The 487587-nt window shown below is 38.3% G+C and overlaps 2 protein-coding genes and 1 long non-coding RNA gene across 15 annotated transcripts in view; 2 read left to right on the top strand and 1 right to left on the bottom strand.

The window, feature by feature from the left end:
• Positions 1 to 156604, bottom strand: part of VWA3B (von Willebrand factor A domain containing 3B) — a 247173-nt gene extending 90569 nt beyond the window's left edge. For 11 of the 13 annotated variants that reach the window (XR_013389397.1, XR_013389396.1, XR_013389395.1 and 8 more), the window contains exons 1-21: positions 156401 to 156604; positions 151892 to 152123; positions 142311 to 142405; positions 140050 to 140300; positions 138149 to 138308; positions 131470 to 131639; positions 127731 to 127846; positions 106298 to 106423; positions 80949 to 81145; positions 73674 to 73828; positions 67120 to 67258; positions 65959 to 66090; positions 54597 to 54695; positions 47853 to 48035; positions 39769 to 39899; positions 37228 to 37385; positions 20428 to 20544; positions 18925 to 19012; positions 18685 to 18832; positions 6733 to 6851; positions 2104 to 2154 (exon numbers count right to left, since the gene is read on the bottom strand). Coding sequence is in view for 9 of the 13 variants with exons in the window: in XM_077915129.1 (XP_077771255.1) it covers positions 2104 to 2154; positions 6733 to 6851; positions 18685 to 18832; positions 18925 to 19012; positions 20428 to 20544; positions 37228 to 37385; positions 39769 to 39899; positions 47853 to 48035; positions 54597 to 54695; positions 65959 to 66090; positions 67120 to 67258; positions 73674 to 73828; positions 80949 to 81145; positions 106298 to 106423; positions 127731 to 127846; positions 131470 to 131639; positions 138149 to 138308; positions 140050 to 140300; positions 142311 to 142405; positions 151892 to 152087 (2831 nt within the window). In the remaining 4 variants the exon portion in view is untranslated. The remainder of the gene's footprint in view (positions 1 to 2103; positions 2155 to 6732; positions 6852 to 18684; positions 18833 to 18924; positions 19013 to 20427; positions 20545 to 37227; positions 37386 to 39768; positions 39900 to 47852; positions 48036 to 54596; positions 54696 to 65958; positions 66091 to 67119; positions 67259 to 73673; positions 73829 to 80948; positions 81146 to 106297; positions 106424 to 127730; positions 127847 to 131469; positions 131640 to 138148; positions 138309 to 140049; positions 140301 to 142310; positions 142406 to 151891; positions 152124 to 156400) is intronic. The other 2 variants (XM_077915124.1, XM_077915131.1) reach the window with 2 other exon arrangements.
• On the top strand, positions 9109 to 14427 carry LOC144324020 (uncharacterized). Its single transcript, XR_013389401.1, has 2 exons — positions 9109 to 9503; positions 14234 to 14427. It is a non-coding gene; the product is annotated as an uncharacterized LOC144324020 (long non-coding RNA).
• Positions 156605 to 254371: 97767 nt separating the features above from the next.
• TMEM131 (transmembrane protein 131) lies at positions 254372 to 482659 on the top strand. The gene is made up of 41 exons (XM_077915121.1): positions 254372 to 254576; positions 315420 to 315481; positions 346761 to 346801; positions 361658 to 361726; positions 382300 to 382423; positions 402675 to 402791; positions 405184 to 405306; positions 409330 to 409410; positions 412075 to 412225; positions 412329 to 412385; positions 413327 to 413388; positions 422200 to 422308; positions 425632 to 425740; positions 426777 to 426930; positions 427024 to 427194; positions 428232 to 428342; positions 428437 to 428571; positions 432663 to 432767; positions 434641 to 434727; positions 437330 to 437482; positions 437583 to 437658; positions 437836 to 437953; positions 439837 to 439975; positions 440090 to 440199; positions 440653 to 440719; positions 445992 to 446143; positions 446565 to 446707; positions 447140 to 447326; positions 448373 to 448558; positions 449347 to 449505; positions 449927 to 450510; positions 462445 to 462620; positions 466548 to 466675; positions 472679 to 472803; positions 473000 to 473149; positions 477109 to 477274; positions 478436 to 478557; positions 478644 to 478740; positions 479517 to 479614; positions 480382 to 480542; positions 481584 to 482659. The coding sequence occupies exons 1-41, from the start codon at positions 254387 to 254389 to the stop codon at positions 481866 to 481868; spliced, it is 5640 nt and encodes a 1879-aa protein (XP_077771247.1). The 5' UTR covers positions 254372 to 254386; the 3' UTR covers positions 481869 to 482659.
• The last annotated feature ends 4928 nt before the right edge of the window (positions 482660 to 487587 follow it).

Genomic DNA, 487587 nt, shown 5'->3' on the forward strand with positions numbered 1-487587 from the left:
GGCAATGTCCATTCTGACCACTTTTATTCAACAAAGTACTGAAAGTCCTATCCAGAGAGATTGGGCAAGAAAAATAAAATACATCTAAACTGGAAAGAAGTAAAATTACATCTGTTCATAGATGGCATGATTTTATATGTAGAAAATCCTAAGGATTCCATAAAAAATACTGTTAGAACTAATAAATAAATTCAACAAAGTAGCAGGGTAAAATATCAACACAGAAAAATCAGTTGCATTTCTATACACTAATAATGCACAATCCAAAAAGGAAATTAAGACAACAATCCCATGTACAATAGCAACTAAAAGAATAAAGTACTAAGGAATAAAATTAACCAAGGGTGTAAAAGACTTGTATACTGTAAACTATAAAATGTTGCTGAAAATAATTTTAAAAGATGTAAATAAATGGGAAAGACATCCCGTGTTCCTGGATTAGAAGGCTTAATATTGTTAAAATATCCATACTATCCAAAGTAACCTACAGATTCAATTCAACCTGTAAAAATCTCAATGGCATTTTTTTGCAGAAATAGAAAAAAATCATCCTAATTCATGAAACCTCAGGGGATTCCAGATAGCCAAAACAATCTTGATAAAGAACGAAGTTGGAGGCCTCACATTTCCTGATTCCAGAACATCTTACACAAAGCTACAATAATCAAAAGGCTGTGGTATTGGTATAAAGACAAACATGATCAGTGGAACAGAATAAAGAGCCCAGAAATAAATTCTTTTGTATGTATATAGTCAAATGATCTTCATCAAAGGTGGCAAGACCTCGTTCTGGAGGAAAGGACAGTTTCTTCAACAAATGGTTCTGGGAAAACTAGATATCCACAGGCAAAAGAATGAAGTTGAACCTTTAACTAATACTATATATAAAAATTAAGTCAAAACAATGGATTAAAGACATAAACAGAAGACCAAAAACAATAAAACTCCTAAAAGAAACTAGAGGAGGAAAGCTTCATTGGATTTGGCAATGCTTTCTTGGATATGACAGCAGAAGCACAGACACAAATGCAAACAGACAATGGAATTACATCAAACTTAAAAACTATGCAACAAAGGAAACCATCAAGATGGTGTCAAGGCAACCTTCAGAGTTAGAGAAAGTATTTGAAAATCATCTATCTGATAAGCAGTTAAAATCCAAAATACATAAAGAACTCCTCTACCTCAACAACAACAACAACAACAAAACAACAAAATAACTGAGTTAAAAAGTGAGTAAAGAACGTGAATAAACATTTCTCCAAAGAAAATATACTCATGGTCAACAAGCATGGAAAAGGATACTTAACATTATTGATCATTAAGAAAAATGCAAATGAAAACCACAAGGAGATACCATTTCACACCACCAGGCCACCAGGATGGCTTTAGTTATTTAAAAAAAAAAAAAAAGTGAAATAACAAGTGTTGGCAAGGACGTCAAGAAACAAGGACCCTCATATTTTGCTGGTAGGAATGAAAAATGGTACAGTTGCTATGAAAAAGTCTGATGGTTCCTCAAAAAGTTAAACATAGAATTACCCCGTGGTTCAGCAAATCACTCCTAGAAATGTTCTCAAGAGAGATGAAAACATATGTCCACACAGAAACTTTTACATGAATGTATATGGCAGCATTGTTCTGAACAGCCCCAAGATGGAAACAACTCAAATATCCACCAATGAAAGAATGGAGAAACAAACTGGTATATACATACAATGAATCCATACTGAGGCATATAAAGGATACTACATATGCTACAACTTAGAAACATTAAATTTTTACAAAAGTAAGGAAAAGAAGACAGACACAAAAATGTCACATATTGTAGGATTCCTTTCCTAGGATAGATCCAGAAGAGGCAAATAGACAGAAATTAGAAAACAGACTAGTGGTTACCAGACAGGGAGAGAGGTATGGAGGATTACTTAACCGGTACATGGTGTTTCTTCTGAGGTAGACAAAGTTTTGAAACTCGAGGGAGGTAGTGGTTTACACGACATTTTGAATAAATACCATAGAACTGTAAGCTTTAAAACAGTTAATTGGAGGTTATGTGAATTTCACCAAAATAAAAAAGAAAGTGGAGAGATGCTGGCTTACTTTTCTTTTTCTTCTTGAGATAATGCTCTCCAAACAATTTTATTCAAACGTCTGTTTAAAAAGAAAAAACAATAATTATTTGGTAGTAGTACTTCATTTCATGGCAAAAGGCTGATCCCAGGCTCTGAAGGACACTGCAGGCAGAGCCCAAGCCAAGGGACACATGCACTGGACCATGTCACTGCTGTGTGCTTACAGATATTGAATATGAGTATCTATCTGCCTCCCTTGGCATCACCGCAGAAACCTCCTAGCTTTGTGGCAATCGTGTTCAATATTAAAGGAGGGCATGGCTCTCAGCTCAGTCAGGTAAAACCCGAGTAAAGAAATGGCAGTAAGCAAAATTGTTGTCATTTTCTCTGCATGAAGTCGCTAAACACCCCGTTTTTCTTCCTATGGAAAAGTACAACTGTGCCCTTAGTTTACCTTCTATAGACATTCTTCTACCTGGAATTCAGAGCAAAAGCGGTTGGGGGGGTCATAAATAATAGGATCGGGACACATTTTAGAGATCAATCAGGCTGACCTTCTTGTTGTCTAAGCAAGGTCATTGAGAGGGGCAAGCACATGAAGTGCCCTGCTCTTTCGTCACTGCTTGTTGCTAGTGGCAGTGCTGAGACGTTCTGAAGCTTATCACTGAACATGTTTGTGGAGTGAGGAGAGGAGGAGGCTGGAGCCAGTGGTTTCTATGGGGCAAACACAGCTCCTTTCCTTGTTACAAATCAGTGATGCTTCTTTCAGGGGTGCCAGCCCCAGTCTGTTCCCCCTTCCTGTACCACTACATCACTATCCAAAGCAGGTTTCTTAGAGTACAGAGCACAGAACACTGGCCCCGGGGGGGGGGGGGGGGGGGGCTGTGAGCTGGTGTTCCATAAAAACAAAACAAAAACCACCAAGCTTCCATAAAATTTGGTAGGAGAATACTGTCTGTCTCCAGGAGGCAGACCTGGACCCAGGTCTCTAACCCCTGGACCCAGCAGCAGCAGCAGCACAGGATGCTGAGAACACTTCGAGTGGTACTACCCTGCCTGACCTCCCTTCGTGAGACCACGGGAAGTGGGTCTGGCATGTGGTGAAGAGCACAGGCTCTGGAGCCAGACGGCCTGGGTCCAAGCTCAGCTGGCTTCTCCTCTTATGAGCTGTGAGACTTTAGGCCAGCAGCCAGCTCTGTAGAATGTGGATAATAATGGCATCTCCCTCCTAGAGTTGCCATGAGGGCTCAGTGAGCCAGTGTGGGCACAGCACACAGAACCTGTCTGACACGAGTAAATGCTCTGTGATATCAGCTGTCAGGAAGCAGGAAAGAAGCCATCTCAGTGCTTCTGTCTTACCTGGATGTTTTGGGTTCCTTGGGGCCTATTTGGAAATTGGGTTTTTTAAATTATGAGTTCATGTATCAATAAGCAGGGCTTCTAAGACTTGTTTAAATGATTCGTCGGATGCATTTTTGGCTTGTGTGTGTATGCTTCTCTGAAAACAAAATGAAAAATACAACTTCATTTAAAAATCCCCTAAAATCTAAACCTTGAAAGTAGATGCAGTATAGTAGGGAGGCTGGGAGTGAGGACACAGGATTTGGAGCTACATGGCTCTGGGTTCAAATCCCAGTGCTTCTACATTGCTGTTGTATGATCCTGTGTTACATAACTTTTTGAAACTCGGTTTTCTTATCTGAAACAAGGATAACACCACCTACCTTGGTGCTGGGAGGATTGAGATGTACATACAAAGTGACCAGGAATAACTCAGTGTTTATTCCCTCCAGGTTCTGAGGATGGGCGAGGCTTGGAAACTGAGAAGCCCTGAGTGAATGTGGGTCCAATTAGCTAGCACATACCACTAATTTTAATTCAATCCTTTAGAAAATACTCTTCTAAAAGCACACTTACATAACCTTGTAATCCCCCTATTTTCCATCTATACTGAAATACTTCAGAGCACAAAGAGCAGAAAAAGTGGGTGCATGTGAAGTGAGGGCAGCTGAGAGCGTTGATCCTGGCTCCCAATTGGCCATGTGATGGTGGGAAAGCCACAAGAGGTGTGGGATGAGGCCATCCCTGCGGGATGCTGAGAGGGCACGGGACATGAGGGCTTCTCTGAGGCTGGTCCATCCCTTGATTCACGGATTTTACTAACCACAGTTTTCCTCTTTTTTTTTTTTTGTTTTAGGAAAGTGAAATTTGGTTGGGGGGTTGCATTCACTAGCTCTCTATATCTCTAACTGACAAATCTACTTGTGCCAAGAATTGCCAGACTTTGCAAAGCAACTTGTAACTAATGACGTTTCAGAAATCTAACCAGCAGGCAGAGCATATAGGAGGTCATAGGCAGAGGTTACTAGGCATGGCCCCACAGCCAGATTAGATCTGATGCTTCTCCTGTGGAACTGAGGGCTGCAGCCTTGACCTTACACTTAAAATCGAAATATACTGCTGAAAAATGACCCCAGAAGCCAGCCAGGTCTGGCAATCCTCACTCAAAGTTTATACCCAGACACACAAAGCCAAAATTGCTATCTCAATTCTTAAAATATTGAAATAAAAGAACTCCCAACACACAGCCACTAAGTTGACTAACATAGCTAGTTACGTCACTATTTTGGCTAAAGGGCTGTGAGCTTCCCAATTGTGTGGTCATCGCTTACCATACAAATTCAGAGTTGTATCTGGCTTGTGACGGGAAACTCCTTAGAAATGCCATATTGCAGACAGAGTGGGAGTAAACCAAGTTTCATTAATTACTTTTCATGGTATGTGTAATCTTTAGAAAGCTAGAGAGCAAGATGGGAAAGGGAAGTGACACGCCAACAAAATTCTTAAGTACTACTGAATGCAAAAGATCAGGAAGTTTTGTTCTGTATAATATTAATGTTAATATTATTAAATAATATTAAATAACTCATTTAATATAAACATCACATTACCACATATTAATTCAATGATATTGAATTTTAAATAATATTAATATTAAAATTAATGTTACTATTAATAACAATTTAGCATAACATTTCTCTAAGAATCCTAAAAGGCTTTTCCAGATTCACTCACTGGAAGTAGGAAGTGGGACAACTCACTATGTCTGTATTTCGGTTTTGCTATTTGGGAAGGAAGAATCCTTGTCTTTCAGAGAAAGAACACAGGGGGAAGAGCTGCATGACAACTATATTCAATGTATTTATGGTTATTTTAGGATCAGCAGATTCAAGGAATGAAAGGGGAAAGTAATTAACATTAACTAGATCAAATTAAATTCCAGTAGTCACATACATACGTAGCAACACCTGTGAGGGAGAGGCAATAAGGGGGAAAGCAAGGATGCCGAGCACTGGCCCTTGGAAGTTGATCTCCTTGCAGGGGAGGGAGGAGCCTATGCAGAAGCTGTGAGCCCTCTGAGGGCCACAAGCAGGGTGGGTGGTGGGTCACTAGGGATGGGCCTCTCTGAGGAAGCCCACTGGAGCTGAGGCAAGGTGGGAGTGAAAACAGACCAACTGCAGGACAGGAAGAGGGTTGTCATTGCTGGGAGGCCAGAGGAGGCCTGCCTGGTGCAGGAGAGGCAAAGCAGAGGGGCAGCCCCTGTGTGCCGGGGATGCAGGAGAAACCAACAGAGCAGAAGGTCGGGCCCATGGAGAAGAGTAAGCCTTGGCATAGTTCATTGTGTCTGCAAGAGACATGAAGGGCAGACAAAGACTCAGAGGAGTCCTAAGGAGCCTGGAGGCAGCTGAAGGAGCTCATGTAAGACAGTCTCCATTCTTCTGTGAGGGCAGGAGAAGGCTCCCGTGAAAGGAGACTTGCAGAAGCCTGTGATGGGCCTGGTGGGGAAAGGCCAGTGTCTGGACCAGATTGTGCACCTCATGTGGCAGGAGGGGAACACACATGACACACATTGCAAAATGACAACAGAATAGCATATGCTGGCTAGGATATGTCATTAACTTTTGTGTACTTTCATTTCTCCCCCCTACGTGGTGGGAGGTGAAAATCCAGTTGCACAGCTTCCAGAACCAAGGAAAGGCCTGCTTGGAGACAGAGGGCATGCTCAAAGTTTAGGTGCTGGGCACAAGGGATTAATAAAGTGCCAGGAGTGGGATGGGGCAGTGACCACAGAGCTAGGCCAAGTGTGAGACTGGGCATCTCCCTTGTGAGAAGAGACCGCTTCTCAGCATTAACATGGGGACTAAGACTATAACTTTCACTGTAGTCAACTTGTCTTCCTGATCTTGGGAAAAAAATGGTTTACGTAGTAGGAGACATTCACATTATCTCCATTATCTCCTTATTGTGGAGTTTCATTAATCACTTTATAACATCTGAGGTGCTGAAATGATCAAATTCACACTGCTAATAGGAAAACTTTAAGGATCTCAGGGAAAACATGAAATTTCTATAGATTTTGGAGAGGGAAGGTGGTTCCTTTAAAACTCTGTTGGACTTTTTCAGGTCATATACTTCATGTAGTACCTGGCACAGAGGAAGCACCTCTGTTTGTGGCTGCAACTGCTAATATGCCTTCTGGGAAACCACTAAATAGCTGCTCCAGGTAAAGGAGTAAAATCTAAGCTAAAACAAAAGAAAACAAGCCCAAACAAATAAATTCCACAGCCATTACAGAGTTGCCAGGAATAATACTCACCTTTCATAGCTCTTAATTGCCTGTTCCACTTTTTGCTTGTAGATATTGAGCTTGACTCCTTGGGGGTTAATTAATGTCATCTTATTGGTGTCGTTGGACACATGTGCCAGAGGGAACACCTACACATTGATACCAAAGGAAGGTGTCATTTGATAGGTTAACATGTGCCTTCAAAAATAGATATACATGGCCATACAGCATGTTTTTCTAACTACAAAATCAATATAATTACAGAAAAATTAGAGAATACAGAATATCACAAAGAAAAAAAGTAAGAATCCGAGGTATCTTCACTAACCCTTTTCTTCCAGTTTTAAAACTATATATTTTTAAAATCACCACCACCACCACACACACAAAACAATAGTTTCAGGAAACTCATCTGACTCAAATATCATCTTCATAAGCCCTTGTCAAATTGATGAGAGTGAGCAATTTCTAAGAAAAGGGATTGCCTACCTTATAAATTGCTTCTTGGGTTAAACATCTTTTTCATATATTTATTTTACATTTTGTTTTCTCTTGAAAATATCCGATTATATTTGACATCTTTAGACTATCTTCTTGTCAATTTATAAGAGATTCTTATAAATGACATATAGAGAAGCCTTAATGATCACATTTTATAAGCACAGCAGAGGAGCCAGAGAAAGCTCCTTTTTTATTCTTTCTGTCTGCATTTGGTGCCTACTTTCAGGTTTGGGGATGCCTAGGATTCCAAGCCATCTTAATAATACCTATAATGTTATTTATTTACCTCTTTGTCTATTACTTCTCTCTCCCTAGTAGAATGTAAGCTCCATCAGAGCAGAAACTTCATTTTACTTACTACTGTATTCCCATTACCTAGAACATTGACTGGCACATAGCGTGCCCTCAACAAATATTTGTTGGTAAATGAATAAATACATATTCATAAAGGCATATTCCATATCTTAATATTTAAACAAAAAAGAAAAGTCTAACAGAATACCAAGCTAAAATATTGTTTCAAAATTAAATATGATTCCAACTGTAAGCAGCATGTAGGCATTTTGAAAATATGTAGAATAGCTGTTGAGAAGTCAATTTTTACTTTCAATCAAGATGATACGGTTCATGCTTTTATGTCCCCTCTTACATTAAAAATTATACAAAAATTATATTGTTATTGCTTAAGAAAAAATGCAAGAGAATGGAAAGGAGAAAGGAAAGAAAAAAAATGTCAGATGCATGGTTGCTAAATTTCTAGATACAAAGCTGAATGGAACTGTGAACAAGTGAGCAGGGCTAAAACTGCGGACATTCTGGCTCTGTGTCTAAAGAGAGCAGGGGAGTGAGAGCACAACCCCTGGAGAGCAAGTAGGACTGTGAGTGTTTTGTAAGAGAGGGCCCAAGTCAGGCTCAGGGCCTGAAGCCCATGTGGTATGAGGATCTCTCATTCCTTGAAGAAAACTCTGCCAAGTGAGAGAGGACACTGATGTAGCCTCACCACCAAGAACAGCCCTCTATATCTATCACATTCTAATACCACCGTGGAACAAGAGCTCTAAACGCCAGTGAGGGGGGTTTAGGGGGATGGATTTAGACAACTGCAAAACAGAAGGAGAAAGAAAAATACATTTAAAAAATCTTGTTAAAATGATCCACTATCCTAAAATTCCAAAATATATGATGAAAAAGTGCAAAAATAATGGCTGAGAAAATCAACAATGAGAATGTCACTTCACTTGAGAAGAAATTAATCTTATGAGCCATCTAACAACGACTTTCCGGTAGTTATAATTAAAATTAATTATGATTAGGTTGTTCAAAGAAGTAACAGTTATGTAAAAGTACAAAAACATACAGAAGTGCCATAAGAAATAGGCAGGAAAAAGAGTATTTTAAGTAATAAAATAAAACCTATCTTGGAATAAAAGGACATTGAAGTAGAAGACTACATTATTAATTTTGTAATTTAAACATCAAGACCAAAACAAGAAAATAGGCAAAGATTCAGAAAACTTCAGTGAAAGAAATGAGGAGGCTGTGAAATCGAACCTCACTACTTGTCAAATACAGAAATTCAGCATGTGGCTTCTAGAACAACTTTTGTCAAAAGGAAGAGGCCAGAACAGTAGGTTAAAAGGTGAGTCGACTGGGCTTTGAACACTGATTGAAGCTTGCAGTAATGGAAAAAAAAAATCCACAACTCTCAAAATAGAGTTACATATCACAAAAACTTTCAGAGGAAAAAGAAATCAATCTTCACAAAACGAAAGACCTTTACAGTTTTATCACCCCTGGAAAAACTACCCCCTTAGAAGTCTATATATAGCTCTCCAGGTTTGCCAGCATATGGCCCAGATGGAAGTCAACACCATAACATTTAAATTAATGTTCTACTTCCCTCTTTTGTGGTTTTGGATTTCATGCCTTGCATGGCCATCATGTACTTCAGTGTGGTAGTAGTTCAAATTTGGTTTTGTGCATCCACTCTCATTCCTTTCTGCATGCAGATTTAGGGAAAGACAAAGTCATACTCCACACCTTCAGTCTGCGGTCTTAGTTTTTACAACATGGTGGTCATATGGAGGTCCCATGGGATATTCTCTTTATGATGTCAGATGCAGTGTGACTATGAGGTCATAAGGGGCATTCTCATAGGACTTGAGAGGTCAGAAGCAGGTCTGCCCAGCTTTTGTAAGGAAGCACTAGGGGAGGAGAGTGCAGTTATGAAGAAGCTGACAGCTCTGTTTGGAAGGAAATAAAACCTGATCACCTCTCCTCTGAAAATGCTTAACCATTTGGTAAGGCCTCTTTTAAGTTAATCTCAAGAGAATTAAAGTAGGTAATATCTTGAGGCTCTCTTTTGTTGCCAAATATTGTCCAAGAGGTCTCTTGATTTTCATTATAAGAGGTAATAAGTTAATAGCTAATTTGGGTTGATTCTGTTAGAATTTTTCCTAATGTTAGGCCCATAAGCAACCACTATATTTAAGAATAGTTTTGGCGGTGTCAGAATGGCCAAGTGGTCTAAGCAGCCAGACTCAAGAAGAATAGTTTTGTCAATAATGGTAACAGTGTTTTTCCTTTACTCTCTGCCAATCACTAAGCACACTCTACATATTTTCTCATTCGGTCCCTATATAGATATATACACTGAACTGCAGATTTTGTTATATGGCTTTTTACTCTATTAAACTCTGCTGTTCTTTATTCCTTTTTAAAAAAACTACTAGTTTTCTAGCCTAATACAGGTACAAAGTAAACATTTATTGAATACTTGAAAGACTAAAACTATATGTAAATTAATGTTCAAGGCTCAAAATAATGTTTATCTTTTTTTTTAAGATTTTATTTATTTATTCATGAGAGACACGGAGAGAGAGAGAGGCAGAGACACAGGCAAAGGGAGAAGCAGGCTCCTTGCAGGGAGCCTGATGTTGGACTCCATCCCGTGACTCCAGGATCATGCCCTGGGCCAAAGGCAGGCGCCAAACTGCCAAGCCACCCGGGATCCCTGTTTATCTATATTGTAAAACATAATGAAGTCTGGATTCCATCAAATTTGAATTCTTGGTCATTAAAGCATGGGATGAATATAACTTTGCTATTTTTAAAGAGGTATTTGCTAGAAATATGGATAAAGTGATAAGGTTTTCAGAGATTTAGCTTATGTAAGTAAAACTATACTGAAATAATGAAAGAATAGAAAATTAAAATGAAGTACACTTTAACATAGCAATTGGCAAAGTATTTTTAATGTACTGCTCTTAAGTGATAACAAAGATTGACATTGTTAAAATTCCAAGTAAATTGTACAATAATGGGGGAATAATTAAATAAGTCGCAGTAATTCATATTATTATTAGTGCAAAATTAAAAATCCATCCAAATATGGTCATTACAAGGGACTATGTTCATAATGTATGCGAAATGAAGGAAGCAGAATAGAGAACTGTATGCGCAGGTATTAGTAGTTAAGGTCACACTACATATAGAGTTCCTCCTGTGTTTATCAGCAACCCCAGATTTTGAAAATGAGAAAGCAGTATGAAACTGGTGTTTATCTATTTATTGTTCACCAGCTTCACTTTTTTAAACTAAATAAGCTCTTCCAACAAATATCCCAGAGCTTGTTGCCAGATTGGCCAAGGATAAGTCTGATGGGATATGTGTAAAAAAAAAATACAAAAGCTGAGCAAATCCTGCATGGATAATTCTGAACACAGATGCGTGGCTTTATAGACAGTGCAGTTGCACAGGCTTCAGAGTGCGGAAGCTTAAATATCTGCTTTCAAACTGGAACATCTCCAGTCTCCAAAGAACAAATGAAAGAAGGACCAGGACCACAGAATTACCTGGTGAAGGAGGAGTGTGTTGACAAGATCATTCATAAACCCTTGAAAATATGTTACTTACTACAGGGTAGATTATGTCCCACATTTTTCATACAAGCTTTTAGAAAATAAAAGGTTGTTCTTTTCAACTTAGTGAGCATTTTAATTGGCATAGTAGATAAGCTTATGTGTTGACCTGGAACAGTGTCCACTGTAGACTGCTTAGTAAAAATGAAGGCACAAAACTATATATTCAGTTTTACTTCAGTTTTGGTAAAACAAAAACAAAGAATAAAGGATACATTTAAAGCAAAAAAGGTCTGGTCAGACAACCACCAAATGATTCATCAGTGGTGGAATTATGACTTACTCTTTTTCACTTACCTGTATTTTCTCATCTTTATACCTAGTGAACATATATAGCTTTTGTAATAATTGTCTTTTTAAATTTTTAATTAAGATGTCTATCAATACATAATTTTGTTATGTTCAATGCTACTATATATGACAGCAACAAAATGTCCTTGACAGCATCCCTAACCTTTTCGTACCTAACTTCTTTATCAGCTAAATGATGAGATGAATAGCAACTTACCTAAGTTGCTCTAACTTTCAGATACAATACTTTGATGATATCAGATGGTTTGCTCTGAACCTAATATGAGGGCTCATCATGTACTATATTAATGGGATTGTGCCATGGCCTCTCAGGAGAAAATGACAGAGCTAGAGTGCAGGCCCAGAGTATCTGACCACAGTTCTATCCTAATGAACTCTGATTATGGCAAAGCGGGAGGCCTTGAAGGGATACTGTTAAAGAACATCATGATGTTGATGATGATGTAAACTTTCCAATGATACAGATTAAAATTCCCAAATTATTTCATCTTTTTGAAGCAATTGGCAATAAAGAGCTCTGAATTCCAGATTCATCAAATAACTAAAACAATTTTATTCTGTATATGACTTGGTGATGAATTAATCTTTTTGAATAAGCTAAGGTAAAATTATCTGGTCCACTGGAAACCAAAAGTGCCAGTTAGCATCTTGTAATGAAGAGTTGCTAGGGCAACCTCTCTGCTCAATATTTCATTTCCAAGGTGACAGATTTGATGCTGGTCTGGGAAACATTGAAAAACCAAAACATCACTGTGTTCCAGAAGAAGAAAGAACCCATACATAAGTCATGAATGAAACAAAGACCCGGGGACAAAGCCAAACACTGCTTTATAATTTGGCCCCCACAGATGTGGCTGTGCACAGAACACAGGAGTTAGAGTCAATTAAAATTCTCAGTGAAGTGGGTTAAGATTCAGTTTTCCTTTTCAGCTCCATTCTACTTTTCTGTCTACTTTTTTCATAAAACATTAGGTCCAAATCTCAAAAAGCTATACATCTCACTAAGGAGTATATATTTTTAGGTTATTGTCTTCCTAGTCTTTCTATTTCCAAGTGAAGGTTTCTTCCAGTCAGAGGAAATGTTAAGGAATAAAAGATGTTAAGTGTGCTTTGAGAGTGAAATTGGTATTTACTGCAGTATATTTCTATCACCATCATGATTGTTGTTCTTACTCTCAATAACAGAGGAAGGTAAGCAAGCTGGATGGTGTGCTACCATCCAAGGTCTGTGATGAGAATTTACATTGCCACAAAAGGTACCAAGTACAATGCCAATGGTGAAATGCAATTGAAAAATGTTGATCCTCATCCCTTGGCTAAGACAAGAATGTTCTAAAGAACAGGACCCTCACCACTCTTCCAGTTTTTCCTTCTTGGGAATCACTCCATATTTTTCTCTCTCTCACCCCCACATGTTTTAGTCCTATCTAAAGTTCTATTTTAGCCTTGGGTTCCACCCGTACTGTTACCACCTGGGCCACAGTCACCCAGGCCTCGCCTCTGATTGACCCTCACCTTCCTAGCCTCAAACTTTTCCAACTATTCTTGTACCTTGTAGCTGAAGCCCAAACTTGATCTTCTTCTAAAAACCCTTTGATTGTCCTCAGGATAACACTGAATTTTTTTAAGTAATCAAGGCCCTTTCTTTACTAGTGCTAACACCTTCCTCCAGTCACACCAAACTTTCTTTGATCCTTAGACTAGCTCCCCCACTGCTTAGGACGTCCTTCCCCACCTCCTCACCTCATAACTCCTTTTCTGCCCCCTGAGTTTGAACTCTCACAACCAAGTGTGAAGCCTTCTTTGATAACTGAAACTGGGTTAGGGGCCTCTCCAGCATCTTCACTCCACACCTCCCATTTGTTACATTTAACTAGGACTTATTTTACTTGCTATTTCCTCCATGAGATGGCAAACTGTGTTTGGGTAGGAACAAACACTGGCTGTTTTGTTTGGCAGTACCCTAGAGACCAGCTCAGGGCCTGCATACAGTAGGCATGTAATATTTGTTGAATATTTTTATAATAAAAGCCAAAATTTATTGAGTGCCTGCTGAGTACAGTCTGTTATATGCATTACTTCTTTTAATCCCATAACAATCTGAGTAGGTATATTATTTTTACATGAATTACTATGTTTACTTCTTCAGAATATGAACCAGTGAAGAGAGGACAGGTTGAATAAGATTTTATGTCTGCATACTATTTTCAGGGTTTCCAAAGCATTTCTATACTCATAAGAACAAACGTTTATCTATAAATATTATATAGAGTTCCTCTTAGGAAATAGGCTGTCTGTGGGACTATCACTAGTAGAAATGTAAAATTTATTTGAAAGTTGATTTTATTTCCTCTGTCAAAATTTTAAATGTATACATCCTTTGGATCTAGCAATACCACTTTGCAGAATCTATCCCCAAAACGGACTTGTACACGTGCCCCAAAATTTGTGTGCAAGGAAATCTGTTACAGAATTATTTGTGATATGGAAAATAAGGACACAATGTAAATGTACTGGGAAAGAAATGTACTGGGGATGAAAGGTACAGCACAGGAAATATAGTGAACAGCACTATTAAAGCATTTGATGGTGACAGAGGGTATTACACTTGCGGTGAGCACAGCATAACTTATAGAGTTATTGAATCACTGTGTTGTACACATGAAGCTAATGTAACATTCTGTATCAACTATACTTCAATTAGATAAAATAATGAGGAAGAACCTTGAAACTTATAAGATTAAGTCACATATTTACACATATGTAAAGGTTTCTAACACCTTAATTTTTGTTTTAAGTAGGCTCCTTGCCCGGCATGGAGAGCCCAATGTGGGGCCTGGACTCATGACTCCAAGATTGAGACCTGAGCTGAGATCAAAAGTCAGATCTGAGCCAACATAACCAACTGAGCCACCCAGGGGCCCCTAAGACCTTAATTTTTAAGATAATTTTTATAAAATAAAAAATAATTTATAAAAGATAAAATAGCAAATCCATATTGCCTTATTTATGTTTATTAAAATCATTATGCATATGTGTATGAATACATGTTATGTGTATATGTGTGTGTGTGTGTATATATATATATAAGAGTGTGTGTGTATAGAAAAACAACTAGAAAGATAGTCACCAAACTACTCAGTTTCCTTTGTAGATGAGAGTGGCTGAGAGAGAAGCTTCCATGTTTTCCTTTAAAGACTTCTAAATGGTCATTCCATACTGAGAGTATATTCATACATTACTTAGCAAATAAAAATAAACCAATAAATTAATTAAAAATTAAGGTCCCTTTATATTTCACAGTTTATCATTTGTTATAGGTCTGTTTTACTCAACACTTATAATGTATATAAAAGTTGTGTATAATATATATTTAGAGCTAAAAGTACTACAACGAAAACTAGCAAGTACATAGATAAAACCCCAAAATCTCCAATAATCTCCTGACTCTGATAAACACTATTAATATTTTGGTAAAAGAGAAAAGGAGGGAGAGAGAGTGCTATGTCTACATCATACATACATGTAACCAAATTTATGTACTATATGTGGAGCTTTGTACCTGATTTTTTTCATTTAGCATTAATTTTTTTTTTTTAAAGATTTTACTTATTTATCCATGAGAGACACAGAGAGAGAGGCAGAGTCATAGGCCTAGGGAGAAGCAGGCTCCCTCCGGGGAGCCTGACAGGACTCAATTCCAGGACCCTGGGATCACGACCTGAGCTGAAGGCAGACGCTCAGCCAGTGAGCCACCAGGTGCCCCTATTTAGCATTAATTATATTGAGAACTTTTCCCTATGTCATTCATTATCCTTCAGAAATATGACATTTAACAGAAATATGACATTCCATGATATGGATATACCCACTAGACATTTCATTTCAATGTTGTTTTCAGCATTTTCATTGTTAGATATAAGGCAGTACTAACTATTCTTTGAATTTATGTATCAATATTTCTTTTTTTTTAAGATTTAATTTATTTATTCATAGAGACACACACAGAGAGAGAGAGAGAGAGAGGCAGAGACACAGGCAGAGGGAGAAGCAGGCTCCATGCAGGGAGCCCGACATGGGACTTGATCCTGGGTCTCCAAGATCAGGCCCTGGGCTGAAGGCGGCACTAAGCCGCTGAGCCACCCAGGCTGCCCTGTATCAGTATTTCTGATTATAAAATATTTACATATGGATTCACTGGAGGAAAGGCTGTATGCTCTTAACAGCTCTGAGTGTACTGCCAAGGCTGTACCAATTTATACTCCCACCAGCAGGATATGACCTATCTTTGCCATCAGTGTTCATTAGTATTTTTGTTTATTTTATTTTATTTGTTTATTAGTATTTTTTAACTTTACAAATTTAATGGTTGGGGGGAGTTATCTAATTGATTTTTCAATATGAATTTTTTATAAATGCACATATTTGGTTACCAGGTAAGACATATTTTTGTATAGGGTTTTGATTTCTTTTTCATTTTTTCCCCTAGATTTTCCACTGAAGTATTCACCATCTTTAAAATTCTTTTATGGTATGGATATGTGTGTGTGTGTATGTGTAAACAGAACAACAGAACACTGATTTATACACACATACTCACATAGACTTATACAGATGCACACACAAAAACATATTTAAGACACTGCTCCTGTAATTCTTTGTTGTATATATTACAAATATTTTTCTGAGCTTTGCCTTCATTTGTTTTTACACAATTTAACATTTTTCTGTATTCAATCTATAAATTTTTCTTCCTTTGATTTTTATGTTTGTACATCCCTACCCTATCATATTTATTTTATGAGAAATTTACTTTTCCACATTTTAGGTTATTGGAATGCTTAGAAGGAGACATGATAAGCACAAGAAAATTCTACTTCTCAGTAGAATTCAGTAAATATATCTTATTCTGAATAAAACTGAGGAATACTAATAAAATAAATGTAAAGAATAGAAGTTGCCACCAAACATCCAGGAAGAAATCAATCAGTGTTCAGCTTCTCTCTGGTCCTTCTGGAAGAAGTCAAGTTCAAATGATACACTGCCACCCAATTAATCAGGCTAGAGTTCATTGGAGATACAAATAGAACTTGCCACTCCCAAGATCTCCGTTAGAGACAGAACCACTCATCATGAGGCACAGTCATCAGGAATATAGCATCAATCACGCAACCTCCAGAGCAAAAATCACTGGTTATGCCAAACCAGGATGCATGTTGAACTCCATTCATGTAATGTCTTCAATGTGACTAATAGAAAAAATTCACCAATTCCTTTGCTTCTTCCAAATACATCAAGGCCAGTTAGATAAAGCCTTTAAAAAAAAAAAAAGATTTCTTGCCTTTGATTTTTTCAATTTTTTATTATGGAAAATGGAAACTATGGGGAGAGGCAGACAGAATAGTAGAATGAGCTTCCTCTGACTCAATATTCTTATTATGTAAATTTAACAGTTATCAACTCATGGCTAATCTTGTTTTATCTATTCCTCTCCGCCCCCAACAACTCCCATTACCCCAATGATTTGGAAGCAAGTCCCAAACACCCTACATTTCTCCTGTAACTATTTCATTATGAGATAAGTGCTTTTAAGGATACTATTTCCATTTAGTACCTATAAAGTCTGATATGTTTCTATTTAAATCACTAGCTGCCACCATATTTGTCCAGAAGCACTGGGGGTTTGATCCTCAGATCCTTGTTTTTTGTGTGTTCCTCATCCTTGAACAGTCTGGCTGCTCCACTGAATCTATTCTTTTTTATTTTTTTTTATTTTTTTTATTTATTTTTTTATTGGTGTTCAATTTACTAACATACAGAATAACCCCCAGTGCCGTCACCCATTCACTCCCACCCCCCGCCCTCCTCCCCTTCTACCACCCCTAGTTCGTTTCCCAGAGTTAGCAGTCTTGACGTTCTGTCTCCCTTTCTGATATTTCCCACACATTTCTTCCCCCTTCCCTTATATTCCCTTTCACTATTATTTATATTCCCCAAATGAATGAGAACATATAATGTTTGTCGAATAGACCTGCCCTACGACCCAGCAATTGCACTGTTGGGGATTTACCCAAAAGATACAAATGCAATGAAACGCCAGGACACCTCCACCCCGATGTTTATAGCAGCAATGGCCACGATAGCCAAACTGTGGAAGGAGCCTCGGTGTCCACTGAATCTATTCTTGCTAAGGGTAAGGACCTTCTAGTCGCCTAGTTCAAGAGAAACTCTTTAGTATTTATTTGGCTTTCCTCCACATTTAACCCTACCATACCCTCCCACTGCTTTTTCCCCTTCCAGGACATGACTGTCACTCTCTTCTTTTTTTTTTTTTTTTATGATAGTCACACACAGAGAGAGAGAGAGGCAGAGACACAGGCAGAGGGAGAAGCAGGCTCCATGCACCGGGAGCCTGACGTGGGATTCGATCCCGGGTCTCCAGGATCGCGCCCTGGGCCAAAGGCAGGCGCCAAACCGCTGCGCCACCCAGGGATCCCTGACTGTCACTCTCTTATGGTTCTTTTGCTCTGGTTCATTCTCAGTCTCTCTCTCTCTCTCTCTCTTATTCTCTCTCTCTCCGCCTCTCTTTCCCTCCCTCTCTCTTTCTCTTTCTGACTTTTTCCTTTAGAGACTTTTATGATGGAAAAGATGTCACTGGAGGCGACTAGGTGGCTCAGTTGGTTAAGGAGCCAACTCTTGATTTCATCTCAGGTCCTAATCTCATGGGTTCTGAAATGGAGCCCTGTTTTGGGCTCCATGCTCAGCAGGGAGTCTGCTTAAGATTCTCTCCCTCTGCCTCTCTCCCTAGTTGTGTAGGAGTGCACATTCTCTCTCTTTCAATAAAGAAATCTTTAAAAAAAAAAAAAAGAAAATGCCACTATATTTAAGAAGAGAAGGTAAGCAAAGGAAGGACATAATCTCTTACAAGTTCTCCCCTGGTCCTTTGATACTGGATGATATTTACTCATGACTATGAGAGGCTTTTCAAACATTTTTGCAGCTCCACGCTACCATCCGCCAGCAACCAGCCATGAACTGCCAATCCAAAAAAGGCCAATTTCTTCTCAGTTTAAAAACAAAACTGACTAAGAGCTTTCCTCTCTCATTTTTAAATATCTTTACAAATAATTTTCTTTTCAATGGCTGAAATATATTTCTGTTACAACTGTACAAGACCAAAGTGGAATACATTTTTTTGAACCAGAAATGAAAAATACATCAAGCAGGATATATAGAATATCAGTCTTACCTCATCAAAAACCTTGGAAACAACAAGCTTGTCCAGAATGGGAACATAGGTGGGGATGTGAGGGACTGCTGTCACTGATAAGGCATCCATGATGGTGAGTTTCTTGGCAACCAAGCCATGGGTCTTGAGCCAGTTTTCTGAAGACATACTTGAAGAAATAAGAACACAAACTGTGATGCTTTAAAACTTGTAATAAACAAAAACATAACTAAACCGCCCTGGTAAAATGAAAGTACTCACTCTTGGTTGTGAAGTTGACTTCTTTCTTGACTCAATGTTTCTAATGATTTGCCATCTAGATACTCATTTGTCAGTAGGATGCTTATTTCTGTGGAAGGAGAAATGACAGTTGTATAATTTCCTAATATATGGGTTTTTTAAATCAAAATGCAAAAGGGTCATACTTCTCTCTCAGTTCGGTCATGGCTGAGGGCTAACAAATGGATCACATTTCAGAGAATACTGATTTGTCCTGGTGGGTTCTCAGGCCAAGATTCATTTGCAATTACACTAAAAACCAATACATAGGTAAATATGACCCTATCATTGTTTTGCTTATTGACTTCATCCTATATCCATTTGAGATCTCTCTCCATAGAAGAATGAAACACTCATTCTCTCATTCCTCAGAAAACACATTTTTTAAATGTTAAATGAGAATGTCATTAACCAATGATTGTTCAATATTGCTCTCATTAGACTTCCTCCAAAGTATACAAAAGAATCTTGATCAATATTTTAGTTTCTGATAGTTTGATTTGTGGTTCCTCCATTCTGTATGGAAAACCAAAATCCCTATTAAATCCTGTTTAGTTGTAGATACACATTTTCAAATTAATATTTGGGGTTTTTAATATAATCCTTACATAAACTTGGACTTCTAAATAAAAAGAAATATTAGTTGAATTGGCGGCATCTAGAAGGAAGGGTGTTTGGGAATGAGCTAATTAAATGTCTAAGAAATCATACTCTCTTTATCATATAAGCCCTTTAAGAATCATGCATGTAGCAGACCTAGGGACTATGACAGGTTAATTGAAACAGAGGAAAAGACATCACAATGATCAGCAATAGAGAACACAAGGTTAGATTCAGCTATGATGGAGTATATACTTGTCACTCAGTTACTTCCTCCTACCTCGAGGATAGATTGTATGTATCTGTGTGGTTAGCTGGGATTTATTATTTATCAACTATTTGAAATATAGCAAAAAGTACTACAGGACTTAAACTCTTAGAAATTCACTACTTTAAGAATAAGGATTTTATCAATAGTAATAAAATCTGAGTGGAAAAGTCTTATTTTCCTCACATTTAGCCCGGCAAATGCTGACTATATGGACCAGAGAGGGGCTCTTCAGATGTGCCACCTGGGAATGAAGGGAAGAAAATAAACCAGCTGCGAAATATTCGATTTTCAAGTTCAAACCCTGGAGTGGCAGCAAGCACTATACTAGCACTAGAGTTATGTGAACCACTTGTATATTAAACATCTAGGCACAGTAATTGCAAATTTCAGTCTAAGAAAATACAGTTCACTATAGTAAGCAGACCTGATTTACAAGGAGTTCCTGAACAGAAAGCAATCCCAACCCATTTAAAAATGATTTGTTTCCAAAAAAAAAAAAAAAAAAAAGATTTGTCTCCCCAAGTGTTTCTACACCCAGTTCTTTTAGGAGCAGACACACTGGGCAAAGGGAGGCCATCCTGGGCTTCCTGACATAGAGACCCTCTCTGGCTTGCCTCTGTCACTTGAAGTGTTCCAGTTGTTGGAAGCAGAAAGGCCATCTGTCCTCTCACTGCAAGTTGAGCTCTTGAGGGTGGACATCTGGCTTCTGAGCAGGCTAGTTTTGGTGGATTCTGTTGGTATAAAAAGGAAAGGGGTTAAAGGAATTTGGGACAAAGGAGAGACTTTATTAGATGTATCTATTTCCTTGGATCCTTAAAAAAAAGAGTATAGTTTCCAAACCTCAGAGGACAGTTCTGCTACCAACCAAACACTGCAGTAAAGGCTTGTTCCACTTATCTGAGCTCAAGCTCTGCCCCTCTTTGGGACAGATACACTTCCTAGCTCATTCAAGTCGTTGGCAGAACTTTTTTCCTTGCAGTTGTGAGACTGCTGTGAGTCCTTGCTGGCTGCTGGGGTGGGGGGTGGGGGGGCTCTCAGCTCCCTAAGCACCTATGTTACTGCTCAGGTAGCCCCTTCATCTTCAAGCCAGCAGTGGCACACTGGATTCCCCTCATGCTTCAAGTTTCTTTGACTTTCTTTTCTGTCATGGGCTGGAAAAAGCCCCTCCTTTTAAGAGCTCATGTAAGTATACTGGGCTCTCCTAGATATGTGTGGTTTAAGGGCAACATAACATAACCCTAGGAGTGATTTCTCACCATGTTCATAGACTGCAGGCCTTTAACTAGCAAATAGATACTCATCAAATACTAACATTTAATCTGAGTGTTATAGAGGTAATGAGCTTGTACCAAGACATCTTGATTATTTTTCATATGTGATTACAGAAGCCACATTAATTGTATGTTCTGTATTTCACAATTTGGAGGCACAAGTACCAAGGGTTTATGTAGTACTCATCAATGGAATGTGTCCTTGTTTTCAACAAAAGGCACTTAACCTCTCCTATAAGAAACTAGATAATTAGGTGGAAGATGAGCTAGTAATCTATAAATTGTCTCCCTTTTGCACAGAAAGTTAACATCAGTGGTCTCTGTACATAGAGATAGGACTGTGCTATTTATTATTCATTATTTTTCTAGGCAACAACAGGGTGAAGCCTGTCTTGGTTGCCTCTGTAACCAGGAATTAAGATGGGTAAATTTCATTGGGAGCTATGTCTGTGAATAAAAGGCATAAATTTTATGATCCACATAGGAAGCTGAACTCTGGCAAGGCCACGTTGACCAAAATTGTTAGGCAAAATAATAGGTATGACAAAATGAAAACAAATTTAGCTCCCAAAGTCTCCAAACATAAAAAATAAACAAACAACTGTACTATTCCCAAACCCTAAAAAAAACAAATAAAAAAATATTTATCTGGCAGTGGATTCAAGCACTTAACTACTCCCCAAGCTCTGCAGTCAGTCACTATATTTCATTACTCTTCTATGTTAAGAATTGAAACAGAACAAAAATTCAGGACAGGGACATCTATCAATAGCAACAATCCCAAATCTAAGTGAAATGGTGGAAGTGACAAAGGCCATTAAAATGTTTAGGACAGAGGAGGGGCAAGATGGCGGAAGAGGAGGGTCCCCAAGTCACCTGTCCCCGCCAAATTACCTAGATAACTTTCAAATTATCCTGAAAATCTACAAATTCGGCCTGAGATTTAAAGAGAGACCAGCTGGAAGGCTACAGTGAGAAGAGTTCGCGCTTCTATCAGGTAGGAAGACGGGGAAAAAGAAATAAAGAAACAAAAGGCCTCCAAGGGGGAGGAGCCCCGCGAGGAGCCGGGCTGAGGCCGGGGCGAGTGTCCCCAGGACAGGAGAGCCCCGTCCCGGAGGAGCAGGAGCTGCACCGACCTTCCCGGGCAGAAAGGGGCTCGCGGGGAGTTAGAGCAGGACCCCAGGAGGGCGGGGATGCCCTCGGGCTCCCGGGGACACTAACAGACACCTGCGCCCCGGGAGAGTGCGCCGAGCTCCCTAAGGGCTGCAGCGCGCACGGTGGACCACGAGCAGCTCGGAGGGGCTCGGGGGCGGCTCCGCGGAGGGGGCTGCGGGGCGGGAGCAGCTCGGAGGGGCTCGGGCGGGCTCGGACAGAGGAAGAGGCTCCTTGCGGAGGGGGCTGGGCGGCCGGGAGAGCGAATCCAACAGCACAGGCTGGGGAGCACTGGGCGCCCGGACGTAGCTCAGCATCCGGCCTCCCTCCGGGACAGGCAGAGGCCGGGAGGGCCCAGGACAGCAAGGACGCTCCTGCCCCGAGCTGAGCAGATCAGCGGCCCCGCCCCGGAGCCTCCAGGCCCTGCAGACTGCGGGAGCTGAAGCCAGGGCTCCAGAGCTGGCCTCAGGGTTGTTCCTCCAGGGGCCTCACGGGGTAAACAACCCCCACTGAGCCCTGCACCAGGCAGGGGCACAGCAGCTCCCCCAAGTGCTAACACCTGAAAATCAGCACAACAGGCCCCTCCCCCAGAAGACCAGCTAGACGGACAAGTTCCAGAGGAAGTCAAGGGACTTAAAGTATACAGTATCAGAAGATACTCCCCCGTGTTTTTTGTTTTTGTTTTTTTGTTTTTGTTTTTTTTTGCTTTTTGATTTGTTTGCTTCCCCCACCCCCTTTTTTTTCTTTTTTCTTTTTCTCTTTTCTTTCCTTTTTTTCTCTCTTTTTCTCCTTTTCCCAATACAACTTGTTTTTGGCCACTCTGCACTGAGCAAAATGACTAGAAGGAAAACCTCACCTCAAAAGAAAGAATCAGAAACAGTCTTCTCTCCCACAGAGTTACAAAATCTGGATTACAATTCAATGTCAGAAAGCCAATTCAGAAGCACTATTATACAGCTACTGGTGGCTCTAGAAAAAAAGCATAAAGGACTCAAGAGACTTCATGACTGCAGAATTTAGATCCAATCAGGCAAAAATTAAAAATCAATTGAATGAGATGCAATCCAAACTAGAAGTCCTAACGACGAGGGTTAACGAGGTGGAAGAACGAGTGAGTGACATAGAAGACAAGTTGATGGCAAAGAGGGAAACTGAGGAAAAAAGAGACAAACAATTAAAAGACCATGAAGATAGATTAAAGGAAATAAACGACAGCCTGAGGAAGAAAAACCTACGTTTAATTGGTGTTCCCGAGGGCGCCGAAAGGGCCAGAGGGCCAGAATATGTATTTGAACAAATCATAGCTGAAAACTTTCCTAATCTGGGAAGGGAAACAGGCATTCAGATCCAGGAAATAGAGAGATTCTCCCCCCCCTAAAATCAATAAAAACCATTCAACACCTCGACATTTAATAGTTAAGCTTGCAAATTCCAAAGATAAAGAGAAGATCCTTAAAGCAGCAAAAGACAAGAAATCCCTGACTTTTATGGGGAAGAGTATTAGGGTAACAGCAGACCTCTCCACAGAGACCTGGCAGGCCAGAAAGGGCTGGCAGGATATATTCAGGGTCCTAAATGAGAAGAAGATGCAACCAAGAATACTTTATCCAGCAAGGCTCTCATTCAAAATGGAAGGAGAGATAAAGAGCTTCTAAGACAGGCAGGAACTGAAAGAATATGTGACCTCCAAACCAGCTCTGCAAGAAATTTTAAGGGGGACTCTTAAAATTCCCCTTTAAGAAGAAGTTCAGTGGAACAATCCACAAAAACAAGGACTGAATAGACACTAAACACCATAGACACTATGGTGACACTAAACTCATATCTCTCAAAAGTAACTCTGAACGTGAACGGGCTTAATGACCCCATCAAAAGGCGCAGGGTTTCAGACTGGATAAAAAAGCAGGACCCATCTATTTGCTGTCTACAAAAGACTCATTTTAGACAGAAGGACACCTACAGCCTGAAAATAAAAGGTTGGAGAACCATTTACCATTCAAATGGTCCTCAAAAGAAAGCAGGGGTAGCCATCCTTATATCAGATAAACTAAAATTTACCCCGAAGACTGTAGTAAGAGATGAAGAGGGACTTAAAGGATCATACTTAAGGATATGATACTTAAAGGATCTATCCAACAAGAAGACTTAACAATCATACTTAAAGGATCTATCCAACAAGAGGACTTAACAATCCTCAATATATATGCCCCGAATGTGGGAGCTGCCAAATATATAAATCAATTATTAACCAAAGTGAAGAAATACTTACATAATAATACGCTTATACTTGGTGACTTCAATCTAGTTCTTTCTATACTCGATAGGTCTTCTAAGCACAACATCTCTAAAGAAACGAGAGCTAAATGATACACTGGACCAGATGGATTTCACAGATATCTACAGAACTTTACATCCAAACTCAACTGAATACACATTCTTCTCAAGTGCACATGGAACTTTCTCCAGAATAGACCACATACTGGGTCACAAATCGGGTCTGAACCGATACCAAAAGATTGGGATCATCCCCTGCATATTCTCAGACCGTAATGCCTTGAAATTAGAACTAAATCACAACAAGAAGTTTGGAAGGACTTCAAACATGTGGAGATTAAGGACCATCCTGCTAAAAGATGAAAGGGTCAACCAGGAAATTAAGGAAGAATTAAAAAGATTCATGGAAACTAGTGAGAATGAATATACAACTGTTCAAAATCTTTGGAATGCAGCAAAAGCAGTCCTAAGGGGGAAATACATCGCAATACAAGCATCCATTCAAAAACTGGAAAGAACTCAAATACAAAAGCTAACCTTACACATAAAGGAGCTAGAGAAAAAACAGCAAATAGATCCTACACCCTGCAGAAGAAGAGAGTTAATAAAGATTCAAGCAGAACTCAACGAAATCGAGACCAGAAGAACTGTGGAACAGATCAACAGAACCAGGAGTTGGTTCTTTGAAAGAATTAATAAGATAGATAAACCATTAGCCAGCCTTATTAAAAAGAAGAGAGAGAAGACTCAAATTAATAAAATCATGAATGAGAAAGGAGAGATCACTATCAACACCAAGGAAATACAAACGATTTTAAAAACATATTATGAACAGCTATACGCCAATAAATTAGGCAATCTGGAAGAAATGGACGCATTCCTGGAAAGCCACAAACAACCAAAACTGGAACAGGAAGAAATAGAAAACCTTAACAGGCCAATAATCAGGGAGGAAATTGAAGCAGTCGTCAAAAACCTCCCAAGACACAAGAGTCCAGGGCCAGATGGCTTCCCAGGGGAATTCTATCAAATGTTTAAAGAAGAAACCATACCTATTCTCCTAAAGCTGTTTGGAAAGATAGAAAGAGATGGAGTACTTCCAAATTTGTTCTATGAGGCCAGCATCACCTTAATTCCAAAACCAGACAAAGACCCCACCAAAAAGGAGAATTACAGACCAATATCCCTGATGAACATGGATGCAAAAATTCTCAACAAGATACTAGCCAATAGGATCCAACAGTATATTAAGAAAATTATTCACCATGACCAAGTAGGATTTATCCCCGGGACACAGGGCTGGTTCAACACTTGTAAAACAATCAATGTGATTCATCATATCAGCAAGAGAAAAACCAAGAACCATATGATCCTCTCATTAGATGCAGAGAAAGTATTTGACAAAATACAGCATCCATTCCTGATCAAAACTCTTCAGAGTGTAGGGATAGAGAGAACATTCCTCAACATCTTAAAAGCCATCTATGAAAAGCCCACAGCAAATATCATTCTCAATGGGGAAGCACTGGGAGCCTTTCCCCTAAGATCAGGAACAAGACAGGGATGTCCACTCTCCCCACTGCTGTTCAACATAGTACTGGAAGTCCTAGCCTCAGCAATTAGACAACAAAAAGACATTAAAGGCATTCAAATTGGCAAAGAAAAAGTCAAACTCTCCCTCTTCGCCGATGACATGATACTCTACGTAGAAAACCCAAAAGCCTCCACCCCAAGATTGCTAGAACTCATACAGCAATTTGGTAGCATGGCAGAATACAAAATCAATGCCCAGAAATCAGTGGCATTTCTATACACTAACAATGAGACTGAAGAAAGAGAAACCAAGGAGTCAATCCCATTTACAATTGCACCCAAAAGCATAAGATACCTAGGAATAAACCTAACCAAAGAGGTAAAGGATCTATACCCTAAAAACCATAGAACACTTCTGAAAGAAATTGAGGAAGACACAAAAGATGGAAAAATATTCTATGCTCATGGATTGGCATAATGAATATTGTGAAAATGTCAATGTTACCCAGGGCAATTTACACGTTTAATGCAATCCCTATCAAAATACCATGGACTAAAAACAAACAAACAAACAAACAAAAAAACCAAAACAAAATACCATGGACTTTCTTCAGAGAGTTAGAACAAATTATTTTAAGATTTGTGTGGAATCAGAAAAGACCCCGAATAGCCAGGGGAATTTTAAAAAAGAAAACCATAGCTGGGGGCATCACAATGCCAGATTTCAGGTTGTACTACAAAGCTGTGGTCATCAAGACAGTGTGGTACTGGCACAAAAACAGACACATAGATCAATGGAACAGAATAGAGAACCCAGAAGTGGACCCTGAACTTTATGGTCAACTAATATTCGATAAAGGAGGAAAGACTATCCATTGGAAGAAAGACAGTCTCTTCAATAAATGGTGCCAGGAAATTTGGACATCCACATGCAGAAGAATGAAACTAGACCACTCTCTTGCACCATACACAAAGATAAACTCAAAATGGATGAAAGATCTAAATGTGAGACAAGATTCCATCAAAATCCTAGAGAAGAACACAGGCAACACCCTTTTTGAACTCGGCCACAGTAACTTCTTGCAAGATACATCCACGAAGGCAAAAGAAACAAAAGCAAAAATGAACTATTGGGACTTCATCAAGATAAGAAGCTTCTGCACAGCAAAGGATACAGTCAACAAAACTCAAAGACAACCTACAGAATGGGAGAAGATATTTGCAAATGACCTATCAGATAAAGGGCTAGTTTCCAAGATCTATAAAGAACTTCTTAAACTCAACACCAAAGAAACAAACAATCCAATCATCAAATGGGCAAAAGACATGAACAGAAATCTCACAGAGGAAGACACAGACATGGCCAACACGCACATGAGAAAATGCTCTGCATCACTTGCCATCAGGGAAATACAAATCAAAACCACAATGAGATACCACCTCACCCCAGTGAGAATGGGGAAAATTAACAAGGCAGGAAACCACAAATGTTGGAGAGGATGTGGAGAAAAGGGAACCCTCTTACACTGTTGGTGGGAATGTGAACTGGTGCAGCCACTCTGGAAAACTGTGTGGAGGTTCCTCAAAGAGTTAAAAATAGACCTGCCCTACGACCCAGCAATTGCACTGTTGGGGATTTACCCCAATGATTCAGATGCAATGAAACGCCGGGACACCTGCACCCCGATGTTTATAGCAGCAATGTCCACGACAGCCAAACTGTGGAAGGAGCCTTGGTGTCCATCGAAAGATGAATGGATAAAGAAGATGTGGTTTATGTATACAATGGAATATTACTCAGCCATTAGAAACGACAAATACCCACCAATTGCTTCAACGTGGATGGAACTGGAGGGTATGATGCTGAGTGAAGTAAGTCAATCGGAGAAGGACAAACAGTGTATGTTCTCATTCATTTGGGGAATATAAATAATAGTGAAAGGGAATATAAGGGAAGGGAGAAGAAATGTGTGGAAATATCAGAAAGGGAGACAGAACATAAAGACTCCTAACTCTGGGAAACGAACTAGGGGTGGTGGAAGGGGAGGAGGGTGGTGGAAGGGGAGGAGGGGGGTGGGGGTGAGTGGGTGACGGGCACTGAGGGGGACACTTGACAGGATGAGCACTGGGTGTTATTCTGTATGTTGGTAAATTGAACACCAATAAAAATTATTTTATTAAAAAAAAAAAAACTCCTAACTCTGGGAAACAAACTAGGGGTGGTGGAAGGGGAGGAGGATGAGGGGTGGGGGTGAATGGGTGACGGGCACTGAGGGGGGCACTTGACGGGATGAGCACTGGGTGTTATTCTGTATGTTGGTAAATTGAACACCAATAAAAAATAAATTTATTTAAAAAAATGTTTAGGACAAGTAGCAAGTAGCATTTCTAGCAAAACTCAGGTTTACTGGAATGGGCAGATAGGCTACACAAGCGGCCTGATATAGGAAGCCTTTATGTTCACATGAGCCTAAGATATTCCTCCCTTGTACAGAGATACCACAACAAGTGGATAGATCATGTAAGACTGATCCATCTATGGCAAGTGGCCCATACCAGGAAGTCCCTTGGCCTCTATATGTTCAAGGCTTTCCTTTCCTGCCCAGAGACAAGAATGCACTCAAAAGATAGTCATGGGGGGCAGCCCCGATGGCCCAGTGGTTTGGCGCTGCCTTCAGCCTGGCGTACGGTCCTGGAGACCCAGGATCGAGTCCCATGTCGGGCTCCCTGCATGGAGCCTACTTCTCCCTCTGCCTGTGTCTCTGACTCTCTTTCTCTCTCTGTCTGTCATGAATAAATACATAAAATCTTAAAAAAAGAAAAAAGATAGTTGTGGGGAAGCTACTACAGTTTTTCCCCACTGAGAGACATCAAGCCTCCTGCCCTGAAGAAACTCCTGATGCTCCCTTCGGTAGTACCAGCAGGGACCAGCAGTAGCTTGGGAGTAGCAAACAAAGCACCAAAATAATACCACAGAGGCTGTGAAAATTAAATTACTTTTGGAACTACAGATCACAGAAGGAGGCTAAGGTCTATGTGCTAACTTTAAATAGGGAAACTACTTCCTAAAATAAAAGATTTAAATAGGATCCAGAGTCCCTTACATAATAGACAAAATGTTCAGGACAATATAAAAATTACCCATCATAGCAAGAACCATGAAAATCATACCTTAAATGAGAAAGATAATCAAGTGATGCCAGCAGAATGAATGATGAATCAGAAGTTGGAATTATCTGATAAGGATTTCAATGAAACGGTCATAAAAATGTTTCAACAATTAATTATAAATTCTCTTGAAACAAATGAACAAATAGAAAATCTCAACTAAGAAAGAGAAGTTATAAAAATTTCCAAGTGGAAATTAAAGAACTGAAAAATAAAATAAATAAAAAAAGTTGTTGGATGGGCTTAGTAGTGGAGCAGAGATGACAGAGGATAGTATCAGAGAACTTGCAGACAGAACAATAGAATTCAGTCAATTTAAACAACAAGAAAAAAAACACTGACAAAAGATAAGCAGAGACTCAGACACCTGTAGGATAATAACAAAATATCCAACATTTATATCATCAGAGTCTCAAAAGGACAGGGAGACAGAAAGTAGAACAGGGAGACTTTTTAAAGAAATAGTAGATGAAAACTGTCCAAATTTTGTGAAAGACACAATGTACAGATTCAATAAGCTGAACAAACACCAAGCAGAATAAACCCAAAGAAATCCATGCCATGATGCATTACAGTTAAACATCTGAATATTAGAGACAAAGAAAAAAATCTTGAAAGTAGCCAGAGAGAAAGGACACATTACCTAAGGGAACACCAGTTTGAATGACTGAAAATTTCACATTTAAAATGTAGGGGGTCCCAGAGGAAGACTCACGATTTTTCAACTACAAAAAGGAAAAAACAAACAACTGCAAATTCTAAATGTGGTAAAATTGTCCAGTTGTCCTTCAGGAACTAAGAGAAGATAAAACCATTCCTACGAAGTTGAAAGATAAAAGTAAAAAACACTGTAGCTAGCAGACCAACCCTTAAATGACTGAAATAGAAATTATAACACTACCTGATACTTAAGACAATGCTATTTAAACATGGGAAATATAAAGAAATTCGAAATTTCCTAAATTGAAGTAAGATTTCCACACTTACACAAAGTGGCTAAATGTTGACACTACTTGACTTTTATAAGCCCTTATGTATGTGTCATACTCAAAGAAACAATTACAAAAATCATACAAAGAGGTAATTTTTTAAAAACCCCAAGTAAACGAACACATAATTTAAAAAATGTTCAAGTAACCTGAAGGAAGGCAAGAAAAAATAAACAGAGGAACAAGACCAATGAAAATAAGTAAAAAATAATAAAATAACAGAAGTACTAACATATCAACTATTACTTTAAACAGAAATAATCTAACACTATTAATCGAAAAGTATATAATGGCAGAGTAGATAAGAGAACACTATTAAACTATATGCTACTTACAAGAAATTTACTTTTTTTAAAAAAAAGATTTATTTTATTTATTTTTAAGCTTTTTATTTATTTATTAATGAGAGACACACACAGAGAAAGAGAGAGAGAGAAGCAGAGAGACAGGCAGAGGGAGAAGCAGGCTCCACGCAGGGAGCCCAACATGGGACTGGATCCTGGGTCCCCAGGATCATGCCCCAGACCGAAGGTGGTGCTAAACCGCTGAGCCACCCTGGCTGCCCAGATTTTTTTTTTTCAGATTTATTTATTTTAGAGGCAGACTGTGTATGTGTATGCACAAGCATAGGAGGCGGGGCAGAGAAAGAGGGAGAGAAAGTCTTAAGCAGACTCCACATTGAGCACAAAGCCTAACAGGGCTCGATTGCATGACCCTGAGATCACAACCTGAACCAAAACGAAGAGCTGGAGGCTCTATTGACTGTGCCACCCAAGTGGCTTACCTACAACACTGGTAGATTGAAAGTAAAACGATGGAATAAGACATACCATGAAAATATTAATAAAAACCTGGAGGGACTAATATTAATATCTGCTAAAATAGAATTTACAGCAAAGAAAATTTACATAATAAAAGGATCAATCCACCAGGAAAACATATAGATCCTAAATGGGTACATGTAAACCAAACAGTCTTAAAATATATGAAGCTAAATAAAGTTGATAGAGTTCAAAAGAAAAAATAGACAAAGCAAAAAATATAGTTAAAAACTTAATAACTTCCCCTCAGAAACTTAAAGAACTACTAGTCACAAAATCAGCAGGGACAGAGAACACAATAAACCAATAGGGTCTGACATAGAACACTCCACCCAGTAACAGCAGAATACATGTGTTTTTCTAGTGCCCACAAAACATTTACCAAGATAGACTATTAGTCACTAAAACAGATCCCAACTAATTTAAAAGAATTTAAATCATACAGAGTGTGTTATCTGACCATAGAGAAATCAAACTAGAAAGTGATTACAGAAAGTCAACAGGAAAAACTCTAAACATGTGGAATTAAACAACACATTTATAAATAATCCATGGATTAAAGAGAAAGCCTTAAGCAACATAGAGAATATGTAACATATGTAACAACTTTGTATAGTGAGATAGTAGCTAGATTTATTATGGTCACTTCGTGATGGTGATTATATGATTTCTATAAATGTTAAACCAGTATGGTATAAACCTAAGGCTAATATGGTATTATAAATCAACTGCACATCAATTAAAAAATGTGAAAAAAACAGAAGATAAAAGAAAAACTATAGGCCAATATCCTTCATATACTTAGATATAAAAATTCACAATAGAGTATTAGCAAACCAAATCCAGCAAGGTCCTTAAAGAATTATATGCTGAGAAAACAGAAGTGGAAAATATTCAGATATACAAGGTTGCTTAACATTTGAAAATCAATCAGTAATCCACACACCAATAGAGTAAAGAAGTCTATTGATGCAACAGACTATTGATGCAACAGTCTATCTATCAATTGATGCAGCAAAAGCACTTGACAAAATTTGGCACCCACTTGTGATAAAAACTCTCAGAAAATTAAAATGAGGGGAACCATCCTTAAATTGATAAAGAATATATACAGGAAGTCTACAGTTAGTATCATTCACAATGGTGAAAGACTGAATATCTTTTCCCTTAAGACTGGGAAAAAGGCCAGAATGAACACTCTTATCACTCTTATTCAACATAGTCCTGAAAGTTCTAACTTCTGCAACAAGGCAAGAAAAAGAAATAAAGCCAGAGAGACCGGAAAGGAAGATAAAACTGTCCCTATTTGTAGATGACATATTGTCTATACGAAAAATGGCAAGAAATCCACAAGCATATATATACACACACACAAAAAAAAAAAATCCTAGAACTACTGAGTTCAGTAAAGTTGCCAGTTACAAGATCAATACACAAAATGAATTGCATTTTGATAGACAATGAACATAATTAACTAAAAACATATGGAAACCTGGGATCCCTGGGTGGCGCAGCGGTTTAGCGCCTGCCTTTGGCCCAGGGCGCGATCCTGGAGACCCGGGATCGAATCCCACGTCGGGCTCCCGGTGCATGGAGCCTGCTTCTCCCTCTGCCTATGTCTCTGCCTCTCTCTCTCTCTCTCTCTCTCTCTGTGTGTGTGACTATCATAAAAAAAAAAAAACATATGGAAACCTATATTCAAAAACAAATACCATTTACAATCACTCTAAATACAATGAAATAATTAGGTATATACTTAATACAACATGTATAAGATCTCTAAGCTGAAAATTACAGAATGCTACTGTAAGACATTAAAGAAGATCTAAATATATGGTCATATTCATGAGTCGTGTTCACAGATTGGATGAATCAACATTATAAAGATGTGTTGTAATGTAATTCAATGTAATTCCTATCAAAATCCCAAAAAGGTTTTCTTTAAATAATCATACTCTAAAATTGAAACAAACTTTTAGTCCCCTCTGAATAACTAAAATAACAAGAGAAAGATAAAGTTGGAGGAATCATGGCACCTGATAGTAAGGCATCTAGCAACATTAATCAAGACATGTGGGACACCTGGGTGGCTCAGTGATTGAGTGTCTGCCTTTGGGTCAGGTCATGATCCCAGGGTCCTGCATCAGGCTCTCAGCAGGAAACCTGCCTTTCCCTCTGCCTCTGTCTCTGCCTCTGTGTGTCTCTCATGAATAAATAGATAAAATCTTAAAAAAAAAAAAGACATTGTGGTATTGGTGGAGAGAGATACAAAGAACAGTGGAACAGAAGTATAAAACCTAGATTTAACCTACACAGATAGAGCCAGCTGATTTTTGGCAAAGATACAAAATTAATTCATTGGAGTAAGTATAAGTGTAGCCTTTTCAACAAATGGTGCTGAAGCAACATCTATAGGAAAAAATGTAAAGTTCATACTTTATACAAAAACAAAAAACAAAAAAACCAACCTAACTGTATGACTAAAGGAGCTAGAAAGAGGAGAACAAAGTCCAAAGCCAGTAGAAGGAAATAATAAAAATTAGAGCAAAATAAATGATACAGACCAAAAATAGAACAGATCAATGAAACCAGGAGCTGGCTATTTGAAAAGATCAACAAAATTGATAAACCTTTAGCTAAACCCACAAAAAAGGGAAGAGAACTCAATTAAATAAAAGCAGAAATTGAAGGAGGAGAAATAATAACCAACGCCAAAAAAACACAAAGGTTTATAATATTATGAAAAAGTACATGTCAACTAATTGGACAACCTAGAAGAAATGGATACCTTCCTAGAAACATATAACCTTCCAAAACTGAATCAGGAAGAAATAGGATTTGAACAGATCAATTACTAGCAACCATATTGAATCAGTAACCAAAAACTCCCAACAAACAAAAGTTCAGGACCGGATGGCTTATAAGTGAATTCTACCAAACATTTAAAGAGAAGTTATACCTATTCTTTTTAAGCCATTCCAAAACATAGAAGAGGAAGGAAAGCTTCCAAATTCACTCTATAAGGCCAGCATTATACTCATACCAAAACCAGATAAAGACACACACGAAAAAAAGAAAGAAAGAAAGAAAGAAGGAAGGAAGGAAGGAAGGAAGGAAGGAAGGAAGGAAGGAAGGAAGGAAGGAAGAAAGAAAGAAAGAAAGAAAGAAAGAAAGAAAGAAAGAAAGAAAGAAAGAAAGAAAGAAGAAAGAAAGAAAGAAAGAAAGAAAGAAAGAAAGAAAGAAAGAAAGAAAGAAAGAAAACTACAGGTCAATATCTCTGATGAACATAGATGCAAAAGTCTTCAACAAAATATTAGCAAAGATAATCCAACAATACATTTAAAAAATCATTCACCACAATCAAGGGATTTATTCCAAGGATGCAAGGGTGGTTCAATATTCACAAATCAATGTAATATAACAAAAGAAAGGATCAAAACCATATGGATCATCTCAATAGATGCAGAAAAAGCATCTGACAAAGTGCAAATGATAAAAACTCCACTCATGATCAAAACTCTCAACAAAATAGGGATAGAGGGAACTCTCAACATAATAAAGGCCATAATATGAAAAGCCCACAGCTAATATCATACTCAATGGTGAAAAATTGAGAACTTTTCCTTTAACATCAGGAACAAAACAAAGGTGTCCACTCTCACCACTTTTATTCAACAGAGTGGTAGAAGTTCTAGATACAGCAATCAGACAAGAAAAAGAAATAAAAGGCATCCAAATTGGTAAGACATGAAACTTTCAGTATTTGCAGATGACATGATACTATACATAGAAAACGCAAAAGACTCCACCAAAAAACTACTAAAACTGATCAATGAATTCAGTAAAGTTATAGGATTCAAAATTAATATACGGAAATCTATTGCATTTCTCTACACTAATAATGAAGTAGCTAAAAGAGAAATTAAGAAAACAATCCCATTTACAACTACACCAAAAAGAATGAAATCCCTAGGAAGAATCTTATCACAAAGGAGGTGAAAGACCTGTACTCTGAAAACTATAAAACAATGATGAAAGCAACTGAAGATGACACAAATAAGAAAATATTCCTTTCTCCTGGAAGAACAAACATTGTTAAAATGTCCATACTACCCAAAGCAATTTACAGATTTAATGTAATCCCTATTAAAAATACCAACAACATTTTTTCTCAGAATTAGGACAAAGAATATTGATGTTTGTATGTAACCACAAAAGGCACTGAATAACCAAAGCAATCTTGAAAAAGAACAAAGCTGGAGGTATCACAATCCCAGATTTCTAGACATACTACAAATCTATACAGATCCCAAAAAAGTAAGCTACTGGCACAAAAACAGACACAAATCAATGGAACAGAATAGAGCATCTAGAAAAAACCCTGCACTTTCATGGTCAATTAATCCATGACACAGGAGGCAAGAATATACAGTGGGGAAAGTCTCTTTGACAAATGGTGCTGGGAAAACTGGATAGCTAGCTACATGCAAGAGAATGAAACTGGTCAACTTTCTTACATTATACACTGAAATAAATTCAAAATGGTTTACAGACCTAAATGTGAGACCTGAAACCATAAAATTCCTGGAAGAAAACATAAGCAGTAATTTTTTGACATTGGCCACAGAGATATTTTCTAAGGTATATTTCCTCTGGCAAGGGAAACAAAAGCAAAATTAAACTATTGGAACTGCATCAAAATAAAAAGCTTCTGTACAATGAAGGAAACCACGAACAAATGAAAAGGCAATCTGAATGGGAGAAGATATTTGCAAATGATATGTCCAATAGGGGTTAATAACAAAAAATATTAAGAATTTTTATAACATAACACCAGAAAACCTAAATAATTCAATTAATAAATGGGCAAAGAACCTGAATAAAGTTTTTGCCAAAGAAGACATACAGATCTCCAACAGATACATGAAAAGATGCTCAACATCCCTAATGATCAGGGAAATGCAAATCAAAATCAGAAGCAGACATCACCTCACACCTGTTATAATTGCTAAAATCAAAAGGACAATGAGTATTGGTGAGGATGTGGAGAAAGGGAACCCTTGTGCACTGTTGGTAGGAATGAATGCAAATTGATGCAGCCACGATAGAAAACAGTATAGAGGTTCCTCAAAAAATTGGAACTACAATATGATTCAGCAATTCCACATCTGGGTCTGGGTATTCAGGAAAAGAAAAGAAAAAAACACCAATCAAAAAGATATATGCACCTCCATGTTCATTGCAGCATTATTTATAATAGTGAAGATATGGAAGCAACCTCTTTTCATTGATGGATGAATGGATAAATAAGAGGTAATATATAAACACTATATACACATGCGCACACACATGATTATGATTCAGCCATAAAAAGAAATCTTGTCATTTGTCACATCATTTATAGATAAACCTTGAGGGCATTATGCTAAGTGAAGTGAATCAGACAGAAAAAGACAAATATTATATGATTTCATTTATACATGGAATCTAAAAACAAAACCAAACACAAAAACAAAATCTAAGAGCATAGATCTTAAAAGTCCTCAACAACAACAACAAAAAAAAAGGTTTTTGTAACTATGTGTGGTGATGGATGGTAACTAGATTTACTGTGGTGATCATCTTTCAATATATACAAATATCAAGTCATTATGTCGTACTCCTAAAACCAATATAATATTATTTTTTGTATATTTTTATCGGAGTTTGATTTGCCAACATAACGCCCAGTGCTCATTCCATCAAGTGCCCTCCTCAGTGCCCGTCACCCACTCACCCCATCCCCCCACTCACCTCCCCTTCCACTACCCCTTGTTTGTTTCCCAGAATCAGAAGTCTCTCATGTTCTATGTCAATTATATGTCAATAAAGCAAAAACAAAACCACAATACCCCACAGGGTTAGGCTTCTTATAAAATATTATGTGGGGGCAGTTGGGTGGCTCAGTCGGTTAAGCATCTGACTCTGAATTTTGGCTCAGATAGTGATTACAGGGTGGTGAGATGGAGCACCAGATCGGCTCTACCAGGACGGTCCCTCTGCCACCCCCCCCCCCCGTGCACATGCACATACTTGAACATGTGTGAGCTCTCTCTCAAATAAATAAATAAAATCTTTAAAAAAATAAATGGATTTTTGTTTTATTCTACCTTCTTGCATTGAGGAAAAACCAGTAATAAGAATCAAACCATTTTGTTCACTGGTACCTGCATGGAGGACTTTCTTTTTCTGAATCTTTTGATTTGAAAGATTCTCTGGTACTTGGAACAGATTTAGGGATGATATTTGTGTTGACTCGATGTCAGAGTGAGGTTTTGCACACTTTTCTGGGGTTGAAACCATAGAAGAGATTTCTTTTTGATGCCTGTATTGATTTAGATGAAAAACAAAGAAAGAAAGAAGAAAAAGAGGAGGGGGAAGACACAAGATTTCCAACAATAAGGCAGAGTTAGATCAATACGATCATATTACAAAGAAGTGAGTCTCCTCTTGTTTGGAACAAAACAGGTTAATTTAAGGACAATCCTTATGCCCACCCACCCAAAACAGAAGAGTGGACAGGGGCCCAGATGTGGTGTCATTATATATGGCTCATATCACAGCTTTGTTCCTTCCTGGCTGTGTGACTCTGTGAAGTCCCTCAATCTTCCCTGAACATCATCATTTTCCTCCTCTATAAACTACAGGAAATTCAGGTGTGCGCTGACTCTATGGGACTGATGTGAGAATTAACATGAGGGAGAGCCAGCTGTAAACCAGAAAGCCTAACAGAAAACCATTTCTCCAACCAAAGAGTTAAACACCTAGCCCTTAAAAAAGCCAGAGAAGGGAAATCCTTGCCTTAGACCCCTGTGCAAGTACCAGACGATAGCAAATCATGCTAGTGAAGATCTGGGGCCAGGAGGGACCCGAGAAATACCTGAGAATATTCCAGATGCATCTTTTCTGAAGTTCTTAACATAGTAGCCACAGAAAGAAAAGTTTCCAGAACAATCTCTAGTTCCAATACTGTAAAGCACGGCCTCTCCCTTTTATCCCCCACCTGAATGCCTGCTTCATAGACGACCCCCACAGCGTTTCACAATCTTGTGTGTGTTTGTATCCCCTACTACACCGTGCATCTTGTGATGGAAGGGACTGGGTTTATATTCATCTGTGCATCCCAGATTACCTGGCACATGGTGTGTACTCCACAAATATTTGAAAAAAAAGGAAGGTGAGAGGAGATTTGGGGGCCGAAACATTTTTTCACCTGGTAGAAAACTAGAAAAGGCAATTTGGTTTTGACTATAGCCAGGTCAGTGAGTTAACTTTTCCTAATGTGCTGTTATACGGTAGAATAGAAGCATGCTACCTGAGGAATGAGGCACTGAGTTTTAGTCTTTCCCTTATATTAATTTAGAGCTCTTATTACATGACAGGCATATCCTCATTTAATCTCCCAACAACCCTATAACTACCATTATTCCCATGTTGTAGATAAGGAAACTGAGGCTTGGCAAGGTTAAGTAACTTGCCCAAATTTACCCAACAAGTAATGGTGGGAAGCCTGGATTAAAACACATTTCTGCATGACTCCAGAACCTGCCCTATCCAGCCTCTAAAAAAGAAATATAAAAAACAAGAGTGTATCCACTACTCAAGCAATAGCAGATATAAAAAGTGACTAAGCCAACTTCCAAGTAATTGCTGGTGATTTTGTCCTGAGATTTTTAGTTTGATTAAAAAAGGGAAAGAAGACAGTTAAGGTATAGAGAGTAATTTACACTGAGGTGCTGTCCATTTATTTGACTCTTAAGTATTTTGTTCAAATTCTCTGAATTTAGAAGATGTATCTAAGCTTTTCCAAGTAAATACTCCAAAAATAATGTAAAATTTCATTATAAGATGGCCCAGTATTCATTTATCTCTTTTTACTGATCCCATACTCATGCCCTGTCTCCTACCCATATTAATGCTTAATTTGCTAACAGGAAGACAGTGAATTTTGATGAAGATGGAATCCTGATTGACAAATTTCTTTTCAACTTCTTTCTACTTGCTATCACTTTTTTAAAATAAAAAGACATCCTCCTAAATGAGTATGTATATGAAGCTGGTATATTTGAAAATCTGTGCAGTGTTAAATTGTTTTCATAAGATTTGACACCTTCCCTGAGTGTTGGGGTAGTTTTGATTTTTGTTTACATATTACTAATTAGAGACATATTAGAATATAGGGTAGAAAAAGACCCGAAGCATTATCTACCCCAAATCCTACCACCACAGCCACCGTTTTAATGAGGAAACCAAGACTCAAACAGCAATGGACAGGTCTGGAAAGAAGTCAGGGATTCTCTAAGATCAACACAGAGTGGAGTCCAGACCCTTGGGCCTCCTGATCCCTGAGTCAAATCTCCTGCACTACACAGCACTCCTGCTGTGCTCTGTCACTGCTGGATTTGGGGGACCAACCCACGCTGGATAGAGATGAACCCTTAACACTGCTCTTAGGTGCCACTAAACGATTCCAGAACTTACACATAAAGGTCAAATAGTGGCCTCCTTAAGCCATATATTGGATTGTTAAATTATTAGATTATGAATTCTTTTTCCTTAAAAAAAATTCTAACATAATCAAGCTATGTGATTCTTTTCACTAAGAGAAATCCCAAAAGTACTGTAGAAAGAATAAATGTCAAGGAGAATGAACAGAGTATCTGAGAGGACTCCAGTGATGGGGAAAACATCGACTTTGGCATGCTCACTTATTGTTCCCTTCCTTTTCTCCATTGTACCACCAATCCATGATCAAGGACTCCGAATAAAGGTCTTTCACCTTCTCCAGGTCACTTTGTCCCTGCTCCATTTCCTTAATTAAAAGAGTCAGATCTTCATTCTGCCAGAATGAGAAGTAAATATATTGTGATATTGTATAAAAGAGTTCAAATTTCAAACATTTCTAACAGAAAACCAACTGTATCAGGAAAAGAAGAATCTGAAGAATTTCATGTATTTCTCATACTATTGCATTTTAATAAACAGCTTTATTGAAGTATAACTCATATAAAATAAACTGAATGCATTTAAAGCGTACCATTTGAATAGTTTTGACATTCATACCTGTAAAATCTTCATTGCAATCAAGATAACCCCAAAAGTTTCCTCAGACCCCCTTGTAAATTTGCTATCTTCCATACCCCCAAACCCCTCTCCCATTCCTAAGCAACTCTCATCTTCCTTCTGTCATTATATATTAGTTTCAACTTTCTAGAATTTTATATAAATGGAATAATCCAGTATATATTCTTTGTCCAGCTTCCTTCACTCATATAATTGTTTTGAGATTGACCCATGTTCCAGCATGAATCAAGAGTTCATTCATCCTTATTGCTAATTAGTATTAGATTGTATAGTGAATACCAAAATTCAGTCACCTGTTGAGGTACATACTTGGGCTGCTTATGAACAAAGCTATAAACATTTGTGTATAGGTCTTTGTATGGACATTTGCTTTCATTTCTATTGAAAAAATATTTATTTTAGTGTGATTCACATTGTCCATTTTATCTTGGTTGATTTCTGGTAGTTTTTGTTTTGTGTGGAAGTGGCCCATTTTTTCCCAAGTTGTCAGATTTATGAATGCAAAGTTGTTTGTTATATTCCTTTTATAATTATTTCGATGGCTATAAGATCTAGTATGATATCCCCTATTTCTAATATTAGTTCTTTGTGTCTGCTCTTTTTGTCTTTGTCAGCCTTCCAAGATGTGTTATCAGTTGAGGTTTTTTTTCAAAGAAACAGCTTTTCATCTCATTGATTTTCTCTATTTTCCGATTTTCAATTTTATTGATTCGTACTGCAATCTGTATTGTTTCCTTCCTTCTTGCTTTGGGTTTATTTTGCCTCTCTTGTTCTAGTTTCTCGAGTTAATAACTCAGATTGTTGATTCAATAACTTTCCTTGTTCCCAACAAACATTTGCTATAAATTTCACCCCCAACACTGTGTTAGCTGTATTCCACATAGTTTGATACACGGTGTTTTTGTCTTCATTTGGTTCTAAGTATTTTTAATTTCCTTTGAGACTTTCTCTTTGACCTATAGATTGTTTAGGACTGTGTTGTTTAAATTCCATGTGTTTAGACATTTTCATACTGTCCTTCTATTATTAATTTCTCATTTGATTCGACTATGGTCAGAAAACTGACTCCATGATTTAAATGCTTTTATTTTATTTTTCTCTGTAAGATTTTATTTTTTTCTTTTTGTTAACTAGGAAAACTTTTTTAAAAATAATAAATTTATTTTTTATTGGTGTTCAATTTGCCAACATACAGAATAACACCCAGTGCTCATCCCGTCAAGTGCCTCCCTCAGTGCCCGCCACCCAGTCACCCTCACCCCCCCGCCCTCCTCCCCTTCCACCACTCCTAGTTCATTTCCCAGAGTTAGGAGTCTTCCATGTTCTGTCTTTTAAGTTTTTATTTAAATTCCAGTTAGTTAACATACAGTGCCATGTTAGCTTCAGGTGTACAATATAGTGAATTCAATACTTCCATACATCACCTGGTGCTCATCACAATATGTGCATTCCTTAATCCCCATCTCCTATTTCACCACCACCACCCACCCCTGCCTTGGGTCACTATTGGTTTGTTCTCTATAGTTAAGAGTCTGTTTCTTGGTTTGCCTCCCTCTCTTTTATCCTCCTTTGTTCATTTGTTTTGTTTCTTAAATTCTACATATGAGTGAAATCTTATTTTTCTCTGACTTATTTCACTTAGCATAACAACACTCTCTAGCTCCATCCATGTCATTTCAAATGGAAAGATTTCATTCTTTTCAATGGCTGAGTAATATTTGTGTTTACATATCACATCTTCCTTATCCATTCATCAGTTGATGGACACTTGAGTTGTTTCCATAATTCAGCTATTGTAGTCAGTGCTTTTAAATTAGCTGTGGTCTGTTTTGTAGCCCATTGTACAGCCCATCTTAATATACTCTGAGAACTAGAAAAAAATTTATATTAAGCTGTTGTGGTGGGGAGTGTTCTACCTGTGACAATTAGATCTTGTTGGTTGACTACAGTGTTTAGATCTTCTCTGTCCTTCTTGATTTTGAATCTAGTAGTTTCTATCAGTTGCTGGGAGGAAAGTGCTGAGGTCGTCTCTAACTATAATTTTGTATTTGTCTATTTCTCCTTTCAGCTCTATTAATTTTTGCTTCAAATATTTTAAAACTGTATTGGTTTATACATACACATTTAGGACTCTTATATATTCCTGGTGGATTGATTCTCTTATTAATATGTAAATTTTATTTGCTGTGAAATTTACTTCATTAGTTATTAATATAGCCAATCCAGATTTTTATTAATATTTATATGGTGTGTCTTTTTCTTTTAAACTTACCTATGTCACTGTACTTGATATGAGTTCTTGTATTTAGCATATAACTCAGTCATGTTTTTTTTCAGTCATGTTCTTTTATCCACTCTGCCAATATCTATCTTTTGACTGATGTAATTAGACCATTTACATCTAAAGTAATATTTGGTATGTTAACACTACTGTTACTTTGTTTTCTACTTGTTTAAATGGTTTTGTTCCTCTGTTTGTCTTCCTTCAGGTTACTTGAATTTTTAAAAAATAATTCTATCTTGGTTTATTTGTACTGTTTTTGAGGATATCTCTTTTTATTGTTTTCATAATGGCTTCTCTGGGTATGCACAGCATATGTATGTGTCTTATAATAGTCTACTGGCATTAACACTTTACTACTTCAAGAGAAATATGGAAACCTCACTTTCACTTAGGTTGCTTTACCTTCCTTACTTTTAAATATCACTGTCTTGAGTATAGATAGTGGTATAGTTTTTATTTTAATAATTGAATATGATTTTTAAGTCTCACAAGGAAAAGGATGCTCTATTACATCTACTTATATTTTCACTCTTTCTCCCTTCCTTCATAATGCTCCAAGATTTCTTATTTTATCATTTCCTTTTGCCTGAAGGACTTCCTATAGCCAATATAAGAGTAGGGCTTCTAGCAACAAATTCTTTTAATTTTTATTTGTCTGAGGATATTTTTATTTCCTCTTTATTTCTGAAGGATAGTTTTGTCCAATATAAAATTTGTGGTCGATGATTCTTTTTCTTCCCACACTTGAAAAATATTGTGCCACTTCTTTCCTGGCCTCCTCAGTCAAATCCATTATCAGTTTGGTGTCATTTCTTACAGTCTGTTAAGACTTTTGTTTTTCTCTTTGATTTTCAAATGTTTAACATGGTGTGTCTTGGCATGGATTTCTTTGGGTTTATTTTCTTTGGAGTTTACTCAGCTTCTTCAATTTGTATGTTTGTATCTTTCACCAAATTTGAGGACTTTTCAGTTATTATTTTTCCATGTAGTCTTTCAGCTCCCGTCTCTTTCTTCCCTCTTTGGGGAACTCCAATGATACTGATATTGGATCTTTCATTATTGTCCTATAGGTTCCCATGGTTCTACCTTTTTTTTTAAAATCAATTTTTCTCTCTGTTGTTCAGTTTTGTTGAATTCTATCATCTGGCCTCAAGTTCAATGATAAAATCCAGTCATCTCCACTATCACTACTGAGCCCACCCACTGAGTTTACTTGCTATTATAGCTCTGAGTTCTATAATATCTACTTGGAAATTTTTATGACTCTACATCTTTGCTGAGATTTTCGATTTGCTCCTTTATCTCCAGGTAACTTATAAATGATTGCTGAAGCATTTTTATTATAGGTTAAAATCTTTGTGAGGTAATTCCAGCATCTGATTCATCTACCTCAGTATTAGAGTCATGTGATGGTCTTTTCTTATTCAAGTTGTGATTTTCTTGGTTCTTGAGTAATTTTTCACTGTATACTGAATATTCTGGCTATATTGTGTTTTAAGACTTGGGTCCTATTTTAAAACTTTTTTTTTAGCTTGCAGTAACCCTGTTTAAATTTAGCATGTGGGACTTCGTCCTACTTTTGTGGGCTGTTACTCCAATAGGCAGTTTAATTTTCAGAGCCCTCTTGATATTATTTTGGTCTTCTTTATTAATCTGGTGTTACTGGAGCTCCCATTGGCCCCTGCTGGTGTTGTCTGAGCAGGCAGAAGGAGTTTCCCTAGTCAGACTGCCAGATGTTTCTTGGTGCCTCTACTGCTGTCTTCTGGGTGTCCTATGTCACTGGGTGATGTAGGATGATCTCTGTCTTACATTGGAATAGAGTTTTCCTGGAATGGACCATTAGCTTTGACTGGGTCCCTCTTGCCTGTTCTTTGGTGTCTCTGTGCAGAGAAGAGTCTCAGGTCTGTGGGGGGAAAAGAGGCTTCCCAGGCTGGGCCACTTGTGGCTGTGTCTCTTTGGCTTGTCCTACCCACCTACCCCAGTGAACCTATTTTTCTAGTATACTTTTTATATGTTTGGAGACTCTCATAGTTAAATTTCACTTTCAGTTGGGCACAACTGTGTGTGCAGTGCTTTTTTTCCAGTTATTTTCATCAAGGCAAGCTGCTACAGTGTCAAGAGTTCAAGAATTAGGAGTTCAGCTCTCTTTTTGTGGGACAGTAATCTCTACTTTGTTCACAGAGGGAGTTCTTAAGGGTAGGGAGTAAGAGTACTGAGTAGCCCCAGAAAGCACTGCCCCTTTGGTCTTATTGATGCTGGACAGGGGTGGAAGATTAGCTCTCCACTCAGAGAGGACTACAGTGGGGGTTACTTCCCTTTCACACTTCAATTATTTTTATTATATGGGGTGTTAATGGAGGCTCAGCTCCCCATCAACCCTCACTGCCATCAGGGATGGGGGTACTGTGGAGTGTTGCCTATCTGCAGCTCACACTTCCTTTATCATTTTCACTGATGCTGAGTGTTTGTAGAAGTTCATCTCCTCGCTGAATCCTGTTGAAATAAGGGATGTCGTGAAGCACAGCACTGTCTAGACTGTCTTCATATTGCCTTGCTAAGTCTTAGAGCTTTCTGGTGGGATAAAGGCCCAGTGTGCCACTGGACTCCATGGTGGGAAAATCAGAGCACTTCTACCATCTACTGGAGAGGGAATGGACAATAAACTTCCCTCTCATTCTCTGATACTATCCTAGCACAGAATTTAGAGTACCATCTACTCTGTCTAGTGGGATTTGGAGGATCAGCTTTCCATCCATCCCTCCTCACACTACTCCAGCAGTGAGGGATGGAAGATTAGTTGTCTGGTCAGCCCTACTGATACCACCTTGCAGAGGGATGAGAGCACCATTGCTTGCTTCCATGGAAGTGTGGAAGACCAGCTCTTTGTTCAGCTCCACTCAAATTGCAGGGTAAGGAGGGCAGTTTTTCCATTATTGTATGGCTGAATTATGCAAGTACTGCAAAAAAAGTTTCTGTTGTTAGGGCACCTTCTTCTCAGTCCTTTGGAGAATAAGATTTTCTTGGGTCATTTTTTTTTTGGGGGGGGGGGGCAGGGGGTGTGGGTGGTCTTTGTCTGTTAGAGATTTCAAGTTGCAGAGTTCAGCAGTGCCCTATCTGGAATATGTGGAAGGCATTAACAAATCCCACAAGACTTATTGCCATAGATCTCCTTAAGTTTGGAGGTCCCTAGGAATTCTACCTTCTTTTCACCTTTCAGAGCATTCCTATGCTTATTTGTTGTGTTAAATCCAGGATTTTTTTAGATTAAGATATAGAACCTAGGAGAAATGAGACTACACCAGTATTGCAGGAACTGGAAGTCCCTCCAGTAATTTATCTTATAATTAGATTTAAAAAGTAATTTATCTTATAATTAGATTTAAATAGGGGGGAAAAGCCTTACATATCTACCCATGCAGTTACCATGCAGCTATCCATGTGCAGCTATCCATGTGCCGTTATTCTTTGCTTTTCATTCCTTAGTGTAGATATGTATTTCCATCTGGTATGATTTTTTTTCTGCCTAATGTACTTCCTTCAACATTTCTTGTACAGCAGATTTATTGGTGATGAATTCTTTTAGTTTTTGTATATCTTTGAAGTCTTCATTCCACTTCCCTTTTTGAAAGATATTTTCAGTGTATAGATTCTACACTGAGCTTTTTTTTCCCTTTTAGTACTTTAAAAATATCATTCTACTGTTTCTTCACATGCCTTGTTTCTGATGAGAAATATGCTGTCATCCTTATCTGCATTCCATACATAATTTGTCTTTTTTCACCCTATTCTTTAAAGATTTTCTCTTTGTCAATACTTCGGAGAAGTTTAATTCTGATATGACTTGGTATGATTTTCTTCATGTTTCTTGTGGTTGGTGCTCATTGTGTTTGGATCTGTGGGTTTATAGTTTTCAACCAATTCGGAGAATTTATGACATTATTGTTTCAATTTCACATTTATTAGGCTACCTGAATTTGTCCACAGCTCACTTATGCCTTATTTTCTGGGGGCTTGTTTATTGTTTTAATTCTCTTTCTTCTCTGTGCTACATTTTGGATAGTTTCTATTGCTGCTTTACAGTTTACTAGTCTTTTGTTCTGGAGTGTTTTCCTGCTGTTGTTCCTATTCCATGTATTTTTCATCTCATGCATTGTAGTTTTCATCTCTAAAAATTTTGTGTCTTACTTGAATCTTGCATGTCTCTCCCTTTTTGAACATATCAAACACAGCTACAATAACTATTTTAATGCTTTAATATTGAGTCAGCTATGCATATGTTTTAATTTTTCTGTTCACTTTTTCTCGTTATGGACCTGTATTTTCCTGCTTCTTTATGTACCTGGTCCTATTTGATTGGATGTAGAAATTGTCAATTTTATTTTTTTAGGTGATGGATATTTTTGCTTTTTTATAATTATTCTTGGGGTTTGTTCAGGGATGTAGTTAAGTTCCTTAGAAAAGATTTATCCTTTTGGGTCTTGAATTTAAGATTTTCAAGGCAGAACTGGAGCAGCATTTGGTTGCTCATACACCTGAGGCAAGATCCTTCTTTATACTCTACCCAATACCCACAGTATTATGATGTTTTCCAGTCTAGCTGAGGGGGGTAGTCACTATTCCCTGTCCTGTGTAAGCTCAGAAAGGTCATTGTTCCCTCCAATCCTTTCAGATGATTAATCCCCCAGACTCTGGTAGTTTCTTCAAATGTACACACTGATTGGTATTCTGGCTTGTCCTGGATTTAAAGTGACTCCAGAGGACAGAGATTAAGACAAAAAATATTCTCTAGAAAGACATTCTTAAAATGCATATCTTCAGGCCAACACTAGAGGATTGGAGAATAGAATTTTATTTACTTTCTCCTATCAAGTCATTAGAATGAATTCTTTATCAGATGGTCCCATGGATATATAGTCTGAGAAGTAAGGAGACAATTACCTAGGATCTGAATTTTTCTTAAGTTTCCCACAAATGTCTGCAAATAGTGGTTAACAAACTTCAGGTAGGGACCCTCTGGGATGCTTGCTAAAAATACAGATTCCTAAAGTTTGGCAAAATTTGATAATTATTGAATCTGACTGATGGGTATGAGGGGCAAGGGTCCATATATTCTACTTTTGTGTATTTGAAACTCTCTATAATAAAAAGCCTAGAAGAAAAACAAAGTATATTAAGATTCCTGGGCTTCTATGCCTAGAGCCTAATTTAGCAGCTCAGAAGTGTGACCCAGGAATCTGCATTTTCACAAATCCTTTACTTCAGATGGTCCTTGGATCATATTTTGCAGTACATGGTGAAGTGATTTCATTTGGTCAACTTAATTGTCTTTATGGTTACAATTTTCTCAAATAAGGCTTCCAATAGCCTCCAGTCTATAATGCTCAAATAAATGAACACTCTCTTCTCAATTCATTAAGCTCTTACCTGAACAGCCTCTGGAGGACACAGATCCTTGCAGCCAAAATTATAAAAGTGGAACTCTCCCCCAGTCAAAGAAGCAAGCTCTTTCAAAAAGCCATTTGCAATCTCATCATTGTAATTGAAGGAGATGGTGTAAATAGGAATTTTCTGAAAAACTTTGACTTGCTCTATGACCATTTCAGGTGGCTGAAATGATACATTTTGAGGGGGGAAAAGGCAGATGGAAAGAGAGAGAGGAAGAGAAAGAAAAATAAGATGTGAAAATCCTTAGTATTTGCTAGAAATAGATTCTCAACTAGTAATTCCTTATACATTGATGAGTGGCTTCGTGGAAAGGTGTCAATTCAATTCAATAAACAAAGCAAACACTGCCAGATGGTGAGAGTATGATAAAGACCAATGACTCAGCCCTTGCCTCTGAGGGCTCACAATTTGATGTAGAAAAGAATCTGAAAGAGAGATATGACTAACCAAATCATTCAATTTTAGGTGCACCCAAACCTAGAGTTCATGTTTTTAAAGTGCTGGGATATACTTTAGAGCACTGGAAGTATCAGGGTAGAACATCCTGGCTATTGGAATTCTACAGGGTAGGGCTACTGGATCTCAATGTGGCTTCCAAAGCATCTACTTGAAAAGAAGATTTTCCAGCTTCATACAGGCCACGGTCAATGTGTCTCCCACAGAGTGAAAGAAGAGATAGTTATGAGGGCTCCATGTGCTAGGCGCTCTGTTGGGAGTTTAACATGGCAGTTAATCCTCACAACCACCCTGTGAGGTAGTGTTAGAAAGACAGGTAATTGCCTACTAATATAAATTCCTTTCATCCTTTTTTACTGGCAGCAACCTGGTTTTCTTTTCATGACAGCAATGTGCCCAGTTTAAAACAAACAAACAAACATACACATAAAAACTCATCTTCTGACACTCTCTTGCAGCTAGAGTTAGCCATGTGACCCAGTTCTGTCTGTTGAGATACAGGCAGAAGTCTCAGGTCAGATATTCCTTTTCTCTACTAAAAAGACAAATATTTAACAACAACAACAAAACCTAATGTTCTTCCCCTTTCCATTCCCGCTCACCCTTGGAAAATGGACACTGCCTAGATGTGGAACAGCCACCTTGCAGCCAGGAGGGCAGAAATTATAAACACAGATGGTGGAGAATGAACACACACACAAAAAGCTGTTTTTTGGAGACATCCTTGAATAGCTGTAGAAGCTAGACTACCTACTGCTGGGATTCTTATCCATAGAAATATAAATCTTTCCATGTTTCAGCCATCATTTGCTCTTCTGCTTTTCTTCCCAGTAATATGCAAATCTAACGTGGCCCCACAGACAGAAGGAGAAATTGAGATTCAGAAGAATTCAGTGTCCTAGGACCATCAAGCTCTTAAGTGGTAACACTGGAATTCAAAGCCAACTTTTAGTATTAGAAGCAATGCCAGACTGTTCATTCCTCTCATTTGGTCTCTTGGTAAGGACTGACTCTCAGGTTATGTTCTATTATCAGACCCTCAGGAAAGATGAACTGATGAGTTCTCCTGCCATCTCTCCACCACACTACCACAGTCCTGCTGAGAACCTTCAGAAACGGCCTCCGATGGTCCTGCCCCCACTTCCTCTGCATTTCTCAGTGCCAGGAGTCCCTCTTTGATTGACCCAACTTGCTGGCTCCTTCAGCCAATTTGCATTCTCCACTTCCAGTTTCTACATTTGGCCTTTAACCCTTCCCTGTATTTGTCTTATGCGCTCTGGGAAGGCAGAGTGAAAAGGGAGAGAGGACTCGACACACCACTGGCTGGCCTTGGGCAGCTAATACATTGCCCAGTAAGGTGGCTGGTTAAGTGGTCTGATCTCATTCTAGCCACGGCTTACATACAGCCTCAGTCTCTGTGTCTGGCTCCAGCACTGAGCCTGCCCCTTGCCCATTAAGTCCACCTCCACCTCTCATTTTTTTTCTCTCCTCTCCCCTCTGGCCATCAGCTGGTTTCTAATCAAACAGTAACCTAACCAAGCTGACCACATCCCTGTTGACAAAAGCAAACACAGAGCAAAGCCCTCTCTGCTGCCTCCCCTTCCTTCAGCCTGGCTTCCATTTCTGAGTACCTATTATGTATCAAGCACTAAGAGCTCTGCCTCTGCTCTCTGCCTGCACCCTCCCTATGACCCTCTGTGGTGGGTACTGTTGTTGTCCTCATTTCTTACCAGGGAATCGTGGCCATTGCCCCTGATACCAGACTGGAGATGCTAGCTCTAAATTCTGTTAATTTTATAGTGTTTTAGCTAAGAACTATTCCTATACTGACTTACAGCTAAGATATTTGGGAAGGGAAAGAAATTAACACTGATTTAGTAATGACTGTGGGTGCCAGGTACTGTGGGCAGCATTTTCATCTTTTAAAATGCTACCTGACATTATTTCATTTATTTATTTGAACATGCCTATCTCCCTATAAAACACAGGCTTTGCTAAAGACAGGTACTTTGTTCATCTTGCTTACCACTGTATTCCAGACTGATAGTGCCTGGCCTATAAAAGATGCTCAGTAACTGTAGAATGCATTCATGGGAGCATCATCTCATTTACTCAAAGCAACCCTGTGAGTAGGGAGTATTAGCTTTAAGCCACAGATGAGGAAATTCACAGTAGAGGACTTGCCCAAGGTCATTCTGATGGGCAGTGCTGGGGGTGAGCTTCCAACCCAGGTCTCTGGCTCCAAAGCCATTTCCATCATTGCATAAAGCTAAAGAGGGTACAGGCAGGAGAAAGTCTGTTAGTATAATGTGGTGAGCTCCCCACCTGCACTCAGCCTCAGGTAATATTTGCTAACCTGGTATGATGTTCTAGTACCAGGTATGGTGTTAGAGAGCTAGGCAGAGGGTTGGGGTGCACCTTGACTCCAGAAAGAGCTCTATCCCTGCAGTGGAAAATAGCCATTGACCTCCTGCCTGGACCCCACCCAAGGATTCCTCTCCCTGGTTTATCCCCTCACAGCTTTAAGATGAGACTCAGAATATGGAAGCAAACCTTTTACCACAGCAGCCCCTTGGACCCTGACTCCTCCCAGCCACTTACTCTATTAGCTCTGCTATAGAGTGTAGTGGGCCTCCTCCTTGTGTGAGTCCTGTATCACATAGGGGAAACATTTCTCAGCTCTGGACTCCTCCGTATGTTCCCCCATAGAAGTCCCTTCAATACCGAAATGAGGCCAAGCAGCATACCTGAGAGACTCTTGTCAGTACTCTTGTCGGAATCTAAACAGATGTGCAGCCAGAGGACCCTTTCACCAATAATGTCAACTTGGGGTGGCAAGAAAGGCAAGGATGGTCCTCCTAACTGCCTGATGAAGGCCTGTTTCTGCAGGTGGCTCACACTGTACCCACCCCTTGCACACCTCATTATCAGGTTTTACCCATTCATTTTTGTTTAGAATGGTGCAAGAAACTTTTCTCACTCCCATGTTCTTGATATCTGCCAGGGTAAGTTCCTAACTTCAAAGAAGCCTCAAAATGACTGCAGCCAAAGACTGCACTGGGCTTTGTCCATTCACACCTGGAGATGCCCACAAGGACACATAGCAATTCTACTTTAATAAAGAATTATTATTCTTTATTAGAATTCTTTTAACTTGATTAATTTAAGACTTGTCTTGCTATATTATTCTTCCCTGGACATTTAATAAACAAGCAGTAAGCTGCTATCTATGGAATTAAATCCGGAACAATCATCTCTGTGTGTCCTATCAAGCAGAAAATTCTGCTGAGTATTGGGAACAATAGCACTGGCCTTAACATATTCAGGTCCTACAAAGTCAGTAAAAATTCAAAAAGAAATGTAGATCTAGTGATACATCTTAATGTCCTCCACACAGAACATGAATATCAAATATTCTTTTGCTTTTTGGAGAATCTGAGAGACAATGCAGAAGCAATGGACTGCATGTGAGAAAAGGCAGCTATGAACACAAAATGCCTACGTAGGATTTAGAAATTACTGTTCAGGTGGCCTGCATTGTTCCGATTCCAATTATCATCTGTATCCATAGTTCTTGATCTTTAAGTGGACAGGCCTTCCAGTGAAAGCTAGGGAGGGCTCTTCTCCCCCAGAGAAATGTACAAGTACATTTTGTACACACTCTGGGGAGATTCTAGACCCTTAGAAGTACATGGTGGAAGTGGATTAAGAATCCTTCCCAATACACCCCTAACAGGAGTGTTACTTGGTCCATCCCTTCTGGGGACTATTTGGCAGTATCTATCAAAATGTATACCTTTGGACTATCTACTTCTCAGAATTTATACTACAGATATACATATGCAAAACATGTGTGCACAGTTACTTTTGCAACACAGTGTAAAACAGAAAGACTGAAAACAACCTCAACATCCATCTCCAGGAATACTAGACAGCTGTAAAAAAAAAATGAGGAAGCTCTTTATATATTAAGCAATTTCCAAGGCATGTTGTTTTATTAATAAAGGTGCAGAATCATGTGTATAATACACTACCATTGATATATTTATAAAAGGGAGTATATGTAAATACATTTCTGCTTGCATAACAATCTCTGAAAGAAGATACAAGAAACTGGTAGCATACATTGCCTCTTAGCTAGTGAACAGGAGGTTGGAGGGAGAATTTTCTCTGCATACCCTTTTGTACTTCCCTAATTTAAATCATGTGAATATATTACTCTTCAAAAATAAAATAAACAAAATTAATTTCTAAGACATTATATTAGACATTATATTAAATCTATGTAATGGAATATGATGCAGTCATTGAGAATGATGTTTTGGAAGAATTTCTCATGACTTGCAAAAATATATATATATTAGATGAAACAAGGCATAACACAAAATTGAATTATGACTAAGTTAAACTTTCTTCTTTTTTTATGCTTATATGCTTATCTATATTTTCTAAATTGCCTATAGTGCAAACAGTAAAATCTGTAAGTTTATTAAAAAGGAAAAGACTGCTTGTCCAGATGGCTTTCAGATTGGAATCTCTAGCTCCCATCTTCCCCAAACACTGGCCCCACATTTCTAGGGCCTTCCGGTCATTCCTAGACCACAGGTGCTCAAACTGGACTTCCTCCACCAGCAATTCCCAAGCTTGTTCCTTCTTTAAATTTAAATTTAAGTCAGTTACTAACATAATTATTATAAACCAGAAAATGAGTCACCATGATTCCTTTCTCTCTTGCTCCCATCTTTTCCTCATTCTGTCCTCCTCTGCTCTCAAACTGGTCACCAAGTCCTTTGATGCTACTCTATTATCTCATCTCTGAGGAGAATCCTCTCCTACATTTCTGTTTCCTACCTGAGGCAGGCCCTCACCGGCTCCCATCAAGATTTAGTCTTTCCCTTGCACTGCTGAGGCACATTCCTAAAATACAAGTGAATGGGACCACCTGACCTGCTGAGCCCCCACCCACCCTCTGTGGTAAAGCCCACCTACTTTTTCCAGGTGGCCGTCAAGGACAATCTCCCCCAACCAAACTTTCCAGCCTCAGCCCTGACACTCTTCCAACACTGCCCTTGCTCTCAGATTGTTTCTCTGCGCAATCCACAGAGTTCCACACCTCTGTTCCTTCTGCCCAGAATATCAGTAATCTCTGTCTAGAAAATTCCTTCTCCTCTTTCCAGCTCAAATTTCTCCTCCTCAGTGGAACCTTCCCCAGCCTTCTCTCCATCTTGTACAGCAGAATTCATCTTTCTGCTCCCAGACATCTCACAGCATAACAACCCCGCACCCTGTGTCAGATCAGAATTAACCACATATGTCTAAGCATATCTTCCAAAGTGTAAGTGTCCCCAAGGCAGGGGTAAAATACTATTCACGTTTGTAGCCTCAAACCTTGGCACCACACATGGAACATAAGCAAGACACAATAAACTGTTTTTGAATAGAAAGCCCAGTGAAGTTGATAAAAAAAATCTTTCCAAATAAAATTTCACTTTACATATAACTTCTTTGTCATAGATATAATGCCATAATAAAATCTAGTTGCTTTACTATTTAAGCCCTGGCCCATTTGACGCAGGATATTTTACAATATTTGCCTAGCACTCTTCACGTGCAAACACTTCACAATGAAGGATGCAAGTTGATACTAATTCACTTTAGCGGTTAATTTACATTGTACTGGCCTGCAAATCCGTATGTTTATTTAATGCCCAGAGCATTAGTCTTTCATTCACAAAGCTCAAAAGAAGATGAACAGACTCCGCTAAAACTTTTCAAATATTTTCCAGTCAGGCTAAGCAAAACAAAGAACATTTCACTAGAAAGGCATGCTTTTGTTTAAATGATTACTAAGTTAAAATTAGGGGTAAAACCAAGGACATTGTGCAGTGACATGTTTAGATTTGGAGTCCCCAAAGGAAAAAAATCAAAAAGAATCTCCTCACTCTTAGTTTGTAATAAAATATAAACCAGACCTCAATGGAAAGTGGATATCTCCTTTCATGGGGTTGGTCTCCAGGCCTGTGGGTGTGTGGCGTATGAACCAGACAACACTTGGCTGTCACATAAATTTTCCTCTGCATTTCGGCAGACAAAGGAATTCCTCGTTGTATTTTGTCACCTTAGTTCTGGGTCCCTAAGCCAAGGAAACATCCCTCAAAAGCTTTTCAAGCTGTTTCAAGCAGCTGAAAAAGGTCTCTCAAACCCATTCTCGGCATTTACTTTCAGGATATTGGTGAATCCCTCTTTCTTCCCAACTTTGGTAAGTACCTGATCAGGTCTCCCATCTGTCAAAAGGTAGATTACTTGTGTTTCTTTATCAGCAAAAGCAATTTGCAAGGCATGCAGGGTGTTTGTGGAACTTCCGATCTACAAAGGAGAGAGAGAGAGAGAGAGAGACTAAGCACATCCTGAATCTCAAAAAAGATCTCACAAATAAGTGCTATTTATTTTCTGCTTCCAATGAAAGAAAGAAAAATACCTGTGAAATAAAAGATAAAATAATATTGGGCTAATAATCTAAACTCAGTAATTCCCAGGAGCCAAATCCCTGGGTGTGCCATAAAAACCTCTATCCAGACAATTCCAGGATTGCTAGAAGCCAGGACTATGGATTTCCTGTCATGACGACACAGCTCTTAATGCAACTTTATCTTTGTGTGTTTATGTGTGAGGCACTAACTCAGTTACTGTTCATTCGGCTGTCAACACGGCTTAAACATAGAGTCTGATTACAAGCCTGGCAGGGCACACCAGGATTTATTCAAACATAAGCATGGTAACATCAGCAATCTGGAGTAGAGCAAAGAAACTCTAAGTTTTTCAAACTCCTGCAGTTTCTGCCCAAGGATACGGAGCACTGTCAAGAGTGTTACTGCCAAACTTGTAACAAGAAGAAGCCAGACGATCAACAAGTAAATGCCTTTTGTTTTGCTCATCAGAGTGCTCAGATAACAGGGCAATTCACCTACCCCAAATTGTGAGAACAGACAGACACCTGCAAAGACCAGTGAGATGCAAGCCCTGGCTTCTGGGATGATATGCAGCAGATAGATACTAGTAAGAAGAGTTGGGCTGGGGTGGTTGAGGAAGTGGTAGAGGCTAGCCAGGTATATACTGGTGAGAAGGTAAAGGTCCATGGGCCACAGATCTAAGGAAATCTGCACCCTCTTGAAGGCTTATTGCCACAAAGGCCACAGGGTGCTCACAGAAAAGACTGGCCCAAAAAAGTCTTCATGGTGCAGAACTGGGGGAGAGGAACAAGGACACAAGGGACCCTCATCCTCTATCTCACCCTCAGAACAAAAGCCCTTATGTGTGAATGTGTGTAGTGGGGGGGAGAGGAGGGTAACACAGTCACCCTTAGGGCACTGGTGAAAATCCAGGACAGCAGAGGGAAGGGAAGGGGAAAAAACTAAGCCATCCACTCCTGGAGAAGAAGCCGGCCTAGGTGTCAGGCTCCAAACTCCTGGGAGGGACACACCCTGAAGCCTCCAGGAGACCAGGCCATCTAAGATGAAGGCTCATTCAGAGAACACCCACTCCTGCACTCCCCTATGAACACTGAGTGGCAGGAAACTTATAAGAGACAGACTCTCCTGGCAGCCCAATGTGAGTTGAAAATGACAATCTGAGGGTGGAGCAGACACTGAAGAACGGGTCTTTAGCACATCATCTCCCACCGTAACCCCAAGTACCACCACAGGAATATGATGGGCACAGTGTGCAAAAGGTAATGGTAATAGACCAACCTCAAACCTAGCCCGACTCTGGATTAGATTAACTATACCCCTCTACCCTCCAAAAGAAAGTTATGCTCATTTCCAGACATAAATAATATTTACCTCAGTCTCTATATACTATACATGATGTCCAACTTCTAACAACAACAACAACAAAGCATACTAAAAAGACAAAAACCCAACATATTGCTATGATACAAAAGCACTCATCAGAAACAAATTCAGATAGGAAACAGAGGCTGAAAATGTTTGAAAGAAGATTTTTTATTTATTTTATTATTTTTATTTTTATTTATTTTTTTTATTGGACTTCAATTTGCCAACATACAGCGTAACACCCAGTGCTCATCCCATCAAGTGCCCCCCTCAGTGCCCATCACCCAGTCACCTCCACCCCCCGCCCACCTCCCTTTCCACCACCCCTTGTTCGTTTCCCAGAGTTAGGAGTCTCTCATGTTCTGTCTCCTTTTCTGATATTTCCCACTCATTTCTTCTCCTTTCCCCTTTATTCCCTTTCACTATTTTTTATATTCCCCAAATGAATGAGACCATATAATGTTAGTCCTTCTCCAACTGACTTATTTCACTCAGCCTAATACCCTCCAGTTCCGTCCATGTCAAAGCAAATGGTGGGTATTTGTCGTTTCTAATGGCTTTTTAAAAAACTGTGATTAATACACGAAAAATTCTAATGGCAAAGTTGAACAACACTGAAGGCCAGATGGGAAATTTCAGAGGGATGGAAACCTTAAGAAATAATTGAATGGAAACAGTAAAAATAAAAAACACAGTAATGCAGATGAATACAAAGAGTAAATCAAAATAGAAACAAGCATCAAAGGGCTGTGGGATGATATCAGATGGTCTGACATGTGCATAATTGGGAACACAACAAAGAAAACAGGATAGGAGAAATAACTAAAAAAAAGGAATGGCTGAGAATTTTCCAAAAACAATAACAGATATAAACCCATGGACCCAAGAAGGTCAAGTAGGATCAATAAAATAAAATGCCCTGATACTCCTACCAGGGTGGTGGCAGAGAAGGTGAAGTAGTGAGCCAAGACTCTCATCTTCACCAGAAGTAACAAGTCCCCCCTGCCCAACAGTATCCACTCCTACCCAGCAGTAATGAGGTACTCTACCCCTCAGAATCCAAGTAAGGAAACTGGACTTAACCTCTACGTCTTCCTCACAGTATGCAGCCTTTTGGGTCAAGCCTCTTTCAAATGCATTTAAGGTTTACCTAAGTTATTTCATGAATTGAAAGTTTGTTCCTTTTTATTGATGAGTAGCACCCATCATTGTATAGATGTAAAATTGTTTATCCATTCCCTACTGAAGGATATCTGTCATTTCCCATTTTGAGCATTTATAAATAAAGCTGTTACAAACATTTGGTTACAAGTTTTTGCATGAATATACATAAAAAGCTGTGAAGGGCCTGAGATTTTACCTTACTTGCAAATTAACGTGGGTGCTGGGAGATGATCCAAGCCTCCTGGGGCACTGACAAAGGACTTTACCACTCACAGCAATAGCAGTGGCCAGAACGTCAGGGTTTTGTTGTTTTTGTTTTTTGGGTTTTTTTTTTGTTTTTTTTTTTTTTTGCACCAGTTTCCTGAGCCTCGATTCCCAAAGGGTAATGGGAAGAGGGTTAAGTGACACTTGTACACACAGTAGGTTATGTTAAAGTGGAGGGACCTTGAATATTCTATAATGGACTGTAAGCATGCTTGTTCTTTGCTCTGGAATAAGATATTATCTTTATACTGGATATTAAGCATGCCACCTTTTGCTACTTTCCAAGGCTGTTTGCTATATAGACATCCATGAAAAGAGAGACCAGAAATTCTTGACATAAGGACACAGATTATTGATTTGAAATCATTTCCTCTTTCTTAATGTAGGCTTTTGGTGCATTAAATTCCTTCTCAGTACAGTATTATCTGCATTCCACAAATTTTCATGTTTTGCTTAATTTTCATTAAATTCTATGAAATTTTAAACTTGGTGATTTCCTTTCTGATCAGTGAACTATTCAAAGCCTGTTCTTTAATTTCCAAGTGTTCTGAGATTTTCGTGGTATCTGTTATTGATTTCTAGTTTGATTCCACTACGGTCAGAAAACATCTGTGTGACTCAATATTGTATGATTTCAATTTTTAAAATTTTGTTAAGGGTTGTTTTATGACTCAAGATATGGTCTATTTACGAGACTGTTCAATGTTTGTTAGAAAGGAATATGTATACTATTGGTGGATGGAGCATTCCACAAATGTTAATTAGATACAGTTAGTTGATGGTGGTGTTCAGTTCTTCCAAATCCTTCCTGACTCTTTAGTAGGACTATCAACTGCTAAGAGTAGGGTACTAAAGGCCCCAACTAGAATTGCTATATTTATCATTTCTTTTGACTCCATCAGGTTTTGTCCCATGTATTTTGAAGCTTTCGTATTTGGTGCATACATCTTTAGGATTATTGTCTTCTTTTTTCTAAATTAAAGTATAGCTGACACATAATGGTACATTAGTTTTAGATGTACAACACCATGATTGTACAGGTTTATATGTTATGCTGTGTTCACCAAGAGTGTAGCTAGGATTGTTATCCTCTTGTTGGACTGATCTTTTTATTATTGTTATGTCTCTTGGTAGTTCTCTTTGCTTTAACCTCTACTTTATGTGATATTAACATGGTTACTCCAGATTTTTAAAAGTTAGTGTTTATATATCTTTGCCATCCTTTTACTTTCAACCTGTATTATTTTTGAAGGGAGTTTCTTACCACATACAGTTGGGTCATGTTTTTGTCTACTCTCCAACCTCTGTCGTGTAATTGGCATATTTTAGACCATTTGCATATAATTATAGACATTTAATTAAGTTTCCCATTTTTGTTTTTTGTGTATCTCCTCTGTTTCTCCTATATCTTATTTTTCCTTGCCTTCATAAGGATTATTTGAACATTTTTTAGTGTTCTATCCTGATTTATTTGTAATGTTTTTGAGTGTGTTGCCTTATGTAGTGCTCTTCATGGTTGCTCTAGGTATTTTCTTATGCATATGTGTAACTTATCAGAGCATACTGATACTGATGGTTTAACATTTCGAGTTAAGTGTAAAAACTATCCTTTCCATTTAGTTCCTTGTCGGAAATACTTCCTCTATATTTATTATACACTGTATTAGATGGTGTTAAACTTTTGCTTGAACCATAAAACATGAATAAAGCAACTCATGAGGACGGATTCTCTACCATGTTTACTTCTATATCTACCTGTTCCACCTGCTCTTCTTTTATTTCTGAAGGTTCAAGTTTTCTTCCTATTTGGAGAGCTTCCATTAACTATTCTCTAAGGATATATCTCCCAGCATCAAGTTTTCTTCATTTTCCTTTTCCTTCAACCCTGAGGATATTTTCACCAGAAAGACGATTCATGGCTTACAGTTCTTTTCTTTGAGCACTTGAAAAATATTGTATACTTTCTTCTGTTCTCATGGTTTCAGATGAGAAACTGTTGACATTTGAATTGGTGTTCCTTTATAGTTTATGTGTTATTTCTCTTTGGCTATTTTTAGGATTTTTCTTTGTCTTTAGTTTTCAGAAGATTAAATATAATGTGTCATGGTATGGATTTCTTTGATTTTACCTTGTTTGGAGTTTCCTTAGGTTCTTGAATTATAGTTTTTGCCTTTTCACCAAATCTGGGGAGCATTAGCCATTAGTTCTTTCAATATTTTTTCAGCCCCACACTCTTTTCTAGAATTCTGATGCTATGAATATTACATCTTTTTTACTGTCCCATAGACCTCTAAGGCTCTGTTGGTATTGGTATCAACTGATTGTTCTTCTCATTCAAACATAGATTTCTTGGATCTTGGTATGCTGAGTGATGTTTTTATGTCCTAGACAATTTGGTTACTATGTTAGGAGACTATTTCCATTTAAATGTCATTTAGCGGGCACTCACCCTGTTCAGGTTTAGCATGTTTATTTTAGCCTATGTTTGTGGGCTTTAGTTCCAATGACGATTAAATTTTCCACCCCATGCAATCCTATTCTGGTCTGCTTTGTTCTTCTTGTGCTGCTGGGGCTCCTACTCAGTTCCTATTTGGTGCTGTCTGTAGGAAGCCCAGGAAAGGCACATCTCTAGGCTGTCTAATGGTGCTAGGTGACCTTCTGGGGTATACGAGCAGAAGCTGCTGAGCCTGACTCTATTTATACCACGGAGTTGAGAGCAAGAAGACACAAAGCCTTGCCTTTGTTGTTGTTGCAGTACTGGACTTCCCATTGGTGCCCCAGTTGTGAAGCTGGGACAGTCAGGGACTTTGCTGTTGCTGGCAGGTCACTTTATCTACAGGTGACCTGGTTTTAGAAGTGCCGTGGGCTCTGCTGCTGCCACTGCTATAGTTGTATGGGACCACCTGCCCATACCCCAGGCATGGAGTGCAGTCTGAGACAGCCTGGGATGTTGCTACTGTTGCTGCTGCCAACACATCAGATCACTCATACAGTGCTGTGGCATGGGGGCATGGTTGGCCAAGGACCTTACTGGTGCCATTGTTTCTAGTGGATCAGACTGCCCACAAGACTTGGGTTGTGAAATGGCAACTGGGCAGCTGGAATTTTGTAGCTACCAGCAGACAGACCACTTTATTGGATCTGAGGTGAAGAGCAGGGACTAGGATAGCCATGACTTTCCTACTGTCACTGCTTCCAATGAACTGGACTATGTGCCAGGGCCTGCAGTGTGGAATGGAGTTTGAGGATTCTCACTAGATTACTAGATTTCTGTGGGGTCTACCTTTTCCCAGGATCTTTGGTCAGAGAGGTGTATATATATGACTCTATTCATTTGTTAAAAATCCACAGGTCTGTACACAAAAAAGTGCCGTGTACAAATTAAAATACAATTCAGCTAGGATATGGGGGTGGGGGAAACCAACATACTAATTAGTGACATAACCACACTGAAGTAGTTGGGTAAAAGAGTATCTGACTTACTATCTTTAGAAAATAATTTTTTGGCTAGATACTGTAAGGCTAAATAGAGAAGGAACTATGTGTAAACAGTGCACTCCAGCTCATAAATTTGTTTCTCAGAGTATGGGTTAGAAATTCTGAAACTACTTTATATGTATACTAGCGTTTAAAAAATGAATAAATACATGTAATGAGAATCAGGTTTTTCGCGGGCAAAGAAGTTACAAATAAGCAAATACATCCATTACAAATAAATCCTGTGACTTGAACTGGTACAGCCACTCTGGAAAACTGTGTGGAGGTTCCTCAAAGAGTTAAAAATAGAACTATCCTATGACCCAGCAATTGCCTGCTGGGATTTACCCCAAACATACAGATGCAGTGAAATGGCAGGACACCTGCACCCCAATGTTTCTAGCAGCAATGTCCACAATAGCCACACTGTGGAAGGAGCCTCAGTGTCCATCGAAAGATGAATGGATAAAGAAGATGTGGTCTATGTATACAATGGAATATTACTCAGCCATTAGAAATGACAAATACCCACCATTTGCTTCAACGTGGATAGAACTGGAGGGTATTATGCTGAGTGAAGTAAGTCAATCAGAGGACAAACATTATATGGTCTCATTCATTCAGGGAATACAAAAAATAGTGAAAGGGAATAAAGGAGAAAGGAGAGAAAATAAGTGGGAAATATTAATGAGGGTGACAGAACATGAGAGACTCTTAACTCTGGGAAACGAACAAGAAGTAGTGGAAGGGGAGGTGGGCGGGGGGATGGGGTGACTGGGTGATGGGCACTGAGGGGGGCACTTGACAGGATGAGCACTGGGTGTAATGCTATATGTTGGCAAATCAAAGTCCAATAAAATATATATACATATATATAAAGATTAGAGTTGAAAAAATAAAAGGACTCTCTAGTTGAAAAAAAAAAAAAAAACAAATAAACCCTGTGGCTCTGGATTGGTGTAAGAGGTATTAGTAGGAACTCATGGTTTTATTTTTCTCTTTTAATGAAAATATCAATAAATAGTTATAGGAATATAGATGGGCTATTATACATATATTTCCCATCTCTGTCCACTGACAGGACCTAGAACCAATGAGTCTAGTAGCAGCAATAAGCATATCCAAGTGCCCAGATTTTGGCTTATAAACACCATTCTCTAATAAAAGAAATAAAGGTTCCTTGGAAAAGTGGTAAACTCGAGGGTTGAGGCTGGGAAAATAGAAGATGATCATGAAACATCTCACAGTGCCAGAAAATAAGGAAATATTCAAGGAAAAAAAATAAAGATATATGCAAATGTGAAGGACACACAGGGCAACCTGAAAGAGTTCTCAAAGGCCAAAGTGGGAACAAGTTAGTAACAAAGTAAATAACAATAGTATTGAATTATTATTGAAAGAGTAAATCAATATTCATGAATCCATAATGAAATAAATATATGATTGATGAATAAAAAAAAGAGGGGGAAAGGGAAAACTCTTAGTTACAGAAGAATTCTAACACATAAATATAAAAGGAATAGAGGAACTAGAAAGTCACCATTAGAATAGCACAGTAGCTGTAGAGAAGATCTACCACTGAATGTTAAAATTGGTGGGTAAATGTTTAAGAAACAAAGGATATGGAGCACGTGGGTGACTCAGCAATTGAGCATCTGCCTTTGGCTCAGATCATGATCCTGAGGTCCTGGGATCAAGTTCTGCATCAGGGTCCCCACAGGGAGCCTGCTTCTCCCTCTGCCTATGTCTCTGCCTCTCTCTGTGTCTCTCATGAATAATAAATAAAATCTTTAAAAACAAAACAAAAGCAAAGGATATGTGCATAGCCTCAAAGAATCTCATCCAAAACATATATTATCTATAAGAAGATAAAATAGTAACTTTACAGGGGAGTAACCAGGCAGATGCCACCTTACCCAAGAGATCAAAGTTAATATCACCAGTATTAAGGCATATCAACATCATGTACTATTTGGCATGATGCACTGAGAAGGGCGCATCACTTCTGTGGTAACCCCAAACTAGCCATGGGAAAACATCAGAAAAAAATCAAATTGAAGGACATTTTACAAAACACCCGATCAATACTCTTCAAAAGAGTGTCAAGGTCATGAAAGACGAGGAATCACTTGAGGACATGTTACAGACTGGAAGAGACTGAGGAGACTCTGCCACTAAATGTAATGTGGGGGGATGATGAAAAGAGGTGAAGGGGATTAAGAGGTAGAAACTTACAGTTACCAAATAAATAAGTCATGGGGATGAAAAGTACAGCAGATGGAATACAGTCAATAACACTGTAATGTCATCATATGGTGACAGACAGTGACTGAACTTACTGTGGGGAGCACTGAGTAATGTATAGTATTGTCAAACACTATGTTGTATACCTGAAACTAATATGAAATATTTTAACTATAAATAAATAAAATTAAAAAAAATAAATGCAGTGTGGGACCCTGGATTTAATCTTGGAACAGAACAGTAACATTAGTAGAAAAACTAATGAACTCTAAAGTCTGTGAATGAAGCAATGTGATTTTCTTAGTTTGTTTTTGTTTTGTTTTAAACAGACTTTATTTAAAAAAAAATTTTTTTTTAAGTAGGCTCTAAGCCTAACATGGGGCTCGAATTCAGGATCCCACGATCAAGAATCACGTGCTCTATCAACTGAGCCAGCAAGGTGCCCCCTGTGATTTTCTTAGCTTTGACAAATGAATTATGGTTATGTCAAATGTTAACTTTAGGGAAGCTGGCTGAAGCGCAATACAGGCACCCTCTGTGTTATCTCTGCAACTCTTTTGTAAGATTAAAATGATTTCAAATTAAAAAGTTAAAAAAAAGGGGCAGCCCAGATGGCTCAGTGGTTTAGCGCCGCCTTCAGCCCAGGGCGTGATCCTGGAGACCCAGGATCTAGTCCCATGTTGGGCACCCTGCGTGGAGCCTGCTTCTCCCTCTGCCTGTGTCTCTGCCTCTCTCTCTCTCTTTCTGTGTCTCTCATGAATAAATAAATAAAATCTTAAAAAAAAAAAGTTAAAAAACACACACACAGATAAACTCCTTCAGCATTTGGGCACCAGAAATGTAGCTCAGATGGTAAATAGCATAACTCTCCTCTCTGAGCCCCATCTCAATAGTCTTGTTAATAAGCTCACTGTTCAGGGAATGCTGAAAAGCTAGGAGAAAGCCAAACTGAGAGAATCACAGGAAAGATGGTCAGGAGTTGGTGCCTCTTTTGCACCTGCTCCCTCCTTGCTCCCCAAAAGCCTTGGGCCAGACCCTACCCTCAACCAGTGGGGAGACTCTGCCTCATCTTGTGCTCCTCTGACCTCAGGACTGGCTATGCCTCCTTGGGGAACTACTGCTCCAACACCAGCACATGGCAGTTTCAGAACGCCTGAGTGGTAGTCCTGAATTCACTGTATTGATTCCTGAGCCAAACTAGTCAGAAGAATATGGAGAAATCTGGTCATCTTGAAAATACATTTTGCACATTCAAGCAAGCAAGAGCTTCAATGAAGATTTTTGAAGAGAACAGAATCATACTTTACAAAGAATGATTTGAGTTATATTTTTAGCCATTTAAATGGCTAGTTCTATTCCATTAGTGATTTTTTGTATAAAGCAGTATCCATTAATGTTTTTATCTAATGATATTACATTTATAATATCTTGTCATGACAAACTCTAAATTAGTGGGTTCTGAATGAACAATTACCTATGGTCTATATAAAGAAGGAGCACATATCTCAAGTAATTTCACTGGTTAATCCTAGAAATTTATCAAGTTGGGTATGAATTGAATATTCTTTCCCAGGATAAGGTGGCCAGTTAGATCAAGATTACTTAGAGGCATCATTATTTCCTATAAAACATATTTCTTCCTTTCCCCATTAAAAAAAAAAAAATTCAATCCCAAGGGTAACTCTGGTATATCCTAATGATAGCACAAGAAATATTCAAGGAGCTTCTCTAGCATCCATTTGTGGCTTTTTGGCAAATCTGGGACTCAAAACCCAGGCACCAAACTATTTTGAAGATGTTTGTGATCTGTATCTGACTTATTAAGAAGAGCCCTTAATTTGAATTTGAGCATTTCTCAAATATCTGGAATGCTATGTGGCTCTGGACTCTTTAAAAAATTAAGATAAGGGCAGCCCAGGTGGCTCAGCGGTTTAGCACCACCTTCAGCCCAGGGCACGATCCTGGAGACCCAGTCCCACATCGGGCTCCCTGCATGGAGCCTGCTTCTCCCTCTGCCTGTGTCTCTGCCTCTCTCTCTCTGTGTCTCTCATGAATAAATAAATAAAATCTTTAAAAAAAAATTAAGATAAGTTCAAGACAAGAGAAAATTTAAGGAAAGGAAATTCCTTCCTAGTAGTCTGTGTAAATGCCAAAAGGGGCAGCCTTAAATTTCTCCAAGTACAAGGCAGGCCTGAAGAAATCATTTCACTTTCTCACTGCATCCTGCCGCTGCCCTCTCTCCTTGCTTTTGGTCTCTGCCATTCACACTGTACTGTGTGTTTCCACCAGTGTACTACTTTACAAATAGCAGCAATATATTATTTGAAAAAATGAGGTTTCCAAAAAATCAAATATGAAGGTTTGAATACAAAAAATCAAATTTTGAAATTTATCTTCATAGAGGGGCTGAGATCTGAGCCAAGAGCAGATCTGGAAATGGTGTGTGTGAACAAAGGCTCAACTAAATGTTAAGATAGTGACTAAACTGCTTAGATTAATGTGACCATTGTAAACAAAATAAGTGTGTGAAACCCCTGCCATCTTGGGGCTCAGAATCCTTTCTCAAGACTTTCCATGGCATGAATTAACTCAGCACATGATCAAGTCAGGCTTCTTCCCCCAGATCCAGCCTCCATCTTTCTTACCTGAATGTCTCTAATCCAGGACTGAGCGCCTCTCAAATTATCTTCATTGATTTCAACAAGTTTTTCCTGCCAAGCAACTGCTTGAGCGTCAAACTGCACAAAATTGAATTTCCTTTTATATTTCAGCTGTTCCTGTAAGAGAATTATTATCTAACCATAACACCACTCAGATGGAAGAAAATGTAAAGGTCATAGTTTGATAAATTTTAATCACTATTTAATCACTAATATCTATTTTCAGTGTTGGAAGCTAAAAATTACCTTCAAAAGAGAAAATCTTTTCTAGTACAAAAAATATTTAAATAAAATTTACAGTTTGGAGATCATACTTTTATAAATATATTTATGTGTGAATATATTATATATCACATGTTTGCATAAATTTTTATTTATAATATGATATTAAATGTCTTTAATACTAGCATTGATGGTATACTACATATGCACAGTAAATGCAATCTGCTTAAGGAAGAGAAATCCAAAATGGCATCATCATTTCAGTAATCATGTTTTTGTGAAGGCTATTATTTGGTTACACATCTATTCACTTGCCTTCTACCAGCCTATATTTCTCCAACAGAGGTTTATAAAATTAAAACCTGTATTTTGTATTTGCGAACACTCCCTACCACTATCTTCTGTGGTAACACACACATCAATACACTAATTAGTGACAGTACCAGGACACTCATCTGTAGGTGTGGGGACTAGGAATTAGGAAGCAGTCTGCTTCAGGTCACACAACTCAGAGGCAGCACAGGTGGAGTAGGAACTGGAAGCTTCTAACCATCAGCCTACACCCCTCCCACACATCAGTTCTGTTGCCAGTGCATGCAACACTGTTAATAAATACTGGAAATTAAAATGCTGATCTGAAAAGCATCTGGAAAACAATGGAGATGTGTGCACACCACAGATTTCAGGACAGAGAAAACCTGAAGCAGTGGACACTGAAACTCCCTTAGCAATCCAAGTGTTACAGAAAGGAAGGGTCTGCTTGCAAAGGAGAACTGATGATTCTTCTAACTGGCAAAAGGGAGCTTTTACCTGAGTGCAAACCCTGCCTGTGCACCTCTCATAACCAGTGCAGGTGAAGGCTGCCACAGATGCATTCATGATACAAAGGCCCCTAAATCCATGCATCTGACAGTTCCATCTAACCTGTATAAACTGGATGATCTTATCCTTCACCAAGTCCAGTTTGCTCTTCATTGAGTGAGATGTATCAATGAGGATGTAGATGCAATCATCATGTACTTTTCCAAAGAGGATTTGACTTCTATCCTGTAGCCACTTAATCCTAGGCAGGAAATAGGTTGAAAGTGAATTTTTAGAGCCTGTGGGCAACGTCAGCATCTTCCTAAGCACTTAATAATACATTTACAGAGGCCAAGCTGTGCTGTATTGGTTATGTACAATCTTCTGTGAGTGGATTACTCACTTGGTGGGTTTTCTGTGGAAAATCCTACATTGAGGCTGACTCCCTTGTCACTACCCCCTCCACTTCTCCATCATCAGTCCAAGTACAACAGAACTAGGAAAATCAATAGGACAGAAAAATAAATCCAATATTGGGTTCCAACGCCAAAAAGTAAATTACTTCCTGTTATCTGATAGTCTGAATCCCTCAGCTATGACTTCAGACCATTTGTTCTTTTAACTCTGCTGACTACAGTCAAGTTAGTAATGCCAGCACATTCCTGAAGCATCAGTGAAGCTTATGGACAGTATCAAGCAACCCCAGATCCCTATAATAACTACGCATCAGACAGTTGTATGAGCAGCACTGCTTCTGTGATTGGGACTCAGGCTCCCATAACAGGATATAAATTAAGTTCATAGCCACAGCTGAGACCTGGAGAGGGGCTGGGCAAATGGAAAAAAATACTTGAAACTGAGTTGAGAGTTCACCAAGGCTAGACAACTAGAATTTGTAGGGCAAAATACTAAAGAAGACGTTGCTGCACAGAAGCAGAAAGGGTAGGGAGGGATGGAGTGGGGAGAGAAGGAGAGAGAATGTGCTTTGGCCATCTGCAGAGAATATCCTAAAGATTTTAGCTAAGTAATGGGCTGGGCATGCATGTAAAGAAACTATTAAAGCTAAGGAATGAATTACCATTAAGGAGTAAATAGATCAACATCTGAGCTTACCCAGGCTACTTCATCTTCCAAACAATCAAAATGGGAAAGCCTCCTTAATACATGGGACATCAAGGAGAATCCTCATAAGGGTATTGCCTTATCAGTAGGACCCAATTAGCTCTGGACTAAAGGCTGCCTTAGACCTATGTTAACATAACCTAAAAGCAAGCCATAGATGATCAAAGTGATTACAAGGAACATAACTGCATCACAGAACATGTATCTTAAAAATACAGTAAAATCCAGTACCCAAGAATGTAAAATTTAAATGTCTACATTCCAGTAAAAAAAATTACTAGCCATGCAAAGAAGCAGGAGAATATGACCCAAAACCAGAAGAAAAACAGATCAACAGAAACAGACCCTAAAAAAACACAAATGGTGGAATTAGTAGAAAAGGATGTTACATAACTATTATAAACATAATCCATATGTCCAACAAGGTAAAGTATAAGCAGAACAAGGACAGAAATGGAAAATATAAGAAGAAACTTACAGAGATGTATGATAACCAAAATGAAAAATATACTACATGATATTAACAGACATTAGACACTAGCAGAAGAAAAGATCAGGGAACCTCAAGAAAGACACTGCAATAGAAAGCAATTTAAAATGAAACCAGGGATGCCTGGGTGGCTCAGCGATTGAGCGTCTGCATTTGGCTCAGGGTGTGATCCTGGAGTCCCAAGATTGAGTTCCATGTTGGGCTTCCTGCACGGAGCCTGCTTCTCCCTCTGCATCCTCTCATGAATAAATAAATAAAATCCTTTTTAAAAATGAAACACAGAGGGAAAAAAATGAAACACAGAGAGAAAAAAAAACTAAAAAAATAGAGAATAAACAACCCCTGGAGTAATATCAAGGAGTCTAACACTTGTGTAGAGACTAAGAAAAAGATATTTGGAGATATCTGGAAATATATTTGGAAACAGAAAAAAATATTTGGAGAAGGATGGCCAAATGATTCCAATTTTGATAAAACAATATATCCATATATACAGGCAGCTCAAAGAACCTAAACAGAAGAAAAGTGTGAAAAAAAAACCCCACCAACACACATCATAATATAATTTGAAATCCAATGACAAAGAGAATAAAGCACCCAGAGACAACATAAAAATAATAGAAGACTTTTCATCATAAATCAAGCAAGCCGAAGTACAATGGAGAAATATTTTTAAAGTGCTGAAATATAAAGCTGTAAGCCTACAATTCATTATAAAGCAAAACAAAAAAATCTTCCAAACTAAAAGGAAATTAGTCTTTCAGACTAAAATAGCTGAGGTAATTCATACCAACAGACCTGCATTAGGATCTATACAAAAGAATAAAGAGCCACAGAAATATCAAATATGTGGATAAATGCAAAATACATCAATTCTCATTTTAATACTATTTATATGACAATTGATTATTTATCATGTATTGTGGGCTTGTAGCATATGGAAATAAAGTGTAGTACAACAAAAGAAAAGACAGGAGGAGGAATGAAAGCTGTAAGGTTTTTATGATATAAATGCAGTGAAATATTATTTGAAGGTAGACTGTGGTAAAGATATAAACTATAAATGCTAAAACTGTCATACATACAACAAAACAAAATAAAGAGAGAAAGTTTATAAGCCAATAGTAGAGATAAAATGGAATAAAAAATACTCCAAAAAAAGAAGGTAGAAGAGTAAAAAGGGAACAAAGAACAGGTGAGACAAGAAAACAAAAACAAGATCTTAGATTTAAATCCAAATAATCACATTAAATGGAAATGATCTTAATACTCCAATTAAAAGACAGAGATTAGAAATGGCTATTATCAAATGACAAGAGATAACGAGTGTGGGCCAGGATGTGGAGAAAAGGGAGCCCTCATGCACTATTGGTGGGAATGTAAATTGGTGCAGCCACTGTGGAAAACAGTATATGGAGGTTCCTCAAAAATAAAAAATAGGGGCACCTGGGTGGCTCATTTGGTTAAGTATCTACCTTTGTCTTAGATCATTATCCCAGGGTCCTGGGATCAGGCCCCCACATCAGGCTTCCTGCTCAGCAGAGAGCCTACTTCACCCTCTCCCTCTGTCTCTCACCCCCTTTGTGCTCACTTGCCCTGTCAAATAAATAAATAGAATCTTAAAATAAAAATAGCAGGGGTGATTGGGTGGCACAGTTGGTTAAGCATTCAACACTTGATTTTGGCTCAGGTTCTGATCTCAGGATCATGAGATCAAGCCCTATGTCAGGCTCCATGCTCAGCATGGAGTCTGCTTTAGATTCTCTCTCCTTCTCCCTCTGTCCCTTATGCTTTTGCACACAAACTCTCTCTAAAACAAATACATAAATAACTCTTTAAAAAATTGAAATACCCCACAATTCAACAATTCTGCTTCTGGGTATTTATCCAAAAAAGAAAACACTAATGTGAAAAGATATAGTCACTCCTATGTTCATTGCAGCATTATTTACAATAGCCAAGATACGGAAACAATCTAAGTGTCCATTGACAGATGAATGGATAAAGAAGATGTGGTATACATGTATATGTGCGTGTGTGTGTGTGTGTGTGTGTATATACACACACACACACACACGCACATATACATGTATATATATATGCAGGGGAATATCATTCAGCTATAAAAAAGAGTGAAATCTTGCTATCTTCAACAACATGGATGGATCTTGAAGGCAATATACTAAAGGAGGTAAGTCAGACAGAGGAAGAGAAATATGACTGTCACTTCTCTTATATGTGGAATCTAAAACAAATAAAAATAAAAATAAATTCACAGATACAAAGAACAAACAGATGGGTGGTTGCAAGAGGCAAGGTGGGAAAAATGTGTGAAGGGGACCAAAAGATAAGAAGAAACAAACCAAAAAAAAAAAAAAAAAAAAAAAAACCAACCAGGCGTTGGGAAGGGGATAAATGGTAGCTTTTAGGATCTTCTATCTCTCAACAATTTATAGAACAATGCAACAAAATCAGTAATAATATAGAAGACCAAAACAATACTATCAGACCAACCTGAATTGAGATATTTATAATACACTCTACCCAACAAAAGCAAAATGTGTAGCTTTTCTTCATATTCTGGGCCACAAAACATGTCTCTATAAGAACTGAAATCATATAGTATCTCTCTGTCCATAGTGAAATTAAAAGCTACCAGGAAAATCCACAAATATTTGAGAAATAAACAACATATTTCCAAATAACCTTTGCTCAAAGAAGAAATTATAAGGGAAATTCAAAAATATTTTTAAATTTTTTTTATTGGAATTCAATTTGCCAACATATAGCATATCACCCAGTGCTCATCCTGTCAAATGCCCCTCTCCGTGTCCATTCCTGATCGAAACTCTTCAGAGTGTAGGGATAGAGGGGGCATTCCTCAGCATCTTAAAAGCCATCTATGAAAAGCCCATAGTAAATATCATTCTCAATGGGGAAACACTGGGAGCCTTTCCCCAAACATCAGGAACATGAGAGGGATGTCCACTCTCACCACTGCTATTCAACATAGTACTAGAAGTCCTAGCCTCAGCAATCAGGCAACAAAAAGAAATAAAAGGCATTCAAATTGGCAAAGAAGAAGTCAAACTCTCCCTCTTAGCAGATGACATGATACTGTACATAGAAAACCCAAGACTCCACCCCAAGATTGCTAGAACTCATACAGCAATTTGGCAGTGTGACAGGATACACAATCAATGCCCAGAAATCAGTGGCATTTCTATATTTTTAAGTGAATGGGATGAAATACAACATAATTTGAGAGAAGCAACTAAAGCAATATCAGAAGAAAATAATAAATACTTATATTTAAATAAATAAAAATACTTATATTAGAAAAAATAAATACTTATATTAGAAAGAAATAAATGTCTCATATCAGTGATCTAAGTATCCATCTTAAGAAACTTAAACCCAAAGTAATGAGAAAGAAGGAAATAATAAAGAGTAGAAATCAATGGCACACAAAGGAGAAAACCATGCAGAAAAAAACCCACTGAAACCAAAAGCTAGTTCTTTGAAAAGATCAATAAAATGGATAACCTCCAGCACACTGAAAATAAAGATGACATCAGTTACTAACATCAGTTCTACGTACATGTGAAGAAATTGAATTCATAGTTAAAAACCTTGTGCAGCCTGGGTGGCTCAGCGGTTTAGCGCCTGCCTTCAGCCCAGGGCATGATCCTAGAGTCCCAGGATTGAGTCCCATGTCGGGCTCCCTGCATGGAGCCTGCTTCTCACTCTGCCTGTGTCTCTGTCTCTCTATCTCAGTCTGTGTCTCTCATGAATAAATAAATAAAATCTTTTAAATAAAAAAAAAAAAACCTCCCCACAAAAAAAAATCCAGACCTAGATAGCTTCAGTGATGAATTCTACAAACATTTAATAAAGAGATGGTAAAACTCTCCATAAAGACTTCTGGAAAACAGAAGAAGGGAGAGAATTCCCAACAACTCCTATCACTTGGGGTAGGGGTGGAGAGGGACAAATAGACCTGGCAGGTACCAAGTGCAATGTCTTTTAAACAGTATCCTTTTTCCCACACTGGAAATACAAACTACTCTCCCCAAAAGTCAGCCCCAAAACCATTAGCAGAGAAAACTCCAGACACAAGGATTACTTGTTCTGAGTTACCCATCACCACTAGGGTTTTGAGAAACTGGGGCTCTGAAGAGTTAATATAAGGGCAGACAGGGATCTGTGGTTTGTGATTTTATATCAGAAAACATGGAAAGATGGAAGGAACTCTCATTTTCAAGTGGCTATCGCATGTTGGGTACTAGCCTATACTTATTAGATTTAGTATCTAATCAATCCATACACATTTATAAATGGCATTATTATTCTCATTCTATAAAGGAAAAACTGATGCACAAAGACATTAACTAACTTGTCCAGGGTCACACGGCAAGTGGCAGAGCTGGTACTCTATCTGACCTCAGAGACCATGCACCTAAATGGATTTGGTCTTTGTGGTCTAAAGCTGTCCCCTGGCATCAGGGAAGTGAAAAGCATTAAGGTAGATCATCCTCATGGGGCTGATGCTGAGGTCACAGCATTAGCACACCAAATGCATTAGCATTGGAAGATTTTAAGAACCAGCAAGGTTGAGAGGGATCCTGTGAAGTTATTTTTAGCTACATATATATTATTGCATTGTATTCAAATACTTCACAACATTGTTAACAGTTGCGTTGAAATGTAATATCCAAGAGTACAGAGGACAGGTGTAATACAATCTGCAGTATACTTGTGGCCCACAAAAAATGCAAGACATGAGCAAAAGCATTCCTTAGCCTTTGATACTAATGTGCAAACAACATAACTACACTTTTGTTTGCTGTTTTTAAGAGTCTGCACTGGCATCAAGGCAGCTTGGAATCAGATCCAAAAACTTCCCTTTATGATTAACAAGGCCACCAGCAAGCCATCAGATGGCAACCCTCATTTAACAATGTTAATTGGCTATTTCTCGTGGTGAAGCTTTTATGAGGAGGTCAAGCAGATTTGAATTCCAAGAGATACTAAACAACTTGTACTGTCCTGCAAATATACCAACCTCTTCTGAATCTGGGCAAGGACTGTGTGGATTCTCTCACTGTACCAGGTACATTTCTCCTTGGTAATGCAGACATGGACCAAGCTCCCATCCTTCCAGGGAGCATGGACAAATCTACTGCAGTATTTTGCATGGATTGTCTTCTTGTTGGTCTCCTAAGGAAAAGACAAAGGACAGAAGCCACTCAGACCATTCAAAGAAGTCTCTGGATGGTACCCCATCTCTGCCTTATTATACAGCTCTTGGCACTCACTCCCATGGTAAAATCATTCAACTCTTGTTTCAACAAAACATGTACTGGGCCTGCTCTATATGGAGCCCTGTGTCAGATGTCATGAATGATGGTCAGAAAGACATGTGCAATCCCATCTGTGCTCCAGAGAAGATAATGTTTCCCAAAGGGAGACACTGCATGTGTGTGTGTGTGCATGCGCACACACGCACACACACAGAAAGTTAGCAAGGCAGAGTACTAGATACCCAGCATGCAGTGCTGGTTTGAGACAATAATAACTGGGCAATCTGGCAAAGAAGAAAGAGCCCTCATGGACTAGAGATTCAGGAGGACTATATAGAGGAAGTGGGCCTTGCAAGTCACAAAGAACATCTTTCCATTGTTACTCCCAGCCTCAAATGAAGAAAAGTAGCCAAGAACACCCATTCCACACCTAGAACCCCATACTGGTGCCTCCAAAACTCATCTGAGGACACTGGCTTCCCACATGGAGAGCTCACCCAGCGATTTATGATTTTATCAAGCACAACTCCATGACATCAGCAATACAATCTTCTAGGTACCAGCAATATAATCCATAAACAAAGACCAAAATTCCTGCCTTTCTGGAGCTGATATTACAGAGGAAGAGTCAGATAATAAACACACAACAGGTCAGATGATGACAAGAGCTATGGAAGAGAACAGAGAACAGGAGATGGGAGGATGAAGTTAAAACCTGAAAAAAGCCTTAAAGAGAACGTGAAATATGAGCAGAAATCAGCAGGAACAAATAGTGTGGCTATATAGAGGTCTGGTGAGGGGTCTAAGGGCACAGTAAGTATAGAAGCCCTGAGGTAAGAGTAAGAGTCTGCCTAGCATGTCTGTAGAATTTTAGGAAGGCTGACGTAGTCAAAACAGAGTATGCAAGGGGAAGGAATAAGATGAAGCCAGGGCAGTATAAGGAGGGGAGTCAGAAGCAGACTCCATAGTCTGCTAGCCAATGGAAGTGACTCTGGCTTTTCCTCCAAGTGAAAAAGGAACTACGTAAGGGCTTTACCATGAGAAGTGACACATTAAAAAAAAAAAAAAAAGATATAACTGACAAATAAAATTGCATTACACATACAATATGATTTGATATATAGGCAGCCCAGGTGGCTCGGTGGTTTAGCACCACCTTCAGCCCAGGGCCTGATCCTGGAGACCTGGGATCGAGTTCCACATCAGGCTCCCTGCATGGAGCCTGCTTCTCCCTCTGCCTGTCTCTGCCTCTCTCTGTGTGTGTCTCTCATGAACAAATAAGTAAATAAAATCTTTAAAAACAAAACAATACGATTTGATATATGCACATAGTACAAAGTGATTACCACAATAAATTTAGGTAATGCTTATTACCACACAGTTACAAATTATTTTCTTGTGATGATCTAAGATCTACCCTCTTAGAGAAGTGACACAATTTATAGTTTTAAGTTTTATTTAAAATTTTAAAATTTATAAAAATGTCACTTTAAGGGATACTGTGGTAGGGCGCTTAGGTGGCTCAGCTGACTAAGTGTCCAACTCTCAATTTTAGTCAGGTCTTGATCTCAGGGTTGTGAGTTCAAGCCCCGCATGTTAGGTATGGGGCTGACTTTTAAAAAACAAACAAACAAAGAATACTGTGGTTAATCTGTTGAGAATAGTCTGTAGAGAGTCAATGGCAGAAGCAGGGAGTCAGGAGATCAGTTAGGTGGCATGGACCAGGGATAGTATTGACAATAGTGAGAAGTGGCTGGATTCTAGACATGTTATTTCGAATTAAGGTCATGTTATGAAGACAGGACTGACAGCCTTTACTCAAAGGTCAGCTGTAGGTATGAGAGAAAAGAGAGGACTTAAGAATGACTACAGTTTTCAGCCCAGAGAGCTATAAAAATGGAGTTGCAATGAATTGACAGGAATAAGATTATGGAAGAGCAGCCCAGAAGGGGAAGATCTGATCTGTGTCTGATGTGCTAGGTTCAAGATACCTATCAGACATCCCAGTGACATGGAGTAGTCAGGTGGAAATGAGGGAAGGACTCAGGGCTAGAGATTCAAATGTCAAAGTCATCAGCATGTACACAGTAGTAAAAGCCACAGGACTGAATGAGATCACGTAGAGAATGGGTACAGAGGAGCATTTAGAGACCAGGGATGTGGGAAAGAAGAAACAAAGAACACTGACAAAGAAGAGCTAGTGGGAGAAAAACAGGACAGTGTGTTCTCTGTAAGCAAAAGAAGTTCAAGGAAGTAACCAACTGTTGACAGTAGGTCAAGTAAGAGCAAGACTGAGAACTGACCCCCAGAATTAGCAATTCAGGTATCCCTGGAAAGAGTAGGCGTTGGTGGAGAGGGGGCCTTGCACTCCTAATTGGAGTGCACTCATGATGGCATGGGTGAACTGCAAGACTGGAGAAAGGGAATATATAAAACTATTGAGAAGCTGAATTCTAAAAAGGAGCAGAGGAATGAGGCAAATGAAGCAGAAGCAGAGGTAAATATAGGGGTCAAAAAACTTTTTTGGGGGGGTGTTTTTTGGGAGAGAGAGAGAGAGAGCAAGCAGGAAGTGGGTAGGGGCAGAGGGAGAAAGAATCTCTAGTTCTGAGTGTGGAGCCTAATGCAGGGCTCCATCTCATGACCCTGAGGTCATGATTTCAGCTAAAAACAAGACTTGGACATTTAACCAACTGAGCCACCCAGGTGTCCGCAAAAACTGTACTTTCAAGATGTGAGGAAGAATGCCATGTTTGGTGTTGATGGGAAAGAACCAGAAATGGGGGACAATATTGATGATACAGAATAGAAAGGGGGAGAATGAGTAAATGGGGAACAGGAATCAGTGCACATATTGAGGGATTGGCCTTAGGCAGAAGTGGGGACAATTCAGTCATTCTAGAACAAATGAGGGTAGAACATATAGGCACAAATGCTAGGGAATTTGTAGATATGAAGTGGATATTCATAGCTGTTCACTCCAATGTTCAATGAAATAGGAACAAGGGTCACTTGCTGAGAGTGAGCAAAGAGGAGAAGATATTTGAAGTTTGAAGAGAAAAGAGTAGGTATCTTGGAGAATGAGCATCTGAGTGGATTGGAAAAGCACAGGAGGACCAGTGGGCAGCACAAGAGATCCATGTGAAGTCAGAGGTCAGGAATTTAAAGGGAAGCCAGGCACTGTGGCTGTGTGCTTTCCTCCAGTTTCTTCTGATGCAGTCATCTGCATGGCTAGAAGGTAGAAAAGGCTGAGAGTTGAATTTAACTAGGATTGGGGTTTTACCAGATGAGCACGATAATGTAAGAAAGGAAAAGTAGTTGAGCATGTATGAGAGGAACAAAAGGATATAGAGAGCAGAGTACAAGGAGTAGAAAGAACAAAATGTTTAATTCCAGTGGGGCTGAAAGACTGGCATTAGGGTAGTAAAGGAAATGACCTTAAAACAAGTTGAAAAGTGGGACCTTTGGAATTGATTATGTGGATTATAATGGCAGTGTTATTTGTAATGACAAGGTCAAGGGAATGCCCATGGCAGGAGTGTTAGAGATGAAGTGTAGGAGGAAGTCACTGGAGAAGAAGAGGTTAGAAAAATGAAAGGTCAGGGTGTGGGAAGGGCCATTTTCATGAGATTGACATTAAAAATGGCTGCCAGCCAGAAGCTATAATCTTCAACCTGGGGCTCAAAAGACATCAGTCACAGGAGGTGTTGTGGGTGGTACATCCTGATGACATGGGAAGAGGGAGGGAGAATGATCAAGAAACAGCAATGAGGAATAAGGAGGCTGCCATCTTGCCTTTCCCACCCACAGGTCTAAACGAATGGGAGAGAAACCAGGTCCTCAAGAGAAAACCCAGACAAGCAGGCAAAGGGAACTCTGCTGGCAAGCGATGCTATAATGAGTGTAGTGACAACTTCTAATGCCAGAGGGCACAATGAAGGGAATTTAGGAAGCAAGGAAGAATAGAAAAGGCTCAGAGAAGGGATGTCAGAGCCACACAGAGATAAGAATTGAGAAGTCTGGTGGTGACTGATGTGAACAGGGTTGAAGGGCATGATGAGATCAGTCCTGATGTTCCCAAGACAGGCTCCAGGAGAACCACATTTCAGGCATAACACAAGGATGGAAGGAGGAAGATGTCCTCTCTTTTGTTCACACCATGTTCTTGTCACATGAGAGTTTTCCCTATTCTCAATCCTGTCACATGGCCTTTGTCAACTGTGCTTTATACACTCTCAAATGGAAACACACCAGACCACATGTTACGTGAATACAGGTGTCAGAATGGGAAAAGCACAGCATGAGGGCCCAGCAGATAGGAGTTCAAACGCTTCAATCTCATAGCCTAACTTCTCGGAGGCCCGGCGACTTTGTCTTCTTGTGCGTGCTAGGAAAACACATATATTCACCTTATGTATAAAGCACAAAGGCATTCCATGAATGCTCATTTCGGATTCACAATGTCTGCAATTAAAAAAAGAAGGAAGATAACATCTACTGGGTATCTCCCAAGTGCCAGACACTGTGCTCAGACATGCATTTTTAAATTTGGATGTTATACCACTCATTTTACAGATGTAGAAAGAAAGACTCAAACAGTTAAATTATTTGCTCAACATCTCATAATTAGTAACTGGAGAAGTAGCATTTATAGCCAGGTCTTCTTACTCCAAATCCAGACCACATGGCCTGGCACCTAAGCTCAATAAGTATTGGTTAGGGGGATAAATGGTGAGACTAGAGTGGGTTTGTAAACATCAAGGCTAGCTTTGTGCACAAGCAGCATAAGCACTTATGAATGCAATGTGATTTAATGGATGCCCCCAAATATCAAGTTACTAGACTTTGCCTGAAATACATTTTTGTGTCCTCCTCATACCTGCTTATCTATCTTAGAAGTACCACACAGGAAAGCCTTTTTAGTTACTTATTTCTCAGTGTAAACAAGTTTGCTGGATCCATCCCTACAAATCAGTTTTTATAGGTAAACATTTAGGGGGTCCTGCCCAGTGGGAGTCTGAGGGGAGCCCTAAATAATCAACTTATATCACAGCTTCAGTTACTCTCTCACACACACACACATCACAATTTTAGGTGTAAATCCAACTTCAGCTATGTAGTCCCAAATGCTGAAAATAAAATTGTCCCTTTTTCATCAATATTTGTGAACGAAGACAGTTGTACACTTTTCAACTTCTACTATGCTATTTTTTAGCAACAGAAATTTGAGGTAAAATTCCCCATGTATGACCCAGACTCTTCAAACTGTCCCTGTAAGATTTCACTCAAAATTGTCAAGAAAGAGTAAGGAGAAATCAGTTTTAGAGATGGACTTGAATCTACCACATTGTCACCAGCTCACAGTAAGCTATGTTTAAATTGACAGGGATTGATGTTTTTAAATATTCAGGGCCTGATGTATTTTAAAAATGAAAATCTATTTACCTGTGATTTCCTGAACTAATAACATTACTGAATAATGACTACAAAATCAGAGAACTGTGCTGGGGGAGGAAACCCACAAATGAGATTTCCCTGCAACGTAGCAATTACTCTGTATCCTAGTACATAAGCTAGGAAACAAGTCTTTGTTAATTCTGCACTTTTCTTCTTCTTCTTCTTTTTTATTATTATTTTTTTGAGAGAGAAAGAATATGAGTGGAGAGGGAGAGAAAGAATTTCAAGCAGGCTCCATACTCGGCACGGAGCCCAATGCAGGGCTCGATCTCACAACCCAGAGATCATGACCCCTGAGCTGAAATCGAGTCAGATATTTAACCAACTGAGCCACCCAGGTGCCTCAATTCTGCATTTTTTTCCATCCAATTTTTAAGTCTTCCTCCTTGTAGTTCATTGCAAACACATGGCAATAAGAGGGCTAAAACACCACATCGTGTGGCTAACATAGCCCCCAAGGAAGGAGCCCTTTCTCAGGAGGACCTGCTGAGTCCAGTGGCCAGCCAGCCTAAGGAATGGCAAAGAGACTGGAGTTTCACCTCTGCAGGATGGACTGAAATCTCAGTGGTGATCGAGACATTGAATTGGAGACTTAGAGAACACAGACAGTGACAGTATATCGGAGAATCCTGATTGCCTCTCCAGTAGTCTCTGCTGGGCTGCCCTGACTGGCACATGTACTATGCTGATCACATTTTGGTTTTCACTTCACAGTATATACCTGGGCCTTTAGTACTTCTAAAAGAGCTTTCCTTTGGTTTTATAAATTTAGAACATTCATTTTATCCTGGTTTTGTTTCATATTGTGATACTTTTTAGTCTTTCCATAATTCTAAACTCTTGATAACCTTTGGAGTACCATATACACATCAGTGTTTCTTAGAGTATGGCCTCTGGGCCAGCAGCTTCAGCATCACCTGGGCTCACCACAAAACCACTGCCTCACAGATGCTAAAGTTTAGGAGCCACTCATTCATTATCCTTCAGTCATGACCCAGAGTCAGGCACTTTGGCAAGCTGTATTCCTTCCAGACCCCACTGACACAATGAAACTCAACCTTTGGAAAGTTTTCAATATACACCTTTCCAGTGCTATAATCCTTTAGAGAATTTGATTTCATATTTATTGGGGATCCACTAGATGCTAGCTGGTAGTCGCTAGATTAACGCATCTTTAAGAGAGTGACAATACAAGAGGACTATAGAAATGTCTGCTTGGGGCATCTTCACCAGCAGTTTCTCTCTTCCATTCAATATTGGGAAACAAAGAGCTTCTCTTTTGACAAGACTGAGTAATTCTGAGACTCATAATGCCTGCATTTCTACAAACTCAGCTCCTGGCTTAATAATCATATGATTATTGTATAATCCACTTATATTCAGAATCTACTCCCACAAGTACCATTCAGAGAAGTGCAGGATGGGAAACACAAGGGTATCTTCCTTCAGGGAAACCCAAGCTGGTTTTCCTCCCCACTGCCTTTCAACCTTAGTCCTGATCTGGGTTCTGATCTGAGGGAGGCCTTACCTACCCATGGCATCAAGGGAAGCCACTGCCCTACCCAGGTGTTAACTTCACTTACCGCACTGGTCTGAACGGATTCATTCTCTGGTTTGGCTCTTACATCAATGACCCCATCAGCATGGCGAAAGGAGCAGTCAGCAAGGATGTCAAAAAAAGATAGCTTCTGGGCCTTCAAGCCATATTTCTGAAGCCACTTCTTGGAGTCCCAGGCATCCTCTGGGTTTGACTTATTCTTGACAGAGGTTGCTCCTGATTCTATTTTTGGAATTACAGTTCATCAGTACCATTCATATTCTATAAGCCATTTGTACTGCATCCTCAATATTTACTGAGCTGGAACATGTTCTTTGCCAGATCACATTCATTTCAGGAAGCATGCTTTCCAAACCAGGACTGGCAAAGACTTAGTTCACAGGGACTGGAAGGTAGGAATCTACTGCTTTTCATCTCACTTCCTCTTCTATCTAAGTTGCCTACCCCATGTGTCTATGGAGATGGCTGACAGACCAAGGCCATGTGCCAGGAGAGCATTAAATTTATGGTCAGGAGCTTTGGGTTCAAGTCATGGCTTTACCACTTATGGCTTGGCTAAGTTGCTCAAACTTGGGTGAGTCACAGCACTTAGCCTCTGAGCTTCAGCAGAACTCTTTACCTGCAGATCGAAGATAGCATCTGCTTGGCCTTCCTAAGTGTGTTGAAGTGATTCAACGAGAGAAGTCACGTGAAAGTGCTTTGTGGGGAGTGGGGACGAGAATTACAGGCATGGAATCTGTGTTGAGGTAGAAGTCAGTGAACCAGAGAAGGCTGGCAGGCTGCCTCCCCAGAACTCTGCTGTTAGCTTTGGTGAATTTATTCTGATTCAGAGCCTGACCCTCAACTCAGCAGGCTCAGAAACCTCCTATAGTCAGCTTAAGAACCTAGAGCTGCATCTATAACTTACCTTAGTCTGGCTCGCAGGTTAAAGTACAACCCAGAAACCTAATTGCCCAAATCTTCCCAGCCCTCAGCACATTCCCTTGGCATGTTCCAAAGGTAATCTATACTCTCTTTAAGTGGGAGGAGGTGCTATGTTAGCTGAGCAGATCACCATACAACAGAAAAGTATTCCCCTAGGTGCTCAAACCACTAGTGCCACCTAGAGAAGACAGAAGTATCAGGGGCGGGCGGGGGAGCATAGACAACTGGGGTGAGCAAATCTGAAGCTGAGAAGGAGGCACTGGTATCTGAAGTGGGCTAGCACTGGCCCATGGGAGCTAACAGTATAACTTTCCTCCCAACTCCATGCTCCTTGGTGGCACAGTGTGCGGTAGCACACTGGTAGGGTAAAATTGACCATGCTGGGAGTATTTACAGAATCTGGAAATCAGAGCTTTTTTATTCCAGTGAGTGGACTGGCAAACATTTATCTCAATCCACTGGAAGGAAGGCAGAAAGGACTCTGAGCTTTTTTGCCCCACTGAGACCAGCAGAGCTCTAGGAGGACCAGCAGGGTAGGCTGGAAAAGAGGTGTTGTTTTTTTTGTTTTTTTTTTAATAACATGTACTACTGCAAATTAGGTCTACCAGCCCTATAAAGTTTATTTCCACTTAGATAAGCAGTTCTCCGCCCTGCATATTGGAAATTCTCTGAGTTTTTAAAAATACTGATGCATAGGCCCTATCCATTAGATTCTGCTTTAATTGGTCTAGATATTGAGATTTTTCAAAGCTCCCTGGGTGATTATACTGTGCAACTAAGCTTTGCAACTAAGGTCATATGGAAAGTGACTTCTATGTTATGGTTTAGTGATCCCATCAGTTATGCTTCTACCACAGACAGATTCAAGTTCAATTATACTTTTAATGAAAAAGAAGTACTCAATATTAGTGAAACAAAAACATCATCTATACTTGCCCATTATTATACTTAAAGGGATATAAAATCAGAATAGGATTTGAAGAAATAAAACGCTTCAGAGTTAATAGTATGTAAAGGATCTGCCAAGTAATGCTACATGTGAGCTATGTCCTCAGATTTTAATAGAACACCTTTCAAATAATGCACTCACACCTACTAGAGCTAGGACTTCTCAAAGAAGCCTGGTTTTGGCTTTTGAACTTTAAACCAGTCTGGCATCAAAAGCCCCTTTGCACACGGTCCTCAGTTACCAGCGGTTGGTTTCTATATGATTCACAAAGCATCTTCTTACCCTGTACAGGTAGCTCAAATCAGAGGCTCCCCCAAAGCTTCTGATCCCTGAGATTCTCCTGCATGTTCTCCTGCATCACAGGGAAACAGCAAAGAGAACAGAGCCATTTTTGTCAGTGGGACCAGCCTCCTTGGAGAAACCCTTTGAGTGACTATTTTTCCTCCATTATTGTTAATTACATTCTGAGGCTTTGTCTCCGCTTCCTTCCTACTTTATTCTCCTCCCTTCTTTCTGATTAACAGGTATAGTGGGAAATAAAATTTTCACTCACTTATGTCCATAGCAACACACAAATTAGGATGTTTCTACTCTGTCTGGGGGTTGCCTTCTTTTAAAAAGAGTCTTTTTTCAATGATAAATTCAAGCTTACCACAAAAGGACTTCCTAAAAACACATCAAACCAATTCTAACAAGGGATTTTGAAAAACCAGAGACTAACTTTTGACTCCTGGCTTCACCCTGGACCAGGCAGTACAGTCATCCTGAGGGCATGATTGAGGCTCCCAATTACTCTCTGAAAAGGAGACTCAAGGATAACCTCAAAGCAACTTGAACTTCATAAAGGAAAGAAGGGGCAGCCAAGCATGTAAAAACAAAGAGCCTAGGTGCTCAAAGCTGAAGGAAAGAGAGGAAGGGGGGAAGTCTCCCCACTTTCAGTGCTAATTACACCAATTAGCGGCTGAGCCTCATCTTTCCCAGGTTGGGAGGGGAAGGGAGTGCTCCACTCATTAGACTTCCTTACGAAGGAGTTCTTTCCAATCCCCTACAGTTATCTTAATTAAAAGTGATACATAAATCTTCACCCACAGAGCCTTGCGTTAATACTTTCATTTAAGACAGAGGTGAGAGCTCACAGTGCATCCTATACCATGCGTGAGATTATTAAGGAGTTACTGCAGGAGAAGCACATAGCAGATCACATTGATGCCACAGAATTAATGTGCCTGGTTGTCTCTATCCTACTTGTCGATCTCAAAACATGTTTTAATGAGCAACATCTACTGGCCAAAGCTTTTTAAATATCACTGCTACAGCCAGGGCCACAGCAAAAAGGTAATTTGGGCACTGTTTATCTGTGCCCACTCCTCCCCTCAAGGTACAGTTCCCTAGTGGCTCATGGCCACCAAGGATTTATCACCATAACTGCCCTCGCTGTGGCAATAGTTAATCTGTGAGACTGGCTGGGCTGCAGCACCCAAATATTTGGTCAAAGATTATTCTAGATATTTCTGTGAAGGTATTTTTAGATGAGATTAAGACTTAAATGGGCAGACTTTGGGTAAAACAGATTACCCTCCATATCATGAGAGGGCATCCTCCATTCAGCTGAAGACCTTTAATAGGGAAAAAACCTGAAGTCCTCTGAAGAATAGGGAATTCTGACAGCAGACTGCCTTGGGACCTGAAATGCAACACCAGCTCATGAAGGTTGAGTTGGGATTTGGTAGCTTCCACACTCATGTGAGCCAAGTCCTAAAATATCTCAATCTCTGTCTCAACCTCTTTGTATACCCGTGTGCATGTGTGCTCACACATATGCACACACCCATCTTCTTGGCTCTGTTTCTCTGAAGAACTTTGATTCATATGCTCATCCTCTTCCACTAAAGATTCCTTGTCCAGCACCGTATTCCTGCCATGTTAGAGTCACATGCCTTTCAAGGGAACCATCAGCTAATGAATAAACTAGAACACAGTTTGGTACACACTTTCCAACATCTCTGTTCTCATGAGTAGCATGAGACACTAAGCCAACACTTGGTGGGAAGTGGCATGTCATAGGATGCTGTGAATTAGTTGAAAAGGAAAGGTTCAGAAGAAGCTGAAAGTGACGTCCAATGGAAAGAAGGAAAAGGTGGGGGACAGGGAAGAAAGAAAGGATTGGGGAGAGGGAGGGAAGGAAGGAATGAATTAAGGACAGCTGAGAGGGAGAGAGAAAGGTGGCAACTGTTAGGACAAGAAATCCAGCCGCTTGCCTGTCAGACATGTGAGTAAGCCCAGCAGACACCAGCTGTGGGGCCAAGGGTTGTCTGCAGGTAAAACAATGAATACTGCCGGGGTGGGGACCCAGGAAACGTGTTGACAGCATGGCTCAAGAGAGCAGCCTGTCTCTGGGTAGTCATACACTTTGTTCACCGTACTTGCTGACTGATATTTTCTCTTTATCTACAGTTGTGAAAGTACCATGTGTTGAGCATATTTGCCTGGCACTGCACAGGAGCCAAGAAAGGGGAGGAGGGGAGGCAGGGGAAGAGAATGGTAACCTGCCAATATTCTGCAGAACTGACTTGCTAGGCAGATTTGGGTAACTGTTCTCTGGAATGCCCCAGGGTTATATACACAAGGGCTGAGGAATAAGGAGATGCAGGGATGTGCCTGAAGTCTCAGCTCTAATATGGCACTGAGTCAAATGGGCAGTTGTAGAGATAGTCCTGCGTGGACTAGTGTACAATGGGAAAAAATTCAGATGAATTCTAGGCCCTTTCTCCCCTGGATTACCATGAAATGATCTTTACTTCTTCCTTTAATGCTTGTAAAAGTCAAAGCAAAACCTCTGTGGAAAAGGGTTCCATGGCTTAGTCAACTTGTTTGTAAACCAGTGGAAAACTGCAGCCCCAAGTGCCTCTAATTCCTATCCTCCTCAGCAGGGGAAAGTCGGAGGGAAAGGCAACTGAACAAAGAGGCAAGAAAGAAGCAGACATAAAGATAAAGACCAAAAAGTACTAACAGTGGACAGGAGGTGGGAGAGGAGCTAATGTCACTTCCTTTCTCTTCTGCCCAATTCTGAAAGAAGGAAACTGAAAAAAAAAATTTGCTTTCCAAGTGGGCTATGAATGAGGCAGCTGCAGGACAAAAGTTTAATTAAACTCAAGGCCTACAACTGGCTATTGAGAAATAAGGAGCAGCAGTCAGTGACAGACCTGCATGGAGGCTGAGAAGAAACCTCTTGCAGAGCATACACTCCAAGGGAAGAACTGCAAAAGCCACATTTGAATGTCTCTGTGTCTGCAATAGCATTTAAAATACACTCAAAATAGTTGAGGATCAGTGGCATAGGCAACAAATTATACCTCTGGCAATGATCTTTGAAAATAGAGTGATGTGGCAAGACAAACCAATTCAAGATGCTTGCTATAAAGTGGAAATAATCAAGATTAAGAAATGAGAAGAGGATTGATGGAGTTTGGGAACTTTAGATTGAGAACATGAGGGTCATGTGGTAGTGAGAATGGAAACCATAAAGCAGAGTGGGGATACTGGGATGAAACCAACAGGGAAATTCGAATCTGCTTCCCTTGGGAAATTAAAATAGTGCCACTTTTTTGATCCTGCATTAGCACTGCCAGGGTTTGGTTTTGGTTTTGTTTTTTATTGTTAGCCAGCCTATTTATTTCATGAATTCTCTCAAAACTTGTTTGTTGAGATATAATTCATATACTATGAAACTAACCTTTTTAAAGTATACAGTTCATTGGGTTCTAGTTTATTTACATGGTTGTGCAACCATCATCACTACTTAATTCAAGCACATCTTCGTCACCCCACAAAAAAACCCTATACTCATTACAAATCACGTCTCATTTCCCTTCTCCTCTACCTCTTTGGATTTGTCTATTCTGGACACTTCGTGTAAATGGCATCATACAAACTGTGGCCTTTTATAAAGTCTGGCTCGTTTCAATGAACATAATGCTTTCAAAGTTAATCTGTGTTGCAGCATGTATCAGTACCACATAACTTATTATGGCTGCATAATATTCCAGTGTAGGGATATGCCACATTTGCTTTTCTATTAATCAGTTACTAGACATATAAGTTGTTTTCACTTTTTGGGTTTTTGGCTATTATGATGCTAGGAACATTCATGTACAAGTTTTTTTGTGAACATATGTCTTTTTAAGGACTTTTAAAAACTGAAGCGTATATAACATATATGGTATTATATGAGTTTCAGGTGTACAATAGGATTCAACAGCTTTATATATTTCTCAGTGCTCCATCAAGATAACTGTACTCTCAGTCCCCCTTAATCTGTTTCACCCCTCCCAACTCCCACCCCTGACCTCCTTTCTGGCAATTACCAGTTTGCTTCCTGTATACAAGAGTCAGCTTTCCATTTGTCTCTTTTTCTCTTTGTTTTATTTAAGTTTCACATATAAGTAAAATCATATGATATTTGTCTTTCTCTGACTGACATTTCACTCAGCATTAAACTCTCTAGGTTGACTCATGTTGTTACAAATAGCAATATTTCACTATTTTTTATGGCCGAGTAATATTCCATTGTGTATATATACCACATCTTCTTTATCCTTTCATCTACTGATGGACATTTGGGTCACTTCCATATCCTGACTATTAAAAATACATAAACATAGGGGTGCATATATCTTTTTGAATTAGTATTTTCACTTTCTTGGGTAAATGCACAGTAGTGTAATTACTGGGTTATTTGGTAATTCTATTTTTAATTTTTTGAGGAAATTCCATACTGTTTCCACAGTGGCTGCACCAATCTGCATTCCCACCAACAGTGCACAAACGTTCATTTTTCTCCACATCCTCACCAATACTTATTATTTCTTGTCTTTTTTATTCTGGCCATTCTGACAAGTGCAAAGTAATATTTCACTGTGGTTTTATTCTACATTTCCCTGATAATTAGTAGTGTTGAGCATCTTTTCACATGTCTGTGGGCCCTTTGTACATCTTCTTTAGAAAAATATTCAGGTCCTCTGCCTATTTTAAAATTGGATTATTTGCTTTTTTGTGTGTTGAGTTCTATAAGTTCTTTATATATTTTTGACATTAGCTCCTTATCAGAGATATCATTTGAAATCACTCAGTAGGTTACCTTGTTGTTTTGTTGATGGATTCCTTCACTATGCAAAAACTTTTTATTTTAGTACAGTTCAATAGTTTAATTCTGCTTTTGCTTCCCTTCCCTTGCCAGAAAAAGACATATCTAGAAAAATGTTTCTATAGTTGAAGTCAAAAAATTACTGCCTATGTTTCCATCCAGGAGTTTTACGGAGTAAGGGCTCATATTTGGTTCTTTTTCTATATATATTTTTTTTCTTTTTTTATATATAATTTTTATTGAGTTCTATATACCAACATATAGCATAACACCCAGTGCTCATCCCATCAAGTGCCCTCCTCAGTGCCCATCACCCAGTCACCCCATCCCCCCACCCACCTCCCTTTCCACCACCCCTTGTTCGTTTCTGAGAGTTAGGTGTCTCTCATGTTTCGTCATCCTCTCTGATATTTCCCACTCATTTTCTCTCTCCTTTCTCCTTTATTCCCTTTCACTAATTTTTATATTCCCCAAATGAATGAGACCATATAATGTTTGTCCTTCTCTGATTGACTTGTTTCACTCAGCATAATACCCTCCAGTTCCATCCACATTGAAGCAAATGGTGGGCATTTGTAGTTTCTAATGGCTGAGTAATATTCCATTGTATATATAGATCACATCTTCTTTATCCATTCATCTTTCGATGGACACTGAGGCTCCTTCCACAGTTTGGCTATTGTGGACATTGCTGCTATAAACATCGGGGTGCAGGTGTCCTGCCATTTCACTGCATCTGTATGTTTGGGATAAATCCCCATCAGTGCAATTGCTGGGTCGTAGGGCAGATCTATTTTTAACTCTTTGAGGAACCTCCACACAATTTTCCAGAGTGGCTGCACCAGTTCACATTCCCACCACCAGTGCAGGAGGGTTCCCCTTTCTCCACATCCTCTCCAAATTTTGTTTCCTGTTTGTTAATTTTCCCCATTCTCACTGGTGTGAGGTGGTATCTCATTGTGGTTTTGATTTGTATTTCCCTGATGGCAAGTGATGTGGAGCATTTTCTCATGTGCTTTTTGGCCATGTCTATGTCTTCCTCTGTGGGATTTCTGTTCATGTCTTTTGCCCATTTCATGATTGGATTGTTTGTTTCTTTGCTGTTGAGTTTAATAAGTTCTTTATAGATCTTGGATACTAGCCCTTTATCTGATATGTCATTTGCAAATACCTTCTCCCATTCTGTAGGTTGTCTTTTAGTTTTGTTGACTGTTTCTTTTGCTGTGCAGAAGCTTTTTATCTTGATGAAGTCCCAATAATTCATTTTTGCTTTTGTTTCCCTTGCCTTCATAGATGTATCTTGCAAGAAGTTGCTGTGGCTAAGTTCAAAAAGGGTGTTGCCTGTGTTCTCCTCTAGGATTTTGATGGAATCTTCTCTTACATTTAGATCTTTCATCCATTTTGAGTTTATCTTTGTGTATGGTGTAAGAGAATGGTCTAGTTTCATTCTTCTGCATGTGGCTGTCCAATTTTCCCAGCATCATTTATTGAATAGACTATCCTTTTTCCACTGGATAGCCTTTCCATCTTTGTCAATTATTAGTTGACCATAGAGTTGAGGGCCCATTTCTGGGCTCTCTATTCTGTTCCATTGATCTATGTGTATGTCTTGGTGCCAGTACCACACTGTCTTAATGATCACAGCTTTGTAGTACAACCTGAAATCCGGCATTGTGATACCCCCAGCTCTGGTTTTCTTTCTCAATATTCCCCAGCTCTGGTTTTCTTTACCCTGGCTATTTGGGGTCTTTTCTGATTCCACACAAATCTTAAGATGATTTGTTCCAACTCTCTGAAGAAAGTCCATGGTATTTTGATAGAGATTGCATTAAATATATACATTGCCCTGGGTAGCATTGACATTTTCACAATATTAATTCTTCCAATCCATGAGCATGAAATATTTTTCCATCTCTTTGTGTCTTCCTAGATTTCTTTCAGAAGTGTTCTGTAGTTTTTAGGGTATAGATCCTTTACTTCTTTGGTTAGGTTTATTCCTAGGTATCTTATGCTTTGGGGTGCAATTGTAAATGGGATTGACTCCTCAATTTCTCTTTCCTCAGTTTCATGATTAATGTATAGAAATGCCACTGATTTCTGGGCATTGATTTTGTATCCTGTCACACTGCCAAATTGCTGTATGAGTTCTAGCAATCTTGGGGTATAGTCTTTTGGGTTTTCTATATACAGTATCAGCGAAGAGGGAGAGTTTGAATTCTTCTTTGCCAATTTAAATGCCTTTTATTTCTTTTTGTTGCCTGATTGCTGAGGCTAGGACTTCTAGTACTATGTTGAATAGCAGTGGTGAGAGTGGACATCCCTGTTGTGTTCCTGATGTTAGGGGAAAGGCTCCCAGTGTTTCCCCATTGAGAATGATATTTGCTGTGGGCTTTTCATAGATGGCTTTTAATATGCTGAGGAATGGGGATCCCTGGGTGGCGCAGCGGTTTGGTGCCTACCTTTGGCCTAGGGCGCAATCCTGGAGACCGGGGATCGAATCCCACGTCGGGCTCCCGGTGCATGGAGCCTGCTTCTCCCTCTGCCTGTGTCTCTGCTTCTCCCTCTCTCTCTGTGACTATCATAAAAAAAAAAGATGCTGAGGAATGTTCCCTCTATCCCTACACTGTGAAGAGTTTTGATCAGGAATGGATGCTGTATTTTGTCAAATGCTTTCTCTGCATCTATTGAGAGGATCATATGGTTCTTTGCTTTTTCTCTTGTTGATATGATCTATCATGTTGATTGCTTTATGAGTGTTGAACCAGCCTTGCATCCCAGGGATAAATCCTACTTGGTCATGGTGAAGAATCTTAATGTAGTGTTGGATCCTATTGGCTAGTATCTTGTTGAGAATTTTTGCCATCTATGTTCATCAGGGATATTGGTCTATAATTCTCCTTTTCGGTGGGGTCTTTGTCTGGTTTTGGAATTAAGGTGATGCTGGCCTCATAGAACAAGTTTGGAAGTACTCCATCCCTTTCTATCTTTTGGAACAGCTTTCATAGAATAGGTATTGTTTCTTCTTTAAACATTTGATAGAATTCCCCTCGGAAGCCATCTGGCCCTGGACTTCTGTGTCTTGGGAGGTTTTTGATGACTGCTTCAATTTCTTCCCTGGTTATTGGCCTGTTTGGGTTTTCTATTTCTTCCTGTTCCAGTTTTGGTAGTTTGTGGTTTTCCAGAAATGCATCCATTTCTTCTAGATTGCCTAATTTATTGGCATATAGCTGCTCATAATATGTTTTTAAAATTGTATTTCCTTGGTATTGGTGGTGATCTCTCCTTTTTCATTCATGATTTTATTAATTTGAGTCTTTTCTCTTTTGTTTTTAATAAGTCTGGCTAATGGTTTACCTATCTTATTAATTCTTTCAAAGAACCAACTCTTGGTTTTGTTGATCTGTTCCACAGTTCTTCTGGTCTCTATTTAGTTGAGTTCTGCTCAAATCTTTATTAACTCTCTTCTTCTGCTGGGTGTAGGCTTTATTTGCTGTTCTTTCTCCAGTTCCTTTAGGTGCAAGGTTAGCTTTTGTATTTGAGTTTTTTCCAGTTTTTTGAAGGATGCTTGAATTGTGATATATTTCCCTCTTAGGACTGCTTTTGTTGTATCCCAAAGATTTTGAGTGGTTGTATCTTCATTCTCACTAGTTTCCATGAATCTTTTTAATTCTTCTCTAATTTCCTGGTTGATCCTTTCAACTTTTAGCAGGATGGTCTTTAACCTCCACATTGTTTGAATTTCTTCCAAATTTATTCTTGTGAGTTAGTTGTAGTTTCAAAGCATTATGGTCTGAAAATATGCAGGGGACAATCCCAATCTTTTGGTATCGGTTAAGACCTGATTTGTGACCCAGTATGTGGTCTATTCTGGAGAAAGTTCCATGTGCACTTGAGAAGAATGTGTATTCAGTTGCATTTGGATGTAAGGTTCTATAATATCTGTGAAATCCATCTGGTCCAGTGTATCATTTAAAGATCTTGTTTCTTTGGAGATGTTGTGCTTAGAAGATCTGTCATTTGTAGAAAGCAACATTTTGTAGAAAGTGTTGAAGTCTCCCAGTATTAGTGTATTATTATCTAAGTATATCTTTACTTTGGTTATTAATTGATTGATATACTTGTCAGCTCCCACATTAGGGGCATAAATATTCATGATTGTTAGGTCCTCTTGTTGGATATAGTGTCCCTCTTCATCTCTTACTACAGTCTTTTGGATAAACTTTAATTTATCTGATGTGAGGATTGTTACCCCTGCTTTCTTTGGGGGACCATTTGAATGATAAATGGTTCTCCAACTTTTCGTTTTCAGGCTGTAGGTGTCCTTAGGTCTAAAATGAGTCTCTTGTAGACAGCAAATAGATGGGTCTTGCTTTTTTATCCAGTCTGAAACCCTGTGTCTTTTGATGGGATCATTAAGCCCATTTATGTTCAGGGTTACTATTGAAAGATACGAATTTAGTGTCATCATAATACCTATTCAGTCCCTGTTTTTGTAGATTATTTCTTTGGGCATCCTCTTTCTTTTACAGAGTCCCCCTTAATATTTCTTGCAGAGCTGGTTTGGTGATCACATATTCTTTCAGTTTCTGCCTATCTTGGAAGCTCTTTATCTCTCCTTCCATTTGGAATGAGAGCCTTGCTGGATAAATTATTCTTGGCTGCATGTTCTTCTCATTTAGGACCCTGAATATATCCTACCAGCCCTTTCTGGCCTGCCAGGTCTCTGTGGAGAGTTCTGCTGTTAATCTAATATTTCTTCCCATATAAGTTAGGGATCTCTTGTCTCTTGCTGCTTTAAGGATTTTCTCTTTATCTTTGGAATTTGCAAGTTTTACTATTAAATGTTGAGGTGTTGAATGGTTTTTATTGATTTTGGGGCGGGGGGACCTCTCTATCTCTTGGATCTGAATGCCTGTTTCCCTCCCAAATTAGGGAAGTTCTCAGCTATGATTTGTTCAAATATGCTTTCTGGTCCTCTGTCCCTTTCAGCACTCTCTGGAACCCCAATTAAACAAAGACTTTTCCTTCTGAGGTATTTCCCTTAACTTTTCCTCATAGTCTTTTAATTGTTTTTCTCTTTTTTTCCTCAGCTTCCTTCCTTACCATCAATTTATCTTCTCTGTCTCACTCTTTCTTCTACCTCATTAACCCTCATCGTTAGGACCTCCAGTTTGGATTGCATCTCATTTAATTGATTTTTAATTTCAACCTGATTAGATCTAAATTATGCAGTCATGAAGTCTCTTGAATCCTTCATGCTTTTTTCCAGAGCCACCAGGAGCTTTATAATTGTGCTTCTGAATTGGCTTTCTGACATCAAATTATAATCCAAATTCTGTAACTCTGTGGCAGAGAGTACTGTTTCTGATTCTTTCTTTTGTGGTGAGTTCTTTCTAGTCATTTTGCTCAGTGCAGAGTGGCTAATCATATTTGGTTCTTAATCTATTTTATTTGTGTATGTAGTGTAAGACACTGATGCATTTTCATTCTTTTGCACGTAGCTGTCCAGCTTTCCCAACACCATTTGTTGAAGAGGTTGTCTTTTTCTCACTGTATATTCTTGCTTCCTTTGTTATAAATTAACTGACCATAAAAGCTTGGGTTTATTTTTAGACTTTCTATTCTGTTCCATTGATCATTATGTCTGTTTTTGGACCAGTACCATATTGTTTTGATCAGAATAGCTTTGTAGTATGTCTTGAAATCTGGGATTGTGGTACCTCTAGGTTTATTCTTTTTCAAGACCGCTTTGGCTATTTGAGGTCTTTGTGATTCCACACAAATTTTAGGATTATTTGTTCTGTGAAACATGTATTTTCATAGGGATTGAATTAAATCTCTAGATTGCTTTTAGGATGGACATTTTAACAATATTGGTTTTTCTAATCCATGAGCACACTATCATTCTGTGTTGTCTTCAATTTCTTTTATCAATTTCTCTTCTGCTACTTCATTATTAGTGTATATAAATGCAACAGATTTCTGTATGTTAATTTTGCATCCTGCAACTTCACTAAATTCATTTATCAGTTGAGGCAGTCTTTTGATGGAGTCTTTAGGATTTTCTTTATATAGTGTCATGTCATTTGCAAACAGTGAAAGTTTTACTTCTTCTTCACCAATTTGGATACTTTTTTTTCCTTGTCTGACTGCTATGGCTGGGACTTCCAGTACTATGTTGAATAAAAGTGGTGAGAGTGGACATCTTTGTCTTGTTCCTGATCTTAGAGGAAAAGCTCTCAATTTTTCACCATTGACAACATTATCTATGGATTTTTCATATATAGCCTTTATTATGTTGAGGTACGATCCTCTGTTGAGAGTTTTTATTATAAATGGATGTTGTACTATGCCAAATGTTTTTCCTTCATCTATGGAGATAATTGTATGGTGTTTATCCTTTCTCTTGTCAATGTGATGTATTACATTGATCAATTTGTGAATATTGAACCACTGTTGCATCCCTGGAATGAATCCCACTTGAACATGGTGAATGATTTTTTTAATGGATTGCTGGATCTAGTTTATTAATATCTGGCTGAGGATTTCTGAATCTATGTTCATCAGAAATATTGGCCTGTGGTTTTCTTTTCTTGTGGTGTCTTTATCTGGTTTTGGTATCAGAGTAATACTGGCCTTGGATAATCAATTTGGAAACTTGCCTTCCTCTCTTATTTTTTAGATAGCTTGAGAAGAAAAGATATTAACTTTTCTTTAAATGTTTGGTAGTATTCACCTGTGAAGCCACCTGGTCCCAGGTTTTCATTTGTTGGGAGTTTTTTGATTACTGATTCAATTTTGCTGCTGGTAATTGATCTGTTCAAATCATCTATTTTTCCTGGTTCAGTTCTGGGAAGATACATGTTCCTAGGAATTTATTCATTTCTTCTATGTTGCCCAATTTGTAGGCATATGATTTTTTCATAATATTCTATGATAAACCTTTGTATTTTTGTGGTGTTGGTTATCATCTCTCCCCTTTCATTCCTGATTTTATTTGAATTATCTCTTTTTGATGAGTTTAGCTAAAGGTTAATCAATTTGTTGATCTTTTCAAAGAACCAGTTGGTTTCTCTGTTTTATTGTTTTTTAAGACTCTATTTCATTTATTTCTGCTCTAATCTTATCATGTCCTTATTTCTCTTGGCATTGGGCTTTGTTCTTCTTTTCCCAATCCCTTTAGGTGTCAGGTTAGCTTGTTTGAGATGTTTCCTCTTCTTGAGGTAGGCCTGTATTGCTAAAATCTTCCCTCTTAGAATAGCTTTTGCTGTATCCCAACGATTTTGAACCATTGTGTTTTCATATGTCTCCATGTATCTTCTTTCCCCTTTGATTTCTTGGTTGCCCCATTTATTGTTTAGTAGCATGTTATTTAGCCTACATGTATTTGTGTTCTTTGCAGCTTTTATTTTTCTGAGATTCATTTCTATTTTCAAACCACTGTGGTTGGAAAATATGCATGATATTATTTCAGTCTTCTTGAATTTATCAATTATTTTGTGGCCTAACATGTGATCTATTCTGGAAAATGCTATGAACATATGTTCTCAATTCCCTCGAGTATTTACCTAGGAGTGGAATTGCTGGGACATAAGCTAACTCTATCTTAACATTTGAAGACTTGCCAGACTTTTCAAAGTGGGTGCACCATTTTACATTCCCACCAGCAACGTATAAGGTTCCATTTTCTCTGTATCTTGCCAACACTTGCTATTGTCTATCTCTTTTATTATAGCCATCCTTGTGGGTGTTAAGTGTTATCTCACTGTGGTTTTCACTTATATATCTCTCACAACATCTTTTCATGTGCTTCTTGGCCATTTATCTATCTTTTTTGGGGAAATGTCTGTTCAAATTCTTTGTCTATTTTTCAATTGGGCTGTTGGTCTTTTTTCTGTTGAATTGTAAAAGTTCTTTATATCTTCTGGACACTAGATCCTTATCAAACGTGATCTGCAAATATTTCCTCCTATACTATGGGTTGTCTTTTCATATTTTCCAGTTTTATTGAGAATTAACATACATCACTAAGTTTAAGGCATACAGCATGATGGTTTGATTTTTATATATTGTGAAGTGATAATTATAATAGTTTCAACTAATACAATTAATAGATTCTTGTACAAACACAACAAAAAGAAAGAAAAAAAAGGAAAAATTTTTCTTCTTGTGAGGAGAACTCTCAGGATTTACTGTCTTAACAGCTTTTCTATATATCATATAGCAGCATTAGCTATCATCATGATGTTGTACACTACATCCCTAGTACAGGCATACCCTGTTTTATCATACTTCTCAAATACTGTGTTGCTTTACAAATTGAAGGTATGTGGCTACTTCACATTGAGCAAGTTTATCAGAACCACTCCTTTAACAGCATTTGCTCACATCATGTCTCTGTGTCACATTTTGGAATTCTCATAATATTTAATTTTTTTCATTATTATTACATTTGTTATGATGATCTGTGATCAGTATGACTTGCCAAAAGCTCTGGTGATGGTTAGCATTTTTTAGCAATAAAATAATTTTTGAATAAGGTATGTACTTTGTGTTTTTTTAGACAATGTTATTACATACTTAATAGACTACAGTATAGTGTAAATATAACTTTTTATGTACTGGGAAACCAAACAATTAGCTTGAATTGATTTACTGTTATATTTACTTTATTGCAGGGATCTGGAACCAAACCCACAATATCTCCAAGGTGTTCCTGTATTGATATATGCAGTTGTCTTTTAAATCACATAAGAGAAAAAAAAAAGTTATAGTAAACAAAAACTACATTTATGCTGTTTTTTTATAATTTACCTATGTAGTTATTGGTGCCCTCTACTCATGTGGATTCAAGTTACTCTCTAATATCCTTTCATTTCATCCTGAAGGACTTCCTTTAATATTTTTCTGGTAGGGTAGGTTTGCTAACAATGACATCTGTTTTTGTTAATCTTGAATGTATTAATTTCTCCTTCTTTTTGGTGGGCAGTTTTGCCAGATATACCATTCTTGGTTGACAGTCTCTTTTACCAATTTGTATATTTCATCCCATTGCTTCTGACCTGCATGGTGTTTAATTAGAAATCAGCTATTCATTTTACTGAAGATTTCTTGCATATGGCGAGTCACTTCTGTCTTAGCTTCTTTCACAATTCCTTTTTTGAGTCACGTACTTTCTGTTATGAAAGGTTATTAATTATTGATTCAATTTCTTTAGTAGGTTTAGGCCTATTCAGATAGTCTGTTTCTTCTTGTGGAAGTTTTGACAAATTGTGTCTTTCACAGAATTGATCCATTTTATCCATTGACCCATTCAAATTCGTGGGCATAGAATTCGTGGGCATAGAATTTTCATAATATTCCTTTATTATTCTTTTAATACCCATGGGATCTCTAGTGATGTGTCTCCTCTTTAATTTTTGGTATTTGTAATTTGTCTTTTTTTTTTTTTTTTTTTTTTTTTAGCCTGGCTAGAGGCATATTGATTTTATTATCCTTTCAAAGAACCAGCTTTTGATTTTGCTGGATTTTTTTCTAATTTCTTGTTTCCAACTTCATTGATTTCTGCTTTAATTTTTATTGTTTTTTTTTTCTTCTGGGTACAGTAGGTTTAATTTTTTCTTCTTTTGCTAGTTTCCTAAGGTAGAAGCTTTCTGATTTTAGAGCTATCTTCTTTTCTAATTTATGCATTCAATGTTATAAATTTCCCTCTAAGCACTGCTTTCACTGCATCCTAAAAATCTTGATAAGTTGAACTTTCATTTTTATTTACCACAGTCACTTTGTAATAAAATGATTCTAGCTCTGACATTTCATCATAGTTTGTGTTACATTCCAATATTCTTCCTAAATTTAATGCATCACATCTACAGGATTCTTTTTTTTTTAATTTTTATTTATTTATGATAGTCACACACAGAGAGAGAGAGAGGCAGAGACACAGGCAGAGGGAGAAGCAGGCTCCATGCACCGAGAGCCCGACGTGGGATTCGATCCTGGGTCTCCAGGATCGCGCCCTGGGCCAAGGGTAGGCGCTAAACCACTGCGCCACCCAGGGATCCCACATCTACAGGATTCTAATGAACTAATTATTCTCCCACATTTTGGAGGAATGACAATGACAGCTTAAACTCTGACTTGCAGAATCATTATATGATATTCTTACACAGATGTTTTTCTGTTTCTTTTTTTAATCTAGAAAATACAAGTTTACTGTATGAAAATGCATTTGAGTTCAACAAAATCCTGGCCCTTTTAGCAGTATCCTTGCTGCTTATTAATCAGCCCTGTCAACATTCATTTAACTATAAAGAGTTTTAAAGGTGTAAAAGAATGTTGGAAAAAATTCAGTTCTGGGAAGAAATATTATTTTCTCTTTTGCCTTGCCGGAAGTGTGAGCACTTTGCCAAGTGTTAGATTTGCTTTTGGTTACATAAGAAACCAGCTGTGCCCTGCCCTAGATCTCATCCTGCAAGTCCTACTTGAACAAAAGGGAAATATATTCTTGAGAAAATAAATATGTACAAGGGCTCTGTAAATCAGTCTGTTTTGCTTTCAGATCTTAAGTCATCATGTTGGTAAAATAGTCTTTATCTATTACATTAATTGGGCATCACTGGTACAGAATAGAGAACTTACATATGTTCTTCTACGTATGTATCAGAAGCCAAAGATCTTGGAGTAAAAGATTCAGAAACATGACATTCCCACTTGATGGGGCCATGTCTTTACATCAAGAATGCTCAATTCATCCAACAGTGTATCACTCACAGCTATGTGAACTCCAGACTTGTAGAGTCAATTGCCTCTCCTGTTTCTCTGTTTGGTCTCTCTAGAGTGCTTCAGTCTTAATAAATCCAAACTAGCCTCATCACGTTATGCAAACCTGGTTATCCTCTAGTATGGTATCCATCTAGGAACTTGGCTTTGACACCTATAACTTCCTCACCCCCAAGTCCTGCCAGCCAAGTTCAATATCTGAATATTCCCTCAGATCTGCCTACTTATCACCTCTCACTTATACACCTTAACTCTCTTCCTCATCCTCACTTGGCCTCCCTCTTCTAATCTTTTTCTCACCTAGTAGCCAAAGTGATTTTTTTTTCTAAATGCAAATCTGATTTCATCATTCCCTTGCTTAAAATCTTCGAGTGGTTTCCCACTGGTCTTAAATTAAGGACTGACATCTCATATGATGGTCTATAGACCCACCATGATCTGGTCCTTGCCCACAGTTCTGGACTCATCAAGGGCCAACTGCTAACTTGATCTCTGAGATCTACCCACAATCATCTTGCCCAAATTCTTCTAAAGTGCCATACTTCTTCCTGACTCAGGACCTTTGCATGAGTCATTCTGTTGCCTAGCATATACTCTTCCCTAACTCCCACCTCTTTAGCTTATTATCTTGACTCCTCAATCTCCAGATATCCATTCCAATAATATTTCCTCAGTAAAGCTTTCCTTGACCCCAGAAAATCAATAGCTCAAGAACTCACACTTTTCCTTAGTCACACTATTCTAGCTGGTAATTATATTTGCATGTGCATCTGATTTTTTGCTCTCACCAAGCAAGAAATGGTACAAGGTGCTGCTTTATTAGCACCTATCCCATGTCCGTTTTACTTATCATGATACTCATCATTTAGCACAGAACTACGTATAGTAAGCACTCAATAAATGAAAGAAAAAATGCATTAACCTTTTCTTAGACTTCATTACATTTTAATTATGTGATAAGATAGTTATAAATCTTTTACATGTATTTTTTCATTTAATCCTCACAATAGCCCTGTATAGTAGGTATTATCATTATCATGCCAAGTTTGCAAATAAGGAAACTGAAGCACAGATACTAAATGTCTTGCCAAGTGTCACACAGGAGTGGGCAGAGCCATGATTAGAAATATCTTTCCAATTCCAAATCTGTGTACTTTATCACAACTTATAACAACAGAGACATCTAACTGGTGGTTTAATACAGTGATAATAAAAACAAACATTGCCCCCACCCATCCGTGTGTTTAAAAAAAAAAAGTGCTCAAAACTCCTATAGAGCTTTTGGTTGGAACTGACTGTAGGGCTTCAGTGTGCCTCTAGCCTCTTTCTTGTCATTTGACATTAAGTTTGATATTTTGAACCAATCAAGTATTGGGAGTCCAATCTTGGCATAACTATACAACATGATTAGACTTATCTCCAGTGAGTAATAAAATGGTTGTGAAGGTTACTACAAATGAAGAGCTCCTGAAATGTTTTAAGCTGTAGAATCATTCAAAGAAGAGTCAAGTCTCCCTAACTTGGACAATTTCTTGAGCGTTTTGTGAGAAAAGCCATCTTCTCATTTGAGAGTCATACCTGGCACACTCAAACACACACACACACACACACACAGAATGCTCAGATGCATTAGCACCAATATCTCTGAACAGCTCAGCATCTCAAGAGTGATCCACATCCTCCTCTTTTACTTTATTAACATCTGTATTAAGGTATAACTGACATACAATAAACCACATTTAAATGTACAAACTGATACATTTTGATGTATGGTTAAGTTTATGTCTATCATCTTGCCATTTGTCTTCTATCGGCCCTATCTGTCCTTGGCTCTCTTTTTTTTCTCCTGACAGATCTTGGATCAAGTATTTTTAATTCCATTTTATCTCCTTTGTTGGCTTGTTATTTAGTAGTTATTTTAGATATAGCAAACACCTCAATATATCATGCCCTAATTTCAATTGATATTATATGACTTCATGTACACTATAAGAACCTTATAATAGCATACTTCCATTTCTCCTTTCCTGAGTTTGTTTTGTTTTTGTAATGCACTGGTTTGTTGTTGTTGTTATTGTTTTAATTGTAGTAAAATATATATAACATAGAATTTATCAAAAAAAAAAGAATTTATCACTTCAGCCATCTTCAGGATTGCAATTAAGTGGCATTAAGAATTCATATTGTTGTGCAACCATGACCACCATCCATCTCCACAACTTTTTCAGTATCACAAACAGAAACTGTTCACCCATTAAATAATAACTCTCCATTCTCCATTCCCTCCAACCCTTGGGAACCACTATTCTACTTTCTGTCTTTATAAATTTGACTATTGCAGGTATCTCATATAGGTGGGCTCATATAATACTTGTTATTTTCTGTCTTATTTCACTTAGTGTAACACCTTCAAGACTTATCCATGTTGTAGCCTGTGTCAGAATTTCTTTCCTTTTAAAGGCTGAATAATGTTCTATTGTATGCACACACCATTATTTATCCAGTCATCTATCAGTAGACATTTGGACATCTTTGGAACTTATGCATACCATAGAAAAATATGGTATCTTTGTCCATGTAGTTAGTTTCTGTGTTCTCTGTTTTTTGTAGCTCCATGATTTCCATTCATTTTTCCATTTAAAAGTATCATTGTCCTCCTGTTGGAAGCCCTTTAACATTTCCTGAAGGGCAGATGTGCTGATAATACTCTCTTTCAGCTTTTATATGTCTGAGAAGATCTGTATTTTGCCTTTTTTTAAAAGATATTTTCATGGACTATATAATTTTAGGCTGAAATTTTAAAGTACTAAAATGAAAAAAAAGATGTTGCTTCTCTATCTTTTTACTTGCAACAAGAATTCTGCTGTCATGGTTATTTTTGTTCCTTTGTATACAACATTTCTTCTTTTTCCTCTAGTTGCTTTTAAGATTTCCTCTGTATTACCAGTTTTGAGCAAACTGATTATGATGTCCATTGGTAGACTTTCCCTCATTTTCTTGTACTTGACATCCATTGAACTTAGATCTCTGAGGTATAGTTTTCATCAAACTTGGACATTTTTCAATCTTTATTTCTTCCAATATTTTTCAGTTCCCCCTTCTCTCCTCTCTTTGGAAATTCCATCTATATGTATATTTTGGCCAACTGAAGCTCAATGATGCTCTTTTGTTTGTTATTTGTTTGGTTTTTTTTTTTAATTTATTTTTTATTGGTATTCAATTTACTAACATACAGAATAACCCCCAGTACCCATCACCCATTCACTCCCACCCCCCGCCCTCCTCCCCTTCTACCACCCCTAGTTCGTTTCCCAGAGTTAGCAGTCTTTACGTTCTGTCTCCCTTTCTGATATTTCCCACACATTTCTTCTCCCTTCCCTTATATTCCCTTTCACTATTATTTATATTCCCCAAATGAATGAGAACATATAATGTTTGTCCTTCTCTGACTGACTTACTTCACTCAGCATAATACCCTCCAGTTCCATCCACGTTGAAGCAAATGGTGGGTATTTGTCATTTCTAATGGCTGAGTAATATTCCATTGTATACATAAACCACATCTTCTTTATCCATTCATCTTTCGTTGGACACCGAGGCTCCTTCCACAGTTTGGCTATCGTGGCCATTGCTGCTATAAACATCGGGGTGCAGGTGTCCCGGCGTTTCATTGCATTTGTATCTTTGGGGTAAATCCCCAACAGTGCAATTGCTGGGTCTATTTGTTTGGTTTTTACTTATTATTATTCTTTTTCTCTGATTGTCTCATTTTGTATAGTTTCTATTGCTATGTCTTCAAGTTCACTAATCTTTTTTTCCTGCAATGTCTAATAATCTGCCATTGATCTCATTCAGCATGTTTTCATCAAAGATATTTTCTTCCTTAAAAGTTTTTCATCTCTAAAAGTTCAATATATGCCTTTTTAAAAAAATATCCATCCGTATTCCTACTTAAATTTTTAAACACATAGAATACAGTTATAATAACTGAATTTCTTTTTCTGACAATTCTAATGTGTCAGTTCCCAGTGAATTTGGATTGATAGATTATTAAGAGAAACATTTCCTGCTTCTTTCCACTCCTAGTAATCTCTGATTGGAAGCCAATTGTGAATTTTACCTTGTTGGCTACTGCTTGTTTTTGTGTTCTTTTAAATCTTCCAGAACCTTGTTCTGAGATGAAGTTTCATTACCTATAAAGAGTTTTTTCCTTCCATATCTTGCTTTGATGATTTCCTAGGAGGGCCCAGAGCTCTACTGAATGCTACTCATTCCCTATTACTGAGGCTAGACTTTCCCAAGTAGTCCACCTGGTGCCCCATGAGTTATGAATTATTCCACTTCGGGCTGTTAAGAACAGGTACTGTTTCTGGCTGTGTGTGAGCTCTAAGCCTTTTCTTTCTAATTCTTCCCAATGGATCTTTCCCAGCCTCAGGTAATCTCCCCAGATGAAAGAGTTCATCCATACTGAACTGAAATTCTCAAGGGGGGCTCTGAAGATTTCCTGAATTCTCTCTCTGTGTGCCTCTCTCCTTTCTGGTAATTCATCCTAAGAAATCTAGATTTCTTGGTCTCCCTGGACTCTTATCTCTGTCTCCCAAAATCATAAGTTTATTGTGCTACACCTGGGATCCTTCTCCCTACATCATGGCCTGGAAACTCTCTTAAAGCATTAAGTTGAGATAATCACAGAGCTCAATCTGGATATTTGGTATATCAGGGATCACTGGTCTTTATTGCTTAGGGTCCAGTGTCTTTAAAATCATTATTTTAGGGGCACCTGGGTGGCTCAGTTTGTTAAAAAAAAATATTTCTTATATTTTTGTCAGTTTTTTCCTCCAGAAGTTCTCATGTCCTACTCTTGACAATTTAAAGAGGTCAAAATTACTAGTAACAAGTATCTAGTCTCACCATCTTCTTATCCTAGGCATCAAGCTGATGAGTCATCCCTACCATATATCACCCTCCTGGCCTTTGGTATAACAATACACCAGCTGATCCCTGAACCAGTAAACCTGGCCGAAGGGGTGTTACACCCAGGAAGGTAGACTTTGTCTAATTCACATGAAGGTTTCACATGAATGGAAGCCCATATAACTGCCCTCCATCCTAACTCCTAACTCATCCCCTTCAGATGGCTATGCTATCTGCTTTGGCCTTGCAGGCCTTGGGCAGCCAAACATAGGGAATGGCTATGCTTTCACATTAAGCAGACCCTCCTGTGCCTCAAAACCACTGCTGTGGTGGCAAAAGGAACAGGTCAGATACCCCAAATGTGGCCTCTGGGGCCAAAGCAAGGTTATAAAAGTTTCAATGAGTACCCAACAGTGGAAAGGTCCTGAACAACTTTTGCTTTTTAAATAGAAATGATATACTTGTAGCATTTTTTTTGAAAATGTTTAGTGTTTAGCTATGTGTCTGTGTTAGACTGAAATAAAGGGACAATGATCTATCCTTCTATAAGTTACTGAGGCCAAAAGTTTTTCTTTTCTGTTTCCTTTAGGAATAGTATCTAAAAATCTTCTGTTAATCCTCAAACCTAACTACCCCAAGTTTAAATACTCCTATTTTATCCCACCTGTGCTACCACAACAAAATACCATAGACTTGGGGGCTTAAGCAACATAAATTCATTTTCTCACAGTTCCGGAGACTGCAAGTCCAAGATCAAAGTGCCCTCAGGCTTGGTTTCTGGTGAAGCATCTCTTTCTGGCTTGTAGACGGTCATCCTCACATAGCTTTTCCTCTGTGCACGTGTGGAAAGAGAGAAGTCTCTGGCATCTCTTCCTCTTCTTATATAAGGACACCAGTCATACTGGATTAGGGTCCCAGCCTTATGATCGCATTTAACCTTAATTACCTCTCTTAAAGGCCCTATCTCTTCATACAATCACATTGGCGGTTAAAGTTTTCATACGAACTTTGTGGGAACAATTCAGTCCACTGTACTCTACCAAACACCTGAGCAGCAGGATCATTCTCCTTGTATAGCATGGATGCTGACTTTAGCCCATTTTCATTCTTTCAGGGATGACAGAGGACTTTTTGGGTTCATCCTGTATATGATGTCACTACAAATGAGCAGCCCCTCTGGATAAGCCTGATTAGGCCCCTCCTTGGGGACTCCAGAGAGCTGGCACTGGCAAAGAAACTGCAGCTGGGCTGCCCCGGACCCATAACTGGACACCTAGCCACACTAAAAACTCACTGTCCCCAGAAATTTCTCAGGTTGCACAGGGCAAGTCTGCCCATGCTTTTAACCTCTTCCTCTACACATGTCCCTTCCCCACTTCTCTTCAACTGCATCTCTGCCCCAGCTGATCTGGCTCCTTGCTCTCCTTTCACATTAACACCTCTGTAATATAGGCAGGGTACTAAAAGGCAATATAGACTGGCAAAGGTTCCCAAACTTTGCTGAATATTAAAATCACCTGGGAGCTTTCAAAACCCTCAATGTCCAGATCACATACTCTATGGATTCAACTGGAATGTCTCGGGGGAAAGCCAGACTTTGGTACTTTTACTAATAAAAGTAAAAGTAGTAACTAGGTTTGAGTCCTGGTTTCATCACTTCTAGTTCTGTGGCCTTGGGTACGTTACTCAACCTAAATAGAGCTAATGGTAACACCTATCTTATAAGATTATAGGAAGAGTTAAATGAGTTAATACTGTGAAGAGCCTAGCACAGGGCTTGCCATGTAAGGGATGTGCTTTAAGTGTTAACTACCATTATTACCAGAGGTGCTGTAATGGAAATCAGTGCCCTACAGAGGAAATCCTTTACTAACTCAAGAATTCAGAAAGGAGAATCAATATATTAACTCTCTAACTGTGAAAGGGAAAAAAGTAAGCTAATGTTTATCAAATACCTGCTTGGTGCAAAGGATACATCATTTTACTTAATCTTTCAAATAATCCCTCAAGGCAGATATAATTATTTAACAGAAAAATAAAGTAAAACTTAAAGAGATTAATTCAGGTTATTGCTTAATGATAAAGTTGGGATTTGTAACCAGGACTTTCTCACTCAAAACTCAGGTTCCTCTGAATTCTCTTCTCAACTAGGTCTCTACCTTTGGACTTCCACGTCTATCTTTTCATCAGCCAATTTTAGCAAAACCCTAAGTCAGTTTAGCCAGAATCCCCCACCCTCTGTATCTGATAAAATTCCTCATAGCCTACCACCCCCAGGTGATGTCTGGACACCAACCTGCCTTCAGCAAGAATCCTGTCAAGTGAGTTTAGCAGAATCCCCCTTTACTCCTGATGTTTCCTCTTAGGAATTTCCTATCCACCAACCCCACCCTGCTCCTTGGCTACAAATCCCCACTTATCCATGCTGCAGTCATCACTGAGCCCAGCTCGACACTGAGGCCTCTTTCCCCTAGCAAGAGTCACCACTTTCCAGTCCAACTGGGGTTTTTTTTTTGGACAATCACACACACACATACACTCTCACTCACATACACACACGCACACAAACCACAGCACAACTCTGAAAGAACTCTCATGAAACAGCCCTTCATCCCCAACTAGTAACAATTAGGCCTCTTACACTACAAACATGAATAGCACCCACCGCGGTCTATTGTGGCCACGTTAGACTTGGGTAGTTCAGTGATCAGCCTCTGGATCTGGGTCAGAGTGTTGCAGGCTTCCTCCATCTCCTTCCAAATGAGAAACACGTCCTCTCTGACTCCAGCTCCTGAGAAGAGAAACACAACGTGAGTGGGCGGCTCTGGCAGGCCCAAGAACTCTCTAGCAGTCCCAGAAGCTTGCCCACCCCAGCCAAGTTTCTAGAACATTTCTGAACATCAAATTCCACTTTCCCCACTAATCTGAGAATCATAACTAAAATCCCTAAGGAAGTACTGTCATCTCAAGAAATCATAAATGCCGACTTTAGGATCCAATAAAGCTTTGTAAATATGTGTACCAGCCATATTTTAAGATGAATTCTTGAGAATACCCAAGTAAGGTAAAGAATAAAATTATTCAAAAGCACCTAATAAAAGCCAGGGTGAGGAAGGTAAATTCAATGGCATGTGAAAGTAATAATTCCTAACCTTTCTTAAGCTAAGATTTTCCACTTCTCTGAAAACCACCTCACAGTCTTTATTTTCCCCTAATGTAAGAAATGATTCTTTGGCCTCCTTTTCTGGATCTCTACTGTCTCAATTAAGGATTAGGCTTGACTGTGTGACATTTTTTTCAAAATTATATGGCTTCTTAATATAGATATTAATCTCATTCTCACAATCAATAACATTTTATTCCATGAGTAAGAAGTCCAGGCCATAACAGATGAGTTAGTTTCCAGAGATTCCGGAGGGTGTAGGAGCAAGAGGGAAAGGGATACGACCATAGAAGTGCAACATGAGGGATCCTGTGGTGGTATCTTGACAACATCAATATCAATGTGCTGACTATGGTAATGTTCTATAGTTTTGCAAGATGTTATGACAGGGGAAACTGGGTAAAGAGCACCTAAGTATCTCTATTAGTTCTTAAAACTCTGTGTGAACCTACCATCATCTCCACATACCTCTTGACTAGAGCCTGTTGTGCACATGAGGCCAGTGGTGACTCCAAGAGGCCACAAGAGAATCATCTATTCAGTGGCATCCCTGGGCCCAGCTACTGGCCTGGTACTACTCAAGGCAGCTCAGGGGCTACCAGGGAGTTCTAATATGGTTGCAGAGACAAGAATCTAGCAGATGTATTCTCTAGTTTTAAAAACTTCATTCCAGTTAAAAAACAGCTTAAAAAACCAACTAACTCAATTCACTGACTCTATACAGTCAGTTGAGAGAACTCTGACGATGTTATTAAAGTAAGCTAGTCCAAACCCTTTAATGATAAATACCTTTGAGGGTACCTGCTTTGTGCTTGGGCCTTTCTAAACATTGTCTCTGTCTCTACCACAGCTCTGCAGGCCAATTCTAATCTTGTCCTCATTCTACAGCTGCATATAAACTGAGGCAATATGCATTGTTCAAGGTCACACTGTCAATGAATGTCAGAGTAGGGAGTCAAAGCCAAGTTGGCATGACTATACCAACTCTGCCACCCTGAATAGTTGCCCTAGAAAAGGAATGGATAGTTATAGAAGGTCCCTGCAGCCCCCTCCTCCCAGCTGCTAATAAGATCCCACCTACCAAGCCTGTCTACATAACAGTCCACAGATGTCTGACATCCTATACCCACAGAGAATGAGAGACTACCACCCCCAGACCTCTAGGGGCTGCCCCCAGGAAACTCACCTACCCAGGGTGAAAGGACTAACTTTAAATAACCAGGACAGACCAGAGCAGAACAGGATCGATGTTTCTAACTTTCAAAAGTAATCAAGAAGGGCAGGGCAGAAGTAAAGGGATACCAGGGATTTGGCTCTCCCAAAGTTGGCCAGATCGAGTGAGAGGATTAAAGCTATATTCATAAAGAAGCAAGTGACAAGCCCTGACAGAGATGGAGGGTCACTGTGGCTCTATGGCCATTGACAGCCCAAGGGGTGAAACGTGATATGTACCCAGTTCCATGCTGGAACTCCAAAAATATCACAAACTGCTGCCAAATGCAAATCATAAGCCCACAGGACTTTCTGACTGCTGTAAAAGCAAAACTGACTTCCAGCTACTTATTGTAGCACAGAGGTGTTATGTAGCAGAATCCTTTCTTTAAAAGTTTCGAATGAGTCAAGGCTTTCCATTTTCCCCAGACTTGCTAATAATGTCTTAAGAGGTTAGCAACAAAGGGAAAATTCAAAGAACAGAACTGGTCTTGATGATACAGGACAGTGTATTTAAGGGTCAGCAATGGACAGCATGTTCCCTGTGCAGGTGGTAGTAATCAAATTATTGATACACTGGTTTAGTCATTATAATCATGCACCTACAAATTCCCACACTAGTGATCAGAAAACAAAGCAACTCAAAACTGTCCATTTAACTGGGCTTGCTTTAACAATAAAACAAGTGAAATAAGTCAATCGGAGGACAAACATTATATGGTCTCATTCATTTGGGGAATATAGATAATAGTGAAAGGGAATAGAAGGGAAGGGAGAAGAAATGGGTAGGAAATATCAGAAAGGGACACAGAACATGGAAGACTCCTAACTCTGGGAAATGAACTAGGGGTGGTGGAAGGGGGGAGGGCGGGGGGTGGGGGTGACTGGGTGGTGAGCACTGAGGGGGGCACTTGACAGGATGAGCAGTGGGTGTTATTCTGTATGTTGGCAAATTGAACACCAATAAAAAATAAATTTATTATTTAAAAAAATAAATAAATAAAACAAGAAAAACAGCAGAGCAATAAGAAGCAAATCTTAGGACATAGAAGTTCTATTTCATTATTCCACAGGCAGTGAGCAAGGGCTGCCATTTTTATCAGGGTCACTTCTAAGGGACTTAGCTGGGATGACAGACAGTTGCAGCCCAGGGAGATAGCCCTACTGAAGACCAAGAGGATGGAGGACAAGGCACAGGAAATCCCAGTATTCAGAGAGCTTTATAAATTTGAGATGCCACAGGCTAAACCAGAGAGGAGACAAAACCACAATAAAGCCATACGGATTTTGATCATCAAGATACAAGCCAGTCAAGATCTGCTGTGCACAGAAGAAGGATATGGTTCCTCAAAGAGACATCCAGACAAACTACAAAATCTTCCAACCCAAACATCCCCCTCCCACCCCAAGCCCTGATATCTCCCATGTGCCATGAGGTAGCAATTTGAAGGCTGACAGCATTCTGACACTAGCTGGGAGAGAGAGGTCGCATTAAGCTGCTGTTTTTCATTAGCACCTGGTATTGATTTCTCAGACTGGCTGGTTTAACAAATGAAATGAGCCCCAGGTCAAATATATTTTGATATGTCAGGGGAACACCACCTCCTTGTCAAATCTTCCATGTCTCACCTACAGGATAAAGTCCAGTTGTCAGAGTCCAATTCATTAATTATTCATTTGGCAAATATTTGTCGAGCACTTACTATGTGGTGGATGGGCACTGCCAGTGCTGAGGGCCCTGTTTGCAATCGAGTCCAGGGTTCAAGGCCCTACAACATTCCCTCTAACGCTCTGCCACATGGCGCTGTCCTCCCAGCCCTCTAGGATTCCTGTATGCCACTATCTTCACCACCAGGAACCTCAGAGCCCTCCCCTGCACTCACCCTACCCTTCATTCAGGCACTGTTCAGTCTCCACCATCAAGCTTGGCCCAGCCATCCCAGACTGTGATCTGCCTCCAGCTCCTTCTCAGTCCCGTGGAAGGAATTAGTCAGGACCACTGTTCTCAGTCATTTTTGCTGCCAGGACACACTCTTAGGTCCGCCCCCCACCCCATCATTAAATAGGCTCATAGTATATGTAATTCCTGGCTGCCTGTCACCCCCACCTTCAATTCCAAGGAAGACAAAGAAGTATCAGCCAGTGATGGTGAAAGAGTATTTACATGACCTTGAATCCAGTCTAATTTAAGTCAATCCTTCATAAACATGACACTTTATTTTTAGTATGCAGCTGCTTACAACATAGCTCACCACTCAGCAGTATGTCCCCAGTCATCCTGCTGTCAAGAGCTATGGTCTAAAGCTTTCCTATGGTGTGAGCACATTGGCTTGGATTACTGCCTGTGTTCACATGGGCTGACTTCACTCACTGGATGGTAAACGTCTTAAATTTAGGGACAGTGTCTTTCTTTCTTTGTATCTTCCACAGCACTTAGCACAGGATCCAGGATTCAGCAAGAATTCTTATCCTTCCTTGTTTTTATTGTCCTTATTACAAAGAAACAATGACTGAGCACCTAATACATTCTTTCCTCAGAGAATTGCCCTGCCTCAGGATTGACCTGCCTTAGGTCCCAATATTGCAAGAAATTCTTCTGAGTAGCATGTAACAGACTCACATCATTTAAGCATGACTGTGCCCTAGGTATTCCAGATAATAACATGTCGTGTCCTCAAACAGTACGTCCCTTCCTTTTTAGATCTTCCCTGCCACAGCTACACAAGGCTCCTCCCCACATATCTGAAACACTAGCACTCCAAGGGCAGGAGAGGAAAGGCAATTCAAAAAGCAGCTAGATGTGACACTGCTCCCAGGACAATTTAATGTACCACAGGGAGAGGGCAATCCAGAAACTAAAAGCCCCATCAGCAACCTTGAATCCCAGACCACTCCCTAGTCCCAGTGCAGCTCATCTGTCTGTGATCCCTCCCCACTGCCCAGGACTCCTCGGTGAAGATCTGACCTACGTGGGTAGAGACCGCTGTCTGCTGCAGCTCTAACCTCCTTATTCAGCTGTGAGACTCTAAAAGAACTGAACTATCAAAAGGCAGTACTTTCAGGGAGAGGCAGCACGTGCTTCTATTTACAGAAAGCAATGCAATGTCTTTTTCTAACCATAATAAACTAGGAGGTGAATAAAATCCCCAGAGATCTAAAATTATAATAAGGGCCCAGTGAAAGGGGAAAGTGACATCTATGAAGGTAATGCAAGTGGTGAAATCAGTAGTTTTTGTTGCAATGGAAAATCCCCAGTTACTTGAGTTAAATTCCAGATTAAGATGTTTTGGTGTTGAGAGGTCACAGAACAGTTTCTGGCTTGATCTGGCCCCACCGCCCAACCACTGAGATGTGTGGGCAGCTGCACTCAGTCACTCTATGGAAATTAACCACTAATTTATTTAAAGAAAATAGAGTCATTTCACCAAATGGATAAACATCTAGCATTTCCCTGGAGCAATGAATATATATGTCTCACAAGGGCCACGATGTCTTAAAAGTAATTTCAAATACCAAGTATGGGCAACTCTTAATAAGTGGGTGTGATACTATCTCCTGAGGCCTCTCTCTTCTAAGTGGAACATTGTAAAGTACAAATGTAATGCAGTCTCACATCCAATATTCACCTAGAAAACGTGAATATAAGCCATCATTATTCTCCACCAAACTCAAGAGGAAGGTTGGCCCCAGGCTCTGGGTGCTACTGGGCAAGCAGGGATAAAGACATGGGCACAGGGAAAGAGAAGCAATATCTAAAGAAACAATGCCCAAATGCCCATGGATAATGTTTAGCTGAATAAATCTATTCAATTTAGAATAGGCAATACCCTTTAAAAGGCACCAAATCAAGAGGTGTTTTAATGAAACAGTAAAATTCAGGAGAACTTTATGAGTTTCCTTTAAAGAAAATTTGTTAAAACTCTTGTTCTTCATCTTTTCCATCAAAGAAAGGCCTGAACCTCTCTTGGTCCTAAGGGACCTACAGTACACAAAAGGAATGCATTACGGTCACAGAGCTGCTCCCTCGTCTCTAACCCTCAATTCTAACCCTGAATCAACAGAGAAATAGTAAGGTGAGAGCTACTGTTTGAGGGAGCAACCCCAGGCTTGCATCTGCTCAGCCACCTGTCCTCAACAAAAGCCCATTTTTGTGAAATAGGTCATGTGGGCTACCAGGGACTGGGTCTTACTCACAAGTTTTAGCAGACTAATTATTTTCTTCAAACTCACAAGACACTGACCTAGGACCCAAGGAGCCAATTATTGTAAAAGATCCTCTTCTCAATAGGACATCTTCTCAGAGAATCATTATTCACTCAGTTATTCAACCAAACTCAATCAATATCTATTATATCTGGGCACTGGAAATACAGAATGAATAGGAAACAGTCCAAGCTTTTGAGGTGCTCTTACTCCAGTGTAGTCTTCCCAAAGTGTGATCCTCAGTACCTGTGTCAGAACCCCCAATGTGCTTATCAAAGTGTAAACTCCTAGGCCATACCCAAGATACATTCTAGGTTGGAGGGGGGGATCTCCAGGAAATTGTACTCTTAAAAGCATTCCAGTGATTCTTTTGCAATGAAATTTGCAAAGTCTTAGTCTAAAAGGCAAGATAGGCATGCAAACAAATTATTTCTATACAAAATAGGCTTGGGGAAAAAAAGTTAAGTGATTTCTGGGAACAAGATTCTAATACCCTGATGTCCCTATTCCTTCCCTAAAGAAGTGTTCTCCAAAGAAGTTAGAGCTCTTTTTCCCTTTAGAGTGCTGGAGAATCTCTGACATACTGTCTTCTAGATACCCACTCCAAGCCATTCTCACGATATGGTTCATTACATGCCACAATTTCTAATAGTGCTGTTAATTTTAGATTAAATGTCTTTTATATTGCCTCCTTTATAATGCATAAAGGAGGAGAAAAGGGGGAAAACTAAAATTTACTTTGTGCCTACTATGTCCCAACCACTGTGCTGGACACTGAAACATACTGCCTCATTTATTCTCACAATGATCACATAAGTAAGAATCATCACCCCCATTTCACAGATGAGCAAAGTGTGGTTCAGAGAAATTAAGAAACTTAACCAAGGCCACACAGCTAATAAGTAGCGCAGTCAGGATTCAACTCAGGTCTGTCTGTCTCCAAAGTTCCCCATTCTCTTTCCAACTGAACACTGTCCTTGTGTATCCTCATAAATGATCACAATACAAGATCTATGTAAGCAAATCTCATTTGTTATGTGCTGGTTGTTCTTAGTTTCCTTCAAGGGGCTTATAGACTCATCTCTTTCTGGGATGAAAAGCACCTGGTCTATAATTCAGATATGTAGGTGATGATGGTTGGTGAGCTGTGTCTCTGAGGCCAGGGCCTAATGTGAGATTCTGACAAGTAGCAACACACACCTGCTGGTTTAGCTGGTATCTGCCTGCACTGGGATTAGCAGTCACCCACAAGACAGCCTCATGGGTTATTAACTCTGAGAGCTCTCAAGTGTTGGATTTCTGCTATCTGCATGTTTGTCTCCTTTATCCAACTGTGATTTCCTTGAAGACAGAACTATGTTTATCTGTTTCTATAACCACTCTCCCTGATACATCCCTGACAGCTGGTAGACACTTCCAAATAGGCTGTTCCAGAGCATAAACTTCCTAAGGAGAGGGACTTCCTTTTTCAACATGTATCCCCAGAGCTCAGCCTGGTATTTGACTTTCAAAAGCAAATGTCCCCTCAAATCCAGGGCAAGTTTATTCAAAGGTAATCAGAAATTGACACTAGTTCTTTTACCTAGTAATTCATTTTAATTTTTAAGAGATTCTTGAGGGATTACTCTATGCCATATATTTTGTTAGGTGATGCAAGATGTCTGGATCCACTCAATTATTTCAGTGGGATTCTAAAAGATTGATTGTGTTGGTGACCAGAAAACTGGGCTGTGCCCACCACTGCCTGGTGCCAAGAAAGGACTACAGTGAACAGTGGAGGCATCCTGCTGACAGGCTATACTGCAGCCAGGAGCTGAGAATAACAAAGGAACCTGGAATACAAACCCACTATAGGGGAAGGGATACAGGGGTTCCCTGCCCTGAAAGTGTCTTACTCTCTGGTTAGGAAAACTAGGCCTTAACACCTACCAGAGGTAGGGAAAAAGAAGGTAGAGGTGGAGGTGGGAAATTCTTAAATCCTAAACTGGGCTCCTGGAGTTATGGTGGGAAAGGACAAGTTTTAAATCAACAAGCAGAAGTATAATTAATATTCTACAAGTTTGGGGTTTCCTGAATAGGAACTTTGTCTTTTATTCCTTCAGAATCTCCTCCTCAGCCTTTGTGAGCTTCTAAAGACACAGAAGATGTTGAACAAATGCTTGTTAACTAACCAGAGCACCATCTCACAGAAATTCAAGGCTAACCGTTATTGGAAGGAGCAGGACTCCAGAGATAATTAAAGTCTCTCAGCCTTGAAAACTGTAATGTGACAACAATTTTGGAAGTGCAGATGCTCCAGCATCATCCATTGAATTAAACTGAGTTCTAGGGAGAAAGAAGACCTCTGAGAGAGCCTCCTGCTGTCAGTAAGTTACAATCAGTGCTTCTAAATTAAATCAGAGATTAGAAACAAAGAGGCAATGCCAAGCCTGAGTGATGGGCCAGTAAACTTTAAATATCTAATTAAAGATCGGAAGTGCCTTCCAAGAACACAACTTGGTTATTTTTTCTCTCCAAGCCTAACAGCCTGAACATATCTTAAAGTAAATAAAGTTTGGTTTCATAATATTTAGTTTTAGTTCATGCATTTATCTCCACCAACACACACAGAAAAGTACAGTTTCCAAAGGTAGAATCAGCCAAATTTTTACAGCTATACCATTTTTTGACTTCAGAATAAAACTAGCTGATCTGAGCAGGTTTTTTGACTCCATTTTGCCAAGAATACCAGACACAAACAAAAACATTCTCAGAAAAAACAGTGCCTTTTCCTATTACCTGATACTCCTTTTTATTTATTCATTGAAAAGTGTTTTCTTGGAGTCAAGAGCCAATATGGTGGTGAGTACAGTGAACTGTTTGTAGTTCCACTCACTTAGAGGCTGGCCAGCGAGCGATACAGAGGCCTAGGGCAGTGCTGCTCAGTGGCAAGGACGATGAGGAATTCATTACCAATGCTTGACATGGGTACAGATATAAGTGAAAGGTGCTGTGCTGCCCATCTCTGACCTCCTGGAACCATGAGAGGGTCCTGAGCTGATAGCTCTTTTGGTTGTATATATGAAACCATGTTGAAGTTACAACTTTGCCCCAATTGTCTAGTTTGCCTCCTCCTCTTCCTCTTCATTTTTCTCCTCCTTCTCCTCCTCCTCCCTCCCCCCACCCCACTCCTCCTCCATCTGCTCCTCAGGTATAAAGTGTGATGCTCTGGGTTGAAGTGGGAGCTCTGAGCTCTGACCCTGGCTGTCAGCCTGGATGCTCATTCTACCATAGGAGTGTCTTGAATTTCCAATTCTGAAGAGCCTGACATCATAGACCATCTAAATTAAGTCCACTTTCAGTGTCATCAATCAGTCTAGATCCCAGGAGAGCTACATCAATGCCAGAATTCTTTCCTTTTTTTAGCCTGATGCCCTTAAGTGGACATTTTTACTCTAACATGATTTTCTTTTTTTTTTTTTAAGATTTATTTATTTATTCATGAGAGACACAGACAGAAAGGGAGAGGCAGAGACATAAAAAGAGGGAGAAGCAGGCTCTTCACAGGAACCCGATGAGGGACTGGATCCCAGATCTTGGGATCATGACCTGAGGCTAAGGCAGATGCCCAACCACTGAGCCACCCAGGCAGCCCTAACATGATTTTCTTATTGCATATTTACCATTTTAGTTTAATTAAATTTTTCAAGGATAAAACCAGAAAAGAGAACCAATATAAAATATAAGGCCTGCTCCAAACCCAAGTGAACAGAAGTCTTTTTCCTTCCTAAAAGGGAGATCCCAAACCACCAAATAGACCCCTCACTTGAGGCTCATAGGGCTTTCACAACCTAAGGAGTGGCCAGCTCCCCATAGGATTAGGACCATATCCCTTAAAAATTAAGATATAGTCACTGGGGGATCCCTGGGTGGCTCAGCGGTTTAGTGCCTGCCTTTGGGCCCATGGCACGATCCTGGAGTCCCAGGATCGAGTCCCGCGTCGGGCTCCCTGCAGGGAGCCTGCTTCTCCCTCTGCCTGGGTCTCTGCCTCTCTCTCTCTCTCTCTCTCTCTCTCTATGTCTATCATAAATAAATAAATCTTTAAAAAAAAAAAAAAGATATAGTCACTGGAAAGTACCAGCTACTTCCCCAAAGAGCAATAACCCAGACCCCATCCAGAACAATCTACACAAAAGCTTCTGAGAATTGAAAACTACCACATCCAATTTACAACTATTCTTGCACCATTCGAGCTTCTCCCTAAGTCCAGTCTGACAACAGGAAAGTAGGACAAAGGCATGGAGAAAAGGCCCCATAGTACAGTCCTACTTACTACTTCTACCAGAAGAATGGGTACTCCCTTAAAAATGGACTTTCATCCTATCAGGACATAGTTGAACAGTACTGTATTACTTCCTGGATCCAAATGCCAATTCTCATCCATCATTGTGAATGAAAATAAAATGGTTAATATCATGACTATTCTAAAAATATTCTTTATGACAGAGGCTTTTGTATCATGTCAAATTGTTTTACTTTCTAGAACCAGTATCTGCAATAAAAGCCCACTTGGAATCCCAAAAGGAAACTAACATTAACTGAATGCCAACTTTGCACTAGACAGTTCCATGTGTGTTACATGTTTTAATTTTCCCAAAAACCGTATGAGGTAAATGCTGTTATTACCATTTTTACAACTGAGGGAACATAGTTTAGAAATGTTAGGTAACTTGCTAAGGTCACACAAATAGTTAGTGGCAAAACTAGGGTTTGAATCTAGGTCTAATTCCAAAGTTGATTCACTTTCCAGCAGCAGTGTTTTCCAGAACCAAAAAAAGAACCACACAAGAAGAAAAGATTGTGAAAGCTTCCATTGCTGTTAGCAAAAATTTACTTCCCTCCCCATCCCACTGATGTTGGACTTAGTTATGTAATTGGCTTTGGCCAATGGAATGTTAGTGGACATGACATGAGCAGGGGCCTTACGTATGGCTGCATGGTTTGGCCTGGCTCTTGTGCTCATGCTATTCATGACAATAAGAATATATCCTGGATAGCACCAGTTAAGAAAGGATAAGTCCATCCTAGATTCACCAAACTACAGTTGACCTATAGACCTGTGATTAAGAAATAATGGCTGAATCTTTCTAAATTTGATGGAAACTATAAACCAGCAGGTCCAAGAAGATCAAAAACCCCAACTACAAGATACACATCATTAGGATTAAAAAGGAATGGTGAGAGGCTTCAGAAACCCAAAAGGAGAAAATAGAAGGGAAGAGCCAAGGAGGATGTATGTCAGTTTTTTCTCAACTTCCAGAGGGTCAGTAGCATTTAAAGTCACTCCTAATGAAAAGTGTGAGAGAAGGGCAGTAGAAGGAAATAACAGAAGAGCTGAATTTTCATCCAGGCTGATTGGGGAAAACCAAACACAGGGCTGGCAGTCAGAGGATCCCAGAGGGCAAGGGGAACAAAAGGCTATGCCTCGTCCCATAAAAGTTCTCCCATAAAAGAAGTCCAGGAGGAAGGTCTTTAGACAGCTCCTGGCCACAGAATCAGGGTTAGAGGCAATCTCCTCTTGATCCCTGAGGTGGGTAGCCACCACCATCTGCACAACTGCTCAAGAGGGCTAACGCAGGACGTGCCACAAACCCTAGTCCCCTTCCTATCCTCTCTCTAAACATTCTTGACAGTCAAAGAAGATTGACCTTAAACACTTGGGAGGTAATGTAAGAACAACTTAAAATGTCATGTGCTATTTAATGTACCATCCTAAGCAGTCTCTGTCAAAACAATGGAAAAGCTTTCCATCACCTGAAAAGAACATCCTAGAAAAATAAACAGGAAAAACTTCAATGTGGAGGGAAATTCTTCCAGGGAATTAATACACATACAAGAACCCAAAGCAAGAGCGGAATAAAGGACTATACATGATATATCAATTGTTGTCTTTGCAACGAAATAAGAAACAAGACAAAATTGCTCTCAGCCTACAACTAGTTTTTACTTTCTTAGAGGAAGAGGCTGATGTAAGGAATTACCCCAAAATACAAAGCCTAAAAGTTGGTAATAATTCATGCATAATTAATTTATTTGCAGATACTACTATAATTTCTTTATTAAACCCATTGTGAGAAAGGCAGACTCCTATAAATATCTACTTGCCAATAAGTATCAAATGTCAAAATAAAATGAAATCAGAATTTGTAGCAATGCATCTAGTTTACCCAGTCTCTGTTAGTTTATGGTGGAGCATTCTAAATGACTTTGGAAACTTTAGAGAATAATTACAGCCATCTCTACTTGATGATAAGTAAAAATGCCAACGTTATTCTCCCAAATTTTCTTTAAGGATGTAATACACTGACAAGCTGTAGTAAGCAAACCACTGATACAGCTCAATCTTTTGTTTTGCTTTCAAGTTGTACCACTGGACCTCCCCAAAACTATATTAATAAATAGTGTGCGAAGAGGACTGGAGAAAAGAAAAAAAGAGAAAGGAGGGAAAGAAAAAGGTATCATGTACAAAAAATAAAAACCTTAAAATGTCCATGGATATTGTGAGAAAACAAGTAAGTATTTACTGAAGCACAGAAACCAAGCACACGTGCTCTCCCCTCAGAAGATTCAGTCCGGTAACACCCAAAATGAAGATTTGGATAACAGCAGATTTGTTTTTCACATCTACAATAAATATCCAGGGCAGGATGAAAGACCAATTAATGTCAAAAGGTCACCACCAGAAAGGAAAGCCAAGAACAGGAAAGGGCAATGGAGCAGGGCAGATGGCCCAGGAGCAAGCCTACACCCAGGGATGCAATATATTACAAAGGAAGCCACAGACATCAGTGAAGAAAGATAAAGGTTCATGAGTATGAATGATGTGAATTCAACTGTTAGCTATTTAAGGAAAAATCTGTTTACAATCCTTACATTACACCACACCTCAAAAACAAATCTAGAGGGACCAAAAAGATCTTTGTTTTCACTTTCAATTCAGGCCATAAAGACCAAAAGGAAAAGATACGGAATCACAAAGAAGTTACAGAATTGACAGACTGAACTTGCCATGCAAATTTTAAGGGTGCATATAAATGATGGCCAAAATGAAAAGGAAAACAATAACTAGGATAAACTATCAATAAGTAATAATACTGGTGAGTTAATGTCATTAATATACAAAGAGTTCACGTGATATGATAAGAAATACAAGACTTAAATGGGCAAAAGACAAGCAGGTACTTCATAAAGGAAGTTAAATACAAAAATGTCCAATTCCACTAGTATTTACTACTAATGACATTAGTTTCTTCATGGAAGAAATTCAGATATAAATGAGATAACAATTTTTATGCAAATTAAGTTTCCATGAAATGGAGATTCCCCATACACTGTTGACTTGAGTTATACCAACTTAAAACAGTTTTTGGAAAGCAAGTCCATGTAAGAGACTAATCAAAATGTTCAAACATGTTGATCCAGTATCTTCACTACTAGGAAATCTATTCCCCCAAAAGTCTAAAATACAGGAGGAAATACACCACAGAAAAAGATAAGTGCTTTACTATCTCTAATAGCAAAAAAAATTCAAACTTACCCAAATGTCCAACAACAAGTGATTTATAAAATCATAGTATACCACTTTAATGAAGTACAAATGACCCTTAAACAACATGGGTTTGAATTATGTGGGACCACTTATACACAGATTTTTTTTCAATACAGCACAGTACTATAAACATTTTCTCTTATGATTTTCTTAAAACATTTCTTTATTCTAGCTTACTTTATTATAAGAACACAATATTTAACACATATAACATAAAAATAAATATGTGAATCAACTGTTTTTGTTATCATAAGGCTTCTGGTCAACAATAGGCTATTAGTAGTTAAGTTTTCAGGGAGTCAGAAGTTAATGTGGATTTTTTACTGCTTAGGGTTTGATGCTCTTAACCCTTGTGTTGGTCAAAAGTCAAATTGTGTATCTTTTAATATCACTTACAGAAGTTTTATAAGAACATGGAAAAATACTTGCTATGATATTAAGGAAAATGCAATATTCAAAGTGGCACATAATATGATGCTGATGCTTTAATTTTCTTTTAAAAAGTATACAATAAAGAACACTGGAAGGAAATACACCAGTCTGTTCAATAGTAAAAATCTCTGGGTGGCAACAATATTTATCTTCCTTTTTCTCTGTATTTTCTAAATTGTCTACACTATGCACAGTGCAAGAAAGCATAATGTTTATGACAGCCTAGGCTCAGACCTTCTGCTCTGTCTCTTTACCAGTCATGTAACTTTAAAAAAGAATTCAAAGGCTGTTTTTCTTTTGAAAAATTGGAATAATACCACCACTCACTTCACATACTTGTTTTGAGGATTAAATGAGGTAATGTATATAATGCACCTAACAACACATACACACACACACACACACACACACACACACACACACCAGTTTTAATCATTTTGGGAAAAAACCCTTTAAAGTAACAAGAGTTAAACACTGAGCAGGTCAGTACACTTTATCACTCTCACCCAATAATTAGAAGTGATATATCATGGTTTCTAAGAAATAGTGGGAAGGGAAAAAAATGACCTAAAATGTTACTTTTTTAAAATTTACAAATTGTACTCTTTAAAACACCAGAATTTTATGCCAACCTATTGGAAAATATTTTGGAATTTGAGAAGTTGATAAAAGATGTGCTAAGTGTTCAAATGATACTTTATTAATTTTATATAAATAAAGTGACTGGTAACATAATACATGACACATAAATGGGTGACAAGAAAAAGTGAAAGATACTGTCCACCCCATACAAAAGATGAAGACATCAGGTTTCACGTTGGTTTTAGAGCTCACTTTAATACATCTCTGAACATTCCAGACTTAGTCTTTACTTCCAGGATAAACACAACTATATAACTCAGTATCTTTTCTTTTTCCTAAAGATTATGGGGGGTGAGTATGAGAATTAAAAAAGAAAACACATTTGCCTTCTTCCACCAAACATCCAGCTAAGGGTTGTCAAGAGCAGCTGAAATAGGCAGAAGCTGTGAAGTAAGCACAGAGAAAGTGCACCTGGAATGGTCCAGACAGCTAGGGCAGGTATTAGAAAGTGGAGGACCCACCCAAAGTCAAGGGTGTGCCTGGTTGGCAACACTGGATACTTGAACCTCAATGACAAGGGCTATAGCAAAAGTCTATTTGTTAGAGAAAAGCAGAAGAGGTAAGGCTTCACAAAGTGTCACCCAGCACAGACTTATTTGTAGGAACCTCTCTCTCTGAGCAGCAGAGAAGCAAGCCTTTGAGCAGTGAAGCACAGACCCCTGCCTCACTATCTCCCATACAACCTCCATACAGATATCTATCTTATCTCTCTTTAGTTATGAATAATAAAAAGGATGCACACAGCATCCAAACAAGGCTACTATAATGAAAAAAAAGAACAGCAAAACTATCAAGAGATGAGTAATATTCACTAAAAATGTTATCAAGAAACACATGAAAAATTATGATCAATATTTCACCATAAGTTAAAAAATATATATGAAGCCATCATCTCAAAGAAGGAAGAAAATGAAGCAAAAATACAAGAACTCAAGAGTAAGATGGCAATAAACAGGAAGAGATGAAATATTCAGGAAAGAAGAAACCAAATCACAGATGAAATTGGTAGAAATTCAATGAAGAAAATATACTATGGAACTCACTGTAAGAAACCAGAGAAGGTGAACATGAACATAAGTATTTTTAAAATATTAGATATTAAATACATAAAATTCAAAAATAAAATAAAATATTAGAGGGAAAATGATAGATATGATAGTCCATGGAAATCTATCATACCTTACACAAAAAATGAGTCCCTGAAGAAGAAAACCAGCATGATGCAAAGGTTAAGAGAATAAACTGAGTCTGAATCTTAGCCCTTTCTGCTATATGAATTTGCAGAAGCTTCATAACCTCTTTGTCTTAGTTTCTCCATCACTAAAATGAAGATAATAATAGTATCTACTCCACAGGGTCATTATAAAGATTAAATGACTTAAAATTTGGGTTATTTATTTATTTATTTATTTATTCATGAGAGACACAGAGAGAGAGAGAGAGGCAGAGACAAAGGCAGAGGGAGAAGCAGGCTCCATGCAGGGAGCCTGATGTGAGACTCGATCCTGGGACTCCAGGACCACGCCCTGGGCCAAAGGCAGGCGCCAAACCACTGAGCCACCCAGGGAACCCAATGACTTAAAATTTGATAAGAGACTGGAATAGTACTTGGCACATACCAAGCAATGTCTAAGTTTTTCTTAAATTTGAAAATAATAACAAATAATTTATACTTTAAAATAATAAAAACCAATGAAACAGAACAAATATTTAAAGATATAATTTGGGGTACCTGAGTGGATCAGTGGTTGACCATCTGCCTTTGGCTCAGGTCATGATATTGGGGTCATGGGATCAAGTCCCGCATCAGGCTCCCTGCTCAGTGGGGATTCTGTGATTCTGTGATTATAGACTGGTTTCCACAGGTACACACCTCTGTCTATTCCCTTGACTGATGGGATTACCTCCAGAATCACAGAATCATAGAATCTGTGTAGAGGATTAGGAAGCTAAAGTCCACAGATTCTTCAGGAGCCAGCCACCAACACAAGGAGACCCTGCTACCTGCCCATCTGACTCACATCTTAACCTGCCATCAAAGAGGTGGCCTGGGACACATGCCTGGGACTACGGGGGAGGGGGAAGCCTGGCCCAGGCAAGAACAGTGAAAGTACTACCCAGTCCTGGAGAGGAATCTTTTCTTTAAAAAAAAAAAAAAAAAAAAAAAAAAAGTGCTTAGAATTCAGGGAAGCTCAAATGGCTCTGTTTTATTTTGCTTATGGATGAGATGAATATTTCATGATATATAAAGACCATGAAGAGAACCCATCCTCATTAACTAGAAGGGAAGTCCTGCCGCAGGGGGGCCGGATGGCTCAGAAGAGCTCCCGGAGGCAGCACCACACTGGTCCCACAGTAATTAGGCTCTGTTGGTACCCCTCCTCCTCTCCAACAGATAGTCAAGCCCAGAAAAAAAAGAAAAAGAGGCAGGACACCTACATGGAGAGAAGCACGGGAGGAGAGTGCTGTTGCTCACTGCCCCGTGAGTGTGAACGCAGGCAGGGACCCAGTCAGCTCCAGGCAGAAAGCTGAGGGGAAGGATGGCTGTGAGGATGGAAAGCACAGAATCACAGCTTCAAGTAGGCGTCATCTGCCAGAATTAATCTCCCACAATTCCTATATCTAAACCAAAAATCCTGTTCTCCACAGTGAGGAGGGCCCATCTGGGGGTGATGGAGCCTGCGCTGGGAGAAGGCAGACTCTCTAAGGCAGGAAGTCATCCCCAGAAGTGAAAGGTAAGGAGCCCACCCAGCGCCCAGGTTCCCACATCCAACTCCTGAGAGCCCGGCATATTATGACCTGGCCATCCCAGCGCTGCCGATGGCGGAGAGCCCAGGGCCATTCAGTGACCTAGCCCTATCTTCTTGCAGGTGGCAAACCATTCCTTTCTTGAAAGGTGGAGATTTGCTTCAGAAATGTAGATGGCTGAGACCATGCCATGACCTCTCCAATATCACTACTGCACCCTACACACACACACACACACACACACACACACACACACCCCTTTCCCTTTGTCATTACTGTCATTACATTACTCTGTGATTGCAGGATTCAGGGGATGTCCACAGCAGGGGAAAAACAGTCTGCACAACTCTCCCTAATGTGTGAGAAAATGGGAATGAGGTAGTGACAAAAATAAGACTATGAAATTTTTAACAGCTCTATCTTGCATACCAGAGTTTATAAAGAGATTCTTGGCTGCCCTGGTTTCTGGACCCTTCCCAAACCATCACTAAGAGATGCTGTCCTGTTGGTGGTGACTCATTAGCCACAAGCAGATGCCTCACAAGCAGCCTGAGAGGGGAAGAGCAGCAGAGGAGGGTCAGGAAAGAGTCCTCGGAAAGGTAATACATGTGCAGAGGGGATGGAAAAACCCAAGTAAAGGCAGTGGGAGAGGCATCTTTGAGGGCTCAATTTAGAGTGAATATGTGTTGCTCTACAGAGGCAGCAAACATCAAGACAGAGCTAGAAAGTAGGGGCCCTATGCAAAAGTGAGGTTACATGGTGGGACAGGATTGAGCAAGCAGTAACCATGCTTGATTGATAAAAAAAAACTTCAGCAAGAGCTATAAATGTACTCCCAAAGTATTTAAATTTAAAATACCATCATTTCAATACACCTGTATCTTAATTCTTCAATACTTTTCAACTATTTTAATAACCCAGACACAATCATTAAAAATAATAAATTAGGGCAGCCCGGGTGGCACAGCGGTTTAGCGCTGGTTTCAGCCCAGGGCATGATCCTGGAGACCCGGGATCGAGTCCCATGTCAGGCTCTCTGCATGGAGCCTGCTTCTCCCTCTGCGTGTGTGTGTGTGTGTGTGTGTGTGTGTGTGTGTCTCAAATAAATACAAAATACTTTAAAAAATAATAATAAATTAAAACATGTATACAGAGGCATACATTTTTCCCTTTACCCCAGGCTCCATTATGACTTAACACATCAATGCCGGAGCCTGTCTTTATTTAAAATTGTGACATTCTGATCACCATGGCTTTTTTAGCATCAATTTTGAACTTTTAAAACACTGCACTGTAATATTATCTAAACAAGCACATGAAAAGACGCCCAGAATCACTAATCATTAGGAAAATGCAAATCAAAACCACAATGAGATACCACCTTCCACCCAGGAGGATGGCTACTGACCAAAACCAAAAAGAAAACAAACCAAAAACCAAAAAAATAATAATAATAATAATAATGCTGGAGAAGATGTGGAGTACCCACTGTCCATGGGAATGAAAAACAGAGCAGCCGCTATGGAAAACGATGCAGACGTTCCTCAAAAGTTAAAAACAGAATGAACATACGTGATCCAGATATTCCCTTTAGGGTATATATGCCAAGAACTCAAAGCAGTCTCCAGGAGATATTCGTATATGCGTGTTTACGGCGGCATTCCGCACAGTAGCCAAAAGGTGGAAGCAACTCAAGCGTCCACTGATGGATAAACGGACAAAGAAATATGGTCTATACATAGACAAGATGATTCTGACACCTGTTACAATATGGATGAACTTGGAGGACACAAGCTGAGTAAAAGGAGCCAGACACAAAATGACCAATACCAGACCTGGGTACCTAAGTAGTCAAATTCAGAGACAGAAAGTAGAATGGTAAATGCCAGAGCTGGGGGAGGGGAGAATGGGGATTTGTCATTTTAACCCGCACAGAGTTTCAGGTTTGTAGACGAGAAGAATTCTGGAGATGGGGTGCACAGCAATGCGAACATTCTTAGCACTACTGCACTGTGCACTGAAACAGTTAAGATGGTAAACTTTACGTTACATTATTTCACTACAGTTTTTTAAATGTTTATTTATCTTGACTACAGCTTTTCTGCACAGGGGTAGTGCATGGGGTAATGGGAAATTGTACCCTGAAAGACAATTATCTGGAGTCCAGAAAGTCAGTAATAGCAGGGAATTTCTTCCTGTTGCCAGGTCAGCTGTCTGAGCAGTGTTCCTCCAACCCCTCACTTGACAGTCTCTTTCCATGCAACAGGAGCCACAAAAAACCCCTGAGCAGGATTTCCTGAGGGGGCGTCTTCCCTCCCCAGGCCGGAGAGGGGCCCAAGTGAACTCACACTGGCAAATGCTTGCTTTCCAAGGGTGAGAAATAGGGAAAGGGCACTGAGCAAGAGGGATTGATCGTCTACCTCTGAGGCTGTGGATCAGGTTGGAAACCACACATTTTCCAGAAGAGCCTGTCAGGGATTTCTGGGCAGTTTCTGAGTGAGAGAAATGCAATGTTGGCATTTCTGGGACACTGTGATGGATAGAGGAGACAAGATTGTATGTTTAGGATTTGGGATCTCTCCTCAAATTCAGAACGTGGGTTCACTGAAATGGCACTAGAACGGCAGGCCACACTCTGAGCACTTCAGCCTCAGAAAATGTTTTAATCTATAATTTAATTTGTATGAGTCACAGGGTTGGGGAGATGGTAGATGCTGAAAATGTAAAGCTACATGGCCAGATAGGTTTCCCTTTATAACTAAGTTGCCAAGGAACACATAACCCAGAACTGAACCCCTTTACAAAAACTGGCATGTCTTGGGGAACGGGTCCCACCTCACACTATTTACCCTGATTGAAACATTGCCCATGAGGTTTAATCTGGCAAATTACTTTCCCTAGGCATGGTATATATCCTGAATTAATTTTTTTCTGTTTGATTTAGCAGTAACCTTGCTTAACAATTGACATTTTTTTCAAATTCTCTGGAGATAGCCACTTCACCATCACAATAAAGGCATAAGGTACCTGAAACAGTACCACCCATAAGCACCACTGAGCTCTAGAGGAGGCTCTCCCCTACTTACTTGGAGGCACAAAGTGTGTGTAGGGGACAGGCTTTGTGACTCAACCCCCGGCCTTGGCCTCCACCTGACCACTTCACCCCTTAATGCAACTGTGTCCTCCTCAGGCCCAGTGCCCTTCTCTGGGGAGCCTCTCCCTACCATCCTGTAAACAGAGGACCGTGTCAAGCAGATGACAGGGTCAAGCAGATCCTGTAGCTTCTTCGCTCCTCCCAAGAGTAGTTCTTGCCTTATATTGAAGCTAGAGATTTCTGTCAATGACTTAAAATGAGTAGGAAGGTGGAGGTGGGGATGGGTCCTCTCAGACCACTACTTGCCATCACACCACAGCATCTCACACTCAAACACAAGCTTCCTTCTCTGCTTTTCTTGGTGGAGTTCACTTGGTGTCTTTGTCACTTTGCAATTTCATCAGCCCCAAAGAAACTCTCACCACTTGGTTTTCTGAGTAACCTTCTGGCACTAGGTTTTTTCTGAACCTAGTTCTGATTTTGTGACCTCACTCTCTATGCTTGTTAAACTCTCTGATCATCCTCTCTGAATGAAAGGGGGAGGTTCACTCTGCCTCCACAGGTTTCTGTGGGGCCCTGGCCTTTGCAAGAGGCAGGTCAATCCCACACATGAATCTACAAGCACTACTGTCACTGGGCGGAGCTACAGAGAACCCACAAGAACTGTGGGTGTCCTCACTACAGCAGCCAGCTCACCTGGACAGCAGAGCAGCCCTGCCTTCCCAGGCACTAAGTCCAGTACTGACACATCAGGACCACATCTCCAGAAGGTTCTCCAGTAGCTCAACACCTATTACTTAGGCCACTTCCCTTGGTGGTAATCAACTTATACCTGGTTGTTAGGTTGACAAACTCAGCATTAATATCATGAACTGCCCTGGACCATATAAATAATAAAAAAAAGATACCGTGAGTCCCTACCTAGTGCTTTATTTCCCAAAGATGCAGAAAATCTGAAGTTACTAAGATACAAACCACACTGTGTTGTTGCGTGGGGGGTTTTTGATCCCAGATACCTGGAGGGGGTTTTCCCTTTAGTTTCCTTAAATTCCAAGGAATTACACTGTCACCATCCTTTATGGCAAATGCGGGAAACTCCACACACTCTGTTCTCTCTGCAAATGCGTGGAATCTGAAACATGAAGAGATTTGCAACATTAGGCTACTAGTGCACACATCTATTCATTCTCCCAGGACCGTGAACTTGCTGTGGTGCCAAGCATCTTAGATGTTTCACGGCTTTTCTCTGTACCTGGTCAATTCCCCCAAACAAAAGACAGGCAGGCAAGAGAAGAGAGAACTGTAAATGTGTTAGGATTTTAACGGATGACTCTTCTCTTCATTAGAGGGTAATTAGCCCAAGCAAATGGTATTTATTGACCCAGGAAAAATGATATCCTCTGCTTTATATTTATCCTTCTGTTCCCAGGCTTCAATCATGTCAATACCATGTTGACAAGCCAACAGTCTAATGAGGCCCCAACAGTGCCCATGGCCCTGTGGGTTCAGTGTTGAAAGCTGGCGACAACAGGCACCATTAGCTCATCTGCCAATTGCTGATAGGCTTCAGTCAACTTTAACTCGGCAAACACGCACCTCCCCAAAACCTAAGTAGAAGCACTAATGAAAAGAATTCTTGTGTGGACAAGCTTTTAGGGCCTGATTCCTCAAAATGTGGTCCCATGAGCAGCAGCAGCATCTGGGAGCTGGTCAGGGATGCACATTCCTGGGCCCTACCTGGATCTGCTGAGGCTGAATAAGCACTTTAACGAGATCCCTGGGGAGTTCATGGGCACCTTAAAGCTCAAAAAGCCCTAGAGTAGTCTACAAAATGATGGGCTAAGTACACCCTTGACACCAATTATCTGGAATCCAAAAAGATGGTGATGGCAGGAAATTTCTTTCAGATTAATAGGAGATCTCTGGATAATGCTCCTCCAGCCCCTTAAGAGTTCTGCCTCTGCCTGTTCCTCAGCATGAAGAAAATCCTCAAGCAGGGGCTGGGATGGAGAGATGGATGCACAAATGGTAGGAGAGATGTGGGGGCTTCACCTGGGCCATGGAAAGACTCAGGCCTATTTCTAAAGGGTTTCAGGTGGGACTAGAATGAGGACTTGAAGGAAATCAATAAGCCAGCCTTGTTCCAAAAGCCCCTCATGCAGACAATGGACCCTTAATCTGGCCGTGCCTGCCTCCCACAGGTCCTTCCACCAGAGCAGAAATGGCCAGTTTACTTTGTCCTGTGACCCTCTTACAAGGCAGAGGGGGGATGGCTGAGGTTTGTCCCGCCAGGTCCCACACCCTGAGAGCCAAGGCCTTTGGTGCCCAGGACTTCCTACTCTCTGATCCATTCTCTGGATTAGAAAAGAAAACAGGGGCAGGCATTTCCTCTGGCTAATACACCCTCATCTGTGCAGAAAGCAAAACCTGCTTTGTAGGCTGGTGGCTCTGTTCAGACACGGACCCAGGCGTTGGGGAAGCAAGAGTCCAGCCTCCCTGCAAGCTGAGCAGCTCAGGGCACACCCTTTATAGTTCCATAGTAACTGCACTTCAACAGCCAAAGGTGTGCGGATGCCGACCAAGAGACATGGGGTCTGTCAGGGGGTGCGGCAGGCCAGAGCACCACCGGTTGTGAGCTGGACGCACTTGCAAGGGCCAGAGCAGGGACAGGAAAGCACATAGTATACATGTCATCATTTCTGCAAAACTCACACTCAACTGTACACAGCCTAGAAGTCAGGAGCTGAATGGCAGCTTCTCCCATGTTAAATTATCCCCCAACCTCTCCCCAGCCCAGAGAAAGTGCCCCATGTGAATTAAGCAGGGGACCGGCAAGACAGGTGGTCCTGCCAGTTGCCTTTTACTCTCTCCACTAGCAAAAGTAGGACAGGGAGACCCCTTGTATTTGGGATTTGGGAACCCAGAATTAAAGCCAAACATCTAATGTTAAAAAATTTTCAAAATATTTCATGGGAGCCAGAGCAGTGGTCTTCAGAATCACCAGGAGTCCTGTTAAGAATGAATATTCTTGGCCCTCCCCTAGAGCCCAAAAATCAGAATCTCTGGGGCTGTGGGCAACATGTCTGCATTTTAAACAAACTCTCTAGGCAGCTCTTATGCAAAATGAATGATTATATGCATATTCCCAGGATCCCCTCTATTATGTAGAATCAGCCTGTAAGGTGAAGCCCTGGACCTCTGAATTATTAACAAGCTCCCCAGGCAAACATGATGAGCAATTAAATTTGGGAACAAATGCTCAATGGCAGAAATTGTACCCACTTCAGATAGGATAACTGAGGCAAGTTGTAAGGATTCTCCTTACAACTACTTAAGTAGCTGATCTCTTTCCACAAGAGACCTAAACCTATACACACAGACGAGGGTGGGAACGTTTTAAAAATGTAGATTCAGTTATTACTCAGCTATGATGAGGCCACTGAATCAGTTTAACTGCCACTGAAAATACAGTTTGCTACTCACAGCTGCTGCTGTAGACCATAGTGTATCTCCCACCCCCCAAATTCATATGTTGAAGACTTAAGCCCCAATGCAACTATATTTGACCATATTTGGAGATACAGCCTTTAGGAGGTAATTAATGTTAAATGAGGTCATAAAGGTAGGGCCCTGATTCAATGCAATTAGTATCCTTTGGGTTTTTTTTTTTAAGATTTATTTATTAATTTATTTGAAAGACAGAGTGTGTAAGAGAGTGAGCAGGAATGGGGTTGGCACAGGAGAGGGATAGAATCTCAAACAGACTCCCTATTGAGCATAGAGCCCCATGGGACTCAATCTCAGGACCCTGAGATCATGACCTGAGCTGAAATCAAGAGTCAGATGCTCAACTGACTGAGCCACCCAGGTGCCCCAAGATTAGTATCTTTTTAAGAAGATACACCTGAGAGCTTACAGGCATGCTTGTGCACTCGCTCGCTCTCTCTCCTTTCCCCCTTCATCCATCCTTCCCTCCCTCCCATGAGAGGTTAGAGTTAGGAAGGCAGCTGTCTACAAGCCAGGAAGGGAGCTCTCACCAGAAACTGAATCAGCCAGTACTCTGATCTTGGACTTTACAACCTCCAGAAGTGTGAGAAATAAATTTCTCTTGTTTAAGCCATCCAGTCTGTGGTATTTATTATGGTGACCCAAAATGACTACTAATATAGTTCCCAAGATAAGGGGGCACACCACACCACACAGGGAAGCACAGGGCCAGTCAGCAGGCATGAGGGAACACGGCAAAAACAGGAGAAAGAGCCTTTATTGTGGATTCTGCAGGATAAAATGGGTGAGGCAGAGCAGGCAGGTTCAGAATTGGCTAACTGAAGAATTTCAGTGGGTTCTGGGGTGTAGGAGCTGCGCCAAGTTGTCTGGTACCTGGCCCTGGCATGATTAGTGCAGGGGAATAGCAGTTCTGAGTGTGAATGCCTGCAGGCACCAGAGCAGGCTCTGGATCAGTTAGCTCACATATGACAGGTGCACTCCTGGGTGAGTCATCTAAGCTCTCTGGGAAGTAGCTAGCTTAGGAGGGAGCAGTCTCCTCCAGGTCAGCAAGGACCCCTAAAGTCAAAGCATCAGACTTACAGAAAAGAATAAGGCAAGATTAATACAAGGAAGAGAAGAAAAAGCCATGGAGATGAAAGGCAACAGGAAAGAAGATAACACAGGAACAAATTGGTTAGGAAAACTACTGCTGATTTGCAGAAGCAGGCAGCTCACTCACTGCCACTCAAGAACACATTTTCTGCCTACCTGCTGTGGGTCTTGGCACTCAGATCCTTCAAGAAAGCTATAGTGCCTTCTCCTCTGGCATTGAAGGACACCGTGCAGACAGGGCATGGAATCTCCAAAGCCCTCTGAAGCAGAAGCCCCTTGGTTTGCTCAGGAACATCTCCCACCACAAAGTAGTAAATGGATTCAATCTGTAAGAGAGTAATACTGACAGTTTATCTGCCTGACGTGCCCTAGCCTTGTACTGGATTCACTGGCAATATAATTTCTACAAAATGGCCTTTGGGTGTAGAGGACAGCAAGAATAGCAGCACTGCTCCAAGTTTTGTGAGGACATTAGGGGGCCAAAGTCAGGATATGAGATATTCAAGGCCTGGTGTCAAGATGGTCTATTGCCAATGGTCACAGTCTCAGGTATTATATGAAAAGGATATGATTGGCCAACATGGAAAACATCTTCCACCAAGTCCATTGATACATAAGACAGGAGTGGCACAGCCACTGTGAGCAGGAAGCTTATTAACCATTTCCCATGGTGATGCCAGAATTCTATAATACAAACTCATCTATCCTCAGCCTGAGGCAGAGTAAGGGGTTAGGAGGTCATATTCCCACTTGGTTCATGCTCTGCTCTCCTGTCACAGGGAAACACATGCCTGGGAAGATGAGGCTGTCCTGACTTCATGGAGCATGTCAGGAGCCAAGTCTATACACACTGGGCCTTGACTCTTGCCACCATGCCAGGCCACGAGGAGAACAGAAGAATGAACAAATCCATGTCAGGAGCCCCACCATACACACACCCCAACCTTCCACCAGGGACCTGGGAGATGCACACCTCACCCAGGCAGGAGAAAATCCCAAAGTGCTCTCTGCTTAACTTAGAGACACAAAATCCACCCAAGGGGGGCCCCGTGACCAGGGTCCCACCCCAGCCTCAACCCACTGTTCTTGCTCTTCCCAAGGATTCTTCCTTCTATGGTGTTTCATATCCCTACCACCAACGAGTTTTGTGAACTTGGGCAAGTGATATAGCTTCAGTTTTTCACTTATAAAAAGGAAGGTAATGCAGTGTACCTCGTGACTGAGTTTAAACAAGAAGACCTCCACATATGTATGCATATATCTCAGAAAGTTAAAACCCAGAGAGATCTAAGAGTACATATCATCTACATCTGTCCCTTAAAACATCCCAATTGATTGTTTCCACAGATACCTGGGGGAGAAACTCCAGAAAATGCACTGGTTTTGAAGGAATAAATAGATGTCACCACTCTCTTGGGACTCATGAGCCTTTCTCTGTTCTAATCACAAACCCCTGTTAGCTGATGGTACACAGTCAGGTACCTTAATTTGACTTCAAACCTGGGGCTGAAACACACATGGCCCAGAGATAAGAGGACTCATGGTCAGCCTCCCAGCTGGCTGGGCCACCCTGGCTGCAGCAGCTGGGGCCGACTGTGCCCAAGAGGCAGTGGGAGGAGGGTGGCCGGGGGCTCTGCTTGGGAGTGAGGCCACGGCCAGGGGTGGAGCTGGGAGCAGCCTACTCCAGCGACAACCAGAAAAGCCCACCCCACCCCATGACTCTCTCTAGGGCCTTTCAAACCCACTCCCTGATTTCAAAAAAGGACCTAATGGGAAGTAAAGACTGAGCTACGATGTTTCTCTCTTTCAGCCATTTACCGAGAGGCAGAAAAAACACTGAAAGAAGGAAGAAATGGAGTTCTCCACATTCCATGTGAGGCAACTAATATTCTTCTCCCAACAAATGCATTTTCTTTCCCTTCTCCCCCTGTGTCACTCGTTATCTCGCTGAGATATGTTAAACAGGCTCCCCTTCGCCACACTGTTATTAGTGCTCTGGCTGAGTCCAGGCCCAACCTTACCCTGGCAACAGGTTCCACCTCACAGAAGGATCTACAGTCACATGTGGCCCAAGGGAGGAGAACAGACACAGGGAGTATTTTCTAAGATTTGTTAGTTCAACAAGGGAATGAGTGAGGACAAACATCTCTAGGTGGTCCGTCAAAGGCTTCTGACATGCTACATCTCTGTTGCACATCATGCCAACTCAGCTGCTCTGCTCTGGCGATGACCTAAAAGTCTGAAATCCTTGTGCAGAAATGTTTTTCCCTTGAGATTTCATCAAGCTAAAAGTTGCAGTAGCCAGCAGTGAGTCAGGAGTGAGTCTTTACTCAGTCTATGGGATTATTCACTATTAAGTTCACGTCTCAGCTTCTTAATTGCCTATGTTTTCAGTTATCCATGCTATGGATTTCCTGGGACATGCTCTCTAATGAGACCACCTATCCCACCCCCAATCCACTCCTGTACACTGCCTTCCTGCCTCTCGTTTCCACTCACATAATGACACTGAGAAAAAAAGAAGAGGAAGGCAAATATGCTTACCTAGTCCCATCCCCCACAAACTGGCAAAATGCCTTTTAAAGTGACCTGGCTTTGGGGTCATCTGCTCTTTGGGATAAGCCAACATGAATTATTTTATTCAAGGCTCACAACAGTCCCATGGAAAAATGAATTCTTATTACCACACTCAGTTTACAGATGAAGAAACTGAGGTCTGGGCAGGTTAATTGACCTGGTCTTTCAGCTGCCTAACCCCACGAGCTTCTGCCTTTGCAGTTGATTCTGTTGGCTCATCATGGCAAGGCTAGTCACCTCTTAGAGACGGATGTGAATCCCAGAACTGTGCGAGCAAGATTATGAGAGAGGAAGGTGGCCAGAGACAGGCACTGTTTTCACTTCCTTGGCTCCCACACCATCCAAGGCTCCCACCCCTGATATCAACATCACTGACCAAAAACTGGGTGAGGTTATATGGTTCAAGGGAAGTGTCCTCAGTGGAATCCTCTCCCCTGACCCAGTACTTCTGAGCATCTCAGGGCAAGGGCCGGTCTTGAGGATTAGCAGCAGCAGCCAGGACCGGGAGCAACTTTCTCACTGACCAGCATTTCCCTAAATGCTAATTTGTACTGAATTGGATAGCACAAGATATAGGAAGTATTTTGGGTTCCATTCAGTTATTTTACTGTGAGTCAAAAACTCTTGTCATTCTACACAACATAAAATAGGGTAGAGCATTTCTGTTTCCACTTGAAATGTCTTATTCTGCCTCAGTCATTTGCTTTGCAGCTGTCCACAGCAACCTGCATTTAGCCCAGCTAAAGAGGCCTTGACATCTTCTCAGACATAGGTTTGCAGGAAAAGAGAACCAGACTGGCAGCAGCTGCTTCTACCTGACTGTCCTCTGCTATAGCCTGTCAGAAGCCTCTGGCTGTAAAAAACTCCACTCTCCAAGAATGAAAGTCAACCAGAACAGCAATGAAAAGCCTAGCAAAATTCTGTCTTGTTCTTCATCAAACTTTGGCTGTTTCAACAGTTTTGACCAACTCCAGACCTTGGATCTGACTTTCAGATTTTCCCTATACCTGGGGTAGCCCTTTCCTTATTCAGCCCATTTTGATTTTCTGATACCCTCATAGTGGTTATTGTCCTCTTGATGTCAATCTGGCTCAGTTCTCTAATCCTTCGTAACACCCCTGACTACCACAAACTTTCTGGCCTGCCAGGCTTCAGGGTCCCTGTCTCCACCCAAAGCTCAGCAAATTCATCTGCTGGTCCCACATGCAGACTCTCACCCTTCAATTCCAAAAACCCAAATCTGTATTATTTGGGGAATGGGAATTTCTTGGACTCACATCTAGACCCAACCTCAAGAATCTCAACAATGTTTATTTTCCATTCCTTCAATGTCCAACAAACATTTATCAAGCCCTTGCCAGGCACTGTCATTTTTAGGGACAAGGTGAAAAGATCTGATGCCTGGCTGGCTGACTGCCAAGCTTGTGATTGGTATGGCCAGCCCTTTAGTTTACTATCTAGTGGTGAAGGTTCCTTATGGAAACATACGGGTCTGTCTCTAATTCACCCATTTACTCTACCAGTGAAAAGGATTTTTGTTTTAAATAAACAAATGTGTGCCTATCAGCTGGATGGAAAAGAGGCTGAGACAACACACAAGAAACACAGGGACCCTTTGGGCAGGTAGCCTTCTGCTGAAAGTAGGAGCAAAGCCCCCTCAGTTAGCCTTCTTAGGTAGTTGGGAATCAGGGCTTTGGATAGCCAGCCCTTTCTTTCCCAAAAATTCCTCATAACCTGAATTAGCAGGCCTTCCAGGGCCTCCCAGAACAATATCCCTCCCTCCTCATTAATGCCAAGAAAGCTACCAACCTCTCAAAGATGCATCCTGGGACCACGAGACACTGCAGAGCAGACACCCTGCACTGGACAGCATACCTGGGCTCTGAGGACAATGCAGCCCCTCTAAACTGCCAGATGTTGCCTCGGTACCCCACAGGCTGCCTTCCCCATAAGCCAGGCCCTTTGGCACAGGACACAACAGGATACTTCGTCCATCAGTAGTGCTTTCTACATGCTGCCATCAGAGCTGGGATTCAAGCAGACCCCACACTGCCTGGTGCCTCTGGATTCGAAGGCTCACCCTCAGTCATTCCTGCCTCATCAGTCTTCTTACCCAACTAGGGGTACAAAGCCCACTTCTGGAGGAGGCCAACAGCCTCTGAGCATCCTCCTTCACCCTTACCCAGTGCATCAGTAGGCCCTTCCTCCTCATGTGGATCAGGTACAAAAACCCAACTTCCATGTTAACCTAATCAAGATTATACTCACTCTCCGGATTCTTCTCAGGACTCACTCATGGGAGATGCTAACCCAAGCAGATTATCCTTGTTAGCAAAAGTCTGGGTACTGAGATTTGCTATTCAAAAGTTTCTTAAACCTTATATCTTTTCTATTTATAGAAAACTCCAGCTATGTGGATCAATTTGAAACTCAGTGGGGTGGGCATGAGGGCATAGGGCAGAGGAGCAGCCCCTCAGGGGAACCAGTTCTTCTTCCCACTCTACACACCTCACCAATATAGGGCATGGCATTTTTATATAGGAAGCAGTTGCAGTTACTAGAATTTTCCTAGGGAACCACATCAGATATAAGCTCTAGGAAGAAGGATACAGTGGTCTGAACATGTTGTATATTTGCCATACTCCACAGTCTCTTCTCAAGAGTTTTTAAGTGACATTTGATAATCAGTGCCTGTTAACCTCTCTCTGGGTTCTTCCTCTTCTATAAAACTTCCTTGGAACTCACTAATTGTTCCATATTTCCTGGGCTGGAGATGAACCCAAAAAAGGAGAAGCACAAACCAGAGAGAAGTAAAATAGAAAATCAAAGGTTACCAGGAAATCTTCAAGTCATGGCATGTCACCAGAGTCAGCTATGACGGAGGTTGCCAGGTGAACAAAGAAACAGAACACCCGTGTGTGCATGTGTGTACATACAGGCATGCTCACACGGACACACACACATGCACGCACACGGATCTAAGAGCCTGTATAATGTTCCATTTGTGAATGCTTATTATAGTGTCCAGACAATTGAAATTTTACAGATGTTAAAACAAACTTGAAAGGCCAAAGAACAAAGTAGCTTCTATTTTGTTCTTTAATGGGAACCATTTGTTCCTCTGGCTTCGAAAGGATAAACAATGCATTTCCAATTTTAAACTATCATCCTCAGTATCAATAAACAGTCTGGTGACCACTGGGGGCTATCCTTTCAAGGTGCTAGCACATGGCCTCCTTGCCCAAGAAAGGACTTCTTAATGTAGCAAAGTAAAGCACGAAATCCACAGAATCACCAAGAGTCCAGAGCAGAGGAAGCAATTAAGTATTAATTAATATCAATCAATAAGCACTAATTAAGTATTTATATCCAAAAGGAAAGCAGATCTGTTCCCCAGGGAAGCTGAGGCTGCCAAAGGACCCCACCTGCCCAGAGTCCTTCCCCACTAGCTTGCCACTCCTTTCAAGTCCCATCCTTAGAATCACTCACAAAAACAAACACCCTTATGGCTAAAAGAACATAAACCATTGTCATTTCAACACTTCTTCCAAGTAAAGCTTCATATTCAAAAGGTCCTATCAAAAAAGCACATGTGAATGCAGTAATATTAAAAAATGGATGATTCATCTGCATAAATATACTTTACCTTGAAAAGCACATGACAGACCCATTTGTGAAGAAGAGGAACTGGGAGAGATGCAGAACATAGATGTGGGGAACCCCTATATCCTTAAACTCAGGGTTCTATGAAGAGTCTTCCCAACCTCTCTCCCCCATAAGAGACAGACTGATTTATCTAATTGTCAGGATAAAAAGAGCAGAATTAAAATATGAGATATGAACAACTATGCCTAATTTCCTGTCCTTTCTCAATGCTCAGTGGCTGTGAGCAGCATGTGGCTCTGCTGGCACTGGCTAAATGAGGGTCTACCCTATGCCCTAACCACCCAGAGGGAGCCCTGCCAGGCTCAGAAGGCAGGGTTAGAGATTCTTATTTTGGTTGGTCTGGCTCTGCCATCACCAAAGCTGCTATTTTGATTCCCACTTGGGGCCCATCACCTATTTCTCAATTGGTTCAAAATTCAGAGGTGAACAGGATTAAGACTTATAGGGCTCCTCAATGCCAGAGATAGGATCTCTGTGGGATGCTGCTGGGAGGACCCAGGTCAGCTGAAAGACAGTATGAGGATACTGGGTGTGAAGAGACAAACTTGATGCCACCTATGTGACCTGGGGCTCACCATGGATGCACACTTACCGTTTTGTCTTTCCCAGCTTCCAACAGAACATCCAGGCGGCTAGCCTGGCTCACAGCCAGCTCAAAAGGCAGTTTCTCAACCCAACTGATGGCAGCAGCTATGGACTGTTCTGTCACAGGAGCAGCATTTTCCTGCCATTTCACAGGCTCCTGAGAAATCCTGAAAGCAATCACATAGCCCTGTCATGGGACAGTGGGCAACACAGCTCTCAGCCCTCAGTCTCAGAGCTGAGAACAACAAGCCACTTAACATCACCAGAGCTGAAGGAAAGAAAATACAGCTCTTGGCCCTCTAAATGCAGCTCTTGGCCCCACATATCAGGTGAGCTGTTTAAGATTGCTTTCCAAAGCACCATTATCTTCCATAAGCTGTACTGACTAGGAAAGACAATGCATATAGGAGAATTTAAAAATCTCGAAAATGTAGATATTAACAGCTGCATTAAAATTATTGAGGGAGTTATTTTCATAAACAACCAGTTTATATACAACTATCTTCCATTAATAGTAAATGTATAAAGATTCACAGCATTAAGATTTATAAATCAGCAGCAATTTTATTTCTCTAAAATTTCATTTCTAATTCTTTTAAAACGCTGTTTTCATTGTTCTGAATTCCAATCAGTTACCCCTCTGGATCAAAAATAGTATTGAGTTCAGCAAAGCACTAGTTTTTAAATCCTGGGACTATATGTTGAAATCATGTAGTTTGGACATAGAAAGGAATAATGGAATTCCCCTCAAGAAAGAAAAGCCATGGGCAGCTCAGGTGGCTCAGGGGTTTAGCACCGCCTTCAGTCCAGGGTGTAATCCTGGATACCCAGGATGGAGTCCCACGTCGGGCTCCCTGCATGAAGCCTACTTCTCCCTCGGCCTATGTCTCTGCCTCTCTCTCTCTGTGTCTCTCATGAATAAATAAAATCTTTTAAAAAAAAAAAGAAAAGAAAGAAAAGCCATTTGAATTTATTTATCTCTGTGTTTATAATCAAACAAATTATATGAATCATTTATATATTCATAATTATAAGAACTACATGAATCATGGACTAATGAGCCAGCCTTGGCTGTTCATCATAACCCACCCTGAGACAGAGGCTGCCTCACACATAGAGGGGTCACCTCTATGTGGCCCCTCTGGGTAGAAATCAGGCTGAGTGGCCTAAATACAATAGCATAGGTTCCCAAAAAGCTAAGGCATTGCAGACTTAAGACGTTATTCCTTCAGTAATATATCTGTGACAGAAATAGGAATCTGTGATAGAACACAATTAGGTGTCATCCCCAAAGACATCATTTGTTTAGCTGAAAATATTTTCTTCAAAAGAAAAACTCAGAGAGATGCCCGCTTCATCCAGATTTTTCCTATCAGGGAGGTAAAACCACTGTTCCACATGAAAAGTTGGCCTTCCAGCCCAAATTCTCTTGAATTCAAGAATCCATAAATAATTGTGAAAACTCTGAAATATGGGAAATTCTATAAAACCGGCCACCTGCTGTTGTATTAAGGGGATCAACTTACAAGGGAAGTCACGAGCTCAGTCTGAAAACAGTGATATCTGTGACAAGGCTGAGTTCATTATTCAGGCTAAAATCTAAAATGACAGGATTTTTATGGCCTTAAATATATATTCAATGTAATTCTTATTCTCATATTTTGACCTTACCATGCATTGAAGAAAAGTAGGTTTGTAAATCTCTAATTTAAAAACGAAGATGCTACACGCAAAGCAGATAAAAAGTTTTTACTGTAGGTCTTATCCTGGAATCACATATTCTAGGAAATGACAAGGTGATACCTCCTCCCTCCCCAAAGAACTATGTTAATTATGTTACCTAACTCCAAATAAAAGAAAACTACTTATGAAGTTTTACTGAAATATCCCCTTCCAATGGGAACTCACCATATGATATTAAACTTGGCTATGTGAGCTACCTGCTCCCGGAGGACCATTATTAGAGCATCTTGACACAGATTAAGCTCCTCCTCCAGCATGCCACCAAAATCCAGCACTATGGTGATGCACTGTTCCAAGATGACACCAAAAATTTGCCGGCTTCTGCTGGTGAGCCAGTCCATCCGCTGCTTGTAACTCTCCACAGCTCGTGTTAGATGTTCCACAAACTGATAGATCAGTTCTGATTTAGCTGTCAACTTAAAGAAAATCAAAACAGATTAAAAAAAGAAGAAACAGAGAAAAAAAAAAAAAAAACACCAGCATATGTCATCTGAACTATCATGCAACCAAAACAACAGGACCCACTGAGTCATGGCCTCTGCCAGCAAGAACAGGACATTAATAACAATTTTGTAGATGATCCTCCAAACCCCATATAATCCAGGAGGAAGTATTCCAATCTTTTAACTAGAAAAAAACCTTTGGATGATTCCTCACAGAAGAAATGATGATGATGTGATCTATTCAAAGCAAAGCACTTAAAAGGAAAAAAACCTGTTTCTAAATTACATTTTATCTTTATAATTATAGAATTATCTTTACCAGAAGATGTCCAGGGGACACTTTCAGGAATTAGGTAGAAGAAAAGAACTTTCAAGGAATCAGAGATCAAGAAAAGAGAAATCAGCAAAAGCAGATGGAAAAATAAGTCTCACCAAAAAGTTTTCCTAAGGACAACATGCCAAAAATATTTCTGAAAATGCTTCTAGACGTGCCAGCACATCTGCCTGGCTTCCTCTAGGGATGCCACCCAGTGACTCATCCTCCTGCTCACAACCTGTGCCCTGTATCCTCTGTCTCTGAGGCCAAGCTTCCCAGTACCTGGATCACTTGATGACTTAGAGATCCCTGAAAGGAGACAGAGGCTTGCAGGCAATTTCTTGTATACACAAACCATCAGTCCACACAGATCAGTCACAACTGCACAAGGCCTCTTAAGGAGTAAGGAGGCAGAAGAACACAAAAAAGGAATAAGAAAAAAATGTGCCCTATTCTGTGAAGAATCAAATTTTGAAGGACCTGGCACTTATTTTTACCTTTAACAACACTCAGAGCACCCCTGTATAAATAACCTAAATTGTTAAGCAAAATGTGTTTTCTGAACACACCACATAATTCCACATTCTCATGCCTTGGCTCATGTCGTTCCCTCTGCCTTAAACTGCTTTTCTTCTCTATTTCCTACGTCTCTCCAGCTTATCCCTCAAGCTCCAGCACCACTTCCTGTTGCTCTCCATGGCTGCTTATGGCAAAATTCCTAAATCTCTCATCAATATTCACAGCACTTTTTAAACTTCCTACCACAGTACAGAAACAAGGATAAGACCATGTCACAGTGGCTGTGAAGGTGATGAGATGACAAAGATGGATGTTACAATAGTCCTACTGATTTCCATGTAGTTCAGATAAAAAAATATACTTAGCACACCGAACTCAGGATTCTTTGGATATTATTGCTTACGACCAGGCTAAGTTCAAAATGTAATTTAAACTTTTTTTTAAAGATTTTTATTTTTAAGTAATCTCTACATCCAATGTGGGGCTGAAACTGACAACCCTGAGATCAAGAGTCGCATGCTCCACCAACTGAGCCAACCAGGCACCCCTAAATTTTTTAAATATTAAGAAATTACCAGGTGGTACACAGATATACAGTGACATGAACAAATATCCATAAAGTGATGTGATAGGAATGTGTCTTTCTGAACTTCCTGTGGTGGGCCAGGGTGTGCATAGGGACAGACACTTACGGGTATACACAAGTCATGTGTTGAACTGCCAGAATTAAGGACCTCGGTAAGAGGTGCTGCTTGCTCTGTCCACTACTACCTGTAAAAGTGGCCCTCTATCTCCATGGCATTTGTCAGGTCAGTAGCTGCTCTTGCCTATCAGCTAACTTTGGTCATACTATTCTTTTGCCTTTATTTTCAAGGGAAAACAAAGTATTGATATGCATGCAAACATTTTCACTTTCTGGTCAACAGCTTTATGCATTCATCTCTAAGAGGTCAAGTGTTTCCCTTCCCAGGTCCTAACTAAGCCATAACTTTCAGCACGCTCCACGCTGCCACAAGAAAGCCTCCAGCCCTGATAAGGCCTTGGCTCCACTGCATCCATAGGAAGCAGTGTAAGCCTCTTCACATAGGCCACTCCCAGACCTCAGAAGCAGGACATAGAGCCTGTCCATCAAGGGAATGCTGACTTACATTGTATACTCTGCCGTCTTCAGGTCTGCAGAACTGTGGGAACAGGCCATCAGCATACCGGGATGCCACAAGTCTCCCCAGAGAAGTCACATAATCTGCATTTTTATAACGAAAAGCAGTCAAAATGGTGCATTACCAACGTTTCTTATTTTTATTTCAAAAATTTTTCCCTGACACCATTCAAATTATATCTCTAGTGACACCAAAAATTTGTGATGCTTGGTATTCTGTCATAAATAATGAAGTGTTTCTAGGTGCTATGATATATGTTAACTATTTATGACATGCATAATCCTTTAATACGAATGAATGGAGAAGAAAACCAAAGTTTATTTCTTGGTTTCCCGGTTCTTTTGTCCAGAACGATTAGGACAGAGGTCAAAAAGGCAATACACAGTCTAAGCTCTAACAAATTAATAATCATATTAGGTGTAAATGGCCTGAGTAGAACAATTAAAAGTTAGTGATTGGCTTTTTCTGACTTATTTCACTTAGCATTATATTTTCTAGCTCCATCCATGTCATTGCAAATGGCAAGATTTCATTTTTGTTTTTTACAGCTGAATGTCATATGATTTCACTCACGTGGAATTTAAGAAACAAATGAGCAAAGAAAAAAAAAGCAGAGAGAGAGACAAACCAAGAAACAGACTCTTAACCACAGAGAACAAACTGGTGATTATCAGAGAGTAGATGGGTGGAGGAATGGGTGAAATAGGTGATTGATGGGGATTAAGGAATGTACTTGTCAAAATGAATACCAGGTGATGGATAGAATTGTCAAATTGCTATATTGTACACCTGAAACTAATATAATATTGTATATTAACTATACTGGAATTAAAATCAAAATGTAATAAGTAAATTTAAAAAGAGAAAATAAGCTAGTGATTGGCAAAGAGGATTTTTTAAAATGACCCAATCATAGGGTATCTACAAGAAACTTACCTCAAACATAAAGACATATATAAGTTAAAAGTATAAAAAGAAAAGAGGCATCATTTAAATATTAATAAAAAGAAAGCAAACCGACTTTATTAATATAAGAAAAGTAAACTAAAGCAAAGAATATTGCTAGGGATAGAGCAGAACATTATATAAATTTAAGTGTCAACCCACCAGGAAGCATAGCAATCCTAAATGTGTATGCACCAAACAAAAGACTGCAAATATCTTAAGCAAAAACTGATGGAACTGAAAGGCAAAAAAGACAAATGCAGAATTATAATTGAAAATTTCAATATTGCTCCTTTCAATAGTTGATAGAATAGCAAGACAGAAAACCATCAAGGATACTCAACAATACCATCAACAAACAGGATCTAATCGGCATTTATAGAAAAATCCAGGGGTGCTTGGGTAGCTCAGTCTGTTAAGCATCTGCCTTCAAATCAGGTCATTATCCCAGGGTCCTGGGATCGAACCCCACATCAGGCTCCCTGCTCCTTGGGGGACCTGCTTCTCCCTCTGCCTGCCAGTGACTCCCTCTGCTTGTGCTCTCACTCCCTCTGTCAAATTAATAAACAAAATGTTTTTAAAAGAAAGAAAAGAAAAACCTACACAACAACAAAAGAATACACATTATTTTTCAAGTGCAGAATATATATACCAAGACAAATCATATCCATGGCTATAAAAAAAAAAAAAAACCCTTTAAAAGAACTAAAAACAACAGAGCATGTTCTCTGTCCACAATGGAAACAAACTAGAAATCAGTAACAAAAAGATAACAAGAAAATGTCCAAACTCTTGGAAACTAAATAACATGCTTCTAAAAATTCCATGCGTCAAAGAGGAAATATAACAGAAAATTTTAAAAATACTTTAAACTGAATGAAAATGATAATACAACATATAAAAATGTGAGGAACACAGCTTAAGAACTGCCAGGAGGGAAATTTATAGCACTAAATGCTTATATAAGAAGAGATGAAAAGCCTCAAATCAATACTCTAAGTTCTCATCTTAAGAAACTAAAAAAGAATAGCAAAACAAATCTAAAGTAAACAGAAGGAAATATAAAATAAAGACCAAAGCAGAAATCAAGAAAATTGAACACAGGAAAGCAATAGAGAAAATAAATTAAATAAAAAGCTGAATTTTAATAAGGTTAATAAAGCTGACAAAAGTAAAAGGAAAAAAGACATGAATTACTGATACCAGGAATGGCACAGAAAAAAAAGACCCTTCAGAAATCAAAAGAATAATGGAATACTGTAACCAACTCCACACAAACACATATCAGATGAAATGAATGAATTCCACAAAAACCACAAACTGCCACAACTTTCTTAATATGAAATAGATCCTACTTAATAAGGAAATGAATTTATAATTAAAAACTTTTCAAAAGAAATCCCCAGGCCTGGATAGGTTCTCTGGAGAACTCTACTAAACATGTAAGAAATAATTAAAATTCTACATAATATTTTCCAGAAAATAGAATACAAGGGAACATTTCCCTACTCATTCTATGAGGCCAATATTACCTTCATACCAAAACCAGACAAAGGAAGCATAAAAAAAAAACTACAAACTAATATCCTTCATGATTACATATCAAAAATGCATTAGCTATATTGGCTCAATATTCAAAAACCAATCAATATAATCAACCAAATTAATAGGCTAGGGAAGAAAGAAAAATCACATGATCCTTTCAACTGACATAGAGAAATCATTTGACAAAATTCAATACCCATTCATAATAAAAATTTTCAGCACATTAGGAAAATAAGAGACCTTCCTCAACCTGATTTTTTTAATTCTACAAAAACTTACAGCTAACATTATACTTAGTGGTAAAAGATTGAAAGCTTTCCCCAAAGATCTAATATGAGGTAAGAATGTCTACTCTCACTGCTGCAGCACAGTACTGAAAGCTCTAGCCAGCACATTGTAAGACAAGGAAATACAAGGTATATAGATCACAAAGGAAGAGTGAAAACTTTATCTGGAGAGGACATGATGGTCTACCTAGAAATCTCAAGGAATCAAGAGTAACAAAAAAATTCTTAGAACCAGTACATGAGGTCACAGGATAGAAGGTCAACCTTAAAAAATTAGTCATATTTCTATATATTAGCAATGAACATGTGGAAACCAAAATTAAAAACACAAGAGCATTTACAATTGATTAGAAAAACAAAATACAAAACATGTCCAAGACTTGTATACTGAAAATTACAACTGATGAAATGAATCAAAAACATAAATAGATAGAAAAAATATTCCATATTCATGGACTGGAAAACTCAACATAGTAAAGATGTCAATTCTTAAATTGGCACTCAGGTTTAATGCAATTTCTATCAAAATGCCAGCAATATTTTTGTAAACACATAGTTATTCTAAAATGTGAAAAGGCAAAGAAACTAGAGTAGCTAAAACAATTTTGAAAAAGATTAAAGTGGAGGAAGAAATATTAAAAAAAAAAGATTAAAGTGGAGGAATCCGTATGCCCATTTCAAGACATTACACAATTATATTAATATAGATCTATTAGTAGAGACACAGACACATGGACAAATAAAACAGAGAACCCAAAAATAATCCTATACAAGTACAACTACCTAATTTTTAACAAAGATGCAAAAGTAAAACAAAAGAGAAAGGACAGTCTTTTGTCATTTCATTTTTTATTTTCCTATATTGATATACAATGTTACATTGGTTTCAGGTGCACTACACAGTGATTCAACTTCTCCAAATACTATGTTATACGCCCACTATAAGTGTAGCTACAATATGTCACTATTACAATATTACTGGCTATATTCCCTTTGCTGTGCCTTTTATTCTTGTGACTTACTCATTCCATACCTGAAATCCTGTGTCCTCCATGCCACCAACTCAGACAACCCAATCAAAGGTCCCCTGCATAGGTCGGACTCTGCTTTTCATTTGTTTACTCATTTTGTTTTTTAGATTCCACATGAATAAAATCATGTAATATTTATCCCCCTCAGTCTGACTTATTTTACTTATCACAATACCCTCTAGGTCTATCCTTATTGTTGTAAATGGTAAGATCTCATCCCTTTTTATGGATTCATAATGGTCCATTGTAGGTATATACCACATCTTCCTTATCCATTAGTCTATCAGTGGACACTTAGGTTGCTTCCACATCTTGGCTATTGTAAATAATGCTTCAATAAACATAGGGGTGCAAATCTTTTAAATGAGTGTTTTCCTTTTCTTTGAGTAAATACACAGTAGTGGAATTACTAGATCATATGGTGTTTCTATTTTTAATTTTTTGAGGAATGTCCACAGTGTTTTCCACAGTGGCTGCACCAGTTTACATTCCCACCACCAGTGTATACGGGTTCCTTTTTCTCCACACCCTCATCAACACTTGCTATTTCTGGTATTTTTTATTTTAGCCATCCTGACAGGTGTGAGATAATATCTCATTTGGTTTTGATTTGCATTTCCCTGATGATGAGTGATGTTGAGCAACTTTTCATGTCTGTTGGCCATCTGGATATCTTCTTTGGAAAAAACGTCTATTCAGCTCTTCGGCCCATTTTTAAATCAGGTTGTTTTTTTAGTTGAGTTGTATAAGTTCTTTATATAATTTGGATATTAACCCCTTATTGGATATATTACTTGCAAATGTCTTCTCCCATTCAGTAGGTTGTCTTTTTGTTGATGGCTTTCTTCAGTGTGCAAAAGCTTTTAAAATATTTTCATTTTAAATAAAGGGGCTGGAGTAACTGGATATCCATAGTCCAAAAATGAAATTTATACCGGGAGTAACTCAAATTGATCATGAGCTAAATACAAGATGTAAAACTATAAAATTTTGGTAAAAAAATAGGAGAAAGTCTTTAAGAATTAGCAAGATCATATAAGCAAAAAAATCAATAAATCAATAAAATCACCAAAATTTAAAACTTTTGCTCTGAGAAACTCTCTTAAGAGGATGAAAACATAAACTACAGACTAGGAAAATATATCTGCAAGCCATGTTCATATCTAGGATATATAATGAGCTCTCAAAACTAAACATTAAAAAATTTAATTAGAAAATGATCAGAAGGCATGAAGAAACATTCATTTTGCCAAAGACAATAGCACATGAAAATATGTTCAACAAAACTAGACATTAGGGAAATACAGGCTTAATACCACAATGAAATATCACTACACAACTATTAAAATAGCTAAAACTTTTAAATGGTGACAAAACCAAATGCTGGTTATGATGCAGAGAAACTGTTTCTCTCATATATTACTGAAGTGAATGGTATAACCACCTTGGAAAAGTGTGGCAGTATCTTAACAAAATAAAATAAAACTAAACAAAAATAAATAAATAAACACACACTTAACATACTACATAGCAATTCCATTCCTAGGCATTTACCCTAGAGAAATGAAAACTTATGGTTACACAAAAACCTATAAACAACTGCTCATAATACACTTATTTGTAATGGGCCCAAACTGGAAAGTACCCAGATGGGGATCCCTGGGTGGCTCAGTGGTTTAGTGCCTGCCTTCAGCCCAGGACATGATCCTGGAGTCCCGGGATCAAGTCCCACATCAGGCTCCCTGCATGGAGTCTGCTTCTCCCTCTGTCTGTGTCTCTGCCCACCCCCCACCCCCGTGTGTCTCTCATGATTAAATAAATAAAATCTTAAAAAAAAAAGAAAGTATCCAGATGTCTTTAAAGATGACTGGCTAAACAAACAGTGGTACATCCATATTCTGGAAAACTACTGCAATAAAAAGAAACAAACCATTGCTACATGCAACAACTTGGATGAACCTCAAAGAAATAATACCAAATGAAAAAAATGCCAATCTCAAAAGGTCACATACTACAAGATTCCATTTATATAAACATTCTCTACATGAGAAAATTAGGAATAGAAAACAGACTGATGGTTGCCAGAAGCTAAGGATATTGGAGGTAGGGGGTCTGTACGACCATAATGATATAACACAAGGGAGACTGTAACACATGGGAGATTTTTGTGGTGATAAACATTCTGAATCTTGATTGTGGTGGTGACTACACGAATCTACACAAGTGCTAAAATTACACAGAATTATTCACATACACTGCATCAATATCAAATCCGGGAATTTGATATTATACTATAACTTTATAAGATGTAACCATTAGGAGAAACATAGTGAAGGGTATTTGGGATCTTTCTATATTATCTTTGCAACTTCCTGTAAAGCTATCACTTCAGGATAAAAAGTATCAACCAATGAGGCATCTGGGTGGCTCAGTAGGTTAGGTGTTCAACTCTTGATTTTGGTTAAGGTCATGATCTCAGGGTTGTGGGATCAAGCCCCACCTTGTGCTCTGTGCTGGGTGTACAGCCTGCTTAGGATTCTCTATTTCCCTCTTCCTTTGCCCCTCTCCCCCTCTTGTAGCACACATAAGTGTGAGTGCACGTGTTCTCTTTCTCTCAAAAAAAAAAAAAAAAAGTATCAACCAACCAATCAATCATCCAAAAAAAAGAGAGAGAGGTGAAATAAAAACAATATTAGATAAACAAAAACTAAGAAAATCTGTCAGTAGCAGGACCTGCACTATAAGCAATGCTTAAAAGAAATTCTTCAGGAACAAATACCAGATGGAACTGCAAGTCTTACAGGAAGGAAGAATATTATAAATAATAAACATATAGATTGTAAAATGTTATTTTTTCCCTCTCAGTTTCTTTAAAAGACAAATGACTTTTTAAAGCAGTAATTATAACATTGGCTTATGAGATTTTTGATGTATATAAAAATAAAATATATTAAAACAATAATACTAAGGACCAGAGTGAGGCTAAGTGGAGTTACACTGTTGCAAGATTCTTACATCTTACATGATATAGTACAAAGTTAACTTTTAGCAGACTGTGACAAGGATATAATCACTAGAACAACCACTGAAAATATAATGTAAAAAGGCATATGTAAAAAGCCCATTGAAATTTAAATGGAAAAATTTAAATGAAATGAAATATTAAAAAATATTCAATTTACCTAAAAGAAGGCAGGAAATGGGAAACAGAGGAAAGAAAAAGATAAGACAAATAGAAAACAAATAGAATGGCATACCTAAATCTAATTGCATCAATTATTAAATGTACAGAATCAAACACTACAATTAAAAGAGACTATGAGAATGGATTAAAGAGGCACTCCTTAAGTAGACAGACTACAGATAGTTTAAAAGGAAAAAAACTGTAAACATATATGCCACATGCAAATGAAGCATATGAAAGCTACAGTGGTATCAATATCTGACAAAGTAAACATCAAAATGAGGCCTACCAACTGAGATAAAGACAGACATTTGAAAATTTGTCAATTCATCAAAAAGATATGACAACCCTAAATGTATATATATTTAGAGCTTCAAACTACATGAATAAAACTGAGAGAAAAAAAACTGAGAGTACTAAAGGGAGAAATGGACAAAACCACAAGGCAAAAAAATCTCTGAAGACATTGCACATCTCTAGAATAGAATAAAACCAACCATCTTGAACTAATGAACATTTACAAATACCACCTAACAACTGCAGAATACACATTCTTTTCAAGTGTGCATGAAATGTGCACCAAGATACATGCTGGGCCATAAAACAAATCTCAGTACATTTCAAAAGATGAAACTGTTACAGGCTATGTTTTCTGACATAAATTGTAGTAAATTAGATAACAAGGTATCTTTTAAAATCCTGAAATATTTACAAATTAAACATTTCTTTTAAAAATGAATCAAAGAAAAAAGCTACCAGAGAAAAAAAATATTCTGAACTCAGTAACAATGAAGATATTACCTATCAAGATTTGGATTCAGTTAAAGGAATGCTTAGAGAAATTTTAAATGACTATAAGAGAAGAAAGGCTTAAGAGCAATTATCTAAGTTTCCACCTTAAGCTAGAAAAAGAAATGAAAATTAAACTCAAAGTAAGTCAAAGAAAATAAATAATAAAGTTCAAAGCAGATGTCAATGAAAGAGAAAACAAAGAATAGGGAAAACAACAACAATAACAAACCCCAAATCTGGTTTTTTGAAAACAGTTATGATATACCCTGAACAAGACTTATCAAGAAAGAAGTGAGAAAAAAACCCCACAGATTATATCTGAAAGAAGGAACATCACTATAGATTCTGCAGGCACTAAAAAATAATAAGGGAATATTATGAAATATGTTTTGTTAATATATTAAAAAACATTGATGAAAAGGACAAATACCTTGAAAAACACAACTTTCCAACTTTCATCATTGGCATGATGAAACAGAAAATCTCTATGCCTGTTACAGAACAGAATTTCATCTTCTTTTTTTTTTTTAAGATTTTATTTATTTATTTATTTCAGAGAGAGAGGGAGAGCAAGCACCTGCAGGGGGAGAAGCGGAGGAGGAGGGAAAAGCAGACTCCCCATTGAGCAGGGAGACTGACAGGGGGCTTGATCCCAAGACCCTGAGCTCATGACCTCAGCCAAAGGCAGATGTTTAACTGACTGAGACACCCAGGCACCCATACAGAACAGAATTTCTCATCAAACTTTTCCTGCTTTGTTTCCTTATATAGAAGGGGAAAAAATCCCATAGACCCCAACTCTGGCAGAACCCCATTCCAAAGGTATTTCAAAGATGCAGGGCTGTACCACCCCTTGTGAAAGGATAAATGGGAACACACAGCCTGAGCTCTGAAAAGCAAGGCCTTGCCATTAGAATGGACCTCCAGATCAGTCCAAAGCCGCATCCCCTAGACCTTCCTTATGACCAATATGGAACAACACTGCCAAGGGAACAAGTGAAAAAATCTCAAAAACATAGTTATTATTGGCCACTCAATAAATATGTGTTTAATTTATTAATTGGCTAATCCAGAATTACTGAGTAAAATCCAAGTACTGGAAATTGCCTGACTGGAGGAGTGCTCCTCAACTGGGGTGTTACTGACATGTTGGACAGGATACACCTACTGGGTGGGCTATCTCACACTCTGTAAGACATTCCGTATTCCGGGTCCTCAGGCCCTATATTTCAGTAGCAACCCAAATCAGTATGTCATCAGAAAATAAATAAAAACAAAAATAAAACACATCCTCATCCATTTCATACTACCTGTTGGAGGGCAGTACTACTGAAAATTCAGAACCAAATTTCTAAACGTGTTTAGAAAAGCTAGCCTGTCACATAAGAGAGGCCACAACAGGAAAACAGCACATTCTCCCCCAAAACCACACACAGCCATTGTCTTAATCAACAGCTTCCTAAAGGGGTTTATACATTCCAAGGGATGAAGAAGACATCCGCTAGAGTATGTACAACTTCTATTTATTTTTTATTTCATCTTGAAAAGGACTAAGAATGAAATTAAGCATCACTAATATTTAATGAGTGGACTGACAATCATACTTCTATGTAACACACATGCATTGGGGGTCCATGCACGTTTTTTGCCAAGAAGGATGTGAGATCAAAAAAGCTCAGAGGTCTGTGGTTTGAGGAGGTTTGGAGTTGATGCAGCCACCTCAAAGGCTAAAGGACGGCATTCTGGTTGTGTTTTCCAATCAGTGTTGCTTTCTGAGTACTCTACCTTCACAGTGTGGGAATCCAATCTGTGACAGAATTTGTTTCAAGGTCAATTTGTTGTTCTTAAGCCCATGCAGTTGAAGCCATTCCTCCGATGAGATGAGACTCTGCCCAGCCAAGTCTGTTTTGGTGTTGCTTTGTCCCTCCTGCCCCGGCAGCGGCTGCTCAGAGATGGTGGAAGATAAGACTGATAGTGCCATCTCTGAATTGGGATCTAAGTAAGTCACAGAGACCTCCTATAAGGGCAATTGTCAAAAATCAGTATTCCTGAAGACTTAGAAACAATCTAACATCAACAGAGGATTGGTTTCATATTAATTACAGTACAACCATTAAGTGGATTTCCATCTACCATGTTAAAAATGTTAACATAGATGCATATTTGCTGACAACATATCCACATACATTGCTAAAATGTATCCACAAAATTCAATATCTATCCATATATCCCTATATACAAGGAGAAAAACATCGAGAAAGGTAACTGTTAACAGTTTATAGTAGTTTTTATCTGTGTGGTGGACATAAGTGTAGTTTTTGCCTTTCTTATGTTGTTTAAATTTTTACATTATTAAAACATTTCTGAAAAAGGATTTACTTTTATAACCAGAAAAATGCAAAGCTCTTCCATTTTGGAAAATAAACATTTGCTCCTGAACCTTCATTACACATCAATATTCCAATTATAATTACACCTAACCTTTTACTTCCAAAAAGGATACACAGGGTAAAACTCCGAGAGAAAACACACCTGTTCTACAGGTGGAATGTGTAACAGGGAACTAATGACAGAGTGGGAACAAGATCACGGCTCAGAATAGAATACATGGATTCACTTTCCAAATGTCTTTTTTTTTTTTAAGATTTTATTTATTTATTCATGAGAGACACAGAGAGAGAGAGAGGCAGAGACACAGGCATAGGGAGAAGCAGGCTCCATGCAGGGAGCCCGACGCAGGACTTGATCTCAGGACTCCAGGATCACACCCTGGGCAAAAGGCAGACACTCAACCGCTGAGCCACCCAGGCGTCCCTCCAAATGTCTTATTTTAAAGTTGGACTTAAAAAAAATAAAAAAATAAAGTTGGACTTAAACATCCTGAATCATGTGGCCAGCTGTTCTGGGACCAACTAGACTCAAGGCAATATGCTACATATTAAACTTATCTAGACCTGCCTAAATATAGCTAGTGTACACAAGAGGAAAGGAGTGGCCCAGACTGTCATGCAATCTTAACCCACTCACCACAACTTCAGGCAGGGCGTGATTAACTTGGAAGAAAAAGAAAGGTCTGTTTAACCTCTGTACCCAGAGCATGAAACACATTTAAGTTTGTTCCCTGGACTGTCAAACTTTGCAACAACAGAAATGCTCTTTTTTCCCATTTCTAAAACTCCAACCACATTCCCTGAAGGTCTCTGTTATGATATGAAAATCAGTCAAGGGACGCTTGGGTGGCTCACGGGTTGAGCGTCTGCCTTCCACTCAGGGCATGATCCCAGGCTCTGGGATCAAGTCCCACATCGGGCTCCTGCAGGGAGCCTACTTCTCCCTCTGCCTATGTCTCTGCCTCTCTCTCTCTCTCAGTGTCTCTCATGAATGAATAAATAAAATCTTTAAAAAAGAAAATCAGTCAAATAAAGAAGCCAACTGGACAGAAGCTAGGGAGGTTTCATGAAAAGATATTAGGAATATTATTATTAGCAATGAATGAGTAATGCATGGAAAAGCACTTGATGGACTGGAAAGAGCTATGTCCAAATAAATTATTTAAAAGTCATTATCCTTTAGTAATTGTACCTTGTTTTTATACCCACTTTTACTCCAAGTACCTTTTTACACCCAAGTTCCCAGTCATATGGGCTATTAAGTTTGGGCTTCTCCTCCTCCTTTAGATTCACAGAATATGAAAATAAGAACAGACTTCAACTTTCTATTTGAGATCTGTCCAAAAAGACTGCCAGCGGAAGGACTTTTAAATTTGGCTAGCGGTTTCCATGGAAACAAGAAAAGGAAGCTCAGAATAAAGATTTTTTATTATTTCATCATGTCCAATTAATCTTTCTTCTCCCTGACACACATTCACCCACCGCCTATGTTCTTCATACTAGAGGGAACTACATGTCATAGGTTCAAAAGGTAGCACAGCTATGTAAATTATCCTTAAAAGACTCCTAAACTGGATTTTGGAAACTTAAAGGTTTCAGAAAAGTCATATGTGTTAAGGCCAAATGGAGCCGTTTTGATTTTAAGCAAAAGGCAACTGAACCCTCCAGCTAAGGTGCATGCCCCAGTGCCTCCTGCACTCACATGGCTTTAAAAAAGACTTAAGTAAATATTTTTTAAAGGTCTGGTTGGCTCTACTGAATTTGAGAACCTGTATGAGTCACTCTTATTCAGATCTCGATTCTTAGGGATTTTTAGCCTGAGAATACCCATATTGTCGGAAATGAAAGCAACCGGAAAATGTAAATATTCCAAGAAAACAGGAAAGAAAGGGCATCTCCCAAAAGAAAGGATCACTCGCTCAGACTAGGTAAGAGATATTCTGGCAGAGCAAGGAAGCCTACCAGAGCAATGATGCCAAATGACCTGACAAAGCAACCCCTCCACACATCACCCACCTGCTTTCTCACCTCCAAGCTGGTCTCAGGTGGTTCTCCTATGTGAAATCTTAACCTTCAAGGCCCATTTCAGACTCTATTTCCTCCATTAAGCCTCTCCAGACCCCTCACCAACCTTCTGTAGCATCTCTCCAGCAAAGTTCCAACGTTCACATTGACACTTCCCCAGTATGACTTTGGGCACTTCAGATATGTGTTCTCTAGACTAAAAGAAGGTTCAATGACTACAGGGACAAACTATATGAATGTCCTCAGCACCGTGCCTTAGATACAGCTGGCACTTTGTAATGGTGTTGAGTTGAATTAAATTGATCACTCAGAATTACTGAGAATACTGATTTTCAAACAAGGCAGTGATTTTTTTTAGGTCGAACAAGGCCAGTATCAGGAAATAGCTGTCTCTTTAACGGAGACATATTGTTTTCCAGATATTGCTATGTTCTTTTATTATTAGTGTGATTTTCCAAGATTTCTTTACCCGAGGTTATTGCAAATCGAGGAACAGAGGAATCCAGAAGTAAGAAACAACAAATACCGTTGAACACTGCCCTAAGTTTTAAAATCTATCCCAAGAGCTAATGCTTGGGGAAAATAGGAAGGGATTTCCAAATAGAATGAAGAAGTATAAACAGAAAAAAAATAAAAGACTAAGAAGGACTGAAAGTCTGAGCTGAAGGCAGGAGCAGACTGGCAGAGCCTGGGGGGAAAAAATAGAAAGGTTAAGTGGGCACAAGCCAAAGGCCCCAATCAAAGGAACCAGGGGCTCCAAGTGCAGCCAGCCTGTGCTGCTGAAGTCTGCCCATAGGGGGCAGCCAAGAGATGCCCCAAGGTTGTCCTGAGGTGAGCACCTTGAAGTTGTCATGGCTTAAGAGAGTAGGTCCTATAAGGTCAGAGATGGAGGCACAGTACACAAATTCAAGTCCATTATTCAGCTCAAACATCTGGTATAGTTCTGTTTTATTATCAACACCCAAAATGTCCTATATCCTTGTTAGTCCTTGCTGAAAATGAAGTCTAGATTATGTTGATCTATCTTGTGATTTATGTGGATGTTGAATTACAATTGTTCCAGGGGGAAAGGAAGCTGGAATAAAGCCCCAGTGGGTATCCTGCTGCAACTCTTCCCCAGAAACCCTTAATCTACTCCTCCCTCTATTCTCCGGCCTTGAGGAGCAAGGCTAGCCATGCCTTCTTGATCATCTGCTCCAATCATGTGGGTAGAGGCAAGGAGACTGAAATGGGTTGGCCCACAGTTGAGAAAACGGGGGCCAAGAAAAGAAAATCTAGGAATAATTGGGCTGCTCTAGGAAGGTCACTTCTGAGAAGAAAGAAACCAAGAGCTCCCAAAAAGACCAAAGGAAAACTCTTCCAAGTGGAAACTAAACCTAAGGAAGGTTTATGCCCACATAAAAAGAGGAAAAGAAAATGGGGCTCGTTCTAGTGACGTGAGTGTGAAAACCACGTTAAGCGTGGAAGAATGGAAGAGCACCAGAGGATAATCCAGACCCGGAAAGTTGCAGAAAGCTGGACTCCAAGCAGATCCCTTTGTTTTAGACTATTCATGTTATCACTACTTCTTAAAAATAAATTTGTCTTGGTTCTTGTGTTAACTCCAAAGCCCACGTGCACTTCACTTCTTATTACTGTCGGCCCATGGTGAGACGGAAACCAGGAGAGCTGGTCCTCCAGCAGCGCGACTGAGCTCCGCGGGGAGCGGGGTGGGGTGGGCCACCTGTGCCTCAGCCGGCCCTACTGCCAAAGGGTAGCTCGGGGAACCTCTCGTGGAGGGCGGTCGGACACTGCCGAATTCCAAGCTTTCCCTCCACAGCCTGCGGAACACCTCGGCACCTCGAAGGTTCTGGCATGGAAGGGATGGCATCCCACTTACTAGGCAATCTGTCGGAGGAGAGCCAAGAAGGTTCCTGTTCAGCAGCCGCCCTCCCCTCTCCTGAGGGCCACGTGACCCCAGAGGGCGGGTGAGGTGCGCATCCCGCTGGTTGATAAAGCGGCGACTCCCGCGGGCGAAGGGTCGCCGCTTGGCGCGAAGGATTCCAGACGTTCGATCTCTCTGTGACCCCAGCGCAAAGCGCGCGGCGTGTTGTCCACGGCGTCGCCGCGGTTGCTTGGACACGGCCAATCACGGAGCGGCTCCCTGAGCCGGCCCCGCCCACAGAGCGCGCGCCCGGCGGGGGCGGGGCCAGCGGCCCGAAGGGGCGGGGCTTCGAAGCGAGTTTGAGGGCGAGGTTGGGAAAGCTGTCCGGGTCCCCAAGGCTCCTTTTTTTTTTTTTTTTTTTTTTAAGATTTTATTTATTCTTTTCATGAGAGACACAGAGAGAGAGAGAGATGCAGAGACACAGGCAGAGGGAGAAGCAGGCTCCGTGCAGGGAGCCGGACGCGGGACTCGATCCCAGGTCTCTAGGATCACACCTGGGCTGAAGGCGGCGCTAAACCGCTGAGCCACCTGGGCTGCCCCCCGCCCCCGAAGCCTCCTTTGGGACGCAAAGCAAGAGCCCCACGCCAGGGAACAGGACGGACCGACCCCTGCACCCACTGTTACTAGGAAAATTAACAACGGTGGTGAATATTTATTAATTAAGTTAACAAGCAGATAACACACCGCAGAGCCCGGGTAAGGGGCGAAGGCGCCCAAGACGGGAGGGCAAGACGGGAGGGAGGCCAGTGCACCGCAGGAAACGTTAGTTAACTTTTGTGCCTACTTTTCAGCCTGCAGAGCACTTACCCCTGCGTCATTTTGTTTAATTTTCACCAGAACGCTGTGAAGAGCTATTGTTTTTCATTTTACAATTGAGGGAAAGAAGCTTAAAGAGGTAGGGCGGCTGTGAGTGAAGGTAAGACAGGTGAGATGGAGCTGCAATTTTGGAGGAGCGGCTGCAGTTACCAAAAATACCCTTATCTATCAGATATGAGTATTCCTAAGGCATTATTTTCTCCATTCAGCTTTATTTTTAACACTTGTTTTGACCATATCAGGCAAAGAGCTCAAAATATAAGCCTTTGATTTTTCAGGCCCTTGGAGATAAATTTGTGCTTAATGAAAAGCGTCTTTAAAGCCTTAATTTAAGATCCCACAGGCAAGTACTGTTTTACAATGTTGGGATATTAAACTATGTTTTAGATTTTAAAACTCAAAAAGTAACCAGGTCATTTGTAGGTTTTTGAATCAAAGATCTAATAAAACATGGTTAATAGTAGAACTGAACAATTCTGTCCGCCACCCCCCCCCCCAAAAAAAAAGTCTACTTTATCCACAGGGGGGTTATTTTTCCTACATTCTTTTAATGCCTTTATAACTTTAAAGGTACTAACAGGTTTGATCTCAGGTCACAAATCATTCCATAAAATTGTTAGATTGTATACCATTAGCCTTACAAATGACACCTGCAATCACACCACCAGAGAACAAAAACTCAACAATACTAAATGATTGTGCTCAGAAGGGAAGTAGTAGCAGCCACGCCCACGTTTGCCAATGCCACAGTAATCCCTGGCGTCCACACCCTGCCAGCCTAATATTATTGGGTCTCATGAGTTAGATAGAGCGCCTAGCATTCACACAGCCAAACCCATTGCCTTACAAGGTCACACCAGGCACTCCTGTCCCCACCTTCACCCCTTGCATTTTCCCTTCCCTGGGACACTTGCCACTTATACGCAAGTTATTGTAAATGATTCTATGCTTTTGTTAATTATGCGTATATGCCTTCATGCATTAGCTCATATGAAAGTGTTAAACATTAATTACTTAAATTGTAGATAGATAAGTAAGCGGAAGCTTAGGTCCTTTTGAAGTATTGTATAATTGTTCCTGACTTCAGATCAGCTAGCCACAGGTTGGCTCATTTCATTTTTGCGTGTTGAGTGGTCTAGAGTAAGAATACTTTTAGCACAGTTGTGATATACCATTGTTCTGAACTTTAACAAATTTGTTTTGAATTTGCATTTCACAGATCATTTGTATCCTACTCTCAACCTTAATAAGTGGTATTTATCGTGTCACTCCCATCCTTACCTCAGACTCTTTGCCACTGCCCACAACATAAATGCTCCAGCAGAGGTACTAGTCTGGTGCCTGCCTCTGACCACAGATATCTTTACTCAAACCACCCCCCTTCACCTGGATTGCACCAGCTTGGGAGGCCCAGAGCCCCAGGTCTATTCAGGGTCAGTTCAAGCTCTTCTCTCTTCACAAAGCCTTCCATGGAACTCCAGCCCCAATCATTTTTCCCCACCTATCCAGACACCGAGCATCAGTTGGCAGTCAGCCCTCTTGGCAGTGGTGTACTGCTTGTGACAGCCCTTCGATTGTTATTTGACCTTTGTGCTGTTTTTTTCAGGTTGAATGGTTTTTCTTTTCCTTTAAACAAGTCTATTACTGGCACTATATATGCTTACGATCATAATTAGAATCTTTGGAGGAGGACAGAGTCCCATGAAACTAAGGGAGAAGAAACAGTTTTTCTTTTTTTTTTTTTAAGACTATTTATTTATTCATTAGAGACACAGAGAAAGAGACAGAGAGAGAGGCAGAGACACAGAGGGAGAAGCAGGTTCCATGCAGGGAGCCTGATGCAGGACTCGATCCTGGGACTCCACTTTTTCTAACCCACTGCAAGAACTGGAACCAGAAAGAACAGTAGAATATTGATTAAAGAGAATCATAGATATGTGTGAGATAAACTTAGCACAAAAGCACTCCCTTGGAAGAGGAAGGCCGGGGAGATGGGATTGGGAGTAGAGCAACGAAGTCAGATTTCAGTCACCACTGCCTTGGTGGGCAGTTGGTTTAAGGTGTTTGGGCTGTCAGGGGCTGCCTTGAGGGAGATCAGTGTGTGGGAGCAGGGGAAGGTTCAGCAGTTCATGGTTCACTACTGGGGGAGTGATTGCAGACCTGTGGCTCTCCATCTAACATCTTTTGTAAGGAATAGAGCTGTTGTGCATAACTGTTCTACTCTTGATAATTACTATCTTCAGGGTTAGCCAACTTTTAAAACAATAGCTAGTATTTATTGAATGCCAGACAGTGTTCCAAGCAATTTAAATATACTGCATCTTTCAATCCTTACAAAAGTTCCAGGAGGAAAAAAATACCATAACTATCCCCATTTTACAGACAAGTAAACTAAGACATAAGATTGAGCAACTCCTCCAAGGCCCTCAACTAGCGAATTGAGCACCCAGAATTTGAACCCAAGCAACCTGTCTCAGTACGCTGCCCTCATTATATGCTGTGTTGATCAATTATTGGCCCTCATTTCCTCCAAAAAAAATTTTCCATCATCCCAGTTATACAGTATTCATTTAGAACTGGATATTAATGCCACAATGGAAACCTCACTGGATTTGAGTGGGTTTTTAACAGCACACATCTCAACATTGAATGGCATAAAGCAAGTCTGTTTTCTAATTACCCCTCCCTCCCACACTTCCTGTTTACTTTGCAACGTGCCATTGTTTTTAAATAAACTGGATGCTTGTTAGTCTATTACTCCATCCTGATTAGTAAATTAAGAGTTGAGCAATATCTTATCTAAACAAAAAATTTCCAAACACTTGGAAATTTAAAATCACTCTTCAAAATAGATACTTATCCTAAAACCTGGTGAAGACAATACTGCTGGATAAGATTTTGATCATATGGAAATGTTACTCAGGGATGGGCCTGAATCTTGCCTTAGGCTGGGTCATCCTCTTCTTATGGTTCCTGAGGAGAAAAGTGCACACATAGGCCAGTGGCAATGGGCAATAGGTGTTTCCTGTTTTCAATCCCTCTAACCCAAGGACAAATTGACCGGGCAGCCCTGAGGGAGTTCAGGACTTGGACTCAGAGCTAAGGCCTTTCCCCTTCTTTTTTTTTAAAAAAAATAAAAACAAAAACAAAAAACTATTTTTAAATTGTATTTAATTATTCATGACAGAGAGAGAAAGAGAGAAGCAGAGGGAGAAGCAGGCTCCATTCAGGGAGCCCAACGTGGGACTCAATCCCGGGTCTCCAGGATCATACCCCAGGCTAAAGGCGGCGCCAAACCGCTGAACCACCGGGGCTGCCCAGCCTTTCCCCTTCTAAGCTCAGGTCTTTCTACCAGCTCCTTACCATGCCTGGCAGGCAAATATGTGGCACTGCTTATGTGGGAGGAAGAAAGAAAAGAGGACCTGCCCACAGGAAGATATAGCTGGTATAGCTTCCCTTTCTTCCCCTGGGGGAAAGAGCAAAGTGCCAGAGAGAGAAACACACCCGGTGGATAACTTCACACTCGTAAACTTGGCACCATCAACATCTTGGAATCTGATCCAATTAGATCAATACTCCTGTTTCTTAAGGAGTGAAGGTAGAGAGGAAAGAGAGGAGACAGATGAAATTAGAAGAGTTAGAGCATTCTCACTGATGAATTTAATTGTAAAAATCCTAGGTAAAATAGTAGTAAATTGAATGTTAATAGACTTTTTTTAATCATTGGTTTAAAAGTGTGAAAGTACATACCTTTCTGCCAAGCAATTCCCCTGGTAGGTTTCCTTGAGAACATACAGAAGTATTTTTATAACGCAAAATAGCAAAATAATGGAAATCATCTCCATGTCCATCAATAAGGGAGTAGTTGAAATTATGGTATATTCTCATTGTGATATGATGGCAGTTAAAAATAAGTTCTTTTCTGTGACAATATAGAAAAGTTCCAAGGTATACTGTTGAGATTTTTTTTTAATCAAATTGCAAAACAAATACATGAGGTATAGGGCATTTTGTGTTAAAAACATACACATACACACACACAATTGTATTGATGCATTCATGTTTGCTTCCACTCATAACCCATTGGCCAGAGCAAGTCACATGACCCATCTAATTGCTAGAAGATGGAAAATATGGGGAGGACAGCATAATCCCTGGGCACTGGGAATTTCTCTTTGCCATATCAGCCAAGGTTTAACCTTTGGCAAACAACTGCCAGAAAGAGTTGCAGGCACTCTGCTTTCCACTGTGCTATATACATCACCTGAGGAAATGAAGTAGAAAACAAGCTGCCTGGAGGAATGTGGTAGCAAGGGCATGCAGAATATATAGAGAGCTGGAGAAAAATACATACAGGCACATTAGTCTAGCTTCATCTAAAACTATATATATTTGATGCTTGACAACACGGGTTTGCGCTGTGCAGGCTCACTTTTACATGAATTTTTTTTCAATAAACATAGTACAGTAGCATATATGTATTTTCCTTATGATTTTCTTAATAACTTAATTTTTCTAATTTATTTCATTGAAAGTATATAGTATTAAAAAAGAACATAGTATATAATATATATAGCATACAAAATATGTGTTAATCGACTGTTCATGTCAGCATCCCTGACCCTACTTTCAAGGACCAACTATGCTGACATTTTCTTGCTCAGATAGAAATGTTGTTACAGAGTTAGGAGTCTCTCGTGTTTTGTCACCCTCTCTGATTTTTCCCACTCATTTACTCTCCTTTCCCCTATAATCCCTTTCACTATTTTTTATATTCCCCGTATGAGTGAAACCACATAATGTTTATCCTTCTCCAATTGACTTACTTCACTCAGCATAATACCTTCCAGTTCCATCCACGTTGAAGCAAATGGTGGTTATTGGAAGGGGAGCTGGGCAGGGGGATGGGGTGACTGGGTGACGGGCACTGAGGAGGGCACTTGACGGGATGAGCACTGGGTGTTATACTATATGTTGGCAAATCAAACTCCAATAAAAAATATACAAAAAAAAAAGAAATGTTGTTACAAAGATTGGGTTTATAATATATGCCAAGGGCTTTTGTAAAATATTAAGAAATGATCATGTGAAGATTATCTCTACATATTCCTCAAGTACCTATTGAAGATGCCATTATATTATTATAAGTCAGCTTTCAAATGCCCTATGTTTCTCTGGGAGTTAAGGGCTATGGAAATGTTACCTTTGTTGAGTGGGTGCTTTTTTGTTTTTGGTTTTGGTTTTTATTATGCTTTGAACTCACCCAGAGTATCTCTCTGAAACCCTTGGCCTCCCCCAACTCTTTCAGCTCTCAATCAGAATTATTCTACTCTGGTCTTAAGTTTTTTGTGGGTGCATAAGGGACGGGCTATTAAGTGTAGCTCTGTGCCTTTCAAGAAAAGAATAGGGCATAAATAAAGCCTCAAACAGAAATGGAGTTGTCTTTGTGTCCTCCAAAGATGGTGTGGTTTTGAGGAGTTGCTGGAAAAGGTGGGGACACAGAGACCACTCCACCTCTGGGAATGGGCCAATGGTCTCACATATTTCAGGGCTCAGAAACTTGGGGTGAAAGGGGCTCTGCCCTCTTATTTACTTAAGGCTTCCTTTCCCAGCTCTCCACCTTCTGGAAGGTGAAGGATCAAGGATCATTCCATGGCTAAAGCTTCCAAAGGGCAAGCAAAGCCCCCAAGGCCTCACTCACCTGGAGCCGCCAATGCCACCTCCTCTCTCAAGGTGGCAGGAATTTGTCTCCACCCTCCAAACCCCAAAACCCAGCCTTTTAGCTCAGCTTCACATGTGTCCTTCCTCCTAACCAAGGAATTAGTCCTGTTCTGGAATCATTAACAGATAATGGAGAGATTGTTGATTTTTAGCTACAGTACAAGCTGAAGCAAAATTCCCAGAAAGTCATTATATATATGCCCCCTTTTGTCTTTTGAAGTCCTCTTTAACTTAAAGGATGATTTTTTTATAAATGTATTTTCTATTGGTGTTCAATTTGCCAACATATAGCATAACACCCAGTGCTCATCCCATCAAGTGCCCCTCTCAGTGCCTGTCACCCAGTCACCCCCACCCCTGCCCACCTCCCCTTCCACTACCCCTAGTTCGTTTCCCAGAGTTAGGAGTCTCTCATGTTCTGTCTCCCTCCCTGATATTTCCCACTCATTTTTTCTCCTTTCCCCTTTATTCCTTAAAGGATGATTTTAAGAGAATACATAATTAGTAGGCTTCTTCCCTTGGTGGAGAACTTTTCTAACATCATGGTGAATGCCAAGCTCAAATCCCTTGCAAAGCTGCAAGCCTCAGTCTTTAAGATCCAAACTGCATTTCCTGAAAGAACAGGACAAGGAGTAGATTATGACTAATGTGAAATAGAAATCCCATAGAGCCATTCTGTAAAAGAATAAATTCATCTAAATAAGAGAAGCAAAAAGTAACCCCTTTCCAATGAGATGTATCCATTAATTGGCTGTATAAAATTAAGTGTCAGGTACATAGGTCATATCCATCTTTATTCCCTTATCTGTTTTGGTATACATGGGTGTCTCAGTGACTGCACACTTGATTATTGTAATAAGGTGGCCCTTTGTTTTAAATAGAATTTGGGGGCCTATATGCCAAACCTCATGAAACCAACAGGCAATAATTCTGTTCCTGGGCCATACCTATTCTATCCAAAGTGTAGAAAGAGGGGATATAAAGGGCGTAGGAATCAGAGACAAGGGGCCAATGGGCCTATGCACTGAATAAAGACTCTTACAAACTCTGCAATCTTAGTCAAGTTATTTACACTCTCTGATCAAGCTGCCAGGACAGACATGGAACAGAGAAGGAAGGAGCCTGGCTTTGGACCAGAAGGGTAGAATGCAAACACACTAAAGGGTCGATGGCCACAGGAAGCCCACGCCATGAAAAGAGGGGTGAATACAGCCACATTGATGGGTGCCAGCAGTGAGGGCTGAACAAGACACCTGTGCACGGCTGCCCTGGGTTGCACACTCCCAGCAGCTCAGAATCCCCTTGTGCAGGGGCCAGGTCTTTTGCGCCCTTGGACCTACCCAAGATGCTGGTCCAAAGAGCAAGAGAAGAAGCAAGCATCACAGGCAGGCATACTGAGGGGATCCTCCCCCATCCCAACATAGACTTGACTTTTGAAACTGGGTAGTGGAAGTAGAACTTTAATCTGTATTCTTCCTCCAGATACCATGTGATTTACTCTCACTACCCTCAAGTCTTTGCTCAAATGTCACCTTCTCACCAAGGTCTTCCTTGACTGGGGCGCTGAAAACCACAGGCAACACTCTCTTTTTCCCATACTCTCTGCCTTCCTTGACTTTCCATCATAGCATAGGTCACTGTCCAACCTCTCTGACATTAATTTTGCATGTATGTCTCTCCCCTGAGCTCTTAGAAAACAGAGATTTTTGTCTGTTTAGTTTTCTGCATATTTGTAGAGACCAGAGTGGTGCCTGACAAGCAATAAGTCCTCCATGCAACTTTGTGGAATGAATAAAGATACGAGGAACTTAAGTCCTGCTACTTTTTTTTTAAGGGTATTTCTGTAGGGTAACGACTTCATCAGAATAATGAAGCTAATTGATTACCTTAACTAGGTAATCCACACTGAAAGACTTAATATTCCTCTGTGGCCATCAGGTAGAAACTCTAGATCAGTTACAATGATGCTAAGCTGCTGTAACAAGCAAAGCCAAAAATACACACTGGCTCAAACCCTACAGAAGTCGAGATCTTTCTCACTTAAAGACCAAATGTGATGTTCCTGATCAGCAGGTCCTCCAAGCAGTGATCCAAGGACCCAGTTTCCTGATGTCTTCTGACTCCACTGTCTTTATCACTGACCTACAAGGTGTGGTCTATCGCAAACCAGCAGAAGGGGAAAGAGAACTAGGGAGTGGCGGTGGGGAGGTTTCTGTGGGCCAGACCTAGAAGAGGCTTTCCTCCCTTTCACTTCAATTCCATTGGCTAAAATGAGAGAGGAAAACATGAGAGACTTCTAACTCTGGGAAACAAACAAAGGGTTGCAGAAGGAGAGGTGGGTGGGGAAATAGGGTAACTGGGTGATGGATATTAAGGAGGGCACACGAGATGAGCACTGGGTATTATAATATTGTTGGCAAATTGAATTTAAATTTTTAAAAAAGAATGCTGATGTTTCAGAAAAAGATAAAATCATGACTCTTGTTCAGATATAACAATGAACATGTGTTAAAATTCTATTAAACTCATCAAATGAAGAAACCAGGAAGATACTGTAACCAATTCAAAGGCAAAGTTTTTTTTTTAATTTTATATGAATAAAATAATGTTGAATTAAATGTGCAAAAGGACACAGACTGGCTTTTCCACAGTGGGGAGGGAAGTCCACTTCTACCAGACAGGACATAATTTGCATGTGTATCAGTTACCCATATTGCAGATTTACAAAATAGCTTCCATAAAATTGATCTGATAAGGCAGAAGGGTAAACTACAGATGATGCATTGTTTTCCACTGAAGCACAGATTTTTTTTTCTACAACCCTATGTCAAAAGATTGGAGAACGAACACCTTTACATGAGCTGAATTAAAGTAAGGTATGTAGAATCTGTCATTTTTTTAAATCATTCTTACATTTTCAATTAACTGGTTAGCAATTAGTCCCAATCTCTTGAATAAGACAGTTTCAGGTATAATAGATTTTCTTTCAATGGACAAAAAGAGTAAAAAAAAATTTTTTTGGTGTTTCCAACTTTAACAAAAAGACAAAACAAAACAGCAGAACTTCATTATCTTTTCCAAATGTAGTAAACTGAGCCTTAAGTAACCACTGGAGAAACTGGGTGAAGGGTATACAAGACTTCTCTGTACTATTTTTGCAGCTTCCTGTGAATATATAGTTATTTTGAAATAAAAAGTTAAAAAAAAAAAACATTTAAGAACACCAGGAGAGACCCCCAGAGATCCCACCTTCCCCTTCTGGTAGAAGGGAGGTTGTCTGTTAGGCACAGGGAGGGGGGATAAGGAGGCCTGATCTGTGTATTCCAGGGGGGTTAGCAAGTCTTACAGGAAACAGCATTTCCTCGCTCAAAGAAGACATGGATGTTGCAAAACCAAAAAAGCTTGAGCGGGCTGGAGTGTGGAGAACTTGAACCAGGCAGCAGTAGATCTTAGCAGAAGACAGAATTCATTCTTTTTCTTAGGTTTTAGGACTTTAGGTTTTTATTTTTAGACTGTCAAATGTCAAAATGAATAATGGCAATAACACCAATGTCAGTGTCAATTGCCTGGTTTTGATAATGTGCTGCAGTTATGCAACATGTTACCATTGGAAGCTCAGGAAGAGAATAGGGAACTCTCTGTACTATTTTTACAAATACCTCTAAGTCTCTAATTAGTTTAAAATAAAAGTTTTTTTCCTAAAGGGGGCATATGTTTCAGTTTATATAGTTGACTTTATGAACTTTTGTTGATTATATCTTGTTCTTGACAGAGACAGAGCTAAAATTTCTTTGAGGTGTTGGGTCCATTGCAAAGTCCAATGCATTGGAGATAAATGTGGACCAAGTTAATGTTAAAAGTACCATTCTGAAGGCGTTGGAACTTTTGCCATCAGCATCTTAAGGATCATTGTAAAAAAATCAGCAAGAAGTAGAAGTGCTTTTTATACCATTGGAAAAGAGCAGACCCAAGAAAGAGCTTCCTTCGGCACATAATAGTCAACAGTCTAGTTTCCTGTGAAGAAAAAGCCTTGATTGTTTCTCTTCTCTCTGCAAATGTTTTCGAAGTCAAACCTTTGCAGATTTCTTTTCACCTACACACACCTAAACTCAAACATGGGCCTGCTATGCAAGTTTCTTTTGACAGAAACAATGCCATGGGGTGCCCAAATGCACAATCGCCCCATTCATCTTGCTCCACCAGGGCACTCAGTGTTTCTGATCTCCTTGGACACCTTTATGCCAGGCATCAGGACTCTGTCAATGCAGGGCCATCTATAGACATTCTTTGTGACTTGAAATGTTAACCTTCAGCTGTGTTATGAGTGGAACTCTAAAAAGCCCGGCCCTATCTGCCCTCTTTCTTTGCTAGTCTGTCCTTTGCCCTGGAAGCATCTTTGTTTCCACTGTGAAGATTCAAGTTAGGGATAGGGAAAGATTTCTTTGCAGACTGAATAAGCTGAAGGGATTCTGTTGCCTCGTTTAGAAGAATAATAAGACTACAATTGTCTAGTGACCATCATCTTTTAAAATAGACCTTCCCTAAGGAACAAGGGATTGTTTTGAGGAAGTAGCTTTTTGTAGTGTCAAGTGGCATTCTCTGACCGTCATTTGTGAAGGGAAAGTTTTATCTGCTTTGTTTCAGCTGGGAAGGGTGCCCTAAACTTGTTAATTCCATACTCTTTTGTCCTACTATACTAGGAACTGTAGAGGTGCTGCTTACTAGAAATGAAGGCCCGTTTGTGACCTCATTCTTGTATTTAAGGCCCCTTCTCACAGATCTTCTTTTTATGACAGAATATAAACAAACCCTTTGTGTGTCCTCCATGGGATTTGCAACTATAGGTGAAAGAATCCTGTCCTATCTTCCAAACCAAAAAGCAACTTATATGAGAAATCAGAAACACAACCCGTTGTCAGATTTAATTTCATTGAAGTAAATTGTTGAGGTTGAAATCCACTTAAAATTTGCCTTTTTTTTTTTTTTTTTTTTTTTGCACATATGGTCTTCTAATAGTTAAACCTTATAGCCAGGCATGGTGCTATAGGGCTACAAGTAATCAAGACAAGCACAATCTTTTCCCTTAGGAAATTTGCACCTAAATTACAAAGTCATCAATAAATAAAGACTAAATATATATCAAGTAAAGGTCTATAATGGTACAAAATTGTAATCCACTTGAGTTTCAAAGAAGAGGCCTTGGTTAAATAAATTATGATATATATAAACAAGCCATTAAAAACGATGTATAGCAGACCTTGGAAAGGTTGAAACACTATAGTAAGTAAAAACAAAAAGACTCCAGTGTAATATTCTGTGTGTAGTGTACTTGTACTAAAAGGGAATATAAATAATTGTACGTCCCCAGAGGTTACCTCCAAATGGTATGATAACATGCAGTTTTCTTCCTTTTCCTTTTTGTAGTTTAGGTTTTTTATAATAAATGTGCATTATTTTGTAATTGGAGAAACTAATAACCATTGCCCCTTAAGTGAAGGAAAATACATCCTTAATGTTATTTACGATATGAAAACCTAACACTAATCAATTCTTTAAGAATGTATATATATATGATTGCTTGTCTGTGCCCTACCTCTGGAAGGAGACTCAAAATTGTAATATTGGTTGCCCCTCAGGGGGGGAAATGAGTGGTTTGGAACACAGGCAGAAGGATTTTTTCACTAAACATTGTTTTCTGTCTTTTGATTTATATACCAAGAAAATGTGTAGCCTATTCAAAAAATTAAATTAAATTAAAAAATAATTTGAATTAAATTAAATTAAAATTAAAAAGTCAATCAGGATCAACTGAAAGTCATCTTTAGCAGGCATTCACCAAGTCCTCGCCTTAACGTCATTGGCAAGCCTTTGGTACCTAAGACCTCAACCAGCATATCCAGTCAAAGCTTTTCCTAGCTAACTCACTACATGGAATCCCTAAGGAAACTGCACATTCCTAAAGTACAGTCATGGTTACTCTTTCCAGGAACCTGATAACGGTAGGTGGAATATTAATCGAATGTGGTCTGTGGGCTCCAGTTGACCAAACAACCTGTAGTGAATTCTGCTTGCTATACAGTTGGTGATTCACTGGTGGTAAAGAGAAGAAGGGGGGATCCCTCGGTGGCGCAGTGGTTTGGCGCCTGCCTTTGGCCCAGGGCTCGATCCTGGAGACCCGGAATCGAATCCCACATCAGGCTCCCGGTGCATGGAGCCTGCTTCTCCCTCTGCCTGTGTCTCTGCCTCTCTCTCTCTCTCTCTCTGTGACTATCATAAATAAATAAAAATTAAAAAAAAAAGAGAAGAAGGGATGAAGGAAAGTCATTGATTTAATTGGGTAAAGCATGTTGAGGGCAGCCCGGTGGCTCAGCGGTTTAGCGCCGCCTTCAGCCCAGGGCCTGATCCTGGAGACCCAGGATCAAGTTCCATGTCAGGCTCCCTGCAGGGAGCCTGTTTCTCCCTCTGCCTGTGTCTCTGCGTCTCTCTCTCTCTCTCTTTCTCTGTATCTTTCATGAATAAATAAATAAAATCTTAAAAAAAAAAAAAAAAGCATGTTGACCTCCATGATCAAAATTGAACAGAGGCTTGGCACCATTACTCTACTGGCCATACCAGCTCTTCTCATGTGTGAGGTTTCCCTTTCAGTTTGGGGATGTCCTCAGCTCCCTGCATACTTCATTGACTGCCCTTTGGGAGGCATGTCACTGCAGGGTTTGCTGTTCTCTTCCTTCCTCCTAGGTCTTGTTCAGCTGTCCCTCCCATGGAATTGGCTCTCACCACCACACTCCTGGGCCACTCAGGCTGCTTGGCACTCCTATTGCATCTAGACTCTGAATCACATCCTTAGCAATCCTATATTGCCTTCTAAGTTCACTGTGTAGTTAGAATCTCCAATTAGATTCTCAGCTTCCCAAAGTAAGGACATGAACTTTATTGTGTTCCCTCTGAAATAAACACAAAGTAGGTACTCACTATTGCTTACTGGACTTACTATAATAACATAGAATTGCAAACACATGCAAACGCTCATTCCAGGGATATTGATCCCTCTACTCTGCATTTTCCTCTCTCATTCTCCACCTAGAGAATTCTTTCTCATTCATTAAGGCTCAGCACTGATGTCATCTACTGGGTAAACCCTCCCTCTAGTCTCCAGAGCACCATGCCTCTAGTGCTGCATGCACACATTGAACTGGCTGGTGTGGTGCTGCCCCCCCAGCCCAGTATATCTTCCCCTTTGAATGTCCAACCCTTAGTGTCTAAACATAAAAGAGACCAGTACATTTTTTCTAATGCATCAAAAAATAACCAATGTTTCTTACACTAGACTCCCAGCCTTATATTCCTTAAATTTATATTTGGATGTCCATGAATGCTCTGTGAAAATGTGTTAATTTTATGCTTTCATTTCCATTATTAATCTTCTTTAAAAACATATAGCTATATTCTTGACTAATTCATGATTATTTGAATGATGTCCTATTAACCAATGGGATTTGAGTGACTGTGTCTACTTGTGTTTATGGATGTGTTGGTGCCAGAAATTAAATGTCTCCAATAATTAGACAAGAACTGGGAGATTACCACGAATATGAAATGATGCCTTCTTCCACATCAAGACAAAATGACTGTCAAAGCGACCTCTATAAGAGGAGGTTTCACAGTAGTTTGATAAAGACCAGTGGTGGGAAAATGGAGTCATCATGTCACATACAGTAACAGAGCCTGCAGTAGAGACAGTCAGAGCGTATCCTCACTGCAAGTCGAAGTGTGGGCTCAGCAGAACAGCAGCATATCCAAAATGCCAACTTGAATTTTATTAGGTTTCTTGGCCTTTCTGTGTTTATTTTATAAATCTCCTCTGGCTTTAAATTTTTATAAGTGCTAAAAACATGAGGACTTTATTACTAGCTTTATGTTGGTGAATTTAAGAAATATTATAATAGGGGCAGCTGGGTGTTTCGGTCAGTTGAGCATCAGACTTGTGACTTAGGCTCAGCTCACGAACTCAGTGTAATGGGATTGAGCCCTGTATTGTATTCCATGCTCAGCAGGGAGACTGCTAAAGATTCTCTCTCTCCCTCTCCTTTGCCCCTCCCTCACTCTCTCTCAAATAAATAAATAAATCTTTAAAAAAAAGAGAAATATTGTAATAAAAATAATGTAAGACAAAAGTGACTGTCTTCTTTTCCTTCCAATGACTCCACATGTTCCTCAAGATTAGGAAACCCTGGCTTTAAAAGTTTGTCTTTTTATTTATCTACCACATGTATTAAGGCTCTAAAAGTCCATGCCTCTATCTAATTTGCTTGCAACCTATACTACCTACTATAGACCTTACCAAATGTCTAGGGGTCTGGGTTACAGTCAGTTAAGTGACTGACTCTTGGTTTCAGCTTGGGTGGTCATCTTAGGGTTGTGAGATAGAGACTTGCAGACTCAGCAAGAGTATACTTAAATTTTTTCCTCTCCCTCTCCCTCTCCCTCTCCCTCTCCCCCACCCCCCCGTCTCTCTCTTTCTCTTTCAAATAAATTTTTTTTTTTTTTTTTTTTTTTTTAAGAAAGAACGTACCAGGGATGCCTGGGTGGCTCAGCGATTGAGTTTCTGCCTTTAGCTCAGGGCATGATCCTGGGGTCCTTGGATCAAGTCCCACATCAGGCTCCCCATGGGAAGCCTGCTTCTCCCTCTGCCTATGTCTTGGGCTCTCTCTCTGTATCTCTCATGAATAAATAAATAAAATATTTTTTTAAAAAAGAACTTACCAAATGTCTATAATAATTACTACTATAATATGGTATCAGATAAATACCATGTTAATATTGCCCTTTTGCAACATTTTGGACACAACTGTGAGTTTAATATTGATGTTTTTCAATGAACATACTTTTAAATCCCACCTCCTCAAAACTATACCAAAGCCACATTATTCTTTGTAAAGTTTATTGTATTGGTTTTAAAAACCTTAACTGGTGTATTGGCCCTTAGTGATAATTACTACTGAGAAAAAATGTTGTGGCATATGGCCCACTGACAGGTATATGATAGGCAGATGGGGCTTCTCATCCCCTGCTCTTAGCACATATATGATTTCAGTAAGGGCATCAAGTCATCCATTGCCTGGTGCCAGCCAGCACATGGTTCTGAGACTAGTGGACTCAACAGACAAAAACAAAGAAAAACCAAATAATGGGCTAAGAAAAGAGGAAGAATAACCTAGGAAACTCCCCAAACAGATGTGTTAACTGATTTTTTTTTAATAGGTAATTATATTCCTCACCTCAGCAGCTAAAGAATGTTCTTGATTTTGATATGAATTTGATTATATGTGATAGTTCAGAATATATCCTCTTAGATGTCCTACTGCTCAAAGAGGTGTGATCAAGGTAGCATTCTTTTGCATGTAGCAATTGGCAGCTCCTTCTTAGACTTGTCATTATTGTTCTTGATGATATTATCATTGCCATTACATGTGTATGGACTACATGCTCAGATGTTCTAAGCTCTAGCCAGAACAGGAAGAACATAGCTTTTTACACTTTTCCTTAAGACTAGAAGGAGCCTGCAGTTTAAATCTCTTGAATCTTAGATCCAGTACCACTTAGGATGAACCCAAGGAAGGGGGTTACAATGAACACTACTCATGTCCAAAAGAACTTACGTATGTTTGCTCTTATCACTAAAGACTTAGAAAAGATAAGGGAGCTCCTAAATTTCCCCATTTGGGCAATCTGGCCAACTTCTCTGTGTTTGTGTCTCTCCATTCCAAAAGCTGTTATAGTCAGGAAAGCTACAACTTAAGTAAAGCACTGAATTTAAGTAAAGCACTGGTAATTAAAACCAGCATGAAGTCATGTATGGTCAGCAGAATTGTGTGAAAACATGCTAAGATTAGATTCACAGGACCAGGATAAAACTTTAGAAATTATTCATTCTCCCAATCAAACTTGTACTTCAGAATGGTATGGATGATTAAGGTAGGGCAGTGCCAGCTGAACAATTTTAGAAGGAAACTATTGGTACTATAGAGGTCATATACATTTACTTAACAACTTTCCTAGAGAGGCCCTTCTAGGGAGTCTACAAGTTCAAAATTATGTTTATAATAATATTGAGATACTCTTCGTCTTTTTCACTGTGTTGACATTCGTATTGATATCACAAAGCAATGGTGGGTAAAATTGCTAGAACGTTAGCATGGAGCCTTGTGGTGGCATCATACTGTACTGGTAGTCATTGCATTCTTCTCTACATACTAAAGGAAAAAGAAAATTTCACTTAAGAATATCCTTGATGAATCCTCAGATGTATTAATTGTGTCAAATATCAACTCTTAAATTGTTTTAAAATTCAAATTACTAATTTATTAAATCTCAACCCTCTTTAAACATTTGCTGCGACTTTTTTCATATAGTATCATTTTTTAAAGATTCATTATTTGACAGAGAGATGGGAGTGCAAAGGAGAGGGAAAGAAAATCTTAAGCAGATTCTACACTGAGTGAGAAGCCCAACTCAGGGCTTAATCACACCACCCTGAGATCATGACCTGAGCTAAAACCAAGAGTTGGATGCTTAAACAACTATACCACCCATATAATATCATTTTTACTTGAAAGAATGATAGATTATGATTGTTCAGAAAAAAACTCAAGGATATAATGGCTGAAAATGTCCAAAATTTGATTTTAAAAACACATTGATCAGCATATTCAGGAAGCTTGATGAACTCCAAATTGAATCATATACACACAAAACCCACACCCAGACACATCATAGTAAAAATGCTAACAGCCAAATGAAAAAGAAAACCTTGACAGCAGCAAGAGAAAAATGAGTCATCATATACATACAAAAGACCTCCAATAAGATTAATAGCTGACTTTTGGGGGGATCCCTGGGTGGCTCAGCGGTTTGGCACCTGCCTTTGACCCAGGGCGCGATCCTAGGGTCCCGGATCGAGTCCCGCGTCGGGCTCCCAGCATGGAGTCTGCTTCTTCCTCCGACTGTGTCTCTACCTCTCTCTATGTCTATTGTAAATAAATAAATAAATAAATCTTTTTTTTTTAAAGATTTAAAGATGGAAATTCAAACACACAAATACACGCCCCCCCCCCCCCACACACACACACACAGCTCCAATAGATGTGACAGGTATTTTTAAAAGACAGTACAAATGTTGAAAGTGCAGTGTAAATTAATAACAAAAAAATTTATGAAATTCGCAAATACGTGGAATGTTAACAATGCACTTTTAAAAAATGAATGAGGGGGGATCCCTGGGTGGTGCAGCGGTTTAGCGCCTGCCTTTGGCCCAGGGCGCGATCCTGGAGACCCCGGATCGAGTCCCACGTCGGGCTCCCGGTGCATGGAGCCTGCTTCTCCCTCTGCCTATGTTTCTGCCTCTCTCTCTCTCTCTCTGTATGACTATCATAAATGAATAAAAGTTAAAAAAATAAAAATAAAAAAATAAAAAAAATAAAATAAAAAACGAATGAGGGCAGCCCCGGTGGCACAGTGGTTTAGCGCCGCCGTGGATCGAGTCCCATGTCGGGCTCCCTGCATGGAGCCTGCTTCTCCCGCTGCCTGTGCCTCTGCCCCCCTCTCTCTCTCTGTCTCTATGAATAAATAAATAAAATCTTTTAAAAAAATAAATAACTAATGAGTCAAAGAAGACATTACAAGGGAAACTGGAAAATACCTTGAGATGAATAAAAATGAAAACACCACATAACAATACTTCTGGGATTCAGTGAAAGCATTGCTTAGAGGAAAATTTATAGCTCTAAATACCATATCCAAAAAAGAAGAAGAAGAAGAAGAAGAAGAAGAAGAAGAAGAAGAAGAAGAAGAAGAAGAAGAAGAAGAAAGAAGAAGAAGAAAGAAGAAGAAGAAGAAGAAGAAGAAGAAGAAGAAGAAGAAGAAGAAGAAGAAAGAAGAAAGAAGAAGAAGAAAGAAGAAGGAGGAGGAGGAGGAGGAGGAGGAGGAGGAGAAGGAGAAGGAGAAGGAGAAGGAGAAGAAGAAGAAGAAGAAGAAGAAGAAGAAGAAGAAGAAAAGAAGAAAAGAAGAAGAAGAAGAAGAAGAAGAAAGAAGAAAAGAAGAAGAAGAAGAAGAAGAAGAAGAAGAAGAAGAAGAAGAAGAAGAAGAAGAAGAAGAAGAAGAAGAAGAAGAAGAAGAAACCTCTCAAATCAATAACCTAACTTTCCATCTTACTACATTGGAGGACAAAAAGAACAAACTAATCCCTGAAGCAAGTAGAAGAAAGAAAATTATAGAGAGCAGGGTAGAAATTAATGACATAAACAATATAACAATAAAGATAATCAAAGAAACATACTTTGGTTCTTTGAAAAAGTCAACAAAATTGACAAACCTTTAGGTAGATTAAACAAAGAAAAAGAGAAGACAAAAATGAAGAATGAAAGAATGGGACATTACTACAAAGCTTAAAGAAATAAGAAGGATTATAAGTGCATTGTAAATTCTGAAAGTTGTTTTTTTTGTTTTGTTTTGTTTTGTTTTGTTTTGTTTGTAATGTGAGTGCCTGATTTAAGCTTTGATTGCAAAGGCATACATTTCAGCGATGGCTGTCTTGAATAAACACATGGCTGGCCACACAAAGAGATTAAGAGGGGGACACCTCCCCCCACTGAGGCGCCTTTGTTTTAGAAATCCTGATTGATTGCAATAACTGACCATTTGGGCCTCTTGCTTTTATTCATGCCACACCTTAAATTCCCACTCTTATGTTTTAAATTCCCCTAGCCCCCCACCCCACCCAAAGAAGAGCAGAACCCCAGACCCATGTGCTCACTCTCTCTGTCTCCCTACTCCCTTCTTTGCTATGTGTCCCCTTCCCCCATGTGCTGTGTAATTTCTAGGTCTTATAAGGAATTAACATTTATTTTCCTTAAGTTTTCTTTTTTTTTTTTAATTTTTATTTATTTATGATAGTCACAGAGAGAGAGAGAGAGGCAGAGACATAGGCAGAGGGAGAAGCAGGCTCCATGCACCAGGAGCCCGAAGTGGGATTTGATCCCAGTTCTCCAGGATCGCGCCCTGGGCCAAAGGCAGGCGCTAAACCGCTGCACCACAGGGATCCCTTCCTTAAGTTTTCTGATGGTTATTACTGAAGGGCTTTTTGCAATCATAAGAATCACAAGGGCTGGTCCAACCACAATACTGATGATCAGTAGGCTGAGACCAGCACACAAGTATAAACAGCAAGTAGGCCAACAAACTAGATAACTGATGAAAAGAAAAATTCTAAGACATACACAATCTATTGAAACTGACTTGTGAAGAACTAGAAGATCTGAATAGACCTATAACAATTTGAAATATTAAATTAAAAATGAAAAACTGACAAAAGTCCAGACCCAGACTGCTTCACTGGTAAAATCTAAAAAACACTTATAGAAGAAGTAATACCAATTCTTTAAAAATTCTTCCAAAAATTTAATGAGGAGGAACTACTTCACAACTTATTATGAGGTCACTATCACCCTGATATCTAAACTAAAAAAAGACATCTCAAGGAAAACTATAAGCCAATATTGTTATGAATACAGATATAAAAATCTTCAATAAAATATTAGTAACTTGAATCTGGCAATGTATAAAAAGTATCATACACCATAATCAGGTGGGATTTATCCCAGGAATGCAATATTCCTGTGTATTCCTGTATAAGTTCAGTGTAACTTATTAATAGAATAAAAGACGGTACCCACATGAATATTTCAATATGCAGAAAGCATTTTACAAAATCCAACACTCTTTCTGATGAAAACAGAACAAACCAGGAATAGAATGGAATTTTCTCAACCTGATAAATGATATCTGTTTTTTTTTTTTTTTTTTTTTTTTTTTAATTTTTATTTGTTTATGATAGTCACACAGAGAGAGAGAGGCAGAGACTTAGGCAGAGAGAGAAGCAGGCTCCATGCACCGGGAGCCCGACGTGGGATTCGATCCCGGGTCTCCAGGATCATGCCCTGGGCCAAAGGCAGGTGCCAAACCGCTGAGCCACCCAGGGATCCCGATAAATGATATCTGTTAAAGCTAACATCAAACTTAATAGTAAAAGACTGGCTGCTTTCCCCCCAACCTCAGGAACAAAACAAAAATATCTACTTTGGTACTTTTATTCAACATTGTACTGGTAGTTCTAACCAGGTCAATTTGACAAGAAAGTAAAATAGAAAGCACTTAGGATGGCAAGGAAGAAGTAAAACTCCATATTCAGATGACCTGATCTTGTATATAGAAAATCCTTTTATTTTTATTTATTTTTTTAAAAGAGTTTATTTTTTTATTCATGAGAGAGAGAGAGGCACAGGCACAGGCAAGAGGGAGAAGCAGGTTCCATTGCAGGGAGCTCAACACAGGACCCGATCCTGGATCTCCAGGATCACACCCTGGGCTGAAAACATGCGCTACACCACTGAGCCACCCGGGCTGCCCTAGAATCTTTTTAAAACGACAATTAGAACTAAAAAAACAAGTACAGCTATAGTGTAGGGTACAAGATCAGTACACAAAAATCAATTGCGTTTTTGTATTTAGGAATAAAATTAAGAAAAGAAATGCAAAACTTATAATCTGAAAATTAAATATTGTTGAAAGAAATTGAAGAGACCTAGTTAAGTGCAAAATATCCTCTAGTCAAGGATTGGGAGACTTAAAATTAATTTGGTAATAGTTTCCAGATTGAGTTATTGATTCAATGCAATCTCTATCAAAATTCTAGCTGGTTTTTGCAGATATTAACAAGATGATCCTAAAATTCCTATGGAAATGCAAGGGACTAGGAATAACCAAACAATGTCAAAAAAAAAAAAAAAAAAACAACCCAAAGTTGAAGGAATCACATGTTCTGATTTTAAAAGTTGATACAAAACTATAATGATCAACATAGTATGATACTGGCATAAGGATAGACATACAGAGAAATAAAATAGAATTGAGAGCACAGAAATAAGTCCTCACATTCATTGTCAATTGATTCTCAAAAAGGATGCCAAGACCACCCAACGGGGAAAGAATATTATTTCCAACAGATGGTGTTGGGACAACTGAATATCATCATGCAAAAGTATGCAGTTGGATTCCTTCCACACGCTATACATAAAAATTAATTCAAAGTGGATCAAAGACCTAAATGCAAGTGCTATGAGTATAAAAAAATCTCAGAAGAAAATATAAGCTTAAATGTCATGACCCTGGATTAAACAATGGCTTCTTAGATTTGATGCCAAATATATAAGCAAAAAAACCCAAACAAAACAGAAATAGGTCATGACCAAAATTAAAAACTTTTGTGCTGAAAAGGATACAATCAAAAAGAGTAAAATGACAATTCATTCAATGAGAGAACATATTTGCAGATCATATATCTGAGAAAGGACTTGTATCTAAAAGATAAAGACAAAAAGATAAAGACACCTACAATAAAAAAACAAGCCGATTAAAAATTGGACAAAGGATCTGAGTAGATATTCTTCCAAAGAAGATATAGAAGCACAGGAAAAGATGTTTAATATTATTAATCATTAGGGAAATACAAATCAAAACCATAATGAAGTAGTCCTTCACACTCCCTAGTATAGCAAAAAATTTAAAAGATAATTATAAGTGCTGGAGAGGATGTGGAGAAATTGGAACTCCCTATGTTGGTGGTGATATATAAAATAGACTGTGGGAAACAATCTGGCAGTTCCTCAAAATGCTAAACACAGTTATCATATGATCTAGCAATTTCATTCCTAAGCATACACTCAAGAGGAAAAAAGATATATGTCCATACAGAAACTTGTACACACTTCTAAATAAACTTCTAACCTGATAAAAACCTTAAAGCAACATTATTCATAATAGTAAAAAAATGGGAATATGGCCAAATATTTTTCAACTGATAAATGGATAAACAAAATGTGGTATGTACATACAATGGAATATGATTTAGCAGTAAAAATAAATGAATTATGAACATGCTACAATGTAGATGAACCTTGAAAACCCTATGCTAAGTGAAAGAAACCAGTCATGAAGGGCCACATATTGTTTAATTCCATTTATGTGAAATGTCCAGAATAAGCAAATCCATACAAGCAGAAAGCAGATCGGTGGTTGCCTAGAACAAGACCAGGATGGTAGGGTGGGGCGGATATACATAAAGGGAAATAAGCAGTGACAGATAGTGGATACAAGGTTTCTTTGGGGAGTAATAAAAATGTTCTAAAATTAATTGTGGTGATGGTTGCACAACTCTGTGAATATATTAAAAACCATTGAATTGTACACTTTAAACGGATGAATGGTACGGTATGTAAATTATATCTAAATAAAACTGTTATTTTTTAAAGAAGAGAATCCAGCTGTTTCCTATTGAGACAGTCATGAAAGAGATTTTCAAAAATATAAAAAAATGCCATTCCTTCCCACTACATTTTTTAGAAAATATACTTATTTTTCTTTAAAATACGTTGTTCATGTTAACACAATGGGTTTTGTTTTTTTTTTAATGAACTAAAGAGCTTTTGAAGTTTATAGTTTTAACTTCTAATATGGTAAATATTGATAAATATAAATGCATAAATTGTTATGAGATTATAAATGAGGGCGCAATATGAAAATATATAAATGAAATGGGATGAACTGAATTAAAAAAATACCAAGGTAAAAACATTTATCATTTGCATAGTAGTAAGTACTATCAAAAGAAAAAAGCACTGCTGAAAATGGTTTGGAATCTAATTTATAAACAACAAACAAATGTCCTTTTACATTATTATTTGAAAATGTGTGATACTATACTTCCAAAATTACAAGTATACTTAGAATTACTATAGATTCATTAAAAACATCCTAGCAAAATGGATATGCCTATTTATGTATTTTAAGGCTAAGTTGTATTTTCCAAAGGTATCTTTAAAATTATTCTCATCATGTAGAACTTTAGTTAGCTGGTGATGTAATAATGGCCTTGCCATGGAAAAGGGCACAGATGATGTCAATTGGGCAATGCCAGATCCGACAAATGGTTGCTGTGAGGACAAATGGGGCCCAAGTGGACTGTGTCCAAGAGAATCAAGTTTCCAGTCATTCAATGGACATTTCAGTTTGTTTCTGTTTGCACTGAAAGCTAGCAACCACCTACAGCAACACTCCAGGAATCAGAAACAAAGATTCCTGAGCTTGTCGAACATTCTCCATGGTTATCGAAGCCTTATTGCTAATGAAGCATGCGTGGCTGAAGTTTACAAAGTCAGAGCCCTGGGTGTTCTTCACACTTGCTGCTGCCACACCTACTTAACCCCTGACTCCCAGTATCTCCTGGGGATCTATATGGCCACCTGCCCCTTTTTCTTTGTGTTATGCATAAAGAGAATGTAATAGAGTTGGCTTTTTCAAAGTCAAATAGCAGTCTCCTGCACGGTAGGAGAGAAGATAATGAGAAGTGACTGCTAACGGGCACAAGGTTTCCTTTCAGCATGGTGAAAATATTCTGGAATTAGACAGTGGTGATGGTTGTATAATTCTGTGACTATGATAAAAACCACTTGATTGTACACTTTAAATGAATGGATTTTATGGTATGTAAATTATATCTCCAATAAATGGGAGTTAGTTCAGTGGCTAAAATTAGCAGATGAAGCTGGGTAGTTTAGTAACATGAAGGACTCATTCACAGACATTTTGAGCTTGCTTTTTCTTTAACTTATAACTTAATTGGAGGCTCAGGACTTGACATTTTGAAGGTGTTGTGTGAGAGCAAAAGAGCTGCATAGTTCCCCTCTCTGGAATGGAGGAGAATGTTGAAGACCATTTTTCTGACATTTGAAGATTAGTGTACACGAATGTAAATTAATGCAGGTCAATATTTGACTTTGCATTGTGGTCTGGGAGAAATATTGAAAGATTGGGTGGCTCTTATGAATTCTCTGGTATATTTAAGTAAAAAAAAATATATATATATACACACATATACATATTCATCTATTGAGAGCATGAGTGTATTTTAAAGGAGTGTGTGTGTGTGTGTGTGTGTATACACATATGTACATACTGGGAGTAGGAGTCCATTTTAAGATACATTTCCAGGCAAGAGGAGAAGGCAGAGGTCTCGATGGAAAAACAATCTTGGATGAAGGAAGATTTGGAGCCAAACATGAAGGAAATGGGGACTTAAAATGGAAGGAGTGGTAGCTACAAGCAATGAGATGTCCCTCATCTTTAACTTGAGTGTTCTAGGTTCGGAACACTCCTGCTTGAGAGCTCAAAGGGTCTTCTAAAATGGTTGTCTGAGTTGGTACCCTAGTAGAGTTTGATTTCTTGGGCAAACAAGACTATTGTGTGGATAGAGAGGAGGGTCCCAATGGAGGTAAAACCCCACCCACTCCTGGGAAGTAGACAGGGTAAATCTCTAGCAAACCCACCAGACAGACTTGCATTATGTCTGGGTGTAAAGGACTGAACTCTCCTTGGGAAGGAACTCCTCCGAAGGAAGAGGGCGACAGAATTATGTGGAACCAGCATAGACTTTGCCAGTGAAAAGGCTTTCCACCCAGGCTTCCCTGGACTTGTGTTTGAATCCCAGAGAGAGAAGGGGCAATGTATAAAAATGTAAGGAGACGATTTCACTAGAAGCATTTGTGGGATGGGGGCAGCTTTAGATGAATTTAACCCAGAAAGGGAGAGAGGCATTCTGTTTTCAACTAAGCAACGCTAATCCCTAGGCCCAACAATTGTGCTACTATTTTGGGTATCTCTAGGCTCTGCCAGTTGGAAGTGGGTGGCTGCTATGTATTTCCCTCCCCACAACCTAACAACCAGATGGCCCATAATAATCAGTGTTCGGCTCAGACCAGATTCTGCCACATGGACAAGCCTCATTATCAACAAGGCCCGGAAAGTCACACAACCAGTTTTGTGACCTCAGTGAGATTCCCACTGTTCCTTTATTAGGCACTCTGAGACATAGTGGACCCATTTCTTAGGGCTGCACTAACAAAGCACTACAATCTTGGTCATTTATTTTTTTTTTAAAGATTTTATGTATTCATGAGAGAGAGAGAGAGAGAGAGAGAGAGAGAGAGGCAGAGACACAGGCAGAGGGAGAGAAGCAGGCTCCATGCAGGGAGCCTGACGGGGGACTCGATCCCAGGTCTCCAGTATCAGGCCCTGGGCTGAAGGCGGCACTAAACCACTAAGCCACCCGGGCTACCCAATCTTGGTCATTTAAAACAACAGAAATCTATTCTCTCATAGTTCTGGAAGGCTAGAAGTCTAAAAGCAGGGTGTCAGCAGGGCCATGCTCCCTCTGAGACACTGAATATTATCATTCCTTCCCTCTCCCTCAGTACTGGCGATGGCCGGCAATCCTTGGTGTTCCTTGGCTTGCAGCTGCCTCATTCAAATTTCCATCTCTGTTGTCATGTGGCATTCTCCTTGTGTGTCTTCCTGTGTCTCATTCTCCCTGTGTGTCTCTTCTCTTCTTATATGGACATCAGTCAAACTGGATTGGGTCCCAGATACTGTTAAAAACAAGATAATAGGCCCAAAATGTAGTCACTTACTCTAAGTCCCACTTCACTAAACTGAATCTTCATACTTAATTACAATTTCAGACTTTCCCAGGAATAAAATGTCAAACAGATCAAGCTGAAGTTGTTTAGTCAATACTAGTCAAGTAATCTGCCTGCTAGACTCTTGCTGTCCCCTAAACGTAGGTTATCTTGCCACAGTCAATCCACTTTTTGCTAGTATAACTTATTTATCCTGCTCCCTTCTGTGTATCAAAGTCTTTCATTTTGTACGACTCCTTAGAGCTCCTCTATATCTGTTAGGTGGGATATTGCCTGATTCCTGAATCACTGAATAAAGCAAGGAGATCTTCGAAATTTACTCAGTTGAATTTTGTTTTTTATTGGACCTCATCTTAACTTGATTATATATGCAAAGACCCTATTTCCAGAAAGGTCACATTCACAGGTACCAGGGGTTAGGACCTCAACATATCATTTTGGAGGACACAGTTCAACTCATGGCACACACCTCACCAGAAAACGTTACTCTAAAGTCAACACAGCAATGTCCTGACCATAGGACCAGCCAACCTTCCAGGTGATAAGGTCCTTTGCAAAGTGAAGACAAAGTCGGGTCCAAGGTCTTGGTCCAAAAGGCAGATGGTAAGCTGCCAGGTCTTATTCTTGTGCCCCAGCTGTGTAAGAGCCAGGCTCATAACTTGAACAGTTCTAATGACATGGGAGAAAAATAATTTCTAACATCCCTTATGTTAATTAATCCTCTAGAGCAGGGTCTCATGAGCATTTTGTGCCATAGACAACTTTAGCAGTCTAGGAAGCCCATGGACCCCTTCTCAGGGTGATAGGAAGCAGGGGGCTTTTAAATAAATAAAACAAAATACATAGGATTATAAAGGAAACCAGTTATATTGAAATATAGTTCTCAAAATATTTTTTTAAATTTGTGCTATCATAATATGTGTGTTTTTTATTAAAACTTTAAATAATAAGATCTAGTGGCAAACCTAATAATTATTATGATTTTAAAGTAATAATGATTATAAACAACATTTGGAGATGTCTGCAGCAACTGTAACATCCATGAAAATACCTGAGATTTCTTCTGTGGCAGAATTGTTGGTACTCATCTTCTACCATGGTTTGCTGCCTACTTTCATAATGGAGGGAAATGCAATTTTTCAGTTCATAAGATAGTGAAAGCAGAGATGTAATTTTTCCCTGATCAAAATGGGCAGAATTCATCTCTCTTTCTCACAAATAAATAAACTATTTTTTAAAACACAGTTAGGAAGTGGAGATGATAGAACTGTCCAATAAACAGGGCAAGCACAGGGGAAATTAAACCGTAGAAATGGCCAACACCATTTGGTAATTGACTAGATGTGTTAGTAAGCAACTGGAAGGTACCCCTGGGCACTCCTAAGAATTACCTAAGGACATTCCTATATCATTTGCTAGGTTGCTAGAGCCAATGAAGCATACGTTATGTTATAGTATCTCAGATGATTGTCATCCACAAATAGCACAAGTTCAAAGCTTGAGAATCATTTCACTATCTACTCAAGGTTAAAAAACATCAACTTAAAGTTCAAAATTTGTCAGCCTGCATTAGTGATGATGCCCTCAAAGAATTGAGTCTTTTTTTTTTTTTTTTTTTTTTTTAGAAGAGAACTTTCCATAAGAGAACCACTAGGTAGCCCATTTTCTAATGCATACTGTCTGAGAAATTTAGAAATGTTAAAAATGGCACTTCAGCACATCATGTGTCATCTTCTGATTCAAATGTGATTAAGGTGTAGTAGATGGTAACACAGCCTTGCTGGGTTTGCTGGAGGCGGGTGGGGAAAGATGCTCAATCTTGTCTCCAAACTTCTTTTTTTTTTCAAATGTGTCTGGCCCACAGTTCATATACCCCTGTGAGTCAGCAGACTGAAAAAGAAAAAGTAAAGCTCCCAACCTCTATTTTAGAGAGGACATCTCCATCCAATCCTTTGGGGCTAAATAATCCACCTTCCTGCATCACTCTCTTGAACAGCCGTGACTTGGAAGGGGGCCTGGGCTGGAGACCAGGACCTGGTACTGTCACAACCCTGCTGAGGATTAGTTGTCTGACCTTGCAAAGTCCTTTAATCTCTCGAGGCTTCAGTTTCTCCTCTACTAAATCTCTGAGGAAATTTCCAGTTCAAAAATTATTCTATGACAGGATAATGCTTAAAGGAAAAGCATTCTTGTGGACTTCCAGAACTGTGCTTGATTACTATAATCCTAAAATATTATTTAAACACATAAACTTGGAATGAGATATAAACTTTTTATGTAAATAATTTTAGAGATTTGAAACAAGCAAAACAACAAATCCAATAAAAATTATAATCTATATATTATTAAATTTCAGTTACTTTTTTTCATTAATAGTTGACATTATTAATTCACTAATATGAATAATACTGGTTAGCAAAACCTAAATTACTGCTCACAACTGGAATATGATTTTCCAGAGCTTTGCCTCTAACACTGTGTTCTTATTTGACGACAGTTCTCCCATCTTCCTCTCCCTTTGAACTCTTGTGAAATTTTAGTCAAGCCATGGCATCATTCGGCCTTTATTTTGGAAGAATACCCTGTTTACATACTATGTCCTCCTTTGCTTTTTTCTCCCAAGCCTGTAATTCTTAAAGTGAAATTACATGGCACCAAATGATACTGTAATCAATGGCCATATCTTCATAAGGGTCATCCAGATGACCCCCAAAGTTTACATTAATATTTCTGTTAGGTTACCATTGTGTTAAAAACACAAGAAATTTAATTTTCTCATAAATTCACAATTCCCTGGGATCTCAGTTCGGGAAAGGCTGTTTTATGACCTCACAGTGCCCATGGGAGAAACTTCCTCTAGTACCTGCATATAACACATACATTAGGCCCTCACTTCTAGTGTTTTTGCTGATCACTATGTAGAACACAAGATCCACTATGTTTCCAAATGTCATAAAACAAAAGTGATGCCCAGAAAAGAAAAATCATACTCTATGTTACAGAAATCCAATTCCCATTTCCTGCTTTCCAAGAGTTATTTAAATAAGGAAATAGGTCTATAAGGTCCAAAGGCCAAAGGAATATTACTACCGTGAAAAAAAACACACCTGAGACTTATGTCCTCCTTCAGATATGTGATCTATTTGATTTTATGTAGGCTACTGACATAGAAAAAGCTCATGAGATTCAAAGGCACAAAGAGAAGCTCAGGATGGCTATTTTGAAGTTTGCTCCTAGGAGAGTGGGAAGCCATCATAACAGAGTTCAAGTTCTGTAATCTCTAGTAACATAAATGAGAAGCCTACCATACAGAAGAAGAAAGCCATTGGTACACATGAGATAAAACTGATCTTCCAACTGCAGCCCAAACCCTGACACCTCATGTCAGAATAATGCAAAGGGAATGCTGTCGTGATGAGGCACAGCAAGCTGAACTTGGCAAAGAAATTGGTCATGACACAATAGCTAACCACTGCACAGGAAGCCCAGAGACCACCGGTGGCTCAGCATGGTATAATGGACCCAGAAGGAAATCATCAGATTCTGTGGGAGTTTGGCCAAGGTCACAGAGAACAGATAATGTTTTTTCACCCTGAACTAGTAGAGGACAACTGAGGGCCAACCCATTCAGTGGCGAAGCAGCCGCCAGCATCAGGGATAACACAGACCCTGACAAGGTCTTGCAAACCCTCAAATTTATCAGAGAGTTGAATATCGGAGAAGCATGCATTTTTACAAATATAAGGAGCTTTTTTTTTTCTTTTTAAGGTCTACTTCTTACCTCTTCCTTATCAAAACCCTTGCCCAGAAAGACACAAATCAATTATAGTAATTGCTGCAAAGGTGAAAGAAAGGAAAAAAATCAAGGATAGTTAAAATAAAACAAAGGAGGATTATTAGAAAGCCTTTGGGGCATCTTTTCGGTTTTAAATTAAACTTTTTTTGGAGACAATTGTAGATTCACATGCAGTTGTAAAAAATAAAATAGAAGATCCCATGTACCCATTACCCACTTTCTCCTCAAAGATATCTTGTAAACCTATAGTACAATATAAAAACTAAGATATTGGCATGGATACAGTCAAGGTGCAGAACGTGTCTGTCACCTCAAGGATCCTTCCTGCTGTGCTTTTCTAGCCATGTGTACTTCCCTCCCCACATCCACTCACTCTTTAAACCCTGATCAACCACTATTTTGTCCTCCATTTCTAAATTTTGTCGTTCTGAGAATATGATATAAATGGAATCATGCCTTTCGTAACCTTTTAGAATTGGCTTTTATCACACAGCCTAACACCCTAGAGATTTATCCAAGTTATTGAATGTATCCATAGTTTTCTTCCTTTTCATTGTGGAATATAATTCCATAATATGGGTGTACCACAGTTTCCTTATTCTTTCCTCTGTTGGAGGACATCTGGGTTGTTTTCAGTTTGGGGCTACTATGAATAAAGTTGCTATAAATATTCCTGTATATATTTTTTATTTGAATGTAAGTTTTCATTCTCCTAGGATAAAAAAAAATAACCTATGATACAATTACTAGGCTGCATGGTGGTTACATGTTTCATCTTTTAAGAAATTGCCACTGTCTTTCTGCTGTACTATTGTACACCCCCACCAGCAATGTGTGAGTGTTTACTCTAAAATGTATATGAAAGGAAAGGGACTGAGTACCTAAGACAATTTGAAAAGAGAATAAACTAGGAACATCTTGTAGTTTCAGCATATAAGTCCTGAACATGTCATGTTGGATTTACACCTAAGTATTTCCTTTTTAAAATGATTTTTTATTTCTATTTTAATTTCATTGATTTCTGCTCTGATCTTTACTATATCCTTCCTTTTACTTGCAGGTTTATTTTTCTCTTCTTTTTCTAGGTTCTTGAGGTAGGAGCTTGAATTATTTTGTCTTTTCGATGTTTGCATTTAGCACTATCAATTGCCCTCTCAGTATGGCTTTAGTTGTGTCCACAAATTTTGAGTTGTGTTTTCATTCAATCCAATGTACTTTGAAATCAATCTTGAGAATTTCCTTTTAACCTATGGATTACTCAGAAGCATGTTGTTAGGTTTCTAAGTGTTTGGAAATTCTCCTATCATATACTATTAATTTCCAGTTTGATTCTACTGTGTGTTGAAGAACACACTCTCTATTGTTAGAATTCCCTTACATTTGTGAAGATTTGTTTCAAAGCCAAGAATATGGTCTATCTTGGTATATGTAGTGTGGGCACTTGAAAAGAATGTGTATTCTGCTATTGTTCTATGGAGTTTTCTATGAAAGTCAATTAGATTTTCTTAGTTGATGGTGTTGAGTACTTCTAAATTTTTGCTGATTTTCTGTCTAGTAGCTCTATAAATGTTGATGAAAAATTATTAAAGTTCCCATCTACAATTAAGGACCTGGTTTTTTCTCCTTTCATTTATATCAGTTTTCCTTCACATATTTTGCAGCTTATTATTTGGTACAAACACACTTAAGATTATTATGTTTTCTTGGTGGATGGACCCTTTATGATACGCTGATACTCTCTGTTGCTAGTAATTTTCTTTGCTCTCAAATCCCTTGGATTATAAATTCTAGATCTTCCTTCTCTTTTAATATATGCACTCAGTGCTATAAATTTCCTTCTCAACATTGCTTTTGCTACATCCCACAAATTTTGATGAATTTTATTTCATTTTTATTCAGTTCAAGATATTTTATAATTTCTCTTGAGACTTCTCTAACCCATGTGTTATTTAGAAGCATATTGTTCATCTTCAAATATTTGGGGATTTTTTTAGTCATCTTTCTGTTGTTGATTTGTAACCTATTTCCATGGTGATCTAAGACCATACTTTGTATGATTTTTATTCTTTTATATTTGTTAAAGTGTGTTTTATAGCCTAGAATATGGTCTATTTTAGTGAATGCTCTGTTGTCTGTTGTCTGTGTTGTTAGGTAGGTGCATACCCATTAAGGATTGTTATGTCTTCTTGAAGAATGGACTCTTTTATCATTATGTAATGTTCTTTACATTACAGAAAGAACACACAGAGAGAACTCTCGCTCTGTGGTCTGCTTTATCTGAAATTAATACAGCTGCTCCAACGATATGAGCTGAATTGTGAAATTGTATCTCCCCCAAGTTGTGTCCTTCCCCCCACCCAGTACCTCACAATGTGACCTTATTTGGAAATAGGGCTGTTGCAGATGTAAATAGGTAAGATGAAGTTGTTCTGGAGTAAGAACTCTAACCCAATATAGACTGTTGTCCATATAGAAAGGAGAAATTTAGAGACAGATACGTACACAGGAAAAACACCAAGAGAAGATTGGGTTATGCTGCCACGAGCCACGAACCTATCAGAAGCTAGGAGAATGTCCTAGAACAGATCCTTCCCTTCACCTTCAGAGAGGGTGTGGCCTTGCAGACACCTTACTCTTGGACCTCTGGCCTCCAGAACTATAAGACAATAAACTCCTGTTGTTTAAGCCACCTACCTTATGGCATTTTATTATAGCAGCCCTAGTTAAAATTGATCCAGGTTTCTTTTGATTAGTGTTAGCATGGTATATCTTAGGGCTTAAGTCTGCCATTTATTTTTTTCTCTGTGTTTTTCTTTTCTGTGTTTTCTTTTTTCCTGACTTATTTTGGGTTATTTATACATTTTGTTAGAATTCTGTTTTATCTGTGGTGTTTTTGAGTGTATCTCTCTGTGTAGTTTTTTTTTTTTTTTAAGATTTTTATCCATTTATTTGAGAGAGAACTAGAGACAGCATGAGAAAGCATGAGTAGGGAGGAAAGAGAGAAGCAAACTCTCTGCTGAGCAGGAAGCCTGACAAGGGACTCAATCCCAAGACTCTGAGATCATGACCTAGGCCAAAGGCAGAGGCTTAACCAACTGAGCCACCCAGGCACCTCTTTGTGTAGCTTTTCTAGTAGTTTCTATAGGTATTGCATTATATATATAAAAATTATTACAGTGTTCTATCCTCATTTTACCCGTTGAATGAAGTACAGAAAAATTTATTTTCCTTGATGGCCCTTTACTGTCTCTCACTAACACTGTAATTTTCTTAAATATTTCCTCTACATACATTTAGAACAATATCAGATAGTGTTATAATTTTTGTTTCCATCATCAAACACAGTTCAGGAAAATCAAGAGGAGAAGGAGAATATACTGTATTTTTGCTGTTTTTCTTTCTCCTTTTCTAAGGTTCCTTTTTTTTTTTAACATTTCTATTCTGTTTAGAGAACTTCTTTTAGTCATTTTTTAAGGTTAGGTCTGCTGGCAATAGTTTATTTTTCCTTCGATTGAAAACGTCTTAATTTCTTTTTTTAAAAAAGACTTTATTTGTTTGAGAGAGAGAGAACATTAGCAGGAGAGGGAGAAGGGCAAAGGGAGAGGGAGAAGCAGACTCCACTGAGCAGGGCGCCTGGCATGGGACTCGATCCCGGGATCATGACCTAAGCCTATGGCAGATGCTTAACTGACTGAGCCATGCAGGCACCCCTAAAATGTCTTGATTTCATCTTAATTTCTTAAGAATATTTATCGAAGAAGAAGAAGAAGAAGAAGAAGAAGAAGAAGAAGAAGAAGAAGAAGAAGAAGGAGAAGAAGAGGGAGAAGGAGAAGGAGAGGGAGAAGAAGAAGAAGAAGAAGAAGATTTTCCTAGATATAAGATTCTGGGTTATCAGAATTTCAGTATTTCAAAAATATTGTGTACTTCTAGTCTCCATGGTTTCTGATGAGAAATCTTTGTCATTTGGACTGTTTATTCCTCATAGATAAGATATTGTTTCTCTGGCTGCTTTGAAGTTTTTTTTTTTTTTTAATATTTCTCTTTAGTTTTCACACTTTGACTATAATGTGTCTGGGTGCAAATTTCTTTGTGTTAATTCTGTTTGGTGTTTTCTAAACTTCTTCAATCTGTAGTTTTATATCTCTTGCCAAGTTTGGGGAGTTTTTTAGCCATGAAAAAAAAGTTTTTTCCAGGACTTTTTTAGCCCTGTTCCCTTTCTCTTCTTTCTCCTCATTCTGGACATACAATAGATAAGTATTAAATATTTTGTTATAGTCAATTTCCAGAGTTTCTGCTGACTTTTTCAGTGCATTTTCTCTCTGATGTCTAAATAGAGTAATTTATAATATTCTATCTTCAAGTTCACATATTCTTTTCTCCATATCACCCAATTTGCTGTCGAGCCTATTACATTTTTGGTTATTGTAATTTTCAATCATAAAATTTCCATTGGTTCTTCCTTATGTCTTGTTTATTTGTGGAAATTATTTGTTTGCTGAGAATTTCTAGTTTTCTGTTTGTTTTGAGCATATTCATAATTGCTCGACATTGAAGCATTTTTACTATGGCTGCTTTAAAATGCTCATAGGAAAAAAAATAAAATAAAATGCTCATAGGATAACTAATGTCTCTGTCATCTTGGTGTTGGCATATATTGTCTTTTTTTCATTCATTTGAGGTCTTTCTGGTCTTGATATGATGAGTGATTTTTTAATTAAATCCTGGGCAATTGGGGACTATATTATGAGATTCTGGATTTTATTTAAAACTTCTGTTTTAGTTGGCTTCTTTTGACACCACTTCAACAGAAATGAGGTTGCCTCCTTCTTACTGCCAGATGAGGGTGGAGTCCAGGTTTCCCACTTGGCCACCTTTAAACACTCAAGGGTGATGGTCCTCCTGATTACTATCAGGTAGAGGTGGAAATTCTGGCTCTTCACTAGCCTGTACCTGCCTTGGTGGAAGGAGTAGGAGTTTGTCATTTACTTATCTCCACATGGCCTCCACTGATACCATCTGGGGATAGCCTTGTTATTGCTGGGCAATAATAAACCCCCTGACTCTCCATTATACTTATTTAACATTGGCTAGAAAAAGGGGTTAGAGTGTATCTTTGCAACTGATGAGGGTGAAAGTGTAGGCTTCCCACTCAGCCTTTGCTGGAATAGGTGGGATTTTTGTTTGTAGTATTTAGCTGGAGTATATCAGTTATTATCTTCAAGTTTCCTGTCATAGGCTGTCTCTTTTCTGGCCCTTTGGCTAAAAATAATAGGCTTTAACAAGGCTTTCTTTCTTTCTTTCTTTTTCTGTCTGTACCATTGACATTTCCACATTTTCAGCTTCTTCTGCTCTAAGTCTGAAATATATGAGGAAGGAAGGAAGGAAGGAAGGAAGGAAGGAAGGAAGGAAGGAAGGAAGGAAGGAAAGAAGGAAGGAAGGAAAGAAAGAAAGAAAGAAAGAAAGAAAGAAAGAAAGAAAGAAAGAAAGAAAGAAAAGAAAAGAAAGAATCCAAAGAACTCACCACCATGTCATTCTTCAAATCCTAAATCCCAAGCTAGTCTACCCTCTCCTCTCCATCTCTCAGTCTTCTTATATTTATTTTTTACATAATGTCAATGGCTTTTGGCTTTACTTAATGAGAAGAATAAGTAAATTGCATATACTCTATTTTCCCAGAAGTTCCCTTGTGTATATTGAAGATTTACTTTGGAAATTTATCTTTAGATAGAGAAAAGAAATGGAGATCTAGCCTTTCCCATGCGATGCTGCCTCAGCAATGATCTTTTCTTTTCTTTTAAATATTTTATTTATGTGTAAGGTTAGCTTTTGTATTTGAGTTCTTTCCAGTTTTTGAATGGATGCTTGTATTGCGATGTATTTCCCCCTTAGGACTGCTTTTGCTGCATCCCAAAGATTTTGAACGGTTGTATCTTCATTCTCATTAGTTTCCATGAATCTTTTTAATTCTTCCTTAATTTCCTGGTTGACCCTTTTATCTTTTAGCAGGATGGTCCTTAACCTCCATGTGTTTGAGGTCCTTCCAAACTTCTTGTTGTGATTTAGTTCTAATTTCAAGGCATTATGGTCCGAGAATATGCAGGGGACAATCCCAATCTTTTGGTATCGGTTCAGACCCGATTTGTGACCCAATATGTGGTCTATTCTGGAGAAAGTTCCATGTGCGCTTGAGAAGAATGTGTATTCAGTTGAGTTTGGATGTAAAGTTCTGTAGATATCTGTGAAATCCATCTGGTCCAGTGTATCATTTAAAGCTCTCGTTTCTTTGGAGATGTTTTGCTTAGAAGACCTATAGAGTATAGAAAGAGCTAGATTGAAGTCACCAAGTATAAGTGTATTATTATCTAAGTATTTCTTCACTTTGGTTAATAATTGATTTATATATTTGGCAGCTCCCACATTTGGAGCATATATATTGAGGATTGTTAAGTCCTCTTGTTGAATAGATCCTTTAAGTATGATATAGTGTCCCTCTTCATCTCTCACTACAGTCTTTGGGGTAAATTTTAGTTTATCTGATATAAGGATGGCTACCCCTGCTTTCTTTTGAGGACCATTCGAATGGTAAATGGTTCTCCAACCTTTTATTTTCAGGCTGTAGGTGTCCTTCTGTCTAAAATGAGTCTCTTGTAGACAGCAAATAGATGGGTCCTGCTTTTTTATCCAGTCTGAAACCCTGCGCCTTTTGATGGGGTCATTAAGCCCGTTCACATTCAGAGTTACTATTGAGAGATATGAGTTTAGTGTCATCATGATATCTATTCAGTCTTTGTTTTTGTGGACTGTTCCACTGAACTTCTTCTTAAAGGGGAATTTTAAGAGGCCCCCTTAAAATTTCTTGCAGAGCTGGTTTGGAGGTCACATATTCTTTTAGTTGCTGCCTGTCTTGGAAGCTCTTTATCTCTCCTTCCATTTTGAATGAGAGCCTTGCTGGATAAAGTATTCTTGGTTGCATGTTCTTTTCATTTAGGACCCTGAATATATCCTGCCAGCCCTTTCTGGCCTGCCAGGTCTCTGTGGAGAGGTCTGCTGTTACCCTAATACTCCTCCCCATAAAAGTCAGGGATTTCTTGTCTCTTGCTGCTTTAAGGATCTTCTCCTTATCTTTGGAATTTGCAAGCTTCACAATTAAATGTGAGACAAGATTCCATCAAAATCCTAGAGAAGAACACAGGCAACACCCTTTTTGAACTCGGCCATAGTAACTTCTTGCAAGATACATCCACGAAGGCAAAAGAAACAAAAGCAAAAATGAACTATTGGGACTTCATCAAGATAAGAAGCTTTTGCACAGCAAAGGATACAGTCAACAAAACTAAAAGACAACCTACAGAATGGGAGAAGGTATTTGCAAATGATGTATCAGATAAAGGGCTAGTTTCCAAGATCTATAAAGAACTTATTAAACTCAACACCAAAGAAACAAACAATCCAATCATGAAATGGGCAAAAGACATGAACAGAAATCTCACAGAAGAAGACATAGACATGGCCAACATGCACATGAGAAAATGCTCTGCATCACTTGCCATCAGGGAAATACAAATCAAAACCACAATGAGATACCACCTCACACCAGTGAGAATGGGAAAAATTAACAAGGCAGGAAACCACAAATGTTGGAGAGGATGTGGAGAAAAGGGAACCCTCTTACACTGTTGGTGGGAATGTGAACTGGTGCAGCCACTGTGGAAAACTGTGTGGAGGTTCCTCAAACAGTTAAAAATATACCTGCCCTACGACCCAGCAATTGCACTGTTGGGGATTTACCCCAAAGATACAAATGCAATGAAACGCTGGGACACCTGCACCCCGATGTTTCTAGCAGCAATGGCCACGATAGCCAAACTGTGGAAGGAGCCTCGGTGTCCAACGAAAGATGAATGGATAAAGAAGATGTGGTTTATGTATACAATGGAATATTACTCAGCTATTAGAAATGACAAATACCCACCATTTGCTTCAACGTGGATGGAACTGGAGGGTATTATGCTGAGTGAAGTAAGTCAGTCGGAGAAGGACAAACATTATATGTTCTCATTCATTTGGGGAATATAAATAATAGTGAAAGGGAAAATAAGGGAAGGGAGAAGAAATGTGTGGGAAATATCAGAAAGGGAGACAGAACATAAAGACTGCTAACTCTGGGAAACGAACTAGGGGTGGTAGAAGGGGAGGAGGGCGGGGGGTGGGAGTGAATGGGTGACGGGCACTGGGTGTTATTCTGTATGTTAGTAAATTGAACACCAATAAAAAAAAAAATAAAAAATAAATAAAAATAAATAAATAAATAAATAAAAATTAAAAAAATAAATAAATAAATAAATATTTTATTTATTCATTCATGAGAGACATGGGTGGGGGGCAGGAAGAAGCTCCCTGCAGGGAGCTTGACTTCCGGGACTCCAGGATCACACCCCAGGATCACACCCCAGGGCAAAGGCAGGTGCTAAACCACTGAGCCACCCAGGGATCTCCCAGCAATAGTCTTTTCAAAAGTCATCCAATTAGAGTAGAGCAATCTCTGTCAGTCTGGGGTGTAGCCCAGAAGTAGATCTGAGATGGAGATTTGGGTGAAAGGGATTTATTAGAAAATGAATAACCAGTAGCCAAGTGAGGTAAGACTGGGAAGTGAGAGAAGGCAAACAAAGATACATTATCAAAGAAAGTAACTTTGGCTTGAGCCCCCAGGGGACAATGGGGACAGTGTAAGTGTTCTCTGTGAGCTGTCCTGATCAGAATCAAGGGCAGGGCTAGCTTCATGGGATTCTGCAGTCATATAGAACCTCTCACTCAAAAGGGCCTGAGATTGGTTTAATGCTCTACTCTCACCATCTTGAAATTCTTTAAAAAAAATTTTAACAAGGACCCTACATTGTCATTTTCCACTGGGCCTTACAAATTGTGTAGCTAGGGGGTACTTCGTCCCTGAAAAGGAGTTGGAGGGATGTAAATTCCTAAGCATCCTGGGTTCTTCTTTACCTGAGGAGTACTGGGTTGCACAGTATCCCCCCAAAGTTCATATCCACTAGAACTTCAGAATGTAGTCTTCTTTTGAAATAGAGTCATTGCAGACAGATATAATCAGTTAAGATGAGGGTACTGGATAATGGTGAGCCCTAATCCAATGATGAGTATTTTTATAAGAAGAGAAAACACATGTGCGTACACACACACACACACACACACACGCACACACAGAGGGGAGTATGCCATGTGAAGAGGCAGAAGTTGGAGTGAAGCATTTATAAGCCAAGAAACACCAAGAATTGCCAGCTGGCCACCAAAAGCTAGAAGAGGAATGGAACAGCTTCTCCCTCATAGCCTCCTCAAGGAACCAGCCATGCCAACACTTTGATTTTGGACTTCCAGCCTCTTTAACCATAACAGAATAAATTTCTGTTGTTTTAAGCCTCCCAGTTTATAACAGCCCTTAGAAAACTAATGCAGTAGACCAGATAGACTCCAGGTACTGGCTGTTGGGAATGATGGCACACCCTGGTCAGCATGTGAAAGGTTGACAAAGGATCTCAAGCAAAAGGCAGAGCCCTCTGGTCTTGCTTGGCCTGTCTTAACCAAACCAACTTCTCATCCTTAAGGTGAGGATGTGGGCTAATGACCCAGCCAAGAGGGAAGTGTTCAGACAATAAGGAAGGTGGGGCCTCCAGTGAACCTGAGAGGCTGACCTCAGTTAATTACATTTGCATTCAAGTAAGAAGAAAAAGAAAAAACAAACAATGCCAACCAAACAAGTCCTTTGTCAGAGGGCCAAATTCAGCTTCTGAGCCTGAAAATTATACTTCTGGCTGGGAAGCTTTCCAGGTAATCAGCCAACTCCTGCTGATCCTCATGTTACAGCTGTTCTCTGAGAGAGCTCTTCTACCCTAAAGTCAGGCTGGCTTTATTCACAGTTCTGCTCTGCAGTAGCCTCAGCTATTCATAAATCTCCACCACTGACCCTAAGAGTTCTGAAATTCCTAGCTGACCTGCTTCTTGAATTAAGACATTAAAGTTATTTGCTTAAATGCAAATACCATCTACAGTCTGCTAGAGTGGCGGAAATTTACCTTAAATTATATCATCACATTATCTCTCTGAAGAATTTGCAGAGCCTTAAGCAGATGGGAAACAAAGCAGGTACATTTTGGTGAGAATCAGGAGAATGTGAACCAGAAGTCACCACCAGGGGAGTGATGTCCAGGTAAAACAATGTTGAATGAGCTAGCAGGCAGCAGGGGAAAAGAATGTGAAATGAGTTGGAAGAAAGGTTATATAGAAAAGGAGTCCTGAAAGATAAAACATCACTGAGTCAAAATATTGCACATAGCTGGCACTGTGCACAAAAAAGGCTTAGGGAATGTGGGCACAATGAATTTTTCTCCTGATTTTAGGCATCTTGCTTAATACCAGAGACTCAAAAATTTAAAAACCATAAATTTAAACAAATATGTTTACCTATTTTATTGGCCCTCACATCTTTGAAAAGAAGCTATTTAAATGTCCATCAGATAGATAAGGATAACGAGATTCATAAAGGCTAAGTGAGTTTTCCAAGGAGCAAGCAGAAAATTCATTATCATTACCAGCTCTTTTCTAGAACATTATGCTTGCTATTCATGACAGGGTACCTGGCACATTTGGGTGCAAATTCTGTCAGTGAGAGGTTGCACAGAGTGATAAAGGATGAATAGCAATCAAGATTATCTCCATAGATTCACAACCAGTATGTGACCAGACAGGGCTATGAGCTCAGAAGGGAATTGCTTGGAGTTTAGTGCTCTTTGGTTGCCATCTTGAAATCTTTAATAATTTTATTTCAGGGACTGCCTGGATGGTTCATTCAGTTAAGTGGACTCTTGATTTTGGATCAGGTCATGATCCCAGGGTAATGAGATGAAACTATGTCAGGCTCTGGGCTTGACATAGAGCCTGCTTGAGATTTTTCTCCCATTCCCTATGCCCCTCCCCTCCTCCTGTTTTCTCTCTCTCTCTCTCAAATAAACAAATGAAATCTTAAAAAAAAAATTTTTGATCTTTAAATTTGTGTTTTGTATGTGAACTCTAATGGCAAAATGGAACATGCATCAGGGGCTTGGAGCTTCAGCTCAAGTGCAGTTCCACCTCTTGCTGTGTCTCATAAACCCCAGATCTGTTGTCAATTCCTCCACCCCTACCCAGTAGCCATTGTTTCTCTCCACTCCTGAGGGCTGAGCATTGTTTCAGGGAAGATCAAGATCAAGCCTACTTGCCTTATGCACCTAATTATGGGTTGGGGTCCTGGATATCTGTGAGGGTTCACACTTGCTCTATGAGAATCACTATGGTCAAAGGAGGACCCACATTAAATAGAAAATTAAGAAACACCTCATCAGATCAAAAGAGATAAAGACTAAAACACACAAACAAAACAAAAAACCCATTTTCCTCCTTTGTAAACAAAGGGACTCATATTTTCATCTTGCACTGGGCCCTGTCAATGGTGTAGCCAGCCATTAGAACAGTGACTCAACATATAGTGTATATATCAATAATTTGTTAAGCCAAGGCACCCCTGTGCAACTTGTTGGCATACTCAATACAGCCCCAACACAGGGGTTGTATCTGTAATACAGCAGTAGTCCAGGGATGACCAGGCTATCCCATTGTTCTCAAACACACTCCACTCCTATGGCCTGATGTGCGTTCAGAACAATGCAAACCAGCTACAGACACCCTCAGCTCACCCCTAACTCTGAAGAAGTTGTAACACATAGCCTTAGATTTGTGATAGTCTGTGTATGAATGAATTATGTTTATTTTGTTCATTGCTAACTTCCATCAGGCACATAAAAAGTAAATCCTGAGCTCTTAATTATTCCTTAACTTTGGCCTTCTATGGAAGCATGGAGGAGAGGCTCAGGTTGCTTTCCAACTTCTTCTTTTTTACTTTTTATCCTTGATTTCTGCAGATTATGGTTACAGTGTTACCACATATTTCTGAATGTGTATCATCATTTTCAGATAAAACACAATCATTGTTCAAAGTGAGGTTAATTTTTATTCCAAGTCTATCATGATCATTCCTGTGACCTCTCCACTTACTTGTGTTGCTCTTAGGATATTCAGTCCTGCTCTTGTCACTGCTTCCAGCAATAGATGACCAGCAGGATAGGCTCTTCCTGGTCCTGCTCTTGGACAACTGGTAGAAGCAGAGGCTATGCACTTGAGCCCTAACAGCAGCCTAGGCACATAAGGGAAGCAGATTGACCAGGCAGGGGCATCTGGGGTAAGGGGCAGAGCTCAGGGCTCAGAGGGCAGCAGGATGAACCTGAAAACAACCATAGGCTTCCTTATGCCCATCCATTTGAGGTTCATGGAGGAACATAGAGAATATGAGCCTGGGATTACTCATCCCTCAAATACAAGTAAATAATTATGAAATCATCCTAATAATCCTTTGAGAAATTGACTCAAAGACTAGCAGAGCAAATTCCAGAACTGAAGGGAGAGAAGAGGCCACATTGAAGAAGGCAGGAAGTGTGGGGACATGGCTTGAGAGAGAGGGAGCTGCAACTATGGAGAAGGGTGAGAGACAGACTACCACATAGAGGAGCCCACTCAGGGAAAATGAGTCCCCAGAGCAATTGGCTTGGAAAGCAGGAGGGGCTATACTTCATGAGTTATTGCAACCAGTGGGGCTTAAAGCTTGGAGTTTTAAAGGTCATTGTGCTTGGCTCTAAAAGAGCTTGGAGGACACTGGGCTGCTCTTGGACAGAATGGAGACAAACAGCCAAAGACTATACAGTGTAGAAACAGCAATCTAAAGACTGCCTGGGGCACACAGTGGGGTGGTTAGTTGCTCATCTTGGAGTGTGTCCCAGAGAAGCATTGTCCATAGAGAGACCCTTCAAGAATCAAAAGAACTAGCCAGCACCATTTCTTTCCCTTGCCCCTCAGCATAAGCACAGAGCCACCTCTGGGCACCAGCACAGCACTGACACTCACTACCTAACTTGCTTACACCAAGCCCATGCTCCAGTGGAACCATCCCTACCAGTCATGCTTGTCTAAGTCCTTGTGCTGCAGGCCCCCTCCCCCCAGAAGACTAGTCCAAATCCTTGCCAATACTTCATCTCCTAACCTGAGAGTTTTGTGAAGCCTTAGTACCAGCAGTGGTGGCAATAGGTCTCATTTCACAAGCAGACTAGAACGCACCTAGTTAAAATGTGCCATATTCAACTTAGGGACCAAACATCGCCCACAACAGAGAAAGAGCTTCTGAAGACAATTGGCCTGAAGCATACAGGACAAAAATAGCAGGGCACATGTAACACACATTGGAGACACTCCCAGAAGCACAAGGCTCCAGGGACAGGGAACACCACTTTAGGATCTCTTCTTCATAAGGCCATTACCCTCAAGAACAGGAGACATAGTTGACTTTCATAAACAGAGAGAAACAGGCACAGAGCCATAGACAAAAAGAGAAGACAGAGAAATTCATCCAAAATGAAAGAACAGGACAAGGCCACTGCCAGAGACCTAAGCAAAACAGATATAACTGACATACCTGATAGAAAATTTAAAGTAATGATCATAAAAAGAGTAGAAAACATGACTGAGATCCTTAACACAGAGATAATGAATAACATAGCAGAGATAAAGGGCTCAATAAATAAAATGAGAAACACATTTGATGGAATGAACAACAGGACGGAAAAGCAAAATAACAAACTAGTGACCTAGAAGACAGAGTAATGGAAATTAATCAAGGTAAACAAAAGAGAGAAAAAAGCATTATGCAAACAAGAGTAGATTTAGGGAACTCGATGATTCCATCAAATGTCATATTATAGGAGTCCCAGAAGAAAAAAGAAAAAAGGGTAAAGAAAATTTATTTGAAGCAACACTGAGAATTTCCCTAATGTGAGAAAAGAAACAAATACCAGATCCAGTAGGCATAGAGAATGCCCCTTAAATCAACAAAAGCAAATCCACATGAACATATTGTAATTAAAGTGCAAAAATATAGTTATAAAGAAAAAAATTTTTTAAGCAGCAAGAGAAAAGAAGGCAGTAACTTACAAGGGAAAACCCATAAGACTAGCAGGGAATTTTTCAGCAGAAACTTTCCAAGCCAGAAGAGAATGGCATGATGTATTCAAAGTGCTGAATAGGAAAAAATCCACAGCCAAGAATACTCTATCCAGCAAGGCTACCATTCAGAGGAGAAGGAATAATAAAGACTTTCCCTGACAAACAAAAACTAAATGAGTTCGTGACCACTAAGCCAGCCCTGCAAGAAATATTAAAGGGGATTCTGAGTGGAAAGGAGAAACCAAAACTAGTAGTATAAAGGTAGGAAACAGAAAAGCAAGCAGTAAAAATAATGTTTCTGTAAAAAACTAAAAAATCAGTCAAGAAACTCAGAAAATAAAATGATGTAAAATATAAAAACATATATCAAAGATATGAGGAGGAGAGGAGTAAAGAATGGTTCAAACCTAAATGACCACTAACTTAATATAGACTGATACATCCACAAGAGGTTATATACAAACCTAATGGATACCATATATTTAAAAACTAATAAATGTGCAAAGAATAAAAAGAAATGTAAATATATCACTAAAGAAAATCAGCAAACCATGAAAGGAGAAAGACAAGAAAGGATCAAAGAAAATCTTCAGAAAAAAAAAAAAACACAAAACAAATAATAAAGTGACAATAAATACATACCTATCAATGATTACTTTAAATATAAACAAACTAAATGCTCCAATCAAAAGACATAAGGTGACATAATAGATAAAAAAAAAAAAAGACCTAACTATACACTACAAGAGACTCATTTTAGACCTAAAGACACCTGCAGTGTGAAAGTGAGGGAATGGAGAAACATTTATCATGCAAATGGATGTCAAAAGAAAGCTAGAGTCTCAATATTTATATCAAAGAAAATAGACTTAAAAAATGACTTTAACAAGAGATAAAGAAGGACAATATATAATAATAAAGGGGACAGTCCAACAAGAAGATAGAACACTTTTAAATATTTATGCACCCAATATGGGAGCACCCAAATACATAAAAGAATTAATAACAAACACAAAGGAACTACTCGATAATAATGCAATAATAGTAGGGGACTTTAACACCTCACATGCATCAATGGACAAATAATCTAAACAGAAAATCAACAAGGAAACAGTGGTTTTGAATGACACACTGGAACATCTCATGTTAAAACAACAGAATACATATTCTTTTCAAGTATACATGGAAAATTCTCCAGAATAGATCACATATTAGTCTACAAAACAAGCTGCAACAAGTCCAAGAAGACTGAAGTAATACCATGAATCTTTTCTGACCACAACACTATGAAACTAGAAGTCAACCACAAGAAAAACTCTGAAAAGATCACATATACATGGAATTTAAATAACGTGCTTCTAAACAATGAATGAGTCAGGAAATAAAAGAAAAAATGAAAAAGTGCAAGGAAATAGATGAAAAAGAAAACACAATGGTCCAAAACCAGCAAAACTGATTCTAAGAGGAAGTTTCATAGCAAGAAATGTCTATCACAAGAAGCAAGAAAAATTTCAAGTAAACTAACCTTACACCCAGAGGAGCTAAGAAAAGAACAACAAAGAAAACCTAAAACCCACAGAAGGAAGGAAATAATAAAGACTAGAGCAGAAATAAATGACATAGAAACTATATAAACAGTAGTACAGATCAATGAAACCAGGAGCTGCTTCTTTGAAAAAAAAAAAAAAAAAGTCAATAAAATTGAAAAACCTCTAGCCAGACTTGTCAAGAAAAAAGGAGAAAGGACTCAAATAAAATCACAAATAAGAGAGGAGAAAAAAACAACCAATACCATAGAAACATAGCAATTATAAGAGAATATTATGACAAACTATATGCCAATGAATTGGAAAATCTAGAAGAAAAGGATAAATTCCTAGAAACACATAACCTATCAAAACTGAAACATAAAGAAATAGAAAATTTAAACACACAATCACCAGCAAAAAAATTGAAACAGTAGCCAAAGACTCCCAACAAACAAGAGTCCAGGACCAGATGGCTTCACAAGCAAATTCTACTAAACATTTAAAAAAGAATTAACAGCTATTCTTCTCAAATTTTTCCAAAAAAAATGGAAAAGGAAGGAAAATTTCCAAATTCTTCTATGAGGTCAGCATGACCCTGATACCAAAACCAGATAAAGATACCACAAAAAAGGAGATTGGTATCTCTGATGAACATAGAAGCAAAAGTCCTTGACATATACTAGCAAACCAAATCCAACAATATGTAAAAAAAATTATTCATCATAATCAAGTGAGATTTATTCTTGGGATTTATTCTAGTATTTGCAAATCAATCAATGTAATACATCACATCAATAAAAGAAAGGGTAGGAACCAGATGATCATTTCAACAGACACATTTTGACAAAGTATAACATCCATGCATGATAAAAAAAAAGTCAACAAAATAAGTTTAGAGGGAACATACCTCAACATTTGTTGTGATGAGCATTGGATTTTGTATGGAAGTGTTAAATCACTATATTGTACACCTGAGACTAATATAGCAGTATATGTTAACTAACTGGAACTAAAATCTTAAAAAAAAAAAAAAAAAGCCTTCCTCCAGGGGGCCCCTGAGACACCATGAGTGAGGCCACTCCCAAAGCCAAGTTCACTAAGGATAAAGTTTTTTTTATGGGGTCTCTAACAAATGTTCTCAGACAACTTAAGGTACTTCCTTAGCCCATTTTCCCCAAAATCACAATAAAATATATGCTCCAAGGCAGACTGACAGCACATGGGTATAAAGGCTTTTACTGGGGTTCCAGAAATGTTCTAAAATTGGATTTTGGTGGTGATTGTACAACTCTGTATGCTTACTAAACGTTATTGAATTACACTATTCCCTTGAGAATTCCTGTATATTCAGATCCTGGCTCCATTTTGTATTTATGTTCTTGCTTTTAAATCAATTTTACTGAGGTATAATTTACATAAAAACAAATGTAAATTCATAGCTTGATGAGTTTTGACAAATGTATATATCTGTTTAAGCACTGCCAGTTGTGATACAGAACATTTCTATTCTCACAAAAAGTCCCCCCCTAGCCACTCTGTACTTATTTCTTTCCCAAATCCTGCCCTAGGCTACCACCACTCTGCCTTTTTATTACTATAGATTAGTTTTGAGTCTTCTACAATTTCATATAAATGTATTGTTTTCTATCTGGCTTCTTTTGCTCAACATAGTATTTTTGAGAATCATCTTAAACCCCTCTTTAAAAATAAAACAAGGCAAACTTGTGTTGGTGGTTTCTCCAAAGTGAGAAAGCCAACTTTATGACAAGAACAAGTTCTTTAAACCAGAAAACAGCTTTTTTTCATTAGTCTAAGGCCCTTGCCTGATAATATTTTTCTCAGCAATGAGTTTAGAAGAGGAAATTCCATCTCTAATAGAGAATGAATCTTTATATTATCTCTGTTGAATTCTTTAAAAAGAGAATAAAAGGGGATCCCTGGGTGGTGCAGCGGTTTGGCGCCTGCCTTTGGCCCAGGGCGCGATCCTCCAGACCCGGGATCAAATCCCACATCGGGCTCCTGGTGCATGGAGCCTGCTTCTCCCTCTGCCTATGTCTCTGCCTCTCTCTATATATATAACTATCATAAATAAATACAATTAAAAAAAAAGAAAATTAAAAAAAAAGAGAATAAAAGGGTGAGATTAGAGTTAAAGAAACACCAAGACAAATATATTTTAAATGAAAACACTCAAAAATGCCACATATTTAAATTTTCTAAGCCAGATGACTAATTTCTTAGGAAAGTCAGAATATTTAATCTTATGACATGTAGTAGACACTCAAGTAACTATTGAAAGATGGAATAAATTTGAAAGTACTTATAACACTCGCAGAACAGACAGTATCTCTCCAACCGTGCCTAAATTGCTCTATGAAGCAGTCAGTGTGAAATCTGCCTTTAGTCATGGGCAAGTTTTGCTCACAAGATAGCAAGCAGTCACTTGGAAAGTGTGGAATGACTTTTTAAAACAGCTAAACCAAATGGAACAAAATGTGGGTGTTGGCTAACATAGAAGTATGCTAAGTCAAAAGTAAGGCCTGGGAGCCCTTACTGGAGCCAAGCAATAGACCTCAAATGGTTTAAGCCCCTTGCACGAGGAGATAAGACCACAAGAATTAGCAGAGGAAGATTTCATGCAGAGCACCAATCTTTGTCTTCCACCACAGGAAAAAAAAAAAAAAAACTGTTCCATTAATTCTTATTGAGGTTAGATGTTTCTCTGCACCATTCCTTGATGACATACCTCATCTCCAGAAGTTCCCAAGAGCACGATCCAGGAAATCTGTTTCCATAAGTAGCATACGCATGAACAACACAAAGCATCTGCTTGGGCTTTCCTTTTCCTGCCATTCTAACTAATTATATCACTTTTCAAGTATTTCAGTTTAGAAGCTTACCCAGGAATCGAAAAATGCTTCTTTGCTTCTTTGTTCCCTGCTTGTCCCAGCTTCCATTAGGGATCATGTTTCTTTTCACAGTCTAACCATTGTCTTTGATTCACTCTGTACCACCCACATCCCACAGCCTCCTATCCCTTTTCCCATGACACCTTGGGGCTACCCACCCCACTGTTTCATCCCATGCCATCCCTAAGCAATCCCTGTTGGCAGCCTCAGGAGAAATGTTTTATAACTATATGAGTTTATATATGTGCATTCTACCCATGGAGCCCTTACCCCATTCAGGTCCTGCCCCAATCCTTCCCTGGGTATTATGGATTGAATTGTGTCCTCCCAAAAAAGATTTACTGAAGTCTTAAGTCCCACACTCCAGAATGTACTTTATATGGAAATGGTGTAATTGCAGATGTAATTAATTAAGATGAGGTCACAAAAAAAAAATGAGGTCACGCTGGGGTAGCACGGACTCCTAATCCAATATGACTGATATATAAAAAACATAAATCATAAAACAAAAATAATAAAAAAACAGTTTTTTTAATATGTGTGTTTAAGACACACATAGGCAGAATGCCATGTTATGATGAAGGCACAGATCAGAGCTATGCAGCTATAAGCCAAGGAACACCAAAAGCTTCCAGCAAACTACCAGAAGCTAGGAAGATATAAGGACTGATTTCTCTACAGGTTTCAGACAGAGTATGGTCCTGCTGACACTTTCATTTTGGACATCTAGCCTCTAGAACAGTGAGACAGTAAATTTATGTTCTTGTAAGCTATCTAGTCTGTGGTACTTTGATAGGGCAGCCTTAGGAAACTAACACAATGGACAGCCCTCCTTTGCATTTGGCTGTCATCTGCTCCAGGAAGCTGGTCAAGGTTAGGAGCCGCTCCTCCAAAACCCTATTTTATCCTATTGTATCCTCTGTTTAAATATATATATGATCAGGGATATGATAGGGTAGGGAAAAAAAAATACCAGAAACACTCCTCCTGTTTTTTGGATTTCAAAGCTTGGGTTCCTAGAGGTATGTGGAGGACTGAAGCACAAATATTATGTTTAGGAGAATCAAGGTTTGAAGAATGAGGCTCACTCCCATCCCTTCCAGTTTAGAAAATTCACATCTCCACCCCTTGGTGTGGAGGAAGGAGGATGAAAAGGAGAGGAGGTGAGAGCAGAGGATTGGTGGGTTTCAGGCAAGGGGTTACAACTGGCTTACCTAGAAGAGTCCTAAATAATAGTGGGGGCGAGGGGAAGAGGTAGATCCTGGAACAGTTTGAGTTAATTTATAGCATTTAATCCTTACAAATCCCCATGAGGTAAGTATTATTATTTCTGTGTGAGGGAACAGAGGCTTAGAGAGATGAGGTAACTTGCACAAAGAAATACCCTAGGTATGTAGGTTGTGTTAGGCCAGTCTCCAAGATGGCCTCCAGTAGCCTGCTTCCTTCTATAGTCCCAACCTCCCACATTGAATCAGAATCAGTAGGACCAAGAGAATATGACAGAAATGCTGGCATATCATTTCTAAGAAAAAGATAAAAGATGTGTGGCTTCTGACTTTTCTTTCTTGGACTGCCTTGCTCTTGGAGAAGTTAGCTGTCATGTCATGAGAATGTCCAAGGTGAAGAATCTCACATGGCAAGGAATTCCTGCCAATAGCCATGTGGATGTAGTATCTTAGAAGTGAACCCTTCGACCCCAGTCAAGCCTTCAGATGACTGCAGCTCTAGCTGACATGCTAACTGCAAATATGTGCAAGAATCTGTGCTTGGAACCATCCATCTAAGTCGATCTCAAATTTCTGCTTCACTGAAAGTGTGGAATAAGAAATAGTTGTTGCTTTTAGTCACTTTGGGATTATTGGTTATGTAATAATAGATAACTAATATAGCAGAGTTCAAACAGAAAATTGTCTGGCCCTGAGCCATGCTGTCAATCCCTTCACAGGTCCTTCTGTCTTCTATCCTTTCTCTAATCAACAATAAAAGGAGTATACATTAACAATTAATATTAAAAATGCAAATGTCATTAAATGCTCTGGCAGAAGTTTAAAGAAGAGAAAGGAAAGATTCTGACAGCCACAGAAGGCAAGCATGGCAGGAATGAAAGGCACAGTTAGAGCACAAAAGCATTCAACCCACAAATATAATGAATGCAAACACTGAGTCAGGTATGAGCTTGACCTTGATGAAATACAGAGTACAAAAAGGCCCAGTGCCTGGCAGTGAACCTACAGACTAGCTTGAAGAGTCTGATATGACTAATGGTTAAGCATAAGTTGGGAGAGGCAGGAGAGGAGACTGGGGGGGCAGAGGGGGGGGTCCTAGAGGCACAGCTGAGAGGTACATTCAGAAAATGTACATTCACAATTCCAATGGGATAATTTTGGTCCTTTTCATACTGAAAGTGTCAAGCTGTCAACCTTTTCAAGCAATCAGGACTTGAACCTGGACCACACCCCAAGATGTGTCTAGTGCTGGGGCACAACAGTACCCAAATTATCTTAAAGTGCCCATATTTAAACAGCACTGAGTAAATATCCTCTGAGCTCCTCTGCATGCAAGGCACTGTGCTTACCATTGCAAGATCCACTCAAGGAGTCAAGAGTGTGAAAGAAGCATATAGAGAGTTAAAATCCAAGAAAAATATTCAGTGTCCATGAAGTAGATGACATAATCCAAAGACTAAATCCTAGCCAGTAATGTTCAATGGGCAGCTGGGGGATTATGACCTGGGCAAGAGTGGTGCCCACGAGAATGAAAGACTCTGGAAATTGGGAGTTTATCGACAGGTTTGTCAATAATATAGGAATTTTATATATATTTTCAGCCAGGAGCTAGAAAAACCAAGACAGTAGGTGGGGGACAGGATCTGAAAGTTCCAGCAAGAAAACAAGAAATATATAAGAACAAAGTTGAGAATCCCATTGAGAAAAATTTTGATTAGATAGAGGGAACCAGGAGAGCAAAAGTTTGAAGGCTGGTTTTACAGACAATTTTCCTAGGGCAGAGGGATGAATGAAAGCATCAAAGTAATAACCCTTGCTTCCCTGGGGAGTAGTACCTGCTCTGAAAAAATTGTGAAATATGCAGTCCAAGAGGTGAAAAGCAAATCCATATCTCTGGTTGGAGAATCAGGAAAGGCCTGTGGAGTTTTGAAGGATAAGCAGGATTTTTATCAGCAGAGTTGATTATCTAGGAAAAGAAGAATTACAAATGGAGTAATGGCACAGATATGGGCAAGTACAAGGCACGCCTGACACACCAGTCATACTCAATAGGGGAGGAGGAGAGAGAATACTATGAAATAATAGAATTAAAGAGAACTATTTTCCTTCACAATTGGACTATTTGCACTTTGAAATATAAATCCATCCTAACATTTCGATCTTTTCAAAAGTTGATGCTGCTCCATGAAAAGAGCTCACCTTCTTCATCAGCCTGTTGGAATCTAACCATTATTCAGGCCCAGGTGAAATGACATAAACTGTTTTTCCATATTTTTACATTTTTACCAGCTGTCACCATTATGATGGGGTTGTCATTGCCTGCACATATGCATATTTAGCCATGTGCAACAATTTCTGACAATTTGATTGAGTTATTTTCATTGGTAGCACCAGATAAGATTGAATTTAAACTTAAATTCAGTTCTCTAATCACCACTTAATATGATTCTTGAAAGATTATATGTGGTGCAGAACTGAAACTAAAAATAATGTATGCAAAACACTCCTTCAGGGTGAATCTTCTGGTTTTAAAATGCAATGTAAAGAGGGTAATTTCCCTCTTCTTTGAAAAATCACCAAAAAGTAAGAAGGAGAATAAGAAACAGGAACAAAACTGTATCTTAAAAGAAATTAAGTGACACCTATTACCCTGAATCGAAATAGATGAGGAAGGGCTTACAAATGCAGTCAAGGTCAAGTAGTCACATGAGAAGATAATAAGAGGATATCCACAGTTGGAGACATCAATCAAATGCAGGAAAGCCTAGTTCCTCAAAGTAAATGACACACCCTAAGGAACAAAACCAACAATATCTTTTTGGAACAATAGGAACTGTGTAAAGGTTTGTAGCTGGAGATTCTGTACAATGGTTAAATCCAAAGTCTTGACAAATAAGAAAGATGAAACTGAATGAGGAAGGACACAGACAGGCCACATTTGCATTCTGAAATGTGAAGGTGAGGTAAGGTAATGTAAGCATTCCTGCCATGCTTATCTCTTCTGACTAGAGAGAAATAAAGTGTAAAAGAACTCACACACACAACCATCTTTAGCTTGGGAAATGACACCAGTCCCTCTTCACTTTAAACCTCTAGGAAGAATTCATCTATTTATAAAAGATTATTAATTTTTTAAAGTCACAGAAACTAAATAAAAAGCACAAAAAAGAAAATTATAAAAGTAACAATGAGAAAGTGGAAGATGAACACTTACCAAAAGAACAAACAAAAAGTTGATTAAACATAGTTTCAGAAATTCGGAAAGAAATGAAATATTTGCTTATGAAAAAAAAGAGCACAAATCACAGATTTAAGAGCCCAGGAATGTTAAGATTAGGAACATAGAATATGAATTGGTAGAGCATGGGAAAGCAGTGTGGGGTGAGAGAGCAAAACATTTACAGAAACAAAGATTAAATAAAATAGATGAAGCACACAAGAGACTTAGTTAAAATCACAGTAAGATAAAAGGAAGAATTGAGAAAAGGAAGCAAATGAAATTAAAGTAGCAAAAGATTGTAAACGCTTTAGAGATCTCTCCAGTTATCCACTCCTTTGTATCACATCAACGTTCCCAATGAGAACAGTAGATTAGACTCAGAAGAGGGAATTAAGAAATTGGAAAATAGGTCAGTTGGAAATATCCAAATTGTAATCCTGAAACAAAAAACAACAAAGGATAGCAAATACAGAAAAGAGCATAAGAGACATTTGGGACATGGTGAAAAAGTCTGATGTACCTAGAATTCAAGTCCCAGAAACAGAGTTGAGAGAGAATGTGACAGCAGAGAATCTGGCTTATAATTTTCTAAACATGATGGTAAACAAGTCACAGATTGAATAATTTTAGCAGGATAAATACAAAGTAAACCACACCCAGACACAGCATCAAAGGCTAAAGACCAAAGATAAAGGGATAAAAGGATAAAGATAAAAGCATTTCTTAGTTAGAAAAAGAGAATAAAACACATTACATTCAAAGATACACATCTAGATGACTTTCAACAGAAATTAGGAAAACCCAAAGAAATGCATTGTCATCTTTCAAGTACTGAAAGCATACAACTGCCAAACTAGCATTCCCTCTCTGGAGTAAATAGCATTCAAAAATGGAGATGAAATAAAGTCATTTTCAAACAAAGAATAAAAAAACAAAAATTTCCAAAAAACTTAGAGTCTGCATTTACCAGGAGACTACCTAATTGAGCACAAAGAGTTCTTCCATCTACTTTTTAAAGGCCAGATGGAAACTTACTTCAACTGGAGGTGCAGGAAGGAAGGAAGAAAACCAGAAAAGTAAAAATGAGGATAAATCTAAATTAATTGAGCTTAAAATAGTTTTTTTTTCTTGAGGAGTTTAAAATATATATTTAACTAAAATACATGAGAAGAATAGCACAAAAGTTAAGTAGAAGGCAAGAGAATGGAAGTGTCCTAAGGTCCTTGCACTGTCTGAAAAATGGTTAAAATATTAATTTAAAGGAGACTAAAAAAAATCAAAGAAGTACGTTGCAATCTCTAAGGTAAGCAAACAATAAAAGATGGTATATCTTACTATAAAAGGAAGAGCATGGACTGATATAACAAAAACACAACCAAAAAAAAAAAAGTTGTTAATGTTGGGAAACCACGAAAGGAGAGAAATATAAACAAAGAAAATATAGAAAAATAGAAAAAATAGTAATTTAATTGATTTAAACTCAAGTACGTCAATAATTACATTCAATGTAAAGGGACTAAATAAAAGAAAGACTGTCAGATTTGATTAAAATGAATCAAATTCTATACTGCTTAACAGAAACATTTTATTTTTTTAAGATTTATTTATTTATTTATTTATTTATTTATTTATTTATTTATTTATTTATTTATTTATTTATTTATGATAGACATAGAGAGAGAGAGAGAGGCAGAGACACAGGAGGAGGGAGAAGCAGGCTCCATGCCGGGAGCCTGATGCGGGACCCGATCCCGGGACTCCAGGATCGCGCCCCAGGCCAAAGGCAGGTGGTAAACCGCCGAGCCACCCAGGGATACCCCAGAAACATTTTAAATATAGGGATCCAGAAAGATTAAATTAAAAGGATAGAAAAAATATATGATACAAACAACCAAAAACAAGCTGTGATAGCTATAGTAATATCAGAAAAGTAGAGTTTAAGACAAGAACTATTATTACAGTTAAAGAAGAACATTTCATAATAGTAAAATAATCAGTTTAATGGGAAAATGTGATTATGCACTAAATAATCTAGACATCAAAGTAGTAATCATAATGGAAATATGAAATACTTAAAATTAAATGACATTGAAAATAAACAATGTGATATTCAGCTAAAACCAGGCTTAGAGGGATATTTATAGCTTTTTAAAAAATTTTTATTTATTTATTCATGAGAGACACAGAGAGGCAGAGACATAGGCAGAGGGAGAATCAGGCTCCTCTCCATCCCTGAATGGGAGTCATGCCCTGAGCCGAAGACAGATGCTCAACAGCTGAGCTACCCAGGTGTCCTTATAGCTTTAAATCTAAATATTATGAGAGGAAAAAAAAGGCTAAGAGTCAATTACGTAAGCATCATTTTGTTAAATTAAATAAACAGTAGGCCTTTAGACCAACATACCTCAATCCTTTGCAGCCTACTAAAGCAAACCCAAACCTTAAGCCTTGAAATGCTTCAAGGTCAAGAAATCAAAGCCTACAAACAACAAATCACAAACAGCCATTAGGCTTTTCCAAACAAGGCAAATGCTTAAGCCAAAACCAATCAAATAATTTCTTTGCTTGGCTTCTGATTCTGCTCTATGAAAGTTTCCCCTAGCTCCTGTCAGTGGAGCACTCCTAACCACTTTTGGCTTAGCACCTGGCCTTACCCCAATCAATTTTTACTCAAACTCTTTTAAGATTTTCATATGCCCCAGTTTATCTTTTAAAATTTTCAAAAAAATCTAGGAAAAGATAATCAAAATAAAAGGGACAGAAACAAGAAGCTAATCAATGTACTAAGAATAATATATAGTATAGGAAAAAAATTAAAAGCCTAAAATTTAGACTAATAAAATTAGTAATCTCCTATAAAGACCAATGAGAACAAAATAGAGAAAGAGCATAAAAACACCAATATAAAGATTTTGTAGATGTTAAAGAGATAATGAAAATATATTTTTTTAAATAATGGACTATATTAAAAATTACAATAAACTTAAGCATGTAGATGAAATGGAAAAATTCCTTGAAAAACACAATTTTCCAAAACAAGTGTTTCAAGAAAGAATAGATAGTATAAATACTTTTTATTAAATATATTTATTGTACAGACTACATTTATACATTAAATTATATTAAATAAGTCATAGTATTAATATATATATTACTTAATTAATAGTAATCACTAATTTATTAAATAAACTTGGATATATAATTAAAACTCTTTTCACAAAGAAAATTCTAAGTTCCAATGGCTTCAGTGGGGGATTTCTCCAAACATCAATACACAAACTTTTCCAGTGAATGACAAAAAGTTGAGGCCAGCATAAACCAGATCACAACATGACACTTCGATTAAAAATTTCTTTAAAAAGAATCCACCAGGACGAAATATATATCTTCTAATTATTTGAAACATACACACACACAGAAACACACATAAAAAGTCAGACAATGTAGTGAAAGATTTTTATAAAGCAATCAAAACAAGAAGCAGAGCATAAAATGACAGAATTGCAATTGAAGATATTAAATTTAAAATATAGCATCTGAGTGGCTTAGTCAGTTAAGTATCTGACCCTTGATTTCGGCTCAGGTAATGATCTCAGCATTGTGAGGGGCCCCTCACAAGCCCCTCAGCATTGTGAGGTCAACACCCAGTGCAGAGCCCCTTTCCCCTCCCCATGCCCCCACTCAGGCTTGCTCTCTCTCTAAATAAATATATATATAATATAGAAATAGGCTCTTCTATTAACAGGAAAACAATACCGGATTACAAAAAACCCATAGTTCCAACATACAGAAACATACCCACATATAAGAAATAAACTTAGAACAAAATGCTCAGGAAGATTAAAAATTGGGGAAACAAATATGCAAGGGCGACCCAGGCAAAGGTAAACAAACAAAAAGCAAAAAGTAACAAAGGGATAACAATCTCTATAGGAGACAAGTTGAAAATTCAAGACAAAAAGCATTTACAAGGTAGAGAAATGTACTTCACGAGAGCAAAATTGTGCAGTTTCACAAACTATTGTGAATATCTGTGCCACAAATAATGTAATATAGTCAACATTTCAAATTGACTCACTCAGCACTGTCTCAAATTCCAGCATAAAAAGCTAGAAAGCATGTGACAAGTTTTTTTTTTTTTTTTTTTTTTTTTAATTAGACTCATCAATAGAAAACTAGAACACAAAGGTGAGCAACATGAGGTGATCAAGCATGGACAAGGATTAGAATAAACAGGGAAGCAGTAGTAGAGGCCTTTGGTTCTTCTGGAACAGTATGGTGGAGGTGCTACTGTGTGGTCCCGGGCATCTCACACACTGAGTGTCAAGGGGCAGTGGCTATGGAGGTTAGGGCAGTGGCATAATTGGGCATGCTCCTCTCTGTCCTTTGCCTGTCCCATCACTATATTTTAGAAGCAGCCAACTTATTTTCTAGGTTTCACAGATCCACAGAGTGGATTTTGACCCAGGATGGACCATACCCTGTCTCATTTATACGTGTTGAGAACTGTTAGATTTCACGAGAATTGGGGTGTAAAGTTAATACCAGAATGGGGTAAGAGTTTGGGAGTCTTAGGATGGGGTGAATGCATTTTGCATTCAAATTTTTAGGTGCCAGAGGGCAGACTATACTAGGTTGAATAGTGTCTCTCAAAATTAACGTTCATCTGGAACCTCAGAATGTGACCTTCTTTGGAAATATAGCGTGTGCAGATGTACTCAGTTAACTTAAGATGAAATCATACCGGATGGGCCCTAATCCAATGACTGGTGTCCTTATAAGAAGAGAAAACCGAGATATAGAAACAGACACACAAGGACAGGGGAGAAGAGCACATGGAGGTGGAGGCAGAGACTGAGGTGACGCATCTACAAGCCAAGAGCACCTAGAACTGCTGACGACCACCAGAAGCTGGAAGAGACAAGGAAATTTCCTCGCTAGAGCCTTCAGAGAGAGTATGTCTCTGCCAACACCTTCTGGCCTCCAGAAAACTGTGAGAGAGTAAGTCTCCATTGTTATAAGCATTGTTATAAGCCACTGAATTTGTGGTCATTTGTTATAAAACTCTAGTAAATGATTCTAGTGACCCTCTAATCTTTTTTTGATACACACATTATCCTTCCATAATGTGTGTGTGTGGAGGTAAAATAAGGATGTATACACACTGTCTTTAGATCCAAAGCATCTTCCTATGTGACAAAGTAAATCCTATGGCAGCATACTTAACAGCCATATAGTATGCCATTTTATGAATCCCGCAGAATTTATTTAATCCTTTCCTCATGGCTGGACATTAGTATGCTCCTTATTTTCCCCATTGGACATCCTTTTTAAAGTTCACTTGGCTCTGTATGAGAGGTAGCAGATGATAGTGTTTAGATCTCAGAAACTCGAGCCAGAGTGGGTTCAAATCTCAACTCTACCTCATACTAACCAGCTGTGAGTGAGTTACGTAACCCCTCTCCACTTGCATTTTGCCTGTGTGAGATGGGAATGATGTCTGTGCTCTCCTCCTAGCGTTGTTGTGAGGATTGCTTGGTTACATGGAAAACCCTCAGAACAAACAGTGCTGGCAACATAGCACATACTCCACCAGTGCTCCTGCCCCTCCTCTGCCACCGTAATGACCTCACCTGCCTCCATGCAGAGCTTTTGATTGTGAGGATGAGTGAGTAAGCGCCTGGGGGCAGAGAATGTGCTGTGTATCTCCAATGCCCTTTAAGTTCTCAGGAAACTTTAAAACCTAACCTCCTACTTCCTGTGAAGTGAGACACTAGTATCCAAAGGAGTGGGAATGACACTGTTCATCATCTGGGAAGAGCAGCAGGCAGGTAGGCAACATCTTCTCCAGCTCCTCAAAGAGTTGCATTCAAAGAATACACCATTCGATTGTGCAGATTACAATTCAGCAAACATATATGGAGGGCCCACTACACGCTAGGCCCGGAGCTGGGTGCTTTCAAAGTTCAGGGCCTGGAATGTTTCATCCTCACTGTAGCATCATCTTCACATAGCAAACAAATCCACCAACCTATACTAGCTACAGAGGCTGAATGTTAGAGCCAGAGGGAGTGAACTAGTGGTTCTCAAATTTAACTCGCAGCAGAATCACCTGGAGAGTTCATTAGTCAGAGTTTCTGATCAAGTATATCTGGGATGGGCCCCAAAATTTGCATTTCTAACAAGTTCCCAGGTGACGCTGAAGCTGCTGGCCTGCAGAGCATACTTTGAGTACCACTGGAGGGAATGATTCTCCATCAGGGGGAATCTTGGCTGTCTTAAAGGGAAGGTGGTTTGTGTGCCTGAATATCTGTTTATGGATCTCCTTTCTGCTTCTTCCTCCTTAGTCTTCTCAGTCATATCTACAATTCAATGTCCCTAAGAATTGCTTTACAGGGTTGTATAAATGAAACCAAGAATGCATGTTCTATGGCAGATTTAAGAGAATTTCAAGGGCAATTTTGGTTTTACTTGATGTTTATTCTTTGTGCTAATTATGGAACATAATCTGCTCATAGGTTCTGATACCACTACCTAATAATATATAGGATGTACTGTGCGAAGGAAAATTTCACACACACACACACTACTGAGGGGAGAACAAGTCAAGAAAGGATTTATGCAGGTAAAGGCATATATACTTACAGCTGAAGAATGAGTAAGACACTAGGAGTTCTTAGGGTGGACATTCTAGGCAGAGGAATAGCATGTGCAAAAACATGGAGGCAGAAAGATCCAAGCTTGTTTAGGGAGTGGTGGGCAAATGTGTCCTGCCACTCATGTTGATCTCTTTGGTGAGGGGATATTAGCTCATGATCCTAAAAAAGGGATATACTGCTTACATTTTCTTTTCTGTTTCCAAGGCTAAACCTAGTTGGCATAGCTCTGATGGGCTAGGAGTGCAATGGGCAAACACTAAGAGTATCCCCAGGAGGCACTGGTTATGGGCTCCTTTAGACCAACACTGTCTGGTAGAACTTTGTGATGATGGAAATGCTCTATAGCTGTGTTGTCCCATGTGGTAGTTGCTAGCCATATGTAGCTGCTTAAGCACTTGAAATGAGGCTAGTGGGACTGAGTTTTCCTTTTAATTGATTTAATTTGAGTTAATTTAAATTCAATTTTAATTCCAAATTTAATAGCCACATCTGGCAACATGTGATGGCAGCTCCAGAGGTAGGCCTACAGGAGACATAAATGCTGGTGTTCCATCTACTGCTATGGCGAGTCCCTGAAGGCAAAGTTCTGAATTAGGTGTTTGGAGAAATAACTGATGAAGTGATCTGTCCTTGAGAAGCCTATTGTCCAGAGAGAGAGAGAGAGAGAGACAGAATTAAACAAGCAACCGAAATCCCACAAGGTGAGTATAGCAACAGAGGGAGACCAGGATTCGGAGGGGGCAAATGGAGAACCCTGTAGTTCTGTCTGTTGCTCAGAGATAGTTTCTCAGAAGGGTCGAGGCTGGGCTGAGGCGTAAGGATGAGCTGGACTTAGTAATGGAGGTTGGGGAAGGGCCAAGTGGAGGAGGCAGCGCCCTGTGATTGTCATGGCAACACTGAGTCCTTAGAAATCACAGCCTGCCCTTGTGCTGCTATTTAGTTAAGCCACCAAACTGTGGCAGGGAATTGCCATTCATTTAATTTATTTTTATACTTTATTTCATTCCAAAAAAAATTAAGGAAGGTTGTAAGAACAAGTATACAACACAATAGGATAAAAATAGAAAGCCCTCAGGCTGAAGGGTAAATAAGGACAACTAGGAAGATGAGCCCAGAGGTCTGCTGGGCTGTCTCCACCCATGGTGAGCCATCAGATGCATTAGTTACACGGAGGAGCCCCTGCCTGCTGTGACATCTGGGATCCAAGGTGCTTAATATTCATAGCAGCAGAGTACTGGGCAGGCTTTCCCCAGGCAGCACCCAACCAACCAAATGCCCAAAGATGGAGGTGATTTTGAGGAAGGCAGTACCATGGAGCCCTCCCAGCTCCATAAGTTCAGGAAACCGTGGACCTATGACCCAGTTATGCGTTGAATTATTTCCCCCAGAAAAAAAGCTATGTTGAAGTCCTAACCCCCAGTACCTCAGACTGTGACCTTATTTGGAAATAGGGTCTCTGCAGATGTAATCAAGTTGAAATGTGGTCACTAAGGTGTTCCTAATCCAATATGATTGGTGTCTTTATAAAGAGAAGAAATTTGGACCCAGAGACAAACACAGAGGAAAGGGGATCATCTGAAGACAGAAGATTGAAGTAAGGCACCTATAAGTCAAAGAACTAGAATGCCAGAAAACCACCAGAAGCTAGCAAGAGACAAGGAAGGATCCATCTCCTACAAGCTCCAGAGGGAGCATGGCTCTGCCAACACCTTGATTTTGGACTTCCAGCCTTAAGAACTGTGAGACCATACATTTCTGTTGTTCTAAGCCTCCCAGTTTGTGGTGCTTTGTTGTGGCAGCCCTAGGATATGAATACACACCCTAACTCAAAACACACTGCCTGAAAGGCTGTTGGAGTCAGAGCTAGCTTGGAGATGTGTGAAACAAGCAGCCTGTGTGGCTGGTGGTTAGAGTTCTCAGGGAACCTGTGGATTAAGAGTGCCTGGGTAGGAGATTGAGTGCTCTGATGACAATGGTTGTCTGCAACTCTAGAAACCTGTACCATTAATTCCATTGTTACTGTACACAGGAATGGGAGCAGACCACACACACATACACACACACACGCAATTCATATGCAATCTTAGACTTCCCACTCCCACTCCTGATCAATGCATTATTGTTCCTGTTTTTAGTCTTTTTTTTTTTAGTTCCTAATGTCTTTGATTAACCATTTTTTCTACAGTCTATACCATTTTAACATACGAATAACCGATTGTAGCTAATGTGAAACTTTTATCCTCTGTCACACAACTTTTATCCAATGTCTAAAGAATTTAGACATGCCCCCTAAGTCACTAAAGTCACTGAAAATGAAAAATGATACAAAGGAGTAATAATTGTTTAAAGTGGGGATAAAGCCAAATAGTTGATTTGCCTTAGTGTATAACAAAACTTCAACAGTCACTATGAATTTTTCATTACAAAAATTTGATTTGATAACAGCATCCCAGTGTAAGTTGGTCTTTGATTTCTTGAGTGCTTTCTGTTTCAATATCCTTATCTGTGGTGGTACAATATCAGTGATGACAATGATACTACTTCCTGGGTTGTTGAAGGCTTCACAGTAAACTTGGATCCATGCCAGGCACACGGTTAGTGTTTCAGGCTGTCAGATTTAAAGGTCTTCCAGGCCCAGATCCTGCCCTCAAGGAGCTTATAGTCAACCTTTGGGTTATCAGTATGTGAAGAAATACTGAGTTTTCCTCTCCTCTCCAGCACCTCTCCCTAACCCCTTCCTTGACTTGGGAGAAAGTTTTTCTAGAATGTCAAAAAGACAAGCTGTGATAGCAAATAAGTATTTAAAAAAGGGTTAGCATCTTTCATGCTTCTCCCTAGCTTATTCTGACTATAGTGTGAAGGGTGTATTAGTGGAGATCTATAGAGCAGTAGGGGGAAGGCAGAGACCCATAGGCTAAAGGATAGGCCAGATGTAGCTTGGCAGCCAGGAAGGAAAGAAGCAGCAGAGGTGAGAAATATTTTGGAACTAAATATTTAGCTACAGTTCCAAGTACCTGGTGACTACTAAGGGCAGTTACAAGGTAAATGGATGGGAGATGTCTAGGGTGAGTCCCTATGAGCAGTCCAATTGTAATGTCATCTGCTAAGGCAGAGAATCTAGGAGGAGGAGTAGGTTTGAAGAGAAGGATAATGAATTCAGTTTTATCATCCTTGCATAGGGTGGCCTGTGATATGGTTCACACTGGATGCTGAGTTATACATGGACCTCAGAAGTTACCTGATCCAACCAACATAGGCATCTCCTCTACAGCATTCCTAACAGGTGACCACACTGCCAGTACTTGACCTTCACCAATGACAATGCTCCAACTAGGTCCCTGGATAGCTCATCCCAGTTTGAACAGCTCAAATGTTAAAATGTTCTTCCTTACTCTAAAACTATGAAATTCAATTAACTAGCAGTTCCAAATTAAGAAACAGGGCAAAACATGGGCAAGATTTGTACACAAAGATGTATAGTTGCAAATGTTTTTACTAGTGATGACTGAAACAGCTCACATGACCCAAATTTGGAGTTTGTGGAATATACCTGTTGAAAATTTTTAATCTATTTTTTAACCTCACACAGTAGAGCTGCACACACATATACACGCGTGCGCGCGCGCGCACACACACACACACACACACAGAATGTTGAACTGGTGAAATCCAAATAAGCTCTGCAGATTTTACCAATGTCAATTTCCTGGGTTCTGGCTTCAATAATACTAGTTACACAAGAGGTTACCCCTGGGGGAGACATGTAGGTTAATGTAACTCTACCACAATCAAGATACAGAATTACTCCACCACAAAGATCTCCCTCATGCTAGGACAACAAGCGCCCTCATCTCTTTATCTCTTCCTTAACCCCTGGCAACCACTCATCTGTTCTCTATCACTATTATTTTGTCACTTCAAGAATAATTGTATGAATGGAATCATAGAACATGTAACCTTTGGAGGCTGGCTTTTTGCACTCAACATATTGCCCTTGAGAACAATTCGGGTTGTTACATGTATCAATAATGCATTCCTTCTAAGAGCTGAGTAGTAGTATTCTGTGGTATGGATGTACCACAGTTTGTTTAGCCAGTTGAAAGACATCTAGGTTGATTCTAGTTTAAAGTTATGACAAATAAAGCTGCTATGCACAGGTTTTTGTGTAAATATAAGTTTTATTTCACTAGAACACATGTTCAGAAGTGTAAGTGCTGGGTAAATAGTAGTTGTGTGTTTAGTTTTATTAAAAAATCGCAAAGCTGCTTTCCAGAATCATTGTACCATTTTAGATTCCTACCAGCAATGTATGAGTTCCAGTTTCAGTGAATCCTTACCAGTGTTTGATGCTGTCACTATTTTTCATCTTAGCTACTCCAGATAGGTAGGTAGGGTTTTTATTGTGGTTTTAATTTGCATTTCCATAGTGGCTAATGATATTAAACACCTTTTCACATGGTTAGTTACTACTTGCATGTCCTTTTTGGTGAAAGGTCTCATCATTCTTTTGTACATATTCTAATTGGGTTTTTGTTTACTGTTTGCTTTGGTTGATTTTATTTTGTTTTTCCTGGGGAGTCTTGAGAGGTTTTTAAAAATATAATCTAGATGCAAGGCCTTTGTTAGATATATGGTTTGCAAATATTTCTACCAGGTTTTAATACTCTTCATATACTTTTTTATCCTGTTAAAGAGCAAACTGTTTAATTTTTATGAGGCCTAATGTACCCATTTTTCCTTTTATGGATCTCATTTTTGGTGCTAAGCCTAAAAACTCTTCACCAGGATTAAGGGCCTAAAGATTTTCTTTTGTGTTTTATTCTATAAATTTTGTACCTTTAAGTCTATGGTTCATTCGGAGTTAATTTTTGCATAAGGTACAAGTTTTAAGTCAAGATTTATTTTTTGGCCCATGGATGTCCAAATGCTCTAATACCATTTGTAGAAAGGATACTGAATTTTCCCACTAAATATCTTTTGCAATGTTGTCAAAAAATCGTTTGGGCATCTTTTTGTAGATCTCCTTTGATATTATCTATTTTATTCCATTAATCTATGTATCTCTCCATTGATAACACCTTGCCTTGATTAATATAGCTTTGTAATATGTTTAACTGGAATTTAAATTAAAACTTGAAGGGAAAAATATAGGTATATAGAAAGTGCTAATATCAGTAGAGTGATTTCTTCTACTTTATTCCTCTTTTTAAAAATTGATTTATCTATTCTAATTCCTTTATCTTTTTACATGAATTCAATCAGTTTGTCTATGCTGTGATTTTGATGGGAATTATGTTAAGCCTAAATCATTTGGGGAGAATTGGCATCTTTACAATGATGAGGATGACAATCCATGAATAATCTGTATCTCTCCATTCATTTGTTTTGTTTTATTGACCAGTATTTGCAATTTTTAGGATGCAGATCCTGTATATGCCTATTAGATTTATACCTAATTACTTAATTTTCTTTGGAATGATTATAAATGGCAATTTAAAAAAAAATTGGATTCCAACTGTTTTTGTTAGTCTTCAGAACTGTGACTGAATTTTGTATGTGTTGATGTTGCATCCTATGAACTTGCTAAAATCACTTATTAGTTCCAGAAATTATTTTATGGATCCCTTTGGACTTTCTAAGTAGATAATCATGTCACCTGTAAACAAGGGTAATTTTATTTCTTTTACAATCTGTGCATATTTTAATTCTTTTTCTTTACTTATTGTACTGTTTAAAACCTTCAGTGTTCTGTTGACTAAAAGTGGTAAGAGTAGACATCTTTGCCTTTTTCCCAGTTAGAGAGAAAGCATCCAGGCTTTCATCATTAAGTATGATGTTAGCTGTAGATTTCTTGTAGATGCTCCATATTAAATTTAGGAATTACGTGTCTCTTCCTAGTCTGCTAAGAATTTTTTTTTTTTTTTTTAGCAAGAATGACTTTTGGAATATCCAGTGGAAAAAAGACCGTCTCTTCAACAAATAGTATTGGAAAAATTGGATAGCTACATGCAGAAGAATGAAACTAGACTATCTCCTTATACCATACACAAAAATAAACTCCAAATGGATGAAAGACTAAATATGAGACAGGAATCCATCACAGTCCTAGAGGAGAACACAGGCAGCAAACTCTTTGACTTCAGCTGCAGCAACTTCTTCCTAGACACGTCTCCAAAGGCAAAGGAAACAAAAACAAAAGCAAAAATGAACTATTGGAACTTCATCAGGATATAAAGCTTTTGCACAGCAAAGGAAACAATCAACAGAACTAAAGGCAACCTACAGAATGGGAGAAGATATTCACAAATACATCAGATAAAGAGCTAGTATCCAAAATCTATGAAAAACTTAATCAAACTCAATACCTCAAAAGAAAAACAAAAACAAAAAACAGTCAAGAAATAGGCAGAAGACATGAACAGATATTTCTCCAAAGAAGCCATACAAATGGCTAACAGACACATGAAAAAATGTTCAATATCACTTGGCATCAGGGAAATACAAATCAAAACCACAATGAGATACCACCTCACGCTGGTCAGAATGGCTAAAATAAATCAGGAAACAGCAGGTGTTTGCAAGGATGCAGAGAAAGGGGAACCCTCTTACACTGTTGGTGGGAATGCAAACTGGTGCAGCCACTCGGAAAACCGTATAGAGGGTGCTCAAAAAGTTAAAAAATAGAAACTACCCTACAAGCCAGCAATTGCACTGATGGGTATTTATCCAAAGGATACAAATATAGTGATTCAAAGGAGTACATGCACCCCACTGTTTATAGCAGCAATGTCCACAATAGCCAAAATACGGAAAGAGCCCAGATGTTCTGGCACCAATTATTGAAAAGATTCTTCATTCTACCTTTGAATTGTCTTGGCACTTTTGTCAAAAATCAATTGACCATAGACATATGGTTTTATTTCTGAACACTCAGTGTTATTTCATTGATCTACATGTTTATCCTTATGCCAATTCTACACTATCTTGATTATTGTAGCTTTGTATAAATTTTGAGAAAGGGAAGTGTGAGTCCTCCAACTTTGTCCTTCTTTTTCAAGATTTCATGGGAATTATATATTTATATATTGTATGCCTCTCAACAAAGGTTTGCTATTATTGCTTTATGCAATTATCTTTTAATTCAAATAGGAGCAAAAGTGTTAAGAACAAAAGGTATGCTTATTTTTTCCTTTACAGTTATCTGTGTAGTAACCTCTACATATGTGTTCTTCATATCTTTAAATAGATCAAAGGACTGTCTAGTGTCCTCTCATTTCTGTGTGGACTTATTTTAGTATTTCTTATAGGACAGGTTTGCAAGTGATGAATTTGATCAGTTTTTGTTTATGAGGGAGTATCTTAGTTTCTCCCCCCCTTTTTTTTTGAAAGATTTCACTGGATATAGGATTCCTGGTCAACAGTCTTTTCTTTTGGGACTTTGAATGGTTCATCCTATTGCCTTCTGGCTCTATGGTTTCTGATAAGAAATCATCAGTTAATCTTATTGAAGATCTCATATGTACAATGAGTTGCTTCTTTCTTGCTGCTTTCAAGTTTCATTTTTTGCCTTCAGCTATCAACAGGTTGCTTGTGATGTTTCTAGGTGGGGATCTTTTGGAATTTGTCCTACTTGAAATATATTGGGTTTCTTGGATGTATAGATGAATGTTTTTTATGATATTTGGGAAGTGATGAGCCATGATTTCTTATATTATTTCTGTGCCTTTCTCTCTCTCTCCTCTTTTGGGATGCCAAAAAAATCTAGGAGTCTGTTCATTTTCCTTCATTCCTTTTTCTTTCTATACTTTAAGCTAAAGAATTACATTTGGCCTGTATTTAAATTCACTGATTCTTTCTTCTGCTTGCTCAAATTTGTTGAACTCTGCTCATGAATTTTCATTTTAGTGCCAGAAAAGAAAACTGTAGACCAATATCTCTCATGAACTTAGTCATAAAAATTATTCATAAAATATTAACCAAATCAAATCCAGTAACATATTAAAAATATACAATAAAACAGGATTTATTCCATTTGCTATGCAAGTCTTATTTAGACTTCAAAAGTCAACAAATGAAATACACTAACAGGCTCAGACAGAAAAATCATATGATCACATCAATTGATGGAAAAAAAGCATTTTAAAAAACCCCAAAGCAAAACAAACAAAAAACCCCCAAAGCATTCTTTCTTTTAATAAATGTTTTATTTAAATTTAACTTAATTAGCGTATAGTGTATTATTAGTTTCAGAGGCAGAATTTAGTGATTCATCAGTTACATATAACACCCAGTGATCATTACATCAAGTGTCCTCCTTAATGCCCATCACCCAATTACCCCACCCTGATTTCAATTATTTTGGATAAATATCCAAAAGTGGAATTGTTGGATCAGATGGTAGTTCTAATTTTTATTTTTTGAGGAACTTTAATATTGTTTTCTATAGCAACTGCACTATTTTGTATTCCCACCAACAGTGTACCAGGGTTCCAATTTGTCCACATCCTTGCCAACACCTATAACCATCCTAACAGATGTGAAGTAACAGGTCATTATTTGATTTCTATTTCCCTAATGATTAGTAATGTTGAGCATCTTTTTATATACTTGTTGATCACGTATATGTCGTCTTTGTTTTACCACTTTTAGTGAAGGGCAGAAATCTTTCTTCTATTTATGCACTTTAAAATATAATTCTTTGATATTTCCCTTACATAAATGGATTATATCAGATATTATGGTTTTTGCTTCAATTGTTAAATATTATTTAAGAAATATGTGAGAAATGAGATAGTCTATTATATTTACCTGCACACACCTCTCCTTTTTTTTTTTAAAACCCTTTTTATAATTCTTTCCCTTCTATAGTTCCAAGCTTTCTTCTGTGATTTTTTTCCTTAGAAAATTTCCTTTGGCCTTTCTTTAAGGCTAGGTCTGCCAGCAGAAAGTTCTCTTAGTTTCCCTGTGTTTGAAAATGTCTTTATTTCCCTTTCAATCTTGAAGAATGGTTTTTCTTTTTCTTTTTTTTTTTTAAGATTTTATTTATTTATTCATGATAGTCACAGAGAGAGAGAGAGAGAGAGAGAGAGGCAGAGGGAGAAGCAGGCTCCATGCAGGGAGCCCAACATGGGATTCTATCCCGGGTCTCCAGGATCGCGCCCTGGGCCAAAGGCAGGCGCCAAACTGCTGCGCCACCCAGGGATCCCAGGATAGTTTTTCTAGATATAGAATCCATGGTTGACAATTCTTATTCTCAGCATTTAAAAAAATATTGTGCCACTTCCTTTTTACCTCTTTGGTTGTTCAGATTGTTTCTTCCATATAGGTAAAATGTCATTTCTGGTTGCTTCAAGATTTTTTTTTTAACCTGTCCTTAGGTTTAACTATGATGTGTCTTGGTGTGAATTTCTTTGGCTTTATACTATTTGAGATTCACTCAGATTCTTGCATGTGTTGTTTTATATTTTTTGCCAAAATTGAGAAATTGTCAGTCATTATTGTTTCAAATATTTTCTTTATAAAAAAAAATGTTTTATTTATTTATTCATGAGAGACACAGAGTCAGAGACATAGGCAGAGGGAGAAGCAGGCTCCCTGTGGGGATTCTGATGTGGGACTCAATCTCAGGACCCCAGGATCAAGATCTGAGCTGAAGGCAGCTGCTCAACCATTGAGCCACCCAGGCATCCCGTTTCAAATGTTTTCAACTCCACTTTCTTTCACCTTTCTTTCTAGGACTCTAGTAATATAAATGTTCAACATGTTTCATCATAGTTCCATAGGTCCCTGCAGTTCTGTCCTTTTTTTTTTTCCATGTATTTTATTTCACTGTTCAAATTGTGGATTCTATTGTTTTATTCTCAATATTATTGATTCATTCCTCTATAACATTTTTTTTTTCTGGCATTGAGTCCACTCGAGGTTTTTTTTTTTTTAATTGGGTTATTATATTTTTAGTTTTTATAATTTAATTCTCTTCATTCTTTAAAAAATATTTTTTACTTGTTTTCTAAAACTTCCTATTTTTTAATGTGTTTTGAACATGTTTGTAATTTCTTGTTGAATTGTTTGTATTGCTTGCTGAATGGCTGTGTTAAATTCCTCATCAGATAATTCCAACATCTGAGTCATCTCAGTGTTGGCATCTGTTGATTGTCTCTCTCACTCAAATTGTGATTTTCTTGTTTGTTCATATTATGGTTTTTAGTTGTATTCTGAACATTTTGATTATTACACCATGAGACTGAATTCTACTTAATATTTTTTTAGCAGACAGTCACCTATTTTGACATACAGATGTTGTATATAGGTCAAGGAGTTGGTAGGCATTCCGTTCCCTTCTGGACACCCACTGATACCATCCTAACAAAAGTTGAGCAGTGATTCATACAGCCTGTGACTGCAAATGAGTGGGGTGGAAGCTCAGCAGCCTTGTTAGCACTGACTCCTACTGTCTTAGTGTCTCCATGTCAAGTGTAAACTCATCTCTCTGCTAGGCTTAGACGACACATCCATCCCTAGGTGGAGATGTGAAGGGCTGACTAGCCTCACCACAAACTGCCTCCTTCAGTTTCATTGCTGTCAGGTGGGGATAGATGCTCTGCTACCCACTGGACCTTACACAGTAACAAAGCAGGAAACTCAGAGCACTGATTGGTTCTGTTGGGTGGCAGGTAGAAGATTAGCTACCTGTTTGACCCTGCCAATACCACTGGGTGGTTAAATCAGAACTCCATTCCTGCTTCCTTGGCGCTGTCAGGGAAAATGGAAGAGTAGGTCTATATTGGCATAACAGAAACCTTGGGTGGGGATATTTGTCCATTGATGTTGGCTGGAGTAGGGCAGAAGTTATCAAAAAGGTTTTCAGTTCTTTTCTGTGTCTCTCTCTCTTTTTTTTTTTTTTTTTTTTGTCCTTTGTTCAGGGAGAATAAGATTTTCTTGGACCTTTTTACCTCTTTGCTGTGCTTATTGGTAGTTCCAGACTGCATGCTTCTCCAACAGTCCATTGAGAGGCAGAAAGGAAACCCAGGAAAGTCACCACCATGTTGTTCCCCAGGCCCTTATGTTCTTAAACAGTCTGCCTTCTTTCCACTTTTCAGAATCTTCCTATGCTTGTTTGTTGTGTTATATCCAGAGTTTTTTTTATTTGTTAAGAGGGAAATCCTGGGAAGAATACAGTTATTCCATTTTGGTTGGAACCAGAATTCTGAAATTACTTTTTGTGAAGATCTATAATGATGTGGGAAATGCTTAAATGTTAAGTTTAAAAAGATAGATAGAATTTGCATATATTACATAATCATAACCATGTAATGCTTCTCAAAATTGGATGGAAATATACCACATAGTCAACAATGATTATGACTAAGTTGTGAGATTAAGTATAATTTTAATGATCTTCAGGTTAATACTTTACTTTTGTATTCTAATTCTTCTACAGGGTATATACACAACTTTACAATTCAAAGACATGTTTACTTAAAGGCCTTTTATATACTGAGCTATAACTCCTTTCCTCTTTCTTTTTCTCTATTTATCCTAGTTTTGCCCCCTGAAAATACACAGAATAAATAGAACCTCTTTCCCTTGGAGACTCTGTAAAATATTAAAAGAAATCCAAATTCATTTAGAGTATGTAAATATGAGCCTCTCCTTCATTTTTGTCTCAAATCTTGGTCTTCAGTTTCTTCTTACCAATATTCTATTATTTATAGCTCCAAGAGCATTCTTATTGAAAGACAAAATGGAAATAAATTAGGAATTGGGTCATAGCATTTGTTCATCTTCCTAGGTTAAGGTAGCTGTCTGTCCTCTCTGCACAAGAGCAGTCTGCTTACATCTATGAGGGCACTCATAATCTGGGTTGTCATTGTAGGCTGTTTCCACCCCAAACCAGAATGAGTTCTTTTTATTTTATTTTATTTTATTTTATTTTATTTTATTTTATTTTATTTTATTTTATTTTATTTTATTTTAAGTAGACTCCATGGCCAATGTGGGGCTTGAACTTGTGACCTGGAGATCAAGAGTCACATGCTCTACCAATTGAGCCATCCAGGCACCCCAGAATGGGTTCTTTGAACTACTATCCTATTCTCTGTACTGGCAATACTTATCATAGTCCCTGACATATAGTAGGCACTCTGTAAATATTGAATTGGATTGATGAGTGGATGAATAAATGGACATAAGGAGTAAAACATTTGTTGGATAGATGGATGAATTAATTAACATCCTTAGTCAATGCATACCCTGATTCCTCCCAGTTTGATCACTTTCATGCTCCACACTTCCACATTTTTCACAAGCCTCTGCGTGTACACAAGTATGGTCTCACTGAGGTTTACCTTGCAAATCCAGAACACCCTTTGAAATTCATTTTTATAAGTCCTACTTTTAACATTTTGTCTACTATTAAAATAAACAGTAGGTACTGAGATTTTAGGAATAGGCTTTTTAATAAATTACTTGGAATATTTCAGCTAATTTGGTCAAATGATTAATTTTTTTTTTTTACCACCAAGACCAGCCTCAGCACATCAAGGCATCTATTTATCCATCAAATTGCAATGAAGTAAGTGAGAATTAAAGAGATTTAGCTTGTAACACTCAGAACCATTGGCTGAGCAATGAAAGATCTTAGCAACATTCAGGGGGTATTCAGGAGGCCAGGTTTAGACCTTTGATATTATTTCCAAATAAGGTCTCTATACAGTCACAGAGCTATTCCAAATGACATAATGACAGCATATTGTATGTTCTTGTTTTAAAAACATTTATTTGTTCAAGGGAAGTATATAAAATATACTACAATTTTTGGTGGCCCTGTTGTGGAATTTCATCCTTTCTTAACATACCAGGAATTTGAAAAAATGGAAGTACCTAAGGACCTTTCTTGATCTTTAAGAAGGTGTGGAGATTGGAACCAATATTCCTTGATTTGCTGATCCTAATGGCTTGGAATAATGTGCTCAGATTATCATGGTTTGTTCTTCTGGAATAGTGAGCAAACGGAACAATCTCAGATGAGAATTCATTCCAAAGAAGGTGTAATTAAATTGCATTTGCTTCTTTGGCCCTACTTCTGTTCAGGAAGTGTTCTTTGGCCTTATAAGAGCTCCAGTATGTAGGAGGATCAACATATCTTCGCAGAATTTTTATCAGGTAATCTCTTCCTGTAAGAATCTATAGTTATTTGCTCATTTTATATGAATGCAAACACAAGAGTCTTTTTTACTCTACAGACACATTTTCTCATACTCCAGAGCAAACCTATGCATAACAGGGCAGCCCGGGTAGCTCAGCGGTTAGCGCCGCCTTAAGCCCAGGGTGTGATTCTGGAGATCCAGGATCGAGTCCCACGTCGTGCTCCCTGTATGGAGCCTGCTTCTCCCTCTCCCTGTGTCTCTGCCTCTCTTTCTCTCTATGTCTCTCATGAATGAATAAATAAATAAAATCTTTAAAAAAAACAAAACAAAAAAAAACAAAAAACCTATGCATAACAAACCTTCCATGTAATGGAGGCTATTTGTGGCTTTGAATGTCATTGTTTCTGTTGAAGAAGGGGGGCAGGAAATAGTTTCTTCTGAAAGATACAGATGGCATAATAGCATTGTCCCAGGGTGCTGCATTTTTTTTTCTTATTTTTATATGTTCTTCTCCTCAGATTTTATTAAAATGAACCGGTTAGGAAATGATCAAACCCAGGAAACTTCACTTAGATTACCTTCCCAGGTAATTTCCCCACTATGAGACATAGCAACTAACAAGTACATTTGCATTGATGGCCTTTGTTTATGAGTCAATAAAATATTCAGATTTTTCCAATGTATTTGAAGTTTAGGGTGCCTTTTAAAATCTTTCCTTGGGATCCCTGGGTGGCGCAGCGGTTTGGCGCCTGCCTTTGGCCCAGGGCGCGATCCTGGAGACCCGGGATCGAATCCCACATCAGGCTCCCGGTGCATGGAGCTTGCTTCTCCCTCTGCCTGTGTCTCTGCCTCTCTCTCTCTCATAAATAAATAAAAAAAAATTTTTAAAAATTTAAAATTAAAATCTTTCCTTATCACTGTGAACTGCCTCACAAAAATTACATTTAAATACATTTATTATAATTTATATAATTTGTTCAACTTCATTTAATGAGAGTTTACTAAGTGCCACCCACTGTTCTAGGGGCCTGGGGTATAGCAATGAACAAAGAAGACAAAGGTCTTTGTTCTTGTGGAGCTTACTTTAAATGGGAAAAGAAAAGTAAATGAAGAGATATAACATATATCAGGCAATGAAAAATGCTATGAAAAAAATGAAACCGCATAAGGCACTAGAGAGTAGAATCTTACATAGGGCAGTCAAGGAAGCCTTCTCTTCATATATAACATATATATGTGAGGGACGGAGCCCTGTGGATATTAGGAGGAAGAGCATTCTAGGAAGAGAGTCAGCAGATTCAAAGGCTCTTTGATAGGAGCATGCCTGGCATATTCAAGAGATATCACCAAGAAGGTTAGTATAGCTGAAGAGCCATGATAGAGAGGAAGAGAGAAGGAGGAGGGGAAGAGATATTCAGAGCTCAAAACAATGCAGGTTTTCTAGGCCACAGGAAGGACTTTGAATTTCATTCTAAGTGTGTTGAGAAGCCAGTGGAAGGGTTTGTATAGAGGATAACATGAGCTGACTTACATTTTAAGAGGTACACTTTGGTTGCCAAATAAAAAATAGACTGAAAGTGCCAAGAAAAAGGCAGAGAGACCAGTTTTTAAGCTATTGCAATAGTGCAAGTTAAGGATGATGGTCATTTAACATAAGATAGTATGTAGAAGTGAAAAGTGATCAGATTCTGCATGTATTTTGAATATAGAGAGACAGGATCTACTAATGTAGTGAATGTAGAGTATGAGAGAAAGAACATAGTCTAGGATAATACCAGCACTAAGGATTTTGGCCTGAGAAACTAAATGTATGAAGTTACCATTTACCTAAGTGGGGAATACGGCGGAAAGAGCAGGTATGGAAGAAAGTCTTTGGAAATTAAGACTTGCTTTAGAAATATTAAGTTTAAGAGGCCTATTAAGACATCCAAAATGGAGTTGTAAAGCAAGCTGCTAGAATATATGAGTCCTTATTACTAAAAATGGGGCTAACAATAGGAATAAATTTATCTTGGTATTTCTCAAAGTAAATTTTGCAGGTTGCCAGTTTTATGTGCTGTTTAATAATATTGGACTTCCATTTCTGACCATGGTAAGGTAAATGGCACCAGGTAACCTCTAACTGCTCATTCCCTAACCTACCTTGCACTCCCATACCCCATACCCTTGAATACTACTTCTTTTGCTTTAAAAGTATTCACATACCCACATCCATATGATTAAATATTCATCCTTTAAAAATTGAATATTCTCTTCTTTCTTCAGCCTTCCCAAACTCCCTTTCATAGAATTAGCCACTCCACCTTCTGAGATTCCCATAAACTATGAAAAGGCAATTTACATAGGTAATTGTTTTAGGCAATGGACAACAAGCAGCACAGGACTGTAATTCCTGAAAGAAAAGAAACTTATAAAAGTGAATGTCTTCATTGCCCAAATTTCTGCTTGGGGAAAGTTTGGGGGTTCTTTTTTTTTTTTTTTTTTGGGTTCTTTGTTTTTGTTTATTTGTGTGTTTGTTTTTGCAGGGTAGAGGGTAGGTTTTAACTGACTACAGCAGAGAGTTGGAGTCTAAGCAGAACGCTGGTCTATCTGAACTGAGGAGGTAGAAATAATAGTTTGGGTCAGCTGAAATAGCTGGAATCTGTTGGGGGGGGGGATATAGCAGAGGGTGGAACTATAAAGAAAAGGGACCTCCGAAGTCCATATGGGGAATGCCCATGAATCTGATGATGAGGGATGAGCTGTTAATGTGCAAAGAAAGACCTCTTGAGTTTAGAAGACAGCAAATGCTATGATGTTGAGAATGGTATAGTAGAAGCATCTACTCCAAACTCACCCTAATAAAGTTTAAAACTAAGTCCCAAAAAGGTTCACATGGGATGAGATGAGATTGAGGCTGACTTCTACCATGTTAGAATGGCTTGGGAAACATCTTGAACTTTCCACATACTGACACTAATCAAGTATAAACCTAAGACTTTCTAAGTTCCTAGCAATAACCCATTAACTAATCAACCTGCTAAAACAAGAATCAGAACCCTTCAGAGAGAACAGAAACCAGAGTTTCTAAAATGTATTCTCACAATATCTAGTAAATAATAATAAATTGCTAGACATACAAAGAAATAGGATAATGTGATCCACAGTAATTTTTTTAAGGCAGTGAAGCCAAATCTAAGATGGACCAGGTTTTAGAACTAGCAAAAAAGACTTTAAACAAAATGTAAAATTTCTGTTCTAAGAATTAGAGGAAAATATGATCTTAGTGAGTGAACACCTAACGAATCTCAACAGAAAAATAAAAACTATATAAAATCAAAATTCTTGAAGAGAAAAGTAAAAATGCTATCATGGGGCAAAAAAAAAAAAAGGACTCAGTGGACAATTAAAATGGGAGATTTTTATAAAAGAGTTGACAGGTTGGTTTATTGCAGTACTTCATAAAGCCTTTAATATGCTTGTATGCATTATGAATATCCAAAAGAAATTATAAGACACGATATTTTCCACATATATTTGACTAGTAAACTCATGTCACCCAGGAATATGGTCTGAAGAACATATTTGAAGATTACCTTTGAATTTTGTACTTCTATCTCCTCTAACTCCTCATTCCCTAACCTACCATGCACTCCCACACCCCATACCCTTGAATACTACTTCCTCTGCTTTAAAAGTATTCACATTCCCTAGCACCTAGAAATGTCCACTGAATTATCATTTGCCATACTGCATTATAATTATGTGCTTGCATGACTCTCCTTCTTGTGACCTCCTTATGGGGCTTGTCACTTCCTTGAGGGCAGTGATCAACCTGACTCATCTTGATTTCCTCAGCGTACAATATAACTAGGGATTGGCAGCATCATAAGTATTTGTTGAGTGAGCAGTGTCTTACTTCAAATAACAATCGACGGAAAACAATGATCAAGATGATACATGCTTCAATTTTTTGTAGCATTAAGGCAAGTCACTGTAATTCTCAGAGGTATAGTATTTCCTGGTTGTTAGGAACATACACTCAGGAGGCAGGGTTCAAATCTATACTTCACCACTTGCTACCTGTATAACCTAGGGCAACTTAATAAACTTCCTTTAGCCTCAGGATCTTCATCTGGAAACTGGGGATACTAAGCACCCTCTAATTCATAGGATATGTGAGGATTAAATGAGAAACTTAATGTAACATAGTTATCACAAAGCCCTACATATAAGGAGCACATAGTGAGCAGTGGCTACTTACATTACTATAATTTTCTGCTTGTCATCTGCTTGCCAACACCTCCCCTCCTAAGCATCAGTCAGTTATCAGTATTTTCCTTTCCAGCTTCCTTACCCACTCAACTCCCTGCCTTTTACTACTGCCCCTTTCCTTTTTTTTTTTTTTTTTAAGATCTTATTTATTTTTTCGTGAGAGACACACACAGAGAGGCAGACAAAAGCAGAGGGAGAAGTAGGCTTCCTGTGGGGAGCCTGATGTGGAACTTAATCCAGGGACCCCAGGATCACACCCTGAGCCAAAGGCAGACGCTCAACCACTGAGCCATCCAGGTGCCCCTCCCCCTTCCAATACCTACCTATCCACTTATACCAAAAGGGCAGCTTGTGCAGTCAGCACATTCTAACATGTATTTATCCTCACATACACCTGGAGTGTTTTATGCACAGGCCCAACTCAACCCTCAAGCCTAGAGTAGATCAGAGTCTGCACAAGAAGCTTTACCAACTCATTCTTTCCTTTCCCTTCCCTTAGTCTGGTCCACATGATTTGGCATTTGGCTGCGTACTCTCATTGTTTCATATATGCAAGTACTCTTTCCTCAGAAACACTGTGACCCTTCTGGGAAGGGACCTAAGCTCATATTATTTCTCTCTGTGGTGGCCTCCTCGACTCTAGACCAGGAAACGGCTATTATAGGATACTTGGAGGGCAGTAGAGCATGAAACCATCTCTATGAATGTCCTTTGGTATTGCAATGATCATACAACAGAAGTCACATACTCAAGCTGCCCTCCGGGTAGCAGGTTTGTATATGAGACACTTAAAGTTTTAAGTAACAGATCATTACAACTCATTGATATAATGTGTGTACCTAAAAAGTTTTGATGGCCTTGAGCTGCACTTGGGCAAGGTTTAGGACAAAGTCAAGAGTTCCATGTTCTCTCAGCTTGTGACACATGTCATGTTCCATACCTGCATGCTGATGGATGGTAGAGGCATTCCCAAGCGCATATGGAGGAGGGAAGCAAGGATGTTTAGTAGCCTAGACATGGCAGCAGATGGTGAAGAAATGGAAGACTTGAAGATGTTTGAGAAAATGTATGCCTTAGTATGAGGTCCTTTGACAAAAACCGTTAGAATTTTTTCAAATCCTTGAAATCTAGCCTTGATAGTGACATAGCTATAACAACTTAGGAAGAGGCTTTTTATCATCTTACCTTCTATTAAACCTATAGACCAAGTGATTTGGAAAGATACTTTCTCCTTCATTTTCACCATCCCAGTCTTAGAAAAACCAACCATTCTCCTCAGAATAGGGCTTTAAAGTGATATGAATTATTTCATACAAAATGTGAAGTCTGAACATCAGTGAGAACAATACTCTCTAAACTGACCACTCATTGTAGGAAGACAGTGAATATTACCTGGCAATATTTGGGTTATGTTACCACAGAAGTATTAGGTTAGTACAAGTGGTCATAGGAAATCATAAGGAAGAGACTGAGTAGACACAACCAATGATGGAATTTACACTGCAAGAATTAATGATAATAAAAAAATCTGAGAAGTTTAAAATGTCCAAAAATATAAAAGAATGAATAAAATCCATAGGGCAGGAAGAAAACATTGGGGGAGAATAAGGAAACAAAAAAAAAATTGGAAATGGAATATATAGTCATTAAAACTTTAGAAACTCAATAGACAAGTCAAACAGACTAGATGAGTAGAGAGAGAACTATTGGTTTGAAAGATGAGTCTGAGGAAATCACACCAAAGCACAGAGAGGAAAGAGTAGAAATTATGGAAGTAAATTCAGTATAATGTGAAATAGAGAATGAGAGAACCCCATAGAAAACTAAGAGGAGTTCCAAAGGAAGAGAGAATTAGGAAGATGCAATATGTTTCAGAGATAATGGCAGAGAATTTACCAGAATTGAAGGAGGATGAGTGCTCAAATGGAGAAAGTACAGTGGATTATGAGCAGGATAGAAATAAATCCACCTACAGTCACATCATAGTGAAACTGAGGGGATCAAGCACAAAGGCAAAATATTAAGATTCTCTTCAGAAAAGAAACTAAAGTAAGTTACTGAGAAGCCACATCCTGTCTTGCCTGGTGGTCTAGTGGTCTTCTTCAGCTTCCAGCCAGAAAAAGGAGCAAGAACTGAGAAACAGCCAGTTATTCCCCAAATAGAAGGTAGGAGATTTGAGACACTAGGCCCAAAAGAAGGTGAGGGTTTGATCAAAACCACTTTACAGGGCCTTATTGTTAATATTTATTGATGATAAGGGCTTGGGCTTTCATCCATTAATTGTGTTTTGGGAAGTAGTGGTGTCATGAGTCTTAAGTTATTATGAGATAGGAACTATGTCTTTTATGCTCACCCTGAGCCTAAGCCAGTGGCTGACACAAATTCCGTACTTTATAAATATTAATTAGATGAAAGAAGAAACAGTATTATTTCACAGAAACAGTGGGATGTGGACCAACTAGACTCATAGGTATTGAGGAGGTTAAGATGGCAGATTTGCACTGTTCTTTTGAGAAAATTGATGGTAAAAGAGTATAATAAGGTAAGTTCTTGGAAAGAGTCAAAGTAAGTTTTTGTTTTACACTCTCTGGAGAGTGACATCCATGACAAGGATGAGTCCTAGGTCCTCAGGCCTTTTCTATTCATGTCCTGAAGGAGCAAAGCCAGTGTACTATGAAGATATGTCAAGGGCCATCTGAGCATCAGGTCATGTTAGGATGGACCATCTATGACAGAGTCACTAGGTCTCTCAACCCACTTCTAACCAAGGTGTGTCCACTGTCCATCACCCACCCTTGCTATGAACTCAACTATGCCTCGGGCCAGACTGTAAGATGTTTTCTTTTGAGGCACCAGACTCTGGCAAAATGTAAATATGACCTTTGAGAACTGCTAACCTAATACTTGAGGGTTGGTTCCAGTAGGAACTAAGAATTTCTTCATCATTTTCACTTACAGAATTTTAAGGTCATGACGAAAGTTGAGTTTTGTAATGAGTTTTAAATATCGCCACCCAGAAAAGCTTGGAGTCTCTGCCTATTGGAATATACTCAAGGAAACCACTTCTTTCACATGTGTGAGGTTGGACAAACCATTTTTCCGAGCTTCAATTTCTTTATTAGTAAAATAAATAAAGGAGTTGGATTATACTTGGGACTTGCGATCAAGGACACACATATGTTCAGACCTCACCTTGAGCCTCCAAATCAGGGGGTTCAATGGTGGGTTCACCCAGGCCTCCATGGTGGGTCTGCCACACTCTGCTGGTTACTGGCTTAGATTCTTTGAATTCCTAACATTTGATATGAATACCCCCAGTTTTTTAAAAGTAAAACCTATCTAATAAGAGTGGTAAAATTTCCCTCATGAAATGTTGGTATTATGATTATATTTAAATTTTTTTTAAAGACACTTTATTCAGATGAATAATTCATTTATAATAAAAGAAACCCAGGTACTAATGCCTTATTAATCTATATAGCTGTAATATAATACCCATCATTTAAATGAAACTGAGTACTTGATTTAAGAAGAATGCCTACTGAAATAAATGAGATGTTTTAATTAGGAAATGTTCTCTAACATTCATGATGAGAAAGGGCACTGTAGGAGTCTCCAGGCAAAATTACCTCATTTTATTACCAAACCTTTAGACCTGAGAATAGGAGGAAAAGTCTTATGCAGGGATGAGAATGAAGAACTAAAACTTACCGCGGAATTGAGAACAGAAATTACGGGCATTGCTAAAAAAGAGAACATAGCTGTAGAGAAATGACCTCCTTGTAACAGAACCCAGTGGGTGAGTCAGAAATAGCTGATGAAGGAGAAACCCTGGTGAGATAGGCTCAGAACATGGATGGGTCTCAGTGTCTCCAGTCTAGACAGTCAGGCAGTAGCATTTCTCACCCCTCTGCGGATGACGTCAACACGCCGCCCAATCCCAGGGCAGAAGTTGGACAGGACAGTGACTCTACTGCTACTAAGTGCCTCCATAATGTCAACATCAAGACTCAAAATAGGAATTGGGTTAAGTTTTAGAAAAATAAAGTTGCTTTTCTTGTGTGCCCCAGTTTGTGGACGGGGATCTGCTGCAGAGTTGTTCTTCTCCTTACCTTTGTTATGGCTGTCCCTGCCTTCATTCTGTGAACCCTTTCACCTCTGCCCTGTGACTCCAGTGGAGGTCACTGACATACCCTGACTCCTTCATGCTCAAGTTAACATCTGTCCTCCCATTTCTCCAGGGATAAACTGTCCCCTTCCTCCCTCTACTACCCATGGGAGAACTCACTCATTCCTTCCTGCCTTTCATTAGTTCATTCCAAAAATGTCATAGTGTCAGAGACCACATTAGGCAACAAAAATAGAGCAGGGAGCATATGAGTTCCTTCTTTCCTGAAGATTGCATTCTGAAGGTGAGAGACAGACAGTAAACAAATAAATTTATAATGTGTCAAGTGGTGGCAAGAGCTCTGAAGATAAATATAGTAGGGTAAAGGAATGAAGAAAGACAGGAGGCAGATGCTATTTTAGAGGTGGTCAGGGAGGCCTCTCTGTAGAGCTGACATTTGAGCCGAGAGCTCTGTGAACTTATAAAAATGCTTTATACACATATAACCACAGATAATCAGCCAACTGGCACAGTAGGGGGACTGTTCCCTTGGCAGTATACCCAGAGCTGTGTCGTAATCTAAGGCTACATCAAGTGACTTTTAAAAAACAGGTAAATGCTACCTGTATGCACAAAGTCTTCACTGATAAAGGAGAAAACGACCAAAGACAAAAACTAGCAGCAGAAGAAACGGGCTTCCATTCAAAACAATGTACCTTTGAACATACATACAATCACTTAGTGAAACAGTAAGACTATTTTTAAAAAATGTAAATACCTACAATATCCAGTTGGTGTTTCCCAATAGCATTTTTCCTTACCCTATATTGGTTTGGAAATGTTGAGAGGTTTAAAATCCATGGTCCCAGTCACGTTCCAAGGTTCCATAGGGAAACTTGTGATACAGCCAAAAAAGCCTCCTGTCAACTGCATGTAAGAGGCAGATGGTGTAGCTGGAGACCGTGAGGGTTTGGAATCAGGTGGACCTTAGTTTGAATGGAAATTGGGACAGAGAAGTTAAATAACTTGCCCAAGATCACACAGCCAGTAAGACATGAAGCCAGGATTAAAACTTGGGAAGATCTCAAGGGAATTCTGCTGAGGAGGAAAAAGTCAATGCCAAAAATGATTCCACTAGCATAACATTCTTGAAATAACAAAGTTATAGAGATAGAGAGCAGATTAATGGCCACCAAAGGTTAGGGAGAGAGGTGACTGTAGTGATAAAAAGAGCAATATGAGAGATCCTTGTGGTAGTGGAGCAGAATCTTGATTGGGAGGGTAGTTACACAATTATTCAGGTGATAAAATTGGATGGAATTAAACACACACACAAACACACACAAATGCATTAAAATGGGTGAAATCTGAAAAAACTCTGGATTGTTCCAATAGCAATTTCCAAATTTTGACGGTATACTATACTTCTGCAAGATGTTACTACTGGGGGAAACCAAGTTAAGTGTACACAGGATTTCTCCTGTTTTTATTTCTTACACCTATATGTGAATACAATAATTTCAAAGTTAAAGTTAAAAAGTAAGCAAGCAAAAAATGCAGGCAATCTGAGCTCCAATCCTAAGCCTTAACCATGATGTAGGACCAGTGGTTACAATTTTATGTGTCAAGGTATTCACTAATTAAACAATATATTTTACAATATCTATTATTCTAAGATAAGCTTTGTTTACCTCCTTAGTAGGCAATAAGAATAAATCTAATTTAAAATAATTTTAGAATATGTTTATTAAGTATTTTAATTAAATCCTTACTTTCTCATGACAATGATCCACATAAAACATTCTAATTCAGTGTAAGGGGAAAACAGATGCTAAAATATTTGCAATCCTTCCACAAGTTCCCACTAAAATAAAATTTTCTATAGGTAGAAAAGTAATCAAGAGGCAAAAAAGCTTTGAAATGATTCTCAATGTCTAGCAACACAGAGTAAACTCCCTGTATTTGCTCCTATTCTGTATTCCTGGAAGGTTGTAGGAAGACAGGAACACCTTTGCTCTGTATTCTGAGAGCTTCACCCCAAATCCATAGGAAATATAACTTTCCTTTTGTTCACCTTTCACTGTTGGATATACCTGAAATTTACTTTATAGGCACTGGAGGGTACTATATCACATTTTTTGTTTTCATATTTATTTGTTTTTAACAGTCTATCTAAACAGTTATACTTAATTGTGGGGAAATGGATTTTTGAAAACTAGCATTTAAAAAACAGATTTAGGGATAGCCCAAGACGAGGCTCTGCAGGGACCACGAACATGGGGGCAGGGCAGGTCTACTAGACTGTTTCTGGAAACTGCAAACCTGGGTCTGAGAAGCAGGAGATGAAACTCCTAGGGAAGCATTACAGCCCAAAAGAACCCGAGGGCAGGAAAAGGGTGAGCCTGACTTCAGAAATCAGAGGAAGAGGTGAACCCACGTGAGGATCCTCTCTCTGCCGCTGAGCATGGCCAGCCTAGGGACATCACACCTGCAAGGACACCTACCACTGTGCAGCCCTGTATGCTACACCTGCTTCCCTTGAAGCCTTGCTTTTCCTTCACCTCCTCTGCCCGACTCTTCCCTCTTTCTTTTTTTTTTTTCTCTTCCCTCTTTCTATGGTAGAAATGGTTTGAGGGGCGCCTGGGTGCCTCAGTTCATTAAGTGTCTCCTGCTGCTAGAGTCATGATCCCAAGGTCCTGGGATTGAGCTGTCACATGGCAGTCCCCGCTCAGTGAGGAGCATGCTTCTCCCTCTCCTCCCCACTCCTGCTCTCTGTCGCTATCTCTGATCTCTCTCTCTCTCTCAAATAAATAAATAAAATCTTTTTTAAAAAGAGAAATGATCTGTTTGAGAACAAATATAAAGAATATTTTAATGGTAACTTTAAAAAATTATGGATTTCCAAGACTAAGATTTTGTTATTTTTAATCAATGAAAAACATTTTACATGGGCATTCTTATGTGCCTTTGAACACTGGTGGCTATAGGGTGTCGGTGCCAGAAATTGGGTGCCAAGTGACAATGACAATCACTTTGATGGTAGTGGTATATCAGATCATAGGACAACTAGAGCAAAGATTTGAGTCAAAGATTTGAGTCAAAGTTAAATTACCTTTGCTGCTTTTAGTGCTTGTCTTTGACTCCAGATTTTTCTATGAAGTCATGATGAGCCCAAGTCAGGGTGAATGTCTGCTACTTCATAGCCTTTATCAATAAGTGCAAGCACTATCACATTCCTACTTGTGCAACTTGGGCAAAGTGGTATAATATTTGAGAGTATCAGCCCAGCTCACTGTGACCTTTGCTGCCCTTCTTACCAGGAGTGGAAGAGCCCCCCCAATGGCCTTAAATATCCTGAAATGCTACACCTGCCCCCCACACCAACCCCCCAAACGCATCTACTTCTCCTTCCCGCGAATTGGCAACTAATCTGAAATTCTGGTTCTGTCTGTTCTGTGTTTTGAGCAGACACTGCAGCCCACATGTTTCATGTCATAGGAATGGAATGATAGAGAACACACATCTTCAGCAATAGGAATGAAACAGATGAGATGTACATAGAGGCAAGTGTTCTCAGAGTTGTTCTTTCCAAAATACTTTCTGAAACCCACCCATAGCCCCGTCCTTGGGGGCCTGTGAGACTCTTTTAATTTTTTTAATTATAACATCTACCTTTCTGGCTAATCTGGCTTGTGTCAGTTTATCTCACCTTCCATAGGAGTGTCCTAACGAATACTGTGAGAATCTACAAGGTCATAAACTGAGCTGATTGCTCAGCACTGTGTCTTCAGTGCCTACCACAATGTGTGGCATGTAGTAGGGGCTCAATTGATAGACATTCAATTAATGCATGAACAGAACCCTAGGAAAGTATACCACATATAGAAGGAAATAGCAGGAAAGAAGTGTTCCAAAAGAGAGTTCCCTGGTCAGCAGTAATGATGGAGGAATGGTGGAGGTAGACAACAGAATGTCTTAGCTGAGAAGCCTAATGTGTTGAGAACTAATCGGAAGTTAAGATATTCATCAGTTTTTAGTGCCTATATAAAATCTTTTATTTATTTTTTTAAAAAGATTTTATTTTATTTATTCATGAGAGGCACACACACAGAGAGAAGAGAGAGGCAGAGACACAGGTAGAGGGAGAAGCAGACTCCATGCAGGAGCCTGACGTGGGACTCGATCCCGGGTCTCCAGGATCACGCCCCAGGCTGAAGGCAGCCGCTGGGCCATCGGGGCTGCCCTCTAAAATCTTTTAAATGCCTTCTCTATATTTTAATGATTTCCTAGATTGTGAAGTTACCTTTAATTATAGAAGTCAGATCCTATCTTTCCTAGCCTCCCTTTCCACTTGGGTACCGATATTTGACTGGATTCCATCAATCAAATGAAATCAGTATGAGAAACCATTTGGAAGCCAACTGCAAGAGGAAACAGGTCCCAAGGCACCATGTTGCTGGTGCGGTGGAGACAGAGGCAGGGTGGTTCTGGGGTCAGATTTTCCTGAGCATGCTGGTTGTGTGAGGAGGTTTTGGACAATGTCCCTAAGATCTCAGCCCTTCTAAGGACATAATGATTTTTCTAATGCCTCTTAATAAGTTCCTTCCAGTTTAAACTAATTAGAGTGGATACAGGATATAGGAGCTGAAGTCTTAGTCATGAGGACAGAGCTGAGCATCATGTCTAATAGTCAAAACAAGCTCCAAAATGAAAGAAAGAGTTAGTGAAGCAGGAGGCCAGAAGAATGATCCTTCAACCACCAATTTTTTTGGACTATTTGCTTTTCTCTATTTTTTGCCTATTTTCTATTTCATTAATTTTCACTCCTATTTTTATTGTTTCTTTCTATTTATCTGAGCATAATTTTTTGGTTTTATAAGCAGAAACTTACATTATTTATTTTAAATGTTCCTTCTTTTCTAGTGTAGGTATTACAGTTATCCTTTTCCCCCATAAGCGATGCTTATGCTTCATCCCACACATTTTATTATGTCAGATCTTCATTATCCCTGAGTCAAAAACACGTTCTTATTTCTCCTGTGATTTTATTCTTTGACAAGTGCATTATTTAAAGTGTTTAATTTCCAAATATGTGAGGATTTTCACTTTCTTGATGTCTTTCTAATATTTATTTCTATTTTAATTCCATTGTGGTTAAAGAACATATGCAATGATTTGAGTCCTGATAAACTTATCAAGGACTGTTTCACAGCCTAGCAGATGGTGTATCTTAATGAACTCATCTACACTTGAAAAGATGGTGTGTTCTGCTCACAGGTAAAGTGTTCCATAAACATCAGGTCAAATTGCTGGAAAGTGTTACAGAAATCCTCTTTGTTTTTATGATTTTTGTATACCTTTTTTATTAAATACTGAAAAAGGAGTATTAAAACCAGTACCATAATTTTGGATTAGGCTAATTTTCCTTTCATTTTTATCAGTTTTTAAGATTTTCTTTTCATTTTGATTATTCATAACCCCTTGGGTTAGCTACCTGTTGCTGTGTAACAAATCACCTCAAACTAAGAAGTTTAAAACAATGAACACTTATTATCAATGATCTGGGGATAGCTTACTTAGGTTATTCTGGCTTGGTTTCTCACAAGTCTATAAATGAAGTGTCAGTCTGGCCTGTAGTCCTAGTCATCACAAGGCTCCCAGTTACTCTCCAAATGTACTCATGGAGCTTTGACCAGCCTCAGGTCCCTGCTGGTTGTGGGCTATGGCTTTGCCTAGTGGGCTCTTCCATACAGATATTAACAGCAGCACTGCTTTCTTCCCCCAGAGGGGACAGAGAGATTTTTGTAACCTAATCTTAAAGTATAATCACATCACTCTTGCCATATTCTCTTCATTAGAAGTGTTACTGGATTCGGCCCACACTCCAGGTGGGGGCGGGGGTGTGGTTTACAGAAAACTGTGATTAACAGAACATGGAGATAATTGGAGACCATCTTAGAGCCTTCCCACCACACCCTCAAGGCACTCAACAAAGAAAGGGAACTTAGTCCTACATACAGACATATGTAGTCATACTGGATTATTTCATGGCATCTGTGCAAATGTTAAATGGCCAGTCCTCTGGACTGTAGGACTCAAGACAGTTCTAAGGATCCTGCAGCAAAAGTTTAGAGATGGTCATATGTAAGCTCTGCTATTTTCATAACTCAGAATTCACCCTCAATGTCCAGATCTCTTAGTGAAATTTTCAAGAGTATCAGATTGGACCAGGCTGGATAGGAGTCCATTGCCAATCACCTATGGCAGGGAAAGCAAGATCATGAAAAATAAATTCATGTGACAGAGATCCATAACTGTGGGCAAGGCAAGGGAGCCATGCTGAGAGAGGGAGGATGTACTATGTACCAGGTGTCAGCCTGATGATGCTTACAACCAGCTCCTCCATTAAGAACAAGGAGGCAGTGACTAGAGCTGACTGACAGTGGACTGGCTCAGGGGAGAAGAACTTTGATGAAGTCCAGGGGCCTTGGGAAACAGGGTGGAGCATTTGAAGTAGCCCTTGTGTCATGTCTCAGGTCTGTTTGTGGCCCAAGCTCATGTCCCACACGTTTCTACATACCTCAGAGATGTCAATGGTCTATGTGCATTGCATTAATGATCAAAGCAACTTTAGAGTCCTGTCTTTACTTAAAGAGTAATCTGAGAAGAGGAGTTTAGCTCAGAGTTGGACTTGAGTCTTACATGTTGAACTAGACAAGCAATCATGGCTTTAGGCCTGAGCACTCAGCCTCTTTAGTAGGCAACAGTAGGTGGTTCTGAGGTCCTGCCAGATACTACAAGGTGTGGGCATTATCTGCTGCCACCTTGGGCCAACTTTGGTTGTTTCAAATGTTTGGCAAGTGCACAAATACTTTGGATGAGGCTTAATGATTTGATTTTCTAGGCCAGGCCCCACCAGCACCTGTGATGGCCTGGGATCTCTTGTTAGCTAAACTAGAAAAGCTAGATCTCGGGCTGAAGTAGCTGACGGTGTATTGCTGCTTTTTAAAAACTTTTTATTATGGAAAATTCCAAGCATACCTAAAAGTGGAGAGACTGGGATAATGAACCTCCATGTGCTGGTTGCCTGGCTTCAATAATAATCAACTCATGACTAATCTTCTTTCATTTGTAACCCTACCCTATGCCCCCCTTTTCCTTGTAGATTATTTTGAAGCAAATCCCATCATATCATTTCATTCATAAATATTTCAGTATATATTTCTAAAAGATAAAGTCTTTTTAAAAAAAATCCATAATAACCATGATCACACCAATTAACAATGCTTCATCAAAAATTCAGCCAGCATTCAAGTATTGCCTTACAGCTTTTTTTAATGTACAAACTCTAAAAATTAAAATTTAAATTCTCTCCAACTTCTTTTGGAGTTCATCAGTGACTACATTCAAATATATCAAAACAGATTTCAAACTGTATTACAAAGCTGTAGAGATTGAGACAGTGTGGTTCTGGCATAAAAATAGACACATAGATCAATAGAACAAAATAGAAAACCCAGAAATGAACCCACAACTATATGATCAATTAATTTTTGACAAACCAGTAAAGAATATCTAATGGAAAAGACAGTTTCTTCAACAAATGGTTTTGGGAAAACTGGATAGCAACATGCAAAAGAATGAAACTGGACCACTCTCTTATACCATACACAAAAAATAAATTCAAAATGGATAAAAGACCTAAATGGAGACAGAAAACCATAAAAATTGTAAAGGAAAACATAGACCAATAACCTCTTTGATATCAGCTGTGGCGTATTTTTTCTAGAATTGTCTCCTGAGGCAGGAGAAACAGAAGCAAAAATGACCTATTGGGACTTCATCAAAATAAAAAGCTTCTGTACAGTGAAGGAAATAATCAACAAAACTAAAGGGCAACCTATGGGATGGGAGAAGATATTTGCAAATGACATATCTGAAAAAAGGGTTAGTATCCAAAATCTAAAAGGAGCTTATAAACTCAGCACCCCAAAAAACAAATAATCCAATTTAAAAATGGGCAGAAGACATGAATAGACTTTTTCTCAAAGAAGACATAGACATGTATAACCACATGAAAAGATAGTCAATATCATTCATCATCAGGGAAATACAAATCAAAACTACCATGAGATAACACCTCACACCTGTCAGAATGGCTAAAATCAGCAACATAAGAAAAAACAGATGTTGGAGATGATGCGAAGAAAGGGGAACCCTCTTACACTGTTGGTGGGAATGTAAACTGGTGCAGCCATCCTAGAAAGCAGTATGGAGGCTCCCCAAAAAGTTAAAAATTGAACTACATTTTGATTCAGCAATTGCACTACTAGGTATTTATCCAAAGAATACAAAAATACTAATTTGAAGGAATACATGTACCCAGCGTTCATAGCAGCATTATCTACAATACCCAAATTATGGAAAGAGCCCAAATGTCCATCAACTGATGAAGGAGGAAAGAAGATATAATATATACATAATATGGAATATTACTCAGCCATAAAAAGAATGAAATCTTGCCATTTTCAATGACATAGATGGAGTAGAAAATATAATGCTAAGCAAAATGTCAGAGAAAAACAAATACCATATGACTTCACACATGTGAAATTTAAGAAACAAAACCAACAATCATAGGGAAAAAAAGAGAGAGCCAAACCAAGAAATAGACTCCTGACTAGAGAGAACAAACTGATGGTTACCAGAGGGGAGGTGGGTGGGAGGATGGGGGAGAAGGGAAGGGGAATAAGGAGGGCACTTGTCGTGATGAACACCAGGTGATGTATGGAAGTGTTAAATCACTATGTTGTACACCTGAAACTAATATTACACTGTATATTAACTGGAATTTAAATAAAAAATTTAAAACAAACAAAAATATATTAAACCAACAGTATAAATTATAAAAAGTTAAGGCTAATCTGTATAACTTTATAAATCATGAGAAACTGAAACCAGTTTCCACCATCTTTTCTCAGGCTGCTGTTTCTTATCTTCCAAGGGGAAGAGAAAATAATTTAAAGCCTGTGGTAGTCATTAGGGCTATTAAATTGTCCTGCCTTCTCTCCCTCCAGCCAGAGGCAGGATTACACTTCCCTGTCCTTTGAAGTGAGGTGCAGCCATATGACTTGATGTGACCAATGTGTTGTGAGTAGATGGAAGAAAATCAATTCCATCGAATGCTTTAATTACCATTATAAGACTCTTAAAAGCACTCTTTTTACTATGCTACAATGACCCAGCTTACTCCATCAGCTTCAACATGTAGTGGAAGAGAGATATAAGTCTGTTGTTTTAAGTCATTGAAATTTGGAGTTGTTATCACAGCATAACTTGGCCTACCTTGGCTGCACAAAGAGTTTAGGTTTGAGTTGTACTTTCAGGGAAGTTCAAACTTCGGCTAATAATCTTTTATGGAGAGTCCTCTTGAGGAATCATTTGATTCACCTCTTTTTTTTTTTTTAAAGATTTTATTTATTAATGAGAGAGAGAGAGAGAAGCAGGCTCCAGGCGGGGAGCCTGATGTGGGACTCGATCCTGAGTCTCCAGGATCAGGCCCTGGGCTAAAGGCAGTGCTAAACCACTGAGCCACCCGGGCTGCCCTGATTCACCTCATGATATTATTGGATTGATCTGTGCTATCACTTAGGAAGAGCAATAGAATTTTAATTCCTCAGCCTTTAGCATTATCATAAGATTAATACAAAAATTATAAGAACACTGCCAAATTAAATACTGTAGACATATAAAATATTAAATAAAATGGACAGAGTGAAATTCTGCGCTGCCTTTATCTTGGACAAGTCTTTTCATTTCTGAGCCTCAGTTTCCTTTTCTAGAATGATGATCATTATTACAACAGGAACATTAATGAGCACTTGCCAGGTGACTTGCCAGGTGCAAGACAGTTACACAGAAGTTATTAAATCCTTACAACTAGCCATCAGTAGTTATCTTTTGCCATTTTTTAAAACGTGAAACTGTGAAAACAGATTTAGAAAGGCTGAGTAATTTGCCAAACAATAGCTGGATGTGGAGGAGATACTTCCAAAGCCTTAACTAAATATTTACAGTCATTTCTTGTTCTAAAATCCTATAGATTTTTGGTGTGAGGCTATTTACAAGTGAAACTGTATTGCCAAAAAGAAAACAATATTTTCTACAAGAACAACAAAAGTTCTCTTATTCGCAATTGTATTTTCCATTGTTTGACAAAACACATATTTTATGAAGATCAAGGAGTCTGCTATTAATATTCCCTGGCCTGTGTACTATCAAAGGGATTAAAAGCATCAAACCTTAATGACAAAATACAGATGTCAACCATAATGTAGACTAACTCCGAAACACAAATATTACTCTTGAGCACTTGCAGTTTCTTTGATGACACTTTTCTTTAAGAATAATTCAAAGACTTGTTAATTTGTGGTCATAAAAACATTTTACCAGCCATGTCACATGGTTTGAAAATGCCAGACTTAAAATACAAAATTTGGGGGCACCTTGGTGTTCAGTCGGTTAAGCATCCAACTCTTGATTTCAGCTCAGGTCATGATCCAGGGTCATGGGATCCAGCCCCAAGTCAGCTCTGCACAAGGTGTAGAGCCTACTTAAGATTCTCTTTCTCTGTCTCCATCTGCTTCTCCCTGCATTCCATCTACCTTGCGTGTGTGCATGCATGCACTTTCTTTCACTCTCTCTCAAAAAAAAAAAAAAAATGAACTTGTGGTTAAAATACCAGAAATTAATGCCATAATGTTTAGAGAATGTAGAATTCACTTTACAGAAAATACTACACAAGTATGTGTGTGTATTAGCTATGATAACTGCTCTCAGACTGCCATTATAGGCTCCACACATAGTGGCCAATTCTTAATTCCTCATTTGCAGAACTCACACTAGACTTGGCAGAGAAAATTGTGTCTCTCCTATAGCACATCTCAGCAGATGTCATTATTTTACTCTGGTACAGTATTGCTTCAGTTCTGTTTTTCATCATTTCTGATCTCCACCTGAGCTCTTGAACATGTTGGTCCTTGTCTTTACTGAATATTCCCAGAATTTTTACAGTTACAGTTAAATAATAGGGAGAGGTAGGAACACAAAAATCCCTCAACACATTGTTCAATGTCTCCCCCCCCCCCCCAATGGCTTTTCTAGGCTGCTAATTACCACCAAATGGTGACATTTTTAAGCACAACTGAATGATAGTTGAAGTAGGTCTTTCTAATAATGGTGTTTAGGACAGTTTGGGAACTCAGGACAGCCAAAAATGCTATTTCAATGTACTTATTGAGTATGAGAGAAAACAACAGTAGGGGAGGTGGGAGGAAGAAGAATAATACTGAGGTATCCTCTGTCCTCAAGAATATTATCTCTTTCCTTTTACTGGAAAGACCACATGAAATAGTTCAAAAAGTCATAAGATTAATAAGTCTTCTAGGAGAGAAAAGTTTGAACAGATATTGGAATATGTTGTGGAGAATTTGAATGGCAGACTGAAATTTTTCATTTATTTAAAATTAGGATGTTTACCATGAAAAATAGTTCTTACAAATGCTAGAAAGATAATATAGGCTTAGAAAATGTGTCAGTTTGGAAGGAACATATTAAACAAAACTATAGTAAATTCTAGCATTGAAATCAAGATGTGATAAGTAGAGGTGTATATGTGATAGTGGTTATTGTCTTCCTTAGTTCATGTGAATTTGGAAACTGCAAAGGAATCTGGTCTTGAGGAATATATGGGTAAAGAGCTTCGTATACAATGGGGTCCACAGAGATAGTGAATCAGCTCACCACCTCATAAATCACTATCCTCAACCTATAGCATTAAGCTCTTTGTTTACTTCCCCTACCCTAGGTTGCAACGACTTATCTAGTAAGTCGAGCAGACTTAAACCTGGGGCTTTGTGAGTTGATTCTTTATTAAAAGAACACCACCAAGAGAAACCTCACAAGGAATAAGGTACACAGCAGACAAAATGAAGAGATCAGATGCCTGGGTGGCTCAGGGGTTTGGCGCCGCCTTTGGCCCAGGGCATGATCCTGGAGTCCTGGATCCAGTCTCATGTTGGGCTCCCTGCAGGGAGCCTGCTTCTCTATCTCTGCCTCTTTCAGTATCTCTCATGGATAAATAAATAAAGTCTTTAAAAAAAATGAAGAGATCACTCTGTATATTGTAGAAGACTGTCAACATGCTACCTTTCTTCTTATTTACCTGATTGCTCTGGCTTTATTCATACTCTGAATTAGATGAAAGAAACATAGAACTAAAAACAAACAAAAATCAGTTGAAGATGTTGAAAAGGTTGGAAACATAAAGGAATTGGTAGAACCCCTTGATGCCTGAACTCTCTCTTCTCTCCTTTGGTTCACTCCCTCCTATTATATTGTGTACTTGTCTATCTTATCTGCTGGATTCTAAGTTCCATGGAGTGGAAGAACTATGTCTTACTGTTCTTTATCTATTGGCTCTATTTATTAATTTATCCTTCCATCCACCCATCCATCCATTCACTCTTTAAGTGTAAGTGCTTAATACATTCTAGAAGCGTGGGATACACTAGTGAACAAAACACATGGGGGTGAAAGACAGATAATGGCAATACATAATGAGTAAATAAATTATATAGGATTAAAGTGATAACTTTTATGGGAAAAAGAGAAAATAAGCACAGAGTAAGGAGGATTAGGACTTGGGGGTAGGCATGTTGAACTGCACTATTAACAATGGTAATCAGAGTATGCTTCGTGGAGAAGGTGGTCACGGACTCAAGCCTGAAGGGAGGTGAGAGAGTTGAGTCAAGTAGAGAACTGGAGAAGAAAGCACTTCAGACAGATGGAAGAGCTAGGGCATAGACCCTGGAGCAGAAGCATCTGTGATAGGTTTGAGGAACAAAACAGTGGTGATTCAGCTGAAACAGATTGACCCTGGAAGTCAAGGATCACAGGGAGCCAGATCATGTACAGCCATGTGGGTCATCATAAGAGACTTGGTTTTACCCTAAGATGAGAGCCACTGTAGGAGGGATGAGATATCTTATGTTTTAAATGGGTCATTCTGGCTACTGTGTTGACAATAAGGGTGCAAGTTTATATCAAAATATAAAGCAAAGAGCACCAGAATGAAAAGAAAGAAAAATCAAACCTGAATCTATATGCTTGTCAGGCAAGGAAATACACCAGTGAAAAAATTCACTGAGTAAATAATTCATGAAGTAGGAAAAGTCAGAGTTTTTTAAGTGCTAGAGAGAGGGAAGGAGGTTCAAGGTGGTTATGCTAGTCAAGGACAGAAAACAAGGACTCTGGGTAGGAAAGAACAGTGTTAGATAAAACAAGGCCCTTTGTTCATTAGAAAGGAACAAGTTTTCAGTCAGGTCTAATAAGGGTCTGGCCTAGGGGTCACTCAAAGTTCATAGTCCTTTATCAGCTTCCATTGACTTGAACCCGTTGAAGTATAACACAGCATTCCATTAGGCAGGTGCTGTGAGTGAATGCCTTTTACCGTAAAAGTAGTTGGAAATGGGAAACTGTTACTAAGTCCTTGCAGAATTTCTGGCAGAAGACGGTGCGGTTCATGCCAGAGTGTGACATGAAGGTGATGAGAAGTGGCTAGATTCTGGATGTACACAGCGATGACTAAAGAATAACTCTTAGGTTTATGGCCTATGCAACTAGATAGTTGCAGTTGCCCTGGAGATAGGAAAAGCTGTGAATAAAGGGCACTGGTGGAGATTAGGAGTTCATGTGAGTTTAAGAGGTCTATGAGACGCCAGGGTGGGACCAGCAATAGACACAGTGAGGTCTGGTGGTTGGGACTTGAAAGAGCATAGGTAGTGTCCAATACCAGTAGACCACATGCAGAAAACTAGGGAGCCAGTGAGGTTGAGCTGTGGGGACTTCCAACAGTGTTTTCTCCTTTTGATTTCAAATTTTAATTCAAACATATTTGTATTAAATGAAAGTATTCTTGTAAGCCTCCTTAAATATTTTGTGAATGCAGTGGGAGTATAAATCAATGATCTTTGAACTGTCACCGTGCCTAATATGGTGTTTTGAAAACATAAGTACTCAGTGGCTACGTTTGACAATCTACTATGTTCCAGACATAGTCTATATGTTGCTTAATCTCCCCAAATTTATTAGGTATCATTTTACACAAGAGAAAAGTGAGGCTAGAAAAGTCGAGTAATTTGCCTATCATCATATAGCTAATAAAGGCAGAACTGGGATTGAAGCCCCAATTCATCTGAGTCCCTTTTAACTCTGCTTCCAATAGTAGTTAACTAATCTAGCTAGAGAGCAAAGCAAGTAAAAGATGAGGAGTCCCAACAACCTATAGTTCCTGGCTTATATCAAGTTTTCAAACTCGAGCATATACTAAAATCAGTCAGGTGGCTTGCTAAAACAGATTGGTGGCCCTCAAGTTCTCAGGTGATGCAGATGCTGCTGGTCTGGGGATGGCACATTGAGAACCGCTGGTTTAGTAGATTTTCCTTAATTTTGCCAGATGAATAGCCTGCCTCCATCTGCCAAATGCTCAGGTCTAATTCCTCAAAGGGAAGAAGGGAGGTCTGGAGCTAATCAAGAACTTCAGAAGGGTCCTTGGTGATAGTTCTGTTTTAACTCATAGTTTCTCCTTCCCAAGGCACATGAGTGTTGGGAGAGAGGGGATAATGGGTTGATGGTGGCTCAACTTCAGGTGTCCAACAGTTTACCAAGCTGTCTGGTTAAGTCCTCCTTCTATTATTATTATCCCAGCAGTCTTCTTGTCCTTTCTGGGAAACAAATTTCCATTATCACCTTAACCGTTAAGAACAAGACTAAAGCTTATAAATACAGTTAGGTGGAAGGCTTTGGAAGGAACCTATGTAAGAGAGAAGCCCTAAAACTTAAGCTTCATTAGCTTCATGGGAAATTGGCCTCTGATCAAACATGTCTGTATTATGTCTAAGCTCCAATTATAGACATATGCAAGTTATTTCCCATGTGGCTCTTGAGCCTCAGGCTAATCAGAGGATGTGGTTGATTCCTGTGTGAGAGAACCTGAGCGTTTCATAGATGGAGAGGCTTGTCTGCCCTGAACCCGGTAATGGGGGCGGGGTTGGCCAACTCTGTGCGGCACGTTGGAAGGTAAACTTAGACACAGCTAAGGCACTCAGTTACTTTTCCTTGAGCTTGATTTCTTTAGTGAGTTAAAAAGCCTTCTTTCCTTACATACACAAGTACAGGAGATCCAAGTTAGAGATAATTATTCCGACTTCATTACATCAAGGACAGGATTTGATTACTCAATTTTAACACTAATACTCAGGAAGAGAAATCTGCTTTTCAAAATCACTGGAGTAAGGCTATTAAAAATATATTTACAAATCAAAAGTTTAAGCGTTTGCTTGACAAAGACGACTACTGCATAGGGTAGCACTTTGAGCTCCTTTTGTAAGTCTTTGTGAAATCTTATTTTCCTTTATAGTTCTCAGACATATTGGGGTGAACGTAGCCTTAAAGACATATGGACTCACTCAACCAATACCGCTAAGCATAAGCAAATGGCTCTGGAATTAGGGGAAGTCACTAAGATTGTTACCAAGTTAGGAGTTACGGAAAGTTACGAAAGACAAGTAATGAGAGACTCTCAAGGAACTTAAATTGTGTAGGGAATAGCCACGCCCACCAAGAACTTCGGCCTCAGGTGGAAAAAGGCTTGAGAAGGCTTCCTGAAGGAGACCAAAGAAGGCGTTAGATTTGGGCCTCGCAGGAACTAGCTGTACACAGCGTCTCAAGAATTATTTCAAGACGTAGAAAGGCAGCCTAGCCACTGGGCACTTTCCTAAAGAACCATCTGCCCTCTCCGTCCAGGGTCACTGCTGCTTTAGATACACACAGCAAAGGGTTTTCCTGCAGCAAAGCAGGCACAATTCCAAGAGCGAGACGATCCCATTCAGCGCTTCTGGGTACTGTGTCTTGAGGATATTACGATGAATGGAGCAGGTCCCAGGGCTCAAGCAGCGCCACCAGGAACTGAGTCAGGCCAGGCGTGTCCTCAGACGGCCGAAAGGCGGAGGTGAGGCCAAGAGGAGTCACTGGAGTGGATTTTCCGCGCGGGGCCTCGAGGTCCGGAGGCGTCCTCAGCGCTCTGGAAGGCTCTCGCACTGCAGTACCGGAGATGCAAGCGCAAGGGCCCAGTTCCCGCGTTAGAGCAGCGGACCCGCCTCCCCCGGCGCCCCGCAGCTCCTCCGGCCCCGCCCACGCCCCAAGGCGGCTGCGCGGCACGGCCTCCCTGTCTCCACGTGATTGCCGTCACCGCCTCTGCGAAGCGTGAGCCGCCATCATAAGTCCTGGCGGCTGGGCCCGGGCCTGGCTCCCTCCTCCTCCAACGCGGGGCAGCGGTGACAGGCTGGGGTTGTCCTGCCCGCGTCCTGTCCGGCCGGTGACGCCGTGGGCCTCCGAGAGCGGGACAAGAAGTTCGAACCCACGGACTCCGGGTCAGACAGACCGGCCGGCTGGCCCCCTAGGTGGCGGCACGGCGGGGGCGGTGCCCAGGGCCGCGCCCCGCCCCTTGCAGGCCAGCGCCCGGAGCCCGCGGCCCGTGCCCGTTTCCAGTATGGCCGCCCGCCGTGCTTGACCCGTGGCCTCTCCGCTTCGACTCTTCGTAGGCGATGCCGAGGCCGAGGCCGTGACTGACACTCTCGCTCACACGCACGCACGGACCCAGACCCACGCCCGGAGCCCGAGCCCTGGGCCCGGAACCACTCTCGCCCCCGGCGCCGCGGCCAGAGCCCGGACCACGGCTCCCGCGCCGCCGCTGCCGCCGCCTCGCCGAGAAGGGCCGCGCCGGACGTCGAGCGCGGCGGGCCCCGGCCGGCAGGGATGGGGAAGCGGGCTGGAGGAGGAGCAGCAGGAGCCGCCGCCGCCGCCGCCGCCTCCACGTCCGCAGGGGCCGGTGTGGAGCCCGCGGCCCGCCGCGGCGGGGGCCCCCGGAGCGCGGCCGCCGGCCTACTGGGAGCGCTGCACCTGGTGCTGAGCCTCGTAGTGGCCGCGGCGCGGGCCGAGAAGGAAGGTGGGTGTCAGCCAGCCGGCATCTCCCGGGCCCGGCCCCGCGGCTGTCAGCGCCCTCGCGGAGGCGGCCGCCGGGCTGCGAGCGGGGAGGAGGGGCTCGGCGCGGGGCTCGGCGCGGGGCGCGGGGCGCGGGGCGCGGGGGGCGGCGGAGCGCGCAGCTGCGGGCGGCGCGAAGTTGCTGGGTCGAGCCCCGTCCCGAGCCGGGAACTTGCAGCTCCGATGCCAACTCGCGGCGTTGGCCGCACGGAGTTGCTCTTGTCCTCCGTGATTCCTTCCCCTTGCCTCGCCCCTGCTCCCCCTTGACTCCTGTCACTGCCATTTCAAAACTTCCTGAATTCTCGTAATTTCTTGCCACTTGGCCCACTGGGTCGGAGGGCCGTCTGTTTAGATCTGATCGCCGCTAATAGTCACATTTTAGGACACTCCCCCCCCCCCCCCTTTAGTTGTGGTTTTAATAACGGCGTGCACACCGAAAAATGTAATAAAAAACATCGCAAGACTGGGGGAAAGGGATCAAAACAGCTCACAAGATTTTACTTTGAATTCGTTCAAACGTTTCTGGGAGAGGACTCTTGTTTCTTCAGCTTCCCTCTCCTTGACCGCTTTGCAGTATTGATTGTTTTCAGCGAGCAGTTCTGTTTATATAATACAGTTCTGTGTAGTTCTTTAGTAAGTTTAGGTTGTTAAGATGGGCTGTCATCTTTAATATGGAAGAGTTTAAAAACAAATATCATTTCTAGTGTACAGACCTTTATCTATAATTTAGTTAAGGTCTGAACCCCAGTTTTTTTCTTTTCCTTTTTTTTTTAAAAAGCGCATTAGTATCGAATGACTGTAAAACTGGTACTTCTACAGGGTTAAAAATTATTTTGTAATCTAGAGGACCAACATCTAGCTGTGTTGGCACTACCTGTTTTTTTTTTTTTTTTTTTTTGAGCTTAGGGAAATGAGTGGTCACTGAGCTTTCACAAAGAAATAACTAAAAGTGAGTGGTTTTTAAAAAGCTAAGCAAAACTTGTTTAGCTTCCACTTCACACTGAACTGCTACTACAAGAAAATAATGTCTTGCCACAGTAACTTTCGGGTTGGTGTTCTGCTTTATGACTTAAGTCGCTTCTTATCGTTATTGAAGGCAATCGTTACTGAGGTTAATGTTAAAGTACAAATGTGCCTCTCTTTACGGTTTCTTTATTTTTGTTCCACACATTACATTCTCTCATTTAACTGTAAGCAGGCTTAGTCTGGGTGAACATCGATGGAAATAATTCAGAGAATTGGCTATCTATAGAAAGAATTAATTGACAGAGGCAAGAGTATTTCCGGAATAAAATATTGCTGCTTTAGGACTAGTCAAGCCTTTTCATTGATTGGTTACAGATCTGCACTTAGATGATTGTTACTATTGTGTGTCCAGCACGGTCTGGCATGCAGTTGGTGTCCTATAAGCGCTAAAAGAGTGCAATAATTTAATGGCATGTCTCCTTTTGTTTCAGGTTAGTCCTTGGAAGGTATTGTGTCCTTGCCTTTCTGTTCTTTTGCTTACCTTGTAGAGTGCCAGGCACATAGTAGGGATTTAACATTTGTTTGAGTGAATGACTATCTTCATGGGCCATTAGCACAGGGAAATAAAATAATGATTGAGTCTCATAAAACATTAAGGTTATATTACCCTTCTGCTGCTTTTTCCCCCACAGCCATACATATGCTGTGTATAGTTAACAAATCCCTTGTTTGAGAAATGTCAGTCTAAATGATACTCGTTAATTTCCTATTTGTTTAGTTTATAAGGTTTAGTGAACGCCTCTAATACTCACCAATGTAAGGCTCAGATGAGGAGAATGACTTGCCAGGGTGTAAAGTATGAAAAAATGTATTTGAATCCATCAGTGGTCCTTGCAGAATCAAACAGCTTTTGTGACTCATGTTGTGTCTGTATGAACAGTTTGAATGTACAAACCAGCAAGTCAAGATATTGATGGTAATTATACTAATACAGAACATAAGCCTCTGCCCATCATAGATGAGATCTGGTTCTAATCAAATATTCCGTGAAGGTTGCTCCAAAAATGGCCTGTGCTTTCAGCCTTCTTGCTGATCAAACTACAATATTGTTTTTGTTTGAGTAAGTAGAAGAAATGAGATTGATTTTTACATGATTGTGATACCATGAGTTTGGCGTCTGATGGGTCACAAATACAGCATTTGCCCCCAAAATGTGCTGTTGAGGTTTTTTTTTTTTTTCATTTTCCCAGGAAGCCTGGGCAGATTTCTGAAGGTAGCGGAGTTCAGTTTGTCAGTTTAAACCCTGAGGATTCTTTGTATTTATTTTAGTAGTATAAACTAGTAATTTTTCAAGGTTAAGATTTCCTTGCTATATTAATGATGGTTCTCTGGGTGTTTTGTATATTTTTCCTCCGTTGCAGCAGAATTTCACTAGAAAATCTTCAAAACAAAATAAAACTATCTCTGAAGAAAAACAGCAGAAATAGCTAAGCACATTACTGAATGCAGTTTTTTATGTTTGGACTAGATGTTTATTTCCTTAAGTCAGAAGCAGGAGCCATTCCTTGTCTTAACATCCTAGATGTCTTAACATTCCTATATCTTAACATCCACTTTTACTGTTCAATGGGGATGTATAATTATTTCAGAGAAAAAGGACCTTTGAGAATGTTTTGGCTGTGTTCTGCAGTTTGAAAGGAGTTTGAAAGAGTTGGGAGAGGTAGAAGTTTCTATAATTACTACAAATAACTTACTCTGGGTTGGTGTCAAAATTTTTCTTGAAGTTAAGATCTAGATATTGAGAATAGTGAAAACATGTTTGTAGTGAAAATATGATAAAAAATATATTGTGAAGATATGTGTATGTTAAACATAAAATTTTTAGTTGTATTTTGTTGGTTTTTAAGATTTTTATTTGAGAAAGAGAGTGAGTGTGTGAGGGAGGAGCAGAGGGAGAGGGACAAGCAGACTCTGCACTGAGCACGGAGCCCAGGGTCTCAATTCCGTGACCCTAAGATCAAGATCTGAGCTGAAACCATGAGTTGGATGCCTGACTAAGCTACCCAGGTGCCCCAGTAGTGCTTTGATTTATTAATCTGCCTGTTGTGACCAGCAAATAAAAACTTTTTAAAAAGCATCATATATCAGGTAATAAAATTTCACTGTGAAATGGGTATTTGGAAGGCACGGTTGTCTTTTAATTTATTATAAATAAAAAGCTACATTTTATGTATCTAGTAGATATAAAACTTGGATAGATTTTCAGGAATATGATTGTTTTAGTTTGTGACACATTTCAGTGTCACATGTATTAACTAGCTATTAATGGCAAGGCAAAGTTTGATAATCTGTATTAGGACTTTTATATTTGTTTGCTGGATACATTAGTTTTGTGTGGAAAGTTGTGTTTTAAGTTGTATTTGTGACGGATGCAGGAGGAGGAGCATACAAAGTGTTTTATCTACAAAGCATATGAACAAAATACTTAGTGATAAAGGCCAGAAGAAAAGAGATTAAAATGTAATTAGAGTTATTTTAGGATGGTAGAATTATTTTTTTTTATTTATTTTTTTAATTTATTTATGATAGTCACGGGGGGGGGGGGGGTGCCAGAGACCTAGGCAGAGGGAGAAGCAGGCTCCATGCACCGGGAGCCCGACATGGGACTTGATCCTCGGTCTCCAGGATCGCACCCTGGGCCAAAGGCAGGCGCCAAACCGCTGCGCCACCCAGGGATCCCGAGGATGGTGGAATTAATTAGGAGTGGTAATCATTTTTTTCTAATCAAATGATTATAATGTAAAAATATTTTTAAAAGTGATTTTCTCAAGAGTGAAGTGTTTTAATCCTTTGAATGGTGGTAGAATGGCTACTCTTTAATTTAGAGCCTAGGAAGTAGAATATTAACTTTGTTAACACTGCTTCACTAATGAATTTTTGTTGGCTTATTTTTACGAAAAGCTGTTTGCCTCCGCCAGAAGCTTTGGAATCCCGTAGTTGGAGAAAGTGTGTCCTCTTTCTCTTGTTAATGACTATTTTCCTTCTCTTTATAATCCTTTCAGTGGGTCCTCATAGACACTTGCCAAAAAGATCAGCTTTGAGAATAGATGTAAAATCATCTAATTTGTTATCATCCGGAGTAGTAATAAGCCAAACTACTCTTAGGGAAAAATTAAATCATTGCTGAATGCTTGATATTTTAGAAATTCTTTTTCATCTGCATATGGCTCAAGCTTCCTGACTGGCCTTGGCAGATGGAGAGGCCTCTTTTCTATGGCTGAATTTTCTCCTATCTGTTTTCAGCAGCATCAGACACTGTTGATAGCTGCTTCTCAGAACCTTTCTCCCTTCATTTCCATGACTTTGTACTTCTTGGTTATCATCCTGCCTTAGCCGTTAGCCTCCCACTGGATGGATGCCTTCTTTCACGTGTGTGTCCAGCCACCAGCGTGCACTGTACCCATCCTGGGCAGCATTCTCTCACACCACCTCCGGTTCCCTGGCTTTTATTAATACTAGGATTATTCTCTCTGCCACATTGGTCTTATTTTTGACCCCTTAGCAAGTGGTGTCAACGTCTGTTCACCTTCTTGGTCCGCTCTCCCACACCCTCCAGCCCAGCAGCCTTGGGGTAGGTTCTCACCTGTGGACTTTCTCCATTTCTGTTTGCTTTGTCTTTATTACTCATCTGTCATTCATTCTGACAAATTTAGCTACTTAAATGATCGAATGGGTGACCTTCTCACGCAGACTGGAATTTTTGAACCTCTGTCAACAGCTGTGTATGTATATAGCAGGCATTCAGTTTTAAATGAAGGTTTACCTCAAATGACCTTATCTTCCCTCTTATACCTGAGACTGGGTGGAGAGTTAAGAATACAAGTGAAACCTTGACCATGATTGCTGGTGTCATTAAGAATTCTACTGTAATAAGACAGGGGGACACCACTTTTTTCTTCTCTGCCTGTTGATTTTTCTTGTAACTGAGTGATATACACTTATGTAAACCACACTTAGAACTTTCGGAATTTAAGGTTTCAGATTCTCATGTACCCCAGTTGATAGATCATGAAACAGGCACAGAGAAATTAAGTAGTATTCTGAAGGTAACAGAGTTGGTAGGTAGTTGAGCCAAGATTTCATCCCAAGCTGTCTGTTCCTAGAACCAACTGTATAGGGGATCCCTGGGTGGCGCAGCGGTTTAGCGCCTGCCTTTGGCCCAGGGCGCGATCCTGGAGACCCGGGATCAAATCCCACGTCAGGCTCCCGGTGCATGGAGCCTGCTTCTCCCTCTGCCTGTGTCTCTGCCTCTCTCTCTCTCTGTGTGACTATCATAAATAAATGAAGAAAAAAAAAAAAAGAACCAACTGTATAATCTTGGATGAGTACTTAAGGTAGTAGTACTTAAGGTAGTAGATTTTGATGTATACCAGTTGGGGAAAGAGCAGAACTGCCAGTTCTTAAAAAGGCAGTGTATTAAGTATTCTAGAGAAGTGGACCTTTTTTTTTTATTTTTTTATTTTTTTTAAACAACTGTAAACATCCATATCTCTTACTATTTACTTGTTAACCATTGAAATGATCACAGGCCATTTTGGATCATGTACATTCTTAAAAAAGAAACCCAAGGAAACCCATGAATGGATAATCTAGGGAACAGATATTTGGTAATGAAAGCTATTAAAAAAAAAAAAAAAGAAAGCTATTGATTCTGTTCTCAATGATTGAAGTACCTAATATATTCTTGGGTCAAGATTAAGGCTAAATTCTGTGACCATTGCTTAGTTCTAGATTAGTATGGCAAGTTAGTCTGGATATGTGAACTATTCTCAGAAACTGGCCCTGATTATAAGGAACTGGAAATAATCCAAAGGCTGGTAGTGGTGTCAGCTTTTGACAGTGGGGAAATCTCTTTGAGACTTTCATTAGAGCTCCAGGAGTTCCCAGAGAAGTTCATTTCTATGCTTTGTTCATTCTTCTGAAGGCATTTTTGGGTTAGGTAGTCATTAGTTTCGTTTGTAGTATTAGATCAGTTTTTCTTTCATTCTTGTGTGATTGCCTTAGAAAGATTTTTAAAAAGCCATAACTCTGTGTGATTCATTTGGTTGCATATAGCACTTAATGGCAAAGTATGAAAAATGCCTAAGGTCTAAGAGGATCTTCAAGTCTGTCTGATCAAGTGTCAAACCTGTTTTGTTTGTTTCTATATAATTGTTAAAAATCATAAAATTAACCATCTAACCATTTTAAGAGTGCAGTTCAGTAGTATTAAGTATATTCACATTGTTATGGAACAGATCTCCAGAACTTTTTCATATTGCATAACTGAAACTCTGTCCATTGAACAGCAGCTCCCCATTTCTCTCTCCCCTGCTCCAGTCCCATCATTCTACTTTCCATTTTTATGACTTTGACTACTTTAGATATCTCATATAAATGGAATCAAGCAGATTTGTCTTTTTGTGGCTGGCTTATTTCACTTAGCATAATATCCTGAAGGTTCATCATATTGTAGCATATGACAATATTTCTTTCCTTTCTAAGGCTCAGTAATATTCTGTTGTAGTTGTATAGCATTTTTTCGCTTTCATTTATCCATTTATTTAACAATCAGTGGATATTTGGATTGCTTTTATTTTTTGGCTTTTGGCTGTTGTAAATAATTCCGTTTGGACAGGGGAGTGAAAATGTCTCTTTGAAATCCTGCTTTTTATTCTTTTGGGACATATACCCACAAATGGGATTACTGGATCATATGGTAGTTCTATTTTTGATTTTTAAAGCAACTGCCATACCATTTTCCATATAACTGCACCATTTTACAATTCTATCAACAGTTCACAAAAGTTCAGTTCCTCTACATCCTCATCACTAGTTGTTATCTTCTATTTTTCTTGTCTGTTTATAGTGGCCATCCTAATGAAAGTAAGGTTATACCTTATTGTGGTTTTCATTTTCATTTTTGTAAGTGATATTGAGAATCTTTTCATATGCCTGTTGGCCATTTACATTTTTTTTTGGGGGGGGGGAGGAAGTATCCAAGTCCTTAGACCACTATTAAATTGGGTTATATTTGTTTTTAGTTGGAGGGGTTCTTTATATATACTGACTATGAACCCCTCATCAGGTAGATGATTTGCAGATACTTTTTCCCCATTCTGTAGGTAACTTTTTTACTCTTTTGATTATAATCTTTTATACACAGAAGTTTTCAGGTCTGATGTAGTCCCATTTGTCTATTTTTTGCTTTTGTTGCTTGTGCTTTTAATGTCATACCTGAGAAAACATTGTCAAATCTGATGTCATGAAGCTTTTTCCCTGTTTTCTCTAGGAATTTTACTTTTAGGTTTTTCCATTTTATTCCTTAATCTGTTTACAGTTAATTTTTGTATAAGATGTAAGATGAGTGTCCACATTCATTCTTTTGCTTGTGAATACCCTATTTTCCCAGCACCATTTGTTGAAGAGATGTCCTTTCCCCATCGAGTGGTCTTAGAACCCTTCTCTCGGGCAGCGCTGGTGGCTCAGCGGTTTAGCGCCGCCTTCAGTCCAGGACATGATCCTGGAGCCTGCTTCTCCCTCTGCCTGTGTCTCTGCCTCTCTCTCTCTGTGTCTCATGAATAAATAAATAAAATCTTAAAAAAAAAAAAAAAAAGAACCCTTCTCTTATATGAAGATCATGTGATCATATATGAGAATTTATTTCTGGGCTCTCTATTCTATAGGTCTGTCTCTTCATGCAAATACCACACTTTCTATTACTGTAGTTTTGTGACATGTTTTGAAATTAGGAAGTGTAAGTCCTCAGAGTTTGGTTTGGCTGTTTGGCATCCCTTTAAATCTCATATTTTAGGATTTTTTTTCTGTTTATGCAAAAAGTACTCTCATGGTTTTGATAAGAATTGCATTGACCTGTAAATTGCTTTTAGTAGTTTGGACATCTAAACAGTATTAAGTCTTCTAGTCTGTGAATGCAGTCCTTTCTTGGTAGAAGAGGCAGTGAACCAGAACCAATTAACAATGAACCAGAATGAATAAAGATATTTCTGAAAAGCTAGTATTTATACAATTTTGATTTTCACCATTTGGGAATATATTTTGTTTGCGGTTATTGCCTCTGGTAATGCCTATAATTACTTAATGATGATGGCTAGTGTTTATCAGGTACTTTCTTTGTATCAAGTTCTGTGTTAATTGCTTTGCACGCCTTATCATTTAATCATATCATTAACCCTATGTTGGGTGTCAGTTCTTCCTTAACTCTTCAAATATGTTTGTTCTCGGTTACAATTCCTCTGTGGCTGTCAGTACTCCCGGGAAGTCCTTGCTTGTGATAGTATAATACATGGTTTTAATCTCCAGTAAAATAAGACAATATATAGTAAGTCTTTCTATACATACAGTCTGGAGGTCAGTTTGGAAAAACTTTTTTCACTTTCACAAAAAATTCATGTTGATAGTAAAAACGAAACTAGTTATAAAATATAGATAAGTAAATGGAGAGCAGTTCCTATAATCTATCAAGTATAAAGAACTGGGCGCCTGAGTGGCTCAGTTGGTTAAGTGTCCAATTCTTGGTTTTGGCTCAGGTCCTGATCTTGTCATGGTGGTATCGAGCCCCATTTTGGGCCCTGTGCTCAGTGTGGAATCTGCTTCAAATTCTCTCTCTCCCTTTCACTCACACCCTCTTTTTCTTCCAAAGAAATAAAATCTTTTAAAAAATAACATCAGTCATCAATTTTCTAGTCTCTGTTCCTTCTGTCTCTTTTTCTCTACTTCCCATTTAAAAAAATAGATATTGACACATTGGCTTTGAAGAAAACCGTCAGTTCATATTTCAGTTCAGTATTTTGTGAGGGTACCAGCTTTCCCTCATTGGCTGTTACTCTTAAGTCCTCACCATTCTGGCAAGAAAAGTTGTCACATTGTTTTAACTGACTTTTAGAAAATTGCCACTGTTTCTTAACGATGGTTTCATACTACTGAGTGATACAGTTAAGTGTAAGTAGTATCTCAGGTTCAGAGAGGGAGGAGTCAAGAGCTCTACCTAGTATGCTGAGATTCACATAGCTTTGGGAAATTCTGAGTGATCCTAGGCAGTATTCTGCATTTGGACCCAAGTCAAAATGTGTGTCAGTAAGGAAAGAATTCTGGGACCTACCATTCTGCTATGTATGGCCAGGAGTTGGAGGAGGAAGGAACATAACAGAAGTGCTTTGTGAATTACCTAAATCAGTGAGAAAGAATTCATGACCTTACCTGGGACTCTAAGAGGTAATAGTTGGGAAGTGGAAACAGTGATTCAGAGAGTGGCTTTGGGCTCTGGTCATCTTCTGCTTTCTGGCTGTGTGATGTTTGTAAGTATGATTGACCACTTTGTATCTAAGTTTCATTATCCATAGAGTAGGGATAATAACAGCATCGTTCTTATTGAGTTGTTGCAAAGATTTACTGAGGTAGTTGGTGAAAAGCTCTTAGCACGGTGACTGACATTAAAAAAATTACTAGGAAGACTGAAAACCTATACATTTGCTAACCGTATTTCTTTGTATTGTTTGATCTTATGTCAATTTTTTCATTGGGGTTTGGATTTTTCATTTTTGACTTAAATGAGCACTTAATTAAGGATTTTGTTTCTCCAAATTTCCATTTCCATTTGAATTTTCTATTTATTATCATTATTTTAAAATTTATTGGCCAAATCTGCCACTCTTTTCCTTTATGGTTACTGCCTTTGTTATTATGTATAAAAAGCTCTATGCATAAAGTATATTCACTAATTTTTTTCTCTACGATTCTATTTTTAAATGAAAATCTCTAATTCATCAGTCTTTTGGTATCAGGTAGGGAATCTATTTGTCTCAAATGGTTAGTTGCCTTAACACCACTTAGTGAGTTATACACAGTGTTTCCTTTTCATGCAAATTCTGTTATACAGTTGGATGAGTTACTTGATTTTCTGGTTTTGTCCTAACTGACAAATATTTTTGTTTTAAATTTAAATATTCCATCTTTGTCTATTTTATTCTATTCAGTTGTCCGTTTTATTAGCTGGCTTGACAGGTCATTCCCTCCCCCTAAATTACTGTTTTTCCGAAAGCATTTTCTTGTCTACTTTGTTTTTATTCTCTGTAAACCTTAAAATCATTTTGAAGAAAATAAAATTCTATTTGCTTTTTGATTACGGTTGTGTTAAAATGTTAGACAAATTTGGAACCTTTTGATATCTTATTTAATATTCCTCTTTATTTTCCTTACATAAAATATGAAAGCCATTTTTGAGCTGTATGAAATTGCCATTTTTGTAGGCCCCAAATGATTGAATAATAGCTTATTCAATAATATTAACATGTATGCTGTAGTACTGTATTGGCTAGAGTGTTAAAGTACTGTTAAATAAGAGTAGTGAAAAAGCAGGCCTTATCTTTTTTTATCTTTTAGGGAAGTACCTTCAGTGTCTCATTATGTGAAGTATGATTGTGGCAATTGGTTGGAATTAGATGTTTTTGATAATAAATATGATCAAAATGTTATGTTAATGTTTTATCAGATGAACTTTTCTTATAGGTTTTTACTCTTAAGTTAATGATTTTGGCTGTTTGCATTACAGCAGCAATTATCTTAACTCCTTCCACTGACCTGTCTTGGTGAATTAACCTACATCTGTGTTCCCTCTAGAAAACCTGTCCATGATACCCATTAAACTTGAATTGCTAACAGGTCCCTCTCACATTCACACATTTGCTCCCTCTAATGTGTGCATTTTTATTGTTTTCTTTTTTCTTTGTTTCTTTTTACCAAACTCTTTTTCAAAGCTTTTGAAATATGTCAGATGTTGCCAAAAAGCTGTCAATAGTAATAGCAACAACAAAAAGTAGTTTTAAGAATAAGAAGAAAGAAGAATAAGAAATGTGCAGAATTTGAGGAAAACTAAAACATTCTTGTAGCTAGAGAAGGAGATTTCAATAGAGGAAAGACGTTCCTCTATTGCACTTGGGTGGGAGAACTCAGTATCATAAAGATGTCAGTTCTGAGTTAACAATTAGTAACAGTTGGCAATTAAAAAATACCAACACAATTTTTTATAGTCAAGAAAAATTGATGTTAAAGTTCAAATGGAAAAATAAACATGTAGGAATGCTGGGAAAATGCTGAAAAAGAAAAGTTATGAGGTGTGACTGGCACAAGCAGTTATTAAAATATATACTGTAAAGCCTTTATATACTTGGAAAATGTAAGATATTGGTGTGTGTGTGTAGAGAGAGAGAGAGAGAGATAAGTGGAATAGAAAAGAAATTCCCTAAGTAGATCTTAAGTCCATGTAATGTATGCTGCATACCTACTTTCCTTTAGGGAGTCTGGAATGTGCAAGGCAGAGAGTGCCTATACGGCCAGACCCCCAGTTAAAACCTTGCACCCTATATTAATTTCCTATTACTGCTGTAGCAAATTACCACAACTTTAGTGTTCTAAAACAATGCAGATTTATTCTCTTATAGTTCCGAAGGGCAGAATTCTAAAATCAAGATGTTGGCATGTCTGTGTTCCTTCTAGATGCTTTAGTGGAGAATCTTTTTCCTCTCCTTTGTGGGCTTCTAGATGCTGCCTGCATTTGTTGGCTCATAGCCCCTTCCTCATATCATTCCACCTTCTTTCTTTTCTTTTCTTTTATAAAGATTTCATTTATTATTTATTTATTTATTTATTTATTTGTTTGTTTATTTATTTATTTATTCATTCGAGAGAGAGAGAGAGAGAGAGAGAGAGAGAGAGAGAGGGAGGGACATAGGCAGAGGGAGAAGCAGGCTCCATGCAGGGAGCCTGATGCAGCACTTGATCCCGGGACTCCAGGATCACTCCCTGAGCCAGTGGCAGGCGCTAAACCTCTGAGCCACCCAGGGATTCCCCCCCCCCCCCACCTTCTTTCATTGTGACCTTGCCTTCTGATCCTCTGATTTGCCTACCTCTTGTAAAGACCAATGTGATTATATTGGACTCCTGTAGATAATCTAGGGTGATCCTCCTGTCTCAAATCCTTAACTTAATCACTTCCACAAAATGCCTTTTGCCATATAAAGTTAACTTTCACAGATTCTGGGGATTGGGACGTGGATATCTTAAGAAGCCATTATTTAGCTTGTCACAAACATCGAGTCTGTGTTTGTTTAAGTTTCTCTGATAGATAAGACACCAAGAGCACAAACAGTGAAAGAAAAAATAGATAAATTGGTCATCAAAATGAAAAAGTTTTGTGTTTCAAAGGTCAATGTCAAAAAAGTGAAGACAGCCCATAGAATGGGCAAAATTTTTTGTAAATCACACACCTGATATGCAGCATGTATCTAGAGCATATAAAGAACTCTTATAGCTCAATAGAAAAAAGACAACCCAATTAATAAATGGACAAAGGATCTGAATAGGCATTTCTCCAAACAATAAGCACATGAAAAGATGCTCAGTGTCATTGGCTATCAGAGAAATACAAATCAAAACTAAAATGAGATACCACTTTACACCCACTGATACACTTGTAATATAAATGACAGGTAATAACAAGTGTTGGTGAAGATGTGGAGAAATTAAAATGTCATACATTGCTATTGAGAATATAAAATGGTGCAGTTACTTTGGAAAACAGACTGGCAGCTCCTCAAAATGCTAAGTATAGAGTTACTGTATGTTACAGCAGTTCTCTTGGGTATATTCCCAAAAGAAATGAAAACATGTGCACACACAAACTCATTCAGGAATGTTCATAGAAGTATTTTTCATAATAACCAAAAAGTGGAAATAACTCAAATGTCCCATCAACTCATGAATGGATAATAAAACGGAATATTATTCAGCCATTAAAGAGAATAAATAAAGCATGGATGCAAGCTATAAATACAAATGAACCTTGAAAACATGCTAAGTGAACGAAGCCAGGCACAAAAGACCATGTGTGACCAGGAAAAAATGTCCCCAATAGGCAAATTGTTAGAGACAAAAAGTAGGACAGTAGAGACAGCTTAGGGCTGGGGGAGGAAAGAATTGGGAGTGACTGCTGAAAGGTGTGGGGTTTCTTTTTTGGGATGATGAAAATGATCTGGAATTAGTGGTGATGATTGAACAACTCTGTGAATATACTAAAAACTATACGCTGTATTTTAAATGAGAAATTCCATACTATGTGAACTATATCTCAATAAAGCTGTTATTTAAGAAGTTTATTTAAAAATTGACAAATGTCCTTTTTGTCTAAGAAAAAAGAAACGAAATAAGCTATTGCTTCTCACTTATCTGACTGGCAGAAGTTTAAAAGCTCGATAACCTCTGGTGAACTTGTGGGAAAGCACAACCATGCTGGTGGGAATGCAAAAAAGGTACAACCTTAATGGAGTGAAATTAAGCACATTATCTGACACAACTACATAGATGTTTAGGGTTTAAACCCAGCAGTCCCTTGGGATCCCTGGGTGGTGCAGTGGTTTAGCGCCTGTCTTTGGCCCAGGGTGTGATCCTGGAGACCCGGGATCGAATCCCACATCGGGCTCCCGGTGCATGGAGCCTGCTCCTCCCTCTGCCTGTGTCTCTGCCTCTCTCTCTCTCTCTCTGTGTGACTATCATAAATAAATAAAAATTAAAAAAAAAAAACAAAACCAGCAGTCCCAATCCTAGGAACTGACCCTGGAGGTACACTTCTGACATAAAAAAATACATATGCACAAGGTATTCATAACATTATTTGTAATTGAAGAATACTGGAACCTGCCTAAATGTCCATATGTGTAGTTGAATATATTACATCCATACAGATTATTATTATATACTTAGCAAACCGAATGAAGATCTCTAGAGTCTGATATTCAGTGATTACCTGATATACTGCAAAATGAAAGCAGAAGAGAACCAAAGATAAAGGAGGAAGAGAAGGAGGTAAGGGTGAAGGGAATATGTGTTGTCTGTTAGAGTATGCTACTTTAACAAATTATTTTATGTTTTGTGTTTGTGTGTATGTGTGGTGTGTAGTTCTATAAATACATGAGTAAGTTTGCATAATTGCCACCACAATCAGGATACAGAACAGTGCATTACCCCCCAAAACTCTCTCGGGCTTTGCCATTATCGTCACACCCTGTGTCCACACTTCTAAACCCTGGCAAATGACATGTTCTCCATCACTATAGTTTTCTCTTTTTGAGAATGTCACGTAAATGAAATCATATGATATGTATGGTTTTGAGACTATCATGTTGAGATTGGTTTCTTTTATTTCCACAGTGCCTTTGAAATTCATGCAATTTCTTGCACGTGTCAGTTTATTCCTTTTAATTGCTGAATAGTATTCCAGTGTGTGAATATACCATGATTTGTTTATCCATCATATTTTAATGAAAATATTTGCTGTTTCCAGTTTTTGTCTATTACAAATAAAGCTTCTGTGAACATTGACGTACACGTCTTTGCATGCACATGTTTCTTTTTCTCTTGGGTAAGTACCTATGAGTGGAAAATCTGAATCATGTGGTGGCTGTATGTTTAACTTAATAAACTGCTAATTTGTTTTCCAAAGTAGTTATTCCTCAATAAAAAATGATAGCATCTTTCCATGTGCTTATTTGACATGCATGTATCTTTTTTGGTGAACCAGCTCTTCAAATCTTTTGCCCATGTGTATATTGCATTATTTGTTTTCTAACTGAGATTTGAGAATTCCTCACATAGTCTGGCTGTAAGTCCTCTGTAGATACATGTTTGCAAAGATTTCCTCTATGTCTGGGGCTTGTATTTTCGTTCTCTTGAAGAGGAGTTTTTAATTAAGTTCCAATTTATCAAGTTCTTTAATAGATTGTGTTGTTAGTATTACATCTAAATCTTTGCCTCACTCAGAGTATCAAATATTTTCTCCTGTGTTCTCTTCTAGAAGTTTTATAGTTTTAGGTCTTCCATTTAGATCTATGGTCCATTTTTTTTTTTTTAACGTATGGAACAAAGTATGGATCCAAGTTTATATTGTTTTGCATACGCATATCTAGTTCTAGTGTGATTTCTTTGAAAAGGCTGTTTTTTTTTCCTGCTGCATTGTCAGTACAGTTGTTGAAAATCCGTTGCCTATGCATGTATCAGTTTATATCAGGTTTCTTGTTCCAATAATCTATTCGTCTATCTGGATGCTGGAACAACACTGTCTTGACTACATTAGCTTTGTAATAATTACTAAAACAGTGTTAGTCCTACAAGACTTTGTTTTTCTTATTCAGAGTTGTCTTGCCTATTCTAGGTCCTTCACATTTCCCTAAGAACTTGAGAGTCCTATTATCAATTTCTGTAACAAAGATTGCTGAGATATTAATTGGGATTATGTTAAATGTATAATCAGTTGGGGGAGAATGGACATTAATATAGTCTTCTGAAAAGAGACATTTTCTGTATTTAGGTCTTTAAGTTCTCTTAGTAATAATTTGTAGTCGTCACTGTAAAAATCTTTTATATTTTTTATCAGATTTATCTCTAGTATTTTTTTTTTAAAGATTTAACTTATTTATTTGAGAGAGTGCAAGCAAGAGAGCACAAGCAGGTGGAGCAGCAAAGGGAGAGGGATAAAGACTCCCCACTGATCAGGGAACCTGGTATGGGGCTCCATCTCAGTACCCTGAGATCATGATCTAAGCCAAAGGTAGCGGGATGCCTGGGGAGCTATGTGGTTGGGTGTCTGCCTTTGGCTCAGGGCGTGATCCTGGGGTACCAGGATCGAGTCACACTTCGGGCTTTCTGCATGGAGCCTGCTTCTCCCTCTGCTATGTCTTTGCCTCTCTCTCTATATATATCTCTCATGAAAAAATAAAATCTTAAAAAAAAAAGCCAAAGGCAGTCATTTAACTTATCTAGCCCCTCAGGCGCCCATAGTATTTCATATTTTTGATACTATTCTAAATAGTATCAAATGGTATTCTAAATGGTATTTTTTTAAAATTCAGTTGTCACTGTTCATTACTAATATATAGGAATGAATTGATATTTGTATATTGATCTTGTATTTTATAATCTTCCTAAACGGATGTATTAGTTCTAATAACTTTTCTATGAGTTTCATTGTATTTTCATTGATAATTATGTTTGCAAACAAAGACAGTTTTACTTCTCCTTTTCCAGTCTGGTCACAGTTTATTTTGTTGCCTGATTGTACTGGCTAGAACCTGTAGGACAGTGTTTAACAGAAGTGGTTAAGATTAAACATTCCTGTCTTGTTCATAAACTTAGGGGGGGCGGGAAGCAGTGAATCTTTCACCACTAAGTGTGATTTAGTTGTACATTTTTCCTAGATATTCTTTTTCAGGTTGAAGAATTTTATGTCCAGCGTGATGATAGTTTTTAGCAGGAACAGGTATTGAATTTATTGAATGGTTTTTCTGTGTCTATTGAGGGTTGTTGTTGTTATTTTTTAGCTTGTTCATATGGTGAATTACTAGCCTTGAGTTTCTTACTTGATCATGACATATTACCCTTGTAATGTATTATTGGATTTTTTTTGTTGTTACTGAAAGTTTGTTTAGATTTTTTTTTATGTCTGTGGTCATAACAGAAGGATAGTGTTATGTTTTCTTATATTTACTTTGGGTATGAAGGTAATACTGGCCTCCAATAATTAGTTGAGAGGTATTTTTTCCTTTTTAACTTTTCGGAAGAGTCTGTATAGAATTGGTGTCATTTTTCCTGTGACATGTGATAAGAATTAAGAATTGAAGCCATCTGGGCCTGGAATTTTTTTGTGGGGAGATTTTTAACTACAGTGTCAATTTTTAAGATACAGGGCTTTTCAAGTTACCTTTTTTGGAGTGAGCTTTGGTAATTAAAGTCTGTCAAAGAATTAATTTCATTTAAGTTGTCAGATTTATTGACAAGGTTGTTCATAATGTTCTCATCTTTTGAATATTCGTAGAATGTGTAGAGGTGACACCTCTGATTCTTGATGTAGTTTGTGTCCTCTTTTTTCTTGGTCAGTCTGTTCAAAGGTTTATCATGTTTAATATTCTGCTCAAAAACAACTTTTGGTTTTTCTTTTGTCTTTCTCTCCCATCTTTCTTTATACTGATTTCCACTAAGACTCTCATTATTTCCTTTCTTCTGCTTCCATAGGGCTTAATTTGCTCTTCATTTTCTAGTTTCTTAAGGTAGGAACTAAAATCTTTGATTTTGGGGACCTTGGGGATTTACCAAGGATTTTTTTATTATTGAGTTATAATTTAAATGCCATTTGTTGGAGACTATACTTGGCATGAGTTGAATCCTTTTGAATTTATTTTTTTAAGATTGTATTTATTCATGAGAGAGAGAGAGAGAGGCAGAGACATAGGCAGAGGGAGAAGCAAGCTTCCCACATGGAGCCCAATGTGAGACTCCATCCCAGGACCCTGGAGTCACAACCTAAGTCAAAGGCAGACGCCCAACCGCTGAGCCACCCAGGCCTCCCTCCCATGAGAAATTTGATGTCATGTTTCCTTTGTTTCTCTCTATGTAACATAACGTTTTTTTCTCTTGATTCTTTTAAGCTTTCTCTTTGCCCCTTGTTTTGAACAGTTGTATATCTCCTGGTAGAGTTTTCTCATGTTTCTTGTATTTCAGATTTATTGAGTTTTCTTGGATCTGTATATTTATAGTTTTCATGAAGGTTGGAAATTTTTCAGCTGTTATTTCTTTAAATATTTTTCCTGTCCTCCTCTCCCCAACCTCAGTTTTGGGACTCTAGTTATCCATGTATTAGGCAGCTTGAAGTTGATTCCACAACTCAATATCCTATTCAGTTTTTGCTTTTGTTTCTTGTGTATTTTATTTTGGATAGGTTCTGCTGCTGTGTCTTTGAGTTCATTAATCTTTTCTTTTGCAATGTTGATGTGCCATTAATCCCATTGTGTATTTTTCATCTCACACATTGTGGTTTTTATCTATAGAAGTATAAGTTCAGTTTTGTTTATATCTTTTATTTCTTTTTAAACATGCGGAACACATCTATAAAATATTTTTTTTATTAGCTGGTTCTAACTTTTGTGCCAATTCTGGGTTGGTTCCAACTGATTATTCTCTTATGGGTTCATGTTTTCTTAACCTCTTTGTTCAGTCGTCTGTAATTGAATGCCAGATGTTGTGAATTTTACTTTGTTGGGTGCTTTAGTTATGAATTCATTCTTGAACTTTGTTTTAAGAATCAATTAAGTTACTTGAAACAGCTTGATCTTTTTGGGAGGCTTGTGTTTAAGATTTGTTAGAGCACTGGAGCAGTGCTCTGTCTAGGACTAATTACTATCCACAGCTAAGGTAAGACCCAATTCTCATGAATTACGGGTTTTTCCAGTTTGTCAGGTGGGAACAGGCACTTTAAGTGGCTCACATACTGGTCCTTCGAATCCTTTTGGATATTTTTTACCATCCTTCGGTAGCTGCTTCACGTGCATGTGCTGATTGGGATTTTGCTGAGTACTCAGTGATTCTCCAGGGTTCTCTGTGCCGTGTTTTTCTTTCTGGTACTCTGTCCAGTGGACTCTCACTAACTTGGATTCCTTAGACTCTCAGCTCTGTCTCAACTACTCAGTCCACCAGGCTCTATCACAGTTACCCTGCCTGCACTGTGGCTTTACTCTCTCAAGATAGTAAATTAGGGCAATCATAGGGCTCAGCTTGTTTGTTTCCTATCTCTTAGGGATTGTTGTCCTTCACTGACTGATCTGTAAGGTCTGAAAACTGTCATTTCATGTATTTTGTCTGATTGGTTGTTTCTAGTGGGAGGGTACGTATGGTCCCTGTCATTCTATCATACTCAGAAGTAGAAGTCTAGATATCTGTATCAGTTGTTATTCTGTAGTATAGCCAACATTGTTATTTTCAGGTGTTGTTCCTGAATCTCTTTTTTTTTTCTTTTTTTTTAAATTTGTTTTTTATGGTGTTCGATTTGCCAACATATAGAATAACACCCAGTGCTCATCCCGTCAAGTGGCCCCCTCAGTGCCCATCACCCAGTCACTCCCACCCCCTGCCCACCTCCCTTTCTACCACCCCTTGTTCGTTTCCCAGAGTTAGGAGTCTCTCATGTTCTGTCTCCCTTTCTGATATTTCCCACTCATTTTTTTCTCTTTTCCCCTTTATTCCCTTTCACTATTTTTTATATTCCTCAAATGAATGAGACCATATAATGTTTGTCCTTCTCCGATTGACTTATTTCACTCAGCATAATACCCTCCAGTTCCATCCACGTCGAAACAAATGGTAGGTATTTGTCGTTTCTAATGGCTGAGTAATATTCCATCGTATACATAGACCACATCTTCTTTATCCATTCATCTTTCGATGGACACCGAGGCTCCTTCCACAGTTTGGCTATCGTGGACATTGCTGCTATAAACATCGGGGTGCAGGTGTCCCGGCGTTTCACTGCATCTGTATCTTTGGGCTAAATCCCCAGGAGTGCAATTGCTGGGTCGTAGGGCAGATCTATTTTTAACTCTTTGAGGAACCTCCACACAGTTTTCCAGAGTGGCTGCACCAGTTCACATTCCCACCACCAGTGTAAGAGGGTTCCCCTTTCTCCACATCCTCTCCAACATTTGTTGTTTCCTGCCTTGTTAATTTGCCCCATTCTCACTGGGGTGAGGTGGTATCTCATTGTGGTTTTGATTTGTATTTCCCTGATGGCAAGTGATGCGGAGCATTTTCTCACGTGCTTGTTGGCCATGTCTGTGTCTTCCTCTGTGAGATTTCTGTTCATGTCTTTTGCCCATTTCATGATTGGATTGTTTCTTTGCTGTTGAGTTTAATAAGTTCTTTATAGATCTTGGATACTAGCCCTTTATCTGATATGTCATTTGCAAATATCTTCTCCCATTTTGTAGGTTGTCTTTTAGTTTTGTTGACTGTTTCTTTTGCTGTGCAAAAGCTTCTTATCTTGATGAAGTCCCAATAGTTCATTTTTGCTTTTGTTTCTCTTGCCTTCATGGATGTATCTTGCAAGAAGTTGCTGTGGCCAAGTTCAAAAAGGGTGTTGCCTGTGTTCTCCTCTAGGGTTTGGATGGAATCTTGTCTCACATTAAGATCTTTCATCCATTTTGAGTTTATCTTTGTGTATGCTGCAAGAGAGTGGTCTAATTTCATTCTTCTGCATGTGGCTGTCCAGTTTTCCCAGCACCGTTTATTGCAGTGTGGCAGGATACAAAATCAATGCCCAGAAGTCCATGGCATTTCTATACACTAACAATGAGACTGAAGAAAGAGAAATTAAGGAGTCAATCCCATTGCACCCAAAAGCATAAGATACCTAGAAATAAACCTAACCAAAGAGGTAAAGGATCTATACCCTAAAAACTACAGAACACTTCTGAAAGAAATTGAGGAAGACACAAAGAGATGGAAAAATATTCCGTGCTCATGGAGTGGAAGAATTAATATTGTGAAAATGTCAATGTTACCCAGGGCAATTTGCACATTTAATGCAATCCCTATCAAAATACCATGGACTTTCTTCAGAGAGTTGGAACAAATTATCTCAAGATTTGTGTGGAATCAGAAAAGACCCCGAACAGCCAGGGGAATATTAAAAAAGAAAACCATAGCTGGGGGCATCACAATGCCAGATTTCAGGTTGTACTACAAAGCTGTGGTCCTCAAGACAGTGTGGTACTGGCACAAAAACAGACACATAGATCCATGGAACAGAGTAGAGAATCCAGAAGTGGACCCTCAACTTTATGGTCAACTAATACTCGACAAAGGAAAGACTATCCACTGGAAAAAAGACAGTCTCTTCAATAAATGGTGCTGTTCCTGAATCTCTTGATACAAGAAACATTTTTATGTAATTATTATCAGATAGGATGGTGTATTAGTTTCCTATTGCCTGCTCTAATAAATAACCACAAGCTTAGTGGCTAGAAACAATGCTAATTTATCTTACAGTTGTAGATATCAGAAGTCTAAAGTGGATCATGTGGGCTAAAATCATGGTGTTGGTAGAGCTGTGTCCTTTTTGGAAGCACTAGGGGAGAATCTGTTTGGCTTTTTAAACTTCCAGAGTTCACCCACATTCCTTTGGCTTATAGCCCCTTCCTGTGTGTTCAAAGCCAGCAACATCTGGCCAAGCCTTTTTTTTTTTTTTTTGTATTTTAATTTTATCTTAATTCCAGTGTAGCTAACATGTAGTGTTAATGTTAGATTCAGGTGGTCAAGTCTTTCTTATGCTGCCATCTCTCTGATCCTCTCTTTTCTGCTTCCTTATTCCACTTTTAAGGATATTGGGCCTACCCAGATAATCCAGAGTAATCTTGTTATTGTCAGTTGATTGCAGCTTTAAGTAATTCCCTTTTGCCTTGTGGACCTATTCATATTCATAGGGACCTGAAATTAGGATGTGAACATCTATGGGGTGGGAGAACATTATTTTGCCTGTCATTGATAGATGGCTTTCAGCATCCTTCTCCTTGTCTCAGACATTTTTCTTTTTTGTTACAGTGAAGAAAAATGGTATATTAAGAATTTTGTTTTTAACCTACACACATTAAAAAATATTATTAGAAACAATGAAACTGTAAATCTGCGCTTTTAAAAAAGTGTTGTGTATAACTTGTCTATCATACATACTAATATATAGAGGTAGTTTATTTTAGTTTTGGATATAATTCAGATCTTAATTTTTATGGATTACTTCACAAGTTGTGATTTGAGAATTTTTCGAGCATTCTATCTGGCAGTCTATAGAAACTTCCCAGGTTTGTGAAGTTGATGTGTTGCCATAAATGTAACTTTTAGACCAATGTTAACCTACCTTGTATTTCAATATTTTCTTCTCTTAACATACCCCACCTTCCTCCCATCGTGTTAACTTCTTGTGCTCTGTTGTGTATCATGTGGTGCAGCTGGGAAGTCCTGGTGTGTGTTCTTTTCCTGTTAGGTCTTTAGCAGTGTCATCTCCTGCATGTCAACAGTTTCAGTGCTCTCTGACAAATGTCAGTGTTGCAGAACCATGATTTTTCCTTGACCTTTACCCAAGGTTCTGTGGGAAGGGTTACGTGTACTTGATATTGACAAGAGTAATTTATGTAGAGCAGCTCCCAGTGATTATGTTTCACTTTTCCTTCCACAGCTGTCTTTGTGTTGTGGCTCCCCTATTCCTCATATGTCTAAATAATATTTGATGAATATTTGATAAAGTAGTTGTTTAATATGATATTTCTTTTACTATTTAATCTAGAAATCAAGGCTCGAAACAAAAGTGCAGAACAGTAAAGCAGATTTTAATCATACTTTATTACTCCTCTCCTACATTAAAAACAAACTAGGCTTTTATATGACCAAGCACAGTTGAAGGTCAGTAGGGCTAGTTTTTAGAGCACACAGTGAAGCCAGTGACATAAATGAAGGCCATTTATGAAACCTTCTACTGCTTCTTTCTTATGTCCTGCTTCGCTGCCTTTGGCACACCCCTGGGTGGAAATGAGTTAGATGTACCCAGAATGGCAGACCAATAAGAAGTTGGCCAAAGAACTCAGCACTTTGTCCTTGTTGCAGGATCAGAATCAGGGTTGTCATCCTCCTATGGCCACAGTTCTGGGGCCTGGACCCAGACTGGCTGAACACCACTTCTTCCATTTGGCTGGTTTGTGACTGGGGTCTGGTGCCTGGTAAATAGATAAGGTCAAGGCTTTGCAGATGGCTGACTTTCCTTTACATACTGGTTTATCATTTGCTAGCTGTGTGGTCTGTAGAATACATTATTTAAGTGTGGACTTCTGTCAGCTGTAAAATGGGCATACACATGCTTAATAGGCACTTTACATGGGTACTCAAATTGTTCTTGATATCTTTAGAGAATACTTCCTACCTTGAAAAAAAAAGTCTTTTTCTGTGCTATTTTCTCTTGCCTGTGGTTCTGTTCACATCTTCCTGCCTCTTTCATCTAGGGGGAAAAAAAACTGCTGGAGGTTTTGTCTCTTGCATCAGCCTTTAACACCCTGCTGCCCCCTACTAAAGCAGTTCCTTGGGGGCATGGTAAGTCTAATTAAGGACATACCCACAGAGGTAGCCATTTCTTTAAGGTAGTTGTCTTTTATTTTAATCATATAGGCAAAGTTTGCATTCCATTCCATGCTGATTTTAATAGAAAAACAATTTTTCCTAAGTGAATACTCCTGGAAGATGTCTCATGTTTCCTACTTCTAGTTCATAGCAGCGTATTCCTGGAAACATTTCTTTACTGGCTACAGCAGCACTATTAAAGCAATTCTCAACAATGAGAATGGAATGGAATGTTGCCAGGGTCTTGGTTTGTAGAGGTGGACTACTAATCTAGTGTCCTTGCATAGCTCAGCATCAGACAAGTTGTTTTGAATGGCACGGAGTTAAATTTAGAGAAGGAGATGATTTTGTATTATTTGAGGCAAACCAGGTAGTCCAGTGTTGTACTTTTGATGAAAGCCCATGATGGGTACCAGGCTACTTGTGGGAGAAGGTGTTTGGCTTTGGGTTTCAGCTTAGTTCTGTTCCTCAAGATTCTTAGTGTCAGTTTTTTTGTTTTTTAAATTGGAGTAGATTGTATACAGTGATATGGATAATCTTCACCGGATGAGCGTATAGATAGATTTCTGAATCATTGCAGAATGAGTGCTCCAAGACCTTGGGATAACAGCCTAGGTAGAGGAGCATCAGCACAGAAAGATACATTTGAAGATCACAGAGCAAGCCTGAAAGTGCATTAACTAGATTCCGAAAAGGAAAAGTTTTGAAACGTAAGCTAGGCATTAGGTGTCTATAGACATAGGGGAGAAAAGAGGGTAACACTAGCAGAGAGAGGTTTAGAAAGAGATGTTGGGGAATAGGCTGAAAGACCTAAGCAAGGGAGATTGGCCTGGGGCCTGGAAGAAATTGGTGATAAAACAGTGGTCTGTCTAAGCCTCCATGCCACCACCCATCCTCAGCACATCTTTAGGGGCCTTAGCATATGCACAATGTACAGGGTGATTTCTCTTCAGAGCCTTTATACAGTTGAAGATAAAAGTCTTTGCTCAGTAATTATATCAGCAAATTGTGCTTTAGTGAGTTAAGTGAGCTATTTAGCATAACTTGTCATATCCTTCTTGTTCTGATGGGAAGGCTGTGCCTTAGAAAACTGGCTTGGGTGGTAAGTTGGGTAAAGGGTCCCCATTATGATGAGAAGCTTGCTATGGTCAGGTCTCTGTCTTCACCACACAGACAAGTAGAAGCTGTTGAAAGTCACTCTTTGTGCAGTCTTTCCTGCAGGTGTAAGCCAACACTGCTTGGCATACTTTCAGAATTTATGTTTTCATCTGACTGCCTTCCTTCTGAGGATGGAACTGGTTCTTAGAGCCCTCCTTATAGATAAAGAGGAACCCACTGTTACTTGCATTGTGCATGGTGCACAGCAGGTGCTCAGAAAATCTTGACTCAGTTGAAAATTGAATTATACTCTGTGGGCTAGTTCCTGACCTTGTTTGTCTCAGAACTTCATGTTGGTTTTTCAAAATGTTAATGCTTAAAAAAAAAAAAAAAAAAAAAAAAGTTAATGCTTAAAACATAACATTGATTCTTTTCTTTTCTCTTTACTTTTTCTTTTTTTTTCTTTCCTTTCCTTTCCTTTTTTTCTTTTCTTTTTTCTTTCCTCCTTTCCTTTCTTTTCTTTCTTTCTTTTTCTTTCTTCTCTTTTCTTTTTTCTTTTCTCTTTTCTTTTCTCTTTTCTTTTCTCTTTTCTTTTCTCTTTTCTTCTCTCTTCTCTTCTCTTCTCTTCTCTTCTCTTCTCTTCTCTTCTCTTCTCTTCTCTTTTCTTTTTTCTTTCTTTCACATAGACCTTCTGAGCCCTAATCTGGTAGTCACATCTCAGTTCTTATGTGGTCATCAGACTAGGCTGAACTGGCAAATTCATTCATTCATTTTCATTTAGTGGGTGCTCTATCCTAGCCTACGTCTAGAAAGATAAAGACACAGTTCTGGACCTAGCCCCTAGCACAGTGGAGTGAGCAGGCCTGCAGACATTGAGTTTCAAGTTCCAAGTGGTTGCCCAAGATAGGCCAGTTGCTATGGACAGAAATAAGTGGACTAGGGTTGTTTTGGGAGGCAGAAGGCCTTAGTTGGGAACCATCAGAAAAAAACATTTCAGTGTGATCCAGTTTGCACGTTTCTTATCAGGACCATTTCTTCCTTACAAATGTTTGGATTTGAATAAAGCTTTTGGGGCCCATAAGTAAGCAAACACACTGTGAACTGACCTTGCTTAGAATAGGTAACTCATTTTTGGGTCTTGGGCTTGACACTGAGTGAGTAAGTAGCTTTGTTATAATGTGTCTATGTCTCAAAGAGGGAATTTGGGGTTTCCTTTTTCCTCTTCCCTTCCCCCCACCTTAAAAAAGTTGTTTAAGACTTCTCAGCAGGATGTGTTACGTGGGAAGACAGCATGGTTTGATAAAAAGAAAAGCATTGAAACTCTAGTACTTAGTAGCTCTGTGACCTTGGGCAAGTTACTGAGTCTTTTTCTTCTTAGATTGAATTAAAAATATTTTATGCAGTGTTGAGGAGTTTAAACTTTTGGTTTGAGGATGCTTAATAAATCTACCATCACTATCTTTCCTTCAATATCAATCCTCTTGAAAAATTCCCCATTGTAAGTTTCAGGTTAGTAAGTATATAGTTTTTAATTATAATTTGTTAATTATTTATTAAAATTCCTTATGTCCATGTGATCTTCATATTTTGATTTTTTACTCCCTTCTCCTTTCTGCCAGTTGGTCTATACACAGGGAATTTAAATGGAGCCCTGTCAAACCTTTCATCCAGTAGTCACACGTGAGTAAGTTTACACACTATACTAAGTTACACTTCATGTTCTCTATTACTTTGCCTTTCTCATGCAACCAATATTTACTGAGCACACTGCTGGGCTCTGGGAATAAGTTTATGAGTAAGACTTAGTCATGAGCTTCCAAGAATTTCTTGTTAGAGAGGCAGGCATAAATAATTACAATGTGGAGTTAAAGATATGTATCAAGGTTGTGTGCCCACAGGAAGGACTTAAGTTGATTGTATAAATAAAGATATGTTGGTCATTTTATATAATGGAGAGAACAATTCTAGTAAGGATGTTAGGTCTGGATGCATATAACCCAGTTTTACAGTGAGTCAAAACACTGCTTCTTCATAGGTCCATTCGACTCACCCTGGCCACCCATCTAACACGTGTGCCTTTTTTTTTTGTTTCGTGTAGTAAATGGGTGTGGCTGAATTTAGACCTTTGAACACTCCTGGAAAAAAGTCTGATCAGAGCAAGCTCATGTCTTTCTGATAAACGATCAGCCTCGCATGGAGCTTGGCTTCCTATCTCCCTGTAGAGACTAGATGTATAGGTCATTTGGAATACCACTTTGATTGTGATCAGGAGGTTATCTACCCCACATGCCTCAGCCTCCTGATGTGTTTTGATGGGGATAGTAGGAGTAATACCTTCTAGGCTTGGTGTGAGAACTGAATGAGATCATCTGTAGGGCTTGGTATGTAGTAAGTGCTAAATTAGTGCTAGCTCTTGTTGTCCTTACAAAATTCATATGGTGTTTCAATCTGGACTGCTTGTGTAATACCAGACTAGCCAGATTGTAGTTATTTTCAATTGGACTAGGCTGACTCCTTAGTCTGAAGGTATTCCATATATTCAGTTCAGCAAACATGTATTGCAGGCCAAGTATGTGTGAGACACTGGGTTGGTCATTGAGGCCTCAGAGACCAGTAAGAGGTGATTCTTGTCCTCAAGTAGTGTATATTTTTTATTTGTATTGCACTCTGCTTTCCCAGAGTACTTTTAAGATCAGAACATGGGATCCCTGGGTGGCGCAGCGGTTTAGAGCCTGCCTTTGGCCCAGGGCGTGATCCTGGAGACCCGGGATCGAATCCCACGTCAGGCTCCCGGTGCATGGAGCCCGCTTCTCCCTCTGCCTGTGTCTCTGCCTCTCTCTCTCTCTCTGTGCGTGTGTGTGTAACTATCATAAAAAATTAAAAAAAAAAAAAAACTTAAGATCAGAACATTTAAATAGATTTGAATATTGGAAGAGATAAGAGAATTTAAAAAGAGTTCTTTATAAGTAAAATATCAAGTAGCTTAAGTAAATTGCCCTTCCTAGACCTTATTAACCACCCCGAAAGACTGCAGCTAAGTGGAATGCCAGACACTGTGCAGGTTTAACCTCTGCTGAATTATGATGTAGTGAGCAACCACTCTACTTACTGTGCTAGGTTTACATGTTTGGTGTATGCATTGCATCAGCCTTAGTAATCAGAGAGTTTAACAAATTAGATATCCATAATGGAAACTTGTTTTATGAGAGGGAAAAAAATATAGCTAGTCCTGTCAAGTTAATGATGGCAATTTAACTATAAAAATTTGCTAGTGTTAGGACTCCTGGCTGGCTCAGTATCTTGATTTCAGTTCAAGTCCTAATCCCAGGGTCCTGGGATGGAGCCTTACATTGGGCTCTGCACTCAGTGGGGAGTCTGGTTATCCCTCTTCCTGTCCCTCCCCCTGTTTGCAGGGCACACACACTTGCTCACTCATGTGTGCATCCCCCCTCCCCCTGGAAATAAATAAAATCTTTTAAAAATTTGCTAGTCTCACATGTAAACTTTTTCTTTAATTTCTACTTTGCTTCTGATTAATTTTTTTCTTTAGGTTCTGCTTACTTTTTTTTATTGGATTATCCTTATATTACCGTTCTTTTTCTACTTATTTACATTTTTAGATCTAGTTGAAAGAGCCACACCAGGAAACTTGGCCAGTGTCATCACCATCTATTTCTACCTTTATGTGAATTTCAAAATTATATTTAGATGATTTCTCTATGGCAGACTATAAAGAAAGGCAGAAACTAGCTTTCAAAGTTAGCCTGTCAAGGGGTAGGCTAGCTTACAAATCAAAATTCACTGGAGAATTTCTTCATATTTCTGGAAGCAGTAATTTTCATTACACCAGGGAATTTTTAAATAATCTGTGCTGTTTGGAGATCAGATGAGTTGGTGCCCAGTCATAGGATTTGTCACACCACCACATTTATTATTCCTAGTTTCCATTTGTGCATAGCCGAGTAGCCCCATAAATAATCTTGATAGTAGGTGGTTAGTAAGTGATGGCTATTATATACCAGGTATGCTACAGTACTGCCTGTTTTAACAGGAAATATATACGTGAGGGAACTGGAGTTTAAAGATTATGAGTCAGTGTTTTCCCAAATCTTCCTGAGAATAGTTAATAGTTGTAATCGTAATCATTTGATAATGTCTCCTTATTTTAGAGATTAATATCTTTCAAGATTTGTTAGGATTAAGTAAGAATAGTGCATGCAGATTGTCTAATTCAGTGCTCTGTAGGTAGAAGGCATTCAGTAGATGTTTTATTTTGATGAGATTTTTTTTGTCTGGCAGTGAAGGTGTAGTATAAGGATAAAACAGTCTGATTGCAGTAGGATTGACTTAGCCAAGGACATTATATCTTAACTATGTATTTAACAAGCTCCATTCTTAACTATATGTAATTTTTTGCTTTCCTCGGTGAGAATTACTTGACTGTGTTAAGGAAATTATGGAAAATACTGACTTCTTCCCTAACTGTATCCTTGCAAACTGTAGTTGTTTGCAGTAGGACTGAATTTAAAGGAGAGGTGTGTAACTTGCATACCAATTTCAGTAATAGAAAGTGACATGAGCATAATTGTGAAGAAATAAAGGTGAAAGGTCAGCCTTGAGTCAACCCAATAGACTGCCATAAGAGTTGTCCCAGTATCCTAAATTTCAGAGCAGTATTTTGGAACTTTATTTATTTGTTTATTTATTTTATTTTTTAAAGATTTTATTTATTCATGAGAGGCAGAGACGCAGGCAGAGGGAGAAGCAGGCTCCATGCAGGGAGCCCGACATGGGACTTGATCCTGAGTCTCCAGGATCATGCCCTGGGCCTAAGGAGGCGTTAAACCGCTGAGCCACCAGTGCTGCCCCAGTATTTTGGAACTTCTGGATGGTAGTTTCCTTTATTTTCTTTTGTCTGAGGATATAGGATTCTGATTAAAAATGAAAAAGAGACTTTTGCTTGAGCTGTGTTACAGTAATGGGTGTGAAGGGATTGCTACTGTCCTATTGGCAGAACATGCAGGAATGTGAAAGCTTGGTTTGCTAGTTTTCCAGGAGGTAGGTTGGAGTGTTATAAAACATTACTATACCTGTGCCACTTTTATGTACGGGTCAGAAAACCAAGTTGAGGAAAATGTTTATATTTGAAGTTATAACATTCTTTCAAGTACTAGTTCATTCCATATACATATATTTTGAACTCTTAATAGAAATTTACCACAACAAATTTGAATGAATGTGAAACCTTTTTATATACATGATGTAGTAATAAACATTATTTGGTATTTAAAGTGGAAAATCAAATTGTTCTAGCAATCTTGAAGACATATTTTTAAGCTGCCTACTTCCTATGACCTTAAAAAAAATTAAGCAACATAACTGTTTTCTTCTCCCCATACTACATAGGAAATAATAAAAGATGAAAACTAGGTGACAGTTGTATGCCTTCGGGGTATTTAGAGCATATATGGCTGTAGAGTAATATGTACCTAAAACAGCCCTGTAAGATAAGTGAACTTTATTGACTTGTGCCAACCTTCTTTTTTTCATGGCTTAGCTAGCTTTATTGAAATAATTTGCATACAATAAATTCACCACCTTTAAGTGTACACTTTGATTAGTTTCACAAACATACCCAGTTCTGAAATCACCACCATTGTATTACCATTGTAATACAGGACTCTTTCACCATCTCAAAATGTTCCCTTGTGCCTCTTTGCATTCAATGCCTTCCTCTCTTTACTGGCCCCAGGCAACCCCTGATCTGCTTTCTGTCATCATAGTTTTGCTTTTTATAGAATTTAAAATAAATATAATCATACTGGAACCATACTGCAGTCGTTTGCTTGACTTATTTCCCTTAATGATTTTGAGATTCGTTTATGTTGTATGTATAGTAGGTTATTCCTTCTTATTGCTGAGTACTGATCTCTTATATGGATATACTACAACTTACTTATTCACCTGTTAACGGAAATCTTGGTTGTTTCACATTTTGGTCTATTATGACAAAAGGTTTTATGAACATACAAGTAAAAGTCTTTTTTTTTAAAGATTTTATTTATTGAGGGAGAGAGAATGAGCAAGGGGAGGGGTAGAGGGAGAAGCAGACTCTCCACTAAGAAGGGCTTGATCCCAGGATCCTGAGATCATGATCTGAGCACAAGGCAGATGCTTAAGTGAGCCACCCAGGCACCCGAAAAGGTTTTTTTTTTTTTTTTAGCAGATATTTTTGTTTCTTTAACTTAATACCTTAGTGGGATTGTTGAATGTTTGGTAAGATTATGTTTACCTTTGTTAGAAATGGCCAGTTGGTCACCACCAGCAGTGCATGAGTTTTCCAGCTATTCTTGCTGTATGTCTTTGCCCCCTTGGTGTTGTCAGTCATTTTAGTAAATGTGTAGTGGTATTTCATAATGGTTTTAATTAGCTTTTGCCTCAGAGCTAATGATATGAGTATCTTTTCATGTTCTAGGCTATTTATAGATCTTCTTTATAATGTTTCTAGTTAATCTTTTGATTCATTTAATTTTATTAGCTTTTATAAATTCTTTACTATTCTGTATGTGATTCTTTTGTCAGATACATAGCTAATATTTTATTATTTATGTCTTATTATCTATATATAGTTTTTTTCCTGAGTGTATTATTTGCCTTTTCATTTTTAGTTTTTTGAGAGCAAATATTTTAAGTTAAGTGAAGTCTGATTTTTCAACTTCTTCACATACGGTTCTTTACTTTCTGAGACCTATAACAGTTTTTTCCACAGTTTCACCACAAAGTCACAAAGATTTACTTCTATTTGTTTCTCTAGAATATTATAGTTTTAGGTGTTACTTTTAGGTCTATAATCCATTCTAAGCTAATTTTTAAAATATCTGTTATGAGGAGAGAATAAATATTCATTATTTACATACAGGTATTCAGCCAGTCCAGCACCATTATGAAGAACTTCCTTTCTCCTACTTAATTTTGGAAAATTAATTTATTTTTCTGAACTAATCTTTCTCACAATCAGTTAACCATCTATGTATTTGTCCATTTTGGGTATCTTAATTCTGTTTCATTGAAATAGTAATTTTTGTCAGTACCACACGGTCTTGATTATTGAGAATTTTTAATAAGTCTTTAAAAGAGGTAGTGAAAGTTCTCCAAATTTATTTTAAAAAAATTATGTTAGCTGTTTTCGCTTATTTGCATTTCTATATATATTTTAGACTTGTCAATTTCCTAAAAAAAGAAAAAAGGCTGTTGGGACTTAGAATCTTGGTGTCCGTTCAGAGAGAACTGACATCATAACAGTCTCTTTATTTAGGTCTTTACTTTTGTTAAAAGGTATTTTATAGTTTTTAGTGTATAAGTATTGTACGTATTTTGTTAAATTTGTTCCTTTAGGTTTTTGAATGCTATTGTGAATAGAATTGTATTTTTATTTTTCATTTGTTGTTAGTATATAGAGACATATTCATTTGTGTATGTTGACTTTGTATCCTGCAGCCTTAATTAATTTACTTATTGATTCTAATGATGTCTGTCTTAGGGTAGATTCATATGTGGATTCATCTACTTTGGGTAGATTCATACATGATCATGTCTGTGAAGAAGAATTTTACAGCTTCCATTCCAATCTGTATGCCTTCCCCCCCCCCCCCTTTTTTTTTAAAGTAGATTCCATGCTAGAAGTGGCTTGAACTCATGACCCTGGGATCAAGAGTCAGATGTTTAGCCAACTGAACCACCACCCAGGCACCCCAAATCTGTATGCCTTTTGCTGCTTTTTCTTGCCTCAATGCAGTGGCTAAAATTTCCAGAACAACATTCAATAAAAGTGGCAAGAATGGACATCCTTGTTCTCAGTTTTAGGGGGAAGGTATCCAGTCTTTCACCATGTGTATGATAATAGGTTTTTCCTAGTTGCTCATAATTAGATTGAAGATGTTCCTTTCTATTCTTAGTTCATTGATAGTTTCCATTACAATTTGGTGAATTTGTCAAATGACTTTTCCATATCTGTTGAGATGGTTATAAATAGGTCTTTTTTAAAGTAATGTTAAAATGTAATAACATTTTTAAAAAATGTTAAACCAACATTGCATTCTTGGTATTATCATTATTTGATCATTATGTTACTAAGTTTTTATGTATTGCTGGATCAGTGTTGTAAAACATTGTTAAGCATTTTTGTATTAGTGTTGATGGGGGACTGGTTTTAGGTTTTTGAAATTTTGTCTATTTGTGGTGGCAGTATAATGATGGACTTGTAAAATTAATTATGAGGTATTTCCCCTCTAATGTTGAAATATTTATATAGAATTGGTCTTTTTTTTTTTTTTTAAAGCTGTTTCAGGAAACCATCTAGAGCTCAGAGAGGAAAACTACAAGGTGATCCTGAAACCTATTTTTTGTGCCAGGAAGTAAAATGTGCTCAAGGACTAATGAGAACACATCATAAAGATATGAGCTGGCTTGAAGGGACTCTACTTGACCAAATTTGGGACATTTTGAGCATCAAAAAGAATAATAACAGTAATCAATTCTATTGGAAGAAAAATCCATGAGCCCATAGTGATGCTCAAAAATGAAAAGGGTGGAGGGAAATGAAAATGGCATTACCAAAGAATGTTATGTAGCAAATGTACCATGAATGATTGAAATTAAAATCACCATTTTACAGCCACCAGAGTAATAATTGATTCAGGCAAGAATCATCAGTGGATGCTAAAATCATTGGTGAAAGGCTATCGGTTCGATGCCTGCTAGCTCAGTGTGGTCCCTGTGGACTACTTGTTTTTTACAAAAGGAAAACAACCTCTTTCTGATGGAAAGATCTGGTGGATACTTGGATCAACCAAGTGATCCAGTTTAGCAACACCAGTAATGTCAGACAAAGCCAGTGTATCTCCCTGATGATGAGATGCAGTGTTATCTAAATAATGTTTAATCTGAATCCCATCATGACACAGTAGTAAAGTAAATCAAGATTGTGGGATACTCTGTAAAACATTAAGTGTGGATTCTTCAAAAATATGTCATCAAAGACAAAATATTTGAGACTGTTCTGATTGAAAAGAGACTAAAGAAGCATTATAGCCATCTGTAATGCATGATCCTTGATTGGATTCTGAACTGCAAAAATATCAGACACTTTGGTAGACAACTGAGGTAAACTTAAATATGTACTACATATTTTTAAAAATATTACTGGATTAACATGAAACTGGTTGTCTTAAAAAAAAAAAAAAAAGAAACTGGTTGTCTTGCTCTCCTACTCTGAAACCTGTTTCAAGACTTAGTAGTGGCTTCTAATTGGCCAAATCCTGGTGGCTTATTTTAGTCTTTGCTTCCCCTTCCCTCCATCCTCTTTATATAATACCTTTAGACATTGTTGAACCTTCCTCTTTTGGCCTGCATGATACATGCTCTGCCTTCTGTTGCTCTTTCTCAGACACCTCTACTGTCAGTAACTCCATTGCTGCCTGAGAGAAGTCCTGCCCTGTACTGAATTATATAGAATCGTCTATACTTATCCTATATATGAACTGTATATAGATTACGGTTCTCTACGATTTCTTCCTTGGTGACTTTTTAAAGCTTAGGAGCTTCAGTTTTCATCTGTTTCTGGAGTGTCTCCAGTTCTGACCTCTCTCCCCAAGTTCAAATACTGCCCTGGGACTGCCTGCATCAGCATTTTCACTTGCATTATTCCATTGTTCTCTCAAATCCTGGATGTCTGAGGTTGAATTAAGCCTTTTCCTTCATACTCCTCTTCAAATCTGGTCATCCACCTAGCTTCAGCTGAAAAGGCCTTTAAATCCCTAATCTCCAAAGCTTGTGTGTCACTATAAAATGCAAAGTCCCAGGCTCAGTCCCAGAGAATAGGATTCAGTGGGTTTAGATGTAGACCCAGAACCTCCATTTTATTGAGTACCAAGGGGATTTGATGCAGGGATCTAAGGACACACCCAGTGAGAACTGCTGTATTAATGATCAATTTAAGGGTTAGTTACTGTACTAGTTTACCATGGGATTCCTCTGCCTTCAAGAAGCCAATGTTGAGAGACCTCCTCCCCCTCTTTAGTGTGGAATATTGTTGAGAGGAAGCCTGAGCCTGAATTTTTGAAAAACTGGCCTGAGCTCCCATCCTGACCTTGCTGTTTACATGTAGTATGGCTTTGAGCAAGTTACTAGAAAAATGGGAAAAACCAGGACTTAGCTAAACAAACAAACAAACAAATAAATAATAATCAAAGTACCTACTGTGTCATTAGCTAATTGTATCTTGGAAGCCTAATTATGAAATTTTATTCCTTACTTATTTGTCAGCATACTTGGGAGTTGTGCCAAAAGGTAGGAAACTTTCCAGTACATTTTCAAAACAGGAAACCTATGTCCTTTTGGAATAGAAATTTTAGCACTTAAACACATTTCTTTCCCCTAATGTCTGAAGAGGTTACTTGTTTCTCTTTTTAAGTTTAGGTTTGAAATTGACCTACCCCAGGATGAGATCCTAAAGTAACCTTGCCCCTCCCTATTCTGTGAGTTAGCTTGTACCTTCTGTTTATAGCCAATGGTTAGTGCCAAAAATGGTATCCCTAGAGCTTTGAAGCAAACCAGGACAGACTAGAGGTAAATTAAGATTTGTGCCTTGTTGCTAGAGGGGAAAAATATGCATAATGACTTTTTTGTACTCTTATAATCAGATGATAACATGAAAATATATAAATCTAAAAAAATTAGAATTCATAATACTGCTAAAATTTATATTTAAGTAAAACATTAAGTACTTAGGGATAGTAGGATTTTTGTTTATTTTTGGTTGATTTGGAACCTTCCAAACTGGTGTCTTCAACTTTTTTTTCTCTCTTTGTAAAAAGTTGCACATTTAATGTGTTTGGACCTCTAATTTCATTTTTACGTTAGTGTGTTAAATAATTTTTTTTTTTTTGTTAAATAATTTTTTAAACTTAAAATTTATTTTAGAGGTGGGGAATAAGCTATTAAAGAGGCTATTGAAGACTGACAGTAAATAAAAATATTAAATCATGCATTTATAAAAATCATGTTTAATAGTAAAAAGAAATCTAGTTTCCACTGCTTACTGAAAAAGGAAATATTCTTTAACTCTTTATTTCTAATTATAACACATTCTCGTTTTGATAATTTTTTTTTACCCCCAATTACTTCTGTACCCAAGGAAATTTTCCTATTATTAAGTCTTTTATTCTTTTACTATTTATGGAACATGACCTGTCATTTATGAGTTCCTTGAAAAAAACTTGAATTTGATCTGCACCTGAAGCTGATATAGGAGCAACTCCTTGAGTTAAACAAGGACTGCAATTAAAAAAAAAAAAAACAAAAAAAAAAAAACTGTTATCTGTATAAACAAATTATCTGTAACTATTTTATAACGTTCATATTTCTGCTTAGCACAAACAAAATAACTTGTTTCTAAGATACTATTTATTTCTTCTAGGTGTCCTACTTGTAGCACCATTTGTCGAAAAGGCTGTCTTTCTTGTGAATTACTTCTGCACCTTTGTCAGAATCAGTTAGGGATATTTGTGTGAGTCTGTTTCTGGGTTCTGTGTGGTTTCCCTTTGATCTATGTGTATCCCTCCAGTTCCACTCTGTCTTGAGTGCTTTTAATATTGGATAGAGTAATTCCTTCTCCTTTATTTTTTTTTTCCTTCCACTTTATTCTTATATCCCAAGATTATTTTAGCTACTTTAAGGAATATACATTTCTATGTATATTTTATTTTATATTTTAAAGATTTTATTTATTCATGAGAGACACAGAGAGAGAGAGAGAGAGAGAGAGAGAGAGAGAGTGAGTCAGAGACACAGGCAGAGGGAGAAGCAGGCTCCGTGCAGGGAACCTAATGTGGGACTCGATCCCAGGAGTTCAGGATCACGCCCTGGGCCAGAGGCAGGCAGTAAACCGCTAAGCTGCCCCGGGATCCCCTCTGTGTATATTTTAGAGTAAGATAGTGTATGTCTATAAAAAAAAACTTTGCTGAAATACTGGTAGAAATTACATTAATTCTGTATACTAATTTGGGTGAATGCACATTTATATTATGTTACAGTGTGTATGTTCATATACTTAGGTCTTTTAAAAGAAATCAGCACTGTGTGATTTTTAGCATACAGATCCTATACATATTTTGTTAAGTATATACCTAAATATTTTATTTTTTGTATTGATTTTAAATGGTCTTTTGGTTTTAACTTTAGTTTCCACATGTTCATTGTTAGTATATAGAAATGTTATTGGTTTTGGAGTGTTATATCTTGCTACCTTACTGAATTCACTTATTCTAGAAGTTTTAGTGTTTTTTTCTTTTTTTATAGATTCCTTTGGGTTTTCTACATAAACTATCATGCCATCTGCAAGTAGGGAGAGTTTTTTTTTTTCTTTTTTCCTGTTCTGTGCATTTTTATTTATTTTTCTTTACTGCAATGGCTAGAATTTCTAATACTATGGTGAATAAGAGTTGTGAAAGCAATATCCTCACCTTTTCCCCAGTTTTAGGGGGATATCATTCTTCACTATTAATGACATTGTTAGCAGATTGCTCTTTCATAGAGGGAAGGAAGTTCCATTTTGTTCTTCGTTGAGAATGTGTGTCTTGAATGGGTGTTGGATTTTATCAAAAGCTTTGTCTGCATCATTTGTTTTGATCACACAGTCTTCTTAGTTAACTGTCTATAGTGGATTTTATTGATTAATTTAAAAATATTTGAATCAGTCTTGCATGCTGAATAAATCCTACTAATCAGTCATGGTGTATAGTTCCTTTTACACATTACTAGATTCAGTTTGCTAGTTTTTTGTTGAGGGTTTTGTATCTAAGTTAATGAGGCATATTGGCCTGTAGTTCTAAAAAAAATTTTTTTTGTTGTGTTTTTGTCTGGCTTTGGTATCAGGGTAATACTACCTTCATAGAGTTGGTGAGTATTCCCATCTTCTATTTTCTGGAATAGATTATGTAAAATTGTTGCTATTTCTCCTTTAAATGTTTGATAAAGACTTTCAGTAAAATCATTTGTGCCTAAGGAATTCTTTTTGGGGGAATCTTCCTATTGACAAATTCAGTGTTTTAAATGACTATAAACATATGCCGGCCATCTGTTTCTTCTTGGTTGAGCTTTGGTATTTTGTGTTTTTCAGGAATTGGTAAGTTTTTTTAAGTTGTTAAATTTATGAGGGTGAAATTGTTCTTTGTATTCTCTTATTAATCTTTTAATGGCTATAGCAATTATAGTGCTGTTTCCTGTTTTCAGTCCTGGTATTGATGATATCTGCCTTCTCTTTTTAGTGTGTTTTAGTCTTGGAAGCTTGTCCATTTTGTCGATTTTTTTTTTTTCCCAAAGAACCAACTTTTGGTGTTATTTTTCTATAGTTTTCCTGTTTTCAGTTTCATTGATTTTTGCTCTTATTTGTTTTATTTCCTTCCTTCTACTTGCTTTGGGTTTATTTTGCTCTTTCTTAAAAGAACCCCCCCCTTTTTTTTTAATGGATTCCATCTTGTTTTCTTTATATTGTTTTTGAGTGTATTGCTTTTGTATATTTTTCTTAGTAGGTGCTCTGCACGTTACACTACCATTTGTAACTCATCACAGGCTACTCATATCAGTCTTTTTTTTACCACTTGTAGTATTAAAACCTTGCTTTAATTTTTAATTTTTTAATTTTAAGTAGGTTCAGACCTAACGTGAGGCTTGAACTCACGACTCTGAGATAAAGAGTTGCATACTGTGTATGACTGAGGCAACCAGGCATCCTAAACCTTGCTTTCATTAGGATTCCATTGCCCTCCCCACCTTTTAAGATATAATTTTTGCTGGCACTTGGATGGCTCAGTTGGTTAAGCATCTGTCTTTTGATCTCAGCTCAGGTCTTGATCTCAGGGTCATGAGTTCAAACCCCACATTGGGTTCCATGCTGGGCCTGGAGCCTACTTTAAATAAATAAATAGATAAATATAATGTAATATGCAATAACATAATTTCTGAAGCATTTTATCTCTATACATTTAATACAACCGATGTCATTAAAATTTTGTCTCATCAAGTATGATTTAAGAAACTCATAAGGTAAAGATAGTCTATTATATTTATCCCTATTTTTAAAATCTCTTTCTTTGTTTCTAAGTCTACTTTTATCATTTCCTTTCTTTTGGGGGAGCTTACCTTAGCCATTATTAAGGGTAGGCCTGGTGGTGACAAAGTTTTTTGGTTTCTTTCATTTGATAATATTTTAATTTTTCCTTCTTTCCTGAAGAATGGCTTGCTGGATGTAGAATTCACAATTGATAGTTCTTGTATTGCTATTTCCTTCAGGTCCTCATGGTCCCAGATGAGAAATCCACTTTCCTAGGAATTGCTGTTCTACTGTGGGTAATATGTCATTTCTCTGCTTTTAAGACTTTTTGTCAGGCAGCCCCGGTGGCCCAGTGATTTAGTGTCACCTTTAGCCCAGGGTGTGATCCTGAAGTCCCGGGATTGAGTCCCACGTCAGGCTACCTGCATGGAGCCTGCTTCTCCCTCTGCCTGTGTCTCTGCTTTCTCTCTCTCTGTCATGAATAAATAAATAAATAAAATCTTTAAAAAAAAAAAAAGACTTTTTGTCTAGTTTTTGGCAGTTTATTTGTGGCATGTCCTGGCACAAACTTCTTTGGGTTTATCCTGTCTTGGATTTATTTTGTAGGTTTATATGTTTCACTAAATTTGGGGAGTTTTGATCTTAAAGAATTTTACTTTCAGTTCCTTAACCTTTAGTTGAGAACCTTCAGTTCTATAATTTACTTTTTTTATAACTTATGTTTCTTTACTCAGATTTGTATTTTCCATTTTTCTCAAGGGAATTTGTAATTACTTACTGAAACATTATTATGTATATTTTTAATATTATGCAGCTTTAAAATCTTTGCCAGTTCCATTATTGGATTTATCTTGGTTTTGGCTTCAGTTGATAGATTGCGTTTTCTCATTTACATTGTGTGGTCTTGTGTCATGAGGGATTTTCTATTGTATTTGAAAATATTGTCTGTTAGGAAACTCTGGATCACTTTTATCTTTGTTTTAGCAGCATTTACTTTTTAGGTTTGGTGAGATGGCATAGGCTTACTTTTTCTCTGTTCCTCACCTCTGAATAAGACTAAATACCTTGGAAGCAACAGACTATCATTAAAAAATTCTGAAAGGTGGAAAGAAGGTAGATTGGGTAGGGATTTTAGGACTTGAAGGATGACACTATGGTAGAGTCTCTGTACTTTATTTCCCTTATATCCCAGACTAGAAGGGCCTACAACTTGGAATTGCCAACAGACATAGATAGATGAACAGAAAAACCTGCTGTTTCTGGCCAAAGGACCAGGAAAGAGGGAGTCCAGCAGGGATGTTGCTGTGAGACATTTATCCAGTGGCATCAGTGATGGACCTGGTCTCCCCACAGCAGTAGTCCCAGTAGAGAAGAGAATGGGAATCTCACCAATGGGGTGACCAAGAGAACATGCCACAGTAAATGCTGTCTACCGGCAGGCCTGACATTCTTCTACCCAGTCACATCATACTGTGTGGCTGAGAGAAGTGCTCCTGCCCACCCTCTTTGTGTAGCCCCTGAAGGTATCCACTGGGAGCTCAGGCAGGGCTAGAAGAATGAAACAAAGGCTTGTTATAAAATTGTCTTTGGAACTATAGACCACAAAACTAGACCAGAGCCTATACACCAAATTTAAATGAGACTGTGTTTTTCTAACCACTTTAGATTAATTTCACATAATCAAAGGGAATTTTGCCATTTAAAATATGTCAGGTGGTGTTTATTGTGAGTCTCCACTCGAGTTGTTGGTTTATTTGGATCTCTTTGGTTCTATACTTATTGGTCAATCATTTTAACTTTAAAATGGGTGACTCTGGTAAATCCTAAAACTATGTTCTCTAGGAAATGAGTTCCTCTTGGTTTGTTGGCTATGTCCAGCCTCATTGTACTTCCTCTATTGCAAATTTAGGCTGTTATAATGACATTAGTGTCTCATAAAATATTAAAGTTAATTCCCCTTTTTGACTTTATTGGCTCAAATTTTAGTCATCTTAGTTACAAGTTTACAGCTGAGCAGATTTTAATTCCGATGTGTAAAAGGCTAGTTTGGAATCTTGAACTATTAAATTAGGATGTAGATGTGTATATACTCGACTCTAGGATCAGCAGACAGATGTCCTTGGCTGGCTCTGAACTCATTGAGCTTCTGTGTGATTTCTGAGGTACACTTATTACCATTTTAAAAAAAGTCAAAACGGCGTTTCTCCTAGGTTGCTGAGGTTTATTATTTTTATTACTTCCCCAGCCTGTTACCATCTGAGGGAGACTATCCTGTAAAGAGGCCTTTTTTCCTGATGATCTTTGCTGGAATCTGGAGGGGTACCAAGAGGGAAAAGAAGCTTAGAGGCATGAGGCTCTGAGCATTCTGGAGAGAGGACTGAGGCTACAAGGCCACAGAGATATGTCTGGGATAAGACACAGAGAGGGAAGGTAGGAATGTCTATAAAGTATAGAACTGGTACCCTCAAATGTTGGCTAATATCTTTTATTGAACCATAACTTATATTCATTAAAGAATATACATAGGTATATGGCTTTTTACATTTGTGTGTGTGTGTGTGTGTGTATATAGATAGATAGTATAATTGCCATCCAGATGAAAATTGGAATATAAAGCTTTGCCAGAAAAAAAAAAAAAAAAAATAAAGCTTTGCCAGTATTTTTCACTGGGAAATCCTTTTTCCAATTCTCTGCTTTTTTTTTTTTTTTTTAAGATTTATTTATTAGCGTGCACATGTGCGTATGCACATGCATGAGCAGGGGGAATGGTAGGGGAAAAGGGAGAGAGAATCCCCAGGAGGACTTCCTGCTGAGTATGAGCCCAAATTGGGGCTCAATTCCAGGACCCTGAGGCCACGAACTGAGCCAAAATCAAAAGTCAGCCACTTAACCAGCTGAGCCACCCACTGCCCTGCCATTCACTGCTTTAGTGCAGTGGTTAAACACTGGTTTGATAGGCATTTATTTGTCTCACTTGTGTTGAAATTATGGCTGTTCTACAAGAAAGATCTGTTTAGCATAATGAAATTGATAGCCATCATCATCACATGACTGTTACATATTTCTTTTTTTTTTATTATTGAGATTTTTTAAAATAAATTTATTTTTTATTGGTGTTCAATTTACCAACATACAGAATAACACCCAGTGCTCATCCCGTCAAGTGCCCCCCTCAGTGCCCATCACCCATTCACCCCCACTCCCCGCCCTCCTCCCCTTCCACCACCCCTAGTTCGTTTCCTAGAGTTAGGAGTCTTTATGTTCTGTCTCCCTTTCTGATATTTCCCACACATTTCTTCTCCCTTTCCTTATGTTACATATTTCTGAGGGGAAATATTTCAATATAATAGGCTAGTTGAGTATACAGGTGCAAGGAATAAGATAAGGGGAATGGTTGTACTTATGAAGAAAACCCTTCATATAGTTAACATAAAGTAGTGATTTGGAATCCTTCAAAAGCTATTGTATGAAAACAACCAAAGAAACAAACCATGTGTAGAATACAGAAAGGAATTTTGACTTTTTAAAACAAGGTTGTTGCAGTAAAATTGATGTACAATAAACTGTACACATTTTAAAAATGTGCAGTTTGAGTTTTGATCCATGTATATACAGGTGAAACTATCACCACACTAAAGATAATGATCATATGCACCCTTCTAAATTTTCTTTGTGACTCTTTGTAATCTACTTCCCACCCCTTAAACCCAGGCAGCTACCCTTTTGCTTTCTGTTATTTTACATAAACAGAACCATATAGTATGTACTCTTTTGCTGTCTGCCTCCTTTCTTTTTTTTTTTTTTTTTTAATTTATTTTTTATTGGTGTTCAATTTACTAACATACAGAATAACACCCAGTGCCCGTCACCCATTCACTCCACCCCCCGCCCTCCTCCCCTTCTACCACCCCTAGTTCGTTTCCCAGAGTTAGCAGTCTTTACGTTCTGTCTCCCTTTCTGATATTTCCCACACATTTCTTCTCCCTTCCCTTATATTCCCTTTCACTATTATTTATATTCCCCAAATGAATGAGAACATATAATGTTTGTCCTTCTCCGACTGACTTACTTCACTCAGCATAATACCCTCCAGTTCCATCCACGTTGAAGCAAATGGTGGGTATTTGTCATTTCTAATAGCTGAGTAATATTCCATTGTATACATAAACCACATCTTCTTTATCCATTCATCTTTCGTTGGACACCGAGGCTCCTTCCACAGTTTGGCTATCGTGGCCATTGCTGCTATAAACATTGGGGTTGTCTGCCTCCTTTCACTCAGCATAATTATCTTCAGATTCATTCAGATATTTTATGTTTCAATAGTTTCTTTTTAATGCTGACTAGTTTTCCATTGTGTGGATATACTACAATTTATTTATTCATTGACCCATTGATGGGGGTTTAGGTAATTTCCATTTTTGAGCTATCCCAGATAAAGCTACGTATAACATTCATGCACAAATATTTGTGTGCACATGTATTTTCTTTGGGTAAATGACTAGGGCTAGAATATCTGGGACATATGGCAACTTTAAAGAAATGCTAACCTGGGCATCTGGGTGGTTCAGTTGGTTAAGCATCAGGATTTGGCTCAGGTCCCAATTCAAGATGGGCTCCCTGCTCCTGTTTGCTCCTCCCCCCTGCTCTTGTTCTCGCTTGTCAAATAAATGAAATCTTAAAAAAAAAAAGAAAAAAGAAAAAGAAAAAAGAACGAAAGAAAGGAAAAAAAACTGCCAACCTGTTTTCCAAAGTGGTTGCATCATTTTATATTCCCATCAACAATAGAGTTCTAATCCCTCCACATCCTTGCTGACCCTTGGTATGTTAAAGAATTTTTTAGTCATTTCACTGGGTTATGTATTGATGTCCTCATTGTTCTAATTTGTATTTCTTGAATGAGGATATTGACCATCTTTTCATATACTTTTTTCTTCTTGCGCCATTTATAGGGTCTTTCCTTAGATGTTTCTTTAAATCTTTTTGCTTTTTAAAAATTGCATTGTTTTCTTATTATTTAGTTATAAGAGCTCTTTATATATCTGGATACAAATCCTTTGTCAGATAAATGTTTTCCCAAGTATTTATTTCCAGTCTGTATCTTGTACTTTTACTTCTGTAATAACATCTTTTAAAGAAAGAAAAGTTTTAAAACAAGTCAAATTTATCTCTTTATGTTTATATATAGTTCACAATTTTTTTGTATTGTGCCTAATTAGGAAATCATTGCCAAACCCAAGGTCACTAAAATCATCTGTTGATCTCTAGGAGTTTTGAATTTTTAGCTCTTATATTAAATTCTCTCATTGAAATCATGTGCTAAGTCCTTCAGTGCTTATTTTCTTTTTCAAAACTATCTTTACTTAAATTTTGGGTTGTTTGATTTTCCTTATATATTTTAGAACCATTTTGTGACTTTCTACAAAAAGGTCTGGTGAGATTTTTATTAGAATTGCACTGAATACCTAGATCAGTCTGGGGAGAATTGATGTCTTAACAATATTGAGTCTTTCGGGGCACTTGGGTTGCAGTCAGTTGTGTGTCTGACTCTTGTTTTCGGTTCAGATTGTGATCTCAGGGTTGTAAGATCCAGCCTGGCAACAGGCTCTGTGTTCAGCACAGAGTCTGCTGGGAATTCTCTCTCCTCCTCCCTTTGTCCCACTTGTGTGTTCTCTCTCTAAAATTGAAGAAATTAAAGAACACCTAAATAAATGGAAAAATGTGCCATGTTTGTGAATCAATATTGTTTTTGTTGTTTTTTTTTTATTTCTCTCTTTTCCACTCTACATGCTTTTATTTCTTCTTGCGTTGGCTAAACTTTTCAATACGTTGAATAGGAGTAGTGAGAGGGAACATCCTTACTTTGTTCTGATCTTAGAGGGAAAATATTTTATCTTTCATCCTTTAGTATGTTATTAACTATGACTTTGGTACAAACTTTTATAAGTGTAAGAAAGTTCCTTTTGGGGATGCCTGGGTGGCTCAGCAGTTGACCATCTGCCTTTGGCTCAGATTGTGATCCTGGGGTCCTGGAATCGAATCCCGCATCGGGCTTCCTGCATGGAGCCTGCTTCTCCCTCTGTCTGTGTTTCTGCCTCTCTCTTTGTGTCTCTCATGAATAAATAAATAAAATCTTTAAAAAAAAAGTTCCTTTTGTTCTTACATTGCCAAGATCTTTTTATCATGGAAAGATGATATATTTTATCATATGTCTTTCCTGCATCTTTTGAGATACATCTGTTTTTTTTGTTGTTTTTTTTTAGTCTTACAGGTTGGATTTCATTATTATTATTATGATCATTATTTTGGATGTTAAGCCAACATAGCATTTCTGGGATAAACTGTATATAGTCATGATATATTTATCCTTTTTGTATACTAATGGATTACTTTTGCTGAAATTTTAATAAGAAATTTTGCATATGTAATAATGAGGGATATTTGCAGTTTTTCCATTAAAGTGTCTGTTTTTGGAATCAGTAATTCTGGCTTTATAAAGTGAGTCAGGAAGTTTCTCCATTTCTATATTCTGGAGAGTCGGTGTTGAATTGGTATTTTTTTTCTTTAATATTTGGGAAAATAATCCATCTGTGCCTGGAGGTTTCTTTGTGAGATTTTTTTTTAAAGATTTATTTGAGAGAGAGAGAGAGCATACAAGCAGAGGGAAGAGGCAGAGGGAGAGGGAGAAGCAGGCTCCCCACTGAGCAGGGAGCCTGATGTGCTCGTTTCCAGTACCCCAGGATCATGACCTGAGCTGAAGGCAGACACTTAACCAACTGAGCCACCCAGGCACCCCCCGCCCCCCCGTGAGCTTTTTAACTGCAAGGTGATTCATTTAATACATCTAGAGCTATTCTTAACTATTTTTTCTTGACTGATCTTTGTAATTTGAAATTTTTTTAAAGATTTTATTTATTTATTAATGAGAGACACAGAGTGAGAGAAAGGCAGAGACACAGGCAAAGGGAGAAGACATCAGGAGATGTCTCCAGGCAGGGAGCCCGATGTGGGACTCAATCCCAAATCTCCAGGATCACACCCTGGGCTGCAGGCGGCGCTAAACTGCTGCACCACCGGGGCTGCCCTGTAATTTGAATTTTTGAAAGAATTTGTCTATTTCATAATCTGAATCATTGACTAAATTGACAAAATTATTGATGCTATTCCATTATTAGCCTTCTTTTGTCTATAGAGAGTATAGATGTGTCCAGGCTCTCATTTATTTATTTATTTTTTGTTTCTAATATGTGACTTTTTACTGACTAGTGTGGCTAGAGGTTTATTCATCTTCTCAGACATTTTAAAAAGCTTTTGATTTTTCTTTATTTTCTGCTATTTCATTGATTTGTATTCTTTATTATTTTCTTCTATTTTAGGCTTAATTTGCTCTTCATCTTTAGACTTCTTTTATGGGTCATTTCTTTGGGCATGAGGATAAAAACTATATTAATAAGATGGATGATTATTTACCAATGTTAAAATGTGATGTTATATATTGCTTGTTTGTATATGGATGCAGTGTAGATGTTATGTATCTTATATATTATTACATGTTGGAAATACAAGATAAAATCCCTTGCACAGTAGCTGAGTTGGCATATTATTTTAATAGACAGTTTTAAGATGGCTATAATACCACTTGCAGTCACAGAGACTTGAATGGTTTATTGTTCTTGCCAAAGTTAATCTGTGCCAGCAGTGAACATACTAAACACCTCCAGTATTTCCAGTTGGACATTTACCATAGCATGATACGGCTTTTTAAAAGAGTGAATGCGTTTAAATACCAAAATTTTATAAGTATTGCATAAGTGATTTTCTCTTTTATAAATTTCTTATTTCGAATATTTTTGAACTTCTAGAAAATTTATAAGAATCAAAATAGAATAAAAAACACTCACATACCTTTACCCAGATTCACTTATTGTTTGAAAACTGCCAAACTGTTTTTTTTTTTTTTTTTTTTTTTTTTTTTTTTTATTTATGATAGTCACAGAGAGAGAGAGAGAGAGAAGCAGAGACACAGGCAGAGGGAGAAGCAGGCCCCATGCACCGGGAGCCTGATGTGGGATTCGATCCTGGGTCTCCAGGATCACGCCCTGGGCCAAAGGCAGGCGCCAAACCGCTGCGCCACCCAGGGATCCCTGCCAAACTGTTTTTAAAAGTGGCTGCTCCATTTTTTTTACTCCCACCAGCAACTTACTGGTTTCCAATTTCGCCACCTCTTCACTAGTGCTTATTATTGTATACCTATTTCGTTATAGCCATTCTAGAATATGTGAAGTAGTATCTTATTTTGGTTTTGGTTTGTATTTCTCTGAGGACTGATCTTGAGTGTCTTTTCATGTGTTCGTTGGCCATTACTTCTTTTGAAGAAATGTTTACTTGGATTTTTTATCCATTTTATAAAATTAGGATATTTGTCTTTTTTTTAAATTGAGTTGTGGGTGTTCTTTATATGTAGTCTACATACATATCCCTTAACAAATATATCATTTGCAAAAATCTCCCATTCTATGGGTTATCTTTTCACTTTCTTGATTGTGCCTTTTGAAGCACAAAGGTTTTTATTCTGATGAGATCCATTGTGTCTATATTTGTCTTTGATTGCTTAGCTGTCTTAGATAAAAAATATTGCCTAATCCACAGTTGGGAAGATTTCACTTGTGTTATCTTCTAAGGATTTTATAGCTCTTAAACTCAGGTTTTTGATCCATTTTGAGTTAATTTTTGCACATGGTGTAAGGTAGAATCTAGCTTTTTATTTATTTTATTTTATTATTATTTTTTGCCTTCAGTTAGTTTTCCCAACATTTGTTTAAAAGACTATCCTTTCCTTCTTTGAATTGTTTTGGCACTCCTGTCATAAATCAATTGATCATAAATGTGATTGATCTTTCTGGACTCTCAGTTCTGTTCCATCAATCTGCACATTTGTCTTTATTCCTAGTAGCACAGTGTCTTGATTAGTATAGCTTTGCAATAAGTTTTGAAATCAAGAAATGCGAGTCCTCCACCATGTTCTTTTTCAGGATGGTTTTAGCTATTATGGGTCCCTTGCATTTTCTTAAGAATTTTAGGGCCAAATTATCAGTTTGGAAAAAAAATAAGCAGTTGAAGGAGTCTAGCAATCTCAACATTATTATTAAGTTTTACAGACTATGAACATCAAATGTCTTCCCATTTATTTAGATTATCCTCTGCATATGTTGCTGAATGTGGTTTGCTGTGTTTGGTTGAGAATTCATTCTCCATATTCATAAGGGATGTTGGTTTCTTTTTTTGTGATAACTTTATCGGATTTTAGTATCAGTATTAAGGCCTCAGAATAAGTTGAGAACTGTTTCCTTTTCTCTTAAAATTTGGAGGAGTTTGTGAATTATTGGTGTTAGTTCTTTAAACATTTGGTAACATTTATCAATGAAACTATCTGTCCCTAGGCTTTTCTTTGTAGGAAGATTTTTGATTACTAATTGAACCTCTTATTATAGGTCCATTCAGATATTCTGTTTATTCTTCACTTAATTTAAGTAGTTTGTGTTTACTTAATTATTTGTCCATTTCATCTGGGCCAAGTTGTTAGTGTGTAGTTGCTCCTACTTACTCTTTTATAATCACTTTTCTCTAAGGTTGGTAGGTTCTTTTTTATTTCTGTTAGGTCAGCCGTCATATTCCCTGTTTCATTCATGAATTCTTTGTTGGTCAGCCTAAGCAAAAGATTTGTCAATTTTTTAAAAAAGATTTTATTTATTTATTCATGAGAGAGACAGAGAGAGAGGCAGAGACACAGGCAGGAGAAGCAGGCTCCATGCAGGGAGCCCGATATGGGACTTGATCCTGGGTCTCCAGGATCACGCCCTGGGCCGAAGGCGGTGCTAAACTGCTGAGCCACCCGGGCTGCCCCCAGATTTGTCAATTTTGTTGATGTTTTGAAAGAACCATATTAAAAAAAAAAAAAAAAAATTAAAAAAAAAAAAATGAAAGAACCATATTTTTGTTTCATTACTTTCTCTGTTCTCAATTTTATTTATTTTTACTCTAATTTATATTATTCTTTCTACATCTGTTGGATTTGGTATTTTGTGCCTTTGTTTTTATTTATTTCAAAATATTTTCTAAGTTTTCTTCTGATTTCTTACTTGACACATTGGTTAGGGTTTTTTCCCCAAGTTTTGGTTTAAATTCCAGTTGTTAACATACAGTGCAATATTAGTTTCATGCGTAGAATTTAGTGGTCTGTCACATGCAGCACCCAGTGCTCATCACAAAAGTGCCCTCCTTAACACCTATCAGTTTTTTAACCCATCCCCCTGCCCAACACTCTTTTCCTAATCATCAATTCATTCTCTATATTTAAGAGTCTGTTTCTTGGTTTGCCTCCCTCTCCTCCCCTATGTTCATTTGTTTTGTTTCTTACATTCCACATATGAGTGAAATTGTAGGGTATTTGTCTTTATCTGAATTATTTTGTTTAACATAATACTCTCTAGCTCCATCCATGTTGTTGCATATGGCAAGATTTCATTCTTTTTTATGGCACACAGTTCCATTGTGTGTGTGTGTGTATCACATCTTTATCCTTTCATGGGATTTTTAAAATTTCCAGGTACTTTTTGAGTTTTCTAGTGTACACTGTTACTAATTTCTAATTATATTCCATTGTACTTGGATAATACATTCTGTATGACTTCCATGTCTTTAAAGTTATTGTAATATGTTTTGCTTATTAACACATGGCCTATCTTGCAGAATGTTCCATGTGCATTTGAGAATGTATATTCAGTTGTTGGATGAAGTGTTCTGTTGATGTCTAGTTGGCCTCTAGTGTTATTCAACTGTCCTTATTTCTCTCTTGATCTCTTGCTTAGTTTTTCTACCCATCTGTTTCCTAGTTTTTCTACCCATTTTTGAATGGTTTTCTACCATTCAGTTTTTGCTTAATGTATTGTAGAGCTGTCTTACGAGGTGCCTATATATTTGTATTTACTATGTCTTCTTGATAGATTGATCCCTTTGTCATAAAATGTCTTTTTTCTCTAGTAATAATTTTTTAAAAGTCCATAATTGTTTTAATGATTGTCATGGGGACTGATATCTTAATTTATAACACTCTGGTTCAGATTAATACCACCTATTTTCAAATACTCTTCCTACATTCTTTGTTCTCTCCTCTCCTGGGACACCAGTTGTACATATGTTAGTAGTTTTGACTGTATCTCTTAAATTATTGAGACTTTGTTCATTTTTCTTCATTCTTGTTTCTGTTTCTCAGGCAAGATAATTTCAGTCTGTTTTCAAGTTTGTTGATTTTTTCCTTCCACTTATTGAAATATGCTGTTGAGTCCTTTTAATGATTTTTAAATTTCAGTTATTGTACTTTTTATGCCAGATTTATATTTTCTTTTCATAATTTTTTCTCTTTTTAGTGACATTTTTCTATTTGGTGAGACAACAGTCTCATATTACCCTTTAGTTTTTGTTTTGTGGAGTTTTTGTTTGCATATGGTTTCCTTGACTTCTAACATGCTTATAGTAGCTTATGTAATATTTTTGCCCAGTAAGTCCTGTCTGGACTTCCTCAGGGACAGTTTCTATCCATTGCACTTTTTCCTCTGTGTATTGGCCATATTGTGCCTTTTGTTTTGTTTTGTTTTGTTTCTTATATTGCCTACAATATTTCACTAAAAACTAGAGAATTTCAATTACTATTTTTTAGTTTGATTTCTCTTAAAAGTTCTAGCTCCTTAATATTTTCTACATTGTGAGACATCATTTTCATATTTTCCTTTAGTTCTTTAGGCATGGTTCCTTTTAATTCTTTGAACATTTTTAGTACAGCTAACTTAAAGTGTTTAGTAATTCCAACATTGGATTTCTCAGCAGCACTTTCTATTGACTACCCCTTGTCCTTTGTATGGGCCATATATTTGCCTGTCTTCCAACTTTATATTGAGAACTGGGCATTTAAAGTAATACATAATGTCGCAGTTGACCATCAGATTTTTCCCCTCCTCAGGTTTTGTTGTTGTTGCTGTTTGTTTCTTTTGTCCTTTCAGAACTAATTCTTTTAAGTGTGTCTTATTTGTCCTACATGGTCACTGAAGTTGGCTTGGTTAGGCTTATGGTGAGCCAGTAATTGAACAGAGATTACCTTAAATGCCTGGAACCAGTAATTCTCCCAGTCTTTGCTAAGAGGCTCTTGGAGCACACCATCAATAGTCAGGCAGTTGACAGTTAGGCCTTAGCCTTTACATCCTGCTCACACAAAAACCTCAGGGTCAGTCAGGTATGAGAGCATTCAGGCCTTCAGGTCTTTGCTGAGCATATACATAGCCTCCTTGCACACATGGCCTTTTAGATTACGTGGAAGAAGTCAGAGCTTTGTAAAGCCCTCATAGACATCTCATTCCCAACTTTTCCTTTTAAAAAAAGTTTAGAATTAGGTTATTATTAACCTAATTGGTAACCTAATTAACTGTAATCTACCACTTCAGTCTACCTAGATTCTCCCAATGGCAACATCTTGTCAATACTACATTATCATGATTTGGATATGACATTCTGATAGTTGTTTAATTTTTGCCATTCTAATAGTGTGGTCTGAGTTTGCATATTCCTGATGGCTAATGATGTTGAATGCCATTTCTTGCACTTATGTGCCATCTGGATGAAATGTCTGTTTCTCTCTTTTGCCTTTTTTTTTTTTTTTAATTTTTATTTATTCATGATAGGCACACAGTGAGAGAGAGAGAGGCAGAGACACAGGCAGAGGGAGAAGCAGGCTCCATGCACCGGGAGCCTGACGTGGGATTCGATCCTGGATCTCCAGGATCGCGCCCTGGGCCAAAAGCAGGCGCCAAACCGCTGCGCCACCCAGGGATCCCTCTTTTGCCTATTTTCTAATTGGATTTTTTTTTTCTATTTGGTTTTGAGAATTGTTCATATATTTTCTTTAGATTCTATCTAGCCCTTTGTTGAATATGTGTTTAGATAAATTTCCACCTTAATTTTCACCTTTTTGCCCTTTTTGCCTTTCTCTTAACAGTCATTGGAGTGTAAAAGTTCTAGATTTTGATGAGGTATACTTTTTCAGTTTTATCTTTCCTGAATTGTGCTTCTGTTGTCAATTCTAAGAATTCTTTACCACCTTCAATTCTGAAGATTTTCTCCTCAATTATTTTTTTTTAAATGCTGTAGTTTTGCATTTTAGATCTGTGGTCCGGGATCCCTGGGTGGCGCAGTGGTTTGGCGCCTGCCTTTGGCCCAGGGCGAGATCCTGGAGACCCGGGATCGAATCCCACGTCAGGCTCCCAGTGCATGGAGCCTGCTTCTCCTTCTGCCTGTGTCTCTGCCTCTCTCTCTCTCTCTCTCTGCGTGACTATCATAAATAAATAAAAAATTAAAAAAAAATTGTTTAGATCTGTGGTCCATTTTGAGTTAATTTTTGTAGAGAAGTGATGTCAAGGTTCTTTTTTCCTTTTTTCTTTTTGCCTGTGGATGTCTAGGTGCTTTTTTTTTTTTTTTTTTTTTTTTAAGATTATACTTCATCCAATGAATTGCTTTTGTGGTTTTTGTCAAGGTGGCCTATTTGTTTGGGTCTACTTCTAGGTTTTCTGTTTTATCCAAGTGATTTATGTGTCCATTTGTATGTAATATTGTGCTCTAATGATATAGGTATAGTAAGATATAATATCTGTTAGAGTTATTGCTCTCACTTCATATTTTTGAAGATTGTTTTTAGTAATTCTAGGGCTTGTGCCTTTACATCTAATTTTTATTTATTTTTATTTTTCTATCTAATTTTTAAAATAAGCTTGTGTTAGTCTACAAATAACCATTTTCATAGGATTTGTGTTAAAACTATAGGTTGGTATGGGAAGAATTGGCATTTTTACTATTTTGAGTCTTCTGTGAACGTGGTATATCTTCACATTTATTTTGGTCTTAAAAATTTTTTTTTCAGGGGGATCCCTGGGTGGCGCAGCGGTTTGGCGCCTGCCTTTGGCCCAGGGCGCGATCCTGGAGACCCGGGATCGAATCCCACGTCGGGCTCCCTGTGCATGGAGCCTGCTTCTCCCTCTGCCTCTGTCTCTGTCTCTGCCTCTCTCTCTCTCTCTCTCTGTATGACTATCATAAATTAAAAAAAAAAAAAGTAAAAAAAATTTTTTTTCATTAGCATTTAGTATATTGGTATATTATTCTGTACGTGATACCTTACATTTAATATCTAATTATTTCATATAGTATGATGGTTTTAACTTTGCTTTCCACATGTTCATTGTTAATATAAAGAAATGCAATTGACTTTTGGGTTTTGACCTTGTATTCTGCAACTTTGCTAAATTTGCTTATTAGGTATATGAGGTTTTCGTTTGTTTGCTTTTTGGGTCCTTAGGATTTTTACATAGACAGTTATGAACTTGCAGATAGGGATAGTGTTATTTCTTTTCCAGTGTATAGGTTTTTCTTTTTCTTGCTTTGTTATAGTGACTAGGACTTGTGACTAGAACTTCTAATGCTATGTTAAGAACGGCAAGAGCCACATCCCTGATATTCCCAGTCTCGTTTTTTAATCATTAAGTAAGATATTACCTGAAGATTGAGGTAGTTCTACTTTTCTCCGATCTTATTGAGAGTTTTTGTCATGAGTGGGTATTGGGTTTTTGTCAAGTACTTGTTCTATTTCAGTAGATATGATCAAGAAATTTTTCTTCTTGGGGCACCTGGGTGGCTCAGTAGTTGAGCATCTGCCTTTGGCTCAGGTTGTAATCCCAGGGTCCTGCTTCTCCCTCTGCCTATGTCTCTGCCTCTCTCTGTGTGTCTCTCATGAATAAATAAATAAAATCTTTAAAAATTTTATTTTTCTTCTTTAGCCTGTTCATAGTGAATTACATTGATTGTTTTTTAAATTTTAAGCCAGTCTTTACAACTTAAATCTCATTGGTTATGATGTGTAGTTTTTTCTATATTTCTGGGTTCAATTTATTTATAGTTTGTTGTACTTTTTTTGGGTCCAAGTTAATGAGATATAGTGGTGCAGTGTTTTTTTTTAATATTGTGTGCAGGAATTTTTTGAAAAAAATTAGTGACATATGTAACACAAAATTTACCATTATTTTTAAGTGTACAATAGAGTAGCATTAATTACATTCATGTTGTGCCACTATTACCATTATCTGTTCCAAAACTTTCTCATCATCGCAAAGACTCAGTAACCATTAAGAAATAACTCCCACTCCCCCTTACTTTGGCCTCTGGTAACCTGTAATGTACTTTCTGTCTCAGTGAATTTGCCTATATTAAATATTTCATTTAAGTAGAATCACAATATTAGTCATTTGTGTCTGTCATATTTCACTTAGCATGTTTTCAAGGTCCACCCATGTTTGTAGCATGTATCAACTTCATTCATTTTTATTGCTGAATAATAATCCATTGTATTTATATACTGTGTTTTGTTGGTCCATTCATCTGTTGATGGACACTTGGATTGTTTCTATTGTGGTAGGATACTATTTAAATTTTTAATTTAATTTATTTTTTAACTTGGAAAAGATTTATTTAGTATATTTCTTAATTGGAGTTCGATGTGCCAACATATAGCATAACACCCAGTGCTCATCCCATCAAGTACCCCCCTCAGTGCCCGTCACCCAGTCACCCCATCCCCCTGCCCACCTCCCCTTCCACTACCCCGTGTTCGTTTCCCAGAGTTAGGAGTCTCCCATGTTCTGTACCCTCACTAATATTTCCCACTCATTTTTCTCTCCCTTCCCCTTTATTCCCTTTCAATATTTTTTTATATTCCCCAAATGAATGAGACCATATAATGTTTATCCTTCTCCGATTGATTTACTTCACTCAGCATAATACCCTCCAGTTCCATCCATGTCACAGCATTTGTCATTTCAAATGGCTAATATTCCATTTAATATATAGACACCGAGGCTTCTTTCACAGTTTGGCTATTGTGGACATTATTTATTTTTTAAAAGATTTTATTTATTAATTCATGAGCGAAACAGAGAGAGACATAGGCAGAGGGAGAAGTAGGCTCCTTGCAGGGAGTACGATGTGGGACTTGGTCCTTGAACCCGAGAACATGCTCTGAGCTGAGGGCAGACGCTCAATCGCTGAGCCACCCAGGTGTCCCTAAACTTTTTAGTTTCGTAGTCAGTCATGCTGTTTAGGTTTATTATAGAGATCCTTTTGTGACCTATGGTTACAGAAACAGCATAATGTTCAGAGCCTTTATATTGTTATTTTGTTTTTTTTGTTTGTTTTTTTTTATTTATTTTATGATAGAGAGAGAGAGAGAGGCAGAGACATAGGCAGAGGGAGAAGCAGGCTCCATGCACCGGGAGCCCGATGTGGGATTCGATCCCGGGTCTCCAGGATCGCGCCCTGGGCCAAAGGCAGGCGCCAAACCGCTGTGCCACCCAGGGATCCCTATATTGTTATTTTGATCTGCTTGTTTTATATATTGTCTCCGGTACTCCCCCTAATTTACCTGCTTGTGCTAGGGAGGAATAGTAGGATGTGCTTCTGTGTATTAGTGATTTTCTGTTGCTTGTTTAGAGTAATTGGTGGTTCTAAGACATTTTAAAACTTAAGTTTACTGATCTTTTTGTATAAATTGAGCACTTCAGGATAAAATGAAAATTAATTATGATATTTTATCATAAACTATAAAATTAATTAGAAAATATATGTGCCTCTCCTCTTTGGATGTAAGATGTGTGTCTGGCACATCTGAGTTGCATAAATCTGTATTTTTGAGTTGGAATAAATAACATGGACACAGCCTTTTTTTTTTTACGGAGTTGATAATATTGAGTGGTCTTGATAAAATAGAATTTGACATGTGAATTCCTTTGCATTTTTAGTGTGGGAAGAAGACAACATATATTACATCTTTCAGATAAGAAAATTAATAAGGGGTGAAATAAGGTTTCAGTCAGACTATCTTTACAGATAGAAGGGATTCACACAAATCTAGTCCAGAATGTTTAAAAATGTTTATCAGTGAGCATTTGTTGAAATAAAATCCTGAGCAAGTGTAACTGTAAAAGGGATATTAATAATATCATTAACAATAATGAATTCTGAAATAATAATGCCATTATTTTAACCATTTTTATTCTGCCATTTTTCAAACTTTGTGCTAGATGACAAGCAAACCAGAAACTAGTACAGATTGTCATGAGTTAGAATGGGGCAGATGATAGAGCATCCAGGACTGCCTGGAGCAGTTCAGGAAAGCCTGGTTGAGGGATGGTGTTCGAGGGGAGACTTGAAGAAAACAATAGCCGTGAGAATATTCCAGGCAGGGTGATTGTTTGACATAGGATTTGAGTGCCTTTCCAAGTCCTGCCTGTGTGGCCCTTTTTTTGCTTTCTGGTTATTAAAAGGTCACTTACTTTACTAGTCCAACCTCCTCCCTTTATGGAGGAGACCATGAAGGCTAGAAAGTAGAGAATCAATGATTACAGCCTAGGATCCCAATGCCTGGTACACACACACACACACACACACACATCCATACCCATATGACACATATTTCTACTGCTTGTTTATGTTCATTGTTTTCATCAATTATTTTAGAAGATGTAGGGAAACGGGCAGATTGTAACATTCAGGGGAAAAAAATCTCTAAAAGAAAAAAATCATAGTAGAGAAAGATTTGCCTTTAAATTGAAGGTATTGGGGATCCCTGGGTGGCGCAGCAGTTTAGCGCCTGCCTTTGGCCCAGGGCGCGATCCTGGAGACCCGGGATCGAATCCCACGTCGGGCTCCTGGTGCATGGAGCCTGCTTCTCCCTCTGCCTATGTCTCTGCCTCTCTCTCTCTCTCTCTCTCTCTCTGTGACTATCATAAATAAATAAAAATTTTAAAAAATAAAAAAAAATAAATTGAAGGTATTTTTCTTGTGTCATTCATTACTAAATAAGATAGGGAAGTAAATGAACTCAATTTCTCAACTTCTGTTTTGAAAGTGAGTGATTAAAGACCAACACATGGAGATTTTTACACTGTATGGAAATGTCTTTGTTCCTCTTAGACATCATGAGAATGTGGGTGGTTACAGGGACCTTAAAGTACATCTTATGGAGCCCAGCTTTGCAGAGTTAATGCCTACAAAATCATAAAAGCCAGAAATGTAAATCCTTTCCTTCTTTCCTTACTTGTTATTAGAAATATATGCCTAATTTTAGAAATTAGGTTGCTTTAAGGTGTCATTAGTCATAATGCCAAATTTACTTTGTAAGTAAATAGTGATGGGTTTAGAACCATAGATTCTGGGGTCCTTTTGCTGAAATTTATAGTCTTATCTCTAGCCACTTTTCTTGCTTAGTGACCTTAAGCATAACCTCATTGTACCTGCTTATTTAAAAATGGAACCTGTAATGTCTGGGTCATAGGATAGTTTGAAGGTTATTAATAATAATATAGTGATGATAATTATTAGATGTTCTCATTCTATTACATAGGTTGCTGTTTGAACTGGGAAACATTGGGACAGTTTGGGATTCACTTAAAATATAAAATTAGGGGGAAAACTTGAGAGGAAGTAGATGTACGTTATGGTTTTGAATACAGAAATGAAGGAATTTGACTTACTTTGGTTACTTTTTTATTTTACAGCCTAACACTGTTAACACTTCAAATGATTAAATACTTATCTAGTGTCAGTTTTGGTTTTCTAGGCATAGTTTGACATTCTTATAACTGGCTATTTAAAGTAAAATATCTTAATTTATTTCATGCCTGAGTTGAATTCTGTTCATTTCTTCATCTTTTAAGGGAAGCTGATGATATATAATACAATATTTTCCTTTTAGGACTTTATAAAACAGTGGCTGTTACTGATTATTTTCAACTAAGGTAATTCATGGTTTTTTTTTTTTTTTTTTAAAAAAAAACCTCCTAACTAAAAATACTATACAACCAAATTATTTTGCTGCCTTATCTTTATATTGGTAAGTTCTCCTCAGTTAGCTAAAGGTGTGATCTAGCTTGATGATGGGGGAAGTTAGGTGATAGTCATTGTCATAACTCTAATAGCAACCTCCAAATAGATCATGTTTTGTTTCTGGTACCTTTGTACTGCTGACTAGATGGAAAGCTTCTAACTAAGAGCTCCTACTCTTTTTGTCTCTTCATTTGTGAGCATCTGGCTATTTGGTTAATTCTTGTTAATTAATTGTGTTCTTACATCAATAAATCTGTCTTCAACAGGAGTATCACAAAAAGATATTTTCTAGATCATCTAAAATCTCAGTTTATGTTAAAAGGTGGAAAAAGGGGTTGAAATGGGCTGAGTGAGCTAGGCAGAGCCTTTTACCTTCACAGTGTGAATCTGAAACCAACTACAAGCTTTCACTACTAGATAACAAACCAGAAAGAGATCATTTGCATCAACAAATGCAAATACCAATACTTCTATCTGAGCAAAAGAGGTGGGATTTCACTCACGCGCTCAGTATTTGAGTATTCTCTACATACTAAGAACTGATGGGGAATGTGCAGTGGAGCAGATTGGCACAGTGGTTGAAGATACACAAGAAATGAAGGACAGGACTTTCCCAAAATAAAATTGGGGTATGATTATTAGAACAAGGGAAAAGTGATTCTTGGGAGGCTGGAAATACCATCCAGTTAGGTAATGTAATCTAATCTCACCTTGCTACTTGGCTTGCAGCTTTAGTCACACTGGAAAAGCCAGGTATGTGGGATGAGACAGTAAGCTGCTTCTGTGATGAATACTCAAAGACTAATAAAGAGGAATCAGTGAATGTTATATTAAGCTAAATGAAATATCATTGTTTCAGTTTTTTAAAAGTCAGCTTTTTTGTTTGTTTATTTATTTAAGTAATTTCTACTCCCAATGTGGGGCTCAAACTCAGAACCCTAAGATCAAGAGTCACATACTCTTCCAACTGAGCCCAGCCAGGCAGCCCCAAAAGTAAACTTTTTATTTAAAAGTTTTAGATTTATATTAATATTTTAAAGAGAGCACAGAGTTCCCATTCGCCCACCCAAACCCTATTATTAAAACCTTACATTAGTATGGTACCCCTTTTTTTTACAAGTAACAAATGAATATTAATATATGATTATTAACTAATGTCCATATTTTATTCAGATTTCCCTAGTTTTTATCTAATTTCCTTTTTCTTTTCTAGGATCTTATCTAAGATAACACATTACATTTGGTAGTCCTGTCTGCTTAGGCTGCACTGGTCTGTGACAGTCTCTTAGACTTTCCTTGTTTTTGATGACTTTGACAGTTTTTAGTACTACTCAGATATTTTGTAGAATGTTTCTTGTTTGGGATTTGTCTGTTTTTCTTATAATGTGTCTGGGGTTATGTGATTTTTGAGGAGGAAGACCACAAAGATAAAGTACCATTTTTATTATGTCATATCATATGAAGGGTACATACTGTCAGCATGACATTTTGCTGGAGGATGTTGACCTTTATCATCTGAGTTAACATCTGTCCAGTTTCTCCACTGTACAAATACTTTTTCCCCCTCCTTTTCATATTGTTTTTTTTTTTGGAAGGAAGTCCCTGTGTGCATCCCATATTTGTTAATGGATGAGAAGTTATGCTCCATCTTCTAGATACATAAATTATTTAGGGTTCTGCCTGGGAGTTCTGTATCTTCTACCCCATTTATTCATTTATTCAATCATTTATTTATGTCAGTATGGACCCATGTCTATTAATCTTCTATTTTGGGTTGTAATCTAACACTATTGTATTGCTCAAGTTCCAGGTTTGGCCATATGCAAACTCTTTCTGTTAATTTCTGACATCCCTTTGACAGACTCTCATCAGTACAGGATTTTTTTTTGGGGGGGGGGGGGTTGATGCTTAGCACTTGCTTACTTTCTGGGACCATAAGGCACTCCAATTTTGTGATATATATATCCTGCCCTGGTCCTAGATTGAGCCATTTCTCTAAGAAGCCCTGGTTCCTTTTATTGGAGAATGGTATTAGAACCCAAGATCCATGCATTAGGTCTACATTATGCTATTGGGGTATCATTGCTCCTAGGCCCTTTCAACTGACTAAGCAAGAAAGTATGTATATGTATACTAACCCCTGCATATACACATATTTATAAATATTTCTGTACATAACTGTATATTAAACTAAGTATAAGTTCATACTGATGTTGCCAACTTGGTTCATTATCATATGAATCATTATAGCTTCTTCCCCTTGCTTTTGTGTAAACTCTTACTCCAGTAATGAGAAGTCTGACTTTCACTCTCCTTGTATTTAATTGTTCAGTTCCAGTGTACATGTATAGTGACATTAGAATTGTTAATCCAAGCTCCCATGGGAAATAATTGGGGTATAGTGCTTATGTACAATTTCTTTTTCTTTCTTTCTTTCTTTTTTTTTTTTTTTAAGTCTTTTACCTTTAGTCTTACAGTTTCTACTCGCTTTCACTTTACTTATGTCAGCACCTTTCTCTACCCTCCACTTCAGTAAGGTGGTTTCATAGATTTGTAATATAGTTAAATTATTTTGTCATTTCATCCTAGGATCCCTTGATCTCCTAAAGGATTTTTAAATTGCATACATTAGGGTCACTCTAAAGTTCTGTTTCGATGAATGCATAGTGCTGTATACACGCTACCATTCCAGCGTCATACAGAATAGTTTTACTGCTCTGCAAAATTTCCTTTGCTTCACTTACTCACATCCTCATTACTCTTCCAAAACTTCAAGCAACCTCTCGTCTTTTAACCGTTTCTGTAGTAGAACCTTTTCCAGAATGTCATATACTTAGAATCAAACAGTATGGAGCTTTTTATTTTTTATTGCTGAATAATACTGTTGTATAGATATACTATAGTTTATCTATCTACTCACCTATTGAGGAACATCGTCTTGATTGTGTCCCATTTTGGGGAATTATGAATGGAGCTGCTTATACAGAATGAAGTGCAGATTTTTGTGTGGGCATAAGTTTTCAAATCCGTTGGGTAAATACCTGTGAGCACAACCGCCAGATCATGTGCTAAAAGTATGTGAACTTTAGAAATATCTTGTCTTTGCATTGTGTGCCGGTTTTTGGAATGGAATAATCTCCTCTTGCCATTTTCCTTGCCCATTCTCCCTCCAAGGCTCTTTTGACTGTTGATTCCAAGTCCTGTCATTGCTATAAAAGAGCAGATGATAGAGAATTTTGGTTTATCATTTTTTTTTTGGTAATGGAATCCTCTAATAATCTTTTCCATGTGCTTGTGATATTTTCAGTTATCTGTGGGTGAAAATAATCAGCTGCATCTAAATTTGACTATTTTGTACTTTCTGGCAGTATAGCAGGAATATATTATGCAGGTGGCTTACACAGCCTATAGGTTGTTACAACTGCTTTCTAATTGGATTGCATTGTTTTATTTGAAAGCATTTCATAGTTGCCAAAATCTTGAAAGATTGTATTTTTCTCTTTAACCATCAAGCAGTATGTTTTTAAAAATATATAATTGTATTTGTTAAATTTAAGGTAAAATATTTATTTAAATCAAATTTATGTTTCCATAAAGTGATAGTATGTTTTGTTTTCTTCACAGCATTTATTCAGTCGGAGAGCATAATAGAAGTGCTACGTTTTGATGATGGAGGGTTACTACAGGTAATTTTATTTTAAGTTGAAAAATTATCTTAGTGTCAAACCTTGAATAATATCCGATTGTTATTTATCTTTAAAAAATGTAACTGGTTCCTGTGAAATATATTTTATGAGCTTTATATGCAGACAGGTCAGCTGAGTCATTAGTAATAATAAAAATCTCCTTAGCTATAGGAATTATCTTTTAAATTCAGTATTTCTTGGAGGGGTGTTAGGTGTTTAGGTGAGGAGAATCAGATCAGGAACAGTGGAATTAGTGGTTAGCTCTTTGAGTGTGGAGCCAGTGAGTGAAACACTCTGTTCAGATGTTGGACCTCAGAATATTTATCTGGAGGAAGACTTCTCTAGAGTATAAGTTCTGTAGATGTACATCTATATCATCTTTCCACTTGCCATTCTAAGCCATATTTTTAAATATACATAAAATTGGAATCTCGTGTCCTTCCTTTCAGACCTAGCACAGATACCCCATGAAGCCTATTTTAATCTTCTTAGCTAAAAATCAGTTCTAGAATTTCAGAGCTGAAAGAGAGAGGAAAAGCATCTTAACCACTCCTCTGATTTTTTATGGCTGAGATGTTTTCCTTCTTCCAACCTGTATCATATTCTGTGCTTGTTTTATAGTATTTACCACTTTTGTAATTATAACATATGCTTTCAAGTACCATCTGTTTGGTAGCATAACTTACAATCTTCCCAAGGTTTAGTTTAAGAAAGTGCAAAAGATTCCATGACTTTGTGGTAATGGGGCCGGTATTAGAATTATTGTTTTCTCACTCCAGGTATGATTGTCTTTCTCATATGTGATGCTGCCTATAATGTGTGTATTTATTTAATTATAATTAAATACATTACTTAAATTGCTGTGAAGAAATATTCCTTGTAACTTATAATAATGAAAGGAAACTAAAAGTTAGATTAAGGCAATAGAAAAAAAATAATTGTGCTAGAGACCTGAAATAAAATTTCTGTTTGCGTTTTATCATAAATTTAGATTTCAGACAATAAACCAAATAAAGAGAACAAGAAAAAAGTGATGGGTTTTAAGGTTCTTTTTCTCTGACAATAAAGCAAGTAAGTGTTCTGAATGATAACTTTTTCCCTGCTTCCAAATTTTTAAATAAGCATATTATTCATACCTTTACGTAAGAGATGTTGAGAAACACAGCAGGCAGTGTCTGCATGATACTTGCAGAAAAGTCTTTGTACAGCCTTTTATATTGAAAAACTGAATAAAAACTAAAGATATATAATCTCAAATTTTATAAAGCTACCTTACTAGAAAATGAGCTTAGTGTCTTTTTTCTAGTTTTTAAATCTGTTGCAAGGTGAGAACTTAGAGAACCGATAGGAATGACTATTTTAAATATCTCCCTTTAGGTGGTTTGCAGGATCTGGATAACAGGCAAATCAGGACTGAATTTCTGGAAAATTCTCCTTTCTTTATTGATTGAAGAAGGATCCATGTCTTTTAAGAACTAGACATCTAGGTTGCAAGTGGTAATTCATTTTGAAAATTCTGGAGCTTGATTTGTGTTTTTATTGGGGGAGGTTGTGAGTCCCTGTCTAAATAGACTTGGATGTGGAAGAGTTTGACGGGGATGTGACTTGCTCATCCTCTTTGAGTTTGCTGAAATGCTTGGACAAGAGCTTGATTGACACCTTGGTTAAGACCTCAGAGTTCTCTGGCAAAGGTAATTTTAGACAGGAACAATGTTGAGGACAGGTGGTACCAGTTGGTTATCTCAGCCACACTGAAACCTCACTAAGATTCCAGCAGAATGTCTAATGTCAAGATGCTATATATAGTGTATTTATCCTCAAGTAGCAGAATATAAGATCCTTTTAAATAGATATGTGTAAGTTCATTTTAATACTGAAGAACATGTCCTAGAAATAACAATTTTGATGTTGACATAATGTCATTCTTTCTAATGATAATTTGCCAGTAGGTTAAACTATTTCTTAAACAACTCCTGGATTTCTTATGATATGATTAGAACAGAAGTGTGTACATGTAGCATTCCTATGGCAGAATATATATCAAATTTTTTTCAAATTAAATTAGAACTAAGTCAGGGAGAGAGTCAAAGCAACAGCCTGTGTTGCATTATGTAAAATGAGAATTTTGCCTGAGAGCATTGCTTCCCAAATCCTGAATTTTATGTTACATTCATGCAACTTGGCTCATAGTAACTTTCTAAGCTCTGAAAATTAATTGATGATAAGTCTATAAAAATTGCCAAAACTCATAAAAATTTTGTTAGAAACTTTGGATTTACCTTCCTTGTTTTTTAAAGATAAAATGAGGCTCATAAAAATTAAATAATTTGCTCAATCTTCACTTACTAGAGCAGCAATCCAACATCTAGTAAGTACCCAGACTTTTCTGCTTTCAAAGCTCTTTCCACAGCACCATGCATGTGCAGTTCCTCCCAGTGTATTGCCTAGGTTACCACTAGGTAATCTAATCCTACTAGGTTATGATTAGAACTCACAGTAATCCTCTTAGCTCATGTTTTCTGTAGTTGGTGCTTTGGCTGTTGCCATTCCTGTTTGGCAAGGCTACTAAAATTTGGTATATAGACTATAGAAAGATGAAACAATTCCTAAGAGGAACACAGACACTGAGGATTCTGCTTCTCAACAGAAGACTCATTACCATAGGAGGTGCAGGTCAAGAAGTATCTCAAACCATCATTCCAGTCCTAACTGATCTGAGTGGTTGGCTCTTCTTGACCCATTCCTTTGATAGATTATAAGATTGAATAATAAAAGATACTCTTAAAAGCCTTTACCTGTTTCCTAATCTAACTTTCTTATAAACAAATAAAGATAAAGCCTAAGGAAAAGACTTTGTGTTTTCCTTTTTCTATCTTCCTCCATTCCAAATGCCTGCCTGCCCTTCCTTCCTTCCCCTTACCTTTGTCCCTACCTCCCTTCCTTTTTTCCTTCTTCCTTCCTTCACTATTCTACCAGAACAATAAATAGAATTTAAAGATGTTAGAAGGCAAGTTCCGTAATGTTCATGAGTTGAAAAATACATGTATGCATAGCTTTGTTTTTTAAAACTCATAACTATGGAACCACATAATTTTGTTTTCTCATTTTGGTCAAGAAACAAAATTTTTTTTCTTGAGTGCTCATTGTATGCTCATTGGTTGTTCTCATAACTTGCAGGCATCTATTATGTGTACTCATTACCTGGCTTTCAGCTACATAAGGCAAGAATAGCTAGAACTGGTGTTTTTAAAGTATTTGTTGGAGTCTCAACTAGTTCATTAATTGGCCTCAAATTTCAGTACTAAAAGGGGTACGAGAAGAATAAGAAGCAGTTTTGATTCCAGAGCTCTAACACTTTATATTTTCCACGGCTTTGTTACCTGAAGTAACAAGGTTGCCTTAGAGGAATGAGATAAATTCCTAATTGTTGTGCTTAGAAGACAGTTCAGGTCTAAGAGATCTTTTCATACACATGAGAGATAACAGGTTCCACTTCTCTTGTGCCCCCAATATTTTAGCTGCAGGACTATGTTAGTAAGCCAAAGTTCATATTACAGAAATAACTTTTCTCAGTCCTCTCAAAGGAAGGTTGAGGAAAAGATTGTGGAAAGTTTGCCTTCTATTCTGTGTTAGGTTGGTGGGGAAAGGACTGCAGAGGCCTTCCTTAACTAGACAGTCATTTGCAACACACCAAAACACTCAACCGAATAAGCAAGCAAACATGTTTGGTTGTCTAGTAATTCTCTTGTTCTTGGGTGAGCTTATATTTGTTTTTTTTTGTTGTTGTTTTTTTTTTTAAAGATTGTATTTATTTATTCATGAGAGATGCAGAGAGAAAGAGAGGCAGAGACCTAGGCAGAAGTTGAATCAGGCTCCCTGTGGGGAGCCTATGCGGGACTGGATCCCAGGACTGGGGGATCATGACCTGAGCCAAAGGCTGATGCTCAACCACGGAGCTACCCAGCTTACATTTAAAAGGTACTAATTTTTAAAGATAGCCATTGTAAAACTTAACAGGAATTATAAAGAGGCTACTGGGAATAACTTGAGCTCCTAGACAAGTTTTTTTAGTTTCTGTAACTAAATGGCTTGAAGTTGAAGCCATTGGAAGCTCTGCATTCTGTAAGATGAATCAGGTTCATTCTATAAATGGTTCTAACTATTCAGTTAGGGATCCTATATTATTGAGTTGTCTTCTAAGGAATGTAAAGATGTCTAAGAATTTTATTTCTTTTTCTTTAATTAAGGTGTTTATTGTGAGATATAATTCATACGTACATGCATAAAATGTGGGGGGGTTTTGCAAAGCAAATACCTATAAACAACTACTACCCCAGTTAAAAACTAAAAACATGCCAACACTCTCCTAAGTTCCCCCCTGAAACTCTCTCCCAGTCACTATCTCCAAAAGTTGGCCATAGTCCTGAAATTTATGATAATTTCTTTCCCTAGAAGTCTTACCTTCGGAGCATGTGTCTCTGAACACTGTAGTATTAAGGTGCTTGGGTGGCTCAGCAGGTAAGCATCTGCCTTCAGCTCAGGGCATGATCCCAGAGTTCTGGAATTGAGTCCCACATCGGGCTCTCTGCATGGAGCCTACTTCTTCCTCTGCCTGTGTCTCTGCCTTCTCTCTGTGTCTCTCATGAATAAATAAATAAAATCTTTAAAAAACTAAACACTATAGTATCATCTGTTTTTTGAAGTTCATACAATTTGTATTATTTTTTCCAGCTTTTTCTTAGTGTTACGTTTCTAAGATTCTCTGTGCTGTTGAGTGTAACTGCGGTTATTCATTTTCCTTGCTGAATAGTATTGCATTATATGAACATGCCCCAATTTGTATATCATTTCTGCTGTTGGACATTTCATTTGTTTCCAATTTTGGCTGTTATAAGTAATTGCTATCTTTTTGGTGAACATACGTATTTCTGGTAGAGTTAAGTGCAACTGCTGGGACATAGGTTTTGAACCTTCTATTTTCATACATAATGCCATATGGTTTTCCAGAGTACTTGTTCCAGTTTACAGTCCCATCATCAGGAATTGCTCTGCAATACTTCATATGTTTTGGTTTTTTTTTTTTTTTTAACATTCTGAAGTGTAGGTCATGGTATCTTACTGCAGTTTTAATTTGCATTTTTCTGATTCTTAATAAGGTGGAGCAACTTTTTATGTTTATTTTACCATTTGGATATCTTTTGTGAAATCTCAGTCAAATCTTTTGCCCTATTTAGCTTTTGGATTGCATGTCTTTCCCCCTCTTGTTTGATAGGAGGTTTTTTTTTTTTATAAATCCGGATACGATTCTGGTGTGATATATATACACACACACACACACATACATATACATATATATTAGAAATATCTTTTTTTAATCTTTTTTTTTAAAGATTTTATTTATTCATGAGAGACAGAGAGAAAGGCAGAGACATAGGCAGAGGGAGAAGGAGGCTACCTGCGGGGAGGCCGATGTGGGACTCAATCCCAGGACCCGCGATCATGACTTGAGCCAAAGGCAGATGCTCAACAGAGCCACCCAGGTGCCCTATTAGAAATATCTTTTCTACTTGGTGGATTACCCTTTCCACACATAATGGTGACTTCAATGAACAGAAATCTTTTAATTAATTTTAATTTTAGTGTAGTTTAAGCTTTTTTTCCATTATAGCTTACACTTTTTGTGAACTGCTAAAGAAATATTTTCTTATCCAAGGTCATAAAGATATTCTCCTGTATTATTATCTAAAATATAGAAGTTTATTGTTTTGCCTTTCACAATTATAGCTGTAATTCTAACAAATTGATTTTGTTATTGGTATGAGGTCATGGTTTTATTTCTCATATACATATTCACTTGTCCCAGTACACTTTATTGACTGTTCCCCAATATTTTCTTTCCCCAGTGTTCTTCAGTGACACTTTATTCATAAGTATCCATGTATGTGTGTGTTTCTGGGCTCTCTGTTACCTCTTCTGATCTATAAAAGTGGTAATTCATATGACTTAATGTAAAATGTAAAAATGCAGGTTTTTTTTATATATTGACTATTACTCTGCAAACTAGCTAAATTGCTTATTGATTCTAATAACTAGTTAGATGCTCTGGATTAGATCCATAAACTACTGTAATCTGAGGTTTATAATGTGTTTCTCACTTTCCAATCCTTTTAGTTTTTAATTCTTTTTCTTTACTTTATTGGCTACAACCAGTATGATGTTGAATATACGTGGTATTTAGTAGGTGTCTTTGACCCTACTTTGATACCTCATCTCAGAGATAAAAGCTTCAGCGTTTCACTGTTAAGTGTCTTGTTTATTATAGTTTTTCTCCACCCTCCGCATAGATCTCCTTTATCATATGTTGGGGTTCTCAGCAAGATCCTGAGACAAAGTTAAAGGAGTACTAGAGATTTATTGGAGGGCTACTGCCTGTGAAAAGTAAGGGGGAGGAAACAGGATTGGGTAGGAAGAGCTTCAGACAGTGATACAGAATCTTGACCAACTCAGTGGAGAACTCTGAACAAAGACTGCTTTTTGGAAGTATCCCACATTGGACAGAGGTTGTCAGGCCCTACTACACCTGCTGGGCCCATTCATTGGCTGGGAGTTGCTCAGAAATAACTTGGACTTATCTCAGTTACTACAGTTGATCCCAAAGTTACTATAGTCAGGGGCTGATAGCTAGCACCATTTTTTCATAGCTAGATGGCAAGTCCTTCCTCTTAGGGAGATTTGAGCAGTATATATTAAAACTATTGATAATCAAAGGCAAACAGATACACTGTAAAATGTAAAGATCTGTATTATTATCTAAAATAATAATCCTGGGTGGCTCAGTGGTTTAGCGCTGCCTTCTCAGCCCAGGGCATGATCCTGGAGACTCGGGATCAAGTCCTACGTCAGGCTCCCTGCATGGAGCCTGCTTCTCCCTCTGTGTCTCTGCTTCTCTCTCTCTCTCTCTCTGTCTCTCATGAATAAATAAATAAAATATTAAAAAAAAAAACACACAAAACACAACCAGAGACAAAAGAGAAGACCTTCAAAGAAGGCTAGAATTAGCTCACAGCTGACCTATAAACTGAAACAATAGGAGGCAAAAAATAATAAAATTTACTGAAAACAAATTAAAACTAGAATTCTATACACAGTGAAAATATCCTTATATCCTTTATGTGTAAAAAAAAAATTTTTTTCAAATAGGAACATAGAAAATTTATCACCAGAAGATTTGCACCAAAGGAAATAATGGAGAATACTTTTCAGGCTGAAGGTAAATGATCTCAGAAGCTCAAAAATGCAAAGGATAAAGAGCATTAAAATCAAAAATATGTAAGGGCACCTGGGTAGCTGACTTGATTTAAGCACCCGACTCTTGATTTCAGTTCAGGTCATAATCTTGGGGTTGTGGGATTGAGTCCTGAGGCAGGTTCCTCTCTCAGTGGGGAGTCTGCTGGATATTCTTTCTCTCTTCTCCCCCTCCCTTCCTCTGCCCCCACAGATGTGTGCACATGCTCTCCTTCTCTCTCTCTAAAATAAATTTTTTAAAAAGATTTATTTATTCATGACAGAGAGAGAGAGAAGAGAGAGGCAGAGACACAGGCAGAGGGAGAAACAGGCTCCATGCCAGGAGCCCGACATGGGACTCGATCCCTGGTCTCCAGGATCACACCCCAGGCTGAAGATGGCGCTAAACCATTGAGCCACCAGGGCTGCCCTAAAATTAATAAATCTTTAAAAAAATAAAAATGTGGATAACTAAATGTATACTATATATAGCAATAATAATAGTATCTTGATGAATAGAACATGATGGTATTCTAGTATTATTAATACTAGGTCATAGGAAGCTTGGCAGCTTTTACCTGGGTCTCTTGGACCTCTAGAAATTGGGACATTTCTTTTGGGACCCAGTTGGCATGATATGAGGATCCTAAGCCACATAAAGAGCCCCCATTTGGTCCTGCAGTCAGTGGTCCCAGCCAAGTGCCCACCTACCAAGCATCATCACTTTCCTGCCACTGTAGATGAGCAGCACTTTTAAGCCTTCAGATGAATCAGCCACAACTCACATCTGGCTGCAGCCGTTTGAGAAATATCAAGTGAGATCTAACCAACTGAGTCTAGTCAGCCCAAAAGAACATGAAGGATAATAATAAAATGCTGTTTTAAGCTGTTAAACTTTGAATTTATTATGCAGCACTAGATAACCAGAACACTTAATATCACCTAATACCTGGTTGATCTGTATCAGTTTTCTTCCACCATTTCAAAATTCTTTTTCACATTTGGTTTATTTAAATCAAGATCCAAGCAAGGTCTATACATTGCATTTGGTTAATATATATCTTTTTTTTTTTAATATATATTTTAAGTATCTTTTAACCCACTTCCCCATGCCATTTTTTGTTGTTGAAGAAACTGGATCATTTGTCTGTAGGATTTCCTACAACCTAGGCTGACCTAATACCATCTTCTTGGTGTAATTTAACATACCTCTCTCGTGGATTTTCTATCAAGTGTTAGCTAAATACAGAATATCAGATTTAGATTAAATTTTCTTTTTTTGGCAAGAATATTTCAAGGTAGTTTTTTTGTATGACAAAGAATATAGATTTTTCTACCTTTAGGGAAACTTTAGATCTTGGAACATCTTTAGTAATAAGTTTTTGTTACCATGAGCCCTTGTATCATACCTGAGTTAATGCTTCAAGGTGGGGGCTGGTCATCAAAAAAACCAATAATGTGTTTAGAGGGTTTGGACTTTGAACCATCCCAACTGCCTCCAAGAAGGAGAAGTGGGCTAGAAATTGAGTTCAATCACATAGGTAGCCAGTGATTTAATAAATCATACCTTTGAAATGAATCTCCAATAAAAACTCTGACACTGAAGCTGTATAGAGCTTCCTGGTTAGTAAGCACACTTATGTTCCAGGAGAGTGACATACTCTGATTCCATGGAGAGAGGGCATGGAAATTCTGTTTGGGGGCCTCCCAAGACCTCACCATATGTATTTCTTTAGAAGAAAACTAATTCGAGAATAGTTCTGAGTTCTGAGCTTGAGGGGGAGGAATAATGGAAACCCCCCAGATTTGTAGTCAGTGGTCAGAGTGCACATGGCTTAGACTGTCTAACTTGTGGTTGGTGTATGAAGTGCAGACTGTCTTGTTAGGGACTGTGCCCTTTAACCTGTAGATTCTAATGCTAACTTGAGGTGGTTAGCATCAGAATTCTGTTACAATATACCAGTAGTATTGTATATTTTTTATTGTTTTTTATCAGAAGACATGTCATGTCAGGTTGGTTTTCTTAGATTTTTAGGTCAAAGATTTTCATATGTAGGGATTTAAATTAAAAAAAAAAAAAACATTACTCTTGTTGCTCTTCTAAACTGGAAGTTGCCAGACTTTATGTAAAGGGCAAGTATTAAATACTTTTTAGTTTGTATGTGAAATGGTCTGTGTCCCAACTACTCAAGTCCTGTCATTTTACTATGAAAGCCGACTGTGTATAAGAAATAGTCACAAAACTTATATTTGCCAAAAACTGGTGCCAGGTGTAAGATTCTGGGAAGATAGTGAAGTAGGAAGCAGCCGGAATCCTTTCCCCATGTAGACAGCAGTGTATTGGTAATATTTATCTGATGTCTTTGAAAGCTTACAACTTCAGGGGAAGGCTTAGGAGTAAATTGAAGTAAATTTTACTCATTTCAGTTCTTAGTACAGAAGGAACTACCCACTCCCACCCTCTAGTCCTGTAGCAGGTAGCTGTGCACATGTGCACTGAACAGCTTGTACATAGCTTACAGGAGCCATGGTGAGCAAAAAAGGAGTTTATCCTTGAAATACTGGGGATCCATGCCCTGATCGCTACTTCTGATCTCTCAAAGGTATAGACAAAGAAGGTAGCCATTGTTGCAGCTCCACCCATTATTAAAAGTTCTCCACCTGAAGTAACCCAGAAAATTTAAAAGGCTAACAACCCCCCCCCTTCTTTTTCTCTTTTTTCCCTTTTGGGAGCCAGACATTAATGAGTAGGACATTCAAAAACAATTGCATATATGGGGGAAATTAGAAAATTACTACAAATGTTCGGGGAAAGCCTCAGGCTCATGGAAGACTAGAAGAGCTTAAGTTTGGCATAGATGGAGCCTACAATAATCAAAAAAGCAAAAGCAATAAAAACAAGAAAAGCAAACCCTATGAAAGGGGAAGAATCTGATGTCCAATTACTACATTATTAGATTTACATGTGCAGTTTTCTATTTTTTTTTTAAAGATTTTATTTATTTATTCATGAAACAGTGAGAGGGGGCAGGGGTAGAAACATAGGCAGAGAGAGAAGCAGGCTCCACGCAGGGAGCCCGATGTGGGACTCGATCATGAGACTCCAGGATCACACCCTGGGATGAAGGAAGGCATTTAACTGCTGAGCCACCCAGGTGTCCCACATGTGCAGTTTTCAACAGAAAAAAAGAACAATGGTACAAAGAAATGGAGCTCATTCATGGGGAGAAAAAAAATCAACAGAAGTTGTCTCTGAAAAAGTCCTAGTGGCAGATATACTAGACAAAGTCTTTATAACAGTTTTCTTAAAGATACTCAAAAAGCTAAAGGAAAATGTGTAGAGAAAGTCAGAAAAATGATGTGTAAACAAAATGGAAATATCTGTGAAAAGATAGAAAAGAAAAAAAAAACAAAAAAGAAACAAAAGAAAGAAAAGAGTTTCTTTTCAAAAAAGAGTGACATCAGTATGCAGATTCCTTCAAAGTTGAAAATAGAGCTACCCTACAACCCAGCAATTGTACTACTAGGTATTTACCCCAAAGATACAAATGTAGTCACCTGAAAGGAATTCTGCACCCCAATATTTATAGCAGCAATGTCCACAATAGCCAAACTATGGAAAGAGCCTAGGTGTCCATCAACAGATGAATAAAGATGTGGTATGTGTACACACACACACACACACACACACACACACACACACAATGGAATACTACTCAGCCATCAACCCCCACCCCCCCACCCCCAAAATCTTGCCATTTGCAATGACATGGATGAAACTAGAGGGTATTATGCTAAGCGAAATAAGTCACTCAGAAAGACAATTACCATATGATCTCACTCATATGTGGAATTTAAGAAACAAAACAGAGGATCATAGGGGAAGAGAGGGAAAAATAAAACAAGATGAAACCAAGGGAGGCAAACTGTAAGAGACTCTTAATCATAAAAAACAAACTGAGGGTTGCTGGAGGGAAGGGGGGAGGATGGGGTTACCAGATGATGGACATTAAGGAGGGCACATAATGTAATGAGCACTGGGTATTATATAAGACTGATAAATCATTGAACTCTATCTCTGAAACTAATAATACACTGTATGTTAATTTAAATTTTAAAAATTTTTAAAAGAAAAAGGAAAAAAAAAGTGACATCATCAAGATGGCAGAGTAAGGAGCCCTGGAGTCTCATACCTCCATAGAAACACTGACATAGCAATAATATTGGTACCAAAATACCTTGAGAGAAATTCAAAATTCACCTATGAAGTATAGGTATCCCGGAAGAGCACAAACTGAGAGCAGTCAGATTAATACTGGTAAGAAAAGCAATTTCACTTCACCTGCATTAGTTCTTCCACCAAACCATCTTAGCTCAGTGCCAAGGAGATCACCTCAGTCAGTGACTTCTTTCACAATAGGAAAGTGAGATTGGAGTGTTCTTCTATCCTCTTGACTTCTTAGGGCACCCTCCATGGGGCCAGTTTTTGTCTCAACTCATACCAAGTGCTGAGCTATGGAGCCTAATCTTCTAGGACAGCTAGGAATAAACAAGAGAGAAGGGCACATGTCACTAGGGAGCCCTGATAAGACAGTCAACTAATTTCTTAGCAGAAACCTTCCAGGTCAAGAATGTGATGATGTATTCAAAGTGCTAAAGCAAGAAAACGGACAGGGATACTATTTCCAGCAAAGCTGTCCTTCAGAAATGAAGGAGAAATAAACATTTTCTCAGCAAACAAAAGCTGAAACTCCTCACCACTAGACCTGCCTCACCAAAAAAAAAAAAAAAAAAAAAAAAGCTACAGTAGTTCTACAAGCTAAAATGAAAAGATACCAGTTAGCAACATGAAAATATGTAAATGTATAAGCTTTTAACTCTAACATAAATGAAACACAAAAGTATGAAAAATAACTATAACTGAAATAATTTGTTAATGGATACATAATATAAATGATGCAAATTGTAACATCAATCACATAGAATGAAGAAGAAGTAAAAGTGATTTTCGTGAAGCTCAGTTGTTACTGGCTTAAAATAAAATGTTGTAACTATAATGTGTTTTATACAAGCCGCATAGTTGAGCACAAATGAAAAACCTTGTGTTTTAGAAATAGAAAGTTATCGAAGTGTACCACTACAAGAGAAAAATCATCAGATTACGGGGGAGTGTCGAGAGGAAAAAGGGACTACAGAACAATCAGAAAAATTAACAAAATAGGAATAGTGAGTCCTCACTTATTAATAATTACTTTAAATGTAAATGGATTAAATTCTCCAATCAAAAGGCATAGAGTGGCTGAATGGACTTTTAAAAAACAATACCCAACCATAATCTGCCTATAGGAGACTTCCTTTAGCTTTAAGGACACACATATGCTGAAAGGCTTGAGAATAGATATTCCATGCAAACAGTAACTAGAAGAGGCAGGAGTGGGTATTATATCAAACAAAATAGACCCTGAGCCAGAAACTGTCACAAGAGACAAGGAAGGTGATTGATTATATCAAAGAAAGAGACCACCACCATTTTCAAAAACATGGATTAACCTGGAGGACTTGATACTATGTGAAAGACAAATACTGTATAATTTCACTTATATGTGAAATCTAAAAATGTTAAGTTCAAAGAAGCAGAGAGTAGAATGATGTCAGACCATTCTACTACATTCTACATACCCTACATTCTACATACCCTACAGGGTATGGGAAATGGGAAGGGGTAGGGTATGGGAAATGGGGTCATGATAGTTGGCCAAAGGGTATATATAGTATTTCAGTTTTGTAAGATGAAGAATTTTTGGAGGTTTAATGTACAGTAGAGTGAACATAGTTAATAATACTGTGTTGTATACTTGATATTTGCTAACAGTAAATCTTAACCGTTTTTGCTCCCAAGAAAGGTAACTGAAGTAATGAATATGTTAATTAGCTCATTTGTTGCGGTGATCATTTCACAATATATACTCTTTAGGAATACATCGCATTGTATACTTCAAATAAATACAGTTTTTATTTTGCAATTACTCTTCAGTGGAGCTGAGGGATAAAAGAAGCCTTGAAAAAGAAAATCTAAAATCTAGGGGAACCCTGGGTGGCTCAGCGGTTTGGCACCTGCCTTTGGCCCAGGGCATGAACCTGGAGTCCCGGGATCGAGTCCCACGTCAGGCTCCCGGCATGGAGCCTGCTTCTCTCTCCTCCTGTGCCTATGCCTCTCTTCCTCTATCTACATCTATCATGAATAAATAAATAAATCTTAAAAAATTTTTTTGAAAATATATTTTTTAAAAAAAATCTAAATCTCAAAGTACAATAACTGGAATGAAAAATTCACTGGAGGGGTTCAGACCTACATAGGCATTGTGGGAGTCCCGGAAGGAAAAAAGAGAAAGAGGCAGAGTAGAGTGTTCAAAGAAATAATGACTGAAAATATCACAGATTTAACAAAAACCATGAATATAAGCATCAGAGATCTGCACTAAGATATAATCAAACTTTTGAAAGATGGTCTTAAAAGCTAAAACAATAAAATTATTAAAATTATTAGATTTCTTATCACAGACTTTGGAGGCCAGAAAGCAGTGAGTTGATATATTTAGTGCACTAACAAAAACTATCAACCAAGAATCCTAGATCAGACAAAACTGTACTTTAAAAGTGAGGGAGAAGCGAAGACATTCCCAGATAAGCAAAAGCTGAGGAGGTTTACTACTATTAGACATGCCTTACAAGAGATGCTAAAGGGAGTCCTGCAGGTTAAAATGAAACAATACTAGACAACAACTCAAAGCCATATGAAGAAACAAAGATCACAGTAAAAGTTAGTATGTGGGCAATTATAAAAGTTGGTTGGTATTATTATAAGTGGTTTGCAACTCCCCTTTTTGTTTTCCACATGGTATAAGAGACTAATGCATTTTTAAAAAGCAATTAATAGTCTAAAAACTAGGGTTTTTGTTAACTTTGGTTTGTAATTCCACATTTTATTTTCTACATAGTTTAAAGACTACTATATTTAAAAGAATTATTTGTGTTTTGGATACACACTACATAGAGATGAAATTTTCTGACATTGATAACTGAAAGGTGTAGGGATGAGTCTAGAAAGAAGTAAAGTTTCTGTATATTGTAGAGTGTTACAACTCTAAGATGTTGGGTTCCCATGGGAACTATGAAGAAAATAACTATAGAAAATACACAAAAAGAATCTAAATATTTTGCTATAAAAATCAGCTAAACACAAAAATGACAGTAAAGAATGAAATGGACAAAAAAAAAAAAAAAAAGCTATAAGCCATATAGAAAACAAATACCAAAATGACAGATGTAAATACACTATTGAAGCCAAGTTGGTATTCAAACTAGTTTGTTAAAAATGTAAGATATAAATTATAATCTCTAGAGTAACAATGAAGAAACTAACTTTAAAAATACAAAGAAAAGGAAATGCAGTAACAGCATACACATTCTTTACAAGTACACATGGGACCTATTTCAGGACAGACCATATGTGGGGCCACCATTTAAGTCTCAATAGTTGTTTTTTTTTTTTAATTCAAGTATGATTAACATACAGTGTTATATTAGTTACAGGTGTACAAAATGATGTTTCAACAACTCTTTACATTTCTCTGTGCTCTTCAAGAAAATCTCCTTTATTTCACCCATCTCTACACACCCACTTCCCATCTGGCCACTGCCAGTTTTTTTCTCTGTATTTAAGAGTCTGGAGTTTTTTGTTTGTTTCTTTTTTTCTTTGTTTTGTTTCTCACGTTCCGTAGATAATTGAAATCATGTGGTATTTATCTTTCTCAGCCCAACTTATTTCATTTAGCATTATATCCTCTAGATCCATCCATGTTGTTGCAGATGGCAAGATTTCATTCTTTTTATGGCTGAGTAATATTCTATTATATATACATACCACATCTTCTTTATCCATTCATCTATCCATGGACACTTGGTTTGCTTCCATAACTTGACTCTTGTAAATAGTGCTGTATTGAACATAGGGATAAGTATATCTTTTTGAATTAGTGCTTTTGTAATCTTTGTGTAAATACCCAGTAGTGGAATTACTGAATCCTATGGTAATTCTATCTTGAATGTTTGAGGCCCCTCCATACTGTTTTTTATAGTGGCAGACCCAATTTGCATTCCCACATCCTCACCAGCTCTTGTTATTTCTTGTATTTTTAATTTTAGCCATTCCAACATATATAAAGTGATATCTCATTGTGTCTTAATTTTCATTTCCCAAATGATTAGTGATGTTGAGCATCTTTTCATGGCCATCTGAATGTCTTCTTTGGATCAATGTCTATCCAGATCCTCTGTCCATTTTTAAAATCAGATAGGGTTTTTTTTTTTTTTTTTTTTTTTAGTGTTGTGTAAGTTCTTTATGTATTTTGGATGTTAACCCCTTATCATGTATATCATTTGCAGGTATCTTCTTTCATTCAGTAGGTTGCCTTTCCGTTTTGTTAATGTTTCCTTAACTGCAAAGGCTTTTATTTCAGTGTACTCCCAATGGTTTTGCCTTTGTTTCCCTTGTCTTAGGAGACATCTAGAAAGATGTTTCTTTGGCTAACATCAAAGAAATGAATGACTGCTTATAATTTCTTCTAAGTTTTATGGCTTCTAGTATCACATTTAAGTTTTTACCCTATTTTGAGTTTATTTTTGTATAAGAAGAAGTTGGTTCAGTTTTGTTCTTTTGCATGTAGCTGTCCAGTTTTCCAGGCACCATTTGTTGAAGAGACTTATTTTTCCCACTGTATATTCTTCATTCCTTTGTCATAGATTAATTGACAGTAAAACCATGAGTTGATTTCTGGACTCTATTCTTTTCCATTGATTTATGTGTCCCCCCCACCCCCTTTTTTTTTTTGTGGCAGCAACAATTTGTTTTAATTAGTGTAGCTCTGTCGGATGTTTTGCAATCTGGGATTGTGACACCTCCAGCTTTGTTCTTTTTCAAGATTGCTTTGGCTGTTCAACATCTTTTGTGGTTTCATACAAATGTTAGTATTATTTGTTCTAATTTTGTGAAAAATGTTGTTGGTATTTTGAGAGGAATTGCATTAAATCTGCAGGTTGCTTTGGAAATGTATGTGTGCATGTAATATGCTGTAGGAGTAATTTAACAATATTCTTCCAATCCATAATTGTGGAATATTTTTCCATTTGTTTGTGCCTTCAGCTTTTTTCATCAGTATTTTGTAGTTTTCAGAGTACAGATCTTTTACCATCCTTGGTTACGTTTATTTCTAGGGGTTTTATTATTTTTGGTGCAATTGTAAATGGGATTATTTTCTTTCTACCACTTTATTATTAGCATATAGAAATGCAACAGGTTTCTCTAGATTAATTTTTTATCTTACAACTTCACTCAATTTATTAATCACTTCTAGTATTTTGGTGGAGTCTCTGGGGTTTTCTATATATAGTATCTTGTCATCTGCAAATAGTGAAAGTTTTACTTCTTCCTTACCAATTTGGATGCCTTTTATTATTATTATTATTTTTTTTATTTGACTGCTGTGGCTAGGACTCCCAGTACTGTGTTGAATAAAAATGATGGAAGTGGATATCCTTGTCTTATTCTTGACCTTAGGAGAAAATCTCTTCAGTTTTCAGCACTGAGTATGATGTTAGCTGTGGGTTCTTCATATATGGCCTTTATTATAATGAGGTATGTTCCCCCTACACTTACTTTGTTGATAGTTTCTAGTATGAATCAATGTTGTACTTTGTCAGATGATTTTTCTGCATCTGTTGAGATAATCATATTTTCATTTTTTTTTAAGATTTTATTTATTCATTCATGAGAGACACAGAGAGAGAGGCAGAGACACAGGCAGAGGGAGAGGCAGGCTCCATGCAGGGAGCCTGATGTGGAACTCGATCCCAGGACTCCAGGATCACGCCCTGAGCCGAAGGCAGACGCTCAACTGCTGAGCCACCCAGGCATCCCAAACAAGTAGGATTTATTCCTGGGATACAGGGTTGTTCAATATTTGCAAAAGAATAAAAACGAAGGGATCCCTGAGTGGCTCAGCAGTTGAGCGCCTGCCTTCCCCCCAGGGCGTGATGCTGGAGTCCCGGGATCGAGTCCACATTGGGCTTCCTGCATGGAGCCTGCTTCACCCTCTGTGTCTCTGCCACCATGTCTGTGTGTGTGTGTCATGAATAAATAAATAAAATCTTAAAAAAATAAGTCCCACTTGATCATGATGAATGATTTTTAAAATGTATTGTTTGATTCAGTTTGCTAATATTTGGTTGAGGATTTTTGTATCTGTGTTCATCAGAGATAACTAGCCTATAGTTTTTCTTTTTTGTAGTTCCTTTTTTTATATAATAAATTTATTTTTTATTAGTGTTCAATTTGTCAACATACAGAATAACACCCAGTGCTCATCCCGTCAAGTGCCCACCTCAGTGCCTGCCACCCAGTCACCCCCACCCCCCACCCACCTCCCCTTCCACCACCCCTAGTTCGTTTCCCAGAGTTAGGAGTCTTTCATATTCTGCCTCCCTTTCTGATATTTCCCACTTATTTTTTCTCCTTTCCTCTTTATTCCCTTTCACTATTTTTTATATTCCCCAAATGAATGAGACCATATAAAGTTTGTCCTTCTCCGATTGACTTATTTCACTCAGCATAATACCCTCCAGTTCCATCCACGTCGAAGCAAATGGTGGGTATTTGTCATTTCTAATGGCTGAGTAATATTCCATTATATACATAGACCAAATATTCTTTATCCATTCATCTTTCGATGGACACCGAGGCTCCTTCCACAGTTTGACTATTATGGACATTGCTGCTAGAAACATTAGGGTGCAGGTGTCCCGGCGTTTCATTGCATCTGTATGTTTGGGGTAAATCCCCAGCAGTGCAATTGCTGGGTCGTAGGGCAGATCTATTTTTAACTCTTTGAGGAACCTCCACACAGTTTTCCAGAGTGGCTGCACCAGTTCACATTCCCACCAACAGTGTAAGAGGGTTCCCTTTTCTCCGCATCCTCTCCAACATTTGTTGTTTCCTGCCTTGTTAATTTGCCCCATTCTCACTGGTGTGAGGTGGTATCTCATTGTGGTTTTGATTTGTATTTCCCTGATGGCAAGTGATGCGGAGCGTTTTCTCATGTGCTTGTTGGCCATGTCTATGTCTTCCTCTGTGAGATTTCTGTTCATGTCTTTTGCCCATTTCATGATTGGATTGTTTGTTTCTTTGCTGTTGAGTTTAATAAGTTCTTTATAGATCTTGGATACTAGCCCTTTATCTGATATGTCATTTGCGAATATCTTCTCCCATTCTGTAGGTTGTCTTTTAGTTTTGTTGACTGTATCCTTTGCTGTGCAAAAGCTTCTTATCTTGATGAAGTCCAATAGTTCATTTTTGCTTTTGTTTCTTTTGCCTTCGTGGATGTGTCTTGCAAGAAGTTATTGTGGCCAAGTTCAAAAAGGGTGTTGCCTGCGTTCTCCTCTAGGATTTGGATGGAATCTTGTCTCACATTTAGATCTTTCATCCATTTTGAGTTTATCTTTGTGTATGGTGCAAGAGAGTGGTCTAGTTTCATTCTTCTGCATGTGGATGTCCAATTTTCCCGGCACCATTTATTGAAGAGACTGTCTTTTTTCCAGTGGATAGTCTTTCCTCCTTTGTCAAATATTAGTTTACCATAAAGTTGAGGGTCCAGGGGTCCCTGGGTGGCGCAGCAGTTTAGCGCCTGCCTTTGGCCCAGGGCGCGATCCTGGAGACCCGGGATCAAATCCCACGTCGGGCTCCCAGTGCATGGAGCCTGCTTCTCCCTCTCCCTGTGTCTCTGCCTCTCTCTCTCTCTCTCTCTCTCTCTCTCTCTCTCTCTTTTTCTCTCTATCATAAATAAATAAAAAAAAAATTAAAAATAAAAAGTTGAGGGTCCACTTCTGGATTCTCTATTCTGTTCCATTGATATATGTGTCTGTTTTTGTGCCAGTACCACACTGTCTTGATGGCCACAGCTTTGTAGTACAACCTGAAATCCGGCATTGTGATGCGCCCCCAGCTATGGTTTTCTTTTTTAAAATTCCCCTGGCTATTCGGGGTCTTTTCTGATTCCACACAAATCTTGAGATACTTTGTTCCAACTCTCTGAAGAAAGTCCATGGTATTTTGATAGGGATTGCATTAAATGTGTAAATTGCCCTGGGTAACAGTGACATTTTTACACTATTAATTCTTCCAATCCATGAGCATAAAATATTTTTCCATCTCTTTGTGTCTTCCTCAATTTCTTTCAGAAGTGTTCTGTAGTTTTTAGGGTATAGATCCTTTACCCCTTTGGTTAGGTTTATTCCTAGGTATCTTATGCTTTGGGGTGCAATTGTAAATGGGATTGACTCCTTAATTTCTCTTTCTTCAGTCTCATTGTTAGTGTATAGAAATGCCACTGACTTCTGGGCGTTGATTTTGTATCCTGCCACACTGCCAAATTGCTGTATGAGTTCTAGCAATCTTAGGGGTGGAGTCTTTTGGGTTTTCTATGTAGAATATCATGTCATCAGCAAAGAGGGAGAGTTTGACTTCTTCTTTGCCAATTTAAATGCCTTTTTTTTCTTTTTTGTTGTCTGATTGCTGAGTTTTTTGTAGTTTCTTTATCTGGGTTTGGTATCAGAGTAATGCTGGCCATGTAGAATGAATTTGGAAGCTTTCCTTCCTCTTCTATTTTTTAGAATGATTTCAGAAGAATAGCTTTCTCTCTGGTAGAATTCACCTAGTGAATGGTGAATCTTTTTAGTCCTGGACTTTTGTTTGTTGGGAGTTTTTGATTGCTGATTCAATTTCATTGCTGGTAATCAGTCTGCTCAAATTTTGTATTTCTTCTGGATTCTGTTTTGGAAGGTTATGTTTCTAGGAACGTATCCATTTCTTCTAGGTTGTCCAAATTGTTGGCTTATAATTTTTCATAATATTCTGTTCTAATCCTTTATATTTTGTGTTTTCAGTTGTTTGTCTCTTCCTTCATTTCTGAGTTTATTTGAATCTTCTCTCTTTCTCCTTTTTTTCTGGTGAGTTTTGGTAAAGGTTTATCACTTATGTTGATCTTTTCAAAGAACCAACTCCTGGTTTCATTAATGTTACATTGTTTTTTTAGTCTCTATTTCATTTATATCTGCTATAATCTTTGTTATTCTTTTCTTTTGCTAGATTTGAGCTTTTTTTTCTTCTTTTTCTAGCTCCTGTCAGTGTATGGTTTTATTACTTATTTGAGATTTTTCTTGCTTCTTGAGCTAGGCCTGTTATGTTTATAATCTTCTGTCTTAGAACAGTTTTTGCTGCAGTGCAAAGATTTTGGGCCATTGTGTTTTCATTGTCATTTACCTCTATATTTTTTAATTTCTTCTCTGGTTTCTCAGTTGACTCATTCATTGTTCAGTAGCATGTTACTTAGCTTCCATGTATTTGTGTTCTTCGCACATTTTTTTTCTTGAGATTGATTTCTAGTTTCATACTGTTGTGGTTGGAAAAGATGCATAATATGATTTCACTCTTTTTGAATTTATTGAGGCTTCTTTTATGGCCTAACATGATCTATCTGGGAGAATGTTCCTTGTGCACTTCAAAGCATGTATTCTGCTGTTTGGGAATGGAATGTTCTGAATATAGCTATTAGGTCCTCTGGTTCAGTGTGTCATTCAAAGCTATTGTTTCTTTGTCGATTTTCTGTCTGGATCATCTATTCATTGATGTAAGTGGGGTGTTAAAGTCCTTTACTTTTACTGCAATACTATCAATTTCTTTTATGTATTTTAACAATTGCTTTATATATTTAGATGCTGTCATGTTTGGTGCATAAATATTTACAATTATTCTCTTATTAGATTGTTTTATCATTATGTAGAGCCCTTCTTTGTCTCTTGTTATATAGTCTTTGTTTTAAGACACATTTTTTGTGATAAAAGTGTGCTACCCTACCTTTCTTTTCATTTCATTTGCATAGTACGTATTTTTCCATCTCTTTACTTTCAATCTGCATGTGTCCATAGGTCTGAAATGAATCTCCTGTGGGCTGCATATAGATATATCTTGCTTTATTATCATTCCATCACCCTGTGTCTTTTCATTGCAGCATTTAATGCATTCATATTTAAAGTAATTGTTGATAGATATGTACTGATTACCATTTTGTTCATTTGTTTTATGGTGGTTTTTGTAGTTCTCTGTTCCTTCTCATGCTTTCTTGTTGTTTGATGGCTTTCTTTAGTAATATGCTTGGGTTCTTTCCTTTTTATTTTTTGCTTTTTTTTTTTTTTTTTTTAGATTTTTAAAAAATTTATTTATTTGACAGAGAGGGAGAGAGAGAGTGAGCACAAGCAGGGTAAGTGGCAGGCAGAGGAAGAGGGAGAGGTGGGGCTCAATCCCAAGACCCCAGGATCATAACCTGAGCTGAAGGCAGGCGCTTAACCAACGGAGCCACGTAGGTGCCCCTATTTTTTGCATATCTATTACAGGCTTTTAATTTGTGTTTTTCATTAGGTTAATATATAAGTCTTATGCTGATGGTAGTTATTATTAAGTTGATGGTCAGTTAAGTTTGAATTGATTCTAGAAGCACTAAATTTTTACTCCTCCCTACCCATGTTCTGTGTATTATAATGTCATCCTCTCCATTCTTTTATTTTGTGAATCTTTTGACTCATTTTAATATATGTAATTGATTTTACTGCTTTTGTGCTTTAATGTCTCTACTATTTTTATAGTTGCTGAATCTACTACTTATGTTTGCATTTACCTATGAAATTTTTCTTTTCATAACTTTCTTACTGCTGATATGGCCTTTCCTTTTCGGTCAAAGAATTCCCTTTCCTATTGTCAGACTGGTTTAGTGATAATGAACTTCTTTAACTTTTGTCTGGGAAACTCTTTCTCTTTCCTTCTATTCTGAATGATAGCTTTGCTGGGTAGAGTATTTTCTGTTTCAAGTTTTTCCCTTCAGCACTTTTAAGATATTATGCCAATCTCTTAATTATTGTGTGTCTTGGTGTGGCCCTCCTTGGGTTGATTTTGTTGCAGATTCTCTGTGCTTCCTAGATCTGGATATCTGTTTCATTCCTCAGAGTGAGGAAGTTTTCAACTATTATTTCTTCAAATAAATTTCTTGTCCTGTTTTCTCTTTCTTTTCCTCAGATCCCTGTAATGCAAATGTTATTACACTTACTGGTATCGCTGAGTTTCCCTAATTTATTCTGATTTTTTACTATTCTTTTTTCTTTTTGCTGTTTCAGCTTGTTTGCTTTCCATTTACTCTGTCTTCCAGCTCACTGATCTGTTCTTCTTGCCTCCTTCAATATGCTATTGACTCCCTATAGTATATTTTTAATTTCAATTATTGAATTCATCTCTGATTGGTTCTTTTTTATATTTTCTTTTTGTTGAAGTTCTAAGATCCTTCACTCTCTTCTCTCAAGTCCAGTGTCTTTGTGACCATTACTTTGAATTTTTTATTAGGTATATTGTTTATCTCCATTTCATGTAGCTCTTCTGGTATTTTTTATCCTGTTCTTTCATTTGGGACATATTCCTGTATCCTTGTTTTGTCTAACTCTCTGAATTTATTTCTGTGTATTAGGAAAAATCAGCTCTGTTTCCTGATTTTGAAAGTAGTGGCCTTCAGAAGAAGAGTTTCTATGGTGCCCCATAGCATAATGACCCAGGTTCATCAGAACCAGGCATTACAGGCGTGTCTCCTGTGTGGGTTGCGTGTACCCTACTGTTGTGACTAAGCTGTATTTGCTTTCATTCCAGGCAGCTGCAGTTGCCGTTGCCCACTTTACCTGTATGGGCCATAGTTTGGTCCCTGTGCTGTTAAAGAGCCAGTCTAGAGCCACCTCGCACTTCTAGTTAGGTGGTATCTAGTGGTCAGACCAGATGCCTGTCTTCAGCCCATTTCCCTGGTCTGCAGTTACATGGAACTGGTGCCCCCTGAGATCTTTTTGTTGGTGGACAGGGCTGGCAGTTGGATCAGGTGTCTACTCCCAGTTTATCTGCTGGGGCTGCAGTCAGACTGGTGTGTGTGGTTATCTTACCCTTTTCCCAGAGCAGGAGTTACTTTGGAGTGGTATTGGTCCCTGCCAGGACTGCTTGCAGGAAGTGACATAGCAGGAGCCACTTTGAATGGAGTGTTACCAAGTAGAGCAGGTTTTATGGGGCAGATCTGCAGGAAAATGCTGGTGTGTAGTGCACAGTCTTAGCAACGAGGGTGTTTTCACTGGCTCCCACAGCTGTCCAGCTGCGTGGGAGGGTGGGAGATAGAAGGCCTTTTGTTCATAGAGGAGTCTCTTAAAGATCCCTGCCACTCTAGCACGTGTTGATTTTAGTAAATAAATCACCTTCACATAAACCCCAGGTGCTTTTCAAACTGCTGCTAATGTAGCTCCATGGGATTGTTTGTCTTGTTTTCTCTTTAAAGGCAGGGACTCTGTTTCCTAAGGCCCTCTGGCTTTCCCAGAGCAAACTAAACCCACTGATTTTTAAAGTACCCAGTGTTAAGCTCTACTGATTGGAGCTTAACTTTACGTTGGTTTTCAAAGTCAAAAGTTATGTGGTCTTATCTTCTTTGGATAGGTCCCCAGACATGGGGTGTGGAGTTTGCTCCTATCATATAGTAGTATCATGTGTATGAATCTTAAGGATATACACTAAGTGAAATAAATCAGTTACAGAAACATAAATACTATATGGTTCCACTTATATGAGGTACTTAGAGTAGTCAGAGTTGTAGTGACAGAAAATAGAATGGTTCTTTACAGGCCTGGAAGGAGGAGGGAATGGAGAGTTGTTTAATGGCTACAGAATTTCAACTTTGCAAGATGGAAGGATTTCTGTAGATACATGGTGGTGATGGTTGCACATCACTGCAAATAAATTTGATGCCACTGAACTGTACAATTAAAAATAGTTAAGATGGTAAGTTTTACACATGTGTATTTTACTATAAATAAAGGAAAAACAAAATTTGATGGCAGGATAGATTTGGCTTATGGACTGTAAATTATCAACCACTGTTCTAAATTTTCTTACTGTTTTTTTTAAGATAAAGGGAGAGGGAGGGGATCCCTGAGTGGTTCAGTGGTTTGGCGCCTGCCTTTGGCCCAGGGTGTGATCCTGGAGTCCTGGGATCGAGTCCCACGTCGGGCTCCCAGCATGGAGCCTGCTTCTCCCTCTGCCTTTGTCTCTGCCCCGCGTGCTCGCTCACTCTCTCTCTGTCTATAATGAATAAATAAATAAAATCTTTAAAAAAAAGGGGGGGGAGAGGGAGCTGTGATTTTGACATACACAGAATTATAAAATTATTAAAGTACTCCTCTTTTTAAAGAAAGTGGTTCTATTAGAAAAGAAATATATGATGTAGAAAATAGGAAAATTTGGAAAAATAATAAATAACTATAGTATTTACTGGGTATTGTCAAGTGCCAGACACTCTTTTAAATTCTTAAAAACATGAGCTAGTTAATAGTTTTATGATCTTTTTCAGGGGAGCATATTAAAGAATAGAGAATTTAAGTAATTTAACCCAGTAAATGTTTAGTATGTGGTAAAACTAGAACAGAATTCAAAACCAAGCTTTTGGACTCTAAAGCCTAAGTTCTGAACTACTATGCTCTAGAGTGGGGGCTTGGGGGTTATCCTTATATCCCAATACCCAAGTGTAATACAGGTTAATACTTATTTCCTTTCCATGATTTTCTCTGCAAACATAGCTTTGATTTCTCATTCTGCATAGTCAGTCAGTTTTACATTATAATAACTAATTTTATGCCCAGAGCAGCTATTTCTCATAATGTCAAGTTAATTGCCTGTTTTTGGAGGTGGGGAAATGTATGGGGCACTAGAAGTCCCTCATCAGAGGCTAACATCTGTACAGCTCTTTGCAGTTGACAGAAAGCCTCTTCAGATATTTTCCAAGGTTATTGGCTAGTGAGAGCAGAGTTGGTATTTGAACACAGGTTCTTTGGTTTTGTTTTTGTTTTTTTACTTCAAATTCTGAGTCTTCTCAGACCTATCTGCTCCCCATCACATGCTAATTTTTGACTCAGTACTCTCTTCACAGTACCATTTCGTACCCTCTGTTTTAAAAATAAGTGGTACAAAAGAAGTTAAATAGCTAGCTCAAAAATAGCCTTAAAAATAGGAACAAAGAACACCAAAAGATATTAAAACAGTATTAAAATATTCAGACAGCTCTCACATCTTATACAAAAATTAGCTAAAAAATGATTGTAGACTTAAATATAAAACTATACAAAAATATATAAAACTATAAAGCTTTTAGGGGAAAAAAAAAACTGTAGAAAAACTTCAGGATATAGGGTTAGGCAGAAGTTCTTGACATCAAAGACTTGATACCAGAAGTACAATCCATAAAGGAAAACCTGATAAATTAAAAGCTTGCTCTGCCAAAAACTGTGTGAAGAAGATAAAAAAACAGAGAATATATAGACTAAGAGAAAATATTTGCAGACCATATATCTGACAAAGGACCTAGTTTTTAGAGTTTCTAAAGAACTCTCAAAACTCAATAATAAAATCCAATCAAGAATCAGCAAAGGACATGACTAGATATTTTACTGAAAAGAATGTACAGATGGCAAAAAGACATTTGAAAACTGCTCAGCCATATTATCCACCCAGAAAATACAAATTAAAACCCACAAACTCACAAATCTTTTCATTCTAAGATTATTAATGTTGTAACCTTTACAACATTAAGGGTGTGGTTTTTTCTTCCTTTTTTGGGGAGTAGGGGCATTTACCCTGTCTGTTTTTGCCCATAATTTGTCAGCATTTCTGCATTATTTTGTATTAGGTATTTACAGTTTATATTTGGGCTTTGGTTTTCTAACACAGTCTTTTTGTCTTTTTTAAACAGAGTTTACCTCATTTATTTTATACTATATATATTTATACCATGTAATTTTTATGTTTTATTTTTTGTTTACTCTTGATTTAGGAGCTTAATTTTCAGATGTACATTTAAAATATTTTAAACCTTTATTTCTCAAATTACTTCAAAAACAAAATGTCTATTGTGATCTTTCTCTTTCAATACTTCGGGTGTTTTGTTGGCATGTGCTGAGATTTTTATTCTTATTTGTTATAATTAAATGACTTTTCTATTTTGTGGCTTACACTTCAAAAACAACATTACTTTCTGCTTTTCTAATCTTGTTTCCACAGTTCCTTTGCCGTGACCATCTGCCTATCTTTCACAAGACAGCTTCCTCATTTGCAATTCTTCATGAGTAATCTTGTTGGCCAGATTGTCTTCATGAAAAATTTTTTCCCCTTTAAGAAAGTGTGCATGGGTGATAAACTTTCTGAGTTCCCTTTCTGTCAACTTCACATGAGAACCACAGAGTTTTGCACGTTCTAGAATTCTTAGGTTATGTTCTTTATTGAAGTATGAGTGACACACAATAAACTGTACATGTTTAAAGAATACTTGAAGAGTCTAAATACGTATACACTTGTGAAACCATAACTGAAATCAAGATAACATATCCATCACCCAGAAGTTTACTTGTGACCCTTGGCAATCCCTCCATCCTCACTCTCCCATCTCTAGACGATTGCAGTCACTGATCTGCTGTCACTATCAGCTTATATTGTAAACCATTTTATGTAAATGCATTCACACAAATGTACTTTGATGGGGTGGGAAGGAGGTCTGGTCTGACTCAGCGTACTTATTTTGAGATTCATCTATATTGTATCATCAGTTTATTTTTTTTCCTCAAATGTTATTTTCTGCTCTTTCAAAAAATAATTTATTGTTGTAAAATGATAAATGTTTAAAGAAAAAAGAAACGTTCCCAGTTTTTAATTCTTTTTTATTGCTGAGTAGTATTTTATTGCTGTGTAGATATACCACAATTCATTTATTCATTCACCTGTTAATGGAAATTTGGGTTGTTCCAGTATTGACTTCTGTAAGCATGCTATAAACATAAAGCTGCAGTAATCATTCATGTCCAAGTATTTTTCTTGTGTTTCTCTTGGGGAAATATCTAGGAGTGGAGTGGCATCATCATGATAGGGGTATGTTTAATTTTGTAAAAAAATTGCCAGGCTTTTTCTAGAGTGGTGGTTCTGTTTTACATTCCCACCAACAATGTGTGGAAGTTCTAGTTCTACATTCTTCAAACTCTTGGTGTATTTTCAATTTTGGACATTATAAAAGGTGTGTAATATATGGTTATAGTTCAAATTTGCTTTTCCTTAATAACATACTGAGCATCTTTTCATGTGCTTAGCTGATATTTTTATTATTGCTTATTTTAAAAGACTGTGTGGTTTTATTAGATTAACATGTTCTTTATATGTTTAGTATACAAGTATTTCATCAAATATGTGATTAGCATATATTCTCAATATATGGTTCGCCTTTTCATTTTCATAACAATGTCTTTTGGTGAGAATATTTTTAAAATTTTTATGAAGTCCAGTCTGTCAGTTTTTTCTTTTACAGTTAGTGGCTTTTGTCTGTTTCATGAAATCTTTGTTTCCAAGATTGCAAAGATAATCGCCTTTGTTTTCTTGTTGAAGCTGTATAATTTTAGTTTTTATGCTTAAAACTATGATATGTATAAAAGTAATTTGAGTCCATGGTGTAACATAAGGATAAAGGCTCATTTTTCCCTTACATAAGTTTGTCCTATTGTTCCAGCACCATTTGCTGAAAAAGATACAGGTTTTTCCATTGAATTGCATTGATGCCTGTGTTGAAAATCAAATGACTGTACATGTGAGTCCAATTTTGGACTTTTTCCAGTTCTGCTGATCTGTTTGTCTATATGTCAATACCACCCTGTCTTTTTAAAAATTGTAGTAAAATATATGTAACATAAAAATTACATTTTAATTGTATATAGTTCAGTGACCCTGAGTACGTTCGTATTTGTCTTTGCATCACTACCAGCTCCAGAACTCTTTCATTATCCAAAAACGAAATTGCTCTGTACTCATTAAATAATAATACCTCATTCCCTTCACCCTAACCCTTGACAAGCACTATACAACTTTCTGTTAATGTGACTATTTTAAGTACTTCATATAAATAGGATCATGTAGTATTTATACTTTTGTGACTGGTTTATTTCATTTAGTATGGACTTCGTCTTTGAGATGCTTTCATGTGGTAGTATATGTCAGAATTTTCTTCCTTTTTTAAGGCTGAATACTCTGTTGTACATATAAACCACATTTTGTTTGTCCATTTATCCATTGGTAGACACTTGGATTACTTGCACACTTTATTGTGGATCATGCTGCTCTGAACATGAATGTCACATATTTGTGTCCCTGCTTTCTGCTTTTCAGTTCTTTTGGGTATACGCCTAGAAGTGGAATTGCTGGATCGTGTGGTAATTCTACATTTAATTTTTTTGAGGAACCACCATACCATTTTCCACCACAGCACTACATTCTGCATTCCCATTAACAGTGCACAAGGGTAGCAATTTCTCCACAACCTTACCAGCACTTGTTATTTTCTGGTTTTTTGATAGTTGCTATCCTGATGGGAATAAGGTGGTATCTCATTGTAGTTTTGATTTCATTTCCCTAATAATTAGTGATGTTGAGTGTTTTTTCGTGGGCCCGTTGGCCATTTGTATACTTTTTTTTTTCATTTGTATATATTCTTTGGAGAAATGTCTATCACTCATTTTTTAAAAAGATTTATTTATTTATTTTAGAGAGCAAGTGTGAGCACAGGGGAGGAGCAGAGAGAGAGGGAAAGAGAGAATCTCTAGCAGATTCCATGCTGAGCTTGGAGCGCAAGGGCTTGATCTCATGACCCTGAGATCATGACCTGAGCTAAAACTAAGAGGTGAATGCTTAACCAACTGAGCCACCCAGGCACCCCTACCCATTTTTTAATCAGGTTTGTTTGTTTGCTGTTTATTAATAGCAACGTTGAATTTAGTAGTTCTTTATTTATTTGTATATTAACCCTTTATATCAGATACATGGTTTGCAAACATTTTCTCCCATAATAAAAAATCTTGGGGACTTTTGGGTGCTCATTAAGTGCCTGCCTTTAGGTCAAGTTATGATCTCAGGGTCCTAGGATCAAGCCCCGAGTTTGGCTCCCTGCTCAGTGGGAAGTCTGCTTCTCCCTCTCCCTCTGCCCCTCCTCTTGCTCCTGTTTTCTCTCTCTCTCTCTCTCAAATAAAATCCTTAAAAAATTTTTTTCATAATGAAAAGGTAAACATATTTTTAAGCACAGAAAATACAAAGAGTTGAGAATGAATATCCGTTTATCTACCCTGAGATAGATTATTAACATTTTGCCATATGTGCTTTATACACACACATACTTCCATGCACATGCAAGTCATATTGCTGAAACATTTTAAAGAAAATTACAGATATCCTGACACTTCACCTTCACTCGAGCTTTTACTTTCAAACAATGTCATTTTCCCACATATTTCTCCTATGTACATTCTCCAAAATACTATTTCAAAATAATATATTTTAATGGGAAAAATAATGCCACAACTCTATTGTTTTCTGATTACAACATAGAAACTAATCTTTTGGGGTAAGTTCACTGATGGTATTCCTTAGAGGTTTTGGCATTTTCTCACATATCATTAAGAACTTACCTTTGCCGATTGTCTACCAATTTCTTGCTTTTTCACTTGTTCTCCTCTTCTCCATCCTCTCTACACTGCCGCCAGAATATTGTCTTTAAAATTAAATCAGACCATGTCTGTCTCAGTCTCTCTTACTCCTTCAGACCCCTTTGTATTTCATTTGAGTAGAACACATTACAAACTTCTTACCCTGGCTTCTTACCAAGACACAGCATAGTCTTGGCCTTGCCCAGCCTTTCAACCTCATTATAAACTTCTCTTGCCCTTTGCCTCTGAGCTCCATCCAAATAGACCTTCTGTCTATTCTTGAACATCCAGGCTTTTTCCTAAGTAGGACCTGTGTACATGTTGTTTTCTCCATCACCATACAGCCTTGTTTCCACACACAGCTCTTTTTTACACTTGATCACATTCAGTATAGATGTGATCTCTTCAGACAAGCCTACCCTCATGACATATTGAAGCATATCACCTATTTATTCTCTTTCACAGCACCTTTTCAACATTGTCCTAGTTCTTTCATATTTATTTAGGTTTTTAAAAAAAAATATTTTACTTATTAATTTGAGAGAGATTGCGCACAGAGGGAAAAGTGAAAGGAAGAAGCAGACTCCCCATAGAGCAGAGAGCCCAATGCAGGGTTCCATCCCAGGACCCTGAGATCATGACCTAGCCCAGGACAGATGCTTAACTGACTGAGCCACCCAGGCTTCCATGTATATTTAGTTTTAAGAGGCTGTCTCCCTTTCCATTTGCCTACAACCTTGAGCTCCCTGGCAGTTGGAGGAAGGGAAGGGCTCCCTACACCAGCACCTGCTACACAGTTGGTAAGCAGTGAGCAGTGAGAGACACAAGTAACCTCACAAAGTAATTGTAAAGAGGATTCTTCACACAGGATGTATTGGTTTGGGAAACTTTTTAAAAAATATATTTTATTTATTCATTCATGAGAGACACAGAGTGAGAGAGGCAGAGACATAGGCAGAAAGAGAAGCAGGCTCCATGCAGGGAGCCCGATGTGGGACTTGATCCCGGGACTCCGGGACCACGCCCTGAGCCAAAGGCACACTCAACCGCTGAGTCACCCAGGTGTCCCAGTGTGGCAAAAATCAATCACATTACTTTGTATTCTTTTCATGTGTGTTTAAAATTTAAATCCCAAATTATTCTCTCATTCGAATTACATAATATCATTTCATATGATTTAAGGATTGGGTTTAACCTGAAAATCTAAGTGTGAGTAAAAGATCAAATTTGAAACTGCAGTATATTTTGGATGTTCTGTATGTCTGTAGTAGAAAGGTTTGTTTCCAGTATTTTCATTGTTTTCTTCCTTTCACAGACTGAGACAACACTTGGACTCAGTTCGTATCAACAGAAAAGGTAAGGAAAGAATATATATATTTTATAATATATAAGATTTGTTGTATTTAATAACATACTAACATAATTTCAGTTCCTTCCGGGGTATTCCAGCAATACTGTCCTTCTCCTACACCAGCTTTTTTGGTGAAGAAGAAAGAGCAAGTTATAAATTACATTTTATCATGTATTTCAAGTATGGAAAACCAAGTTGAGATCTGAATTTGCATGTAATGTGTTGTTTAGCCCTTCTCCCCATCATATTTGAAGGGGTGTTACTCATAACAAGGGGTGAAACACCTCTTGCTTCTTAAAGGGCCAGCTTTGTAACTCCCTAGTAACTTCTCATGGCTCTTCTTGCCTTTTATGGACTATTTTTGTTTCTCAATAACTACATGGTTTCTGCCTGCAGGCCCCTGGGGAGGAACTCAGAGCAATGAAACCCAGTCTTGTGACTAAAAGAGACCCATTTTGAACACAGCTCCTCTATGATAATAAACTAGGGAGTGTACCCTCAGGTATTATGAAAATATGTACGTGCATGTGAATTTGAAGATGTCTTCCTCACATCCAAATTCTTTGGTTTTTTGGTAGATTCTCACATCTATTAGAGAAACAATATAAAAAAAATGTTACTATCCTGATAACCTTTCCATACCCTGTGAGGGTCCGCACTTGATATTTAAAAGAGAATAAGAGCTGTGAATTAGACCTCCTTGAACATCCTCAGGCTACTGAAATGCAGATTTTATTAGCAAAGAACTTTATTTTGAGGGAGAAATAGCACATACTCAGCATAAGACGACTAAAGCTTAACTTCATAAATACAATAATGAAACTCTTGCTTCCCATTGTTCTAATGTTATATGCCCTGTTGAGACCAGCTTTACCCATGAGCCCTACCCAAAAGACACCCACTGCCTATAGTAAGGGAGTATATAGTATGCCTTTTGTATTATAAAGCATAACGCCACCCTTACATCCCTCTACTCCTTCCCAAATATTTTTGGCACTAGGATGGATTGTTTTCAAGAGCGCTACACATCTAGCCTGATGCCATATGGGCTGGACCATCTAAGAACCCTAGTAGAACTCTGTGACTCCTCTAGAGCTAAACTAGTGGGAGGGAGAGCACACCTCTTATCTTATGCTTCTTCCTTGTTATTTCATTCCAGCCGTTAGGAAATTAACTATGAGATTATATTGGCTACATTTATGAAGATGATGTTATTTATCCATGATCAAGATTTGGCTTAAGTTATTTTCCTAGTATAATGAAGAATTTACATCAGTACATAATTATATTCTGATCTCATGTTCTACTTATCTGGGATCTACATCTGCCCAACAAACTACTCCAGTTTACTGGCATAAAGCAATCATATTATGCCATCAGAATCTGTAGGCCAGGAGTTTAGACACAGCACAGCAGAGACTTCTTATCTCTGCTCCATGATGATCAGGGCCTCAGCTGGGGAGACTCCAGAGCTGGAGTCGTGTTCACTTGCATGCTGATGGTAGCTTGTTACCTGGGACTTCAGCTGGGCTGTCACTTAGAATGCTTACATGTGGGCCCTTTTGTGTGGTCTTTTCACAAAGGCTTGTTTGGCATCCCTCACAGCATGATAGCTGGATTTCAAGAGTGAAAGTAGAAACTACCACTTTTTGTGACCTTCCCTCTAAAGTCATAGTGTTACCTCTGTCAGCTGCTACCGTTCAGCCAGTTACTTGGGTTGGTCTTGATTCCAGACATGGGGGAAGGGGGAAAGATGTAGGGATGGGGCAGGGTGAGGGGAATGACCCCTATCTATCTAGGGCAGGAATAGCAGATGATGATTTGCAATGTTTTAAAATCATCACACTTCACTTTTTTTTTCTTTGACTAAGATCATGAATTCAGTAGACGACTGGGTTCAAATTGGTATGCATACCCTGTGGGTATGAAGCTAGTTTAGGTACTAAACATATGTTTTAGCCCAGGCTGCTGTCACAAAATACCACACAGACTGAGTGGCTTAGACAGCATTTATTTCTCACAGTTTTGGAGGCTAGGAGGTCCAAGTGGCGGGAGAGAATGGAAGCAAGCACTCTGGTGTCATTTCTTTTAAAGGCACTAACACTATCATGAAGGCTTCATTCCTGTGACCTTCTCTAAACCAAATTACCTCTCAAAACTTGTCATATTAGGGATTAGAGCATCAACATACAAATTTGGGGGGGGATGCAATTCAGTCCATATCAATATACAGGTATAAACTTAGATTGTGAGCCTCATATCAACTAACAAAAAACTAAGGGACTATATTTGCGAATTAGCCTTATTAAGTCATTTAAAAATGTGTGACATGGAAAAGCAAATACAACCTCCATACTTAAAAAGTACATGATGATCAGAACATAGCTTCCACACATGTGGTTTTTTTTTAATATGTGGCTCACTGCTGCACAAAGTAGACACTGCCAAAGCTCTCATTTCAGTAAGCATAACTTTAATGAAAATGTATATATAAAATAAAATGTGAATGAAAATCTAAAGCGTGCAGTTGTAGAACAACAGAAGTAAATAAGATATGTAGTTGTAAAACAATAGAAATTAAAATTTTTTCAGTATAAAAACAAACTATTTGATAAAAATGTCAGCGTTTGGGTTTAAGAATTTGACTAAGATGCAAGTTGCATGATTCAAGAGGATTCTAAGTACAGGAGACCCTAACAGATGGTCTTATTGAGCCCCTTGACACCGAGGAAGCTGAGAGCCTTAGGACCCAAGGATATATGCTCACGACTAAAGCGGCAAAGTTTCAGTTAGAACTCATCTTCAGATGACCAGTCCTGTGTTGTGTTTGCTTTGTTTTCATAGCAAGTATGCGGTTCTTCCATATTCCCCCGATTCTCTTTGCAGACAGTATTCCTGGCAGTTTTTAAAAATATCTGCTCCGTGCCAGGACTGTTGTATGCACAGCCCCTACAAGTGTCTCAAAGGGCAGTGAAGACATTCCCTCTGATGTGATCATGAAGCCTAGGTGTTAAAGTAACAAAGCAGAGCCTACTTTGTGGAAGAAAGCAGCACACTTGAAAAGGATGTTTTAAAGGGGTTAGTTGTAGGAATCAAGGTATACAAGACCCACACATGGGCTTCACTTGAATCATCAAAATGGTCCACAAGGCCCAAGTCATAGCTGAGTTGAAGGTTGGCTTCTGACTTGAGAGCATGGTCTCTACCTCTGCACATTGCCCGCCTCTACCAGTCTCTCCTTAGGGGCACAACCAGTGTCCACTGAGCATTAGAGATTGCTGGGAGAGAGGGATGCTTTGTCTTTTGAACTTCTGTAGTCATTTCTGCATCAATTTTTCACTGTTTTTGCTTCCCAGTTGTATAATCCATGTGCTGCCTGCCTTCTGGCTGTTACGAAGCCAGTAGATTCAGCCCTGTCCTTTCTTATATTGCCTGTACATGATCTTTTGGGTCAAAACTCTGACTCTGTAAGTGAAACTTAACCTGCCACAGGGAAATTTGTATCATGAAAACCTTAGCTGATAGAATGATTCTGTAGCTAGTGGATTGTATGGCAGTACAATGGTAGATGCTGGCCTCTGGCTACCATTTCTTTCTCTCCTGCCTTTTCCTCCCTCCTCCCCCTCACCACCTACCATTATCATCTCCATTAGTTTTGGGGACAGGCTTGGCTCCAAGGACTTTCAGGACACTCTGCAAGGGAATGAACTGCTGCTTTCATGACCTCAGAATTGTGGGAAGTAAAACCACGAAAAACAATTTTCCAGGATACTCATTTTTTTCTATTCCTCTCCTGTGTTCTGGTTCACCCTTTCACACTTGTTTTAATATGGTTATCAATTACATGATACTGTTTTGTTTGAAAAGCATGGGTTGGCTCTATGATATAATGGTGGAGGGTGTCATATAGTGTTCCCTCAGTGTTGATTTGAGTTGAACACCAAAGTATTATAATAAATACCAGTAATGATTTAAAATTTTGTGACATGAGGCCATTTTTTATGGTTGACTTTTCCTAGGATTGTGGAGCCCTGTGATGAAAAATTAGGAATCAAAAGTCCTGAGTTCTCTGTTTACCATCTGTGTTGCCTTGAAAGCAACTGCTTAACTGCTCTGAGTGTGACTTTCATTTGCAAACTGGGAAAGATTATTTCTCTCCATGATGTATATGATACAAGGTTATATAAGTTTGCTGTGAGAATCAAATGAAAATATTTATTTGGGTAACTGTAGTTTATAAACTTTAAAATGTTATATGAACATAAGTTTTGGGTACTTGATAATTTATTTGCTCAGTCATTCAGCAAACATTTGCTGGATCTTTGTGTATACCAGGCTCTGTTATAAGAGCTAGTGACTCAGTAATTGTATTTGTTCTCTCTCTCCATGTAATAAACTACCCCCAAACCTAGCAGCTTCAGATAGCAAGCATGTATGATCCTGTTTCTGTGAATGAGGAATTTGGGAGTACCTTAGTGAAGTAGTTGTGGCTCAGGATCCCTCCTGAGATGGCAGTCCAGGTATCAACTGAAGCTGCAGTCATCAGAAGGCCTGGACCTGCTAGATCCTCTTCAGGATGGCTCACTCCTATAACTCTTGGCACAGGGTCTTAGTTTTTGCTGGCTGTTGGCAGGAGGCCTTCATTCTTCACCATGTCAAAACCATCCATAGGGCTGCTTGAGTGTTGCCGCATCCTGACAACTAGTGACCCCCAGAGCAGGTGATGCAGGAGAAACTAAGGAGGAAGCCACAGTGTCTTTTGTAATTGAGTCTTGGAGTCACACACCATCTCCTCTGCCATATTCCATTCATAAGAAGTCACACCCAAAGCTAGGGGAATTAACCTCCATCTCTTGAAGAGAGGAGTATCAGAGAATCTGTGCACATATTTTAAAACTACTACAGTACTGATTGGGCAAGATAGTCCAAGACTCTTGCCCTGGTATAGAGCATATGTTCCAATGGGTAAAACAGTAAGCCACTAAATAAATAAACTCAGCTCTAGAGTAGTTTGGAATAGACAGGACTCCATTGCTTCTTTAGATTGGATGTTAAGCAAGGTTTCTCTGAAAAGGTGTTTAAGCTTACCTGGGGAAAATCCTAGGGAACAGCATTTCAGACAGAGGAACAGCTAATGTGGAGGTCTTGGGTTGGGAGTAATGCTACTGTTGTTATAAGAGCTGAAAATGTTAGTTTATACAGCTAGGTGAGAAAAATATGTGTGTGTGTGTGTGTGTATACTTAATATTCATAAGAAGAATCAGATTCTTCTAATCTCTAAGTTTCCTGGTATCGCTGGGGAATAAGCTAAAAATATTGGCCCGGAAAATACTTTTCAAATTAGGGTGGTGTTGAGATTCTTGAATTGACTGTATAATTTGCTTAGTATTAAATGCAACTATTTTGGTTGCTTACAGTGAGCCATAAGCATCTGGAAGATTGTAATTAGATCCAAAACTTGGTAATATCTTAGTGGAAGATAAACTCTGCTAATAATTGGGACACCTGAGTAGCTCTGTGGTTGAGCATCTGCTTTTGGCTCAGGGCATGATCCTGGAGTTCCGGCTTCAAGTCCCACATTGGGCTCCCCTCAGGAAGCCTGCTTCATCTTCTGCCTGTGTCTCTGCCTCTCTCTGTGTGTTTCTTGTGAGTAAATAAATAAAATCTTTAAAAAAAATCTAATATTTACAGTTTCACTAACATCTGTTTTAAATTTTGTGAAAAAGTTAAAGGGAATGTCCGTCAGTTGTTTTCTTAAGATTTCATTTGGGAAAAAAAAAAAAAATTCATTTGGGTTTGTACTTTTTTCTCACTCTGGAGCTTTTAGCTGCACATGAAGTGACAAACATGCAAAAAAAAGTACTACTTTGCATAAATCTTGAAGACTAGTAAGTTGTTGATAGGAAGTCAGCTTACAAGAAGTGAGCTTAAGTAGAGATATGATTAACTTTGCACTAAACCACAGAGCAGATGTTGGTAAGCTCCTCTGAGAAGGCCAGTTTACCTCACTTATTTTTTAAAAGCACCAGATTACTCTCACCTTAAATAAAAGTGTGACAGAATTGAGATTTCTGCAGTGATGGTGTGAGGAACTTGGGGACTTCTTCCCATAAGAAGCATTTGTTAGGACAATTAAAATTAGCAAAGACAGAGTATCTGGAGATTGTTCAGAGGACTTAAAATGAATTGAGAAATATTTATTCAACAAAATCTATATAATCTTCGTAAGAATAGTGTGGGAGGTCTTAGCATTCAAGGTATAGACTGCACATCAAGATGTTTCAGGCTTATTTCCTAATTTTCCTGCCCCAGCCCTGGAACATCGCACTATTTCAGAGAATTGTGCTTCATTTTAATGGAGGCTATTTCCAAGCTAAGATCTCTGTGCTATGTGTACTCATTGCTGCTGGGATGTCATTGTACCTGAGGTATCATTGTCTCTAGGTCTTGTTAGTGAGAGATAAGAAGAAATACTTCTCTATGGGTGTGTGCACACACATCTATTTCTGTATCTATGTTTATTAAAAGCCATGAGTTGGGATCCCTGGGTGGCGCAGCGGTTTGGCGCCTGCCTTTGGCCTAGGGTGCGATCCTGGAGACCCGGGATCGAATCCCACATCGGGCTCCTGGTGCATGTAGCCTGCTTCTCCCTCTGCCTGAGTCTCTGCCTCTCTCTCTCTCTCTCTCTCTCTCTGTGACTATCATAAATAAATAAAAATTTAAAAAATAAAATAAAATAAAAGCCATGAGTTGTTACTGATAACTCCAATTTTTAAACACCACCACAATGTTCCTTCTGTCCTTTCCCTTTTTGTTTCCGTGTATTTTCCAGTGATGAGAACTCTGGCTTCAGTTATCCACAGAATATATACTTGAATGCTCAATCTTAGAATACAAATAAATTCATTTCAGACTGGTTAACGCATACTACCATGAAAAACAAATAGTTGGAAGTACAGCGTTTAGAATTTATTTTCTTTAGTTTGAGTGTATATGGTCAAAATATTTTATTCAAAATTTACATGTGTTGTGTTCTTCACCTTTCTTTCCATCCTTCTCCACTGCTCCCTCCATCCTCATCTGCATTGTGATTATGTTCATTTGGAAGAAAATTTGGCTCATTGGTTTCTGTCTGTATTCCACTTGAGATTTTTTTACCTCCATTTTAAAGATTTCGCTTATTTTAAATATGTGAAACAATAGAATTCAAAAAGCCAGAACTATATATAAGTGTCAAACATGTGGATATTTTTTATACCTCCTCTTCAAAAGGAAGCATAGTATAGACTTTTTGGTGTTTTGTTTCATCTATTTAAAAATATATCCTATAGAGACCTTTCTCGTTATTTTTATATTTTTTTTGGAACTTATATTTTTGGAACTTATCTGCAGAATAGATTCCTACAAATAGGATTTCTGAGTCAAAAGGTAAGTGCATATGTAATTTGTATTGTTGAAAGTACATGATTAGGGTAAATTCCTAGACATGGAATTGCGGAGTCAAAAGGTAAATGCGTATGTAGTTTTGTTAGTGTTGCCACATTCTCTTTCAAGAGCTGTACCAATTTGCATACCCCTCACTGGTAAAATAGAGTCCCAATTTTCCTACAGCTTTTCCTATAGAATATGTTATCATACTTTTTTTAAAAAAGATTTTTATTTATTTATTCATGAGAGAGAGAGAGAGGCAGAGACACAGGCAGAGGGAGAAGCAGGCTCTGTGCAGGAAGCCCAATGTGGGACTCGATTCCCGGTCTCCAGGATCATACCCTGGGCCGAAGGCGGCACTAAACTGCTGGGCCACCGGGGCTACCCTGTTATCTACTTTTTAATTTTTGTCATTCTGATATGTCAGAAATTCTGTCATGTAGTTTTAGTTTGTCTTTCTCTAGTTATGAGTGAGGTTGCATATCTTTCCACATATGTTAGCCCATGCTTATATTTATCTTTTGATATTGTCTGTTGGTATTTATTCTATGCATTTTTCTATAGGACCTTTGATATTTATATCTTCCATTTTGTTTTGTTTTTTTTTTTAAGATTTTACTTACTCGTTTGAGAGAAGGAAATAAAGAGCACAAGCAAGGGGAGAGGCAGAGGGAGAGAGGGAGAAGCAGACTCCTCACTGGGCTGAGAGCTCAATCCCAGGACCTGGAAATCATGACCTGAGTGGAAGGCAGATGCTTAACTATCTGAGCCACCCAAGACACCTCTATTTCTTCCATGTTAAACTATTTCTTATTAGAGATAGTAGTCCTGTGTTGCAAATATTATTTCCCTGTAATCAGGGAGATTTGATTTTGAAGAAAAGCACCTTAAGTATAAAAATGCAAGTAAGTTAAAAGTAAAAAGATGGGGCAGGCAATAACACTATCAGACAAATTAGACTTTAGGACAGGGAATATTATCAGAAATAAAAAGAGACATTTTGTTATTATAAAAGAGATAATTCATCATGAAGATACAGCAGTCTTAAGTCTCTAAGCCTACTATCAGGACTTCTAAATACATGTAGAAAAAATAAACAGAAATTAAGGTAAATTCACAATTATAAATTCATAGTTATAGTTGGAGATTTCAATACTCATCCATCAGTAAGGATATAAAAGACTTAATACTGTATTATCAACGAACTTAACCTGGTAGATATTTTTCTTCATAGGTATTTATTAAACACTGCACCCAACAATCATACATTATGTCTTTTGACATGGGCAGAATTAAAGAAATCATTAATAGCTTGGGAAATTGTTAAAATTGAAATTAAAGCATGTGACACAATTCAACATCTATTCATGATTTAAAATACTCAGCAGACTAGGAATAGAAAAGAATTTCCTCAGTCTCATAAAGAGCAGCTGTGCGTGTGTGATGGGGGGGGGCAGGGACAGCATGATGCTTATGATAAAAAATTGAATGCTTGGTTTCTGTTGAGAGGAAGGCAGAGATGTCCACCATCATCACTTCTATTCAGTATTGTTCTAGATGTGCTAGTCAATACATTAAGGCAAGAAATAGAAATAAGAGGCATCATTTGGGAAGGAAGAAAAGAAAGATGTTTGTCTACAAAAACCTGATTGTCTACATAGAAGATCCTAAAAATGTATGAGAATAAGTGAATTTAATAAGATTGAAAACTACATAATTAGTATCAATTCTTTCTATATTACAAGTGCAAAAATGTTATAGAAAAATAACAATAGCTTCAAAGGATGTTACATACTTGAGGATAAATTTATGAAAAAAACTTTGAAACTCATATGCTAAAAACAACAGTTGTTCCTTGAACCATGTGTCGGTTAGGTTTATCAACCTCTTGTGCATTTGAAAATCCACATAAAACTTTTGACTTTCCATAAACTTAACTACTGATAGCCTAATGTTGACCAGAAGCCTTACTGGTAACATGAACGGTTGATTAACATATATATTGTTTGTTTTATCTATTATACACTGTATTCTTCCAATAAAGCAAGCAAGAGGGGACCCTGGGGTGGCTGAGCGGTTTAGTGCCTGCCTTTGGCCCAGGGCGTGATCCTGGAGACCCGAGATCGAGTCCCACGTCCGGCTCCTGGCATGGAGCCTGCTTCTCCCTCTGCCTGTGTCTCTGCCTGCCTCTCTCTCTCTCTCTGTCTTTTATGAATGAATAAATAAAAAAATCTTTAAAAAAAATAAAATAAAGCAAGCTAGAAAAAAATGTTATTCAGAAAACTTTAAGAGAAAATACACTTAAAGTACCGTGTTGTAAAAAAAATTGATGTATATACATGGAGCCATGCTGTTCAAACCCATGTTGTTCAAAGATCAACTCTATATTGCTCCTCTTAAAGTTATTCCATAAATCCAGCATGCTTTCTTCACTTTTTTCCCTTTCTGTTTTCTTTTTGTTCTTGTTGTTGGGTAATTTCAAAAGACCTTTCAATTCATTGATTCTTTGTTCTGATTGGTCAGATCTGTTGTTGAAGGTCTCTGTTGAATTCTTCAGTTCAGTCGTTGTATTCTTCATCTCGAGGATTTCTGTTTGATGATTTTTTTTAATGGTTTCTCTTTCTTTGTTGAACTTCTCATTTCATTCATGCATTTTTTAAAATTTTTGTTTAGTTGTGTGCCCTTGCAGAGACAGTTCTCTAGCCAGCTTAATTTAGGGTTCTTGATGAGTCAACTGATAGTGTCCTTGGGCAAGTGGGACGTATTACCATCTAGGTCTCTATTTGGCCAAGGATGTTTTTGGAGATCTCATGTCAGTATGGTTGTCACTGCCTGGGAACAGTTGGATAGGACTACTGTCTTGGTTCCCTGTCTATGCATAGCTGGAATACGGCCTTCATAGTGCCTAGATTCTCTGCTCATGCTTCTTAGTTGAGCAAGATTGGGTGCTATACTCAGCAGTTAGGCCGGACTATGAATTTGCTTCCCTGCCCCCAAAGAGCCATAAAGCAGGCTCCATAGCCATTATGACTTGATGGTGGGGGACCTGAATCTAGCATAGCTGCCCACAAAGCTCCCTGGCCAGTTGGGGCCACCAGCTCAGCTCTGCAGGTGAGTTCTCTGCTCAAGTGCCATTTTAAGCAGGGCTACAGGTTAAGCTATACAGCTTCCCAGATATTCTGGTTAGGCTTCCTGGTTGGGTGGGGCTGGAGGTTATATTTAACCCTAAGCAGGTCTTTTAATTTGCTTCCCAGCCCAGATGGGACTGTAGAGCAGGCTCATGGCTAGTATGGTTCATTGGGTAGGGACCCAAATCATGTGGAATTGTCCACCAAGATCCCTGGCAAGACAGAGCCACTTGCTTGACTTTGCAAATGGGCATAGCCACTGACTAGGATCTCCACTTGGATGTTGTAGCAAAGAGGAGCGCGGTCTGCCAAGTGCTGGTTGCTGTACATCTATATCTAGAATCTGTAAAGAACTCTCTTTTTTTAAGATTTTATGTATTTATTCATGAGAGACACAGAGAGAGAGGCAGAGACATAGAGGAAGATGCACCCTCCCTGCAAGGAGCTTGATGTGGGACTCGATCCTGGGACTCCGGGATCACAACCTGAGCCAAAGGCAGATGCTAAACCACTGAGCCACCCAACTGCCCCTGTAAAGAACTCTTCTAAGTAAGACAAACATCCCAGTTTTAAAACTTTGAATAGACACTTTACCAAAGAAGATATCTAGTTGGACTATAAGTAAATGAAATGATATTCAACATTATTAGTCCTTAGAGAAATGCAAAATTAAGCTAAAATGTAAGTCACTGTTTTTTTAGCTGTCTCTAAAAGAAATCATATTTGAAACTTTTTTAAACTGTTGACTTTGAAAGTTTTATTTGTTAAGATACTTTTGTCCCCTCTTACTTCTGCTTGCAATGCTTATTGTGGCTCAGGATGGCAAAAGAGTAGTTCCTGAATGTGAGAGCATACATAAAACACTGGTTTCTAGGCTTCAGACTAGATGTAAGGAATCACATTATGGTGGCGGGGCCCTGGAATCTGCATTTCTACAAGTGTCCTAGATGATTAAGGTGTCAGTAGACCTACAAAGCATTCTTTAAGAAATAGTGGGCCATAGAGTACCTTTTGTTTAGGTAGTAATTGCCTTTAGGAAACAAATTTAAGTTTCCTAGTTTAAACAAACTCCCAAAGCTCCAAGAAGGCTTTACATCCTTCATTGGAAAGCCACTTGCCTAACTTTGACCGACAGTTCACCAAGAAATTTAGACCATGTCCCACAAGATTTCTTCTATCTATCCAGTTGTTCTCTTGGTTGAAGTCAGAAAATAGTTTTTTTTTTTTGTATCCCCTTATCCCCAAGTAAATAATAAGAATAAAATATTTGAGACTTTCAGATACAATCACTGGAAAGCATAAAATCATGCAGTATACTATTATAATGTCTCAGATTCTGTTTCTTTGAAAGTGGCAGAGTACCATTTATCACGTTACTTCTGCCTCAGGTTAGTTTTCAACATTAAAGATTTGCAAACATTTGCTTTCTGTTACTAAAATGCTAAAGAGGATGTTGTCCTCTTTATAATAAGCATAGTAGCAAACGTCTCAGTCAGCTGTGGATACATGACAGCTATGTTATTCAATTTTTTTAAGATAAAATTATATCTATGACAACTCCTGCTGTACCCACTCAAATATTAAACTGTTCCTTAGACATAACTCTGCTATTATTTTGAAAATATACATTTATTTATGAGGGAATCATCTTTTATGTATTGTTCCCTCTATCATATTTTGTGAGAAATCTGTAAATAACAGTTGTTGGACACTGCTGGACACTGCTGTGGAGCATTTTTTTGGGAGGTCTTAGCCCACACATGGCATAAAAAATGAAAACAAGGTCTAGGGATATATAAGGAAGACGTAGAAGTGTTGTTACTTGCTGATGATGTATCTACAGAAGTAACCCAAGGTAGTGATTGTTTTGACAGCCCATGTAGTGCCGGGGAAACTAAGGGGAATCTATACAAACTGTTAGAATTAACTTGCCAGAGTGACTTGGGTTTAAGTTTAAGATCAGTACACAAAAGTCAGTAACATTTTTATGGAAAGCAATACCCCTGTATATCCAGCTGCCTACTCAAAATCTCATCTAGGTAAGACATCTCAAATTTAAATGTCTAAAACAATAAACACAGTTGAACATCTAACCCATCCATCCTTCCTCACCTCTAACCCACTCTTCCCATTCTATGACTCTATATCTCATTTTCTCAGGCCAAAATTTTATAATTATGTCATCCTTGATTTCTCTCCTTTCTCTTACGTTTCAAAATCAATCCATCAGCATGACCCATTGCTTTAGCTTCCAGATATATTCAGAAAAGAGCCACTTCTCACCACTCTGCTTTGCAGTCCCTCTAGACCACTGCTACCAGCCCCTCTTGTCTGAACTACTGCAGGACTTCCCTGCCTCCACTCTGGGGCTCCTACCATCTGTTCTTGACACAGCATCCAGAATTAACCTTTCAGGTGTGTCAGATCATGTTACTCCCTTGCAGAAGACACTATAGAGGCTTTTTGTTACACTTAGAATAAAATCCAGACTCCTGCAAGGAAACTTGGCCTTTGTACTTCTCTGATCTCAACCCCCTCTATTCTTCCCCTCTCTCCTGTCAGTCTGGCTACTTCAGCCCTCTTGTTCCTCAGCATGCCAAGTGTATCTCCGTTCTTCCCCCAGATCTCCACCATTTGGGTCTTGGCTCTAGCGTCCCTCCTCAGAAAGACCTCTGTTTCTACTGTGTTTGGTTTGTCTTTATATGTCCCATATTACCTAATATATTCTACTTTTGTCTCCCCTACTGGGATGTTAGCACAGTGAGAGCAGACTCTTTGGTTTGTTTCCATAGCCCCAGCCACTACACAGCCCCTTTGCAATCCTTATATTTGTGTTCAATCAGTGGAGCATGTATGGTTTTATTTTGGTTTTTTTCTTACCTTGCCGGGCCACTTCAGACATAGCCTTTTGCAACTTGGGGAATAGAGTCTCAGTCTTGTGAAAGAAAAAGCTGTATCTTAATCTTTGTGTCTCTAGCATCTAATACAGTCAGTGTTTATGTATATGAATTAATGACTTCTACACATTAACCTCATGCATTATACTCTTCCCCTTGATTGGATTGAGATTTTATTGTTTGGGTTTCACACCCTTGAAACTAATGAGCTGATCAGCATCTCTTATTTTAAAAGAGACAGAAAGCGCCCTTGTTATATCATGCCCAAGAAGAGCAGAAATCAAGAGGGAGTAGATTCTATACTGCCTTGGGGCGGAGGGGAGGGGAGGGACTGTGCCTTCTTTGTCCCAGTGTCTTTAGATTTATGCTCTAGTAAAGTAGAATCTTACATTTGCTGTTTGCCTCCTTGTTTGTGTTTTTCATTTTTTTCTGTTCAGCCTATGTAGAGGGATTATCAAAATAATCTTAAGGTAAAAATACCTTAAGACTTTATTACTTTTAGCACGTCAATTCTACTATTCAGACTATTTAATCTTTATAGAACTGAGTTAAAGCAAATTTCCTACGTATTCTGAATGTCCTTGTCTATTTCTAATGTATATCATCATGTATTTCTGAATGAAATTACTGTATCATTTGAAACTTGTGTTCTTCTGAGTTGTGGTGATGGAAATAAAGTTTTACAGAATGGTTTTGCTCTAATGTCATTTCTTAAAATACAACAAAGATAAACATCTATTATTTAGAAACTTCAGTAGCTTACTGAATTTCTGACTTTCTCAGTACTTAAAGATGAGTTGAAGCATGTGGACATCCCCCCCTTCCCCAGGTCATTTCTGTATCACATCATTGTTAGGTCATGGTGATGTCTAGGAGGCTTGCTGTTTAGAAATTGGTTTTAGTGAGAAGTTCTAGTATTAGTGGAATAGTTAGAAATGATATTCAGATATTTAGGCTAAGACATTATGGATCAATGTGTTCTAAACTCTCAGATGAAAAAGATATTTCAATTCTTAAAAATTTCTAGCCCCAAATTCATTTTTGTTTAGTTCTTTGCCACTCTAGTTACAATGAGATTATGTTTTTTTGTCTGTATACTGTATTATCTGCCAAGTATATTTAGTTGTGTTGACTATTTCTTATTCATTGTGCATGTATCCAAAAAAGCCAAATGAACATATTAAGATATATTATTATCAACTGTAGCAACCAAATAAGTTTCAACATTGAGTCTACTTGAGCATTTTCTGTTTTCACATACCTTTAAATAGAAGTACCCCCCCCCTTTCTGTTAGACTCTACTTTTCTTAAAAGTACTTTGTTGTGACAAAACTCAAGTGTCTGACTTCAGTTTGGGGATATATGCTTTAAAGAATTGTTTCTTATGCTCTTTTCTTTTTATTTACAGTATATCTCTATATCGGGGTAATTGCAGACCTATACGATTTGAGCCACCGATGCTGGATTTCCATGAACAGTAAGTTTAAAATTTTAAGACCGTGGTCTCCCACTAAACTATTTTTTTTTTAATTTTTATTTATTTATGATAGTCACAGAGAGAGAGAGAGAGAGAGAGAGAGAGAGAGGCAGAGACACAGGCAGAGGGAGAAGCAGGCTCCATGCACCGGGAGCCCGACATGGGATTTGATCCCGGGTCTCCAGGATCGCGCCCTGGGCCAAAGGCAGGCGCCAAACCGCTGCGCGACCAGGGATCCCCCACTAAACTATTACGTGTATTTTATGCAAGCGTTTGTCTTGCTTTTCACCTATGTTATCTCTCTGAGAAAGTTACGTTTTCAAGTCATCAGGAAAACAGTGTTGTTGAATGCAGTTTGAAAATGGGAAGCAAGTACCTATTATGAGTCTAATATATAATATTAACTTTTGAAGTTTGAAAGATACCTAATAAAGTCCCTGGTTCAAAGGATCTTATCTTCAGAAGCAGCATAGAACTCTCAGGTTAATTTTCTGATTTAGTTATTCATTTCCACTTTTACTATTTAAAATTTTCCATGTGTACCTAGAAAGATAATATTATTTATTTGTGTGTGCTTTTAAAGTACAGACTTCTGTACATCACCAAATACATATTATTGTCACTAACCCAGAAGAGCAAACAAAAGAAAATCCTGCAGAAAGACATGGTTCAGCCATAGAATTGCTTCCTCCAACCATATTTCTGCCTTCCCTTCTACCTCTGGGTCTCAGGTTTTGCATACCTCAGATACACCAAAGAAAAGACAAATCTTCACCTATATTTGGTTCCAATCTAATTCAGCAAGTAGATAAAGAGAACTTCTGAGTGATATAACTGCTAAAGGAATGCCACTCTGGTAAATTAGCAGGGGGAAAGAAAGAATTTAAGAGGGAAGTAAGTGGTGGAGAAACTATATATAGATCTATTCTAATTCAGTAAATGAAAATTATAGGTTTCTTTAGTGTGGTCAAAGTTGTAATTAACCATTTTTTACTGGTAAACACATTAAGTTTAAATAATTTATTTACAGTCTCAAACCTGAAATCATCAAATACACTAATTATATTTGTATAAAACCATGGTTGAGTAGTTAGCTATAAAGCAAGATATCTGATAGCAGATCTCATCTTTTAAGATTATATTCCCACAGAGACCATGGATTTTAGGGGTAGGAATGCAGAGAAAAGTTTATATGATTCTTTGTGCACTTCTAGATGGAGTCAGTATTTCTGATAGTCATTATGTAAGTGAAATTGACTTCTGGGTGTTAAAGATCATAATGTTTAGATGGGAAACCTATCACTATCATTACTGTCTTATAAAAATCATTTAGCTATACAATGTCAAGATTGTGAGGAACCTAAAGTAGAGACCTTAAGCCAATCACAGTAACATGTCTCCTACAGTTGTCTTCTGTCAAATGCAAGATAAATTTAATGAAACACATGTGACACATATTTTGATCTTCATAAGAGAGTTCATTATTCTCTAACTACTAGTAAGTTTTCTCTCTACAGTAAAATGCTCTTGGAGTATATTTGCTCACCCTAGAATGGACCAGAACAGAACTCCATTCTGAGACTAGGGTAAGAGTGGTATTTCGGATGCCACCTGAGGGCCAGGAGAGGAGGTTGGCATACAACACCAAAATCCTTAGTGTCAAACACAGAGTATTCTTATTTGGAAAGCTTAGCAGTAACCATTCTAGAAAGATCTTGTCAAAAATTATATCCAGCTGTTCTTGACTTTATAATTTGTTTTTGAGAAAGTTTTTACAAATTTTATACATCACTTGAGATAAAAGACATTTTCAGCTATACAAAATGCTTGAATAGGAATTGGGAATTCCTGTTCACATTCTCTCTCCCTGGACCCTTTAAATAATGCCCCACACCTGAAATAGGAGAAATTGAGGTAAGATCATGCAAGATTCTAGACGGGTAGTTTTAACCTTTTTCTGATCATGGATCACTTGAGGACTTGATGAAAGCTGTGAACCTCTTCCTTTACCTTTTCTAATGCACACAAAGGCACACAGCATTACACACACAGCATTGTACACACAGGTTCAGGGGTTTTCTAGATATCCTTCTGAAAGCCTGTATTCTAGGCCACAGATTATTAACTCACCACTACGGAACTTACTAGGATTTTGCTTATTACATGAGCAGTGCATGCCTATTGTAGTAAACTTAGAAAATACTTATCAGGAGAAAGAAGAAAATTGAAAATTGCCAGCAGTCCCACCACTAAGAAACATTAACATTGAGCTTTTTTCCTTCAAGTCCTTTTTTCTGTGCATCTGTATTTATTTATCAAGTTACAAAAGACATAACTGTATATTCTGAACATACATTGTTTTATAACCTGCTTTCTAAACATAATATGTTAGGTATTTTTTCTTTATTGAATTATCTGTTAATTTCTTTTATGGTATTAAAGAACATCAAATTGTACAGATACATTTGTGCAGTTCATTTCATCTTTTGCATTATTTTAAACTTTTTTGTTCTTATAATCAGTGCTGAAACTAACGATTTAAACATAGCAGGACTTTATCATCAGGAGAGAGTCCTGAGAACAGAGTTATGAGATGAAGGATATACAGAATACAAAGATTTTCAGTTAATATTTAGGCTAGAGAATAATTTGGTATCATGAACAAAGAACTGATAGGAATAAGTGAATTAATTTATGACAGAGAGGAAATAAATAGGATTTCTTTAAGAGACTAGAACTGAAATCTCATGAGCTGAGAGAAACAGTGGAAGTTTATTGAATGTGTACAAATGGAAGGTGAACTCCAGTGCATGCAAGGATTGGGTAATACAATGAAGAAATTATTTGAAACACAGCATGAACTCTTCATTACAGCATAGGAAAGGTATATAGTAGGTATACTGAACTATTCCCTAAACCAGCAAATTTACATGGTGCTCCAAAATAGTGGAAATAAAAGAAAAAGGAAACATTCTATCATTTTAATCTTTTCTGCATTCAGTCTGAGAAAACTGAATGGAGCTGGTTTTATCTCATAAAGGTAAAAGTGGATCTGTAGAAGTGGGACTTGGGGGCAGATGTGAATGCATGTGTATTAGGGTTCAATCAGTCAGATTTTGTGTGTGTGTATGTATATGAGTGTGGAGTTTTTGTGTATTGGCTTATAATTGTGGGAGCTGGTTAAGCAAGCCCATAGTATATAGGGGCAGGCAGTCAAAAGGGGAGGATCATGAGTAGTAACTGAGAAAGTTACGTTTTCAAGTCATCAGGAAAACAGTGTTGTTGAGTAGACTAGAACTCCAAGGGCAAGTGCTAAAGCCTGATGTCCACAGGCAGGGAAGATCCTGAGGAAGCAGAGCAATTGTAGATTCATCTGTTGTTTGGAGTCTCTTAGTTTAGGCAAGGGCTAAATTCTCTTTGCAAAGGCTTCTGACTAGTTAAGACAAGCCTGCCTATGCCTAATCTCTCTTTAATTTAAAGTCAGCTGTTTAGGGACTTGAATTACATCTGCAGAATCCCTTCCCAGCAGCACCTACATTGGTGTTTGAGTGAATAACTGGGAGAAGTTACGTGTATACTACACAACATCAGCTGCCTCCCTTCCATGTTCTACAGCTCTCAGGAGAGTGCATCGCATGTAACCCACCCTAAGCTGAGACGTATAAGGAAATTCTGGGGACTGGAGTTTAGCCCACTCAGGTTACCACAGGGCTACCACACGGATATAAACAGAGAGGTTTCTAAATTTAGAAGTTTGTTTGCCCTTAGAAGATTGCAAGCAATATGATCGGAAGAATTTGCCTAGCAGTTTTAGAGCTAAGTTTCTTGTTATGAAAATTGAAAGTAGAAAGTACAAAGAAGGTGAACTTGTGCATTTTCACTGCAGAAGGTAAATTATTAGTGAGTTAGAAAGTAGCCGATTGCCAAAAGAAATCAGAGAAGTTTTAGGATACATCCTCCTTTAAAGTTATTGTATGTTGGGCTTTCTTCCATTCTCAGAAGCATAAAGCTTACTTGATTGGAATTTTTTCCTGCATTGACCACTTTTCTTTCAGCCTCCAAAAATCCCTGCTCTTTCTTAGATAAATATTATTATGTGGAAAAAAATCAGATTAGAATACCTTGGTACGGAGTGGCCCCTTTTCATGCTTGTTAGTTAGCTCTTCAGTATTTTTGTTAATACAACCCCAGAGTTTTCAGCTATCCAGACCTTAGGAAAAGTGATCCTGTCCCCAGCTCAGTATTGCTGATCAATCTGAGTTAATTGTAATACTCCCCTTCTTGTTTATGATCAGTTAAGGGGTAGATGTATGACCCAATTCTACCCAATAATATGATGTCAGGTTCTACTAAAGGATTTCTGGGAACAAGATTCCCCACCCCACCCCCACTTTAAAAAAGAGACTTAAGAAAGAATTTCCCCTCTTCCATGCTGGATATTGTCTGCATGCGATGCCTGGGGTACTATGGCAACCATCTTGCAATCCATCAAGGGTACTACTCTGAGGATAAAGCCAGCAAAATGTGTCTGAAAGTAGAAAAATGGAAAGAACTTGTGTCTTTGATAATAGTGTTGAACTGCAGAATTAATCGACCCTGGAACTGCCCTACTTTAGGTCTTCTTGTTAGGTGACACTTACTAATCTTGTCTCTTGATCTCTTGTAGAGTATGTGGCCCTGCTGACTTCTTCCTCCCTCTCAGATCTTTCTTGGCCTTTATCCTTGTGAACCATTCTGTGTTTTCTTCCTGTGTCTAAAGCCCTTTTTTCTTAGTCTCTTTCAGGGTTCTGCTCCCTGTCTGTCCCCTAACTATAGCTGCTTCTCTTCCTTCATCCCTTTTCAGCCAACTCCACATTTCCTTATGGGGTGCTCTCTCAGGTGCCCTTGGCATATGCCTATGGGTTCCTGATCTGTATGTCACCCTTCTCTCCAGACACTTAGCTGTGTCTCCAGCAACACACCTTAAACTCAGTGTCCCCTGCTCTTGCTTCTGGATCTCCAGTCTCCATGAATGGTGCAAGTCAGTCACCAAAGCCAACAATCCTGATGTTTCCTGGATTCTTTTCTTTTCTCAGAGCACTCTATCCCTTCTCCCACTGAATCCATTACCAGACTTCTGTCTACTCCTCATGTCTGCTCTTCTCTAACCCTTCTTACGCTTCTCCTCTTAATTCAGGCCCTCATCACTTCTTTTTTTTTTTTTTTAAGGTTTAATTTAGTTATTCATAAGACAGAGAGAGGCAGAGAGACACAGGCAGAGGGAGAAGCAGGCTCCATGCAAGGAGCCTGACATGGGACTCGATCGCAGCTCTCCAGAATCATGCCCTGGCTGAAGGCGGTGCTAAACCGCTGAGCCACCCAGGCTGCCCCCTCATCACTTCTTATCTAAACTTTTACCACATGCCTGCCATTTTCCAATTTATGATCAATGCTATTGACAGGGAAATCTTTTTGCTATCCAAACCTAATCATGCATGTCATTTCCTAATACTCTTTTCCACAAAAAAAAAAAAAAAAAAATCCTTTGATGGTTTCCTAGCATCTTTAGGATAGATGCTAAATTTCTCCACATAAAATCTGTCCTTTACCTTTCTTATATGCCTCCCCACCCTAAGCCACCCCTGTGAAGGATGACTTACCATTTCCTGAAGTAAGTGGTCTTTGTAAGCTGTTATGGGTGCTTTCACAGAATTAAGAAAAAAAGTGAAAGAACAAATAATGAATGTACTTTTAACCTAAATTCAATAATTAAGAGTTTTGCCACATTCATATTTTTGTCAAGTTTAAATCATTTGAAAGTAGCGGACATAGTAACATTTTATCCCTATACTCTTCAGCACACATTTCCATATGTAAAGACATAACTACAGTACTGCTATTCATATTATAAAAAAATTAACAGTAATTATAGAGTGCCTGTATTCCCTCTGTTTTAGCCAGTGCTTCAGATGTTTGATCCTAAGTATTTGAAATCTGACTGAAACTAGATGAGGCAAAAATGAGCATGTTTTGGAAGGAACACTGAGGACTGTAATGTATCTACAGAAAGGTCAGAAATGGAGCTGTGACGCAGGGACAACAGGAAGGATCCATGTTATCCAGCACCACCAGGAGTCTTCTTTGTCATCTCTGCCTCACTCTGTATTGGCTTATTCTCTTCCACTGACAATATCTTTTTCCTACAGTGATAAGAATAAATCTACTAGTGTTCTTAGGACTAGGTTTCTGTAGCTTCCCTCCATCACAGCATAGCTTCTTTTTTCCTTAGTTTGAAAAATCTCAAGAGTAGTACAATGATGACCCATGCTTAGATCAGGTATCTACCCCATCAGTCAAGCAAGGGGGGCATTTGATAGTGAACATGTCTTCTAGGTGTTGTCCTGTGTCTCAGGATTTCACCCAATGAAGAGAAATTGTACAATGGGTATTACTCCAGTTGAAGTCCACTACAACTCTGTGCCTAAAGGCCTTCAGTACTGTAGAGTGTAGCTCTTCATACAGCAAGCCTTCCCTAGCCTTCCTAAGTAGAAACTGTTTTCTCTCTGCTTCCATGGTATTGTGTTCACCCAAAATTTGGTTCACTTGTCAAGAAGGTGATATTAATGCACACACATGAAGAGGGTGCAGAACAGTTTATTATACTCCTATAATGAAGCCTTCTGGGGAGAGCAGGGTGGGCTCCCAAGCAAGTCTGAAAAAATGGCCTGAGAGAGCAGAGAAAGGAGACACGCTTGGCTTTTATGGTGGCTGGGGGTGAGGCTTGTACGGACTTGGAAAGTTTGAAGTTCTTGCTGGATCTAAGAGAAAGAGTCCAGGCTTTCTTATTGGCTTGCTCGGTTGTGGGATGTAACGTGAAGGGACATTATGGGGCTTGAAAACTGTCAGGAATCAAAAATAAAAAATGGAATCAGAGTCTCCTTAGTCATGACATCTACTAACTTCTGTCAGCATGCTGGTTATTTCTCCAATTGTCTAATTGTTAAGGTAATTTATCTTCACAGCCTGGTTTAGAAGGGAAGTAGACATCTAATCTTTATCTTTGTATCTCTGGTGCATATTTCACACTTAACACATATATTATTTTTAAGTCCAACAAGATTAAATCAATTAATTTTACATTCTCAAGTGTTTTTGCCAGACTACATTGAACATTTGCTATACCTTTTCTTGACCTGGCAGCGTACTGTATTGCCCATGCTGTAAATGTTTCATTGACTTAATATATATAGCAGCAATTTTAGGATTCAAGAAGAAAGTATTAACAGAACACTTTATAATATTTTTTCCAAAAATTAAAAGTAGAGTTATCATTGCTTACTACCTTGACTCATGCACTGAAGTTTTGCCTTATATTTTCTGTAACTATTTCCATACTGCTTGTGGTCTTTTTGCTAAACTAGAAGTCACTCATAATTTTAAAACACCCTTTGCAGTATGTGGAAAAACTTTAAATTGGATAGAATTGACCATTCTCAGTTGCATTTGATGGTCATCCAGGGCTTCCAGGAGAGTTTCAAGCCCTTTAGCAAGGATGCAGCTCTAGTACCCTGGCCGCCTTCTAGTCAGTACCCATCTGTACTGACTCCTCTCACTACTCTGAGTATCCCTACTGCCCTCTAGGGCTTCTTTCACCATAACTTTCTTCAAAAATAGGCTTTGTTTTCATCCGTTACCTTTAAATTTATTCTTTAATTCTCATCCTTTCCCTTCTGCCCTCCCTTCCCTGCTCTCTCTGTAACAATTAGTTGGAGCAATCTGAGCATGACCACCTCCCCCCATCCCTCTGCACCCCTCCTAGTTATTTATGCCAATGCTATTAAATATTTTTGTTTCCATAACGACTCCTTTTTTCAGACATTTATTGCAGACTGTAAAAGATGCTTTGGGTGGAAACTTGGTTTACTGAGTTCTTTGGTTTATGTAATTATTAAGTGCAGAAAATCCTGGTTTCAAGTCTAAAGCTTAAAATGGAGACCTAATTAATGACTTTAAAAATGGACTTTATTGAATAGTTTGTTACTAAAATGGAGGTCTTCATTTTCAAGTTAAATTCAGTTTATGAAAGCTGCCTCTTCTAATCATTTTTTCTATTCTGATGAAATCAAGTATGTTCTCTTTTCTTAAGGGATGTTTGGTGCCTTTTCACTTTTTCAATTTTTAACTGTTCCCCCAACAGCTCCCTCAGCCCTCAATCCTAAATGTGTACAAGAAGATGCTCTGATTTTGTGGTAATTGAGTGGTATAAAGTACTGCATATTGATTCGGCCCAGTTTCCTGCCAAAAGTTGTGTTTAGTAGAGTGCTATGTCACTGTCATTCATAAGGTTTGTCTGAGGGCAGTTGCTCAGCCATTTCTTCAGCTGTTTCCTGGCATTGCGTGTCTTTCTGTGGCATAGGAAACTTGCCACTGACCACAAAATTGCAACTTTCCAGACCAGTCTCTAGTTCATAGCTGCTTCTTCCTAATTCTTTTGTACCTCAGACTCTTCCGGAATACGGACGGTCGGTAGCTGTGCACAAACAGCCCAGAGAACAGCCATGTATTTGATTCTGCTTGATTTATCTCCTTCTGTCCTCGGAGTAGCTGACAGTGGAAATAAACAGAACCAGCACTGCAGGCATTTGGAAATCTTTGTTTTATTTTTAAATCTTACCTGTCTAGCCACGCAGTTACACATGCTGCTTTTGACAAACAGAATTCTAAGATGGTCCCCCAAATTCCTGGTCTCCAAGATGCTCACACATCTTCTCCCAATCAAACACTAATCTAGATGTTTCTATAAAGGATTTTGAAAGTAATTAAGGTCCTTTTAAGATAGGGAGATAATCTGACGCCCTGAGCTGATGTCATGTCAACATTTGTAGCAGTCATAGACAGAAATACAGTGATTTCAATTATGAGAGGTGTTTGATGCAGGGAGTGTCTTGTGCTGATTTTAGAAATGGAGAGAGCCATATGGCATGAGACAGAAAATAACCTAAATATCACTAATAACCTATGTAAGCCTAGGAGAGGATTTTGAGCTTGAGTGAGTGAAACCCTGACCACATCAATCAGTCATGCTGGGCCTGGACTTCAGACTTACAGACTTGCAGGGTAATAAATGGGTCACTTAAAGCCTCTAAGTTTGTGGTTATTTGTTATGTTGCAGAAAACTAATGCACTGCTTATTTATTTACAAGTAAGCATGCATTAGTACTTGGCCAAAGTTTTCCATGTTTCAGTGTGACTTCTCCTTTCAGTTTCCTCCTTTATCATGGATTCTGTTCATATTTCCAAGGGAACTGAGGAGACAGGGGATGGGGGAAGCTGTTTATATGAGGGCTGTTCAAGGAGGACTCCCTCTGTTTCCTGTGGTGTGGACTGCCCAGAGCTGCAGGAATCCTGCTCTGTCTGAGCCTGCCTAACTAGAGTAGCCTACTGACACCTTTCCTGAGACCTTTACTCTCCTTACTCCAACCTTCTTTGAAGAACGTAAGTAGATGACCCTTCTCCTCTGAGCAAAGGTTCATTTCTATAGGGTGTGGCCAGGGCCTTTCCTCTTTGATCCCTGGAAGAAAGGGTGAGGCCAGCCTTAGCAGCATTGTACATTCTGATTCACTCCCTGCTTTCAGGCTCCCAGTACCTCCAAGCTTGCTTCTTTACCTCATCATAGTCCTCTCCTGTAGCAGGCCATCTTGAGTCCTGTCTTCCAGAAGGATCCCTCAGACTAACTGTCCATCTTATATTCTGTCTTCTATCTTAACTGAGATTGAGGACACTAAGGTCACAGGAGGGAAAACATTTAAGAATAAATTCATAGGAAGGTGAATGAGTGATTGCCAGGTAGCCCACAGAACACTTGAATTGTAAAAGAGCATATTTATTGAAGAAAGCACATTAGTGTTAAACTTTCAGGATGTAAGGACATTTTTATTTCTGCGTACTGTTGTTCTCTATATATGTCTATATCAGCCTTGAGGAAAAAGAGTTTTATCTTCCATATTGTCTTTATACAGCTTCTCCCTGCAGCATCCTGCCCAAAATTTGATGCCCTAGCTGGATTTATACCTACTTCCCCACTTCCATGGTCCTGTGACCCCTACCTGGGATTGATGAGTCGTTGGTTAAGGGGTCTAGCTCCTGAGAAACTTTTTACCAGAGACAAGAGGAATTCCACTAAGTTTAAAGAGTTTCTGAGGGCACTCAGCTTCCTACTTCCTAACCCTAAATGTGTTGTCGTAAGCCTTTCTGTAGATACCTCTCTGTCCCTGCCTCAGGACCAAGTCCTGGTTGCACATTTGGGTTTTTTCCCTCACTGCTGGTCTGTTGAGCCACAGAAAGATTTTGGACCTCATGGTGGTTGGGCTGTAAGATATAAAATGATTTTGGACCAGGTTTTTGGTTCCACATCCTTTCCACTTGTGACAAGAGGTCGTAGCATCTACATTGATGAGCTCTCAGAAGGGGAGTAAGACTTGGTGTTTAGCCCTTAGAGGCAGCAGAAGACATTAACCACCACAACAAAACTTCATGTCATCATTATAAAGAAATTATCAAATGATGTGTAAAATAAACCATAGCGCAGACCATTATCAAAACCATTAAAATTGAATAGTTCTTATTTACATAATGGGTAAACCTTATGCAGATAAACCCTACATTTTCTGTGTGATGCAGAAGAGACTGTTCCTCCATTCTAGAAAAGACAAGATGTTTAAAATAGTCCAAGGTTAAACTGTAGATAAAGCTGCAGAAGAACTGAGTAAAGTGGTGGCAAATTAGATTTTGATGTTGATTTAGATGATACAGAATATGAAAATCAAGTGAAATAATGTAACTATTAAGTCAGCTTGAATACAACAAATTCTGACCAACTTCTGACTTTAAGGATTTAAAAGAGAAAAAACAAACTATGAAGTCCTAGTGAGGAAGTTACACAAAAACCCATAAGGAAACAGACTAAGATTTCTACTTGGACAATAAAATGACCTTTGAGTTTATTTTTTGTAATGTTTAATTGTAATACTTCCACCCTGAGTTCTTAATATTCTACTTTATATAGCATTTGTTAAAATACTTTTAAAATTGAATTCTTGAGGCATCATATTTAACATACAGGGCTCACTTTCTGACTAAATTGGGTTGAGCGTTATATAGTTTTATAAGAATCAGCTATAAAAATAAGCCAGCATCATTATAAAGCTGGCTCAAATACAGGCCTTCACTGAATACCTTTCATCAACCTCAAGTGAAAAATTCATCCAGCAAAAGCATCTTGACTGATGTGGTCACTCTAAACAAACCAACCTCCAAATGCTTTATTCTAGTTTTATAGGATGATGCTTAACAATTGTAGAGCAGTGTTCCTTTCCAGCGTATTCTCATTACTTTACCTTAACACTGTTTTTACCTTTTTTCAGGAAATGTATACACACAGAAAAATGCGTAAGGTATATATGTAGTTTTACATCTGCCACCCAGATAGATATTATTATATATTTTTAGTTTATGTAATTACATTTTAGTATACGAATATTGTGATATAGTTCATTCTGGGTTTTTTTGGCTTTATTGAGATATAATTGATATGTGGCATTATATAAATTTAAGGTACACAATATGTTGATTTGATATGCTCACATATTGCAAAATGATTACCACTGTAGCGTTCGCTAACACCTCCAACACATCACATAATTACCACTTCTCTTTTGTGGTGAGAACATTTAAGGTTTTAGCAACTCAAGTATATAGTACAGTATTGACAACTGTGTACCATATCTTCTTTAACCATTCATCGATTGATACTTCATTTATTTCCATATCTTGGCTATTGTGAATAATGCTGCAGTGAACATGGGAGTGCAAATATCTCTTCGAGATCCTATTTTCATTTCCTTTGGATATGGGAAGAAGTGAGATTGCTGGATCATATGGTAGTTCTATTTTTAACTTTTGAGGAACCTCCATGCTGTTTTCCTTAGTGGCTGCATAGTTCATTCTATTTCTTTCTTTTTTAAAGGTCCATTTTTGTTATATGTCCATCTGTTCTCTTATTTCTAACCATAGTAAAGTATCCATATTTTACCCATAACTCTTTTTCTTCAGTGGCTATGCATATTGCCTCTAATACCCTACCACCACAGACCGCCCTGCAACAAAATCCTCTTACAGGTTCACTATGGACTGTCATAAGAATTTCTTTGGAATATAAGGCCAGGAGTGGAATTCATGGGTCATAGAGTGTGAGTTCACTTCACTATCTAGGTATTGCCTGATTGCTTTTGTGAATATCTGTGCTACTTTATACTCATAAGAGTAGTGCATGTGCATTCCTATAGTTCCACATTCCCTACATTTGCACTAACACTTAATATTAGCCAACTTTTCAATTTTGCTAGATAAATAGGGATAATGTGATACTTCATTGTTAATTTTGTATTTCTCTGATTAGTATTAAGTTAGAGTATCTATCTCTTTATATTTTCCCAATGGCAGCCTGTTTAAGCTGATTCCTGTTGCTTTTTGATATGTCCCATTAAGCTTTGAACATTTCTTTGCTTTCTGATTCAATAAGACATTCTAGACTTCCTTCTGTTTTCCTTGTCCTAGACTTGGAATGACCCAAAAGTACAAGAGGTCTTGGTTTGTTTTAACGTGGAATGACATTTCAAATCATATCTAGGCACCAAGTGTGCTTATTGCTCTGAAAGTCATTGCTTCTAGGCTTGCATGAACAGATCTATGGTCAAATATATGCATATATATAAATGCATATACGTAGAAGCACCTGGATAGCTCAGTCAGTTAAGCATCAGATTCTTGGTTTCAGCTCAGGTCATCATCTCAGGGTTGAGAAATCAAGCTGGGCATGGAGCCTGCTTAAGATGCTCTCCTCCCTCTGCCCTGCACCCCTCTCTCTCTCTCTCTCTCTCTCTAAAAGAATAATAATTTAAAAATAAAAATGCATATATGTAAATCATGTCTCATACTGATAATTCTAATACATATTTTCCCAACTCAGATCTAGAGTCATAGAGGTCTTCTTCATTTTTCCCCATTTTGTATCTGTATTTCACTTTTCTCCTCAAATAATTAGTAGAATATTACCTTTAAATATTTGGTATAATTTGCCAGTAGAGTACTCCTGGACTGGAATTTTCTTTGTAGTAAGATTTTAGATTATGAATTTAATTTCTTTAGTAGCTTTTTGTTTCGTCTTGTTTTTTTATAAATGTGGAGCCCAATGCAGGGCTTGAACTTATGACCCTGAGGTCAAGACTTGAGCTGAGATTAAGAGTCAGACACTTAACTGATTAAGTCACCAGATGCCTCTTTATAAGTTTTATTTTTTGTAATGCTTATATATTTTTAAAATCTTTACCAGTTTTGGTAAGCTGTGTTTTTCTAGGAGTTTGGCAATTTTAGGATAACTTTCAAATTTACTAACATAAAGTTGCTAATATCATTTTATGATTGTTTTAATGTTTGTAGCATCTGTAGTGGTAATTCCTTTTATCATTGCTGATATTGATATTTTGTGCCATCTCTTTTTTTTCCCTCAATCTTGCCAAGTAGTTATCAACTTACTAGTTTTTACCCCCAAGACATGTGAACTTCTGACTTCATAGATCTTTCTATTTTATGTATTTTACCCCACTGATTTCCACTCTTATTTTTATCATTTCTTTCTTTGTACTTTCTTTTTTTTTTAATTTTTATTTATTTTATGATAGTCACAGAGAGAGAGAGAGAGAGAGGCAAATACACAGGCAGAGGGAGAAGCAGGCTCCATGCACTGGGAGCCCGACGTGGGATTCGATCCCGGGTCTCCAGGATCGCGCCCTGGGCCAAAGGCAGGCGCCAAACCGCTGCGCCACCCAGGGATCCCTGTACTTTCTTTAGATTTAAATTTGCTGTTCTTTTTCTAATGACATGGATGCTCATTAACTTTTAGGCTTTTTTCTTTTCAAATATGTAGATTTAAATTCATGAATTTTTCTGTAAGCACAGAATGAACTGTATTATATAAGCTTTTAATGAGTTAAGTTTTTCACTTTCATTCAGTTTCAGATAGTTCTTAATTTTTATTCAGATTTTGTCTTTGATCCATGGGTTATTTACACATCCATTGATCTATTTATGTATTTATAGAGAACCACATTATCTTTTTGTTATTGATTTTTAGTTTAGTTGTACCAAGATTTTAAAATTGTGCATATAAAAGAGTTATAAACAAAGAAGAGAGAATAGAAAATAACTAGCAGATGGACTTTAACTATATCAATAATTACATTAAATATAAATAGTCTAAATACACCAATTAAGAGACCAAAATTTTCAGATTAAAAAAGCAAGACTTAACTAACAATAGAAATCCAAAGTAAAGGAAGTAAAACTGACAGAACTGAAGGGAAAAATAGACAATTCAGCATTCATAGAAACTTTAGTACTCCACTTTCAATAACAGATAGACTAAGCAAGAGATAACAAAAGACATAGAAATCCTGAAAACAGTACAGAGCTCCTAGGTCTAGTAGACATCTATAGAACATTCCACTCAACAACAAAGTACTTATACTTCTCACACACACACACACACAGACTGTTCTCCAGGATAGACCATATGCTAGACCATAATGCAAGCCCCAATAAGTTTTAAAGTCATATAAAGTATGTTCTCTGGTAACTTTGTCCCCAATTAAATAGCTGGAAAGCAATACAGAAAAAAAAGTTGAGATATTAAGCAACATGTTCTTTAATAACCAGTGAATCAAAGAAGAAAATCAAGAGAGGAATGAGAAAATGCTTTCAGATGAGTGAAATAAAAATATAACATACCAGAACTTATGAGATGCAGTAGAAGCATTGCCCAGGAAGAAAGTTACAGTTATAAATGTCTTAATAATCACAGAAAACAAATCTCAAATCAGAAACCTAACCTTCTACTTTAAGAAACTAGAAGAAAAGCAAGGATAAAAATAATTAGAAAGCAAAAAATAATGAAGACTAGAAATAAGTGAAATACAGATTAATAGAAAAAAATAAGAAATTGGTTCTTTGAAAAGAGCAACAAAATTGACAAACTCTTATTAGCTAGACTGACCAAGCAATAAAAAGGACTCTTAAATTACTAGAATCAGGAGTGAAAGAGATGACATTACTATCAGCCTTACAGAAATAATTTTTAAAAAAGGATTATAAAGTAATGCCATGAATAACTGTATGCTAACAAATTCATTAACTTAGTTGAAATGGACAAATTCCTAAAAAGACATAAATTTGGTAATTACATAATTACCGAAACTGACCTAAGCAGAAATAGAAAATCTGAATAGACTTATAACAAGTAAAGAGTTTGAATTAGTAATCAAGATACTTCCCAGAATGAAAGTTGTGACACACAGAAAGTCTTAGGAATTAATTCTACCAAAAATTCAAAGAAGTAGTAATACCAGTCCATTATAAACGTTTCCAAGTAATATAGAAAAGGGAACGTTTCCCAAATTAGTATGTTAGGCCTGCATTATCATTATACCAAAACCACATAAAGATGCTATAAGAAAAGTACAGATCAATACCCCTTTTGTTGAAATTCCTCCACAAAATAATAAAAACCAAAATCAGCAACACATAAAAATGATCATATACCGGGGTGCCTGGATGGCTGAGTTCGTTCTGTGTTCAACTCTTGATCTCAGCTGAGGTCTTAATCTCAGGGTCTTGAATTCAAGCCCCACAACTGAAATTCAATTAATGTAATATACACCATGTTAATAGAATAAAGGGGAGAAAAGCACAATCATGTCAGTAAACAAAAAGGATTTGGAAATACATCTTTTCATGATAATAATACTCAAAAAATAGGAATAGAATTTTCTCAGCCTGATAAAGAGCACCTATGAAAGTCCCACAGCAAACATCATATTTAATAGTGAAAGACTGCGAGATTTCCCCTTACATCAAGAACAGGGCTATTACACGAGTAAGAAACAAAAGGTGCTGAGACTAGAAAGGAAAAAGTAAAACCATCTCTATTTTTAGGTGTTATACTCTTATATATAGAAAATCATAAGCAATCTACTTCAAGTGAGTTCAAGGTTACAGGATATAAGGTCAGTATGCAAAATAAGTTATATTTCTGCATATTAGCAATGAACAATTAAAACAATTTCACTTATAATAACTCAAAAAGTAAAATGCTTAGATATAAGTTTAACAAAAGTAGCCATTCTCTTAAAAGGAGACCATTGTGGGAGAACTTTCAGTGCCCAATATCGGAAACCTTCTACAAGTTTTAGTCAAGACACTGTGACACTGCCATAAGGATAGACATATAAGGGACACCTGGGTGGCTCAGTGGTTGATTGTCTACCATCAGCCCAGGGCATGATCCTGGAGTCCCAGGCTTGAGTCCCACATCGGGCTCCCTGCATGAAGCCTGCTTCTCCCTCTGCCTATGTCTCTGCCTCTCTCTGTGTGTGTCTCTCATGAATAAATAAATAAAATCTTTAAAAAAAATTTTAAAGGATAAACAATATAAGTAAATGGAAAACAATTTGGATTCCAGAAATAGAACTTTGTTTTTTGCAAACTGATTTTGACAAGGGTGCCAATACAATTAAATATAGAAAGAATAGTTTTTGCAACGAATGGTGCTTGACAACAGGGTATCCACATGCAGAAGAATTAAGTTGGATTCCAGCCTCACACCATACACAAAAATCAAAGTATACCATAGAGCTAAATGTAAGTGTAATAAAGGTAAACTATAAAACCTTTAGAAGAAAACATTAGAATATATCTCCATTATGGTTTATGCAGTGGTTTCTTAGATATGACTTCAGAAGCACAAGTGATAAAAGACAAAACACACAAATTGAATTACATAAAAATTAAAAATTTTTGTACTACAAATGATACCTTCAAGAAAATCAAAAGATTCCACACAATGGGAAAAAATACTTGCAAAAATCTCCTAAGATGATTATATTCACATTGTATAAAGAACTCTTGCAACTTTCTTAAATTTTACTCTGTGTTTAATTAAGTAAGAAGTTTCTTTGTCATAAACCCTTTCAATTAAGAATTAGTTTATCTGGGATGCCTGCGTGGCTCAGTGGTGGAATATCTCCCTTTGGCTCAGGTTCTGGGATCAAGTACCGCATCAGGCTCCCCGCAGGGAGCCTTAGCCTGCTTCTCCCTCTGCCTATGGCTCTGCTTCTCTCTGTCTCTCTCATGAATAAATAAATAAAATCTTTAAAAAAAAAAAAAAAAGAATTCGTTTACCTTTGGGGTTCCTGAGTGGCATGGTTGGTTAAGCCTCCAACTCTTGATTTAGGCTCAGGTCACAGTCTCAGGATGGTGAAATAAAGCCTTGGGTCAGGCACCTCTCTGAGTACAGAGTCTGCTAAAGTTTCTCTCCTCCTCTCCCTCTGCTCCCTCCACTCTCTCCCCCCTCCCCACCTTTGTGCACACATGCTTTCTCTCAAATAAATAAATCTTTAAAGAAAAATAATTATTTTATCATTTTTTTTAAAGTTTGGATTTTGCCCATTAATTTTGTCCATATTCTTTAAATATTCCTACAGTCCATCTTCTAAATATAACCATTTCTAGTTATGTCCTACATATCTGCTTCTCTTTGGGTTTGTTTTTGTTGTTGTTTTGTTTTGTTTTAGCTCTTTTAAAATATTCTAAATATATTTTTTTCTTGCTGAATTCTGAACTAAATTGTCAGCCTGATTTTCCAACTTACTTTTATCTACCCATATACATAATATTTTTGTACTAGCATTTTTTTTGTTTTCTGTATGATTTCTTTGTTTTACTATTTTGCCATATCTCCTTAAGTATATTACATTGTGCTTATTTTTAGTTCTTGTTTAACTTTTCCAACTTCAGATTTGTATTATTCAGCCCTTACCCATTATAAATGACCACAACCAAACCCAAAATTTTAGTGGGATTAACACTGAAATCAGCACTCCTCTCTGAGAAATGCCATTTCTTGGAACAGTATACAAGAGGAGAAAGAGTACAAGATGACTTTTAAAACTTAATGTTATATGTCACATTGGCTCACATTTCATTGGCCAAAGAAAACATTATGGCCAAGCCTAATGTTAATGAAGTGGAGATGTGTGATCCTCTCACAGGCTCTATCAAAGATTGGGAACACTACAGTTTATCACAACATGGTATGTTTTCTAATTGATTATACTCCTCACAGATGATGTTGTTTTGATGTATGAACTTAAGAGCTCTTGTATTGTAATGCATATTGAGGAAGGGCAAAATACCAAGCCTTTTGGCCCTTGTCTCTTGTGAATTTAAGAAGAGAGAGATTCCCCAAAGTAGAAAGACCCAACTCCACACTCTTATACATGTAAAAATTATTGATTGTCCTATGTGGGCCAGCATTCTATCTGATAGTGCTTAGACAGAAACATCTAGATGGACATATCCTCCTAAATTGTAATGAAACAGCCCTTGGTCTTTAGAAGACCAAAGAGAGGAGTTAGAGGTAAGTATGCTCCAGAGTAGTTGATTATCAGCTTCTCATCTCTGTAAGCCCCTCTGCTATTTCCTAGGTTGAAGAGTAAGGCTCTGACTGTCCCCAGGCAAGCAGGGAAGGAAATGGAGAAGAATAAAGTTGTGAAAACTTCCTTTTCCCTGGCCTCTCATTGTCAGCTTAAGCTATTCTTTGTCCCTCACTTTTCCCCACCTGCCAGTTCAAGGCAACCTTCTGTTCCCCACAAGGGTTTCTTACTGTTTTTTAGTTAATCCTTGGATGGAATCAGTACCTTTCTCTAGCTTCTACATTTTTCCAGCATTGTTGTTTATATGTGTATGGGGAGTTAGGGTGTTCAAGGAGAGCAGTAGCATGAATAAAATAAAAATGTAGACCTGAATGGTTGCCCGAAGAGAGGACCTTATGAAAGAAGTTGTATTTGAATTAGAAAACGATAGCCAAACTGTGGAAGGAGCCTCGGTGTCCAACGAAAGATGAATGGATAAAGAAGATGTGGTTTATGTATACAATGGAATATTACTCAGCTATTAGAAATGACAAATACCCACCATTTGCTTCAACGTGGATGGAACTGGAGGGTATTATGCTGAGTGAAGTAAGCCAGTCGGAGAAGGACAAACATTATATGTTCTCATTCATTTGGGGAATATAAATAATAGTGAAAGGGAATATAAGGGAAGGGGGAAGAAATGTGTGGGAAATATCAGAAAGGGAGACAGAACGTAAAGACTGCTAACTCTGGGAAACGAACTAGGGGTGTTGGAAGGGGAGGAGGGCGGGGGGTGGGAGTGAATGGGTGACGGGCACTGGGGGTTATTCTGTATGTTAGTAAATTGAACACCAATAAAAAAAAAAAAGGAAAAAAAAAAAAAAGAAAATGGGGATTTGGATCGGCAAAGAGGTTAGAGGAAAACACAGAACAAAGAGATTGGTAAAGACATGGGGGCCATGCATATGAAACCAGCCTGAACCAGGTTGTGAAAACATAGGGAGTTAGTTACTTGCTTAAGTTGAGTGATGCCGGGTTAGGGAGGATCTTAATTTCCACTGGGGGATGTGGAGGGGAGCAAGCTTACCTATGCACACTCTTACCAAGTGCCTGTGCTCGATAATGTGGGGTTACACAGTGCATATATAATGTAACCTTTGTCAGAGAAGTGCTGATAATCTTGTTAAGGAAATAAGACTAGTGCCAATTAAATGAATAGAGAATGTGAAGAAGAAATGTAATTTATATGTAGAATTCTCTGATACTGTAGGAGTTAGGAGGTCTGTACAACTAAGATTAGCTGTGTATGTACTTAGTGGACTACATAACTGAAGAGATTTCACTCTTAAGACAAACTAATGTGGATGCCAAGGAGAACATTAAAATTGGTCTTTGGATATCAGACCACTGAGTGTGTGTTTTATGTTGTTCCTTTGAGAGGAGGCAGTTTAGAATGATAGGTTAGGACATGGACTAAAGCCAGATAGCCTGGACTCAAATTTAGATTCCAAGTATGACTTTGGACTGTAACTTTTGAAGTGAAGTAACTTTTTTGCACCTCAGTGTCCTCATCTATAAAGTGAGAACAATAATAGCCCCTAACTCATAAGGCAGATCTGCTCACATAACTTTGCCACTCAGTTTCTCCTAAATTGAAAAACATGTATTAGTGGAATTTGAGGGAGAAGAGGACATGATTCAGAATTAGTAGGAAAGCAGGGTGGTATTACAGAGAGCAATGAAAGGATCTGACTATTTTGTTCCCTGCCTGCTTCCTCACTAGACTGGAAGCTTCTTTCAGGCAGAGATTTGCTTCCTCATATCCCAGTCCCTGGCTCAATGTGTGACATAAAATTAGCACTCACTATATATTTGTTGAATGCATTTTCATGTGTAACTTTAAATATAAAGCAATTTAATAAATAATTTTATATGTTTAGATATGTATTTGTCTAATAGTTTTGATACTTAATTTTTTAACAACCCGAAATAATCTTTGAAGTACTTATGACTTTTTTTTTTGGTGTTTTTTTTGTTTTGTTTTGTTTTGTTTTGTTGCTTTTCCAGGCCAGTTGGAATGCCAAAAATGGAAAAAGTTTACTTACATAATCCTAGTTCTGAAGAAACTATTACTTTAGTATCAATATCTGCTACAACATCACATTTTCATGCATCATTTTTTCAAAATAGGGTAAGTATTTCCACTATAAACGTTTCCCTTAAGTTTGAAATTGAAATATCTAGATTTTTTCATGTATAATCTAATTTTGCTATAATTAAAATCCAATGTGAATGTTTCATGTTTGTTCTGGGTTTCAGTTTGCCTCATTTCCTAAGAATTACCACTTCTTTTAAATACACATTGTTTTTCTCAACATCAAACAACTTAACAATTTAACTTTGAACCAAAGCACTCTGAAAAATGTAGCAGTTAGAAATTTAGTTGACTTTTTTCCTTTTTAATAATAAGTGATTCCTCAGTACCGTGTTAGATTTCTATTATTCCATAATAAACTACCACAAACATGATAGCTTAAAACAACACCCACTTAGCACATAGTATAAGTCATAAGTCCAGTAGGCTCTTTGCTCAGAGTATCATAATAAGGCTGTAATTAAATTGTCAGCAGGGCTGAGTCCTCGACTGGACTGTAGGAAAATCCACTTCCCAACTCACTCAGAATTCAGTTTCTTGTGCTTTTAGAACTGGGGACCCAATTCACTGCTGGCTCTTAGCCAGGGACCTCTCTCAGTTTCCTAGGGCGCCCACATTGCTTGTCAGCATCTTCGAGCCAGCACCAGTGGAGAAAATTCTGCCTCAATCATGCCATTGGGTTAGGACCATCTGGATAGTCTCTTTTTTGGTTAATTGAGTCAACTAACTGATGACCTCAGCTACGTTTGCAAAATCCCTTTTATGGTGTAATGTAAATAACCACAGGCATGGTATCTCCTCATAATTACAATTTCAGAGATAAGGGCAGGAAATTTGGGGAGCTATTTTAGAGTTCCACCTACCAAAAGTACCTTCTAAAATTTAACTTTACAATCATTTTTGTAGATAGTATGCAAACTTGTTATTTAAAAAAATTATCTGACCAAAAATTTGGGTCTTCATAAATTTTGGATTTGAGAGAATACACACATTAAGCTTTAATAGATAGGATGCAAAAAAATAATAATAAATGAGCTCCCAAAAAAGCTAAAAAGCAAGTATCAGAGGGAAGTAAATGAATGGAACCTAATTTCATCTTCCCAGAGTTTTCACTGGCTCCTTTGAAGAGAGATGACCAAATAAAAAGCAACTTTTTTAAAAAGCAGCTAAAATTATATAAATTATTTAGATTTTCCATTCCTCTTTTCAAAAATCCTACTTCATCATAGGTTGTCCTTAGCTAGCAACTTCTGGAGAAAAAAAGGGGGAACATAATTTTGACTTTTTAATTTTTTTATTTTTTTTTTATTTTTATTTTTTATTTATTTATGATAGTCACAGAGAGAGAGAGAGAGGCAGAGACACAGGCAGAGGGAGAAGCAGGCTCCATGCACCGGGAGCCCGATGTGGGATTCGATCCCAGGTCTCCAGGATCGCGCCCTGGGCCAAAGGCAGGCGCCAAACCGCTGCGCCACCCAGGGATCCCAATTTTGACTTTTTTAAATTTAAAAGTATTCTATTAACAAGGAACTGATGAGTTAGCATGTTGCTTTCAGTAATAAAGATTTTATTTTTGTGGTACTCCTGGAAAACACCCCTTTTTGAAAATATTTCTTAAAATAAGTTTTCCTTGAGTTATTTTTTATTGTTACCTAAAAGATGTTTTCAGAGCTTTTATAAACGTGCTGATGTTCTCAAATAATAGAATGCCTGTGCTGGGAGAGACTCATGTATTCATCCAGTCCAGTACCCTCATTATACAAACGAAGAAAGCACTCAACTCCAGAGATTGCACCTCTCATGCAGTTAATGACAGGACCGGAGGTGAGGGTCTAGGTGCTCTATGGCCTACCCACTGATTTGTATCTTATTAAACTATAGTGTGACGTATATGTTACCACCTGAATATAGAGGTACACTTATGCCTAAATTCAACAACCCAGCTTCTGGGGCATGGCCAATGTGTAGAGACATGTTTGGTTAAATAGCAAAATAGTGAAGTGAAAATGGAAACAGTTTAAAAATAGTTCACAACTGCCCTACAGATTTTATTTTTAACTTTTTAACGTTCTTTGCTAATTCAAGCAATGTTTTGTTGTTTCTAAACTCCCAAGCTTCACCCCTTATAAAGGCCAGACTTTTCACTTTTTTCATGTTGCTATTGTAAGACAAAGACTAAACCAAGAGTTACAAATACAGATTGTTATAGGAACCACATAGAAAATGTAAATGAGCGAAGGAGGCCACATGGAGTGAGGGTCACCTGGAGAACATGTGTCCTGTCCAAAGCGATCAGCTCACACTCAGCTCTAGCCAGTGGTTACCATGTGGGAATGTAAGTCCATGCCTGGTAATTCTCATATTCCAAGAAAAATCAGAAATAGGAATTTTTATATGATATCTTCCAGCTTTTACACATTGAAAATAAACTCAATTTTAGAAAGACAGATGGTGTAGACCAAACAAAACAAGCTAACGGCCACTAGCTTGACATTTCCGAACTAGACTTTCCCAGGGACCTATTTCTACACATGAACTTTATGCAAAGAGAAGAGTTTTTCTGAAAATTCTTCAAAAAAAAAAATCTTCAAAAGAAAAACTAAATGTGTATGTTAGTCAAAGGACAAGTTAAAAACTAATTTGTCAGGATATGGAATTAAACAATAAAAATCTATTATAACCTGTCAAAATCTAGTTAACTCACCTAGTTTTAGCTTCAAAAAGAGGTGGCTGAAGTCTATGCTATCTTTTCTTACTTCTTCCTCTTGGTTTCCATCTTAGTTCCCTGCAGTAAGGTGTGGACTCCAGCAGCTCAAGAAGTGGATGGGAGAAATGAAATGAACTCTTGGGGAAAGAGATAACTTTATTTCCCCTTCACTTCAGTTTTAGGCCTATGGCAGCCTTTGGTGAAAGATGAAAAGAGTCTTTTTGTGTCCAGGAGAGCAATTTTAACTCTTTGTCACCTTTAGAATTCCTGGTCAGATCTTATTTCCTTGAGAATGGAAATTTTCTGTAACTCACTTAAGTTTTTGGGTATTTACCAATATCATCTTTACATTAATTAGCTAGAAGGAAATAGAGAAAAGAGTGATTATTGTTTTTAAAAGGCCCAAGTTTTGTATAACCATATAATAACCCACACACAAATAATCCCCTTAGTAAGGGTTTCTTTTAACCTGAAAATCAAGAAAATAAGAGTAATAAGGAATGTGGTTATATGAAAATTTGTTTTTCTATATATGACTTCTAATAATTATCTGTTATTGTAATTACCTGTTAATTAACTATAATTATCTAGTTAGTTATAATTATAATTTAAAATACCATAATATTAAGACTGCAATTTAGACCTATTCATCTTTCGTGACTGTTTTGTATATTGGCCATAAAATATGTAGTATATGTTTTGTATCAAAGAATGCAGATTTTTAATATTCTAGTTATAATAGTCAAATTTTGATTATAGTAAGATTTATAAAAATGCAGTGCCTAACAGACATAGGTAAGCATACACAAATTACTTTTCCATGATTGTCTAGAACCTTTTGATCGATTAAATTTTCAGATAACCCGAAGATTAACTAGGAAAACATTGTTTCAGTCTGTGACTAAAATTAAAACTTTTTAGCCCATATATTTTATTATGCTTAATATAATCTCTTCTCATGAGGTTGAAGGTCATTAATGAATATCAATGATTATTTTTAGTTAGATATAGAAGCCTGGACATTGTTTATTCTATTTCAGGTTAAACTCTGATATCCACATATGTTAATGGGAATTGAACAAAATGTAATCTAGCAATAGTATGGAATATTATGATGTGGATAATAGAATGAATTAATCTATATCTGTTGACAGATTACTATGATATTTGTGTTAATATGTAAGAAAAGCACATTGTAGAGTAGGATATGATGCCATTTTTATAAAAAGTAAAAATGACGTACATATTTGGACAGTTAATAAGAGTCAGAGTAAGGTACAGATAGGTTAACTAGATAAGCTGAAAAGGAAGAGAATGGGGGAAGGTTTGTTGTATTAACTGTTTCTTCATACATCTTGATACTGTATCTCCAAGTAAAATAAGCACTACTTTTGGAATTTAAGGCATGTAAGAAAATTTAAATTAGAAAATAGTTTACTATCTGTGTGGAAATAAGGACTTAAACAAATATTTCTTAAATGCCTACTAAGTGCCCGGCACTTTGGATTTATCACTGAAAAACAAAGATCCTTCACTTATGATACTTCTGGGGAGCTTGGGAGATAGCAATAGAGGGGAGAAGGCAAGAATAATAAGTAAATTTTATAGAATACTGGATGGTAATGAGCAGATGATTAGATGATGAGCACAGAAAAAGTAGGATAGGGATCCCTGGGTGGCGCAGCGGTTTGGCGCCTGCCTTTGGCCCAGGGCGCGATCCTGGAGACCCGGGATCGAATCCCACGTCGGGCTCCCGGTGCATGGAGCCTGCTTCTCCCTCTGCCTCTGTCTCTGCCTCTCTCTCTCTCTCTCTCTCTCTCTGTGTGTGACTATCATAAATAAATAAAAATTAAAAAAAAATAAAAAAAGGATAAATGGATTAGGAGTACAGTGGGAGGTGTGGTCCAATTTTTTTTTTAATTGTGATATAATTGACATTTAACATTGTGTAAGTCTGAGATATACAGTTGACATTATAACACTGTAAATTTAAGATGGACAGTGTGTTGATTTGATACATTTATATATTGCAATATGATTACCACTATAGGGTTAGCTAACACCTCTATCATGTCACTTAATTCTCATTTCCCTTTTCTGGTAGGAACTATACTAGTTTCTTAGGAGCTTTGAAGTTTATAATACAGTGTTGTCTATGATCACTGTGCTCTGCATTAGATGTCTAGAACTTCTTTTTCTTCTACATTTGTACCCTTCAATTATGTATCACCAATTTCCCCACCATCTAGTCCTTGGTAACCACCATTCTATGCTCTGATTTTTACAAGTTTGGCGTTTTAAAATTCCATATAGCAATAGCAGAAAGGATTTGTCTTTTTCTGTCTGGCTTACCTCCTTTAGCACAATGCGCTCAAGGCCCATCCATGTTGCAAATGGCAGGATTTCCTTTTTTCTCATGGCTGAATAAGTATTCCATGGGGTGTGTGTGGGGGTGGGTATGCGCACTGTCTTTTTAATCTATTTGTTGATAAGATACTTAGGTTGTTTCTATATTTGGCTATTGTGAATAATGCTACAGTAAAAATGGGAGTGAATATCTCTTTGATAGCCTATTTTCATTTTCTTTGGGTAAATACCCAGAAGTAGGACTGCCAGATTATTTTGTTCTATTTTTAATTTTTGAGGAACCTCCATACCGTTTTGAACCAATTTACATTACCACCAACAGTGTACAGGATTTCCATATTTCTGCATCTCATCGACACTTGTTATCTCTTCTCTTCTTAGTGATAGCCATTCTAACAGTTGTGAAGTGATATCTCACTGTGGTTTTGATTTGCATTTCCCTGACAAATAAAATTGTCAAGCATCTTTTTGTATACCAGTTGGCTATGTCTTTGGGAAAATACCTGTTTTGTTGCTCAGATAACATCTGTCTTTATATATATATATATATATCTGATATAATCATTTTTTAATCAGATTTTTGGGGTTTTGTTATTGAGTTTTATGAGTTCTTTATGTATATTAGATATTAACCCCTTATCTGACATAGGATTTGCAAATATCTTCTTCCATGTTACACGTTTCCTTTCTATTTTGTTGATCTTTTATTTTGCTCTGCAGAGGTTTTTTAATTTGATATAGTTCCACTTACTGATTTTTGCTTTTGTTTCTTGGACTTTAGTGTCATGTTTAAAAAAATCATGGCCTACACCAATATCAGTGTTTTCTTCTAGATGTTTATTGTATCAGGTCTTAAGTTTAAGCCTTTAATCCATTTTTAATTAATTTTGGTGAGTGATGGAAGATAGAGATCTAATTTCATTTTTCTGCATCTGGTTATCCAGTTTTTCTAACACCATTTGAGTGTTCTTGGCTTCCTTGTCAAATATTAGTTGACTATATATGCGGAGATTTATTCCTGGACTGTTCTGTTCCATTGGTTTATTTGCCAGTACTATACTATTTTAATTACAGCAGCTTCATGGTATAGTTTGAAAGCAGGAAGTGTGATGCCTTAGGCTTTGTTCTTTCTCATGATTGCTTTGGCTATTTGGAGTCTTATGGTTCCATACAAATTTTAGGATTGTTTTATCTATTTCTCTAAAAATGCCTTTGGGATATTGATGGGAATTGCCTTGACTCTACAGATGACTTTAAGGTAGTATGGACATTTTAACAGACAGTTACTGGAATATTAATTCTTCCAATCAACGAGTGAAATATCTTTCCATCTGTTTGTGTCTTTCGTTTCTTTCATCAAGGTTTTGTAGTTTTCATAACACAGATACATCTCAGATATTACAGGTTTAGTTCCAGACCACTGGAGTAAAGTAAAGTGATTATCATAATAAAGTGAACATCACAATGAAATGAATTTTTTAGTTTTCCAGGGCACATAAAATTTATGTTTACACTGTACAGTTTTTTTGGTTGAGTCTATATTTAGGATTTTCTATATATAAGATCAGATCATCTGCAAATATGACAATTTTACCTCTTCCTTCCTGATTCAGATGCCTTTCATTTCTTTATCTTGCCTAACTGGTCTAACTAGGCCTTCCATTATTACGCTGAGTAAGCATGGTAGGGTGGACACCCTTATCTTGTTCCTGATCCTAGCGGAAAAGCTTTCAGTTTTTTATGTTGAGTATGATGTGAGCTATGGATTTTCCATATATGGCCTTGATCATACAGAGTTATGTCATATCTGTACCCAGTCTGTTGAGAGTTTTTATCATGAAAATATGTTGTGTTTTGTCAAATGTGTTTCTGCATTTATTGAGATGATCATTTGATTTTTATCTTTCATTCTGTTAATATGATGTATCACATTTATTGATTTATATGTATTGAACTATCCTTTCATCCCAGGGAGAAATCCTGCTTGGTCATGGTGTATAATACTTTGTGTGTTGAATTCAGTTTGCTAATATTTTTTGAGAACTTTTTCATCTGTATTCATCAAGAGTATTGGTCTATAGTTTTCTTGTTTGTCCTTGTTGGCTTTGGTATCAGGATAACGCTGGCTTCATAAAATGAATTTTAAAGTGTTCTGTCCCTTCAAATTTTTAGAAGTGTTTGAGAAGGATTGGCATTAATTCTTTAAATGTTTGGTAGAATTCATTAGTGAAACCAGCTTATCCTGTGGTTTTCTATGTTGAGAGGTTTTTGATTACTGATTCAGTCTCCTTACTCACTGTTCTTTTCAGATTTTCTCTTCATGATTCAGTCTTGGTAGGTTGTATGTTTCTGAGAATTTATCCATTTCTTAAAGGTTATCTAATTTGTTGGTATATAATTGTTCATACTAGTCTCTTATGATCCCATGTATTTCTGTAGTATCAATTGTAATGTCTCCTTTTTCATTTCTGACTTTGGATTTTGTCTTCTTCTTTCATGGTTTGTGTAGCTGAAGATTTGCTGATTTTATCTGTTTGAAACCAGCTCTTAGTTTCACTGGTTTTTTTCCTTATTGTTTTTCTGGTCTCTATTTTATTTATTTCTGCTCTGATTTTTATTTCTTTCCTTTTGCTAATTTTGGACTTGGGCTTATAGTTCTATTTCCAGTTCCTTGAGGTGTAAAGTTAGGTTGTTTATTTGAGATGTTTCTATTTTCTTAATATATGCATTTACAACTATAAAGTCCCTCTTAGAACTGCTTTTGCAGCATCCCATAAGTTTTGGTATGGTATATTTCCATTTTCATTTGTTTCAATTTTTGGGGGGGTTTCCCTTTTGATTTCTTTTTGGACCCTTTTGGTTGTCAGGAGTATGTTGTTTAATTTACACACATTTGGGGCAGCCCGGGTGGCTCGGTGGTTTGGCGCCGCCTTCAGCCCAGGTGTGATCCTGTAGACCTGGGATCGAGTCCCATGTCAGGCTCCCTGCATGGAGCCTGCTTCTCCTTCTGCCTGTGTCTCTGCCTCTCTCTCTCTCTTCTGTCTCTCATGAATAAATAAAATCTTTTTAAATTTTTTTTTTTAAATTACACACATTTGTAGATTTTCCAGCTTTCCTTTGATTGATTTCTAGTTGCATACCGTTATGACTGAAAATATACTTGATATTATTACTTACCATTAGACGTGGTATGTGTACTGTCATATGGTCTACGTTGGAGAATGTTTTGTGTGCACTTGAGAAGAGCATGTATTTGCTGCTATGGGATGGATTGATCTGTAAATGTCCGTTATGTCTATTTGGTTTAATCAGTGATTCACGTCCATTTCCCTGTTGATGTTCTGTCTGGATGATATCCATTGATGAAAGTGGGGGTATTGAAGTCCCTTGCTGTTATTGTATTGTCATCTTTTTCTTCCTTCAAATCTGTTAATATTTGTTAATATATTTAGGTACTCTTATGTTGGGTAATGTATTTACAGTTGTTATATCCTCTTTACATATTGACCCCTTTATTATTATATTATGACCTACTTTGTCTCTTATTACCATTTTTGGCTTTTAAAGTCTATTTCATCCGATATAAGCATAGCAGCCTTCACTCTCTTTTGGTTTCTACTTGCACTGAATGTCTTTTTCCAGCTCTTCACTTTGAACCAATGTGTGTCCTTAAAGCAGAAGTTTGCCTTCTCTAGGCAGTATAGAATTGGGTCTCATTTCTTTATCTAGTCTGTGTTCCTTTTGGTTGGTGAATCAATTCATTTATATTTAGAGTTATTCTTGATATATAAGGGCTTACTAATGCAGTCTTCTTAATGGCTTTCTGGTGATTTTGTGTCTCCACTGATTCTTTTTCCCTCTGTTTCTTCTTATTCTTTTTTTTTAATTGATTTATTCATGAGAGACAGAGACATAGGCAGAGGGAGAAGCAGGCTCCTCAAAGGGAGCCTGATGCGTGACTCGATCCCAGATCCTGTGATTATTCCCTGAGGTGAAGGAAGACGCTTAACCCCTGATCCACCCAGGCATCCCTTTGCCTCTCTTTCTACCGGCCTTTATAGATTCATGATTTTTCATGGTGTCGGTCTGTTTCCCCTTTCTTTAACTTTTGTGAATCTGTTTTTGCCTCTTGGTACCATGAAGTTTACATAAAACATAAAGCCATCCATTTTAAGCTGATAACAACTTCAGTTGTGTAAAAGCTTTACCCTTTACTCTTCCCTCTTTAATATGCTTGATGTCATTATTTACCTCTTTTTAAATTGTGTGCTCATTGATAAATTATAGTAGCTATAATTAATTTTAATGTTCTTCTTTAACCTTTCTACTACAGTTAAGAGGTTAACACATCATCCTTTTACAGAATTAGGATTTTCTATGTCTGACTGTATATTTGCCTTTACCCAGTGTGTCGTATACTTTCATGTTTTTGGACCACTATTAACATCTTTTCATTTCAGCTAGAACTCCTTTCAGCATTTCTTAAAAGTTAGTCTGGGGGTGACAAACTCCCTCAGAATTCACCAGTGAATTGTTAGTCCAAGAAAGTCTTTATTTCTCCTTTGCATCTGAAGGAGAACTTTGTCAGATGAGAGCATTCTTGGGTAGCAGTTTTTTTCTTTCAGTACTTTGAGTATGTCATCCACTCTCTCTTGGCCCGTAGGGTTTCTGCTGGGAAATCACTAATAGCCTCATGGAGTTCCTTTATAGTTTACAATCTTTTTTTCTGGGTTCTTTTAGGATTCTCTCTTTATCTTTGATTTTTGACTGTTTCATTACACCATGTGTCAGAGAAGGTCTTTTGCATTGAGGTAATAGGATGACCCATTAGCTTCATGAACGTGGTATCCAAGCATCTCCCCAGGTTTGAGAAGTTCTCAGCTATTATTTCTTTAAATAAACTTTCTGCCCCCTTCTCCCTCTTTTATCTGGTGCTTGGATTATTATATTTGTTCTTTGATGGAATCCCATAGTTCCAATAGGCTTTCTTCACTCTTATTCTTTTTCCTTTGTTCTATTCTAATTGGATAATTTAGAATTTCTAGATTACATATTCTGTCTTTTCTTTGTTTTACTCTGCTGTACATGCTCTCTATTGCATTGTTTTTTTCATTTATTTATTTTTTTTAAGATTTTATTTATTTATTCATGAGAGGCACAGAGAGAGAGAGAGAGGCAGAGACATAGGCAGAGGGAGAAGCAGGCTCCACGCAGGGAGCCCGACATGGGACTCGATCCCGGATCTCCAGAATCACGCCTTGGGCTGAAGGCAGCGCTAAACTGCTGAGCCATCTGGGCTGCCCTGCATTGTTTTTTCATTTAGTCATTGAAATCTTAAGTTCCAGAATTTCGGTTTTGTTCTTTTTTATTATTTCTTCTCTTTGTTAAGGGTCTCATTTTGTTTATGTATTGTTTCCTGAGTTTTCTTGTAGATCACTGAGTTTATTCAAAAGAACTACTTTGAGGGGCTCCTGGATGGCTAGTTGGTTAAGCGTCTACCTTCGGCTCAGGTCATGATCCCAGGGTCCTGGGATTGAGCCCCGTATCAGGCTCCCTGCTCAGTGGGGAGCCTGCCTCTCCCTCTCCCTGCCACTCTCCCTGCTTGTGCTCTCTCTCTCTGTCAAAACAAGAAAGAAAATCTTAAAGAAAAAAAAAAAAAAGAATTGCTTTGAATCCTTCATCAACTAGATTGCAAAAATCTGTGCTCTTGCTTGGAGAATTACTGTTCTTCTAGTGATCACATTTTTTTTTTCATGTTCCTTGTAGTTTTACATTTCTGCTTTTGTGTTTAAAGTAGCAGACCCTTTCCTAAATCTTTACTAGTTGTCTTCAGATGGGGTATATTATTTGTTGGTGCTGTTATATTTGGATTTTCTCTACCTTTTAGATTTTCTAGAAGGTGTTACTCTAATTTGTGGTTTCAGCCTTGCCCACACATCCTGCTGTTTTTCTGATAACAGTCCATTTACGGACTTGCTCTCACCACTGCGCTTGGGAGTGAGAAGAGATGTGGGTTTAGCACTCAGGACATTGGGGTGCCTATAGACAACGTGGGCATATCTTTGGGCAAAGTATTCCCAGAGGCTCATGGGCAGACTGTTTGCTGAAGTCCTGAGTGCAGTCTCCAGGAATTATATACCTTTAATGCCCTTTGATGTTCTTACCTATCTCTTTTCTGCTCTTCTCCCTTCCCCAGTTTGGAGGTCCTGCTTCAGTGCTCTGGGTGCTACTGGAGAGAAACAAGTTTCTCCTGCTGTGTCCTGCATTAGTGGGGTAGCCGGGTACTCGCTTACTGCTCTCCTTTTCCCTTGTTGTAGAAGTCGCACTGCTGGATAATTCACTCCCATGGAGTGTTCCCATGGGGGAGGGGAGGGGGGGTGGCACTTGGAAAATTCCACTTATGGTCTCTACTGTGACCATACTTTCTTTTTTTGCTTCATTGTGTCCACAGAAAGCCTGGACTTTTGTAACGTATGTCTTGTATGGGATTTTGCCTAGGACAGCACTCTCCAACTTTTGTCCCCACCATGGCGAAAGTGGTTGGGACAAGTGCACTGGTTCTGCAGCCCATGCTGAAGTCTATCTACCTACTACCAGATGCACAAGTGGTCGAGACAATTCCTAGGTCCCCTGGCATATGGTGCTGAATCCCACAATTCCTACAAAGGCCCTTCTGTTTGTAAATGGATTTCTAATCTACTATAACTTCAAAGGGGGACAAAAAGGAGGAACATCTTATGCTGCCATCACTCCTCCAGTTTTCAGTAGGATAGCACAGGCTTCATTTAGAAGGTGACATTTTGAACAGATTTGAAGGAGGTCAGAGAGTGTACTGAATGGAAGGAAGTGGAATATATGGAAGAACAACATTCCAGACAGCACAAAGGGTCCGATGTGAAAGTATGACTGTATGTAAAGAGGACAGTGTGGCTAAACCAGAGTGACCAAGGGTGAGAGAAGTGAAGGAGGATGGGAGGGGGCAAAGTGTGAAGGGCCTTACAAGCTATGATGAGTACTTTGGCTCTTATCCTGATTGAAATTGGAAACCTCCATGGATTTGAGCTGAGAAATGAAATGATAGCTTTTGTTTTTTAAGAATCTATTAAAAAGAGACTGCAGAAGAGCAAGGGGAGAATCAGGGACACCGGTTACATTAGCTGTTGCAGCACCTAATGGTAGGAAGACAATTACTCTGACAAGAGTGAAGAAGTGAAGAAAGCTGTTGGAATTGGGATATATTTGAAGGATATAGCCAATAGGGTTTCCTGATGTGGGACTAAGAAAAAGAGTCAAGACTGACTCTATGATTTTTGTCCCAAGCTACCAAAATGACAGAGTTGTTATCAACCCGAGTGGAGAAGCTGAGGATAGAGCAGGTTTGGGGAGTATAATCAGTAGTTCAGTTTTCAACGAGTTAGATTTGAGATGTCTCTTAGACATTCAGGTACAAGTGCCAAGTGACAATTGGTGTCTGAGTTCAGATTATAAGAGAAAGGACTGGATTCGAAATGGAAGTTTAAGAGTCCGTGGTGAAGTCATGGACCTGGAGATGAGCTTACCAAGGGAGCCAGCCAGGGAATGAGCAATGATACAAAGGTGAAATACTTAGCTGCACATAATGTTAGGTTAGAGCTAGCACACCTTACTTGTTCTTCATTACTTTTTATACTGTTTTCTAATTTTTTATCACACCAAATTCATCTAGTTTAGAAAGTGTGCAGGAAAGTGGACAAAAGAATACATTGTCGCAAATCTGATGAATTCTTTCTTTCTTTCTTTCTTTCTTTTCTTTATTTTCTTTCTTTTCTTTCTTTTAGTTACACACACACACAGAGAGAGAGAGAGAGGCAGAGACACAGGCAGAGGGAGAAGCAGGCTCCATGCACCGGGAGCCCCACGTGGGACTCGATTCTGGGTCTCCAGGATCACGCCCTGGGCCAAAGGCAGGCACTAAACTGCTGCACCACCCAGGGATCCCAATCTGATGAATTCTTAATGGGAAGATTACATTCCTGAGCCTGCTGTTCTGTTACATCCTTATGTGTCACTTGTAATTAGATTTTCCCTGTTACTAAAAAAAGAAGAAAAGAAATGTTTGTTTTTTCTATCTCAGGGTCTTCTTAAAGTACTGAAATTATAGTGGAGTCAAGTCTTTTTTTTTTTTTTTAAGATTTATTTATTTATGATAGACATAGAGAGAAAGAGAGGCAGAGATACAGGAGGAGGGAGAAGCAGGCTCCATGCTGGGAGCCCGACGTGGGACTCGATCCCGGGACTCCAGGATCGCACCCTGGGCCAAAGGCAGGCGCCAAACCGCTGAGCCACCCAGGGATCCCCCTGGAATCAAGTCTTGATAGGTATTAAGAACTATCAAAGAGAACTTGTACTCTGATTTCTAGACTCTTCTCCACCCCTCCCTGGATGTAAATGACATCGTAAAGCAAAGCCTCATCTTGCATAGGAATTAAGCAACGAGATTGATCATGTTTATGGTTTATTTAATAATTAAGATCTCAAAAAAAAAAATAATTAAGATCTCAGAGATCATCTAATAAAACTGGCTCATTTTGAAATTAGGAGACACTGAAACCTACAGAGGGGGGATCCCTGGGTGGCTCAGCGGTTTAGCGCCTGCCTTTGGCTCAGGATGTGATCCTGGAGTCGCAGGATCAAGTCCCACATCAGGTTCCTGGCACAGAGCCTGCTTCTCCCTCTGCCTGTGTCTCTGTCCCTCCCCCCGTGTCTTTCATGAATAAATAAATAAAATCTTTAAAAAAAAAAAAAAAAAAGATAGAAAGAAACCTACAGAGGTTAAAAAGACTTGCCAAAATCGCAGTTTCTTAGTGACCTAACTAGAAACTGAGGTCTCCAGTACATCACCTACTTACTCAAGACTAGATAGCCAATTCTGATAGTGGTAAAAGATTATACAAAGAATTAAGTGTTCCTGGGACGCCTGGGTGGCTCAATGGTTAAGCCTCTGCCTTTGGCCCAGGACATGTTCCTGGAGTCCCGGGATCAAGGCCCATATCAGGCTCCCTTGCATGGAGCCTGCTTCTCTCTCTGCCTAAGTCTCTGCCTCTCTCTCTCTCTCTTTCTCTCTGTCTCTCATGAATAAATAAATAAAACTTAAAAAAAAAAAAGGAATTAAGTGTTCCATGATAATGTGCCTTCCTTTTTAAATTTAGATGGGCTTTTGAAAGATATTATTTAAATATGTACATAAGTTCCTATAAAAATTTTAAAGGAAACCAGTTTTTCTCTCGCTGGAAAAATTTCCCTGTAGTAAACACAGGCCTTATGAATATCTTTTTCATTGACATTAGAACTACTGTCAAACAGGAGTACCATACTCATTGATTCTAAAACAATTTTTTCAACATTTTTATGTCTCTGAAATTGGAGCCCATCTTACAGTGAAGGGCATAGTACTGTCCCTGTTAGCTTGCATTGAAGTTGATTTTTTTCCCCAGAGTGACAATACTAGTGGTCTCAGCGCTACCAACTAAACATTATATTTACTGCTTGAGGTTTTGAGGGACTATTATTATATAATCATATTATAAATCTGCATGAGTCCTGAGTTACAGTTGAAATTTTGAGAGTAAATTAGTTTTCCTCCCTCAATACAGTGCCCAGAATGAGCCATACAGATTTCTTCACTGCTCCTTTCTGTGAGATTTTTGTTATCCTTATTTCTTGCTTTGAAACATGGAAGTTTCTGATTAGCTCTGCATCTTTTAGTGTTACAAAATTTAGCATCTGTATTATAAGCACTGGCATCTTAGATGGGAAAAATAATGTTCTTTTCTCAAACAGCCTTGAGGTTCTTCTCTGTGCCCCTAGATGTCAGCAGTGAGTCCTGAACTGTCCAAGGGGTAATGAGGGTGATAAATAGGTGGCCAGGAATATGACCCCTTAGAGTTAAATTCACAGCTGTGAGAAGTGTGGACAGACTGCATGTGTTTAGTGAAATTATCTGTTTTATTTAGAGATTTTTGTTGTCTTAAAGTAGATTTGAGTTGATTCTTGCCTTCCAGTGGTTAACCTAAACATTCAATTACTTGTCCTTGTTCCAGGAAACTGAAGACCCTTATAAAAAAGATCCAGGCTAAAATACAGTCTTGAGTGAATCTGCAAATTATATATCATGCAAATTATATATATGTTATATATAATGGTATACTTTCAGTAAAATTCACCCATTTTAACGTATAGTTCTGAGTTTTGACAAACTCATAGTGATGTAATCAATGACTCAGTCAACTCAAGCCTCTGAGTATACCCTATTTCAGAGGTTATATAAATGGAGCGATGCAGTATATAGCTTTTTGAGTCTGACTTATTCATTTAGCATAATGCATTTCACATTATCCATGTAGCTGGATATATATCCATTCTTTGTACCACTTTATTGCTCAGTAATATTTCATTAGATGTCAGTATTCCAGTTTGTTTATCCATTCACCAGTTAAAGATATTTACATTCTTCCCAGTTTGGAGTTATTATAAATAAAACCACTATAAATGTTCATATATAGATTTTTGTGTGAACATAAATGTTTCATTTCCTCATTTCCCTTATATAAATACTTAGGAATGGAATTGCTGAGTCTTACACTAAGTATATGCTTAACAGTTTCTCATAGTGACTGTACCATTTTGCATTCCCACCAGGAATGAATGTATGCTCCAGTTGTTCAGCATCTTTGTTAGTACTTAGTATTGTGAGGATGGGTTTTTGTTTGCTTGTTTTTAATTTTAGTCACTAAAGTAGTTGTATGGTGTTCATTTTTGTTTTATTTTTAATTTTTGTTTTAATTTACATTTGTTATTAACGATGGTGAACATCTTTTCAGTTGCTTATTTGCCAACCATCTATTTTCTTTGGTGAAATGTCTGCAATTCTCCCACCTGTTTTTTAATTGGGTTGTTTTCTTAAATGAGTTCTTGAGAGTTCTTTATATATTCTAGATATGTCTTTATCACATATGTGATTTGCAAATCTTTTCTTCCTGTTTGCAGCATGTCTTTTCATTCTCTTTACAGAATGTTTCCAAAGACAAGTTTTTAATTTCCATGAAGTCCATTTTATCAAGTTTTCTTTTATGGGTCATGCTTTTTGGACTTGTAGCAAAGAACTCTTTGCCTAAACCAACGTCACAAAAATTTTCTCCAGTTTTTCTTCCAGAAGTTTAATAGTTTTAGATTTTATATTTAGGTCTATGATCCATTTTGATTTAATCTTTGTTTATGGTATGAGTTGCAGATCAAGCTCATTTTGTATTGCATATAAATATACAGTTGTTCCTACACCATTGATTGGAAAGGCTTCTTTCAAATCCCTCTACATTTTTGCCAAAAATCAGTTGACCTTGTAAGTGTGTGGGTCTATTTCTTGGACTCTCCCTTATGTTCTAATATGTATCTAATAGGTGGACTCTAAAATGTCTACCCTCCACCAATATCACACTTTTATGTTTACTGGAGCTTTTGAATAATTTCTAGATATTATGAGTCCTCCAGGTTTTCCTTTTTTCAAAATTGTTTTTGCTCTTTTTAATTTTTTTTTAAGATTTTATTTATTTGAGAGAGAGAGAGAATGTGAGCGGGTAGGGAGGAGCAGAGGGAGAGGGAGAAGCAGGCTCCCCACTGAGCAGAAAGCCCAATCCAGGGCTTGATCCCAGGACCTGGAGATCATGACTTAACCCGAAGGCAAATGCTTAACTGACTGAGTCACCCAGGTGCCCTTGTTTGGCTCTTTTTATTCCCTTTTCTTGCTATCTAAAGTTTGGAATCAGCTTCTTTTATTTTAAATCTTGCTGTGGTTTTTGTATTATGTTATTTTGAAGTACTCTTAAATGTATTTAAAAAATATGCACAGATAATCTCCTTGGATTCCTTACCCACTTTCTCCTAGTGCTAACATCTTATATACAATTATCAAAACAAGGAGATTAACATTGGTACAATATTATTAAAAAACTTATATGAAGGGCGCCTGGGTGGCTCAGTTGGTTAAGCATCTGCCTTCGTCTCAGGTCATGATTTCAGGGTCCTGGGATCAAGCCCCACATCAGACTCCTCTTGTCCCTCTCCCTCTGTCCTTCCCCTTTACCCATGCCCCCGCCCCCAACTCTCAAAATCTTTTAAAAAACTTACATGAATTTCATCAGTTTTCCTATCACCATTGTACTTTTTCTGCTATAGGATATTATCTCAACATTGCATGTAGCTCTTTCCCTTAGACTGAAATTTTTATTGCAGTTGCATTGGATATATAAATCAATTGGTGGAGAATTAACATTTTAACAATTGAATCTTCTGATCCGTGAACACAGTATGTCTCTCCATTTTTTAAAGACTTTGATTTCTTTCAGCAGTATTTTGTAGTTTTCATCTTATAGAACTTGCACATTAATAGATTTATACCTCAGTATTTTTGTGTGTGTGATTGTAAATGATACTTTTTAAAAAACTGGAATTCCATTGTTCATTGGTAGTGTATGGAAATAACAACTGATCATTATACATTGACCTTGATTCCTGTGACTTGGTTAAACTCTTTTATTTTGGAAGGATTTTTGAAGATATTTTTGGAGTTCTTTATAGAGACAGCTATGTTGTTTGTGAATGAAGACAGATTGTTCTTAGTTTCTAATATGTATGCCTTTTATTTCTTTTTCTTGCCTCATTGCACTAATACTTCCAATATAATGTTGATCAGCTAACATGAGAGGACATCCCTGCCTTGTGCTATATTTCAGGAGGAAAGCATTCAGTCATTCACCATGAAATATGGTAGCTCTAGATAGGGTTTTTTAGATGTTCTTTATCAGGTTGAGGAATTTCTCTTCTACTGATCAGTTTACTGAGATTTCTAATCATGAGTGGGTATTGGATTTTGTCAATTTGTTTTATGCACCTTTTGAAATGACCATCTGATGGGACACCTGGGTGTCTGACTTGAGTGTCTGACTTTGGCCCAGTGCATGATCCTGGGATCCGGGATCAAGTCCCACATCAGGCTCCTTGCATGGAGCCTGCTTCTCCCTCTGCCTGTGTCTCTACCTCTCTCTCTCTCTCTCTCTGTGTGTCTCATGAATAAACAAACAAAATCTTAAAAAAAATAAAAATGACCATCTGACTTTTCTTCTGTAGTAAGTTGATAATACCAGTTACATTGATTTGACTTTTGCCTGTTGCCCTAGAGTTGAATTGTCAAGATAAAAAACCACTTGGTCATTTGATGTATTACCATTTTTTATATATTGACTGGATTTAAGTTGCCAATATTTTGTAATTGATTATATGTGTACATTCATGAGGCATATTGACGTGGTTTTCTTTTCTCTTCAAGTCTTTGGTCTTGGTATCAGGGTAATGCTGAACCAGTAAACAAGGTGGGGAATGTTATCTCCTTTTCCGTGTGCTGTAAAATACTTAAGATAATTCCTTCTTAAGTATTTGGTAGAGAATTCTGCCATTCTACCAATGAAACCATCTGGGCTTGGACTTTTCTTTGTGGGAAGGTTTTAAATTACAAATTTAAACTTCTTTAATAGATATAAGTCTGTCCAGATTGTTTCATTTTGAATGAGCTTTGGCAGATTGTGTTTTTCAAAGAATCTGTCCATTTCTTCTAGTTATTAGATTTATGGTCATACAGTTGTTTGTAATATTCCTTGATCATCCTATTTTTTGTGTGAAAGGTATATATTAATGCTCACATTTCAATTTCTTATAGTTTTGTTTTCTTCCTTTTTAATCTTGGTCATTTTGTCTGGGGTTTTATCAGTTTATGGACCTTTTTGAGGCATTATCTTTTGGTTTTATTGACTTTCTACTATTTTTCTATTTTTTATTTTATTCCTTTCTGCTTCCTTCCTTTTGTCTATTGTTTTCTTCCTTTTGGATATTTTGGGTTTAATTTACTCTTTTTTCTAGTTTCTCAAAGTGGAAGCATAGATTACTGATTTTTGAAGCATTTCTTCTCAAAATAAGCATGTAATTGTATACATTTCCAGTGTTGCTTTAGCTACAGCCAACAATTTTGGTATGCTGTGTTTTAATTTAAAGTTGATTCAAAATATTTTAATTTCCCTGTGACTACTTCTTTGACCACTGGGTCATTGAGAAGTGTGTTAATTTCAAGCTACTTAGAGATTTACCAAGTATCTTCTGTTACTGACTTTGACTCAAGTGTGACCTCCATCTAGTGTCTACAGCTTCCAGTGGTTGAATAGTCTCCTTTCAGCTTTCTATAAGCTTTTAGCAGAGTGTAAAAATTTTAGCTGAATGCATTTTACCCTCTTATATGGTAGCCTCATCTTCCCATTCTCTGCCATGGGTGAGCCAGTACATTCCATCTCTCCTTGGCAGTGCTTGTCTTTCCTCAAATTTGGGGCTACTTGTTACATAAACTCTGTGATAGGTTCAAGGAAATTTATGATTTTGTAGGTTATTCTTTTGATTGTTGATAAGCAGGGGAAATGTTCTTTCCAGCTTTCTGTATCATAAGGTAAAGCCAGAAGTCTCAGTGCCATGTATTTTAAGCTACAGTCTGGGGAGCTTTTTAGAGTTCAAGCCATGGAGGCAGAAAGAGAGAGGTCGATATCTGCATTATAAGGCTTCATCACAGACAGAATTTGTCATGGTCCCTTAAAGTCCATGGAGTAGCCCCATTGTTTTGTTGTAATAATGTTTTATTTCACTAACTACAATGACATTCTCAATCTGCACAAAATAACAGGAGTGAGTTTCTGCACGTAACTGCCACCCTGCCTGCCTTCTTTCCTAATTTAAGATGTAGACACATAACAGTGCCTTGTGTCAATGGGTGACAGAGGTCAAGGGGTTGAGGCCTGGGCTTATTTCTTCTTTGGAATAACAAGTTTCTGCTTAGTAGTAGAATAGTACATCTATATAAGAAGCTCAGCCTTGGCTCAACTCCTACCTGATTATGTGATGAGGGAACAGCTTATAATTAGGCACTTCATTCCAGCTTGGTGATTGTTGAATGAATAGAATCTAAGGAAACCATCTGCTGTAGAGGGTTTTAGGCTAGTAATTGGCAAAATGGTATGACTGGAGACATCAGTATGAAGACATATTTTTTAGAGAACTTAAGCTATTTAATTGTGGTTAGCATAATCATATTTTTATGTATTAATTTAACTTAATTTAACTTTTTTTATTGCTGTTCTTTTTCAGAAAATACTTCCAGGAGGAAATACATCATTTGATGTAGTTTTTCTTGCAAGAGTAGTGGGAAATGTAGAAAATACTTTATTTATTAACACATCCAATCACGGGGTATTTACATACCAGGTAAGAACCAGAATTAAGACTTTCACTTATTTTATAAACTATAGCCTTCATCTCTGATGTATCATAGGACAGCCTATCAAGAACTCTCTTTAAAAACTCATAATAGGATAATAGGGAATGTAAGAGTTTAGACTTATTTAGAGCATTTTTACTCACTGCTGTGACTGTGACCATCCCTGTTCAGATCAGACTGAACAATCTTTTAAAGCTCAGCTAAAGCATTAATGTAAGATTGGTTAGCAAAAGAATGATGAATATTTTACACTGACTAAATTTTTTAAATTTTACTTTGTGCATTTATGAAGCACACTGAATAATAGTTTCAAGATTAAAACATACATGCCTACTCTTCTTTAGTAAATAGATTAAGATTTGTTCTTTTTACGTGTAAGTATTGTTTAGGTTATTAAAGATTGTTAATGTTTTATGAATCAAAATTTTGGAATATCAAGGTTATCAAGATCATTAAGAATTGTTTATATGGCACTCTACTACATACTCTACATGCATTTCTGCCTGTGTTATAGATACCATTGTCCTCATTATTTTAGTTAAGGAAAGTGAAGTTTCAAAAGGTTAAATAATTGGCTGAAATTATGATATTAATGGGTTATTGAGCAGGGATTCAATAATGTAATTACAAAGACCATCCTATTAACTACTGTGTTACAGTGCACTTGGAACACTGAGCTCCTTACTTAGCTAATGTCTTACTTGACAGTTTTTATTATTTTCTTTTGAGCATTTCTTCTTCAGGACCCAGAACATACCATATATCTTGAAAACTAGTGTCAGAGTAAACTAATTAGTCAGGCACTTGTGTTTGTTTATGGTGAATAAGTCTTTAATGGTTCTTTAGTAGACAGCCTGTATAGATGAGTAACTTTGAAGTGCTGTATAGATGACATTCATTTAACATGCACCTGTTGAGTAAATGAAGACTGTCATAAGAATATTAAGACCTTTGCTCTACAGAGGCACCCCCAATTGTCTGGATGGTTGTGGCCAGGCTGGACTACCTGAGGGTTGTGATCAGGTCATTCTCAAGTAGAGCCTCAGTGGCCAGCTGTCTTTCTTCACCTCTCCACATCTAGTCTTTCACAAAATCCCCCTCCTAAATATATCTTGAGTCTGTCTACCTCTCTCTTCTTCACTGCCATTGTTGCCTCTTACTGGATGACATAGTAGCCTCCCAACAGACCCTCCACACCTCCCCAGGCCCTACCACAGGCCATCATTCACTGTAGTCAGAGGGATCCTCTGTGAACATAAATCACATCTAGTCAACTTGCCCATGGAAATCCTAATGTTGTCCCATTGCTCTTAGAGCAAAATGTAAACTTTTTACCAAGGCCAGCAAGGCTCTGAGATTCTGATTCCCATATATTCCTCTTACCTCATTCCGTTTGACCATGCTTCTTCAGATAGGTAAACCCTTTCCCATGTCATGCCCTTTGTATACTTCCCCTTACCTGAATACACTCTCGTTGCTGGCTTTTTCTCATCTTACTGGTGACATCAGCTTACATCACTTCCCAGCCTCACCCCAGCCAGTTATCCAATTACCTGTTTCTTTAGAACTTTTTTATTGTGGGCACCTGGGTGGCTCAGTGGTTGAGCATCTGCCTTTGGCTCAGGTTGTGATCCTGGGGTCCTGGAATCGAGTCCCACATCAGGCTCCCCGGAGGGAGCCTGCTTCTCCCTCTGCCTGTGTCTCTGCCTCTCATTCTCTGTCTCTCATGAGTAAATAAATAAAATCTTTAAAAAAAAAAAAAAAAAAAAACTTTTTTATTGTTATCTAGTCCATCCCTCATACTGGAATATAAGCTTTATGACAGCAGGCATATTATCTATCTTATTCACTATTGAATCATTCAGTACTGTATATATTTGTGCCTAGCACATCATGGGCACTTAATAAATATTTTCATTTGAATGACTGGTTCATCCTGTTTAGTCCGTCAGCCCAGGGCCTTGGCTTCCTATGTGGGTATGACCTGGAGCTGGGCTTAATATTTGAGAAATTGCTTGGGCCCTAGATCCATCTCGCTGTGGTTGGAGTAGAGAAATCTTTTGATTCCCTATTTTCTTCTTTTGTCTATTCTATGAACTCATGAAGGACTGCTGCCATTTTAATTTCCAATATATTATAGAAATAATTCCAAATACATATACATATATATGTAGTAAATCAAATGTGTAGCCAAATCAGTTATAGAAATTACATGAGTGTTCTTTTTAAAGGTAAAGATTTTCTTTTTTTTTTTTTTAAAGGTAAAGATTTTCCATCTAAATAAGACTCCCTAGATTTCCCTAGATCAGTCAGTTATAACTATAAAAATGTTAGTTATCAAAACAACTCAAAATGTATTTTTTTTCACCCTTAAAATAGGTATTTGGTGTTGGAGTTCCAAACCCATATCGACTGAGGCCATTCCTTGGGGCCAGAGTCCCTGTGAACAGCAGTTTCTCACCTATCATAAATATACACAATCCTCATAGTGAGCCTTTACAGGTGAGTTTATGATGGTGATTTTGAATGAGTTTCATTTTGGCAAAAATTAATACTTAGCATGAAATCTCAGTTTGTTAGAGTTTCTGAGACTATTTAAAATAATGAAGTTTTATGGATATATCAAAGTGGGGGTATTCTTCTAGTGCAGCTTGCTGTGGTTGGAATTTTGGGTTACAGTAGTCCTGGTATTGAATTTTTGGAACCACTTTTAAAACTGTGGTTTCTCTGGTGGTAGAGTTTAGCAGCTCTGCATTTAACTTAAGAGTTTTCAGCTACATAATGCCACTACTTTTCTGGCATAACATAAATTTTTTTAAACACTTATTTTTGCTAATAAGTTTTGGGTGATGGCAGCCTGAAAATTAAAAGTCCAAGGGTAGGGTAATATAGAATCATGATTAAAAGCAAACTTTTTTTTTCTTTTAATTAAAAAATCCAGCTCCTAATCTTACTCAGTCTGTTAGTACTGACTGTTTTCAAATCTGGAATCTCCTCCCTAATTCTGTCTCTGTACAGTGGGAGTGGTCAGTGTTGCTCCTTTATGTACTTCCTAAAATGCCCACCTTACATCCCCAACGACTTCCAATTATGTGACATTTGCTGCCACTGTAGCTTCAAGTTGTGTCATCTGATTGGAAAGTATTCTGGATACTTTCCAAAATAGTCCATAATATCCACACCCACGCTTCCCAGAGTTCTTTAGGACCAGTACTACAGGCCTTAACACTAGCTTAAACGTGACCAGTGGAGGGAAAACACTACATATTGTGGTAAGCTACAGAGCTTTCACAACCAAAATGATTCTTCTTGTCATCTCAGAAACCCCTGGTAGAAATGTTCACAAAGAAAGAGAAAATGAGGAAGAGCATAGTGAGATTTTTAGAGCATGAATTGTGAGATTATTTACTAAATTAGCAAGAAAGAGTTTTCTCCCTGACACCTGGCTAACATTTGGTGAGCATAGCTTCTAATAAAAATATTCTGCCCAGGGCAGCCCGGGTGGCTCAGCGGTTTAGTGCCACCTTCAGCCCAGGGCAGGATCCTGGAGACGGGAGATCAAGTCCCACGTCGGGCTCCCTGCATGGAGCCTGCTTCTCCCTCTGCCTGTGTCTCTGCCTTTCTCTCTTTCTCTCTCTCTCTGTCTCTAATGAATAAATAAATAAAATCTTTTTTAAAAATAAAAATATTCTGTCCAAATTTGAATTATTTTTAACTAGATATCTTTATTACAAAAGAAGAAAGTATTCTTCTGTCCTGTTTTTATGGTGAAAAGTATTTCCTCTTCATCATCACTTGATCATTTATATCCTTTGGGCTAACTTTACATAATGGTGTATTTTCCCTGTTCTAATTTTTATCACAAATTATACAGAATTTCATAAATTCTTGCTGCTTTCTTTGACTGTTTTCCATCAACTGATTTTTATTGTTGTTGTTTATCTAGACTTTTTCCAATTAGAACATTTTAATGAAGAATATATGCTAAACTGGACTTTTCACCAGCATATAGGAGAGCATTTGGAAAAACCAAAACTGCCCTCTTAAAACCAGTTGAGATTTACCTAGAAGGCACTCTTACCTGATGGTTCTATGTTATGCTGTGTCCATTAGTTTTATCATTAAATTTAAGAAAGTACTGTAGGGGATCCCTGGGTGGCGCAGCGGTTTGGCGCCTGCCTTTGGCTCAGGGCGCGATCCTGGAGATCCGTGATCAAATCCCACGTCGGGCTTCCGGTGCATGGAGCCTGCTTCTCTCTCTGCCTGTGTCTCTGCCTCTCTCTCTCTCTCTCTCTCTCTCTGTGTGTGTGTGACTATCGTAAATAAATAAATAAATAATTAAAAAAAATACTGTAAATAAGTTGCAACTGATTATATATAAAACACAAATATGAGTGTGTTCTCACTGAAAAAAAATGTTAACAATTCAAACATGTGAAGCACAAGTCCTCTTGAATTTCTACTTTTTAATCCAGTGCTATCCAGTAGAATTCTTTTTGATGATGTATCTGTATCTGCTTTGTTCAGTACAGCAGCCAGCAGCCACATATGGTTAATGAACAATTGAATTTGTGGCTAGGGTGACTGAAGAACTGAACATTTTGTTTTATTTTATTTCAGTTATTTTAAATAATCACATGTAGCTAATAACTGTTGTATTAGCACAGTTCTAGTCCCAACCCTCTCTTCATATATACTATGCGTACTATCTTGGTGTGTCTTGTCAGACCCTTTTCAGTGTATTTGCATGCATATATGTGGACACCCAAAAATAAACATTCTTTGTGCAAATTTTTTTACATAAATTATATTCTCTATATATTTTTGGCTTCCTTTTTATCTATATGTTGCTAAATTAGAATAAATAGCACTGGACTTAAAATCAGGAATATGTTGTGTTCCTAGTTTTAATGTGATCTTTCCTTTGAATTTTATAATGTGGCCTTTTCTGTCCCCGTTTCCTTATTCCTTTCGTTATAATCAGTAGTCCACCTTTTAATCTTCTGTTTCCACACATTGTTATGCTTGTTTCCTTAATACCTTGGAAGATTAAACAAAATAATATATGATGTGGGTTTTCAGAAAAGGTTCTACAGTCACTCCATCAGTTAAAGTGGTATCACTATTAATACAACTGGGACTATAGGGAAACACTGTAATAAATCAGAAGGCAGGTAACAATAATACTCAAAGAAAATCTTAGCTTGTCAGTCTTTGCTAAATGTATTACTTTAACAACATACATCAACAACCTTTAAGTTTATACTAGAGTATTGCTGTTTTTCTTGCTTTGTCTTTTTTTATGTCCTCCTTAAGGACTTATGTGATAAAACAAGTGAATGTCTTCCACCCATTCTTTTACTTCACCCCAAATTTGTATTTAATTAAGTATATTCTTTTTAAGAGATAGGGTTACCTGCCTTTAAAAGAAAGTCTCCTGCCATATGACCCATTCTCTCCCTAGGTATTTACAGAAGAGAAAAGAAAGCAGATGGTCACACAAAGACTTATACAAATGCAGCTTTATCTGTAAAGACCAAAAACTGGAAGCAACCCAAATGTCCATCAGTAGGTGAATGGATCAAAAATTGTGGCATAACCATAAAATTGAAAAGAAATGAACTATTAATATATACAACAACATGGTGAATCTCAAAATAATTACATTGAGTAAAAACAGCCGGGAACAAAAGTGCATACTGTATGATTCCATTTATATGAAGCTCTAGAAGATACAAACCTAATTTAGAATGACCAAGCACAGCTCATTGGTCCCCCCTCTCGTAAGGGGGCATAAAGAGATTGCAAAAGGCATGAAGAAAATGTGGAGATAATGGGTATATTTAATGTCTTAATTGCAGTGGTAGCTTCACCCTTGCATATGTGTGTCAGAAGTTACCAAGTTGTGTGCTTGAAATATGGGTAGTTTATTGTACATCAGTTACATCTCTGCAAAATCATGAGTATAGGTACAAGCCACAGAGGTATTAACATTTGCTGTGATTTTGCCACAAAGAGAAACCAAATGCTATCATACTGCATTAAAACGGTTACATATATCCCAAAATAACATATTCTTCACTATTTCACGATTATAGTAGTTGTTAGATCTGCTCCTAGATCTTTTTATAAGTGTGTGACTAAAGAAGCACTTGTGTTAATATAAGAAGTATAAAATTTGTATTTTCATAAACTATTTTTCCTTTGGGAAAAAATAAAAAGTGTTCTACGGATGAATTTTCTTTAATCCATTGTCAAAATAACTACTGTTTCAAAGTTTAATATTTGAAAATTAACTCTGCTGTTGGGAAATTTACCTTGTTTTAATTAAAAATAACCACCATTGGTCACACATGTGAAGCACTGACTCCAGTGATAAGACATGATATTTATCCTACTTTTATATCTGTAAATATTTTTATTTTTCTACCACACAGGGTGTCAGGCTCATTTCTGTGTAACAGCAAATGGCTTGCATTGAGAATATGATATCAAACTTAATCATCATGTGCTCTTTTGTCACAGGTTGTAGAAATGTACTCTAGTGGAGGAGATCTTCACCTAGAGCTTCCAACGGGTCAACAAGGAGGCACCAGGAAACTGTGGGTGAGTGCTGGTATACTTTTTCCTCATGTGTGGTCACATGGAACCAATTATTTTCTTAAGTAAACCAGGAGTTATACACTACATTTATCACCTATGTAAATGTGGGTGCCTTTCCCTTAATTATATCTTAATTTTAAATTTACATCAGATATATTTGAAAATTGGATGATACAGGGAGAGAAAATTATAAGTAATCTTTGGAAAGAACAGTGAACAAAATTGGTCAGAGATTTAACCCACTGTGTGGAAAGGAAGAGATTTCAACTATTCTTTTCACAGAATAATATTGGTAAAGTTGTCTCTGAATCTAATCATTTATAATGTGCTCTCTGCTAAGATTAAGAAAAAAAAAATTTGTGAGAAGGATTCATTATATGTGTGAGATAGAGAATTGAACATGCAGGCTTATTATTGATAGAGATGACATTTTCAGAGGGAACGTACTCAAGCCCTCGTGACAACTTAGAGAATTTTAAATTCTTAGGTAATCGACATCCACCTTTAATATTGTTGAATATTGAACACTAGTTTCTGTCAGTGCTTAGAGAAACACTTTTCCTGAGAAAATGCTGGCAAATATTAACCAAATCAATGATTATGTAGCAACTACCTTAGTTGTAAAATTTCCTGCCATAGGAAGGTTTTTCTTTAAATGTTATCTACCATGCCTTAATCAAAGAGGGGAATGACATAGTAAGAGCAGTTCTTGTACCAATGGTATTCAGATTGCTTCTTATCCATAACTGAAGACAACAGACTTTATTGCTACGAATAAGGTCTGAAGATCAAATTTATTTTTTAAGATTTTTATTTATTTATTCATGAGAGACACACAGAGAGAGAGAGAGGCAAACACAGACAGAGGGAGAAGCAGGCTCCATTCAGGGAGCCCGATGTGGGACTTGATCCCAGGTCTCCAGGACCAAACCCTGGGCCGAAGGCAGCGCTAAACCACTGAGCAACCTGGGCTGCCCCAAATGTATTTATTAATTGCTCTATTAAACACACCTATCTTTTTGTTCTGTCTTCTGACCAGTCTCAACTAAGGAAGAGATGTGGAAGGGACATTTTTAGGATGTTAACTTGAGCAATTAGAAACAAATTTGTCAAGGATTTGGTTAACTCCTCAGATATTGGAACACATTAGCAAGTAGAAATATGTAATGGATAGTTCATTTATATTCTTTCACAAAAATGCTTCATCTTGAAATTTTGTTATTGTTTGAAAAAGTCTTTGGGAGAAATAGTATGTAAAACAGTGCTTCAGAGAATTAACTATAAACTATTCAATTTGTAGAACTATCTAGATAGATAGAAGAACTCAGAATTAACTGTGAAATATAATTGGTATCTAATAAACATAAGAGAATTCAGATTTTTTTAAAAGATTTTATTTATTTATTCATGATAGACATAGAGAGGGAGAGGCAGAGACATAGGCAGAGGGAGAAGCAGGCTCCATGCCAGGAGCCTGACATGGGACTCAATCCTGGGACTCCAGGATCGCGCCCGGGGCCAAAGGCAGGCACCAAATCACTGAGCCACCCGGGGATCCCTGAGAATTCAGATTTCTAATTAGTTAGGAACTATAATGAATGGTAGCAGAGGTGGCATAATGTTTTAATACTCCCAGTGGCTACAAGGAAAGATAGAGTTATTCTTATTCCTACAAACCTAGAGTAAGAAAAAAGTCAATTGGCCTTGACCTCGCCCTCAGCCCATTTACAGTGTACATAAGTCCAGAGACCAAGTCAGCTCCCTAGAGATGGGGAAGTAGATGGTGCATCTCTAGTGGTCCCAGGAGGGTTCCAATCACTTCTTCCCTACTTTGAGGCTAAAAAGTTCAGAGAATAGAGGTAAGTGAAGACCAATAAGTTCTGTCACAGGATCTCCTCAAATATGCCAGAAGGTGTGTGCAGAGCAATTCTGGTGATCCCAAGGAAGCCAGATTGTTGTAAAACCGGAAAAGAATTCCATCTCCACTTGATCTTAGCCAACAGGCCAAGAAGTGATAAGAATTATATCTCAAAAAAAAATGTTTTCCCCCAATGCATCTTCTTTCTAGTGAATATGAGTGTTCTCTCATTACAGGCCTGAAAATTTTTACTGTCTTACTTGCTAAGAGCCTTACTAAAAGGAGTTGATGAACTATAGATTTGCCTGGGAAGCTCTGTTGAGTTCAATTTTAAATGAAAAGACGAGATCTAAGCTCTCTATGTTATTATTTAAAGAGATTCCTCTTTAGACTTCTGGAAAAGCATTTCCCTCTGATGATGACATTTCTATTTGTTAGAGAATTTTAGGACTGAATTATATGCCCAGGTGTTATGTTAAAGAATAACTGATTTTATAGATTAATTCTTTTAATGATAATTTTGAAACTGACAATTTGTTTTCAGATTTTATTTCTTTCACTTTGTTCAGTTTTACCCCATGCTTCATCAATTCTAAGATGCACTTTTTTTTTTAATATTTTAATGTTCTTCGAAACTAGAGTCTGTTACAATCCATGGAATATATTTGTTTAATTGGCAATGCTTTTCTTCTTAGTAGGTATATAAAATAATAATGCATCTTTGAGTCATTGTCATCTTATTCACTAAACTGTGGTGGTTTTGCAACATTACAAAAGCTGTGCTATATTATGGTCTGTTAACTTGTCAGGAAATTCCTCCTTATGAAACCAAGGGAGTGATGAGAGCCAGCTTTTCATCCAGAGAAGCAGATAATCACACAGCCTTCATCAGAATAAAGACAAATGCTTCAGACAGCACAGAGTTTATCATTCTTCCTGTTGAGGTAGAAGTTACAACAGGTTAGTGGAAAACCAAAGGAGCTGCAGAAGTGTTTGTTTTGTCTTCTATGCATCTTACTCTGGGCAAAGTGAAATCTAATGGTTTACTCTTCTCTTTTCCAAGCTCCTGGAATTTATTCCTCAACCGAAATGTTAGATTTTGGTACACTACGAACACAAGGTAAAGAAAAGAGACCGTGTTTTTTTGTAAGTCTTTAAAAAAAAAAAAAGAAGAAGAAGAAGAATCCCTCTGATCAGAGCTGAACAGCTGGCTCTACTTTAACTCCCTGGTAACTCAGCTTTGAAAGTTACCTTTCAGTGGGTCACAGGATCACGTAGAAAGCTATTGTTGGTAACTCAAAGCCCTTACAGGTTCATACCCCATTTCTCTGAGGGACATCAGTTGCTTACCAGGTGGGAAAGCAAGGTCGTGAGATAAGTGTAAGTCTTCCAAACAGAAGATTGAGGCAGAAGGTAGTTTCTGAGTTTTTGAATCCAGTTTGTCACATGTTCAGTTACACTGAATCTTTTTCAGAAAGGAAATAAAAAGCTTTACTTCTGGATTCTTACTTAGAAATGGATTACTCAGTTATATTATACTAAAAATGTTAAATTTTGCCCCAGGTGGCCAAAGAAAACAATCAAATTCTAAATTGAAAATACTCAAGCTAAAGGATTTATTAAGGAAAAAATAGAAATAATTATAACTTGGAATTTCTGTGGTCCATATGTGATTAGAATTTGATTGTTTAGGATTGAAGACCACTTTTTGAAAATTAGATTCAGTTTTAATATAATTTCGCATTGCACATTATCAATTTGCTTCCTTATGCTTTACTAGAAAACTAAAAGATTAGTAATGTCTAATTCCACTAATAGATTGTGTTTTGTTTTGTTTTTGTGGTTATTTAGGAGGGGGCAGTTCTTGTAATACACTGTATCCTTGTGAGTAAGGTGACTGCTATCTGTGAATTAGATAGAATCACATTCTTTTTATTAATGTGATTGTAGTTCTTTTCACATTCTAGAATAGATTCATTCTGATACCTAATAAGGTAAAAATTCTAGCTTGTTATAAAGCACACCTGTTAAAGAAATATTTCTTTTCTTCAATTTTAACAGATCTACCAAAAGTTTTAAACCTTCATTTATTAAATTCGGGAACAAAAGATGTACCAATAACAGTAAGTTTTTATCTGTTTTCTCCTAATTTATATATTCTTTGTTTTTAAACTTACAACAGAGTTAAAAATAATTAAACTCTTACTCTAAAGGATTCTGTTTTATGGTGGCCTAGTGACACTTCAGTTCTAAGTGTTATGTGAGAAACCTAGCCTGCCTGTAACCAACAGATTTTAAGGATGAGAGGGAAAGTAGGTGATCTTCCCCAAGCTAAGTCTGAACCAAAGTCCCTGAGGTTCTTCTTTAGGCAGAATCATATAAGGGGCTTATGGATCTAATAAATCCTAGGGTGTGTACCAGGTACAAAGAAAAATGGATTATAAGGATTCCATCAGGTTTAGTTTTTAGATGTAAGATATGGATAAAGTAAAAAGAAAGGGGAAAATGAGTTCAGTTGAATTGGGAAGAGAAATAATAAAGCAGAGATATGGTAGGTAATGTTAGAATGCTGTTAATATTTGTCAAAGGGACCCCTTCTAATTGGCAGCTATTATACATACTAGATAGCAGACCATAGACTAGGATCTTCTCTTCCTTTCACACATGCACATAGAACAAGTGACTTCGATGCCTTTCAGTGGAATTGGGAAGCCATTACACAGTTTTAGGGGAAAAAGAGAGAGAGAGATCCAAATTTTGGTTTGGCCCACAACTTTACCTCCTGGCAAAGTCCCCAAGAAACGTACATAGGGAATAATGGAAAAAGGAGGCAGTACGTTTTTATTATAACCTGTGCTGATGTCAGAAGACAAAATTCAGAGAATTCTAATAAAATGAAATACATCAAATGGGCATAAGACTTAAAGGACCTTTGTCCATCCATGGTCAAATCCAGAGTTTACTGCCAGCTAGTGGAGTAGACCAAAGAGAAGAGAGTTTACAAACCCTAAATGAGGGAACAAAAGATGGTCATCCCAGGTAACCATATTAATGTACGATAACAGTACTCACTGATCATAGTCCAGGCAATGTCCTGCCATCTGACCTAGTATTTTTTCCTGCTAGTTAGAAAACTGAGGGGATGGGATCTGGTAGAGAACTTCCCCCACTCCACAGTGGGCTGTGAAACTGCCTCACTTAGAGTTCCCGCCTGTCCACTATTGCAGGCTGACAGACCTGTATCGCAGTTGCCTGGGCCTGCTGTGATCACAGGAAGATGACTTCCTCAAGGGTCCTCAAGGGTTGGGACTGCACCACAGATGATGAGGAACAGTTCTTTTGACCTGGCCACCTTGATGCCATTGAAACAAAACACAAAAGCAGTAAACAGCAGCATTATGTCTCTTATTTTTGTTATTTTTCTTCTTAAATAGCAAGCATAGTGCATATGTTTTTATATGCTTGCTTTTAAAAATATATTCTTTTTTTTTTTTTTTTGATTCAGTGACTTGATTTTTTTTTTTTTTAATTCAGTTTTTGGAAAGATTGTCCTCAGTCCCTATGGAATGCCACTATCAACATGTTCTCCAATAATGACTACATAACAAAATATTCGATGAATGTTTCTGTTCTATAATTTCTTTGTAATTCCTATTTATAGCAGTAATTAATTACATCTTTCTAAATACATAACGTGGTTTGTTACTTTATTGAGGGGTTAGTGACTGGTTTTGGTTCTTTAACTATATTGACATTTTCACAAGTCTATAGAAAAATGAGCAAAATAAGAATAGTATAAATGTGAGTTGTACATATGTTAATATAAATACCCTTTCTAGATAAGTACTGTTATGCAATAATATACTTGTTTTCTTTGTTTGATGTTAAAATATCTATTGTCTTATAAAGGTGGTAGATAACTCTGTTGTTATCTTTGTTTTCCAGTAGAATGAGTTGGGAAGTATTCTCTCTTCTTCAATTTTTGGGAAGAGTTTGTGAAGGATTATTGTTAACTCCTCTTAAATGTTTGGTAGAATTCACCGATGAAGTCTCTGGGCCAGGGTTTCTCTTTGTGGGAAGTTGTGAAATTCATTCTCTTAAGGCCTTTTCAGATTTTGTTTCTTCTTGCCTAAGTTTCCGTGGCTTATGTCTTCCTAGGGATTATGTCATTGTGTCTCAAGTTCCTAATTGGTTAGCATACCAGTGTTCATAGCATTCCCTTACAATTCTTTTGTCCCTATGAAGTAGATAGTAACATCTATTTTTCATTCTCAATTTTAGTAATTTAGTCATTCTTGATTTTAGTAATTTAGTCTTCTCTGTATTTAAAAAGTGGTTTTGGTCAGTCTAGTTAAGGTTGTCAATTTTGTTGATCCTTTAAAATAGCTAATTTTTTGTTTTGTTAATTTTCCCTATTTGTTTGCCATTAAAACATCCTTTATGTGATGAATAAAGATGGTAGGTAGTAGGAGATTCCCCCCTTGATCCCTTGCCACCATCACCCTCACATTTGCAAAGTAAAAAATTAGAAAACCTGTTAGTTAGACTTCCCTCCCCAGCCATAAACACAACACACGTTTTAGATTTTACCTAAAATGAAACGCAAAGGTCTCAGTATCGCTGTTCCAGGTTAACATTTTAAAATCTTTCTTTATCCAGAATTGTGATTCTTTATGTTCAGAATTCTCTGGGTTAGTTTATCCAAGTTTTCTCCCTAATAGAGTATGATTCCTTCTGCTAGATTAGTTTAGATTGCTTTGGCTGCAACTTATTACCTTCTTTGAACTTTTTGATGCTGATTTCTTCTTTGCCCCAGTTGGCCACATAGAGCACATTTACTGTATCAATGGTTAGTGTACCACTCTTCCCAGCCCTTTTTCTCTCTGGTAAGCCCAAGTATTTTCTCCACTGGGAAAGCAACTCATAGCACAGCTTCCTGGCAGCACATTTGGAGATCCCTCTTTGGCTGCGGAGAGCAGCTCTTTGGCTGTAGGGCAGACACTGGCTGTCGATGGATCACCCGGCTATTGCCTCAGTTCAAGATGTCAGATAATTTTTATTTTTGTGTGTTCTCCATGCTGTTTGTCCATGACTGGTTTCTTCTGTCTGTGGGACACCATGGCACAATGCAGGGTCGTTAGAAGAACTTTAATGTTGGGCAGACTTCATTCCTGCAGTTACTTCCCCAAATGGAAGAATTGAGAGATTTGATGAAAAAAATGCTTCTACTTAGCCCAAGCAATCTTTCTAACTTTTTACATACAATGAACGGGCCAAAACAAATGTCTTTTTCAATAAACATTTTCTTTAAAATGAAATTATCAATTAATCATAAAAATATGAAAAAATACCATAGTATTCAATTTACTTATAACTTAGAAGGAAAGAGTCCCATGTTCTGCCTTTAAGGATACATGATAAGTCAACATTTTTGTTCTTAACTATGGGTCAGGCACTATGCCAGGTTCTTTACATGGATTACTTTATTTGATACAGCAGTCCTATATAACATACACAGGTTCTAGTTTTCCAAAGAAGCAGAATGAATCAAAGCTTTTTTTTTGAAGCGACTTCTTCAACTGTAGAAACTCAAGTTACTTAAAAGTATGTTAGTATATAATGATACCAATCGAATCTTTACAGATACATCATTTTAATTTCATATTCAGTATTTCTACTAAAAACATTGATCTGTAATATTTGTCTGTATATCTGCATCTGTAGGTACTTGTGCTTGTATTTTTTCTAATGTCCAGAGCCTACACTCTACCAGTGTTTTGGTAGTTTTGTCTTATTTCCTCATTCATTCTTCCTTTATTCACCCAGTAAATATCTAATGAACGTCAACTCTAAGCCAGCTTCTATACTAGGTACTGAGAACACAGTGGTAAATCAGACATCCAGGGTTTCTGCCCCTATTGAGCTCACCGTTTAGCTTGGGAGACTGATGACAAGTATACAACATTATTGTAAATTGAACCAAGTTCTAACAAAAAAGAAACAGAATCCATGTGTGTGTGGGAGGGAGGTGGTTTAGTTAGGGTTGTCTCTGAGAAGCCGATGTTTGAGGTAATAACTGAAGAGTTAGAAGTTGGGCCCACAGCAGAAACAGCTTTGGATGTCATGGGAAACAAGTAATAAGGGTTGAGTGTAAAAGGTGAGGGCCCACGAGTTCATCATGGCTTTCTGAGCTTTGAGAGGTATTTAGATTTTATTATAAGTGCAACAGCAAATTCTAGAATTTTAAGCAAGGGAGCAAGATCATCTGATTTATGTGTCGTAAAAGTCATAGTAGCTACTTTGTGGAAAGTGCCCTACAGTGAGTTGGGAATCTGTTGCACTGGTCCACTTGAGATAATGTTTGTTAGCTTAGACTTCTTACTGTATTGCCCAGGGACAAATGCATCTACTGTGGAAACAGAGTTTTAAGAGAGCTTCCTAAGGTTTTTTTTCCCCTCTATTTTTCTGCATAATATACCAGACATAGAGACTGACATTTTTAGAAGTGCCCCTACCTCTGTCCATTTCACAAATACATAACATCTTAGGATAAACTAGGTGTTACTAGAAGCTGAAGGGTTTTTTAATTCCCCTTCCGGGAATCCAGAGTATCCTCATCTTTCTAGATATGGGAGTCCTAAAGCAAGTGTCTCAAAATAAGAGTTTCTCACCTGTGAATGGACAAAATGCCCAGGTTCAAGCCTCCCTGACATTGTAGTGCAACTTTGAAAATATGATTTTCTGCACCACTTAAAAAAGCAGTGTGGTATAAATGATGGAATAAATTTGCTTGAGATATCTTAAGAGGAACATTAGTACAAAGTTTCCTTGCTGATTGATGGGTAAAAATCATAGATAGATAGATAGATAGATAGATAGATAGATAGATAGATAGATAGATAGATCTCTCAGTTTTGCCACTATCATCTTCATATGAGCTTTAGTGAATTTGTGTACCTATTGTTAAAAATACAATTGTTACATGCTGAAAGGTTATTTTCCTTGCTTATTCAGATGTTTTTGTAAATAGTTTCAGAATGTCCTGGGCCTTTCAATCTGAATTGAGAGTTACTGAGCATAGTTGTGTAAGAATATCATGAGAAAAGACTAGAACTATATTTAGAACATGTGCAAGCTGCCTTTCCTGGGAATCTTGCCATATTTTTTTCCACTTCTCAATTATCTTTAGTAAGCAACAGTTAGTGATTAATAGTAAAACAGATTGTTAGTGTAAATATGCTTAATACAAGTTGATGATCATCTATTATTTTTTTCTTTAAAGCCACCAGAATGAGCCAACTATTTAGGTGTTTTATTTGTTTGCCTTTGTTTTTGTTTCCTTGAAAAATGGATTTTAGGGTTCCCTGGGTGACTCAGCGGTTTAGTGTCTGCCTTCGGCTCAGGGCGTGATCCTGGAGTCCCGGGATCGAGTCCCACATCGGGCTCCCTGCATGGAGCCTGCTTCTCCCTCTGCCTATGTCTCTGCCTCTCTCTCTCTCTCTCTCTCTCTCTTTCTCTGTGTCTCATGAATAAATAAAATCTTAAAAAAAATGGATTTTAGCTGATTTAGGCTTGGGGGTTTTTTTTCAATGATAATAAGTGAACAATTGAGATCATTCATATGGAACATAAGTCAGTTGAATATTTGTTTACTATTAGTATAATATATATATATATAAAGGCAATAATACTGAATATAAAAAATGTCCTGTGATAAGGAAATCCTTAAAGTAATATATTTCATGTGAGAAAAATATTTTTCATCAGGTGTTCTAAGATCTTACTACTTAACAGTGAGTGTATTTTTAAATTTTTTTATTTAAATTCAGTTTAATTAACATTTAGTGTAGTTAGTTTCAGAACTAGAGTTTAGTGATTGATCAGTTGCATATAATATCCAGTACTCACTACATGAAATGCTCTCCTTAATGCCCATCACCCTGTTACCCCATCCCTCCACCCATCTCCCCTCCAGCAATCCTCAGTTTCCTATAGTTAAGAATCTCTTATGGTTTGCCTCCTTTTCTGTTTTCATCTTATTTTATTTTTCCTTCCCTTCCTCTAGGTTCATCTGTTTTATTTCTTAAATTCCACATATGAGTGAGATCATATGGTCTTTGTCTTTCTCTGACTGACTTATTTCGCTTAGCATAATACCCTCTATTTCCATCCACATCGTTGCAAATGGCAAGATTTCATTCTTTTTGATGGCTGAGTAGTATTCTATTGTGTATATATTTACCACATCTTCTTTATCCATTCATCTGTCAGTGGACATCTGGGCTCTTTCCATACTTTGGCTATTGTGGACTTTACTGCTATGAACATTGGAGTGTGTGTATACCTTAGAACCACTATATGTGTATCCTCAGATAAATGACTAGTAGTGTAATTGCTGGGTCATAGGGTAGCTCTAATTTAACTTTTTGAAGAACCTCCATACTGTTTTCCAGAGTGACTGCACCAGTTTGCATTCCCACAAACAGCTTACAGTGACTATATTTCAACAAAATACCATTGCTTAGTTGTTTCTAGTATGGTATTGTGCAGGCTGATAACGCACAAAAAGTGTTATGGTTGTTACTACTGAACTGCCACTTTAAGCATGTTTGAAAATGGTCAGGATTCCATTGCTGCTTTGTCATGTTCAGTAGAGCATGTGGAAGTCCTCTGCAAACTACAAAACTTCATCTGATCATCTCTCTAACAAATGACCTCAGGATGAAAGTGGCTCATTTGAAAAAAGAACAAAATTAAAATCACAATACTTTGTAGATAGATAGAATCTTACAAAATACCTAATCCAATCTCTCTAGTGAGAGGCAGGAAAAATAAGGCCCAGAGTAAGACAGCTTACTCAAACTGACACTTCTAGTTAAATAGTTAATATCCTTTTGTTGCATAAAGGATCACTGTGGCACTCATATTTACTTCTGTGCTGCCTTCCTTTCATTTGGAAGAAGCATTAGTGTAGTAGTATAGTATATGAAACCTTTCCATTTTGTAGTTTATCTCACAGATCAAACTGCTTTTATTGTTAAAAATAATAGACGTGCACACACAGGCTTCAAGGAATGAAGAAATTTGTATCTTAAATGATTGCTACTAACAGCAAGCTTATTGATAATGAATATATCAATATGAACAAATCCACTTGCAGCCCCAAGTAGAGATTCAAAAGCAAATGAGAAATTCAGAAGAAAGATAAGTTAAAATCCTGAGAGAGCCTAAGGCCAAGAGCTCAGGCTATTAAGATTTCTAGCTCAGAGAACTGCAGAACCATCCTTAGCGGCATCATTTCAGACCCAGTAAAGACTAACCACTGATGAAAAGGGAGGTGCCCTGCTGTCTGGTGTAAAAGCAGTATCTGTAATCACGTGTATAACCGGCTTTGTTCCCTGTGATCGCGAACACAATGCAAAATGAGCAGTTTTTCTTCCTACTCTTCTCAGGTGCTTCTTCTGCCTTCACGTAACTGCCCCTTATTCAATTTAGTCAGATTCCACTTTTGTGGATCAACTGAAAAGGGGGGTAGGGAGCCGGGGGAAGAACTTGGGTGACCTGCGGGGATCTGACTGCACTCATGTTAGCAGGCACACCTGGTAAGGGTCACAGAAGAGAACTGTGTTATTTCAATGAGAAACATAAGGCTTTGACAAGTTTATAAAGCCCCTGAAAATTCACCAAAAACCCTCGAAGGGTTTGTTTTTTTTTTGTTTTGTTTTGTTTTTAAGATTTTATTTACTTATTCACGAGAGATACAGAGAGAGAGAGAGAGGCAGAGACACAGGCAGAGGGAGAAGCAGGATCCATGCAGGGAGCTCGATGTGGGACTCGATCCCAGGACTCCAGGATCATGCCCTGGTCCAAAGATAGGCGCTAAACTGCTGAGCACCCAGGGATTCCCCCTAGAAGGGTTTTAAGACCGAAGTAAGATTCTAATTGAATTCTAAAGGAAGATTATTGATCAAGATTTGTGTACAATACCATGACTTCATTAATATATGTTTAGGCACTAGATGCCAAGTAAAGGGCCCAGACCCTGGACCAACTCAGAGCATCTGGTTTCCAGCCCCACCTCTTGGTGACTAGCTATTGAAATACCACTCCACATTGCAAGGTTCTCTTCATCTGTAAAACAGGGAATCAGGTAGCGATCTTTAAGGTTCCTTCTGATGACAAATGCTTTGTGTCAGTAAGGATAATAAAAAAGTAACTGCACTTTAAAATGCATTTATTTTTCTGGCTTGCTCCAAAAATGCAAGCTTTTACTGTGTTTGTTATTAAAGGTTAATTTGTTGAATAGAAAGATTTTATTTTTTAAGTTTGAACTGTTCTGACCTCTCCATGCTAAAAAGCCCTTCAGTCCACACTACTCCTCAGGCCCACAGCTGCGAGCTTAGCCCTGCCTGGTGACAGCGGCATACCTCACTTGCACAGCCACATCCTAGAGACATAGAGAAAGCACCACCAAAAGTGGGATCTGCAAAACTGCTTTTGCAGTGGAGTACCAGTTTCCAAATTCATGTTTATTCTTCATCTTCATATAGTCAGGATATTACATTTGGTATTGTGAAGTTCTTTAAGAGGCACCCTATCACATCTCTTCCTCTCATGTATGAATTGGGCACTTATTTAGAAAATAAATATCTTTATTTTCTGTTTTATGTATTCATACCCAGTGTCTACCCTGGTTTGTCTCCAGATTTTTATACTCACCTATCATATACTTTTCTTCTGGCCATCATTTTATTTCATGAAGATATTCTAATGAAATTAATGTGAAGTGGTGTCAGCGCGGCTTATTCTATTTAAAGGGAGCACATAATCTTTTCCAATTTTGGTTCTGCTTTGCTTTTCCAGTACACTCTTCCAGTGTAATGTAACTGAACCATTAAACTAAAATAATGCGATATATATTGTTCTGTTTGCAGAGTGTTCGACCTACACCACAAAATGATGCTATAACGGTACACTTTAAACCAATTACATTAAAAGCTTCGGAAAGTAAATATACCAAGGTTGCAAGTATTAGTTTTGATGGTAAGTATTTAGCTTTCTCTCTCTGATGAAGTGATCTTATTTTGGTAAACTAGAAGGCATGTATATTGACATCTTAATATAGAAACATCATTTTACAGTCAGATTTTACATTACAACTTAGGTTTTTTTTTTTTTCGTTTCTCTTTGAATTCCAATTAGTTAACATACAGTGTAATATTAGTTTCAGATGTACAGTGTAGTAATTCAATACTTCCATACAACATCCTGGGGTCATTTCAGCAAATGCACTCCTTAATCCCCATCACCTCTTTATAAACCATTACAAACTCTTATTTGATTGCTTCACAAAAGAAAATGCAAGTTCATAAACTGAAATTAGTATTAGCCAATACATTAGAATTGTAATTAAATTTTTGTGATCTGCGTTTTCACATATATACCTAGTAAGCTTTGCCTTATGTCATTTTTTGTAATTGAGTGATAATGTATTTGAATTTCAGAAGCATGTTTGAATTTGAGAATAGAAATAAAGTATTCTCCATAACAGTTTCATGTACTGGCTTTTTAAACAAGGCAGACAATTCTGCCTAACCTAAAATAATAACCTTTATGATAGCATTGTCAAATTAGAGAACTGAAAAAAAATTAACTATTATTTCAGACTTGTATATTATGTATTTTGACATTTGAAATGTTAACCCATGCTTTAACATATTTTAATTGCATGTTTTTATTCAGTTTTGCCCACTTTACTAGAACATTTATTGAGTTTGCTATCACAAAGTTTTTAAAATAGTGATTTAATGGCTGCTTAACTGTTTATATAATTATACTCAATGAGCACTGCCACTCAAATGGGGCTTTTCTCATAAGGGCTCTTGCAAGTGAGGAGCCCTGAAGCTTACGCTTTGGCTTTATGATGAAGCCACCTCTCTGCTCATAGCTCACATTTCACAGCCACACTCCTCATCAGAAGAGAGTGTTTGATCACTGTGACCTACCAAGTATATTACTCAGCCATTAGAAACGACAAATACACACCACCTGCTTCGATGTGGATGAAACTGGAGGGTATTATGCTGAGTGAAATAAGTCAATTGGAAAAGGACAAACATTATATGGTCTCATTCATTTGGGGCATATAAAAAATAGTGAAAGGGAATAAAGGGGAAAGGAGAAAAAATGAGTGGGAAATATCAGAAAGGGAGACAGAACATGAGAGACTCCCAACTCTGGGAAACGAACAAGGGGTGGTAGAAAGAGAGGTGGGCGGGGGTGGGGGTGACTGGGTGACGGGCACTGAGGGGGGCACTGGATGGGATGAGCACTGGGTGTTATGCTATATGTTGGCAAATTGAACTCCAATAAAAAAAATAAAAAGGAATACTGTAAGACTGTACAGTGTTTGCGACAGCATCTGCACTTTTTTACATGAAGAGTTCTGGAGAGGATCTGGAGCAGTACACAGGCTGGATGCCAAGCTTTAGTGTTCATCCTATTTGAGATCGGAGAAAACTCCTGAAGAAATCAAGATTAAATATGTGTCATACTTTCATAACCCAGCTATCAAAAAATAGTATTGTAGAGAATTTTGATGCCACAGTTATTTCCAGATTTATGATAAATTGTCTTCTCTGTTGCTGGGATACTACAGTAACATCTACCAGTATCAGCATCAGCAGGTGCATTCTCTTCTCTTCTCTCACTGAGAGTGGGCAGTAGTAATTCCTGACACTGAGAACTGAGACCCTGAGAAGGATCCATCCTTCTGTTAAATCCAAGCAGTAGGGGAGTTGCATACCAGGAGCGGGTGTGCTATATAGTTCTCTCAAGCTCTTCTTCTCCAGTTCCTGATTCAACAACCTAGTGAATGTTTCCCTTCTTGAGATAAATGAGTGTCAGTAATGTTGGCTCTCTGAGGTCACAGATTCTAAAAAAAAGTCTGTCTTGGGGCACCTGGGAGGCTCAGTCAGTTAAGCATTCGCTTTTGGCTCAGGTCATGATCCCAGGACCCACAAGCCCCACATCAGGCTCCCTGCTCAGTGGTGATTCTGCTTCTCTCTCTCCTGATATCCTTGATTGTGCTTTCTCTCTCTCTTTGACAAATAAATAAAATTACAAAAATAATAAAAATTCTTTAAAAAAATAAATGTTTCTTAAATTGTGTAATATTAGTAAAAGGAAAAGTATCTTTTAAAGCAAATGCTACATTTCTTAAAAATGGTTTTTATTATCATGGGAAAATCCTTTGACCTTTCAACTCACACCTCTCCTTCCACCACCCCTGTGCATAAGGGAATATTGTAAAGCCTCCTAAAATAATAAACCCAGTCATGGCTATACAGCAAGCAAAAAGAAATGGGGCTTAATGGGAGTTTTAAAAATCTGAAGTCACTATCTGCTTAGCCACATGCTAGATGTCATACCATTTTTTTATTTTTCTTTTTTTTCTGCTAAAGTTGAATAATGCACATTTGCAGAACTCACAGATAAATTCTCCTAACTAGAAGTGTTCCTGAAGTACCTTAAACAGCATAAAGTTAAACAGCTTCTTTATTTGCTTTGAAAGGACCATCTGATGGGTATCCAGATTGGATCCAACCAAATCTATTTCTGTAATCACAGAGGGAATAATTCATAATTGCCACAAAATCTAAGGATTTCGCTTCATATCTGAGGACAGTATGATGGCAGGGAGGGTCTTATACTATGAGCTGGGGTTGGCTAATACAGGAAGTCATAACTCATGACACCTGGCACTTCTTGTACAATGCTACTTTACTGATATTTATAACAAGAGTCTAGCATACAAGGAATGTTATTCTTAATATAGCTATAAACCAGTGGATCTCAATAGGAGCCAGTTTTGCCTCCCAGGCCAGGGTATATTTGGCAGTGTCCACAAACATTTTTGGTTGTCATATCTAGGGGCTGTTACTGCTGCCTAGCAGGTAGAGGCCTGTGATGCTGCAAAGCATTCTTTAATGCACAGGATGGACAGCCCTTGCACTCTAGAAAGATCTAACCTGGCCTAAAACGTTAATAGTGCCCAGGGTGAAAAGCTCTAGTGTAAGGAAAGCCACAGCTTAGGGCTAAAGGGAAGGAGCTCAAATTGAGTGTTTTTTCCTCTTAAGTTGTCTTCACTTGCTAATTCCTTATCTGTTTAATCCCATTACAGGAAAATTAAAATATTTTTCCCTTTTTGGATGTAAAATGTTGTAGAAATCTCCTGTTTGCCAGTCTGAAAGCTCAACTTTGTTGTTAAAAGATTTTGTCAGTCTGCATCAAGTCACACTCATCCTCCTCTGAATAAACCCTGGTATTAAAAGCTGACAGATATTATTTTTTATGTTTCCTTTTAGCATCAAAGGCAAGAAAACCATCTCAGTTTTCTGGGAAAATAACTGTTAAAGCAAAGGAAAAGAGTTATTCTAAACTCGAAATACCATATCAAGCTGAAGTTTTAGACGGGTAAGTTTCTCTTTAAAATGAGATTTATAGGGATCCCTGGGTGGCGCAGCAGTTTAGCGCCTGCCTTTGGCCCAGGGCGCGATCCTGGAGACCCGGGATCGAATCCCACGTCAGGCTCCCGGTGCATGGAGCCTGCTTCTCCCTCTGCCTGTGTCTCTGCCTCTCTCTCTCTCTCTCTCTCTCTGTGACTATCATAAATAAATAAAAATTTAAAAATAATAATAATAAGATTTATAACTTTTCACTAATCAGTAAATTCTGTTTTCCTGCTAATTGACCTTAGCAAAAGTAGTAGCCAAATTCACATAAGCTCCGTGAAAGTATTGTTGAAAAGAACAACTTTTTATATAAAGGAGAAAATTTTCCTGTTTTTACGTTTTTTTTGGAAGAAAAAGATAAATGGGATGATATGATTTGGGCTTAAATGAAGTCTTAGTGATTCATTAATGCAATAGAAAAATGAAATAGTGATTTTTAAATAATATTTAAATCATTGGAGCTATTTCCTTTCTGTAATTCTTTTTGTAACATACAAGCAGTTGTGTCTTGTTGTTAAAATATATTGTCACTTGAAACAAAATAATTTGTATTCCTTTATAAACTTGTAATCAGTGTTCCAGAATTACAACCTTTTATAAATTGGTAATAATATATAGTTCATTTTCTGATTATACTTGAAACAATAATAGTTTAATATCCAACTTTGTAGGGACTCATTTTAACAATACTGGTTGCAATTAAATGATAAACATGATCTTTTTAAGTAGCTTAAAACCTTCCGTTAATATGTTCTTGATTTTAATTGTTTGATTGCATGTAATTAAGTAGAGAATAATCCTTTATATTACATGTTGATATTTTGCAAGCTGTTTTAAATCATGCGCTCAGGCTTGAAATATTCATAGTTCTAATTCTCTAGTAACAGGCCTTAATGCTACAACAGAAAATTTTAAAATTATTACAGCTGAAGAACTTGGATTTTAAATTCACACACGGAGATAAAAATGATTTATTTTGTTTATGTTTTTTCAAATAGGTATCTGGGATTTGATCATGCTGCCACATTATTTCACATCCGAGACAGTCCTGCTGACCCTGTGGAAAGGCCGATTTACCTGACTAACACTTTCAGCTTTGCGATCCTCATTCATGATGTGTTGCTACCAGAAGAAGCCAAGACAATGTTTAAAGTATGTCTGGGAACCCCCATACTCTTCATTTTCCTGCTCCACCAACTAGATGATGCTGACCCATTGTTTTTTTTCTCTCCCTTCATTTCCTAGGTTCACAACTTCAGCAAACCAGTCTTAATTCTTCCAAATGAATCAGGATACATTTTTACTCTGTTTTTTATGCCATCCACATCATCCATGCATATAGATAACAATATTTTACTTATTACCAATGCCTCTAAATTTCATTTACCTGTGCGGGTATATACAGGCTTTTTAGATGTAAGTATGTTACCTACCTTTAAAAGTTAAGCTCCCAGCCATCTTTTGTGTGTCCAGATGGTATTAGGAGATCATTTTGTACATGCTTAAACTTTGCATTTTCTGAGCTCTAGACGTTACTCTAATCCCTCCTCTCTCGGTACTGCCAAGATAGCTGCTTTTCACCCTTCCCAGCAGCCAGCTCTTGTGACACAGCTGAGTCCCTTTGTTACGGTTGGCACTTAGAACTTTTCCACGTTGTGCTTTCTCTTGGTTTTGCTTTTAAACTGTTATAATCATGGGGAAACTAAGTGGAAGAAAATAATAAGCAGGGAAAAAATAACACAAGAAGGGCAAAGAGGGAATTACTTAAGGAAATGGTGAGCAAAACCAGGAAAGATAGCAGAAAGAAAAGAAACAAATAATAAAGTAAGGTGGTAAAGACACAGTTGGAATAGCAGGAAAGAAGAAAAGTCTTTCTAATGCAGAACATAAGCCAGGAAAAAAAATCCGAACTAAGCTATCCTTAGGATAATCAACGAAAGAACTTTAGATAAGAGATGAAACTGATAAGAAAGATATGAAAGATAAAAAGAAAATTAGAACACATAGAGATGTACTTCTCTAAAAAGCTGACATCAATAAGAATTTCAGAGCTGAGGGACTTTTCAGTATTATCCCACTCCTTCATTTGTTTTGCTTGAGTGATTATATATTTGTGGCTGCTCTCATGAATGCATAATATTTACTGAGACCAGGGACTTTTTCCCTAATCTTCTGGGGCTCTACTTACTCCTCCCTAGTACTTAAGCTTCCTGCTTCTTTTATGTGCCTTCAGAGGAGAAATAGTTATTCAATAGAGACTATGAGTGTTTTCATTTCTGATTACTCAAAATACTTCATTGTACAGAATTCTTAATTATATTTTATATGTGTGTATATGTGTATATTGACATAAAATATAGAAACCTTAGTATGTCCATAAAACTACTTTCTCTTGATAACATGCTTTTTATAAGTGTGATTTAATGTTTAATCTAGTTCTTTATATCTTTCAGTACTTTGTATTACCCCCCAAAATAGAGGAACGTTTCATAGATTTTGGCATATTGAGTGCTACAGAAGCAAGTAATATTTTATTTGCAATTATAAACAGCAATCCAATTGAGGTAAAAAAAGAATCTGTTTTTATTCTAAATCACATTTAAGGGTTTTCTACCAGTGCTGCAATAATATCCCTTTCCTATCTTTCTCTTTTTTAAGTTGGCTATAAAAAGTTGGCACATCATAGGAGACGGTTTATCAATAGAACTCGTAGCTACTGAAAGAGGCAATAGAACTACAATAATTGCAAGCCTTCCAGAATTAGAAAAATCCTCTTTATCAGAGCAATCATCAGTAAGTAAACTCTTATTGTTTGCTTAAACTTAGTTGTATGTCTAACACCAAATAAAAGACTATTTCTGTGACGCATACTTGAACTAATATTTTTATGAAACTCATACTAGCATCAGTTATTTGATATTAAAATGTTCTGTGGGTAGTCTACTTCAACCCCTCTTATGACTAGGGCACTTGAAACCCAAAGAAGTTAAGTTCTACTTTGTCATAAAAGCTTCTGTAACAAAATCTAAATAATTTTTTTGTAACACAAATGTCATTATAAGAGAAATTCCCATTAGTACTAAACTAAAGCTATGTTCATTGAATTTATTTGGCAAAAGAGATAGCCCTGCACATTGGTAGAAATTGCTTTCAATTAGAAGAGAGTATCAGTAAGACAAACATTGTTTGATCCGTTAGTAGATCTGCCCATGTACTTTTATTCTATCTTATAAATATGTACATTTGGTCACTAAAGAGCATGATGAAACAAAAGAAAACACATATGTCAGTAAAAGCCCTTGCCGCTAGTGAAAGTGGAACTTGGAGTTTATACCTACTCAGAACAGAACTAGTAGAGTTACCTTGTGTGAGAAGGAGTGTAACATATCTATAAGTTAAGGAAAGAATTTCTTGTGGCTGTTTTACAAAAGAAAGAGAAAATGTTCTTAAGCACAGAGATGATTAACAAATACACTTCTATGGAATGCCATAGGATATAAAAATTTATTTAAATAATTTGTGGTAGAAGGATCCTTTTGGAGGGCAGTTTGGCAGTATGTACCACTCCTGAGAATTCTTCCCATAGAAGTAATTTAAAGAGCTAAAACTCACTGGTATAAAACTGTACTGCCCAAGACGGTAGCAACTAATTAACAGGTGGCTACTGAGCCCTTGAAATGTGGCTAATCTCAGTTAAGATGTCTTGTGTCAAATACACACTAGATTTGAAGACTTAGTTTTGGGTTGTAAATAATTTTTAATATTGATTACATGTTAAAATGTTAACAATTTGGATATATTATAAAACAGTATTAAAATTAAAAATTTTTAAAAAGAACTAAAAGCTGTGAGAATCAAGATGTTTGTAATAGCGTTATGAATAATTTCAAATACCTGGAAACCATCAAATGCATAAAGTAAATCATGATCTTATTATTGAATTTACAAATAAAAAATTAGTAAATAAAATTTACAAATAAAAAATTATAAATGATTGTAATAACTTGGAAGAGGATTCATGAAATAGTGGAAAATAGTTTTAAATAATGTATATTCTAATTGCAACTATGTAGCATTCAAGCTACATAATCAGATATTTGTGAACAGTGGTAATTTATGGCTCTTTATATTTTAATAATTTGTTTTAAATTTGATTCAAAAATAAAGCATTCTTTTAAAACAAAGAAGTATATGTCCATGAGAAGTAATATTTTCACTCCAGCTAGGGTTTTATTTTTAATAAAAATAGAATGTAGAAAAATGATAATAATTAAGCCAGCCATTAATATATTCAACAGTGAAGTTAGAGTAAAATCATATGTATATCCACTCCTATTTGGTTGAATTTTACTATTTCCTAGTAAGACATCATAAATCTAATAATTCTAGAAATCTGGATCATTTCTAGCCATAAATAGCATATGTTAACACATACTATGTAAATTTGAGAAGTCCATTTAATAGCATAAAGCTTGTTAGACAATTTAGGCTTTAGAATTAGCTTGTATATAAAACTATAAATTTAAAAACAAAGGACAGAAAGATGAGATCATTGTTAGGAATCTTAAAAGAAGTTGTAGTGAGGTGCCAACTTCAAAATAGCAATTCCACAAAATGATTTTTTTTAAGCTTATAATGCTTAAATTTTCGACTGTTTTCCCAAAAGCAAAGCTGTGAGCTAAATTACGGTCTTGTTCCTTATGAAACACACAGTGCCAACAACTGTGTGCTCTTCAGACCTGTGTTCTGATTTAGGCAGTCTATACAGTAGAAAGTATTAGAATTGCCACAAAATCAACACACAGAAAACACTTCTTAAAAGAAGAATGTGCATACCTTTGGTGTATCAACATTTGTTATTTTAAGCTAAATATGAATTCTCGATAAAATATAACTAATAATTAAAGTACAACTTCAAAAATGAATTACTTTCTTTGGGAATTTCACAATTGAAAAAAGTACTGACAGAAGGAAAGTGGACAACCACTGTCACACACCACACACAAAAATCGACTCAGAATGGATGAAAGACTTAAATTTAAGACCTAGAACCATAAAACCCCCTAGAAGAAGAGAATAAGTCCCTTGACAGCAGTCTTGGTGATGATTTTTTTGGATCTGACTCCAAAAGCAAAGACAAAGAAAGCAGAAATTGTTGGAACTACATCCATCTAAAAAGCTTCTGCATAGCAAAGGAAGCCATCAACAAAAGGAAAAAGCAACTTTGTGGAAGAAAATATTTGCAAATTATATGTCCAATAAGGAGTTAATATCCAAAATATATTTTAAAAACTGACACAACTCAATTGCAAAAAAAAACAAGCATTCTGATTTTGAAGTGGACAGAGGATTTGAATAGACATTTCCTCCAAAGAAGACATACAGTTGGCCAACAGACACATGAAAAGATGCTCAACATCACTCATCATCAGGAAAATGCAGATCAAGACCACAATGAGGTATCACTGCACACCTGTTAGAGTGGCTATCAGAAAGACAAGAAATTGCAAATGTTGGTGAGAATGTAGAGAAAAGGAAACCCTCATCTACTGTTGGTGGAAACAGCCACTGTAGAAAATAGTATAGAGATGCCTCAATTAGAAATAACATATGATCCAGTAATTCTACGTCTGGGTGTTTATCTGAAGAAAACAAAAACACTCAAAAAGATAAATGCACCCCCATATTTATCAAGCATTATGTACAGTAGCCAAGATATGAAAACAACCTAAATGACCATCAGTGAATAAATAGATAAAGAAGATGTGATTGTTTCATACACACACACACACACACACACACACACACACACACTGGAATACTACTCAGCCATAAAAAAAGAATAGAATCTCAGCATTTGAAGCAACATGGATCTTTCACTTATGTTAAGTGAAAGAAGTCAGACAGAGAAAAATAAATACCATATGACTTCACTTAGATGTAGACTCTAAAAGAACAAAAGAAAATGAACCAAGCTCATAGGTACAGAGATCAGATTGATGGTTCACGCAGGTAGGGAAATGGAGTGGCAAAATGGAGGAAGGGGGTCAAAATGTACAAACTTCTAGTTAAAAATAAATCATGGGAACATAACATACAGCATGGTAACTATATTAATAACAAGGCGTTGTATATGTGAAAGTTGTTAGGAGGGTAATTAAAAGTTCTCAAGGAAAAAAATGTTTTAATTATGTATGGTGATGGGAGGTGATTAGATTTATTGTGATCATTTTATAATACATACAAATCTTGAATCATTATGATCTACACCTAAGACTGATATCATGTTATATGTTAACTATACCTCAGTTTAAGAGAAGAGTGTGAGAAACATCAGCAAATAGCTTGAGAAAACAAATAAAATTTCCATACTTCTTTCAAATTTTTATTGCTTAACTCTTCTTTCCATGATTTTTGATGTTTTCATATGACCCCAATCTCAGTTGCTCTGAAGGCCTGATTCTTAATGTGCAGAGTTAAATTCAGAACTTGAAACAAAACCAACTCTGTGCATGCTTAATGCCCTAATGTGGCTGAAGGGTCAGTGGAAGGGTGTGTCCTTTTGCTCCACCCTCACCCTCTCTGTCCATGCAGGGACATGTAGGATGTGTGGAGACCAAACCCCTTTCTACCTTGGCAGATGGGAATCTGACTGTTCCTCGGGGAGCCATTTTTCTTGTTGGCGCAATGAATAAGTATAGTAAATAATCATCTAAGGATGGGCATTATTCTGAGATATTTGTACAAGATGGTGCGGTAATTCAGTGTCATACAGTGTATGTTAGAATTTCGAAGACAGTTCATCACAATATTGCTCTTTACCATTTTAATAGGAAACCTCAACTAGCGAGATTAATGAACAATGTCATTTTTACCATAAACAGGTAATATTATCTTCAGGCTATTTTGCAGTGTTCAGAGTCAAACTTACTGCCAAAAAACTGGAAGGGATTCATGATGGAGCCATACAGATCACCACAGACTATGAGGTAAAGACTATGGAGATTCATGTTAATGAAGTTTTTCTGATAATTCAGTCCTTTTACAGAAACAGCTAAGTTTACTGATAAAGTTATAGTTTAACTGTTCCATACCTTAAAAACTGAGCTTTTGAGAAGAGTTTACACAGTCTTGGTGTTCATTAGCTCATGGTAGTCTGATAATGCCCAAACCTCTTAACTAAAAACAACTTCAGTAAAATGGCTTTGGCACATTTATAATTGACTGTGTTGGAAATCTGCTTACACATAGTTATAGCATTGCACAGATCCTAACTGAAATTCCTGAATGAGATCACTGATTCTTCTGCAGTCATTAATAGCCTTCTGTGTAATTTTTCCAAAAAGGAATATACAATCAAGAAAACACATCTTAGGGATGCCTGGGTGGCTCAGTGGTTGAGTGTCTGCATTCAGCTCAGAGCATGATCCCAGGTCCCATGGGGAGCCTGCTTCTCCCTCTGCCTATGTCTCTCACTTTCTCTCATGTATAAGTAAATAAAAATTTGAAAAGAAAAGAAGAAATCACATCTTAATTTGAATTCTTATGACTGTATTTACATCAGTCATTCTAAGTCAAGGGCCAAAGTGAAAATCATTGAGCTTTTGAAAAACTATTTGTGGTGTTTATTGCATTCAATGAGATTTTGAATGGATATATTTCTGCCACACTTAAGTATTTTAATTTATTTTTTTTATTTTTTTTATTTTTTTTAATTTATTTTTTATTGGTGTTCAATTTACCAACATACAGAATAACCCCCAGTGCCCGTCACCCAATCACTCCCACCCCCCGCCCTCCTCCCCTTCCACCACCCCCAGTTCGTTTCCCAGAAGTAGCAGTCTTTACGTTCTGTCTCCCTTTCTGATATTTCCCACACATTTCTTCTCCCTTCCCTTATATTTCCCTTTCACTATTATTTATATTCCCCACATGAATGAGAACATATAATGCTTGTCCTTCTCCGACTGACTTACTTCACTCAGCATTTTAATTTAATATTTACAAGTTCTTTGGGAAGTTGAACACTGCTGAATTCAACAAGTTGCTACTGCTGGTCTCCTAACTATTTTCAGCACATACAACCCCCACATGAAACAAAGCTAATTCAGAATAAACAAAGCTGGTCATTTAATAATAATAATGTATGTAATATATGTAAATAATATATAATAATAATGGATTTGTTGGGAGTGTATCAAATAACCTCCGTAAGTGAAGAATTCATGTATGTCACTTGAATGACATGACTTGAATCACAAGAATTCATCAGTCACAATAGAAATAAGTACATTTCATAGCTAAGACAAATTTTTGTTAGTGTGGATCAAAATGAGAATTAGGAAAAAATATTTTAAAACGTATCTTTTTGAGCTACATATAGTATGGAGTTGATATTCAACATCTATAATGTTGAACTTATTTTTTAAATTAAGCTGATGTTTATTTATTGCTGCATACAAAAAATACAGAACTATATAAGTCTAGAAAATACTAAGTGTTTCATACATTGTTTTAGGAGTATAATTTGACTTTCCTTGTTAAATTAATAGTCTACAAAATAACCTGTATTACGAAAAATCAATTCTTCCTTCCTCCTTCCCTACTGTTTGGTCTTATTTACTATGTTTTCAATGAATCACTGAAAATACATCGAAGTTTATTGTATTTCATAGCATTTGATGGAGTACACTGGTCAAATTAAACAATTTTCATGGGTAATTTTAATACTGCTTTTGCATTGGTTATTGTTAATATAACCCCAAAATGACTTTCTTTACATCCTCAAAAATAATGCAGTAATGGTCAAACTCAATCTCAGACGTAAACACTTACTTCTTTATGGTCTGCTTTACTCCACAGATCCTAACAATTCCTGTGAAGGCTGTAATTGCAGTGGGTTCACTGACTTGCTTCCCAAAACACATGGTTCTTCCACCTTCTTTTCCAGTAAGGGATTTCATTTACGGATTTATATATATATATATATATATATATATATATTTTTTCTTTGCCTTTATCTCTGTGTTCCTAGAATCCAACAGTAAAGTCAGTTATTCTTTATCAATAATTTACTTTAAGGTAAGACATTGAACCAGGTTCTATAAGAGGTATAAGAGGAATAAGAAATAGTTACATCTCCCAAAAAGTTTTCCATCTAGATTGGGATATGAGCCCAAGATTCACAAATGTAAAGCAGGATATAGAAATTGCCCTAAAAGGTATAAAAATGACGTGCTATGAGATACACATGTAATTGTTGAAGGTACATGTGAGCTGGCTTAGAATGTTCTTTTGGCAGGATAGATAGGGGTGGTAAAAACTAGCATTCAGGCACAGAGATAGTAAAGTCTGAGATGGCTTTACGCAGTATGAGTTGCCCAGTTTGACAAGAATGGAGGGAAATTTTAAGAGAGAAGATGGGAATGACATGTTGGAGTGATAGCATGAAAAAAATGATGCATTTAAGTCCATGAAAATCTAAAGTTTTTAAGCAAAGGTTTTTCATCATATAAGCTGATCTTTAAAAACATTGCTTCTCTGGCAGAAGGAAGTGACAGTAGAGTGCCTGAGACCAATCCAGGGACCCTGTTCACAGTCCATTTGAAAAGTGTCAAGAAGAGGTTTGGATGAGGGCATTGGCGGAGGCAGTAAAGTCCTTTCATACTTCTGAAGCTTGGCTGTTCGTCTGTCTTGAATGCCCTTCCTCTTCCCCTTCCTTATTTATTTAAAACGACCTTGTCCTTTCTTCAACTGCCATTTCAATCAATGATCTCCTTACACGCAGCATAAATCCTGGAAGAGAATAATTCAGTAGATGACACAGTGAAAGGCCCATGGATGGAGTAAAAGAGAAAGCATCTGTATAAAAACAAGGTGTTGGTTTTGAACAAATAGGATCAAACTTTTAGATATCCTCAGATGCCTTACATGACCAGATATTTACTTAGAATCACAAACTAACTTGATGTTATTGCCTTAGGCTATTATAAAGAATTACCATAGATTGCATGGCTTAAACAACAAACATTTATTTCTCACAGTTCTGAACGCTAGGAAGCTCAAGATGAAAGCGCCGGGCAGATCCGGTGTGCGGTGAGGGCATTCCTCCTGGATTTGCAAATGGCTATTTCTTACTGTATCCCCATTTAGCCAGAAGAGCAGGGAGGGAGGGTGAGCTATTTATTTTCTCTCTCCTTTAAGGTCACTAATCCCATTCACTGGGACTCCACCCTATGACCTAATCACCTCCCAAAAGCCCCACCTCTAATACTATCTTGTTGAGGGTTAGAATTTCAACTCTGAGTGAGGGGAGGGGGTTCACATTCATTCCATAACAATCACCAGGTTCTGTAAAATCTCTCATCTAGTAGGGTTTACTAGTGCCAATTGATGAAAACAATACATCCAAATAAACATTTCAAGTACTCATAGTTTAGTACTTAATATTTGAATACCATCGTAAAATGAGTTTATATCTGTTACCTCTTTGACCACCACCCCTGATACAACACATACCCCTAAGAGACAAGACATGGACTTGAGCAAAATGGTTATTACCAGTGCATGCCAGGAAGACACAGCTGGTCAGAGGCCTTGTGCTTCCTTCTCTGTTCTCCCCATCCCATTAGCATACTGGGCCTCTGATAACATTCTGCTCTGTTTCCTCTGGCTAGGCTACAAAAGATGAGTGTTAACTTTTAACCTCACCCTCATTCAACTCTTTTTTTTTTCTGTGCACTCCCTTAATTTCTGTGTCTTCTAATACCAGGTATTAGCCCAGTAGATATGGTCATTTTCAAGACTTCTTGAAATGGCTAAGAATCAGATTATAAGATAAAATTCTGTACTCAAACAAAAGAAAATAAAGATTATAATATAATTCTTAGGACTATTTAAATCATTTAATTTTTTGCTTAAAATCTGATATCATAGGGAGAAGCATGCAGCTGATTAAGAGCTATCATTGGTTATCTGGTGATTTAATCTGTCTGCTGTGTTAATATATTAGATAACCTGTATTTTTAAAAGATGTCTAATTTCTCTTTGGCACAGATGATATTTTTCTTTTTAAAAGAAAATTCTTCTAAATAAATCTGATGGGGGGGTCTTTTTTTTTTTTTTTTTTTGGCTTTTGATTTTAGAATTAAATTATTTCATCCTGAATTTGGATACTTTGAGGATAGCCTGGCCTTGGCATAAACGAACCTTATTTCAAAAACTGACAGTGACCATTTCCTTTATTCAGAGCTATCTTTGTTACCTTTGTTGGCAGCCTCATTATTTTAACATTAAGTGTGAATGTTTTTCTTACTGTCTTATTTCATTTTCACAAGATTTCAGAGATTTGTCCTCTAATTTTTATGTAACAGGCTGTGAAAACAAATATATATTTGGGAGGGCTCTGATTACAAAATTAGAGATTATCAAGTGATAAAAATTCAAAGTGTCTTTTGGGGTTTGGTTTCTGAAAAATATGTAGGCTCTAAATTGTGTGTTCTTAAGAAAATCCAGCCGTATATTAATGATTTTGTTTGTTTTCTTTCTCCAGGGAAAAATAGTTCATCAAAGCTTAAATATTATGAATTCCTTCTCACAGAAGGTAAAGATACAACAAATACGATCTTTGTCAGAAGATGTACGATTTTACTACAAACGATTACGGGGCAATAAAGAAGACTTGGAGCCAGGAAAAAAGTCAAAGGTTTGAAAACATCATATTTGAGGATTCCCATCTGTTAGTATTGTGTTACTATGACCTTCTGTGGATTTGGGATTCACTGTTTTCCTGTGCCTCTTTATAGATTGCAAACATTTATTTTGATCCTGGACTGCAGTGTGGGGATCATTGCTATGTTGGCTTGCCTTTTCTATCCAAATGTAAGTTATCTTACTGTTCTCACTCATACCCTTCACTCCACCCAAAAGATTCTTTGATGAAAGGCTGCCACTTTGAAAGTTCATCTCCTTCCCTTGGTACTGTGGAAATCATTTGAGGGAAAAATGATAAGTGGATGTAGAGGTAGGCCGAGTGTGTCATAAGTTTCCTTGTTTTAGCCGAACCCAAAGTACAACCTGGTGTAGCCATGCAGGAAGACACGTGGGATGCTGACTGGGATTTGCATCAAAGCCTGTTCAAAGGATGGATGGGAATAAAGGAAAATTCAGGTCATAGGTGAGTGGTTTGCTTTAAGTATGTTTAGCTATCTTTACAAGTTTGAATTGTCTCTGTTGATACTACTTTCTAAATGTTACTCTTATATTAGGTTATTTTACTTCTCTCTAGCTAAGAAAATAATGCCTCATCTTCAGAAAATTATTAATGAGGCATCTTGAATTGACATTTTAATTGCATGTTGCTCAGAAATTTACACACTACCAGTTTTCTCTTTTCTCCAGTACTCTAGATACCTTAAAATCAAAGAACTATTTGAAGTTGAATATAACTATTTATATAGAATGAATACACTGTTCACCTTAGATACAGCCATTTCCGTAAGAAAGTTTTTACCTACCACTGACCTCTGATAAAGGCAAAGAAAACATTTCCTAGTTCAATCTGACAGCGGAGAGACCAAGTATTCATTTGGCCACTGTGAAAAGAACCACCTTCTCCCTTTCCAAGTGTTGAGCCATTAGGGGGCACCTGGAGGCCAGTTTACTAAGGCTCAACTATATATCTGTGGCAGGCAGAAAGCGTGCTAATGACAAATCACTACCTGGATTCAAAAGCAGGAACACACTTCCTTAGCAGTGTAGAAGTACAGTTTTTCTTGTGCTCCAGAAGAGAATTTGACTGGAATATTGATAATACAACAAATGATAAAAACTGTTCTTCACTTGGCTTATTTGAATGTATTTCTTAGTATCTAAATAATCTAACTTATAGTACTATAAATTTTTCAAACCGTTAGTGATTAAATCTGAGAGTTTCTATTTATTTGAACTGTCTACTATCAGAATTTTTTTTAAGGCAAAAGAGAGTTAAATTTCTACTTTAAAATGGTTAAAATAAGTCAAGACCCCTCTAATGAACTCAGTAGTTCTTGGTCCCCTGCATTTCCATTACAGACATTACAATGTATAGAGTCTCATAAATGTTAATGTTATGAATAAATAGCTTGGAGCGCTGCCAAGGAACCTCTTCACCTCCCTTCCACCAAAACCTCTACCTTCCTCCTTGTGTGCCGAGCACTTCACAGCCAAAAACCTGGGCTCCCCGTCTGTCCATACCATCATGTCCCGGGTGCTCAGTGACTGTGGCATTCTCCCTGCACCTGCCTTTGTGTTACCTTGTCCCTGTGCACACTACAGAGAATTTCTGTCCATAGTCTTATAAAACCTGTACTCTTAACAATATTAGAGTGTCATAACTCAGTAGTATTGTGGATTAAAATAGGCTTCAGTGTTTGGGTCAGGGACCTTAGCCCCGTATGTAATATTGTTTCATTAGGGAATGTATTCTTGAGTTCTAAACAGCTGGCTTATGAGCACTTATAAGTAGGGAAATATTTAAATAAGGTCCTGAATATTGCTGATAACATTATGTATATCTGCACAAAACTCTCATATGTATTACCACTTCACCTGACATATTCGTATTCATTGCATATCAGGATTTTCCTTCATTTTGTTTTTAATCTCAAGGGGAGGAAAGCCATATGCCGAGCAGTACACTGCCTTCTCATAAGTTCTACTGATGAATATGCATCAGCACCTTACTGTTGGTGTCTAGATCTTTCCACTAGGCATGCAAGATTGTTTAGGATCCCTTTACCAACATATGTTGTCTGTATATGTCTGCCTTGTGCTTCACATATTCAGTATGAAAACAACACAGGTGATCAGGGATAGAGACTTTGGCAATCTTTGTGCCAAAACAGAGACATCTTCATACATGTCTATTAAAAGCATAGTAAAATGTCAGAGCAAATAAACCTTTATTTATTCAGGGCCAGAATAAAATTTCTCAAGTATACAAGCCTAGTAGAACTTCTTGCATTCAGAAAACTCAAATATTTCATTTTGATATAGTGACTTACAAATTATTTTTTCTAGATTGAGTGCTTTATTTGAAGTAAATACAGACCTTCAAAAAAATATACTATCCAAAATCACTGCTGAGCTCTCCTGGCCTTCTGTAATTAGCTCACCCCGGCACTTGAAATTTCCACTTACTAATACAAACTGCTCCTCAGTAAGTATTCAGAATGACATTGATTTTTGGAAATTTATAATGGGGCTATAAAGTGTCTACTCTTAATTTTAACTATGGAAACCTTTCATTTAATGTTTTGTTACTTTGTTTAAGGAAGAAGAGATTACTTTAGAAAATCCTGCAGATGTTCCTGTCTATATTCAATTTATTCCTCTGGCTTTATATTCCAATCCTTCAGTCTTTGTAGATAAGTTAATATCAAGGTAAGCATTGCTTTAAATAATCAAAATGTTCTATATTAGCATTGAATTATTATTTTACACATTTAAAACTTTACTGTAGTTATACAGTAATAGATTTGGCTTAGAGAAATTCTAGATTCATAATTAAAATTGAGGGAAGATTCTGAGGAGAGATTGATAATATGTTAAATATCTAGAAGATTTTTCAGTTTAAGACCAGAAAAAGTAATGTTGAACTCCTTTCTAAAAAAAATTATTTAAAAATAAATAAATTAGAAAGCTAGAACCTTTCAAATATTTTAGTTTTAAAAAATGAACGAAATAACTATAAGTTGTGGCCTTTAATTTTTGGAGGCTATTAATCTGGCAATATTGACCTCAAAATCTGCCAAAAGGTAATTTGATAATTAGTCTAATTACCCTTTAACTATGATGCTGTTTATAAAGAAAAATATGTACTTTTTTTAATTTTAGATTTAACTTGAGTAAGGTGGCAAAGATTGATTTAAGAACACTAGAATTCCAAGTCTTCAGAAACAGTGTAAGTATGCAAACTTCATACTATCCCAGAGAAATAACTATGATATGATCAGTACAAACGTGGAGGAAAACTACTGACTATCCTTAAATTTGGCTCAAGGAGAAGTTACTGAAAAAGTCAGAGCAGTCCAATAATTATTTTAGAGGCCAAAAACCCAGGAGGAATGGATGGGATTTAGATCAACATGAGGCACACTGGGTAGAAAGTTCCTATTTGCAGGCAACACCCCTTAGCCCATAAAGGTTTATAATACTGGCTACCAGAAACCTGAGAATATCTAAATGAGGTATATATACTAACATAATGTATTTTTATTAAGCTCCAAAGTACTGAGCTTGATCATTTAAATTTTTATTTTGGATACTTCCAAATAAAATTGTAAGCTCCATGAATGCGAGTCCAATAGTTTTTGAATAGATTAAACAAGCTCACGGGAAGCCCTTCAAATGGCTCCTTGGTATTTAGAAAGACCGTGGTGAATGTTCATTAGATAAGTCAGTCTGTGGCTAAGAAGGCCAGGAAAGAAAAGCAGCTGGGAAGGTTTTCAGTATTTGGGGGCTGCATTGAAGAATGCTTCCCACTATTGCATGAGCATCTAATGTGTGTCAGCATTATAACAGGTATATTCACATTACAGCAGCCAGGCTGGGCAATTACTAACTACCCTAAAAGGTAAGTATTTCCTTGTTCTGTTGCTAGGGAAAAACAAAGCTCAGGAAAAGGAAGGAACTTGCCCAAGTTCATACCTGTGTCAAGTGGCAAGGCCAAATTCAAGTCTATTTCTCTCAGACCTGAGAGCTCTCATCTGTATGTTGTCATGCCACATGGTCATTGCTGATTAGGTTCCCTAATTAGCCTGTCAAACCAGATATTTTATAGTTCTTGAAATACTTGTGTTCTTTCCCACTCTATAAGACATGGGTTAGCTACACCTTTGTAGAATAATAGGTTTTTTTTACTGTCTATAAGCCAGTTTTGTATAAGAAAGTAATTTTCAGTGATGCCAAGGTGGCTCAGTCAGTTAAGCGTCAGCCTTCAGCTCAGATCAGGATTCCTGGGGTCCTGGGATTGAGCCCTGCATCAGGGGGTAGTCTGCTTCTCTCTTTCTCTCTTCCCCTCTGCCCCTCCTCTCTGCTCGCGCTTTCTCAAATAAATAAAATCTTTTTTTTTTAAAGTAATTTTCAGTATCTTTTTTCTGCCAAATAGAACATTAGACTGAAATGTAGACAGTCATATATTCTAGTCTCATGCCCTTCTCTTGGAATCTTCTCAAGATTTTAATGGTCAGTTTTTTCCATGCATAAAATGACAACCTAATAAGCTCAAGGTTATCTAAATTCCAAATAATTAGAAAGCTCAGTAATCAGAAATTCCTTTCGCTCTGCTTTTATAAGGGAGGAAATACACATAAGAAGTAAATGAGGTAATATTTATCTTTTTTTCTTATCAAAAACAAGTTCTTTAATGTTATTTACAAGGTTTAAAACACTGAAGTGTAGGTACTCTGAGAGATAAGAGGATGAATAAGAATACTCTAGACCTCAGAAATGTATTCTAAATATGAAATTCTAAGTCTTTGGGTAAAGTGAAGATAAATTCTATCATAGTTCTCTATATTGTTTATAAAACCTGTGGTTTTCAAAGTATTTGGTCTCAGGACTCCTTTAACAGTCTTAAAAATTATTCATGATTCCAAAGAGGTTTTATGTTCATGTGGGTTATATCTATCAGTATTTACCATATTAAAAATTAAAACTGAGAGATCTTTTGTACAAAAGGCCAAAAGGTATGTGAAAAGATGCACAACATCACTAGTCATTAGGGAAATGCAAATTAAAACCACAATGAGATATCATTGCACACCTATTAGAATGACTATTATCAGAAAGACTGGATATTACAAATGCTGGTGTCGATGTGGAAAAAAGAGTAGGAATATAAATTGGTACAACCACTATCAGAAACAGCATGGAGGATCCTCAAAAAATTAAAAATAGAACTACTATATGAGCCAGCAATTCCACTTCTAGGACTATATCCAAAGGAAACAAAAACACTAACTCAAACAGATATCTGCACCCCCATTTCCTAGCAGCATTATTTATAATAGCCGAAGCATGGAAACAGTGTAAGTGTCCATTGATGAGTGAATGGATAAAGAAGTAGTGTGTGTGTGTGTGTGTGTGTGTGTTATAGGATATAGATCGTATAATATATAATGCAGTGTTACTCAGCTGTAAAGAAGTTGTAGTGTGTGTGTATGTATTTATACATATATATGTACATATATTTATAAAATGCAATATTACTCAGCTGTAAAAAAAAAAAAAAAAAACAACAGGAAATCCTACCATTTGTGACAACATGAATAGATCTTAATGGTGTTACGCATAAAAACCTAAACCTCTAGAGAAACTGATCAGACTTGTTACCAGAGGCAGAGGGGTGAGGGAAGAGGGAATTGGAGGGAAGTGGTCAGAAGGTACAAACTTCCAGTTATAGGATGAGTAAGTGCTAGAGATGTGATGTACATACAACATGTTGACTATAGTTGTTAAGAGAGTGGTCCTAAGATTGCTCATCACAAGGAGAAATTTTTTTTTCCTTTTATTCTTTTTTCTACTCTTTTCATTGTATCTGAATGAAAAGTTGGATGCTGGCTGAACCTGTTGTGGTAATCATTTTACAGTATATGTACATCAAACCATCATGCCTTAAATTTATACAGTGATGTATGTCAATTATTTCTCAAAACTGGAAAAAAAACAGATCTTTAAAATATTGATTTAGTTCATTTAAAGTAATAATAAACTCCATTTAACATAGATAACATAAAAATTAAAAATAGCTGTATTTTCCCAAAAAGATTTTTTTTTTAAGATTTTATTTATTCATGAGAGACACACAGAGAGAGGCAGAGACACAGGCAGAGGGAGAAGCAGGCTCCACGCAGGAGCCCGACATGGGACTCGATCCTAGGACTCCAGGATCACACCCTGGGCTGAAGGCGGCGCTAAACTGCTGAGCCACCCGGGCTGCCCCCCAAAAAGATTTTTTGCAAGAGCGGACTGTTATACATTTTTACAGATCTCTTTATGGCTCTCAGATGTAATACACAGATTCCCACTGCTTCTGCATTTAGTCTTTCATGATCTATTGTTTTGGTTGAAGTATATGAAAAATATCTGACCTGGCACAGATACATAGTTGTCAAAAAGAGTGTCTTAATTGCCTTTTTAAGTAATTCTACCAGCATGCATCAGTCATTTGGAAAATACTGGTTCACTGAGATGCAGAGCTTCCAAATGTTGACATGATTCACTCTACAAAATTAAAAAAAAAAAAAATCACATGCACTAATATAACTATCAGTCTCATCAAGGAATTCTTTAATTATTGAAAAGCTATGAAGTTCACAGGGGTAGATTCAAGTCTTCCAAATTTCTAAATTTTCTCACTCAAATTTTATCACTGGCAACAGGTACTTAAGTTGTTTTTCCTTAATTGGACAGACACACTTCATTTTTGTGAAAATGTCTACCAAATACCCAAGTGTGAATAATCACAGATGGATTGTCATTCTTTCAAGTATAAATGGTTTTCCATGAGAAAAGAACTAATTCAGTTTGCATCTCAGATGATAGCTTTTCAGGACAACATGGTGCTTAAGTAGGCAGCAGGAGTGCTTTATGCAAATTTCTCATTGTATCATAGTATTAAAAATGCATGTGCCCAGAGATTGAGATTTATTAAAATTAATATCATTAACTGCTTAATCAGTAGTTTTTTTTTTTTTAGGTACAAGTACATAGCAGTGAAGAAGACAGTAGTTATAGAGAAGTTAGATACCATGGTCTTACTTTTAGCTAAAGGGTCAGTTGTTTTACCTGCCATTGATTTTGCTGACCACCGGTGCAAATGTCGACACAGTGGAAAAGATAGATAACATCTGTCAGTGTTACAAAAATAGTTCTGACACCATAGATATCCTGAAAAGCTTCTGAAATCCGTGGGGGTCCCATTGGTCACTCTCTAAAGAGCCATTACTGCATAATTATTGAGAATTAATTGAAGCCTTAATGATATCCCTGAGGCATCACAACATCCTCAAATGTTTGCCAGGTCATCAGAGTTTAAATTAACTAGTGTTTATTGGGAATATATGTATAGTATGTAATGTGTCCATCAGTTACTCAGAATAGTTTATCGAGAAGAGAACTTTTATTAACCATTTTGGAGCAGTCAGGATATTCTGTTGTCCTAGTAGACATTGACAGAGAAGAATGTTAGATGCAGAAGAAAATTTTTTGCCTCAGAAGCATGAGTTAAAAAGTAGTGGCTTCATTAAGTCTATTGACTATAAGTTATGTTTGCAGAATCATGCTAACACAAGTAGATAGATCTATATGTTTTAAACCTAAGATCTATATGTTTTAAACCTAAGTATGCCAAGTGGAGCAGAAAGTCATGCAAACCTCACTCCCCTTCCACATGTTAGCAGAGCCATGGACATTAATAGCCAAGTGTTGCCAACCCTTCCCCCCCAAAAAAAGTTTAAATTTAATATTGCTTAAAAATCGGAACACTGTATCCTTATGTGTAAACTATATTTTTAATTAAAAAATGAATATTTAAATCTTCTCTGTAACTGGCTGTCAAGCCATCTTGGTTATTAAATTTTCAGTCCTCAAATGTTAAACAGTAATTATGTGCTGGGCTTTCAAAATAAAGTTCAAAGATAGATTGATATGAGTTGGAAGTATTTTTATAAATAAAAAAGTCTGATGACACCCTGAAGACCCTTCAGCTGATACCCATTAGAGGGGGAAGGATGGAGGAAGGAGCAGGAAAACTGGCCAGAAGTGGGAATAACAATGATAGGACTTCAGGGTGCTGGGTTGCTGGTTGTATAGCTGTTTGTGCTAAAACATTAAGCTGTGCTTCTTAGATTTATATCCTTTTTATATATGTGTATTACATTTCAGAAATTTTTTTAAGTTAAAAATAAAAAGATCTATATACAAAATCAACTGCTCAGTACAAATAAGGGACTATGGTGATGTGAGGATCAGAGCCCTTTCAGGGACTTAATGAGAGGGATCACCACTGGTTGCCCACTTCTGCTTGCAAGCTAACCAGTATCTAAATCATGGGGGTAAAACTGTTCACATACTTAATTCAAGAAGCTAATACTGGACTGTGGATGGGGTAAAGGAAAAAACTTCCTCCAGAGAGAAGTAGTGACTTCTATTTGTTTATCTCACGATTGAAGACTCATCCACTGCAGAGTTCAACAGGATTTACAGAAGGCCTTTCTCGACATTCAATTTTAAACCTGATTTTAAAACCTGGAGAAAAGAAATCTGTGAAAGTAAAGTTTACTCCCATTCACAACAGAACTGTTTCTTCACTAATCATAATCAGGTATGTTCTGTGATTTAAATGTGAGTTGATTTTCAGTACTTATTCGGAAGTCCTTATTTGATTTCTTTTAATATGATTTTGTGTGTCTGATTTATTTAATAGGGTATTTGGTCTGTCCACACATGCACACAATATACCACACCTGATGAAATGTACCTCTGTGACTACGTTTATAACTTGAAAGCCTGAATAGTGTTCTGACTGTACCATGTGTGACTCTTAAAAATGAAAAACTTGCTTCTCTCTGTGTAAAGATTTTTAATTCTTAAAGTGTAAATGTTTCACTCTTCAGTTTAGTATATTCATTTCTATGTGGTTTATTAAACACTAAAAATTATAGATCAATTATAAGTACTGCAAATTTATAATTTCTTATGCAAATTTAATGGGAGAAAATTCTGTAATTCTTGTTCTTGCATAGAAATAATCTGACCGTGGTGGATGCTGTGATGGTCCAGGGACAAGGAACAACTGAGAACTTGAGGGTGGCAGGCAAGCTTCCAGGTCCAGGGAGTTCCTTACGCTTTAAAATCACAGAAGCATTGTTAAAAGATTGTACAGATAGTAAGTATTCCTAACTAAGCCACAACTTTCAGCATTTGCTTCTAAAAATACATAATTCCACCCAAATGGACAGTATTTCTATATGTGCACGTGTATGTATTAATGATGGATACTTCAGATTTTTAATGAAATACCCTGACTTGCTTTCAGGGTTGTTTGATTTGGATCTTCAGAGGTTTAAAGGCTCAATATTCATTGCATGTCTTAAGACGATTTACTCTGAGTATGAAAAATAAATCATAATTAAACTTCTCTCTAAAGTGACACAACAAAGTGAAGTACTTGCTAATGAAGTCTGGGTACCAGCTCATCTCTTGGCCTGAGGAGGTGGTTCATAATGTTTGGCAATATTTATGGAGAATGTGACAATCATTTGGACTTGGACCACAGGCTAGCAAGATTTATATTCACTCTTGATTTTCTTTCCTTTAGGTTTGAAACTAAGAGAACCAAATTTCACATTGAAAAGAACATTTAAAGTAGAGAATACAGGGCAGCTTCAGATTCACATAGAAACCATTGAAGTCAGTGGGTACTCATGTGAGGGATATGGCTTTAAAGTCGTTAATTGTCAAGAGTTTGCACTAAGTGCCAACGCCTCTAAAGACATAATCATATTGTAAGTATTCTTATGAGGTGTAATGAATCACCAGCTTTTCATTAACTTCAAGTACTACAGTTGTTCAAACTGCAAAGATACGTGTTCATGCTCACGGAAAAGATCTTTATTCACAAATGTACTCATGACTTTTTTCCACTTAATTTTCAATTATTTCTTCATATCTTTGTTTTCAAAATTGTGAAACTTCCTCTGTATCCAAAATGGATCAGATAATCTTAGAGATCAGCTTCAAAATTATTTTCAGGGTTGTGTTAAAGTATAAGGTACCGGTAGGAAATTGACTATAAATTCAGTCTCAGTAACAGAGCAGTATCACACATGTGCAGTTTTTCCATGTTGTACAATGTAGAAGTGTATAATATTTAGGTCAGAAGGCAGTTTTAAGGCCTATATCAGAAATAGTTGCAGCCTATTTTAACAATTAATTGATAACTTGTTAGATTATAGAGTATATGTAATAAAATGTAACCTCTGTCCCCTTAATTGAGTGATAATTTCATGATCTTCAATGGACAATCACTCAGTGTGTATGATAATACTCATATAAGTCATAGTGCTTGGTGGAAAATAAGATGTCCTCAAGGTGCAAATCATTGGTTGGAGAGCATACAGTTAATAAAAAATAAAAACAAAATAGTGCAGAAAACAGTACAGTAGGGACGAAGAGAAGATCAGTAGGGCTAGGATGGTTTTGGTTCTGTGTGTGTGGTTTTTTTAAGGCATTATTGGAAATATATCGAGGGAAGAGAGTGGATTCAGATAGAAGAGAAAAGAGGGAGGGAGAGAAACTCAGCACTTCCTGAAATAATAAGTATGTAGATTATTGTTCTTTTTCATGCAGTTTCTCCAGTTATGAGCAGAATGTAGTTGTATTTGTTATTAACCTCATAGGATAATGCTTCCTCCATCTTAAAATGAGAAAGTTAAAGAGAAGTATCAGGCTTTAAAATTCTCTTTGAGATTTCAAAGTTGTATGGGATTGGTATTGTAAACGGCTGTGGTGTGTTTTTGAAACTAGTCTAACTGCCACTATTCTGTTTTAGGTTTACTCCTGATTTCACGGCTTCTAGAGTGATTCGTGAACTGAAGTTTATAACAACCAGTGGCTCCGAATTTGTATTTGTATTGAATGCATCCCTTCCATATCATATGTTAGCAACCTGTGCAGAAGCCCTACCCAGACCTAACTGGGAGCTGGCTCTGTACATCATCATCTCAGGAATAATGAGGTATTTGTGTCTTCTTTTGAGGCTGGTATTCAGGCATCACTAGACACTGATCATCACATGCCCATTGTGTGCCAGGCACCTTTCTGGGTGCTGGGAATCTGTAAGCAAACAGAACAAATCTTTTTGCCCCGATCAAGTCTGCATATACTAGTAGGAGCAGTCAGAACTGAACCCTGCTTGAGTGGCATAGACAATAAGCAAAAGTCTTTTACCTTTAAAATTTCTTAAAATAAGTACATGTTAATTTCTTAAAGGAGAAAAATCACTCATGATTTACCAGGTAAAGTTACTTGATTTGCGCATATGTAACTTACTCAACATATATTTTTTTTGAAACAGGGCGAAGTAACACAAAACATGAGATATATTTTTCAAATCCTCGGCAACCATATCTTTTTTTCAGTATATTTATGTGTTTGGAAAATCTGATAGATATGCCTCTAAATTTACATGGTTACCCCGCATGTCCTTTAAGGGAAAAGAATAGTCTAGAGAATTTAAAACCACAAGGTAAAAGCTGCTTTTTGAAAAGGAAAAGTATCCTCCAAGTGTCTATTCTGATACAAGTTAATTATTTCCTTTATATAAGCCTCCATGTAAGTTGGCATTCTGTAAAAGTGAGTGTGCAAACTTTTATCCCTGATGCTTTGTTTTTGTCTAGTCCAACAAGAATTGCCACACACGTCTGTTTTTTATAACCTGTTATGCTTTATCTGCCTTTCATATCAAACTTTGTTACCTGTACACTAATAGATGAACCCCACTCTCCACCTTCTCTGCCCCTGCAGTGCACTGTTTCTCTTGGTCATTGGAACAGCCTATTTAGAAGCTCAAGGAATTTGGGAGCCATTTAGAAGGCGACTATCCTTTGAGGCCTCGAACCCACCCTTTGATGTGGGAAGACCATTTGATCTCAGGAGAATCGTTGGTATTTCATCTGAAGGAAAGTATGTTCACATACTGGAAATAAATTCTTTAGTATACATAGATGTGGCTGATGTAATTAAAAGAAAAAATAAGTTTTTCTTTTCATCTTTGCTCAAGGGGGAAGAAATCTTAATTCTAATTACTTAGTAATCTCTTGTGTATAGCTATCTTCTCTACTAAGAACTCACAGCAAACCCCATGTTTTTATTATGTTGGTGAAGGTTAAAATATTCTTCACTAGATCACTTACTTGATTCCTAAATTTTCAGATATAGACCCTATACAATTGTGGAAAGTATTCCTGTTTCTTGCTGGGTTTGTTTTTTTTTTTCCTTAGAGTAGTTTATATTTCTCTTGTGGCTGTACTGATGAAATAAAATTTTTTTAATCTTAGATTTTATAAGTTGCTATTCACTGATCTGCAGTTGGTCCTTTTTTCAGCTTGAACACACTCAGCTGTGACCCTGGTCACAGTAGGGGGTTCTGCGGAGCAGGCGGCTCGTCATCCCGACCCAGTGCAGGGAGTCATAAGCACTGTGGCCCACCAGTCCACCCGCACAGCACTCATAGCAATAGAAACTCAGCTGACGTGGAAAACGTCAGAGCCAAAAACAGCTCAAGTACCTCTAGTAGGACTTCTGCACAATCTGCTAGCAAAGCAAGCCCCCTCATCTTAGATTCAAATGCAGCGGCCCAAGGTCATGCAGCAGGCAGAAAGTCCAAAGGGGCCAAACAGAGCCAGCACAGCAGTCAGCACCATGTCCACAGCCCGCTGGAGCAGCACTCCCCACCTCCACCACCACCACCAGTGCCTCAGCACCAGGAACCACAGCTGGAAAGGCTGTCACCCGCCCCCCTCTCACACCCTTCCCACCCAGAACGTGCCAGCAGTACAAGGCACAGCTCAGAGGACTCAGACATCACCAGTCTCATAGAAGCCATGGACAAAGACTTCGACCACCATGATTCCCCACCCCTAGAAGTGTTTACAGAGCAGCCGCCATCACCATTGTCAAAAAGCAAAGGTAATCATCCGTTCTCACTGTCAGAAAAGCATGATGTATGAGGGGAAAGCAGGTGCATAATTAAGGAGCTATTGTGATCGTGGTTGTGATAAACAGCTGATTTAGTAGGTGTTTTTCAGGCTTAAATTTACCTCTAGTTTGCACTTCAGCTTTTCCATATCTGATGCAAACAGAGAGGTACATTTATCATAAGAGATACTTGAATTTCTTAGGTTATTTACCAAATTTAGAAATTTGTTAGACATCTGATTCCATTTTCAGCTTTCTGTGATTATTGTGTTGTGATAGGCTGAGCCTTTTTTTTTTTTTTCATTGTTAGACTCCTTTTTAATATAATGGTAAAATGGAGACCATCCCTTTTAACTCAAAAATATTATTTCCACAGAACATGTACTGAGAGCAGGGGTTGGCAGACCACAGCCAGGGGGCCAAGTCACCACCTGTTTTTATAAATAAAATTTTATTGGGGCATAGCCATGCTCATTCATTTCCATATTGTCTGTGGCTGCTTTCATGCTACAACAATGTTGAGTAGCTGCGAGAGACCATAAGGGACACAAACCTGAAAATATTTACTATCTAGCTCTTTACAGAAAAAGTTTGTTGACCCCTGCTTTGGAGTTCTGTATACTGTATTAGTTACCTATTTCTCAGTAGCAAATTACCCCAAAACTTCATCACTTAAAATGCCCACATTTACTATCTCAGAGTTGCTGTGGGTCAGGCATCAGGGTGCAGCTTAGCTGGGTTCTCTGGCTTACAAAACTGTAGTCAAGATATTTCCTGGGACTGAAGCCATCTTTAGTTCAACTGAAGGTGGATCTGCTTCCTAGCTCACTCAGGTGATTGATAGCAGGATTCAGTTCTTCATGGACTATTGGACTGAGAATCTCAGTTCCCCTGCTGGCTGTGCCACCAGCCTCATGGGTCCTCTCCATAGGGCACTTTAAAGCAATTGGCTTCACCAGAGCAAGGAAGCTTAGAAGGCAAGAGAGAGAAGAAGCTAGTAGGACAGAAGTCACAGTCGCTTACGACCTAATCTTGGAAGTGACATCACATCACTTTTTCAGTGTTCTGCTCATTAGAAATGTGGTCTGGCCTGTACTCCAGGAGAGAGAATTCCACAGAGCATAAACACCAGAAGGGTAGAGTTTAGTGGGATTCATCTTAGACATCACATATACACATATACACAGAGGTAGGCTATTTGGTAACTTCCAAAATCAAAATATAAAAACCAAGAATCGGTCTGTAGCTATATTTCAATGTAATCCCTTTACAGCCTGAACTTTTTGCATCTTCCTCTCTCTCCCAGGCAGCCCTGCTAGTACATTATTATTCCAGGTCTGTTTCAGTATCTCCCTCACTGGTGTATGGGGCGGGGGGGCAGGGGGGGTTGCCTTTTGTTTACACGGGGGACAGAGAACATGGCCATCCTGAGAGACCAGAAGAAACCAATGTAAAAAAAAAAAAAAAAGAAAGAAAAAAACCAATATCCCAGAATCCAGGACTTTCTATTAGAGAATTTCCTAATCCCAGTGATACGAAAACTAGTTATATAGAGTCCTCTTAGAATTACATGCATTTCAATTTACAAAAGAGCAAAATGTCTTGAATATTATTTAACTTTTTCCAGAGAATATAGTTTTTGTTAACTTATTATTAATAGAACTTACTTATTTTAGGGTAATTTTTATAGTAATATTAATGGAACGCTTAAGATTCTTTTTATTAGATCAAGTTATATAATGTGTTTTTCCCATATTGAGGGCATGAATAAAATAAACATATATTATCATTCCTTACCAGAAAGAATTTGGCAGTCAAACTGAATACCTCACTGCCTATGTCTAAAATAATCCACTAACATCAATGTGATAGGTCCATTTTTATTTTCAGGGTCATTCATCTAGAACATAAATTTTAAAATTAAAAAATGTTTTTTTAATTATCACAGTGGTGCTAGAATCGACCTACTAAAACCTATTGAATGAAGGGGTATGGGTACCACCACATCATTAGTGATTCTTGAGCCCATGAGGACATAATGATTCCAGGCATTATATGAGTGGCCATTCTACTTGTTATCCTTCCCACTGCTGCTGTTTAGAAAGAAGGAAGGAAACAAAACAAGTGTTTTTATTGAAGTGTAAGATACATGTGGAAAACTAGCCTCTTAAGTGAACTTTAAAAGGTGGGCATTCATCCTCAGGTTGCAAAATAGTGGTGTGTCATAAAATCATAGGCTTTTAGCTGGGGAGAGCCTTTATAACCTCTCTAAAGCTTACCCCAAGCCTCTGCAAAACATCATCATGTTCACTTCAAATGTGAACCTTCTGTTTTCAGAAGCACCTTGGTCCCCCTGCCTCCCCACAGTATCTCAGACCAAAAGTCTACTTTGTAGTGAGCTTATGTAATTTCTACTATTGGAGACCACTCAGAGTGACTTCTCTCCAAATAAATATGATCTCCTAGGTCTTACCTAGATTGTAGGCCAGCCAGCCATTTCCATAGTCATTCCTCCTGTCACTACTCCCCAGAGAAGATGGCACCCAGAAATGCCCTCTGTTCACACCTGACCTGAGCAGCGCCTCTAATGGGCAGTCATTAGACTCTATAGTTGTGTGGTTTCTTCCCCAACAATACAGAATCTTAAGGGACTGGACAGAGGCCATTGCTGGATTAAGATTTAAAACCTGAAGAAGCTCTGAAGCTAGTGCAGTCACTTGTCAGTATCTGCATTAACTGAAGAAATGGTGGAATCTGCAGCCATGCTCATTTCTGGCTTTGGTAGCATGAGAGACAGCTTTATCTAGGGTAGGGAGATGCACAGTAGCACATAGTACTGAGGCCAGGCTCAGCCACAAGGCAAGCCCAGATTAAATCATGGCTCTGCCCCTTACTGATTGTGTGACTCTATGAAATTTATTCTCTGAGCCCCCATTTGTTATCTTTAAATTGGAGAAGATAGCTACTACCTAACATTGTGGGATGTAGCTCCTGCTGTGATTGTTATTAGGGCAGGAAATGGTGCTCAACTCACCTGCTGAGTTGAAAGGAGCTTTGGAACACCTCAGCACTGATGTCTACCTGGAACATAGTCTTATGGGCGAGAAATGGGACAAGCAGGGGGCTAAAGACAGAATCCTGAGGACAGGACCAGTAAGGAGGCCACCAGACAGTATGACAGAAAGCCGGGAAAAGATGTGGTTGGCATATCCCAGCAATGCCAAAAGAAGCAAAGGTAGAACAGCACAGAGCCTGGCAGCTAGGATATTGCTTGACCTTAGCAGAGTAGTTTCTGTGAAGTGATAGGACTAGAAACCAGGTTACGGTGACATAGAGAGTTGAGTGTTAATAGCAACCACTTAGTGTATGCATTGAGGGCAAGTAAGGGGGCATTTACTCTTTAATCTGTAGTTTCCATGTTCTTTAACTTTTAGCCAAAAAAAAGATGGGAGGGTAAATATATTGTGTGGTAGTATTTTTCATGAAAAAACGGGAAGCATAGTGTTTGGAAATATCTATGAATGAAGGACAAAAAGCTAGTAGAGCTGAGAGCAGTGGCGTTGGTCAACACTTACTAGCGGTCTAGGCCCAACTGTGCATGCCTTGTGCACCATCATGATGGGCACTTCTGTGACTCTGTCTCCAGGTAGGAATCTAGTCCAGAAAGAAAGATTGCAACAGGTATATATGGGAGGCCATGCCCAGGCCTGAGTCTAAGCTCTCAGCTTATAACTACACTGCCCTGCTGCCTCCAAAAAGAAGAAAAGCAAGTGCCCAAAGAGGAGGGTGAGGTGAGACCCAGTTCAGTAGATTATAAAAGAAGGGACACTTGGGACACCTGAGTGGCTCAGCGGTTGAACGTCTGACTTCCACTAGGGCTGTGATCCCAGAGTCCGGGATTGAGTCCCACATTGGGCTCCTTGGGGGGAGCCTGCTTCTCCCCCTGCCTGTGTCTGACTCTCTCTGTGTGTCTGAGGAATAAATAAATAAAATATTTTTTAAAAAGCGGGCACCGGGGAGAGCACTCATTCCACAGCTTTGTGGATGCAGATGAATGGGTAGAGATGAAGAGGCGGTACTGGGAGTCAGAAGAGCTTCTGTTTGAGCTGAAGTCACAGTTGCTGGGACTGAGGGTGGAGTAGGGTAGAAACAGAAAACAGACAGTTTGGAGTATTCTGACTCCAACAAGCTTACATTTCTGTGGACTGGGAGTCTATGGGACATGAAAGCCAAATGTGCAAAGCAGCCCCTCAGGTAACATAGCCCCAGCTGAGGGGCAAGGTCACACTTTGGCCCTTTTTCTCTGTCCTCCACCGCAGCCCAGGGGTGAGGAGTGAAAGCTGGAGAGTTGTGTTACAGCTCTGTCGGGGTTCTGCAGGGCTGGGGTGGCAAAAAAAAAAAAAAAAAAAAAAAAAAAGACCGGAGCTGAGAATGCCATGGGGGCTGTTGGCAGGAGAGAGATGCATCTGCCAGATTGTGTGGAATTTGCAGGATAGAGAAGGACGTCAGGCCAGAAGGAGCCCCACAAACAAGGAGAACATGGACAGTCAAGGGATAGGAGATCCAGCACGTCTAACTACAGGGATGGTAGAAGCAAGGGAATGACAGGAGACTGTGGTCTGAAAGTGAGGCCTTTCAGAGGAAAAGCAGTTCTGGGCAGTAACAGGTTCTTACGTGCAGCCTTGGAAATGGGATGTGGACGTATAGTAGAAGTAAAGCCTGTTAGCAACAGTGAGGCCCCAGAGCTACAGGTCTGTGGTCCCTTACATAACTCTCTGGAAGCCTCATGTGTTTGGGAATTAGAATTCTGGGAAGTTCATGCATCATATGATTCATAAGACTAACGTCAGTTTGCCTTAAGTTGTACCACCAAGAGTTTAGGCCTCAAGTTTTATTTCTTTTTTTTTTTTAATGAGTTTACTTATTTGTTTGACAGAAAGCACAAGTAGGCAGAGTGGCAGCAAGAGGGAGAAGCAGGCTCCCCATTGAGCAGAGAGCCCGATACAGGGCTTAATCCCAGGACCCTCGGGCCATGGCCTGAGTCAAAGATAGACATTTAACCATCTGAGCCACCCAGGCATCCCTTGAGTTTTGTTTCTAAATGAGTTAAGGAGAAAAACTCAGAGAGCTTTTTGGATTTCAGAGGTACTGATGATTAACCTGATCCAGGCAAGGCCCGGAGCCCAGACGATAGGAGATTGAGAATCAGGGGAAGTACATGAGGCTGGTGCCAGGCTCCTCAGGGGAAGACTAGAAGACATGCAGGGTACAGTAGTGAGGCCAGACTGTGTGCAGGAACAATATATATGCAGTTGTCACAGATGTAGAGGGGTCTAGGTGCATAGATCTGATCTGCCTTCCAGGCTATTTGCAAGGAAACAGACAAACTAGATTCAGAGCTAACATTATAAAATCTACCTAACCTCACCTCCCTCCAAAAGCAGGGCATCTGCCAAGTATTGGTGAAGCCTGAGGCTTGGTTGAGAAACTTTCCACTACCTCTTCCACTACTATATATTGTCCCACAGGCAAAGGTAACCAGTCCTTAGAATAAATCTAACTTGATTTGCCCAATACGAGTGGAGAAGTGGACCTGAGGGAGCCCAGAGTAAAGCTAGTATCAGCACAAGGGGAGCAGTTGGCAGTATTTGCTACCCGAAATTGTAGTGCGGGGACCAGCAATAATGACATCACCCAGGGCCTGTAGAAATGGAGAATCATGGTCCCCAGCCCAGACTGCTGAATCAGACTCTGCACTCAACAAGGTGCACAGGTGATTGGGATAACCTCTGTTAACCCACTAGTGAATATAACCAGGGAATGCCCTTGGGAGGTGGGCACCAGTGCGGTCCCGCTGGTGGTTTTTGGGCAGACAAGGAATTGCCCTTAAAAGGAGTGGAGAGAAATGCCTAGACGGGACAGAAACTGTCCTCTCCCAACATTAAGTTGTAGTTAAGCATGCCTTTGATTATCTGTGATACTTGGTTTCTAGAATAAACAAATCCAAAATTAATCCAGTGCAGTAATTTTATAAAAACCCTACATAATTGAATTCGGTGTACTAGAAGTTGTGTTAGTGTAGCCTTTTTTTTTTTTTTTTTCCTATTCCTGGATACCTTATTGGTTCTGCTTACTATCACAAATGGTATGTACAACCTTATAAAGGTACAAGAAAAGCTGGAGCAAAAAGAGCATGGGTGTTCTTACAGATTCATTATTAATTCCTTGCCTGGGTTAGAAGTAAAATTATTCCATTTAATAAGGACTTCTTTTCTAATTTGTATTTAGCTAAACAAATATCTTCACAATATAAGCACAGAACCTAGACAAAATAATATTACTGTAAAACTTTGAAAACAGTATTTGCTTTAGCTTAAAGAACTCCTGAAGAGTTTTTTTCATATGCATTATTTACGTTTTAATTTAACATACTCCTATAAAGTTACTGTTTAGGGAAGTAACTTTGCATGACCAGTACTAACCCAAGTAAATTGTGTATGGGTCTGTATTATTTATTGGCCTCATGTAGACCATTTCAGCAGCCAAAACGTGAGGAGGAAGACAAATTCCTGCTAAAATTAGTGCTTCTCTAGACATTCTAGTCGGGTGTTATAGTTGATACTACATGGCCTGCCTGGGGTTCACTGCTGCCAGGGACTGCACATATTCAGAGAAACCACTTTGCTGGTAATTGAAACTTTCCTAAAGCAATTATTTTGGGTAGAAGTTAATGAAATGACTTCAAGTAGGAGAGCCAAAGTAGCTTGCCCAAACTAGTTAATTACAAATTCATGTATTCAGTCCTTAGGGAAGACAAAAAGTAAATGAGTACGATATAGTCTTTAAATTTATAATTCATACTTTGCCTACTTAAAATAATTGGAGGTGGCTTAAATTATTAAAGCATGTGTAAAGCAGTGAATAAAAGACAAAAAAGAGTTTTTGATGTTTTTATCTTTTGCTGTTAATTATGGTCCTCTCTCCTCAGAAACCTAGAAAACTTAGTTGTTACCATTAAGTGTTAAATTGAGCAGCATAGTTCCAGGCAGCAGGGCCAAAGTAAAACATTGTTATATAGTTCTCATGCAGGAAATGGAAGCCTGAGAATTCATCTGAAAAAAAAAAAACAGACTTTGCTTACATTAAATTCCAGTTTCAATCTGAGGACACTGATTTTTTTTTTTTTAAGATTTTATTTACTCATTCATGATAGAGAGAGAGAGAGGCAGAGACACAGGCAGAGGGAGAAGCAGGGCCCATGGAGGGAGCCCGACGCAGGACTCCATCCCGGGACTCCAGGATCGCACGCCGGACCAAAGGCAGGCGCCAAACTACTGAGCCACCCAGGGATCTGAGGACACTGATTAACAGAATGGGCATTGTGTCTTTATTGGAGAGAGTATGGGAATGTTCTTCACATAGATGCTTTATGTTGGTGTTATAACATTAAATCAATCATAACCCCTCCTCTATATCATGCCTCTTAGATGTACAGTCAGCCTCACCCACGTGCACAACAGTCGTGGTGACTACAGAATATAGTCAGCTCATATTTGGATTATTTGATGAGGCTCAGAACTTCACTGTTGAGTAAAGATGTCAGATCTGTAAGATGCACATGGTACTCTGTCACAAATATTTAGCAGCCTGCCTGTGTTCTTGTATAAACACAGGTCAGCCCTAAAGTACCCTGCAGACAGGGACAAATGGCTTTTGCCAATGAAGAGTTTTGTATCCACTCAATTATTAGAAAAAATAATACTTGGTTAGGCTTTAAAGCAATGAAGAAACTGTTTCATTCTGACCATTTTTATGAGTAAGCATAGTAACCACCAACTGGACATAATTTAGTCAACAGTACAATATCAAAACCCCAGGATATAGGCATGCGTCATCTTACTGTGCCTAACTTTATTGCCATTCACCAGATAACTGCAGTTTCTTACAGCTTGTGGCAATCCTACACTAAGCAAGTATATTGGCGGCATTTTTCCAATAGCATTTGCTCACTTCATGTCTCTGTGTCACATTTTGGCAATCCTCTCAATATTTCAAACTTTTTCATTATTAAACTTATTTGGTGATCTGTTTCAGTGATTATTAACTCCCTGAAAGCTCAGATGATGCTTAACATTTTAGCAGTATTTTTTAAGTACATACATTTGGGGTTTCTTCAGATACAATGCTATTGCACACTTAATAGATGACAATATATTGTAAACATAACTTTCATATGTACTAGGAAACCAGAAAATTAATTTGACTCCCTTTATTGTGGTGGTCTGGAACCAAACCTGCAATATCTCCAGTATGCCTGTACTGATGCTGATCTAGTCAAGATACAGAACATTTATATCTCCGTAATGATCCCTTATGTGTCCTTTCTCACCACACCCACTTCCCTCCCACTCCTATCCCTTCCTTAACCCCTGGCAACCATTAATATCCACTTCTATAATACTATAATATGTCATTTCGAGAATGTTCTATACATGGAATCATGCGGTTTACTATGAAGACCAACTTTGGATTCAAATCTTGATATGTTACTCATAAAAGAGTGAGGTGGGATAAGCTTCCAGACTTGGCGTGTGGAAGCTCAGAGCAGGTCACAGTGTAGGCATATTTCAGTGTTTAGAAAGGCACAAAACCAACTTGTACAGCTTGGCAGACATTGGCTGCACACCTGCTATGTGCTGGGTACCACGTAAGGTGCTGAGGATGGAGAGATGAGTAAGGTTGATCGCTGCCCTTCAGGTGCTTAAACTATATGAGGAATAGGGCAGAGGGGGTAAATGCTGCCCACAGTAGGTCAGGTAGCATCCTCAATCAAGAGTCCACTTGGTGATGGTAGCAGTAGGCAGACAGAGGGTGAGTGGCATCAGGGACCGTTCATCCAGACCGTGGTGTGAAGCCTGAGGACCCTGTCACTCACATTGGGTATATCCCTTGCCCAGTGCTGGAAACATTGTTTTTCTCAGCTGTATCTCCCTTCAGTTTGTAGAGTCTTTATTTAGATGGGTTAATTTTTATATATATTATGCACCAGTTAAGACATGGTTCCCTTAAGACAGGTGATACCTGTGTCCTCCACTGTGTATCGAGGTAATAATTTATCTTAGAGAGGGCAGTTTCCCTCTCACTTCTGATTCCCACTTCCCAGTCCCCTCCTAGCAAAACATTTTAGACTCTCCTTTCCCCAAAGCCCAATCTTTCCACTGGGAACCAATCCCCGAGGAATAGAAGAGATCGTTGGGAACAAGCTTTGCTGAGAAATAAGCTTCTTACCCCACTGTATGAAGTGGCAAGAGGAAGGCAGAGGCCACCCCTGTACGTGCAGTCTTTCAGGGCACATAGGCCTGTCATCAGGCTGATCCAGTCCAAATTATTATTAGTCCTTTGATGAAAGCATGCTCTCTCCCTTCCCACCAACATTTGAAATTGGAAACCGAAGCAGCTGAAGAAACCATCCAGGACAATGAGGTAGCTGCTAGCCTGAGCCATTGGATTGACACTGTAGTGATTGTGTTGATTTATGACTACTGATTCTCAGCCTAGTTATACAGTAGAATCAGTTGAGAAGCTTCTTAAAAATTACCCACACCACGTCCCACACAGAAATGCTTAATTAGAATCTCAGGGTGGAGCCCAAACAAAGCAATATTTGTTAAAAGCTCCTTAGGCTAAAGTGCAGGAGATTAAGAATGATTGTTACAGACTAAGATTCCAGAAGATGTTTTTAGGATATTTAACTCAGTTTTGAGCATAGATTTGAATTGCTTATGTCAGTTTAATTAAAGTGATCCCCCAGGGATAATACAAAGGAGGAAGAGAAGTTCCAAGGGCAGATCTCTTTAGGGACATCAGCAAAGATGAAGCCAGCAAAAAAGTTGCCAAAAGAATCACAGTACCAGAAAAGGATAATAATCTGTGGTCTGGCAGGAGTGGGAAGAGAGATAATCCAGTGTCCAATTGAACTTGCAGAATGAGGAGTACTAGAGGTCATTGATAGGACAGTTAAGGCATTATTGTTAACCTTTTCAAAATCCCATTCATTAAGATGCTAGGGACAGAATTCCAAGTGCAGGATATTAAGAAATTAATAAAAGATGGGGATTTGGAGATAAAAAGCATCTGTCAGAAGTAAGCTTTTTTACCCAAATTTTCAACTATTGGTTTGTTAAGTGTTTTTCTCCTTTGTATATCCGTATCTTCAAAATTTGAGCCAGTTTAAACAATCACTTCTAGCACTTTCCTATTTAATTAAGCAGGTTTGGGGTTATTGTAGATACAGATTATTTATACAAATAATGCCCCTCACCCAGTGAACCATAAGCATGACAGAATTGTATAATTGCAGGTGAGAAATTCCTTGCATGGGGGATTGCTGGATTGCTGTCAGTCACTTGGGAAAGTTTGCAGTACTCTAAGTACTGTTGAACTCAGTCTGAGAAATCCGGGGTCTCATGGGGCCGGGGCCAGAGCCAGACAGGCTCCTTCCCGTTTGGCATGGCAGAAGTGGATCAGGAGCTGTTATAATTAAACCAACTGGCCAGTCTTCCGCTAAGACAAAGGCTTCTCAATTTTTGAGACATAATGTCCTAGTTATGGTTTCAAATTTATTACCTCCTGGAATCGGTGTGAAAGTAAATGACAAAATGACATTCCTAAAAGAGCTTTACCTGTTATTTTTCTAGATCAGGCCCAGCAGAGGTTTTCTGCAAAGGGCCAGACAGTAAATATGTGAAGCTTGGTGCGCCACCAACTGTCTCTGTCATATATTGTTTCTTTTTTTCGATCACTTAAAAATGAAAAAAACCATTCTCACCTCACAAGCCATACAAAACGGGCCACAGGTCAGATCTTGTCTATGGGCCATAGTTTGCCAGCACCTCTTCTAGACTCCAAAGTTTGTGTTTCTGGCAACATTAACCGTGGCCATGAAACATTAGGATTTATATAACTTGTTTAAGCTATCATTATCAAAAGGATGTGATTTTTAAATGACATATATAGAATGGGTTAGACTTTGACTTAGGTAGCATCTGCAGGCTTTAACCTGCCTACCTGCCAGGTGATTCCACAGAATCTGGGGATTTCTCTTCCACTGTAATGCAGCTAGCTCAGTGAGGGCAAGGATTATGTTGTTGGTGCTACAGATGTATTCCCAGGACATGGAGCACTGCCTGGGAAATAGTGGGCACTCAAATATGTCGTGGGTTGGTTTCTCATTTGTCTTAGGAACATCCACATCTTTTTAAAATACTAGGCTCTCTATAGCTCTGTTTCAGTCTGTCCATATAGAATATTCTCTGGTGTGTTCATGTGGTAGGCACTGCTCTGAAGGCTTTATGCAATTCCTCATTTCAACCCTATGAGGTGTTGTGTCTCCTAGCTTACAGATGGGAGGCCAAGACCACACATCTGGTTAGGGAGAGCCAGGATTTGGACTCTGCCACCATGGCTCTGCCACTGGACCTCTTAGCACCCCTCGGATGATGCACATGTGCTGCTCATCCTGTGTCCCTTTCAGGCTTCCATCTCCAAACAGATTTGAAAGGATCTCTGGTTTTCACTTCAGTGATTTTTCAAAGCTACTACATCATCCTCAGGGGTATAAAAAGTATTCTAAGACAGACGTAGATTTGTCAAAACTACTAAGTTTGCCAAAAATCATTGAACTGTACACTCAAAGTGCGTTTATCTTATTGTACATAAATTATGCCTCAATAAAACTGATTTTTACAAATATTGTAATCAAAAAGTCAAACATGATTTGGAAAGCTTTAATTAAAGAAAAAAGGTAGAGAAAGAAACCTTTGTTAATGAGAAAGAATCCAGTCTGTTGGAGAAAAGTTATAAGGGCCATATTCACTGAGCTATTTAAAAATCAAGAAGTTACTTTACTTTGATTCTCATCCCCAGGGAAAGGAAAACCTCTTCAGCGCAAGGTGAAACCACCTAAGAAGCAAGAGGAAAAGGAGAAGAAGGGAAAGGGAAAGCCACAGGAAGATGATCTAAAAGACTCCTTGGCTGATGACGACAGCTCCTCCACCACCACAGAGACCTCCAACCCAGACACAGAGCCTCTCCTCAAGGAGGTATCAACAAATGAGAGAAGAGAGTGTCTCTTGTAGTGCCCAAGACCCTGTCTCATAGACTGGGCTTTTTTGTTGTTGCTCAGTATTTTATTTCAGTTCAATTTGCCAACATATAGTATAACACCCAGTGCTCATCTCATCAAATGCTCTCCTTAGTACCCGTCGCCCAGTCACCGTCTCCCTCCCATCTTTCTCCCCTCCTGCAACCCTTTGTTTGTTTCCCAGAGTTAGGAGTCTCTCATGGTTTGTATTCTCTTCTCATTTTTCCCTGTTCAGTTTTCCTCCTTTCCCTATGGTCCCTTTCACTATTTCTTATATTCCACATATGAGTGAAACCATATGTAGATCAGGCTTTTTAATACAGAATGAACCTTTTATCCTTAACATAGGCACATGTTCTGGGGACTGCTTCTCCATGTGCACAGGTATGCCCAGTCACTGTCTTGCAGGAAGCAGTCACAACCCCCAGGATGGAGATCTTGATTGCTCCCAGGCAAGAACATTGGCAAGCATATTGATCAAGTAAAATAGTTAGAGATTGCAAACACTGCTTGAAAGTTAGGGACTGTCTGGAATAGAAACTTCTCTGGCTCATGAAATTGGTTTCAAATTTTAAGTATCACAAGAGAATGAGAAGGAACTAGACCATTTTAATTATATTAGACTTTTCCTGTGTTTATCACTGCTGGTATGGCAGGCTTCAGTAGCAGCTCACTCCTTCTTCAGTTAGGGCAGTGACTATCCTGGAGAAGAAGGTGGCCCAGGGAAAGACCCAAGGCTCTAGTGGTCACCCGGAACTGGGGACCCAGCTTAGTGCACATCACCACTTATCAAGAAAGCTGCCTCCCGAACATAAAGACTCCTAACTCTGGGAAACGAACTAGGGGTGGTGGAAGGGGAGGAGGGCGGGGGGTGGGGGTGAATGGGTGACGGGCACTGAGGGGGGCACTTGACGGGATGAGCACTGGGTGTTATTCTGTATGTTGGCAAATTGAACACCAATAAAAAATAAATTTATTATTAAAAAAAAAACTGCCTCCCTTCTCAAAGTCCTCAGCAATCAGGGTGGCCACCAGTGTCAAATAATACTGCAAAATGCCTGGTATTTAGTGGCATTAGGTAAATGGAAGGTAAAGTTACTTTTGGGAACAGGTCTGAGACTGTGAGTTATGAGTGCTATGCGGAAAAGTGAGGGCATAATTCTATTTTGACATTTTTATTTTTGGATAACTATATTCCAAATTTAATATGATCTTAATATAGCCTTTAATATTACAGGCCCAAATTTCTTTTTCAGTTATAATCTAGTGACCTAAGGAATCATTTCTTAAAGATATCTAACAGTGTCATCTGCATATGTTAATTTTTTAATGAAATTTTTATGTGACTTATTTTTCTTGTCAACTCCATTTTCCTTTGCATCCTTCACATTTGGTTGGGTGCTCTGTCTGCCCTTGGTACGGTGCATAGTCCTGGAGTTCTGTACTATATTTTTTCTAACAGATTCCTTCGGAGAAGCAGAATACCATCTGCTCGTCTTCGAGTGGAATCCCAATGGGTTCAATGATACAAATAAGCATTTGGAAAGCACTTTCAGGGCAGGCTTTCTTCAGAGTGTTTCCTCACTTGCTTTCCTGCCCTTCCAGCTTTTCTCATAATGCTTCTCTCCAGCTGACCCCTATCTGCCACCATTCTCTGCACATACTGGCATAATTATTTCCTCTATTCATTTCCTCCTGATCCTCCCATCTCCTTCCCCACCATTTGTTTCTTAGAGACACAGTGCCAACTCCGTGTGGCCTCCATGCCCACCATCCTCCCTTCTGATTGGTTTTTATTCCTTCTCCTCTTGCATATAGTTTATCTGTTTTTATTTCTTTTTGACTGATCTGTTTGTCAGTTGTGTTTTCTTCCTAACAGATAACAGACTTAATAGGTCACTTTCCCATAGATACCTTTTCCAACCTTCTACCTATTCATTCAAAAAGGAAGGCGTATGTGGATTATTATACAGCCATTAAAAAAGGATGAGCTCCTGCTGCTTATGACAGCATGGATGGAGTAGGTTATGCTAGATTTAAAAAGTCAAACTGAGAAAGACAACCACCTGTTTTCACATGTGTATAATCTAAAACACAAAACAAATGAGTAAACGAACAAAAAGCAGAATCATACCCACAAATACAGAGAACAAACTGGTGGTGACCAGAGGGAAAGAGATGGGGAGATGGGCAAAAATGGATGAGAGGGAGTGGGAGATACAGGCTTCCAATTGTGGAATGAATGAGTCACAGGGATGAAAGGCACAGCATAGGGAATATAGGCAATGATATCACAGTAGCATTGATTGGTGAGCAGTAGGAGCAACACAGGGTGAGCATAGCATAATGTATAGAGATGTGAATCACTATGTTGTACCTTGAAACTTAAGCAACATTTGTGTCAGCTATACTCAAAATCTTTTTTAATGAAAATAGATACTGAGCACTGGAGTGCTAGACGTTGTGCTTGGGAGACAGCTGAGGACAAAAAGGCATCTACTTGTCCTCAAAGAGTTCATGGTATACAAAGTCCTTGTTGAGTCAAGTGTTCAAGAAATACTTCTTGAATAACTCAGAATAGTCTTAAAAGGTGTGTGGGCAAGAGGGTGTTTTAGCCCTTTTTCTGGTTATTTACTCCTGACAGCTAAGTAGATTGACCTGACATGACTTATTAAAACCCGGGTTGCTTTAATGACCATAAATGAAGCTGGGTAGCTTCTCATTTACCTTGTGCCAGTAACTCCTCCCATACCCACAGCTGTGCCCTCTTGTTGAACATGTCCTTCCCCTGTCTGTCCCCCTGCTTAGTCTCAGGACATCCTTGCACACAGTGCTGCTCCAGCTATGTGTGATGAAGAACCAGGGTGTTTATTTCCAATCTGTCATATAGGTGGTTCTACCACACATGAGAAGTACACACCCATGCCACATGCAGTTCCCCAGTGAGGTCAGTAATACCTGAGTGGATCTTTGCCCTTTTTGGGAGACAGGCTCACTGGTCTCATGCTTGGATGCCACAACAGCAAGGAATTACTATAAACATGCGTAGGTGCGGTTTTGGTACTTACCCAGTCAAGGCCCAGAAACCGCAGTGGGCAGACCAGTGACACAGCATGGCTTTAAGGTGCAGCTCAGGTGTGGCCTTCTCAGTGTAGGCTCCACACTCAGGCCAGGTAAGACTCAGGCCCTCCTCTGCTCCGGTCATAGCCAGTGGACATTTAGTTCCACACCAGGGTACAAGTTCATCTCCAACCATCATATGCATCTCCCACCTGCTAGACTTCATAGTCCTCGAGGAAGGGCCCTGGACCCCCATTGCCTAGCACCAAGGGGGTAACTAGTAAGTTGAGTGAGTGAATGAATAACTAAGCCCCTCTCATTGAGGGTGAATGGTTAGCATTAAACCCACCATAACACATAATCACAGTGTCATTTGTGAATGCCTCATGAACAGGTGTGAACACTTAGTATTGCCTGCACTGTTTTCTTGCTCTGAATTTTACCTGTACTTAGGATTAGGAACATTCTCAGGACTGTATGATTTTATATTGTTTTCCAAGCTGACTTTTCTTATAAAAGAGCAAGGTTTTACCCCCCAGTGCTTAAAAATGAAGGCTATCAATATGCTGCTGCCACTGCCACCACCCACCCCAGGCAGTTACAAGTATAAATAAAATAATATTTGTTATAATTCAGGCTCACCGAAACTTAATAATCAAAGGCTAAAAAATTGACAGACCACAATAAAGATAGAAAGGAGTTTATTGTTTTTACACATAAAACATTTATCTGCTACATCTTTGGTTTTGTGTTTCTGCCTTCATGTAGGACTATGTCACTCATTTTTATTAATCCTTCTCAGCAATTAAGTGTACCTCTTTTACAGGATACAGAAAAGCAAAAGGGAAAACAAGCCATGCCTGAAAAACATGAAAATGAAATGTCTCAAGTGAAGCAAAAAAGCAAAAAACTCTTAAATGTTAAGAAAGAAATCCCAACAGATGTGAAACCCAGGTAAGAAAAATTCATGTATGTGGAGAAATAAGGTATACATAAGACATTACGGTGAAATTGGATCATGTTTTTGTGGGTGGGTTGGTTATTATGGGGTTTCTGCAACAAAAACCACGACTGCACTGTATTACTCTCAGGTTTTTTCTAATGCCAGTGTTGATAGGGGACCACATACTTCTGATGTCAGACATGTAAAAGGCAGAGTTAATGACTTGTTATGAAAATTTAGGTTAGTAATTTGTTCCCAGGCAGAGAGCCATTTCAGTTCTGTACAAAGGTGACCTTGATAGTTTAACTACAGGTAGGAGTATAACTTTTCTCAAAAAGAGCTATGATCTTTTCACTAACCCAGAGCTGCAATCGGATTCTAGAATTTCTAGAAATAATTTATTCTTACCTTAAAAATGTTCAGGGCAGGGGCACCTGGGTGGTTCAGTCAGTCAAGCTGACTCTCGATTTTAGCTCAGATCATGATTTCAGGGTCCTGGGATTGAGTCCCAAAATCAGACTCCTTGCCCAGCAGAAAGTCTGCTGGAGATTCTGTCTCTCCTTCTCCCCTTCCCCCTGTTTTCTATCTCTCTTTCATTTAAAAAAAAAAATGCTCGGGATAGATATCCCCTATCAGATAAGAATTAAGTAGGAAATAACTCCATTCTAGTCACCATGGAACAGGATTCTGGTGGACCCCACAGGGAAGGCTTGCTCCAGAACGTTTCTTCAAGTAAATGAAACGGTTGAATTATTGGGTCATTAACTAAGGCTACATCATACTTTCATTAAACCTTAGATCTCCCAAATAAGCTAATTTTAGTTTTAACAATGTTCATGCCCTTCATAGTTGATCAGCATAGAAGCTGACATTCACCTTGTGTGGTAAGTGAGCATTGACCTAGGAATTTGAAGAAATTGGGTATAAATTACTAAAGGAGAGCATTGTTATCATTAGACTTGGCCTTACATTTTTGGAAGGCCTATTAAATACTCTAATTCTGGGAATAATAGGTGAGCTTTCCAGAAATACCAAGAAACTAGACTCTTTCCCTAGATAGCTTAACTCAGGCATGGGCAGTCTCTTCCATAGAACCAGAAGCTAATAAGAAATTAGGTGTTAACTCTAGTAAAATGAAATCTCGTCCCTGAAGTTATGAAATAATACAGCATATGGCAGTCATTAATTACTAACAGAATATTTATACCTAAAATTCACTCATGTGCAGATTGTTATTTGAGTGATCCAGTCCCACAGTTTGTTGAAAATAGTCTGACCCAGCTGGAAGCAATGTCAAATGGAGTAATGGTTGACACACTTGGATCTCTCTTGAGAACAATCAACCTGCGGCACTAATTAGTGCTAACAACATTCTGGTACCCCAGGACAGGAATAATACTCTAATGATAGGGATTATTCTTCTAGACCTTTTTTAGACTTAGGTGATTGATCAGATATTTCTAAGATTATGAGGCTAAAAAATACAAATTATGAAACACCCTAGTTTTCATGGAGATCTTGTAAGAATAGACAATCATGCTGTAATTCTCACCACAAATTTAAAAACCAAGCTTCTAAAAATGATCAGAACAAAACATTCCATAGCTGATTTTTCCCAAATCTTCTTGATTAGCCTTGATGCCTGAGCTGTCAGACATAATTTTTTTAAACAGTTTGTACGTGTTAATTCTTACCTTCATCCCTCTTCCACTCTGACTTCTGTTATATTACAAATTTTTATGAAATTGACCATTAGCAGAAATACCATAGCAAAACCATTCCACGGGTGACTTTTGCCCATTCTGCACTATGTGTATTAGCCTTGATGCCTGAGCTCAGAGATATAGTATTTTTCATACAAATACAACATGTTAATTTTACCCTCATCCCTTTTCCTCTGACTTCTACTGTATTCTGATTTTTTTTATAAAACAAGTTGACTATTAGCAGATTTGATTTTGAAAATTTTATAAGAGATTTCACTTGCATGACACTAACTTTGTAAAGATTTCAAGTTCTCTGGTAAAGAAAAGGCTACAGTAGCCATTTCTCTACTGGCTCTCTGTCAAGGGATGGTTACAAGGATAACTCATGACTTCCTGCTACATAGTTAAGAGAAAAATCATTACTAGCAAGACAGTTTAATGTTTCTGAATTAATCTTTTTAAATTGTCTTTTGTAACTGGAGAAATCCATATGCACCCTTACCCTTCTAATCTCCTTAATCTAATGTCTTCAAACTCACCAATCTTGTTTTACATTTTTCCAAACTCAAGGAAGTATTAAGTAATAAAAATATTAAGAGTCAGAATTCATTAGTTCATCACTTAAATATGGAGTTAAACAAAGACTGGGTTTGGTTTTTTTTTTTAATAACCAGAAATGTGGCCTCTCCAAATAGAGCCATTCCCTGTGTACACTGAGTTATGACAGTAAGGGTCTTGCTCTGTCACTCAGGTGAAATCACTGCCAGTCCTAATATCAATGATGCCCAAAACTCCTGTCACCTCAGAAGTACTGTCAGTATCTTACTCTGTGATTCTGCAATCTGAAAGGTATAGATGCACTCTTAAAAAGAGATACCATGGGATCCCTGTGTGGCGCAGCGGTTTAGCACCTGCCTTTGGCTCAGGGCATGATCCTGGAGACCCGGGATCAAATCCCACGTCGGGCTCCTGGTGCATGGAGCCTGCTTCTCCCTCTGCCTGTGTCTCTGCCTCTCTCTCTCTCTCTCTCTCTCTCTCTCTCTCTGTGACTATCATAAATAAATAAAAAATAAATTAAAAAAAATAACCAGTATCCAGATTTTAAAAAAAAAAAGATACCATTAATAAGGCATATATGTATTATCACCTTCTTTTTAAAGCTTTATCTGATTGGGAATAAATGTTTCTTCTACATGTCAGTTAGCCAAAATGTTGTATTCTAATATTAATAAAATCTGTGGACTTAGTTCACATTTGCTTTATCAAAAATTAGTCTTTAAATACTGTCTTTAAATTACTGGAGTAAAAAAAATAAAAAAATAAAAAATAAATAAATTACTGGAGTATTATGTTAACTCTAAGCCAGAAGGCCATATCCTGAAAGGTTGAGGAATTTGAATTAGTGTTCTTATAAATAGGAGGGTGATAAACCCAGAGCAGTGGTCATCATCTCTGCCACTGTAGCCACTTCCTACCATACTCCTACAAGTTTACGTCAAAAAATCATTTCCTGGGAGTGGGGAGCAAAGTGTTGCAATAGCAGAGACCTAGCCAATCCATCTTGGCCAGCTTCGACTCCATAGAAGGGAATCGGCCTGTAGACCTCCAGAAGACTGTATTTTAGGTCCAAGATGCCAGGGAATGAGAGTTCCATCTCAGGCACAGAAAGGACTCTGTGGAACTGGGCCTGGTTTAGGATAGCAACTATCCTTCTGTTTTCTTTATTTGTCAACATTTTACATGCTGTATGGCTTAAAGGTAGTCATCTAAAATGAAGGGGGAGAAAAGTTTTCATAGAATAATTGGACTATCTACTATTCTGCTCTAACAGCGCATTCCACTCAGAGCCATGGGCGCCACATTTCACACACTGGCCTCCTGACCTGAGAGCACTGGGAAAGCTCTAGCCTTGGCTTTAGCTCTCTGCCTCCCCCTCCTTCCCCAGACGGGGGCATAGACTGCACATTACATGAGCAAAAATAAAGCCTGGCATCTGAAACTACCTTACACTTTTTCCCTTTTAGAAAGAATCATTTCAATTAAGTAGGCTCTTAACCTATTTTATTCAAAAGCCTTTAAAAAAGGTTTATTGATAAAGATCATCTAGCTTAATTTAGGCAAGTATGAATCAGCAAAAATAGGTATCTGGCACCTTTTTTTCTTAAAAGCCAACTAATTTTACAGTGGCATAGAGTTATGTTTGTATAAATAGCCCCCACCCCCACCCCGTACTTATAAATGACTTAATTTAAAAATAACTTCCACACACCTACCTCTGCCACCACCACCAGAGGTGTCTGTTTCTGTTTCATGGGAGCCTTTGTTTTTTGGGTTTCTTTTTTAAGATGGAGTTTTTAAATAACACTGTCAGAAGTGGAAGGACATGGAAGATTTATAAAACTGTAGCATTAATATTCTTGCCCGTAAACAGTAAATTTTTTCACACTGGTTTGTTAACTTGCCAAAAATTCTACTTACTTGGGTTAACTGAGCCCTTTGGATTTTTGGTTGGCTCTTTTACTAATTCCAAATATAATACCTATTTATTTATTATAGAAAATTTGTAAAATACATAGAAACAAAAGAAAGAAAAGAAAATGACCTTTAACCTACTACCATATAAATATTTGTAAATAGCCTATGTTAAAATATATTTCTTTATATTATTAATAATATTTATATACTATCCTATAGTCTGGAAGGTTTGAAACATTCTGACCTTTGAGATCTAGTGTAGTATGGTGGGCTGTCCCTGTCCCAGAACCTAGCAAACACTGGCTGCCTTCTAGGAGTGAGAAGTGGAGTAGCAAGGTAGGAAGGTAATGCCGTGCATGAAGAAAGAACCTGAAGGATAGGCTGGGGGAAGCCAGAGGGGTGTGTTGGATTCACACACCTGGGGCTTGGGGACAGAATAGGAAGTACCCTAAGGTAGAAAATGCCAGAGACACACCCACTTTAGAATATCTACATCAGCCAGTAAACTTTGTCAGATTTTTAATGAAAAGCAAGCTATCAGCTCAGCCTTGAACTGACAGCTTTCTGGCCAACACCAGGAGAAGGTAGAGATCACTGATGATTTTTGGAAGAATTCTCATAAGAGGCCCCTGGGTTCTCTCAGCTATGTCTCAGCCTTCTCGGGAAAATGCCCTTCTATGGACCATGTTAGCTTAGCTTCCATCAGGGGCCTTCCGAAGCCTACGACTTGATCTTGGTGGGCATTACAGAAACAATTTTGTAAAGAATATCTTTATTCTTCCAGATAGTTACATTGCTCACACTGCTACCTCCTATAAGGTCATCTACCCATTTCTCCTAGAGATTGCTTCTCTTCCAGTGAATTTTTTTTTTAAGATTTTATTTATTTATTCATGAAAGACAGATTGAGACGGGAGAAGCAGGCTCCCTATAGGGAGCCTGATGTGGGACTTGATCCCAGGACCCAGAGATCACACCCTGAGCTGAAGGCAGATGCTCAACCACTGAGCCACCCAGGCGTTCCTCTCCCAGGCAATGTTAACATTTTCTTCAACAGGCTACGGAAACTTAAAATACCCCAGCATGCCTCCCATTTTGCCTTGGACAGAAAGGTCAGAGCCAATTCTCTTCATACATGTTTATTATGTTAGGCTAACCTCTAAATCTTTTAGAATCATGTGCACTCTAAATAAATAAAAAAGAATACTTAAATTTTTTGCTCAGGGTTAACCTTGAGTTCAAGAATAAAGAAGAAAATCCTTTTCTCCCTACTACCCTAGAACTTAGGCAAATCCCTTACTTAATCCTGCTGCTCTGCAGTAGGCTAGTGAATTTTCATAGGTGACCCAGGATCTTAGCCCTGCTTCATTTCATGGTTTCTATGAGAAACATGTGCAGACCCTTTGACATTTTAAGTCTGAGACCTTTCAGAATCTCCACATTCAGGAATCCTGCTAGTAGTCCAAATGCTGGGAGAGACTCCTTAACAAGCAAAATGACTGTATTTAGCATCCCCCAAAACAGCAAGTCTGTGCTAAAGGTTTTACATATTATGTGAGGTTGTGGGTACTCTAACTCATTCTATATTATCAAATAATGGACTTCCATTCATTGTAGCAAAGGATAAATCTGCAAGTGCTGTGTGTCTCCTGAACAGTCTTAGAAACGTTTGGAAAGCAGCAGTGTTAAATTAGGACCATGACTACATAGTGCCTGAGGAGGCCAGATTAGAGAAACATATACAGTGAAAATTGTAGCATCATCAATGACTTCTACTCTCTACTCCAAAACGAAGGCATACATCTGAATTTTCCACCCGTGATTGTCTTCCAGTTCTTTAGAGCTCCCTTATACCCCCCCATTGGAAAGTAAACAGCGCAGAAATCTCCCTACCAAGATTCCTCTTCCAACTGCATTGACAAGTGGATCCAAATCACGAAATTCCCAGAAAACAAAAGGTATTTTCATTTGACTGTACAGATATTTCCATGATTCGTTGTATTAGTAACTAGTAGTTGTAAGTTACCAGTAATCAATTAGTAGCTATAAGAAGCTGCAGTGGTGTTCTCATCCTCATTAGGAGGTTCATTGAGACAAGACCTGAAAGGAATTATCCTCCATTAATGATTTTTTTTTCTCCCGATTTTTGTGCAGGTACAACTAAGTTAGTGGATAACAGGCCACCTGTCCTAGCAAAATTCCTCCCCAATAGTCAAGAACTAGGCAACACCAGTAGCTCAGAGGGTGAAAAAGACTCTCCACCACCAGAATGGGATTCCGTGCCAGTTCACAAACCCGGCAGCTGTAAGTATGGGGATTTAGAAACCACGTTGCCCTACTCTGGGCAGAAAAACCCCACAGGGTGTGTTGCTTTGAAAGGAGGCCTGGCATCTGCAGTCTGCTGGAAGCTACTTCTACCAGCCAGCCAAAGCCTATTGTTCTGCCCTTTGTGAAACTGTCATCATTTTTTTGGCCTTTTTGAGAGTGTTTACACCAGAGAAAACAGTAGACAGTTCACACGAGGGCTCTTTATCCAGAGGTGGTAAACCACACCACTTCCCAGTATACAAAATGGAAAGATCTGTCTGGAGCACTGAATCATCCAAAGAAATACTTCTTTATGAAACTGTAGCCATTATTAGTTCCTCATACATTTACAGTGTAATAATTTTGTAAAAATTCAATCTTCCTTCAACTTGACACATCTTTTACATAAACAGCCTATGTGAGGGTTTCATTATTTTACTCACTAGGTTCTTGATCTTGTTTGTCAAACTCGGCCTACCATAAATCATGACAGTAGCACAGGCTACTAAAATAAGATAGAGGTCCTCATCCTAGATACTTAGGACCCAAAATAGAAGATAACAGAGACAACCCAAGGGAGGGGCCTAATTATAGGGATTTAGGGTCAAGAGTGGACCAGCTTGAGGACTGATTCATGTGTTTAGAGTGAATTCACACTTAGTTTGTGCCAGAGGGAAAATCGAGGTTGAACAACAAGATTGTTTGGGGTCAAGGGGGATTTAAATGAAAGAGTGGGTGATGGAAGCCCTCAGTGAGTTGAATGAGAAAAAGAACTTGAAAACCCAAGTGCAGTATACATTAAGCATGGTGCCTTTTACATATTCACTTATATAAATACACAGTGGACAGAGGTGCTGTGTTAAAATCTGTAGCCCCCTAATTGCTAGGAGATGTCCTGGCACTTTTAATACTATTTTTTGCCTGGGGTTGAGGTATAAACCTAAATCTCTGATCATTCAAGAGGTCTTGAACAAATCTCCCAGTAGTCCCTGTGTCCAGGCTGAATGCTTTTTGTTAGATTCCCCTCTGAGGTTTCAACTGGACGCTGGTCCTTGGCTTCTACTTTGATTTGGGCAGTTACACATTAAACAGACATCACCTCCATGGTGGGAGGTTTCCAACACTGGGAATACAGTGTTCCCAGGGAGTGAGTTTCATAGAGTTGTTTGCAACCCAGTGATGTGAACATAAGCTCTGCTGGTGTGAGTAATACAATACATGGTGCAGGAAAGAAGGGACATGGCCTGGTCACAGCCTTCAAGACAAGAGAGCTGGCTGTGACGGTGTTACCACCAAGTGGTTCCTGAGGAGCATCACTCCTTTGGGATAGAGGAGAAAAAGATGACCAGATCCAACCCCATGTGAGTTTGGCTCCACACCTCAGGAGGGGAGAAATGTGAGAAATGCTAGACAAATGGTCTGGAGAAGAAAATGTTTGAAAAACACAGTGCTGTGGGCCTCTGTTTCCTCCCCAGGCCCATCCAGGAAGGCCAACTGATGCCTACCAAGAGAGCTCAGTGCCTCAGGGCAGAGCTCCCTATCATACAGCTGAATGGCTTTGCCACTGGAAAAAGTGTATACTCACTCCAAGGCCCACCTCTGCATAATTATTTTGTGTTCAGCCAAGGAATACCTTACCTTGATCCCACAACCTATAACCTCTCTGCTCTCTCCACCAACCTTACTCAAAAGTTCTAGCAGGGCTTCATTATATACACATTATTGCTACATGAACCATTAAGAACCAAGACTGATTCTAATTCACTTCCCCTACCCTGCTTTCTCATCTTTTCTCCCTCTTCCACCCTTTGCTGATAATGGATCTGGCTGAGACCTAGCCTCCAAACCCTGTTAGTACCACTTCACTTTCTAGGCTTCCCAGCAGGTTAAAGCATCTTCCATTCAAGGCTGTGCCAAGCCCACACCTCACTGGGAATCCATGTATAGAGATCTCTCTACCCTCAGGCAGCACCCCTTATAGCATGGTATCCTGTATCCATTGGAGATACTGAGAAAATTATCCTGGAACAATGTCATGACTTTAAAAGACAACAAATCCGAGGGGTTACTGAAAGGCAAATAGAAAGCCACAGAGGAAGTATATTGAGTCAACAAGTTCTCTAATTGGACATGCCCTGTGCTATTCTTGATCACCTCCTACCTTTCCCCCAATCTCTCTTCCTTCTTCAAACATTAGTCCATAAGGTCTTTTTCTGACTTTTCTTAACTTCTCCTGTTTTGTTCCAACATTTATTAAGTGCTCTGCAGTTACTGGCCCAGTGAAACACATCCCACTAAAGGGCAGTTGTGAGGGGATGCCATGCACTCTCCCCCAGGCTGAGCACTGGGGCCTACAAGCACACATGAGACAGCATGTGGCCTGTTCCACTGTGGACAGTTCCTAACTCACTTCTTGAGGACTGGGGGAAGATCAGAAATGGTGACATACAAGAGGGGCTAGGGAAGGATCAGGACAGTTGTACAAATAACGACCCTACATGTAGAAGTGATACCAGACCGTCACACTGTGCTGTGGTGGCTTCCAAGGCAGGCAAAAAGGTGGATAGCTTTGAGCAGGACCCGTACAGGAGATGGCATTTGAGATGGGCCCTGAGCACAGGCAGCAAGTCCACAGACAACAGAGCATGTAAGGAAGGGATTATCCACATAATGAGGTGTGAGAATTGTGGAGTGAAGACAAGGACAGTGAATAAGGTGCCAGTACCACTGAGGAAAGTCAGAATCCTGGGGTAGGTACAAGATGGCACTGAGGATGGCGAATGAACAGATAGCCTGGGCTTCAACAGGAAGGGTGTTAAGTATGACTGTGCCATAACTGATGCCTTGACATAACCGGGGAACATGCAGCTTTATCCAGGGTCTGAGCGAGAATCAGATTGGGGTTTGGGGAGAATCACTGGGAGTTTGGGGAGAATCACTGGTGTGGGAGAGAATCACAACGGAAGTGGAAACACCGTGCCAAGCAGGCTTCAGTTCTGGAAGTGAAACAGACCCTTCACAGAAAATGAGAGTAGAGCAGACCATCTTCACTGTAGACGGGGCTGGCATGGGGCACGAAGGGCCATCAGGAGGGGATAAGATGGAAATGTGCCAGGGCGGAAGAGCAAGCTGTGTTGGGCCGGGATGAGAAATGAGGGAGACAAGGCGAGGCAGGTGGGCCAGGATAACTGGGTAGATGTGCCACCTCACACACCAGGAGCCCATGGAGACTGAATTTGCAGAAGCCAGAGCCCCTCCTTTGCACAAACTCTTGTATCGCAGTAGCCGGAGCAGGATGCCACCATGCTGCACATGGTAGACATTCAAGAGGATGCCGTTTTCTTAAAGAGATCATATGTGTTTCCTTTTAGTGAGTGTAAAACAAATATTTCACGACAGAAGTTTTTTCTGTTTTAAAACTTTCAAACACCTGTGTACACATTACCCTGCAGGGCAGCAGGACTCTCCTAGGAGCTTGGATCCTTGGAAAACAGCCTGGGGGTGGCAGCGCACCAGGGGTGCCCATGCCGTGCAGGGTAGGGTCTCATTGTAGGACTCGGGGGCGTTTCGCCTGCCACCCTGCACCTGCTGCAGGTATGAGCCTGGGTGGAAGGACAGAGACTCTTTCCAGTTCCAAGCAGTGACATCACCTGGCTGTCCCTGAAGGACCTGGAAAAGCCGCCTTTGCAGCCTGAGGTGGGAGGAGCAGTCCAGGAGGGTCCTGTAGAGCACTGAGCAGAGAGCAGTCACATTGGGGACTCGGAAAGCCTCAGAGTGCAGAGACACACAGGACTTCCCTTTTTCCTTTCAAACCTTTAAACAGAAGACATGTAAAAGCTTTTGGTTTTTTTTATAGAAGCCCTTGAGTTCTGAATTGTATCAGAACATCAAAAGTAACTAATTTCAAAAGTAAAAATCAAAATGCTACATTGAGACCCTTTATTTTTCATTTCCAGCTACGGACAGTCTTTATAAACTTTCTCTGCAAACCCTCAACGCAGACATTTTCTTAAAACAACGTCAGACCTCACCGACACCTGCCTCTCCCTCTCCCCCCGCTGCTCCTTGCCCGTTCTCGGCCCGGGGCAGCTACAGCAGCATCGTCAACAGCAGCTCCAGCAGGTGGGTCCCTGGCTGCTCCCCACTCTTGAGATGACTAAGCTCTGTAAATGCTTGTGCCCTCCGAGTGGAAACGCTCAGTGGTCACAGCCTGCTGCCCTGGCTTGCCTCTCGTGTCTGTCCTCTGCAGTGTTCTGCCCTTTGCAGGGGGAGGGGGGGAGTGTGCAGTGTCCCATCCCAGCAGTGCATCATTTAACTTCGTAGAATTACATTCTAAATCAAGAGTCAGTAAGCATCCTAAGTAGTAAATGAAGATCTACAGATGCCTTGTGTATTGAGGAAGTGGCTTTACAGGACATTTATTTTGACCTTCTGGCAGTGGAGCCGAGCGGTTACAAGGGCAGGGTCTGGTGCGAGACTGGCTGCCGCCAGAGGGGCTGCAGGAGGTGCCGTGCACATAGGAGGCTGCGACCACCCCTTGACTGTGCTCCTTGCTCCTCCCTGGAGACCCAGAGCCCCCACTGTGTTTGCCTAACTCAGTGTAACAATAACCTCAGTGGGAGAGAGGAGCCTGGAAGGAGTTCCATCAGCACTATATGTCCGCCCCAGCGAGCCCGGCTCAGGTGCCATCACCCTCCCTGCTTTTGCACTGGGGAACCACTGGCCTGAACCCACAGCAAGCCTGCCCAGTGTTTCTCTCTTGCCAAAGAGGCAGTGAGGACTGAGCCGGGGGCAGGCTGCCCTGCTCAGGGCCCTTACCGAACCAGGCACCATACCAGGTCCTGACTAGTACTATAGTACTGGACAGGAGCCTTCAGCCCTGTCACCTGTTGTTGCCCACCAGCGAGCCCTTATTGTCCTCCTCGGCCCATGACTGGTGGCTCCCTATCTAGTGTTCTCTAAAATGAGAGCAGCCTTTCTAGTTGCTCATCCCTGCCCTTCTATTTTCACACCTTTCCCTGAAGTACCTTACATCCTCTGAGACTGATGGCACAGTCTTGGGTCTGGGAACATTTTACATGAGGCCAAGCCATGCTCTGGGGGCTGCCCTGGGCTGTTTCCAGGTTCCCATCCAAACCTGGGCCCAGCCACAGTGAGGGTACTGTGTGGGCTCCACCCTGTGGCAGCCACACCACCTAAGACAATTGCCCGCCCCCCCCTCCCCCATGGGCCTCCACCATGGACTACGGAGGAATGACCCTTCTCTCTGCCTCTTCCTTCAAGTGACCCTAAAACCAAGCAGCCAAATGGAAGCAAACACAAATTGACAAAAGCAGCCTCACTCCCTGGCAAGAATGGCAACCCCACTTTTGCTGCAGTCACAGCCGGCTACGACAAAAGCCCAGGTGAGTGGCTTGCTGTCAGACCTTTCACAGCTGGGCTTCGGGCATGGTGGAATTGTCTTTCATTGATTCAGAGTCCATTGTTACAGGTGGGAATGGCTTTGCTAAAGTTTCTTCAAACAAAACAGATTTTTCCAGCAGCCTTGGCATTTCACACACTCCTGTCGACAGCGATGGCTCAGACAGGTACAGTAGACCATTCTTAATCAAAAGAAAAATAAAAGTCAAGGTTAGGTTCTTCCATCCATAGGCGTATTTCCCCTAGATTAGAAGTAGGCCATCAAAGTGGTCGGTGCCTCTAGGAACTCTTATCTTTGGGGTGGAAGCAGAAAGCCTGGTTGCTGTGCTTCTACTGGTTGGCTTCCCCAACAGAGGGGCAGGTGTGTTTTCATCCTTCTTCATTAGCATGGTCTGTCATAAGAAAAGATGTGATCTGATAATTAGCGATAGGGAACAAAATGTGATTGAGAAGGAAATTATAGTACTAGACAGTGTATAGTAAATTAATTGGAGGCGACACTTTCCTGACCCAAGCAACCCTCCCAGGCATACATGCACTTATTGCCTCGGTTCATTTTCCCAGATAAATAACAGTAAAGGTTGTTAGTACAGCACCAATTTTACCTACCTTGTACTAAAAGGAATGAGTCCTAGATTTGAAGTTTTTAAATAAATCTTCCATTACCAAAAAATAAACATAAGAGAAAAACCATACCTGTTCTCTCTGCAAAACACTTGCTTTGAACCAGGCTTGCAGCTTCCGGGAGGCTAGGAGCGCAGGACCTCTCTGTGCCTGAATCCTGTGTAGCAGAGAAGCCATGTTCAGTTCTGCCTTTGTCTTTAATATCTGAGTGCCCCCAGTTGAAGCAGCGCCTGCTGTTTCTGAAGCCATGCGTAACAGGCCTGTTCCCACTAACCATTATACATCTCTGTGTGTTGCATTTTCCTCCTGTAACATCCAGCTCGGGTTTGTGGAGTCCCGCCAGCAACCCCAGCAGCCCTGACTTCACACCCCTCAATTCGTTCTCGGCCTTTGGAAATTCTTTTAACCTAACTGGTGGTGAGTGTTTAACACTAGACCTACACTAATAAGCCTGTGGACAAAGAAGGAAGGAAGATGAGGCCTAGTTTTGTGTGTGGAGAAACGCATGAAATAGGAAAGCCCGTCATTTAGCAGGCGTTTCCCAGGTGCGTCTCCTTGTCCTTGGAGTCAGGCACCAAGAGACCGGATGTATGCAGGCTGACTCTAGGGCAGCTGCCTGCTGCTCTCCCAGTCAGGTGCTCGGGAGCCCAGGCCTCCTCAGCCCCTGGGACAGTGGTCCATGAAGAGCGAGGCCCAGCAAGAAGCTGTCAGAAGGGTCTCCTCCCCCCTTCCCCCACCCGTTACCAGCCCAGGGGTCTGTTGGAGCCAGCTCAGGGCCGTGAGTGCCGGTTGGTTTGTGTTCCCCAGCATTTATTTAAGAACTTGAGAAAGCCTTCTGTGTCTGAGAGATTACTCCAGGCCATGCTGGGCTCCTTACTTGGTGTCTGGAATTAGAGGCAATAATGTGAACTTTGCATTAGATGCAGTCATGTCAAAGCTGGGGTGTTTGCACTTGATGCCATTCAGTGATGGGACGGGTAAAGAGCTCAGATTGGGTGCCGCGTGCTTGGGTTCCGGGGACTGCCCCGCTGCCCCATTCCCCCAGGGTGTGGTGGGCTGATAGGCCAGGTGGGAGGCTCCGAGTGAGCAGTGGGGCCCAGGCGCCTCCGAGTGAATGCCCCGTTTTGTCCTAGGTGAGTGAACGTGGCACAGTAATACAGACTTGATGGTTTCCTCCCTTGCAGAGGTTTTCAGCAAACTCGGGTTATCTCGGTCATGCAATCAGGCCTCCCAAAGAGGCTGGAACGAGTTTAGCAGTGGCCCTTCCTACCTTTGGGACTCCCCAGCAACGGATCCCAGCCCTTCCTGGCCAGGCAGTTCCAGTTCCCCGACCCACACGGCCACAGTGAGTACTCAGGCCTTGGCCTCTCCTGCTCCCTCATCATTACTGCTGGTTTTGTCGCTGTTACTCAGGCGACACTGACGCTGTTATATAAAGACCAGACGGCAGTGTGGAAGGTGAAGGCTAGTTCCTTTAGGGTCCCCATTGCTGGGTCTTCGTATTCTTCCAGAGTGACCCATCCCTAGTCCTCAGAGCTATTACAGTCCAGAAATTAGAGGAAGAACAAGTGAGCACCTGTGGCTGTGTCTCCTAGTTGAGGAGTCATCAGCCTCTTCCCAGCCTGCGAATCAGCCTGCACATGAGGCTGGGAGCCAGACGGCACTGACAGTGGGCTTCAGCCTCTCTGTCCTGTGGCCCCTTGGGCCCCCAAGAGCCAGCTGCTAGAAGGTTGCATTGAGTTTGCTTCTGGGAAACAACTCTGTCTTAGCTTGAGCTTTTCCAGTGTACCTTTGTTTGGTTTTCAGCTAAATTTTTCTGTAAAGATCATGTTCCAAAAAAGTATTCTTACCAAGATAATTACTGGTTTCAGCTCTCACCCCACTGTGATTCCTTCTGCATTCTCAGGAAAACTAAATTAGGCAGGCAGGGTTGAAAGCAGATATTTTACCTTCATATATTTCAAAGCTTGTCATCACTTGAAGTCATTCTGGCTTCAGTTTTAAAGAATGGTTAAGATGCTTCTAAAGCAGGGGTCAGTAAATACTGTAGGCTTTGCTGACCATACATTGCTGCTTTGCATCTGGTCACCTCTGCCACAGTAGCAAGAAGTAGCCAGACGGCACATCAGCAAGCTGCTGCAGCGTGTTCTAGCAAACCTTTTATTTGCAGAAACAGGCAGGGCTGGATCGGGCCCACTGACTGTAGTTTGTCAACTCTTCCTTAAGTTATCAGACCTGTCTGCTCAGACTCTGAGATGGCTGTATGTGAAAAACATTTGTTTCAAAGTAAGGTGAAAGAAACTATGGCCCAGCCCTGATTTGTACCATAAGCTTCACCAGCGTTGCCACCTGCCTGCTCCATGCTGTGTATTTTCTGTCTTGTCAGTCGATCCTTGGCAACACCAGCAGCTTGTGGACCAGCACTCCGTTCAGCAGCTCGATCTGGTCCAGCAACCTGAACAGTACCCTGCCCTTCACCACTCCAGCCAGCACGCTGCCCAGCATTGGCCTCATGGGCACAGAGAACTCCTCTGCTTCCCATGCTCCCTCCACCTCTGGCCCAGCCGACGATTTGGGGCAGACCTACAACCCATGGCGGATATGGAGCCCCACAATCGGAAGAAGAAGCTCTGATCCTTGGTCTAATTCACACTTCCCTCATGAGAATTGAAATTAGGCAAAAAAAAAAACAAAACCACAAAGTGGGGGCCCTTCATCTAGATCATGATATGCCAGTTTTGAGACCTCTTTTTAAGGCTGTTACTGCTGTAGCTTCCCACTCCCCACCCTCCTCATCTTTGCAAAACAGATTCAAGCAGGGCAGGCTTGTACCACTCGCTTCTTTCAGATCTTTCTTGCAATTATGAGAATACGAGATTTGCTGTTGTGCTTTTAGGGAAAAGTCTGGACTCAGCCACAAACTCTAATAAGACCTGTACATCTGAAAAACCTTAACTGCTATCAAGTTTCCACCACCTGTCTTCTTCCATCCTTTATTTATCTGTATGAACACAAATTTGACATTTACAGCTAAGGAAATAATTTGAGTTGATTCAGAAGTCCTGGCATGTGACAATTTTATTAAATTACCAAGTTTGGTTTTTAATAATTTCGCAATATTATGCACCAAGATCTAATTTTAAAAATGTATGAGGACTTTGTGCTGAAAAATACAGAGTATTTTTTTAAAATAAGGCTGTCTTGGTTTAAAAGCAGATTACAGAAATGTAAGTCAACTTTAAGAACAGTGAATGAATGTAAAAACATTCGGTTGAGACCATATGCATTTTCTGTGCTGTTTGTACTTGAGGTATGTACCATTTGTATACCTGAATTTATTTTAAAGATAAACTGAAATGCACATAGCCAAGTCTTGGGATACAAGATTGAATGTGTATTTCTTAAAAATACAACTTTGTGTTGTACTTTGAAATAAATGATGCTTTTTTCAAAAGCCTTGAATAGTTGTGTGTCCCTTCTTTATGGCAAGATGAATTTACTTGGATCCTCTCACCCCAAAATATATCATTCTATCATTGCCTGTGCAGTTTGATTTATCGTAGCTGGAACCTCCTGTGGTCTAACTAAATTCCATGTCTTTCCATGGTGGTCACCAAAGGTCCTTGAGAGAAAACAATTGACATGCCTAAAATGTATTCGTTTAAACAGAAGTGTGTTGACTCTTTCCCAATTTTAAAATACCCACAAATCCTAATGGCACCTGTAGAAATAACACATACCAGGCAAGTTGGGTATGCCAAAATGCATCAACTTGGTTTAATCTTTCAGAAAGTCTTACCTGCTCCAATTTGCTTTTCTCTCCCACCTGCTTATTTGCAGTCTATTTTAAAGCCAGCCTCTGAACACTCAGCCTTGCTGGGTAACCAGGAGATGCTAACCATAAATGTTCTGAGGTCAATTACATCATTAAAAAAAATCCAACCATCCTCAAGGTCAGACTGGTTTAGGTGAAATATACAAAATGAATTTGAGTCCGACCTCTTCTCTGCTTTACACCAACACTCAGTAGAACCAGCCACATAGCTTTTCCAACCTGTATTTTGCCCCTCGGGGCACCAGATTCCTGTACAGTCAGAGCTCTGGTGCTCTGGACCCATCGCAGACCTGGACCTTACACAGTCTCACTCAGGATCTCCTGTGTGCACTTGCAAAACTGAGACACACTTAAGGCTTGAGAGTCTTTCTCCACAAAAGCACATAAGGCATTACAGAGGTATGAAAACAGGTGAGCTTTGTATTAACCCTCATTTACAAAAGAAACATGGTTTGCAAACTTCACCTCAATAAAGGTATCTCCTTAAGGGCTCCTGAACTTCTTCATAAGAATGACCTGAGACTCCCAAAGGCCTTCCTCTTTTAAGTTCTAATTTCACCCTATGCTGCTCTCAGTAGCACCATCCATCCACATGAAACGAAAAAAATACAAAAAAGAGCTTCTGCTGTTACTTTGTTACTTCCAAATAACTCCCAGTACGTGGTTGCCTGGCAACATCCCCACCTAACCTGAACTCTTGACAGAAGTCGATCTAATAGTTGGTGAAAAACTTGTTAACACAATAGTTCACCCTGCACTAAGCTAAAGTTGAATTTAAAAGTAAAAGCTCTGGGGCACCTGGATGGCTCAGTTAAGCATCCAGCTCTTCATATCAGCTCAGGTCATGATCTTAGGGTTGTGAGATCAAGCCCCACATTGGGCTCTGCACTCCCCATGAGAAGGCAGCTTGGGACTGTCTTCCTTGCCCTCTGCCCCTATCCCTGCTCATGCTTGCTTTCCCTCCCTCCCTTCTCCAAAAATAAAAATACACAAATCTTTAAAATATAAACGGACTAAAGGCTCCAATCAAAAGACGTAGGGTATCAGAATGGATTGCTTACAAGATACTCATTTAGACCCAAAGACATCTCCAGATTGAAAGTGTGGGGGTAGAGAACCATTTATCATACCAATGGACATCAAAAGAAACCTGGAGTACCTATCCTTCTATCACACAAACTAGATTTTAAACCAAAGACTGTAATAGGAGATGAAGAAGAACACTATATCATAATGAAAGGGTCTATTCCAACAAGATGTAACAATTGTAAATATTTACGTCCCTAACTTGGGAGCAGCCAAATATATAAATAAACCAATTAATAATAAAATTAAAGAAATAAATAATAATACAATAATAGTAGAGGACTTGTACACCCCATACAGCAATGGACAGATCATTTAAGACAGAGACCAACAATGGAACAAGGGCTTTGAACAACACACTGGACCAGATGGACTTAACAGGTGTACTCAGAGCATTTCATCCTAAAGCAGCAGAATACACATTCTTCTTGAGTCCACATGGAACATTCTCTAGAACAGATCACATACTGGGTCGCAAATCAGGCCTCAACCAGTACAAAAAGACTGAGATTATTCCATGCATGGAATGAATAATCAGACCACAATGCTTTAAAACCTGAAGTCAACTACAGGAAAAAATTTGGAAGGAACACAAATACATGGAAGTTGAAGAGCATCTTACTAAAGTATGAATGGGTCAACCAGGAAATTAAAGAGGAATTTTAAAATTCATGGAAGCAAATGAAAATGAAAACATGACAGTTCAGAACCTTTGGGATATAGCAAAGGCAGTCGTAAGAGGGAAGTATATATCAATACAAATCTTTCTCAGAAACAAGAAAGGTCTCAAATATACAACCTAACCTCACACCTAAAGGAACTGGAGAAAGACCAGCAAAGAAAGCCTTAACCCAGCAGGAAAAGAGAATAAAGATTAGAGCAGAAATCAATGAACTAGAAACCAAAGAACAGTAAGACAGATAAAACTAAGAGCTGGTTCTTTGGAAAAAAACAAAACAGTAAGATTGATAAACTCCCAACCAGAATTATTAAAAAGAAGAGAAAGGACTCAAAACAATAAGGAAAGATCACAACACCAAAGAAATACAATTATAACATATTATGAGCTACTATATGCCAACAAAATAGGCAATCTGAAAGAAATGGATACATTCCTAGAAATGTATAAACTACCAAAACAAACAGGAAGAAATAGAAAACCTGAACAGACTCATAACCAGCAAAGAAATTGAATTAGTAATCAAAAATCTCCCAACAAATGAGTTTAGGGCCAGATGGCCTCCCAGCAGAATTATACCAAACATTTAAAGAATTAGGGATCCCTGGGTGGCGCAGCGGTTTGGCGCCTGCCTTTGGCCCAGGGCGTGATCCTGGAGACCCAGGATCGAATCCCACATCGGGCTCCCGGTGCATGGAGCCTGCTTCTCCCTCTGCCGGTGTCTCTGCCTCTCTCTCTCTCTCTCTCTCTCTCTCTCTCTCTGTATCTGTCATAAATAAATAAAATATTTTTAAAAAAGAAATCATTAAAAAAAACATTTAAAGAATTAATACCTATTCTTCTGAAACTCTTTAAAAAACAGAAATGGAAGGAAAACTTCCAAACTCATTCTATAAGGCCAGCATTACCTTGATCCCAAAACCAGACAAAGACCCCATCAAAAAGGAAAATTACAGACCAATATCCCTGGTGAACATGCATGCAAAAATTCTCACCAAGATACTAGCTAATAAGATTCAACAGTACATTAAAATGATTATTCACCACAACCAAATGGGATTGTTCCCAGGGGCAAGACTGGTTCAATATTTACAAATCAACCAATGTGATACACCATATTAATAAAAGAAAGGACAAGAATCATATGATCCCCTCAGTATATGTAGAAAAAGCATTTGACAAAATACAGCATCCTTTCCTAATAAAAACTCTGTCATGTAGAGATAGAGAAAACATACCTCAATATAATAAAGCCCATATATGAGAAACCCACAGCAAATATCAGCCTCAGCAGGGAAGAAGTTTTTCCCCTAAGGTCAGGAACAGGACAAAGATGTCCACTCTCACCACTGTTATTCAACATAGTACTGGAAATCCTAGCCTCAGCAATCAGACAACAAAAAGAAATAAAAGGCATCCAAATTGGCAAAGAAGAAGTCAAACTTTCACTTCACAGATCACATGATACTATATGTAGAAAACCCAAAAGACTCTACCAAAACATTGATAGAACTCATACAGGAATTCAGCAATGTGGCAGGATACAAGAATCAATGCATAGAAATCAGTTGCATTTCTATACACACAATAAGACTGAAGAAAGATAAATTAAGGAATTGATTCCATTTACAATTGCACCAAAAACCGTAAGATACTTAGGAATAAACCTAACCAAAAAAAAAAAAAAAAAAAGGAAATAACCTAACCAATGAGGTAAAAGATCTGTACTCTGAAAACTATTGAACACTTATGAAAGAAATTGAGGAAGACACAAAGAAATGGAAAAACATTCCATGCTCATGGATTGGAAGAACAAATATTGTTAAAGTGTCTCTGCTACCCAAAGCAATCTACACATTCAATGCCATCTCTATCAAATTACCATCAACATTTTTCACAGAGCTGGAACAAATAATCCTAAAAAATTTTTTAAACTATTTATTTACTCATGAAAGACACACACACACACACATAGAGGCAGATGGTAGGCAGAGGGAGAAGCAGGGTCCTCACAGGGAGCCCCATGTGGGACTCTATCCCAGATCCTGGGATCATGCCCTGAGCCAAAGGCAGACGCTCAACCACTGAGCCACCCAGGCATCCCAAATAATCCTAAAATTTGTATGAAACCAGAAAAGAACTCAACTAGACATAGGAATGTTGAAAAAGAAACCAAAGTTAGTGGCATCACTATTCCAGACTTCAAGCTCTATTGCAAAGCTGTGATCATCAAGACAGTATGGTACTGACACAAAAACAGGCACATAGATCAATGGAACAGAATAGAGAACCTAGAAATGGGCCCTCAACTCTATGATCAACTAATCTTTGACAAAGCAGGAAAGACTATCCAATGTATAAAAGTCTCTTCAACAAATGGTATTGGAAAAATTGGACAGCCACACGTAGAAGATGAAACTAGACCACTTTCATACATCATATATAAAAATTAACTCAAAATGAATGAAAGATCTAAATATGAGACAGGAATCCATCAAAATCCTATGGGAGAATGCAGGCATCAACCTTTATGACCATGGCTGCAGCGACTTGCTTTGTCTCCAAAGGCAAGAGAAACAAAAGAAAGAAAAAAAAACCTATTGGAACTTCATCAAGATAAAAAGCTTTTACACAGCAAAGGAAACAAAACTAAAAGGCAATGTACAGAATGGGAAAAGATATTTGCAAGTGTCTTATCAGACAAAGGACTAGTATCCAAGATCTATAAAGAACTTATCAAACTGAACACTCAAAAACAAAAAGTCCAGTCAAGAAATGGGAAGAAGACAT

The sequence above is a fragment of the Canis aureus genome, chromosome 11 (assembly GCF_053574225.1).
Source record: "Canis aureus isolate CA01 chromosome 11, VMU_Caureus_v.1.0, whole genome shotgun sequence".
Taxonomy (NCBI): Eukaryota; Metazoa; Chordata; class Mammalia; order Carnivora; family Canidae; genus Canis; species Canis aureus.

What these genes read in the sequence shown, in the direction of transcription:
- TMEM131 (XM_077915121.1), top strand. Translation starts at nt 254,387, where the DNA reads ATGGGGAAGCGGGCTGGAGGAGGAGCAGCAGGAGCCGCCGCCGCCGCC. An exon ending in TGAGGTAGAAGTTACAACAG is followed by an intron (nt 412,226 to 412,328) that starts GTTAGTGGAAAA and finishes CTCTTTTCCAAG; the next exon opens with CTCCTGGAATTTATTCCTCA. An exon ending in CCAACAGATGTGAAACCCAG is followed by an intron (nt 466,676 to 472,678) that starts GTAAGAAAAATT and finishes ATTGTCTTCCAG; the next exon opens with TTCTTTAGAGCTCCCTTATA.